The 484,771-nt window shown below is 42.9% G+C and overlaps 3 protein-coding genes across 14 annotated transcripts; 1 reads left to right on the top strand and 2 right to left on the bottom strand.

The window, feature by feature from the left end:
• Window positions 1-136,044: 136,044 nt before the first annotated feature.
• Window positions 136,045-394,338, top strand: PHACTR1 (phosphatase and actin regulator 1). Of its 9 annotated transcripts, none has more exons than XM_081014820.1 (15): window positions 136,045-136,555; window positions 138,518-138,654; window positions 147,965-148,111; window positions 292,000-292,164; window positions 331,316-331,396; window positions 345,646-345,813; window positions 348,746-348,952; window positions 354,853-355,174; window positions 362,354-362,562; window positions 363,200-363,356; window positions 375,996-376,051; window positions 377,544-377,605; window positions 386,853-386,993; window positions 389,757-389,833; window positions 391,207-394,338. In XM_081014820.1, exons 2-15 carry the CDS (start codon window positions 138,576-138,578, stop codon window positions 391,220-391,222), a joined length of 1,887 nt encoding a protein of 628 aa, XP_080870946.1. In that variant the 5' UTR covers window positions 136,045-136,555; window positions 138,518-138,575; the 3' UTR covers window positions 391,223-394,338. The 9 variants fall into 9 exon arrangements, with proteins under 9 accessions (XP_080870946.1, XP_080870950.1, XP_080870947.1 ...); XM_081014821.1 differs by lacking the exon at window positions 136,045-136,555 and adding an exon at window positions 137,739-137,829; XM_081014824.1 differs by lacking the exon at window positions 348,746-348,952 and having other exon boundaries at window positions 136,048-136,555.
• Window positions 364,968-412,010, bottom strand: LOC308482027 (TBC1 domain family member 7-like). Of its 4 annotated transcripts, XR_013988926.1 has the most exons (11): window positions 411,891-412,010; window positions 409,503-409,622; window positions 405,175-405,255; window positions 404,671-404,858; window positions 403,724-403,861; window positions 401,126-401,271; window positions 400,500-400,629; window positions 399,054-399,157; window positions 396,936-396,991; window positions 394,578-394,641; window positions 392,317-393,540 (listed from the first exon to the last, which is right to left on the bottom strand). XR_013988926.1 is itself a non-coding variant. In XM_081015012.1 (9 exons), the coding sequence occupies exons 2-8, from the start codon at window positions 409,612-409,614 to the stop codon at window positions 399,071-399,073; spliced, it is 882 nt and encodes a 293-aa protein (XP_080871138.1). In that variant the 5' UTR covers window positions 409,615-409,622; window positions 411,891-412,010; the 3' UTR covers window positions 396,897-396,991; window positions 399,054-399,070. The 4 variants fall into 4 exon arrangements, 1 of the variants encoding a protein (XP_080871138.1); XR_013988925.1 differs by lacking the exons at window positions 392,317-393,540; window positions 394,578-394,641 and adding an exon at window positions 364,968-365,915; XR_013988927.1 differs by lacking the exon at window positions 394,578-394,641.
• A 7,455-nt stretch (window positions 412,011-419,465) lies between these two features.
• Window positions 419,466-474,666, bottom strand: GFOD1 (Gfo/Idh/MocA-like oxidoreductase domain containing 1). The gene is made up of 2 exons (XM_081014924.1): window positions 473,585-474,666; window positions 419,466-423,246 (listed from the first exon to the last, which is right to left on the bottom strand). The coding sequence occupies exons 1-2, from the start codon at window positions 473,835-473,837 to the stop codon at window positions 422,327-422,329; spliced, it is 1,173 nt and encodes a 390-aa protein (XP_080871050.1). The 5' UTR covers window positions 473,838-474,666; the 3' UTR covers window positions 419,466-422,326.
• Between the last annotated feature and the right edge of the window lie 10,105 nt (window positions 474,667-484,771).

The raw sequence follows: 484,771 nt of genomic DNA, 5'->3' as shown, positions 1-484,771 counted from the left end.
TTCTTTTTTTTCTAAACTAGGGCTGGAACCTTGGGTGTTGCTGGACTACAACTCCTATCAGTCCCAGATAGCATGGCCAATGGTCAGGGACGATGGGAGTTGTAGTCTTAACAACATCTGGAGAGCTAAAGGTTCCCCACTCCTCTAAACCAATAGAAATTATCGGTTGATACTACCTTTTGTCTGTACTTAACATCAGTCTGTAATACAAATTATCAGCAGAATCAATGTTATTGGGTTCTCTTGCTCAGTCCTAATTCCAGGCTAGTGTATTTCCAACTATACCAGAGCAATAAGGCAAAGATGTTATTGAACTCCCAATGTCCCTGTCTGTCGGAGAGTTGCAGCCCAGCCTTTGATTAACCTGTGCCTTTAATTACCGTTAATTACGGTGCAAGATTCAGTATTTTTAGTTCTAAAAATTAAAAGATCCCTTTTATTATTGTTACAAAAATATAATTTTAAAAGGTTTTCGGTTACAGTTCCTCTAGCTATCTCTGGGTATAGGATTTAGTGACCTCCTTTGGGAGAAGGAAGCTCCACCATTGCCCCACTCTTCCTTTTCAGCAACCGACCTTACCTGTAAAATAACAAATAAATACAAACAAATGGGCTTCAAATATATATATGCAAATTTAAGTATAGAAATAACCAGCATGTTTGCCCTATCTTGCTGTGGAATCCAAAACCCAGAATCACCCTGTAGAGATTATTAGAAGCTTTTGCTGTATTGTTTCTGGTGCTCAGTTAAAAACTTTTTTCTTTCAGTAGGCCTACCTGGGCATGTGATTTTAACATACTTAAATTGTATTAGATACAATTGCTTTTAAAATGGCTGATTTTATATATATTTAACTTATTTTTAACATTCACTTTTATCAGTATTTTATTTTAAACAAACATTTGACCTTGTCCTTTGTAAACTGCTTACGATGTCTCTACTTTCAAGTAAGCATAATATACATTTTCTCAAATAAATAAATAAAAATAACAGTCTGCTGGGCTGCAGCGCACAACTGCCTGCCTCCCCACCCATTCGCGTCACCAGTGACAGGGAGCTGCACAGAGGAAGTTGGCTGACGCGGAGTCTAATCATTGGCCCTTCTAGGTCAGCATTGCCTACTCTGACTGGCAGCTCCAGAATTTCTGACAGGGAATTCCCAGTCTTACTCGGAGATGCTGGAACTTGAACCCGGAACCTTCCACATGCAAAACAGATGCTCTGTCGCTGAGCTACGACCCTCCCCCAAGTTCTCCCTCCTCTCTTTTTCTGCATTCTTGCTTTCCCTCCTTTTTCTCCTTTCACAGCCCCTTGAAGGTCAGAATTCATACAGGTGCGGCCTTTCTCACCATTATACCTGCAGTCTGGGAAAGGTTTCAGGGCATAAAGGCATAAAGGAAGGCCTAGGCAGGAAGTTGATGCTCCATGAGGTGAAGCAAGTGAGCAGCCTAGCAGGGGACTAGAAGCTTCTGAGGGAGGAAAGGAGGCCCAGACCTTGACAACTTTCTCTCTACTCTCTCATGGGCCATTTCAGCAGGAGAGGCTTTCCTCACCACAGCGCTGTGGTGAAGGGAGAAGCTGCACCTGACAGAGTTTGACCCCTGCTCTTCATTCCCTTCTTCCATTACTCCAACATCGCCAGCAATCCAAATGCAACTCTTGCAATTCAGGTGAGATTTGGGATGTGTTTAGGTGAGGCTGTGTCTAGCTTGCAAAATTATTGGTGCAATTTTACACTGGTTTGACAGGATTTGGGCTGAATTTATCCAGACAAAGTTGGAGTAATCCAAATTACGATGCGGTGTGACCCGTGTCATTCTCTTGTGATGCTCCCAGTGGTTTTCCTTTCTGGGGGGACGCAGGGGGACACGCACCCCTAAACGTTTTGTGAATCTAAGTTAGGCCTCATTGAGGGGCAGTATTTCAACATGAGTAGGAAAATGAGGGTACAGTGGTACCTCGGGTTACATATGCTTCAGGTTACATGCGCTTCAGGTTACAGACTCTGCTAACCCAGAAATATTACCTCAGGTTATGAACTTTGCTTCAGGATGAAAACAGAAATCGTGCTCCAGCGGCAGCAGGAGGCCCCATTAGCTAAAGTGGTGCTTCAGGTTAAGAACAGTTTCAGGTTAAGAACAGACCTCCAGAACGAATTAAGTACTTAACCCGAGGTACCACTGTACCCCTAAACTTTAAAAAAATAAAGCACTGGATGTTCCTAAATTGCAGTTGGCTCAGTCCAGCAAAATCTTCCCTCCAAGTCATAAAGAAAATGCCATTGATAGTGCGCTCAAGTGTTTACTACTATGGTGAAAAAGTGAATCCTTGACAATCTTTATTTTTCTTGTTTCTGTGAGGGGAGATGGATGTACTCTAATGGTATTGGCTCCTAGGTTGACATTATCAGTGTCATGACACTATTAATAGTTTTCTTGTTAATCTGCTGTTCCTTTTTATAGCTGATTTTTCCCCCCTTTTGCTGAATGTAGCCATTCCTCCTCCAAACGTGCACAGAATGAGGCTGATAAAGGCTTATATAACAAAAACAAAGATAGGTCAACTGGCATTTTCCCATCTAAAAAGAAAATCTTGAGTCATGTTCCTGGAAAAACCAATATTAACGCCATATATGGATGTGTTTAATGGCTAGCTCCATCAATGGAATTTTTCAAAAAACACTTTAGACTTAAACCCAAAACAAGTTGTGCATACATTTTTTTAAAAGGAAAACCTGTTGCTATGTTACAATTATCTTTTTATTTTGGTAAATTCTAAGGCTGCAAACAGTTTAAATTGAGGATTAATCACCTAAGGGAGCAATTATGCATAAGAAACTGGTGTAAAGTAAGATGGTGAAAATTAAGCTGGCATAAAGTTATGTTAGACCCAAATCCCATTCAGGAGCAAGGCTGCTGTTGGTTGAGGAGGCCCAACCCTGTCAGAGGGAAATCAAGTCTTTAAAATAGTTTAACTCACACTACCATTTTTTGCAGGTCACATGACTGCATATCCATCTTAAATCCTCCATTCCTGGTCACATCTCACCCCTTTGGGGGGATTTACACCGGCTTTGAATTAGCCAGGTCTGGCCGAGATAGGATAAGCAAGTTATATAGGTGTACAGTGGTACCTCGCAAGACGAATGCCTCGCAAGACAAAAAACTCGCTAGACGAAAGGGTTTTTTGTTTTTTGAGCTGCTTCTCAAGACGATTTTCCCTATGGGCTTGCTTCGCAAGACGGAAACGTCTTGCAAGTTTGTTTCCTTTTTCTTAACACCGTTAATACAGTTGCGACTTGACTTCGAGGAGCAACTCATAGAACGCGGTGTGGTAGCCTTTTTTGAGGTTTTTAAAGACTTTGGTGATTTTTGAAGCATTTCCAAAACTTTCCCGACACCGTGCTTCGCAAGACGAAAAAAATCGCAAGACGACAAAACTCGCGGAACGAATTAATTTCGTCTTGCGAGGCACCACTGTATATTCAGCTAAACCAGCACTGGGGATTTGCCAGTGGCTAAACCAGGAATCTCTTGGCTCATTCAGAGATCTGCTGCACCGTAAACTGCTCACCCTAGCAGCTCTTGTAATACAATCGCCCCTCCAAAACAAGTTGGCTTATTGGGGAAACTGCTGAGTTGTTGGGATACATTTGTGTCTGGAATTGGGCTGTGGGTTGCTGTTCTATTTAGGAAATGAAGACAGAAAATATTAAGGACAGGTAACAATGTGTGGTACCTTTTGTTTATTACACAGTGTAGATTATCTTACACCCACTCCAGGATCTAAACCCCATCCTCCTCCACTTATTTTGGATTTTGGTAATATGAAACACATCTGAATGTAATAAAGTGATTTGAATTAAGTTAGGCCCGATGATTAATCAGCTAAAATTAATTTATTGGCCAACAGTTCTCCAAATTACTAACTCTATGTGTGGTGTTCATTCGAAGCTAGCTCAGGTGATTTGATGCTTGAGATTGAATATTATAGCAGGACACCCTTGGGTAAAAACAAGTAAAACTAAAACTAAACTACTATACAGCGGAAAGGAGCAGCCAAGCATACTAGGACTCAATTTCTTGACTTTAAGAAAGCCGACTTCATAATACTTAGGGAAGCGCTGGGTGAGATCCCATGGACAGTAATACTAAAAGGAAAGGGAGTTCATGATGGCTGGGAGTTTGTTAAGAGGGAGATAGTAAAAGCACAACTTCAGGCAATACCAATGAGACGGAAACATGGAAGGTGCCTAAAGAAGCCAGGGTGGCTATCTAAAGAACTTTTAACTGAGTTAAGATTAAAAAAGGATGTGTACAAAAAATGGAAAAGGGGGGAAAGCACCAAAGAGGAATTCAAACAAATAGCCAGCACGTGTAGACACAAAGTCAGAAAAGCTAAAGCACAGGATGAACTCAGGCTTGCTAGAGAGGTTAAAAGCAACAAAAAAGGCTTTTATCGGTATGTTCGTAGCAAAAGGAAGAACAAAGAAACAGTGGGGTTACTCAGAGGAGAAGATGGTGAAATGCAAACAGGGGACACAGAAAGGGCTGAACTCCTCAATGCCTTCTTTGCCTCAGTCTTCTCTGATAAAGAAAACAATGCCCGACCTGAAGAATTTGGAGCAAATGATTCAGCAGAGGAAACACAGCCCAGAATAGCTAAGGAGATAGTACAAGAATACTTGGCTAGTTTAGATGTATTCAAGTCTCCAAGGCCAGATGAACTGCATCCAAGAGTATTAAAAGAACTGGCAGATGTGATCTCAGAACCACTGGCAGTCATCTTTGAGAATTCCTGGAGAACAGGCGAAGTCCCGGCAGACTGGAGGAGGGCAAATGTTGTCCCTATTTTCAAAAAGGGGAAAAGAGAAGACCCAAATAATTACCGCCCAATCAGTCTGACATCAATACCAGGGAAGATTCTGGAGCAGATCATTAAGCAAACAGTCTGTGAGCACCTAGAAAGGAATGCTGTGATCACCAATAGTCAGCATGGATTTCTGAATAATAAGTCATGTCAGACTAACCTGATCTCGTTTTTTGACAGAATTACAAGCCTGGTAGATAAAGAGAACGCAGTGGATGTAGCCTACCTTGATTTCAGCAAGGCATTGACAAGGTGCCCCATGATATTCTTGTAAAGAAGCTGGTAAAATGCGGTCTTGACTATGCTACCACTCAGTGGATTTGTAACTGGCTGACTGACCGAACCCAAAGGGTGCTCATCAATGGTTCTTTTTCATCCTGGAGAAGAGTGACTAGTGGGGTGCCACAGGGTTCTGTCTTAGGCCCGGTCTTATTCAGCATCTTTATCAACGACTTGGATGATGGACTCAAGGGCATCCTGATCAAATTTGCAGATGACACCAAACTGGGAGGGGTGGCTAACACCCCAGAGGACAGGATCACACTTCAAAACGACCTTGACAGATTAGAGAACTGGGCAAAAACAAACAAGATGAATTTTAACAGGAAGAAATGTAAAGTATTGCACTTGGGCAAAAAAAAATGAGAGGCACAAATACAAGATGGGTGACACCTGGCTTGAGAGCAGTACATGTGAAAAGGATCTAGGAGTCTTGGTTGACCACAAACTTGACATGAGCCAACAGTGTGACGCGGCAGCTAAAAAAGCCAATGCAATTCTGGGCTGCATCAATAGGAGTATAGCATCTAGATCAAGGGAAGTAATAGTGCCACTGTATTCTGCTCTGGTCAGACCTCACCTGGAGTACTGTGTCCAGCAGTGGCGTAGCGTGGGGGTGCAGGGGGGGCCGGCCGCACCGGGCGCAACATCTGGGGGGTGCTCGCTCGCACTCGCAGCTCTCTGCTCCTACCTGGCTCACTCACTCTCTCTCACTGCAGTGCTGGCTGTGCGAATCCGATCTGAGCCGCTGGGTCGCCGCCCACTGTGAAGGGGGTGGGTGCCAGGCGTGCGGTGCGGAGAGAGAGCGAGGGACTATCTGGGGGAGGGACAGTGCAGCGGCCGCCCAGCGCAGCGCTGAGCGCGGGAGAGAACCACACCAGACCAGCCCAGGCAGCAGCAAGAAGAAGCTGGCAGCAGCGGCAGGTTAGGGGTTAGGAGGCGCAAATTACTTGCCTTGCCCCGGGTTAGGGGGCGCAAATTACTTGCCTTGCCCCGGGTTAGGGGGCGCAAATTACTTGCCTTGCCCCGGGTTAGGGGGCGCAAATTACTTGCCTTCCCCCGAGTGCTGACAACCCACGCTACGCCGCTGGTGTCCAGTTCTGGGCACCACAGTTCAAGAAGGACACTGACAAACTGGAACATGTCCAGAGGAGGGCAACCAAAATGGTCAAAGGCCTGGAAACAATGCCTTATGAGGAACGGCTAAGGGAGCTGGGCATGTTTAGCCTGGAGAAGAGGAGGTTAAGGGGTGATATGATAGCCATGTTCAAATATATAAAAGGATGTCACATAGAGGAGGGAGAAAGGTTGTTTTCTGCTGCTCCAGAGAAGCGGACACAGAGCAATGGATCCAAACTACAAGAAAGAAGATTCCACCTAAACATTAGGAAGAACTTCCTGACAGTAAGAGCTGTTTGACAGTGGAATTTGCTGCCAAAGAGTGTGGTGGAGTCTCCTTCTTTGGAGGTCTTTAAGCAGAGGCTTGACAACCATATGTCAGGAGTGCTCTGATGGTGTTTCCTGCTTGGCAGGGGGTTGGACTCGATGGCCCTTGTGGTCTTTTCCAACTCTATGATTCTATGATTCTAAATAATTGACGATTTGCCACCTAAGAGGTGTTTTCCTCATGGTAGAATCAGTCTTGTTTCATTTATAAAACTGTTGGAGGAAAGGCACTTTTCTCATACAAATTAAATCTTAATATAGCTATTCAAATAACCCTATGCCTACTTGAAAATTAAGTCCATCAAAACCAAGAGGACCGACTCCAGAGAAAATATGTTTCAGCTGCTGAGGCAGGGAGGGGGAATTGGTTTTAAATATTCTGTTCTTTCTGGTACAGAAATGTAGCATAGGATAAAGCTTCACCCCCTATACTTTGCCCCTTTCGTTCCCCCTACCCTCTACTACCACATTAAACTGTAATGAAGACAACATAACTGAATCGAGGACAATCTGTTTTAAAGTATGCAGGAGAATAGCCACGCATAGGGTCAAAATATTTCACTTTTTACTCCCAGCTATATATTTATTTGTTTAACAAAGCTGATCTATCACATGATTGCACATAGAACCTCTAAGGCGGTTTGCAAAAAATTAAAAGAAACATTAAGATTGCTGAAAAAGACAGTTTGTTAAAAAGCAATTCAAATTATTATAATTAAAATCAAGAGTGAGCTACAAACAGATTAAGACCACTTTCAGCTTCTACATATCTAAATAAGCTTGCCTGAAGAAAAATGTTTTTAGCAAACACTGAAAAGGGCACAGTGAAGGCACCTGCTTGATGTCGGCATGCTGCCATGCTAATTAATATCATGCAGCACCTGTAACAGTGACTATTCAACCACAGATCAAAGCAGCCAAGTGGACACTTACTGGGAAAGGCAATCCCTCAAGTAAACTGCTGCCAAGCTGTTAAGGGCTTTATATACTAACAGCAACACCTTGAACTTACCCAGTAACAAGCAATATTGCAAGCAAATGTCATATAGCTATGGAAAGTTTTGAGTTACCTTGGACGCCTCCCCCCAATACAGATTTCTCAAAGTTGACTTAGATAATAAAGTGCAATCTATACAGAAGTCTACTCAGAAGTAAACCCTACTGAATTCAGTGGGACTTCCCTCCAAGTGCGTTGCAGCTTAAGTGGTGGTTTATATGTTAGAAGAGTGACTAGTGGGGTGCCACAGGGTTCTGTCTTGGGCCCGGTCTTATTCAACATCTTTATCAACGACTTGGATGATGGACTCAAGGGCATCCTGATCAAATTTGCAGATGACACCAAACTGGGAGGGGTGGCTAACACCCCAGAGGACAGGATCACACTTCAAAACGACCTTGACAGATTAGAGAACTGGGCAAAAACAAACAAGATGAATTTTAACAGGGAGAAATGTAAAGTATTGCACTTGGGCAAAAAAAATGAGAGGCACAAATACAAGATGGGTGACACCTGGCTTGAGAGCAGTACATGTGAAAAGGATCTAGGAGTCTTGGTTGACCACAAACTTGACATGAGCCAACAGTGTGACGCGGCAGCTAAAAAAGCCAATGCAATTCTGGGCTGCATCAATAGGAGTATAGCATCTAGATCAAGGGAAGTAATAGTGCCACTGTATTCTGCTCTGGTCAGACCTCACCTGGAGTACCGTGTCCAGTTCTGGGCACCACAGTTCAAGAAGGACACTGACAAACTGGAACGTGTCCAGAGGAGGGCAACCAAAATGGTCAAAGGCCTGGAAACGATGCCTTATGAGGAACGGCTAAGGGAGCTGGGCATGTTTAGCCTGGAGAAGAGGAGGTTAAGGGGTGATATGATAGCCATGTTCAAATATATAAAAGGATGTCACGTAGAGGAGGGAGAAAGGTTGTTTTCTGCTGCTCCAGAGAAGCGGACACGGAGCAATGGATCCAAACTACAAGAAAGAAGATTCCACCTAAACATTAGGAAGAAGTTCCTGACAGTAAGAGCTGTTCGACAGTGGAATTTGCTGCCAAGGAGTGTGGTGGAGTCTCCTTCTTTGGAGGTCTTTAAGCAGAGGCTTGACAACCATATGTCAGGAGTGCTCTGATGGTGTTTCCTGCTTGGCAGGGGGTTGGACTCGATGGCCCTTGTGGTCTCTTCCAACTCTATGATTCTATGATTCTATGATTCTATGTTGAAAATGTTGCTTTTTAAAAAGCTATTAATACCTAAATTACGCACTGTAGAAGAAAACATCTTTTTAACTTGGTCCTGCAGCAAAACAAACATCAAATACCATCTTCATAAGTGAGTTAGGATAATCTGATATACTTCCTACAATGGATCTCATGGTTGAAAACATCATGGAGATTATGGAAAATCGAGTCCTCCTCACAGAGGGCACATGTTGGGTGAGATCATCAGGACTGACCTCACTGTGTGGGTGGGTGGGTTGGATAGTCACGACAACCCGATTGGTGGTCCCTCAGTTGCTGGGCAGATCTGGCCAATGGGGAATTTTGTGTATTAACTGAGGGACCTTTATATACCACTGCACGTTGCGTAGAGCTTCCTCTTTTCGCTTCGTGCACCAGATCACCCGCCCACCCTCCCTATATTTAGGGTCTTGCTATGACCTTGCTATGCTGTTGTGGGTTGTCTGTTCTTGGGACAGGGGCCCGGTAGGAATTTTCCCATTTGGCTGATTGGCTGGTGCCACGGGTTTCACCTGCCACATAGCAAATCATCACAACTTTGTAAGGTTTGGCAGTTAGGCATTGGTTCAAGGTGGTCTGGAGGGGGGCAGGGTTGGAGCACCTGTCCCCTCCAATGCGCAAAGGTTTCCGTTAAAGGAATCCAGGGATTCGCCATGCTTTTGTCAACCGCTTTCGGGGGGTAGGGCCACGCAAGAGTCCCTAGGAGCATTTGGGGGTGAGCTTGAGTCTGATCCTGGACCACTGCGCCCCCACAATGTTTACCTGTACTGACGATGTGGTGGGGCCCCAGTCATCACTGCTGCTCTGCTGAGGTCAGGTGCAGCTAGTTGGGAACCAATGCCTAAACAAACCACTCACTATCTGTAATCAATAAAGTTGTGGCCAAAATTATGCCAATAACCTAAAGCTAAATTCCGTGTCGATTGTGTCTTTATTTATTGGGAAGCTCCTGGGGATCTTAACACACAACACATAGAGATCAGCATGGGATGCATGTTTTTAAGTAATGTCCAGTACTGATAGCTTCTTAAATTACTACGTTACATTATTATTTCCACTACTATTTGCTTATGAAATTATAATGCACAAAAAGTATCTGTGGTGAATAAAAAAAATGGAAATGGATGTATGCAGAATGTATCAGATGGTTCAATCCAGTTCATTCATCATTTGAAGATCTGTATCATTTGCAGCTTCAAAGTAGAGTACTGCCATGTGCAGAACTGATTACACAACTTTTTGTGAATGGTTTCTTACACAGGCTACCAGTTCTTACAACACCTACTGCAACAATCCTTCAAAGCCGTACGCTGGAGGAAACAATTAAAGACAAATTTAAGGGCAATCAACTACATTTTGATTATATAAATGGCATTGAAATGCTTACTTGGCAAGCTGAATTAGAAAAACAACAACAACCTATTGGAATGGTGGTGGGGATGACTCAAAATGAATGCATTCAACTCCCACCTGCCACTTACAGATCACAGAAGTAAAAAAATTTTGAACCACTTACTTTGCGCAATAGTCAGTGTGTCACTGACTAGGCCCACCCAAACACTGTCTAGAATGTAAGGCTAGCAGAGGATTACAGACAAAATGTTTTGGAACTAGTGGAAAAGGAAAAATGGGGTTTAGCACTAGCCAAAGATTCTGCAGAGGAAGAGCCCCCCCCATGTATTTTTTTTTTCTTTTTAGTTATTGGCAGAACTGGTTTGAGTTTCCCAGCTACATTTCTTGTAATCTGAAGCTATGAAGAAGGTGGGTCAGCCTAAAATGAAAAACATGTTTTCTCTAACTAAAATTCGTCCTTTCAGCTAGGTGGTGGGAAACACTATTACAGGTAATTCATTTGTGGTATTGCACCCTGGTTAAATTGGGAGCACATAGCTAGCGGCTTGCTAGATAGGTTGCAATTTGCTATGGTGGTTCTATCACATGTCATGAAGTTGTCCTATTGTGAACACCTTTAAAGTTAGGCCTTTTCAATAACTTTTAGCAATTGTTGAGCAGCTAGTAAATCCCAATCCAAGACCAGCATGGTTACCCATATTTCCTGAAGAAATACAAGGACTACTATACAATGAACAAATCAGTTTTCTGTTGGTGGTACCACATTTGGAGATTGTGCATCACTGCTGTTGCACCACCCCATTTGTGCTACAAGGTTGGTGTGCTAAGGCAGGGGTCTGCAAACTTAATAGAGCATTTTATCCAATTTGCTGTTCTGTAGCACAGCAAAATACACCTTAAAAATCCAACATCATCTAGAAACTCGCAAGGCAGAAATATTCAGAACTTCCATAGCAACCTAATTCAATTACAGGCTTTCATATTATTAAGCAGATGTTTTCCCCAAGGTGTCTGCTCTAAATCATCCTTCTCATATTCTAAGCCCATTCAGTTTTCATCCATGGGTCAGGATCAAAAGGTCTAACCAATCTTTGAGAAAAGAAATGTACGGGTAACACAATTTAGGCTGCCACTTACCAGGGAGTAAACCCAATTTTACTCGGTGAATCTTAGACATCTATGGAAGTGTGCTGTAAATCTGGTCCCAGGTCAATAACCACGGGTAACATCTCTAAGCCATCCCACATCATCAAATGCCAAATGATATTAACAGAATGCTGGGTTATATTTTGTGCACGGCTGTAGTTTTCAGCAGTACTGTTTTGTGGCAGAAGGCTTTGCTTCAGCATTACAATGGTCCATTGCAGCTTTGTTAGCCTTGCATTATATCTATATATCTTCCACACATATACTGCTTTCAGACCAGAGCTAATGGTTAAGTCACATTCTTTTTATACACGCAGGAATCTGAGCTAGTCCCCAAAAGAAAGACAAGCCAGTCAAAGATAGTTTTTGTGTCCGTTGTCCATATTTATAAATTTGGCCTGCATCATTGGAGAATTTTTTTTTGCAGTTAAATTGCTCAGTACCTGTTTAATTATAAACAGTATTGTTTGCTCTCTTAGCACAAAACCTTTCTCTGTTACTACAGGTCTTTTGTGCAACATTAGGGTATGGGAATAATAAAGTTAAGAGGTTGTGGCTACCCAAAAATTTGACTGTTTGAATTGATTGGTAGATTTCAGGAAGCCATAATCAATGCTACGCTCAAGAAGAAATGTTGAACTTGTTTCAGAAATCCAAAACCTTTTCAATCTATTGGAAGCGACAAGATTAATGCTAAATTAAGTATTTAGGTTTCATGTTCTATGGAATGGAAGGGGCAAAAATAAGTGGCCACTAGGCCATAAGAAACTGTGGCTGGAGGTAGGGAAGAATTGTCACCTACAGCACCAAAATATCTAAGGGTAGCTCTGAAGGCCAGAGTGCTCAAACTTTGGCAGATTAAGCTCCCTCCTCTGCCCTGAGCTTACTCACCTGAGGCTCTACAAAGCAGTGCAGTGTACAGCAACAACAGTAACACCACCTGCGAGCACCTTGAGAATGCCCTCTGGAGATATTCCCTGACAGATTTGCCTCTCTGCTAACAGCAAGTAACATTTCAGTGTCTAACAAATTGAATATTCTGAAAATGACCAGGCAGGGATAAAAGTGCTTTGTATTGAAGTGTTCAAAGTGCTTCACGTTTAATACCTCAGTAATTTTCACAACAACCCAGTAAGGTAGGGAGAATATTGTTATCCCCATATCACAGATGGGGTTGGATTGCCTAGCATCACTTAGTGCCTTCAGGACATTATTTCCTTAATAAGCTGAGCTATACTTTTTAGCTTTTGTAGCCTTTCTCTCCTTTAATCCAAACTGGAAAACTGCAGTTACCAGCTTTTTAACAAGCCGGTATCTTAAACCATGGCTTAATCTTAGTTTGAGATCATACCTTGCTCAAAATCTTGAAACCATTTCACTGAGCCATGCTGTAAGGTGAGCAACATTTTATTTGAATTCCTGCAATTAGGGCTGAGCACCATTTGATTAATAAACAGTAGTGGCCAATGCGGTAGGGTTAGGTTGCCCTCCCGATGCTGATGATTCTAACGTTGTGATAGCTTTCCTGGAGGCGGTGAAGTCAGGGCAGCTCAGATGCACCAGCATTGGCTCACCTGGTGCATCTGCCCAGCTCCAGTCTCACTCCTCCCTTGGCCCACCAACAGCCAAGTAAGCTGCAATGACACCAGTGTTGCAAGTGTTGCTCTGCTACTGCTAATAAATAGGGTGTTTGCTGTGCAGTCAAAAGACTTGTGTGTTTCTTTTATTAAGCTTTGATACAATTGTCCTCATGCTGATGTAAGACGGTTGGGGCCATTACACTCTTCTCCACTGTGCTTTGTATACGGACACTAAACAGCAGCTACTGGGAAGAGACTTGTTGGCATTTTAAAGTTGCTCTGTCACTATACATAGAAGCAAGTGGTGGTCAGATGCACTGCAGAAAATGACTTTCCCATTTAAACAGGTGCAGGAACAGGGAATATTGATCATGTGTTATGATTTTGGAAAAAACAGAACTAGAACACAGTGGATATGTGGAGATGCAAATATTTCCAAATGCATAGACTGTGCATTTAATAGTTGTGAGGGAACAGGAAGCTTCAGTAAGTACAGCTTTTCTCACACTTGCATGCAAAGCTGTATCTGCCAAATTTTCTTCTTTTTTGCACCTGTAAAAAAAATAGGAACCCTATGTTGTTTTAAATTATGAAAACACACACACACACGAGTGATTGGCTCTTGCAACTGGCTGGACAACTTGGTTAGCAGAGGTGACTTAACCGCATTCCCCAGCATGCCAGGAATAGTTTCTTGAAAGTGAAATGACATGAGTTAAACATGGGGGCAACTGTGAAGAAACAGATGTTTGTTTAGCAACATCAAGAATCCCCTCTGTTGTAATTCTGCCGGGCTTTGAACGGGTTAAAATTCCACGAACTTGGTGAAAGGTGCTCGTAAACACAGGCTCTCTCTGGCATTCTCACATTTCGTGAGCAAATATTTCACCGCCGGGTTTCAGAGATTATACATTGGTGGTTATGAAAAAGGATTGTGCAAGGCAAAACACATGGAGCACCCATCTTTAATCAGACTGGTAGTTCCCTATAAGAGACCAGGTTCCCTGCTCCTTTCACAGTGTGTGCCAAAGCCCCATCTAATGTGCAAAAAAAAAAAAAACCTCTAGTAAAAAACAGCTTTGTGTTCTTGCCTTATGGAACTCTCTTCAAAGAGATGTAGTCGGTAGGACTTTTGTGATCAGTAAGTTACTACAACTCCCATAATCCATAGCTAGAAGGACCGGTGGTCAGGGATGATGGGCATTGTAGTCCAAAAACAGCTGGGAAACTCTGGTCTAAGTCAAGCCTGCCCTTTGAAATCAAACAGGCTCTTGTAACCCGCTTTTCCTCCGCCTTCCAAGCTGAACACAGATGGCAAGATTTGATCAGATTCTTATCTTAGCTGTGTACCTGGGGCTGCAAAATAGGAGGGTTGTTGAGCAGTCAGTGGAGCACATGGTTCATATCCTGTGTTCATCTTGGCAGTTCACAGGTTGCTCTAATCCAGGGCTGGCTATGGCTTTCAATGTGTTGCTGGACTTCAGCTCATCTCAGCCCCAGCAAACATGCCCTGTGGTCAGGGATGATGAGAGCTGTGTTCCAGCAACATCTGGGCCCCCTCAGGCTAGCCACCCGTGTTCTAAACAAAATGCTTTTCCAGTGCTGTGCTACCTTTTGGCTTCAGTGATTCCTGGGATCATTTCCAAACGTTGCCATTTCACTTGGTTGAATATGTACTATGATGTTAACTGTATTATTTCAGACCTTCCCTGTTTACCGACCTATATGATTCTGACACTTAGGGCTTGATTTTTGAAGCCATCATCCAAGAATCTGGTATGTGAGCACGAAAGAATTCTTAATAAATCAGCAGAAATATTCTAGCAGAGATGTTGCAACTTGCTGTGCACACCATTCAGGTTGTAGAATTCTGACTGCAAATACCCCATTAATATTGTATTAGCAAAACATGTTTTGTGCCAGCTGCTTCTTCTCTTAGAATATATTTTGAGTGATTCCCATTTCCCACCACAGAATCTACAGCTGTTGAAATTTTTCCCCTGATATTGTTGTCTTTAACGTTTCAGTTGTGGTTGTCTGTAGAATAAAGCTAGACAATGGCTGCTGCAGGGCTTTTGACTGTCAAGCCCACATACACAAATCTCTTGAATAAATGCTATTAAACATTATAAGTAACAAGCTGTACTTCGTATTACCTTTTGGCTTTAATAATTCTGAGAATGATATTTGTTGGTTTGTTATATCTATTGGCATACAGTAAATATGTTCCAGTTTCTTCATTGGCAGTTGCACAAATTATTGCTATTGTTCTCAGACTATTGAATTTGAAACCAAAGTTGCTTTTACTCATGCATTATCATAGAAATCATCTCAAAATCCAAACATCAACTCTCACCTCCTGTCTTGTTTTTCATTTTGATTTGTTAATGGATCATACTAGTTCCACGCCACAATTATGCTCTGAAATGGTTTTATTAAATTATATTGTGCCAGTGGTGCCTCAATAGAAACTAGAAATGTGTTTGCTGTTTTCAGTATGCTATAATGTGTAATGTCTCGTTTATTATATTCTTTGTTTTGTAGATTCTGTCCTGTCTTGCTGATGTAAACTTCCACAAGACATTGCAAGCAGGTAAGGCTATGTAATACTGGTAAATGTGCAGAAGGAGCATGGCTGATTGTCGTTGTGATTCTGCTTGTTTGTTTTTAGTGTTCCAATAATAATGATGCGTGTTGTTCATGCTTATCAAGATATTACAATACATATCTTGTTGGTTGTATATGGGCACTGGCTGTGGTGAGCAATGCATGCATACTTTTGGACATGCCTGGCGGTACACATTGTTTTTGACACTTGAGTGCTGGATGAAATTCCTTAAGCAAACAAGCAAAGATATCCATCGATCCATTGTGAATTCTCCTTTTATTTAGCTGCCCTGTGTGGGGATCTGACAGGTTTGTTGTACAGGAACTAGCATGAAGTATGCTAAGATACGTGCACTACTTCTCCACATCTCCCTTTGTGGGTTAATTACAAAATCATATCACTTAATAGAGATGCTAAGATTGTTCTCTGCATCACCCTTGCTCTTGGCTATAGAAGGGACCTGGGCAAAGCAGCCAAGCTGGGCCTTTCTCTTTCCTGCCTGGTATACTTCAACAGCCTGGCTTGTGTTTTTATTTATTTAATTCATTTGCTTTAAGTAGTATAGTTTTAAAAAGCAATGAATGGATATGAAAAATACAACAAGAGATCACGAAGCCCAAACATATGTAGTTAGGCAGCAATCCTGTACCCACTTAGCTGGGAGCAAAATGTCTATTTAGGAATGCCTAGCTTGCCTGTGATCAGAATGTTAGGATGAGTTGGGATATGAATGTACATCACACAGCCTCAGAGCTACAGATTTTGCCTTGGGGGCAAAAAATTGCACTGCTGCCCCCCTCTCCCTAAGCTTGCAAACCTGCAACCCAAAATAAATGGGGAAAGCAACATGTCCTGAAAGATTCCTACAGAAAGCCTCTTACGCTGAAGGAGCGTCTCCACCCCCATTGTTCTGCCCGGACGCTGAGATCCAGCGCCGGGGGCCTTCTGGTGGTTCCCTCATTGTGAGAAGCAAAGCTACAGGGAACCAGGCAGAGGGCCTTCTCGGTAGTGGTGCCCGCCCTGTGGAACGCCCTCCCATCAGATGTCAAAGCAATAAACAGCTACCTGACATTCAGAAGACATCTTAAGGCAGCCCTGTTCAGGGAAGTTTTTAATGTGTGATTTTAGTGTATTTTTGGTTTCTGTGGAAGCCGCCCAGAGTGGCTGGGGAAACCGAGCCAGATGGGTGGGGTACAAATAATAAATTATTATTATTATTATTATTATTATTATTATTATTATGTTTATTGCTTGGATGCACCTTAACAAAGTTTTAAAGTACAATAATAATTTTCCTTCACTCTTTTAATCAAGTTAAGCAAGTCTTCATCTACTTAGATGAAGCCTAGTCCACATGCCTAGTGTGTGAAAGCCCTATTATTCTGCCCCTGTGTAGGGTTCCCCCCCCCCCCAGATTTTGAAGCCCCACATATTTGAAACCCCAGGGAGCTAAATGTACTTTGCGTAAGGCTCAAGACGCTACATATACACAAAACACTTTCTTGAGTGCATGTCTTGCAAGTAACAGAGCTTGTGACCTTCTTGTTCAAAATCCTTTAGTCATGCATCCCACACTTCAGCAGGGAGACTGTATTTCCAGTAGGCCTCTGGGAGGCAGAACGAAAGAGCTGTGGAGAGCCAGAGTGGGAGCTTGACTGGTCAGTCCCCTCTACTCATTTCAAAAAGTCTTGTTTCTGTGTTTCTTCAGGCAGTGGCATGTATGAAAAATAGAGGGAGTAGGATGCTGTTTGTTGCCTCCTAATGTGCCACATGCCCCCTTTTGCCCCCTCCCAATCCAGGCCTGACTTGCACTATGACTGCAAGATGAAGGGCTGATTTGCACGGTCAAAGCAACCATTACAGTCCATCAAACCTTCAAATCACTAAACACAATACTTTTCAGTGGTAGTAAGCCATATCCTCAGCTGTGATGATGTATGAAGTGGTGTACATGGATGTTTGAATTAGGAATGAGAACAAGCATCTATCTGTTATGCACGAGAAACTTTAGCAACATTTCTTGTAACTTCTGAATGTGACCTGAAACAGCCTTTAAGTATCCCTTGCCAAGCCAGGAAGCTTGTGATGGAGGGCCAATTTCAAGAACTTAGAGCACAGTTTTATCTGATTTGGATCTCTGTGGCAGAACTACTTAGCACTCCTGTCAAATCACCGGGCCACTCATCAAATATTATAAACATTGTAAGACAAAGACAGGAACGAAACTGGAGCACAAATGAGAAAAGGCAGGAACTCCAATATGCATTGCTAGTTGCACAAGATTCCATACCTAGGAAAGTTTAAGTCACTGTGCAATCCCGCAAGAGGTATCCTAAGGTGAATGTAAACTAATTTATGAACAAATTCTTCTGGTATGCTATTGCAGTTTTCTGCAGTATTTTTCTTCTTAATCTGCGTCATACTAGTTCAGTTGTAGAGAATTCTAGTAGGAGTTAAGGATGAATAACAGGATGCTTAGGGAATAATGTTTCGTGGCATTTATACCTGTATATACATATTTAAAGAATGATTGCTTTCCTGATTCTGAGAAGATATGTTGTCATATGGTGAACAACCCTGCGCAGTTAGTCTGTTTTAAAGCTCATTGAAGTTAATGGGATTTAAGAAGCCTGTGTGCACCACTATGGTGAATTCTGAAACCCATTATTATTGTTATTTTTTGCTACACCTCCAATCAAAGAAAACAGAGCAATAGTTATTGAAAGCATGAGGTGCTGATGTGTGTTTTAATGACTGCCATTTAAAAAGGATTTAAAAAATAAATAATAATAAAGGCTGAAATTGTAATTAAAGGCCAGGTGACTAATTATTCTGCAAGCCCCGAGGAGGTGAAATGATCCTATGAGTGGATGGACGCTGTCAAAGTATCAGCACCCAAAACCATTTAGTTCTAAGATGTTGAGATGTATGTGTTAAAAGTGAATAACAATTGCTGGTGGCAGCTCATTTCCCTTTCTCCAAAGACACAAATATATATATGAGGGTGAACTTGCGCATGTTCTCATGCAGGAGAACAATGTGTACTGAAGGAGCACATTGGAGAACTCAAAGTGCAACTTGGAAGTACTCACTGCAGCTCCACTCTGAAGTTTGTATTGGTCTTCCAACCATGCCTTGCCCACCGTTTCCTTCCCTGAATCCCCAATGTTGTCAGGCAAAAATTCTGCCGAACCCTCCCCAGAAGAGCTCGTGTGCAATTGTAGTGTGGCAGCATTGCGTTCCTAACCGCTGCGTGAACCATACATCAAAACATAGACAAGCCCATGCAGCCAAACAATTGCCCTTTTTTATTATGAGTTTCACATCCAAATCACTCACTGATGCATCATCATTATGAGTGCTTGACGTTAGTGTTATCAACCATCCAGTTAAAATGCATTTCCACCAGGTCCTGTGGCTGGCTGGAATCCTGTACTCCCCCTCTCCTATAAAACACACTTATGAATTGAAATTTTAATGGGGATTGCGCGGACAGGCAGAGTCCCCCCAACCCCAGGCAATCCCCGAGCGGAATAATGACTCAAGACAACGTGCTATGGGATTAAAATTGGCCACAACTTTATTAAGTTTCAGATGTGAGGGGACCTTGGCTCAGGCATTGGGCGTTTATCCTTTCCAGTCCCCAGCTGGGGATCTGGGAGACATCAGGGTTATCCAGAATGTGTGAGGATTGGGCTGGCTCTGGAGAACATATGTTCAAGCTGAGAGCCCGCCCCTCCCGTTTCGCCGCCGTTGCAGGGGAGAGCAATGACAACCTCTCAGCATATGGCCAATGCCTCCCCTCAAGACCTCTTTAACGGGGAACCCTGGAATCACCGCTGCAAGGGGGCCATGGGTCACCGCTTCATGCCCTCCCCTCATTTAGGAAAATAGACTAAAGGATTCCGCCCAAGGCCTGACACCGCCAAAGTTGTGATGTTTTGCTACGGGAAATGCAAAACTTGCCAATGCAGGAAAATTCCTTTCCGGCCCTTCAGCAGTGACCATGACGTAGAAGCGCCCGCGTACCTGTGGAGAAGTGGTTAACCTGCAAAAGAAGACTTAACTGAGGGAGGGCAGGGTGGGAGAAGCTCTGGAGCCAACTGGCGCTTCGCAAGTAAGATTCACCTTCTGTTGTGTGGGCAGGGCGGTACCTCCCCTTACCTGGCTGATCCCCTAGCAACGCCTCCCCAAGCAGGATTGGGCGATTGGCTGAGGTAGGCGGAGACCTTTAGGTATCCAGCCTGGGGAGGGTGACGCTAGCCTGAACTACAGGGAGCTGCACTGGGATCTGGAGGGCTGTGCACGACCACACAAAAGGTGCCCCCCATTTGATGTAGGGAGCGGTCATTTCCATGGTAGGGGATGACCATAGCTCAGTCATAGATCATATTATGTGCATATGAAAGGTCCCAAATTCAATCACAGACATCTCCAGCTAAAGGAATTTGGGTAGCGGGGCTAGGAAAGACCCCTTGCTTAGACTCCAGGGAAGCACTTCCAGTTTGTGGAGGTAATACTGGGCAAGATGAACTAATGATGTGGCTAGAGTCTTAGGCTGTGCCAGTGGAGACTTGAGTTCAAGTCTCTGTTTAGCCATTAAACTTGCTAGGTGAACCTTCGTTGAGTCTTACTTTCTCTCTTTCTCTCTAAGCCTAACCAGGGATGTTCTGATAATAAACTGGGCAGGGGAGAGCTATATATGCTACCCTGAAGAACTCTTTGGAAGGAATTAAAATAAAACAAATGGTATGGATTGACATAAGGCAGCTTCATATATACATATACTAATTTTGATATCAAAACCTCATAGGGAGAAAATCTGAATTACTGAATTTTTTTTGGGGGGGGAGACGACTTTTCTCTGCTTACAAATGAAATGGAAAGAGCAGAGGAGGAATAAAGGATTTTAGGGTTAGAGCAGGGGGAGCAGGGCTTGATTTCCTACTCAGCTTTGATAGTCCCTTTAGGTCAGCCATTACTTCTTAGTCTAGCCAACATCACAGGTTTGTTGTGAACATAATATTCCATGTACCAAACTTAACCTCTTTGGAAGAAAGGTAATAAATGTAAACAGCACTATTTTTTAAATAGATCTAATCTGAATTCATTAACAAAATATAACTGCTTTTTTCAATTTATGAAATTATGCTTTGGCTTCTCTTTAACTTACACGTGATAATATTCTCAACAATTAAATGGACCAGGGGGTGGTGCCTCATGGGAAAAAAGCACTTTTTGCAGTGGGTGAGATTTTTCATGTCTTTGTTCAATAAAACAATGTTAACAGCTGGTAGAATGCTCATTTTCTCATTATCTAGAATGCATTGCTGTGGTGAGAACTGCAGTGGATCAGATTCACAGACGCCAAGAAAAATAATTTTTGTGTGTGTTAAGAACGTCAGTAATGTTGAGTATCTCAGAAGGAATGCCAGTTTAATTAGGATCATATTATCATCCTACAAAATGGAGCCTTCATAATTTGTGTTGCAAATATGCATAAACTCTTCATGAACTTAATGAGGAAGACCTGTAGGGGAAATTTATTTATCTGTAAAAAGTTCATAAACTCTTAGCATAACTTTAATCTCAATTGGGGGAAGAGGATGTATGAAGCCGAACTCCCTCCACCCTCAACAAAACATTTTGCCCTAGACAGCTCTAGTGTTTAGTTATCTGCACCATGCTATGATTTTGGTGTGTTCAGATTTTTCTACATTGAACTGAAGGTTCATCAATTCCCGTAGACAATGTTCTTAAATATCAATAGCACTTGAATTTAAATGTGATTGTCCTACAGTGTGAACATATATGGTGCTGACTCCCTGATCTGAAGTAACCAATAGAAGTAGAAACTTTAATCTATTTAGGCTGCAATGCTAATCACATTTAGCCACGCAGAACACACATGAGAATACATGTATCGGATTGGGCTGGCCTGTTAGGCTGCAATCCAATGCACATTTACCTAGGAATAAATCCTATTGAACTTAGAGTAAGCATGCTTAGCATTGCTTTACACACCATTAGACATTAATGTGTTCCTTTTAAGGGCGTGATACATTGGCTTAGTTCAGAAAGAATGTCAAACCATGGTTTGGTGAGCAGAAACTGTCCCATGAGCTTGTGTTCACCCTTCTCAAATATGTGTTGCCTCTCCCATTTCCTGCTTTCTGCAAACCATAGTTTGTCATGACATCAAAAAGTCCATTGCTTCCAAACTAGGCTCTGAAGGTGGCTTGCCCATCTTATGTTCATTATCAGTTGCCAAGTTGTATGTCACAGTGAAGGGTGGTTAGGGAAAACCATGAGGCAGAGAAGAAAACTCAGGTGTGAGCATGGAAGCCAGAAGAGAGGAAAGCATGATTTGTTGTTATATCTGAATTGACCTATTGCCCCCTGAAATAAAAAGAAATGATGGAACTCCCTGAATTTGATTTCTGGATTAAGTCTTCCCTACAAAATAATGGGCTGTAATTCTGGAAGAATAATGACGATTTTATTTTTTTTCCTTTGTTGATGCCACTCCAGAGGTAGAGGGGGAATGAGCAGGATAGCAGACTAATGGGGTCAAAGCTAGAGAAAGCACATCTCAAAATAAATTTTCTAGTAGGCACGCATCTCCAAAATGATAGTGCTGAAATTTTGCAACTCAAGACAGATGCCTTTACTCGTGGTGTCACCTCTTGAGTGAGAAGAAACTAGGAAATTTATTATAGTCTGCTGGAGTTGCAACTCTTCAAAAGGGGGAGGGAGGCTACAGGGACACCACCAAGAACACCAGCCCATTCACAATGAATTCAAACCTGGTTTCACTTGTGCTCAACTATGAAACTACCATAGGTTTCAATGGATTGCATCCCTTGAATAGATAATGAGAAAACTACAGATGACAGAGAAAGAGACAAAGAGTTTGCTATGTGTGTTCAGACTGATTCAGGTCTTTGGACTGAGTTAGTCATGGCTGGAAGGGGATACATTCCAAATTAGGTGATAAGTCAGGGCAGTCATGGGATGGGTGCACACTTATATGAAAGTGAGTAAAACATATTTCCATTGGGTGTGCTATGCTTAGAGAGATTAAGGTAGGTGAAAAGGAGTTATTCTCCCTGAGTATTTTCATTTTGTTTATGGCCTACATCAAGGATGGCAAACCTGCGAGCTACCCAGATGTTGTTGGACAAGAATTCCCATCATCCCTGACCATATTAGTTGGGGCTGATAGGAGTTGGAGTCCAACAATGCCTGAAGGACCCAGGACAGGTTCCCCAGTTTCTTTCTCTCCTACCTGGTGGCACTGTCTCCCTCAGTTACCACCCTCTCCTTTGCCTTATGCCTTATCTGTCTTCCAACAGCATTAGTATCCACTCTTATGTCTCCATGACTCCCTAATGTTCTATTACAAACTTATCTTATTTTTTTTAAAAACTAAACAATTCCATTTATGGGAATTTAAAATATATGATAGAAATCAGTTGCAAAAGATTGGTCAGCTTATTTTTTAAATTAGCAGCATACATTCATTAATATATTCTGTCTACTTCAACCTGCTACTTTTTCTCACCATTGAGTCTTAGCTGGGTTCCTACTACATACAGCTTTAATAACTTTGTCATGATAGGGTAGTGGCAGTCCTCCCATTTGAGCCAAGATAGAGAAAACATGCACCATCTTTGGACACTTCCAATTCATTTACTGTATGTTCATCTTCTGCTTTGAATTATCTTTTTCTTCCCCGACTTTCAGTGACAGTATCACTGAATCTTACTCCATTGTACTTGTGGTAAAAAAATGTTTTACTTATATAAATTCTAATCCTTGGCCCCAAGGTGATTTATAGACTCACAAGTATGTATGCTTAAGATTGCAGCTTAAGATACTGCATATAGAAGTAGGTAGATATTAATATACAGATCTATATTGTTCTGGCCACATATGTAATCATGCTCTGCCTGAGCAGAGTGAGTGGGTGGCCCAGGGAAGACCTCCTCTTGTCATCACCATTGCCACTGGTGAGGGGGGTGGGAATGAAGGGGAGTCCCCCCCCCCACGTCTGGTTTGTATGCATGTGGTGAGGGCACTATGCAGTTTGTGAGACTGAAGCACAGCCAATCCAGATGGAGTTGACAGGGAGTGGGTAGGGTTGGAGAATGGCTAAGGTTGGCAAATGGAGGATACAGACCTCTACCTTTGTGTGCATTATGATTATCAACCTGATCCCGAGGCTCCTGATTTGAACAAAGAGTTCCCATACATGGAGCTCTGCATACAATTGACTACTGTTCATATGAAGCTGCTCAAAATATTGAAGTCACTGGGAATGAAGCCCATTCGTCCAGAGCTTTATGTGTACGGACATGGGTGTTTGTAACTCAGAATCAGAAGCTCTGGATGTATTAAAAAACCATGAAGAGATATACAGTGGTACCTCGGGTTACATACGCTTCAGATTACATACGCTTCAGATTACAGACTCCGCTAACCCAGAAATAGTACCTTGGGTGAAGAACTTTGCTTCAGGATGAGAACAGAAATCGTGCTCTGGCAGCGCGGTGGCAGCAGGAGGCCCCATTAGCTAAAGTGGTGCTTCAGGTTAAGAACAGTTTCAGGTTAAGAACGGACCTCCGGAACGAATTAAGTACTTAACCCGAGGTACCACTGTAATTCCCTTTTTGCTCTGTCCTGCTTTCCAAAGTGACCTGTGACTTAACAGGAACGCATATGCCAGCAAACAAATATGTGGGGTGGGAAATGAGATCGAAACATTTTGCAGTGCAAATTAAGCATGTTTACTCAGAAGGAAGCCCCACTAAAATCAGTGGGGCTTAACCTCAGGCAAGCGTGTTTAGGATTACAGCCGCCTTGTAATTTACCGTAATTCCTTTTTACCTTAAATATTCATGAGGTGGCTTGCAAATCCCAAAAAACATGACAGTCTACTGAAACAGCAGGTATGCTAAGCCAAAGCTGCAGGGAGATGTGGTTGTTCAAATGCTGACGAGAAAAGGTACAAAGCTTCATGCAAACCACTTAAATTAACCTAAATCCTTTGACTTCATGTTCTTACTTGCTTGAAATCAATGAGAATATAGGTATGAATGCACCAATGCTTCTGCCACTGTGATTATGTCTAAGCTTCATACCAATTTGCGAGCACCCTAAGGGATCCAGATCACGTTGTAGCGCTGAGCCAGCAGGCTAGGACAACTGTTGGCAACAGTGCAGATCTGTTGCTTGCATCTCCTTCAGGAACCAATGCAGTTGGGCTACTGCCATCTGTGCAAGGGCTGAAGAAAGGTTGGCAGGGTGTTGTGCTATATTCTGCCTTCTGACGTGCGTAATTGCTTGAAGTCCATTTTCAGGCCCAACTTTATTGTGGGAGTACAGCCAGTTGCACTATCTGGGAACTAATATATGTGCTAATGTTTCCTGCAAGTGATTCAGCGATGCAATTAGACCTTGCACCAGTGTCTGTTAGAATAACTGCGGAGAGAGATGGAGGTTGTAAATTACCGGTACATAACAAGGCCATGTCAGGCATTTTGTATATTCTTTTTATTTTTTTAAGGTTATGAGTATTTAAATTTCTTCAGTTTGACATTTATTGAGCTTTCACATGCCCTGTATCATCCCAGCCCTAATTTGGGAGGAAGCACACCCCATACCCCAGGTAATGATCAAGAGATTGATTAAGATAGCCTAGGTTGGAAATGAACAGGTTTAGACAAAGAGAAATTCAAATATTTTGATTGAGGGTTTTGTTTTGTTTTTTGAATAGTATCCAGGTTCATGAAGACTTGCCTCACCCTTTCTTGCATTTCATTTACATTGTGGAACGCTGCACTAATGATCATTTCAACCTGTGACAATTATGGGTCTATGCTGATTTCAGCTAGTTGCTATAGCTTTTGGTGCTTCACAGCTCACTTGCATTTAAGGTAGTTTGTGGTGGTGTGCTAAGACCAGTTCCCAAATAATGGCGGGTGGGGGATAGAAAAGGCCTATCAAGGGTAGGGTTGCCACCTGTCCCTATAAAAACAGGATCACCCCGTTTTTGGACAAAAGTGTCCCAATTCAGACTTCATACTGGATGCCTTTTTCCCCATATTTGAGCTTGGCCAGCCCAAGATGGCGGTTGCATCGCTGTTGGTGCGGCTGGCAAGGAGCCCAGCCTGGCACAAGTCACAATAGAGATAAGGGGCAAAGAGCGGCTTCCTCTCCCTCCCTCACCCCCTCCTTCCTCCCCCCTCGCTGGTGCTCCTCCTCAGCTGCTGCCCATCAGTCTAGTGTGGTGTGGGTCCACTGCCCCTTGGCCCCGTCCCCACCCCAACCTGACCTCTCCGCCTCCCTCCACGCTCGAGTCTTCAGATGAGTGGCATGGAGCAGTTAAACATTGTTTCTCCTCTTTCTCTGTTTTAAAATATGTTTCTGTTCCCAGAGTAGATGCAAAAATATCTACATTTATCTCTGTCAAAGATTTAAAAATAGGTTTGTCTTGTTACTGGGAGCCAGTGCCAGTCTTTAAATGGCTGACTGTTATTCTGAATGTGCAGATATAATACTCGTACATTTTTACTTGTGCATAAGTTTCTAATAGAAACTAATTGCCACTCGAGATATTCATAATCAAGGCCTTAGAAATTGGCAGTACTGGGGTTATAACACAATGTGCCTTCTCTTCCTTCTTGGTAGTTATTTAATTTGTTTCCTCTTTTGAAGAACATTGCTATCTATCTTACACTCCCCCCCCCATGAATTTCCTCTAACCTTTTGTTCAGATAAAGCAAAATGGTTTGAATGATTTTAATTAGCAAATACGGTGTTCAGATAATAACTAGAGGACAATTGTGTGCATTTGGTAGCCAAGTTAAGTAGCTGCTGTTATAATTAACACCTATTCTTGCAAACAGGCACTTTTATATTGTTTCAGAGCTATACTATGAAATATAGCAATCAGCTTAGACCCTTTTTTCCATAAGGTTTGGTCTGTGATTGAATCAACTTCTACCTGGTTTTGTTTCTGCCATAAAGCAGCACCATAAATCTCTGTCTTACCTATCAATACTCTTTTCATTTGGCAAGTGCCTTGATTTGTTAGGCTCATATACTTTTAGGGACCACATTCTATTCATAGTTGCAGAACAGTTTAAAAAAGAGTTGAGGGACTGGACTTCTTCCATGCATTATCAATTCAATCGTGTGTTTTTTTAAAAGAAAGCCAGTGTTAGGATGTGCACAGGTAACACCAAGCTGTGAAGTTAATGGAGTGACCTTGATTAAGTTATTCTGGCCCCATTCAGATGTTATATGCATGAGTTCAAGAGGGAAGTGGAATTGTGTGTACCTGATTTACAAACATTTGCAATATAGACTGAAAAGAGACCCTTTACGTAAGGGATCACAATTGCATGTGCATCGTACTACAAGTAGGGGAATTTTTCAAATATTATTACTAGCATGTTGAAGTCAGATACATGCAATCATATCATCCTCCAATGTAGCTGCGTAATTTTTGAAAGGGAGCACAAGCACCTTCATCCTAACCTGCTTTTCAGAAGATTTTGTGAGGACAAAAATAGGACAATACTCCCAGGCTTATGAAATTCAAAGTATAGTACCCGTGGGGTGGATGTGTGTCTTAGGCAGCTTTAAGGTTTAGACAAATTCATGGATGGCAGATCTGTCATTGGCTCTATGGTAAAGGTAAAGGTACCCCTGCCCATACGGGCCAGTCGTGACCGACTCTAGGGTTGCGCGCCCATCTCGCTTAAGAGGCCGGAGGCCAGTGCTGTCCGGAGACACTTCCGGGTCACGTGGCCAGCGTGACGAAGCTGCTCTGGCGAGCCTGCACCAGCGCAGCACACGGAAACGCCGTTTACCTTCTCGCTATAAAGCGGTACCTATTTATCTACTTGCACTTAAGAGTGCTTTCGAACTGCTAGGTGGGCAGGAGCTGGGACCGAACGATGGGAGCTCACCCCGCCGTGGGGATTCGAACCGCTGACCATACGATCGGCAAGCCCTAGGCGCTGAGGTTTTACCCACAGCGCCACCCGCGTTCCTTGGCTCAACGGTAGATAATAGCTAATAGTCGAATATATACTGCTTCATAACAGTTTTAGCTATTATGGCTCTATGGTAGATAATAGCTAAAACTGTTATGAAGCAGTATATATTTGACTGCCAGGTGAAACCATGGGTGCCTAATCAGCTTTTTGAGCTTGGAGGATTTGAGAGCTGGCCACTGTTGAAGACAACAGAGTGTTGGCTGAGGTGCGCTAGTGGTCTGATCTACTAAGGTAATTCATCTGTTTATGCAACTTGTTTGCAAACCCGCCCCTTGTTTCTCATGTTTGGCATTTTTTCTCTCCGTCAAAACCCCCCGAAGAAATAATTATAGCGCACAAAGAAAACCCAAAACTGCCCAGCCCTGAATGGCCTCCTTCACCTAATCTATCTCTCTTTCATCTGTCAGTCTCTTGGTTTTAATGAGCCAAGCAATTACCTTGTATAAGGAGCACAAGAAGACTTCAGTGGTGGATTTCTTTCAGCAGAACTAATGCCACCACCTTTGTAGGCTTACTGAACCAGAAATACACCGTAAATAGCTAAAAGGTTTTTGTAACCCAAACAAACAAACAGGTGAGACAATTGGAAGGCTGAAAGGGTGACTTGATGCTTGGGGATCCTGAACGATGAACTGCAGAAGTATTTGTATCAAGCCTAGGCAGACTGGGACTGCTCATTGACTTACCCTCTTAAGCAAACAAATGAACTCATGCCGAACCATCTCAGCAATGATAAGCCTAACCTACCCAGACTTCCAGAGGCAGAGCCTTTGCTCTTGTGCTCTATTGGCTTCTGTGCCACTATCCTGATTTATACCAGACAAATAATCTATCCTGTATGCATGCAAAAAGGATCCATATGATTACATGAGCTATGAAGTCGGAGCATTTGAATAAATATCAAGCATACCCCCAAACTGGAACCTAACCTATGGTATTTCATACATCCTCGCTGGGCAAACTGGTGGGTCACTTTTGAGGAGAGGCTGGGACAGACTTAACTTCTCTTTATTGTCTGGAGACAGTAAAGCTGCCTGAGTAGAGTTAGCTGTTTAAAGATTGAAGACTGATGTCTAATACTTCTAGGTGTGCTAGTGCCCAGCAACACACACCTAAAAGGGTGCGTGCATGTATCGTTTTACTTTCATTTCAGTTGCTGCTGCCAGATCTTGGGGTCTCAAATTTTAGCAGTGCCCTGTGCGAAGCCAAAAGTTAGTGTCCCTCCACCTCTCATGCTCCATTCTAGATCATAGTTGTGGCGCCCCCTAGGCTCTGCCCCCAGCGCAACCAAACTGGTTACACTACACCTCTCCTGCTGCCAAGTATGATCTACTTCATAGCTGGAAAGTACTAATTTCCCCAGCCTGAAGATAAGAATTTCAAAACGGCTTATACTTCAAAAAAGTTCTGAGCCAACCCATCATTGGAAGGGGCAGGTTCAATCCAGGGACCTTCACCAGTCACTTGACCACAATGTCAAGTCATGATGACCTGAATGTATAAATAAGTTGCAAGTTGCAGACAGAATCTTCATAAAGCTTTTCAACTGAGAGTGCAAACATTCAGCTTCTGCCAGTGAGTGCGTGCTAGGCAATAAAATGATATAATGCCAGCCCATTACAGTGGTACCTCAGGTTAAGAACTTTATTCGTTCCGGAAGTCCATTCTTAACCTGAAACTGTTCTTAACCTGAAGCACCACTTTAGCTAATGGGGCCTCCCGCTGCCGCCGCACAATTTCTGTTCTCATCCTGAAGCAAAGTTCTTAACCTGAGGTAATATTTCTGGGTTAGCAGAGTCTGTAACCTGAAGCGTCTGTAACCTGAAGCATCTGTAACCCAAGGTACCACTGTATATAAGTTGTTGTTGTTGTTAAAAATGACAACCCATTTCCACACCTAGAGGCTGTAGTGAAAAGTGTTGATGATTTCTGGGCCACGTATTGTGCGTCCCCTGCCCTTCGTTTTCTGCTTTTGAAGAGCCTGTTCATTGGGCAACAGACTTGTCCAAAGCTGTTAGCCAGCTACAAAATGGAGGGCACATGGCAATAGTAACTCAGCGATGGGATGAGTATGGGGTTGGGGACAAAATACACTTGGTGCACATAAAACATAACCACCAACTAACTTTTCCTCAGACCCCAAGTTAATAATAGACATTCATTTCCATGGGTCTACTCAGAATAAAGTTGGTTGCATGCCAACCAATATCTTCCATTTGGCAGGATGAACAAGACTTCCCCTTATGTAACTGACAAATTGCTGCACTTGTCCCCAACTAACTAACATGTTGCTTAAAAGTTCTTACTTTGTTCCTCCTCAACTCCTGGCTAAGCCACATCCCAGGAACAACAAACCAAAAGTCTTGGGTGTCTAAACATGGACTTCTGGTTTGTTTCCCCCAAATAAACCTTGGCTTGCTGCTCTGGTTTGTTTTGAGCAGTGTTTCCCAAACTTGGGAAACAGCTGGAAACCCAAGTTTTGGAAACACCGGTTTAGAGAGAAATAGCCACAAGCCTGAGTTTGAGCTACACAACAATCTAAGGTTTGTGGTTTGTTGCTCCTAGCACAGTGTGGCCAGAAATGGGGGAGGAACCAAGTGGGGACTTTTGAGAAGCTTGAACCAGCATGCTGCTCATTTGCATAGTTATACATGATTAAACATTAGCTGTGTTTTAACATGGTGTGTGAACCAGGCCGATTTCTTTTCTTACAAGCGAAAAAGGAGAAAAAGAAAGGCAGAATGTAACAGCACTGCTCTTCTCTGTCTTTGTCTCATCAGACAGGTGTCGACCTGGATTCTCTCCTCTTTATATTTCACTATACCTAGTGTTTTTTTTGCTTCTCTACTTCAACTGTACAGGTGTAGGGAATTGTGGAGCAGCAGGGAATAGGAGAGTTAGGATATACCGTAGTTGCTGCTGCTAGCTTTCTCTGACTCTAAATCATTTCTCATTATCTTATAGTGGAGTTGGCATAGCCCACTGCACTTTATCCACTAATGAGCCATATTAAGGCCCTATGGTGGAGGGTGCCAAGGTTCTGGATTAATTTCGCTCTTATGGGCAAGAAGTAAGGAAAAGAAACAAAGGAAATGTGGAGAGATGGGGCAAAAATGGGAGAGTAGCATATGGGCTTCACCTGCTGTTCCCCTTTGGGTGTCAGACCTCAGGTAGGGGAAGTTGCTCCATCCCTGAATATCTGTGGGGGAATTATCTATAGTTTGCCATTAATTGCTACCCAGATAAACTACATTCAGTTAGAAATGTTCCCAACCCTCAGCGTCCGCAACCTGCAGCAGTGCGTCTGCGCATGCGCGGGTTGCCATTTGGCACTTCTGCGCATGCGCAAAGCGCGAATTAGCACTTTGCGCATGCACGACCACCGAAACCAGGAAGTAACCCGTTCCGGTACTTCCAGGTTTCGGCAGTCCATAACCCAAAAAAACGCAACCTGAAGTGTCTGTAACCCGAGGTATGACTGTACTGATCAAATTGCATTGGGGTTGTAGACCTTTGGGGAAGTGAGACCAGATGGAGTAAACATTATCACAGCCACTGAACATGAGTTAAGTAACTATGAGCTAAACAGCAATCCGAAGCACACTTACTAAGAGGTAAGACCAGCTGAATCATAGAATCATAGATCTGGAAGGAACCCAAGGGTCTTCTAGTCCAACCCCCTGCAATGCAGGAATTTCAGCTAAAGCATCCATGACAGATGAATCTGTCTGAATCATTTTCAAGCAGTCATGCATAGGACCAACTGCCAAAATGTTCTCTGTGGGCAGTTTTGCTGAGTGTTTTGCTTTATCTAAAGCCATGCTGTTACCAGTGGGAATAACACCACCCATCGGGTTATAGGTATAGGGGCTGTCACTTGGAGGCTTGGCCTCCTTTAAAAATCTGGCTGCAGAAAAACCTCTCGCTGTTGCTTTTTCTTTTTGGGGGGAGGCAGGGTACTTACCTTGTGTTCCCAGTGACCTGCCTTCTAGCCCAGGAGAACTTCCAAAATACATACTGGAACTAATATGTGACGTCAAAAACTGTTTGTGTTGCAGGGATAATAACCAGGTATGTGAAACTGCAAAAGGCTTGAACTCTGTTTCTATTCTGGCTGGGGTTTTTCCACATTTTCTCTGCCAACAGAAGTTAAAATAAAATGTTCTCTTGTAGCACTTTATACTGCATACTAATACATGCAGTTACTCTTTGCATAAGTTGGTCTGGGAAATAAGTAAGTTGAATGAAATATGCTTTATTAGTATATGCATTCAGCATGGATTTGAACTGAATTTCTAGGGCTGGTTGAAAGCCAATCTAATTTAAGGAGTGGTAGGTACATGCACATGAATGTGTAAAAGTAGAGTTTGTAAAATTAATTAGTTGTGCTAATTGGTTATTTAGGGAACTCTGGGTTTTGAGGGCATTGGGTGAGCATGTCAGGAGTTCATTGAAGAAGAAACTCCTAAATAGGTCTCCAAGCATTCTGGACCTGGAAATTGGGAAGACTACTGCTGATTTAGTTTAAATCTTTCATGTTTTAAACTGGTTTGATTTACTTATCACCCAGTGCTGTGCATCTTTACTTGGTAAAACCCCATTCAGCGCAAGTTACTCCTGGTAGTTAAGTGTGCTTAGGCAATAATCCTACACACATCCAATTTCGGAATAAACATGCATAGATTTAGTAACATGTGAAGCAACCTATACAGTCTGTCCATTCCTACATCTACTTAATATTGTCAACCTAACATACAGTGACTCTGTAAGGTTTGTGCAGGATTCTGTTGTAGCCCTACCAGGAGATGGGTCAGGGATTGAACCTGGGACTTTTGTAAGCAGGGCTTCAGTTCCTGCCCCACATTACATTATAGCAATAGTGAAGGTGCTTAAAAAACATCATTTTAATATTTTTGAGGTTGCTTTATACACTTTTATTTGCTGCAGTAAATAACTGCTTAGTATGCAGACAGCACCAGGGTAAGTAAAATCCAAAACTGTAAGACACAGCAGAAGAGGTACCATGCACCAATGTAATGTGTTTAAATCAGTGGGGACAATATTAACCATTATACATTTTTTACCATACACAGATGGTACCTCTGTTTTATAGAAATGTTGGTAAATGTCAGTTTTAGACCCTGTTCTGTGTGCCAGCTGCACACTGCAAAACCATAGCCACGTGGGCTATTTTGGGAATGGCATTCTGAAATATTTTAGAAGCTTCTTACTATTGGTGCTGCACTCTACAACAAAATGACTCTGCTTAAAAATCGGTTCTTGGTTTGTTCTAACTTGCAAAGTATTTTAAATCCCTGTCTTTGTGACTGAATTCCTGGAACCGTTTCACAAGGGGTTGCTTATATTTTCTCTAATCTAATGCAGCTTTTGTGTTCAATGATCCAGGTCTGAATTTGTCATGTTGTCAAATCAACATACATTAGACCACTGGGACATGTAATAACTTCAGCAGTGGTGCAATTAAAGTTTAATATTATTATATTGTCAATCACAGGATTCTGAAAAGCATTCAGTTTTTGTACAATTATTGCAAATGGGAATACCATTTCTAGCAATGCTTTAAGGAAAATCCAGCCTTATTTTCTCTGTTTTACTATAGGCTAACAAATCCACATAACATTTTATTTCCTGCACCTTGGGATATCTTCTGTAGGGGAAAAAAACTATAGAAAAAAACCTGTGGTTTTTCCTGCACCTTGCTATTAGGATTATAGGAAACTAAATCCTCCATTTAGTCCATCATTGGTTACCCTACACAAACTATCCATGGATCTCCATGGTTTCAGACAGGGGTCCATTCAGTCCTACCTGAAAATTTAGGGACTAAATCCTTCTCTGTCGGCAGAGGAGTGGAGCATAATATAGGGAAAGGTTAACTCCTTTTCAGAAGGCAAAGTCATACGACAATAAAATAATGTCTAGGTGGAAGAGGGGATAACCTTCCCCTCATCTGAGACTCTGCCTTCTAGAAGATCCTGCTCCTGTATGCTCCATTAGGGGCTTTCTCTTTTGAGATGTGTAGTTATGTTGTCCCCTAGGGAAAGCCAAAGGTCAGCTTTTAGTTGGAGTTAGGTGGAGAAAAGTTATCCTCACCTACTGAGATGTAGGAAGGAAGGCAGGGACCCACACCACAGCAGACCACAGCCAAACACTGAGGTTACAGGGAATATCCCTTGCTCTTCAAGCACTGTGCCTCTGTTTTCTGCTTCCCACTTTTTGGCGGCAAAGTGACCTGAGCATCCCGAAGGCTTCAACCAAGAGTAATCAGGTTCTTTCCTGGATACACATGCCCTAACACATGCTGTAAGGTCATGCGGGCCTGAGGGCTAAATCACTTCTCAGGAAGTCGCATAAACGGCCTTGATTTCTCCTGGTTTTTGGCACCATTTCAGGTAGCTGTACCCAGCAAAGCCTCATGAGGCATCAAGCTCAATTTAAAAGGGTTATGTTCCCCCAGTGAAGGTGAGGGACAGCCGCAAGGACAGTGGTCCTGGAGACCACACCATCAGTGGCAGGTGCCTTCTGGGTCTTCTTCTCCCCAAGGAAAAGACTCAAGGGCTGACAACAGTCCGCAAACACAGTTTTGGATCATCCAAAGACTAAGAAGCCATTTGTCCTGAAGTGATGACCCAGTTGAACTGTTAGGGAAACAGCCTATATCCTGACCAAGCTTCTAACAGGAAACACAAAGTGCCCCAGTATAAATTCTATTGTTTTCCTTACTAAAGTTCTTTTCTGTTTCTTAAGATTAATCGAATTCCCTGTTAATAATAATATTTTCCCCCCTCTGGCCAACGCCTCACTGCTATCATACAAGCCCAATCTGACAACTTGAGGCAGGTTCCTTCTCCTTCTGGCTAGACACTAAGAAAAGAATCAGATGGCATAAGCATGATGTGCAATGAGCGCTCCAATTCTATTTGAATTGGACAGCAAAGCTTTGCAAGTCTCAATCCCTATTTGTATCTTTTCAGGAGTAGTCCAAATCTCTTCCACCATTTCTAGGTGCCTCAGGCAACATATTGCTGAGGCATATTTGACTATAAATAAGTCTCCCCCACAAGGGGTGACTGCTCATTCTTTGTGGAGAGCCACAGCCTTGTCTGCTCTTCAGGGTAATTTCCTGGTGGTGGAGATTTGTAGCTATTTGGGCTTCAGTGTATACCTCCACCAAAAGGGGTTGCTGTGAAAGGGGGTTGGTTGATCACTTTTTGGCCCACTCTACTAAAGCTGTTGCTGATCTGCTACATTCGGTGGTGTGCAGTGCCCTCTGGGATACTCAGGTGAAAAAGGAAGTTAATTACCTGGTGAACTTTGGTTCGCTGATGATCCCAGAGGGCATTGTGGTCCACCTGTCTGTTGGAGTGTAATATGTTAGTATAACGTTTAGTGAGTTTGTCAGTTATGGCTTATATGTGGGGGTGGCACTTTTTGGTTTTTGTTTTATATTTCATGGCACACCTCCTGGGGTGGTGTTCTGTGTTTTTTGGCTGTATTTTCTTTCCTACAGTTCTTCTAATGTTCTTTTTTGGAGTGCTGCTTGGATGCCAGTCAGTCTAGGAGACAGGGGGGTGGTGACTTCTCCAGAAGGAGGTCCTAGTGACTGCCTCTCAGTTCCTGTAGAAAGCACCATATCAGTGGTGCGCAATGCCTCTGAGAACATCACTGAACAGAAGTTCACCAAGGAAGAAACATCTGCTTTCTCTGCTGACATGACTTTAATTCTGCTCCTAACATACATGACTTTGCTGTTCTACTATATACGCATGTGCAATGAGTTTAGCAGTCTGCTTCACCTCCATTATGTGTGGGTGGCTAGCTCCATGGTTTTGTCAAAAGGATAGTAATCTTCCACTAGGTTTGGTGTAGCTTGAAATATTTGTATTGGTTGTATATCACCTTGGCAACAAGCCTCGGGGTAGGGAGTGATGGAAGCCACACAAGACCATCTTGCTGGGGCTTGTACCGTGGAAGGGGTCAAGACCTCCTCAAAAGAACAATCTGAAGTTTTCTCCTTTGAGACTGCAGTGGTGCAATTGCCTTTGGAAAGGACAAAAAATATATATTTTCATGGTAAGAAAAACCTTCCCCATTGATAACTAGACCACTTACCTATTTTCTGGTACTGAAATAATTTCAGTTAGATAACTTCCCCATTCCAACTTTTTATTTCTGTAACAGATTTTTAAAAGGGGGGGGGGGAGGATAGATGTACCCATATGCACTGTTTAAGGGAGTTCCTGCTCATGTGTAAAGGGTTTCTCTGATGTGGCTTGGAATATGGAAGTAGTTTATCCTTTCAGTGTTTATTCTTGCGAATAAAAATTCAGTCAAAAGCTAGCTGGCCTGTAGCCAGTACTAAAGAAAAAAAAAAAAAGATGGGTCATCTAAGGGTACTTTGGAAGTTCACCCTACGTCATTGCTTGGGTTACGTCACAAATCTTGGCTGTATGAAATATAGCATTTGTCGTCAGGACAATTGACCTTAAGCTTGAGACAAAAGATTTTGCCTTAGACGGGACATTAAGATGAAGCATTATTCTTTCTGTTAAAATGTTATAAATGCAGTTGGTGAACCTGTGGCCCTCCTAGGGTGGTTTGACTCCAGCTCCTAGCAGTTCGAAAGCACATCAAAGTGCTAGGAGATAAATAGGTACCACTCTGGCAGGAAAGTAAATGGCGTTTCTGTGCACAGAAGCCAGAAGCAGCTTAGTCATGCTGACCACATGACCCGGAAAAACTGTCTGTGGACAAACACCGGCTCCCTCGGCCAGTAAAGTGAGATGAGCGCCGCAACCCCAGAGTCATTCACGACTGGACTTAACTGTCAGGGGTCCTTTACCTTTACCTAGTATATAGATCCAGTCTTTTCAGGAATTTCTCCCAAGGCAGAACCACAACCAAACAAGATACACAAATTTAGCTAAGCACTCAGAACATGGAGCAGCAGCACCCATTGTCTAGAAGTGGCATTGCTTATATAAATATTACACTTGGTATCACCCATGAATCCAGTTGACATTTTGGAACTCTATTTTCTAGTCATTAGAATGGTCTGCAAATAAGGCAGCCTTTACTAAAGTTAACTTGAAATTACGGCAGCCTTTTGTGCTTTAAACTGAAACCACCCCGGGTTTAGTAGCCTATTGGGGAGGTCCCTTCCTCCTTATGGCTCCAGGCAGACTATGAATTTTCTTCTCTCCATTCCTTGATGACCTCAATAAAGGGCTGTAACTCATAGTATCAGTGGCCGCCCCATTGTTAAATGTCGGTAATTGAGAATAGGTTGGGAAGGGAAATCTAGGACGGTGGGGAATTTCTACAGTGGAGTCAATAGACACATAGTAGACAATGACATCGATGGAATACTTGCCATGAGGAATGCTGATTCAGATATTGTACATATTTGCCTTGCAAACAGCTGATGTTTTACTGCAGATGAGTTTTGATAAGGCAGTGACCAGAATGGCTGATTTATATCCTATTACTAGCCTAACTGCCTAGACATGTGTCTTTATTATTGTTTTGCTTGTGCTTCAATTGTTTCAATGAGAGCAAAAGAATGCTGGTACTTTTGTTGGCTTTCAGTCTCAGGGGATGTGTGAGGATGGAGCATATGCAGAACAGCCTTCTTACTGATGCTATCAGGATATTCTTTAGTGAAGTCTTTGGAGGAGCTTCCTGAAGCTGAAGAGTGCAGCACAGCTATAAATTTCATAAGTGACACTAAGAACACCTTTTGGACTCTGTTGGGTTACTTTCGAATGCCACTAAGTAGGCTTGGACTAGAAATTGGAAGGAAAATACTGCAGAATCATGGGCCATGTTCATTCAAATGACAAATGTGGTAAATTAAAATACCATTCGCGTAGTGTCACTTGCCAACAATGACTGCTAGTCCATAATTACTTAAATGTATGTTCACAACACATTGCAAGTTAGATTATACTGGGGGCACAGCATTTTCAAATAGTAATTAATTAACTGGACTTAATAAATTAACCATGCTTCTTTGAGAAAATTACGAATTATCATGCCTGTCACTGGTCACCAAAAATCAAGCCTCTGTGGAATGAGAATTCTAAGGTTTAGAGAGGACCACCAAGAATGCCTCTCCACATAACCTTACAGTTCTGCATATATGGTGCATTGCAAAGAGCCACCCTAAAATATTCTAGAATATACACTAGGTGGAAGCAGTCTGTTAGGTATGCATGGCCCAGTCATTTTACGTGAAGAGCAGGAAACTTATGGCCCCTGTTGGACTCCAACTCCCATGAGCCCCAGCCCACATGCCATTGGTGAGAGGTGATGGGAGTTGAAGTCCAACAACCTCTAGAGGACCACAGGTTTCCCACCCCTTCATCAATCATCACCAGCACCTTGAATTCAGCTCAGAAAGTAGTAGGAAACCAGCGCAGTAAATAACTTAAAGTGAGAGGTGCCCAGTCTCAAGCCTTCCTATAGGGAGGTCTCTTTAACCTAAGATGCCTGCCTAGGTATCGTTAGATGAGTGGGGGGGGGGGGCTGGTTTTGATTATTTGCTCACTAGTGAGTAAAAGGCAAACAATTTGTGCTCAGAGGATGCTCTAGAGGTCTTCCAGAGTTTCAAGAAGAGCAGAGCCTTTGCATTCAAAATACGTTCCATGGCTGAGCTCTAGTGACCTTTATATTAAGCGCTGGTTCTGGTGGTATAATTTACTGGTTGGTGAAAATAAAATTAACAGCAAGGGATGCCTTGGAGCTGCAGGCTGTCATTCCACCCCTGAACCTCCTGGGTAAAAAAAAGCCAGAGCAAAGAAAACGTTATATTAACCATCCTTAAGTTATTTGTTGTTTTTAAAGGAAACAGTCACGGTCAGGTTCCTAACAAACACTTCTTCAGAAGTCAGTGAAGGACAAGCTATAGCCAAATAAATGATACGGCACATCTCAGCTGGAAAAAGCAATGTGATATTTGTATGTGAAGCTCTGGCAGTGATCCTTGGCGCATCTGGAACTCCAGAATTTGAACCAGGAACTTCCAGTTCTTAACTCAAGGCATGTGTCTGTTAAAAATACAGTTGGCCCTGTGATTTCTATTCTAAGGTGGTGTGCACATCCTGTTTACTCTGGCTCCAGTGTGCTTCCACCACTGATGTTTGAAGCTGTGTACACATGACAACCTTAGCCACAATCCATATCTATCCTTCAGCTTGTTTAGAAATAGTGCTTCCATATGATCTGATTGGACCAGCCTGGATAGCTCAGTTGGTTAGAGCATGGTGCCGATAATGCCAAGCTTGCAGGTTCGATCCCCGTATGGGACAACTACATATTCCTGCATTGAAGGGGGTTGGATTTAGATGACCCTCAGGGTCCCTTCCAACTCTACAATTCTACTATTCTATGAAGACATAAGCCACATTCACTTCACAGTTATGCTGAGGTGTGCACATTTGAGAGCCGTCGTGCATGTGCAGATAACATACACAGATGACAGCTTCATGAATAGGAGGTCAGGTGTAGTGGTGTTCTAGGAGTGGGTTAACCATACATGTCATGTGCATCAGATGAAGACATCCCCACCCCACCGTGAGTGTCAGATTTGCAAGGTCCCTGGTTCAATCCTGGGCATCTCCAGGTATGACTTGGAGAGATTCCTGCCTGAAACCCTGGAGAGCCTCTGCCAATCTGTGTAGAGACAATACTGAGCTAGATGGACCCAGTGATCTAACTCGGTATATAAGAAGCTTCCCGTGTTCCTATGCGTGTGCTAAACCAGCTTTAAATAAAGTGGAAGGAAACAACCTCACTGCATTTTAAGCTGCTGATGTGTGGCTAGACTAAGTGAAGAACGAAACTTATGCCATGAGGATAAAGGTGACATTTGAGAAAAACTTTATACTAGATTGCAGTCAGATCCTTAGATCCTCTAAATGACTCAATGATCTAATAAAAACCAACAGCCTTCCTTAATAGAGGACAATGCCGCTGCTCTTTACAACATGCCAAAGGAGGAGCTGTTCTGTTTGATAGCATAAAGCCAGTAGCAGGTATTTTGCTTCACTGCAGCTGCAATTAGCTTTGGCTGAAGGGGGTCATTAGACTTGCAAATGACTTTATTTATGCACTTGAATGATTTAATTAACTTTTCAGTTAAAGGCAGATTTTGTGCATATATTCATTTATAAGGGATCTCATGCTTCCTAAACCCAGTACGATGATATGATTCTAATTTTAAGTGGGTCTTGATAGGTGTGTGTTTCACCAGGAACAATTTTTGTAATAAAATGCACTGTCAACCCCCGCTTGGGGAAATATGCATTTATTACTGATGGCATCATTTGAAATATTCGGCAAATGTGCTCCGAGTATTTCTGTAAAATTAAGTACTGTATACTCTTTTGATGCTATTTAAAAAAAGAAATGGTCCCGATTCCTCCCCAATTTGTAATTTACGTAGCTGATTTCTCTTTTTGAGCAGCTTGCACTTGTGTTATTGCTACTTCTGAGTTATGTAGATAATCAATGGGCCAGTTTTATGTTCAGTATACAATTTGAGTTTTTTGAGGCATAAAATCCCTTAGGTGGCAAAAATTATAACATTAAAGTAAATATTTGATAGTTGCAGACTTTTTGTGCTACCCTGAATCTACTTCCTGTGGTTGGCAGACTCCTACTGTCTTATTTTATTTTGTTTATTTTAGAATTTATGAACAGCTTTATATCTAGCAACAAAACCAAAACCCTGAGCTGTGTACAAAAATAGAATATAAAGCATAATACAAAAAGTGTAGCACAATGCTAGAAACAAAAAATTAAAGCTGCAGAAATAAAATGAGCTAATTGTTCACTGAGTTAGAATAATAGAATTCGGAGCTCATCCACACTTCCTTTCATTCTACATCTCTAGACATAGATCTTTCCAGGTCCAGGTCTGAGTGGTTGGTTTGTTTTGTCCCTGGACTTTCCCCAGGAAAAGCTACATTCTGCTGCTGAATCAGAACAAACAGCAGCTGGGCTTTCCACGGATTACTGTTTGCTCCGATTCAGTGATAAAATGTGGGTTTTCATGGGGAAATGCAGTGACAAAAACAAACAAACAAACAAACAAACAAACATGAAAACCCTGCTTAGACACAGACCTGGAAAGCTCAGGCCTGCGCCTAGAAAGCTGGAGCAAAGTTAACAGTGTATGAAGCCCTTAGTTCAACTATCTCAGAAGGTGCAAGCAGTGGGAGAACATTGCTGTCACCAGTATACTTTGGACTGTAGTCCTAAGAGAGGCCAAGTATTAGGCTTGAATCCTGGCTGCAACCCATTAAAGGCCAGTAAACCCAGCTGGGAACAGTAGTACGTGAATTCATTTCAGGCATTGTTTTTCACTAATATGGTTGCCATTTAGGGCTTCTCTTGCCATCTGCATTACAATAAGGCGCCACAGGACACTCTTGCGTTTGCTGTGAACAGACTACCCCTGACTATCCCTCTGGAATTTCTAAATGGCTGCCCAGTTTTGCAAAACTTCAATTACTCATTTCATATTACCTCAACCCCTCATATCTGCTCACTGCTCTTCCTTAGAATTTGATGGCAGCCGCGGAATCTCACTCTTCCCATGATGAGGATTCCCTCATAACTCATTCCTCTCTGCTCTCTCAGGTTCTGAATCATTTCCTCTCACCTTAAGGTCTTTTTAACCACCTGCCTGACTCATGGAAGGCTCAGTTTAGGAGCAACACTAACACCACATGATTCTTGGTCTTGTGCTTAACTTAGCATGCCCCTGCCTTTCTTTGGGAATATGCAAGGAATCCTATTATAGGGCTAGTTCCAAGGTCATGGGGAAATCAGAAATCAGAGATGTTATTCTACCACGAAATCTTTCTTACATGTAATTATTTCTAATATAATGATGTTGTACCTAAAACCCATAGTTCTGTTAATGGAAGATGGCAGAATCCCCAAGGATGTGCTCTACGGGGAGCTGGCCAACTGGCAGACCAACTCTGTGTTACAGAGATGTCTGCAAACATGACATGAAGGCTGGCAGCATCAATCCTTCCGTGTAGGTATCCCTTGCAGACGACTGCAGTGCCTGGAGCATAGCTGTCAACTCTCAGATTTGAAAATAAGGGATCAGCAGCCTCGAAAATAAGGGATCAGCAGCCTCACCTGTCCTGGGGACAGTCTACGGGGTATCTAACAATCCGGGATAGCAGTGGGAAGCAGCGGGAAACGGCACTGGAATAAGGGAATTTCCCGCAAAAAAAAGGGAAGCTTGACACCTATGGCCTGGAGACAGGCAGTCAAGTCATGTATCCATAGCAGTGAACAGAGGAGAAATGACTGCTGGGAGGAGCGCAGAGAGAAGAAACGTCATGGTGTATCTGCAGTAACACAACTAGATGCCTTCATCTGCCTCAGCAGCAACAAAACATGTCTCTCCCACATTGGTCTCTACAGCCACAACAGGTGCTGCAACCTTTCAGCAGTTTGACCTCGCCCCAAAAGACGTGCTCCTCCATTGTCTGCTAAGACAGATGGATGCCAGCAACAACATTCTGTAATGCTAGAGCTGGATATGTCTTGTGATTTCAGCTGTGGGCTCTCAAGGCTGAGAGGATTTATTTAGGGTTGCCAAAAAGCTCAATAACTTTGGGCAAAACCCAAAAAAGCTGAACAACTGTGGCAAAAAACTCAACAACTTTTCTGTCCGGATTTTCATTGTTTGAAATATGGCAAGCCTTATTTATTTATTTACTCACTCACCCCACCATCAAGGGAGGAGATATTAAGGGAGGGGAAAGCCAGTGTGGTGTAGTGGTTAAGAGCAGTGGAGTCGTAATCTGGTGAACCGGCTTCGATTCCCTGCTCCTCCACATGCAGCTGCTGGGTAACCTTGGGCCAGTCACACTTCCCTGAAGTCTCTCAGCCCCACTCACCTCATAGAGTGTTTGTTGTGGGGGAGGAAGGGAAAGGAGATTGTTAGCCGCTTTGAGACTCCTTAGTGTAGTGATAAAGCGGGATATCAAATCCAAACTCCTCCTCCTCCTCCTCTTCTTCGTATATCCACAGACAGAAGCAAACTGAAAGCAGTATACCTGGAGATTTTCTTCTTCTAAAATCTGGCTGGTCTTTATATTTGGCATAGGTCAGATTGGCTAGTGCCCTTGAGAAAGTTTTTGCCATTCCTTGTAGCATGTACTTTGCATTTTCTGCTTGAACAATAGAGCAATTTAATCTAAGGGTATATTTTGCTCTATTTTGTTTTTAATGTTTCCTTGTGCCCTTTCATAAGCTTAAAGCAGCTTTCAGGCCAATATTAAAACCGGAGTGAAACTAATCATAACAGTAACAAATCCACATGTAAAAAATATTAGTAAATAAAATTCCTAATTATAAGCAACCCAATATGAACAACTGGGAGGCGGGGTGGAATACCCAGGAACACCCAAACCTCTTAGCCAAGACTGTTCTTCTAAACAGAATAATTGCTTAACTAGTTTAATTTTTCTTTCCTTCCATGCTGTGGTTTGGACTGAGCGGTGTGATTTTTTTTTGTGGCTGGTGCATGAATCATTCTCCATCATAGATGCAATAAGAAGTTGTTTCCTACAATTACATTGCTCAGAAGTATAGCTAAGCATTGTGTGTGTGTTTTTTAAAATATTACATCTTCAAAACGTGGCGTGTGAATGAGACAGAAGTGTGCGGAAACACGTGTTTCATATTTTTACACTCATCAAATAACCAGCTGCAATTCCCCATTGAGTGTACGTTTGTGTCTGCTGCCACCTAATGTACAGAGTGGCTCTTGTAGTAGATAGCTGTTTGGTTTCTGTCAGCCATATGATGCTAAATTTGCATTCCCCCTGTCCTTTATCATCACACTGATTATTCTGTTCAGCAAATTGCCTCCTTATGCACTCCATATTTTATTTTAATCTGCTTTAAATGAGATCAAACACATAATAAATATCCCTTATCTGACATACAGCCATTTGTAGTGGCATATCTACAGGTACTGCTTTTGTAATAGGCAGGTGCCATCTTATGATGAGACCTGGTATTTACTAGCATTTCTTTAAATAGTGCCATCCCTTTTTAGAGCTGAGGCAAGCTTCTGTACAATTATGATATTCTGGAATTCAAGCTCACCTTTCAAATGCATAGTTTCAGACGTTGCTTTTGAAATTGAAATCTTAGGGATACATTAAAAAGAATTGCAACTCTCCCTGTTGAAATGGTAAGCAAATGCTAAGTATAAACATACAAACTCCAGTGTGATATGCCTGCCATCCCCCCCAAAAAATATTGTCCCAATGATTTCAGTGGGAGTACTGAAGCATGTAATTAATTTTCCATTTAAGTCAATGAGATAAATATTTAGCTTTGGTTAGGTTGTTTTCTTTGAGATAGGAGATTTGCATGAGAAAACACAACATTTTTCAGATCTGGTTGTATTCTCCATTCTTCCCTGGTGTTGTTCCACTCTTTGAAAGATCAGGTAGCAAAAGGCACAAAAGCAGATGGTGAGTAAAGAATAAAACACAGAGAGAGTTTAAATTCAATTGACTTCATTGTCGATCTTTTTTTGCTTTGCTTTTCTGTCATGGCAGTCCATTTACGTGAGATTACATTGCGCGCGCGCGCGCGCACACACACACATCTCTGGTGTTGTTGTGGTGGCAAAACAAACACAAATCCATGTACTTTCTGTTTCATAATTACTAGGGTGAGAGAAGGATTCTGTGTCCTATCACCAATAGTTTGTTTTACAGAGGATTCCTTACAATGCCAGTACTGAAAGCTGACAAATTAATCACTTGTTGAATAACGCACAAATCCCTATTTAGAATCTTTATGTTGCCGAAGCCTTAACTGTCAAAAGCAGCTGGTTGTGTGCTGCAGGCTGAGGTAACAGTACACCGTTGACAGAGAGGATGATAACCGAAAGCCTAGCTAGATGATTATCTTTGCATTTGACCGACGGAAAAGAGCAACTTGCCTTTTGCTTGTAACAGGGCGCAAATGTATGCAGGACAACAATCAGTGGATTTCACCAATGGCCATGCTTGGTTAATTTTTCATTTCCTTCTATTGAACTGTGTTTCTTTCCCCCTCGATTTTCCAGACATAAATATTACAGTGGTACCTCGGGTTAAGTACCTAATTCGTTCTGGAGGTCCGTACTTAACCTGAAACTGTTCTTAACCTGAAGCACCACTTTAGCTAGTGGGGCCTTCCGCTGCTGCCGCGCCGCCAGAGCACAATTTCTGTTCTCATCCTGAAGCGAAGTTATTAACCTGAAGCACTATTTCTGGGTTAGCGGCGTCTGTAACCTGAAGCGTATGTAACCTGAAGCGTATGTAACCTGAGGTACCACTGTACTGAAATTTCCAAATCATGAGATGGAAAACCCGATATTTTTGTTGTGTTCTGTGGGTTTGTTTTTGAACTTTACGTTTTCCATGCCTCCGGAATGCCTCCTTCCAGCTCCTCTTGATCACATGTGGGATACATGCTAAATGACCAAAATTCTGCTGCCAGTGCATAAGGTTGTGTGCAGTTAACCACACCAAGTACAACAGGATTTCACAGAACCATAGAATTGTAGAATTGGAAGGGAACCCTGGGTCCTCTAGCCCAACCCCTAGCAGTGCAGAAATCTCAGCTAAAGCATCCATGGCAGATGGCCACCTAAGCTCTGCTTAAAAACCTCCATTAAGTTCTCCTGCCCTAAAATTCAAACAGAATATCAAACGGCAATGACATTTACTTAAGGTCTTCCTGAATACCAGTTTATCTATTTTTACAGTTTTAAGAACTGCCAACAGTGAATTGTTAATTTAACAAAGAAATGTGATGTGAATGAAAAGGCCATTCTAGCGTAAAGAAGGGTAAAAACACTCCCTAAAGCTGGAGAAAGACAGTTTTTGCTGGTCTGACATGAGGCAGCATTGTCCCTGATGGGTCCATGCATTCTACCATCATCCCTCTCTTCAGATTTTGGAGTTTGTAGTGCTTCAAGTTACCTGTGGATCCTGTTTGACCAGAAGCAACTGCAGAACAAAAGAAATGAGCGAACACTATTGGAATCTTTGCCTTTGCTGCCTCCCACTCTCATAAAAACTACTGTATGATTGCAACCTAGATAGTAATTTTCTCTTCACTTAGGAATTTCAGCACAATGTGTATGGGGGGGGGTTTATAGCCCAGAAAACAGTGGCTGTGCCGTACAGCCTCATATTTCAAGCATAGCAAGTTCTGTTTACCAGAGAAAAGATGCAGCAACCTCAGGGTGTTTTCAGAAAGCAAAAGATGATCTTGAGTCCATCCTACATTAGATTCCCTGAGAACTGGTTTCACTGCATATGTATTAATTACCTACATGGCATAAAAATGGGAAGGCGATAGCTGACCGATGAATATGGATAATGGCTTGAGGCTATTCAAGCAGTCATCCACCTCTGTCTATCCAGTGCTGGATCAACCATGGAGCACTTATAACGGAAGAACTTTCCCTGTACTGTCGTTGCCATTTTTAAATTTTTTTCTTTTTAAAACATTTAATTGGTTTTATGAATCTGCAATAAAGGAACCTCAAAAGCAGTAGCACGCTTACATACAAACAGTCCAGTCACTAGCTAAGTAACATAAACAAAATATTCACATATTACAATTGTTTTATAAAGCCTATCACCTGCTGACCATTTCTTTAGTTGTATTTTCTAATAGCATACAGCTAAGTCACAGAATGCAGTGCACTTGGTTCAGCACATATTATTGATGCACTCTGAATGAAGCCACGGGCACTTCCAGAATAATGTATGCATTTATAAGTAAAATAATAACTATGATTGCATGATTGGTATTAACCACCAGGGAGTTGCAACTCTCTAAACAAATTAGCAAAATGACTAGAGAATAAAACCAGATACAGTGTTGGCCACGGGGGAGTTTTGTGTTTCTGCCAGCAGTAACCACATGAAATAGACAATGGAAAGACTAGGGTGAAACATTTGAAATTATGAAAGACATTGAAGTGAAAAAGTCTGTTAATTTGCTACTTTTTGTTTTATTAATTATGCATTTGACAATCTGGATAATTGGCAAACGGCTGCATCATTTCCAAGACTGATTTAACTCTAATTATTTTCATGGAAAAGAGCTACTACTGAGTTCTTGCTAAACCCAGGAGAGCACCATATTTGCAAAGCAGAAAGTCAAAGGTGGTATTAAATTATAATGCAATGTAAACATTACATAAAATGGTTTGACAGGCCAAGATAGCTAGGAGTACCTGCCCTAGGTATTAATTATGAAGTCTGCCAAGCAGAATTAGCAGCAGGTGAAACACGCAGGCTTTTTAAAAACCTTTAAAACATAAACAGTAGATATAAAACAATAAACCACTCGACACAAAAGCACAAGTTTTCTCCAGTAATGAGCAATTGTTGCATATAATTGCTACATATAACCCTCCTTCAATAAATATTTCTTGGGGAATAATGTATTGACAAACAATGGACGAAACAATGCAATACACCCACTTTCACATCCCTTGTAGGTATTGATTGATTATTTCAGTTTATAGTTCATTTGATTTATCAACTGTAGCCAGGTTAGAGACCAGGATTGTTTTAAACTTTGAAATGTGGTTTGAAATCCTATTGTGAGAAGGAGTGGAAAGTACTTCTCTCACATTGGGTATGTGTTTGCTAGTTATTGAAAAGTCAAAGCCAAAATGTGTGTGTGTGTGTGTGTGTGTAAAAATGTTCTCCTTGCATTTAGATACAGTCGTACCTTGTTTTGCAACCGGGATCCGTCTGGAGCCCCAGCCACTAGGCAAACAGGACGCAGGGCAAAGTGCCACATCTGCACACACGAGTGGAGCGGTTTATGCTTCTGCGCATGCGTGAGCGGCAACCCGTTCCGGTACTTCTGGGTTTGCTGCAGATGTTTGCCGGAGTGGACGCTACATGAGGTGAACATTCGCTGAGGTATTACTGTATTATATCTTTCAGTTCTTGCTAAAAATTTAAAAAGCCATCACATATTTGTAGCTGAAAATATGGTAATCATAATGATACAACGCCAGCTTTTCCCACACCAAAACATCCCCTCCAGCTGCCTTGCCTTTCTTCGACCAATCCCTCTCCCATCCATGGAACCAATTCAGCCGGTGAAGAGTTGTTGCCAGAGAAATATAACTGCCAATCCAAACGTTCCGGAGGGAAACTGCTTGCAGGACTGACTACCTTTTTGAGGTCATTACACAGGTGAGCCTGCCAATTTTGTTCAAGCTGTCGATGACAAAAATGGACACAAAGCCCTAGTCACAGTTTTATAATCAGCAAAAAAATAAAAGGTGAACACAAGGGCATCTCGTAAAAGGTGCGTTTTGGAATGGCTTTGGAATTTCTGCAGGGGAAGTGCAGCACCCCATTCTTCTATTGTTTGCGTACACACTCTGGGTTTTCCAAAGGGAAATGATCAATCTTGGGGTGGGATGGCTGGAGCTGGGCATGGGGTCAGAAAATGCTGTCTTTGAAGTCCATACTCTTGAATCACTGCTCTTCTGCAGTTTTAAAAACTTGGTTGCAAGTTCCCACTTCTTTCTTTCTTTCTTTCCAAAAAACTTCTTCAGTGGTATGGAACTTTTCTAGAGCTTTTGATTTACATTTTTGGTTTGATTGATGCCAAGGAAGACTGATTTGGTTTGATTTTTAAAGCCTTTGATTGATTGATGCCAAGGGAGGACTGTTCTTCTTCCACATCCTTCTTTCAGGTGTCATTTGATACTTCACTTTTTCTACGTAGGGATTTCAATTTGATCCCTTGTTGCAAGCTCTCTTTCCCCCAGGGCACAGGTTTTCAACCTTGTTGAGTCCACAGTTCCCTTGACCAACTACATTCTTTCTGTGGCACCCTGTGGGGCCCAGTTGCCCAGTTATGTCACCCCTTGCCTGCAGAGCTGGCAGTCCCACACCCTTCTTTGAATACCCTCCCTTGTGGAGTGTTCCCTCAGCTGCCTCTCCTCTCTCCTCTCCTCTGGATTCCTTTGGGCAGCCGCTGCTGCCACTCCTGACTCTGAGCTGCCCCCCCTGCCCCCAAGGGAGGTGCCTCCTTACTACCCCACAGGGGCCTGGGACTTGTCCATCTGTCCCCAGCAGCCAGGGCTGGCAGACTGGTTGGCAGGGCTCCCTCGCCCGCTTGCTTGTTTACTCTAAGGCCACTTCTGTTCACCCCTTGGCCAGTCCCAGAGGCACCATTCACCTGCGGAGCTTGTAGCCAGGGCTGCTGCAACAAACAGCTGTAAAAGCCATTGTGAGGCAGAGACGCGAGAAGGCACCAGAGGAGGTTGCCTGTGGCACCCCTGGCCATTATTCAAGACACCCCAAGGTGGCACGGCACACTGGCTGAAAACCACTGCCCCAGGGCATTGATCCCTGGGCAAATGCCACAACTCAGTGCATGATTTGCATGCAAAAAAGGTCCCAATTTCAATTCCTAATGTGTCCAAGTATGATTAGAAAGGACTCATGCCTGAAGCCTTGCAGAGCTTCTGCCAGTCAAAGTAGACAGTAATGGGCCACTAGATGGATCAACTTGGTTGATATAAGTCAGTTTCCAGTGTCCACATTAAAAAAACCACACACACCAAATGGTCAGTTAATGGCAGCTGAAGTTACCTGAAATGATTACTCTTATTTCAGGAAGCCTCACTTAATGTTGAGGTAGAAGAAACATGAAATGTTCCATGGTTTTTACCCAGATGAACTCATGGAGGTGATGGCAAGTTGCATTCATATCAAAAGTGATTCAGGATATCCCCTCCCCCTATTTTGCAAAACAAGAGAAACAGCTAAAAGAACCAAAACAATTTTTCAGTATTTTTTTTTTTTTTTTTGCTGTGGATAGCTAATTCCTGCCTAACTGAAAGCTTGCTTCCTGCACTTTGTCTAATATTTTCCTTGTGCTTTGTTCAGGAGACTTTGTCTTGTTTGGTTGCACAGATTAAATACAACTGTGATAATAACACTAGATTCAATTGCAAAGTCACACAGAGAGAAAGATAAAGAGCATGCTTGGGTGATAAAGTCCAAACAACATGCAGGACTGTTGTTTGCAGCCCTCCCTAAGTTCATATTCCCCCTCCCAGACACAAACACGCCAGCTCCTGCTATTCTGGTTTGATGCCAAGTTGAATAACAAGCTATGCTGGAAAGTTGTTGTTTGGACACAGCAGCTTGCATTTATCCTGATCTGTCAGAGAAAAGCCTTGTGGTACTAACATTTACAGGAGGGAATTTATTTACTCTGTAGCAGCACATCCCCCAAATGATGCCTACTTAGTGTTTAGCATCTAACAAACAATGTGCCTATTTTATTGCTTTTGAATTACTCTAATTGGCTAAAGGAGTAATGATAGGTAGCAAACAGAAATGGCAATAGGGAGAAGAATATACATTGCATTTTTGGCGTGATGCATGGTTCTCACATTCATCTTCTTCCTCTGATGACATGCATGTGTAAGTGAACCAACCCTACAGCCAGAACTTTCAGTTTGTCTCAGATAAAAGTGTTTTTCAGAGGGCTCAGCTTGTACCTTTAGCTGCCAAACATGTTTCCTACTCTCTTTTCATCACATAAGAAAAAGTTAAGCCCCCACTCAATACAGGTCATTTGCTTGCAACTATTTTCAAGCTTGGGACACGGGTGGCACTGTGGGTTAAACCACAGAGCCTAGGGCTTGCCGATTAGAAGGTCGGCGGTTCAAATCCCCGTGACGGGATGAGCTCCCGTTGCTTGATCCCTGCTCCTGCCAACCTAGCAGTTCGAAAGCATGCCAGTGCAAGTAGATAAATAGGTACCACTGCAGTGGGAAGGTAAACGGGGTTTCCGTGTGCCACATGACCGGGAAGCTGTATGCCGGCTCTCTCGGCCGATAAAGCGAGATGAGCGCCGCAAATCCAGAGTTGTCTGCGACTGGACCTAATGGTCAGGGGTCCCTTTACCTTTACCTTTATTTTCAAGCTGTGGGGGGTAGGAAACGCAAGAAAGATTGCCACTACATTGGTTTTTAAGTAGCTTTCATGGCTTTCATGAGTTTCAAGAGTTACTTCAGAAGAGGGAATGACTTCTGTATTTCATAGAATCATAGAATCTTTGAGTTGAAAAGGACCCATGGGTCATCTAGTCCAACCCTTGGCAATGCAGGAATCTCAGCTAAAGCATTCATGACAGACGACCATCCAACCTCTGCTTAAAAACCTCCAAGGAAAGAAAGTCCACCACCTCTCGTGGGAGTCTGTTCCACTACTAAACAGCTCTTACTGTCAGAAAGTTTTTTTCTGAATGTTTAGTTGGAATCTCCATTCTTGCATCTTGAAGCCATTGTCTTGAGTCCTACCCTCAAGGGCAGGAGAAAACAAGAATGCTCCCTCTTCCACGTGACAGCCCTTAAGATATTTGAAGATGGCTATCATATCTCCTTTCAGTCTCCTCTTTTCCAGGCTAAACATACCCAGCTCCTTCTAGCTTTCCTTGTAAGCCTTGGTTTCCAGACCCTTGATCATCTCGGTTGCCCTCTCCTGCACATGTTCCAGCTTGTCAACATCCTTCTTAAATTGTGGTGCCCAGAATTAGACACAGTATTTCAGGTGTGGTCTGACCAGGGCAGAATAGATTCCCTTGATCTGGACACTATACTTCTGTTGATGCAGCCTAGAATAGTGTTGGCTTTTTTTGCTGCTGCATTTGCTGCTGTTGACTCATGCTAAGCTTGTGGTCCACAAGATGTGCTGCAGATGTTCCTTAAGTCTGGAGTCAAAGTATTATCTAGTGACTTATCCCCTGGCCACCTTATATATAAGCAAAGAGAAAACCTTTCCTTTTGGTTTAAGGAATGATAAAGTAATTATGCTGCATAACTGAGAAAAGTAGTTGTTGACTTCATTAGTTTGTTTCTATCTTGAACTGGTATTAAGTTCTACTTCATAAATATGTTTGTCATAGGCTAAATAATCCAGGTAGTATTAGCAATCCTTACATTGAACACAAAGCGGAGTTGTTTTGTCCTGTGTGGGTCAGGATTACAGAAGGGTTGGTGTGCCCAGGGAAAGGCACTGTGTGCCAAGTAAGAAGCAATAGAAGCAATGTTGGTTAGGACTGTGAGAGGCAACAGAGGAATAGGCAAGTCTAGTGGCTTTGTAGGAAATAGCTGGCTAACGTTTTAAATTAATAGAAGTTGACCTCAATAAAGGCCAGCAATAATACACATGACTGGCGTTACTGGAAACTTGTGAAATCAGTGTTTCGTGTGTGTTGTGCACTCTGATGCTAATTGTTTAGAAAGAAAAGTTGCCCCCAAAAGGAAATTAAGAACATTTCACCATCCTTAACACCACTGCAAAAACAGGAAGCAAATTCATGTCTATGGAACTCAGAAGATAAGAGCTGGGTTGCAATTTGCTTTTGAGAGTGAATGACAAATGCTCCAAGAGCAGGTTTAAAGTGCTTGTCTTTCTCTGATCCTAACAGCATTTGTTTGGAATTAATCCAGCCGAACCAATGGGAATTCCAAGTATTACAAGCCAAGAAGACAGCAGCTAGATCAGCTTATTTGTGCAGTTACATAATGCATGTCACAGCCACAAGGTGCACACCTTAGTCATTGATAAACTAAATTTCTGTAATGTTACAAAGCTTTACTAGCTTTTAACTTTACTGGCTTGCTTGCCCCACCAAACCTATGTTGCATTACTTATTTTGGTATTTTTACTTCGCCTTTCCAAAGGTGCACTCAAAGCAGCTGCACTGGCTTTGTCTTATTGCTGGTCCAATTGAAAGTTCTGGTTTTAAAGTGATTAATATAAATCCATTAATTCAGGGGTCGCCAACCTTTTTGGACAAGTGGGCACATTTTGAATTTTAAGAGAATTCTGCCATGGCTGCCATTGGGTGGTGGTACAACACAAAATTGCTGCTGTGGCATGATGCAATGTAACACAACATTAGAGAGAGTATGGTCATGGCTGCTTCTCTTTCCCTCCTCTTTGACCAAACAACCTATGTCCTGCTGAACTTGATTATGGAGATGCAGCTGTTAAAAGCATAAGAACTCTGATGCAAATTCTAAAACAAAGCCTAGACTTGCCACCCTGCATCCAGTTAATCAGGAGTAATCCCCAATAAACATAGAGACTTCCATCTGAAGTAAGCATGTATACTGTTGTACTGTAAGTGAACTATACAGTGAATGCAGCCCCAGAACAGCAGGAAAAATGCCTAAGGCTCTTCGTGAAGTTTTCATATTCTGCATTTGAGAGCAGATTCTTTAACATTCACCTGCACTTACTGTGTACTTATATACATGGAAAGTAATTGCTAGGGGGTACCTGATCTCAGACAAACCCACTGCAGGAAAGATGCAGCCATTTCCACCCATCATGATGTTAAATTTTATTTGTTTGTTTGTTTGGGGCACTTTTAGTCTGTTCTTCATTAAAATAAATCTCAGAGCGAGGAACAACGATAAAGCACACAATACATCATATTCATCATTTATAATAATACAATTTAAAAACAAATAAGAATAAATAAAACAAATAAATAAAATGTATTCAAATGATGCCCGAAAGATTCTATCGTTGCCAGACAGATCTATGAGGGGAGGACATTCCATAATCAAGGTGCCACTCTTGAGAATACCCTCGCATCCGTCACTGCATTATTGGTGAGTTTTTATCTTCAGTTTAGGGAACATTTGCTAACACCTACCAAAACTCTTTGACCGCATTGTATAACCCTATGAAATACTTAGGGTTGCCATATTTCAAAAAGTAAAAACCAGGGCACCCCAAAAGTATTATTTAGAAGGACCCCAAAATTGTTGAGCTTTTCAAAAAATAAAACACATTTTTTTCGATTGACTTGCCTAAGATCCAGGACAAAGCGCCAGGACCTTTGGATCATTAATCCCACATTTGAAATCCCAGTAATGTTCAGAAAAATCCGGACGTATAACAGCCCTAGAAATACTGCCTCATTTTCTCTCAGCAATGTATGAACAACATGTATCATTGCCAAAAAAAACAAAAACAAAAAAATCCTCTGGAAAACTAAATAGCATTTTGTTTCAGGATATCAGCTTGAAATTACTGTATCAAAAGAGATTCCTCCTACAAAATTCTTTTAAATTACAGGACTGTCAAGGTGGTGCCAAAGCAAACAAACAAGTGCATTTTATTTTATTTTTTTGGTCACTGCCAAAAGAAAGTGTTGTTGTAACAATGATGTAGTAGCTATGCAGCAAATCCTGGTGGGACGGAAGTGTACAGAGTTGGCCTGTTAGGCTTAGACAACAACAGGCCCGTGGGGATGTGAAAAATGAGCGCAAATGAGTTGTTTTGAAGGGAAGCATTTCACATTCCTTTCCTGTCTTTAACCACTGTGGAATGATCTTACACGTTTGTGTTAGATTAAAGGATGTTAAAAGACAGAACATTCACACTGCTGGTACAGTTATGATCCAGGAAGGTTTATGGCCTTGATACAGTAAGGGGTGCTTCCAGGCATTGCTCGAGTCAGCTATTGTAGTGGCCAAGCAGGAAGTGCCTTGTAGAAGAGATTCTTCCTGTTGCAGGTGTTCAGGACTACCGTAGTGGTTTTGGCATTCCAGTAGATGCAGAATAGCTTTGGGGATAGTCGACCGAAATCACAGAAATAATTTCTAAGCTTTATATCAGCCGGGTTGATGAGTGGCTTCCCTAAGCTGCTTCAGACAAACTCCTGTGTGAATTTTCTGTAGCTGAACTGTGCCCTGCAGGCTAGCTCAAGGAATCAGTCATTCCCTGGAGCACTCTTTGGCAGAATGTATAGATTTGTGTGTGCAATGTGAGGAAAAGAAGGGGAGAGTACGGCCAATGTACAACAGAGATCTGCATTCAAAATCGAGGCTAAATTTTCAGATGCACTGAATAGCCAGGAGCATTTATTTGATCATTATCAAGAAAACTTGTTTTTGTGAGTAAGCGGGATTTTCTAAATACTGCATTGGCCTATGCATATTTTTCCTCTTCATACGTGTGAGCCTGTATGCAAGTTGCACAGTAAAAACATTTAACAGCTGCAGTTATAGCACAGTTTTCTATTGTTTGTTAGCACACTTGTAATTATCTTGTCCATAAAAAGCGGTGGCATAATTCATGTATTATGCGACGTGAACATGCCAGTTTCTTTTGCTATTCTGCTTTGCTATCTGATAGCAGATAGCAAGTTTGTGCCAGAACCAAACATTTGTTCCTAAGCAAGGATTATTCCTGCTCGCATCAGTGCTTGTTCAACTTTTCTAGAACATGCCCATACTGAACAGCAAGGTGTGTTCAATATATGCTGGTGCAACCCAAGTGTAACAATCTAAGCAAAATATTAAAACTGTCAGTGTTAAAGGAAACCACTTGAACATCTCTCTTTCTGTTTATTATTTTTCATTCTTATATCCTGCCTTTCTTTTTCAAAAGTAAAAGTGCCATGAGGCTAAACAGTGAGGATAATCATAAGCATGCATATAGCAATGTAAGGTACTCAAACTATTTCACATGCATTCGTGGTAACCCATACCTCTTAAGGCTTACATTACAGGAACCCCATATTGCAGAAGGTTGTGGTGTGGGAGGAGGTTCTTGCAGTTTTGAGAATTGCAATATGTATACTGATACCTTGGATTTCCTGCTCTGTCTCTTAGCCATTACACTACAGGCTCTCAATATACTTGTTCCAAAAATATACCTGGTCTCAGCTGGTCAGTAGATCTGTTCTTTTCTCTCTTTCTGTCAGCTGTGGGGTGGACTAACAAGCTAGCTAATGGATCACTATTGTTAACAGATCTGCAAGTACACCAATGGACACATTTGCATGAACATATATCTTACACATGCATTCATTAAAAGGCTATTTTGGAGAAAACAGCAGCACCAGTTTAGGGATCTTTACTGGATATAATTGTGCACATGGAAAGAAGTATATTGGCTTTGATAAACTTGCTTAATAAAGTGGTACCTCTGGTTACAGACACTTCAGGTTACAGACTCCGCTAACCCAGAAATAGTACCTCGGGTTAAGAACTTTGCTTCAGGATGAGAACAGAAATCACGTGGCAGCAGCGAGAGGCCCCATTAGCTAAAGTGGTACCTCAGGTTAAGAACAGTTTCAGGTTAAGAATGGACCTCCAGAACAAATTAAGTTCTTAACACGAGGTACCACTGTATAGGGGAACTTAGTGTTGGCCAATATTAGTGTGTTTGTTCCAGACAGACAGCAATAATTACACCTTTATAATATTTATGTATAAATGGATGATGATAATATGCCAGTGTAAAATGATTTGGAAACAACAAAAGCAGCTTTGTGGTTTGAAATGCTACTACAGAAACAGAGAAAAGAATGAGTTAATAATGCACACACAGGCAAGCCTAACCATGCATTGCCTGGACCATATACTTAATTACCGTTGCAGAGATAGAGGGGAGAGATTATTATCATTAAATCACCTGCCCTTCACCCTAAGGTCCCAGGGCAGTTTACAACAACGTAAAGCATAACATTAAAAATAATAAAAAATCAAAGAATGCAATCAAAGATGCATCTCACTTATGCATGTGCCCATTGAAATAAAGCATTTTTACTCAGAAGACACACTGAGTTCATTGGGAACTATTTCCTAGTAGCGTATTTAGTGCTTAACTCTGGCTGGACCATGCCCATTGTTACTTACAAACTAAATTGAGTCAAGATGCTCTGAGTGACCAGGGACAGTTTTATTTGTTCTTCAGTTTGTTCCACCTCTGAATCTAATCTGCCGAGATCTCTGAATCATTTAATCAATCTACAAGGTTGTGGGCATTTCTAAATGTTGAACATGCTGTCCTCTGTTTGAATAGAGGACAGCATCTGTGCAAGCGTAACAACCTATTAGATATTTGTCTTCATGTGGTTCCTACCCCATTGATGAAGTCCGTGGCCAAATGCTACATTGCCCCTCGTTGGAGCCAGGATGTCACCTTTATGACGGGTGACTATGTTTGTCTTTAAAATGTTTATTGTATGGCAGCCACCACCGTGTTAACAAAAACTCCCTCCCTCAAACATTTAGCAGAGCTCTATTGTTCCTTTGTGCTGCCTCTTTATTGTTTATGATATTTTTAAAGTAGCCACATAATAGTTTTCCTGATGTTTTAGCATTTGGAATTAATTTGGTTTATATTAACAGCAGGAGCCAAATAAAGAATTTTAAGTATTTGTCACAAAAATAATGAAGTCCATAGTTTTTAGGGCTTTTAGGAAACAGTAATAGATGTGATCGGCAGCTGTTAATGCATAGCTCTTTTAACATCACAGGATAGTTCAGAGTGGACATGGTCCCAACATATCACCATGAGTTGTAGAAAGCCTGGGCATAGGAGTAGAATATGGTGCATGTTTTGGATCTGAACCCCGCCCCCCGTCCTTCTGATTACCAGAAACTCATATTTAGAGGCATGATACTAAAGACAGCGCCTAGCAAAAGACAGCGCCTAGTCAAGGACCCCTGGATGGTTAAGTCTAGTCAAAGGCAACTATGGGGTTGCGGCGCTCACCTTGCTTTCAGGCCAAGGGAGCTGGGATTTGCCCACAGACAGCTTTCCCGGTCATGTGGCCAGCATGACGAAACCGCTTCTGGTACAACGGAACACCGTGACAAAAGCCAGAGCGCATGGAAACACCGTTTACCCTCCCACCACAGCGGTACCTATTTATCTACTTGCACTGGTGTGCTTTCGAACTGATAGGTTGTCAGGAGCTGGGACAGAGCAATGGGAGTTCACCCTGTCGCAGGGATTCAAACAGCCGACCTTCTGATCGGCAAGCCCAAGAGGCTCAGTGGTTTAGACCACAGCACTAGTAACATGAAAATGCAGCCCTCAGACATCAGCATCCTGGTTATTTTCCAAGGCCACGGTTAGCTTTTTTTAGAGGTAGCAATGTAATGTTATCATCCTCATGCAGTAAACAAACCAATTTAGAAAGTTTGCATTTTTCTCTCTCTCCTCAGAGTTGTGTGTAATTTTGTAAAGGTATTTTATAGAAGGTTGTGTTGCTTTTGCCACCACGAATGTTATTTACTTTCGATAATTGACTTAATTTGAGGCAACTGTTGTGTATAGAGTATGCACCGCTGTGATAAGATAACATTGTCATTTTTGATGATGTTTGCTGTACATGTACAGTATGCTGATTCAGTTCCTGCACATAGTTTTTATGAACCAGCCGGGTAGGCTGTAAAAATAGGCAATCAAAACCTTGTGGAATTAAAGTACGAAACTCTGTTATCTACACTAAGCAAAACTTAACATTTTAATTTGCATTTCTTATCTGCTCAAGGTCAAACTGGACTGAATTAAAGACAATGTGCCAGAAGCTATTTATAAAAGGGGATTCAGAGGGTGGTTGTGTTTTTTTTTTTTTTAAGTATTGCATTTGTTTCAGTGAGAACAGTGCCAAAAATGTGAACTGGGCATTGCTAGTGAAACTTAGGGAAAGAAAGAAAGAAAGAAAGAAAGAAAGAAAGAAAGAAAGAAAGAGGTCCTGTACGCAAAATGCTACAATATTTACTGAAAAGGGGGGAAAGGGGGGGAAAGTGATAAAATGAGTGAGCCTTAATTGTGCTAAGGTGAACCCAGCCAAAAACCACAGCTGCTATATGTGCTGTAGTGGATGTTTTTTGTTGTTGTTTAGTCGTTTAGTCATGTCCGACTCTTCGTGACCCCATGGACCAGAGCACTCCTGTCTTCCACTGCCTCCCGCAGTTTGGTCAAACTCATGCTGGTAGCTTCGAGAACACTATCCAACCGTCTCGTCCTCCGTCGTCCCCTTCTCCTTGTGCCCTCCATCTTTCCCAACATCAGGGTCTCTTCCAGGGAGTCTTCTCTTCTCATGAGGTGGCCAAAGTATTGGAGCCTCAGCTTCACAATCTGTCCTTCCATTGAGCACTCAGGGCTGATTTCCTTAAGAATGGATAGCTTTGATCTTCTTGCAGTCCATGGGGCTCTCAAGAGTCTCCTCCAGCACCATAATTCAAAAGCATCAATTCTTCGGCGGGATAGAAGGGGTCTTCTTCTGCTTCTTTCCTGTGTCCTGTCCTTCTATACTGCCCTGTGTGCTGTGAACGAGTAGCTGGACGGCCTTCTTTGCCATCGCAACAGCAGCCTAGATAGCAAGCAGAAGAGACGATATCTAAGCTCTGTTTCCTCCGGTGCCTGCCTGGTGTCCTGCTGTTGTGAAGCCAAAATGTGTTAGCATGGAGAGAAGCTGACAAATCTCAGCAATTCATTCTTTTTCACTTTTCATCTAAACCCAGGTGGTGGAAGTGAGGGTGGGTGCTGGAGACTCAGATCTTGCCCTCATATTAAATGGGAATTCAGACAGCTGGAAACACATCGTAAGCTCTCAGACAAGGAAGGCTGAACAAGAACAATTAACTTTTCCTTCATGGATGCAGACACCTATTTGTTTTCTCTCTCTGCAGTTTCCCAGCTGGGTCCAGAAACTGGGTGGAGAGGGCAAAATTATACTGAGGCTGCAATCCACATACATACTTACCTGGAAGTAGTTCCATTGATCTCAACGGGCTTACTTCCGAGTAGACATGTGCAGGATTGCATTGCCATTGTGCCATAAAACCTCAATGCCAGAGCACATTCACAATTCATCCGAAAAACTGGCCGAGATGCTCCCACAGTGGCTCACTCCCCTAGGCAAGTTGACCCTCCAGAAAAATCTCATAGTCCTGAGTGCAGAGGTGCAGTTTCAGTTTCCTGGAACAGCTACTAAAAGTAGTAGTGGTGTGGCTGGCTCCCAAACAAACAGAGAGCCAAACTAGACAAGGGGTCAGTTGAATCACTGCAGGTAACATGCATGTTCGTTGGTTGTGTTTGAAATAGCGGCCAAGAAAACTTCAGGGGGAAGAGGCTCCACTCCTGATAGAAATCTTCATCAGTAATTTTCAACAGGGCCACCATGGGAATGGAGAGATAATTAAACTTTCTCCCACCCCGTCACCTTCAACAACTTCTGTTTTCGTACGGGGGGGGGCAGGGGGGATGTGCTTTTTAATTGTCTAGTAGGACTCTACAGATTGCAGTGCTTGCAGTGGGTAAAGAAAGAGAAAGAGACCTGGTTCTCTAACCAGGAGGCATCCATTTTTTGTTGAGTTATTGCCAAGCAGAAACCAAAACATGTCCTGTTTCTAAAATGAGCACCGATCACATCTACTAAATCCCAAATTGTCACCCTCCCCAAATCCATATTGTTGCTTGCCTCACTTGGGTGCATAATGAAACACAGATGACAATTCCCCAATCTCTTCCTCGGAGCTTTCATTATCAATAAATTCCTGCTGTATCAGTAAAACTCACACATCCGGCTAGCATCTTAACTGCAACGACTAACATGGCCCCAAAAGAGAATGCTGTGTTATATGTCAAACCAGATGCCAGTCCTCCCCCAATCCCCGCCAACCTTCCTCACCTTCCAAACCTCCAAAAGTCCGGAAAGTATTTCAGCATTCCTGCAGAGTTACATAAGACACCAGAAGTAGATAACATTGTATGGTTGGAGCTGAAAATGCAGAAAATTTTGTGCTTCCATGTGGAAAGGCATGAAGGAATGTTCTCGGCATGTCAGAGGTAACAAGCAGGGGATCCTCCGAATTAAAACCCAGGAGGACTATATATGACCCCGAGATTTGGCTGTATTGTTATTGTTTTATTTTCAAAACACAAGGCAAAGCAGGAGCTGGAGCAGACAGATAAAAAAAGGGTGCATGTGCATCCCTTTGATAGAGCTGCGCCTGCTTTATTTGTTTTGAACAATGCTGCTTTCCTAGCAATTCTTCAGTGACAGTATTGACTGGACCAGTCACTATCACCTTTCTCCTGCACAGGTGAGCTTAATCTGTCCAGATGTCTAGTGGTTTTTGGCCTCAGCTCACCCAAGTAGGTCTCCTTGTGTCAAAATGTGCCAAGCCTCTGAGTAGCTATGGGGGCAGCAGAGGCCTTGTGTTTCTAGACCAAAATTTCCCAAACTTGGGTCTCCAGCTGTTTTTTTTTTAATAAGATATTTATTAAGATTTTCAGAAAATTACAATATAAAAATGAAAAAGAAAAAAAGATACAAAGTTACAATATAAAAAAGAAAAAGAAAAAAGATACAAAGTTACAATATAAAAATGAAAAAGAAATAGAAAATACAAAAAAAAAAAAAAATTAAAAACCACTCAATTTTTCCATTACTTATTTTTCCTTAGCTTGTTTCCCGGACCTCCTCATACCTCCCTTTTTTATTTATCCTAATCTTTGGTCTTAAAATAGTAACGTTAGATTTTTACCTATTAACAACCCATTTTTCATATTCCCTTGAAGCATTACAGATGGAAACCACTTAATTTCTATCCAACATCATTCTAACATTCATTAATTTTACAATATTTCTGTAGGTAGTCTTTGAATTTCTTCCAATCTTCTTCCACCGACTCTTCTCCCTGGTCCCGGATTCTGCCAGTCATTTCTGCCAGTTCCATATAGTCAATCAGCTTCATCTGCCATTCTTCCAGAGTGGGTAGATCTTGTGTCTTCCAATACTTTGCAATGAGAATTCTTGCTGCTGTTGTGGCGTACATAAAAAAAGTTCTGTCCTTCTTTGGCACCAATTGGCCGACTATGCCTAGGAGAAAGGCCTCTGGTTTCTTCAAGAAGGTATATTTAAATACCTTTTTCATTTCATTATATATCATCTCCCAGAAAGCCTTAATCCTTGGGCACGACCACCAAAGGTGAAAGAATGTACCTTCAGTTTCTTTACATTTCCAGCATTTATTATCGGGCAAATGATAAATTTTTGCAAGCTTGACTGGGGTCATGTACCACCTATATATCATTTTCATAATATTCTCTCTTAAGGCATTACATGCCGTAAACTTCATACCTGTGGTCCATAACTGTTCCCAGTCAGCCATCATTATGTTATGTCCAACATCTTGTGCCCATTTAATCATAGCAGATTTCACCGTTTCATCCTGAGTATTCCATTTCAACAACAAGTTATACATCTTTGACAAAATCTTAGTTTTGGGTTCTAACAGTTCTGTTTCTAATTTTGATTTTTCCACCTGGAAACCAATTTTCTTGTCCAAATTATATGCCTCCATTATCTGATAATAATGAAGCCAGCCTCGCACTTTGTTTTTTAATTTCTCAAAACTCTGCAATTTCAGTCTATCTCCATCTTGTCCCAAAATTTCCCAATATTTCGGCCATTTGGCCTCCATATTAAGCTTTTTCAGAGCTTTTGCTTCCATCGGTGACAACCACCTTGGGGTTTTATTTTCCAATAAGTCCTTATATCTTATCCAGACATTAAACAATGCTTTCCTGACAATATGGTTTTTAAATGCTTTATGTGCTTTGACCTTATCATACCACAGATATGCATGCCATCCAGTGGTGCCCCGCAAGACGAATGCCTCGCAAGACGGAAAAACCGCTAGACGAAAGGGTTTTCCGTTTTGGAGTTGCTTCGCAGGACAAATTCCCCTATGGGCTTGCTTCGCAAGACGAAAATGTCTTGCGAGTCTTGAGATTTTTTTTTCACTCCCCCCCCCCTTTATCTAAGCTGCTAAGCCTTTAATAGCCTTTTAGCAGCTAATCCGCTAAGCCTTTAAGCCTTTAATAGCCGCTAAACCGCTAATAGCGCTAATCCGTTAAGCCGCTAATAGGGTTGCTTCGCAAGACGAAAAAACCGCTAGACGAAGACACTCGCGGAACGGATTAATTTCGTCTTGCGAGGCACCACTGTACATTGTTAAAACCTTCTAGATCCAAAATGTCAGTGTTTTCAAGAAGCAGCCATTCTTTCAACCATCAAAAAGCTGCTGATTCATAGTAAAGTTTAAAGTCTGGCAGGGCAAATCCACCTCTTTCCTTTGCATCTGTTAATATTTTAAATTTTATTCTAGGCTTCTTGCCCTGCCAGACAAATCTAGAAATATCTCTCTGCCACCTCTTGAAACAGTCCATTTTGTCCACAATTTGCAATGTTTGAAACGAAAACAACATTCTAGGCAATACATTCATTTTTACCGCAGCAATACGGCCCAGCAGTGAAAGCTTCAAATTTGACCAAATTTCTAAATCCTTTTTCACTTCAGCCCAGCATTTTTCATAGTTGTCTTTAAATAGATTCCCATTTTTTGCTGTCATGTTAATCCCCAAATATTTAACTTTCTTAACCACTGTTAAACCTGCCTCATTCTGAAACCTCTCTCTGTCCATTGGTGTTAAATTTTTCTCTAAAACCTTAGTCTTTAACTTATTCAATTTAAATCCTGCAACTTGACCAAATTCTTGAATCAGTTCTAAAACTCTTTTAGTACTAGATTCTGGCTCCTGTAACGTCAATACTAAGTCATCTGCAAATGCTCTCAATTTGTACTGTTTGGCTCCGACCTATATACCTTTAACCAACCGGTCCCTTCTGATCATATTCAGCAGAACCTCCAGGACCGATATAAAAAGCAATGGGGAAATTGGGCAACCTTGTCTTGTCCCTTTTTCTATCCTAAATTCTTCCGTCACCACATTATTTACTATTAGTTTAGCCTTTTGTTCTGAATAAATTGCACTTATACCGTTTTCAAAACCTTGGCCTACCCCCATCCCCTGTAGGTTCTTCTTCATAAAACTCCAAGAGATATTATCAAAAGCTTTCTCCGCGTCCACAAATATCAAAACTGCTTTAGTATTTATGTTCACTTCTAGTTTTTCCAAAATATCAATTATATTCCTCAAATTATCAGACAAGTGTCTTCCCGGGAGAAAGCCCGCTTGGTCTTTATGAATCTCTTCCATCAATACTTTTTTCAATCTCTTGGCCAAAATGTCTACAAAAATTTTGTAATCCACATTAAGTAACGATATGGGGCGGTAGTTCTTAAGCTGAGTCTTTTCAGTCTCTGTCTTCGGTATAAGTATAATGTACGCCTCTTTCCACGACTCTGGTGCCCTTTTCCCTTCCAATATTTCATTGCAGACTTCCTTTAAAGGTTGTAATAACCACTCTTTCAAAGATCTATAATATCTAGAAGTCAGCCCATCCGGTCCTGGAGATTTGCCTAGTTGCATGTTTTGAATGGCACCTTCTACTTCCTGTTCAGATATTTTATAGTTCAACATTAGTTTACTTTCTTGAGAGATTTTTTGTAATCCATTTGTCTTCAGAAATCGGTCTATGTCCATTTCTTTCTGTGGCCCTTGTGTATATAGTTGTTTAAAATACCTCTGGAAACAGTTTCTAATCTCAGTTGGGTTGTGTATATTCTTTCCTTCCACTTCTAAATTTGTGATAGTGTTTAATTTTTTGTCTTTTTTTCATTTGCCAGGCCAGCAATTTCCCACATTTGTTAGCAGATTCAAATGTTTTTTGTCTCATTTGTTTGATTTTCCATTCTATTTCCTGGTTCATCATTTCCATATATTGTACTTGATATAACTTTATTTCTCTTAAAATCTCCTGCAACTTTGGTTTTGCTCTCAATTTCTTTTCACTTTCTTTTATTTTCCCCCAAATTTTGTCTTTCTTCTCATTTTGACTTCTCTTCTTTATTGCATTCTGTTGTATCAGAAACCCTCTCATGACAGCTTTGCTTGTGTCCCAGATTACTCTTTTTTCTACATTAGTGTTCATATTTATTTCAAAATAGTCTCTCAAGGTTTTTTGGGCCTTTTTATACACCTCTGAATAAGGTGTCATTCATCCTCCATCTGAAGGAGCCAGTTGATATTAGTTTCAACTCCATCCTTACAGCATTATGGTCGGAGCAGGTTTTTGGGCAGATCTCCAGTTTCTTTATCTTTGGTGCCATTCCTCTAGTTACCCATATTTGGTCAATTCTAGTCCATGTCATCTTGGCTTCAGAAAAGAAGGTTCCCTCTCTTCCCAAGGGGTTCTTTGTTCTCCAAGTATCAACTAAGTCCAAATTATCTGTCATCTCGAAGAATGTTTTCGGTAGTCTACCATCCTTGGTAACTACCTGTCTTTGTGCCTTATCCATGTTTGTAGATACTACTCCATTCATATCCCCCATCAAAATCAGATTGTAGTCCAAATAGTCCATTAAGGTCTCATGCAACTTTTTAGAGAATTCAGATTTCCCCTCATTCGGTGCATAAATTCCTACTATCAAAAATTTCTCTCCTTGAACTTGAATTTCAATTGCCAGAAATCTTCCTTGGTCGTCTTTAAAAATAAATTTCGGTGATAGTCTCTCCTTTGCATAAATCACAACTCCTCTTTTTTTAACTTTGTCAGATGAGATAAACTCCTGTCCCAATCTCTTGTTAATCAGTAGTTTCCTGTGTAACCTTGTTACATGTGTTTCTTGTAAACAAATCAAGTCTAATTGTTCCTTTTTTAGTAAATGAAAAACACTTTTTCTCTTCCGAGCGGAATTTAGACCATTACAATTCCAGCTTAACAGTTGCAGAGCCATGATGGGGTTACTTCGCTTTACCTCCAACTGCGCCAAGTGTCTGTTCTTGTTCTGTCAGTGGTGTCACTTTCTCTGGACCATGCAATCCAAAAGATAAGTTTGCTATATCTAGTATTCCTTTTTCCAGTGCTTTTGGCTCTTCTCCGGATTCCACTTCTTTCTGTAGATCTTCTCCGTGATCCTTCAGAAACCTATCTTTGTCATTGACTGATCTTATTTTTATCTTTCTTCCTTTATATTTAAAGGACAGGCCTTGAGGGAATTCCCACCTAAAGATGATTCTATTTCTTCTCAACAGGGCAACCAGATCTCCGTAGTTGAGCCTTAAGTCCAAAAGGTGTTTCGGAATGTACTTGAATATCTCCACACTTGAGTCGTAAATTTCTAAGTCTTTTGGTAATGCAGATTCAAGATTTTGTCTCTCTCCTCTTTTGTTCGAAGGGTAATCAAGCAGTCTCTCACCTTGTTCCTCCTTCCTCCTCTTCCAAGTCTAAATGCACTCACTATCTTAAATTCTTCCTTCCCCTGTTGCCAGAAATCTGCAAATTCCTGCGTAAGAAAATCAGCCAAATTATCTTTCTCACGTTCTGGTACAGCCCTGATTCTTAAATTTCTTTGTTTCTCCTTCAATTCAATCATAGACAACGTCAAACCGTGGTCCTCAAGTTGCTTATATATCGGTGGTATCTTCTCTTGAGTAGCAGTTGCTATATCTTTTGCTTCTTCGGCTGTCTTTCGGGTCGAAGCAGATTCCTGTAGTAATTTTTCAATAGACTCTGTGTTGGTATTCACCTTCTGTCCCAAGTTATTAATGCTTGTAGTATTCTGGTCAATTTTAACTGATGCTTCGGCTACTTGTTTATTTGTTTCAGCTACTTGTTTAGCTAAATTTTCCAGAGATTCATTAATTTTTGGACTACAACTCCCATCATTCCTAGCTAGCAGGACCAACACAGACCCAAGTTCTAGACCATTGCCCCTGAAGTGTCCCAAAAAGCATAACGTATTAATTAAGTCCAGTGCTTTTTTCCTAGGAAAAAGGCTTCTGGTACTGCATACCCTTGAGTAACCCCAGAAAAAAAGCACTGATTGAAACCCTAGCGTAGGGATAGGGACATTTTGTGGTGCCCCGCTCAAAGCTGCTATTGGATTCCAGCTCCCATGAGCCTGGCGTGGCTTGTAGTGATGGATGATGGGAGAGCTTCTGAAATATTTTGGGTTTTGTTTCTCTGCTTGAATATGCAAACATACTAATAGAGCATTTCGAGGTAGTTTATTGGGTTTTGATGTATCTTGCTTCCAGTAATATTTCTCTTGTATAAATGCTTTGGAAGGTAATCAGCAATAGGATGTGCCTAGAATTATTATTATTATTATTATTATTATTATTATTATTAGCAAATAGTATTTTGGGATACAAGGTGCATCTGGTATCTAGAATAACTGTAGGATGAATGGCCTGATTAATTTGATCCTGTTGAACTCATAATCCCAGGAGAGGCACTATGACTGGCTGGTGGTCTTTTTTAATCCGATGAAGAAGCACACATGCACATCTCCTTTGTCACACATTCAGACTGCAGTGCTCCTATATTTATGTGGACATAAGCCTCACTGTAGCCTACTCAGTAGGGCTTTTTGCTGAGTAGATAGGACTTCATAGTACATATATGACATCTATCATTGACACTTGCAGCTGAGATCAGCTGTTCTTCCAAAGCCCTGCACTGACCCTCTGTGCTTGAAAAGCCCCGTGGCTTTGCCCAAACAGTTTGATTTCCATGCCAGTTTTCCATAAATGCAGGCCATTGTGTCTCACACTATGCTTGGTGGCATATGGAATTAGTTAAATGTAAAGGTAAAGGACCCCTGACAGTTAAGTCCAGTTGCAGACGACTTTGGGGTTGCAGAGCACATCTTGCTTTACAGGCCGAGGGAGCTGACGTTTGTCCGCAGACCATTTTCCCAGGTCATGTGACCAGCATGACTAAGCTGCTTGTGGCGCAACAGAACAATGAAACCAGAGCAGTGCACGGAAATGTTGTTTACCTTCGCACCTGAGCGGTACCTATTTATCTACTTGCACTTTGACGTGCTTTCGAACTGCTAGGTTGGCAGGAGCTGGGACTGAGCAACAGGAGCTCACCCCGTTGTGTGGATTCAAACCGCCGACCTTCTGATCGGCAAGCCCAAGAGGCTGTGGTTTAGACCATAGTGCCACCTGCGTCCCTTATGTAATTAGTTAGTTCTTTTAAATATTCCACTCAATTTCAGTCAATGTTTTTAGTGTGTTACTTTTCTCTCAGCTCTGTGAGTATACAATTTCATTGTTATTGATTTCATTGTGAATACATAACCCAAGAAACAGACAGGGGTTGTTCCCAATGCTCCCCTGCACTGGTATGCATGTCTTTTGGACACCAGTAGCCTGCTATATATGCAGACAAATATGCATTTTCAGGGTTCCTCCAGTCCCCAGTGAGTTGGCAGCCTGTGCCTTTCTGAAGCAGATGCAGGCATGCAACTCCATCTGGAGTTTTTGTGCAACTACAGTGGTACCTCACAAGACGAATGCCTCGCAAGACGAAAAACGCGCAAGACGAAAGAGTTTTCTGTTTTTTGAGTCGTTCTGCAAGATGAATTTCCCTATGGGCTTGCTTGGCAAGACGAAACTTCTTGCGAGTTTGTTTCCTTTTTCTTAAAGCCGCTAAGCCGCTAATAGCCATGCTTCGCAAGACGAAAAAACCGCAAGACGAAGAGACTCGCGGAACGGATTAATTTCGTCTTGCGAGGCACCACTGTACTAATATTTGTGTGCAGCTTGAGCTCAGCTGGGCCCAGGCACTCATTGGGTTTAAGTAGGCTTTTGTTATTGGATAAATTTGAGCAACCTAATACAATGAGTGAATAAAGCCGCTGAATGAGATTAGTTACCTATATCCAACAAACTAAAAAAACCTGTCATGTATGCAATGTCATGTAAAGTCATGTAAAGTCAAAGGAAAGTGGATCAAAGAAATTGAGATTAAAGTGAATGAACAATATCTTGGAGGAGCAAGCCCAACAATTTGTCAAAGGATTAAGCAATTTGGCTACTATTGGCTATTTTGCGCTCTCTCTCTCTCTTTACTGACGAGCTATGCTAAACATCTTATAGGGAATTGGGTTATCATTGGTTCATAGGGCATTGGGTTATCTTTGGTTCTCTTATGCAGTGTACCAGATTTGTGTGTGTGGTCCATTCCTCTGATGTCTTAAAGTTGGCAGGACAATACAGCTGGGCAGCCATAGTCCATAAAGCCATGCTCATTATCTCTACCCTGCCACTCTTCTCACTGACCCTTAACAGTTTTCTGGCTATGGGCTTTAAGAAGCTCCATCTTAATCTATCATCAAAGGAACTAAAGCTGCTGTAGAATGTGGCCTCCTCTCTCTCTCTCTCTCTCTCTCTCTCTTGCTTTCTCTGGGTGTTCAAAGGCTACCTTTGCACATGAGCAGCTACTTTTCACCCTTTAGTAGAAGGTTTTGATGGCTGTTGCTGGGTAGGGAAAAGAAAGCACCGTAAATAATAACTGGCAGGATGTTTGCAATTTCTTGACATCTGTTTCTGAAGGTTATCGTCTAAGAGAATATACTGAGTTGGATCATTGGTCCATCTAGCCCATAGCTTGGGCTGGAAGCAGCCACACTTGGTTTCTTTTCAGAATTAATTATTTGGTGAACTGGCTGGCTAATACCTGGTTTAATTTCTTTCAAAGATTTCGTCATGTGATTAATTATTGTTAATGCCCACTGATTGACGTGTGTATAGCAGATCTGCCTTTTGGATTTGCTCCTTTCTATCTCTTAATCGGTACTCACCATAAAGTTGTTGTAGTAAGTGCCACATTTTTAACATTTGAAAAAAAAGTGCCAGTACTGCATACCCTTGAGTACCCCCAGAAAAAAGCACTGCTTTGCAGACTAGAACAACAACAACCCAATTGCTTGCAAGGAAATATATAGATGCATGTATCTTGATGGGGTACGCAGATACCCAGGGATGTGGGTGGCGCTGTGTTCTAAACCACTGAGCCTCTTGGGCTTGCCAATTGGAAGGTTGGCTGTTCAAATTCCTGTGATGGGGCGAGCTCCCGTTGCTCTGTCCCGGCTCCTGCCAGCCTAGCATTTCGAAAGCATACCAGTGCAAGTAGATAAATAGGTACTGCTGTGGTGGGAAGGTAAATGGCATTTCCCTGTGCTCTGGTTTCCATCATGGTGTTCTGTTGCACCAGAAGCAGTTTAGTCATGCTGGCCACATGTCTCAGAAAGCTGTCTGTGGACAAATGCCGGCTCCCTCGGCTTGAAAATGAGATAAGTGCTGCAACCCCATAGTCAGCTTTGACCAGACTTAACCGTCCAGGGGTCCTTGATCTTTACCTTTTACTTTACATAGATACCCATATATTTTCAAGAGGGGAAAAACAGGATGGGAAGGTGGTTGTTGTTAAAATTTCTATGCTGCCCTTCAATCAAGGATCACTGGGTAGTTTGTAATATAAAACCACAAAAATACATACTGTTATAAAAAACTAAAACAGAACCACCACCCCCAGCTTAAAAAGCTATAGATGGTTTAATTAGCCAAAGGTGAAGAGAAATGTTTTGTCTGGCGCTTGAAGATATATAATGGAGCTCCCTGGGGAGAGCATTCTACAAGTGGTTAGCCACTGTAGAAAAGGCCTGTTCTCATGTTGCCACCCTCTGGACCTCTCGTGGAGGAGGCAAACAGAGAAATGGGGAAATGGTCAGAGGATAACAGGTTAAGCAGGCTCAATTATAGCCTCCTCAGGCTGCTTTTTTATTTCATTTGTTTAGTTGAATTTCTGAACTGTCCAATCAAAGAATCCTCAACAAGTGTTCATGGAGAAGTTGACAAAAATAAATACGGTATATGCAACTGTATGTGAATTTTCAGTGTAAGCTTCTTGGAGCAATGGGTTGTTTGCTTTTAACATGTTCCTGCCTTGCAGGGGATTGGACTAGATGCCCCTTGTGGTCCCTTCCAACTCTACAACTCTACAATTTCTATGTTCTACATTGGCAAGTGCCACCATGTCTCTTGGCAGCATCATATAGCAACCACATAATAGCAATCACATAATGAAAACAGTGGCATACGTAGAACTGGATTTTCAAAGCAAGCATGCAAATGGTGCTTGGAAAAAGTGTTTACGTGGTTCAGTACCATTCGGCGGAAAATATAGGAGAACGGCGACACGCTAATAGCCATATCAGTGCACTGAAGGAAGTCTTGCCAAGGAAAGGAAAGGGATTATTTTAGTTATCAAGTAGAATGTGACCAAAGACCAAAGGGCTAAACTTAAGAATGGAAAGAATCTTGACTAGACATTGGTTGGGGGGGAAGGGAAATTCCTTGCCCTTGTAGTGATTAGGGTTTGGCATAAGTCATCAAAGTGTGTAGCTGCCTGAGACAATGTCTTTCATGTACAGTACAGGAAAAAGATAGAAGAAATAACGGGGGGGGGGGATTGTTGTCGTGATGTCCAGATGCCTGAAATAGGTGGCTTTGGCTCAGTCCCCTACCCCCACCGGCCTTCCTGTCTGCCAGTCTAGGGCATAACTTCCCCACATACCATTGGCTAAATTCACAGTACAAACATTCAACCTACCATGGCACCTCTTGCACTGACGAAGGTGACATCACAAATTCATAAGAAAGTAAGATAGGCAAAGGCCTATCTTGTCTGGCATGCTGTTTCCCTAAGCAGTCAAAGAGAAGCTCACAGGTGGGACACAGCCTTCTTCAGCTCCACCCCACCCCACCCCACCCCCAGCAACTGGTATCAGGAGCATGCTGCCTTTGATCTTGCAGGTAACCCTTTGACTAGCAGCCATTGATGACTTTTTCCGAATGGGAAAGAGCATGAGTCGATGCATGCAGGTAACAGTTCTATTAAGCACAAAACCACCCCTTCCCAACATGGTGCCCCCACCCTTCTCCAGGTGTTTAGGACTCTCAGCCATGGTGGTCAGGGATGATGGAAGTTGTAGTTCCAAATATCTAAAGTACACCTAGGTCTGTGAAGTGAGGAACCCTATGCATTAGTTGCTCCCTTTGGACTACTCCTCGTACCCCATTATTGTTACAGTAAGTGCCACATTTTTAATATAAAAAGGTGCCCGTACTGCATACCCTTGATGGAGCAGAGATGTCTTCATCCAATGTGCATCACCTGGCTGGTTGCCTCATACCACCTTTGCCCCGAAAACCCCTCTTTGTTTCAATTGTACACACCTGGGTTTCACTGCACATTGAGTAAGCCTGCATTTTTCAAGTCTGACCAAAGCTTGATGGGAAACAGCATCAAAACACAGTATTTCATAAGAAGCTATGAGACACCTGTGAATTGGGGGTCATGTTGTGTAGATTAAGAAAACATCCAGCCTGAGTCCTGTTGAATGCAGTGGGGCTTCGTTCTTAATAGATACAAATAGGACTGCACTGTAAGACACTCAGAAAGCACTACATAAAAACTATGTATTACTATGCATGTTAAAAATGTCAATGCTTTTTAAATTAAGTCCTAAATAAGGCTTGGTTATTCTTTTGTTTTTGACTTAAAAGGTCATATCCATTTCTGTCTCCAAGCCTGTTAACATGTAGTTTATCAATTGTAAGGACATCAAGACATGAATTGTGGCCTATTCAGGGTGTCGAAATGATGAGACAATACCTGGACATATAACTCCAGAATGCCAACCAAGTGCCAGAACACTGAAGTCTTTCTTATTTTATGTAGATATAAGAAGGAAATAGAAATGAATAGGTACAGAATTCACACAATGAAATGTATGCTCCACTCTTTGTCTTTACAGAATGGCTCATCAGATAAATATGCAGGGAATTCCTGGATTTTCCTAATTCCTTTTTTTAGGTGCATGACAAACACAGTTGAAAAATCTGTTCGGTTCCTTGGGTATTCATATTTACTTAGTCAACCATTGTCCTTCTTTGGAGAAAGTGCTGGTTCACTGAGCAAACAAATGGTCACCAGGAGGTTTCGGTCTTGGTCTTCAGACAGCAAAGAATGTGGGCATGACTTACAGTATGAATTCCAGAAGGGCTCCAGTGGTGCAATAAATGGTTTACCTGGTTTCCGAAAGCAGCATATCCTGATACTTGGGGTGGGTGGGAACCCTCCTTTGACAAACAACCTCCTGTATTTTTTTCCAGAAGTAAATGGTGCCATTTCTCCAGGTATAGATTTTCAGCATTATTTTCACATAGGATAATTCATTCACGGTATAACCTAAGAGCTCCATTATGTTAAATATAGGAACAATGAGAATGCGTACGGTTTTTCAATAAAAGAAGTAATTCCTTACTTGGCCACCAGATGGCACTTAGCTGAATTTTGAACAAGCCAAGTTTTCTCTCTATTGCTGTGAGAATCAAAGTGAACTTTGCAGAGACCAAAGTGCAGCAGTGCTTATTGTCGATTGGCTTGGCCTTTCACCTGTATTTGCTGAGTTAAACATCACAAACCTTAAGTGGTTAAAATATTGGAGTTCAATCTTTGTGTGTCTTCTTAACATTAGGGTAAGTCTCACAGATGTCGTTTTGTGAATGGGTGCATAGGCAATCTTCTCTATCTCTGTCAATCTCTGTGAACAGCAAAAGCGAATATCCCAACCTGCCCCAATCCTACCCATTCTTGACTATTATTAGAAGAATGAGTAGGATTTTTTTATGGTGGTGCCATAGTTTTGGGGTACAGTCACACCTCAGGTTACAGATGCTTCAGGTTGCGTTTTTTTGGGTTACGGACCCGCCGAAACCTGGAAGTACTGGAATGGGTTACTCCCGTGTTTTGGCGGTCGTGCATGCGCAGAAGCGCTGAATTGCAACCCACGTGTGCGCAGATGCGCCACTGTGGGTTGCGAATGTGCATCCCGCACGGATCATGTTCGCAACCCAAGTGTCCACTGTACTATCTTTAGAGAGAGACTTGCTTGGCACCTGCTTTAGTCCTGCAGTCTAGTACTATGATGGAGGGAGATTGGGAATGCCTTTCCTTTCCCCCCTCTAACATGTATAATTGTATAAATCTTGGTCATGCCTCCTCTTACACTAAACCAAACTAGAAAGTCCCAAATATCACAAATTTTCTTTGTTGGGGGATTTCTTCAGCCCACTGATCACTTTGTTTGCCCTCTTCTGCACAGTTTTCAGCTCTCCAATATCCCTTTTGAGGTGCATGTTGTTAGGATTTTTAAACCGCTTACTGTTTAAATATGAAGTGCTATATAAATTAACTAAACAAATTAACAAGCATACATGTATTACAAAAAGCACTATAAATCTTCAGGTGTTTTTTTCCTGTTCTCAAGAAAACTGGCATTGTAAATCGCTGAAATGTATTATTAGTGTAGGGGAAACGTTCCCAATTTAGTTTCCATCATTTCTATATCTCTAAAGTGGACATGTTCTATGCTTAGTGATTCAAGTGTTCTGGCAAAAGTGCTCCTCTGTGTGGCAGTTTTTCTCAACCCGCAATTGTTCACCCTCATCCCTTAACATGCTGCTTTTCAATCTACACGGATTCTAGACCCTGCCATCCACAAAGGTGGCTGTTGTTAGCTAACGAAGAAGAAAGTGGTGATTGCGATATCGTTATACACCCACCCAGAACATCATTACGCAGCTTGTTGCTGGGACCACAGCATTTTCATCTGTTTTCAAATGGACACAGAGCGGGGTAAGGCAGAAACAACCTGCAGTGAGCTTTTATTCTTGGAAGGAAACCAGTTTATCAAAAAGCACTTTTCAGGGTCAAAACATACGAGATAGATCTAGCTTGTGTGTGGACTACATAAAAAAACAAGTACTCATTCTCCATTGATTCTAGAATAAAATATTCAGTGTATGCAGCTCCCCTCTCTTTTAACCGGCTTCTGTTTTCCTGAAGTCTACAAACAGCCAAAGCAGCAGACACACATCCCACTTCCCTTTCTTCCCCTGCTCGCTGCCTGAGAATGTGTGTATTGATTGATTGCTAACTTTTTGAGCCATTGCTCTGAGCGTGTTTCTCTAGCCCTGCCTTCATGTAATGAAGGGGACACCTTGCTGCAGGGGGCACCTGCAGCTCCCGAATGACAGGCATCTGAGCTGTGATTAATTGGCTAGACGTCATTGGCAAGACAAAGGAATGTGGAGCAAAAACATCAACACATCTGTGTTCTGTGCTGGTGCTGGTTAGAGCCTCGCCATTGGCTCAGTTCCCTTTCACCTTCTCTGCATTACTGAGTCTGAGGTTACAGACCTGATCCTTATCAGAAAAGGCAGAAAAGTGTCACATGCCAAGTTGGTCAAGGCAAGTTTAAGTTCTTGCATACAGGCAATGGCAGCCTTGTTCTGAAAATATCTCCAAGGGATCTTCGTTTTGTTTATTCAAGCATTGTGCAAGCCAGAGGTGGGAACAACCTTTGAGCTATGTGCTCTTGTCTGATCCATGAGAGTAGCAAAGAAGTTAAGTTACAGCACAGTCTACTCAGAAGTAAGCCTCATTGAGTTCAATAATACTTACCTCCCCAGGTGAAGGAGCATGGGATTATAGACTACAATCCTAACATCTATCCGAGAGTAGGGATGGCTTTATTTGTTTCTCATTTTTCAGATCTTAAGTTCATTTTTCCACATTTCCACACTGGTTTGTGATTTATTTATTTATTTATTTATTTATTTTAAAAAGCTCTCGTGAAAATTCATCAGCATTTCAGTGCAAATTTAAATCTTTTGGTTTGAAATTTCCTCTAATGTACACGTTTTTGCAAAGCAAGTTCCCCTAACATAACACATTTTTGCATGTTATTTTCACTAACATACACTTCTGTTTGTACACTTTACCCAAATATATGCATTTTTATACACATTATTTGGCTACATAACTGCATTGCAAAATCTGGAGGAGTGCGAAATCCAAATGATGACTGCATTCCAGTTCATAAATTTCAGGCAGGCTTACATAGGAGGAGGAGGACATCTTACAGATACCCTGACCCCAAACCATTTCAGGCTTTATAGCCAGTACCATGACTTGCACAAGGCTACATGGTGAGTTCACCAGAGAGGAGAGGTTCAAAGTGGGAATTTCCTGATTCGTAACTCAAAAGATTGGTTCTGTGCATCAGAAATAAGCCTCGTTGAATTATATAAGAACAGCCTTGCTGGATCATACCAGTGATCCATCTAGTCCAGCATCCTGTTTTCACAGTGGACAACCAGATGTCTATGGCAAATCCAAAAGCAGGACTTGGGGGCAAGAGCACTCTACTCGCTTGTGATTCCCAACAACTAGTATTCAGAGGCGTTCTGCCTCCAACGGTGGCGTAGAACATATCCAACATGATGAGCAGACATGGATAGCCTCACCTTCCCTGAATTTGTCCACTCCTCTTTTAAAGCCATCCAAGTTCATTGCCATCACTGCCTCTTGTGGGAACAAATTCCATAGTTTAACTATGTGATGGATGGAAAGGTACACCCCTTTGTCTATCCTGAATCTTCCAACATCAACTTCATTGGGTGCCCATGAGTTCTAGTGTCCCCCCCCCATAAAATTTACATACCACTTGATTGTAAAACCAACCAACCAACCAACCAACCAACCTTAAAGCGGTTTACAGAGTGTTGTGAGAGAGTGAGAAAATCTCCTCTATCCACTTTCTTGGTGTGATGCATAATTTTGTACATTTATATCATAAATTTTGTACATTTATATCTTTTACTCACTTTTTCTCTAAACCAGGGTTTCTCAACCTTGAATCTCCAGCTGTTTTTTGGACTACAACTCCCATCATCCCTAGCTAGCAGGACCAGGGGTCAGGGATTATGGGAATTGTAGTCGAAAAAAACAGCTGGAGACCCAATTTTGGGAAACCAAGCTCTAAACTAACCCCCCCCCTGCAAATTCTGTTTTCTTTCCTCGTAGGCGAGTTTCTTCCCTTGATCTTTTTGATTGCCCTTTTCTGAAATTTTTCCAACTCTGCAGTGCCCTCTACTACATTGCATTTGCCGTTTTACAGCCCATTCACTGAGTTTGGTGAGGTCCTTTTGTTGTTCATCAGAATCATTTTTGTTTTAACGGCCTAGAACTTCTTGGTATCATCACTGAACGTGGTCTCCTCACTGTTCACCCCTCACTCTAGATTATTATGAACAAGTTAGAAAGCTCTCAATACTGATCCTTGGTGGACTTCACTTCTACATCCCTCCATTGAGAGAAAGTCCATTTATTCCTACTCTCTGCTTCCTGTTACTTAACTAGTTCCTGATCCACAAAAGGGCTTCTCCTCTCATTCCATAACTGCTGAGAAGTCTTTGGTACCTGATACCTGGGCTTGCTTTCAAATAAGTGCATATAGGATTGCAGTCTGAGTCTCTCAGATGCTTTTCCAAAAGGGCATTTGTGGGTACAACTATAAATAAATAAAAACTTGCTACAAAAATCTGCTATCAGCACATCATGCTCCTACCATACACTGCTGTGTACAAAGTCAGGATTGATACAGTTATGAACTAAAATGGAACAATTAAACAGCTTGATCCCCAACCCTGTCCAGACAGAAACTGGAATTTTGGCCAGTTCAGTCCAATTGACGTCAGTACCAACAGCAACTTGATGTCAGTGAAATGTAATTGGCTTAAAAATTAAAGTATGTCAGCTTTATTTAGAGCTGAGGTGTGGGGATTGGTACTGCATGTGCCTGATTCCAGAAGAATTGAAATGTTTTAGGTTCTCTCTCTCTCTCTCTCTCTCTCTCTCTCTCTCTGTCTCTCACAAACACACACACACACACACAGGAATTTTGTCTTTTTGCCGAAGGAAGTCTATGTACAATATAGCATCAAGCGACAGATACTTTAAAGATATAGACCACCTATTTGTTTTTAAACCTATGAAACCTATGAAAATTAATGATTCTAAGTTTGCCATGCCCATTAATTTCAATACATCTACTTTGGGTAGGACAAATATTGGCTAAACTCCTAAATGTCTTGGGAGCTCAATGCTTCTTTGGAAGCAATATTCAAACAAGTCATGGTGGTATGCCACATTTACCGGTACTCTGGAGATATATAAAGAGAATTCAGCTAATATAGTCATGTGCAGTACTGTTTTGCAATCTCACTGTATAGCAAGCACATCCATCACATGCGAAGCCAGCCACTTTAATGCATGGAAGGAAGGTATTCGAAATGTCAGTTAGGTGTTGTAGCTGAACATGGTAGTTCAGTGTTGAGCTTTATTGACTTTTGGTGCTTATCATTTTACCCTACTTCAGAGCTCCTCTTGAGCACCTGGTTGGTGAATATTGGTTATAGCTTATTATTGTAAGCTAGCTGCTCCTTTGGTCTGATACACCACCTCACCCTCTTGCAAGAAGAGGGTTTTGGAATTAGGTTACCCTGTCTAATCCTAGCCAACCCCAGGATTAGCTCCAAGGATAGTGAGCTGGGAGTGTCCAGATAGGCCTACATCTAGTGTCTAGGTGAGGGCTGGGAAAACTGTGGTCTTCCAGATGTTGTTGAAGTCCAGCATCTATCACTCCAGCCAAGCATGACCAGTGGTGATGGATGGTGGGACTTGCATTCCAGCAACATCTGGAGAGCCACAGGTTCCCCATCTCTGGCCTAGTTACTTTTTTTTTTTAAATAATATTTATTAATAATTTCAAAGTAACAGGAAAAAAAAGAAAAAATAAAGAACAACACTACAATACATAAAAAGAAGAAAAAACACAAAACATAAAAACCAATACAACAATACAGCAAAAAAAGGAAAAAAGACACAAATCCCATATTACATATCTTTAACTTCCATTTGCTTGTTTCGTTGACCTCCTCACACCTCCCTTTTTGTATTCTAGTTTAGTTAGTTATTTCAGCAAATTCTTTCCATCTTTCTCAATTTTTATTAAATAATTTATCTTAACAATTTAACCTATTAATTAACTCGACAGATCCTTTCCATCTTTCCCCATATTCTGTTATTCAAATTACCTTAATTTATTTAACCTTATCTTACCACAAAATACCTTAAAGCTTAAAACTTAATACTCAGTTATACATAACTCCTGATATCATTTCTGCTAGAGTCATATAGTTTCATTCCAACATTTTCCCTAATATTCATTAATTTTAGGCTAATTCCCTAAATAAAAAATTTTCTTTATAAATTTTCTTCCAATCTTCATCCAACGTCTCTTCTTCCCGGTCTCGGGTCGTGTCAGTCCTTACTGTCCATTCCATCTAGTCCATCAACCTGGAAGTCTTATGTCCGAGGCCTTTAAGTCTCTTCCATGTCCCTTCTGCAGATCTTCTTCTTCTTGTTTATACTTGCACTTTTCCTTGTCTTTTGTTGGTCTCTTTCTTAATTTCTTTCCTTTCTCATTGAGGAGTAGGTCTCTGGGGGGTTCCAACCCAAAGTTATCTCCGTCTCCCTTCATCAAACCAGCCCATTCCCCACAGTCCCACTCCCCACAGTCATCAATATAATCCAAAAAATATTTACGAGCATATTTCGAAGTCTCTCCAAAGTTAAAAGCCTCCTCAGCTCCAGACTCCCCCTGGCCCAATCCAACTTCAATCTTCAAAAACAGTGGCTTATGCTCCTGTAGGGCCTTGGGCCTCTCCATTTGTATTATTTGAGGTGCAACCGCAGCCTCCTCCATTATCTTCTGCACTTGCCCAATCAATACAGGTTCCTGAGTTGGACCCTGGATGGTTTCTGTATCACTATTCACTATTTGTCCACAGTTATTGGCCACAACAGTCATCAAATCCATTTTGTCATTCATCAAATCCATCTTCTCATGCATCTGTTCCAACAAAGCACTTGTCTTGCATAAAGCAAGCACCAAAACTTCCTTCCAGCTCATATTTAGTCAAGGTCAAAAGGACTAATCCCACGATCTTAATCTCACAGCTGTGGAATCCTCAAGTAGACTGCAGCAACAATTTAGCAGGCTCCCTCTAGAGGAGACAATTTCTATTTGTATCCATCTTTTTAAGGCAAGTCCAACAAAGGAAAATTACTTTCATTTTTCAGATATTTTGTTTCTTTAGAATGCAAAAGGCAACATTGGAATCAGTTTATTTCTCTTCTTCAGCTATCTGTCAAAGTATTCCATTCACAGTCAATGAACCTCTCCAACAATTTCTGTCTCTGACACCCCGTTCCCAGGTTAGAGACGGTGGAAACTTATCTTTCTTCACTCCCTCTCCTGCAGGCATTACACAAAGTCCCCCCCCCCTTTTCTCCTGCTTCCAAGGGGGTTTCAGTAGTTATAAATGAAGGAAATTTAGGCTTTTTAAACGACTTTCCAGGCTTTAGCTTACAAGGTTTTTGCTTCAGTCTATATACAAAAAGCGGAAGGCGGACTTCCTGTTTTGAACCTTCCCGCTTCGATGTCAAATTAAGATATTTCTTGATCCATTTTTCCGTTTCTACTCACGGGTACTTGTTTTAAATCCAATTGTCCACAGGAAAAAGTCAGTGCTCTCCGGCGATGGCTTTGCGGCTTCACTCCGTGAAAGTAGCAGTCAGTTCGCAGCACCGCGCTGCTCACCCCACTTCACTCCGGAATCCCAAAAAGAGGTTCCCTGTGAGTAGGGGGGGCGCTCCTGGTGCTCTGCCGAACCCCACATTCCCAGGCTTCCTCCGCCTGGGATTTCTAGCGGGTCCCCACCTTCGCCGCGGCGGGAAGACCCAGTTTCCACGGAGCCAGTTCCTCCGGTTGGAGGAACTCCGCCATTCGCCGATGGCGCTAACCTGGAAGTGTGTCCTCTGGCCTAGTTACTAACAGTGATAGCTACTTAATGTTTTCCCCACAATAGAAATAGAGAACAACCACCACGGTCACCAAGTTAATCCACGATGGTTAGATTACTGGGGAGATCAGGGATCAGATGTACAAATGTCTTTTTCTTTCTTTATTTACTCCTCCCACCTCCAAAGCTATTAACCATACAGTGGGGAACAATATGGATGGTTGCCTTTTTCCCCATCAGTGAGTTGAATAGCATTTAACATATTGGGAGATCAAATGGTAGATCGACAATGGAACTGTCTCCCTCGGGACTCTCTTTCCTTGGACATTTTTAAGCAGAGGTTGGATGGCCATCTGTCATGGATTCCTTAGTTAAGATTCTTGCATTGAAGGGGGTTGGACTAGAGGACCCTTAGGGTCCCTTCCAACTCTACAATTATCCTATGATTCAATGATCTTCCATGCAACGTGTAGCTTGTGCCTGAGTGGGAATCTGAACGTAGTTTCTTTATGTATTGGTGATGTTTAGAAATGATGGTGTCCTCAAAAACCAACAGTAATTGTGCTGGTACATATGTACATATGAAAGGATGGCTGGCACAGCCAGGTTGTTCCCATCCGGAAAATCCTTGAAAGTCTCATACAGGATGGCTTTTATCAGAAGTCTTTCCGCTCTTGTTTAACAAGTGCCATGGTTACAAGCCTCGGTAAACTGATGATATTCACACGCAGGAAACAACGCAAAGAAAACAGGAATTGCATGGCTCCGGCTATGCTGCCCCAAGAATTCCAGGAAGTGATTATACTTTATGAAATCGTCTGCGCTCCGCTAGTTTGTCTATAGCTTTTTAAGGTCAAGCCGTATCATGCTGCGTTTGAAATGCCCTTTGTGTAATGAAGAATGTTTATGAACCCAAGTACATGCTGTATTGTTTTCCACACTCTTCGGTTTGGAAGGTGCTGTGTTGGAGCCTCTTTTACGGGATGGCATGAGGAATCTATCACGGACCTTTCTGGCATCAAAGGAGGGCTGTCCATCATGCCCCTTGAAATGTTGTCACTGCATGGAGAAAGTCACGAAGTCCATGCCGCTCAGGGCAAGACACTGATAGGAAGGCAGAGGCGCTAGGACGTGCCCTGTTTGCATTATGAATTTCCTGCTTGCATTCCAGCTGAATATTCGTAGCACAGGGAGCTTCTGCCCCAGTAAGCACCCTTTGCACCTTGGGAGGAAAAGGAACAGGAGAGACTTTTTTATTATTTTGCACTCTTGTAAGACGGCAGCAGCATGTGCTTACTAGGAAAGAGAAAGCCGGGAGGTAGTCTTGCAGCCAGGGTTTTCCCTTTGCGGACGCTCTGATCTTTGAAGAACAGGAAAAGGCAGAGCTGGTGCCTGCCAATATACTCTATGAAATTGGAAGGTAACAATGGGTTTCCAAACCCTTTGGACTCCCACCGCAATGCGCACACAACTGCTTCTAAGGTCTGGCATAGTTTTCATAGTACGCGGGCCAATGATTGTATTCTTCTCCGTATGTGCTTACATAGGTACATAGGAAGCTGCCTTATACAGAGTCAGAGCATTGTCTACACTAACTGGCAGTGTCTCTCCAGGGTTTCAGACAAGGGGTCATTCCCAGTCCTGCCTGGAGATGCCAGGGATTGAAGCTTTTGCATACAAGGATCATGCTCGGCCACTGAGCTATGACCCTTCCTCAAGCTTACATTTAGTCGCAGTTTTGAGCAACTCATCATTATGGGTATGTTCCTTGCTCACTTTCCCAGCAGCCATGCCTGAAGGTCTCCTTTGGAGGGAGTGCAACCCCATCAAGAGTAGGCAACCTCCCATCCATCCAGTCTAGGGAACCAGCCACTTATCTGGATTAACCTTCAGTTTATTGGCTCTCATCCATCCCATTATTGAGGTTCAGCACATGCACTGCTACACCTGCGGATGTAAAGGAGAAGTAGAGTTGTGTGTCATCAGCATCTTGCTGATGACACACTCCAAAATTATGGATAACCCCACTCAGTGGTTTCATGTAGATTTAAAAAAGCATGGGGGGTAAAATTGAACCCCCCAGAACCCCACATTGAAGGCTCCGTGGTGCTGAAGAGCACTCCCCAAACCTCACCCTCTGGAAATGACCATCCATGTAAGACTGGAACCACCACAAAGCAGTGCCACCCACTCCTAACGTGGACAGCTGCTCCAGAAGGATATCATGGTTGAGGGTATGAAAAGCCGCTGAGAGGTTGAGGAGAATTATCAAGTACACAGGGGTCCATAAGAGCAGGGATAAGAAGAAACTAGAGCTGAACAACAGGATTCCACATTTTGGCTAAAAACCATCACAATAAAAGCAGCAAATATACTTGTTTGCTTTCTGTGGGGATACAGTAAGTAGGAAAGAAGATACAACAGTAGTTAGAGCCTTCATTATTCAAAGTGATGTTTCTCAAGGGGAGGAGGCGTTATATTTAAAAAAAAAAAAAAATGGCTAAGTCCCTTCCCTTATAAAGGCCAGGTTAATAGAGATATCTATCCAACAGAATATGGTAGCTGCTGTTGTTAAATGGGCATGCCATATGCCATGCCTGAAATGCCTTAAATAATAATTTTAAACATGAGAAATACATAACCGCTTCAACTCAATGCCCACTTGAGGAAAGCTTTACCTAACCTAAGTTTTCAGACTAGGAGAGTTTAACATTGACCTGAATCTAATTGGCCACAGTTTTTGTAGCTGAATGTTTAGCTCCAACTTGGATCTTGGAACCCATGAATTCATGCACACACACATACCCAAAAGGAGAACGTTCGCTCAGTGTTTAGTTTCATTTTTTGCCTTAACTTGGCCTGTCATTGCATACCAATTTCAAACCATGGGTTATGAATCTGGCTTGTTTAGCTAACCAAAGCAGCCACATTTGGGGTGGTGCCAAGGAACCCCCAGAGTCTGGCACCAGCTCTTGTGTCTGTGTATTTGTGTGTGTGTGATTTCCTGTTATTTTGCAAATTCAATACCAGTTTTTAATTTTTTTTGGTTCTTACCAGTTTCTCAGCAAACAGCATTAAATTGGCTTGTAAATATGTTCACAGCTGTTTACTGTCTATCATTGTGGGTGACTGTTTATGTTGTTGTCTCATGTGAATGAATTTCTGTAACTCAGTGCACTGTGCTAACAAATGTTATTTCCTCACAAGGGAAACCCCTGAGTCACAAATGTTGTCAGCAACAGAATCATTGCACAGGCATTTGCAAACAGTGAGCCAGTATGACCACATACAGCAATGAAGGCAAATAAAATGCGTACTTTTGAAGAAGGTCTGAAACCTAGGCTTCCTGTCTAAAGTCATCTTGTACAGGGAAGTTTGTTTTCCCCTTATCAGGAAAATTTGAAGAAGCTGAACATTTCAAACAATCCAACTGTTGCAACAAAAGGTCCCTCAGGATTTTATAAGGAATGTCATTCTGATGATGCATATTAAAAGAACCTGCTAAACATTCAGCCACAAAAACTGTGGACAATTAGACTCAGGTTGATGTTAAACATACAGTCATTGGTGTCAACAGTGTCTGACCCATATTGCAAGCCAGGGGGCATGGCTGCACAGGGATTTCTGTTTGGGCCGGATGATCCCAGAACATGGACCCCAAAAGGCAAGGATGGTGGGCTAGGTGTTGTTGGAGTCCAACTCCCATTAGCTCCAGGCAGCAGGGGTGATGGGAGTTGGAGTCCAATTATATTTAGGATATGGTTACCAGATTTTTTTCAATGAATCCGGGGACACTATTTTTTTTTATTTTTTTTTGAAGCTGCATAGCAACAGGGAGTCAGTAGTAGGGATGGTGAGGCAAAAGACCCTGAGCCCAAGCACATATGCTTATTGTATAAAGGTGCAAAGCCCTTCTTTCACACCCTGTGAAACATAAATGCGCAGAGGTTTTTTTAAAAACTGGACAACAGCATGCAGCCCACCCATGACTCCCAAGCCTTCCCCGATCTCCTTCTCCCTTCTCCCTTTGTTTTGACAGATTGGGGGAGGCTCGGGAGTCACGGGCAGGCGGCTGTTTCCCAGGAGGGGCCAGCCTGGTAGTGCAGTTGGCTCTGGCTGGTTTCAGGAGCTGCTCGCTGCCGTAGTGCAGGAAAATGGTGGGCGCTGCAGCAGTGAGCAGCAAGCAGCTCCTGAAGCCAGCCAGAGCCAACTGCGCTAACAGGCTGGCTTCGGGCTGCTGAGGCTGCCGCTGCTACGTTTCCCGGGGACAGATTTGCAAATCTGGGATTTCCAGTTTGGCACAAAAGCATTGCAGCAATGAGTTCTACAGCTTAACGTTGTCTTATGTGAAGAAATGTCCTTTTGCATTTGTTTCAGACCAATTCTTGTTTAAGACCTATTCCCTGTATGGGTGCCTGCTCCCCCCCTTCTCGATTTAAGATCTATATTATTTCTGCCCCTGTAGTTTAACTTTTTAGCTCATCCTTCTATAGAAATTGTACTCCTGTACTCTGGATGAGAATTCTGAGGAGTGCAATTTATTCTTGATCAGCTTCTTCAATGAGCTGTTGCACCAGTCCTCTTTTAAAGAGATTGTTCTACGCAATTTTTCATTCAGTAACTAGAACGTGAAATATTCAGTTTGTAGATAGGACTTTCTGTAAAATGTCTGCAAACAGACATTGCAGTAACCTGAAAGGGAAAACAAGCCAACATGTTCCCAACACAGCAGGAGTGAATGTAGTTCCTTTGTCTTTCTATGAAAAGTTTACATAGTGGCTAAGAAAAGTGTGTGTGTGTGTGTGTGTGTGTGTGTGTGTGCGCATAGTATGTAAGTAAGTAAGTGGATGGACAGAATACCAACTGATCCTAAAATAGGCATTTAGACAACATTCTTTCAACATGGGATACGCCATGGGAAGAAGGGTTTTCTTGTATATTTTTACTTCTCAAAGTGCACCAGTTAGTCTGAAATAGACTCAGAGATTAATATCCTACCACCATCCCCTGTATTCACTGGATTGAAGAGAAAGCCCTGGAGTGTGCAGTGTTGACAGACTGCTAACAACTGTGATTTAGAACTCTCTTAGCACTCTTTGCTTCCTGTTCAACAAACCCTACCTACCGATCTGCTAATTGCACATGGATTCACCTCAAGTCTTCCCTTACAATCGAGAGTAACAAAAGGCAATTGCAGCCAAAATATATCCCGCAGGTGCTGTTTATTTGGAGGGGAGGAAGGAATGTATTTGATTCTATGATTCTGTGATTAGGATGGCAGTTCCTTATCATTTCACATCACACAGCTGTGGGCCTCTTGATTCCTGTTATTTCTCAAAGTGCATTCTCAGAGTTTTGACAGCAATATAATTTGTGGCATATTTTCCTACTGCCATATTCTCTTTGCCCTTATCTGCTATTTTAAAATAGTTTTTTCCCCCTCTTAATGCTGAGGAAAACATGAGATTGGTTAAATAGAATGGCATAATTTTAAAGTGAAAATGCAAGCTTAGGGGCAAACCACACAGCCAGCAGACTCACTTGATTTATCTCTTGCTGGACCATATCCTGATGTAGACTAGACGCTGCTCAATTTCCTGGTCATGATTAGGAGATTGGGAGCATCCCCTGAACTCACCTGTTATTTCCTTGCCTGCCTTTCATTTTTGAAGCTAAGTATGTGGGTTAAACCACAGAGCCTAGGATTTGCCAATCAGAAGGTCAGCGGTTCGAATCCCCGCAATAGGGTGAGCTCCCGTTGTTCGGTCCTTGCTCCTGCCAACCTAGCTGTTTGAAAGCACGTCAAGTGCAAGTAGATAAATAGGTACCGCTCCATTAGGAAGGTAAACAGCGTTTCTGTGCACTACTCTGGTTTGCCAGAAGCAGCTTAGTCATGCTGGCCACATGACGTGGAAGCTGTACGCCGGCTCCCTCGGCCAATAAAGCGAGATGAGTGCCGCAACCCCAGAGTTGGCCACGACTGGACCTAATGGTCAGGGGTCCTTTATGTTACTGTATCACAGCATCTGTACCAGCATTTTCACTAGCTGTAGCTGTGGTTAGCACAACTTCACATATGTAATTCTGCACCATGGTTAGCTTGGAAAATTAAAAGGGAAAGGGTAAGGGTGCACTAGCACACAAGAGGGAGGAGTATTGCAAGCCCCCAAGGTTTGTTCTATAGGCTGTCTAAGGTTCATATGTGTTGATGGGTGGATATGCATCTAGTAATAAATGAATAAATAAAATTAAGATGCTTCTGCTCTCTTAACCATGGTTAGGAAATTGGGAGATGTTCTAGGCTCTCACTCTTTTCATGTATCCCTTAAAGACTGAGAAATTCCACTTGTGCAACTATAGCTGATTTGGAGCTCTTGTGCAACAAACATGGACTTTTTTGCAATAAAGAAAATGCACTGGAATTGTAGGAGAAAACAGTGTAGGTGAAAACTTGCTTAGCACCATGTCAGTCTAACCTCCCCGGAAATTAATCCATATGAATGCTCTGGAATAAACAGGGCATCTGGAAGGGGCTTTGGAATAGCGATGATGGAAATTTGATTCAGCTCATACCTAAAGCTGAACTTACCGGATTTGCAGTTTCTGAAACAAGATGCAAACTGAAACACAGCCGTCCTTCAAAAGCCGCACCTTTCCGAATTTTGCACTGCAATTCTCCAGCCAAGCAATATGTGCAAAAAATAAAATAAAATGCATGTATTAGGGTAAAGTGTGCATATAAATGCATACATTAGTAAAAACAACAACATTAAAATGCATTATACATGGGGAAAGTACCTGTAAAATATGTAATTTGTCAAAACTGCATCCAATTTGGAAAATAATGAGAAATATAGAGAATCATACATTTGAAAAACAAAACTCCTTACACATTAAAAACTAGCATGGTTGGTAAAAGGCTAGATAAAAAGGATACTTCTTCCACAGTGGCAAGCCAGTTTTGTATGTCCAGGGAATTCCTTTGATGTGGAGAGTATAAAGCTTTCTGCTTCCCAGCACAAACTTGATGACCGTCTTGTTCCTTCCACGTTTGAAGAAAGAATATCTGTATTCACTGGATTTTTGGATGGAGGAAGGGAGTTTTATTTACAGTTGCTGCTGTGTTGGTAATAATAGGATACAAGAAGGAAAATGGTAAGATGGTTTCTTTTTTTGGACCAGATTATGTTGATTTAAGAATACTTTTGAGGTATATAGAAATCGTTATCCAATCATGGGGGGGGGGGTATTTCCTGTAATGTAAGAAGCAAGGTTGCTTTCTAATTTAAATACTTTTGCCTCGTTTTGTGAGAATTTAAGTCCAATTACCAAATTTCAGCCTATGAAAACAAAATGTAATAGTGTAGTTTGGCCAGCAGGGGACAACCACAGTCTTTTGTGAAACTGTACACCTTAGCTCTTTTTCCATTTTCTTTGCTGCAGAAATTCGGTGCAACGGAAATCTTTCCATCAATAAAAGTCCCTTTAATTAAGAAAAGAAAAAAAGAAAAAGGCCACCTTGTGTATTTTATGCACCAATCCTAAGCCACAAATAGATATTTAGGAATGTGTTTGTCAGCTGCTGCTTCCATGAATGAATACAGATCCTCAGTCTTACACCACATCAGTACTGTGGAGTGGGTTTTCTAGCATTGCAAATACATAGCATTGCAAATACACCTGGTCGAATGAAGTCCAAAAAGATGTGAGGTTAAACACATCTTTGCATGCAGGTTGGTTTAAATACAGATGGAATCAGCTGAGGGTGGGTGGCAATTATTGAAACCACAGCAGGTGTGGAAGGGAATTTTTAAAATCTTTTCTCCTTTGTTGTGATACTGAGGGAAGTCTCTCTTCTGAAGCTGCTATTTGCACCAACTGGGAGAAAACATCCCTCAGGGTGCCAATGGATCCAAGTAAAAGTTCACTTGCTGTAGCCGATTCCCTCCCAACTTGCAGCAGTGAGGTTGGTTGATGCATAGAGAATCATCAACATACATGTCACCCTGGAGACTTCCATAAGCAAGAGACAAACCCTTGCCCTCAATACATTTTGAAGTTAAACATGGATAGTGAGGATAGAGAGGAAGCGTGGGGTGGAAGAGTTGAGGATGGCAAGGCCTGAATGTGAACAGATGCTGTTGTGGTGTGCTTACGCTTTGGTTGTAAGTAACCACGGGTGAGGAATCGGATTAAAAGGTTATGTTTTTTAAAAAATTAACATCTGGAGAAGAGCTCGGAAGGGCAGATAACTTACCCTAAGCATGAGGTCATATGCCCTGAACAGGCCCAGGGCATTGGGAGTGTGTAAGATCTTTCCGGAAATTGAGGCCAATGCTGGCATCACTTCTCTGGTGGGATGGGGCAGCCTTAAGCGGTGAAATGGGATGCACAGCCTTCGGCCCTGACCCTTCCACCCAGTGGTGCAATTCATGGTCAGTATCCAAAAATATGGACAGTATCCAGCAGTGAGTGTGCACAGACAGATGGGAATCCATTAGAAGAGGAAGAGTGACATTTCCCTTGCCCCTACAGGACCCTGCACCCCACTAATCTGTTCCAGAGGGTCCCCCCAATCCGATGAGCAGATTTTGTGAGGGTGCTGGGGGAGGAGGAGAGAAAGGATTGCCAAAAGTCACTTTCTGTCCCGTTCTGCTAGCAGCTTCCCTTCCAGCAGTGTACAGGTTACCTTTGGACACCACCCAAGTAGCCTGTCTTTCATCAGACCTGCAGGAAGTACCGGGTGTGAAAGTCTGTGTGATAAGACAAGATGCCTCTGTCTTTCACTGTCTAACGTCTAGAGGAGATGCTGTTTTCTAGCTGGTGTTCTGGGTCAGTGGATGATAGGAGCAGCAGAAACCCCTCCTGGAAGAATATGAAAAGGAAGTAATTACCTGTAGACTTTCTGTCACACATTAAGGATCGGAATGCATGTCTTTTTCTCAACTGTAACGTTGCTGAAATGTGAATTTTGGTGGCTTGGCTTGCAATCCAATCGTAGGTAGTGAGACATATTACATTTTTCCAAATCTCGAAAAAGGAAAGTATGCAGATGTAAAAAGAGCGCAAGTAAAGGCTGGACTGCTTGGACCCGTGTGGGAATAGGGCAGACAAAGAAAGAGTAGTCAACATGGTGTTTCCCAACGTTTTTTTGGACAACAACTCCCATGATCCCTGACCATCGACCATGCGGACTGACAGGGCACTAACATATGTGGTCATGCTTAAAACTCATTTTCAGTTCCTATGTCAATTTTTAATGTAAAGGCTTTTCTGACCCTCAGTACAAGGTTGAGCAAGATAACATGAAAAACCCAGCAGTACTTCTCTCTCTGTGTGTGTTTTACACTGACTGCACTGTAAGGATTCAATTTCAACAGCTCTCATATGTAAAATAATGTGAATGTGTAAAAGTTCAGGGTATATTACTGTACATTTATTAGGAGTCAAATAACATTTTTGTCTGTCCTCCAGTTTAATAGATGTATGAGGAGGCACAGACCCACACAACCTCCTATATTGGATTCTCGTAGGAAAATTCAGACAGACTGAATTTCTCAAACAACGTTAGCTAATTTTGGAAAGTTTCCAAAGGGTGCATCTGTCTGCACTGCAGACTTCTTGCTTGTGCTCCAGTTTTGACCACCACGCCTTTCCTCCAAAGACTAGATGGATTCCTTGTAGTTTGGTAAGGTTCTTGAAAGTTCTGCATGGCAGGTTACATAAATAAATAATAAATAAATCTGACCAATGCAGATTTTGCATTTGAAAGCTGGTATGATGGCAATGCAAAAGGCACTTTTACAATGTAATCCTACCCATGTCTTCACTAAAGGAAGTTCCAGTGAGTTCAATGGGACTTATAACCAAGTTAATGGGTTTAGGATTACAGGTGTTTTCGTGTGCTAATTCATCATGGTGTCCTGTTGCTCCAGAAGCGGTTAGTCATGCTGGCCACATGACTCAGAAAACTGTCTGTGGACAAACGCCGGCTCCCTCGGCCTGAAAGCAAGATGAACACCGCAACCGCACAGTCGCCTTTGACTGGACTTAACTGTCCAGGGGTCCTTTACCTTTCACAGGTGTAATGTCCTATTGCCCTATGTATTGCCCTATGTATTTAGCTCCTTGCCACGCCAACAGTTTGCTTAACAAAAAATGTTTTTCCATTCATTAAGGTATCAATCTGCCTGCAACCTTTTAATCACAACCATATCTTTTTGCAAATTTTTATTGCCTTCTTATCTGGGAAAATAAGTCAATGTTATTACAGTTACTTCAACAGCTTATTATGTAATTCTTAAGCCCTTTTTGCAGTTCACCACCCCTGCAAATTACCAGATCAAGCCCTTTATATATAAACAAATATTCATTTTCTGCTAAAAAGGCAACAACTGTCTGAGCTGCTAGTAAGAATAGGCGACATAATGTGTCAGACATAACATGACTTTGCAAAGACTGAGACAGTACAACATCCTCTCAAATTCCAGAAATTCTTGGTTCCCAGAAGGGAAGTCCAATAGGAAATATGGCAGGGATTTCACCTCCGGACACGTATATTGACTTTGAGAGTCCTCTTAGAAGGCACTCCCTTAACCTGCAGAAGTGGAAAACACAAATCAAGAGTTCCCTCATGGTGCCATTGACCTTCTTGGCTGCTCAGTGCAAAGTAAGCATGGAAGTTCTGTTGGTGTAAGCAGGAGATGTCAGCAAATGCCTGACCTCACCATGTCTGGAGCTAGTCCTATGCAGCACACAATATTAGCAGCAGAAGGGCATGCAGAAAATTACCCTGGTGCTTTGGAATTTAATCTGCTCCCAGTTTCCTCTGCAGCATTCCAGTGTGCTTCTAACTATTCTCAGAGAGGGAAACATAAACCTGCAAAAAAACAGAAGCTCTCCCTTGGTTCTTCCCCTTTTTTCTATTGAATCACAAGCAAATGCTTCCCTGTAAGTGCACTTTGCCATTACTGTATTAGTAGCTGGTTTTTGCCCTTCTCCTTCTGGTGTTGACCCATAAAGCAGGCTAGCAAAACAACTCCCATTTTTGTTGTTGTAAAAGACCCTTAACAGAGAACATGTAACAGGATCATCAGCATTCCCTGAAACGTCAAACTCAGGTGGTTGAGTGCCAGCAAGATTAGAGCCAAACAGAGCTGCTGAGAAACAAAACAGAGGTACAAATATGTTCAAGTAAACCCCAAAGTATGCAGGCATATGGAACATTTTTAAACCCCAAAAGGTGAACTCTGCAAAGCCCAGTTGAGATCTGAGCATGCTCTGGGAGCCACAGATTATTTGGGTGTCCATGCCCTCCAACATTTCTCCAATGAAAATAGGGACGTCCCATTCCATAAAGATAATTTTACTATTTATACCTCACCCATTTTACTGGGTTGCCCCAGCACTCTGAACAGCTTCCAACATATATAATAAAACATTAAACATTAAAAAAAACTTCCCTATACAGGATTGCACACCCTTCAACATTTCTCCAATGAAAATAGGGACATCCTAAGGAAAATTGGGACATTCCGGGATCAAATTAGAAATTGGGACGGCTTCTCTAAATCAGGGACGTCCCTGGAAAATAGGGACATTTGGAGGGTCTGAATGTCATTTGGAAAGAAAGCTAGTATAGTCCTTGCAGGGAAGTGAATTTTCTTGCATGTGCCCCTTACAGCTTTAATATCCTGGAGGAAGGCATGACTGGCTGGGTTGCAAGAATACTCATGGAATGGGCTGAATACACTGCCACATTTTCTTGCAGATCCCACTTGCATTATATGTTTTGTCCCCCAAGTCCAACTCTGCCTTTCTCCAGACCTAGGAGAGCTTGATGGCAGCCAGTTTGTTTTCTCTTGCAAAGTCTCAAGCCATGCTCTCCAATTGTCTCAATTTATTAGATTCTGCTCTTCTTTTCCCTCTGTGGGTACAGATTCCCACTGTGCAGTGAATTTATAGGCAGCACCGCAGCTTGCCATTGTATCTCTTTGGCTTTAAAAATAAGATATCAGCTTCAGAAGTGTCATGGAAGCGGAGACGGCTGATGCAGGTATAATTCAGGCATCTTTCTCCCAAGTCTCCAAGATTCTTCCTCCAAAAGAAAGGGGGAGCTTGCAGGTATCTTGCTGCAAGGAGCAACATGTGCTTTTGCTATGTGCACAGTTCACTCTTTCTTTGTGGGAAAGATGTGTCAGTTCCTTCTTTTCACGTTTGGGAGCAAAACAACGTGTGACATAGTACCCTGCATAACCTATGACAACTTCAACCGAACGAGTGCTTTGAGACTTGTATATTCTGAAATAAACGTTTTGCACACATAAATTCCTATAAAATCATTTCACCAAACTTGTTATTGGATTACAAGGAAATTGCTTGGGTTTTACAACAGCACCGAGATCTTCTGCTTTTTACAGAAAGCCAAATGAGGGAGCCTTCTTTTTGTCAGGAAATGTCAGGCATGCATAAACACGATTTTGAGTAGCCTAGAGAAGCCCATTGTTGCAGAACATCTGCTTGAACACCCACCCACCCCCAAGAAGATATTGGAAGTGCTATTCAAAGATTTGGGTTCTTGTTGTTTTTTAAAGTGGTTTTGTCCCTAAGTATGCTTCGATGTGCTGTTTATTTATTTATCATCACATTTCTCTACCACCCTTCAGCCAAGCTTACAAGGTGGTTTACAATATAAAAACACAAAAAGCATAACATAGTAACAAACAAAAACAATTAACCCCACCTTCCTGGCCTCCCACCCACACAGTGGGATTGTTTAATTAGCCAAAGGCCTGGGGAAATAGGAATGTTTTTGCCTGGTGCCTTAAAATATTGGGGTTTTTTAATTTAAAAAAATCCAAATCTGATATTTAACTAGAGCCCTTTATATTTTAAATTTTGAAATATTACTTTTTTTCAGGAGATATTTGAATCATCTGAATCATTCAGACCTTGTGCACGGAATATTTCACACTCAACACTTTCCTCTGCAGCTTAATACTTCTGTGCAGAGAGACTGACTCTTTTTCTGAGCATCTACAGATAAAATGTAAAGAAATCTGACTGATTTCACTAGGGGCAATTTAGACATAGCACACAAAATTAAAATTAGGTACACTGCCTAGAATTAATCTCACTCTTTTCTAACAGAATGGCGTTTACCTCAATTTTAGGCATTTAGTGAGGTGACATAGTCTAGCTCTTCACAACAATCATGCCCTTTTTCATAACATCCCCAAATACATAGTGATAATTTTCAGATATCAGGGCATACGCTATTGCTATACACAGCCGACTGAGCATGGTATAACACAGTAAGTGATGAGTATAACGATTGTGTACTTTTTCATAAAGTTATGTAATTTTAGTCATTTTAAATTGTTTGTAATATTGCATTGCAATTGTTGTAACCAATCCTAGGACCTTGGGGTGAAGCCAGCTAATAAATAATAATCGCATAAAATTTAGACCAGATGTGGACCAATGCACAATAATTTTCAGATATTGAGGCACGTACTATTGCAGACATTATGTCTCTGAGCAACCACATAATGTATCCCACCTGAATATGGAGCGGGGCTGCTGTCTCGCAGATTCTCTGAAAAGCTCAGCCAAAGCAAAAAGGGGTGAAGCAGCAATGTTGCAGGAGGCTGCATCCGAACCAAGAAACAAAGGCATATTGCACCAAATGCTTGTGCATCTGTGCATATGTATGATGCCCAAAATTTGTAGAAATTACAACTGAATGATTGTTCAAAGCTATCCTGGTGTTTTAAAGACCTTATGAACTGTGTTCATGTCATCCTGTCATATAGGTCAACATGTTTAATACCGCGCTTAAATAAAAAACATGGTTTGAATCGGCCGTGCATGAGCCCCCATGTGAAATATCACATGCCCCATTATCTGCTGAACATTTGTTGCTTTTATGAAAAATAGCACACAATTGATTGTCTACAGCACTGCACTAATTACAGGGGACTTGAATGTTCCAATTAATGCTAGAAACACAGATGTTAATCACTGCCGGCTTTTATGTTTTCAGAGGCATAAGCATCAGTTGCTTCTTTGTCTCGCTGGCCTTAGATGCAACTATAGATCTTTTGTGTCACAGTCAGATCTAATTGAGTCTGCATAATTTCCCCACACCATTTTAAGATTATTCTGAGCTCCAGCCTAGGCATGGTGAACAGCTCCAGCAATGTTTTTCGATCTCTCTCACCCCCACCCTGGCATTTTATAAATGTCTTTTCTTCTGAACTTTTAGCCTGAACAAGAATTATCGTGAACTCAAAAGCTTAGGTGCTAATTTATGAGGTTTTAGTTGGCCCTAATCAAAGTATCCTGCTATTTCTGCTTTATAGATCAGGTGTGGAGAAACTGTAGCTCTCCAGATGTTGCTGAACTACAACTCCCAACATCCCTGTTCATTGGCTATGCTTGCTGGGGCTGATGGGAGTTGTAGTTCAATATCTGGAAGGCCAAAGTTTCCCCAACCAGTTTTAATGTCTTTTTTGATGGGTCAACCTGCAAATTTTTAAAAATAGTCTTGCAATTTGTAAACTGAAGTACTGGTGCCCTCTAGTGACCATAGACTTGCTCCACTTTAGTAAGATAATTAACTCTTCTTTTCTGTCCAGAGTTGCCAGAGATCTAGTTGAGATTCCTGCATTGCAGGGGATTGCACTAGATGACTCTCAGGGTCCCTTCCAACTCTACAATTTTATGATTCTGTGATTATATAATATCACTAGCTTGAATTTACCAAATAGCACTTTATGTCATAGCTGTCAACTTTCAGATTTGAAAATAAGGGATCAGCAGCCTCAAAAATAAGGGATCAGCAGCCTCACCTGTCCCGGGGACAGTCTACAGGATATCTAACAATCTGGGATAGCAGCGGGAAGCAGCGGGAAACAGCGCTGGAATAAGGGAATTTCCCACCAAAAAAGGGAAGGTTGACAGCTATGCTTTATGTTGAATGCAGTTTGGTGTTGTTTGTTATTTTAACTGAGTTTTATGTATTTTAAGAACATTGTTTAAAGCCGCTTTGAGTTTGTTTTATAAGGAGACAAATCCATATCCACATGGATTCCCTTTATTCCATTCTAGAGGTAGTCTGTTCTGCAAGAAAGAAAGAAATCTCTTTAATGGTCAACCATCATGACAACCAAGTCCAGTGACACTAGTTCCAGTTCATACTGTCCCCCCAGCTGCCTGGAGCATTCTGTTCATAACCATCAAGTTGAAATAATAATGCACATCCACCAGCTCAGGGTTGTAAATAAATAGAAGAGTGCTCTTACATTGTATTGTATTCATTCACAGTAAACTAATAGTGCACTGTCCCCTTAAATATAACCCGGCTGCCAACATGCTCCTTTCCCTCCTTTTCTTGGAGGAAAAAAAGGTCCTGTTACAGGTCTGTGTTTAGGGTCCTTCCAGGAAACTGCCCACAACTCCATTAGCTACTACCACTTGTCTAGAACTTGAATCCTGCAGTTAAGGTCCAACAAACAACACAAGGACAACTGCACTGGGTATGTCACTTTATGAATATTGTTGCTCTTCTAATCATTTCCTCCTTTTCTCACAGCATTGCTAACATCAAAATATTTATGGTTGCCATGTTATGAGGGTCATAGGTCTTCCACACTGGTCCTTTTCCCTATCAAAACAAGTATTGTTTATGAGCATGATTAGAGAGCAGCTAGAGATTCTGCTGAAAGCTGACAGTGGGTCACTGGTAGAGGTTAGAATTATTTCTCTATGAAAAACAAAGTTCATTGCTTACATTTTTTAAAAAAAAAAACATAATTCTATCTGGATTTGATGGAGTTTTTTTAAACAACAACAACACATAGATTCTTGAGATATAGTGCTCAGATTCAGATTCATGTCAGGATCAGCCAAAATTTAAAGTAGGAGCCTTTTTGTCTATCTGTACACTGGCCTTCCTTGTAGCTAACTGGTCCAGGCAACAAAATGGAAGAAAGGGAAGTCTATAAGTTTTTCCTAGGTCTCTGAGGGCTCAACTTGGGGTTGGACTCAGGGCATAAAACGTATATACCGTATTTTTCAGTGTATAAGATGAGGTTTTTTGCTTTAAAAAAATAGTAAACAATTGGGGGTCGTCTTGTACACGGAACATGAGCATCTGGGGGAATTTTTAAAATGTTTAAGCATATGTCTGGGATTTTGGCTTGGGCGGGCTGAGGCGGTCCCTCGTGCTGCCATCCCCCCTTTCTCCTCCCCCTCCGGGCTGCATGCTGGTGAGTGGCTCACTTCCTGAAGCCCATGCTGGCTTGACCACCAGATCGAGAGCAGCTGCCATGGCCTCCACTGAGAGCTGCCTCAGCTACCTCTCCTTGCCCTTCTTTCATTTACCCCTCTTCCCCTCTCAAACTCCCACCCTGCCCCCAGCCCACTCACCACCTTCCTCAGCTCAGTTTGCTGGACGACATGGCCCGACGCAGAGTGGGCGCTGCCTTCGCCCGGCTCTTCCTCAGCATCCTGCTTGGGAGCCTGCTTCCCCACAGCAGCAGCTGCCACTGGGGGGGGGGGGAGCATGTGGTGCCCCAGTCGCTACCTTTGCTTAACTTTGAGGGCTATTGCCCTCAATTTGCTGCCACCAATCATCCAGATTTTCACATCTATTTTAGGGTTTCATTTTCTTAATTTTGGGTTCAAAAACATAGGGGGCGTCTTATACATGGGGGCGTCTTATACCTGGAAAAATACGGCATGCTAATTTACGTGTTTACAAGACATAAAATGGACAGAGCACACAAACTGCCTTCTTTTGCAGAGATAGCATTTTCAGAACCAGATTTCTGCTGAAGAATGACCAGTCTCTTTCTGCCAAGTAGCCAAGCAACTGTCTATTGTTCTCCTGATATCCAATCCTGCCCAGATCTAATGCTCAGTGGTTAGCTGTTCATTAAGTTCTGACAATTGCGAAGACACCAGAAATAATATGCATCAACACCTCTTCTGATTCAGTCTTGGTACTGCTAATAGCTCTTCTGAAGAACAGGTTTCCTTTCTAGAAATGGAGCCTTGTTACATAAAAGCCTGATTGATATAAGCTTAAGGTAGGCAGGTTGGGGGGGGGATGTTTGTCAAAATTTGACATCAGCTGTGTGAAAGAAAAGTATTTTTGTTTAAATCAGTGGGAGGTCATAAATGCCAGCAATGAAGATGAAAGAAGATTAAACTCATACTTCAAGATAACTGAGAAGAACTGGTTACAAGAAACTTTCCCTCCTCCCAATAGTTACCATTTTGACTCCACAACTTCAGCAGTCGTGCAAACTCCAACCCAAGAAGAGGCTGATCAGAGCTCAGTGTTTGAGTCAGACTGATTGCAACGTGATTGACAGTTGTGACCTGGACGACTGGGATTAAGGAAGAGTTGCTTCTCAACACAAATTTGTATCCTGGCTGGATTGAGCTCTGGACTTGGAGCTAGCTGGCATCAATAGCTAGGAGTGCTTTTGCATAGCTAAGGCTAGTGAGCTCACTGGGGAGGCCCAGGGACGGTATTAGTGGTGGCCCTGCTAGGCTGCTGGGGCTCAGCATGTGCTGATGCTGGGCTTGGAAAGTGGGAGAAGAGTGATACAGTGATGATGGTGAGTTGTAGGACAAGGCATTGGACTTTCCATACCCCAACCCATATAAATAAGAGACCGATCAGACTGGGTTTTGGGTAAAAACAGGCCACAACTTTATTGAATACAGATGAAAGAGGTTTGGCTTGGGCATGGGGCAAGCTAAATACTTTTGGGCCACCTGCCGGAAGTGACTCATGGTCATTCCAGGCAGGGGTTCCTAAGACTTACATCAAATAGGGTGACCCTGCAGGGACCGCCATCTGGGAGAGTGCTTTTGGCCCTGGCCCTGCCAGGGCACGTGGACATGGCCACTCTCCCCGGATCCCTTTAATGGGATACCCCAGCATTTGGAGGGGCAGGCGGAGACTACAACCTCCCCTCCATCCAAAACAAGGGATTGCCCCAATGCCCAACCTGTTGTGATAAATTGCTATGAGGTAGGCAAGACCACCGGGTAAGAGCCAATTATCCTGGTGGGCAAATTCCTACTTGGCCCTATAAAGAACGGCGACCACTGTAGCCACAGCTAAGTCACTGACTATCAGTGTAAACTGTGGGTGGGTGGGATGGGGAAAACCCGGCGCAGGAACAAACAGGCTGTGTCCCAGGGCTTAAATGGGCAGGGGGCGGATATGAGGGAAGCCCACAATCGGCTCCATTGGCTCCGCCCCCTGGCACCGCCCAAGTCCCAGCCTGTATCCCTATTCGCCAATGCAGGGCGCAGGCTAAGATCCAGCTCCTGATAGGCGGTCGGGGCATCTTCCCCCTCCGCCTATCAGGAAGGGCACTGCTGTTTGAATTCCCCATTGAAGCCTCTTTCATCCAGCAACACCGCTGCACCAAGAGAGGGGAGCGGACATGTGAAACACTGCTGTACTGAGCAACCCTTGTGGAGGCCATATAATTAGAAAACACTAATTACTTGGTAGTGAACTGTGTTAAATTGTCTAAATGCTACACTTTTCATGCTTTACACCACAAAGTTGCTGCTGGGTTATTCCAGCACCACCTCCTGCTGTGTTTTCTCTTAAAACACAAATATGAATTCTAATCACTCTGACATCCCTGCTACATAACCAACAGTTTTGCCTCTGTTGATCACTGTGCACCCTCTAGTCAAATGCTGGCAGGGGCTCCATGTCTAGGCATGCCACACGAATAACAAATATCGGTAGCGGGATATTTCATTCGATTTGGGCACATCGATTTGGCTGGCAACCCTGTTCGTGAAGGGAGCTGTGCTGTGACAAACGTCAAGGCTTAGAATCATAAAGTGTCCCCGATTTTGATAATGTTCCCATTCTTGTTTAGGATAAACGCAGCTGACATAATGCCCTCCAAATGTTCTGGGCTACCACTCCCATCATCTCTGTCCATTGGTCATGCTGACTGAGGCTGCTGGGAATTGCATTCTAACAAGAGAGCCTTGCCTCAATACCTTGTCATTTCCAAGGAAAACTTGCCCAAGGTACTAAATATCCCTGCGACTTCCTTCAAAAGGCAGCCTCTTTTGCCACTACCCACTTTGGAAGAAGAATGACATTGCAGACCCCACAGCCAGCCAGCCAGCATGCCTCTGCTCTTAAAGAACCCCAGAGTACTTTTGGCCAGTCTGCTGAACCTGCGCTAGCAAAGACCAAGCTGGCTGCTTTTCTTGGGCTCTGATAATAGTAAGCCCTATCAATGCCTCTTTGGTTATTGGCATCAAATGGGACACACCTTCACACTTTGTTCTCAGCTGTTTGATGGATGGCTGTTTATTACTACTGTGCATTTTGGCTGGGGTCTCATGCAATGAGCCCAGTTCCTCTGCCACTGGCGTTGTTCCGTCACCCCTGCAGAGCAAGCAGCTTCTGGATCGCCCTCTTAACACTCCATAAATCATGCCATCTTACAAGAAGATGAGCTCCTTTTCTCAATTAGCAAAGGTTTCCAAATTGCTTGCCAAAGAAACCACTGTATCATTTCATTGATTAGATCTAATATTGGAAATTCATTAAGCAGAGCCTCTTTTTTTTAAAAAAAAAGCCGATTGGATGGCAATCTGCTTAATCAAACAGCAAGTTGTGTGTTAAAGAGAGAGAAAGAGTGAGTGGGAGATGCGAATGCATCTCCAAAGGGAGGGTCATATAAGTAAAGAAACGATAGTGAGTGAAGTGTCAGCAGATACCATTTTTAACTCCTTAATCCCTTTCCATTTGCCCGCAGTCTGGCTATCCGTGAAAGAAAGACCAACAACACTAAAACAAAAGGATTATATTAGCACTTAGGGAAAAAATGCATCGTTGATCCTAGCAGATGCGCTTGAAAGCTTCATTGATTGAAATTTACTTCAAAGCATATATGTTTAGGAGAACAGCTTAATTTGTTAACTGTACAATCTAATGAAGGCAAGGGGGGCGGGCCTTGTTGCAGAAAAGAAGGGCTTGAGAGAGAAGGGGAAAACCTAGAAAGGGAATGAGATTTTTGTCATAGTGAAAAATGAAGCACATCCGACACTGGAATAAAACAAAACCTGAAATTGTGCAGCATTGTTGTATAGGAGTCTTGCACTTTCTTCCTCTTCTTCTTTCTAAATTAATGCTTGGAAGTGCATATGCACCCACCCTTTCAAGTACCTTAAAAAACAACAACAACTGTTTCAAAACTGCCTGAGGAATGCAGTGGGAATGTTCGTTATGGATTCCATCAAACAGATACACTCAACAAGTAATCCACCTACAGCAGCAACACTGCAGGGCTCGTTCTGGCTGTTCCAGAATACATCCTGAACCACTATAAAATGTTACAAAGCCCAGTTTGATCGGAGACCACGGTGGGATGCTAACAACAAGAGATCTGCAACATCCTTTCCAAAACTATTGAAAGCTATCTCTATACTGGCTTAATCACTGCAGAGAAGTGGCAGAAGTACTAGTTCCTGCTGCCGTGTGGGCGGTGGGATTTGCAGATCCTGCCCACGATGAATTTGAGAGGACTTTAAGAGCTCTCAAGGTCTTGGCAATAGTGAGACGCATTAGTCCTCCCCACTTCACACACAACAGCAAATGCCGAGAAAGAAGTGCAAGTCTCTCTCTCTCCTCCCGCTATTATTTCTTCCTCTGCTCTTATATAAGAACCGACTCTCAGGCCTGTAATTAGTTGTTTTGAATCTGCAAACTCTAGAGGTAGAGCTCTCTCTATTTCAGCAAGAGGAGGGGGATAATGCTGGAATTACAGCAGGGCCAGAAGTAGCTTCATTAAAAAAAACAAACCCAAACCCTCTATATGCTAATTTATATGTATAATTGTATAAATGGAAATTTAGAAATAATCACTGTAATTTAAAATAGAAGTACAATACATCTCACCATATTGGGGAAAGCAGTGAGCAGGTCACCTGTGGGTGCCCAGGTGCAATATAATAATAATAATAATAATAATAATAATAATAATAATAATTTATTATTTATACCCCGCCCATCTGGCTGGGCCTCCCCAGACACTGTGGGCGGCTTCCATAGAAACCAAAAATACACTAAAATATCACACGTTAAAACTTCCCTTAAGATGTCTTCTGAATGTCAGGTAGTTGTTTATCGCTTTGACATCTGCTGGAAGGGCGTTCCACAGGGCGGGCGCCACTACCGAGAAGGCCCTCTGCCTGGTTCCTTGTAGCTTTGCTTCTCGCAATGAGGGAACCGCAATGAGGGAACTGTTCATGGGTGACTTTAAGGTCCCTGCTCTCCCTCCTTACAGTTCTTTATCTTTAAACAGGATTTGGACTCTTCAAGTAGAGGGATTGTTAGGTAGAGGCCTGTCCTTCATAAAGCAGGACACCATAATTTCAAGGGAGACCACCACCTGCCATAAAGGTGGCGAGAAATATGAGTTTTATGTCAATGTGACATTTGCTCTTAAAATAGCAAGCAAAGTCTTTCCTGTTTTAGAAAGAAGATAAAAAAGCCTCCTTTCTCATCATAGCCAGATATGTGACTGCAACATTAACTCCACATTCTATAAAAGCCAAGGGATATAAAACTTCACCCCATGATATTGGATCATGACTGGTGTCATCTCAACCCATCTCATAGACCGGTTTAGGAAACCTGCCAGCCCACAAGCTTTCATGGCTCATCAAGCCACTTAGCTTTCTTGGTGCTAGCTACAAATTCTTTCTAAGCATTCCTCCCATGTTTATAATTAAAAGATATGTTTTAACAATAGCAAGCAATTGCTGTGTGGGAGGATATGAAAAACAATTATTCACACCACAACCTCCCCCCCCCCTTTTTTTACGGTTTTTCTTTGAAAGTAGAACTCCTCTTGTGTGATGCACTTCTAAAGACTCTGGTAAGAGCTGCAACATTTGAACTTCCCCATTGATTTATTGGCGTGACCCCGCTAATTGATTTACGGTCCCCAATTAGCTCTTTATGGCCGGTCCGGCACACTTCCCTGCGAAGACTCTGCTCCGTCTCCAGTAGCTCCAGTCACGCCCCAGCAGAGTTAGCACAGCGTCAAAGCTGTCACGTAGCTTCCACTTAGCTTCCGACAAACACACAGAGCCCGGTTTGTCTATTTACAGTTCTTTATTCCGACATTCCCCAGGAATCTCCTGGGCTCACCGCAGCCATGACAGAACTGCAACCTTCCTCCCTCAAAGACCAGAGAGGAACAGAAACGAAACTCCTCCCAGCTCCTCCCAGCTTCGAAAGCTGACGTCAGAATGTTGAGGCATCATGGGAACAACTTAACCAGTTAAGTTCCAAACCCAACACCCCCTCTTGCCGAACCATTCTGACAAGACCTTTTTGAGTTCAACACCTTTCCCTTTGCCTTGTGCCCCTTCCCGGCATCTTTCCCAGGCACCTGTTGAACCCCTTCAACACTCCCAGAATCACACTGTGCGACACTTTTCCACGCACTTGTGACCTGATACCCTACTGACCCATTTGGGCCAGCAGTTGTGTCTTCTCCGTCAGACTCTTCCCCCTCTGACTTGACACCCTGTTTGTGAGCTTTCTCCATTACGCTAACCGGAGATGAAGCCTCACACCTGGACACTCCTTTCACAACCTTTGGAGATGCCCAGACCTGCCCTGAACCCTGATCCTGGACCTGGTCCCCATCACCGGGTTCTGAACCCTGATCCTGGACCTGGTCCCTATCACCGGGATCAGCCTCTGGCTCCCTTTCCTCCTCAGAATCAGACAGACATTCTGAGAGAAAATCAGGACCATCCCTGAGTCTTGAACACCCATCCTGTTCACAGAACTCAGCCTGCTTACTGACCAGCAGCTTGGTTTGATCACCCTCTGGGTATGCAAACTTCCACCCATTGGTTGCAGGATCATATCCACAGAAGATCATTTCCTGAACCTTTGGACCACCTGCCTCAAAGAGCTCAAAGGGCTCTTTGGCTACCCTCCCAAACCCGGGAAAACCATGTACCTTTGCACCTTTGCATGCCCTGCACCCTAGGGACCTCCCACATTTCCGGAGTTTGTACCCTTTTGTGCACCTGTGCAGCTTTTGCACATGACTGGGAACCTTAGCACACTGCGCCTGTGCTTTTCCAGCATTCCCACCACCCTCCAGAGGTGACTCCAGAACAAAGAGATTGTTCTGCCCCCTTTTCACGTTGGCCACTTGTTTCCCCCCTCTGAAAATGGAACAGGTGTCATTTTCAAAGCAACTTTTGTATCCCTGCTTCATTAGAGCTGATACAGATAACAAACAACAATTCAGTCCCGGCACAACGTAGACCTCAGCTCCTCCTGTAAAGGAGAAAAAGACATGTTAGCCACAGCAGAAACCGACTTTCTCATTCCGTCTGCTAACATCACAGTTGTTCCTGTTGAAACAGCTCTGCAGTTCCGCATTTCGCCAGCAGGCTCGCTTAGCAGGTGCTGACCAACAGCAGTATTCAAAACCCAGCGCGTCACCGTGTCCTGGCTGGAGTTGTTCTTCACAGTTGCCATAGAAGCAGTGATAAGAAAACAACCCTCCCCAGTGTCTGAGCCACGTCCTTCCCTTGCGTTCCCACGCTGGCCTCCTCTCCGAGACTGATTCCCATGGGAACTCAGCTGGTTGACCTTGGGACCTTCCTGCCCAGCTGTCTCCACTCTCCATGGGCAGCAACGACGAACTCCAGTGGAAAAACACTGCCCGGGGCTCCTCCCAGCTGGCCTCCTTCTCCTTCTTCCGGAAAAGCACTCCTTGCCAGCTCCGCCCCCTCTGGCCTGGCTCCCACTGCGGCTTTCTGGGAACCTGCTTTGTTGACATTCCACTCCAGCACGCACAGTGGACAAGCCTTTACACTTGCCTTTGGAATCCTTCGCCCCCCCGATCTGCTCACCAGCACTCCTTGAGGCTAAAGCATCAGGAACAGGGGCTGCAGCCATCTCTAGACTTTGGCAATACTTCTCCGGGGCTCTGGCCTCCTGCTGAAGCTTCACAGCACACGCAGCACATCCCCAGATAGCCCTTTCTCAACTTCTTAGAGTGAGCCTTTGAAACGCAATGTCCTCCAAGACCTGGCTGTCTGCCATCGTCTTCCGTTCTCGCAAGGGGCCCCAAGCTGTACTCACAGATCACAAGCTCCTCCGGCACCCATCCGTGGAGAAACGATTCCTTGCTGCTCTCAGCTCCGCAGCTCTGCAGCAACACAGGCAACCACTGTGTCTTTCAGCCAGCCGCTCTCAGCTCCGCAGCTACTCCTTTGCCTCTTAGCAACAGGCAAAAAATCTCACCACCTCCTGCCGCCACTTCAAACGCATTCCGGCACTTCAAAGCGTTCCTGTGACAGTTTTACGATCGGTGATTAAGGGTCCATAACCTGTGGAATTGATTTATTGGCGTGACCCCGCTAATTGATTTACGGTCCCCAATTAGCTCTTTATGGCCGGTCCGGCACACTTCCCTGCGAAGACTCTGCTCCGTCTCCAGTAGCTCCAGTCACGCCCCAGCAGAGTTAGCACAGCGTCAAAGCTGTCACGTAGCTTCCACTTAGCTTCCGACAAACACACAGAGCCCGGTTTGTCTATTTACAGTTCTTTATTCCGACATTCCCCAGGAATCTCCTGGGCTCACCGCAGCCATGACAGAACTGCAACCTTCCTCCCTCAAAGACCAGAGAGGAACAGAAACGAAACTCCTCCCAGCTCCTCCCAGCTTCGAAAGCTGACGTCAGAATGTTGAGGCATCATGGGAACAACTTAACCAGTTAAGTTCCAAACCCAACAAGCCTCACTTACCAGGGGCACAACAACTGCAGTGGTGGCTTCCAGTGAGATCTTGTGGAACTCTTGCGAGATGGTGCCAGAAGCTGCCGCCACACAACACCTGCAGTGGTAAGGGCAGGCAACATGCCAGCGGGGTACCAACCCACAAGATTCTGCTGCCCAAGGAGACTGCTTCAGTTTATCTCAAGGCTGGGCCAGCCCTGTCACCAACCACAAGGTTCAGTATTAGACCCTGATTTGGCACTTCAGAAAACAGCTTGATTTGGTTTGAACTACCAATTCAGAGGCTGTCTACTTTGGCTTAAGGTCAAAGCTGAATCACGCTTCAGAAAAATAAAGCTTCATTTTTATGGGGAAATAAAAAAAACAGATAGGAAGGGCAATAGTTTTCTTTTCTTCTAGAGCAGGCTTCCTCAACCTTCGCCCTCCAGATGTTTTTGAGACTACAGTTCCCATCATTCCTGACCACTGGTCCTGCTAGCTAGGCTAAAAACATCTGGAAGTCTGAGTTTGAGGAAGTCTGTTCTAGAGATCCACTTGAAACCAAATTTATATCTCTTGTTACAATGGAACTGGCAATGTAAATTACAGTGGTACCTCTAGTTACAAACTTAATTCATTCCGGAAGTCCGTTCTTAACCTGAAACTGTTCTTAACCAGAAGCGTGCTTTTGCTAATGGGGCCTCTTTCTGCTGCCGCTGCGCCGCCAGGACGATTTCTGGTACACAATTTCTGTTCTCATCCTGGGGCAAAGTTCTCAACTCAAGGTAAGCGGAGTTTGTAACCTGAAGCATTTGTAACCTGAGGCATTTGTAACTCAAGGTACCACTGTACTTTAAAAAAAATGCATTATATATGTGTGTGTTGGTTTTATAAAGGACTTTATGTGGGTGGGGTAAAGAAATTAAGATCTGAAGACTGGCTCTTGTTAATAAAATACAAAGCAGCATTTCTAGTTGTGGTGGGAAACTCAGGCTTGCTTCAGTGTTGAACTTTGGGCTCTCAAATTTCAGTGGTGCTCTGTGCAGCGCTAAAATTTGGCTCCCCTTGCCTCTCATGCTCTGTTCTACATCATTGTTTTGGAGCCCCCTGCAGTGGGGCACCCACTGTAATCACACCTGTTGTGCCACCCTAAAACTGCCTCTGCTTGCTTATCCTGATTTAGCCACTGGAGAACTCCATTTCTGCTGTTGCATAGTACTGTGTTTTGAGGAATCTCATGGTTTCTTGAAGGTCCTTTATAGAGTTGCGGCTGGTGGACCACTGTAATATACAGATGTCCTGTGTCTAAGAAATTGACGCAGAAGGAGTTCTCAGAGAGAAGCAAGTTTCTAAAACCAAACCAAACCAGTAGCAACCTAAAAAAACCTCCACAGGACTATTGTAGCTGGCAAATAATGGCGCCCAAGGCTGTATATACCCAAGCCTACCTCTTAACCTGAGGTGAAAAGCTTCTGCCTATTAAGAACCAATGTTTAGAGCTTCTGAAGCCACTTCGGAAATTTCACAGTGCTTTCATTATGAGTCATTTCTAACAACTTCGTAGAAAGACCCTCAGAAATGGCATTGAATGCCAGTGTCTTGATGAGGCTCAAATAGGCAAACAGCTCGTTATTTCCATTAGCACTGCAAAGAACAATCCAGAGATGGCCAAATTATAGACAGAGGGTTTTGCTACGTCTCTCTGGGGCTCCATGGGCAAAGCCTTCCCTGCCAGTTACAATTTTGTAGTGAACCTTCGTCTTTCAGATTTACGTGGGAGAGTATGAAGCAGGGGCAGCGCAACCATATTCAATAGCATAAATGGTTTCTCTGGCAACCAACGTCAAATTGTCTTCCGTATGACACATGGCAACTGAAGTGCGGAAGCAGCTATATTTAGATTGTAGCTAGGCCATAGCTTTTCTTGCTTTTCACTGTGGTAAATGCACATGTTCTCAGCTGACCTAAGACACTGTGGTGCCCTGGACAGGGGCCCTAGATCCCCCATAACCCTCCTCTCATGACAGGATGAAGAGGGGGAAAGCAGCCCACTTCTGGAGATGCTACAGATGGGATACTGTCAAGAGCCAAATGCGTCCATCACAGTCAATGATGTAGTTCAGGACTGGGGACCCTGTGGCCTTCCAGATGTTTTGGACTACAACTCACATCAGCCCTGAGCATGCTGGCTAGGGATAATGGGAACTTGAGTCCAACAACGTCTAGAAGCCCACAGGTTCCTGATCCCTGATGCATTTGGAGATGGTATGAGAGAGCTGGAGCATTTATGATATCTGAAAGGAGGTATTAATACAGCAAAGGTCTGCGGGAAACTGATGGACTTCTATAGGCACTGCTCTAGTTGGTCCTCTGCTGGGTCATCGCTTGCAGCTGAGTGATGGCTTGCAGCTGGATATTCTCCCTCCCCACAAGTACACCCTTCCTCCTAAGTAGATCCCTGCTGACAATGCTGCCCGGTCATCCAATGGGTACTCCTTCTTGGGCTTCCTGTATGCAGCCTTCGCTCCTGGTGGCTGGGGAGAGGAAGTAATAGGGAGAATTGAGGATTGAGGCAAAGCTCAGGTTCAGGTCATTGGGCATCTCTGAGATTGAGCTCTTCAGCTGCACTGTTAGAGACAGAACTAGGTATCTTGGTATCATAGAATCATAGAGTGAGGGTCATCTATTCCAACCCCATGCAGTGCAGGAATATTTCACCCAACCCTTCTCTAACTCTGAGTTTAAGAGTCTAGTACTGTACCGACTAAGCCACCCCAGCTACCTGGGTAAACATGAAATGCACCCCTAAACAGTGTTCAAAATTTGCCAGGGGCCAGGCGCATTTTGCATGTGACTACCGGCCACTTGCAAGTGAAGATGCCCGGGTGTCAGGATGGTGCCTGATGTCTCCACTATCTGGAGGTGCACGCCTAGAGATTTTGGATCTTAACTGTTTTCTCACACTAGCAACATATCCTGTAGATCCATTATACGTATTTTATCTGCACAATCAGAATGAATATCAGGAACCCAAAAGTTGTATTGAAAAAAACAACTTTCATGCCATCTTGCCCCCAAATGGCACCTAGGCATTCTGTTTTGGCGACTGTATCCCTGGTTTAAGGAGCCATTTGGCGCCTAGCTTATATATCTGAGTTTCTAACACTGCCCCTAAGGCAACTTCAACCCCATTATCGTTTTTGTTGCAATTGTGTCTCTGCACCCCAGTAACATTTGGTACATTTGGAAAAGTTTTGAGTTTTCTGAACTTCAGGTGGCATCCTGTCGTAAGCACCCAAGCTACTTCTTTTTTGTATTAACACCTTTAATGACAATCCACTATGTATCTCCCTGAGTACCAATTTTTCCTGCTAATATAGTAGACTGTGGCAGTTACATGCTTAATGCTAAACAGGAACTGGGACTGAAGAGAACAAGCTCTGTCCCCACCCCCATCCCTATTATTAAAAAATGCTTTATAGGCTGCTGTGGCAATTATTATTCCTCTGAAAATAAAAGGCCTTTCTTCTCCCATTTGCTTGGTATTAATTAGTTTAATTACTACAATTTTGAAAACCACTTACATGAACTGTCTTTTGTAGTGAGCTTGGGGGAGAAGGAGCGATGATTGCAGAAATCAAATGTTATTACTGAATAAAAGCATCCTTACAAGGAAGAGTTAGCACACATTTTGTGGGCTTATCCACAACCCACCTTTCCTCTGCTCTTTCCAGGCACAGCCCACGATTCAAAGCTCTGCGTCCAAACGTCCTTTTTTATTATTGTTTTTCCCAAGGCTTTCTCTGCGAAAACCTGCTCTTTAAAGATCAATCGGAGCAAACAGCAATCCGCAGAAAACCCAAATTGACATTTGCGCTGATTCAATTTTAAAGAATAGGTTTAAGCGGGGAAACCTCTGGGCAAAAAAGCCACTCAGACATCAGACACAGAGCGTTAAAGTGTGGACCTCTGCCTGGGAACAGCAGGGGCAAAGATAAGTGTGAATAAGCTCAGCTTTCTCTTGTTCCTGATGTTTAGTTGGAACCTTCTTTCTCGTAACTTGAATCCACTGGTTCAGGTCCTAGCCTCTGGAGCAGGAGACAACAAGCTTGCTCCATCAGGAAGAACTTTCTGATGTTAACAGCTGTTTGACAGTGGAACAGACTGTCTCAGAAAGTGGTGGACTCTCCTTGCTTGGAGGTTTTTAAGCAGAGGTTGAGTGGCCATTGTCATGGATGATTTAGCTGAGATTCCTGCATTGCAGGGGGTTGGACTAGATGATCCTTGGGATCCCTTCCAACTCTACAATTCTATAATAATATTGAAAAGATTCATTTGTACTGAGTACTGAAAGTATGGGGAAGGAGGAATCTCTTCCTCTCTTCCGCTTTTCACACCCTGCTTACTAAAATAAAAATAAGAGAGCCTATAAATGCAACTCTTCATTTCTCATTTATATTGCCATTGCTTAGAAAGAATAATAGATGTTGTCATCTTGCCAATGCTATTTTTGTTATGATTATTATCCTGAACAGACCTTGTCATTGCTGGTGGGCATATGTTCATAATGGAAATAAGCAGGTGCTAAGCTGTTGCAATGCAGGTTGAAAAAGAACTTGGAAAGCCATTGGACAATTTTTTTAAACAAACTTGCTTCTGAAATCATATCTGAATTCCTTATTCCAAAGTAAGAGCTGGTTGATTGTCCACCCCCACAACTTCTCATTCTCTCATATAACCTTAATCTAAGGGAAATAATAGGAAATGGGTGATAGGGGAGCAGATGGCTAGGAAACTAATTGTCAGTTAACAGCACAGGAATTGCCATACTTTATCAGATATAATAGGCCATCTAATCTGTGACTGTGGCCAGCAGCAGATGCTTCAGAGGGAAATGCAAGACCCCCACAGTTGGCCAGTGCAAACTAAGGAAGCTGACTCACAAATATATTATCTAGCTATAACTTCATTTATACATGTGCAGTTGGTTAATGGACCCAAAAGTATGGGGAACAGAATTTCAGAAGCAGAGCAGGTGTCGGCCACAGCCCTGTGGTACAAGAGAACCCTAATTTGATATAAAGGCCCCCAAATTCCATGCATGATGCAATCATCCGAAGGTTTTTATTCCGGGCCAGTTACACACCTATTTAGTGAACCTGATCTATTTAAGCTACACAGCAGGCATGCTGTAACCCTACACTGATTCCTTGAAGTTTTGCATCACAGGCTCAGCAGACACAAAGCCAGGTATCAAGGATGGAGCCCATGCATTAGCACATAATAAGTTCATCATTGGCTACTCTTTCCATTGCAACATGCCAGGACCAAAGCATTGTATCTTCCTGTTTTGTGCATGCCATCAAAGTGATCATCCATCTTTACCTAGAAAGCCAAAGTGAATAGTGGGGACGGGGGAGGGATATTTAGTACTCAATTCCTATACTACTAAAATTGTTCCCTTTATATATTTTTTGCTGCTAAAGACTCAGTTACTTATCATTACTGCTATGATAACATATTAAGAGCCTCAGAAGAACCTGGCTGGATCAGACCAATCTAGTTTGGCATCCTGTTTCCTATTGTGGCCACGCAGAGGCCTCTGGAAAGCTCACAAGGAAGATCAAGAGGGCAGTTGCCATCTCATCTGATAGTTCAGCTGGTAGAGCATGAGACTCTTAATCTTAAATTTGTGGGTTCAAGACCAATGTTCAACAAAAGATTCCTGAGTTGCAGGGGGTTGGATTAGAACCTTAAGGCACCTTTCAATTCTACAATTCTATGATCCATGATCTGTTAAGTTGTGGACGAACATATCAGACGACACAGCGATTCTTCCAAAGCAGCTCTTTATTTGTAAGCTGGAACAGAACTGAACTGAGGAGCTCAGTCAGCCTGCTTATATAGAGCTCCAGAACAACACAACTGTTGTAACTTTCTAAAACTATCCAATCACTGAACGTCACTTTCGATCCTTCATTTGCATAACTATCTACAGTATCCCCCTGCTGGCCCAGGGTGAGAACTTCAGTACATAACATGATCCTGTTTGCGCTCCCCTACAGCTGGCATTGCCTCTGATCCTGATAGATCCTGATCCTGATAAAGCCACCATTAGTAGCAATTGGTTAATCTCCATTGATAGCCTTAGACTTGTCCAATCACATTTTTAAGCCATTGAGAAGTTGGTGGCCTTGGCAACATCCTGCTACCTCCTTACCTCCATAATTTAACTGTGCACTGACAGATCTTTTGAAAACTGGTTGCTGTCATTTTTTAAACTGGTGGTTCTGCCAGTGGGTTGCACTCCACCCAGTGAAATGCAGTATTTAGTACAAATGTTTTTAAAAAAACATTGTGTGCCCCAAGATGTTCTGATTGGTCACTTGGCTGTGGCATTGAATGACTTATGAGCAGAGTAGATGGGTTTTTATTTTAAAGACCTAAGTAACATGAAGTGTGACGTGCAGTAAAGAATGGCCGTTTCAGAAAAAAATTCAAAACCAGGACCAAAGTAGAGGGAATGCAGTCAATGCAGGATCACACCATAAGCTGCTCTTATGGCCTCCTGGCTTGCTGTTTCTTTAAAAAGAGAAAGCAGGTCCATTGTTGCTATAGCTACTGGCAATAGCAGCTGGGCAATGTAGAATCATAAAACTGTAGAGTTGGAAGGGACACCAAGGGTCATCTAGTCCAACCGCCTACAGTGAATGAATTTTTTGCCCAATGTGGGGCTCAAACTCACATCCCTGAGATTAAGAGTCACATGCTATCCATGAGCACATGTAAAAACAAAATGTGTCAAGCAAATAGCAGAGCATGCTGCCATTCCGTTATGAAATGAACTCTATTACAAGCAAACATTTTATATTATTAGCGAGGGAGTTGCAAATTTGTTTGCCTGTCACCACCCACCATACAGCTGACATTCAGCCTCATTAGCCATTCCATGACACTGTTTCAGGGGGAAATTTCAACTTGTGAAGGTACACAAGGTTCAACATGGGGATCCTTGCTTGTCTGTCTTGGTGCAACTCCACTTGAGTGAGATCTGTGCCCATTCCCGCCCCTCTCTCCTTGCAGGAAGACTAGATTTCATTTCTCCTTTCGAATTTAGTTAAGCACAATCAGCAATGAGCAGTGTTCATACCCATAAGCATCTGCATCATGAAATCTCACGGTACTAGGGTTGCAACCCTACATGATACAAGCAAACAGCAGAAAACACTGCTGCATATAAGAATATTAGTATGGCTTAGTGCAGTGGGTAGGGGTCTTTTTAGTTCCTGAAAGATAGATATGACATGGAATCATAGTTAGACGTACAGTAAACACACAACTTAGGTAGGAGGTTACATTATGGGGATTGTGCCTAAAGCCAAAATGGTGTCTAGTCAAAAAGCACTGGGTTCAATGGCGAGTGGAATTGCCAAAGACTTTTCCCCCAGACACCCACCCCCTTTCCACTCTCTTCTTTTTTTGCTAAGCGCATAAAGCTGAGTGCTCATGGGTTAAATGTAAGTTGCAAGCTTACTGTATATGAGGCCACCTGCAACCTACAAGTTCTGTGGTGAACCTGCTGAGCTCAACCACAATAAAAGCTGCTGCCAGAATTGAGAGGCTCAGACAGAGGCCCAGTCAGTTCGGAGATGTATTCAGCCCCAGTCAGATCCTGTCTCATTGCCTAAGAAACAGTCAGTCCTAGTTCAGAAAGTGGGGGATCTGTGGCCTGGAAGGACCTGAAATCCATCAGTTGGCTCTTGTTACCGTTGCGTCTTGTAGTTAATTCAAATATTTTTGGAGAGGAGGGGAGAAATGCTGATTAGGATAAAGCAAAATAAAATAAAGTTGTAAATCAGGATGAAAACTTAGAAGAAGATGAATTGAATGTTGCATGCAGGCCTTTAGGTGACAGGAATGACTCAGTGCAACAAACAAGGATGATTCATAGGTGACATGAAAGAGGATAAATGGGCATATGCTTGCTTTTCATAATCATCGGCTGTCCTTGTGATAAGAGAATTTAATAGCAGGCTGGTCTGAACCATGTTTACTGGGCAATGGATTGAATGGGATTTACAAGATTGCAACTTTACAGCACTATCCTATACACGTCTACTCAGAATTAAACCCCACTGATGTCAATGGGACTTACTTCCAGTTAAAGAGTAAAAAACATTTGCAGCCTTTGAATTTATGAGACATTTCCCCAACATCAGTTCATACACATTCAGAAAGCCCTATTTATTCATGAGATTTATTTTATTGATGTATACTCAGTATAAATATTTTCAGGCAGCTTACCGTATTAAAACAATTAAAAATAACAACGTCACCATAAACCATCAGACGCTACAAAAACAGTCACATCAGACATGAGAAAAATAATGTTTTGTGAAATGTCTTTGTGTGGCACCAATACATTGATATATGAGCACTAGGCAACACTTTTTAGGAAGAGCCTGCCATGGCCAAGATGCCACAGTTCAAAAGGCCCTCTCTCATCCACGTGACCAGATACTTAGAGGAGAGAGACACTTGTGAATGCCTAGACCCAACAACAACAACAGTCCACAGATATGATCAAAAGACAACAGTTACTCATATCACAACATAAAATAAAATACCTTGCTCTTAAATTTTAACATGCCAGGAGCATGGAAAGTTTAGGAATCAAAGAGTGCTTAACAGGGCTAGCCCAAGACATTTTGGCACCTGAGGTGAACCACAAAATGGCACCCCGTCCCCACTGCCAGGAAAGAAGGAATGGGCGAAGATCAACATCAGGAACAAGGGTGGGAGGAGACCTTCAGCGCCTCCTATTCGCCAAGAGGCCGCTATAGAGGTGGCATTGTGGAGGCTGCCAAGGAGGCAGCAGATTCAGCTGCAGATCCAGGTGGGGGATGCATTCCTTTGAGGCCAGATCTGCTGCCCTTGTGCATCCTGCTGCCCGAGGCAGTTGCCCTACCTTGCCTCATGGATGGGCTGGCCCTGGTGCTTAAACATACTTAATTTCATTACCAACCATCCAGGAGTGTCAGGTGAAGATAACAGATTTTGCGGAACTTGCCAAATTGACAGGGAGGATCTGGGACCAAAAGGACCAGAGATACAATAACAACTGGAGTAAATTTATTGAATATTTAAAGGAGAACTATAAAGGCATAAAGACACTAGCAGGACTGGAATAATACCTTCAATGTAAAATTGTAGAGATATGAGAATAACATACGCGATAAGAATGGAGTATATACCAGCTGCAGGGAGGGAGGGAAGTCAAGACTCGGCAGAGTCAAAGGGATTATATTGTGATAATAAGGATTGTTGGAAAAAGATTATATGAAGAAAATAATAAAAATTTACATTAAAAAAACATACTTAATTTCAATCTCCACTTACAGTTAGTGAACCTGACCTCATTTTGTCAATTATATCTATGGCTTTTAATATGCTGTTCAGCTTAGTACAATTTTGTCATCTTTGCAGGAAAAGAAGTGGGCATTTGGGATTTTAGTTTCTGCATTCTGAACTTTCCTGTTGCCCTCTGCTACTAAATAAAAGAAGCAATGAGGTTGGAAAGGAACCTGTCTTCACTGTAATTTTATTACAAGGGCTTCAAGGAGGACTTCTAGAGTAGCAGTTTTTAGTGAATGGTTAGGGAATATGAGAAGTTCGAGGTCGCAGGATAGGAAGGAAATATTTCTTATTTTGATCTAGTAACTTGAGATATCAGCCCATCTGGAATTTATCTCACTACATGCAAAATGCTGAATATCTATCCCTGTTGCCTTTGCCCAAATCACTTCTGGCTAGCTTTGAAATTTTATATTATAATCTCTTATCTGTTGTAATTTATTTGTACAGTATTTGTATGGGTATATACAGGTCATCCCAGTGTCTCATGGAACACAGCAGAAATCTGTGCCCATTGAGCCACCATTTTGCATCTGGTTCCAGCTGGTGGACCTCATAAAAGAAATAAAGCGTATTTCACAACTCTGAGGCAGTTACAGGCATGAGAGGTAGAGGGAGGAGAGTGGTGGTGGTAGGGTGACAGGAGTTATTTAAGGAAACAGAAGGCTAGCTGAGGATAGATATACCCTTTATAACCTGCCACATTTACAGATAAAGAGAGGAGTTGGGTTGCTGTGAGAGAACTTGAGGCATCCTCAACAACTGAAGAAATGGCAAGCAATTAGCTGCTCAGGTTTTGCAAGGTTCTGGATGTTTTAGTGGAAACCTGCTGAGGGTACAAGTTGTGTAGGTTGGGGACAATTCAACATGGAGGGGGGGATGCAACAACTGAGAAGGTCCTATTCATCGTAGATACTTACCTCACTTCAGAAGCTGGGGTATTTTGAGCTGGTTCTCCTTAGAAACAAGACTTTAAAGCAACTCACATGTTAAGCTTTTAAATCGAAATGTCAATTAGTTACTTAATCAATAAGTTGTGTAGCCATAGTCTCTTCTGCATTATTATTACCACAATGGAAGGATTTTTCTCCCTTTCCCCCAAAGTGGATTTGTATTGCTGCAGCCTATCAATTAAATCCACCTTAGTTGGTTAATTATTGACTTGTATATTGTACTGTACACTAAAACCTTTTCTTTCCAAGTGATTTGATTGCATACTGTTAGGTTTCCTTATGGAATGACATTTCGTGGTAGAATTCCTTACAAAACCTTTCTAATTAAGAGTTTGATATTGCATTCTCTCCCCCTACGGCTCACCCCATTGTGTCAATAATGTGCAGCACTACATACCTTTGTAAATGGAGCTGCTTGACTTGCTTTCAGATGTATTTAAGTGTAGTATAAAAGTTGATTGACTAGTGAAGCATTTAAAAGCAAGGAGTGATTCCCCAGTGAAGCTGTGGTTATTAATAAAGCCAGCGTTAATGGAGCTCTGAATATTCTGCAGTTTTACAGAAATGGATTCAAAGAAATCTTGTTCAAATTGGGATCAAAGCAGCAAAAGAAAAGCTCTTGTGGGATTTATCTTTGCTTTACCAAAGAGCAAACTTTAGTCATGACCCAGTGTTCTGTGGGTGAAGGACTGAGAGGGAGAAAGAGGACTTGTGCAGCATTCATTGCAGGGACAGGGAGCATTTTTTCAGTCTGAGGGCCTTATTCCCTCCAGGGCAAACTTCCCAGGGTCCACAGGCCAATGGTGAGCAGAACAATAAATCAGAAAGTTATATTTCTATGGCAGGCTACTTTCAACGCACACTTACGCACGCTACTTTAATCAGAGTTCAAAAGCATATTCCAGGTGGGCAATAACACTCAAGGTGAGTGCAAACAAGGCTGGGGAGGTATGTTGCGTGGAAAGTGTGTGTGTTTGGTCGGGGGGCTATCCCAAGGGTCAGACAGAGAAGCCTGGAGAGCTGCATTTGGCCCCTGGCCTGAGCTTCTCCATCTGTGTGCTACTCCTTCTGACCACCAGCATGCTGGTACTATAGTGGAAGCACAGTCATTGAACTTAGCCTAACAGCTTGGGAACTTAAGGTGTTCTGGTCATTCCCAAGGATTGCCCAGTGAGCTGGGACCACCCATTCATGCTTTGCATGCCCAGGTGGAGGACCATGTGCAGGAGCTTCAAAAGCTTGATGCTCCACAGGATGTCTCAGCCCATCGTAGCTTGGGTGGGTCTTGCAGCTATCACCAATGAGCAAGCAGGTATATTTGTCTTTATTTAAAAGAAACCTTAAACTCTGACAAAGTTAAAAGTCGTGAAAATAAAAAAGATGACCATGGCAGCACATGTGGTTGAAATGCTTAAATCTTAAAAATAGAGAAATAAGGGAAATAAGCGGGGGAGGATCATGGACAAGAGGAAAAATTAAAGGATGCCGTGAGGCATTTTGCTGTCAAGGCAACTTTCTGTCAGCCTAGGGCTTGTTTTCCTTTCAGAAACCTCTTGGCCAGCCTGGAATGATTTGTTTTTCCTTGAAATGGTATCCAGAATTTGAGGGCACTTTGCCAAGCAAAAATACGTTCAGTCCCAGCTTTCACTCAGTTTCTTGCAAGAGTGAGAAGTTAATGACCGGTGGGGACAAGCCAGGCAAAACATTCATGAGACTTGGCAGGAGGCAGCTCCTGTTTTGCAAAAAAAGTCCTTTGAGGAGCTGCCATGACAAAATGTTGTATTCTAAAAAAGTTGGAAACAGTTCTGAAACTTTCACCCTGCCTTGAGCGATGAGGGTAGAAATGTGTTTGTGTGGAGAGAAGGGGGAACCTGGTTTCCAGAATAATCTCATCTTCTCCTGCTGTGCTGTGATATTCTGAAATATGGAAGGAGAGAAATTCATTTCAGCATTTGTGTGGGTAGTTATTTTAGCAATATTTGTACTATGCTGATATGGCTGAACCCCCGGAAGATGCAGCTAAATACCTTCAGCAAAATATTAACCTCTCACATCCTGAACAGACTTTCCCCCAAATCTCCTGGATTCCAAGTCAATTTATTAAAAATGAGGCTGCTTCAAACCAAGCCTAAAGAGTTAAAAATTTATCACTTCTGAAACTGTGCTGAATAATAGAAGGTGTGCTACTTAGATTATTGGAATAAACTCTCTAAAGAGTTCGGCTCTTTCCAAAAAGCTAAATGAATAGCATTTGCCTGCCACAAGACATTCATTCCCATTTGACTTCTGAAGTTTTAACTGAGCAACTGTGGGAATAGCAATAAAAATAACATCCAAACCTAACAAAAAGTTAAACCTTTTGTACTGTGTGTTTGTCATGATCTTTAACACATTCACCCTGTGCTGAATGCATCGGATGTATGTGGCATTCACTGGATCAAATACATGTTCGATGCATCTTAACTATGACAAATGCCTGTGAAGCATGTTTATTTAGCCCAGTATATATGAAGAAACCAAAATAATTTGGCACCTAAGGGCGAAACTACATGGTACATACAAATCGATGTTACAAAGCTCCAGTGGTTGGTTGAGATTAGGAATAAAACAGCTTTAAATTGGATGTGTCTATTTGGGGTTTAGCTAAACTTCCACCTCCTACTGAAACTCCTTCATCGCCTGTTCCTCATGAGGTGGCAGACATACTTCTCCTTCCAGACGTGCACCTGGAAGTCAGGGGTGGGGAGGAAAGGAAACCAAATTGGGAGAGAGAGTTGAATTGAGGAAATACTTAGGAACACAAACAGCCTCACAAATCACACAAGGTTGTATCCAATGTGAGTCATACTCACGAGAGCAGACCCATTGAAATGAATGGGCATGGCTAACTTAGGTCCATTTATTTTTATGGGCCTACTCGGTGTAAAGAATGGTTGGCTACAACCCAACACCTCAACTCTAGCCCACTGAGTAGTTGAGTCACTACATACAGTTTTAACTATTTTTAATACTACCTTTTAATACTGAATTTTAAATGGTTGTAACTTGCCCTGGGGCATGATGGGGAAGAACAGGTAATAAACTGAATCTTCAATAACAACAATTTATGTTCCTTCTGTTGCTAATGTCCTAATTTTCAGTTAATGCGCTTGGTAAAAAAAAAACATATGTGTCCCACTTTGGTACATTCTACATTTAGTCAGGCCCTGCAGTCTAGAGAAGGCTGGAATTTCCTGTGTAGTACCTGATATAGAGATTCATGGCTCCACATGCTTCTTCCACACTGGGAGAGCCAGTGTGGTGTAGTGGTTAAGAGCGATAGACTCGTAATCTGGGGAACCGGGTTCGCTTCCCTGCTCCTCCACATGCAGCTGCTGGGTGACCTTGGGCCAGTCACACTTCTTTGAATTCTCTCAGCCCAACTCACCTCACAGAGTGTTTGTTGTGGGGGAGGAAGGGAAAGGAGAATGTTAGCTGCTTTGAGACTCCTTAGGGTAATGATAAAGCAGGATATCAAATCCAAACTCCTCTTCTTCTTCTTCTTCTTCTTCTTCTTCTTCTTCTTCTTCTTCTTCCCAGCAGAAGTGGGGAGAGTAGCCCAAAGGAGGTGGTGAATCCCATACTTCTCTTGCCTGAGAATACCTGAGAAGAAAAACAGACAGGATTTTCCATTTACGTTTTCCTCCTACCTCAGTTGACCAGGGTTACATTGGTCATTCCTGTCCTTAGTGTAGAGGTCTCTGTGAAATGGGTAGGCCCCACAGTCTTTTTCTGGGAGCCTTGAGATACTCTCCTTGTGCCAATTTTGGAAGCAGGGCATTTGTGCATTTCAGCTGAGTGCATAGGTTTGTTTCTGGAGCAGCAACAGTTTGGCTATAAACCAAGGCCAGATCTTGCTGCCAGCTTACTGGGAGTGGAAATGTACCATGCAGCTTTGGGCAGTCTTGTGTATATACACTCTGCTCCTCAGAAAATGAAGCCTCCGCCAATGCATGTTTGTTTTGCCCCCAGGGGCTCTGACCTCTGCTGAGTCCTTAGGCGCCACTGTTAACACACGTCATATATATCCTGAAAGCATGCATACACAGAAACGCCTGGCTAGAGGTCAAAGGCCACTGTCTGACAGGATCATCCAGGGGTCGCTGGGAAACAAGGCCTCCCAGACCTCCTGAGAGATGATGGTCTGTAAAGCATCCTGATCAGTAAATAAACATAAGGCATCCGCTCCATGAGATGCCTCATTCTTAAACTTTGGGAAAGCCTGCCCGCTCACCATGAAGACATCACCTAGGAAATCAGATCAAAATGACAGCATCTTCACTGAGATTCTGCACCTCAGTCAGGAGCCAAATCTGCCCTGTACATGCAGATAATTAGCATCACACTAAAGAATTACAACGAACGCTGACAATGAAGTGGAAATCTTGCACAGTGAGGACTGGTGATAGAACATTAGACATCAGATGCTTTGCTTTTTTACGAGAATACAGTAGAATCATAGAATCATAGAATCATAGAGTTGGAAGAGACCACAAGGGCCATCGAGTCTCCAACCCCCTGCCAAGCAGGAAACACCATCAGAGCACTCCTGACATATGGTTGTCAAGCCTCTGCTTAAAGACCTCCAAAGAACTCCAGTAGACTGTGTTAATTGTTGATTTAGGCTGCTTTAAGTGTGCTGTGATTTAAATAGCTCAGTCAATAGAGCATGAGGCTCTCAGGGTCGTGGGTTTGAGCCTCACGTCGGGCAGAATATTCCTGCACTGCAGGGAGTTGGACTAGACTATCCTCATGGTTTATTTCAACTCTGCAAGGCCAATATTCTTTGAAATGTATGCTGTGGCTGTGACTTCTAACCATCACTCTGCATTGGACTCACTGTGCCACGATGCATGCTTCATCTGGCCCTCAGTTACTTATGGACAAAAAAGAAAGGTGATACACATCTGGTGGGTGATCCAAAGCCACAAAATCACCACCACCACCAGGGGACAGCTGGTGGTTGTCAAAATATATATTTGCTATAGCATAAATAACGGGTTGGATTCAACTAACCAGTCCTATAAATAGAAACCCACACAAGGTCTTCTGCTAGCACAGTAGGGCTTTCCCCTGTTTTCCTCCTCACAGCCAAAATTGGCTCAGGTGATCAGGAGAACCCCAAGGTGTGGGTCTCCTGAGGAGAGTAGAGAGACGTTGTTCTGTTGGGCAAGCTGAAATGCTTGGAAATGTTTGGAAAAGATGAATACCTCCCAGGGTTCCTGGGATGTATGCATCACTTTTTCAGAAGGGTAAATGAGAGGTGGTACATTGCATAAATATATAGACAAGTATAAATATTAGAAGATACCTGTGGGGATAGGGCTTTGGTTTTAGCTCATAGCTCCTGTTTAATCAACAGGTGTTAGAATGTGCATGCACACACACACTGTGTGCCGTGCAAGTGCAAACTTTTTGATTGGCTCCCTATTTGCTGCTCTCAGGAACTGAGCATCATTTAAAAATGAACACCCACAAGCTGTAACAATGCGTGGGAACTGAATAAGAAATCAAACTAAAGAGCAGTCTAAAAACTGCTAAGTAATGACTTGATTCGTGCTCTTTCTCCCCCTTCCCCCAAAGGAATCTCAGATTTGAACATTATGTCAAAGAAAAGTTTTCCTAAGATATTCTTGGGGGTGGGGGCAATGATGGTTATTATTCTGATGTAACCAATGGGTTCCCAACTAGTTGAACTTCAGAAAAAAAATTGATGTTGTATGTCTCCCAGACTCTTATTCTCTGCACGTGGAAATGTATAATTAGTGTTGGGTAGTGAAAGGATCTCACCAGACTTAAGGTTGTACTATGAAGCAACCTGTTTGTCTCAGATACCTTCAAATCTTGAATGTACCAAAGACTTGAATAGAAAGAAATTATCGTCAAGGGCTTATGCATTGTTAACAGGTGGCTGGATCTTGTTGTAACTGAACTGTGGGTTTTTTGTTTTGTTTTGCCTATTGCAAAACATTGTTTAATTGGTTTTATTGATTGTTCTTCAGCTCAGTTATATCTTGATGAACTGCTTAATGGATGGTTTCTCTTCAAAGTCGATGTGTTATTGCCTGATGATAATGAATTGTTTATTGCAGCATTCTGTATATTGAGATATTGTGACATAATTGTTTTCATTGTTTCTTTTATTGTATATTTGTTACATTCTTTTCAGCTTTGACATAAACTGCCTTGCGCATGTATATGGAAAGGTAGTGTATAAAAAAAATTGACAGACTTATGGAAGTGGAGGAAGAAGTTTCTTACCTTTTTCTCTTCTATGCTATGCACTAATTCATACACTGGGCAACTTTGGATGGTCATAGCTTAACTTAATGAGCCTTATGGCCATGTATGCCATTCCTTCACTCCTCCTTTCATGCGATTTAGTAAGCAAACAAAATAGGTCATCTTCCACTAACTACAGTTTCCCATTTTCTCCAAACCCAGAAACTATGGTTAACAGCTTATGAACAAGTCAGTATAACAAGCCATGACTTTGCCTAAATATCCTGGCTTCTTTCAAAACTATTCCCAGTCTGGACAAAATGTGCAGCAATAGGAGACGCCCTTTTGCTTTGCTTGCTCGTGCATTTGTTTGCTTGATTTCACAAAAAGAGAAGTGAGCACTTGCCAAAAGGCTTATTCATATCTCAGTTTATTAAGCTAAACTATTATTGTTGGAACATGCTCAGCATCTTCCTAGTGGGGACTCCCCAGGAGCTGGTTCCCATGAACCACCAGCAACATAAAAGCTTTCTCTCTTTCTCTCTCTCTTTTTCTCTCTCTTTCTTTCTGGTAAGTGGCACAAGCAGAAGCTGCAGATCCATTTCAACCTTTTTCTTCTGGCCACATCTGTCTCTGTCTCGTAGTTCTGTTTCTGTCCAGCTCTGCTCACCATCTTTTGCTCACACATGATGAGTGACATTTCATACTCGAGGGCAGGAAGAACAAGAGACCTCAATCTGTTTTGGTCAGTTTGGGTCTCATTATCTAGTTAAAGATTGTGAAAATTAACCCTATCTTTGTATACACCTGGTTATCAGGTGTCTTATTCTTAAATAAAGTGTCTCCCGGTATGCCTCAAGGTCCATAAATAGCAACACCCTAGTGGTCCCGGGCCCTAAGGAAGTTAGATTAGCCTCAAGCAGAGCCAGGGCCTTTTCAACACTGGCTCCGGCCTGGTTGTATGCTCTGCCTCATGAGACCAGGGTCCTCAGGATCTGATTTCTTTCTGCAGGGCCTGTAAGACAGAGTTGTTCCGCCTGGCCTTTGGCTTGGAGCCAATTTGATTCCCTTCCCCTCTTTCTTTTTTCTTTTTTCATTTTCCTTTCTCCTGTGATGAGGCTGCATTTTAATATTTTAATGTTTCAATATTTTAATGTTGTATTTTAATCTTTTTTTTAAGTTGTATTCATTCAACTTGTTTTTATTATTGCTTGTTAGCCGCCCTGAGCCCGGTCTTGGCTGGGGAGGGCGGGGTATAAATAAAAATTATTATGATTATTATGATTATGATTATTAAAGTAAAGTTTAGTTGTTAATTTTTAAAACAAATAAGTTTTAGTTTCTTTCATTTATGTGATTAATAAAAATAATATCCTTTATTACTATGAACATATATTGAATCATATTTTTTTTAGAGATGGGAGGGACAGCAAGGGTCATCTAGTCCAACCATCTTCAATGTAGGAATCTTTTTGCCAAATGCGGAGCTCGAACCCCCAACCCTAAGATTAGATAGCTCTACAAACTGAGCTATCCCTCTGAATGTTCCCCTTTGGGTGCCTTCCATAATGAAATACAGTGGTGCCTCGCAAGACGAAATTAATCCGTTCTGCGAGTATCTTCGTCTAGCGGTTTTTTCGTCTTGCGAAGCAACCCTATTAGCAGCTTAGCGGATTAGTGCTATTAGCGGTTTAGCGGCTATTAAAGGCTTTAACGGTTTAGCGGATTAGCTGCTAAAAGGCTATTAAAGGCTTAGCGGCTTAGAAAAAGGGGGGGGGGAGCGGAAAAAAATCTCAAGACTCGCAAGACATTTTCGTCTTGCGAAGCAAGCCCATAGGGAAATTCGTCCTGCGAAGCACATTGAAAACGGAAAAGCCCTTTCGTCTAGCGGGTTTTCCGTCTTGCAAGGCATTCGTCTTGTGGGGCACCACTGTATGCTTTGCATGCCTATGCATTCATTGCTTCATCTACTTTTGGCTCTGGACCCACCTCTGCTGGCACCTGGCCCTCAGAAGGTTGTCCGGAAAGGAATGTGGCCCTCAATCAGAAAAAGATTCATCGCCCCCTTGCTATGCACTATTCACTGTGCTGAAATACAATACCTTTTTATGGATGTATGAAGAGAAACTCCCTGCACAATCATTGAAGCAGTACCACTGTTTTTATTTTATGAAGCTACACAAAGGTTAAAGCTGTGCCTGCATTATGATTGTTTTTATCACAGCTTGTATATGTTTGTCCTGACCTGTTCTTCTAGCAGCAGCAGCAGCCCAAATGCCTCCTCAACGTTGCGGGACATGTCTGGGTGGTTGCAAGTCATTGCCCCCAGCCAGGAAATTGCTAGAGCCGAGTGGCACAGTGAGGCCTGCAGGGCTGCTATGCCAATGGACAGTGCAGAGATGGTCGCCAGGTCATCAGCTCAGTAATGAAAAGGAAATAATAATTTGGATTAAAAGCCAGATGTCCCTTCTGGTTCATACACAGGATTCGAAACTGCAGTGGGAGCTGAACATTATAGGCAGGCAAAACTGGATATGGGAGGATTAAATCAGTTACAAGAAGCAGATTAATCAAATGATGATAATGTGCTTTCCCAAGGGAGAGCCATGGGGGCAATCCAGTTAAGAGCCTGCAGCATAAGGGAGAGCCTTGTCAATTTGACTTCTGACATGTAAGCTCCGAGAATACAAAATAGACATCTTTCAAAAGCAAGGAATGCTGTCTTCCAAAAACATGTTTTCTCCCACTTGAATGCTTTTGAAAGAGAGGGGACTAGCGATTCGGGAGGATTTGGCATATGTATAAGAAGGTACATGAAAACACTGGGTTGCTTTATTTAAGCTGGGGGGCCAGTCTGCATAGCACTGCTTATTTAGCTGTTGGAGATGGTTTCACTTCTTTTAAGGTCTTTCTTTCCTGTTGTTTTAATGGACCAGATCCCTACTTCAAGTAGAGTGATTGAATAGCACTTCAGTTAGTCATGGCTAACTTGTCCATCTTTCATGTTGTTAAGCAAGATGGTGAGATGAGTGCCTTCAGATGTAATGACAGGAGGCCACATTGCTCTTCATGCACCTCTTTTATACTTTGAATTATTTTTAGCTTTAGTAGAATGCACTATATGTTAAGTGGGCATTGAGCATAGGAGTAGCATAAGACACTTGGAAGGCATGTGGCTAATTTTGTCAGGTGCTGCAAATTCAGCTATCGATACATTGCTATTTTTCTTGAAATCAGCAAAAAGGGCAGATGCAAAGAAAACCAAGGACATAAGAAGAGCCCCTCTGAATCAGAAAAAGGCCAAATTAGTCAAGCATCCTGTTCTTAAACTGCAGCCACCCAGATGTTCTCCCATGGGGAAAAGGATGGAAGAAGGTAGAATATTGCTCTCTCCAACCACCTACACTTGGAAGAGAATGGTCAAGTACTCGGATCCAGGGATCTGAAGAAACCAAGCATTCCAGAGAAAGGATAGGGAAGGCAAGCCTAATACAGTGGCAGTCCAGAAAAGAGACTCTCTTATCTGTGTCTCTCTGGCATCTCTGCTCTATCTGTTATACTCACCAAACCCTACCAAGGACTGAACAATAAGTTCAGGGTGTGGACACCCTAAAGCTGTAAAAGACCAAGAGATTGACACTGCAATGTACCTAATCACCACTTTCTTTACATCTTCACATTCTTCAAGTTTTGCCAATTGATTATACCCCTGTCAACCAAATTGCAGCAATAATAAATGTGTGGCAAGAAGTGCTTGGGATTCTTCTACTGCCAGCCCCCTGTCCCATTCATTCATACCTTTGCACAAAGCGGGTTGCATTTCAGAATGTAAGCTGGTATGCTCCATGACGTGAGACTGAAGAACACATGGAGGTGAGAGGCAAGACCAGCAGGTATGGTTTCAGACTCTCTCTTCAAGTCCTCACATTCAGTAGCATTTTCAGTTTCTTTCAAGTTGGAAACTGGAACGTTTAGCATGCCATCACAGGTGATGTCATCACCATCCTCTTCCCTCTGACACCATTTGCTTTCAACAGGGAGAAGGATGACTGAAGGTCATTAAAAGCTCTTCCTGAGCTTTTAATAGAGAAATAAGTTGCACCCTGTGCATTTAAGTAACAGCCATCTTTCCCCAAACAGCATTCTTTACAAAAGCTCAAGAAAGCCATTGGCTCTCTATGCATTTGTTGATGCATTTGTAGTTTTACTCCTACTTCTAAGAACTCTGCTCCACAAAATAAATGTATGCATAGCAGAAATAGGGAACCTGTTGCCCTCCAGATGTTGTTGGACTCCAATTCCCATCTGTCCCAGCCAACAAGGCCAATGGTCAGATGTGATAGGAGTTGTAGTCCAACAACATCAGAAGTGCGTCAGTTTCCCCAATTCTGATGGGCACCATTTGCTGACTGTATTATTGAGTGATATTGCAGATTGAACTTTTAATTTTGCCTTACTTCATGCCAAACTAGTGCTTTGCAGTGGGGAACATCCATACATTCAGCCACAAGTTGTCATCAAGTGCACAAGAAGTAAGCACAGAGAAATCAAGAGAGATACAATACATGCATATTTGAGATAGTCCCCAAAGGCAGGCGGCTGAATGTGAAAAATAACTCAATTGAAAAACATTGGACTGAGATGATGTATCTGTTGCAGCCACCATATTCTGATGGACAAAATATAATAAGCACAAATGAATTAGGAAAGTGGGATGCCTTGCAGAATGTTCATTATTTTGCCAATTGTTTACATACATTTCTTGAGCTCCAAAAGACAAATCAGCATCACTCTCATTCTAATGTTTCCTCTTCTCCTCCTTGCTTTCCAATATCTATCTTAAGCATATGAATCAAACTATTGAATTATACCATGCATGCTGATGCACCCTGCTTGGTTTGGTTCCCCCACCCTTAGTCTCTCAGCCCCACTCACCTCACAGAGTGTTTGTTGTGGGGGAAGAAGGGAAAGGAGATTGTTAGCCACTTTGAGACTCCTTAGGGTAGTGATAAAGCAGGATATCAAATCCAAACTCCTCCTCCTCCTCCTCTTCTTCTTCTTCTTCTTCTTCTTCTTCTTCTTCTTCTTCTTCTTCTTCTTCTTCTTCTAGTATTTTTAAGTATTAAATCTGATTATATTGTTTTATGTCTCACATGCTGTACTTGAAGATGAATACTGCTGGAATTCTTCTTCTGTTACACATGCAATCAAGTCCTCTTCTTTCTGGTACTGCAAAGTGATTTTGAAGTGGTAGGTAACTTTTAAAATAAACATGTCCAGTATTATCTTTTTTGTTAAAAGATGGCTTGCTATGCATTATCAGCTTTCTTGCTGATCTGTTGGACAGGGTATCAAATGCATTACCCTAGAGTAGTCCACTTCGCTGGGTTTTACACCAAGGGTAAGAATTTGAGGATTGCTCTCTCTTGTATTTCATTGTATTGATTGTATCTCAGCATGGTGCCATTAATGCCACAACCTCCTTCAAAATCCTAGCTGCCTTTAAAGATTACTTTCCCCTAATCATGTGTGGGAGGAGGGGATGTTACAGCTGTCTTCTTTGCAAACAGATGATTCCCATCCACAATATTTGCAAAGGCCAGACTAGGCTGCTTCTGATACTGTGGCTTTGGATAAAATGCAGACCCTTTTTTTACACAACTAACAGCAACCTTACTCATTCATATGTGGAAATAAGTGATCTTTATTTGCAAGTAACAGGGATAGAATGTGATGTTTACTGCAAAGGTTACACACCCCTGAAATCAGGTACAGTCCAATCAATATCCTGTTAGCTCTACGTGGTGGCAAAGGTTGACCTGCCAACGCCAGATCCTGCACCTAGGCTGCCACCAGGGAGGCACCTCTGCCTGTGGACTCTGAGCAATTGTCTAATGACTCTGAGCATCAAGAAGCTCCTGCAGCCCCAAACTCTGTCTCTTATAAGGAACCAATGGCTACAGGAAATGGCACTGGCTCTGTAACCGGCATGTTGTAGCACTCAGAAGATGATGCTCCGGTCTTGATTCTCCAGGCCAGACTATAAAGCTATGACAAGTGTTGCAAGTCACTGCCGAGGCAACTTTCTTCTCAACTGTAGGATTGCTACCTGTGATCCTGAATTTCTTGTTTCTGTGTTATCTCTTGCTCAGCATCCTTGTCACTGTCCAGGGTCCTGATCTCACTCTAGCACAAAGCTGGCTTGGGCAGTCTCAGGTACTCTCTCACTATCTCCTGTGGACTGCTTCTTCTCCCTCTTCTTGGCAGCTGAGATTGTTATTGATCATGGCAAGTTTCCCTATTGCTGCAACTCTAGAACCACTGAACCTATCCAAAAACTTCCCGTGAAGGAGAGTCCACAACCTCCCGAGGGAGACTGTTCCACTGTCACACAGCTCTTACTGTCAGAAAGTTCTCTCTGATGTTTAGTTGGAACCTCCTTTCTTGTAACTTGTGCCTGAGCTCAGGTGGACAGGGTCCAAAAAGTCATCAGAAAAATCCTCAGACCACCCATCTGCATGCAGTTGAAGACAATGGAAAAACACCTGTTGCTTTGTACCAATCGTTTTAAGCAGCAGTTGTTAATTCTAGAATGAATTGAACACATCTGTCGGCTACTGGTGGAAGTTCATTTGATAGGGCTTTCAGGATCCTATATTCCAGGTCTGCTCAGCACAGTTATTGCCCCACCAAATGGAGTTCAGCTCACCAATCATGGTTGGGAGCCCACCAGCGAGTTGACAAATATCCTGGTTTGACTTTGTGTCTGTTACTGTGAAAGCAAGGTGTGTGTGTGTGAGAGAGAGAGAGGGGGGGGGGGAAGGGTAGAGGAGGCACATGGCAGATAACATGGCCACTGTCTTATGTTCATCTGGGTGGATCATAAGTCATGCTGACCTGCTGCCTGTAGGCAACAAGCCAGCCATGAAATAGCCGCATTTCATGGTTATTTGGGACATCATTTTGTGCTGTTGATGTACCTCTGATGCATTTCGGTTTAGTAGCAATCTCACAATAGCGTGGGTGGCATTGAGTGATTTTAGCATAAAAAAGAGAAGTGTTGTGGGGGAGCGCGTTACATTTTTTGTGTATAGAAAGACAGCATTAAATGTTTCCATTAGTTGCCATAGGGATGGGCAGAAGTTCAGTTTAAATGACAGCTTCTTGACGCTTTAGGATATATTTTTTTAAAAAAGAAGTAATTGTGACTTCCCCCTTCCTTTTCTTACTATTATTGCTCTTGAAGACATTTTAAATTAAGGAAGGCATAAAATCCAAAGGTGTACTCCTCTTGCAAACAATGAAAGGATACCTTAGTCCTCATCCCCAACTAAAACAAAACCTCAGGTCCCAAACAGCATTGATAAAATTAGCAGGGGAGGTGCAGTTTCTTTTCAGTGCTATGCATTGAATTTGAATCTAACTTGGCTCAGCTTCTAGACCAGCCTTTCTGAGCCTTGGTCCCAAAGGTGTTCCTGGACTACAGCTCCCATCATTGCTAGCTAGCAGGTCCAGTGGTGATGGGAGTTGTAGTCCAACAACATCTGGGGACCCAAGGTTGAGAAAGGCTGTTCTAGACCTACCATCTCCACTATCCTTACCCACACAGACACATGTCCATCACAACTGCCTCTTCAAAGCAGAGTTCATCAACCAACATTTAAGTCACTCAGTGCTATTATCCCACCGTGCACCTGCTTCGTAATGATTGCATTAACCAAAAAACAAGCAAACATGCAAGTGTGGCATTTTCAAAATGCAACTCAATCTATTTTTAATGGTAATGTTAAATTAATGTAAAAAAGAAGAAGCTTTAGCTTCCTCCATTTATCTCCCTGCCCAGTGATTCATAACAGGATAATTTCACAAGCTCAAGATACAAATTACATCCCATAGCACACAATCCAAGCTTAGGGATATCAAAGGCCTGGAGCTGTGGTTTATGTCCATCCCAAGGGCTGTAAGTTTGCCAACACTTTTGGCATTTTGAGCACCTGACAAAGGACGTTTTGATTTTCTTGTCATTTACAAAATTAGGCAGCTTAATAATGAATACTGTATGAAGTGCAAATGAGATAAATAGTGAAGGATTTTATTTTGGACCACGACTGTTTCCCCATTAACTTTTCACAGAAAGAAAACTATGAAGGGGTGGGAAGATTGAATACAATATCTTTAACTCTGATTTTAGAATTTTCAGATCAGTAACAGACTCACCACTCACATTAAGATCAAGCCCTTACTCAAAAAATAATGATTAAAAATGAAGATTAAAATTTAATTATAAAGACAAAGCATTGAGACACATCAAAGACTAGCTGATATATTTTTGCTTATGCTTTTGTAAGCAGCAGCCTGCTTCAAACACATCAAATGGGCAGATACATTGATAGATTCACATATCTGTGATGATGCTCCAGAGGATTTTTCTGTCCCTGTATAGTTAATGGGTCTAAAATCTCCAGCTGGTTTATTTCATAAAAGCGTCAAAAGGTAAAACAGTCTACTGTGGGTGATGGGCTGTCATATTAGTGACCATCTGTGTTTAAAATGTTCTGTGATAAACTTGTCTTCAAAACTAAACTTTTACCTTATTACTAGTGCCTTAATTTATACAGTGTTTGTGCACTGTTTCCCCTTATTTTTTCTGCAGCACGTTGGTATGTTGCTGGAGGCAGAATTGCATAACAAGTTGTAAGCGCTAGACTTGTGGGCCAGGTAGGGACCTAAAGCCGCAGTCCTAATATTTATTAGAGGTTACCACCCACAAACATTCGCTGCGCCTTCTGCTTGTGTGGTGGCACCTGTGTAAAACCACTTCTTACTATTTGTAGCAGAGTTTTCCCAGAGGCAGAGGACAAGAACAGAAGTCATACTCAAATTCACAGTCAAGAGCTTCTTTATTGCTTGACTGGTTGCACAAGCATTTCTGTTACTATTATATACAAGCTATTTACATTCCTTCTTTATCTCTCCAGCATGGTATAATCTCAGTCCAGTAATTAACAATCCTGACGCAGCAAAACTCACAGTAACAGCAGCACACATTGTCTTACTTACAACCTTGTTGTCACCATGCGTGCTGACTGTGTGTGTGTGTGGTTTTTTTTTTTCCTCCTGTGGTTATTGCAGTCTGCAACTTCCTCCCTTTATTTGCACCTCTAGCTGACACCAATCAAGCCTAGAGTGCCACTCCTACACACTAAAGAAAATTCTGGAACCCTTTTTAAAGCTTCCAGGAACTTGTATCTGTTTTTTAAAGAATGTTTTCCTAACAATATTTATTTCCTGCCAACAGAGTGGCTACATCCAGTCTGCTGGTCACAGTGATGTTGAACACACCACATTGCACACACCACTGAAGAGAGCTCAGAGGCCTTAGCATAGAATATACCACAGTAACTCCCTGGGAGAGGTGTCAGCTCCCATCCTGCTTTAAGTCCTGGTTTGAGGAGCTTCTGGATGCTTCTCCTTTCACTGTAGCTTCTCAGCGAAGACCCTTCCAAACTGACCCAATCCAGGCTGTACACTGAGAGAAGGGTCATAGCTCAGTGGTGTGGCATCTGCTTTCCATGCAGAAAGTCCCAGGTCCAGTCCCTGGCATCTCCAGGTATGCCTAGGAGAAAACTGTGTCTGAAATCCTAGACGGTACTGAGCTAAATGGGCCAGTGGTCTGACGCAGTACAAAGCAACTTCCTTGGTTACGTCTGGGCAGGAAGGAGGGCTTCCTGTCTCACTAGAATCTTGCTTGAACAACAAGTTCTACCTGTGGCCTTGTGTTTCCAGTCCTGCTCTTTAATCCTGGCTTGTTCTCTGGCTCAGCCTTCACGTTTGCCCTCAGAGCCTGATTGTTCCCAGACCCTCCAAGTGTTTCATTATTTTCCAGGGACAGTCCTGGATTTACAGAAGCCGTCCCAGTTTCTGATTTGATCCCGGAATGTCTTACTTTTCCTTAGAATGTTCCTGTTTTCATCGGAGAAATGTTGGAGGATATGAAGTTATGCAACCCCTGAGCCAAGGAGATAAGTAACTATACAACCTTTAGAAGACATCTGAAGGCAGCCCAATATATAGGGATTTTTAAAAAAACGTTTAATGCTTTATTATGTTTTTATATATGTTGAAAGCCACCCAGAATGGCTGGGGCAACCCAGTCAGATGGGTGGGGTATATAAAAAATAGTATAGACCAGGACGTCCCTATTTTCATTAGAGAAATGTTGGAGGGTATGTTGTTCCTTGGCACTAATTCCTGGTTCACAGCTCCTGAGTCACTCCAGGCTTGCTACCCATGGACCAGCCCACATGGCCAAGTCTGTCAATTCTCCCTTGAACTTGAGGTTTTGAGCTAAGGTGCTTTTTCTGTTATTCTATACTGAAGCTATCAGCTGGATACTCCTGTGAAGTCTTTTACTGTGTACTTTCCAAAATGGCTCACGTCTGAGGGTATCAAGCAAATACAGAACAAAGCTCTTGCCTTCAGTCCTTTTCAGCACAAGATTAATACTTACAGCAGCCTATAGGGCTACTCTTGACAGCTAAGTGGCAAAAACCTTTACTGCTCTCTCTTTTCTTTTTGAACTTGTCCCCCCGGAAACAACTCCCTGCAATAATCCCCCTTGCCTACATGTTCCTTCAGCTGCCCATTCAGTTTTCTCTCCTACTTTCTTTTGGGGCTAATATTAGTGTTTGTCAGCAGCAAAATTCTTTGCCTTTTCTTCCCAAGCTCTGAGTCATTATCACAACATTCATGTTCACAAAGAACAGTTTAGAGGAGGGAGGGGGAGAGAGAATGAGAGAGAGGTGGGTAAAAACCTGTTGCCAACACATAAGTGCATGCCGGAAAGTCACCAGGCCACTCATAAACACCAGGCACCCAATTATTGCCCTTTCTCCGTTAAACAGTGATTTTTTTCAATTTTCTGTTTGGAATCTTGGCTCTGGGTGAATATGTATACATTCTGATAGAGAATTTCCTTAACAGCTACTTTTACATGAGGGTACAGGAAAATGGGGCATGTTAGATGGGCCCAGTTCAGATATTTGTTGTGTGTGTGGATGGGGTGGGGCGGACTAGGGTTATCAAACGTTTGTAAGCTCAAATCATGTTTTTCCAATTCTGATTTGGAGGCAAACTATGGTTTGTGTTAACCATAGTTTGTGGCAACTACCATTCTCATAGGATGGAAATTGGAAAGAGGAAAAGAGGAGGGGAAGTAGCATGAAGGCTCCAACCTGCTTGCTTATCATTAAAACTTCATCCAAATGAATCCTGAGGTGGTGGCTATGATGGTGATGCCACCTGACCCTCCCTGTGGAGGGTTTCCCAAAGTGCCATTGCATCAAAGCCGCTCTCCTTTATGCAAGGGTCACATAGCCCAGTATGTGATGACACTTGGAAGCAACGGTGCTTCCGTATTATAGAGACCACCCCCTTATTTAGACTTAATGTAAAGGTAAGGGTACCCCTGACCGTTAGGTCCAGTCGCGGATGACTCTGGGGTTTCAGCGCTCATCTCACTCTATAGGCCGAGGAACCAGCGTTTGTCCACAGACAGCTTCCGGGTCATGTTGCCAGCATGACTAAGCGGCTTCTGGCAAACCAGAGCAGCGCACGGAAACACCATTTACCTTCCCGCCAGAGTGGTACCTATTTATCTACTTGCACTTTGACGTGCTTTCAAACTGCTAGGTGGGCAGGAGCTGGGACTGAACAACAGGAGCTCACCCCGTCACAGGGAATTGAACCACCGACCTTCTGATCAGCAAGCTCTAGGCTCTGTGGTTTAGACCACAGCACCACCTGAATCCCAAAACTTCCCTCTCCTAGAACACAAAATGATAGACTGTTCTTCATTGGAGGTTTTAAAGCAGAGATTGGATGCTCCTCTGTCAGGGATTATTTAGCTGTGATTTCTGCATTGCAGGGGGTTGTACCAGGTGATCCTTGGGGGGGTCATCCACAGTTCTGTGATTCTGTGAGAATTTTATTTCTGAGCTCCATTGCACTGAAATGCACAGGGCACTTGTAAATTCTCTGTAGTATTTATTTGTTACATTCTAATCCTCCTTTCCCTCCAAAGAGCTCAAGGTAGCACACATAACACTCACCTCTTTTTAATCCCCTGTGAGATAGGTCAGGCTGGAGATAGTAAGCTTCATGGCTGAGTGGGGATTTGAACCTGACTCTCCCCAGTTCCATTTCAACGCTCCAATCCTGGGGATGCCAAAGTTGTGCCATCAAGATATTCTTGGAGTACAGCTGCCACCACCCCTTATCACTGGCTGGGGATGATGGGAGTTGTTGTCCAACAATTAGAGGGGGCTGTGTTGGCTTCCTTGCTCTAGTCACTCTGCATCACTCCCCTCCCATTTCCCCCCCTCTGGAAAGCCTAGGGCTCTTTCCCAACCTTTTTGATAGGAAAGACAAAACTGTTTTAGGTCTTGTAGACTGAATTTTGAAATTAAAGCACTGCACATGGATCTTCTCAAGCCCCAATGATTGCAGTAAGCTGATTTACAGCACTTTGAGGGTTGTACCTTTGCCTGTACAGTTTGATTTTAAACCATCTGGGCAAAAACAGATCACCTAGTGTCTTTGTGAAGTCACTGTGGATGGCCCTGCCTGCCTGATTCAGTTCCCCGCCCCTGAAGCCTTAAGCTTCCCTGCATGATTTCTGTCGCTGGCAGACATGGCCATTCTATCCTAAGGCAAATTCCCACTGTGCTTTCGATATCTGTTGGGTTGGCAGTGTGACTCAATCATACAACACTGGTTAATTTTAAATCAGGGAATAAAATGAAATTAGAAGTTTCTTCCCCAAATGAAGAAACGTACAGACCATTCAACTAAAGTAGACTTATTTGCATTTCCAGCAGGACAGGTGTGCATCTGTAAGACAGTTTGGCATCTCTTTTGACTTTCAGTGTAATGTTTGCCTTTGTGAATCTTCCAAGGACACAATGCAGTCAAATGAAACACCTTTAAGGTCTTTTGGAAGTGAGTTAAGCATGTGCTTATTTCTTCATTGGAACCAATGCAACTTTAAAGTGTTTTGATTTGGCTGGATCATGCCCCAAGTGAGTATGAGGGAGATTCTGCAGCTGGGACCCAAACACTGTGAAATTAGTTATTTACAGCAATAGCAGCTTTGGGATTAATTTCTTGACCTGCATTGCCACCCCTGGTGCCAGATAGCAAATCTACTTTTGAAACAGAGTGAACTTTCAAAAGCAGTTTGTCAAATGGTATGGGGTTCTGTTGTTCAAAGAAAAAATATATTTTAAAAATCCCACGGGGTTTGCTGAAGCCTTTGGGCACATCAGCTGTGATGTCATCTTTTATGGAATGTTCACTAACATTCCAACTGCTTGGGTGTGTGGGTTAGTGACCATCAATGCAATGTTGATGTTAGGCAGAAAGCCTGTGGCAAAGGAATTTAAGCAGACAAAATGTGTGCAGAATTGCATGCAAAGAGAGCAGCATTCATGAAGGAAGTGATAGATCAGCTTGGCAGGAGCATCGTTTTTTAAGGCCAGAAGAGACGTGCTTTTTCTTTTGCAAATAACCAGGTTGGGAGGCTGACCAAGGTCAAGACTATCGTGGAGAGGGGCTTAAACTCCTCGTCCTCAACATGGTCCCAAATAGAACTGGTTCTCCATACCCATTCATCGCAATGCAGGGGAAATTTCCCACCAGCGCCATTGCTCCTTATCTGGCTCAATGCCCTCTACGTTGTTGGTTTATTTGTGGAAGAAAAAGCAGCTAGACAGAACCAAAAGCTATGACAAATATCAAGTCTAAGTTTGGCCCTTAGGATCTGGAGACAAAGGCGAAGAGTCTGATGCCTTGGAAATTGGATGGTTGTAATGCAAAGAATGAATAAAGGCAGGAAAGAGATTAGGTGGTGGGTTGAGAAGCAGAAACTTAGTGCAAGGTTGGTTGTAGGAAACAAGAGTTCTTATAAAAATTGAAACAGAGAAGGCAAGGAATCAGAGGAAGGATGAGCCGAGGTACGTTGTTTGCTCACTTATTCAGTGTCCCCAAAGACGACACAGATTTGCATATGCTAATTTAAATGCAATTTTTAAAAAATAAGTATAGTAGTTATGATACATCTCATCGCTGTGGGAAGGACCATGACCAGCTGACCTGTTTGCCTTTTCAGTCTGCTGCTGAGGTGCAAACTGTGGGTGGTCAACTTCAAGGCTCCTTCTGCTCTCCCTTCTCATGGTTCTTTATCTTTTTACTGTAGAGTCCTCCAGAGAGAGGCCTGTCCTCTATATAGTAGGGCATGTGGCCACCCTAAGCCAAGAAGAAGGACCTTGTGCAGGACCTAAGAACAGGAGCAAGCAATGGGACCAAAGGCCAGTAGTCAGGGGGCTAGTAAAGCTATGGGAGAGGGAGACTTTTGTATATTAATCTGAACTTTACCAGCCAAACTGTGTGTGATTTGCAAGTCCCTTGCATGTGCAGATGCTGCAGAGAAAATATGATCAGAACAGTCCCACTTGGATCCTGCCCCTAATAGATGCTTTGCTCAAACATTTGTGTTGCCATGCACTTCCAAAAGGAGGGAGGAACTAGAAACTGCATTAGAGAAAGGAGAGAGAGAGAGAGACTGTGCATTTCATTCTAGAAAATAACTACCAATTATAATTACTCACCATGTTTCCTGGCTCAGAAGAAAAGTGGGGTTGCTTCGAACCACCCAGCACATTTTGTCATGATTAGAAAATACTCCATACCTTTCACAGAGCAGTGGAGGAGACACAGAAATAATTTCAAATGCAAATGAAATTGAGGGGGTAGGAAGCAGGGAACAGATAAGCCAGTAAAATAAAGCTGCTTTTATATATATATATTAGTAGGCAAATGTGTTCTGAAAAAGACAGGCTCCTTTCATCTGTGCATAGGGGTTCCAAATTCTTCATTGTATACAGCAGTCTTGTTACCTTCTCCTCCTCATTTTTTATTTTAAGACTGAAGTGAGAATTAGAAGTGACTTGCTAGGATTTAGAGGCAGTTTTAATTACTGCTTAGCTTTACTTCATGGTATACAGTAAGATGCAAAGAGGATCGTGAGATCGGTAAGTACCTTTCTCCTATAAACAACTGTTTTGTTTTGCTTTATTTATTTGTTTTTTTTAAAAATCCTGTATAGATTATTACTGATCCTTATCTAGATGGAAATATTTTTTTAAAAAGGCTTTATGACATGCATTTTGTCTTGCAGAGATTCTTGGTCAATATAATCTTTATATTTCCAAAATCTAGAGAACTGTTTTGCAAGGCGAGGGGGGTTTAACCTTTGGACTTGCTGGGCATTAGGAAAACATGTCTGGTATATCCAAAAGAGAGAGAGAGAGTGACTAAAACCAATCCACTAGGTCTTGATAAGAACAGAATTGGTCAGTGAAGCATTCCCCTGCATTATTCATCACTTTGCATTTTACTGTGAGATAACTTTATAGCCCCATTTTTCTTGTGGTAAATAGTCGGGGGGGGGTGCGGGCTGGAAGTAAATTATTAGACAAGGCAAAGTGGTATGAGTTAATCATTGCAGCAGCATTTATTCTTCTTATGCTAACCATTCTGATATTGAGCAAAGAAAGAGAAGATCAGGAATGTGGGTTGTGGGGAGAGAGAAATAAATCACATTTATAGAATGTATGTATGTATGTATGTATGTATGTATGTATATGTTGTTCGTTGGGAAAGTTGCCACCAGGAGCTGATGGTCTTTTCCTCCTGAGGAGAGAGAGGTTGAGTGGGCGTAGAGGAGAGGCAAGTGTCACCTTCTGTTGCTTAGTAACATCTCCTGGTATCAGATAAAAGAGGTCCAGTTGATGTTATACATTATTCATCTGAGTTCCAATCAAACCATCAAAATTATTTGCTTGCATTGGGGGACTTTTAGCCAGATCAAAAGAACTCTCACTCGAAACTACTGAACCTTTCACCATTGGCAGACTTCTCTCTCTTGCTATATATATAAATATATTGATGCTGCAGAAAACCACCTTGAAGAACTACAGAAGTTTTCTTGCTACGATAAGCTTGCAAATATTGAAATGGTCTCATGCTGACTGACCAAGAAGAAGAATTCCCCATCTATGCTTTGGGAACCTGTCTCTAGATAAAGGACTAATGGGAGGAGATGCTTTTAAAGGAATCCTGGAGGACCTTTTTGATAATTAAGCATAACAGAGGTGATTAATTCCAGGATTTCTGCCACCACCCCCTTTTAAATGCTGTTAATATCATATCCACAGTTAATTGTCTATAATGTTTGGTGAATGCTGGATTCTAAATATATAGCGTAAGTGTCCTGGAGGGGAAGGAAAACCCAGGAGTCTGGAAGGTAAGACGGAGCCAGGATCATTGACAGTGAACATACCGAATATAAAATGTATGAGTACTACCAGTGCATGCCAGAACCTACTTTTACTACTCCAACACTGTGTAAAGATTTCAGGAGAATGCTAGCACCCAAAAAGCTTACAGGGAGAACCTTTGACAATATGGGAATGATAGTCACTTTCTCCAACATTTTAAAAGCTGGCAACATGAAGTCATACCAGTCCTCCCTGCCAGCATGAAATAACATTTTACAAAAATAATTGTGGGCTGACTCATCTCTGGAAAAGTGCAAGGCTAATATTGTCAGAAGACTGGAGAAAATGTTTTGTTTTTTTAAAAAATGGATTTATTAGCATTTGTATTGCAGTATTGACAGGGTGCTTAGGATTCTAGTAGGGCAAAAATAATATTCACACAATCTTTAAGGAGAAGGCAGGGTGCAACAGGCAGTTTAAAAGGTGAGCAGCTTCAGATGCACAAAAATTGCAAACTTCCATTTCATTCATTCATTTTTTCTAAATTTGTGTATGGGGAAACATGCAATGTGGAAAACTGGGGATTTGAATGAAATGAAAAAGTAGAGGATTCCCACCCCATCTCCCCACCCTCCAAAATTAGGATGGCTTAAATATTGCTTGTAAGCTTTTAGCCTGTTTTAATATTCAGGGTTTTCCTCTTCCTTTTCTTAGGAGGCTGACTACATCACTTTGGGAAACAAGGGAGAAGTGACCACAAAATCCCTCTAAGATGGATAGTCCTTTCAAGATGGACTACCTCCTAGATGTTGACTCTGCCTATCGGCTGTTTTACAGTCAAGGAGCTCAAGGTAATGTAATTTGAGGTGGTGAGTTACTGGGGTTAATAATAATAATAATAATAATAATAATAAATGTGTTAAGGTAAAGGCACTGTTGCCCCCTGGTGGAAGGCATGAGGGGAAATGGTAAATTCCCTTCTTATGGTAGAACAGGGGTAGGCAACCTAAGGCCCGGGGGCCGGATGCGGCCCAATCACCTTCTCAATCCGGCCCGCGGACAGTCTGGGAATCAGCGTGTTTTTACATGAGTAGAATGTGTCCTTTTATTTAAAATGCATCTCTGGGTTATTTGTGGGGCATAAGAGTTCATGCATATATATTTTTTCATAATATAGTCCGGCCTACCACATGGTCTGAGGGATGGAAAAAGCTTGCTGACCCCTGTGGTAGAACAAATATAGCTCAGCTGACTCAGGAATGACTTTCCAAAGAAAGAATAGCCCTGGCTTGGGTGGGGGTGGAGGCTGGGCAAGAGTGGCCATTGGAGGGTGGAGGAGTCTGAGATGAAGGTAACCAGTGGATGGAAACTGTGTCTGTTTCTCTTGTTATGGGAGGTGGCTTCAATCTTCAATGCACCTTTCAAGATGCTAATGGGGACACTACAAGATTTGGTTATTTATTTATTGCACTACTTTTCCTTCAAGGGGCACAGCTGGCTCTTCACACACACACACACACACACACACTTCCATTTTCTCTTCACAACAACCCTGTAAAGTAGATTAGGCTGAGAGGCAGTGACTAGCTGCAGGTCACCCAATGAATGTCATGCCTGTGTCTTCCCAGTCCTAGTCCAACACTTTCAAGCTTGTGTTCCCACATGTTATTGGACTACAACTCCCACCATCCCTGACCACTGGTCCTGCTAACTAGGGATGATGGGAGTTGTAGTCCAACAACACTGGGGGACCCAAGGTTGAGGAAGGCTGCTCAAACCACTGTACCACATTGGCTTTCTGCTGTATGCTTTCGAAAGGTTAAATAAAGCTATTGGGAAGAGCAGAGTTAGATCAGGGCTGGTGGAATCAGGGGAGGGAGTGCAATCCTTTCCCCACTTTGCCATTATCTTGACCTTACTTGACCTTGAAACAACTGTGGGGAGAAACATACAGGTATGCATGATGTTAAGTTCCTTTTCCTCCAACACTCTGGCCGGAATTTATTACTCTCTTCCCTTTTTCTCTCTCTCTCTCATCTATGCCCCGCTTTTATTTTTAACATACAGTGGTACCTGGGGTTAAGTACTTAATTCGTTCTAGAGGTCCGTTCTTAACCTGAAACTGTTCTTAACCTGAAGCACCACTTTAGCTAATGGGGCCTCCTGCTGCTGCCGTGCCGCCGGAGCCCGATTTCTGTTCTTATCCTGAAGCAAAGTTCTTAACCTGAAGCACTATTTCTGGGTTAGCGGAGTGTTTAACCTGAAGCGTATGTAACCTGTGGTACCACTGTATATGAAAAGGAGATCCTACCATGGATATCATCTTGTCGCCTCTCATTTGGTCCAAGGAGCTGTGAAAAATATGGTGACATCTCAAAGGGGCAGGGGACTGAAAATGTATTTGGCGTGCACCCAAAATGACGTCAAGATGGCTGGTTTTCATCCCCATAGATAAGACGCTGAGGTGTCTTGAGTAACCTTGAGCCTTTAAAGAGGAAATTATTGAGAAATGCCCAGGCTCTATGTGGCAGGAGGCTGCTGCAGGCGCCTGGCATTTTCCAGTTACTGCCATGCTTTTACGGAAAGGCATTAGGGCTCCTGGCACTTATGTCAGCACATGCCTTTCCCTTAAAGCCACCACCGAACCATCGTCAGCATCATCACTGCACCTCAGGCCAAAAGCATCCGGGGATATAATATCATCAGGGATTGAAAGAAGATAGCAAATGGGCTATGCATAACAAATCATTATTGTTTTATTGATGGCTTGTGCCTTAATGAATGTCTTCTTTATTGAAAAGAAGATCGGATTACACACACACACAATAACTTCCTATTGTATTTTGATTTCCTCTCAGTACAATTGCTGGAAATGAAGTTGGTTGCAATGGAAGGCTTTCATCTGTGCCCACACAATTTTGAAGTGCCACTGGGCACTTCAACAACAACAGCAACAACAAAATTGCTTAAAGCTCAGTCCTACACATGTAAAATTGAAGAGCAAACTACACCCTACACCAAACACATAATTTGGGATTTGGACTGCAGCGAGTGGCCAGGGTGGTGGTGGTAGTAATTATATATTTTATTTAAAATACTTATAGCCAGTGCTTTTTATGGGGGTACTGAAGGTACCAGCACCATTTAATATCCAGGCAAAGTATATATAGGGAATTCAAATATTTAAGATTCAGGTAGATAGCCATGTTGGTCTGATGAAGTTGAATATATACAGATAGATAGATAGATCTAGATCTAGATATAATGTCCAATAGCACCTTAGAGACCATTAGAGACCAAGAACAAACTTAGCTGGTCTCTAAGGTGCTACTGGACAATTTTTTATCATATATATATATATATATATATATATATATATATCTCAAATATTTAAGTCCAAAGTCATTTTAACTTTTTCCTCCATGAAGTTATCTGAATGAAAATTGCTCCTTACTTAGACCTTCAGGAGTGAACGTGCATAGAAGAAATCAGATTATTATTATTGTATTAGTAATGTACTGGGAATAATCTAGCTCTATACAGTGGTACCTCGGGTTACAAACACCTCAGGTTACAAACAATTCGGGTTACAGACTCCGCTAACCCGGAAGTAGTACCTCAGGTTAAGAACTTTACCTCATGATGAGAACAGAAATTGTGCAGTGGCAGCGCAGCAGCGGGAGGCCCCATTAGCTAAAGTGTTACCTCAGGTTTATAACTGTTTCAGGTTAAGAACAGACCTCCAGAACGAATTAAGTTCATAACCAGAGGTACCACTGTACATACGTTGGATGCTCGAGTCCTCTGGTAGTAGACTCTACCACCACAAGTGGCATTATTACACTTTTGAATGCTCCCTGACATAAATGAATAAATATATAAAACCACTGCCCTTTGTGAAGAAATCAAATACAATAGAGAGATTTCTCCTTGTTGTGCTAATTTTCTCCTTGCAGGGAGCTTTCGTTTTTGTTGAGTTGTAATGCAGGCGTATTTTTAAATGATGTTCTGTTTGGAAGGGTTATAAAGTACTTGACTGCCTCAGAACATTCCCACCTCATTCTGTGGCCTGTGTAAATCCACCTCAGTCAAAAGAAGGGTGGCCTCAGTAATAAAGAGTTTCTGCATTAATTGTGCATGTGAACAGTACATCAATGTTCCAAGTGCCCACTTCCTTGGCAAATGCTAAACCAAAATTCTGAATTCATTCATCGTTGTGCTAATTTTGAAATACCTACGCAATCTTCCTAATGTTGTCAGAGGGCCAGAACTGAAAATATTATTTATTCTTGATTCCTGGAACTTGATTCAAAGTCATTTGGTGTGCTTCTGATTTCACAGAGCTACCCCTCAATGCATTTCTTCAGTTCTGTCTCTCTTTGCACCAGCAGGTGGCAGAGTGAATAAAACTGACTGCCTCTGCTTCTTGCTTATTGACTTGTGCAAATTCTAACTATGCCCAATGACTGCTTAAAGTATACTGCATGAACTGAACATCTTGTTTCAAACTGATTATGTGAAATCAGTGGATTAAATATTACATTCAGTTTAAAACAGTTTGGGGACATTGAGAATTGTCTAAATAAAGCAGGGGCCCCTGCTATGTACCTCTTGCGCTTCTCTAGGATGCAAGTGAACCCCTCTGTCTGGAATGATATCCAGGTTACCTCCACTGTCAGAGGCCATATGCTGCTGAATCCTAGTTACTGTGAATTTCAGGAGGGGAGAGTGCTTTTGTGCTTCGGTCCTGCCTGCAGGTTTCCCCACAGGCATCAGACTGGCCACTGGGAGAGCAGATTGCTAGATTAGATGGGCCATTGCACTGGTCTAGCAGTTCCTCTGTTAATGTGTTTAGAGGCCATTGGGTAACAACCAATATATATGAGTGCAAAAGCGGGATCTAAACATTATGGGGGCTTACAAGTTTGTTATTTAGATTGGTAGACGTTTAAATAGATGGTGGAGGTTTTCAGCTTTCGTCAGGAACTGTAGCCTCTTGTTATTAAGAAAGACAGTATAAAGCTATGCACCAGTGCATGGTGTCACCAGAACTGAAATCTATTCAAGGCTCTGGAACTGGCTGCAAGCCAATGGGCAATCTAAGCCCAGCCATAACTCTGGCCCTGTCAGTGGATGGTCACTGGGCCAATTAAGAGTTTCCCCATCATTGTTACAGTGCTAGCCTCGCTTACTTTGTAGACATTACACAGAATCATTTATACAACCTGGTGGACTGGAAGGGACCTTCTACCAAATCATTAGAACATGGGGACCTCTTTTTGATCCACTGTAAGATGACATTTTCCCAATCCTGGGGATCGTGAGATCTGTGCTTTCAGAAGGTTGGCTCATATACTGAAGGCTGAAGGCCAACACAAGATGAACAAGTCACACATTCCAATCACAGAGATTATTTTTTCCCCTCTGACTCATTGTAGTTCAGTTTTACTGTACAGTGGTACCTTGGGTTACATACACTTCAAGTTACAGACTCCGCTAACCCAGAAATAGTGCCTCTGGTTAAGAACTTTGCTTCAGGAAATCGTGCTCCAGCAGCAGGAGGCCCCATTAGCTAAAGTGGTGCTTCAGGTTAAGAACAGTTTCAGGTTAAGAACGGACCTCCAGAACGAATTAAGTACTTAACCTGAGGTACCACTGTATCTCTTACATGCCATGGACTTTCTTCTTCTTCTTCTTCTTCTTCTTCTTCTTCTTCTTCTTCTTCTTCTTCTTCTTCTTCTTCTTCTTTGAATTTATATACCCCCCTATACCCAGAGGTCTCAGGGTGGTTCACAGAAAAGATAAACATAAAAACCACAATATATATAATAAATAATAAACTGAATAGCACGCCCCCCCCAAAAAGAGCCACATTTTAAAAGGGCATAGAATGTCAATCAGATCCACCAAAGGCCTGGTTAAAAAGGAAGGCTTAGTGATAGCCATTTTTTTAAAAATGTGTATGTACAGCATTAGGTTTAAGTTTTATATTTATATGAACTTAAACCTAATAAACCTTAAATTTATGCCAAGGTGCCTCCTAAGCAGTTTACAAGTATAAAACAATATGCAAAAAATAAAAAAATAAACACACACAATTAAAATACACAATAAACCAGTTCATCAAAACATGAAAATCAACACCCACAGTTGACATGCACAATAAAACAGGCCCATTATTTCCATGTTACTGCATAACAGTCAATATACTTTACATCCCCTTCACGTCCAGGCACTCCTCTGCTCCCGATAAATCAGATTGCCGAAGTATCCAGATAAGGGGGAGTGAGGGTGACACATTTCTCAGCCACGGGTCTCGCATGAATCATTGCTGAGAAGCAGCAACTGTAACTGGGAATGCTCAGGATGAACCACAGGGGAAAAGATGAAAAAGCCAAACTGGACTCGGGTGTGTTTGGTACACATTGAAACACCAGGTATAGCCATCTCTTAGCCATTTCTTAGATACCCCCGCTAAAATAGCTGTAACAAATAATTATGGCATTTTTAATAGCAGCTCTTTGAGGAAGAGAAAGGAGTAGCCAGAAAGGGGTCTTCAGTGGCTTGCAGAATTGCCTACCCTTTTTGGTAGGCATTGAGAATAAATGGCATATGCTTTTACCAACCATTTTCTACAAGGTATTGCAATGTGGGAACATAATTAAGAGGAATTGGAAGCCTTTTCCTTCTGGTCAGTTCCAGGGATAATTTGTTTGTTCATTTGCATATTCAATTTCTCTCCTTCCCTGCCTCCCAAAGGAGACCGGCTCAACAAACAACAAAATAGTAAAAGCAGCAACAAAAAAATTTTCTGATAAAAAACAACAACAATTAAGAACATTCAAGAAATCAAGCATCACTCTCTGGCTTCCCAGCCTGTTTGTTTTCCACTTCTAGCTTCCAGCTCGCATCACTCAGCTCTCTGAACTCTCAACTTTTTCTTTCTAACTACCAGCCAGTTGAGGGAGGGAGGTTCACCCATTTGGTATCTGGCACAGATCCACTTCCTTTGATCCCTTAATAGCCCATTACCTAGACTATCACCTCACCAGGAAGCTAGCCTGGCTTATATTTTAACACTTGCATATATTCTTTACTGTTTGAATAAAAGATTCTGTACATGACAGATACAAAATAAGACAAGGGACTGCCGTTTGATTTTTCTCCCTAACCTACAGATGCAAAGTAGCGTCCAATTCAACTTCCCATTTACATGTGTGTATAGTTGAGCATTGATTTAAATTTGAGGCAAGGAAGTGGATGGGATCTATTTATTACATTATGTGTTTCAGGAACCTCAGAATACTGACAGATACATGTTATTTTGAAGGGACATGTACAAAACAAACTGATTTACAGTATGCTGCTCTTTATAGCCCCTATATTCTGTGCGACTTACTCTCAGGAAAATGTGCATAGGGTTGAAACTCAATGGGGCTCATGTCTGAGTAGATATACATAGGATGGCCCTATTCATTCACTAATCTTCATGCCAGAGGAAAGTCGAGGAAGGAAGCTCTCATGGAAGAAAATGATAACAAATTATAATACAAATGCAGGTGATTACTTAATGAGCCATTTTTCTGTCATAGATTTTTTTTAAAAAACCAAACCCCCTCAATTAACATTGTTAGTATCCCAATTAAAATTAGTGAATAGGTGTCCCCCAGAGACTTGTTTGTTCAAAATGCACCCTGGGAAGTCTGGATCCGCCCTCCCCTCTTGAAATTCTGGGGGATTTTTTTTAAAACACAAAGATATGCACATTTATGGGTGTTGCCAGGTGGCTGAAATTTCTTTCAACTACAGGCATAAAATGCAGATTATTCTTGATACTCTTGAAGCTGAACAGCTGAAGGTTTTTGTTTTATAGATACGCAAGTCCAGAGAAAGTAAGCAAAATCCCTTAGTCTGGATTTCCTACCAGGAGAAAATGCAGAGCTTTCACAAACTGGTATTCTTGAAGAAATATTTTGCTGGGCCAGAAATCACAGGGACAGATGCACTGTAATTCTAATTATGAAAGATTGTCATTACCTATTCTTGAATTTTTATTTTTATTTTTACAAAAGTCCTTCTGCCAAAACAAACAAGAGCTGCAGCTTAAGCATAGGAATTTGTTTAGGAGCAGTGTATAAAACCCTCTAAGATTATTGTTTTTTAAAAATCCAACTTTTCTTGCTTGTGTGAGCCATCTTTATTGGAATGTGGTAAGGGTTCCAGTAGCAATGAGGTCTCTCACAAGCTCCCCTGTTATCACAGTGTATGGAGAAGGCAAAAGGGTTGCTGGCGGCCTTTGGCTTTGCTGCTTAGAGGGACAGAACCAGATGAGGATCTTCGGATAGCTGCAGGGCACATGCTCGTAGTTTCAGTGCCATTCATAAGCAAGTCACCCTTAAACATTCATTTCCTATAGAGAAAAATTCAGAAAGATGAAGGATGCCTGAAAGTAGCCTTTGGTTCAAGGTCATTTAGCACCTTGCCTGAATGGGACTAATAACACAGGTGTTGCTGCAAGGTTTGGCTTCAGCCATTGCTACATATTTCATATCACGCTGGCTTCTCAGTCATCATAATGAAGGATTGATGGTCATATTTCCAGATACAAGGAACCATGAAGAACATAGGTCATACTGCCAACTAAGTACCATCCACACCAATTCCTGGAGAGGCCAGGAATTGAACCTGGAACCTCCTGTGTGCAAAGCACACTGAGCTATGGCTCTTCTCCTCCCCAGAACAGAATATGGTGTTCATTGGCTGAATGAGCAGAGCGAGGAACACCTAAAGCCATGTTTCCTCTCTGTAAGGTCTTGTAAAAAGGGTGCATTTGTATGCCTCACTTCCCAGAGTATGGCCAGCATAGGAGAAGGGCCATAGCTCAGTTGTAGAGCATCCACTTTACATACCAAAGGTCCCAGGTACAGATCTCCAGCATCTTCAGGTAGGGCTAGGAGAGAACTCTGTCTGAAAACCGGGAGAGTTGTGGTCAGTCAATGCAGAGCTAGACCCACCCAGGGTGTGACTAGGCAAGAGGCAGCTTCTCATGTCCATAGACATAAGTGTTTGATAAGGGTAGTCAACCATTTGGTTTTTGGATGGTCAAAAGCTTTAGTCCGAATTCTGGAACCATTCTCACATGGTCCTTATCGCCCACTCCAGAACTTCACTAGGTGACCTTGGACAAGACAAGACACTCTCTCTCAGCCTTAACATGTGCACACGCACACATGCACATAGCACAGTTTAGGAGTAATAATGCTAGTCTACCATACAGGGTTGTGGAAAATGTATGGAAAGTGCTTTGAACACCTTGAAGCACTATATAATCTTGTACTAGCTGTCTTGAGTTCCTTGAGTTGGATAAAAATGTGGTCACCCTAAGAGATCATGTAAAAATGCAGAGAGTGTCTAATCCTTAACAAGTATGACCAGAGGTACTTAATTTTTGGATAAGAGCCTTATCTTTGCCCTATCCTTTTATTTCTTTTTCTTTTTTTAAAGGCATGTCTACTGTCAATATGTGTGCTAACAGCAGCTGTATGAAGGGCTGGCGACTGCATAAGCAACTCCCTAGCATCTTTTTTTCATTATCTCCTAATTCAGCATTAAAAAAAAAAAAAAAAGTTTGGCGCCTGTATTTCATTGCTCTCTCTGAACAACTCAAGACATTTCCACCTGCTTCCTCCGCTGGGACATTTGCCCAGAAAACCCGAAGCAACACACACACACAGAGGGAGAGAGCAATACAACAAAGCACGCTAAACATTGATCTGCAAATCTGCTGGGCTAGAGGTGGTCCAGCCCACTAAAGAGCCACCGTTCACCGTTGCATCGATGGCTTTAGAGGCGACCCCCAGGCTTCATGCTTTGTTAGGCTCTGCAGGGTGCCACGTGGGGACTCTGGCTCTGCCCCTGGGGCTGCCAGGAGAGGGGTGGCAGGGCAGGGTTTCCAGCTCCACTCCAGTCCATAGATCCTTGACGGGTTTTCTTTTTCTCTTTTCCCCCTCCTCTCTTTCCTTCCTCCCTCCCTCTCTCTCTCTCTCCGTGTGTCCCTGCTCCTCTCTCTCTCTCTCTCTCTCCCCTCCCCCTTCCTATGCGTGTGCGCCCTCCTCCTCCTCCTCCTTTCCACCCCTCTCTCTCCTCTTCCTCCCTCACCAGCTCGCCGGGCGACCCTGCTCACCGTACCCACATTAATGGCGGCATCTTCCGAGGAGGACATAGACCGGAGACCCATCAGGAGAGTCCGGTCCAAGAGTGACACCCCTTACCTCGCGGAGGCCAGGATCTCCTTCAACCTCGAGGCAGGTGAGTGGCGCCCACCTCGCCCAACCCCACCACCCGCTAGCCTCTCATCCAAAGCCCTTCTTCTCCCCGGTGGAAACATGAGGTTGCTATTGCTGTACATATCTGCAACACAATCTCTCTCTCACACACACACCGCTTTGTGTCTGCTGGGTGCAGAAGTGGCGGGGGGGGGGGGGAGCCGCTGCAGGAATGTGAATCCCTGACATGTCCTGGCTGTCACCCTCGCTTTTCTCCCCCACGATCCCGCCCTTCCAAGGCGCTGGTGCAATACGCGCGCACACACACACACACACACACACACACGCGGCTGGAAACAGGGGAGGAGCGGGGGCGGGGGGCGGCGGCGAGGCGTCCATCCCTAGACTTGTTTGGGTGACAGCGCCGGATTCCCTGTCTGGAACTGGAGGCGAGGCGAGCAACGGTGACCTCGAAGTTGAGAATGTGGAGTAGCCCTCTGACACCCTGGAAGGCGCGGGTGGGTGTCTGCTGGGTGCAGAGGTGGGGAAGGGGAGGGAGACCGGCTTCCCCGGCTGCATTCGGCTTCTCGAAAGGTTGCTGCTGCCTTCGGGCGCCTCTCCCGCCTCTCTGCCTCAGGCTCTCCCTCTGAGCCTCCGGCCCCGCCCCCTGCACCCTGCACAGCGTTTTATCTGAAGAGTTGCATTCCCTTTCAAAGCCACCTGCTAGCTGCCAGAACTGCTTTCCTCCTCCTCCTCCTCCTCCTCTCTCAGCCTAGGCTGGGGTTCATAGCTCTTGCTGGGACCCCCAAGTCCAAATGGGCACCAGCTGGCATAGCTAATAGGGCAGGCAGGATGGGAGATGGAGGCTGAGAGCATCTCAAGGGATGCTGTTCCCCAGCCTGGCCCATCTCAATCCACTCTTCCCGGTTCTCCCTTCTCAAGCTGTCATTCCCTCAGCCTCTACCTCTGCCTTTGTAGGGTTGCCACCTCCTGCAGATAGAGCATTCTTTTGGCTTTAACAGAAGCCTAACATGCTAAAATCACGCCTCACTGAAGCACTTTGGCATGACAGGGAGGGAGTGTCACATACTTGCAGGCTGTATTACCCGTGGGGTCCCTTGCCAGCTCTACAGTTCTATGATTCTGTGCTCTGGAAGGCCCTGGATCAGAGCCAGCAAAAAGGGGGCAGCCCTGCTATTTTTTGCCCAATGATCCAGCACCTCCAGAGAACACTCATCCTCCAACCAGCCAACCATCCTCCTTCAAGTATCCTTCTGTCCTCTGATCTCATTAGTGCCTTCCACAGTTACCTGAACAACACACTTCCACACTCTTCAAGTTCTGCTGCCTCATCAGGTGAGCATCCCATATAGCAGCCTCATGCGCAATCTTATCTGCAGGTCTCTCTAGCCCTTTAGTCCAGAATTGCCTCTTTACCTCCTCCATAATCCTGGCTTCCCAATCATCCTTCTTCTGCACCTCCAAACATTTGCCCTTTCATGCTTTGCTGTTCACCTCAAAGGGCTCTTTCCTCCTGCAACCTGCTCTTTACCTGCTTCTGAAGGAAGGGAGGAGGAAGGGGAAGTGGTGGGTGCCCCAGACATACACAACTGTGCTCAATTGTGACCTCTTGAGCACCTTCCTTACTCAGGCATTCAGACTCACGAAAAGTCTGACAGAATTGAGAGCTCATCCACGCTTCCCTTTGCTTCGTGCTTTCTAGGCACAGGTCTGGGCTTTCCAGGTCTGTGTTCAAGCAGCCACATTTTACCCCTGAATTGGAGCAAACGACAATCCTTCAATTATTTCCATTAAATATCTGGAGGCTTTTGGGGTTAAGCTAATGTATACTGGAAACTATGGTTAATTTTGCTGGAACTCCCTGTCTCTCAGCATGCTAAAAGATTGCTTGAGCTGGGGTTTTGCAATCTTGTGGTTCTCTGTCTATTATTGAAATGGGTGTGTTTCTCCTCCACTCCTCTCTGACCTTCTTGTCTCTTTGCACCTAGTAAGATGTAAAATGCAAACTGTGTACCTTCATCGACCAGCTGATTGCTTTGGGTGACATGTCATTAATTCCTTTCTGGTCATTAATTGGAATGTGTGTGTGTGTGTGTGTATGCACACACATCATTTTTTGTTATGACAGCTATAACTATATAACTCAGGAACCACAAAGTGATGCCAAATTGTGTTGGTTTTTTAAAATGTGCGACTGAAGATAGAACAATTAGAGACTGTAGGGTCTGGGACAGCATGATGGAAGGGTTTGAGGTGCCATTGAAAGGAGATTGTGCATAGTTGCTAAGCTGCTGAGTCTACAGTGGACAATATTGTCATGGATAATGCTATGTCATGCCACTATATAAACAGATTAGAGTTTAATCATAAACAGCTAAAGGGAAGGCACCTTCAAGTCACTTAATGCCTTCATCGTTTAACCTTCCAGTTCCTTCTCTGTCAAGGCTGAGAGGTTCATATAGCTTTTAATTCCCAAGCAGGCATGGCAAGAATGCTAGCCTAGCTGTTACCTCTTCTCCTCACTTTTAACATGTGCACTGAGGAAAGGAAAGGCTCCCCCCACCTATTAAATACCATGCTGTCTCTCATTGGGCTCATTCAAAGAAATATCTCTTCATGGGAGTGTAAATACTCAGCAGAGTGCTGGAGGATGTTTTCATTAATCCATCTGCCATTTGATGCTTTGAATGTAAAAAATGTGGTGCAAATTGGTTGCTAAGCAATGTTTACGTTATTGAGAAAAAAGCCTCTGTAGTAAGCATTTAGCTCTGGTGGTGTGTTTTTTTTAATCATAAAGTACAAAACAAGGGCCCTTAAACTGGATAAGGACCAACAGTTGCTTAAGGAAATTTATCCTAACTACTTGCATAGAGAGTTTGGCCCTGAAAATGCTAAGGTACAAGATCTTTTGCACTGTTTGGGGATTTATTTATTCCTTTATTCACAATCCAGATTGGTAACATAGATGCTGTCATTCAAAATTGCACACTTTTTTGCATTATTTTTAAAGAAGGCATACTGGAATGTTGTCTGATTCCCTGAAGTACAGGGCTCCGTATGTATGAACTTACTGCTTTTCTTAAGATGTAATAGTCATATATTTACAGACTGGCAGTGCAATGTCTTTGTGCACTGTACTTCAACAGAACAAGCCCTTTTAGGTTTCCCATTTTGTCACCTTATCGCTATTTACAGTTTCTCAGCTGGAAACTTTAGTAGCTGCGGAACAGTATTCTGAGACAAAATGTTTGCAGTGTGGAGTGTCCTGTTTAGAGTTCTAGTCAGCCAGTCATGCTCTCCTCCAGGAGATTCCATTCCATTACCCTCCCACCTGGTCCCACCACGACCATCACACAAAAAAAGAACTAAACAGTCAGCATTCCTATGGCCACTGAACACATTCAGTCTTCCTTGGAGCCCTTCCGGGTTTCCCCACTAAATATTTCTGTACTTCTCCAAACCACAGAGTTTCCCCATGCCTGATGAGGGGTCCCCCTTCTGCTTGGTGGTGGTGGTTTGGCTACATAAACAGTGGCACCCACCTCTGAATACTGGAAATAGGAGGAATTATGAAGGAAGAAAACACAAAACTAACCTGAGCATCAGGCGCTGTTCAATCAAATGTGGTGCTGAATGGGATGTCCATAAACCAATGAAAGAAAAGGAATTCTTTTCAGAAACTGCATGTATGTGCTGCAGAGTCATCTAAGCATGCTGCTAAATATATATATATATATATATATATATATAGGCATCTGGAAGTAAGAAGTAATGCGATTTGTTTTTTCTTCCAATTCAGTGCAGTCAGAACTAAAACAATTCTAGAGGCACTGGATGCATTCTCTACCTCGCTTCTCACTTAATGCATTTATGATTACAACTCCTGCTGCTCAACTGCTGCTTGCATTGCTGTTTTGCCTGCCAGCTGCTACTTCTAGGCTTCTTTCATCTGGTCATTGTATTGTCCTAAGATAGCAGCTGCGATAAGCTGCATCAAGGTAGAGCTTTTGCTTGTATTTGTATTTAATAGGCTCTCCAGCAGTAAGGCCCATATGCAGATATGCACTACTAATCTTTGCAAAAGAAATGGCTGAGAGCCAACAGTTTTGTTTACCTCTTTGAGCTGTAAGTTATAATTATACTATTACTGCTGCTATCTATGTTGCTGAACAGTCAGAGGCTGCACATGCGGAGGCAATTATGCGGTTTGGGAATAGCAAGGATTTGCTCTGTTTCTCCAAGCAATTAAAAGGGGCAACCTTTAGCTGCCCTTCTAATCAGATTAAATTAATAATTTGCTTCTCTGTTTTGACTTGCATTGTTTCAAGAAAAATCAGTATTTTATTATATTGGCTTGTATGTACTGGTTTCACTCTGTGCGCCATTGACATGCTAGTGTCCTGTGAGTTTAGAATACTTGTAGATTCCACAAACTCTTAGGCTGCGCTTTTTGTATTTGGGAGTGGGGGAAAGGAGAGAGTATATTTCCATATATACCCAAGAGGGGGCCATCCCTCTGCAAATCATATTCATTTATTCATGCTGCTTTTACAGTTCCCCTTGATATAAATGGGAACTCTATAAGAACAGAGCAGACAAACTTCCTAGTATATTATGCCCTAAATGTACAGGCCATTCTGGAACAGTATCTTAATGCATGTGACAGTGGATGTGATTGCAGCAAATACAAATATATGGTCAGGAGTAATGGGAATTGTAGTCCAAAATGTATGGAGGACACCAGATTCAGGAAGCTGGTATAGATATACAGTAGTGGGAATACAAAGCATACTGAGAACTCAGAAGGCTTCACTTCAGTGAGAACTGGGCAAAAATGTTTTTCTGTGCATTGGGTGGCATTCAGTTAAGCTTTACTCAGAGTAGACCCATTGAAATTAATGGACATGACTAAGTTAGGTCCATTCAATTTAATGAGCCAAATTGAATTTCATCCATTGTTACCTGATTTCGTATTCTTCTTCTTAAAAAACAAAATGTGGACTCATGAAGCTTTAGCCAGTAAAATCAAGATTTCAGATTTTGTGGCTCAAGGGTTCTTAAACTGTGGTCCGTGGATCCCCTAGCTTGGGTGGCTTTCAGGGCACACACACAAAATGAAGCAATAAAATTAATTGTATGCACAATTTTCTGTGCATGAGTTTCTGTGCAGTTTTCTGGGAAGGAGGTCTGTAGCTTTCATCAGATTCTCAAAGGGGTCTCTGACCCAGAAAAGGTTAAGAACCACTTCTCTAGCTTAAAAAAAAAGAGCAAGCAATAAGCTGTGATGTCCTTATCAGGTCATGCTGTTAATGGGAGATGCACAAATGCCAGATCCATTCTAAAACTGGGTACGTATTGTGCAGTTGTTACAATGAGAACTAATGGCTGCACTCCAACTTCTATGTGCTGTTTCCTTGCCCTGTGCCATCAGGTTCTGTTTTGACGCCAAAAGGGCAGGAAGATTGGGGTGAGCCAAAGGGAGTGTTTTTGTACCCATGTGCCACAGCATGAGTAGCAGCAGGAAATAGCACAGCTGTATTCTGTAGTAGCCCAGGAACATGAGGCTGATTTTAGCTGTGTGTTTCTTGGAAAGCCATTGCAGACCAGCAAGTGTTCAAATATGCTTCATCCTGGTTCCAGATGTGGCAGGGAATAGAGACCCTGCGTTGGCAAATGTACAGTGCAATCCTACGTGTGTTTTCTCAGTTGAAGTACATTCAACTGAGTTCAGTGGGGTTTATCCGTGCTTAACACTGCAGCCTAACAGTGCAACCCTACGAATATCTACATATTTGAGAGGTTATTTCCTTTTCCTCAGTTGCAAAGAAATAAATGTAGTAACACCAATGGCATTGTCCAGCCAAAAGGCAGCTCTCAGTGCTCTGCCAACAGAAGTCAAGAGATGTCACACATAAAATGACTTTGTATGGCATGGCTATTGCAGCTGGAGTGAATATGCTAGAATAAACATTGGATTTCAGCTATTATGCACGTTCCCGGCCAGCCAATGGAGTCTGGCAAGTTAAGGAAATTCAAGCAATCTACATGCCAGGATGATGCTGGGGTTTCCCCCAACTTGTTCAAGACTTTGCACAGAGTCCAATTGAGCTTGTTTCGTCTTGGATTTGAATGATGCCAAATGCGCTGCAATTTTGTAAGAAATAGATTATCTAGTTTAATGTATACCTAGAGAACCAATCTTTATAATTGTCATCAGCATGGGAACAGGGGGAGAATGTAGCTAGATAGTTATCACTTAAAATGGAAGTGTTAAAAATTTGTCTGGTGTTAAATCAGCAATGTGCAGAGTAAATATCTATGAAATTTTATGATGCTTTAAAATGAACACATAAGCATTTCTTCCAAGGTTTATTCTCTGATCATTTCAATGGGATTGGCCTAATTACAAGTTATTATTATTTTATTAATTCATTTATTTCAAAATTATGTTTTTATTATGACATTTTTGTTTTGGATCAGATTGTTACAAAGTGTGTGATCTTTGTTGTTTCTCCACCTTGTAAATTGTCTTGTTTATAGTAATATAGAAAGGCGGTGTACAAATTAGAAGTGAAATATATACCGTAATAATATGAAAGCAAATTGTGTTCTGAGGAAGATGTTGTTGTCTTTTTAAAAATCCAGTTGCAGACTATATATTTATTCTTCGTAACGCTTTTTGACCAGATTTATTAAAGTGCTTTCCCTACTCTCTTATCATCCTATATGTGACTACTCAGAAATTCAGTCCCATTGCATCCAGTTTGCTCCCAGGTAAGTTTTGCTGCAGAAATAATTAAAAGCCAGTTATTACTTCCCTCAAACAGTTGGCTCTGACTCTGATCCTCCAATCAGTTACTTTATAGTGATCTCATGACTCCTTTGGGAGACGAGGGAGTCAAGAGGGTTATGTTTAAAGGAGACGGACTTACCTTAAATACTTAGGTGGCTTCTAGCAGCAGCTCAAGACTAGTGGTGGGTTTTAGACAGGGCTTCCCTGGAGCTTCAGACACTGTTCATCTTCAGATACTGATGAACAGATCAGGTTTGCCTGGATTCTGAGATCTCTACTGTAGATCCTATATTGCAGGGAAGTCTCAGTGTGGGTTTTTTGTTTTTTTAACCTTTCACTCTACAGCACAAAAAGCCTCATGGGCTTGAACAATCTTACTTTTGTCTTTTGAAAAGATCAGAACAACTTTTTTACCACTGCAGGGTGACTTTCTGTAGTCTCTTTGTAGTAGCTGTGAACATGAAATAAGATCATAAATTCAGTTCCATGCTGGGCTTGTAGTGGGAACACAAGTGCAGCAAAATTGCTTTTTTGAGGTTTGAAAACTTGTTTGTGGTCTCATTGGTGGTTTATCAGCTTTTTTGCTTTTTGCTTCTTTTTTACAACTTATAAGGTGTATCAGTATTCATAGAATTTTTCTATTACATCACATATGTATGATTTGTTATCCAGCGAGCTGAACGTAGTCCAGGTAATTTTGTGCATGATTCCCTTCCTCTTTTGCAATACAAACAGTTTGTTGAGTCCCCAATGACCATGCCATATTTGGCCAATTTGCTTCTTTTGGCTTGGTGGTCAAATGTTGTTCATGCCTTTGTTGGGGGTATGGGAAAATCATACTTCATTGTGCAAAGCTACTTGGGTGTAAGTACAATGGAATTCATTGGGATGAATTTGTGAGTAAGCAAGCATAGGATTGGGGCACATATCCCTTCCAGATTTGTAGTTCTCTGACAGCCAATTCCCACTTTACACTATGGACCTAGGGATGGATGACAAAGGACAAATTGTGCACCAAGAAGAAACCAATTGAGATGAGTAGCCCACATCATTTAATGTCCTTTACAAACAGATCAAGATGGTTGCTCAGTGAATAGCCATAATCATCTAATCTCCCAGCAAACCAGTCAGGATGAATGCTCAATAGACAGTTTGTCTGGAAGCACTCCAAAAGAGAAGTGGATGGTATCTATATAATTTGCTTGTGAGTTTTGTACAGGAATATCTACGTTTGAGTAGAAAATGTAAAGTGAAAATTGGCTCAGAGTTTGGATAGCACAACCAGTAATTCCATGCCTGCAAGGAACATTGTTTTCCTTTCTTGGAGTACAATTAAACAATATGTAATGAGGATCTTCCCACTGTCAGGCATGAAAGGTGAAATTTTGCTATGCATTTGGAAGGCAGCCCACATAGAACCATAAAATTGTAGCGTTGGAAGGGACCCTGAGGATCATCTAGTCCAACCCCCCCTGCAATGCAGGAATATGCAGCTGTCCCATATGGGAATTGAAGCTGCAACCTTGGCGTTATCAGCACCACACTCTAACCGCAAGGGGTCACAGACTCTCATTTGGAAATTGTTGATAAGTTGCTGAAGGAAAATCCCTCTTTAATATGAGGCCATAAACAAGCATTTTAAAAGGCTCGACCTTATGATAAAATAGAATGAACCCTCACCATTTCCTTTGTTAGGAATAAGCGTGACTGAAAAAGAATTTTGCATAAAAGATACCTAAGCTAAAGAAAACGGCTCTCTCCTGTGTTAACAACATTAGTCCTAAGTGGATTTCTCCTCCATTCATGAGTGCTTAAATATCTGTGAAATCAATTTTATTGCCATAGTTAAAAAGGTTTTTTCCCCCTGGTATGTCACACACTGGCGGTTGTATTTATTTTCTGTCCTAGCTGCACCTATAGAAATCAGCTGGATTCCCTCAGTATATATGAGGGTAGTAGGATGAGGGTAGGGAGAGCAAGGATTACACACCTCCGTCATTGGTGCTGTGCAATGCCAGGTCCATAGGCAACGAAACCGCCACCATGCATGACTTTTTTGTCTCGCAGGGGATTGACCTGGCTTGCGTGACGGAGACCTGGGTACAGGAAGGCAAAGTAGTCTCCCTACATGAGATAACACCCCCAGGTTTCTCTGTCCTCCATCAATCGCGGACTGTGGGTCGGGGGGGGAGGAGTAGCGTTGTTATTCCGAGAGGATTGCTCTTTCAGAGCTCTGCCATCACCGGCGATCTCCGGCATTGAATGTGTTGGTCTCGTGTGGGGCACCAAGGAGAGCTTGGCTGTCTGGCTGGTGTACCGACCACCCAGCACACCTGCAGCCACCCTGTCAGACCTGCTGGAGGTGGTGGCGGGCTGGGCCTTGGAGTTCCCAAACCTACTGGTTTTGGGAGACTTCAACGTCCATGCCGATGCCGCTCCCTCCTCACAGGCTCTGGACCTAGTGACTTCCATGGCAACACTAGGGCTCTCCCAGTTTGTTTTGGGCCCCACTCATCAAGCAGGCCACACGCTGGATCTGATCTTTGGGGCTGGCATAGATATGATCATGCTCCCCGCTGTGGAAGTGCCATGGTCTGATCACTACGCTCTAAAAGCCAAGATTGACTTCCCGCTCCTCCCCGGCTCGGGTGGCGAACCTATTTGGGCTCGTCCGCGAAAACTGATGGATCCTGATAGATTCCGACAAGCCTTGCGGAACCCTGCTCCTCCTGGCGACTCATTAGATGACCTTGTTGAGGACTGGAATAACCGGCTCTTGGCAGCCATTGATGAGATCGCGCCTAAGTGCCCTCTGCAACCCCGTCGAAACCGGGCCCCTTGGTTTACTGAGGAGCTCCGGAAAATGAAGCGGGATCTCAGACGGCTAGAGCGAGTATGGCGACGGACTCATGACGGAGCCTCAAGAACATCTTATAGGACGCTTATGAAAGCCTATGAGATGGCTATGAAAGCTGCTAAGAAATCTTACTTTGCAGCTTCCATTGCATCCGCTAGCTCTTGCCCGGCACAACTTTTTAGAATAATTAGGTCAATAACGTCCTTAGGAGGACAACCAAATTTAAGCACAAATTCGACCCACAGCTGTGAGGCATTCGCGAGCTTTTTTGCGGAGAAAGTCCTGTTGCTCCGCCGTGACCTCCCTGCCAATTTACATACAGTGACTGAACTGGAGGCCCCTCGACTGACTTCAGGTCCAGTGTTGGACCATTTCGATCGGATACTCCCTACTGATGTGGATAGATTCCTCCAAGTTGGTAGGCCCACCACCTGCCTCCTTGATCCGTGCCCGTCTTGGCTGATTAGGGAGTGTCCAGATGTTGCGTGGACCCCCCTGGTTGAAATTATCAATTTGTCCCTTGACACGGGGACATTCCCAGGGGAACTGAAGGAAGCAGTGGTGTGTCCACTCTTAAAGAAAACTTCATCAGATCCCTTAGACCTATCCAATTACTGCCCAGTTTCAAATCTTCCATACCTGGGTAAGGTAATTGAGAGAGCGGTTGCTGAACAGCTTGGTAGGTTTCTGGAGGAAACATCGGCATTAGATCCATTTCAGTCCGGTTTCCGTCCTGGTTTTGGGACGGAGACTGCTCTGGTTGCCCTAACAGATGATCTCCGTAGACAACTGGATCGAGGCGGGTCAGGACTGCTGATCCTTTCAGATTTGTCAGCAGCCTTTGACATGGTCGATCATGATCTTCTGGACCACCGCCTCGCAGACGTGGGGATACAGGGCATAGCCTGTAACTGGTTGTGCTCTTTTATCTCTGGTCGGGGACAGAGGGTGGCACTAGGGAGGGAAATGTCGTCGTGCCACTCCTTGGTGTGTGGAGTGCCACAGGGCGCAATTCTCTCCCTGATGCTTTTTAACATCTTTATGCGCCCCCTTGCCCAGATTATCCGGATCTTTGGGCTGGGCTGTCACCAATATGCTGATGACACTCAGCTCTATCTGCTGATGGATGGCCACACCGACTCGGCCCCGAACACACTGACCAGATGCTTGGAAGCTGTAGCTGGATGGTTTCGTGGGAGCCGATTGAAACTAAATCCTTCAAAGACAGAGGTCCTATGGCTAGGTCGGGATGGCATGGGGATGAGGGACCAACTCCCTTCTCTTGCGGGGGCCCAATTAGTGCCATTGCCTTCCGTTAAGAGTTTGGGTGTAATCCTTGACGCCTCCCTTTCCATGGAGGCGCAAGTTACAGCAACAGCCAAGGCGACATTTTTCCACCTTTGCCGCATCAAGCAGTTGGTCCCTAACCTTTCCCGCCCCGACCTGGCCACAGTGATCCATGTGATGGTCATCTCCAGGCTTGACTACTGTAATTCGCTCTACGCGGGGCTGCCCTTGAAGCTGTCCCAGAAACTCCAGCGGGTACAGAATGCTGCAGCGAGGCTCCTCACGGGGTCTCTGCCATGGGAGCATATTCACCCAGTGCTTTTCAAGCTACACTGGCTTCCGGTGGAGTACAGGGTCAGATTTAAGGTGCTGCTTTTGACCTTTAAAGCCCTTCACGGCCTAGGACCCTCGTACCTATGGGACCGCCTCTCCTGGTATGCCCCACGGAGAGCCTCAAGGTCCATAAATAACAACACCCTAGTGGTCCCAGGCCCTGAGGAAGTTAGATTGGCTTCAACCAGAGCCAGGGCCTTTTCAACTCTGGCTCCGGCCTGGTGGAACGCTCTGCCTCATGAGACCAGGGCCCTACAGGATCTGATTTCTTTCCGCAGGGCCTGTAAGACAGAGTTGTTCCGCCTGGCCTTTGGCTTGGAGCCAATTTGATTCCCTCCCTCCCTCTCTTTCTTTTTTCTTTTCCTTCTCCTCCTGCGATGAGGCTACATTTTAATATTTTAATGTTCCATTATTTTAAAGTTGTATTTTATTTTTGTTTTTAAGTTGTAATCATTCATCTTGTTTTTATTATTGCTTGTAAGCCGCTCTGAGCCCGGCCTTGGCTGGGGAGGGCGGGGTATAAATAAAAATATATTATTATTATTATTATTATTATTATTATTATTAATGGGCAGGTTCTGCTCCCTCCATATATTTCTGCCTTCAGGTGGATTTACTTTGGGTATCATAGCTGCTGGAATGCAAGTAACGAAGGTAATAGGAAAGAATCAGTAACTCTGTTCTAAGGTTTTCTTTCCTGTTCAGAATTTCAGGGTAATCTGTTTTGGAATGGAATAATGGAATAACTTACTTTTACGGCTTCATCAGAATTTTAATGACAAGCAAATTTAATGACTATTTGAGCAAACCCATTTGGAACCTAAATTGCCTTTAGGTTGGACACATATTAATTTCATTTGGATTTCCGAATGAGCAAAATTGCATCTGCTAGGCATTTGTTCCCCATTTTCTGTAATAATGTGCAAAGCTGACGTATGATGTCATAGACATGCATTTGATATAGAAAACATGATGGATGGTTTGTAACCCACCAAGTTTAAGTTAATTGTGGGGTTGCTCTTATGCATAATTAATAGTACAATGCAAATGTACATAGCTGATCCCTTGGTTGCCTGTGGCAAATAAAGAATTGCCTTTGGGCAACCAGACAAGGAAACCTGCAACTCTGGAGCCAAATATGATTACTTTAGATAAGTGTGGGTAGGTAGAATAGCTAACTTTTGTGGGCTTGTTTGTAAGTAGTTCCTAATACTGTGGAAAAACAGATGGACTAGTAAATTTATCCAAATACTTTGTCACCCTGGCAAAGTCCCTTTGCGTTGAACAGCAGAGGAATGAAAAGTTCCTTGCCCATTTATTCTATAACAATAGACATGACACTTGAAAGTACCAATATATCCTATCAGGGCTAAAAATAAAAGCAACGTTTGTCTTAATAGAGCCTGGGAAATATTGATTCACTTAGAAATAAGCCATGTTCATCATCTATGGTCCAATGCTGTGAGGTGCTCTGTGCCTTTCAAGTCATGCTGACAGATGCAGACTGGGGTTCTTGGCATTTACACACACACAACCAAAATGAGAACTTTTCTTTCCAGTAAATAGATGGGTTAAAATGAGAATGGGGGACTGTGTTTAAATGTGGTTAGTTCTGTTAATTAACAGTCCTCTCCCTCTATAGCAGCTCTCTTCCTGCATCTACTTGTCTTGGCTCTAATTGCCTTTAATTCTAATTAAATAGGAGAGGATCTCATTTATCCTTCTTCTTAAATACAGAAGCACTTGCTCCAATTCATCTTGGAAGTACACATAGACAGAAGCAGGCCTGGCTGGATGGGAAATTGCATGTGCAAATCAGTGCTCTGTGTATATGGCTTGGGGGGGGGGGGTAGTTAGAATCCTACAGGTCAGTTGTCCAGAAAACAGAATGGAATATGGAATAGATTTATTCTCTCTCGTCCCATTCTCACTCCTTTGCCAGACATGGACATCTGATTTTTCGAATTATGGTTTTTCTTATGGGACTTACATGCACATAGCCTCGTGTAATCATATCCAGGGCACTTCATGCACTCTTTTCAGTTGCAATTGGTTTTTCAGGCCAGATGGACCCCATGCAGTAAATGGTCAGTCAGGGATGGCAGCAGCTCTTGGCATGCTTGGGCAACTAGCAGGACCAGGGTGCCCAGGCATGACCCAAAACTGACACTTGCCCCCACCAACCCCCATTTAAAAATGATGTCCAGCCTAATACTCTAAGCAATGCCAGGCAGCTGGGTCTTGCTGTCATTTTAATTTCTTTCCGCAATGCCCCATTTTCCTTTGCTTTGGGGGTATTCCTAGACCCAGCCATCTAGTTTTGTTCAGCCTGCAGCATCCCATCACTGCCAGGACTCACCATCAGAGGAGGAAGCCTACCAGAGGGCACTTTGCCCTGGTCTCCTCAAACCCAGAGTCAGCCCTGAGGTGCATCCTGTGCTGTGGACTGGGGGTAGGAGACGGTGAGGCAGGAGTTAGTTAAGAGGCCAAAGTAGAGGAAAGCCAGGAATGCCTTCAAGTAGCAAAGGGATTAACGTTGGAGAACATTTCTGAAGTGCCTAAAATGTATGCCCATAGACAGGGAAAACCAGGTTGAGTCAGGATGAATTAGTTCGCAACCCCATCAAATCCAGGGGCTCAAAAGTTGCTGTTAGGCTTTGGTGTATAGATATCTTACAATATATTTTGTACTTTGTGGAACATCTCTCTCATGACATGGCTAGCCATTCCCCCCACCCTCAGCTGTCACTATCATTAGATTATATTTCTGCCAATGCAACCGAGTAATAGTGAAAGCCTTGATATTAGATTATAATTCCGTATTTAAACAAACAAACAAAATGGCCACGATCAAACATTAAGCACTTTCGGTTTTCATTGATTTCAGTGGAAGAGGGAGAGGAAGTAAAACAGGACTCTGACAATTTGGGCTATATAGGAAGCTCCAAAGAAGATGGCCCAAGTTTGACGAAACTCAACAAAGACGATGCCTTGTTGTTTGCCATTAACTTAGGTCTCATTGCTTTGAAAGGAACTTAGTTGCAAGGAGTAAACATTAGGAAGAACTTTCTGATAGTAAGGGCTTGTCCGCAGTTCTGCTTGTCCCACCGCCTCTCCCCAAGGAAGCCTGCTCTTTACTGCAAATGCCAATCAGGTGTTTTCCATGGATTTATTTTATTTGCTTTATTTCATAAAATTGATACACCACTAGATTAAGAAAAAAAAAAACCCCACAAAGCAGTTTAAACAAGACAAGACAATCAAGAAAAAAATATCGCAATCCTACTTTAGAACATACAAAAGCTCTGATTCAGCAATAATGGGTGAGTTTTCCTGGGGAAAATCAAGGGGCAAACAGAAAACTGTTCAAACCTGTGCTTTCAAGACACAGGACAAGTGGAAGTGTGGACAAGCCGGTACGTGAAATGGACTACTACAGAAGGTGGTGGACTCTCATTTATTGGAGGTTTGTCAGAGATTGTTTGGCTGCATTGCATCTCAGAGGGTTGCATTGCGGTCCCGACCAACTCTACAGTTCTATGACTAATTTTAGCTCAGCTGGTGCTCTCAATGTTTCTATTAGTCATATCTTAGTCAAGATAGAGGTGGGGGACCTGATGTCTTCCAAAACTTGTTGGGCTCCAACTCCCACCAGTCCTGGCCAGCAAGGCCAATGGTCAGGGCAGGTGGGATCCATTTGTCTCAAGAGACAATGGAGTACATCTCTGGGGGAGACGTCAAACTGCTGTGTTAGCAACACCGAAGTTATCTGCCTGGGGTGCAAGCCTGCGCAGTGTGTGTGGAGGTCCTGTGCTGCCCAGATCACAAGACACTCCTCTTGGCTTCACTGGCATGGTCCAAAGGAAAGAAGAGCAATAAGTTTGGCACCAGCTTGGTTGCAGGTGTTGCCAGAAGGAGGCGCACAAGGTGCCATCCAATCGTCTTAGGGACGCCACTCTGGATTTGTGGAGGAATTACTCCTTATCATCTGGTGTTTTGTGAGAGCAACAGCTATTTTTTATTTGTAGCTACTGTTCGTTGCTTTTCCATTGGCTGCAATACTCTCATTTTGTGCTCCAAAAGTCCAAGTGACTCCAAGAGCCAATGTGGTGTAGTGGTTAAGAGCAATAGACTCGTAATCTGGGGAACCGGGTTCGCGTCTCCGCTCCTCCACATGCAGCTGCTGGGTGACCTTGGGCTAGTAACACTCCTCTGAAGTCTCTCAGCCTCACTCACCTCACAGAGTGTTTGTTGCGGGGGAGGAAGGGAAAGGAGAATGTTAGCCGCTTTGAGACTCCCTAGGGTAGTGATAAAGCGGGATATCAAATCCAAACTCTTCTTCTTCTTCATATTACATTAGGGTAGGTCCTAGACATCGTAGTCCAGGACCCAGCCACCTCTTTGACTTTGTACCAAATTATACCTCCCCTGCCCCTGGTAAGGTGCATATATGATGTCACCTTTTGGTATTGCATTTGGATAAACCAGGAGCTTATATCTCTCGACAATGGGCAGGGGTTGCTGTGTCCCCTTGCGCCTTTGTTTTATGTGTTAGTGAAGGGAACTTATAGGCTTAAATGATCGCTGTGATAAAAGGCTGTATAATCTTTAAGGTTCTTTCCTGAATCCAATTCAGGCTTCAGTCTTGCAGGCAATTAGTACTGTTCCATTAACTCCAGGGGGATTTTAGGAGCCTAACTTTGTACTGAGATTGCCTGTGTGAGTGATGGCTTCTACTCTTTGCCTCTTCTGTCTTTGTGGACATGGTAAGGAAGGAAGGCTAAGTGACCAGACTGGATTTAACAAGAGCAATGTTCCACTTCTTCTTAAAGCAACCTGGCATGTTCATTCAATCGTGAATCATTTTCATTTTGTTGTAGCACCGCAATTATGCGCTAGTGAATCATTAGAGGTGAGCTGCTAGAATTTCGATGTGTGTGTGGCAGATGGTTCCTGTACAACAGTGGGATTCGAGTCCAAATTTTACATCTTATCACTCTGATCATTCAAGTGGAAGAAGCCCAACAGAAGTGTTCCACAGGTTGTAATTTCCCAAAATCCTATGCCAGGTTTCTTGTAAAATTTCCGATCAAGATCCTTTAGGTACATTGTTGAACCAAACTGCTTCCACTTTTCAGGCAGCTGAAGACTGGGCTGCTAATATCACAACATATCACTTTGTGCTAATTTACTTACAGTTTCACACTTCTCTTGGCCATGGATAAGAGAAGATGGAAAGAGCAAAGAATGCATTTTTAGTGCCTTAAAATAAAACAAAGATGAAAAGCTATAATTAAAAGGCAACCATAGAAACCTTCATATTTGCTTTCATCAAAGCCCAAGGCCAAGAATAGTGGATTGTGCTGGCAATTAAATGCTAGTGATTTTTAGGACTGAATGTTAGTCAATAGTAGACCCCCCCCCTCCAACATACCATTAGAGAACAATTAGTGTTATAAAAAAAAATCCCTGTATGATAAGAGGCAAATCTTATGGTATATGAGACTGTTAATTCTACTACCCTCTTGACCTGATGCTCTCCAGCTCCCATCAGCCCCAGTCTGTGGTGACTGGGTTTGATGGAGTTGTAGACCAAAAACATTGTAGAGTGCCAGCTAGAGGAAGTCTGCTTCATGGTATGAAGAATGCTTCAGCTAATGTTTGGGGTCATTCTGCAGATGGAAAGTTGGAAAACCCTTCTATTTTTCATTTACCGTAACTAAATAACACATTGCTTTTGGGAAAGGCCATAAGGGTCTCTTCATATATTATCCTTTCAAAGAGTACACTGAAAAATGTACAGTATGAGAGAGAAAACCTGGTATCTGGAAACTTTTTATCACTCATCAAGCGTAGGCTGAAGCCAAGCCAGAGTTTTTGCTATGTACAGTGTAGTGCCTAACAAGGTAGGAGAAATCAGGATTTATTTAGAGACTGACTCATCAGCTAATGCTGCTTTTGGCAGTGAAATCACAACACACTTAGAAGGTGCTGGTAGGTAGATGTGTCAGTTGCTGTAGGAGAGCAAAGCCAGCCTTAAGTAAAGTTGACTCAAAAAGGTCATCATGATTTGTGATGGGTTAAACATATTGAAAGCTGTGCGGCTAAGTAAGCTAGAAACAGAAATACATGTTAGACTTGGGTATGGACTTCAGCTCAGCAATAAGAGCACATGTTTTGCACGCTGAAGATTCCAGTTTCAATTATCTGGCATTTCCACCTGGATTGCAGGTGATGGGAAACACAGATCTCTGCCTGAGACCCTGGAGAGTAGCTGCCAGTCAGAACAGGCTTAGATGGACAACTAATCTGACCTGGTTTAAGGCAACTTCATTTGTTCCCATTGGCCTATCATAATGTTGACCCAGCTTTATTATTTCAATGTGTTTCGGTTCTTTGTATTGGGAGCTAATTTGCTGCATAAGCTACAGATCTTTTAGGACATATTGCATGCCAGTCACCCCAATCTCCCAAGTGGTGCATGATTCCAGAGGTTCCAGTCACTTACTCAGGGTTCATGTTTTCTTTGGAATGAGCTACAGCAGAAACTGTGGTATCTTTATGATAGATGATATCATATATATGGCCCTTGCTGTCCCCAAAGCTGCAGTCTAGGATTCAGACAGTAATCAAGCTTCACTCTGACACTCTGGCTTCCCAGCCTGCTGCTTCCAGCTCACATCACTCAGCTCTCAAGTCTTTGTCTTTCTAACTACCAATGAGTTTCAGGGAGGGGCGTGAGGGGGGTGCCTTTTGTTTCCAGTTTTTAATTAAACTCTATAACTATCGTGGTCATGGAAAGAACATTTTGAGCTGCTGTGGCATGATAACAGGGGATGTCGGTTATTGTCACAGGGAAGTTGTAGAATGCCAAACCCTCTTTCAAACATAAAACAAAGGGTGGTCCAGTGTTTGCTGGTGACCATTGTCTGGTCTTGTCTGGCAGAAGGCAGGGTTATCAACAGCAGGTGGAACCAGAGCCAGTGACAGGTAGAGCAAACTAATTCCACACACCCCACCCCCATTCTTCTCCCTTGTGAGTTCTGAAAGGCGACACACTGTGACTGAGGAGGAGGAAGAGGCTGGCAATGCCACCTTCACCAGTTGCAAGTAAGGAGGCAGGCAGGTGAGGTCAGGCTGAGGTTGCTGGGTCAGTGGCCCATTCCCCCTAATGGATCAGCCACTACTGGGATGATCCTTTGAATGCGAAAAGACTTTCCACCCTGGAAGGGGCACTCCCAGTAGAACAGCTAGGGGGAAAATAATGTATGGGAAATATTGTAAATATTTTCTTTTCTACATCTCCTGCAGATGTCTTTATTTCCCCTTCTGGGTACAGCTATTGTGTTTAGCATGAAGAGAAAAGCCCACCAGTTGTATCCAATTAAGTTATAGTAAGAGTAAAGGTAAAGGTAAAGTTAAAGGGACCCCTGACCGTTAGGTCCAGTTGCGGACGACTCTGGGGTTGCGGCACTCATCTCACTTTACTGGCCGCGGGAGCCGGTGTACATGTGGCCAGAATGACTAAGCCGCTTCTGGAGAACAGAGCAGCACACAGAAATGCCGTTTACCCTCCCACTGGAGCGGTACCTATTTCTCTACTTGCACTTTGACATGCTTTCGAACTGCTATGTTGGCAGGAGCAGGGACTGAGCAATGGGAGCTCACCCTGTCGTGGGGATTCGAACTGCCAACCTTCTGATTGGCAAGCCCTAGGCTCTGTGGTTTAGACCACAGCACCACCCGCATCCTTAGTAAGAGTAGACCCTCTTAAATAGCGAAATTAATCATCTCCATTAGTTTCAGTGGGTCTACTCTAAGTAGGCCTAACACTGGCTACAGCCCTGTAGGTTTGAACTATACAGTCCTCTTTCTTGGGGATAATCTCTAAGCACCATGGCTGTGATTATATGAGTCTGCTCTGCACACTTTGTTTCTTGGGCATAAACGCAGATGGGGTGAGTGTCCCTCAGCAGGCCTTCCCTCCTGATCTATTGCACATGTTTTCAATCTGAAAGGGCTTAATGGAAGTATAAATATGGCTGGGTCTCAATTCGACTGTGGGAAGGCCCCGACCCTTGTCTCTCTTAAACCTGCGTGTAAGTTGCCAGGCATTGTGCACAGTGGGTTCCCTATATAATTAAGATCTGTTCCCTGATCCTGAAAAGCTCTGTGACAGCTCTGAGGAAAGGCAGAACGCTTAATATACTGTTCACTCCTGATTGCTGGGTTTTTGGAGGCCTTGGCTTTTTGCTTCACGCCTCTTTAGCCTCCTCACTGAGCATTAAGGGGAAATGCTGCTATGAATCTGCACACCCCGGTGTTTTAGCCAAGCCATTATTTTTATTTTTATGTTTTGCCCATTTTTTTGGGTGCAGCTGTCTGGATATATTTATATGAATCCATAAAAGGCAGTTATTTCAGTCTATAAACTTAAACTACCTTGTTCCTGGGGGTTAACTGTTTCCTTTGAGCTATTCTCTCTACACTGCTCTTTACTTCCCACTGTAACCTGTCGTTTCCACTCTGCTTTGCTTCTAAGGGCAGCTTGCCCCACCTATTTCCTTCACTTAGGCACCTGCCTGATTCATTGGTGACTAGTGCCCATGGGGAGAAGGCAGGGAGGCCAGCAGTAGGTGGAGCCTGAGCCAGTGGCAGGCAGAGCCATCCCTAATTGGTTGCAAGTAGGGATGCAGGTGGCACTGTAGGTTAAACCACAGAGCCTAGGACTTGCTGATCAGAAGGTCAGCAGTTCGAATCCCATGACGGGGTGAGCTCCCGTTGCTCAGTCCCTGCTCCTGCCAACCTAGCAGTTCAAAAGCACGTCAAAGTGCAAGTAGATAAATAGGTACCGCTCCAGCGGGAAGGTAAACAGTGTTTCTGTGCACTGCTCTGGTTCACCAGAAGTAGCTTTGTCATGCTGGCCACATGACCCAGAAGCTATACGCCGGCTCCCTCAGCCAATAAAGCGAGATGAGCGCTGCAACCCCCGAGTCGGCCACGACTGGACCTAATAGTCAGGGGTCCCTTTACCTTTACCTTTTAAGATGGCAGGCTAGTGAGCATATTGCAGTTGGCAGGGCAAGGCCCCATTCACCACCCTAATGGGCCAGCCTCCATTCACCCTTTCCTATAATATTTCACTGGTACAGAAATGAACTTGAACTCACATAGCTGCAGCAGCATCTCATGTGAGGTGTGCATTCAGCTTTCCATCTGAACTGGCTACCGTAGTCTCCCAGTACAACAGCTCCCTAAAGTATTTGGTACACTTATTAGCCAGCTCAAGGGCCAACATATTTGTAAGATGGTGCCTCAGGTTCCTCCAGTCCTGTTTTCCCTTCTCTCTAGCCCACAAAGATACCTATCTCTGCTCCATTAATTTCTGTGCCACGTAATGGGTGCTTCATGGCGAAAGACATCTCTTAGCTGAAGGCAGATGGAGGCAATTTTTAGATAGCCACACACACCCCTTGCAGCTCCACGTGTTCCCGGTCAGTTCTGGAAACAGTACAGTCCCTTACTTTGCAGTTTTATTACTGTGGAAGCTAAGAGCAGTATTTACAAACTCTCATGTACTGTACCTCAGGTACTGTATTGACCACCAAGAGAACAGGATGCTGGGCTAGATAACCCATTGGCTTAATCCAGTAGGCTCATCTACTGCTGTTATGTTCTTATTCAATGACGAAAGAACAGGAATGCTGCAGAATGTGGGTGTTTGTAGACCAGTCTTTATGTGCTCCTTCTGCATGCAAGTTATCTGTAGCATCTGCTCAATGCCTTTGTCTTCAAATGCCGAAGCATTTCCCCCCCTCCCCATTTAATCCCCATTTACCCTTTCTAGGGGGAAATCTCATACATTAAAAAAACAAAACCTGTTGCCAATGACTCGTTTGTGATGTCTCAACAAGCCATTAATAATTTTAGGGCTCCCCATCAGGACCTTAGGTCTTAAATCTGATTTTAAAAGCAAGTCCTGAAGAGTGTGGTCAATGATCCACATGCTGCATTCAGAGGTTTAGCTGTAGGATTTCTGCTGCCAGGGCTACAGAACCTTTTCCAGCACAAGGTCCACATTCCCTTATGGGTAACCTTTTGGGGACCACATGAGTGGTGGCCAGGACTAGATGCAGAAGACAGGTATGGAACTTTTCCCATTGTATATTGGATTACATTACATTCCAGTCATGCAAAGCCAGAGGTTTTCACACACACGCATGCACACCGCTTCAGGCAAGCAAATATATTATCACAGTTCAAAGCCACCTTCTAGCCAGGCAAAAGCACTCTAGGAGGGTGTGGCCTGGGGTCTATGGAGAGTTCCGAGGGCCAAACAGGGAGGCTTGGAGGGCCGTATCTCTGATCTGTCCCATTGACCTCTCTCAACTACATGCTTTGCAAGCTAGCCACTGTCCCAGGTGTCATTTAGTTCCTTCAATCAAAGCTTGCCTTTGAACATATATGCGCGAAAACAGCATTGCTGCTTCTCAAAGAGAAAACTAGATATTTATTTTAACCAGATAACTATATTGCCTGTTTCCATTTGCTCACAGTTTTGGCAGATTTAACTTGTTTTTAGAAAATCGCCTGATGATTACAATTTTAAAAAATATGGCAGGAGACTGAAACAGAGTTGGGGAGGGTTTAAGCTGGCCACGTAGCAATGCTAAACCATTAAATTTAACATTTTTCAGACTGGTAGAACATTATGCTTTCGCATTGATCCGTAATTATTGTCATATGTTCCACATAATAATTGTTCTAGTGTAGCAGATTTTCTCAGCTATGCAAGAAGAAATACAAGGAAAGTAGGATTAATTGTCCCCTTTGAGCTATAGAGATCTCTGTTTATCACAAACAGTATTAGGCTTTTTTTGGGGGGTGGGGATTAGAAGTCCTGCAGCTAAGGATAAATCATTATTTCTTGCCTAATTCCCCTAATTTCAACTGCTTTGTCAATGAATTGTGAAAATTATGCTCACAGCAACTGCTAGATAGATATTTGACAATTAACAAAGGCTTTGCTCTTCCATTTGCCAAGTTGAAGTTATGATCTACAAATAGTTTCCAATTGAAGCTGTTGGATTTATACTAATTAATAGCCTAATCCTGTGGGCTGCAGAGCCCGCAGATAAGCATGCAAGAAGGGGTGCAAGACTTCCGTTCCTATGCAGCACTGTTGTCTATGATGTAACTAGGGGGCTGCTTCAGTCCAAAAGCACAAGGAGCCAATATCACTATGAAGACTGCAGCTGTAGCACCAGATGTAGTGCAGCAGCACCAGGCAAAACAGTGCCGGCTGTGGCTTGAACAGACAGACATAAATGAGTTTCTCCAACCCTGGAATCACTGCAGTCACTTGTGGGAGGTTGTAGCATGTGGAGGCTCTGTTCTCCTATCAAAACAATGATAACAATGCCATGGTCCTAGCATTTATACCTGGTCTGGCCCATCCAGAGGCTAGATGCAGCTGATGCATCCCTGCCCCAGAAGGGTTTTCAGCCCCATCCAGTTTTCAGTCCCAAAAGGCCTCTGATTTAAGCCCTATATCTCTGTTCTCGCAGGTATAATAATACAGAGCTATCATTTTGTAGCAGCCTTGGAACTGCCACTGTCGGAGAGATCTGTTTGCTGGGGGCATAATGTGTTCCAGCTGTGCCAAGTTTATGACACAGTACTATCCTGCCATTTTGCAAGCTATGCATATAATGGACTGGATTTCTCTGGGCAGTATGCAGCAAGGACTTTTTTGGCTGCACAATGGAACATCCCCCTTCTCACCCCTCTGCAATCCTAACTCTGTCCTGGGAGTTTCCCCAACTGTTATTATTTATTATTTATTGAATTCATGTACCGCCCTATACCCAGAGGTCTCAGATCCCCAACCCTCTAGAGCAGATATGGGGAGGATGCAGGGGCAAAAGGAGAGAGCACAGGGAGGGGAAGATCCGCTTGCCCAAGTGGAAATCCTTGCATTAATGGAACTTCTTTATTGGATACTGTCCATCAACACATGATTTTATGGGCCAGCTTTTTCCCTTTTCATCAGCTGGCCTGATTTTTGGGATCCCAGCATATGGGGCTAAGGTTTTGTCTTCAGAGATCTGTATGTTCTGAGCAGGGAACAACCAGCACCTGTTATTGGCACACCTCTTTCTTTCTTTCTTTCTTTCTTTACTACACAAATATAAATTAAAAGCAATAAGTTGTTAGAGCCAGCATCACTCTATATGAGCAATTTTAGTTTCACCATCTGCTGGGAATTCAGCAAACACAACACAATATTAATCAAAACACATCCCGCAATTCTGTTCATTAATTAATGAAATCTGATGGATATAATGCTACATATACACTAAGTGGCATGCCATACATAATTAGAAGTGATTTTAAAAAATAATAATCTGGAGATGACAGTTCTGATAAATGTTATAAATAATTCATTTATCAGTGTCAAAAAAAGAAAAAAAAAGAAAGCCATGATCCAGCAATAGTTAAGTAGTTTTAAGTTCCTTTTATTTTAGCGGAATATATTTGAATGTAGCTTTCCTGTTGAAATCAGTGGGTGTTAAGGAAGTCCTACTTCTGTTGGAATCTGTGGGGCTTAAAAATGCAGAATCATACCCTTAATGGTTGGTAGAACTGCAATGGATGTTGTAGGCATCCATCTGTCCTGAGAGACAATGGAGTGCACCTCCGGAGGTGAAGTCAAACCATTGCGTCAGCAGCACCAAAGTGACTTCCCTGGGGCACAAGCCTGTGCAGTGTCTTGGGCTGCCCAGGTGAGTCTCACAACATCCAGAGGATTGCAGGTTCCCCAACTCTGCTGCAGGTAGACCAACTTGTGTTTGTGGCTTAGCCCCCCACCCCCACCCCAGATCAAACCAGGGTTTTGGTGTCACAGAAAACCTCTCCTAGTCTCATATTTCATGCTATACTTTCACCACCATAATGAAACTGCAAGAGATGCCATTCGTTCAAAAGTGCTGGCTCGTGATGAAATTATTCACTGTGTATTTATTTAGCACTCAAGGGAAACCCATTGCAAACTAAAAGCCCTTACTGCTAGGGTATAGTATATCAGATCTGGCCACATATTCATTCTTTTCATTTTATTTATGCATTATTTGTATATCCCACCCTTCCTCTGTTCTGGAGCACAGGGTGGCCAACAATGCAAATAAATTAAACTGTCCTAGAATAGCAAACCATCGATAAAACTGCAAAACCACAGCAAAATACAATAAAGCAGTGTTAAACATTGTTGATTCTAAAGAAAGGTTCACCAGTAACAACTTAGGTGGTAAAATCACTTGGGGGTAATTGTTCCCACATCAAAAGCGATTGTGAGAGTCAGACTTAGGTCAAAGTATGGCTTGATGGGTTCTTAACACCACACCAAGTGTAGCTAGAACCAGGCATATTCTGCAGCAGCCAAAGCAAGAAAATCTGACTGCTGAACCTAGGAAGCCCAAATCTAGTGGAAGGACAAATTATGCAAAGCAGATGCACACATGCTTTTGTGTTTTAGAGAGAGATTTTCAGCTAATTTGGATTTTATTTAATTTATGTATACCATGTGTTGAGAAAGGGGAATAGAGGCAGAGCAGAAAGGAGATAAGAACTGGTTGTTGTATGGGCTTTTTATTCCCAATTCATTTCTCTCATGCTGTTGCATCATGTGGGTTCAAGTCCAGCAGGAAATCTTGTGGCATCATTCCCAGGCTGGGAATAACTCTCATTTAATTCCATCAGGTTTAGCTTTTCAGTCAGCATGCACAGGATTGCACTGCTAGTCTCCTAAGTTTTTTTGAGAAGCCTGGGCTGGTGGTATATGATGATACACTGCAATGTTGTGCCCGCATAGAAGTCCCATCTGGACTGCTGAACCTTGATGCAAATTCTCTCTGTGTAGGCATTTGCTAGCACTCAAAAAAGTATCCTTCCAATCAGAAGATCTAGAAGGCCTCGTTTCCTCATGTCAGATTTTTGCAGCTAAATTTTTTTTCAGATAAAGGTGTTGTGACTCATTGTTGCTTGTAGGTGGAACTGATTAAGTCTTTCCGTCTTCCACTGTGACTGTCCACCTAGCTGGGTTTTAAAATAAGATTTCCACTGTCACTCTTGCACAACAGCGGTGCTGTTTAATTCAAATGGGATTGAAATGCTGCTCTTCTTTTATTTTTAAGAGAGAGGTGGGATTTCTTTGAGGGCTTTGTCTCATGATTTCCTTTTGTTTTTCCACAGTGGTCCCAAGGTGTTGAACAACAAACAGTGCAGATGTGCATTTCATAAAAATAGCATGGAAAAAGCTAACAACCAAATGCTCATCAGCAATCCCAGGAGTTTCTATTGTTCAGTCACTGAAAATAGCACAGAATCTTAAGGTTTTATCTGGCCTTCTGTTTACATTTAAATTAGGAGCATACACACAATTTCAGATGCAGCTTTGTGTAATATGCCTGTTTTGTAGTGCATGTCTACTCAGATATACTGGAGCATGTCTACTCCAGTACCCCTTGAGTACTGGAGACTTACTTTTCAGTAGGTGTACATAGTGCATATAGGATTGCAACCATGTATCCCAGGCCACATTTGCACCATGCGTTCAAAGCACTATCATGCCATGTTAACCATCATGGCTTCACCCAAAGAATCCTGGGAACTCAGAGTTGTTAGGAGCAGGGCTTTTTCCCCCAGCTGGAACTCACTTCCAGCACCTCAGGTGGGCACCATTGCTAGTATAAGAGAACAAGAGGGGTATTCATGGTGAGTTCCAGCACCTCTTTTTCTAGAAAAATAGCACTTGGTAGTAGGAGATCCTATATTCCCGCACAGTGCTACAGTTCCTAGAGAAGTTTAACAGTCGTTCCCTCTTCCCAGGGAACTCTGGGAATTATAGGTCTCTGAGGTGTCCCACCAACTCTCAGCACCCTTAAAAAAACTGCAGTTCCCAGGATTCTTCAGGGAAAGCTATGGCAGTTAAAATGGTGTAGGTGTGCTTTAAATATATGGCAAGGATGCAGCGAAGGTTCAGTGAGACTTACTCCTAGTGTCTGTTTGATGGGTTGTCAAAGGACAGTCCTCTTTTCTGATGGTGTCTGTTGTTTGAAGGACTCTTTGGTCCAAGTCGAGTTATCTTTTAAAGAACCAAAGGAAGGGAGATCAGGGGCCCTGAAATTACCTATCAGCAGTTTATACGTAAGTGGACAGTAAACTGAGCAGACCCCCAGGCCACCTGCTTACAGTTTTCCCCACTATGGTGAGATTTGTTGTATTTCTATTTAAATTATACCACTTATTTTCTAAATTTGCATAGGGACTTATAAATCAGCATATGGAAATTTTACCCAAATCTGTGCCCTTGTTTCCTTTTTTACTCTACACCCTATTCTCAAATAAGTGTAGGATTGTAGCCACATTCAGTACACCTCAGTTGTGTTTCCTCTCTTTTGTATACTGTGAAATGCGTTTCTTCCTTCCTTGGGGTAATACTGTAAAATATCTGCAGAATGCTGATTAAGGTTAACCAAGTCATAGCTTAAAATATGACTACATCACTCATATGCTGCGAGACATTAAATTCTCTCCCTTCAAGGAATAAAGCACTTGTTATTTTTGGTAATAAAGTGTTCTTTTTCTAAAAGAAGAAGAAGAATTTATTTCCCAGTCATCAACATTTTGTTTTGATTTCTTTTAATTTCCCCTCGTATTAGTATTTCAAAGGGAACAGTGCGAGTGTTTTATAGACTAAGAAAAAATTATGGCTGTGGCTCAGAGAAGCTTGAAGAACAACCTAAAAACTGCTTATGGCACAGGTCCCGATTCAGACATGTAAAGCCTAGTTCCTTTTTTTCTAAAAAAAATTTTAGGGGTACTCTCATTTTTGACTCAAGAAATCACCATTTTATTGTTCAAATCGGGGGAAATAAATACAGTAAATGGACAAAAGTACAAAGAGACACAAAATGGTTAGGGGTATGCGTACCCCCAGGGAAAAAAAGCACTGGTTAAGCCCAACATTGGCTAGGCTCAGAGCACCTTGCCAGCAAAAAGAAAGGGAAGGAAACGGAGAGTAGCAAATTATCTGCATGCTCAGAAACTCACATGATTGCATGATCATGCTAAGCCAAAGTTTGCCTTAATAAATTGTACGAACCAACTCAGTGTGCATTCACTGCGGCTCTTTTCCTACCCCCTCCCAATAATGTTGGTTATAATACTGGTCACCATTAGTTCCTCTAGAGCGCTACTGAAATATAAAGCATTAGCAAATATGCAAATGGAGGGGGGACCCCTTAGAAACAGCGTATCCTTCATTCTCTATGGTAGGGTGGGAGACTCCACTCTAGTTTTGTGCAGGGAGGTGGGGACTGCGCTATGATTATACGAAAAAGAACAACCACAGAGGAAGAAGTTGAAAAAGGAAGAAAGTGAAGCATAACAGAGTTTATGGCCATTAGTAATAGTAGCAGCAGTAGTAGTTCCTTCAGTAGAGCTCCCAAGGTGGCTTGCAAAACAAGATAAAACTCACTAATACAATATCACAACAACATATTAAGTGAGAGGAAAGTTATTCGCAATTCCCCAAGTGATCTGAAAGCAACCCCCAAATGTTCCAAGAGTTTTACAGATGTTCGTTGTTATTTTTAACCCTGTGTAGACCATTTAAAAAATGAGCAACAGCCTAGGAATACGTTTAAAATAAAATAAATGATCTCCTGCATGTGTGTGTAGGCCATCCCAGACAGAACACTGCAGACAGAGTGTCCATGTGACCTGCTATGCAGTGCTTTTCAGTGGAGTTGGATGACACATTCAGCTGCCTTTCATCAAGTGTATAGCAATGAAAGAAATCCCATGTGTGATGTAGCCCATGTTCACTGCACATATTTTGCATGCAATTTGCATGGATATGTCAGACGCAGTCCTAATTAAAGGAATGAAAGGAGCAGAGCCGTTGTCATCAGTGGAAAGCGTCCAAGGCGACTTTGAACGGAAAACGACCACAGGGCTGAAAGCTGCTGCCACAGAACCAGTTCGACACATCTGCAAAGAGAGAGAGAGTTCACATTATGATAATTAATTGGTTAATTTGAAGAGCCTTCTAAGTCACCTTTCAAAATGTAAATATCCATCCACACCAATGTACAAAATATAAGAAAGTGTTTGAAAATAAAAAAATGCCAGGATTTCCTGTTTAAAATGATAAAGCAGAGAGAGAAACAAAACCATGCTGTGTCAAGCCAGCCGTCAAGGATTGCCAATGCGGCACCTGCAGCTGTTGTCGTGCCTACGATCACCTCCTACTCTGACCCCCATAAAAAGTCTGAGTAAATATCCCCTTGGAAATCCACAACGCACAAGAGACTGTTTGGTCTCCCTGCTCATCTCCTGTTTACGCAGGCTCGGTAACACATATCCTTAAACAAGCCCACATTTCATGGGTTGCCAAGAATGGGCAACCTGCGTCCTGTCTGTTCTGCATGTGGAGAGGTGCAAAGAGCTTCTCTCAGTGAGCAAGCACAGTGGAAGACAATGTAGGTGCCTCCCCCCACTCCTGTTATTGGGGTTAGCTGATTGAGAGGGGCATACCCATAGCTGTCAAGGTTTCCCTTTTTTTTAAGGGAAATTCTCTTATTCCAAATAGGATTCTTTGCAAGAAAAGGGAAAAGTTGACAGCTATGGGCATGCCCACACCATTTTGTGGTCCCTAATCTCTCTCTCTCTCTCTCTCTCTCTCTCTCTCTCTCTGTCTCTCTGTCTCTCTCTCTCTCTCTCTCTCTCTCTCTCTCTCTCTGTGTGTGTGTGTGTGTGTGTGTTAGGGGCCAAAGTCTGCACTGTTGTCTCCTGTTCCCACACAGTCTTTCTCCCCTTTGTGTGTCCCCAGCGATAAACAATAAAGGAGAGAAATGTTTTCTCTCCATCCCCCTCATCACCGCCACCAAGAAAGGAAGCTTGCAGGTTTGTGTCCTGCCCTGCCACCCTTGTAGCTTCTCACCTTTCTCTTCCTGGCACAGGCATTTCTGTGGCTGGTGCCACACTCTTTTTATTAGAAGAGGTGGGCCGTAGTCAACCACACTGTGTTGTCACGATGCTTGACTCCTCCTTTACATTCCTGCTGGTCTTCAGTTATCTGAAGAGGTGTCACACCTCTTCTGATAAGTGGAGACCAGCTAGAACATAAGGTGCTGCTGAGTGGCAGTGGCAGGGCAGGGTGCTGTCTGGCCACCCCAGAGGCATATGCAATCTCCTGCTCCCCCACCCACCCACCGCCAATCAAGGCCTGCATTCATTTTGTTTTAAGCCACACATAGCAGCCTCTTTATATTATGCTGCACATGTTTTGTATCTGGTACCCACAGAACTTTCTCAGAATTCCAAATGTACCCATTCACCCAAAAGGGTTGGCAGTGCCTACATCATACAACCAAAGGCAGAACCCACAGCTCAAACCACATAGTGATAAGAAACTTGATTGTAGCAGCACCATGAATTGCTTTCCTCACCTTGGATTGTGATTGTAAAAGCTGGAGGCTGCAATCTCCTATACAGTGGTACCTTGGGTTACAGACACTTCAGGTTACAGATGCTTCAGGTTACAGACTCCGCTAACCCAGAAATAGTACCTCAGGTTAAGAACCTTGCTTCAGGATGAGAACAGAAATCATTGCGGCGGCAGCGGGAGGCCCCATTAGCTAAAGTGGTGCTTCAGGTTAAGAACAGTTTCGGGTTAAGAATGGACCTCCGGAACGAATTAAGTTCTTAACCAGAGGTACCACTATATATGTTTCTTTGAGAGTAAGCCCCAGGACTTACATCCAAGTAAGCCTGCATAAGTACAAGCTGCATCAATCAAGGTTCCTCCTTCAGTCGGTTTCCTTTCTAAGGCATCCACACAAAAAGTGCACCGTCAACAGGAAGATTAAGATTTCTCTCTGCATGGAGCTGGACTCTGGGAGGAAGAAATCCAATAAAGCCTTTGGGAAATCATGACCTGTGTACTGATCCTATTTGCAGTCTTCACCAAGTCATTAGAGATGCTTAACAGATAGGTTTGCATAGAGGTTGGACTCCTTCAATCTTTTTTCACATTAATTGATTGCCCCCTTCCACCCTCTTTCCCCTCCTTTCTTGTCTTCCCCCCTTCCTTTTTTAATACCATGAATGACATTTGAATTTGATTAGTAAGTTCCCTTTCCATAAACACAACCCAAATCTTCGTTGTGAGTGCAATATATATTAGATGGTGAGGATTTTGAGGATGTAATAAGTTTTAAGAAGCATGTTCCTTTAAAACCCAAAATGTGAAGCAGCTGCAACTAACTGACTGAGTGTATCAGCTGCTTATTGATACTGAATTTGGCTCCGTTTTATTTGTTTTAATGAATGATCTAGAGGATGGGCATTACATGGGTGCTGCCCTTTTTTAATTGTGTTAATTTATGAGGATTAAGTGGCATGCATAATAAGGCAACTCCACACTTGTTTTAGACCCCCCCCCCCCCCGATCTCTCTCTCCTATCAACAGCTCTTGAACAGAGGGGACAATCCTGATTTCAAATGTTACTTTCACACTGCAGTATCTGCTGGTGTGAATGCAATTTAGCATGACATGGCAGTATATAGGTACTGCAGTGCGAAGGGAGCACTGGAAATCGGGACAGAAGCATTACCTTCATGATCATTAAAACTAATGCAACAAACCTCACATCTGAATGCAGCCCTAGTGACATCATGGGGGGCATATTACTACAGCTGAACTCAAGGTGACAGAATAGAAGATGTTCTTGAATTTTGCTCTGGTCTCTTCTCCCGAATTCCTGTGTGTCACCTTGGCAACGCACCTTCCATTGGATGCAATGTCAGCACAAGTCTGCTGAGTTGTGAGACATTGTCTCTCATTTAGACAGCCACAAGAACAGCATAAATCTGTCTTCTTCTTCTTCTTCTTCTTCTTCTTCTTCTTCTTCTTCTTCTTCTTCCCCCCTCTGTGGCTTTCTAGCTTAGCGATTCCTGCCAATATAATGAGCATGGTAAAATTAAGCTCTACACACGGCCATCAGCCATCACAGATTTAAACCACCCAAACCAAACCCTTTTATAACTCTGTAGACTTATCTGAAAATAAGTCTAGGCTGCAGTCCTTGGCACTCTTCCCTGGGAGTAAACACCCTGAATGTAGTGGGACTTCCTTTTGAGACCATTGTCTCCTCAGAAGTGAGCTGGGTTGAGTTAAGTGAGGCATAACTTCCAGGTATGAATTGCTGCCTTAGTCTGTTGAGCACAGAGCACAAAGAATCTTATGGCACCCTAAAGTCTAACTGTGGGAGGATGTAGAGTCAACATCACAAATGCATGATTGCTAGACAAACAGAGGCAATGGCACCCTGAAGTTTCAGAACTTGCATAGAGGGGACTCTATGATGTCATGCCCCCAAATCTGGTGGTGGGGAAAAGACAAAGGGTTAATCCCTACCTCTTCCATCCTGTCACTACACTCTTTTTCCCACCTGCAATGGGGGAAGACATTTCTTTGCTCTCCTGCAGACAGCAATCTCCATTTTGAACTGAACTATGGATATTTGTATTGTTTAAGGATTATTGCCTGCCTGATTTTCATCAGTCTATCTGTTGAAGCCTGCTAGACTTTTTTATGTGAGTAAACCTGGTAATTTCTCGTTTACTAAACAGTCTGAGAATGATTTCTTTTTAAGAGGGAAACATAAAACAGGGAGAAGATTGCGCCAGAAGGTTATGCAACCTTGCCCTAATAGCTTCTAGAGATAAGATGCACATGGATGGTGAATTTTAGCTCTGCCGAAATAGATACTTGCATTCTTGCACAAGTGAGAAAGAGAAAGGATAATTACTAAAAAAAATATCCTCTCCTACTCATCTAAATCCATCCAACACTAACAAGCTTATTATGGCAGAAACTGCAGCTCACTTTATCAGACGGAAGGCCCAAGTTCAGTGGCAGAGCATCTGAGTTGCCTGCAGAAGTTCTCAGATTCAATCCCTAGCGTCTCCAGGTAGGGCCAAGAAAGATTATCCATCTGAAATCCCAGAGAGCTGTCAGTCAGTGTAGACAACACAGAAAGATCAATAGGTCTGACTCACTGTAAGGCAGCTTCCTACGGCCATGCAGAGGACTGTGCTGTACATATTTTTTCTTTCCCTTGCCAACTTACTGGTGTAGCATAATGGCTAGGAGAGCAAGCTACAAATCAAAAAGTCCTTTGTTCTTGTCTTTGCCATGAGCCAACTAGATGGCCCTAGGCAAGTGACACTCACATTCTTAACCTTACCCTGGCTGCAGTATGGGGGGATAATAATATTGCCTTACCCTAATGGGGCTGTTGTAATGGTTACAACACTGGAAAGTGGTCTACTAATATGTCGCAGTAATATAATAATATCATATAATGCTCAGTTTTTATGTGATTATCCTCACTTTGCAGCTGATTGTTGGAGGCATAGATGTTTAAATGTACAGTGGTACCTCGGGTTACATACGCTTCAGGTTACAGATGCTTCAGGTTACAGACTCCACTAACCCAGAAATATTACCTCGGGTTAAGAACTTTGCTTCAGGATGAGAACAGAAATTGTTCAGCGGCGGCGCAGCAGCAGCAGGAGGCCCCATTAGCTAAAGTCGTGCTTCAGGTTAAGAACAGTTTCAGGTTAAGAACAGACCTCCAGAACAAATTAAGTTCTTAACCCGAGGTACCACTGTATCTGTTTTCCTCACACACCTTCCTTGACTCCTGATACCAGTTGGCATGATTCCACGTTACAATAGTTGTGATATGTTGACCTAATTGGAAGGTTTTTTTATTGTAGATTGAAGCATTGTGTTGTATGGAAGTTATCGTTCACAGCCTTGATATTATTTTACTGAGATGTGGAGTATCAATATTTTGTGTGTGCAAATAGATAAAATAGAAGCACACGGGTTCTGGCTAAGTGGTTTTCTCAAGGACAGATGCTGAGAATCGCTGTAGAAAGCATGTACACTATTGCTGCCCAAATCTGCTTTGCTGCCGCAACTTGATCCTCTTGCCTATCACCTTTGCCTCCTCTTTCTTTGTGTCCTTCTACAAAACTCGTATTTCCCCACAAACCCCTTGCTTAACCTTCTCCCCTCCCTGCAGTCTTCCTTCCCAGTTCCAGCTGAGTATGTATGACCTACATTTCCTCAGATTACAGATGCCTTGTTTGCCTTCTTTCTTTCCTTCCTTCTGATCTCTTCCCATTTTTAAACTTCTAATTGTAAACTCCCTGGGACAGGGATCTAATTATGTTTGTTCTTGCTGTTGTTCATCCTGTGAATGAAGCATTGTTAATAGTACTGCCTGCATGCATAAATATCTGTTCTTGGTGTCCTTTTAGAAAACTCCTGTCATCCACAACTTATCTTTCGTCTTCCCCTGCATCACAAACGTTCCCAGATTTCCCAGATTTCATTCACACTACTCCAAATTTTGCAATAGATCTCTTATGGAAAAACAGCACCAAAATGCACTGAAATATAAAAATTTAGACTAATATATGTTTAAATTATGTACACTGAGATACAATATGAGTTGTATCCAACAAAGTTGTTCCATTAGCACAAAGACCTCTGCCTGCACAATGGGACTTCCAAGCCCACTCCTCGCACACTGCCCCAATCTGCTCCAGAAGGTTGGGAAGAGGGGCCAGGAACAGATGTGGGAGGCACAGGTGGTGTTGGGGAACGGACAGGTAGAAGCCATTCCCATTGAACAGGCAGAAGTTCTTGTGGCAATGGACAACTTGGTGGATGCAACCCTACATATGATTTTTGTGGAAGGATGAAACAGACTTAAATGAACGCAGATGCAAGAACGTAGGAGGCTAACTTATGCCAAGTCAGACCATTGCTGTGTCTAGCATAGTGTTGTCTACATTGACTGGCAATGGTTCCCCAGGATTTTCAGATAATTTTTTCTCTCAGCCCTTCCTAGAGATGCCAGTCATTGAACCTGAGACCTTCTGCATGCAAGGCGATAGTCTGCTTGGAAAGATTGATCCATCCATCCCAGCTTTTTCTGCTATCATTTCTCATGCATTCTAAATCCCTTCCTTTCTGTGGCTCTCCAATATGCCGAAATCTGTCATTGATGTAGTGACAAACCTTGTCAAGGGACATTGATAGGGGTATGGCAGTGGCTTGTAGAAGGCAACAAGGGATGGAGCTTTTGAGCTGAGAGTTGCTGTGCGCATAGCCCAATGGCTATTCTCTTTATTGCCAAAAATGTTTAAACAACATTTGCTAAGCAGAGAGAACTTTCCAAGTACAGTGATAAGAGGCTAAGTGTGAACCAGAAATGAAGCAGTAGCTGCCAGCTGTCAGTCAAATGGTTTTCTCTGTGATTCCTGTGCTGAATTTAAAATGGAAAAGGGTGTATGTTAAGTGGCATCAGTGAATCACTGTGATGCGGATGACTCAACTCAGATCTTTGAAATTCTATGCGAGGTGTAAGTGACAAGCACCCACAGCTAGCATCTCTGCAGATTTCTAGGTAGCTAGCATCTCTGCAGATTTCTAGGTAGCTAGAAGCGAACTGAAATATCAGGGCAATGACATGACATTTAAAAGTGGCATTAGCTGTGTCAGGAACAATAAGTAAAGGCTTTGCTGAGAGTTGTGCTTAAATTGAATATTAGATCTATCCATCCTGTTGTTGTGCTTTGAGTCTGTATAAGGGGAACAGAAGTCTAAATGGTCATTCACTAAAATGGTCCATTTCCTGTACCAGGGGTAGCCAATGTGGTGTGTTCCAGAGGTTGTTGGACTCCAGTTCCCATCATCCCTTGAGTATTGGCCATGCTGGCTAGGGCTGATGGGAGTTGGAGTCCAAGAATATCTGGAGCACACCACATTGGTTATTCCCTGTCCTGTATGATATAAGGGTCCTATATAAACATGGGATAGAGTGCTGAAAAGTGAGCCTTGAATACCTTGAAGGTTAACTAGGTAGTGCAATAGCAAGATTGAAATATCTTGCTGCCCACTTCGAGATGGCTTCAGAGTTGCACTCAATTTCTTACTTTTTAAAAAAGTTTTGCTGCTCATGAAGCTTTATCTTTAGCTCAAAGTGTGGGTGTTGTTTGATGTTCATTTGTGGGTTGGGACTAAACTGTAATTTTCTTTCTAACAACCAAGTTTCTCAAATGTTTCAAAATGGCATAACAGATAATAGCGCCCAGTACAATGCATTACGAGATAAAAAGCGCAAATTTAATAGGACAATTATCCCAATGAGTCCTTCCATTATGTGCCGTGGGTAGAAAATGGCACTGTAGTGGACACATCTGAGGACATAACAGGATAAGAAATGGAACCACTGCTCTCCAAAATCATTGCTTAAGGCTCTTGTTTCCCATAGCATGCCAGTGAGCTTTCCAAGATCACTATCTGCCAAGCGTAACTGTACTATGTTATCTTGAATTCTATGCTGACCCCTCACCTCTATGCAATAGTTGTAATAGTTATAATTCTTTTTGTTTTAACCTGCTGATCCGCTACTCCTGCCTTTCTGCTCTTATCCTGGCTTGGTTTTTTTCACAATTATTGTATTGTGCTTTTATAGTTTTGTATTTTAGCTATTTTTAAACTACTGTAATAAACCGATTGATTGATCCCTAATCTCATTTTTGTGACTCATTATAGCAATGTCCAAAGGGACGCGGGTGGTGCTGTGGGTTAAACCACAGAGCCTAGGACTTGCCGATCAGAAGGTCGGCAGTTCGAATCCCCGGGGTAAGCTCCCATTGCTCGGTCCCTGCTCCTGCCAACCTAGCAGTTTGAAAGCACGTCAAACTGCAAGTAGATAAATAGGTACCGCTCCGGCGGGAAGGTAAACGGCGTTTCCGTGTGCTGCTCTGGTTCACCAGAAGTGGCTTAGTCATGCTGGCCACATGACACGGAAGCTGTACGCCGGCTCCCTCGGCCAGTAAAGCGAGATGAGCGCCACAAGTCGGCCATGACTGGACCTAATGGTCAGGGGTCCCTTTACCTTTACCTATAGCAATGTCCTATGTGTTACTCAGAAGTAGATCTCATTGTACTTAGAAGGCAATCCTATGGCAAGATCTGCCAGGATGAGCATCTTAGGATGCAGCAGATCTTTGCTCAGCAAGCTGATTCTTGGCTAAGTCCCCAACCCTGGCTCAGCCAAAGATACTCATAAGTTGCTCATCCTGGCTCAGCTAGGGCTCAGCCAAGTGATGTAAGATCACAAAAAGGGCTTTCTGGGGGCATCGGAGGTTCAGGGCTGCATCCTAAGCCCATTTAGTTTGGTTACATGACCTGGCAACCTGTTGTAGAATAATATTTTCAAGCAATCTATGCCAGCATTTCTTTGGCTTGAGCCAGGCTTGTGGACACTGGCTGAGTCAGCTGGGCTGGGATTCAGCTGGCTGAGCCACAAAGCTGCTACATCCTTAGCCACTCATCCTGATGGATCTTGCCATCGGGTTGCCCTCTAGATGCTCAGTTTGGAGAGATTGAGCTGACCTACACATTGTCACAGGGGTGGCTAACCTTTGGTCCTGCAGATGTTTCTGGACTACAGCTCCCATCATCTCTTGGAGGGCAACAGGTTAGCCAGCCCTGGACATAATCCACATGGCAGAGTCCATCTGCATGACTTGCATCATAGAGGGAGGTTTCTGCGGGCATCTGTCCTTGGGTGTGGGGAGCCATGGCATGGGGGCATCTCCTGATCATGTTGGGAGCCAGCCCTTCATTTCCACACACTTGGCGAAATGTCGCTTTCAGAGTTCAAAGGTCCTGGAAAAAAGTAATTACGAATTAGGAGGCTTTATCTCTTCTGTCTGAAGGGAAGCTCCGAATATCTGTAGTCTTCAGATTTAATAGAACTCCAGATACAGTGTTTTTGCCAGAGGCAGAGGCAACAAATTAGAACATGTGGGAACAAAAGGGAGGGGGGGAATAAGAAAAAAATTGAAGGCAGGCAGGCAACAGCATTTCTGAATATAACCCTCAGAGGGCAATCTGGATGTGATGAGAAGTTGGCCGCTGAAAGCTGCAAACCAGTAACCCCGGCAGAATGAGAACTAAGTCATTGTGACCCTGCCAGCAACCCAGCCACCGCTTTTCCATATTTCTTCCTCCCCGCTTCTTGTTTGTAGAGTCAAAATGGAGTTGAGGCCAATTACCTTTCTCATATATATGTATATTCCTTGACAAATGGAAGTATGCTAAGTTAAATGTTGCAGATCATGCTTTGCTTCTCCCTTTGTGACCCCCGCCCACACCTAGCTGAGCGCAGTACGTGGGTTGCTGCATCTCCTTGTGCCTTTCTTGGCAAATTCCTAAAGCGGGGAGGTGTTTTGAGCAGAAAAAACGCCAATGAAGAGAAGCCTGAAGCTGAGGCAGAGGCAATTGGCACACTGCCCCATCTCAAGCATGGGGTTTCTCCCATTTAGGATTTTTTTGGGGGGGTTAACATCAGTGTTGTGCCTAATGTAGCACTTGGTGACTTTTTCTGTTGGCACAAAAATTTACGTTTGCACAGTGGAACTTCCCCTCCCACCCCATAAGCCTGTTCTGGGAGTTTCCCCAACCCTTCAGAGCAGATTTGGGAAGGGCACAGGGCACATACAGGGGAAGGCAGGGGAAGTTCCTTTACACAAGCGTAAATCCTTGCACTGATGGAAGTAGCATATTGGATACCACCCTGTGGCTATCATATTTTTTGGTGATAGCGTCCAGCTAAATAATGCAAGCTTAATTTTAGAATAGGAACATTTCTAGTTGAAAAGGAATATCAGTGACTTAATGACTCACATTGTGAGCTTAATGCAGAATAAAATACAGTGGTACCTCTGGTTACGTACTTAATTTGTTCCGGAGGTCAGTTTTTAACCTGAAACTGTTCTTAACCTGAAGCACCACTTTAGCTAATGGGGCCTCCCGCTGCTACCACACTGCCACTACACAATTTCTGTTCTTATCCTGAAGCAAAGTTCTTAACCCGAGGTACTATTTCTGGGTTAGCAGAGTCTGTAACCTGAAGCGTATGTAACCTGAAGCTTATGTAACCCGAGGTACCACTGTAATCTCATGGCCATATAAGAATGGCAATAAGGCTCAAGAAAGTGAACACGTTATAAAGGTTTTGCTCTCGGTCACTAGAAAGCCTTTGCAATTAAAAGAGTTCTAGCCAATATTCCTTGCTAATTTCCAGTTTGTGTGTAGTCATGACAACCAGAAACATGCAGCTTTGAACTTAAGAATCTGCCGTTTCTGTTTTAAGCTACTTTGATGCTTGGCTGAGTGGTGAGATTATGACAATGTGAACGTTAAAACGGCATGGTGCTTTTTTGTTTTATACTATGCAGTTTTTTTAGCTCTGATGGGCTCCATTAAACCACACAAGTAAGGAGGTTTGCCTCTGGAGGATGGTGACATCAACAGCTGTGATACCTTGACTTTTCTCCATGGTTGACAGCAAGTCCTTCTCCAAAGAGCTATGCAACTTTCAGCTTCCGATACTCCTACTTGCTTGCTATTCTTAGCAAACCCCATTTCTGCAATCAGTGACTTAGTGCAAAGCTTTTATATTGTTTCTAGTTGTGGAGGAAATTTCTTTTCTTCTCGCCTACTCTTCTCCCCTTCTTCTACCTTTTAGACAAACACTTGTAGTTATTACAGCACACTTTTTTATCCAGGCAGTTATACTGTGATTGCTAAACACTGAGAGATGTTCTGTTTGATATTCTGTTTGCTGTCAAATGTGGCTGTCGACGTACAAGGCAAAGAGCCCTTCCCTTCTTGTTCTTTTCATTCCAGATGCTAATGCTGCTGGAGGGTTGGAAGGGGGGCTTTGAAATTTGAATCCCCCCCCCCCCCGTTCACAAAGCCCAGCCCCCTTTAAATTGCGGGCTTGCCATTGCCTATTCTTGCAGATCATTCCTGTAAGGGAGCATGGGAATTGTAGTTCCTTCTGTCTGGAAAATCGACAAAAGCTATTAATTAACAGAGCCTTGTAGCACAGTGGCAGAGCATCTGATTCATATAATGAAGGATAGCTCAGTTGTTTAAGGCATGGTGCTGATTATGCCAAGGTTGCAAGTTTGATCCTTGTATGGGACAGCTGTATATTCCTGAATTGCAGGGGGTTGGACTAGATGATCCTCAGGATCTCTTCCTACTCTACAATTCTAGGAAGGTCCTAGATTCCATCCCTGGCATCTCCAGGGAGGGCTGGAAGACATTTGTGTCTGAATCCCTAGGAAGTCACTGCCTGGCTTTGTTACCAGGACTGAGCTAGATGGACCAATGATGGACTCAGCATGCAGAAGGTTCCTCTGCTCCTATGACTGCCCAGTAGCATAGGTGCAATAAAACAATTCATTTTATTTTCCGCCCATGTTACCTAAATTTCCCTTTTCACAGCTGCTGCACACTGGGAAGACATCTTCATCAAGCTATCTGCAGGGACCTCATGGTCTCGTTCCCGGGCAGTCATCCCCAGTTCAAACCCCATCAGCATAATATATGAAATTAAGAATTTTTGTGCCAACTTTACATTAGTTTGCATTGGATTGCATTTGCCATTTTACTGCCCATTCGCTGACTTTGGTGAGGTCCTTTCGGAGCTCTTCAAAATAATGCTTTGTTTTAACGACCTTGAGCAACTTAGTGCCATCAGCAAATTTATCTGTAATGCAGGCATATTTCGACTGTGTACTAAAGATCTGATCATCAATTTATTCAACTGACCAGTGTAAAAGTGATTCAGTTTTTACCCACCAGGAAGTTTTGTTGGAGTCAAGGACTATTTTCCCATTTATCTTTTCGCCCATTTATTCTCTTAACACCTTGCGCTGTGATTTATAAAAGTGACGTTTCACTACTATGGGCATCCTGTGGATAGACGGAGACCACCAGCTGATTTCACATACATAATTAAAAGACTCTGGTACTGAGCTGATTTTGCTGGGCGGAATTTAAGCCACTGACCTCAGTGTGAACCTTACTATATAGCCATGCTGCATCACATGCCAAACTGACAAAAACTTGCTCGCTATTTCCAAGTCATCTGTGTGCTATTCAGCTCCTATCCTGTGAGTCACATGTAATAAGCAAAATGATTGTTTCTAAATTTTTGTAGCATTTTGATAATACTGAGCTTGAAGGACTGACCAGGGTAAGGCAGATTCCAAGGTTATTTTAGTCACATTTGGGTTCTGCCTCAGTCAGGTTGCCTGCACATATTCTCCAAGTGCTTAGCAACTAAGTCCTCGTGCTACAGGAACGTTAGAGGGACCATAGTGCATAAAAAAGTCACTTCTAGTCCAACAGTGGACTATAATAATTGAAAGGGAAAGGCGTAAGGTGGAATTTGGTGGCATTCACCACCAGAATTGACGATGAGATAAGGAGCTATCCATCTTCCCACTGTCTGGGACTTCCCAAAACAGGTCCACATGTGAGTGCATGCCACAAATGCACCAATTTGCCTGTAGTATTGTTTTAATCTAATTTTGCTTTATTTTGGTTAATGCTCCACAGAAGAAAGACTTAGAAGATGGCAGATCTGATATGTGTCTCTAGAGCAGCAGTCTTGTTGAAAAGAAGAATTCTGTTGGTTAGAGAATAGTTGTCAGGATTTTTGAGCTGGGGCTGGTTGGTTGCAAGTTTAACACTAGGCTCTGTTGGTATTCCAAATGCAACAAAGCCTTCTGTTCCAGCATCACATTAGCCTCCGTTCTTCCTTCACACAAAATTACTCTCTTGCAAAGGCAGATGTGGGGGGGGGGGATTAATCTAGGCGGTGCTACAAAATGAATTTCCCCTTTCAAATCAGCAGCAGAAACTCAGTAGGATTTTGATCACACTGAATAAAAAGCCGTCCATGCTCAACTGCCAGCACTTTTCAGGTGACAAAGGGCAGGAATATACAGTATCTCAGCAAAGGCCTGTTCCCAAATGAGGTATTGTGAAAGTTACGGTGGGCAGCATTTATAGGAAATAATAAGCAGGCATGGGAAAGGTTAAGCAACCCCGCCCCACTCCCTAGCCAGATTTCATCTGCAACTTTTCTCTCACCCCTACACTTGCATGCAAAGCAAGTGCAAGGTTGGAAAACCATGACTTGGGTCGTGGTAATTGAATCCTCAAGATTTATGGAAGGGCTACTTCCACAAATGGAATGGCTTCTGGTCCAATGGAAGCTTTTGCAAAGCAGAGGGGAGAGGTGGTTTTTGCTGACTACTCCTTCCACATGCAGTGTGGATTTTCAGGGGGTACAAGGGTGTTGAAGTGCTTTCACCCCTTCCGTTTATAAGACCAAAGGGCACCCTTTTCCACCAGCAGGATCCCTTGGGCAAATCTCTGGATCCAGCCTTCTGTGTTTGTCTTGTAATGCATATGGTTCTGCCCTAAAGCCCTTTTTTGCTAATATTTCTTTATTTCTTTTCAATTTTTTAACAAATTAACAACCAACTAATTCAAATTTAATGCAAATTTTAAAGTTGGCTTCCCACTCCGCTTTCAAGATGCTTCTCTTCCCTCCCTTACTTGCTTCTCAATGTTAACATAATTTTCCTAATTCCATTTCAATACATAGAATACATAACACATTTTATCATTCATTCCTCCCCCCCCCCCTTCTTAATTTCCCATCGGCCATATATATATTTCAATTCCTCCTTAGGCTTTTATTTAACAGGTTTTGCCCTAAAGTCTTAACCCTAATATAATCCTGTCGAGGAGTCTTGCCAAAGCAGCTTGTAACTTGTAACCTAACTTGTGACCATCAACGTAAGAAGGTTGCCGTGTCTGTAGTGGAATTTACCCGTACAGGAAAAGCTGGCATGGTTCTGCTTTAGATAATAGATCCCATGTTTCTTTCTCCCTGCGGAACTTGGAAGGCAGAAAGCTACCATAAGTAATATTGGCAAGCACTAAGCATTTAATGTCCGTGCTGCAAATACCTTTCTCCGACGCTGTTCTCTTTGGCACATTCTGAAATGCAGAATATTTTATGTAAATTGAAAGGCACTTTGATGAGAAATAATAGATAGCGAGTAAATTAAATCTCTGGTTTAAATGAAGTCCAGTTTATGCTAGCGAGGCGTCCGCTAGCTACAGTGACTTGACTGGAGCAGAGTGTTGGGAAAGAAAAAGCAATTAATCACGTGACATTAGAAGGCCTTGTACTTTATCTGCAGCTGGTTATAGACCCAGATCTGATTAGAGACAACTGAGTGCCTGGAGGAACTAGACATTGTGCGCTGGGGGAGATCAATGGCTACTAAAAGAAAGAGAACAGGTTGTCACAGCCGATGATGCTTTTGTCATTCTCAAGAGTTCTGGTGGGGTTTTTTTGTATCTGCTTACATAGAATACCTACTTCTTCAAGGTTTTGCCAGGACTGGGAATCCTCAGGATTGGTGGCCAAATGGCTGCTCTGTCCGGCCCCCAGAACTCTTCCTGGCCATGCCCCTCCCCAGTCCTGCTTCTTGAAGGCTTTTGCCTAGCTAGATTGTGTGCTTGAAAGTTGATGGTACCATTTGCTTGCCTGGATGGAGAATGGTTTGCACATAAACCTCTGATTTATACTTTATGTAGGTACAGTTAACATCCCTTCCTCCATTTGCTTTTGCCTCTGGTTCCTCCAGGGGTATGTGGCCTCCTGAAAATTCCCCGCAAGGGAATGTGGCCCCCAGTCTCAAAAGGGTTCCCCACTGTTGAGCTCAAAAGTCACTAAAACTGGGGAGAGGGGAAATTTCTACAAGTAATTTTTGATTGTTTCTTCTCCTCTTACCAGGTCCACTGAGCATAAATAAAACAATGTGAAAGATGGTTAATAAACTCTGAAACCCACCACAGATGCCACTGAACTCGGATGTAATGGGAGGTTGCCATTTTTATAGAGCACATTTTTTGTTTTCCCCAGAGTGAGTGAGGGAAATGAGGTGGACTTGGAAAGACTGCCTTCTCAGAACTCATATACAGGTAGCAGGCATGTCCAAAGTCCGCTTTGGGGGCCTAATCTGGCCCGCCAGTCAGTTTAATCTGACCCCTGTGGCAGTTTATTTCCTTTAAAAAGCTCAACAACTTCAACCCTAAAAAGAGCAAAAGAGCTCAACAACTTCAGTCCTTAAAAAAAAGGTCAACAACTTTGGTTGGCCCTCACGGCCCTTCACTTCATCAAATCTGGCCCTCTTTGAAAAAAGTTTGGACACCACTGCCATATAGCATGCTCCTCTAATATTGACCAGATTGTTAATATCAAAGTCTGAGAAAGATTTCAGCACAAACAGCTCTGCTTAGATTAGAATTCCCCATTTATTTCATAGTGAGCTTCCTGGTCAACTGGCTTTAATCTACACATTTAACAATGCATAACAGTTCACAAAACACACACACACACACCATGCTCTGCAAACCAACCAACATAAATAAATAAACCTAAACTCCCAAGAGCAAAAATTAACAAATATATTATTGGAGATGGTGTTTTTATAGGTGGTGGGAGAACAGAGGGACCTAACCATCTTTGTTTTATGCTGCTTTTTTGTGCTTAGCTCAAATCATGCTGCATTCTCCTTTCCAATGACTTTTTCATCTCAGTGCTCAGACAGGAACTTAATATGCGTGGTGCCTCATGATTAAAAAGTAATAGAAAGACAAATGAATAAGACCTAATAAACACCTGGTTACTTTGGCAACAGAACCAACACATCCTCCTTCTAAATCAACAGCTGAATGACCTGTGTCTTTGCATCCCATCAATGCAAACCTACTCTCCTAAACTGTAACATCTGGTGATTAATTAAAGGAATGTTGCTAAGTGTTCAGCATGGAGCTAGACATATGGATGCCAAGGCAAGATCATCAGGGTCAAGCAGACAGAAGAGTAGTGGTAGAACTGTAAAGAGAGAATATCTGTACAGCTGTCTAGTCTATACACTAGTTATTTGCTGCTTTGGTTAGTTTCATTCTTATTCATGAGTAGAATACAATGCAAAACCAAACTATACGTAACATATATCACTGATCTCAATATTTTCATCCCTTTGGTAATGAGTTTGTGTTGTGTAGCTTCCAACAAGTCTGCTTTGAGCTAAGATGGGAATCCAGCTGCAAAATTCACTCCTTGCATTTATGGAACAAACGTCACCTCCAAATCAGCCTCAGGCCACCCTCCAGCTGATTTGCAACTACATGAGACAGAGGCAACCATCTGTCCCTGTCCTGTTCACCTGCTAAGCTGTACTAATGTGCTAATCTATACCATCTTAACAGGATTCTTCAACTTCAGCCCTCCAGATGTTTTTGGACTCTACAACTCCCATGCTCCCTAGCTAGCAGGACTAATGGTCAGGGATGATGGGAATTGTAGTCTCAAAACATCTGGAGGGCTGAGGTTGAGGAAGCCTGATATACACTAACGGTCAGTGTCACTGGCATTTGCCCCTCCCCTTAGTGCAATCCTCAGTCAATCCAATTTGTTACTTCCTCATATCTTCAACTAATGTTTGGTGATTTTCTGCATCCACAGAAAATGATGAATACTGTCTTGCAGTCATATGGAATTTGGATATAAACACTACAAACATTCAGTGTGATTTAGGTCCAGCCCTATCATTGGGCAGAGTGAGGTAACTGCCTGAGGCAGTAGATGGTTGGGGTGTGGGGCTGGTATTGCACCTCAGCAAATTAATAAATCAAGGTGCGTCGGGTGGTCAGATATGCTGCTGTTCTTCCTAAGCCATTCCCTTCTATTGGAGGACAGAGCTTTGTATACTACATGGCATGTCCTACCCCTCCAGCAAGCCTGCTGCCTCAGATTTGGTGCAGGGTGCTACCCCATCGCCAGTGTTGAATTAAGATTCACCTGCCAGTCCAGTTGGCTTCCATATGCGAAGTGGGAAGGGACACCATCTTGTCAAGCAGCAAAATGTCATTTGGCTCTTCACTTCAAGGGGGCTTACTCTTGGGTAAGTGTGCAAAGAATTGCAGCAGAATCTGGTACCAGAGCCACCAGAATCTGGTAGTTCCACGAGTCTAAATGAAAGCATTTGATAGCAGGCATTCCAAGCGTGATTTGCAATAAGATATTAATAGCACAAAAGGGTACAGTATTTAAAAGGGTACATCAGATATAATATAACACCTTCATACACTATAACTTTCTGAATAGGCAATTTCTAATGCTTAAAGTGGAATTATTAGGGAAATTTCCAGTTCAGGGTTTCATCAAGTAGCTAATTAACTTTATGGCAAACGGCATTCCAGCACAGTATAGCTTCATAGCAATTAAGACTGATGGAACTATTAGTATGGTTCATCCACAATAATTTAGAAACCATAGATTCTTAGAATTTATATAATGGCTCAGTTAATGAAACAGGCATTTATGCTTCTGTTTGACATGCTAGATACGTTCTAAGAAGGATAAAACTATTTTTTTCAAACTTTTTTCAGTCCATGCAAACAGTAATTCTCATGCAATAATTCTCATGGTGGTGTAACTAGAGGAGAAAATCAAGGTCCAAAGGTCTGTTCACATATGAAGTTCATTGGGAATATTGGGAAAGTGACTGTTTCAGAGTCAATTCCAGTAGCAACACATGGGATTGGGTGGAACAACAGAGGCACCTTCTTGACACCAGCATCACTGCATCTTGCCTGGATGGCACAGGGGCAGGGCAGGGCAGCAGTAAGATCAGGGCTGCACAGATGCCCTGGCAGGAGCACCAGGCATTGGACCTGGTCTTTTCTGTATGCTAGGCATGTTCTGTACCACTGAGTGACATCCCTCCTCTGATGCTTTGGGCTTGAAAGAAAATGGGTTTGTACCCAGAAGCAGATGGAGTACAGTATGTGAACTGGATCTTGGAAGACTAGGTAGATATGGAAAGCTCCTCCATGCAACAACAACAACAACAACAACAACAACAACAACAACAGACTTCTAAAATCCTTATTCACCCTTTCTCCAAGGGTGGATCCTTATATAACCAAAATGGCACACTGTCCATGCTCAGTGGGGTAGTATCAGTAGGCTTGGAGGAACCACAAGGTTTGCAGAAGTGCAGTGGTACCTTGGGTTACAGACACTTCAGGTTACAGACTCTGCTAACCCAGAAATATTACCTCGGGTTAAGAACTTTGCTTCAGGATAAGAACAGAAATCACATGCTGGCAGCATGGCAGCAGCAGGAGGTCCCATTAGCTAAAGTGGTACCTCAGATTAAGAACAGTTTTAGGTTAAGAACGGACCTCCGGAACGAATTAAGTTATTAACCCGAGGTACCACTGTACCAAAATATCTATGTGGTGGGGCCTAGTTTGGGGAAAGGGAGGATCAGCTCAATGAGGACTGGACATATATGCAGGGGCATATAATGCTGACTAAATAGGGCTGGAAAATGGGTGGGATGGAATGGCATATACTTGAAAAGAGCATTGCTGATTGGAGCTATCCACACTGCACTTGTAGAAAATGAATTGGCCGGGGAGAAGGTTAGACTGGAGCATCTCTATCTAACTACCAGTTTTCAACTTGCAAATTATTTAATTCTGTTTGATTTTACTGCTGGGGGAGCGTTTAGTCTTGGACGCCATCCTTTATGAGTCTGTCCAGAAACAGGTTTGCCACCTCACCTCCTGCTTATGAGTCCTGTGCCTGGAATCCCATACATATTAACTCAGGAGTAAGTCCCATTGAAACCAATGCAAACCTACTCCTGAGTAAAAAGAAAACAACAAGCTGTAATTGTCCGCCTGTGGGCAATCTTTCCTTTTTCATTTAATTAATGTACGGTGCCTAGCATCTGAGGTGCTTTATAAATAATAAATACTGATATATTAACATAAGGTTGGGCTGCCTGTTTTGGATTTCAGCTCATTGGGAGCCTTGGGCTAGCTATTGTCATTTTACCCAAGCCAAGCAATGCATTGAGGGTAAACTTGAGATCTAGATATGTTGTAATCTTCCATAAGCTCATGGGAAAGAAGAAGAAAAAAGGAAGAAATCTAAATTAATGAATAAAATACTTCAGGCATTATTATTCAACACTTACTGCTCCAGTACAGAAATCCCTGTAGAGCAAACTCGACTCCTGACCTCTGGGCAATACGTCAGCTTATGTTTAGCTGGATAGGAAGTTGTCACAAAATCAAGGTATTTGATCAAGCCATCACACATGGCCTGCATACAATTTGGACTCTGGAGCAGCCACATTTGCAAGAGATGCCTTTTGAGCTACTCATAGGTCTTGTTATGTTGAGAATAAAATGGAGCTCTTTCTATACGACAGTGGCTAAGGTTGCTAGATGCTGGAGTTGTTTGCTCAAATTGAAAAATCTGGTTTTAGGCTTCTTTCAATATGCTGCAATTTAGAATCTAATAGTGCCACTCTTTGGCTCGGTACCTCCAGATACTTTCAGTGTCTTTGTGAACGGCTTGCAACTATGCAGTACTTATTTTCTACCAACAAACTAATGTCCAGTGTTGCTTGGGAATTCTAAGAAAAAGAAAATGGTGCCATTTTGAAACCAGTAGTTAAAAACAGTGCCCCTTTGAGAGTTTCAGTCCAGCATCTTGGTTCAAAACTGCATTAAATTGTCTCCAAACATAGATTGAGAACCAGCTCCTTGATCGTAGGAACCATCATGGAAAAAAATGGTAATGATATCTGAAGAGCTGTCCAAATGCATAATGAACAACAGCAAAACCAACAGCAACAACCCTCTCCAAAATATAGAGTAGATGCAAGGGGGTGAAATGCGGTGAAAGAGTATCCTGCTACTCAGGTGTTGTCATGACAAATGACCTGGGAACCTTGCAATGCACAGCAGAGGCCTGTGACGAGGACAAGGTTCATATTACTTCCTAGGGCAAGAGAATCAAAAGTTCCAACAGTGCTATTCAGGACCCTTCTGGCTAGAGGATACAACTCTGGCTCCATCCTCTGACTAAGAGGATCAGCTCCCCGCAGTGCCTCTATATCTCCAGTCTCACACAAGTCAAAGACTGAAAAATAAGTTGAGGGCACTTTAACCACCTAGCAAGCTACTCCAAAAAGGCAGAGACTCTCACACTCCAGGTATTCAACTGACTTCTAGCTCTCTATAACAGAGACATTTAACATGATGCAGAGGCTCTTTGGAGCTGTCCAGGGTCCTGTTATTGTTTGGCCTGACTTTGCCCGCTTCCTCTGTGAGACTCCAGCTGCCATGTAACTGGACTAGTACAATTATTGCAGTGGTTCTTCCACCCCCATCTTGGGTTTACCCTTAGCTCCCATCTTGGGTTTACGCTTTCAATTCAGGGATCGCTTCCACAAGTTGAGACGGGGCAAAAAATGTTGTGGGAGGAAATTTTCCTTATTCAACTCTTAATGAGATCATGGAAGCATTTGCTGACTCTTCTTAAGGACCCAGAGGTCTTCTGAAAACATGTGCAGTGAAAGAAAAAAATGGCATGTTAATTCAAGCAGAAAGGGTGATATTCTATATATAAAAGGCACTTGACAAAATGCAAGGGTATCTATAGTATTGGCAAGCTTAGCCATGTTCCAGAAGTTGTGATTCTGTTAATCTTTCTCTCCACTAAGTCGTGATGATACAAGTGTGATTCAGAAGTCATTTTAGCTGCTGAATACTCCTGGGAGTTTTGAAATAAGTAACACCTACACAGCCTTATGATTGACACTGCAACTACCTTAGATAATACTTTGATGAGTTGCACTAAGAACAAGCATGTCAACAGGCTTGGAATTCAAAGTACTGATAATTTAATAATGCACAGCCTTTTTTGGATGCCCCCCCCCGCTACACACACACACACACACACACACACACACACACAGAGTACATGAAAATTTCCACGTATGAAGGCAGTGCTCTCTAATATAATTTATATTTTGAATCAATCTTGGGCCAGCATAGCCTCTATAAACAGCCTTGGCCTCAGTGATGGCTGGGGCTGATGAGAGTTGTAGTCCAACACAACTGTGGGGCATCAGGTTGGCCAAGGCTGCTCTATAGCTTAAAAGCTGCCAATCCCAAATCTTCAGAGCCTTATACTTCTTTGCAAAAAAGAACACACCAAAAAAAGTGCTTCCCAGTTCCCCAAACCCATACAGGGTGCCCTGTCCCACTTTGGTAACTCCACTGCCAGCCATATGCTCTTCAGCTTCACCTTTTCATGACTGCCACATTTCCCATTGCTCCCCCTTTATACCTTATGTGGTTGACATTTTAGGATGAGCTATGTATTTGCAAACATCTTGCATGCCATTTCATTTGAATCATATTATCAGGTAACAGCTATTGGTTCTCTCATTGCAAAAATCTTAAATAAGAGCCAGAAGCATTTTTATTTGTGCATGAATAGGGCAGGTGGGTGTGGCTTGACTGAAATGGACTTGCAGCCCAAATGGAGAATCATAGAACTGTAGAGTTGGAAGGGACCGCAAGGGTCATCTAGTCCAACCCCCTGCATGCAGGAATCTTTTGCCCAAGATTAAGATTAAGAATACATTGAAATGTCACACATTAAAAACTTCCCTGAACAGGGCTGCCTTCAGATGTCTTCTGAATGTCAGGTAGTTGTTAATAATAATAATAATAATAATAATAATAATAATAATAATAATAATTTATTTATACCCCACCCATCTGGCTGAGTTTCCCCAGCCACTCTGGGCGGCTTCCAATCAAGTGTTAAAAACAATACAGCATTAAATATTAAAAACTTCCCTAAACAGGGCTGCCTTCAGGTGTCTTTTAAAGAGAAGATAGCTGCTTATTTCCTTCACATCTGAAGGAAGTTTATCTCTTTGACATCTGATGCGAGGGTGTTCCACAGGGCGGGCGCCACTACCAAGAAGGCCCTCTGCCTGGTTCCCTGTAGCTTTGCTTCTCGCAGTGAGGAAACTGCCAGAAGGCCCTCGGCGCTGGACCTCAGTGTCCAGGCAGAACGATGGGGGTGGAGATGCTCCTTCAGGTATACTGGGCCAAGGCCATTTAGGGCTTTAAAGGTCAACACCAACACTTTGAATTGTGCTTAGAAACGTCTCATGCTCTTAACAACTGAGAGAGAGGGCCTGATTAGATAGGTGGCTGGGGTTCCCTGCTGCTGAAGAGAATACCTCAATGAGTTGCAGGCTCATACGGGAGAAGATGGTCCCTGAACATTTACAAATGTTTTAAAATGGACAATTTAACAATGCCTTGCTGAAATTGTTTTTTCAACCCTCTCAGTATGATTTTGGTCACACAGATGGTGCTGTCCTTTCCCCAGTTCTCGTCGCTTTTCTTTATCTGCTGCCATGCCTGGGAGCTGATCTGAGCTGTGAAAGGCTGATCTCTGTGAGAACCCTGAGCAGAGTAGTAGGCATTAAATCTTCTGCTGGTCTCATTAGTGCCGGGAATGGTGTTATTGTGTCATAATAACTTTTCATGCATGTGGGATATTTGTAGCCTCATTTACACATCCCCTCCTCCCAAATCTGTAGTATAGTGGTACTCCGTGGATATCATTTAGAGTTTCTAGCATGTGGGGGGGAGGAATTATTATCATATTTTAGTTCTAAATATGCATAAATGCTACATTAAAGTGCCATCATTTACCGGGCTACAGTCAAGCTTGAATTGTTGCTTCCATTATTTCCAGAGATTGAGAATTTAACTGAAAATTCTCTTTGGGCATAATTTTGGCAGGTGATAACCAGAGGGTGAATGTTCATTTATCCTTTTATTCTGAAGGAAGCATTGGGTTAGTCTTGTTAGTCAAAAAAGCAGCTCTGTAGAATGAATAAAAGCCAACCATTCCTTTCAGCAGGAATAGTATATGCTGTGTGCCAGAAACATGTATTTGAATCCTAAAACTCATGGCATCAGCACATGAGTACTAGAGCTAGGACATAAGAATAGCTGTTCCAACAGCATGTCACAATAAGATTAATCCATCCAATGTGGTTAGCACATCCATTAACATCAATGAGTGCTTAACTTTCATTGGATTATGCATAGTATTCTTACTGTATATCCTCGATTTATGTAATGCCATCCCTTCTTAAAAGTCAGAGAATGCTACAGATTACAGTGGTACCTCAGGTTACATACACTTCAGGTTACATACGCTTCAGGTTACAGACTCCGCTAACCCAGAAATAGTGCTTCAGGTTAAGAACTTCGCTTCAGGATGAGAACAGAAATTGGGCTCCGGCAGCCCGGCAGCAGTGGGAGGCCCCATTAGCTAAAGTGGTGCTTCAGGTTAAGAATAGTTTCAGGTTAAGTACGGACTTCCGGAACGAATTAAGTACTTAACCTGAGGTACCACTGTATATCACACGGTGGGGGGGGTATACTTCTCTAGTACTAAAAAGTGAATGGATTGAGAAGTACAAATCTAAACTACATTTCTGTACAAAATTGATATATTTTGCTTTATTTTTTGTTGAATAAGGTACAATGAAATAGAATCTAGGGTTTCTTAAGAAGGATTGTTGTTTTTTAACTGTTTTTAATAGCAATTTAAATTCTGATTGCCAATCAAACAGCTTGCAAGCAGGCTGCTTGCCAATATATTGATCACAAATACAAGCAATCCAGATAAAGTACTACATATTTTTATATATAGGATGTGCAAAAACAAGTTTGAAGCATAAACAAAAAGAGATTCTAATACAATTGGAAGAAAGTTAGGGGTTTGTAGCCAATGTTATTCAATTTCAGAGCAGGCCCACTGAAATTGATGGACAGGAACTTAGATTTATTAATTTCAATGGGTTTACTCTGAGAAGAACCTACTTGGATAAAAATCCAGTGTTTCCAGACTCATGTGGTTCACAACACATTAGTCAGACTTCAGTTGCCTAATTATCTTAAAATGGATTTGAGATTCCATTTCACAGAGCTTTCACAGTATGTTGTCCAGTGACTAGGGCACTTGACTTCAAGCAGGTTTATGGGTTAAGTAACTCCTGGCGACTCCCAAATAAACAACTTACCAGACTGTAGAATTCAGGAAATGAGACTAACCCACATTTCACAAATGAAGACAGAGGCACTCTCTTCCGAGAACTGAGAGCCATTGAGAGCCATAACCCTGATTGCAGGTTTCCAACCAAAGCATGCCTTAGTGTTCATGTGCATGCATGTTGACGAATGTACACCAGGCTACTAAAGTCATAACGCATCTGCAGAGCGAAAGGTGCTAGATCATGAAGAATGGAGACTCTGGGCACAGATGTGCATGCTAGAATTTTTGGCGAAAGACATTCCTCAAAATGTGGCGGAAGATGTTATTTTTAAACTGCATCTGCAAGCTCTGGGCAACAGTTGTGCTTCATATGCCATAAGAACAAAAAGAAGAGCCTGCTGGATCAGTGGCTCATTTAGATCAACAGCCTGTTCTCACAGTGGCCAACTAGATGCCTATGGTAAGCCCCCAAACTGGACCTGAATGCAACAGCACTGTCCCCTCCTGTAGTTTCCAACAGCTCATGTTCAGAAGAATATTGCCTCTTGGCAGTGAAGGTAGAACAGAGCCATAGGGGTTAAAAATCACTGGCAGCCTTATTCTCCATCAGTACTTCATATGTGATAATATACGCATTTTCGTGGATACAGAGGTTCTGTTTTGTGTGAGACAAAGGAAATTGGTCTCTGCCATGAATTGTCTTGGATGGAGAGATGAACCAAATCACTGCCTTTTAGAAGGTTATTCCTGCACCTTTTCCCTTGCTGCTCAGCAAAGGTGCACAATGGGATACTCCTCCTGTGTCTTATTTGGTGACACACAACTTTACATCAGGCACAACTCCTCTTAATGCATCTAACTGGCACAGGGAGATTTGGATGCTAGATTTTCCCAGGGCAAGAGCACCCCCATGTGAGTGGGAAATAAGGAAAGGGGGGGGGAGTTCGAAGCCACCCCACCTTGTAGCTTGCCAGCTTTTGGTGGTTTCCAAAACCTTTCATTTGTGCATGGGAACAAGGTTATGGTTCATCTTTATAGCACCGTAGTACATGTAGTTCTGTTATAATGAACGGCTTTTGTTTTTGTGATACTGACAACAATAATGAATATGGTGACTTGATCTTGACATGATAACACCAGCAATAATATTTCAAATGCTTGGGGCTTTTTAAAACCATGTATTTTACCTGACCTTGCACTAGAATTATCTTCTCAGGGATCCAAGTGGATCCATTTGACAGAATTTTAAAAGCTGCCTTTAGCATGTTGATATTCAAATCATAATATATGTACAGTGTTAAAAAAAGGAAACATATAATGGGTTGGGGGGGATAGTCTGCTTACCACTCAGTCAATTTCTTTTTAGCTTGCTTTAACGACTCAACTGGAAAACTTAAGGTAATAATTATAATATTGCTGCAATAGAAAGCATGGGAAAAATTGATACCCATATTCATATAATTCTCTCAGTTTACAGGTGTTCAAAAGGAGATAGAAATTGAGCATTTTGTAGGAGGTTCGGCAGCTGCTTTCAAAAGAGAATATTATAGTTTAGTTAACCCCTGGAAGGTCAAGCGAAAATTCAACTCTGAATTTAGGGGTGTTAAAGTGAGAACTAACAACAGTAAAAGAGAGAGAGAGAGAGAGAAATAGGGTTTTTCACTAATAAGAAATAAATCCTGCACTCTATGGCTGATCCAGGTTTATATGTTCAGTTTACACATACACACACAACTTGCATGTTATCCAAAATAATTCATAGTTGTACCCAATGCTAGTCCTACTCAAAGTAAACACACTGAAATTAAAGACCCTACAGTAGTCATGCCTATGAACTTCAATAGGTCTACTCTGAATAGGACTAGCATTGGAAACAGCCCATTTTTAAAGGGTTTCCCTCACCATTAAGTAATTGCAACAAGCAGCCACTCATTAAAGGAAAATGGAGTCAGAGGAGGTAGGATTGAATCCTGCCTCCTTACAATTAAGTGCCGCCTGAAAGGAAAACTGCCAGGGAAGGAGATGAGGAGGTAGACTAAAATACATCAACTAATGTCGTCCTCTTATTGGTGTGCTCCAGTCCCCTTCTCTCCCTCCTTCCTAGAAAATATGCCTGACTCTTAAATTTTGCAGCAAAGTTTGCATCCTTGCATTTAGCATGTGAATCAGCAGGAAAGAGGCACTTGCTTTTCTGATAGGCAGCCATGATAATCTGTACAAAGAAGGTGCTTAAATAATAATAATACGACATTTGGGGGGAAAGCAAAAAAACACAAAAGCCTTCCTTTGTATGGATAATTCTAACCTGATTTGAGGGGGCTGAGATTGCAAGCAGTACATTGTGCAATTTTATGTATTCTTCCCTTTTTCTTACTGTACTACCAAGCACTGCTCTTATGTAGAAGGGAGAGAGCGTAAGAAGGTTCTTTCCTTTGAAATGTTAACAAGCAATTGAACTGTAAATAGCATGTGTTTGTATATGTGTGTATTTATGCAAAGTGTTTGTTTTTCTGTGTTTCTGTTTTTAAAAATGACAAATCTTTCATTCTGTGAGCTATCAAAAGCCCCCTTTACACCAGTTAAGATTAGACTTTCATCTTTGTACTGGAGGCATCTGTCATTTGGAAGAAGCAAAGCCATATTGCAAAGTAGCAATTGCACAGTTGAGTTTGCCTGCTGGCAATCCTAATTTTTTTTATTCACTTAGAGCATGAGGATTTTCTACCATATCCTCCCAAACTCTTAATTATCAATAGATTGATTAAACCCTTTAAGCAGTTGAATCCAACTAGTATAACACTGAGAGGATTAGGCAATATAGCAAGGCAAAATCACAGTGCAAAGTAAAAGCATCTTATATCATTTGCTATCATTGTGGAAAACTTTTGCCTGAAGGTCAGTACTGCACTTGGTGTGTGTGGATAAGATGGTAGTTAGCAGTGCTTGAAATCTGCCCCAGAGAAATCCATACCTTAATCTGTTCATGCAAAACCAGAAAAAAGGTTCTATTCATAATGCTTGGGACAGAGATAATAGCATCATAGAATTGTTATTCTTGGGAGAAAAGTGATAACAAACCTAGACAGCATCTTAAAAAGCAGAGACATCACCTTGCTGACTAAAGCTATGGTTTTCCCAGTAGTGATGTATGGAAGTGAGAGCTGGACCATAAGGAAGGCTGATCGCAGAAGAGTTGATACTTTTGAATTGTGGTTCTGGAGGAGACTCTTGAGAGTCCCTTGGACTGCAAGAAGATCAAACCTATCCATTCTTAAGGAAATGAGCCCTGAGTGCTCACTGGAAGGACAGATCGTGAAGCTGAGGCTCCAATACTTTGGCCACCTCATGAGAAGAGAAGACTCCCTGGAAAAGACCCTGATGAAGGGAAAGATTGAGGGCACAAGGAGAAGGGGACGACAGAGGACGAGATTGCTGGAGAGTTTTCTCGAAGCTACTAACATGAGTTTGACCAAACTGCGGGAGGCAGTGGAAGACAGGAGTGCCTGGCGTGCTCAGGTCCATGGGGTCATGAAGAGTCGGACATGACTAAACAACTAAACAACAAAAAAAGGAACCCTAAGGGTCATCTAATTCAATCTCCTACAATGCAATGCAAGAATCTTAGCTAAAGAATCCCTGGCAGATGGTCATCCAACCTGTGTATAAAAACCTCCCATAAAGGAGAGTCCATAATCTTCCAAGGCAAACCATTCCACTGTCAAAGAGCTCTTACTGTCAGAAAGTTATTCCTAATGTTTAATTGGATTTGAATACATCGGTTCAAGTCCTAACCTCTGGATCAACAGAAAACAAGCTTGTTCCATCTTCCATGTGATAGCCATTCAGATATCTGAAGATGGCGATCGTATCACCTCTCAATCTTCCCTTTTTCAGGCTAAACATATGCAATTCCCTCAACCATTCGTCATAATGCATGGTTTCCAAAATGCTTTATCATCAACTGAAATTAGACAGAATCATTAATGTTCTACGTGCTCGTTGGGAATGAGTTTTGTGTACATTGGGATCACACTGCAGCATGGGATATGTGATCCTTAATGAAGAAACACGGATTGCTAATCATGCATTATTTGTTGCATATGTACATTTGATAGGGCATGGTATTTGTAGTGTTTATAATATGTTTGCAGCTTACATAAACTGGCAGGAAAGGGAATATTGAAGAATTTGATGATACTATGATGCTTGACATTCCTTCATATTTGTGTGGTACATTTCAAAGTGCTTCACAGTAATATTATCAACTATCCTGCAGGGTAGGCCAGTAATGCTTCACATGGTGGAGGTGAGGTAGCAGTAGCTTACATTCTCATTTAGAGAATTTGTGTTTGAGATAAGATTTGAACCAGGCTTTCATAGCTGCCCTAGAAGAGCTTGCAAACTGAAACCTTACAGGAAAATGCTTGCAACTGGTGTATTTGATGGGGGGGGGGGGAGAACTGCAATTTATAAACAAAACCATCTAGTGTGCTTTCCCCACAGTGGGAATGTTTGTTATGCTGGTGGGTGACACAGTACTGATTCTGAAGTCCTAAGTAACGTAGAGAATTCAGACAGGTCTCCAGCCCAAGCATATAGCTTTTCATTCCTACTTTGTTCTCTTTGACAAATTGAGGACAAATCATTGGGTTTGTCTCCAATTATTATTTTATTGCCAGCTACTGAACTTCTCATTAATATCTGGAACCTCTTGCTGTGAAGACCTGCTATAATTTTAGAAAACGTCAAATGAATTAAATTTCAGCAATTCTTACACCGGAATTGGTTTCCATCTATGGCAGGTGACAAATGGTACCTCTGAGTTTTTGCACACACAGAGTTCAGAATTCATTAATATCACTTGAAAATTTTCACAGTATAATAGGTACTATTTCTGTGTAAAACAGCTCATTTCACATATCTGTTAAGATTTTAATTATGTTGAAAAAGTACACGCACGCACGTGCACGGGATGTTCTTCCTCCATTTAAGAAATGAGAATTTGGTAACATGGAATAGGATGCATTTCTCATGGCTAAATCCTTCTGGATTTATTTATAAATATCCTTCCTGCTGCACTAAGAAGATGCTTAGCAAGCATGGAAGACGAAGCCTTGCTTTGACACTACATTTGGTGGAAATTGCATTAACATGAATGAATCAAAGTGCTCCAAAGACAGGAAGTTGGAAATAAATGTGAGTTCATACATGTGTTAACAATGTGGCGGCTTCACTTATTAACTGATGCATTAATAACTGATTGTCTGACAGTGGAAAATTACTTGCATCTGTTGTTTCAGGCGGGGGTCTTCAAATAGGAATCCTATAGGAAGTGAGGAGGCACTTCCAATGTGCTCCTTCATGGCTGATGCCAACCAGTTGTTCAACTATGTGCATTTTACACAAAGGGTTAATCTATTTACATATGCAAATTCGAATAGGCATAGGTGAACCTGTCAGTTTACGTTTCCTTCTGTTTCTCATTTTTCTAGTCTTAAGTTCAGTTTGCCACATTTCCACATAAGTTTGTAAAAAAAAGATTAATGAAAATTTCTTAGCATTTTACCATTCATCTGTCTTAATCTACCCATTGTGGTCCCAGTTGCAGGGCCAGATGTAGGTGGATTTTGGCTCATGCATTGGGTGTATATCTGTCTCAGCCTCCTGGTAGAGGGCAGAGACATTTCAAGGTCATGCCAGGAAGCACTTTTGACCTCTGCAAGATGCCTATCTACTGTGAAGGCCAACCTTAAGTTGCCATTGGAGGCTCTATGGCCCATCTTCCCCACCCTCGGCTTCTGGACAGAGACATCCACCAAGACCCCTTTAATGGCGTACCCTGAATATGCCACAGGTTCCACAAAGGGCGATAACCAATTCACCCAAACTTCTGACGGCTAGGATTCCACCCAATGCCATAACCACCAAAAGTTGTGATATTTTGCTATGGGGAAGGCAAAATCTGCAAACCGGGGCCAGTCTGTTTGCAGGCAAATTCCTTCCTGGCTCCGCATATGGCAGCAATTAGTAACCATAGCAAGGTCAGGCAATGCAGGAAAGAAATACAAGGTTAAACAGACGAGAACCTAGGGAATATAACAAGGTTAAACCAGCAACCTGGAAAGTAAAACACGTTTAAAATACACCATAAAGGATTGACCTGGAATGTGATAATTTTGCTAATGATACGAGAGGGAGGGTGGGTCTGCTCTTCTGCTGACTGCGCTGAGAGAGCCAGGAGTGACTGGCTTTTATGCATCGCTGGCTGACTGGGGATGGATGCAGCCAATGGCCGGTCAGCCAGCGAGGCACTTTGGTACATGTTGGTTCATTGGAGAACTGCACCATAAAATTTAAATTTCGAAAGATGGCTGCATTTCAGTACACAAATGGTATAAATTAGGCAGGCTTGTGTTAGAACGCAAACCAAACCAGGTTTCTCCTCCATCCCGACTTTTGAGTAAAGAACATTTATAGGCTCCGGCTGTCCAAGTACTTCCTCTTGGGTTAATGTACTGTCCTATCCCTTTAGTCCTTTCCAGTCTTCAGTGACCTGGTCCAAAACCCAATTGTTCTAAGTATGCTTCACACTTAATGATGCATTAGATTAAATGTGTTGTTTGCAGCCTCAATGAGAGCCTTTCCCCCCTTATGCTAATTGCAGTGTGATGGCAGAAGGGTTAAAACCTCACTGCAGTGCTGGTGGAAATGGAGGGCGGCATGCCTAGGATAAAGGGATGGGGAAAATCCCCTGAAATTACTGCAAGCAACACGTTTAATCTAATGTGCAATTAGGCACTCTGAACCACAGCTGACACTCTGGAACTTTCTACGTCCTTATTTAAAGGATAAGTCCACACTGGAGTTAATTGGCAAAAACAATGAACAAAAACAATGAAACCCAACTGTTATAATATCATGGTGCTTTAGAGGCACACAAGGGACTTCAGTAGTTGGAAGTGTGCATTCTCACACAGAACAGGAGCCATCATTGTCAAGGCCCACAGCTTTACTAAAGCATCATAAAACTTATCTTCAAGTGTCATGAGTGAGCTAGTATGGATGAAAATGTTTTGCATGCAAGGCAAACCAAACAGAAGCCCTGTTTCTTGTCAAAGTACAATCCAATAATTGTCTGCTGGTGCTTGTGAAACTGTTGTTTTGAATCCTCTTTTTTTGTGCCATTTTGGACAGAGTAGTCAGGTTAGATTTTGAAAGAAACTTCCTGGGTTGCCTTTGGAACATTGACATTTCCTATATTTGAATCCTGTGGCGTCTTGAAATTAGACCGACACAAACCAGTTCCTGCTATCTGTAAACTCTGATCAATAGCTTGATGTTACAGATGAAGAGAATGGATCATGATACTTCTGGTAAGTTTATATTTCCAAATGGCAAATATAGGTAGCTGACCTTAGGATATGGCTGAGAGACAATGATTACATAAGCGGAATATCAAAAATAATAATAGCACATTTTTTCGGCCTTATTTTTTATACTAGAGCTTTCATTTTCATCAGAATTTCTTTGTGGCCTTTACAATGAAGAAAACCGTTGACTGATGCCCAGCTTTAATGGAAGCAAAATTATACATTAATGGGAGACAGAGTTTCAAGCTGTTGAAACAAGCTCGACAGCCCTGGATAGAAAATGCTGTATCTCCAGAACAGCATTTAACAGCACAGGTTTGGCAATGAATGGATACCTGCAGTGACATCCAAATACGTTGACCTTGAAGGGCCACCTCTTAGAGTGAGGGAACAATTTAGTGACTTGGCACACAAGGCTTGGGCTTGTTTTATTTTTTTTGCAACTGTAATTGCATGTCATTGTGGTAACTGCCCACTCAGAAAGGTAGGGGAATAATTATGCATGGAATGGTGGGCAGCCAGTGGCATTTTAATTACTGTGTTGTGAGCAAATCTGAACCAGCAGTATTGGAAGTTCTTATTAACTTTAGTCAAGATTTTGGACTTTGGCTTCTGGCCTAATCCTACAAAGAGTGAGTGTCAATTAATGCACATTACACAGGGTGTTTCGTGTTTGGTTTGGTTTTCCCAAGTGAGCAGCCACTTTCTTCCCAATCTTTTTTTCATTTCCTCTTTTAAGGGCAACTATCAGTCCCCTCTGCCTTTCCTTGAATGAAGGGGGAAAGCTTTCAGAGCAGAAATGGAAAATAAACATGCCAGTATTATTTCCTCCTCCTTTCTCCCCCATAACTCTGAAATTGCCTTGACAGGAAAACAAACAAACCATGAGAATTATTGCATAAAAATCTAGGAGGTGTCAGTTCAGTTTGCTCAAATTATATTCTGCCTGACCTTTACCCATTATACTTTTCCTTCTCCCTGTATTAGCTGCATGAGGACCGTTGCTAAAGTATGAAATGAATCAAGGCGAGGCAGGGAAGGGATGCAAAATTGCTCCAAATGAGGGTTGAAGTTGGTTAAAATAAGAGCAGATGGATTTGTTTGGTTGGCTAACCTGCAGCCCTCCAAATGCTGTTGGACTCCATCTCCCATCAGCCCCAACCAGCATGGTCAATGGTCAGGGATGATGGGAGCTGCAATCCAACAACATTGTGGGGGAAAGGGACTAATCCTGGTTTAAGATCTTTTTAAATGTTGCCTGTTTTATGGACAGCCGCACTGGAAGCCTGGGGGATTGAGACCTTTTGAGAAAGCTATGATACTAGTAGTTGCTAGGCAACCACTAATATTCCCTCACCGCTTGTGTAAATGATAACAGCAGGTGAGTTTTGGATGGGGGAGGAAATTTGAAATTAGTGTCTCAGACCTGTGTTTCTGTGGGTAAAGCAAGCCAAATTCCCATCTAGACAAACACTCTGCCCTCACAGTAGACAACTAACTGTCCATGGGAAGCCTGCAAGCAGACCTGAGCACCACAGCATTGTCCCCACTTGCACGTGCTAGAAGCTGATATTCAGAGGCATACTGCCTCTGATAGTGGAAACAGAACATAGCCATTTTAGCTAATAGCCACCATTAATTTGCCTAACCCTCTTTTAAAGCTACCCCTCCTTGCCTGGAAAGAGCTCCTGGCTTCATCCTCTGGCATCCAGGATAGCCACAAAAGACAAAATGCATTATCAACAAAGGGGATTTTTTTAAGGACCCTGATTAGCATAACATTTGCATGTGCTAAGCCATATGTACGGGTCCAAATTTAGGATTAACTACTGCGGTTTAAATAGGAATGCAATGCAACTCACTGTAGTGAAGAAGACCGTGACCAGGTGACATTCTGGGTGCCTGCTCAGCCTGCCATCCAGATGCTAACCAAGTGCCGAGGGACAATTTCAAGTCTTACCCTCCTTATGGTTCTTTATCTTTACACCAGACTTGGAGAGGGCTGCACTTCAAACAGACATAGAGTACACATTCAAGTGGAGGACTGTTCAAGAACAGTAGATGACTGCCCTTTGTAGGGCACATGGCGACCCTACTGGCATTTGCAAGTCAGGCTTGGGAAGTTCCCTGCCTGAAACCCTGGAGAGCTTTGTCAGTAGTTTTCAACTTCATCAGACCCAGGACCCCTTTTTAGACCCAACATGCATTTGAAAGACCCATTTCTCCTACTTCTTTTTGTGTGGATGTATTTGTATGGATGTAGTGCAGCTGTTGTGACCCACCTTAAGTCAGGTTGCAGTCCATTAGTGGGTCCCACCCCACCAGTTGAGGTGGTATAAACAATATGGAGCTAAATGGACCAAGAATAAGGTGTGAAGCGTATGGAGTGGCTTCCTGCGTTCTTATGCAATTAGCCCTTGATTGACCTTCAGTGGAGCAATGGTTCAAAGTGTCTGACTGTTAACCAGAAGGTTGGTGGTTCAAGCCCACCCAGCAACTGCTGTGGGCAGGATTCCTGCATTGTAGGGGGTTGGACTAGAGGACGCTTGTGGTTCCTTCCATCTCTACAGTTCTATGACTCTATGATTTATTCTTCTTTCAGAATCTTCACTGGCACACTTAAATGAGGGGATAACTACATTATAGTTGGCCAAGTAAATAAAGAGAAAAGATTAATGTGCAGGGAAATTGAAACTTATCAGGAAGTTATTAGGTAGTTTAAATATTATTTTTGTTCTCGTATGAAATCAACTGGATAAAATACCACTGTTGTCTAGCTCTGCCCTCTAAGGAATTGGGAAAGGAAAGGGCCCTATATTATTTTCTTATAGGTAGACTAAAGGAGAAAGAATTAAATCTTGACAAATTGGTTTTATTACTGGGAGGAGGTACATCTCAGCTCTGGTTGCCTTACATTATACTCACACTGGCAAAACTCAGAGATAGTACTGCAAAATTAATCATAGGGTATTTCAACCAGCTAATCATATCTTTAATGCATAAAACAATTAACTACTACTTTTCAGGGATCATATGAAGCATTAAATCTGACTTCACATTTCATTTCAGTTAACTAAGACTATTGTATGGGAAATACATACCCTCCAACATTTCTCCAATGAAAATAGGGACGTCCTAAGGAAAAGCGGGACATTCCGGGATCAAATCCGAAACTGGGACGGCTTCTCTAAATCAGGGATGTCCCTGGAAAATAGGGACACTTTGAGGGTCTGGAAATATTTCTAGGCCTTCAGTACTTCTTGTAACTTATAAAAGGAAAATATCTTGCTTTTGGACCCTGAGGTGAATTGCTTTTTTGACCCAACAGCTGAGGGCAGGGCAAGACAAAGGTAGAGAGAGAGTGAGACAACAAAGCAGGTCCATCTTGCCTTGCTTTGCAGAAAGCAGGCAGGTGCTCCCATGAACTGACTGAACTACTTGCCAGTGGATGCTCAGCTAGTCCTGCCCATAATAAACTTCCACAAACAGGAAAATTAATTTCAATGAGACAGGCCTTTGGCCCATAAGCTAATTTTTAAGCATGTTGAAGTTGGTTTTAACCAGTTGGGGTGTTTGGTTTTGCTCACACCAATGGATGCCTTGGGTAGTGAAAAAGTGGGATCACACCCCTTCCTTTGAGCACTGGCCCAATCATTAGGCAGAGCGAGGTGCTTTCTCTTTTTAGATTTTTGCATAGCAGACATCATAAGAAGCAACTCTTGAATGTGAGAAAAAGCCTCTTTTAAGATGGTGCTTGCCATCTGCAGTTTCTATAAATACATGTACAATAATAATCCTCTTCCCCTTTTTTAAAGGGTTCTTTGTTAGTCAATTAGAAGCTGGTAAAACAATAAATCTGACCAATTAATCAATTTAAGTGCTGCAGCCCTTAAAAACAAACAACCAAACCCCTTATTTGGAAAAGTAACATGCTGGGGGGAATGCTCTTTTCCAGACATTTTGTCCATGCGGAGGAACATTCAATTGTGTGAGCCTCAATCTGAAGTAGTTTACAATCTTGTCTCCTGTCTCAAATAAGTAGATGCTGTTCTAGAATCAAGGACTCCCTTTTCTATTAAAACAAAAACATTTTTGTTAAATTAATTTTAGGCAGCCATTCAGGGTAAATCTTAACACAAGGTGGTTTACAGACCATGACTTGTGTGGTTGACTTCCCTGCCCGAGGTCCCTCATGACACCACTAATTCATAACATTTGTCTGCCTCAAGAGACAATGGAGTGTGCCTCTGGGGGTGAAGTCCAACCACTGCGTTTGCAGCACCAAAGTGATCTTCTCAGGTTGGGTGTTGTGCCTAGAGTTCCTGTACTGAGATCTCTCTATAGGAGCGAGGCAGAGTTCTGTGTGGGGTAGTGTAAGCCTCCCTTCCCCAACCAGGTGCCCCCCACATTTTTGGACTACAACTTCCATCTGTCCTAGACAGCACAGCTGTAGTCAAAAAATCTCGGGGTGGCTGGTGTAAGTAATATGTTACTGTGGAGTGATTTGCTATGTTTCTATGATTCTTCAGGTGAACTACCCTGAAGATGTGGTTGGAGGCAGCCTCCCAGTTCACAAGCTTATAACTAATCTGTCACACATTGCTGTGGACCACAGGTAGTCTGAAACTGTCAGATTATCTCTCTGGCTTCATTACGTATTGAGGATGTGACATTCCTGTTTCCCATAAAAGCTATTGGATGCTTTTTGTATTTAATGTTGGTCCTTAAAAAAAAAAAAAATCTATGGCTTTTGTATCTACCTTTAAAAGGTGAGGGGCGATCTCATATTCACATTTGTGTTGATGAGTTTTTGGCTTCCTTTAGTCTGAGATCATTATCGTGAAGACGTTTCCAATTCAGCTTAACATCATCGGCTAATTAAACCTGGTTTGTCTAAGTGGTTGGGGTTTCATTACAAAGGTGAAGAAAACCTCATAAGAAAGTATTGATTTATTTTATGGTTGTAGTGAGAACTGTCTTTGGAACTGACCATATGATGACTGCTTAAAGTTATTTTAACAGCAATTCCAGTCCATTTCTTTGCCTCTTTGCACAGAAACAAGTTCTATATTGGTTGGGGCATTCTCCCCGGTTTGCAGCTCTGAAGTCCATTTTCTCTTATATTTCTTATTCTTTGGTTTATATCTTTGCTTGCTGTAAGATTGTTTGATAATAAAATGGTTTATTTTATGGCCTTCGAAAATGCTTTTCTGAAATGCATGCATTCTGTGCTTGGAAAAACAAAACCTGAAGCGGTAAGCATTCGAGCATAGAGAAATACATTTCACATAGCATAACATTCAATACTGAACATATAGTATCTTTGCAATGAGTTCAGCCATTTCTTGCACGGTGTTTACAGACTCTTTAAAGTAATAGCAATAATCCCTTGTGTGCAGTGCACAAGAACAGAAGCCACCCTTTAACCCCCATTTCTTCATTTCTGGGAAAAACAGAGCTGCCTTTCTGTTTATGGAATATTCTGTGTAGTTGCTGACTCTGGGGCATTAAGACTGCACTTTCGCTAGGAATCCTGGACAGAAACTGTCAGGTGGTACAGTGCCTCAGTCAGTATGTCTGGCTGTTAACCAGACGGATGGTGGTTCGAGCCCATGCAGGGATGGCTGTGGGCAGGATTCCTGCATTGTAGGGGGGTGGACTAGATGAGTCTCAAGGTCCCTTCCACCTCTACAATTCTATGATTCTATTATTTTCCCAACCATGCCTTGTCGCACTCAGGGTGCTTGTATTCTTGAATATAGAATATTCAGGTAACATTTGCTTCAATATAAATCCATCATGATGGCGATTCTGCTTTTGAAGGTAGTGGCATCCTTAAGTATAATTGATACAGCTATAGGAATCAGAGTTATGTGATTCAGGTTTCTATTACTTCTATCGCTTTCCATGCTTTCTTTAAAAAAAAAATCCTACAAGCCTAGAATTCACTTCTGCAAGAGTTTAATACAGATGTGTTCATACACCATGGCAAACAGAGATAACATCATCATCATCATCATTATTATTATACCCCACCCATCTGACTGGGTTGCCCCAGCTACTCTGGAAGGCTTCCAACAAATATAAAAGCATAATAAAACATCAAGCATTAAAAACTTCCCTTTACAGGGCTGCCTTCAGTTGTCTTCTAAAAGTTGTATAGTTATTTATTTCCTTGAAATCTTCTAGACATAGAGTGCCATCTTAACGCACACAAACACAATTGATGGCTGGGGTGGTGGTGGTTAGGATAGGTTCTCTCCATTGGCCTCCAATGGGTGGGGGCAGGTAACTCTGCTTAGGCAGAAGCTCTATCTTTGCCCTAGCAGGAGGGAAGCTAGCAGTAGCCAGCTGAGAACTCCACAATGTGGTGCATTTTGGGGTAGATCACTGGAGGCGTGATCCTTGGGCTCCTCAGCTGTGCGGGTTTGGAGTTGGTGCAGCAAAAAAAACACCTGAGGCAAGTTCCTTCCTGGAAGAAATGAGTGGCAAGGCTTCGGATGCAGTGGTGCATCTGTCGCTCTGTCGCCTCCAAGCAAGCATTTGGATTGCTCGGCCCGTGTATTGTTTCGTTCTTGCCTTCCTATTCTGTGCCAGTTTTCTTTTGAGAGGGAAGGAGCAAAAATTACTTTCAAAAGCCTGTGTGTGCAGGGTGGGGAACTTGGAGAAGTTCCAAGACTTTTTCTTTTTTTTCCTTTTTTCTTTTGCATTGATGGATTATGAAATGGGACTAAAGGTTACAAAAGGGATAGTTTAAAAAGCATTTCCCCCTCCAGGTTCTCGTATGCAGATGCCGTGTGACCTTTTCATTTCTGCTTTTTATTAGCCGCTGCTATTAATCTTGCACCTTTCCATGGACACATTGGCTTGTATGTGCACATTCGTGCCAAATATATATTCCAAAACCAAGTAGCTCTTCTTAGATACGCAAGTGTAATTCCCTGCACAGTGTGTTTCCCTGCGTTAATATAATTTTCACCTGAATTATTGATGACTGGAGGGGGGGGTGAGAGAGGAATGTGGCATGGAATTGCTCGCAGTGTCTCTGTATGGAGAAATGATCTCCAGAAAAGAATGGGTTCTATCTAGCTTTAGCAATTTCAGCTTAAATTTACTGAATGGCCAGCTAGTTAATACATGATATGGTTTAATTTTTACCCTTGTCTATAATTTCCTGGCTCTCTCATGAGTCCTTTTTTAAAAATGGTGCTACTTTAACCAATTTCTTGTCCTGAGGTGCAGACACTGATCTTAAGAAGAAATTACATCTTTCTAATAAAAGATCCACTATTTCACATTTGAAACTCTCAGGTAGACACTGTCTGGGCGCAGTGATTGGTTAATTTTTAGTTTGTCACTAAGACCTAGAACTTCATCTCTTATCAACACTAATTCAGATCCTTTTCTTGAAACAGTCAACTTTGCCTTACTGCTTCCTCACTGATGCAAAGAATTCATTCAGCTTCTCTGCAGTCTCTTTAATATACTTCTAATTCACTGGTTGGGCCACTTTCCTGCTTCTGGTGGTCTTAACGTTCTTATTCATACACTTCTTAGAATCATTTAAAAAAAATTGCTTAATGTCTGTTCTCTTACCAAAGTTTGCATTCTTGTATGGCATCCTTTGGGCAGGACTTCCATTTTCTTAAGGAAGCCTTCTTACCACTAATAACTGTCTTGGCTCTGCTCATTAACCATGCCAGTGTTGTCTTGGTCCTGGTGGTACCTTTCCTGAGCTAAACCCCATTGATCGTCCCATGTTGTGTTCCACATGAGACTTCTATAAGCGTTTGCACTGTACCCAGAAATGCATTATATATATCTCTCTAATTTACTCCTTACATGCTTTAGCTTTGTAGCTTAACCATACTGCCTGTTCCCTGTGTCAAGGAAAATAAATGGCATCCAATCAGGGTTTGTGTTTGCACTGCAAGCTCTTGCAGGGATGGGAGTATAATGGTCTCTGATTTACAATTTCATTGTGTGTTCCCGTGAAAAGCACTTCAGCAATTTTTAGCCTCGTGTCTTCAGTTGGCTTAGAGAAAAATAGATTGTTAGGGAAGAGATTAAGGATGTTTGTTTAATGCAACATGATTTTGTAAGAGGAGATAATAATACTGAGTAGGCAAACATCTATTTCCTCATCTGTACTAGAATGTACAGATATAATCTGTATGAGGAAGGACCAGTAGCTCAGTACAGGGCTGGGATGGCGTGGATCTTTAGAGATTCTGGGCCACAGAGATGCTAGGTTGGTTTGAGGCTTCCTTACCTGGAAAAAACTGAGGAAAAAACTATAGAGCACTACCTGATGTCCTCCTTCTTGTGTGTTCATGAACATTTGGGCTCATTATGCTTTTGGGGTAGTCATAAGTGATCCCACTTTCAAAATTATTTGCACTTGCAGAAGTTTTTGGGTGGTCATTCTGCTTCATTTCCTCTCACTGTATACCTTAAAAAAACCCAAAAACTTATTGCTAAAATCCTGTAACATTTCATGCCACAAATGTTGGGAGCAGGTTTATCCCACTTTTGTTTTGCTATAACCTCTCTGGACAGCAGTAATGTGGTAGCACTGGGGAAGGACCACAGAACAAGTAGCAAAACAAAATAAATCCACCACCCAATGCAGTATTATTATAGTCAAGAACATGTTGCAGAATGTAAAACAGCCGTATGGAGGGTCTCATACTTTGTGCAGGAAGCGTCCTCTTCCTAAGACCCTGGAGAGCTGCTGCCAGTTCAAGTAGACAGTGCTGGGATGGATGATCAAATAGCCTGAGTTATTTTCCAGGCATATTCCTCTGCAGCCCCTAAGGTACAGTTTTAGGAACATAATTTGTGTGGCAGAAATAGGGGAGAAATTGCATTGTTTATCTGAGCATTGCCTCATATCCTTCACCAACTAATGAGAATGGCTTGCGAACCCTAAGGTTCTTCTCTTTTTTTCCCTCAAAAGGGAGCAAATACAGTTGCATTTGGTCAAATTCACTGTCATAGTAGGTCCCATGCATATAGTAAAGATTTCTCCACTCAGTAGTAGGCAGAAGCAGGTAAATGATGGTGTGGGCAGAAATGAGTAAGAGGGGTCTTTCCTAAGTTCACAGTTTGCCTGTTCATTTTGCAATAGTGATTAGCTTTCCTCTTGTGCTTGTTGGCCATATGTAGAAAGGCAGTGGTGCTCTTTTAGAACAAAAAACACCAAAGCCCAATGTTGTCCTAGAAATGCTAGTTCTTAAATGCATATTAACGTGACTGCTGACTATAAATCATACCTATGCTAGTCACGTAATCGTAACTAAAAAAGCATTGTGAAGTTGATTGACTCATCACAGTGACTGACAAAGGATTTGTGTAGTGAATGACAGGGAAGTCACCACATGAATTATATACCTGGCAAGAGTTAAGAGATTTTAAAAATATTAAGCAGTTTATAAATGCTTTAAAATAAATGAAAGAAGATTTGGGTTGGGTTGGTTGTTGTGTGGTGTTCCTTTTACATGTCATCTACATGCTACAGTCCCTGCAGTCTGGTGCTTTACTGTGATTTCATTGAGCCCAATATGAGTTTCATTCCCACTCCCTCATACCATGCCCTATAACTGTATATGTCCTGTTGGAATAGAAAATTGACTTAGGCAGGAAGGAAATGTTTCCTCCATAAAAAGAAAGGAAATCTGCACATTCTCTGGGGTGGGAAACTTATTTCATGGGCTGCACACCAGTTATGGATGGGGGCAGAGGCAACAAGTGTGCCTCTTACAGCAGTCTTATGTTCCAGACATGAGGTTCCTCTTTGCCAATACATTATTTTTTAATAAAGTTTTCCTTCCACCTGGTGGGAACTCTGCACATTCCCAGAGATTCAGGTGTCATAACTTTTAGAAACACAAAGGTGCTTATGCTAGTCAAATGGTAGGCTATTTGTACATTTCATTTATAGCTTATGCTTCTTGCCACATGGCAGTATAGTTGGGGTTCCCAGGCAGTCCCATTTGTGTAGTGACCGGATTTCCTGAGCTTCAGCAGGGTTGCTGAATCTTGTGACTTCAGACCGTAACCTGGAAACTTAAGTTCAGTTAAATAATAATAATTGTTGTTGTTTAGTCGTGTCCGACTCTTCGTGACCCCATGGACTAGAGCACGCCAGGCACTCCTGTCTTCCACTGTCTCCCGCAGTTTGGTCAGACTCATGTTTGTAGCTTCAAGAACACTGTCCAACCATCTCGTCCTCTGTCGTCACCTTCTCCTTGTGCCCTCCATCTTTCCCAACATCAGGGTCTTTTCCAGGGAGTCTTTTCTTCTCATGAGGTGGCCAAAGTATTGGAGCCTCAGCTTCACGATCTGTCCTTCCAGTGAACACTCAGGGCTAATTTACTTAAGAATGGATGCGTTTGATCTTCTTGCAGTCCATGGGACTCTCAAGAGTCTCCTCCAGCACCATAATTCAAAAGCATCAATTCTTCAGCGATCAGCCTTCTTGATGGTCCAGCTCTCACTTCCATACATCGCTACTGGGAAAACCATGGCTTTAACTATACGGACCTTTGTTGGCAAGGTCAACAAAGGTCCGTATATTATTATATATAATAATCATCATCATCAATCAATCATCAATCAATCAATCAATCAATAATAATAATAATAATGGGCACTAGCATTGGTTTATGACATTGTATGCAATTATATGAATATTTGCATATTGCAGGGAAGGGCTATAAAGCATTGTGTATATTTTAACACCTGCATTGCCTCTCAAGTTCTGGTGAATATTTCTCTAGGTTAGAGTAGACTGGCCATTGTCATTTGTTTTTTATGTAGCTCTGTGGCATTAATTCAGCATGTTAATAGCTTGGATTTTTCCTGCATAATACTGACTCCACAAGCTTATAGGAGAAGCCCCATTGCCACCTTGAAAGTCTTCCATTGGCCTTTCATCAGTACCTTTATCATGCCATTAATGATATACCTGAAGGAAGAATTCTCTGTTAAGAGCTCTGCTTTTCTCAACATACGTAGCCTCAGTTTAAAAAAAATAAAATGGGATGATATTTGCCTTTTGTCTTCTTATTTTTCATGAGACTGGGCCTAGAAAGTTCACCTGATATCACCCAAGGACCAGATTGCATGTATACTAGCTCGTCTCTATGCCAGTTGCTGTAATATCTGTGAAATAAAGGATAACGCTTTAGGCAGCAAGCATCTAGTGTTATGTTCTCAATGGAATCTCTGTGACCTTTTAAAGACCATGAATAAGCCTCAGTTCTAAAGCCACTCGAGGTGTCACAATCTCTCTCTCTTTTTTTTTTTTTTACAAGGGTGGGGGAGAATATCCTTGGGAACTTCCTGTCGTTTATCCATATTTAAGCATTCTTCTGCCCCCACATGGTCAGAGTCAGCATCGCACCAAATACCGATGGCAGCCGTATTTCAAAGGATGGCAAAATTCCACCCGAATGAGCAGCTGTGGCTTCACAAGCAATTTTCCACAGAGAATTAGGACTCGATACTATTGCCAAGTGGTAACTCCCTGCCACCTTTAAATGTTTATTGTGCTACAATTCCATTCAAAGTGATGGGCGGCGGTGGAGGGCATTGGGAAGAGAGAACCAAAAGTGGATGAGCCACCATATCCAGAACTCTGCTGTGTAGCAGTGCCTAAGTGGATCAGGCCAAAGGCTCATCTAGTCCAATATCCTGTTCTCACAGTGGCCAGGCAGATGTCTACAGGAAGCCCGAAAGCAGGATCTGAGCAAAACAGCACTTCCCCACAAGTGGTATTCAAAGGCATATTGCCTCTGACAGTAGGTATAGTTATGGGCTTCATTGGCAGTAGGATGGAAAGGAGGGTGAAGTTTTCATTTTGAAAACTCTAGCAGACAGTTGGGAGTCTTTTGCAAGGACACAGATGGGGCGGCGATAATCTGAGGGTGTCTTCTTCTTTGGTGATCACTCGTAGCCGTGTAAGACTGTCTTCCATCAACATGGTCTTAACAGTGAGTCCGTAAGTGAGTGTGGAGGCCAATTCTGGATCCACATGTCCTTCCACAGTGGGGACATAGGTTTTCGGATGGGAGTTGATCACCATGAGGGTTTGCAAAATGTGCCTTCCTCTCAGCTCATTTCTCCTTTTTGCCCTGAGTTTGTGCTTCTTCAAAGTACATGACACCTTTGGTAAAGGCTGTTCTCCAGTTGGAGCGCTCGCAGGCCAGAGTTTCCCAGTTATCAGTACTTATATTACATTTTTTTTAGATTTGCCTTGAGAGCATCTTTAAACCTCTTTTGTTGTACACCGGTATTTTGCTTTCCATTCTTGAGTTGGGAATAGAGTAGTTGCTTTGGAAGATGAAAATCAGGTATCCAAACATGACCAGTCCAACAGAGTTGAAGAATCATTGACACTGGTGATCTTTGCTTCTTCCAGTACACTGGCATTAGTTTGCCTGTCTTCCCCAGTAATGTGTAAAAAAAAAAAATGGAGACACCATTGATGGAATCTTTCGAAGAGTTGGAGATGTCGTTTATAAGTGGTCCATGTTTCACAAGCATAAAGTAAAGTTGGTACGGTAGTTCAATAGCTTTGTCCCGCGAATATCCTGGTCCTCAAGCATTCTGCACTTCAATTGGGAGAAAGCTGCACTCGCTGGATTTCGGCATCAATGTTGGCCCAGGTAGGAAAAGTGATTGACAGTTTCCAACATTACACCATTAAGTTGGGTTTGTGGCGCTGCAAAGGTGTTGTTTTGTGCTTGTTGGTGCAGCACTTTGGTTTTTTTGGATATTGAGCAATAGGCCAGGTTTTCGTAAGCTCCTGCGAATATATTTAGGGTGGTTTGGAGGCCATCCTCTGAGTGTGCACACACTATGTTGTCATCAGCATACTGAAGCTCTATGATGGAAGTTATGGTAACCTTACTCTTTGCTTTCAGCCTACTCAGGTTAAAGACCTTTCCATCTGTTCGTGGAGATGAAGATAATACATAGAGTTGGGGTGATAACACATCCCGGTTTAATGCCCGATCCCACTGTGAATGGTTCACTTTGAGAGCCATTGTTATCCGCGATTGTTGCTGTCATGTTATCGTGGAGGAGCCAAAGGATGTTCACAAATTTCACAATAATTACAATAATTTCAGGGTGTAAATTGCTGCTGGTAAAAGGATTTGCTGCGACAATTAACAACTAGGATACAAAAAAAGGGAGGAGGAGGAGGTCAAAGAAAGAAGGTAATGACAGTTAAGGATTTGAGAATAATGGATTTGTTTTTAAATGTTTGTGTTATATTTTTGTCTTTTGATTAATTTGTATTGTTTGGTGTGGTTTGTTTTTTCTTTCTCTTTTTCTATCTTGTTTTCTTTTGTAATTCTAAAAATTTTTCAATAAATATCAGTTTTAAAAAAATTTGCTGCTGGTTAAGGGCAATATTAGCTGAAGTTGGACTTGGCTGCCCCCCTTTCCCTAAAAGGGTTACATCTAACGTGTCTTTGGCGAGTCTCCTATATCAGTTCTTCCCAAATTACCTCCTGGATCCTGGCCCCCGACCCCCCAGAAAGCATTGGACAAGCTTGCTTTTTGTTTGTTTTGCTAGCATGAATCCAGTATTGTCACTCCATGCCCCTACTTCCATGTGCTTTATAGTACAGCTTTGTTGTTTGTCATCCCAGTGTGGTGCAATCCATTATTCTAATTAACAGGTTGCTTAAGCCATCTTCCAGACCCGTAGGAAAAGTGATAAATATTTTTCGCACAAGGGAAGACTTGAAGGAGGATACTTCGTCATCTGATCTATCTCCTTCAATGTGCACAAGCTTTCCCCTCTGGGATATTAATTATTCCCCAAGCAGAAGACTGTTAATTCGATTCAAAATCCTATACTGTACGGCTCAGCCAATCACTCTGAATTTCTAGTGGATGGTAACTCACCAGGACTCAGACTGCTGAAGAGAGACACATGTTTCCATTGCAATGATTAAGCAGTGAAATTCATTACTCTGAAATAATATTTCTTGTTCTTTAAAGGAGGGGAAGAGCAGGAAGGAAGGAGAAAGAGAAGCCTTCCTATACTTTGCATTACAACCAGGATTGAGCCAAAGATTCTCAAATCAAAGGTATCAGACTGGGAACAATTTCTAAAATTTTGGGTGCCTTTCCACCGAAGATACAACAGTCTTTTATTTTCTTTAACTATACCAAGGATACAAAACACGTGGCTCTCTTTGCATTCTTTGACTCTGTCTCCTATCAGTCCTTACCTACATGCTCAGTGGACCAGGACGATAGGAGTTGTAGTTGAGCAATATCTGAGACGCACAAGATTGGTTCCTCCTCCTCAATGCTTTCTCCTTCAAAGGAAAGCAACTTATTGCTGAGACTTCTTGCTGCACATGGACGTAGTGCGTCCACAACAATATCAAGTATGTTTTGGTGGGCATCCTTCTGAGCCATGCCCACAAACATGCCAGCAAGCCATACTTGTTGTCACTGAAGCCATGTAGGGCTGACACCAGGCTGAAATTAATCCAGGCTTCGTGATGCAAGTTCGTATTTGATAAAGGCATTTCCAGCCACTGGTTTGTTACATTCAAACATTATTTCTTTATTAACATGTGTGCCTAAAATGTAGATACAGTGGTACCTCGGGTTAAGTACTTAATTCGTTCTGGAGGTCCGTTCTTAACCTGAAACTGTTCTTAACCTGAAGCACCACTTTAGCTAATGGGGCCTCCTGCTGCCACCGCGCTGCTGGAGCACAATTTCTGTTCTCATCCTGAAGCAAAGTTATTAACCTGAAGCACTATTTCTGGGTTAGCGGAGTCTGTAACCTGAAGCGTATGTAGCCTGAAGCATATATAACCTGAGGTACTACTGTATGTTGCAAGAATCAGCCTGCTTCTTCTGCCTATCTGTTTTCTTCTCTTTTTAATTCTTTCAACAGCCAGGCCTTAATTGCTATGTACCTTTCGCAGAAATCTCTCAGAATGCCTCCCCCCCCCTTTGCCAGTCCCACCCACTCATCATCATTCATATTGCTAGAATTATTCTGCAGGCAAACTCTTTTCCCAGATATGATGTCAAATGTAAGGATATCTGATGAAACTAAAATAGCAGCTTCAGTGGGATTGCTATCTTGAGTAGAAAATTAGTGATTTTTCTTTCCCTCTCTCACCAACAGCACCTTCAGACCGTTTCTGTGAAAATGTGAAAGCCCATTTGTTAGCACACAGGGGTTTTTCCCCTGACACTTTAATCATGGAGATTATTTTTATTTGAAGGATTTCCATATTTGTACGACTGCCTGGACTGCTTCCTATCCAGTGAGGAGTGTGGGTGGGCTAGCAGCTGCAATATACTTCCTGGCTTATGGGCTTTGGAGGTGGGATCACTTCTAAGGACCAAGGCGCAGTTTGAATTGAGAAGGATCAAAAGGCCATCTTGTACAATCCATTCCTTTGAGGTAGAATCAACTGCCCCTCAACATATGCCGATGCACACACATCACCACAACACAATCCAAAGCAGAGTGTGCCACAACGCATGTAAGACTGTTCTGATGATTATGTTTATTGGGAGGGAGCATGTGACAGGAGAAGTTTTTCCTCAAGCCAACATTGTAGTCCGCTTTCAACAAGTCTCCCCCTTCCCTCAACACACTGTGAGATGGTATCTGAATACTTCTCCGTGTACAAAGACAGGGGGGGGGGGAGAGGCAGGGGGGAGGAAATGCATTGGTAAAAAAAAAAAGAGGACACCAATTTCCATATTTTACCATATTGCAACTTATATGTATAGTGGGAAATTTAGAAAAGTTCACTATAATTTAAACCTGGTGGTGAAGCAATAAAACTGCTAGCACATTTGCCAAGCTAAGTAGGGTCCGGTGTGGTTTCAAATTGGATGGGGGACCACGTGTTGAGTTTCCTGCATTGCAGGGGTCCCTTCCAACTCTACAATTCTATGATTCTATGAAACAGAAATATGATATATCTCAGCATACTGGGGAAGACTGTGACCCAGTAGGCTATGCACCTGCTTAGTCTGCTGCCCAGGTGCTCACCAGTGATCAGAAGTTTCAAGACCCCCTCCTCTTCATTATTTGTATAAATTGCTCCTTAGATTTAAAAGAGACCAAGACTACGCAGCACTTCAAATAGAGGACTTTCCATTGCAGAGTAGGACACATGGTCACTCTAACAAAAACTACCTGCACATTCAAAAATAGCATGTCAGGGCAAAAACTGCCTTAGGCTTGTTCCTCTGACAGACAAGCTTGGGGTGCACAGGGAGTTTTAGTAAATTATTCCCGCCCCCAACCCAGCCCAACCCAACCCAGCCCACTTCCCTTAGTTTAAACATCCTCCATCTGCTCTGACACTGCAGGCCCTCTCCCAGCCACTGCAGCAAAAATGCCTCACTCTTGGAGGAAGAGATAGAGGGGGTGGCAGAGGCAGGGTGGTGGTGGTCACAGGAGACCTGGGTCCAGGTACACACCAATTCATTGCACCTTTGAGCAGCCACCTAAGATAATTGTCTCATTCTGCTCATGATTGGGCCAGCACTGAGTCTTGTAGCTGTGAGTTTCTTTGTTGTTGTTGGTACAGTGATAATACTTTCATTGACTCAAAGTAGGGAGAACAACAAAAGCCTATCCTGGGCAATTTTAGGAAGTTATGATGTGCTGCTACAGACAAGGCCATTCATAATTAAACTCCTGTCGTACCCCTATAGGAGAAGAGCACCATTCCCTTGTGATCCCTTTTTAATGAAAAGAGTTTTTACACTTGTAACAGAAAACGCAATTGCTTTGCTCTCTCTAATTGCCTGACAATGTGCTGAAATACCCTCCACTTCTTTCTTAAATGAAAAAGCACACCGACATTATGGGGTAGACACACAGCCACCTGCCGTGTTCTTTTTTTATATGGTGCTGGCTGGTTGTGAAAACAGGCTGGTTGGGAGGCCGCGGATGTCTCTGTCCAGTTAGTGTTCTGAAGCCGCCAAGCATCTGTGTGAGATCTGATCATGTGTGTCTTGTGCTGATTTAGAACAGGGGTGAGTATAAGGCCTAGCCAAAGGCAGGTACTGGGGCATGGAGTGCTGGTACACGGTTGAAACCAGCTTGCCGAAGCTGAGTTGGCATGGGTTTGGTTAGTAGCTGGAGAGGAGAGCAGCTGAGAGTCCAATGCAATGCCACCTTAAATTCTGCGACGGGAAAAACCAGGCTAGAAATGTAACGCAATAGACACATTTTGTATGGTATTTGTCAGGCTTCAGGGAATCCTTACCCCTGTAGCAGCAAAGAAGCAGAGTTCTTACCAAGTAGTTTATTCAATAATTCACAGCGAGAGACAAAGGAATGCGGTCTCTCTCTAAATAATGGCGTGGCTCCAAGTCAAGTCCCTCCTATTCTACGTCATCCCTGCGCTGGCTGATCTGTGCTTTCTGCCTCTGATCTTTCTGTTCTACTACTCTCAACGCCCACCTAGTCCTGGGAGAGGGGGGCTCAGGAATGCTTTCCAAAGACACTGAATCTGTCAGCTGCCTCTCCCCCGGTGTTTCTTCTTCCTTCTGTTCCTCCCCCAATGTATCCCAGCTTTCCCCCTCTGCACCCTCTGAACTATGTCCTTCTGCAAACCACTGTTCTAAATCTATACTGTCCTCCTGTCTTCAGGAAGGTTCAGGAGAAGGGAAGGAGGCTCCCATCATTCCTCCTCAGTCCAGCCCCTGACAGTATTACATCTTGGGATGCGCCACTGCTGTCCTTGTAATATCCACACTAATTAAATAATTAACAGCATCCTTTGTTAGTAGGGATGGTTAAATATCCCCTCACAACAACCTCTGGGGAATAACAGGATGCTATGAGTGGGTACCATTTCTCAGACACCTTTAGGTTTTAACTTCAGGTGGCCATTTGTCCTTTTCTTCTTTTCACCCTTGTCTTTTCCCATTTCCCTTTCCTTATCAATTATCCTTATCCTTCCGCTCCTTCTCTCTCCCTCTTCTCACAGCTATAGACAGGCAATTGAACAAAGCACTGTAAAGTTAAGAAGGCTGCCTCAGGAGAAGGAGGGATATCAGTGGCCAGACTTTACTATCATGCTCTGGGCTCAAGTGATTACTGTGTTGACTTGGGAACAAGGAAGCAATTTTCTCCCAGATCAAATTGCATGGTAAGCCTCTGGGGCTTCTGTCTTTCTCTGCTACACAAGTCAGTGGGCACGGCTTGCTTGCTAATGCCAACAGGATATGTGTGTTTCCCATAGCTATAGATATATAAACATAAACCAACCATGGGTGGTATTCAGTGCTAGTCCTACTAACTGAAGTTAACAGGCATGACTAACTTAAGTTCATTTATTTCAGTGGGTCCACTCTGCAAAGGACTTGATTAAATCTATCCCCATTGACCCACTTGGTCCAGTATTGTCTGGTTTATAGTTTCTCTCCAGGCCTTTCCAACCTCTGATTCCCAAGATCCTTTAACTAGGTCCAGGGGTCAGCAAACTTTTTCAGCAGGGGGCCAGTCCACTGTCCCTCAGACCTTGTGGGGGCTGGACTATATTTTGGGGGGCAGATGAACGAATTCCTATGCCCCACAAATAACCCAGAGATGCATTTTAAATAAAATGACACATTCTACTCATGTAAAAACACGCTGATTCCCGGACCGTCTGCGAGCCGGATTTAGAAGGTGATTGGGCCGGATCCGGGCCCATGAACTAAGAGATCTGGGCATGGATCTTAAAAAAATAATTGAGTGTGAATGAGAATGACTCTGTGCCTATAACCTCCAGATTCATTCCAGAATTAACCTTTTGAGATTTGTGTATTTCCTTCCAGTGGCCTACTTGCCACGGACAAGATAGAAAGGGGGAAGGGAGAGAGCTTCAGCTTCTCTTCCCAACTTTTGACTTGTGCACATGAAATGCCCATCATTTTACCCCACATTACCCTGTCCGACCCCTGTGAGCATTAGACGCAGCATTTATCTTGGGAACTGCACAAAGGCCATGGGCAGATGGGCCTTCAGGACTGGCGTAGATTAGAAGATGCTAAGGCAGGGGCTAATGTCCTTTTCAACATTTAAACAATGGATTATACAAAGTGATAAACTGCTTAGGGGTTTCACTTTCATTTTTAAAAAAAAAATCCTGTATCTAGAAATCTGCCTACTTCAGTAATCTCCCTTTCTCAGAGACAGCTATCTGAAGATCCCCAATGATGTCAGCTGTAAACTGGAGCGGTGATATAGTTAGGTAATTTCAGAACCTGGACTTAATGGTATTTCCCTCACCCTGCCCCTTTGGATGGTAAAAGGCATTCATTTATTTCAAAATGGAATAAACCATCCTTGCCAAGGTGGTGGGGGTGGTGGTTCCTGCTAATTTTGCTGAGTGAGTCCCTGGACTTCTGCCCTGAATTCCTACGTTGGTACAACCCGCTCTAATCTATAGTAATGCAGTGGCAACAATAGAAAACTTCTGTGACCACTAGCCTTACATATACAAATTGGGCACATCATGCATAATATAATCCTCTCATCCTTCTCCAACATGGGTTTTAAGATTTGTGTGATAGGATTTATATGAGCTTTGTATGTTAAATTGCCTAGATCTTCTGCATAGGAAAAGAAATCTTCCATATCCCCAAACTTCTGAAAACAGAATGTGATGGCAATTTTTATACCTTTTAGATGGTATAAAAATTTTTATACCATCTTTTATACCAGCTTTTAGATGGCACAACCAATAAATGCATAAAAACACACCAGTACAGATAAAAGATAGGTCTTAAAGATCCCGACCCACTAAAAGAAGCAACAAGTACCTGAAACGTTTCAAATTCAGGACTGAAGCCCAAGTCAAAAAGAAAGGTTTGCCTGACACCTTAAAATAGATAAAATAACTTTCCATAAGTTGGGGGCCACCACTGAAAAGGCCTCTTCTCATGCTGTCAGTCTCTGGGCCTTCCTTGGAGCAGGGCCTAAGATGACCATTGCAAGGTTCAAGGCGGTTCATGTGGGGAAAGGCAAGCCTTGAAGTGCAGAGGTCCTGAGGCACATAAGACTTTATAGGTCAAAACCAGCACTTTGGAAACTGATCCTTGTAGTGTTGATAGTGTATTGGACTAGGACCTGGGAGACCAGCATTCAAATCCCCATTCTGCTATGAACCTGAGTGACCTTGAGCCAGTCACTGCTTCTCAACCCAATCCAGTCTACCTCAAGAGGTTGTTGTGAGCTTAAAATGGGGAGGGAGAGAACTATGTAAACAACTTTGAGCTACCTAGAGGAAAGATGCAGTATTTTTTTAAAAATGTGAAAAGCATATACCAAAGTTGTTTCTTCTGCAGAAATGTTAACGTGCACCAGAACTTAAATAAAGTCCTGATAGGGCAGGAGAGTTGATGGGAGTTAAGAAGGAGGAAAGTTGCCTAACCCTAAAAGTGTTCATAGCATTTTATTTTTAAAAAATCACTCATTGAGTATTTTGGCTGACCTAGAAAACACCCATAGACACAAATACTTGTTTTCACTTGACTGTGTCGCTGCTCTGCATTTTTCATCTGCTTACAGCTGTCACAACAGGATCCTCTTCTGGGTCATTGTTTAGGATTTTGTCCGTGTGTTATCATAACACACATGATTCTAGTTACACTTGGAGGTGGATGCAGAACTACAATGTAGAAATGAAAATGTCAGTCTTCTGTTGAATATCAAGAAAACCAAGTGGATAATATGTTTGGGAGCAGGTTCCTACATAGACTACCATCACTATTCCATGGACTGATACCTATTTTATTTTGCATTTCTAGAATTTATACACATTCGTGATTGTGTGGCCCATTAGCCTTTTACATTGATTTGTTTTACTATTTTAGATCCAGACAGGTGTTTATGGTGGAACTGGTGCAGGTAAGAACATAAGAGCTTGTCAATAGCCCATCTAGTTAAGCATCCTATTCTTACAGTGGCCAACCAGATATCTGCGGGAAACCCGCAAACAGGACCAAGCACAAGAGAACTTACCCTGGCTGTGTTTAGCCACTGGTAGCCTAAGCCTCCATGAATCTGTCTAATCCTCTTTTAAAGCATGCAATATTTTTGCAGCACCAACACAATGTCATTAGCGTCAAAATGCCTGCCTGTGTTCCCACTCCACCACTCATTTAATCCAGATTTACCCATTCCAGGGGAAATCAGATAAGTAAAAAACAAAGCAACTATTGTCAACATCCTTTGCAATGTCTCAGTGACCCATTTGCAAATTACCGTAAGCCCTTGTGTGAAAGCAGCCACGATTGTTGTGAATTATCTGAACAGGTCAGAAGTCCTTAGTACCCTAGCTGTACCTGATCATCTCTCTCTTTTTGTGCGTGGTTAGGATTTTGTGTCCTCTGCAAGTTCTCCTGGCTTGTTTGCTCAGATTCAAAAATGTGTATAACTGAGTCCTGTCTGGAGCCTGATTCCATGCAGACTGACTTGGAGAAAAGTTCTGCTCTAATAGTTTTAAACCATATGTTGGAGTAGAAATTAGATTTCCCCCTTTCTCATCTTCCAGTTAATTATGTCAACACTAATAGTTCCCCTGAGCCAGAGAGGGAGAAACATCACTGAGCACAGTTTGTTATTCCTTCCTTGGCCCGGAGTCTAAGGCGGGAATCAAAGCTGATAACTCCTGACACAGAACATAAATCCTTTATTCCACCAAAGAGGAGGTTCCCCTGGTGACAAGGCAGACAATATTTACACTGTGCTGATTGCTGATCAGAGACTGTGGAACTAAGAAATCGCCATCCAACGGATAACATTCCCATCAATTAGTATACACTAATTCATTACTACACATTGATGCCACTGCAATTCTGACTGGTTGTCTCTGTTTGAGCTCCATCTTGTGGATATATATAAAAATGCAATAGAAGGTTCAAAGTGCCAGAAGCAAGCTTCTGCATTGCACAGAACACTTTTCTCATTTTCCATTCCACACCTACAGTTGAAACATGAAGTGGAGAGGATTGTGCCAGTTGCTTCCACAGGTCTATGCAGAGTTGGTAGAAGGTGAGAACCTGACTTCTACATACATGCAATATAGAGTGCATTCCCACCTGACTAGGAATGCTGAATGATCAGGGTGGCTGATTGTATAGAAGCGTTCATGCACATTGGAGCTGCGGCCAAGGGGGATAAACTTGCTTCAGTTCACATTTAAAGGTGAGCCTGTGTAATTTGCCCTTCCCGAAACAGAACAGGAACGGAAGCACAGCCATTCTTCAAAATCCTTCAACTATTGTAGTGCTGCGTAGTGTGTAAAAAAATGCACATACTAAAGTGTGCCTCAAAATGCGTGTATTTGTGAAAATAACATACAAAATGCATTATATTTGGGGAACTCACTTGCAAAAACATGTAGAGTGGATAATGGGCCGTACCAAAATGTGTATATTAGGAGAAAATCGCATGAAAATATGGGCGAGTTTTCATGAGGACTTTTTAAGATAAAATCCCAAACTGATGCGGAAATGTGGAGAATTGAATTTAAGATTGGAAAAATGAGAAACTGACATATTCATTTTGTTGCCCTCAGCAAGGGGTGCAAGCCAACCATTGGTGTTGCTACACATTCATTTTATGCACGTAACAGAACATGAGGATAGCGATAGGGCTACAAGCCAAAAGGTGTTTTTTATTTTTTTTTAAAAAAGCTAAAATAAATAAGTTAAAATAACAATTTTTTAATGTGTTAGATTGGCATAGATGCCCACCAATAAATATTCCTTGGGTAGCTTATAACAAAATACTAAAAACATAGTTTATAATATTTTAAAAGCAAGCAAACAATAGACGACAGCACACAAAAAACCTTCTTACACAACGGCAACGTAAATTAAAATCCTTTACAACCTGGATTTAAAAGACCAGTTAAAAAGCCTGTTCGTATAAAAAAGGTCGTTGCCTGGTACCGAAAAGACCATAAATAAAAGGCTAAATGTTAACTTGGTCAATTTTAAGTGTGCTTGGAAACAAGGGAGCAGGCAGATTTAAGCAGAGATAGTGTATGTTACATTACAAACAAATCCTGCTTTGTTCCCGTCCCCCAAGAGAATAAGATATTGCATTTTCGCCATATTGTAGAGGGTGGCTTCTCTAGCACAGCAGCTTCCCTGCTGCAGTGTTGAGGGAGGTGGGGCCAGGCCATCAAAACGTGACCTGTGCATAATCTGACGGGGACTCAAATATTCTCAACCTGTTGCTACCTGTGCTGGGCACTCCCAGCCAAGGAGGGCAAATGGCTGGTAGTTTTAATTCTTTTATTTGCAAAACAACACACTTACAACAGCCCCTAAAGTACACAGAACACACACACACACACACACACACACACACACACACACACACACACACTTCTAGCAGCTGCGATTAACTTTCCCAGGCTTGTGCCCCTACACGGAAGTAGCCGCTGCGCTTGCCTCTTCAATACCCCCCTGGTTCTAGGAGACAGCGGGGCAGCGGATGGTGGTCATTCGATTGACCTTCCCCTCACCTGAGCAGCCTCTGCTTATGCCAGGTCCTGCACCCCCTGCCCTGCCTCTGACTGCTCAGTCTTCCCCTTCCACCAGACCCGGCTCCTGCCTCGCAAGTGGCACCAAACCCCATAAATCTCTGGCCCTCCGGGGTAAGCCTCTGCCCCCCTGCTTCCATCACACACTTGTCATAGCCCTGAAACATTTTTCATCATAAGTCAACTACCAGGCCATCTCAGAGAATTGCTCTGCACAATACTAACTGACTGGCCCTTGCATAATTTTGGACCATATTTTGCAGATTTTTTTTCTTTTTTTGTCTCTATGGCATAATGTTCAGGTTTCTACGCTAGCAATGTACGATATGGCAGCCTTCACTACCCTGCTGCTCTCCAGATGTTTTAGACTCCCACTCCCATCAGCCCCAGCCAAGGGCACCAGGTAGCCAAAGTGTAATATGTTAATTTCTCTTCCTTTCAGCCAGTTAAGTCATTTACACATTGAACTTGCAATACATTCACAAAACACAAGAGGGCAATGAAACTTTAAGAATTGCGTATGTATCCACTCCTTGTAGCTTTCTTTTGCCTGGGCTACAGCTGTAGAACATCCAGGTTAGAGAAACTTGTTTTGATTTGTAGAAAGGAAACTTGGCGCTTTTTGAAAGCTTATAATGTCTTATTAGAAGTGTACAAAATGCATTTAATTGCCAAACTTCTATACCTCTTTACAGTTCAAGAGTTGACATCTCAACAAAAATCAATGTACAGTATATTACATCAAGATACAAATCCCATGTTCAATGCAGCTGCAACTTCTAATAATAATGCAATTCTACATTTTAAGTATGATAATTAAGTAATACATCAAGAAAGAAGTAAGATAATTAAGCCATAATGACAATTAAGCAATTACACATTAATTAAGCAATAAATTATTAAACACTTGTCTGTTTGGCTATAAAGCAGGGCAGGGAGTTAACTTTTTACAGTAAATGGAGTGCACGGGGGAGGGAAGCAAACCCATTGTTGTCCTCCCAATACTTGCTTTACCTCACCACACTCCCAGTTCGAACCATTTCTGCTTCATGTCTGCAAACCCACAATGTGTTGCTTTGGCAGATACATAGATTCTGATTGGCCACCCAGAGCCACTTCCAAGTTTGAGGGGGTCCTCAACAGAGTGCCTGACGGTGGCTCTCCCTCCTACATAGGCTCCATTCCCTTCCCCCCAGCCTGGATATCTGCTCCTTTCATTTGCCTTTTAAAAGAGTATCTCGCTGCTGCCACTGACAGCACCGCTCTTGGTGGGCTCTGCGTGGCTTCCTTCAATCTTTCTTTCTTTCTTTTGGAACTTTTTGTTCTAAGGCCATAGGCAACTGCATGAGCAGAGCTCCGATTTCCCCACAATTTAACAGAGTTCCAGTGCCTTGTGGGGAAATCAATGTGGATGCTGCTGAAATGAGAATGTTGCTTTTGCATCTTGCGGCAGCAGGTTTTCAGAATGTGAGAAGAAACTGCTTACAGACCCGCTGATTGCCCGCAGACTGCACTTGCCTCCTTGAATGTTAATGGATCCTCTTAGCATAGTGAATCTGGTGGTGCAAGAAGGACTTGAGGTCGCTCTGGCCCTGCAATTGTGCCAGTGCAACACTTTGTGGATTAAAATGTGGAAACGCTGATGTACTAACAAAAATATGTAACTTGTCCCCAAGATCATCCTCTGTAGATCAGTCTCAAGGACTGGAAAGTGGCCAATGTATCATCAGTGTTTTTAAAAAGGGGTCTGGGAAATTGCAGGCCAGTTAGCTTAACATCTGTAATGGGACAACCAGTGGAAATCATTATTAAAGCTAGAATTACCGAGCATATAGAAGAACCAAGTTGTGCTAAAGCAGATCTAGCATAGCTTTTGCAAGGTTAAATCCTGTCTCACTAATCTTTTGGAGTTCTTTGAGAGTGTCCGCATGTATATAGATGCAGGTTACCCAGTTGACATTGTGTACTTAGACTTTCAAAAAGCTTTTGATAATGTACAGTGGTACCTCAGGTTACATACGCTTCAGGTTACAGACTCTGCTAACCCAGAAATATTACCTCAGGTTAAGAACTTTGCTTCAGGATGAGAACAGAAATCGTGCAGCAGTGGTGCAGCGGCAGGAGGCCCCATTAGCTAAAGTGGTGCTTCAGGTTAAGAACAGTTTCAGGTTAAGAACAGACCTCCAGAACAAATTACGTTCTTAACCCGAGGTACCACTGTACTTCACGAAAGACTCCTAAATAAGCTTAGCAGTCATGGGATATAACAGTGTTTCTCAAACTTTGGTCCCCAGCTGTTGCTGGACTGCAAATCCCATCATCGCTAGCTAGCAGGACCAGTGGTCAGGGATGATGGGAGTTGGAGTCCAACAACAGCTGGGGACCCAAGTTTGAGAAAGGGCGGGTCTTTTTACAGATTAGTAACTGGTTAAGGACCAGGAAGCAGAGAGTAAGAATAAATAGAAAGTTCTCCCAATGGAGGGGTGTAGAAAGTGGAACCCTCCAAGGATCAATATTGGGACCCATGCTTTGTAATTTGTTCATAAGTTATCTAGAGCTAAGGGTGTGGTCACCATATTTGCTGATGATACCAAATTGTTTTGGGTTGGTTAAAGTAGAATGGGGTTGCAAGAGGATCTCTCCAAACTGGATGAATGGGCAGTAAAATGGCAAATGTGATTCAATATAAGCAAGTGTATAATGATGCACATTGGGCCCAAAAGTTCTCAACTTACATATACGCTCATGGGGTCTGAATTGGCAGTGACTGGTCAGGGACAAGATTTGGCCTTTGGTGGATAGCTCAGTGAAGATTCCGACGCAGCGTGCACAGCTGTGAAAAGGGTGTTTTCCATGCTAGGGAAAAGGGACTGAAAATAGAACTGCCAATGATATACTGTAATAAAAAAAGGTAAAGGACCCCTGAAAGTTAAGTCCAGTCGCGAACGACTCTGGGGTTGCGGCGCTATACAAATCTATGGTGAAACCACACTTGAAATATTAAATACAGTTCTGGTTCCTCACTTCAAAAAGGAAAAGCCTCAGGAAAGGACAAGCAAAATGGTCAAGAGGCTGAAGTGATTCCCTTATGAGGGAAAGTTACACCATTTAGGGGGGGGTTAGTTTAATGTAAGAGGAGACATGATAGAGATATATAAGATTATGCATGGTGTAGTAAAGAAAGTGGATAGAAGTTTTTCTCCCGATCGCATAATAATCTCTCTTGGGACCAAACAACAAAGCTGAATGTTAGAAGATACATAAAGTACTGATTCACACAGCACACAATAAGTCTATAGAATTCACTCCCACCAGATGTAGTGATAGCCACCATCTTGTGTGGCTTTGAAGGAGGATTAGACAAATTAATGGAAGGTTAAGGCTATCCAGGGCTACTGGCTGTGCTGGCTATGTTCTGCCCCAGCTGCAGGGAATCACAAGTGAGGAGAGTGCTATTGCACTCAGATCCTACTTTCAGGCTTCCCATAGGGATCTACTTCGGCATTGTGAGAACAGAACATTGGACTAGATGAGCCTTTGGCCTGATCAAAGGGCTCTTTATATTTTCCCAAACCTCAACAAGCACTTAACATTCCTGGAATGCCTTTACCCTAATTTGCCCAAAAGCATGTTCTACCAGGGATCTCCCAGGCCTGTGTAATAGTTTAATTATCTGGAAATAACAGTTTTCGTACTAATTACAGAATTGTACTATCCACCCTTATCTACAATTAAGTTTGCAGCTTTTGACTATTAGAATGCATGTTGTCATAATAAGTATGGTTTGCTTTCTTTTATTTGCATATGCTGAGCTGTAGAATCTATAATTATAATAGGTAGGGATCATCAATTTGAGGCCCGTTTCTATGATTAACATTAATTGAGCAACGTAGTGATTTAGCAATATAAAGCATGATGCCTGCTGGAATAATTATTAGACAAGAGACACATGTTTGCCAGTTATATAAAAACGCTTCAGAGCTTTAGGGCAATTAAATAAAAAGGGGCCCAGCTATTCTATGGCTCTTGATTACGAGAAGCAAGTCCTTGAGGTATATGGTTTTAGTTAATACGAACTCATGCTTTATGTTTTGAAAATGGGCATTAAAAGTACTGGTTGAAGTTTAATGGCAAAATACGCAATTCTACCGTCATAAAGCTCTTCATGGTAGATAGTGTCAACTTTATTGTGGCCCTGATGCCCATCTCCGGTCCTTGATCACTAACTGGAGGTGAGAATGGCCTCCAATATTATAGACAGCTTCCTGTGTTTCTAGAATCTTACTTTTGAGCTGAGGCCTAGTAAACATTCATTCAGAGCCGTCTTTCCTATTAGGCTTACTGGTGCATTGCGCCAGGGTGCTGGCCTCTCAGGGGCACCCCAGCGAGTGGGGGAGCTGCGTGGCTTTGCCGGCGGCCTCCCCTTTCCCTGCATGCCCGCCAGCTGTGCCCCGTCAACCATACGGCTGGCGGGTGTGCAGCTTGCCTCCCAAGTCTCTGCAGGAGGAGAGCGATCCCCGCAGAGGCTTAGGATGGAAGCTGCGCCCCGCCAACTATATGGCTGGCAGGCATGCAGCTTCCTTCCCAAGCCTGCGTTTGAGGACAGCAATCCCCGCAGAGGCTTGGGGAAAGGCCAACAACTCTGGGAAAGGGGGGGCACCGGAGGGATATTTGAACTACAGCGCTGGATATGCTTAAGACGGCCCTGCATTCATTCTATGATTCTATATCATGGTGTTATTTTAACTGTCTAGATAGCTCAGTTGGCTAGAGCGCGGTGCCGGTAATGCCAAGGTAGCAGGTTCGATTCCGGCATGGGACAGCTGCATATTCATGCATTGCGGTTGTTCTACTAGATCCTCAGGGTCCTTTCCAAATCTGCAGTTCTACAATTCTATGATCCTTTGTACTGCTATGTGGAAAATGGCTAAAGGGAATTGCAGCTTTGTGAGGGGGATAGAGAGGGCTCTCCTAACAACTCTCAGTACCCTTAATGAACTACACTTCCCAGGGTTCTTTAGGGTGATGCCACTACTGTTCATGAGACTGTTTTAAATGGACTGTGCCCATGGGTCTCTGGAAAGTGCTGTTCATCCGTGGTGGGCGGCTGGAGGCCAGCATAGCCAGCGGAGTTGAGTTGTGGGACTATCCCGCTGTAAGGTGAATTTGGATAGCTTTGTTAACTTTTAAGGGACTATCAGTTAGTCAGTTATGATCCTGTGTACATGCACATATACTTGGGAGTGGGGATGAGGGAGAAATTAGTTTGCTTTGCCTTTTAACCAAATTTACACTTCCCAGGCCAATATATAAACTAGAAGCCCAGCTCTCCTTCAACAATCAGGTTTCTCTAAATTTTCTGATGCACTTCTCCAACCAAATAATGTGTTTTTAAAAATGCCTATTGGTGAAAAGTAAACACAAAAATGACTATCTCATTGTTAATAAAAAAATATTTTAAAAATGCATGAAGATGTGCATGAAAATGCATACAAAATTTCATGCAGGCTTTTAAAAATAAAGTTATCAAATGTATGCATAAAGGAGCAAAATAAACTTATGACTGAGAAAAAGGTTAAACCAAAATAGTGTAGGCAGATTCAGCCACCTGTACTTGGAAGTTAGCCATACTGAAGCTAGTGGGACCTACTTCTGAATAAATGGGTATAGGGCTGGGCTATTCAGGCTACAATCTTATAGTCACTTGGAAACAAACCCCATTGAATTCAGTAATACTTCTGAGTACACATGCATATAATTGTGCTAGGAGATGCTTTGATCAAAGAAATATATTAGCGACCTGTTATTCGATTATTTAAAAGCTGAATATGTAAACCTGCCATTTTTGAATTTTCATTAGTAAATCCTACTAATAGTTGCTTGGCAGTATACCAAGACAAAAGTGTTTTATGTACTTTTGAAAAGATCGGGAATGTATTGGCATTGGCTTTGACAATAAGATAGTATTTGTTCCCATTACAAGATTGTCCTGAAATGTCCCTCCATAGGAGTGTATGGCAATAATTTGTTCACTTAAATGGGAGAATATTGCTTATGGGACTAGCTATAGAGATCTCTTTCCCAATTTCTTAAGAAGTGACTCCTTTACAGGACAAAATACAAGCAGTTGCTGCAATGGATCAGAGATATCTGCTATAGGCATTAAACATTTTTATCCCCTTAGAAAATTAGAATGTAGGTTTAAAATTCCCTAAAGGGCAAGCCAGCTCTATAAATAATATTAATGCATCTTTTGGACCTTGCGCTTCACCACAATAAATCTCTCTGATTTATCCTCCCCAGATTCATTTGGCTAATTTAACTAATTAAATACGTTCAGCCATGGCTGAGACCCAAAAATAACTGCTTCATGTAGGCATTATCCCCTCCCTTCTCTCCACCCTCACAGTTAGATTTTATTAGTCTCTATGTAGCCTTTTGCTAAGCTTACAGCAAGACAGAAGAAGTGTGTTTTCTTCTCAGAAAAAAAGGCATATGATTGTGAAGTCAGTTGCATTGCTCTTCTGCTATTTGATCATCTGTAGTTGCTGCAGACTCCCGGTACACCCACAGGGAATGCATATTTTAGTGTGCTTTATTTGCAAAGGGAAAGGGGGGAAGAGTTCAACATAAAAGCACTGGAGTGAGACAAATAATGGAGATGACTCTATTTCCCTTATTAAAAAGCATTTATCACTGCACTTTCACTGTATCTTTTTTGAAATCAGGAAGCAAACAATGCGATAGAAAATCTTAGGTACTTTTGGATGGCCTGCAGTTGTGAAGTGGGGCCAGCAGTCTCCCAAAAGACCCCTTGGGTGGGGTGTCTTGCTTAGTGGGCAGGTGGCAGACAAGTCAGTGAGCCTACAGGTGGCCCAGCAGTGGTGGCTGGTGATAGGGGAACAATACACCACATGAAACACAAGGCTTACCTTGGCTCATGGACTAGGACTTCATCCCCCCACCCCCATTACCTCAGGCTGTTGGAGGCTTGAACAGACCAATTTCTTCTTGTTCTCTACTATTCCAATTCCACCCCTGTCCTGTTTCCCCCCCAAAAATAGTAACGGATGCACTTGCTTGTAATTACAGAAGTGAATTTTCACTGTAAAGCAGTCCCACAATATGAACTCAGAGGTGAAGAGCGAGCAGTATCTAGTCCAGACACTCTTACAAGGCAAAGGAATGACAACAATAAGTGTGGTCCAAAAAACAAGGTCCAGGTGTCCGAGATTAATCACAAGAGTTCCAAAGCAGCATTGGGAGCTGAAAAGTTTTTCCAACGAGTTTCCTTTCCCTTCCTTGCCACGTCTTTAAAAGAGAGAAAGAGAATGTGCAGGTACTTGCAAGAATCCCTGGCCAAGTGGGAATTCCTGGCCTGAGGGGTGCTCCACCTAGGGTCAAATCTCTTTTCTCTTTTTGTACCACTTCTCTCTGAGAGATGGAGATGGAGCCTCCTCCTGCTCTGTCAGAGCAGATCACACTCCTGACCCCCTCTTGTCCTCCATGGGCAGGGAAGAGGCAGCACCTTTGTCTACCTCTCCTCATCAGTAGATACAGGCCCATCAAGAGATCTTTGAGGCCTAGTCTCACCACCCCTTTCCTCCCCCTTCTTCAAATGCTTCCCACTCCTAGTCTGAATCAGAGGGCTCAAGGGGAGCCATGGCACTCCCTCTCGCACGTATTCTGTCTCTTTCTCTCTGTCCTCTCAATTAACATTTCAACATCTTTTATGTTCTCGAAGCTCCCAGGACCTTGTCAGGTCGTTTTGTTGTTTTTAAATTTACAAATGTATATATACACCACAGCACACTGAAGAAGACACCCAACTACATATAAACCATTCTCTTATTTTGTGCAGCACTGTTTTGCTTTCAAGCTGATAGGCAGGCACCTATCCCTCTTCCCACCCCTGATCTTTCAGAGCTCCTCATAGCTAAGACCGTAGCCACCCAGTCCATGAGAAAGGCAAGCTGGAAAGTCCTAGGTAGACTAGTGAGCGCTTAGTGGTGCCCATGTTCATGCTAGGCCAGCGTGAGAAGGAAGTGTGGAGTGCTGCTCCTCGTGGACCCTGCAAAAGTCCTATTGCTATTGTTCCCTGTATGTTCTTTTCATCCTTGGTTAGCAAAGAGAGGGAGAAGATTTTGCCCAGGGCAGCCGGTTACTGATCCCTGGCAAAATACAGCCACAACTGCTGTACTTCTATTATGCTAACTGCTCTCATTCATATATTCTTGACCCAACCACTGATGTTTCTTGCCTTGTTATTCAGAGACTTGAAAGCTTGGATTAAGCAAACTGGAAACATTAACATACCAGGACAACATAACATTCACCTGCCTTCCATTCTGTCCAACTGCCTGTTGTCATCTGTTGTCCTTTTTGCTGATTTATTATCGATTGCATTTTTTATCCTGTCCTCCAAGAAGTCGAGGGTGGTGCTTCTCCCCTCTTTTTTCCTTTTTTTAATTTTTTTTAATTGATTTTCAGTAAACATACATACATTCATAAATTACACATATATAGGTTACATATTTAACTTAGGCTCTATCATGCCTCTGAGTTCCCTCCATTTATTTGGTAAGTATCAAATAAAATTCTAATGTCGCGTACTTCATATATCATATTATCAACTACACGCTGTAAGAGTTATTCCAACCCTACCAGTGTCTTCAAAGATTTACAGTTGTTTCTTATATATATCAAATATTTACTCCAATTTTCTTGAAACTCTGCTCGTCCTGATCTCTTAATTTTCCTGATAGTCTGGCCAGTTCTGCATAGTCCATCATTTTAACCTGCCAGTCCATTATATTTGGTATTATGTCTGTTTTCCAATTCTGAGCTAACATATTTCTGGCTGCTGTCGTGGCATATAGAAAGAGGTTTTTATCTTTTTTTTCAATTTCCTTTCCAATCAATCCCAGTAGAAAAGCTTCAGGTCTTTTTGGGAAAGTATATTTAAAGATTTTTTTAAGTTCATTATAGATTAATTCCCAAAAGCCCTTCACTTTACTACAGGTCCACCACATATGGTAGAGGTCACCCTCCACCTCTCCACGCTTCCAACATTTCTTATTTTTTGTTCTATACATCCTTGCTAGCTTTACCGGCGTTAGATGCCATCTCCCCTCTTTTTTCCAATCCTCACAACTACCCTGTGGGGAAGTCTGTGTTGAGAGTAAGTTGGCCACAATCCCCAGCAAGCTACATGGCTGAGTGCAGGGGTGTTGCTAAGTACTTAAAAGACTCAGGACACAAATGTGCATATGGTAATTTATATAGATGCCTCAGTCTGGGCAAAAGATAGCAGGTGGTTGAAGTCTGTAGCAGTTCATTTTGCAAAGCAAGCAGCTTCTCTGCAGGCAAAAAAATAATAATAATACAAAAATAAAATAAAGGGGAAACAGGGCAGACCTCCCCATATTCTAGTGCAACACCCTAATCCCTGCATTGGATTGCTGTCAAAGTGTCCTTTTTGTAAGTGAATTACAATGTGAATCCTTCTACAAGATGAGTTCTCCCAGCAAATGCAGCCAGCTTGCCACACAGTTGGCTGTACCTCTTCACACAGAAAGGCTCTTGGCTTGTCACCATTCCCCCTTGAATTAGGACAGCTTAACCTTTAATATACTACAGCTCTTCTCATCTGAAATCAGTATTCCCTCTCCTCCGATACAATTTACAGTGTTTGCTTCAGAACTCAGAAAGGTCTTCTGATATCAGATAATATTTCTATTTACGGGGAAAGCAATGTAGGTCATTTTTTGAGAGCTTCTAAAGGTGCATTAGTCATCATGCCTTTACATCCCTGGGGGCTAATAGATAAGTTTGTGCAGTTAAAAAAAAAATCCAAAGCAAGACCAAAGCTGACCAATACAATTTCATTATAAAGTGGACTGGCTCAGATATAACACTAAACCATAATTTAACACAGCCTTCGCCAATGTGGCCCCAAAGATGTCTTTAAACCAGCAATGTTCCATTATGTTCAGTGGGTTGTCTGCTTCCCTCCCCAACAATAGATGCTGTACTCATCTTCATAGCTTTGAGTTGTTTTCCTGTGGTTAGTTGGTTGGGTTTTTTGCAGACAAAGAGGCCAGCCAGTCAAGTAGAAGCAACTTTTTTCCATTAACCACAGTTAAGATTGACCACAGTTTAGAGTTCAGATATCATGCTTCTAATTTCTTCCTTGTAGCTGCACTGGGGGAGAAAATAGGAAAGGGGACTGCATGAGACTCACCTTGCTTCACTCTCATAATGCTAAACTATGCCTTAGTCTTATGTCTGAACACAGCCAATTGGTTGACAAGTGTTCACTTGGGATGCTCTGTTTAAATTGCTCAACCTTGCCCTGTTTGGGAGATGCCTCTGATCCATCTGAGTTGATTCAATGGATTAATTTTGATATAACTGACTCAACAGTTCATATTATGTGGTTTTCATCGCATGCTAAAGTTGCACCTCTTTACCCTTGCCTATTGTTATTATTTCTATACTGCCCTTCATCCAAAGATGCTTACAATACAAAAACACAAAACGTAATAACAAGCAAAAGCAATAACCCCATCCCAAGTTTAAAAAGTAATAGATTGTTTAATTAGCTAAAGGCCTAGGAGAAAATAAATGTTTTTGCCTGCACCTAAAGTTGGTGGCCATCTCTGCATCCTGCAGGAGTTACACAGTTTAATTATGTACTGTGTGATACAAACACACACATATATATATTAGGATCCACCCTATTTGTTTGATTGCAACCTGTTCTAGCTAGTTTTAATATTGTGTTTTTAAACTGTTGTAACCTGCCATGGGACTTCATAGTGAAGGGTGGGTGAGAAACGGAATAAATACATTATATATATGTGATATAATATGGATCATATCAAGCATATAACAACCCACATTGAAATATGACATGAGCCAACAGTGTGACGCGGCAGCTAAAAAAGCCAATGCAATTCTGGGCCTCATCAATAGGAGTATAGCATCTAGATCAAGGGAAGTAATAGTGCCACTGTATTCTCCTCTGGTCAGACCTCACCTGGAGTACTGTGTCCAGTTCTGGGCACCACACTTCAAGAAGGACACTGACAAACTGGAACGTGTCCAGAGGAGGGCAACCAAAATGGTCAAAGGCCTGGAAGCGATGCCTTATGAGGAACGGCTAAGGGAGCTGGGCATGTTTAGCCTGGAGAAGAGGAGGTTAAGGGGTGATATGATAGCCATGTTCAAATATATAAAAGGATGTCACAAAGAGGAGGGAGAAAGGTTGTTTTCTGCTGCTCCAGAGAAGCGGACACGGAGCAATGGATCCAAACTACAAGAAAGAAGATTCCACCTAAACATTAGGAAGAACTTCCTGACAGTAAGAGCTGTTTGACAGTGGAATTTGCTGCCAAGGAGTGTGGTGGAGTCTCCTTCTTTGGAGGTCTTTAAGCAGAGGCTTGACAACCATATGTCAGGAGTGCTCTGATGGTGTTTCCTGCTTGGCAGGGGGTTGGACTCGATGGCCCTTGTGGTCTCTTCCAACTCTATGATTCTATGATTCTATATCAAATAAAACAACCCAGAAGAAAACATTACTGAAGAAAGTCAAATATAAAGTATGCATTCAAAGCAGCATAATTAATAGGAAGTTAAAAAAAATTATCTTAAAGGTTTCAAAATAAAACATTGCAAAGGAGGTCAACTACAGAATGTGCATTGAACACAGCAGACTTAACACAAGCAAATTTATCTTGAGCATTTCAAAAGAAAACATTGCTCACGGAAATCAAATATAAAACGAACATTTAAAACAGCAAAATTAAGCTAGAGAATAAAATATTGTCCTAAGCGTAGAACATATCTGTTGTGGTTGCTGCTAATGGTGGTTCATGGCAGGTGGAAGCTCAGGCTCAATAATCAGGGTCATTGACTAAGAGACAGCCTAGATAGCTGCTGGCCTCCTCTGCAGCCTCAGATTTTGTAGGTGGGGTCAATCAGGGCCCCACCCTCCCAAAGCCAGGTTGAAAAGGGCCTCAAAGAGATACTCAGGATGCCAACCGCTGTTTACACCAGGGAAGAAAGCCTAAACAGGTAAAATATGAATGAGTTATGGTATCTATCTGGCAATGATTTGTTCCCTGGATTCAGTCAAAAATATACAATGTAAATTGCTTCTAGAAAGTGGTTGCATAAAATTTACTGCAGCTTCTAGAGAAACAGAGAGAATAAATGTCATAACATTAGATTTCCATTTCAAAAATCTAAACTTTATTGTTTTCTATATTTTATTTGTTTGAAATGGTTCAGAACCTTGCTATTTTTATTAGCAGTAACTTTATCTTCTTGTGGCTATAATATGGATTGAGGATTCTGTATGTCAAAACTGATATAATGCGATGATCAGCATTCAGAACAGAGGCGCGTAAGAGAGAACACGGAAGTCACTTGGTACATAAAAGGTGAGCTCTCTTGCCCTGGCCTAGAGCAAAGCTCCAGTCCTGTTTGGGTGTTTGGCTTACTCGTGTCATCATAGTCACATGACTCCGTCCACTCTGATGTGTCACATTCCACTCCGAGTGTTCTAAGTGGTGCAAGGGGTCTTCACGAGGCTCCCCACTTTAGAACTTGGCCCTCCAACTTGTAACAGGATATGGCTTTGTAAGAATGTGTGCATTAGGCAAAATTTGGATGAAAAGAAATCCACAAGCCTGACATAGGAATGTGGAGAACTGAGCTTCAGGTTGGAAAAATGAGAAACCTGAGAAAATCCAAAATTGACAGGTTAACCAATCCCTTGCCTCTCCCCACCTGATGAAGCTGGGATCTAGTAGTTGAACCAAATACACCTGCATTAAATTAGGTTCGTCTCAGTAAAGGGAATGGAACACGTTCTTTCTTATTTAGTTGCATTATCCACTGATAACCCTCACCTGTGTTTCTTGACCTATTTTACTCGTATCTCTGTTACTTGACCTGTTTTATTATTTATACATGTGGTACTTAACCTGTGTGGCTCCTACCTGGCCCTTACCATCCTAGGGCTTCGTATTGCGCTTCTCCTTTAATGAAAGCAGGAGACTCCCTCCCCCTTGGGCCTCTTAAAGGGTCAGGGCATGCCATAAAGTGCTAAGTCTACTTGAAGGGAATCCTAACAGAAGAGTGATTCTAAAAGTCATCTAAGACTGTTTTGCTTGCTTTTGGGGTGTATTTACCAGCATGTCAATGTTGACAGAACATTAAGTGTCCCATCCCTTTGCCATATAATTGGGGGAATGGGCCATAGCAGGATTGTGTGCTCCCTCACCAGAAGTGCTGTTTCAACATTTTGGGGACGATACAAAGAGATTTCAGGCTATGGGTCAAGATTCACAGCAAAGTTAAAAGGCCTGTTCGGAAGTTCAGCCGGCAGGAATGGGTGATAAGCTTTCTCTGCTGCCATACCTAGATTATGGATTGCCTTGGCCTGGGGGAGTCAGGTGTCCCTTCCCGACACCTTTCCTTATGAAGCTGGAGACCTTCTAAATCTCACAGATTTTTGGCCTGCTGGATTTAGATCTAGGGTTTTTTGTCTGATTATCCTGGTGAGGCTTTGAAATTGGATTACAATACTAAAAAAAGTGTGTGTTTTAATCAAAGCATATTTTTGTTTTAAGACTGTGGATACCATTTATAAAAAGACAGATCCGTGCATGTTTGCAGGTGGCTTGGAACCTGTTTAGGAAAGTAAAGCAAAAATAATTGTTGTTGCCTGGTCTTCATTGGTGGAATAACAAGCTTATTTGGTTAGATTTCTCTCTCCTAAATAAATGCAAGGCCAGATGAACAAAATGGAACAGGAACATTCCGGCTCATATCAAAACTCCACCCACGTATCCTCAACATACTGCCTAACAGCTAGGAATGGACCCAAGCCTTGAAATGAGATCTTGCATCAAATTCCAGCCTTCCACAAGGCAGGTTCAGCTTGAGCAATACTTCAACAGATCATGGGCAGAATGAAGTACTGCAGCAGTAGGGTTGGGTGCATAGGCAGACAGACAGAAGTAAGCTTTTACACCACAATCCTAACCATGTCTACTCAGAAGTAGCGGTAATTCCTGCTTAATTAAAAGGGTCTTCCTCCTAGGGAAGTGGGGTTAAGATTGCAGCCTTGGAATATGTTTAAATAAATACATCTTGCGGGGGGGGGTAGAGAGAGAAGAGAAATAATTTGATCCCCGAAGCACATATTGTAGGAGTCTCCTGGGTTGGTTTGCATGTAATACTAACACTAATGCACAGTTTGACATTGCATGAATAAGCCTTAAGGTTGTGTACTACTTCCTCCACCCTCTCATTTCTTCTTCTTAGTTAACTCTTGACCATTTCATCATGCAGGGAGAGAATGCATATAAAGGGGGGTGGGGGTGGCGGCATTGCAATGGTAGGCTCTGTTCTCAGTCCAGTTGGAGCCTCAAGCTCAAAAGGGAGCCTCAGATTTAGACGCTTGCTATCTTTTTGACATTTGAGCAGCTTAGCAACTTGTTTTTGTGCACACTGGGCCAAATTTGAGCAATTAAGAGATGTGATTTGGTAAAAGACTATCATTAAGGCCTAAAAGTCTTATTGATTTAAATGAGGCGTTTAGCGCGTCAGTTTCCAAAGGCAAAGCTAAGGAGAGACAAGACAGTTCAGAGACGGAGGACGAGCTTTGCATTTGGAAAGTCTCTGCTTCAGTGTCCAGCATTTCCAGTTAAAAGCAGGAGCACTGCTTAGGGCGGCACTGCCAAGCTAGCCTCCTGGCTGCAGCATAACTTCTGTTTACCAGGGCAGTACAGAAGTAGGTAGACCAATAGAAAGGGTAGAGTTGTTCAGATACACTGCCAATCCACTGCTCTTGCCAGTGTGCTCCAGTCGTCCCAGTCTCACTGTGACCATCCCAGTAAGCAATGTGATGCCATCTCTGGGGTACCATCCAGCCCTGCCAGTTGTCCCTTGTTGTCAGAAATATTCCTGCCATGGAACTTGGAGATCTACCACTAGTCACAATAGGCTATACTGAGCTTGATAGTCTGATTTACTATGAGACAATTGAATACAGTGAGCAGAAATGCATCAAAAATGCACATTAACTAGCCTAACAAATAATGCTTATATGTGACTTAATGCCTTGACCCCACCACAAAACACTGGTCCCAACAAATAATGTGTTTTAGATTTTACTAAAAAAAAAAGATGAGAAAGAGAATTCCCTCCTAAGAAAGAGAATTGCAACATGATGGGCACCTCATCAAAAACTCCTCTTTTAGTGCACTTTCTCTTCAGGCTTGGTGAATGGATAGCACCATCAAGAGGGTCGTTCTGTTGGAGCATGGCCTCTTGGATATCTAAGGCCACCTGGCTGCTATGCAGTCTAGAACAGAGTGGCAGCATACAGCTCCCACCGGTGTTGCAAACAGCAGTGGTCAGGGGGGGCAGTGGTGCTTGCCTGACTTCCCATCACCTTAGGTTGTTGCCGCATACCAGGAGGGATAGGGGAAAGTGTGAGACGGCAGTGGGGTCAGTGTGGTGCAAGCACACCAGCTAAGCCAATCTGCTGCTTCCACCAGTACGTTTGCACCATGCTGACCTCGCCACCTCCTTGAACTTCCTGGTATGTTGCAGCAATGCAGATGATAGGTCAGCTAAGTGACACCATTATGCCCTGCCAACAGATGCATGCTACTGATTGCCAAAGGAACAAAGAGTATAGTCTCACCGGTGTATAGCATTTGGTTTAAGCAGACTGGATATAAGAGGTGGACAAAGCCACTCAGAGCAAACAATATGGGTAGTGCAATTGAGCAAATCTTTTATTGCTAGCGGTTTCATTATTTTGTGTGTTCCTTCTCTGCTTCGTTGCCTTTTGTGATTATGATCTTTAATCAGTAGGCAGTTAACACCTTAGCAAAGACCAGTGATGTGCTGCAGTTTCTTGGCATTCTAAGAACTTTAAAAAGAAGCGGCCCCGACACTCCTGGCTTCATGTTAAAATAATTCTGAACAAATTTTACTTTGTTAAAATTAAACATCTATATACATTTGCCTTCCGGTTGCTGAAGTTTAAGGTGTCCCAGAGCCACATCTTCATGCTTCCTAGAAAACTTGAATGGATAAGAGTTTGGGACTGCAAACAATACCCCTTAAAGTAAAGCATGCTATCATGTAAACAGGGGTTCCCCTATAAGGCCGTTAAGCCGTATGCATCACTGCATGTGGTGCAGGTAACTGGAGGCTACAGTTCACCTCGGTAGCCATTTCTAAATCACACACGCACCCTGGAATATTTTTTAAAGTAATTGTTTAATTAGCATTACTGTAACGCTTATTTATCAAAGAGCAACTGGCCTTTGTGAAAGAAGGTTTTTTCAAAAGAAAGGCCTTGAGAGGTCATTCAAAAACAACCTTTCTCTCCTCCTTTCTGCTGGTGTCAGCTTTTTTTCCCCTGTCCCATCATGCAGTAGGAGAGAAACAGGCACTGACAGCCACAATCTTCCTTCACAAATTTAATCTGAAATAAGAGCAAGTGGGTGTGCTCGCATGATGGCGTTGTTGGGATTTAGCAGAGAGGAGTTCATGGAGGAGTAGAGTCTTAGCAAGCTCCTATAGGTGAGAGAACGGTGGGTAACATGACCTTGAGCCTCCTTTATCCATCTTGGCCCTGTCCCCCTTGTCTTTTCCAAGGCAACAGGGTCATTAAAAGTGAAATCCAGGGTGTCTGTTTTGCCCCCTTCTCTCCTGGGATGCAAATCAGCTTTCAAAAGTTCCCGAAACTCCTTTTAGAGACAGTATGGCTTTTATGTTGCTGGGAATCACAAGTTCAGCAGAGCTTACTCCCTCATAGTTTGAATGGCTGACGGTGCATAGTTTTGTCATTATTCAAATGCTATCTATAGCTTTTACTTTCAGCAGTAACAGTTTTCAAACTAGGCACGCAAAGCCTAGGTGTCAGTTTAAGTAAAGTTGAGGGTGGAAATAATTCTCAGAAGTGTGGTAGTTGCCATGTAAGTGCAAGAGAAGGAAAGGGGGGGGTTAAAACCAGTGTTTCAGTGTTGTCCTCCATATTAAAGCTGCCTTATGACATTCAGTCTATACAGTACTTTTTTCTGGAGGGACGCGGGCGGACGCATACCCCTAAACATTTTGAGAATCTAAGTTTGGCCTCATTGCGGGGCAGTATTTCAATATGGGTAGGAAAATGAGAGTTCCTCTAAAGATATATTTTTTTTAGAAAAAAAGCAAAGCACTGAGACTATATATCTAGCACTTCTCTCTTGCTTCCAATAGATTTTATGTTGGAATTTAAATTAAAATACTCCTCAAGAGGCTTCTTGAGATTTTTGTTGTGATTTTTTCAAGTGGGTATGATTTGTCCACCTTTGTCAGAGGTACGTTTGGTAGGATCACTGGATGGAAAGTCACCCTGACTGTGGCTGCACCCAGGACATGGAACTCTGCCATGAAAAATCCATTTGTGGGTCTTCTTTCATCACCTCCTAAGGACACTTTGGCAAGCATTTGTTAATCTGTCTGGTTGATGACTTCTGCTCTGTCTGCTTGCAGCAGGGTTTCTTTTTCTAAAAAAATATTTTATTGATTATTGTTTTTCTTAGAGAAGGGCTATAGCCCTATGATAGAACAGCTGCTTTGCATGCAGAATGCCTCAGCATCTGCAGGCAAGGCTAGGAATGAAATCCTACAGAGCTCTGTCCATCTTGAGCAAGATGGACTAGTGGTCTGACTCAGCACAAGACAGTCTCTTATGTTTTTAAATTGTATAGCATTAGCTGCCTTGGGCATTCACAGATGGAAAGGCAGGATATAAATTGATGAAAATAAATAAGCTAGCTATTTAAGCATTCCCCGTGGTGGCACAGTGGGTCAGTGCATCTGGATGTTAACCAGAAGGTTGGTGGTTTAAGCCCACCCAAGAATGGCTGTGGGCAGGATTCCTGCATTGCAGGGAGTCAGACTGGATGGTCTTTGGGGTCCCTTCCATCTCTACAATTCTATGATTCTATTATTTTCCCAACCGTGCCTTGTCGCACTCAGGGTGCTTGCATTCTTGAATATAGAATATTCAGGTAACATTTGCTTCAATATAAATCCATCATGATGGCGATTCTGCTTTTGAAGGTAGTGGCATCCTTAAGTATAATTGATACAGCTATAGGAATCAGAGTGATGTGATTCAGGCAATTTGAATGCATTTCCCATAAGTAATTTGTGTAGATTTTATTTCAGAGGTTTTTGTGGAAATAATGGGAGGAGGCTTGTTGAAGGCTTTTGTGAATTGCATACCAAGGGGAAACTCCTTAATCATGGGCAGGGCTGACTTCAGGAGTATATGAGCTCTTTCTGCCCCATCCCTCCAATCACAGTGAGTGACAGGCAGCCCCAGCTTCTATCTCCTCCTCTTCCCATTCTGTTCTATAAAAGTCCACTTTCAGTGAATGGGCAGTGGGTGGGACTGCTCCACACGCAGCTGGGAAGGAAGAAAAAATGGTAGCAGTGCACCCAGAAGAAGTGGAAGCAGCATTGTGGCAGTGGAGGAGGTGGAACAGCAGTGAAGAGGTAGCAACATAATACCACAGAATTGTAGAATTGGAAGAGTCCCTGACAGTCATCTAGTCCAACTCCCTGAAATGCAGGAATCTTTTGCCCACGACCTTGAGAGTCTTACGGTCTAGACACTGAGCTAGGCCAGGCATAGGCAAACTCAGCCCTCCAGATGTTTTGGGACTACCAAATCCCACCATCCCTGACCACTGGTCCTGTTAACTAAGGATGATGGGAGTTGTAGTCCCAAAACATCTGGAGGGCCGAGTTTGCCTTTGACTGAGCTAGGCTGTTGGAAACAGCCCGACTCTGCCCTTGAGATAGGGTAGGTGGAATGAAAGTATTATCGCAAAGGGTCCATGTGTTCCATGTTTGTGTCTTCCCTACTTTTGTGAAGAAAGGGTTGTTGGGATCGTCATCCGTGGATTTCACAGTGGGCAGAGCTGATACAGTTCTTGACTTGCTCCAGATTTCCTTCACCACAGGTCTAGCTTACAAAGTGTTTGAAAGAGGTTACCAGTGTATTGCCACCAGATGAGTGGTTTTTAGGTGAGGTCTTTATGGAGAGCGATGTCCTCGGGAAAGGCTCTGAAGAGCAAAAGCAATCAATTAATTTAAGTATCAAAGCCATTAAACCAATTGCACAGAGAAATCCATTAGCTGGATCAAATGGCAAAAAAGGGGGCACTAATTAATAAGCAAAGTATAGTATAAATTAAATAGTGCTGACAGTTCGGTAAAGGCGTTAAAAATGTGTGAGCAGCTTAAATGGGGAACTGCAAAGTCCAGTGGAAGTATTCTGTGCAATCCAGCAAAGTTAAACATTTGCTCTGGAAGACTTGGAGGAGCTGAGACTTGAGTCAGGATTGTGGAGAGAGGAATTCATTTCTGCTCAGCAATGAAACTTAAACTGTGGCCTTGAACAATCGCTGGGTTGTATTCAACTACGTTGTAGTCAGACTAGACCCACTGAAACCAATAGCCTCTAGTTAGTCATGTTTACTACTTCTATTGTGAATGGGACTAACACTGAATACCACCTTTTCTTGCTGTCCTGCCTTGCAGGGCTATTGTGAGGATAAAACAGCAGACACTCCCTTCCCCCAGTGTGGAACAACAGCAGAATACAGTGGTACCTTGAGTTACATACGCTTCAGGTTACATATGCTTCAGGTTACACACTCCGCTAACCCAGAAATATTGCTTCAGGTTAAGAACTTTGCTTCAGGATAAGAACAGAAATCGGGCTTTGGCAGCGCGGCAGCAGCAGGAGGTCCCATTAGCTAAAGTGGTGCTTTAGGTTAAGAACAGTTTCAGGTTAAGAACGGACCTCCAGAACGAATTAAGTACTTAACCTGAGGTACCACTGTAAATGAGGTGTTGGGCAGTGCAAAGTTTCACCCACCATGAACTTTTTTGAGGATGACTCGGTGGGCAAACTTTGTTTGGAGCCCACAGTTGCAGTCAGGAAGGCTCAGATTGCACTTGTGCAAAATCTTAAAATACACATACAGCCTAGTAAGAAACACTCAGTTCCTCCATCCAAAAGCTGGCAGTTTTAGCCAACTTGGTTGTTTTCTGGACTTCCTGTGGTCTTTTGTATTGCTCTCCAATTTGGGGGCAGGTGAAGTTGATGCTGAACAGTGCAGGTCCTTGATTTCCCCTTATGGAAAGGAGTGATGAAAACAACCATGGAGCCTGCTTTATTAGAACACACTATTCCATGTTGCTGTGATTCGATTGTGGCTTCCCAGAATGTAACCCCCCCCCCACAACAGCCTGAGCCCAGTTTGAATTATATAATTGTGCTACTTTGAGTCATGTGACTGGCTGAGTAATTCCCTGCAGAAGGAGACAAACTGCATATTAAAAAGCAGAACAAATTGTATTTAAAACTTATTTTTTTTCCCCACCCCAAAGAAAGTAGCATGCTGTTTCCATGCAGATGCATCTGAAGGAGACAGATGCTGCAGCAGCCACATGGAGGTTTGATTTATAGTAGAAAGCCTTGGAATTGGACAGGGAAAGGGCAAGTGCGTAAGGTGAATAGGCTGGACCTGTGGTTTCTCTCCCCGCCCCCCCTTCACAATCACGCGCTGCTTCTGAAACTGGTTGCATCTAATTTTGTACAAAATGAATTGCTCCTTGGAGACCTCTGCCAGGAGCTAGGAATCGTTGCCTGGTGGAGGTAAGTACAGCAATCTCATTCCTCTCAGCTTCCACACTTGCCATGCGTTATTACTTTTTTCATTCTTTCTGGTGACTGAGAAAGCCGGGGGGGGCGGGGAGGGAGAGAAAGGGGGTAGCAGCTGGCATGTCTGGAAACCACAAGGGTTCTGTGAAAGGGACTTCTTTCATTTATAGGGTATATCGGAATGGGGAGAGGCACAAGTTGAAAATCAAACATCATCGCCCTTTTGCGTTGTTTCTCGGTGCCTTTTGAGGCTGCTAATTAGATTTGTTTTGCTCAGGCTTCTCTGTGAGTTAGCTGGTGAAGAATTGCCGCTTGCCATCTTCCCTCTCCTGCTCACCATCAGCTGAATCCAAAAAAGAAGGGGCTGGACTGGCAGCACTGCAAGTCTGGTTGTGTAGTGTATGCATGTGCTTTCAGAGCACGGCACTTAAAGGGACTGTTGCTCAGTTTCAGAAGGCACAGCTGTTGCTTGGAGAGACAGAGAATGTGAAAGAAGCTTTGTGGTCTTTCAAATCAGGTAGGCGAGATGATAAAATACTCATTTCCATTGCTATCGAGTTGAATTTTCCCTCTCCCTCTGCCGCTCAAAACCACCTCCTGGTTCTTTATCCATTTTGTTTGAATTTACAAGATCTTTCCGTCTGATTGCATAGATCAGCCACAGTTGTCCATGACAGCTATTGCCTGTGCCTGCCCCCAAACGCAGCATGTATGAATGAATGGAGGGCAGGAACAGTTCTGGCAACCAGGATTTGCAGACCAGGAAATGGAATTCTGACCCAAACTGAGGTGTGCAGTAAATGATGGATCCTAGCATACATGATGCTCTGGAAAACAGAGTTATTTAGAGGACACATCAAAACGGGGGTGGGGGTGGGAATGTGTAGCCTCTATGTACCAAAAAAATCACAGGAAAAGAAATCAATATTGTGTTACTAGTGGTGCCATTGATACACACTGCTTTCTCTTCAGGTATAAATCTTTTGCCTATGGTACCATTGATGGTATTGGTGGTAGATGAGAGGGCTTTGCTGCAACATGATTCACTTTAAAAAATGTACTGCAGTGACTGGCTAGTATGTGAGAGAGATTTGGAGTGGAGTTCAATTACCTCAGCCATGAGATCAGCCTTTAAGCTCACTGTGCTATCTTGCATAAGACTTCCACACTCTCACTCTCTGCCTACCTTAACCTCCGCAGGGTTGTTGTGAAAATAAAATGGGAGAGTAGAGCCCAAGTTCCTTGGAGGAAGTTTGAGATAAAAATGTAATAAATAAATAGTATTCTAAGAGTGTGGTGGAAGTGTCTGAAAATAAAAGGGGGGGTCTCCAGAAACAAGCAGGATTCTTGTTAGAGGAGTCCGAGTCCAGTTTTAACTTCTATGCATTACACTCAGGATGAGTACAGTGGAAATAAAGGCAGCTTCCTACATGTCAGGACTGAGCTGTCACCTATCTGAGGGTGGCACCCTCTACCTAGGGAAGCTGGCAGGTAGGATGGGGCCTAGGAGGAAACTGGTGCCAGGGTGGGTAAGCAGAACCTCAGAACCAGAATTGGCCCTCCAGGACTCTCTCTCTCTCCTTCTGGCCCTCAGGATTCTCCCCGCGCCACTCCAAGCGCTTACTTTGAGTTCTTTTGCCTGGCTGCAATGTGCCCTTGAAGTGTGATCCTACCTACTGCATGACTGAGTGGGCAGCTAAGTGTAAAGACGTGAGTGCAGAAACCTCTGGCTTTGGTGTGGCTGTAAGCTGATTGTTCAGAGCTCGGAAGGCTATTGGTTGCTTCACCCACTTTTGCCAGCACTGACAGGCAGTCCCTGAGAGTTTCCCCATGAAGGAAAGCGGTCCTCAGGCTGGGGGTTGAGGGAGGAATTCCCACTCTCCTTGGCCTAGGGGAACCTGAAACAACAAGGTGCTGGAACTAGACTGGGAATAGGGAGCACAGAGATTTAGGCAGAAACAAATCCTTGTGGGACTCTCTCTCTCTCTCCTTCTGGCAAGTAAAAGAGGGGTGAGTGAGTGGGATGTTTGTCAGTTCGAGAAGGTCCAGAGAAGAGGGAAGACTCTTTACTTTTATAACAGGAGTGGTGGGTGTTGAGGGAAGCTGAAGAGGCATTATCTACCTTCTTCCTTCCTAAGGATTTGTTTGGGCTGTTTGTCCTGCTGCCTTTACCTGCTGACTGGCACCTCAACCCTAAATACATCCTTTCAGGAAGTAGGTCTCTGTGATCCCAAAAAAATTCTGTTCAAAGTCGGCTTTCTTGCGGGAAAAGGAATAAATCAGCTTATATCCAAGCACTTTTGACTTAACTGGGTTGGGGATCAGGGTATAATGAAGCAGAATAGCTTTCTCCCTTCAGTTTGAGCAACAGCACCGCACATGCAAGGAGCTCTTTCTAATCAAACACACAGAGACACAGCTTACACTGGTCTCCCAACCAGATTGCTGATCAAGTCCTCACCCACATAGTTTTCATAATGCTACAGCATCTTGTGTTTGCTGGGTCCAGTGGTGCCAACTTGAATAAAATATTGGGGGCGGGGGGTTAAGCCCCACCTGCACCACACAATCAATCACATGACATGGTGCGTGCGCACACCATTTGAATGGCAATGCCCATCACCTTTAGGGGGCCCCAGCACCCTCAAATGCTTTATTGCGTGGGGCCAAAGTCCCCTCAGCCCCTAGGAGTTGGCTCCTATGGCTGGGTTGCAACTTCTAGCTTTGAACAGCAGCAGCTGGTGAAGCAACTCACTGGGAAGAACTGCCAGCCACGTTTGTGGAGAGGGGAAAGCTTGCCTTTACCACAAATGGCCAGGCAGTGGCAGCTCAGTCGGGCTGGAGAGGCGCTCTCAGTCAAGGAGCCTGTCCAAGACGTCAGCCTGAAGCAGAGCCCAAATGGTGCCCCCTACTTGCACTAGGACCAACATTTTTAAAAGTTTAAGGGGACCCCTGACCAGTCGTGACCGACTCTGGGGTTGCGGCGCTCATCTCACTTTATTGGCCGAGGGAGCTGGCATACAGCTTCTGGGTCATGTGGCCAGCATGACTAAGCCGCTTCTGGTGAACCAGAGCAGCGCACGGAAACGCCGTTTACCTTCCCGCCGGAGCAGTACCTATTTATCTATTTGTACTTTGACGTGCTTTCGAACTGCTAGGTTGGCAGGAGCAGGGACCGAGCAACGGGAGCTCACCCCGTTGAAGGGATTCGAACCACCGACCTTCTGATCAGCAAGTCCTCGGCTCTGTGGTTTAACCCACAGCGCCACCCAATTCCTTGATTCATCTATCCTCCCATTGTGGTGCTGTCTCAAGCAGGTTGCTTCCTCCTGCTGCATGGCAGTGCTGACCTTGCTCAGTAAGAACCAGACAAATCTCTTGGCTGCTGTTCGGCTAGCATCTTCCAGTGCAGCCTGCTGATGTCAGTGCAAATCATTATGTGCTGATTCATTTGCTTTTACATCTGGATCATTGACAAACCATGGTTAGAGCTATAACTTGGCCTCGAGAGGCTGTTGACATCACGGGCATGGGAGTGATGGAACTTCTGAAGCTCACTCCTGGGCAGGTGGGAAACAAAAGCAGTTCTAAACTTGAACTTGCCTGTTCTATGTTTGGAAGCACCAATCACACTATGGGTTCATTTTGCATTATGTCTGCATCCATTCAGAGTCACTTTTTGAGCATGTGGGCTGGACAACGAACAGCTTTAAGAGCCCTGATCACCTGTCCATGAGGGGGGACTGGAGTCATTCTACCACACCCCTAGTAAAAAAATGGCAGTGCCAGTTATCTGATTAGGTCATCAGCTCAGTGAAGGCACAATTTGTTTTCATTGCAGTTAATCTCATTGCATTCTACAGAATTACAAAACAAAGGGCAAAGACACACCTGACCCTGCCCTTAATGTTTTCTTCTTCATGGTTTTTTTGTTTTTTGATTTATTAAAAACTTTGGAAAGAACTGACATGATTTGGGGGCATGCCAGGCTGCCAGTGTTTTTCTGTTTTACCAGAAATCATCCCCCGCCCCTTTGGAACGCAATTCTATATAATTTCCCAAAATACGGTAGCTAAATTCAGCTCATTAGTCTACTGTGCAGAGCAGCCAAAGTCCAGCACTGCACAATGAAGAGCACGACATAATTCACATTGTGGCTTTCAGAGACTGTTCTTGTTGAACCACTTCTGCTGCTGGCTTTAGCTAGAAGGCTGCAAGCAAAGAATTGGGCTCAAGGAGCTAAAGCACCTATTTTTTAATATATATTTTAAGTAGTACATTCTTTTCCATTTCTTGTTACAAAACCCTAACCTCTGCCTGTTTCTGCTAAGTCAACAGCTTAATGTTAGTTGGCTGTAACAGGGCAGGGCTGAGATGCAAGCTTCTTCTCATCACTTTCTCTCTCTTTCCCCCTGCCCCTAACACTGGCCACCTCCCCTTTCCTACCAACCAGGTGGTCTTCTCTTTAGAACAGGGATAGGCAACCTCTGGCCCTCCAAATGTAGCAGACGACAAGCTCCCAACATTCCTGACCATTGGCCATGATGACTGGGGCTGATGGGAATTGAGTGTCAAACTTTTCAACAGTGGAACAGATACCCTTGGAAGAGGGTAGACTCTCCTTCCTTGGAGGTTCATAAGAGGTTGGGTGGCCATCTGTCATGGATGCTTTAGTTGAGATTCCTGCATTGCAGGGGGGTTGGACTAGATGACCCTTGGGTCCCTTTCAGCTCCATGATTCTATGATAAACAACATCTGAAGGGCTGCAGTTCCCCTACCTTTGATTTAGAAGGCATAGAGTGATCTGTTAAGGAGCACCCCTTTGAAGGCTTACATACACACAGTGTTGTTATTCTAGAAAAAGAGGTGCTGGAACTCACCATGAATGCCTCCCTCGTTCTCTTAGAATGGCAATGGCGCCCACCTGAGAGGTGCCAGAACTGAGTTCCGGCAAGTTCCAGCCAAAAAAGAGCCCTGCATACGCAGTATACATCTAAAGCACTTTTCTCCCCCCAAAATAATGGGAACTGTAGTTTATCCCCACAGCACCCTTAACAAACTACAGTTCCCAGGATTCAGGTGGGGGGGCTTTAAATGCATGGTGTGTACATAGCCATAGTTTCACTCAGGGATGCTTTGCAAATTCCTACACAAATGCTACTTTACTGTGAATTAGTCACATTTTTGGACACCATTTGGGGCAGGAATGTGAATGAATATGAGAGTTTCATGCTGCGTGAGTAGAGTTGATGCTTTAAGATCCATGTATTGTTTGCCACATGTTTCTCAGTATAAATATGATAATGGGAGAAGTAGGCCCGCCTCAGCGCCAATGTGTATCATCCCACAATAGTCCAGAGCTTCTTCCTCTCAGCACAATCTAATGCCGCTCTATAACATAATGATCTAGGAAGGGGAAACATAGGCAAGGTGAGAGATGTCGTTACGTCCCAAGTAAACACCGCCTTCCCACCTGGCTGTGCAGTGTTAACTATGGGCTGGAAACATATCATTAATCTGACCCATCTGGTTCCTTCATAAACATGTTTCCAGAGTGGCATGAGGCCAAACATAGGGAAGCGGGTGTCGATAGCTGCAAATTGGCTGCTGAAGCAGATCTAGCAACAACAGTACACAAGGTGAGGAAGAGTTGTTTGTTGAAGGCCATCCATAGTTTGGAGCTTCACTCTCTATGAAAGTCTGCTGCTTTCATATTGTCTAAATATTCTGTTTTGAAGACCTGCAGGACACCTTAAGGTTTTCCCCATCGAAACACGACTTCATTTCAACATGACAGCCACTGGATATGGGCTACCTCAGCGTGTAAAATGCTGAAACTGTTGCTTAAGCCCATGTGAAGCAGAACCACTCATATCTTCATGATTCTCTGTTCTTTCGAAGGATGTGGTACACCGTTAAAGGCAGCTTTTGATTTGGAGGTATCAAATGTGCAGGCTTGTGTTTTGTCTTCCCATCATAACAGGGGTGTCTTTTCTTTCGTTCTCTATTCCAGAGAATAAGTTCTGCATACTTTTGAGATGCCTTCATAATTAATGGCAATGGTCTATTTGCTTTTGACTGATATACAGACAACCTGTAGGTCAGAATCAAACTGTTCTCTGGGTAAGGTCAAAAACAACTCATCACTTTCTTAACATCAGTGATTAACATACAATTCAATTTTTTTCTACACAGTGGTTGGACAATATCCAGTATTTATTTTTCCATCCCTCTCCTAAATCCAAAAAGCCCCCCTCACACAAACACATTTAAAAATATATGGGATGTTAATCAGTCAAATACCTGGTTGAAGAGGAATGTTCTCGCATGACACCTAAAGGTGTGTAATGAAGGTGCCACCCGTATTCCACAATTGTGTTGCTTACCCTCCAGACCTCTCATGGAGGAGGCACATAAAGAAGGGCCTCAGATTATGATAGCAGCATCCAGGTAGGTTCATATGGAGAGAGGCGGTCCTTGAGATACTGTGGTCCTGAGCTGTTGGAAGCATTATAGGTCAAAACCAGCACTTTGAATTGGGCCTGAAAACTAATTGGCAGCTAGTGCAGCTGGGCCGGGATCGGTGTAATATGCTCAAACCGTCTTGCCCCAGTGAGCAACCTGGCTGCTGAATTCTGCACCAGCTGAAGTTTCTGAACCTCCTTCTGTGTAAAAGGGATTCAATATGAAACCACTCTGAAAATGGCAGCTCTCCTAACAATTCTCAGTACCTTAACAAACTACAGTTCCCATGATCCTTTGGGGGAGGCACAGCTGTTTAAAGTACTGTTTTAAATGTGTAGTGCACATGTGACCTAATACTACCTACAGTGTTACAGCTGTGCTAAATATCAGCAAGGAGGAAAACACATCCAGAGCTGGGTGAGTCAAGCTCTTATTATTTCAAAGGAGAAATGGAATTGTAAAAAAGGCCACTACATTTAAAGTGAAATTGTTTTAATACTGCCTGCGAAATGAAGAAATAGATTGATTCCCCACCCCTCATTGCAAGGCACTATGCATTTTGAAAACCTGGGTAGGTTATTGCATAAATGGTGTTCACTGTAAATATAAGCACTGCTTATAGAATGCTAATACATTCAGGTTCATATCTGATAGCTTCAAATAATGAAAGAGCAATAATATTTTGAAATATGATGTGGTTAATTGCTGGTTGAAAGGAAGGCAATTCCGACTAGTATTTTTGTATGGAAGTGAATTATATGTAAAAACAGAGTATATACTATAGAGTCTGTGTCCTTGCCATACATATACAGAGCCCTTATAAGAGAGGCATTCAGTGAGCAAATGTTGAAGTCAATAAAACCAAATTCTTGGTGTGTACTGTAACATCTCCCTCTGTCATGTTGAACTGGTTGTGGCCAGGTTTGTAGCTGCTTTGGAGCTTCCAAACCCCTCTCCCTCCCTCTTTGCTTAGCTTTCCACAAGGCAGGGGTGTTATTTAAAGCTGTCGCTTTGCCTTTCACCCTGCTGTTGAATGTGATGTTATTGCATGTGTTCAGGATCTGTGTCTCACAAATGTCGGAATGAAAAGGCCAATTAGAGTGAATTAGACCACAGTGTTCTGCTTTTAAAAATGACTTGTCAGTACACTATTCTGCAAATTTCTTTTAGCTTCCTGTTGCAGACAATCATACTGTCGGTTAGCCTTACTTGTGGGAACTTGGCCCTCCTCAGAGAAATGCCAGGTCCATTTCCTGAATTTTCAGCTTCTGTTGTGACAACAGCAATAGAACAGAAAAAGGTCTCTACCCTTTTTTCTTATGATGAGCAAGCCCCTGGAACCAGTGAGACTTATTTCTGAGTAAACATGCATAGGATTGGGCTGTTGGACTGCTCTGCTTCACTTTTTAAAAAAGTACAGTGGTACCTCGGGTTTCATACGCTTCAGGTTACATACACTTCAGGTTACAGACTCTGCTAACCCAGAAATAGTGCTTCAGGTTAAGAACTTTGCTTCAGGATGAGAACAGAAATTGTGCTCTGGCGGCGTGGCAGCAGCAGGAGGCCCCATTAGCTTAAGTGGTTCTTCAGGTTAAGAACAGTTTCAGGTTAAGTACAGACCTCCGGAACGAATAAAGTACTTAACCTGAGGTACCACTGTATTGCATTTAATTTTTTGCCTTTCCTCTAGGCCTTCTCATTCCCAGTCCAAAATCTAACCCTACACTACACAGGTTATGACTTATGCATTTCTTTTTTCTTTTTTTAAAGGCTCTTGAAGTCTTATCATAATAGAATTTCAATATGAAAATCACTTCGGTTGGCCCTGCTAGGGTAAACTTAGGCCTCCCCACCCTGCTCAAGAGCTTTATAGCATTTATTTTAAAAAAATTAGAACCTGATTGCAGTTCTGTTGTTCAGAAAGTATAAATAACATCTTCCATGCAAGTGGTAAGTTTTCATACCCCTTCCGCTTTCTAATGTGATGAAGAGTTCTGGGGATATTTTGTGACATTTTGGCTGGCCTAATAAAGATACTGCCTTAAAATGGATTTTTCTTATGGACTGACATGACTATCATTTACTTTTTGTACAATCTCTTTCTCTAACCATACATAAAAGAAATGGGGGGGGGGGTTGAAATTCAGTTTGAAAAAATAGTGATTGGTCCGTCAAGCATTAATACTGCTGCTCAGCCTCTATTCATGTCAAATATATTTGTTCTGAGCTCATCCAGGGATGTATACAGATTGCAGCAGCAGTGCTTAGCAGTTTGTCTCTTTAGACCTTAAATTCTCTTTATTTACTTATTTAGAATAACATTAGTTTGGATGGGGGTGGAGAGAGAGCGTGAGCAGAGCCAGGCTGAAAGAAGGAATTAATCACAACCGGTTGACATCCATTAGAAAGCAAGTTCTTTTGAAATCTCTATTCAATTACATGTTCTATAAAAGGGTAACTTTCAGTCTCACAAAACCCCAGAGGTTAGATGTGATGAGGCATGCAGCGAAGGGAAAGAGAACAAGCAAACCTCATCTACAAGCTTGTGCAACGGTGTTATTATTTAACATACGGCAATACGTTGCTTTGACTTCTTTTTTTAACTATAGCTTATTTATTAAATGTGCCACTTTTAAGTTTGTGTCCAAAAAGCACTTGCCTTTTGTTTCTCTGTGTTATGCATTGTGTGGGTGTCCCTTCTTTCTTAAAATACACAGGCAGGGACTGTACCCTCTGTGCCATGCTGACAGCAGCTGTATACTTTATAATTGCCAAATCAGTTGAGAAAGGCAGGCAACTAATTACAGCTGATGTTGGAGGGATAGAGCAGTGGCTTCTGTGAACCAGAAGTTCAGGGGCATCCTGAGTTGGGCTATAGTTGTAGCTTCTGAAAATCACTGCCTCCCTCAATGTGGCAGGCAGCAGCATTACAGGAGAAGGAAGGTTTGGGTGAAATATGAAAGATCCAGGTTGAAGTTGCTGCTCTACCAAACCATGCCAACGGCTTTGAAAAGTTAGTGGTGCCACTGATGTGAGGCACATTAGGCCATTGTATGACTCAGCTGTGGGGGACAACAACTTGAGAGAAGCCAAAAAACGACACAGGAGACTGGGAGAATTAAAAGGGTCGGCATGGGTAGGGAAGAGCAAATATCCATGGGCACTACTTAGTCCAGTGGAGCCCATTTGAACTGGCCATGTGAGCAGCCACTGTCTGTGTGTGATGTGCAAATCTTGCTAAGAACCATTTCACCCTCATAGGACATACTGTAAGTAGGCAGCAGCGTTGCAAGGGCAAAGGGCATATGCAGCAATGTGTTTATCTGCTACATGTATAACATTCATACAAGGAGCTCAGGATGGCTGTGTGTGCCAGTCTCCTATTCACATAACGGCAAGGTCCAGGCCTACTTAGCTGCAGAGAAGGAGCTACAACAGTGTTACAAATTGATGCACATCTTAATTTCCAGTTGGCTTATCAAGGGAAGGCATTAGTCTTGCATTTTGGTGAGCGTCGTGATCATCTCAAGGGCTAAAACAAGCTACTATCAGCTTTCCTATGCTATTAATCCCTGATGGGATCTGACATTTCTTAATTGAGGTTCCTAGAAAAATGATTAGTTGGATTTTAAGAAGGCCAAGGCATTGGCATTCCCCTTTGAAACGCACAACCATGTACCAGCTTCTTCTGTGTCATGCATGCACCTCTTATTTTCAGCTGTGCAGAATAAAATGGTGTACGGACATCTGCGTGGATCTGTGTCCAACTGATAACATCACAAGTATTTAGCTCATTCTGTGATGATGTGTTTGCAGGCCTCTACATGCAGTTCTTCATGGTGTGAAGCCAAACAGGATCTGATCTTTTAAAAAAAAAAAAAAAAACTTATTCAAACTAGTTTGGTGAACTAGAGAAGTAGCCGAGTTGGGGGGAGGTGAAGAGAGAGAGAGAGAGAATGTTAAACTATGATATAATGCAAGCATACTGCAGCCTACGTGAGATTGAGCATCATTTACATTCATGTCAATTTATTTGTAGCACATGTTATTCCAAAAGCTTGCCTAAAGGGAGAGTGTAGTTAAAATTTAAAGCCTTTGCAGGTGTTAACATTCAACCCACTAAACCACCTAGCTTTGGGCAGCAAACACCAAAGAAAATAAATAGGCATTCAGGAAATGTGTGTGCTTCACCTAATATCCACAGACTTCTCCCCATCATATATGGAACTCTTTCTCCTATCAGCCACATTCTTCAAGACCAACATCCTGGAATCTGTGTCCATTAGAAAAAAGAAACAGCACATATTGAGAGGCGTTCTTGAGGCTTTCTGCAGATAACTTGTTAAATTATTTAATGCAGTGGTGAAGTTAGGTAATTTTAGACTCTGGACTTACTACTTCCCCCACCCCCTCCCCTCGCCCAACCCTGATCTTTAGATAGTGAATTTGCCTACTTCTGAATGTGGTAAACCAGCCCTTCTGCACTGGGGAGACCCTTCTGCTCACTCTTCTGAGTGGGGCCCCCCTGAAATTCCACTCCAGAGTCCAGCCCTGATGGTACCGCTAATTTAATTAGAATATCTAGTATATTGCTGCTCAAGATCAGTTTTGAAAAACCTGTTGTTGTACCTGCAGCATTTAGTATTCTTCAGTGTGGTGCTGTGACTGCATTTGTTGGTTCATGACGGGGCCTTTTCAGTGGCAGTTCCTCATTTGTGAAATGCTTTCTCTGGTGAGGTGCATCTGTCCCCCTCATTATTGAGCTTCAGGAGGAATTTAAAAACAGCTGGGTTTACCCAGGCAGTTGTTGGCTGAAAGACAATTTCTGGCAACCCTAAGATCACTGTTTTTATTTATTTTTTAAAATCACTTTTAAACTATTTTTAGATTTTTTTAAAAAAATGTTTTAATATTGATATGTTTGCCACACTGGGCTCCTTTGGGAGGAAAGGAGGAACATAAATAGAATAAATAATGATAACCTAATTTATCCTTTAAAAAACCCCTCAGAAATCTCTGTGGCCAGCCAGGGATCTGAACTTCCTGAGCTACACCACAATGCCATATATCGGCGAAACAGACAGACACTGGGTAAAATTTGCCCACCCTTTAATTTTGAAAGGAACTGAAAGTGAAAACGTCAGCCAAAAATTTGCAGAGAAGAAAAGGAAAAAAGCATTCGTCTTACAATGATCCAGATGTTTTGCTTAGAATAAGCTTCATTGACCTGGAAGTGCATCAACATTCTCATTGAAGCATGGTTAATGCTTTTGATAGGGTTTGTTTCAGGATGTTTGGTTTGAATTCCAATGCCTTTCACGTTGCCTGCAGAGTCATGCGGAGAGAGCATTTAAAGATGAGGATGTTGTATAATTTTAAGCATACATTTATATGTATAAAGCATGTCATGTGCAGCTGTTTCCCCTCCCCAGCTGTGAGATCAATATTCTTCAAACAGTTATATGGCAAACCTACTTTCCCCCACATTCTGGTAACTTCAGTTTAGTAAAAATCTGAGCATATCCTCTATATCAGAAGCGAGTAATCTCCTCCCCTTCCCCGCCATAAGAGATACAGTGGTACCTCGGGTTAAGTACTTAATTCGTTCCAGAGGTCTGTTCTTAACCTGAAACTGTTCTTAACCTGAAGCACCACTTTAGCTAATGGGGCCTCCTGCTGCCGCCGCGCCGCCAGAGCCCGATTTCTGTTCTCATCCTGAAGCAAAGTTCTTAACCCGAGGTATTATTTCTGGGTTAGCGGAGTCTGTAACCTGAAGCGTATGTAACCTGAAGCATATGTAACCCGAGGTACCACTGTACATGCAACTGTGGGGGGCGCAGCATGGCAGTAGGCAAGACCATTCACACATGCACAGCCACACTCATTCACATGCACTTTCTGTTTGCTGTCGGGGTACCTGTATACTGAGCATTAATTCATGATTTGCATGCATTCTGATTTGTTTGTGGGAAGGTTGTACGATATCAGATCAAGCAATTGTTTCCCTTCACTTTCCAGTGCATTTTCCTGTCACTTTCCTTACTGCAAAAAGTCCAACGTTTTGGAAGTGTGCTTATTGTGCGAGAGTGCCAGATCCACTTTTAACTAAGCAACCTGAATTTGCCAGTATATGCCTGAATCCCACCTGCAAAATAACAGTCTGGACTACCCTCTCTCTCTCTTACACTACCTTTCCCTCCCTTCTTTCCCTCTATCCTTTCCCCTTCTGCCCCTCCTTAAGTTTTTTCTCAAAAAACCTTTTATTTCAACAACCCCCACTCTTCCGCCATCGCCAAATGAAATGAAGTAGCACTATTTTTTTCTGCTTGGCACCCTGAAAGCAAGGCAGGCATTGCAAGCATGAAATAGATGGAATAAAACAGTTTTCCCTTGCTAATATGAAGCAGAGCAAGTAAAGTAACCAGTTTTTCTGTCGCCATTCTCTTCCCTTCCCCTCCTTAAAATTCATACCATAGAGAGGTGAAAGCGCTATGCCTAGAAAAGCACATTGATTTTTTTTTTTCCTGTTGCAAGCATTGAATTTCCTCTTTCAACTCTTGAGATCCGCACTGACCCTGGAAAAGCACATAGAGTTGAAGGGAAAAAATGGGAAAGAGTGTTGCTTGCAGCAGCTTCAACTCTGCTTGTGCAGGCATGGCTCTTTCCCACTTCTGCCTTCATCTCTATAAAACTTTCCAAGCTGAGTGCCCATCTCAACCTCAAAGTCCAGTTTTTGGCAGGGAGTGGGGTTTGGGAGAGATCCCAGAGGGCCACATGCAGCCCACAGACCATGGGTTGCCCTCCTCTATGTTCTATACTCAAAACATTGTATTGAACTAAATTCAGCTCAGTGTAGACCCATTGAAATTAACATAGCTAAGGTAGTCGAGTCCACAGATTTTATTAGGATTACTCTGAGAAGAACTTGGTTGAATACAATCCAGTGAATGTTCAACCCACCTGAGCAGCCAAACAGGTCACTGGGTCACAGCTTTACCCATTAGGATGAGATGCGTTGTATTTCTATTTAAAGTATAGTAACTATTTCTAAATTTACCTGTGTTCATTCAAAATTGCATATGTAACTTTTATGCAAATCTGATTCCATTTTGTCCTTTTTTTACAGTGATGTATTTTCTCTTTTCTAATGATGTGTAGGTGCTCACCTAACATGCATTCATGAAAGGTGAGACTGCAACCCTATAGCTGATTATCTGGGGGATAAAAGCTTTACTGAGCTAGGTTGTACTTACTTCTAGGTAGACAGGTACAGGATTGCACTGTAAGTTAGGAGCAGGGAAGAAATAGCAGGCTGTGGACATTATGTTTTGCAGGACCTAAATGTTCTCCAAAGAGGAAACATGTGTATCAGCATCTCATCCTACCCTCCACCAAGGTTCCTCAACCTTTGTCACCAAAGTCTCTTCACATACATTTTCATGCTGTGCAAAAGAGCTTGCATTTGTTCAGAGGGGGAGTGAGTTTCCAGAGAATATATTAATTATACTGTCAAAAATGTCTTTCCTTTATTTCTGTGCTTTGCATTCTAGCCAACCAAAGGTCACAAATAGAAACAGCATTCTATTCATAGAGTAGAAACTGACTTGTCTATTATTATTTTTTATATTCCTGCTAATTTGAGGGGGATATTTAGTGCTACTTGATTGACAACTGGTGCTAAGTCAAGCAGAGTGTAGGCAGATTCTGTGAAAGGCTCCACTCCCTTCTGCAGAGCTTCCTCCACAGCAGCCTCTCTGCTTCCAGATTGCCCCAGTTGGGAGACATTCTCTCATGTTGGGGACAGGTTCAGAGGCACCACTTTTTTTTCAGCCGGAACTCACTGGAACTCAATTCTGCCTCCTCTCAGGTGGGCGCCATTGCCACTCTAAGAGAATGAGGGAGGCATTCGTGGTGAGTTCCGGTACCTCTTTTTCTAGAAAAATAACACTGTTCAGAGGGGCAATCTGTTCACTAGATTTGTGGTTGTTTTGCTTTTTCCTCCTTTTAGGGACATGATTACTTTACAGTCCAGTCCAGACTGAAATGTATTCATTTGAATTTATTTCAAACCCCACAGAACATAGCCATCTACTCATACTTTCTTTTGCAAATTTATTTATTATTTATCATAATAATAATATGATAATATTATCAATGTCCACACCTGACGCTGTGAAAACTTGTATGGTGTGATCCCTGCCACCCGTAAGCCTTGTGGCCTCCTTGTAAGCCCACCCGTAAGCCCACCCGTAAGCCCACCCACTCCTTGTAAGCCCACCCACTCCTTGTAAGCCCACTCCTTGTAAGCCCACCCGTAAGCCTGCCACCCGTAAGCCTTGTGGCCTCCTTCGGCACACAGGAAAACAAATGTCCCTCCCATTTGTAAGACATTGTGTTCTTGCAGTTGCATGTTCTTATTTATGCTCATATGGGCTTATATTCACCACAACACAATAATATATATGCATTGTTAAGCAAGTTTATTCTCTCTTCCCTCCACCCCTGCCATTTGTTGGCTTAATATGACCTCAGCAGCCATTACTGTACACCAAATGCCCCCAAATCTGTATGATGTTTCCCCCCCTCTTTACATGCATAACAGATGTTTGCCCCAATGGACCATTCTGTTTATTTTTCATACATACCCCTACCATTCCCCACACATTCATTCCCCATGCTTCACACTTCCTGAATCAAATATACTCCATCCCCCTCCAGCGTTAATAATTATTTCATGTGGTAATGGTATTTTCCAAGCTTTCATGTTGTTTTTAATGAACCGTCTTCAGTTTCTTCTTCGGGAAATACAGGGTATAACATTTTTTAAATATAATAGCACATTCGCTGCCTAGAAAGTTAAGTCCTGTCAATTGAATTGCAAGCATACAAGATGCTAGATGTTGCACTGAGTAATGTGAAAGTTAGCAGCTTCAATGCAGTTTTCTGTCGCCATCCATTTCCTATGAGCAAATCTGATGAGTCAATTGGGGTGGGGGACAATTAAACACCTGATTAAGTTATTGTTCAGGGGTTTTGCTTCCTGAATTGGTGTCCCCCGCCCCCCACCAAAAAAACCCCCCTCATCTTTGGTTGGATGTGCATCTGTCAGTTGGTCTTTGGAATTCTTAATACATATGCAGATTGCAGTTTTTAATTAAAGCTGGAGGAGAGGAGTTGTATAGTTGCATAAATCTGCTTTTTCTGCTGTCACAATGCAACCTGATTTTTTTTTTAGTGCTCCAGTAACTTCTGCTGAAAAATGAACTCCATTTACTCAATATTGTGACTCATATTTTTTTTTAAAAAAAACTTTCTTATCCCAGTATATGATAATGGAACGTTCCTCTGTTGTTTGTATTCAGCAATGCCAGTTTTCCCTTGGCCTTTGCACATTCTTGTCTCTTCTTGCATCCTCTGTGGCCTATCTTTTAAAACACACAAATGGCTATTTCTGTCCAGTGTTTCACAACGATGCCCATTGATAGTGGCTGGCAGGGCCTGGTGACATTGGGGCAAGCTCTTCAAAAATGGGAATCCTCTCTCCCTGGCTAATGATGCCCAGGGGTCACCAGGAAGAGCAGACTCTCTGAATGCCTTGCCGACTCCTAATCTCGGGATGAATGCCCTCTTTTTGTTCCCATCACCCCTTTTTGCAAAGTGCAGCTGACCCCAAGAGCTGCAGTATCTCCCTTGGATACTTATAGTCTAGGCTGGATCTCCCCGCCACCAGTGGCCATCACAAAGTGACCTAAGCCATGTCCAATCTTTTGTCTGTCACTTTGCTGTCTACCTCACTCAGAGAAATGTTGTCCTCCCACACCGCTTAAGTGGGGTGGCTCCCTCTGCTAAAGCTGGTGCTTAAGCAATGAGACCACAGGGGAGAACAGAAAGGAATTGAAAAATGTGGCTTTAGTGCCCAGGCACACTTTCCCTTAAGTCCATACCTTTTTGCCTCATTTTCAATTTGGTCCAGGGCTGGGTGTTCCCACTTGCGATTTTTGCCTTGGATTTTACTTGAGGAAAAGACCCCTGAAACCCTGTGTTTTCCCTTTTATTCTTCCTATAACCAATAGTCCACTTTTCATGTGGTCATCAACTCTGCGTACCCATGGCAGAGAGTCAGAATCAGAAATCAGAAAGCAAGCTAATCAGAAAACCAGATAACCAGAAAGCAAATAAATCAGAAAATCATTTGACAAAAGGAGCCAGGACCCTTCCAACACACATGCTTTGCACATACAGTATTTCATTTGATCACAATTTTTATATGAGCACTAAACAGGGAAAGGTAAATAAAATAAAATTTAAGCATGCCTGGAAAACTGAAAAAAATCATCCTGCAGGGGTAGGCAGGGAAAGGAAGTGGGAGCTCCCAGGGGGGAAAAATGCAAATTCCTGTACAGGAGGAATTTTAGGACCAGTTCAGAAGAGGGACAATTTTTTTATTTGGGTTTTCCACAGATTGCTGTTTCTTCAAATTCAGCAAAAAATAGCAGGTTGGGGGGGCACCTCTTAGACCCATGATAATAGATCAACACAAAATACTAGAAATCGCAGGACAAAGAAAACACGAGACTGCTACGTGGGTCGAAGAGTGCAGCGCAGTGTTTGCCTTCTGCTTGTGCCCCATAGAGGGGAATTGAGAAGGAGGGCTCTTGTGGCTTGCCAGTGAGTGTGTGTGGCATTTGTTTTGCAAGGTGAGATGAGGTGACACAGGTATGGTTGGAGAATAGCATCCTGCAGCTCCAATCATTCTGATTGGTTAAGGCAGAGGGGTCACATAGGTCACTCAAGGCTCGGCTACGCTTCCCTCCTCTCTCTCTCTCTCTCTCTCTCTCACTCTCTGCCTCTTCCCCCATCCTGTCCTCTCTCTCCCCCTCCCTCCCCCTTTTAATCCTTGTGTGTGATGGGGGTGTGAGAGGGAGAGTTGTGTGTGTGTGTGTGTGTGTGTGTGTGTGTGGCAGAGAGAGGCTAAGGCGAAAGTGAGCGGATGGCGGACTCCACACACACCAAGCAGCCTGGGATGCTCTCCTTTTCATCCCTTTCCGGCCGCAGGGATGGCTCCTCTCCAGACCAGAGTGAGGAGAAGCCTAAAAAAAGAGCTTTCTATCTGGTGAGGATGAAGCCACTGAAAGAACCTATTACGAACAACAACAACGTGTCTTTTGTGATACACTGTCACATAGGCAAGGAGATCAAGCACATATGCAGCAACTGCAGTCGCGGAGAGGAAGCCCGTGACGGTGAGTGCTCTGATCTTTAGTCTGTATTATATGAGACAGAGAGAGCGAGAGAGAGAGCATGTTTTTCCTGGTGGTGATTGTGTATATGCATAGGTGCCTGACTCCCAATTACTGGCTGCTAGTAAGCTTGCTACTTAAGGGACTCTGGGAGGAGGGAGAAAGTAGAGGCAGGGAATAAGATGGGTTTGGCAGCTATTTGGCATGCCAAGCAGAGGGGAAAGCAAAACGGTCCTTGTTTCTTTTACCTTCATTTGCCTTAGCCCAGCAGCACCCACAGAGCAGAGTCCTCTCTCCTTATAGCTGCAACAGAAACGGCTCCGTGAATTGCTTGCTTTTCCATCATCATCATAATGGCTTGCTTAAACTAGTCTTTTTCATCTGGGCTACAGCAACTCCCCACCCCCTCCTTCTATCAACATGCCGCAGTCAGAGTTTACTTGACTTAATTATTGGAATTTGGGAGAGGGCTTTTGGTGGGATCAGTCTCGTGTGATTTCCCCCCCTGCGTTGTGTCGCTACCTCCAAACGCAAACACATATACTGGGATGTGTGCAGAGTTCTTGGATGGAATCTTACTGGAATTAGTGTGCCACCTTTTGTATCAGACGGTTGCCAACTGCTCTCCCCACTCTCCTTTGACACTACTGAGTGTAACATTCAAAGAGGGGTGCATTCAGATAGAGTCCAATAGGGGTTTTATACAGGTAAGCAGATCTGTTCTGTGTGTATCTCTGTAAAGAACAAACGAAATGTTTTTGAATGAGCAATGAGAGCGTCTTAGGATTTTGCCAGAGTCAGCAACTTAAAGAGGCAGAAAGCTACAAGAAGCCATAAAATCCAGCCCAAACAAAAACATCTTTGGGGATGTTGCCAGCCATATCTTCTTGCCAGGGGATTTGCTATGGGATTTTTTTCCTTTTTTTTTTTTTTGGTCATGATGTTTCATGTTTTATTTAAAATACAAATGCGCTTGAGTTAGAAGCAGCTGAGTTGGGTAAGCTAGCAGAGATTGTTTCCTGAAGGTCAGTGAAAGGTTTTTGATTTGGAAATGTGAGTAGGGGGGAAAAACCCACCTAACTCTCAGAGCTGTTTGTTATCTGCAGTTGTCACCAGTTTAGTTCACCTTTTTTTAAATGTTTGGGATGAATTTTACATTGTTAAAAAGTAAATTTATTCATTCTGTTTGGATGAATCAAATATTATCTGGATCCTGGCAGTTCCTTGTCACCCAAAGCAGGGCAGTTGCAATGAAATAGTTGTGATGGTTTGTTTCCCTCCCACCCCTAAATGTATTTCATAAATGCAGATATGCTAGCATAATTACTTTCTTTATATTAACTTACATGGTTCAGTTTTGTGGGGGGCAATAGAGAGAGAGAGTGATCTAAATTTTTCTTTCAATTTCACTACTGTACCAAAGATGAGCACTTGGCCTTTCAGTATATTTTGCTCTGATTTCCGCCCCCTCCCCTTCTGCTTATTATTGATGACAGCAGAGACCACTGGAAATGGAACCTGAGGATTTGCCAGGCAGGAGCAGCAAGTGCCTTAAAACCTTAGCATGATTCATTTATCCCTCCTAAAGCAGGCTAAACCACTGATTTGAAATATACGCTGACTGTTTTAATTAAATCTGCCTCAAAATGTATTGCATCAGCCCCATTTATTATCACCATCCCTGGACTCAGATTTCTAGAAGCTAGTGTAAGAGGGCAAGTGGAGCTATTCTTACTTTAATGTATGTGAACATGCATGCCTTTAAAATATAGTCTCTGGTTCCAAACACATTTCAACAAGCTTTACAGAGGGACAATAACCTGACCTTTTTGATGTCAGTCAGTAGAGCTTTTACTTGGCAATAGAATATTCAGTAGTGCCATATTTGAGGCTGGAAAAGTGCTAACCATGGAAATGTGGAAGGGCATGACATTAATGGAGCTATCCAGCAGATAATTTTTTGAGACTGCTTGTAATGTTGATTTCATTAGGATCAGGCACATCAGTTGTATATTGCTGGTGCCTGTTGCTGACAGTGGAGGGGTCCCATCAGTGAGGAACTCATCTCATGAAACCAAGCTGAAGCTGTGTACCTATGCTTTTCTGCAAGTCCCATTCACTTCAATGGAATTATCTGAGGGGTTTTGCCCATACCTTGTAAACACAAGGGATACGAGTCCTTACCACAGCGTTGTAGAAATGAAATTTGTTGGTGATTGCAGAGTAGCACACGTTTTCCTGGAATGCATCACAAAATAGAATATAAACAAGCTTTTTGGGTGGGGGAAGGCAGGTGTTCTGAAAACTGGGCATCTTCCTTGGAGGAAGGAGGCAGCAAGGTTCCCATTCTACAGTCTGTTCCTTTTTTGGGCTAGGAAACAAGCACTCATGTCCTGCTTCTCAGCTTCTCATAGGTTGGCCAGTGTGAGAACACAATGTTGGACAAAGATGGACCTTTGGCCTGATCCATTTGGGCTTCTTATGTCCTCAGTCTGTTGTGTTTCAGACACTGCCTTATTCTTCCTCTGACCTTCCATCTTTCTTCTTGCTTGGCTTTCTGTTCACCATCATAAGAAGAAGAAGAGGGTGGAAGAAAGATCCTTGTCCGAGGGCTGAGTGTGCATGTCACACCATTGTGGCTTTGCACTGCTTTCCCACCCTTGCCGGGGTGTGACTCCAACCCTTTGCCCTTGAGAAGGAAACATTAAGCAGCAAACACCCTTCGTTCTTTTTCTGCACCTAGACCCTTCGATGTACAGGTAAAGTTGATGCCTCACCCACAATGAGCAGTGGGCTGGAGAAGACAGACAAATCTACAAGGCCATTTCTACATTTTCCCTCATAATGTGAGGGTAGGACTTCTTTATATCAGTCAATCTCATGGAAGTCTATTCCATTCCCATTGCCTCTTATGAACGCATGATATGCCTCTTATGGTATTGGATCAATGGCCCAACTAGTTGCTCTCCAAGGACTCAGTTCTCTGCAACCCCTGCAATATAAGATTTTTTATTTTTTTAAGGGAAGGAGCCATAGATTCAATCTGGGAGCTTCTTTTCACAAAGCATGTGCTCTACTGCAGTATTGACCTATGAACCCTTCCTGTTTTCCTTCACTCCTACCAAGACGATTGCCAGTTTTAGTAATGAGCCTTCGCATTTGAGCTTGATGCCCAGGATCTTTTCCAAGATTACAGTAGGGGCTCTATGGTAGGTGTCTGCACTGTGACTATAAGATGTGGTTTGGACCCTGATTTTGTGCTTTGGAAAACAGTTCGCCTCAGTCCAAGGCATTCTGTAAGGTTGCCTGATTTGATTCAGAGTATTTTCCAAGTCTGATTCATTTACATCCATTCATTACTGGGAAATCAAAAAGTGACTACAGGCAATTACAGATTTACAGTTGGCCGCGCAGGTGCGCATCATGGCAACCCGGAAGCGGCCAGAAAAGGGGGCATAACAGGCTTATTGTGCTCTGCCATTGCGCACAATAAGCCTGTTATGTTCATGGTTTCTCCTGGCTGACCTGTTGTGGTGTTCTTCTCATGGGGCTGTCCTTGAAGACAGTCCAAGAATTGCAACTAAGGCAAAATGCTACAGCAAGAATGCTGGTAGGGGACAGCAGGCCACAAACATACTGCTCTTAAATTACTTCTACACTGGTTACCAATTTTTTTTTTCTGGGCCCAATTCCAGCTGCTTACCCTGATGTTTAAAGTCCTAAATGGCCTGGGACCAAAATACCTGCAAGAACATATTCTTCTATATCAATCTGTCCATGGTTTAATACCAGCAGATGGAAGCTATATTGGTGATCTCTATACAGGATGTGGAAGACCAGAGAAAGGCCTTTTCAGTGGTGGCTCCTTTCATGTGGAACTCTCCCCCTACTGAGAGGTGTCTGTAGAATATTAGGTGGCTGATTAATATGCACCTTTCTCAGTGGATGTTTGAAGGAGATTGGCTGAATGAATTAGTTGCTGCTGAAGTTGACAAACCACTATTTAGTAAGTTGTTGTGTTGCGTACTTTAAGGACAGTGTTAGTTAATAGAGATTCTTTTTATTTTATTTGACTTTGTTGTAAACTGCTCATGTGGCTTGTGCAAACAGTGGTATGTACAGAATATATATTTAGAATGTATTATATAGATGGAATTGAATTTCAGATATTCTCACAGGGAATGCCTTAAGGAATACCACACCTAATCTCTACTACCAAGTGGTAGCAAGATTCCAGGGGGTTCTGGGCGCTTACCCAGGGCCGTGTTTCTGTTGGGAATTCAGGCACATTGGAGACTGAAGTGTTTTAAGATATGTGGTTCAAATACACCTGACTCTAGGTGAAGGAAGGGAGTTTGGGAGGGGGCTTGTTCCCTGCAGCAGCATGGCATTGGAGTTCAAGGCATCCTGCGCACTATTCCTGTGCCTTTCTGTCCTAGCGTGCCAAGATTGTTCTACCCCATATAGCCTCTGCCTGGTCTCTCCTTTCTCCTTCCCAAGAACATCTGCTAAGCCGTCCTTCCCCTTTTCCAAACCTGTTTTTAAAAAGGGATACACTTTTCTCTGACATCATGCCCCCCATCACCTTGGCAACCTCCCAAATCTCCTGTCTCTGTCCGCTCATCAAAGGGGGGGGGGGAATACAGGGTTTTTGTATTTGTTTTGCATTGCCAGTGGCATTCAGTGGCTCAGTACCTGGCTCCCCTTTGCTTCTTAATGGCTCTGCACTTAGCCAGCCTGGCCAGACTGGCATGCATATGCTAACCCAGGAATTTCTTGTCTGACAGTTAATATTTGGGATATGAAGGGGAGATATAATCTAAATACCATTGTTCATTAAATTCTGCCATTCACAGACTCTAGCAGTTATGAGTGCCCTTGCACCAATAAACTCTGTTACCCCTAATCTGTAAGGAGCAAGTGTTCACCACAAATGGAGAATCACAAAGTCTCTAGATTGCAATTCAGCCCCGTTCCTGTATATCGGGGATACAGCTTGTTTGGTCCTGCAGATGTTGTTGGACTCCAACTCCCATCAGCCCCAGCAAGCACGGACGGGGGCGAGAGATGATGGGAGTTGGATCTCCAGCTACATCTGAAGAGCCACAGATTTCTTATCCCTGATTTCAGATACTAGAAAGACATAAAGAGTGGTGGGCTTATTGGGAAAATATAAATGTTTGGCCACACAGCGTTCGGCCAAGGATGATGCAGGCTTCCGTGCTTATTTAAGCAAGCATGTTCTAGCTATCAATCCCCAATAAATAATAACATTTCGCTATTAACCAAGCCAGCCCAGAGAAAAAGCTAGTATCCTCATTGATGGCCATAACATTACTTTTAATGGCTGGCTTCAATGAGCTCAATGTCTAGGCATCCAGCTTTTAGCTCTTCAATAGATTCTCTTTGTGGCAATAAGCAAGTTTGTCCTCTGTGACATATCCCTAAAATGTTGAGCCTAGCGCTCTAAAGCATTGCCGTTCGATGCACCTCTTCACCCTGGCTTGTGGAAATTGAATAATTGATTTTGGTGTCTTCCCTGTAATTTGTTGTATCAGATTATTGTTTTGGGGTGATGAGTGGGGTCTTCAATGTTTATCATTGTTTTAATAACATTGTGCTTTTTATATACTGCAACCTTTCCTGTGAAATTCTGCTGAAAGGTGTGTAAGAAATATGAGAGATCAGAACAAATTAGAATAAGAACAATTTTATTTCAGATACCTATGAAAATCATAATCAGTAAAGTACCATTTACATAGGTACCCTTTCTAGAGAGCTGTATTCAAAATGGTTACAAAAATCAAGCCAACATTTGCTGTCTGATCCTACACTCGTCTCAGCAGATCCCAGTTGTGGGATGCTCATTTGTGAGGAATCAACATGTCAGCTTTGAACTCTCCTCCCTAAACCATAAGTGTTTTTCCATGGAGGGAATCCATAACTTGTGAAACATCCAAGAGCCTAGACCAGGGGTCAGCAAGCTTATCGCGCCTCGGGCCAGTGTCTCCAGTGCCGATCGCGCGGCAGGTCGGGGGAGCATGTGCCCATGCACGTGCACACACGCTATTTCCGGCACACTTCCAGGTCAGAGGAGCACCGGAAATAGCTTGTGCGCATGTGCACGGGCCTCCTCCAATCCTGATGTGCACCGGAAATAACGCTTGCACATGCGCAAATAACGCTTGTGCATGTGCACAAGCTATTTCCGGTGCTCCTCTGACCCGGAAGTGGGCAGCCTTTGCAGTGCAGAGCCGGTAAGAGCGTGCGGCGGGGGTCACCGCGGGCCGGATAAATGAGTCCCTCGGGCCTTATCCAGCCCGCGGGCCTTAGTTTGGGGACCCCTGGCCTAGACCTGTCACACACTTTGCGATCCTAAGCAACCTAGGGAAATTCGAAACATTTACTATTCTGCTTATATCCCACCTTTCCTCCAAGGAGTTCAATGTGGTACATATGGTACCCTTTTATCCTCACAACAACCCTGTGAGGTAGGCCAGGCTGAGAGACAGTAACTGGCCCGGGGTCACCTGCTGAGCTTCATGGCTGAATGGGGATTTGAACCCTGGTCTCCTAGATCCTAATAGTCCAACACACTAACTGCTATACCACACTGGTAACATACTGTTTTTAGTTTCCAGGTGCAGCTTGAATATTGTCACTGCTGTTGCAAAGGCATGCAGAAGTTTGACCTATGAACCTTTCTTCCCTAAAGGAAAACAGATTATTGCAATTCCAACCTGGACTTTAGGACTTTAGACTCCTGGGGCAAGGGAAAAAATGCTTTTCAGTTAAATAAAACACATGCTATTAAATAAAACAAGGTGATTATTTTGCCGCAAAAGTAATTATTGAATCAAATTGCTGTCTTCAAGGCAGCCTGTAAACCCAGCAGTTTCTCTCCATGCATCATTTCCCTCCCCTCCCCATTACGAATTTGCATACGGCTCAGGGTTTTTTACAAAAACATTTCTTGCCTGACCAGCTCTAAAGTGAAGATAACAAGAGGCAGCTGCTAACAGTCTGAAGCCATCTAAGATCACACTTATTCAAAACAGCCCTATTCCAATCTTAAGTGCATCCTTAACAATGGAAGCAAAATTGACAATAGTAACCTGTAAAATGGAAAAGCTGGCCTCCAGCTTCATAATAGATAGTATTTAGGAGAAAAGAATGAAAACAAAATTAAAAGGATGTGCAGCTCTCATTTCCATGAGGCTTAGTGTGGAGTGTTTTCTTTTTCTTTTGCTTACATCTGAGGGCCTAGTTCTCACTGAGGTGGTAACCATGTCAGGATTGTTCTGCCTCTGACAGGAGGAGGTGTGAATTCAGGAACTCATCTATCCTCCCCCACATTAAAATGATGTGCTAATGTGCATTTGTTTATTTAATTTATGAGCCACTTCCCACAGGGACAGTCGGAAAAGACTTTCACAATAAAAAATCATAGAAATAGATATTTTTTGACTTGTTAAAATCAAGTGATAATCTGTGGTACTGTGCACGCACGCAAAGCTCCTTCCTCCTCCACAACACCAAAATAATAATAATAATCACCACAAAAATGGGGGCAGAACAGCAGAATAAGACAGTGACGAGAACTAAATCATATTGATGCCCAAATGCATGAGAGTACTGTACAAAAATGTTGCCTGGTTCTGGGAAGGTGTCGATGCTGGCACCAAGTGTGTTTCCCTGGGGAGAAACCCACATCCTGTAATTTACCACCTTGGTAAGAATTAGACATGCATTTCACATTGGTTGGCTTTATAGATTGATTGATTGATTGATTGATTGATTGATTGATGAACATTATATACCACCCTTTATCCAAAGATCACAGGGTGGCTTACAGTATAAAAGCACAAAATACATAGGAAAAACAGTAAATAATAATAATAACCCACAAAACATTTAAAAGACCATAGCTTGTTTAATCAGCTCAAGGTCTGGGAATTGGACAATAGAATGGAGCAATAAATCTTCTCCATTGTCAGCATGTTGATTAAACAAATTTTGGGTATGTTATTGCTCTCCTTTGTTTGGCAAATATACCTGTACACTTGAATAAGTTGCCAGAAGTATGATAAGTGAGAATTTTTCAGCTGATCTTGTAAGACATTTGCACTGCCAAGTCCCACTAAGATTTCCATTTATTGTCAAAGATCCAAAAGGCCTCCTTGAGACCATGTGAGTAGTACTGATGGGCTGAATTACTTGCTCAAAGACAGTCTGTGCTTGGGGCTTTGCAAAGGTGCCCTTCCCTCAGGAGAGGATGGGAAGCCTCTGGGGTATTGGCTGAATGTACGGTTGTGGAAGCCCATGAGTATTTGTAATTTTGATGTTTTCTCCGAGCTTAGACCCATCTGGTTAATTGGAGTAAATCTAAGATACATCTGTTTAAACCAGATGTAACTATAGGGACATTCCTGTTGTAGAGGGGTACCCAAACTTTTGGTGCCCAGTAGCACATCTGGGAATCTAAGAAGCTGTCATGAGTACCCCAAAATATCCATTTCACATCAGAAAAACTGGCTATGCTTGTAATGCTCCCCCCACAAAAAGGCAAAACACCTACCTTTGCAAAATACAACAACAGAAATATAACACAGATTTTAAAACGAGCAACCGCTACTACCAAACAACCCAAAAACATTTTTACGGAGATACAGCGTAATGTAGTTGTTAGAGTGTTTGGTATTGCATGTTATGGAGGATGATTTTTAGTTTGTTTTAATCCTAGGGCTGAGAGAATGAGAGGACTAGTTACATTTGCCCTTGTATAAAAAAAAAAAAAAAAAGGTTGAGTGATCGGGGAGGGAAATGAAAAGGTCTTGTGCATTGTGATGCAGTGATAATCAATTAAGAGTTACATCATACTTGCGGATTACAAACAGAACGGAGCAATGGGGACTGAGCTGATTATATGTGCGCTGCCGGGATCTTAAAATGGATTCAGCTGGCAAGTTGTGCAAATAAGGAAATAAGCACAATTGCCTCCAACCATGGGATTTTTACTTTTTTTTAGGGTATTCATAAACTCCTTTACCAAGATTTAATTTATCTGCCTTGGGCAAGGAAACAATTAACGATATTTGTATAGTATAGTCCGGCCTTAAATAATTCATAGCCCAGTTAACTGCCCCTGGCAGAAATCTGAAGATCCCTAAATCAAACAGCTGCACACAATCTACTCCCCGCCCCGGGCTGTGGCTGATAGGGAAGAATACAATTGCACATCCATTTGGCAAATCATACATTGGAGTATCTGTGGGTCTTCTGACAGCGTTGGAAGTCATTTCGGCGTGAGAGATGTAGGGTTTACATTGTTGTCAAAGGAGTCCTCTTGGGAAATTGGATTGTTCTTCTGCCAGAGGCGTCCTCAGTTGCCACTCCACTTCTTGCCTGCCTTTTCACCTTCATTCGGAGCCAGATCATTTCAGGGAAAGGGCAGTGCCCTTTGTCTCTTTCAAACTGCCCTGTTGCAGCCATTAGCCCATAGGCCCTTTTTTGCAATACAAATGAAGACTGGTCCATTTATTCAATACGTGTATCCTGATGTAGACAGCTTGCTTTCATATGAAGCTGTGAGAGAAACTAGATTGTAAAGCTGTGGTTTGTGAGGAGGAAGGGGAGCGAGAATGTATTAGGGCAAGGTGCAAAACATGCACTCTGCCCCACCCCCAGCCCCGCTTCTATGTCATAGTTGACCAATGCAACAACTCTATATTTGTTCCATCCTCAGGCTTTATTAAGCATGGGAACTTGCAGTGCCATAGGTTTGTGCCTTTATTTGCATTTACTTATATGTTGGCCTGTAGACCAGCCTTTCTCAGTCTGGTGTCCTCCAAATGATAAGAATGTTGAAGCTCCGGGGGAAGGATTCCAAACTGATAATCAATAAATAAAATAAAATAATCTGGCAACACTACCCCATTTCTACGCTGACCTGTATGCAGTGGTTTCTTTGTCTAAGGCTAGTTCACAGTTGCAACCTGCATGCTAGAAATCCATCAGTCCTCTTACGCTTGGGTCCCTAATTCATCACCAATGTAATACACTTGGAAAACTCAGAGTTAGTCAGTGGAAACAGATTGGTTGTCTTCAGTAAAACCTAATACAAACTGAAAACATTGGCCTACTAGAATCTTTCATGGCTGATTGGCCACATCCAATCTGTTGAGAGGTTTCTGCAATGGGGGAAACCAAACCTGAAATTGCTTTTGTTTTGTCTAGAAGAGTATCACCAAAAAGTAAATCTATTTTTTTAAATATTACGTGTACCTTTATTTTATTTTATCTCAGATTTACAGTCTGAGATCCACATACGCTTGGTGGATCTTCATATTATCTTGGCAAATCCTTTATAAGATATTAAAATACACCCACATCAATAGCACCCACAACAATGTACTTCGAATGGCTGGGTTTCTTTTCCCATGTTAGGAGGACAGCAACTGCAGAAACAAAAATCTCAAAGTCTGCAAATGAAATACAAAACATAAATCTATTACCACAAAACCATTATGGAGGTGATCCAAAGGATATACTATCTCTCACATATATATCTTACCCAAAACTTATATTATGATTCTAAGAGTATTCTAATCATTTGTCCACAGTAGATGAAGACATCACTCCAGCCATCCCCTTATCACCACTTCTGCACTAAAATCCTGTAGCTGTGCTTCTCCTCGTATCAAACATGTTTTATCAAATCCTTAGGACTTATCTGATTAGATCCTGTAAATATGGATAATATAAACAACTCTGGAGTTAAAACCTATCTGCACTTTTATAATTTCAACATGAACAAAAATTCAATACTTTTTAACAAGCTGGGTAGTTATAATAACTGTTGACTTGGAAAGTAGACATTGTTTCTAGTGCAAGTTGGCACTGCGTTGTGGCATGGTGTTAGCAGTGTGTCTGCCTTCATTTCAGCCGGTTTTCTTAGAGTTCTCTCCTTGTCAGGATGCAAAAGGTGCCTGAACCTAACATTTGAAGATCAGACCCATTTTTAAGTAGTTGTTTCTTCTATAAGCCCCTGTTGTACTTGTCACCCAAATGATAGCCTGTTTTCCAGAGGAAAATGGAAGAATCTTGACCATGGTGGGGTTGTTTTAAAAGGTAGGCCAAAAAGAGGGCATCCCATCATACTTATTGCATAGGGATTCAAAGTACAACAATGATCTTGGGACGATTTCTTTATGTCAGTAGCAGTGGGACATGAGCCACGCAAGATGCTTTTCATTTTTTATGGACAAAGGAGAAAGGCTACTGTGCCTGAGAAGTAACAGAAGTGCATAGCTCAGGATTACTGAATGGAACAATATTTTCCAGATGTTTGGCATGGCTGTTCAGCTGGGTTCAGCTCTCTCTTTTCATGTAGCCAGGAAGGAGAAGAAAATCTAGCTTTCAAGTTTTGTGGTACAAGAACAGGATATTAAAAGATTCTCGGGAGGAGAAGATGTACATTCCAATAATTTTATTACAGATTGTGTATGCCATGATCATTGCATGTATCTTTTCAAAGTACTGAGAATTCTTTGTTTTCAGGGCTCTTTGGTTGTAACAGGTTTGAAGCATCTAGAATCATAGAATCATAGAGTTGGAAGAGACCACAAGGGCCATGGAGTCCAACCCCCTGCCAAGCAGGAAACACCATCAGAGCACTCCTGACATATGGTTGTCAAGACTCTGCTTAAAGACCTCCAAAGAAGGAGACTCCACCACACTCCTTGGCAGCAAATTCCACTGTCGAACAGCTCTTACTGTCAGGAAGTTCTTCCTAATGTTTAGGTGGAATCTTCTTTCTTGTAGTTTGGATCCATTGCTCCGTGTCCGCTTCTCTGGAGCAGCAGAAAACAACCTTTCTCCCTCCTCTATGTGACATCCTTTTATATATTTGAACATGGCTATCATATCACCCCTTAACCTCCTCTTCTCCAGGCTAAACATGCCCAGCTCTCTTAGCCGTTCCTCATAAGGCATCGTTTCCAGGCCTTTGACCATTTTGGTTGCCCTCCTCTGGACACGTTCCAGTTTGTCAATGTCCTTCTTGAACTGTGGTGCCCAGAACTGGACACAGTACTCCAGGTGGGGTCTGACCAGAGCAGAATACAGTGGCACTATTACTTCCCTTGATCTAGATGCTATACTCCTATTGATGCAGCCCAGAATTGCATTGGCTTTTTTAGCTGCCGCGTCACACTGTTGGCTCATGTCAAGTTTGTGGTCAACCAAGACTCCTAGATCCTTTTCACATGTACTGCTCTCAAGCCAGGTGTCCCCCATCTTGTATTTGTGCCTCTCATTTTTTTTGCCCAAGTGCAATACTTTACATTTCTCCCTGTTAAAATTCATCTTGTTTGTTTTGGCCCAGTTCTCTAATCTGTCAAGGTCGTTTTGAAGTGTGATCCTGTCCTCTGGGGTGTTAGCCACCCCTCCCAATTTGGTGTCATCTGCAAATTTGATCAGGATGCCCTTGAGTCCATCATCCAAGTCGTTGATAAAGATGTTGAATAAGACCGGGCCCAAGACAGAACCCTGTGGCACCCCACTAGTCACTCTTCTCCAGGATGAAGAGGAACCATTGATGAGCACCCTTTGGGTTCGGTCAGTCAGCCAGTTACAAATCCACTGAGTGGTAGCATAGTCAAGACCACATTTTACCAGCTTCTTTACCAGAATATCATGAGGCACCTTGTCAAATGCCTTGCTGAAATCAAGGTAGGCTACATCCACTGCGTTCCCTTCATCTACCAGGCTTGTAATTCTGTCAAAAAACGAGATCAGGTTAGTCTGACATGACTTATTTTTCAGAAATCCATGCTGACTATTGGTGATCACAGCATTCCTTTCTAGGTGCTCACAGACTGTTTGCTTAATGATCTGCTCCAGAATCTTCCCTGGTATTGATGTCAGACTGACTGGGCGGTAATTATTTGGGTCCTCTCTTTTCCCCTTTTTGAAAATAGGGACAACATTTGCCCTCCTCCAGTCTGCCGGGACTTCGCCTGTTCTCCAGGAATTCTCAAAGATGACTGCCAGTGGTTCTGAGATCACATCTGCCAGTTCTTTTAATACTCTTGGATGCAGTTCATCCGGCCCTGGAGACTTGAATACATCTAAACTAGCCAAGTATTCTTGTACTATCTCCTTAGTTATTCTGGGCTGTGTTTCCTTTGCTGAATCATTTGCTCCAAATTCTTCAGGTCGGGCACTGTTTTCTTTATCGGAGAAGACTGAGGCAAAGAAGGCATTGAGGAGTTCAGCTCTTTCTGTGTCCCCTGTTTGCATTTCACCATCTTCTCCTCTGAGTGACCCCACTGTTTCTTTGTTCTTCCTTTTGCTACGGACATACCCATAAAAGCCTTTTTTGTTGCTTTTAACCTCTCTAGCAAGCCTGAGTTCATTCTGTGCTTTAGCTTTTCTGACTTTGTGTCTACACATGCTGGCTATTTGTTTGAATTCCTCTTTGGTGGTTTCCCCCCTTTTCCATTTTTTGTACACATCCTTTTTTAATCTTAACTCAGTTAAAAGTTCTTTAGATAGCCACCCTGGCTTCTTTAGGCACCTTCCATGTTTCTGTCTCATTGGTATTGCCTGACGTTGTGCTTTTAGTATCTCCCTCTTAACAAACTCCCAGCCATCATGAACTCCCTTTCCTTTTAGTATTACTGTCCATGGGATCTCACCCAGCACTTCCCTAAGTTTTATGAAGTCAGCTTTCTTAAAGTCAAGAAATTGAGTCCTAGTATGCTTGGCTGCTCCTTTCCGCTGTATAGTAAACTTCAGAAGAGCATGATCACTCGCGCCTAATGATCCTTCCACTTCTACCCCACTAACCAGGTCATCAACATTGGTTAGGACCAGATCTAAAATGGCTGTTCCTCTTGTTGCTTCTCCCACTTTCTAGACAATGAAGTTGTCTGCAAGGCCAGTGAGGAATCTGTTTGACCTTATGCTCTTGGCTGAGTTTGACATCCAACAAATATCCGGGTAATTGAAGTCCCCCATTACTACTATCTCCCTTCCTTTTGCATGCTTGGCCATCTGTTCCAGGAAGGCATCATCTATGTCCTCCATTTGGCTTGGGGATCTATAGTAAACTCCCACAATGAGGTCCCTGTTATTCTTCTCTCCCTTAATTTTGACCCTTTAAAGATGTAATTTAAATATGCCACTTCAGAAGATCAAAGTATATTTGAAGGTACTGGAGGGTTCATACTCAGTAAGGTCCATTGGCATCATTGGATTTCCATCAGTCACAAGCAACGTATTTTACTCTGAGCATGACTTAGGTAGATACCGCCTGTTGTCTGTCTGGATGAAGATGGTCTAGAGTTAGACTGTAGCATTGCTCAGGCCAGTGAGCAGGCCTGACCTAGAAGCATGGATGGGCAAGGGGAGGTGCAGGAAAAAAACCACCTGACCCATTCTGACCTCATGTTGAGGCTTCCTAGTTCAGTTGGAGGGTCTCCCGCTAACTTCTCCAGAGAAGTTGTGAACCGCTTTGAGATCTACGGGTATAGGGCGGTATGCAAATTTAATTAAAAATAAAGAAATAGGAGTGTGGTGATGTGCAAGCTGACACTCCACCCTCCCAGTACACACTTGAGACATCATTCAGATTGCAGACTACTGCAGCTTTGACAGGTATTTGCATTTTGATTCCTTGGCATGTCTAGTAATTCAAGCAGACTGCAGCATATCAAGAGCCAAGCATGGTGCATTGCTCAGTGAGGAGATCATGCTTTGCATGCAGAACCTGCCAGGTCCAATCCCCAGCCTCTCCAGTTAAAAGGATCTCAGATAGCAGTGCTAGAGAAAAGGCTTCTGCTCAAGTCCTTGGAGAGTGACTGCCTGTCAGGACAGTACTGAGCTAGATGGACACAATGGTCAGAGTCCGTATAGGGTAGCTCCATATGTGATTTGCCTCTGTCCCGGTCAATGACTCCAGGTAACAAGCAAGTGTTAAGAGCTATACAGGCTGCTACAGAGTGATGTTTTGCTGCCTGGTGTGCTATTAATCCTTTTGTTAACTAAAGGGTCAGACATTCTCAGATTAAACTATCGCTAAGCAGATCTTGATGATACTATAGTCAATAATTTGCATAGTGATGGAGCCTCCAAGTGCACATTAACAAGATAAATAGGTTGTAGAAATGCCATTGTGGTCTGTTGTGTCCATAATCCATAGCTAGGAACATTCTTCAAGTCATTTATGGGCCATGATGGTATCACTCATCCATGTTATAAGGAGGAATCTCAGCGTATATCACCTGAAGATATAATGATTCTGGAAGAAGCTGTGTTAAAAACAGTTAATACAGTGCATTCTGATACAAAACTAAATGTCTAGCACACTGGCTAATGTTCAGTTATGAACAAAGATGTCTAATGTCATGTGATTTATTCTTAACTGGGTGAAAGATTAAACAGCGCAAAGATACCTTATGCCAAACTTCCAAAAGAACTGAATATTATGACCTGCTTAAAATATGGTGATGTTGCACAAAAGAAGCAATAGAGAGCTCCATATTAAATGGTGTTCTTGTTACAATTACCGAAAGGACAGAAAAGGAATAAGGTTGTGGGGAGGGGGAGAAAATGTTGGCGTATGTTGCTGATTTCCATCTCCTAAAACTGCAGTTATTCAGAAAGTCTGTGATCCTGCGTCATGTAGACTTGCATGTATATGTTTATACTTAAGACTGTGACCTAAAGGATTGGGTTGCCTGATGTCTTCATAACCTAAACCCAACAAATAAGTAGTTTGGGACTAAGATTCAGCAAGTAGGTTTTAAAAAATTAATTTGTGGACATATACTTGCAGGATAAATTCCATCCAGCCCCAATTGGTTGCTTCTTTTTAGTAAACAATTGCTGATCTGGAAGGCGATTGTGTGCTACTGTGCTACCAATTGACACAGATCTTATTTCGCTAATGAAGTTTGCATATCCATTGTTGTAAAAGATTGATATTGAATCTGAAGCCCACTCAAGCATCCCCTCCATCTCTGCAAATGTCACTGACGGTGTCAGTTTGTCGCACGAAATTTTAGAAAGTAGGTCAATTTACTCTACATGGATCTTAGTTTTTCACAAAAAGTCAGAGAGATTGAGCTAGTAAAATTGGGGTGGGGGAGTTCTGAGAAGAGCATATACTTATTGTCACAGTTACTTTCATCTACCACATCCAGTGTTATTTGTTGAAAGTGGTCTACAGACAACCTTGTGCCCTTCATCGGTTTTAGTGAGGTGAGAACAGCCTATTGAGTCTCTGCATTATCACAGAGAAGAGTTTCATTAGTCTCACCATTTCAATCCAATTCTGAGAGTGCTAAAAGCTGTGGTTGACCTTTCTCTGAGGGCTATTAGGCACAATCCAATCAAAGTTAGACATTTAAATCACATTGATTTCAGTGGGAGAGTTAAACGTATCCTTACCTGTCCCGTTGAAATGACTGTTTATGGATTGTGTCTATCACTAATTATTTCAGCAATGTAGACCAATTTGAATGCCACTGAAGCAACACCTACTTGCTGCAACAGCCACAGCAGTATGGAGGAAAGACTTCAGTGGCACCCTGGACAGCTCCGATGGCTCTGGCAAGAAATTCTGTAGCAGCAGAGCTCAAATGTTGTTTCCGCAGCTGTCATGGTTAGGCTAAGCCTTAAACAAGAGCCTATATCAGAGAAAGCCCAGATTCCTAAACTGAGGAATCATGTGCAAAATCTGTACTTACTCCAAAGACACACTTCATGATCCATCTTCTTCCCTCAACCCCTATCACCTACCCAAAAACCTTTATAGGTTCTTGGCATATTGTGGAGAGGGTCTTCCTTCCTGATGTGGCAGCTCCCTCTGAAGGTTCCTCCTCTAGCCGGAGCTCACTAGTGGCATATAGATAGACTCTTTCTATCTGATACATCTCAGGTTGTCTCCTGTAGGCCCACTGTGGTCTTGAGTTCCAACACCGTAATTCCTTTTACTCTTCTAGTGGGTATAAACTGGCAAGTCTAGGTAAATTTGCAGCCTCGAAAAACACTTTCACATCTTTTTGAACAGAAAGAGTATGAAACAGAACCTGCTGTTAGCAGCTGATGCCATAGCCTACAACTATTTCATAATGGTTAAGAACTGTAATTGATGCTAGAGTAGGGTCAGATGAAGAAGCAAAAAAGATAATGGCAAAGAGCTGATATGCTGAAGCAGCTTTTTAAAAACAGTTTTATGCATAGTGCTATATATTTTATTGAGATTGTGCTCCATATTAAAATATGCACTTATTTATTACCAGCTAGCCATTAATTGGAAAATACTACCATATGAAATGTACTGAGTAAATTTTAAACTCAGAAAAAGCGTATGTATTAGCAAAATTTGTACCTAGGATTGTTGTAAATTTAAGAAGATGAAGCACTGTTCTTTCTCTTAACACAGTGTGGGGTGTGTGTGTGTGTGTGTGTATGTGTGTGTACGCCATATATATACTCATATACTCCATTTTCCTATAACTACTTCAGGACAAGAACAAATTCCATGTAGGAAACCTAAATAAATGCTTATGCAGGAGTTGATGAGAACAGTGCTATCTCTGGATGTGCTTTTGAACCAGCAGATACATTTTTGGCCTTTGAACCTGGTGACTACCTAGGTGCACATTCCAGTTTAACCATTAATTCATTAACTTGATCACATATTGAGCTTGAAGGTCCCATTAATAGTGTGTGTGTGGTAGCTAGATGAAAAGTGCTGGGGGGCATGAATGTTTTGAATGCCTAATATCAGGAGCAAGCAAGCCAGCAGTAAATCCCATGAAGTAAGTAGAGTTTATTAGAAAAAATAGGATCTCTTCTTCAGTAGGTCTTGCCCCTATGAAGTCATTGCAGAGACTGAAGGTCCCCTCCTCCCCACAGGGTTCCAGCCTCTTCAGGCTTCTTTCCCAAGCAAAAAGACTGTACCTGCTCCTCCTACTTCATGCCTCTTCTGGTTCTGGGAGACCAGGAGGGAGGGGAGCTTGTCACAGCAGGAGAGGGGAGACCCTCATGCCTCTTAACCTCCCGGCCTCCCTCCTCTCCTGCTTCAGCTTCCTCCTCTGATTCTGGACTGCTATCTGCCACAGACTCTTCCTGCTCACTAAACCCTGTTACCTCTTCAGCTTCTGTCCCCTCCTCCTCCCAGTCTGCTCCCTCTTCTCCCTCTGACCATTCATCTTCATTCCACCACCAATCCCCTGGTTCTGCACCTTCTTCCCTTGGGGGTTCCTGCGGCTAGTTCCTCCCGCCTGCATCCAACCAGTCCATTACATCCATGTTGAATTCATTGTGTGAAATGGACACCACGAGCAGAGTCCAGCTTTTGACACAGCACCACTACAAACACAGTAAAAAAACATTTTTGTGGTGATGTCCCAAAGCTGAAGTCTTGAGGGAATGTACATAACCCATCCGCCAAAAAACAGGGCCAACATAAACAAAAACAGGGCCTCTGTTGTAACTGTGTTTTGTACTGCAGCCTTAATAAGGTGAACTTTCTGTGACACTTTGCCTCTAGGAAGCCTTTACTGGATTTCTGTTGATGTGTTCTCAGATATCTCTCTCAGTTTAAGGAGAGAAGCAGCATTTATCCTTGCATTGAAAACATTGACAATGTTGCCCTTTTCTGGTGTGGATGGTTCAGAGGGGTTTTTATAGAAACCCATCCACTGTAGCAAAACTCCCTATTGCCTCAGCAGGCACCATATAATTAACGTAACCTTCTTAAAAACGGTGTTGGGCACATAGCAACTGTGATCTGAAGTGTGTTTTTGAAGCTATAATTGCAGCCCATTGAGGAATTGAGCACAAGCAACTGGTAGCAGGTGGTTGTGTGGACATGATGCACTAGCTGCTTTTAAAGTTTGTCAGTGATGGGTTTTATTATAGAAGTCAGGCTGAGTAGCAATTCTCACAGCACTATTCCCAGCTGGTGGAGAAAGATTTTTTTTATTATTATTATTCTCTGCAGTTTCTGTCCCACTAATGTAGCTCAGCCCAGACATTATCTCACATTTTCCCAATGGTTTATTTTATTCAATGCAACAGTGAGAAAACAACTCAGGGACATGGTTTGTTTAATGTATAATAGCCCCATAGTGCTCATTCTTTAAATAAAATTGGGCTTTCTTTAATTACATTTGTCTGTAGAGAGGGCAAAGTGGTTGAATATGTTTCACTTCTAAAAAACAGGACAAGTGAACAGGAGCTTGTGCTGTGAGGTGTCTGTGGTTACTTTCCTTTCCCTCCACAACTGCTTTCCTCAGCGCAACCAAGCCATTTTGAGAGGCTGGGTTCAGAAGGCCCATACGCTTACTTATGACATCATATCCCACAATGCTCTCTGCCTTTCTCAGCAGCTTTTTCTAGACAAGTCAGGTCTGGTGCATGCTGCTGTGTTTCCACAAAAACCCTACATCAGAGCAAGTGGCTCTCTTATCGCTTAACCTTTAATCCACAAAAACAGTTGTCCCAAATGTTTCCCAATTCCCAAATGTTTGAATTGTTCAATTTGTTCCTTCTGGTTTTGCGTATCTCTAGTCAAGTGCAGTTAAACACAATTGCAAACTACAGTTTTTCTCCCCTTAGTTATAGCAACCAAACATTGTAATGAAAAGCAGATGTGCCGCACTTTGTTCCAAATAAGAAGAGAAATAAATAGAAATCAGATTGCAGGGCAAGCCAGAGAAACTTTAGGCTGCCTTCCCAACCCCACTTGCCTGGGAGTAAGTTCCGTTTAATTAAATTTGGCTTACTTCTGAGTAGACATGGTTAGGATCACACTGTTAAGGTAGGAGGAGGCCAGGAGAAAGGATATATGGCTATGGAGGCTTTTAGAACCCTTGCAAGTTAGCCTGAAGTATTTGCAAAGCTATTTTAAGTACATGAGCCATGTTTCCCTGCAATTTAGGGTGGCTGAGGTTTTATGCTTCATTGTTGGTTCAATTAAACTCAAATTATTTATTTCTGGTACTCCCATTATGGAGGAGGAAATGGAAGGGATGCAGAGCAATGCAACTAGCTAGAAGTAAAACCTAGAAGTAAAACCACCTATGATTTAGCTGATTGGGTTTATTTTTCATCCTACTTCATTCTCTTCACTCCTTCCCCTTCCACCCTCCAAAATGAGAGTGATGCAATTATATAGCTGGTTTTACGTCTGCTAGCACATAGCCTCCATAGCAATAATAATAATGCTTGATAATTCTATGAATTAGGCAGGATTGTTAGTCCCACAATACCACTGTTTTTCATGGCCAGGAGAACATGAACATTCAGATAGCGATAAAGACCAATCTTGAAACCAGTCTGAATACTTTGATTTTAAATCCTGCAAGGATGCAAGTACTAAGAGGGTATTCTCTGTGATAGCCCCGAAACTTTTGAATGCTCTTTCAAACAGAGATCAACCGGGATACAATGCTGCTGCCAGCTTGGTGTCTGGAAATTAAGATGTGTGTGTTTTAAAGTAAAAACGGCAGTGCAGTCCTATGCACATTTACTCTGAATCACATAAGTGTAACTAGGATTGCACCCTAAAGATGCAAACCTGAGCATACTTTCTTGGGAGTAAGTCCCATGGAACTAGGTTGGACTTGCTTCTGGAGTAATCATGCATAAAAGGTAAAGGTAAAGGGACCCCTGACCATTAGGTCCGGTCATGACCGACTCTGGGGTTGCGGAGCTCATCTCACTTTATTGGCCGAGGGAGCCGGTGTACAGCTTCCGGGTCATGTGGCCAGCATGACTAAGCCGCTTCTGGCAAACCAGAGCAGCGCGCAGAAACACCGTTTACCTTCCCACCAGAGCGGTACCTATTTATCTACTTGCCCTTTGACGTGCTTTCGAACTGCTAGGTGGGCAGGAGCAGAGACCAAGCAACGGGAGCTCACCCCATCACGGGGATTCGAACTGCCGACCTTCTGATCGACAAGCCCTAGGCTCTGTGGTTTAACCCACAGCGCCACCCGCATAGGTTGTAACTAATCCTAGGACTGTAAGCTCTCATTTTGGCATGGTGGCTTCATTGGGTTAGATTTGTGAGAGGTGCCAACAACAGAAGCTTGCCTGAAAGTTATGCTCTTGAGACTGTCACTGCCTGCTAGTGCCTACTTAGATGTGTCTGCTGAGAAAAAGGGCTGCTCTGCTTGTTCTTTTAAGTAGCTTAGCAGGGAAGAAGGCAAAGCACAGAGCCTCTGGGGAAGGGTTTTCTTCCCCTCCCCCCTAATAAGGTTGCATACACACCACACATTTAAAGCGCACCCACCCCAAGAATCCTGGGAACTGCAGTTTACTCTCACGCAGCTATACTTTCCAGCACCCTTAAACTACAGTTCCCATGATTCAGGGCAGGGGGATGGTGTGCTGAAAGCATTTGGTACTTGAAATATTTGCGGGGGTCTTAAAGTTATGATTCCCCCCCACTATGGGCATAGCCAGGATTTGTGTTGGGGGGGGCTGTTGCCAGAATTTTTGTTGTGGGGTGGGCACCCACCTGTCGTCATCCTCTATCTGGCTCTGTCTAGCAGATTTGGATTGAAATGTCTCAACAACAGTTGTTTTAAATTACTTTCTTTTGAGCCCAAGTGCTCTGAAAAATCTGTCAAAATCTTTCTACGATTGGTACTTTAAGTTAAGTATTTTTATTTACTTACTTGATTTGGTGGGCAGCTGCCCCCCTGGCTGCGCCCATACCCCCTACCCACCCATTAAATTTGGCCCTGCTTTTCTAGTGCTTCCTTTTTATTTTCCTATTTAAGGCCACGATCCTAAACCCACTTACCTTCAGTTAAGCCCCATGGAATTCTGTAGAAGAAGACGACAAGAGTTGGGATAACTCAGTTACTCTTTCAGAGCCTTTGTGGCCCTTTAATCTTGTACCATCCTTTTCCTTTCGCTCCTCCCTGTTTTATTTAAAGAATACTGGTAAAAATATTGCCTAAAAAAAAAATACTTGCCCTGCTGATCTGGAGGAGGAAGTATCTTTCAGATGTGTGGGATCACCTTCCTGGATTATCTGCAAATGCTTGTTGAAAGGTGTTATACAAAGGGCAAGTGTTACTATTAATACCTGCCTTTGTCAGCACAATGTGATCTTGTCTTAAAACAGAACTTTTCTCTCTGGCAAAGGGGGGAAGGTTGTCCATCTGCTTTACTGACATAGGCTCCTTTCACTGTTTCAAAACGCAGCTGAAGAAGTGGAGAGACTGGCAGCCATGCGCTCAGACTCGCTTGTTCCAGGGACACACACCCCTCCGATTAGGAGACGGAGCAAATTTGCCACTCTAGGAAGAATTTTCAAGCCATGGAAGTGGCGGAAGAAGAAGAGTGAAAAGTTCAAGCACACCTCAGCAGGTAATTTTGGCCCTTCTCTCGATGGTGGGTGATGCTTTGCTATTAAGAGCAAATGAGGAAATCAGAATCTGTCCGCTAGTAGGATTATTACAAAGCAGCCAAGGACTTGTTGTTGTTGTTTATTAAATTAGTCTACCACCCTATACCAGCAGGTCTCAGGGTGGTTCACAGGATAAAATCACAATATAGAAACACATAATACATAATCAAAATAAAAACAACCCAATAACTCCCCCCCACACACACATTTTTAAAGGGGGATTGGATGTCAATCAACCAAAGACCTGGTTAAAGTGGAACAATTTTGCCTGGTGCCTAAAGGTTTACAATGAAGGCGCCAGGTGAACCTCCCTGGGGAGAGCATTCCACAAACAGGGACCCACAGCAGAAAAGGCCTGTTCTCATGCTGCCACCCTCTAGACCACTTGTGGAGGAGGCACACAAAGAAGGGCCTCAGAAGATAATCTCAGGGTCTGGGTAGGTTCATATAGAAAGAGGCAGTCTTTGGGATACTGCAGTCCTGAGCTGTTAATGGCATGTGCATGCTGTGGTTTTTTTTAATGGATCTGTGGTGCTCAACCTATCCCCAGGTGATGCATGTGCCCACAGACCAATCCTTCAGTTGACCACATTATAGGTGGAATGTGAACAGGTGCCTCACAGTCAGTAATTCCCTATAATACATTTATTTGTGTTTTTTAAAAAACAATAATTAAAAGTTTATTGGCGTAAACACATACAGAATACAATAAAAATTATGGATATGACAAATAAAAATAAATGTACACGTATAAAAAGAAAACACAGAAAACTCTGTTTTATTTGTTAAATTTATTAAATTTCTATAGCACCCTTCATCCGATGATCCCAGGACGGTTTACAATGTCAAAAGCACAAAAATGCACAACATAGTAACAAACAATAACACGCACACACACATAGTTTGAAAGGCCATTTTTATGTAGATATATATGTGGGTATGTAAAAGTCAGGTGGTTTCAGAAACAAAATGAGGCCACACCAAAATAGAATAGTGGAAGGGTGCTACATATTTGTGTGGCATCCTAGGTACACAGAAATATATATTTTTTGGATGGAATGAAAATGGCAATCCAGGAAGCAACCCCAAACTGCCTGTTGGAAGGTTGTTTGCTTACAGAATTTTGATTGCAGCTGTGGAAAGGTTTAAGCAAAAAGGAAGTCAGGCAGTCAAGTCAACCGATCAAGGGGGCTTCCGGACATGGATAACTTAGTAGTATGCAATCATAGCTGCTGTGCTTTAAACTAGAATTGCAACTCTGCTTTCAGACTTCTAACACTATGGAGCAAAGTAGCTCCCCTCTTTTCCTAGCCCCAAATATTGGAGGGGTGTAGTTTTCGTTGGGCCCACTTTGTGTGGGTTAGATATCTCCCTCCCCCAGCTGCAGCTTGGGGCAGAGGGAGGCCGAGGATATGCAGGCAATGTCATTTGGAAAAGAGGGGTTAAGACAGTTTGTTCACGTAGTCCACTAGACGCTGCTTGGAGGCCTCATATGAATACTAGCCTCTGTGTTTGGTCACATGTCTGATGTATTTATATCACTGCTCTTTCATTAATATCTGCTGACTGCATGGAACTTGCGGGTTAATTATACTTCTTTGTTTCATGGCATGTAAGATTCCACTGGCTTTGTTACTTTTACCCCTCCACTTTATCTGGATTCAAAATCTATTGTTGTCAAAGAGACGCAGCCGTGCAAAAAAGCAAATTAGATCCCCTTCATGTTCTGTATAAGTCATCCTTGTAAGTCTCCCACAAGACTTGTGTCACACACTTCAGATAGCCAGTTCATACAGCCGTATTGTAAACACCTGTGGCAGAAAAGCACTCAGAAGAATCTGCATGGTTTTCTTAGTGAGTGTAGAAGAAAGGGTAGGATGCTTTTTCAAACTGTGCATGATAACAGATCAGGGCTGAGTTGGTATCTGATATCTCAAAGCTCAATACAACGAGCCCTTTAATTTCCAAAGTAAATCAAAAGTAACCCCAGGAGGTGCTGTAATGAGAGCTCGCACGTATTTATGGCTAATCCTTCAGTGTACTGATAAATGTATTTTAGAAAAATATAATTCCCATCAGTCTCCTGGGGAAAATACAGTTCCGTTTCCCCCACTTTGAAGAGGCTTAAATTAGAGGGTGGTGATAAATAAACATAGCCTATGGGCTCAAGCAGAAGGTTCAAGTGTATTTGATGCTCAGAGCTGGTGCAATGTATTGCACTTTTGTATCTCATCCATAGTTACCACGGTAAGACAAAGCCCAAAAAAGCTAAGCTTTGTAGTGTCCAGTATCGTATTGTTCTTACTATGACAACAACTTGGTTTATATTAAGTTCTACCCAAAGGGAAGCTTCCTGAGAGGTATATAAAAAATTATTATAGGTATTTGTAACTTGCTCTGGGAGCCTTTTCTCAGCTGAGGAGTGAGGCAGAATACTTTAAATGAATTCAAGCTAGAATATGCAGACTAGATGATGCCTGATGGGACACCACTGACAGAAATGGTGAAGAAAGATATGCAAAGCTGCTGTGTGATTCTCAGCTGAGCAGGAGGCAAGACCTACATTGGCTCCCAGTATGTTTCCGAGCACAATTCAAAGTGTTGGTGCTGACCTTTAAAGCCCTAAACAGCCTCAGCCTAGTATACCTGAAGAAGCATGTCCACCCCCATCGTTCTGCCTGGACACTGAGGTCCAGTGCCGAGGGCCTTCTGGCAGTTCCCTCCCTGTGAGAAGCAAAGCTACAGGGAATCAGGCAGAAGGCCTTCTTGGTAGTGGCGCCCTCCCTGTGGAATGCCCTCCCACCAGATGTCAAAGAGAACAACAACTACCAGACTTTTAGAAGATGGGCAGGGAATAAATAAATAAATAAATAAATAAATAAATAAATAAAACTACTACTACTGTGGAGGACCCACCTATAAGGCTTGCTTAAGAGTGGTTTGCCCATCACAACCCTATGCTACCCTTTATTGGAAAATAATATTGTCTATTACAAGGTTGCTGATAGCGCATCATGTGGGAGGTAGGGGCTTGTCACATTTGGTAAGTGTACTGTGACTTCACAGTAGTTAGCTCAAGCCTCTTCAATTGCCACTCCAATCTTAGAATTGGAAAGGGACCCCCATCTAGTCCAACCCCCTGCAATGCAGGAATCTCAGCTAGCCAAATAGATCCATACGATTGGAAATGCCCTTTAAAAAAGCAAGGTAAAGGACCCCTGACAGTTAAGTCCAGTTGTGAACAACTCTGGGGTTGTGGCGCTCATCTCACTTTACTGGCCAAGGGAGCCAGCATTTGTCCACAGACAGTTTTTCCGTGTCATGTGGCCAACATGACTAAGCCACTTCTGGCGAAACCAGAGCAGTGCACGGAAACGCCGTTTACCTTCCCGCCTGAGCAGTACCTATTTATCTACTTGCACTTTGACATGCTTTCGAACTGCTAGGTTGACAGGAGCTGGGACCGAGCAACGGGAGCTCACCTTGTCGTGGGGATTCAAACCGCCGACCTTCCGATCGGCAAGCCCAAGGCTCAGTGGTTTACACTACAGCACCACCCGCATCCCCAAATGACAAATTGTAAATGATAAATTGTAAATGCATTCTTGAATAGGAATCGGATCAAAAATCTAGGCCTGGAGTCCCATAAATTTAGAGATGCTCTCTATCTGGAAAGCAAATATTTAATATTAGCAGCATTTTACCTGAAGTCAAAGGCAGCCAGCAGCGCAATTCAAATATGTCCTGAGGAAAGGTTTGCAAGGTACACTGAAGTTAAACAGTTTATTATCTAGAACGTCATCTTTTCTAAAAACCATTAAAACTTGAATTAACATGAGGCCCTGGAAGCCCTAGGCAACCCCTGTTCAGGCAGATAACACTGTGACAGCCATAATTATTGCAAAAACTTCTAAATGACCAGATTGTATCTCAATAGGAATGGTCTATTTTACTTGATAAGGATTCGTAAATGACCAGATCTTATCCGTTTAGTAAAGGGATAGTCTATTTTGCTTGATAGCAATAGCTTATAAGTAGTGTAAAGGAAGCCAGCATGATGCCATCTGTAGAGAGATCGTCAACGTTACTTTCTGCCACGTGTTGAAATGTCTCATTTTGTTTTCAGAAGAAGTGCTGACCTTCCCTTAGCTTTTGGGTAATGACCAACAAATCCCCCCAACCAGTCTGCACCATGTAGAGATTAGGGGAACAGAAAGGAGACAAAGTGGAAACCACTAGCAGTGAAGTTGTCACCTGATGCATAATTATTCTCCACCCCTGTTCTAACCATATGGAAGCAAAATAAAAAGTGTATATTTAGACATGATCTGATGAGCTGCTGTGCTGATTAGCCCATACAAGCAAAGGATGACTTTGAACTGAAGTTGCCTCTAATGACTGGAAGAGAGGGATTTATAAGCTTGTAAATCCCAGTTCACACCTCACCAGCCACTGGGTGATCTTAGGCAAGCTGCTGTCTCACAACTTTAGCGCCTGCCTTGTGTGTATTATAGGGATAATAATGCTGGATTGCTTTACAGGATTTTGGACTGCTGAAATGATATATTTCAAATGCTTTGTGCACTTAGGAAAATCTTTGTATAATATTAGGCAATTTCCATGGTTGAGTTCTGTCTAAGGATGGGGGAAGAGTTCATTTGGTCTGCATTTCACAGTGGAATAAATTGATCTGATACTCCCAAGCTCACTTGTGGATCAAAATGCATTTTGCAATGTGTTTTCTGCACACAGTATACATTTTACGTAAAAGTGAGGCACTAAGGGTGGTATTAATGGGACGCGGGTGGCACTGTGGTCTAAACCACAGAGCCTGGGGCTTGCCAATCAGAAGGTTGGCAGTTCGAATCCCCACAATGGGGTGAGCTCCTGTTGTTTAGTCCCAGCTCCTGCCCACCTAGCAGTTTGAAAGCACCCAGTGCAAGTAGATAAATAGGTACCGCTCCAGCGGGAAGGTATACAGCATTTCCGTGCACTGCTCTGGTTCGCCAAAAGCGGCTTAGTCATGTTGGCCACATGACCCGGAAGCTGTCTGTGGACAAACGTTGACTCCCTCGGCCTATAGAGCGAGATGAGCGTGCAACCCCAGAGTCGTCTGCGACTGGACCTAACGGTCAGGGGTACCTTTACCTTTAAGAGTGGTAGTAAATGTTGTGCTCTTCCAGTTGTTTCATCTGTGCAATTATTCCTGCTTGCTAGATGAAATGATACCCCCTCTCCTTCTGTGCACTGTTCTAATGGTTCTCCCAGCCTCCCCAATCCAATTCCAGGGGTGTTGGTGGTAGGGAAAGAAAGGGGAGAAAGCTCTGCTGGAAACACAGAAGTCTTTGCACAGGGCTTCTTCTGATGGGGCTGGTTAACTGAATCCTGGTGTGTATTTTACTGGTGAATGCATTAAAAAGTGCATATTTTATGTAAAAAAGTGCTAATTATTGGAAGAGTGCATACAAAATGTGTACAATGAGACACAATGGCAAGCAATGGGACTCCAGTGTCAGAGACGACCTATAGAGGATGGAATTAGGTTCTCAGCACATTCCCAGTTTTGCCATGTACAGGGTTAACTCACTGCAATTGGGCAAGGAAATTGGAATTAAGACACCAAACCCTATTTCAGGGCTGGGGAGACTGTGGGCCTACAGACATTACTGAACTACAACTCCCTTGAGCCCTAGCAAGCATGGCTAATAGCCAGGGGTTATAGAAACTGCAGTTTAGCACTATCTGGAGGGCCAAATGTTCTTCACATCTGCCCTAACTGGTCCCTTGATTTCAGCCACATACACCCAAGCTGAGTTCTAAATTACAGTGGTGGAAAAACACTAAGCAAGGTAGTCAGTAATGCTACCAAAATTTATCAATTGTCATCAGTGTTGCTTTTACCTCTGGCCCATGCTGCTGAAGAGGATACCATCTTCTAAAGCAAGATACAGTTCTACTCATCCCTGTACAACAAGTCCAGCCTATTCTTCTATTCCCTATTCTACTAACCTGTTAAAAGTATGAGAAGCCCTGTCTTCCTCCAACATTTGTGAGCACTACTGCTTGTTCAAGCAAAGTCCAAGACCTGACCCCAAAAATATTTATGGGTGATCTAGAACCAGCAAAACCTTCCTGCAAGAATTCGGGGTGGGGTGGGAGTGGAGTGGAGTGGTCGGGTATTTTGAGAGCAGTTCATTCTTCTTCTTAAGCCCATGCCTCAGAGAAAAGAAAATGCAGGATATGACCCCAGTTTTTTAGACTTGCTGATGGGGACACATGTGCTTTTCACAACATACATAGTAATAAGATGGGAAGAAATAACATGGGAAGTAGTTGGGAGGTACCGGTAGTTGCCCAGTGGACCCTGCCTCTGATAGCTTTAGGCCTCAGTTGCCTATTTTACACAGCTGATACTTGTAGCAGTTGTCTATTTTTGCGCACAAGAGTTGGCAAATGCAGGCTGCTGATGAATAGGAATGTTTGTGTTTCTGTGCGGCTGAATCTTTTGTGTGCCCCCTTGAAAATCTGCTGCGTAGCATATTTCGAGCCATTAAGAAGCGGGTTTTGCCTTGCTGGATTGAAAAGGCTTTTTAAGAATGTGCTAACCCCCATGCCATCACTTTAATGGCACATGGGGGGGGGGGGAAGAATCCTTAAATGTGTCCAAGCTTACAGGAAAGGAATGTTTAATGAGGCCATTTGGATTTTATGCTAATTACACTTCCAGCTGCTATAAAGATTATATGCAACAGCCTCAAACTTCAATTCTGTGATGTTCTGCAATGGTGTATTACTGCAAAAAGCGGGGGGGGGGGGGACGGGAACAGAATGCTGTTAATCTGTAAGGGAGGAGATGTATAAAACAGGGTTTAAAGCCTGAATAGGTAAAATAAAATAAAAATGCAACTGAGTGTTCATATTTTCTCTCTCTGTGTGTGACTAGTAGGTTGCATCATATGTTAAAAAGAGGCTTTGCCAACAAATTTACTAATAATGAAATCCCTCGATCTGCAGGTTTACTTTCTTTAAAAATCGATTCTCATATGTAAGATGGGATTGTTATCAGCTGCAGCTGCCAAAATGTGTGGATTTTGTCAAAACAAAGTCTTTGAATCCTTTAAAGCCTTTTCAGGCATGGCGAGGCAAAACTGGCTTAACGTAAAAGTCCTGCCAATCACAAATCCATAATAGTTGGATGTTTATGAAATGCATGTCTGCAGTCGTTTACGTCTTAGGTATTTTTGGTACCTATGTAGTATATGTTGGAGTTTCTGTTAGTCCTTTCTTAATCACTAACTATAACTAAGCATGTGCATATGTAACTACTTGATCTCAACCCTTCACATCCAGGGTGACGTGAAGCTATGTGGATAAGCAGGTGCTTTGCATTCCAAAGATTCCACGTTCAGTCCCCAGCATCTCCAACTAAGGTGGTTCAAACTCCTGAGAGCTGCCACCAAATCAGCATAGTAAACAAACTGGAGCTCACTGATCAGTGGTCTGACTTGATGTAAGGAAACGTTCTGTTTTTAATGTCCGTGTCAATTTGATCCTCTGTGGATACTCTCACAGACACACATGGAATGAATGGAGCAGGGGAAAAGATATTTTTACCAGCTCTAACTGTTTCATTTATCTGAGAAAAAGTATAGTTAAACTATTTAATGAAACTAAATAAATATTGACTTAAGGAGACATTTATGATCTGTTAGAGCTGTAGAAGGGACGCGGGTGGCGCTGTGGGTAAAACCTCAGTGCCTAGGACTTGCCGATCGTATGGTCGGCGGTTCAAATCCCCGCGGCGGGGTGAGCTCCCGTCTTTCGGTCCCAGCTCCTGCCCACCTAGCAGTTCGAAAGCACCCTTAAGTGCAAGTAGATAAATGGGTACCGCTTTCTAGCGGGAAGGTAAACGGTGTTTCCGTGTGCTGCGCTGGTGCTGGCTCGCCAGAGCAGCTTCGTCACGCTGGCCACGTGAACCGGAAGTGTCTCCAGACAGCGCTGGCCCCCGGCCTCTTAAGTGAGATGGGCCTCTTAAGTGAGATGGGCGCACAACCCTAGAGTCGGACACGACTGGCCCATATGGGCAGGGGTACCTTTAGAGCTGTAGAAAATGCAACCAACTTCTAGTAGCCTTCTTTAAGAACCCCCCTCCAAAAAAATCAGGGCCGTTTTGGAAAGCTCCGTCTGCCATCTTGATTCAAAATGGCACCCAAATGTATCCAAACTTCGACAAAAACCTGCTCCTTGATACTTGGGAACCATCATGCAAAATTTGGTTACAATATCACATAGCTATATAAACAACCTTCCAAAATATTTAGTAGTTTAGAATTTTTAATTTTTTTAATCTTATGCTGGGATTCTCCCCACCGCCCATTTAAAGACCTAGAAAATGTTAATATCATTAATGATAACAAATGCCCCTCAAACTTCCTTCACTGTGAAAACCCATTGCTCTTGCTTTGCAAAGCAGTCCTGCATTACTGTGAAGGTTCTGCAAAGTTTCTCTTGTCGCCCAGTTCCCATATGATCTGAATACGTACAGTGGTGCCTCGCAAGATGAAATTAATCCGTTCCGTGAGTCTCTTCGTCTTGCGGTTTTTTCGTCTTACGAAGCACGGCTATTAGCGGCTTAGCGGCTATTAGCGGCTTAGCGGCTATTAACGGCTTAGCGGCTTTAAGAAAAAGGAAACAAACTCGCAAGAACTCACAAGACGTTTCGTCTTGCGAAGCAAGCCCATAGGGAAATTTGTCTTGCGGAACAACTCAAAAAACGGAAAACTCTTTCGTCTAGCGAGTTTTTCGTCTTGCGAGGCATTCGTCTTGCGGGGCACCACTGTACATGGAAAACAAAGAGGTCTTGCCATAAAACAGATGCTTATCAAAATCTGGGACCACATCCAGCAATCGTAGGCCAGGCTGATCGAAGTTGGAAATATACTAGTAGCCAGAATTTGTGCAACATCTAGAGGACAGCCATTTTAAAATTTAGGGCTTGTGCACAGTTTCAACAGAGCTTCCTCAGTATCAGGATAAAAAGGTAAGGGTATCCCTGACCATTAGGTCCAGTTGCGGACAACTCTAGGGTTGTGGTGCTCATCTCGCTCTATAAGCCGATAGAGACGGCATTTGTCCGCAGACAGCTTCCGGGTCATGTGGCCAGCATGACTAAACCACTTCTGGTGAACCAGAGCAGCGCACGGAAACGCCGTTTACCTTCCTGCCAGAGCAGTACCTATTTATCTACTTGCACTTTTGACGTGCTTTCAAATTGCTAGGTTGGCAGGAGCAGGGACCGAGCAACGGGAGCTCACCCCGTTGCGGGTATTCGAACCGCCAACCTTCTGATCGGCAAGCCCTGGGCTCTGTGGTTTAGACCACAGTGCCACCCACATCCCTAGTATCAGGATAGTCATGTGGAATCTGTGTTGGAACCTCCATTTAGTGTTAGGTCTGGAACATTGATTCATCGTTAGTATAATGAATCTGGTTCCAGGCTGTGGAGAGAGATGCAAAACCAGAGCCAGGTTCGAGATCAAAGCAAACATGCAAGACCATCACCTATGTCAGTCTAAGCTCTATTGGTATTTAGCTAGACAGCAATGGAAAAAGTTGAACAGCAGTGGGATTGCTTGCTGTTAGTTTTGCCTTGTACCTTTACTATCAAGGAGAAATGCTTATGTGCCTTAGCCCAGTACTGCTGTTCTTGTTTCTGAGTCATGTGCTTTTATTATTCTCATCTGCTTGTAATACAACAGAAATGCATGTATTAATCCCATTGATTTTTATGAGGCATAATGGGCAATTGCATATTGAATTGCTGCTAAGAAAAAAAGAGTTGTGTCCTGTGTTGTTTTGGTGAATTTCTGTTTTGGTGCTACAGCACCATTGAGATAATAATTGATCCTAGAAATACAGAGCAACAAAGTGTAAATATTGCAGTTTCATCATAAATCAAATTTGAGGGTATTTATTCTTATTTTAATCAGCATTGCCAGCAGTGGAATAAATGAAGCAGCCATCCCTTAGGCACGAGTAGTACAGCACATTGATTGAGCCGCACTGTTCCACTGACCTCCTGCTTGTATGACCCACATTTGATTTGTCTGTCTGTTGTCTTGGTAATGGGAGTCTCTTGTACAGTGACTTATATTTCCAGGGTTCTATAGTTCTGGTAGCCATCAATAACTCATGAGCTTGAAAGAACAGCCTCGACCATCCTGAGCTCAAGGGCATCACACACACAAACAAACACAATCTGGTTTGCTGATAATCTGTGGTCATCCAGTTCACATGTTGCATTTGTCTGCATGACTCTGGTCTGAGAATAGAATTATTTGCATGCATACACTATTGGCACAATATATTTTTCTGCACTGTCATACAAACAGAATCTAAGCCCTGCCGGCTTTGTTTTAAGTAGTGAACAGGTAGTACACTTTTTAAAATTTCTGAAAAGACATTAACATCAGGCTCTTGTGGCATCAGAAAGCCAAAGTCCTTCAAGTGTACACCCATCTTTCATGCAGATGGAAGAAAATATATTGTAATTGTACAGTGAAAATACATTGTACAGTGGAAACTCAGTTCCCGAACGCCTCCATTGTCATACGTTTCAGTTCTCAAACTCTGAAAACCCAGAATAAATGCTTCCGTTTTCGAACGTTTTTCAGAACCCAAACGTGCAAGAAGCTCTTGCAACCAATGGGAAGCCGCACCTCGGTTTTCGAATGTTTCGGAAGCCAAATGGGCTTCCAGAACGGATTTCATTTGAGAACTGAGGTACCACTGTATATCGTTATGAGTATTTGCGTGGTAGGCTCAAAGCCTGAGCCCCCTTTCTGATTTCTGGATCTAGCATGGCTTCAGTTGCTGGAATAGCCCACTAAAAGTATGTGACAGAAGTGAGCCAGCTGTAAATTACAGAGCAAGAAAAAGTTAACTCCTTCTTAGCAAAACAGGATCTGCTCAGGAGTGTCAGGCCTAATGAGCACAGCAACTCAGGTCTTGCCCCCATGAAGCAGTTGACAAGACTAAAGGTCCCTGCCTCTCCACAGCCAGCTATGTCTCCATCCCTCGAGGGTTTTTCCCAAGCAATCAGAGACTGTGCCTGTGTACCTGTCTATGCTTCTCCAGCTTCATGGCTCTCCTGGTTCTGGGACACTAGGAGGGAGGGAAGCTTGTTGCAGCAGGAGGGGGAGACACCCATGCCTCTTCATCAGCTGGTCTCTCTTCTCTCCTGCTTCAGCTTCTGCCTCTGGTTCTGGGCTTCTCTCTGCCACAGACTCTCCCTGCTCACTAAACCCTGTTACCTCTTCAGCTTCTGACACCTCCTCCCAGTTTTCTCCATCTTCTCCCTCTGACCACTCATCATTGTCTCACCACCAATGCCCTGGCTCTCAACCTTCTTCCTTTGGGGGTTCCCCATCCCACCATTCCTCTGCGTCCAACCAGTCCATGACAGTATGAGTCGTTAAGGGAACAAAGGGAGTGGCTCTGTGCCAGAGGAAATATGGGTGGGCCTTCCTCGCCCAATTGTCTGCTAGTTAGAAAAACAAAAGGCCAACATGGAGAGTTGAGTGATGTGAGCCAGAAACTACAAAAAAAAAACCCTGCAGGCTAGAAAGACAAACAGAGAGCCAGGTTGTATATATGTGTGAATTAACCATATATCATAAAGACACCACAGTCTCCGCTGTGCCTAATTCCAAAAGGAAACATGTGTCCTGGGTAAGTACCTGGAACAGCTGGGATCTTGCACCGTTTGGAGTTTAGGGTGGCATGCAGCAATATCAAATAATACTCTTCCCTGTTGGCACTGCATTGGTTAGCCTCACTTGCTTGTCTATGTTCTGGTACCCATGGGCATAAGTCCAATAAACTATTCCGCTGAGAATATTCTCTGCTGCTGCACTCACAAGATTGTCTGCGTTAAACATTTAATGTGTACCAGTGCTGAATTGAATTTAAATAACTAGCAGTTGACATGAAGCAGCCATGCTAAAATTATGCAGAAGTCCCAAGCCACAGTAACTAGCCCTGTTTATACTTAATGGTAAGTGATAAACCTGGCTTATTGTGAATGAGCAGCATGTTGGCGCATGCTGCTCATTTCCACCTCCCCCTCTCCTCTCTGTGTCACACCAGGAGGAAGCAAGAAGCAGCAATGGACAAAACTGTCTTTGCTGGAAATTGTACAACAAAAATGGAGTAGTTGACATGCAGGTCCATTGCTTTTTTTACTGTTGCATATGTTCAGAGTCGGCGGTTCAAATCCCTGCGGCAGGGTGAGCTCCCGTCGTTCGGTCCCAGCTCCTGCCCACCTAGCAGTTCGAAAGCACTCTTAAGTGCAAGTAGATAAATAGGGACCGCTTTATAGCGGGAAGGTAAATGGCGTTTCCGTGTGCTGCGCTGGTGCTGGCTCGCCAGCTGCAGCTTCGTCACGCTGGCCACGTGACCCGGAAGTGTCTTCGGGCGGCGCTGGCTCATGGCCTCTAGAGCGAGATGAGCACGCAACCCTAGAGTCGGACACGACTGGCCCGTATGGGTAGGAGTACCTTTACCTTTACCTATGTTCAGAGTAAACAGGATTTGTGTTCGGTCCAAGCATAAAAAATATACATTTCAGTAACTTGCTCTATTTTCTTTTGGTAGTTGGTTTCCTTTATAGCAAGAAAATAACCTCTTTCAAAACAACCAACCACAAAAACAAGCAAACCACAAGTGGCTTTTACCAGCACGGAAAGGATCACAGCTGATTTTCTTTGTGCACACACACTTTATTTCCTCCTTAAAAGGTCAAATATAACCACCATGTGATTCTAACAACGGTGCACCGTAAGTGCTTTCAAAAGAAATAGTGGGAAATGCAGTGACTTGTTTTCCAGGGTGAATTTGGATATAGCTTTTGGTGTGTGACATGCAAGTAATTTTAGGTACCCAGGCCTGGCATCTGGGGTGGCCAGTTATTGTGCTCTTGGATGCCGTTCTATCCTCTGGAAGTATTCCAGGGGCTGGAAGGAACTTTTACCATACAAACTAGATCCTCCTCCCTGCCCACCACCCACATGCACACTCAAAAATGATAGCTTGGTGCTGCTAACACCAAGGATGCAAGTTCAATTCCCGTAAGGGACAGCTGCGTATTCCTGCATTGCAGGGGGTTGGACTAGATGATCCTCAGCGTCCCTTCCAACTCTATGGTTCTATGAATAGCCAGGGCTTACGGAAGGCAGAGGTAGATAACTTGGGACCCTCCAGATGTTGTTCAAACACAACTCCCATCATGTGCAGCCTGGCTACCTGATTTAACAAGCTACATGTGTGGCTCTGTCGCAGGTAATTTTAACGTTTTCTCTTTTTTTATCAAATGCAACCACATAAACTGCAGTGCGGAGCTGTGGATCTGTATGAGGAGCAGGGGGAGAACTACAGTGGTACCTCTGGTTGTGGATGGGATCCGTTCCGGAGGTCTGGTCGGATCCCAAGGTTTCCGCAACCTGAGGCCTGATTCTGCGCATGCGCACTGGGCGAAATCTGGTCAAATAGTTCCGGGTTTGCCGCTTTCGCATCCTGAAGTTTACGTAACCTGAGGGTTATGTAACCGGAGGTACTACTGTAATGGGTAGCGTGTGTGTGTGTGTGTGTGTGTGTGGAAATGTGTCTTTTCCTCGTGTAGGAAAAGTACCTTGTGAGATGGGGCAGTTTTAAGCGGGAAAAGCAGTGAAGAGAAAATCACTAGGAAGCCCGTTTCCTTGTGCTAGTCTTCTGTGGTTGCATTTAGGGGGGTTTTATATATACATTAGCAAAATATTACATGTGATTTTACTGTCACATGTATTTGGGCCTTTAAAAAAATGCTCTGCCCGCTAAGCTAAAAGGCTAGCTGATGGTGACGATTTTCTTCACATCAGCCATATTTTCCCGGGCAATGGCTAAAAGGCTATTTGAGAAAACAGCTTCAAGCAGTTTCTTCTTGGAGCTCCTGCGCCTGTCTACCCCATAGCATAAATATTTAGAAGCCGATTTAGAAGGCTCTAGCAGTGCTGAGTCATAGGCAGCAGAAGCAAATCTGAGCTTAGCGCCTGCTGGTTCAGGGAGGGTCATTGCTAAGGAATGCCAGGAGGTGGTTGAGAGACTGTTGTGTGGGCATTAATTCATGATATAACTATACTGCCATGTTTCTATTCTTTATATTCAAAAGAAGCAAACGAACCTGGTTATAAACTCTGTTATAAAACATAAATATCTAAAGAACGCAATAAAATCTCACAATTTAAAACAGGTACTCAGGTCCTGCTTTGGGGCTTCCCATAGGTTGGGAGGTGTCAGAACAACATGCCAAGCCCTCCAAGTGTCCCTGTTTTCCAGGGACGGTTCCGGATTTGCAGAATCTGTCCCGGTTTCTGTTTTGATCTCGGAATGTCCCTCTTTTCCTTAGGACATCCCTATTTTCATTGGAGATATGTTGGAGGGTATAGAGTTATGTGACACACACCCCCAAGGCAAGGAGAGAAGTAACTATACAACCTTTAGAAGACATCTAAAGGCAGCCCTGTATAGGGAAGTTTTTTAATGTTTAATGTTTTGTTATGTTTTTATATACAGTGGTACCTCTGGATGCGAACGGGATCCGTTCCGGAGCCCCGTTCGCATCCTGAAGCGAATGCAACCCGCGTCCGCAGGTCACGATTCGTCGCTTCTGCGTGACATCATTTTGAGCGTCTGCGCAAGCAGCGAAACCCAGAAGTAACGCGCTCCGTTACTTCCGGGTCACTGCGGAGCGCAACCCAAAAATGCTTAAACTGAAGCTACTTCAACCTGAGGTATGACTGTATGTTGGGAGCTGACCAGAGAGGCTGGGGCAACCCTGTCAGATGGGTTGGGTATAAATAATAAAAATATTTTTATTATGGAATAGGAGGATTTTCATTGGAGAAATGTTGGAAGGTATGGGATTCTAGACTAGATGGTTCTGATTCAGCTGGCTCTTCTTACAAGGTAGTTAAAGCAGCAGCAGCACCCCTCCCAAAAACAGCAGGCAGTTTTGGCATGCATGTTAGCAGGAAAAAAAATCCCCTTCTTAGATACATCAGCATGCATCATGTGTACTTGCAAGATTTACAGTATTTTGGATGAAAAGTATAACATGCAGCCCGAAACCAATGTTGTTGTTTTTCAGAGAAATTCATTATGATTCCAAAAGGTTTGAATTAGGATCTGCTTGACATTATTAATTTATTATATGTACTTTGGAAATAAATTTCTTGCAAATCAGTTACTACTACAATTTCAGCACTAAGGGTTGGGATCTATTTTCAAGGAGCTTATGCTGTTTCATCTATGCCTAAACCTGGAGTTCTTGCCTTTGGGCATCTCAGTCCGGGTGGTTATCCCTTGATACTTTTTGAAAATTCATTCTGGTAAAAGTGCACCATAGCATGACTAGACAGAAAATGTTGCCCCCCCCCCCCCCCCGCAGATTCTTAAGGCTTATTCACGGGGCAAGAGTTTCTGCACAAACCTCTTGTATCTAATAGTATAGCCTGGGAACTGTTTGCCAGCTCAAAGGAGTTTTCTATTCCTGGGATAGTGGCGGGGTTGAATTCTGTGCTTGTTCTGTTCTCACTAAACATCTTTGCCCAAGAATCTTTCCCACCACAATTCCTGTGAAGGAATCAAACTGTATTGCTCTTAGATTATGCATGCTCTGTTTGGTCTTGACTGACGTCATTGCTCCCAGAACCACAATGACGCTTGCTGCCGAAACTGTGTGATTATATAAGCAGAGTATCTCTCTTTTTTCCACAGCAAAACATATTCTTTTGCAGCTATATTTAAAGCATGGGATTCGCAGCAAAGCATCCTCATGCCAAGGATCACTTCCTGATCCCACTCCCACCCCCGTCACATTTTGCTGAAGGCTCTATTCTGTCAACTACATTCATTTCTACCACTGCCTGCCTTGTGCCAGTTTAAAAAGCCAATAGTATATTATGGCTAGAAATATACTAAGTAAACATGACTGTTCTGCAGTGCTGCCAATAGTTCAAAGTGAACCCAAGGGTGGGCAGCATGCAAAATGGCAGGTTCGTGTTCCTGCCTGCCCATTGACATGTATCTGCACTAGAAACTAGCTGCATGCACATGGCCACACACACACTTTACTAAAGACAATTGAACTCTGAAGAAGGATGGTTTATGATACTAACAGTGTTTTAATAAGGGAGGAATCTACCCAGTTGTAGATTAAAAGAACACTGTTCCTTGTACACAGAAATAGTTGGAGTGTAGGCAAAAATTAAACAGTGAGACCTCCTCTGCCCAAAAGGCTAGTTAGTCATCTGTGCCCAGGTTACAGAAAGATGGAAAGTGAAAGCAGGTTGTCAAGCAGCTGTATTATTATGGTTCAGCATTTTTTACTTATTTCATTGCTCAAGATGCCATGATTGTCATAAAACCTCAAATAAGTTTGCAAAATGAATTAAAAAACTTGGAACACAGGAAGCAGCCTTCTACCAATTCAAATCACTGGTCCATCTAGTTTACAATTGCCTATAGTGACTGGCATAGGTGTGCCATTAGGCTGCGCACCCAGGGAATTTTCTTTTTTAAAGGCAACATTTATTGAATACTCATACGCATTCATAGAGGACATTATTCATCAAGCAAACCAAAGAAACGAAAACTTAAATAAGCTTAATTTTTAACATTAACAACTAAAATTTGCTTACGAAATGAGTCACAAAATACCAAAATTTTCCAGGTGTATTCAAAGATACAGTCAGCTTTCACAATCTGTATCTTTACCCAGATAATGAGCTAACCCAAACTGACCAAGACAGATTAAAGTTTCTTCACCATCCTGTCCTAGAGAATGAGACATCACTCGCTAGGTGTTATGGACTTAAATTTCTCAATCACAAGGCCGGGATGGCTTCTCCTCCTCCTTGTTGCATGCTACAAAAGCATCCCTTCACCTGCACCTAAGGTGCAGGGCGGAACTCTGATGGAGACAGAGCCATGAGAGAGAGAGAGAGATGCAGGCAGAAGCTGCATATCCATTCCAGACCTATTCCAGTCTAATTATTCTGCCTGCATCTCTATCAATGTCCCCCCTCCCTTAAGGCTTTGTCTCTTCCCCACCATTGCTTCCCTGCATGTTGTGGCAGCTGAGGGAGTTAAGTTGCCTCTGTGTACTCTCTCTTCCTTGCCATGTTGATTGGTAATAGGGTTCCAGGACTTCAGCCAAAGCAGGAGTATTTCCCCAGTTTTATGTCCTTATCCATTCTGGTTGGGGCCAATGAGTGGACCTTCTTTAAAAAGGCTTTTTACTTTGAGTCCCTGTGAAACACTGAGGAAAAAAGGCAATAATCTTACATTCCCATACATACAATACATGCAACCAAATTTGAATCTCTTGTTAAGGTAAAATTATTCAAATTCCATGCTTCCCCTGCAAATATATTGCCAATAATACTGTTCATGGAGGATCAGCATTCTCTGTATGCAGCAAGCCAAGAGTGTTGGAATGTTTTTGACAAATCCCCATACGATCTGAAGAACAGATGTTTTCCACTCTGTGTGGTCTTCTATGTAGCTTTCTAAATTAACCATGTGTGTACATAAAGTTCTGAAGTAGCTAAAAATACAACATAAACAGTATTTCAGCCCACAAACACCCTGTCCCAAGTTCCCAAAAACATAACATGAATGTTACTTTAATGAGCTGCCTTCATCGTGAGTAATGAGAAATGAAATGTTCTGTATAGTCCTAGCCATCCATCTTGTTTTAAACTTTGCAAGCTGCCTGTCTACTAGCTTCTGAAAGTACAAAGGCACTGAAACAAGCATAGGAGAAATTAAAGGAATTCAGGCAGGTAAAAAATCCCCAATATAGTCAGAGAAGGCATAATAAAAATGAGAATCATGGCATTTACTTTCCTTGTATCTATCTGTAGTCCACATAGTCCCCAAAACTAAACTCTCATCCTGACAAAGATAATTGGGTTGTATCCAATTCTAGTCCTACTCCAAGTAGATCTAATCTGGAGCCAGGCCTGCACATACTGTATCTGTTTTTCTGCCTGCATCTCCTTCCCTAGCCTCTCTCTGTTGTTTCCCCTGTATCAAATTTTTGATTGTAAGCTCCTCTGGGCAAGGTCCTCTTCACTCTGTAAAGAACCTTGCACACTGGTGGACTTACAAACACATACAATAAATAATAAAACCTAGGAATGCCTTTCCAAATGGTTTAAGCTGCTGGTTTTTGCAGATTCAGTTGAGACAGAAGCCAGTTTGATAGTTGAAGGTTTTGTGTATCCTTGACCTAATCATGTCAGTGATATTCCTGCATCTCAGAACTCACTAAACATGGGGACTGGGAGAGCTCTTTAGGCTAAGGCAATTCTGACATATTTGTGGGTAGCTGGGAAAGCTTGGGGCCTGAAATGTAAACATTGCCTTTTCCATCTTTCTAATATTGATAGTCTGGTGAGCGATAGGTTTGTTCATGTGCTGCCGCCGCCGCCGTTTTAATCCAGAGGGGCAAACATTAACTGATGGGGGAAGTGTCTTTTGCAATAAGCGAATAGCAGATAATAAATCTTGTTAACTTGTCAGGTTGTCTCTTCTTGGGAAACTTGCAGCCACAATCCACTTTGGCACTCTTGGCATGATAGCTAAGCCTTAACTGAGAGAGCAAGAGTGAAGTAAGTGGGGGTGGCCATCTGATTACCTGTGTGGGGCTGTAGATTGTGCCTAAAGTGATGCTTGGTGGAATTTGAGAAAAGAACCTTAACGGCTACGGATGCTTCCTGAACGAGCAGCACCTTCAGTGGGGTGAACGGGGCAGAGGGAGTTTTTAATTCATAGGGACAAGGGTATTGCTGAGAGTTTCTTGTTTGAGTCAGCTGAAGCTAAGTGTGCAGCCTTTGGGGATGAGTTTGCACAAGTTCTCTCCATGGTTCTATGCTCTGCTTATATATTTGGACATAAATTTGGACTCCTCCCTCGAACTCCGAACCACATGGCAAAGTGGGGTGTGCATAACAGTAGCATGCTTAGATGTCTCCTTTCCTCAAAAGCAATCATTTGCGAGAACGTTTTTTGCAGTTATTTCTTTTTTTTTTTGGTATTTCTTTTTTTATTAAAGATTTTCTTGTTTTACAAAAGTGTTTGCAATGTCTCTCTCGTATTTTTCCTCCCATGTAACATTTTTACAAATCGGTTTCATTTGTTGAGACATTGGGAAGAAAAGGGGGAAAGAGGTGGAATGGGGGAAAGATGGGTGGGGGTGGGGTCAGGCGACGGTGTTACTATTTTACTTACTATATGTAGGGTTTGGTGTCAGCGTTGTTTGTGTAGGTTCTATGTTGTTCGCTTGTGTTCCTTTGGTGGTGAGAGAGGTTGGGGTTGGTCTAGGGTGTGGTTGTTCATTTGTGGTTGGCTGTGGTGGTCTTGTTTTCATGTGTGAGCGGGGTGGGTGGGTGTTTTGGATCAGGTTAGCGATATTGATTTGTATGTTGTTGATGGATTTTTGTCATTGTCTTGTTGGGCTGTGTACGTGATAAAGGGGAGCCATACCTGGGTGAAGGTGTCTTCTTCTATGCAGTTATTTCTTATATCTCATGATAACCATAATTAAAACATCACTGAAACAAACAAAAATCAAAGGGATTTGTAACTTCTGCAGGATTTTGTAACTTTTGCAGGCCCTGGAAACCTGGGGTTTTGGCCCCCAAGAGTTCCCCACTCATACCATATCTGGAAAGAAGGGAGTCCTTCGGTTTGCAGAAGAGTCTCTGATCTAGCAGAGGCCGCTGCTAACAGAAGTGGCGGGATTTAGACCAATTAATCCCCGCAGCCTCCAGTACCACGTTTCATGCAGTCTTGAAGGGTTCCTCAAGCCTCCGGAGCAGATTTCAAGAAGGGGAAGGGGGCTGGCAAGGAGGGGGAATCAGCTAAAATAGTACCCTCCCCTCCTTCCATTAGCGGATCATATTCCCTCCTTTTGCAGAAGAGAATCATTCGCTTCCACTCGTTGTGTTCTGAGGTTTGTTTATTAAAAAGACTTCCTTGGCGCAGTATATGTCGCAGGTGAAACACCCCCATGCAGCAAATCCGTTTGTGCCGTTCCTTGAAGCCAAAGGGAAATGTTCTTTGCTCCCGGGTGTAATTTTAAACAGTGTGCTAAGACAGTCATCCTCCGCCCACTCCAGCTTCTTATAAGCCTTTTAAATCTTTTATAGTGGCTCATAGATTTTGAACCATTCTGCAGAGCAGATAAATAAACTATTCTGTGAAAGACTGCTTACATAGTCACCTGAGAAAGTGTGGGGGGGAGGGGGCAGAGGTGAAAGAATGTTTTAAGAAGTATTTTCTAATAAGTTATATTTCTGCAAAAAGAAAAGAAAAGCAGACATTTCTGTCTCCTTGTTCTCCCCCACTCTCCCGGGTAGATTAGCATATAACTACAGCATTTTAAATGAATTTAGATGCAAGTCTATCACACGGCCTCTTGAGATTAGCAACAAGCCTTCTCTATCAAAAGGAAAATGGTTGGATTAAAGACTTCCACTGCGTTGGAGGACTTGTATAAACTGTGTCACATTAAAGCAGTTGTATTTAACCTGATATAAGGTTCTTTCTAAAGAAGTGGAAATATTTTGATGCATGTCTGCTGTAAAAGTGTTAGGAGAATTAGATTTTTAAAACAATCTTCCAAGTCTGTGTCTTCGGGGAAGTGTTAAAAATTATGTGATCAAAATACCCAGCGTTTACCTGAAAGCCCCTGATACAGACATGGGATGCATTTGAACCAGATACAGCGCAGGAACTGCTGTCACTATTCCACCAGAACCTGAGTGGAATCATTGATAGCTACTCCACTCCTGGGGTGGTTGTGGGGCAAGTTTGTCCTTGTATATTTGTAAATAGACTCTAATATTGCAAAATGACACAAGCCTCATGTGTCTCCCTTCCAAATGAAACCAGACAGGTAAGCACTGCACCCCTGGAACTTCTTTCCACTTGCAGAAGTGGGGAAAGCATGATACTACCTTCCATACTTTAAATCTGTGAAGCACAGGCCACTGGGGAATTAAAAGAACAGAGCAGGCCCTGTACGGTATAGTTGGGGAGGCAGGAACTGAGTCTGTAATTCTTGCTATAAGAAAGAGAATGTAAACATGTGTGAAATGTCTGTTATCAGAGTGCAAGCATTTGATCTACACTTGTGATTGGACCATTCCACTGTATTCCTTTTGGAGCTTGCTCCAATCCCCAACTCTCACAGACCAAATGAGTTGAATGCACTATTGGTACAAGCAATGCTGTCACTCCCTTAATTGCCCAGCAAAGTGCTTGTAAGTATAGGATCACAGTGTTTGCTGGGAAGAGCCTAAAAGTCACCAACCTAAGTTTTCAATATTTTTGTGATTATGGTTAGGGGCCTCCTGTGCTTATTACAGCTGTGTAATAAGCAGAAATTTCCTTGTTACATCTGAAAGTTTGGAGGGAAAGCATCATTTTTTACCTTTCTTTTTATAACACAGCTGTTAAAGATTCAGGAGCCTTAGCAACCCTACAACCACTCAGCTTTACCCACACCTTGGGCTATAATGTTGTAGTCCAACAACAGCTGGGGAGTCAGGTTTGAGAAACACTGGATTAAGGCAAATACTCTGTTAGTATTTCACTTGTTCTCTTCCGCACATGTCTCCATTGTTATTCCTATCAATGCTCAAGTAAGCTCCCTGCTCAATTGCGAGTCCTGGAACAGTTGGGTTCTACATCATACAGAGCGCTTGCTCAAGTTCAGCAGGTACTTTGCTGCAGACATTCGGTCCCCAGCAGCGGGGTGAGGGGCTGCAGGAATAAGAATGGGGAAGCACGGGATAGGGGAAAGAGCCAATAAGCTCCTTTCTGCTCTCTCCCTTGCACAATGGTAATAACATTGCTGAGGGAGAGAATAGGACTTGGGTGTTTTAAATAGCTCATCATCTTTAAGAGTGTGTTTTCATTGGACAATAGCAGCCACCCTCGTTGTCAGGGTTTGATTTAATTCTGTTGCTGCAACAGCATGCATTTAAATGAGAGATTTGTGCCAGAGGAATTTATATGTAGTGCAGATTCTAAACCCAAACCCATTACAATGAAACAAAAAACAAAAACAAACCCTGTCTGTCTGTCTGTCTGTCTGTCTAAAGATATATAGGAGAGAAACTTTGTATATGTGTTTTCCCCACAAAACTGAGATCCCCCCCCACCCTTGTTGTCTAAAATTATCTTTAATTAGGATTGTATAATCTTGCAAGAAACTGCTGACAATTAGAATTGGCAGACACATTCAGCTCCTGGTTTTAATTAGAGTGAGCCTTTCGTTGCCAGAAGTAAGAGATGGTGCATTAAGGCTTTTAAACATTTAATCAGAAGAATGTTATGTAATTGTCTTGATATTGGCAGGAAAAGAAATTGAGGAAGAGGGGGAAGAAGCAATTCTTTTTTTACGTCCATTTTAAAGACTTTCAAAAGCTTGGTTAGAAAAGGAAGACCACACAATCATTCTCCTGAATTTCTTGCACATGGTTATCAGGCGTCTCTTTAACGCCAGGAACAACCACAGACAGATGCCCTCCCAAGCTGTTCCTCTGCCTTTCCTTGCCTTACAAGTCTTCCCAACCCAGTTTCCCTTTAAAAAAAAATAACAATATGGCCTTCAAAAACAAAGTGAGCATTGCATTGTGACCTTCAGGCTCCAATTCATTTCTCCAATGTGTTCTAAGGCAAGGACCAACTAGGATGCTGCAAGAAAGGCTTAAGGACACAGGAATCAGTCACACTTCTGAATCCTAGGTAATAAAGTCCAAAGCAGGTTCAGTCTTTGGTGTCTCCAAGCAAGGCTGGCAAGGACTCCTGCCTGAAATCCTGGCTAGCCATGGCTAGTCAGCATGAACAATACTGAGCTGGACGGGCCAATGGCCTGATTCAATACACATCAGTTTCCTGCATTTCTATGAGCCGAAGCTTGCTGGTGCTCCCTGTGAAGCCTTGGAGCACTTCCCTCATTGGGAAATGGAAAATGTCCCCAGAGGCCCCTGCAAAGACAAAATGGCTAAGGGAGTTTCCCATGGAATGGGACACCTAGCAGCCTAGAGAGTAGGGTGCAGCTTGCACCCTCTGGGCACAGCACTTATCGGAAAATGAGGTTAAGGTTGGAGATGAGGAGGCATGTGAAAGGGTCACACTTTGCTTCCTCCACTCCTGCCAGGGGTCCCGCCTGTTGGGAAGTGGGTGATAGCCTTAGTGACCCATGCATAATTTTAGTGGCTGCTGAGAAAATACCTCCCATTGCACCTGGCTTCTGTACCTGTATTTTTGGAAAGGAGATGGCAACTGAAGCTCCTGCGGGAGGAGAATGAGTGGGAAGGTATCTGCTCTATTGCCCAGCCCCACCCCCCAAATCTGGAGCTAGACACTGTACAAAAATTGCCCACCTTTATGACCAGAAGGATACACACACAAAGAGAGACACACAAACATAGGATATATAAATAATGCACTGGACCTTCCTAGGGTGCATTCCTTGCCCTGATTCCTCCATTAAAATGGAAGAATGGTCAGTCTTTGTATTTTATTTTAGGCTGTGGATTATACATGTGTTTTTTGTTGTGTGTGTTTTGAATACTGTGAGAAATAGTGTCGCAGCAAAAGGGGGGGGGGGGATGATGTTCCTAATAAATTGTACGTTTCAGAGGATGCCAAAAGAGGTGAAGAAAAGCTGTGATTTGTGAAATCGTTGACATCCCCACTGCAATTTCCAAAGGCCAAGGTGCTGATAACACAGGTGCCTGGTCAGATTTTCAGCGCGTGTAATTATATCCCATCACCAGAGGATACGTTATTCTTGGCATCCCTTCTCAAGAGCAGTTGGCTCCTCTTCCTAACCCAGCGTGATCGCTGTTCTCCAGCAGAGTCATGACTCCATCTCACCGCTGGGTGATTAATTTGTTTAGAGAACTTGCAATATGTTTTGTTATTCTTCGGGAAGAAACATGCTAAAAGAATGAATATCATTATTGGTTTCCTTTCAAACCCCGTCCGTTTCTGCTGAGAAATACCAAAAGCAATTTTTTAGGATGACAACTGACTGGAGGTTTGAGTTGGGGGGGGGGAGTTGTGGAGTGGGGAAGCAGGATGTTTACTTGCTTATCAAAGCCTTCACCTATTGTTTCTTCTTTGTTGAAATAAATATGTCAAGTTTAAGTGGAAGGGTAATATGTGAAGCTCAATCTGTTATTGAAAACACATATCTTACAGAAAATGTTTAAAAACAGTGAACAGCAAGGCGGATTTTGAATTGATAGCAATACCAGTCCCCCCCCCCCAATAAAGGATTGTGAAGGATCCCGCCCCCGCCCCCACCCCATGGTAAATTGTACAGTAAAGCTCAGCAAAAAATTACATTCTTCCTCCTCCATAGCCTGCAGTATGAAGCAGTTGACAAGTTCAGTAATGGAAATTCTCCTTCAGGCAAGACAATGTCCTGTTCTCTCTACCCGTGTGGCAGTCCCGACCCATTTCACCAGAGCTACATTAACCATTATTGTACATTGGCAACAGAATACAGCCTAGCCCTGCAGGTCCCCATTGCACCATGGATTTCCCAGAAAGTAAAATGTGTCAGTCTTCGTCCTGCCAGCCTGTCACCAGCAGATAAGGACCACCTGTGGCTCCTCTTCCTTTAGTATGAAACAGGGAAGCAGAAGTCGTGGTCCAAGACCTAGATGGAATGTTGAGATAGAAAATCCTGGCCAACACGATGGGCAGAAAACAGCACTTTATACAGTTTCAGGGTCAGAATGGCTTTGGTAACCCAGCCAAAGACTCTTCCTACCTCTGCCTCTCCCACTATGAGAGCCAGTGTGGTGTAGTGGTTAAGAGCGGTGGACTCGTAATCTGGTGAACCGGGTTCGCGTCTCCGCTCCTCCACATGCAGCTGCTGGGTGACCTTGGGCCAGTCACACTTCTCTGAAGTCTCTTAGCTTCCCTCACCTCACAGAGTGTTTGTTGTGGGGGAGGAAGGGAAAGGAGAATGTTAGCCGCTTTGAGACTCCTGAAGGGGAGTGAAAGGCGGGATATCAAATCCAAAACTCTTCTACTATGCAGCCAAGGAAGCATCCATTTCCCTTTTGTGTAGGAAAGGGAAATAGGAGGCATGCTGGCTAACCAATGCTGAGGTAAGGAACTCGGAGTCCCTTTGCAAAAAACCCTTGCCTCAACTTTTTAATCTGGGGAGCAGGAAAGGGTGGTGTGTGGAGGAGATATCCCAGGCCCCTTGGCCATGCACTTGCAAAATAACCTCCAGTCTTCCTGATAAACATGGAGAAAGGAGGGGTGGAATTGCCACGAGATTGCCACAATGATCCCATCTCTGCAGCTTCAGTATGGGCAGGCTGGTCATTCATTGTACTTGTCATGGCTTCACTGTTCCAAGGGATCTAGGTAAATCACATCCAGTATAATTAATCTGAGCCTTAAAAGCACATAGAGCTGAAAGAAGAAGTGGGAAAGAATGTCACTTTTCCAACTTTCCTCTTCAGCTCTATGTGCTTTTCAAGGGAGAAAAGGGTAACCAGCCTCATCACTTCATGACCAAGAGTGCCATGAAAGGGGACTCATGGGCTCTGTGGGTATCAGAGGATGAATTTAAAGGTGCCATTGTATTTGTAGGCCCCACATTGGCAACCAGGGTTTTCTGTACAATCACACTGTTTTAGGAGAGGCTCTGGGTTAGCAGTTCGCTGTTGAAAGTGTCGTTAATTCTGTTTGGCTCTGTCTCTGCTTAGCTTTTGATCAGTGAATTTTCTGCATGTGCATTTTACCTAGTGCCACACATCATTGTGAGATTGTTATTGCACTGCGTCAGGGTGTTTGGAATCAATCTATTTCCCATTTCTCTCTCCATTGCCTTCACACTGCTGATGGTGAGCAAATGGAACAGAAGTGATTTGAAGAATGACTTTGCAGTTTAAAGTGGGTCATCTTCAAGTGTTTGGGGACAAATTTGGTTTGGTAAAAGGGGATTATAATATCACGACAATACAATTGCTGTGCTATAGAAAACATTCATCTTAAAAAGCAGAGACATCAACTTGCCAACAAAGGTCCGTCTAGTTAAAGCCATGGTTTTCCCAGTAGAGATGTATGGAAGTGAGAGCTGGACCATAAAGAAGACTGATCGCCGAATAATTGATGCTTTTGAATTATGGTGCTGGAGGAGACTCTTGAGAGTCCCATGGACTGCAAGAAGATCAAACGCATCCATTCTGGAGGAAATCAGCCCTGAGTGCTCACTGGAAGGATAGATCATGAAGCTGAGACTCCAATACTTTGGCCACCTCATGAGAAAAGACTCCCTGGAAAAGACCCTGATGTTGGGAAAGATGGAGGGCACAAGGAGAAGGGGACGCCAGAGGACGAGGTGGTTGGACAGTGTCCTCGAAGCTACAAACATGAGTCTGACCAAACTGCGGGAGGCAGTGGAAGACAGGAGTGCCTGGCGTGCTCTGGTCCATGGGGTCACGAAGAGTCGAACACGACTAAACGACTAAACAACAACATAGAAAACATTAAAATACGTCATTAAATTTGCAGGAGATTTGATGTAGGCATGATGGCTGTCAGTATTGGTGCCTACAATTTCAGAATGACTTTCCAAAATTGCTTATTTTCAATTAAATTCCACAATGGGGGGGGGGGGGCAGAGCAGCCATATTGTTCACTTCATAAAACCAAAGGAAGACCAACTAGTCCTAATTTCTTTAGAAGCATTTTAAAGTCATGTTTAATCAGGAATCTTCAAAATTTTCTAGCAATAACTAAAGTTTTAAGAGTAGTTTGGGAAAAAATTCACGGGGGGGGAGGGTGCAGAGCAATCCTAACTGGGGGGAGTCTAAAGAGGTGTGGAATCTGCTACTTCCAAACCCTAATATTTTATTGACTCCCCCCACCCCTGTTCATTCTTTTTAACATCAACCTGCCACCATCGTTTCCTATAGTTGGGAATATATAATGGCCTCTTTTGGCTGCTGTAGCTGGGGAAGGCTTAATCCTGGGGTCTCTCAGAGAAATGGACTTTGGATCCAGCAGATCCAATGCCACCTCTAACCCCTCATTTTAAGGCCTACCAATTCGGGGTCTACATTTCAGAATCTGTGTGACAGAGCTTTTGCAGATATAATGATGGCCTTGGAACAGACTCTCCCCACCCACCCACCCACCCACCAGCAGCAGTAGAGAGGCACCTCTGTTCCATCCTAACACCCTTAAGTTAGCGAATGTATCTGGGAGTTAAGACAACTCTCTGAATCTATCAATTCCTGTGCATTTAATGTACTGTATATCTCAGAATAGCAGATGGCTCTGAGATTGTACAAATTAGCTATCTAAAAATAACATGTTGCTTTTATCAAGGGAGGGTTAGTTGAAATGCTAGAATTCTGCATTACATACTGACGAAAACGCCATCTGCTTCCTTCATTGTCACTGGATAAATAAATGCATAATAAAAGTTATAATTTCATTGTGTGGCATTTTAAGGAAGTTGAGGTAATGCATTTTGCCAAGATCTTGAGTTCTCTTTTGTGGTTGCCTCATTTCACTTTAGTGGTGATGAAGAAATACTGTAATGCCCAGCATTGGTGCAACTGTCAAGACAGTTGTGGTCTGGAAGTCACTGGCATTAATACACTTCACTGCCCTTTTAGTTTAGCCATATGTTGCCCAGATACCTCAGAATATAGAAGAAAAGGTTTTATAGTTGTCCCATAGCAGCCCCTTGTGTGACCCAAGGCTCCCTATGACCTTAAGAGTACCTAAGCCAATGGCAGTAGAGAGTGTGACATTTTGGGAGTGACACTTGCAAAAATACCCCCCCCCCAAAAAAAAGATCCATTGTGACATCAGGATTTTTTCTGTAGGTCTCAGGTGATTTGAATTTGCGAGGTGGCGGGGACGACATGAGCAATAAAGGTATTGGAGAGAAGGAGGAGAGAGGTGGAAAGGGCAGAGAAATCATGACATGCAACTATTTACATTTGAAAACAAAAAACAACTAAGTGGAGGAAGGGTTTTCATGTACGATGGTACCTCGGGTTACAGACCCTTCAGGTTACAGACTCCGCTAACCCAGAAATAGTACTTCTGGTTAAGAACTTTGCTTCAGGATAAGAACAGAAATCGTGCTCCGGTGGTGCGGTGGCAGCGGGAGGCCCCATTAGCTGAAGTGGTGCTTCAGGTTAAGAACAGTTTCAGGCTAAGAACGGACCTCCAGAACGAATTAAGTTCTTAACCCGAGGTACCACTGTATTTGATTCTGTTCAGTGGGATGTCATGCACATGCCTTAAGTATTTGATGCTGTAAATTGATCTTTCTGCCTTCGGATCTCTGAATGTAGTTTTGTCTGTGTTGCTCTTAATTCGAAACAATATATTTCAATTTACTATTTTTCCTTGCTTTGGATTGTTGTTCTTTATTCTTCATGGGCTTATACTGAAATTCACATTATCTCATAGTTTTGTGGGGCGCCATGCATATCCTTGGTTCACATCAGTTCACATAATTTCATAGATACTTGATTATGTTAGATGCCACAAAATACTGCCAAAATCTATCCAGATTACTGGCAATGGCACCACTGTTCCATCAAAATTCAAATATTCAAAACTTAAAAGAAAATTGTCTGAAACTCTGACATGCTCAGAATTGGTGATCTGTTAGCAGTCTTGAATTGCATATTATAGCAGAACTAAAGGATGGATATGTACCTTCTCAACTGCCATAGCAGCAACTGATAAAAAATATATATCCATAGATTTTTAAAGGTTTCTATGAGGGTTATGTTGACTATCTACTTTCACTGAAAACTGTAAGTTTATGGCATCAATTCTTTATGGATTCTGAAGCGCATTAAATTTTGTAGGGCTTTTAAATAAGAGTTGTATGAGTGAAATAGCAAGCACAACACGTTTGATTAAATAATGATCAACACTGAAATTAGGGCTCCAAGAATCAGTTGATCAAATAGTTCTGTAAAAAGCCTTCTCAACAACCAAAAGAGTGTCTCATTTAAGCCATAGATTGAAAACAAATATTTGTAATGTAAGTAGCTACAAAAAAGTATTGGTGGTAGAAATGAGGCATTTGCATTTGCACAGCTGCAAGTAGACCATGTGTTGTCATACTTTACAAAGGGCAGTCTTTTATTTGAAAGTGCCCTTGCATATAAATATATAATTGCTGGTGATCATGTCACATATTTGAGAACTGATTTAATGTAGTGGTGATTTTAATGAAAGAGACTTTACTTGTAACAGAAGTATGATGTCAGTGAAAGGACTGAACATCTGTGCAGCTGTGCTGTGGCACATTAGTCAAAGTCTACTCAGCAGCTGTTCCTCTTTTCTGCCTGCTTGGAAAACTGGGCAAGATTTCATCTCCTAATGTCTTATTCCTTTGGCACTTCAGGCCCTGCACTTCCATCATAAATCAATCAATAATGGTTAGGAACCGCCAAAAACGAAATACTGTAGATCTTTATGGTTTCTTTCATTTTGAGTGGTGGTTCTAACTTGCCTTCAAATGAATGAATGGCACAGTTATGAAGCCTGCATGAACACCAGCCTGCCAAATGTGGAATAATTCATCTGACTTGCAACATAGGTAGCCATTCTAGCCGAATAAGAATCCCTTTCTAAATTAAAGCCAGGTGGTACTGCAGCCAAACCTGTAAGTATGTGTAACTGATACAAGCAAGGTTTACCTCCATTTACCACTGCCTCTACTCCTGCCCCCCTTCTGTTGTTTCCCTGTGTTGAATTTTAGTTTGTTAGCCCCTTGGAGCAGGGAGCAATCCTCTTGGACTCTAAAGTGCCATGCCCCCTGATCGTGTTATATAAATAAACAACAACAATTTTATTATTTGTACCCCGCCCATCTGACTGGGTTGCCCCAGTCACTCTGGGTGGCTTCCAACATATATAACAACACAACAAAACACTACACATTAAAAGGCTTCCCAATACACCATCTCCTGAAAAATGTGACAACAATTGCACAAGGTCAGTCTGCTAGGAATTGTTGAAGGCCTGACTGTACAGTGTGTATGTTTCATACTACTTTTGAAAAGAGGGTTTTTTAAAAAACGTGTACTAAGCCTTTTTTTAGACTCATCTCTTTGAAGCAATAATACATTGGGAAACCTATAAGATTTTAGAGGCGCTTTGAAGTTATTGTCAAGACATCTTACTCGTTTCTAGAATTTATTGAACACAGACTACTTCATATGCAGCGTTTCTGTGAATTATTTCTTTTTTGACAAAGTGTCAGGCTGACTTGCTAAGCACGTTGGTCGTCTGTTGTTCCCTGGCTTTATATATCCAAGTAGTCCTACTTTCTGTAAGTCAACGGTTTTACTGTTTCATCCCAGTTTGTAGGAAGGACTCAAATAGCTGGTGGTTTACATGAGTGGTTGAATAGGACCGGCATGCTTATATTTTGTTTTGCATCACTTATTCAGTGATGATGATCATAATGATCATTGCTAGTGGTTGAAAGTGTCTGAGGGTGGTGCATGCATGAACTCCCATAGTCTGTTCCCTTTCTGGGCTGCAGCTAATCAGTCCAGATCACATATATAATAATAAGAAGAAGAATTTATTATTTATACCCCGCCCATCTGACTGGCCCAGCGACTCTGAGCGGCTCCCAATCAAATATTAAAAACATATTACAGCATTAAACATTAAAAACTTCCCTAAACAGGGCTGGCTTCAGATGTCTTTTAAAAGTAGGATAGTTGCTTATTTCCTTGACATCTGATGGGAGGGCGTTCCACAGGGCAGGCGCCACTACCGAGAAGGCCCTCTGCCTGGTTCCGTCTAACCTCACTTCTCGCAGTGAGGGAACCACCAGAAGGCTCTCGGCGCTGGATCTCAGTGTCCAGGCTGAATGACTGGGGTATGATAGTAGCTGCCATTTTTAAAGTGATTCCACAGAGATGTCCTGATGCAACTGGTTCTCAGCTTAGACAGAACTGCTGATTTAACATATCACTGCTTTGTTGTAGAATCATAGAATTGTAGAGTTGGATGGGAACCCAAGGGTCATCTAGTCCAATGCCTGCAATGCAGGAATCTCAACACATGGACCCCCATTCAATTTGAAACCATATCATGCCCTGCTTAGCTTTGCAAACGTACCAGGAAGTTGGTTTAATATTCTTTTCACCTTTTACTCTTTGCTGTTCTCAATGTTGGGGGAGACATTCACTTTGGTTCGGATTGCAATGCAAACCTACCCAACTTGCACTTTCTAAAACAATATACAAACTAAAACAGAACTGTCCTTTGAAATTTGTACTTCTCTGAATATTGTGCTGCAGTTCTCCAGATAAATACATATAAAAATGTGTATGTTAGGGAAAATTATGCATAAGAATGCACTTATCAGTGGAAATAACATAAAATGAATTCTGTTAGGGAAGATTGCTTGCAAAATGTGTATGAAATTGCACATGAAATGTGTCTATTAGGAGAATTGTGCGCAAAAATGCTGATGAATTTTCACAAGGGTTAAAAAAAAATGCAAACTGATGCTGAAATGTGGAGGGGTTTTTTAAAGCAATGATTTGTGTATCAAAATGTTGCCTATATATTTCACTAGTACAGATGACAACATTGATTCTCACTGTTGGAGCCATCTGCTTGCGTCTTTTACATTTACTGTATGCTAGATAAACTGTTATGATTTACATTGAGGTATACAGGAATACATGTCTTGCCAAAATGTTCACTTTGGTTTTCGTTCCATTCAGCATTTGAAGCTCTCTTGCCAGACAGGGGGAGCCTGTGACTCTCTAGGTGTTGATGGACTCAATTCCCACGGGCTCCAGCACACATGGCCAATGGTCAGGGGTGATGCTAGCTATACTAGCAACCTTGGGAGGGCCAGAGCTTCCCCAAGAGGGATGGGTAACCTTGGGCCCAGGAGTTACTCTTTGCCCACCTTGAGCCTGCAGTACACAAGTAAGCATCTCACACATTGCTTCATGTGCTTTTGCCTCTTACTTGACCCATCAGTGGCATGCGTCTTCCCCTGCCCCAGGGCTATTCATGAAAGAATGCAGCTCTCGGGCTGAAAGAGCATCCCTGCCTCTCCATGACACAGAAGCATCAACTGAAACACTTAGAACACTTGAAAGCGCTATGCAAAAGTTAAATATCATCATCATCATCATCATTCTAAAGTAATTATATACATACGTCTACAGCCAGAGATGGGAAGGATACCCGAAAGTCAAATGAGGGAAGGGGGAAGGAACTGGACAACTGTATCCTAGGAAGAGAGAAAATTAAAGGCAGTAGCACAAATAGGGCTGGACAGCATGAACACTTTGCCTTGGGCACAGCTACCTAGAGGACCTGGGTAGCATGAAACCAGCATGCTGCCTGCCGCAGAAGGAGGAGCATTAAATGCCTCTTCTACTGTGCATTTTTTTTTAAGTGTGCACATGTACAGATCTAGCTTTTTTGTCACTTCCCTTTCCAAAAACTGGTTTGGTTCCTGCACCTGCAGTTTAATGCAGGAAAGCATGGCTTTGAAAAGACTGGTTGTTTTGAAATTATGATATCCATGTTAGGCTTCTCTCATGTGCTCACAGTCCAAGCCTTTGGGACAGCTGGGAGAACTGGCTTGCCAGGCATCCGGATTGCTACCCTGCCTGCCAGCAGTTGTGTGCAAAGACCTGCACAGGTATTGATCGATATGGTGGAAGTTGTGGGTTGATGCTCATTCTAGCTGGATTAGCACAAAAAAGTGAACTGCTGTCAGGTCTCTTATGAGGGTAAGCTGAGTCACAACATCCTGTAGCCATCTTGGGCTCAACAGAGGCAGAGCTAGGCAGGTTTGCCATTACATCCTTGTGATGATTTCCCTGCTCATATGCCTGCTACATATAATTATGGAAACATGATAGCCTATCACCAGATCTTATATGTTTCCCACCACCGAAGTGCAAATAATATGGAGGCATGGAGCAAAAATGCATTGCATGGCAGGATCATATCACGTTTCCATAACTACATGTTATGGGATTATGGCTGTGAGTTCCAGCTACAATCCCAAATCTGCTTCCTTCAAGACTGCATGCCTGTTTCCACTCATGGAAGCATGGAAGTCCCGGGGGCTCCTCCTGAGACTTTAATAGATAGTCCCAGGTCTTCAGCAGAAAATGTAATAAACCTCACTTTCTGTGAATGTCGCACTGCAATAAGGGACTTTTGTGGAAGTCTGTGTAGAGACTGAAAACTCATTTGGTGTTTCTCACTGAGAAATATGATTGATTGTGTTCAGTGTGGCTGCTATATTACCTCTCTGTTATATAGGCTCACATTTAACCCCAGAAGGGTGTGTTTTTCAGGAGTGCCTTTATTTTATCTTCTCATGATTAACTCTGTCTCCATTTATCAATGGGAGATACTATTAGACTGAGTGGCGCGTTATTTGATAAAATGTATTGCACTGCATTCACTAGTGTCACATTATTTTTATTTTATTTTTTACTTCCATTTTTTACTTCAAGATCTCTCTTGCCTGTTTTGTCTGTTCTTTGTCATTCTCCTTCTGACTGGTGCATGAAGTTCATTATGATGGGCTGCTTTCAAGCTGGCTACAAACTTGTCCTTTCCAGAGGATAACTTCTTCTTCCCCAATGGTTAATCTTATAACGATGCTCAGTTTTCATCTGTCTGAATTTTCTTGGGTTTCCTGGACTTTGGGATCTAAGCTGTTCTTCTCAGTGTTTTCAACCTTGGGTCCCTAGATGTTGTGGGACTACAAATCCCATCATCTCCTGCCAGCTTAGTCCAGTGGTCATGGATAATGGGAATTGTGATCCAGCTGGAAACCCAGTTCAAGAGTACTGTTCTAGCTTATGCTACAACAATGAAAATTTTGTTTTGTCGCTCATCCTTTTATTTGATTGTTTCCATTTGGATCTCTATTAACCTACAACTGTAATTTCTTTTTGTGTGTGTGCTGCTTTGTCAATTGTCAGCTTGGAGGTTTGCATTTATTCTGTAGCTGTGCTTCTTAGAGCATAGCATAATGTTCCATAATGAGATAAACTGGCAGAAACTCATAATAAGGACAGACTTGAGCAGGGGGAAAACAGAGTCTGGTGCAGGACTAACAGTGGGGTGGGGGAGGGGTTTTTAATGCACAGATATGTGACTTTAAATTGTCAGTAATTCTATGTCAGCATTGAAACTTGCTGTACAAGTCATTTTAAAACTGGGGGCGGGCGGAAGCAGGGAAGGCAAGCTATTCCTTTAAAATATAGCTTTGTGAGTCTGTATAGCTCAGAATAATATTTCCCCCACTAAATGTCACCTACTACAAATTACTGATACTGTCACCACTCAGTAAATTTGTAGAAGGTTTACTACTCAGTAAGGTTGTCAACCTGTACTACACAGTAGAATGCAAGGAAGAAGGAAATCATGCCATATTTTTGTTAACATGTAGACAACCAAACAAAACTGTGGTAGAAAACCTTACGACTTGGGCAGTCTGTATTTGTTTTGAAAGATTGATGAATTTACATTGATGAAAAAGGTATGCATGTAATTTAGTTAATCTACAACTGACCATGCTTCCTGCTGCATATATATATATTTCAAACACACATACATACAATGTCCCTAGACCCTAGATCAGGATGAGGAGAAAAAGGAGTTGAAGATGGACATGGCACTTAGATTAGAGACAGGGTTGAGAACCCAGGGTGAACTCAGAGGAATTCAGTTTTGGCACCTCTCAGGTGGGTGCCATTGCCCTTCTAAGAGAACAAGGGAGGTGTTCATGGTGAGATCCGGCACCTCTTTTTCTAGAAAAATAGCACAGGGGGAACCTATGGTCCTCCAGATGTTGCTGGACTACAACTGCCATCATCCCTGACCCTGACCATTTGTTATGCTGACTGGGGCTGATGGGCACTGGAGTCCAACAACATCTGAAAGGCCACAGGTTCACTACCACTGGATTTGAGTAGTGGGATAGTGCATAACCCATGGTGCTCTGAGCTTTCCTCTCAGTACCCCATGATTCTTTCAGGGTTACATATACCACTGAAGAATTTCTAGAGGCAGAGCTTCAGTCAGGCATCATGCAGTCTCAACATCGCTTTCCCTTGCTGAAGCATAGCAAGGATGCTCATTTCTTATAGGTGCCATTTTTATGAAATTCACTTTTTTCTTCCTACCCTCTTTGCGATCCCCATAAGAGACAGCTACATATTTTCCTGCATTGCAGAGGGTCGGAGTAGAGGATCCTCAGGGTCCATTCCAACTTTATGATTCTTTATTATTCTTTCTCTCGCTCTCTAAAAGGATAAGGGTGGATCAACAGTGGTGAGATTCAGAATGTGCCAAGAAAATAGTTCATTTGCACCAAGAGTGCCTCTGAGTTGAAATTTGGTAGAATCACATTAAGTCTCTTCACTTAATCTGTATAACTACACCTCCCCAATCTTACTCACATCACTGGAACAAATTACTGTACAGTGGTATCTCGGTTTACGAACTTAATCTGTTCCGAAAGTCCGTTCTTAAACCGAAACCTTTCTTAAACTGAGGCGTGCTTTCCCTAATGAGACCTCCCGCCGTCAGTGCGCTTCAACCATGTGGATTCCATTCTTTGACCGAGGTAAAGTTCTTAAACCAGGACACTATTTCTGGTTTTGCGGAGTTTGTAAACTGAATCGTTCTTAAACCGGACTGTTCTTAAACCGAGTTAGCACTGTAATTTTATGTCTTCAGTTCCGAAAATTCGCATTTACTTTACTCATATAGCCGAGTGTATTCTAGGCACCTTTTCCCAGAGGCATGCATTCTGCAATCAGTTCCAAGATCTAAGTTACTGATTTTCCACTATGCCTTTTAACAGATGCTCTTGAAATTACCTAGCCTTAGTTGCCCCAAACATTTCTGCTTGTGATCACATAAATGTGCAAGTCTTGTTTGGGGAATATTGCTGAATGACCGAAGTATTAACTACGTCAGTCCAGTCAGTCAACATTGTTGTATGAAAAGAGAGACAGAGAGAGAGAGAGAGAAAGTTTAGGAAGGAAAGTCTGGTTTGGTAGAGGAAGTGATTTCTTGTCTGCCAAATTCTGTTTAAGTGGACACAAAGGATTTGCTTCTTAAAGAGCAAAGTATTGGTTTGTGACCAACAGCGAGAGAGAACCATTTGTGACATCCTCTGGGGTAATAACTAAAAAAAAACATAGCTGGGCTGCAGGAAATCCCAAGAAACATCTGTTGCAAGCAAGTGATCGTTAAATCCAACCTACCTGCCGTTTATATTGTTCACAATTTAGCCTCAAATAATAGGCTCTATATGACACTCCAAGAAACATTTCATTCTTTAAATTGCTGTCTTGCTCTATTTTTTTTTAGGGTAGATTGTGCCTTGTTGGGTTTTCAGCACATCTTGTCTTACCAGTTAGGACAGAGTGTGTCTAAAAGCCTGACAATGCTGCTCTCAACAACTGTTAGCCTCGGTTCCTAAAATTACAGTATTGCATACAACCACTATTTTGGTGCTCAGTGTGGCTATTGGTGTGAATGTAGAAGCTTTAACAATTATGAGGGACAGTTTCATGCAATGGTTAGAGTGCTGGAATGGGATGGCAGAGACTCAACTTCAACACCTCTTAGTTATGAAACGCAGTGGATGGTCTTCAGCCAGTCACTAAGAGAATACAGTTAAAACTTCTAAAGGTTGTTTAAAACAACTTCCTAAACACAATTTAAAACTTTTTTTAAAAAATGCTCACCTACTATCCCAGCTAATAATTTTAGGATTTCCAGGAACAGATCTTCACTTTATTACTGAATACAGAGAGAGTTAGGTTGGCATAATAGTTGCCCACATCTGACAAAATAGCAGAAGCTCTGCACCTGCCTCTCAGTGGGAGCTGGTATTTTGGTGATACATTCAGCAAACCTGACATCTTAAGAAATGTGCTTAGCGCAGTTCATGCAACCATCTCTTGCCATGAGAAGGAAATAAGAGATTTTCAAAGCTGCTGAAAGGTCACTTGTACAGAAATAAATAGTTGCTTGTTGGGGATCTGGTATAACCGAAGTAAGTCACACTTTTGTTGTGTATTATAATGGCAACTGGATCCAGACCTTACTGTAGGTTTAAGATACTATTGTGGAAGAAGCCAATCAATCAATAAAATCAACAGCTATAGAGAAGACATTTCTTGAGTTCATTCAAATGTCACAGAACATTGTAAAGCAGAAGAAACTAAAAAAAATATAACCTGAATGGTATCTGAAGAAGTGCGCATGCACACGAAAGCTCATACCAATAACAAACTTAGTTGGTCTCTAAGGTGCTACTGGAAGGAATTTTTTATTTTGTTTCAACTACGGCAGACCAACACGGCTACCTACCTGTATCACATATTGTGATATTTGCAAAGCTAGGTATTTGGAAAACATACAAGTTTAAATAGGATGATATTATATAATAGCCTGGGAGTTTGTAATTCACAGGGCTTAGATGAAACCCCCAGCTGATTTTCCTTCATATCTCCATTTGCATTCTGTCATTGATGTTCCTCTCTTTTAGATTAGCCATTTTAATTCCACAGAATGACAAATGCAGTGGGACCATGGGAGCTATTTTAAGCCATCTAGGTCAATGGCCATAGTCACATCTAATGGCAGCAAATTCTTTATATTAATTATGCATTGTGCAAAGAAGTACTCTCTCTGGTCTGGCCTGAATGTACTGTCAACTTGATTTCAAATAAAAATAGGTTGTTGCATATTCCAGGCTGATGAGCATCTTTCTAGGCTAAAGGAAAGGAAGCTGTTACAGGTGATTGTTACAGCCTGGACAATGGGCTTAGACCAGTGATGGCCAAACTTGGCCCTCCAGCTGTTTTGGGACTACAGCTCCCATCATCCCTAGTTAACAGAACCAGTGGTCAGGGATGATCGGAATTGTAGTCCCAAAACAGCTGGAGGGCCAAATCACTGGCTTAGACTCAGGGTAGCTGTATAGGAGTGGGTTGCTAGCTGATCAGCTTTCATTTTAAGGGTTATAGTAAATGTTGTCAGTCCACTAGCGCAATATTTTTCAATGTTGCACAAAAGAGCAATGCACCCTGTCTGCAGGCAAAATATCTTACTAATGCAAGCTGTCTTTTAGCAGAATCTCTTGTATGAGATGATCCAATAGCAAAATATGTTGGATACAACCCCAGCTTTTAAAATTTATATTTAAAAATAAACAAATGACAGGACTAAATAATGCTTGTGTTACAGTAATTATTGTAGTTGAGATCATCAGCTAATATATACTAGTGAGTAATGCAAATACATTCCTAGAATGAAAAATTGCTTGGGGAAAAAACCAGGGATTTGAATTAAATGAGTGCTATCCAACTATGTCATCCTCAGATTGGACCTACTGAAATCAGATCTACTCTGGGCATCCTTTTTATTATGCTGTCATGGTTATTTGCACTTGCAACGGTATTTGGGGCAGTTATACTTGATCCCATTTTCAATACCGTCTGCCCCTGCACAAGTTTTGGGGTGGTCACACTGCTTCATTTCCAGTCAGTGCGTATTCCATAAGTTCCTGCTGAAATTCCGTAACTTTTTATACTGCAAATGTTCTGGTTTATTTTTTATCCCTCTTTTGTTGCGTTGCGGTGAAAGATTATCCTTCCAGTTGGCCGTAATGCTGTGGAAGCATCACAAAGCTCCTTGTAAAGTGGAATGATATGTGAACAGTTCAGTATAATCCCATCACTAGTGCATTCTTAATACATCAGTGGCCTGTCAATAAATACAAAAAATAAACAAATGTCACAGAATACACTTGCAAAAAAACCCAACCCCAGTCTGGAGGGTCCCTCAGTATTACGAATATTCAATACCTCCCAGTGGGTTTTTTTAAAAAGTTTTCTGACCTTTTTAGTATGCTTTCATGATTGTAACTCTAACTTTGTTTCTTCTTTTTGGTAGCACTTGAAAGAAAAATATCAATGAGGCAAAGCAGAGAGGAGCTTATCAAGAGAGGAGTGCTAAAGGAAATTTTTGATAAAGGTAAGAACCATTGTCTGTGCAACTCTGAGTCAGTGGCATGGGCAATAAAACTTGCTGTTAGCGAAGAAATTGCTATTGAAAACCACAGGACTCTTGTGCTATTGGATTTTTGTCATATTTTTCTACAAAGATTGGACCCCAAACTGTGGGCCTGATAGTTACTCCAGAGCCATTAAGAATCAGCTTTTATTTTAAAGTCAAAGTGTTACTTCGATGGCATCACAACATTTCTTATGGAATATCGCCATTTTCTAGTTCAGTGGTGCATGTGAAAAATAGCCTTGTAGTGGAAAATGGCTTGATCATCCTTTCTTGGCACAGACACAAAAAAATCCACAGGAAACAGAAACAATTTTTCCATATTTGCACAAATTAGGTTTCCAAATCTCATAATGTTTGCTTGGTTTATTTGAGCTGCCCCCACATTCAGTTTGGTTTGCTTAAATATTCAGTTGAAAGCCACAATCCACTGAAATTAATAGACCAAATTAAATAATGTCCATTCATTTAAATAGGTCAGTTGATGTTGGCTACAACCCAGAAAGTCTAAGTGCTTGATTTTGACTGGATTATGCCCATGGTTAGGAGAAGTATTGCTTGCTCTTTCCAGGCAACAAATTTCAGAAGGTACCAAACAACCAGCCACTGAGACCCACCCCCCACATACCAGATGTGTATCTGTACCCTCCCAAACACATGCTTCATGTTTGGAAGTGGCAGGGGGACACCAAAAACTTAACAGAGAACAGCAAAGGGAGTGACAGTCACCACACTGGTGCTAACAAATGGTAATTTGCGTTGTGAAGATTGCTCAGCATGTTTTACACCAAGGTGTTCCTCAGGAGCAGGGGGTCTCCTCTGCCTTATATTGCACACCAGTGAAGATTACTTGCACTGGAATAAGTGTTCGGACACTGGGCAATCTTTTCAAAATGAATTACCTCTCGCTAGCAGAAGTTTGAGGCCTGCTTCTTCCTCCAGAACCCATCCTACTTGAAAAGTACTCATATTTTCTAATTTTAAGCCTGCTTTATTTGCCTGAGAACAAAGACCCTGACAAAAGTTCAGAAACATTAACATGAAAACTACCACACATTTCCCTTTTGTTTACTGCCAGATCAGGCTCTGGGAGCACACCGAGACACTACTTACAATAAAGTAATTCAATACTTCAGTGGGGCCAATTTACTTTTGAGAAGACATGCATGAGATTGCACAGTTAAATCATCCTGTTTTAACATTGCTCGTCCTACCATGAGATGTGTTAGCTTCCAGAGAAGATGTCAAGTGAGCACTGAAACTCTAACCTGGCAAATTCTGTTCTATTTGCATTTGCAGCTTCAGATGGTTTTTATGGCAGACTATAATCCAGATGTTTCACCAAGAAACATTACTTTTTCTGTTCAGTAGCTAAAGACAGGACAGTTGCATTAAATGAATTGCCAAATAGATTCAACAGTGATACACCTTTCTTTCAAGTGTCACAGCGTAATTGTGAATTCTTTTCCTGCAATGCAGTAGCTGAAATGGGAATCCCTGGTTCAGTTTAGATTTTTGTGAGTCTCTGGTTTTGAGCCTTCCTCATTACATCTGCTACAGCTCCTTCCCATGCAGTCCATATACATATCATTCTCTTATCACAATGTAGTTCAATAATTTACACGTCCACACTCCAGGAGCCTCTGAAAGAGCTTGTCTAGATTTATTGCACTTAATTCCTTCCATATTTCTTTGGGGAAGAATAAATAGTCTCCTTGCACTCATGGAGAAAAAAATGTTCAAATGAGTATATCGACACATGCATTAAAATATAATGTATTATGAGCCTGCATTCAGAATAGCTACCTGTCACAGAGCGAGCCAGCAGTAAAGCATGCCATTCAAAGTTGGAGTTAGCTCTTTATTAGCCAAAACACGATCTTCACAGACTTGACTGTCAGGCCTAATGAGCACAGCAGCTCATTCCTGGTAGGTCTTACCCCATGAATCACTTGCCAAGATTACAAGTTCCCACTTCCCCTCAGCTATCTAAGTCCCCTCGTCTTCAGGGCTTTTCCCCAAGCAATCAGAGACTATGCCTGCATGCAGTCTGTCAATGCTCTGCCTGTTTCAGCCCTCTTCTGGTTCTGGGAAACAAGGGAAGGGGAGTTTGTCACCACCAATCCCTGGGCTTTGAGCCTTCTTTCCTTGGTGGTTCCACAGTTAGTTCCTCCTGCCATTCCTCTGTGTGCAACCAGTCCATAACACTGTGCCCATTGTTCTGGGTTTTGATAAGCAGAATAAACCACATGACCTTAAAGAGAAAGCAACATCCATGCTGGAGGTTCTCATTAAAAAGGCTGGTGGATATAGGTAGTTTCTCCTATATTCAGCTATGTACAGCACCATCCTTGACCATATGTCTGACCACTTTTGTGTCAAGGAAGATTTAGTTTGAATGACACAATTCACAGATACAGCTGGTAGTAGTTTGAAAATTAATAGTGGAAGGTTAATTAAAATTATTTATTTAGAATAATTATTCATTTAGAATGCATATTTTTAAAAAATTATTTATTTATTGCATATCAGCTGCCCAATGATGATGTTCTCTGGGTAACAAAATAATAAAGCAGAAAATTAAAATCAGTTATAATAAAACAAATTGAAGCATTAAAAACTGTGAACAATGGTCACAGTTGTTCTTGACCATTGTTCTTGACTCCTTGACCAACTGAACCATTATGGTTGGAGGTGATGAGACTTGGAGTCCATTCCTGAGCTATTGCTAATGGCCAGTGATAGATTTATCATCTGTAGTTTTCTCTAACCCCTTTTGGAAAGACAATAGAAACTTTAGTATAGTTTGCGCTATATAATTTTACTGTTCCTGCTTGAACCAAAAATTACTATTCTCATCTCTGTATCGATCATTTCCGGCAGTGTTTCTGGCTCCTATAACTCAGCTCAATAGAGCTGGCTAGCAGTCTAGTCTTAAGTACTTCTGTTCAATGCTGTGAAACGTATGGATTTGTAATGAAGGACTATGCAATGCAGAATTTTTGACATTTATGCTCACAGTTTAAACAGCTCAGACATCTTCCAGGTAATAATAATAATAATAATAATAATAATATATTATTTATACCCTGCCCATCTGGCTGGGTTTCCCCAGCCACTCTGGGCGGCTTCCAAAAGAGTATTAAAATACTGTGATACATCAAACATTAAAAGCTTCCCTAAACAGGGCTGCCTTCAGATGTCTTCTAAAAGTCTGGTAGTTGTTGTTCTCTTTGACATCTGGTGGGAGGGCGTTCCACAGGGACGGCGCCACTACCAAGAAGGCCCTTTGCCTGGTTCCCTCTAACTTGGCTTCTCGCAGTGAGGGAACCGCCAGAAGGCCCTCGGTGCTGGACCTCAGTGTCCGGGTAGAACGATGGGGGTGGAGACGCTCCTTCAGGTATACTGGACTGAGGCCATTTAGGGCTTTAAAGGTCAGCACCAACACTTTGAATTGTGCTCGGAAACGTACTGGGAGCCAATGTAGGTCTTTCAAGACCGGTGTTATATGGTCTCGGCGGCCGCTCCCAGTCACCAGTCTGGCTGCTGCGTTCTGCATTAGTTGTAGTTTCCAGGTCACCTTCAAAGGTAGCCCCATGTAGAGCGCATTGCAGTAGCCCCACGTAGAGCGCATTGCAGTAGTCCAAGCGGGAGATAACCAGGGCATGCACCACTCTGGCGAGGCAGTCCGCAGGCAGATAGGGTCTCAGCCTGCGTACCAGATGGAGCTGGTACACAGCTGCCCTGGACACGGATTTAACCTGTGCCTCCATGGACAGCTGTGAGTCCAAAATGACTCCCAGGCTGCGCACCTGGTCCTTCAAGGGCACAGTTACCCCATTCAGGACCAGGGAATCCTCCACACCTGCCCGCCTCCTGTCCCCCAGAAACAGTACTTCTGTCTTGTCAGGATTCAATCTCAATCTGTTAGCCGCCATCCATCCTCCAACCGACTCCAGACACTCACACAGGACCGTCACCGCCTTCACTGGTTCTGATTTGAAAGAGAGGTAGAGCTGGGTATCATCCGCATACTGATGAACACCCAGCCCAAACCCCCTGATGATCTCTCCCAGCGGCTGCATGTAGATGTTGAAAAGCATGGGGGAGAGGACAGAACCCTGAGGCACCCCACATGTGAGAGCCCAGGGGTCTGAACACTCATCCCCCACCACCACTTTCTGAACACGGCCCAGGAGGAAGGAGTGGAACCACTGTATGACAGTGCCCCCAGCTCCCAGCCCCTCAAGACGGTCCAGAAGGATGTTATGGTCGATGGTATCAAACGCCGCTGAGAGATCCAGCAGAACTAGGAAACAGCTCTCACCTTTGTCCCTAGCCCACCGAAGATCATCAACCAGTGCGACCAAGGCAGTTTCAGTCCCGTGATGAGGCCTGAATCCCGACTGGAAGGGATCCAAATGGTCCGCTTCTTCCAGGCGTGCCTGGAGTTGTTCAGCAACCACTCGCTCAATCACCTTGCCCAAGAATGGAAGATTTGAGACTGGGCGATAGTTGGCCATCGTGGCCGCATCTAAAGATGGTTTTTTAAGAAGCGGTTTAATAACCGCCTCTTTCAGCGGGTCTGGGAAGGCTCCCTCACGGAGGGAAGCATTCACCACCCCACGAAGCCCATCACCCAGCCCTTCCCGGCTAGCTTTTATAAGCCAGGATGGGCAAGGATCAAGGAGACAGGTGGTTGGTTTCACTCGTCCAAGCAGCCTGTCCACATCCTCGGAGGTAACAGATTGGAATTGATCCCACGCAATTTGACTAGACAGGACTCTAGTACTCTCCCGCCCCGGCCCTGCTCCCATGGTGGCGTCTACCTCTTCCCGAATCTGAGCGACTTTATCTGCAAAAAACTTTGCAAAATCATTGCAGGAGATCATGTGGCCTGTACTGGGCCCCAATGTAGCAGGTGGTTCCGCTAAATTGTGGACCACCTGAAAAAGTCTCCTGCTGCTGTTTTCTGCAGATGCAATAGAGGCGGTGAAGAAAGTCTTCTTCGCCGTCGCTACCGCCACTTGGTAGGCTCGACATTGAGCTCTAACCTGTGTCCGGTCAGCTTCAGAATGGGTCATCCGCCACCGGCGCTCTAGCCGTCTCAACGATTGTTTCATTGCCCTCAGATCCGTGGAAAACCACGGGGCTGTCCAGGCTCCATGCAATCGGAGAGGGCGCTTCGGAGCCAAACAGTCAATAGCCCTGGTTAACTCCACATTCCAGCGGGCCACCAGGGAATCAGCTGAAAGGCCATCAACATGGGATAAAGCATCCCCTACCACTCTCTGGAAACCATTTGGATCCATAAAGTGGCGGGGGCGGACCATCCGAATTGGTCCCACCTCCCTGCAGAGGGGAAGGGTCGCAGAGAAGTCAAGTTGCATCAGGAAGTGGTCTGCCCATGGCACTTCTTTCGTTTCACTTTTACTTAGTGTCAGATCACCAACATCCATAGAGGTAAACACCAGGTCCAAGGCATGTCCGCGGCTATGGGTTGGGCCAAACTTATTCAGGGACAGCCCCATGGAGGCCATGCTTTCCACGAAGTCCCGAGCGGACCCTTGTAAGGTCGTGTCGGCATGGATATTAAAATCCCCTAGGACAACCAAACTAGGTGTCTCCAGGAGAACATCCGCCACGACCTGAAGCAGCTCGGGCAGGGAATCCTTGGTGCAGCGGGGAGGTCGGTACACCAAAAGGAATCCTGTACTGCCCCTATTGCCCAACTTCCAGAACATGCACTCAGAGAACTGAGTCTTCCCAATAGGACGCCTGGTGCAAACTAATGACTTCCTAAAAATCACTGCAACTCCCCCTCCCCGCCCGCAAGGCCTGGGTTGCTGTGCGTAAGAGAAACCTGGTGGACAAGCAGCGGCAAGAACAGGCCCATCTGCTTCATCCAACCAAGTCTCTGTTACATATGCCAGGTCAAATCCTCCATCCATGATCAAGTCATGGATGGCAGTGGTCTTATGAATCATTGACCTGGCATTGCACAGCAGCACCTTCAGGTCATGTGGGTATCCCTTGCTGATTCTAGTATCCGTCCGGTCAGGACCAGACCCGGAGGCAGGGATAGTCCTCAGACAACGACTAAACCTGCCTCCTCTGTAATGACATGGTCTGGTCTTAGCGTAACTCCTCCTACCCGTGATCACTGAGATCGGTTGTCTCAGCGCATCCCCCCCTGTGGAACATGCCCTAGCCATTTTGTTGGCTGGGACCCACTCCCCAGCAGCCCTGACCCCTCCCCTTAAGAACTAAATAAGACCTTAAAACAAAAAAAAAAACAATACAAATAAAAAACTGTAAAAATTACAAATCCATCAAAATAAAACAAATTCCCAACTAAACATCCATCCCACCCCCATCCCCGTCCCCGCATATACAAAAAAAATAAAATAAAAAGGGAAATTTTAAAACATTTTAAAAAGAACTCTGCGCCCCTCCGGATCCCCCTGGGCCGCAGCAGCAGTGACAGCAACCGTCCCTGTGAGGCCTGTCAGGCCCCGCCCTAGGCCAGGTGGTGAGTGCCAGGAGCAGGGCCCTCAGGCACTCACACAGGGGAGTCCTCCTGGGCAGCAGAGCGCAGCAGTCCCTGTGAGGCTTCAGGCCCCGCCCTGGGCCAGGTGGTAAGTGGCAGGAAGGAGCAGGGCCCTCAGACACTCACACAGGAGAGGTTCAGATTCTGTGTGTTAGATCACATTTTTCCTTAGCAATTTTCATTTTATTTAACTATTTAGGCATTACATTTTCCTTGGCCATTTTCACCTGAGACATTTAATTTAACTATTCAACTGTCTTGCCCTACATTACACAGTCACAGGACAGGTTGCAATGTATCAAAATACACACTATAAAATTCAACCAAATAAAGGCTCGGTTTAAGTGTAAATCATTACTCTCTACTATTACTCGAAAGAAATGTTTTAACCTACCATAGGAACCCACTCAAAGTAGGAGCCTGCCCAATCTCAAGGGAGGAGTTCTAGAGCCAGGGTGCCCACCACCAAAAAAAGCCTTACTCTGAGTTCTGACCAATCAGATTTTAGTGATGGCACAACCCGATAGGGCATGTTTGTAAGCAAGTTAAGAGTATATTGTTTAGACAATATTAAATTTTCTGCCTTAACATTATGCAAAACACATATATGGCGGTATCTTTTGGAAGATCCACTAGCTTCAATCCTCCAGTGGAAATACTATGACCCACATGCTAAGTCAAACTATGGTTTACTGGAACTGTGTGAACGTGTGGGCTTCTGCTAGAGGCACTCCCAGCTGCTTTGCTCTTCCTCCCGTGCCATTTTTACTCCTGCATCGTGCTGATCTGAGCCAAGGTTTGGTTTAGTGAACCTGGGCTGGTGGTTACGTTTTCTCCCCACTAACCATGGGCTGTAGCTAAGAACAAGCTTTGGCTTAGCTCAGGATGGTGCAGAAGTTAAAAATATCAGGGAGCAGCAAAGTGACCACAAGCTGTTCTCCAGTCCCTGGTAAGCCATAGTTTAGCTTTCCATGACATGCAACCCAGGCCTATTCTTAGCTAAAATTAGCCACCCTTTCTCCTGAGCGATATGCTGTTACTGGACTACTCAAGTTGCATAATGAAACAAATAGTGTTGGTTTTATTGGTCCTCAGTAGTAAAGTTTTATAAAGCAGCTGCCTAGGACCTATTAAATGTGTGCTATGGGTTTTTAATCAAAAGAATAGCCAACTCGCATCAGATCAATATCATTAAAGAAAGGGATCGATAAAGTGGTATCTTAAAGTATCCTCAACAATTAGGTTCATGCCTTCTCCAGAGATAATGAGTTTCCTAGAAGAAAGTTGTATTCTGCATCAATGCAGGAGCAGCTAAACTTTAATTGACATCAGTTCCAATAATTCCAAGGGTTTAACATGTCAAATGTTAATCCTGGTTTTGCACATGTTTACTCCAGTTGATTCAGTGAGGGTGAACCAGTCTACAGGAAGAGAGGATTTAGACAAGATATGTCTCTTCTAACATGGAAGTGTTGGAACAACACAGTTTGTTAGACTTTAAGTTGCCACAGGAGCGTGATATTTTTACTTCAACAGACATGTTGGGCCCAGTTCATGCTTACCTTAGTAGCATGGGAACAATTGTTCCTTTACTGGTTCTGGAATAGACATGTGGCCAGAGCAACATGGCCTTGAAGAGCCTGTGTCTTATGTGGCTCCCACACCAGTAAGATAAAAATTTTAATTGAGCTCAACATACCTACAATTCTGGCATACAGCAGACATGCCATTAATAGCATGTGAATTTTCTACTGGGAAGAGCATTTCCTATTATAACTCCAGCTTTAAATCATTGATACTATTCAGTTCTGAATGTACTTTTGGCCTAGGTCTGAGCCTTTTACTTGTATTCTATTAATTCTGAGCAGCTTTTGGTATTTTTTTTTTAAAGAAGAACAGCTGCCTGGGCTGTCAGAGATGTCGATGATTAATTCAGACCCAGATATACTTGGCTTCACAAATGCCCACTGTAGCTAAAACCTTTGATCTGTTGCTGTGCTGTTAATGAACAGCTTTTACATTCTTTACTTTGAGCAAGGTAGAGTTTGGGCATAACATCCTTCTACATTTTAATAATCCTGCGTAACAGCCACATCAAAGGTTTTCTATTTGATGCTGAGATTTTAAACTATTAGGAGCAGTATGCCATTCTCACTGCCAAGGGGAAAAGAGAAATGTTGTCATTTTGAAAGGCCACAGAAAGGGCTTAGTTTGATTTGGGGCTTAACATCAGAACCTCCGTTCTGCTGGGGCTCAGTTCTATACAGTGGGAACTGACAGTAAAAAGGGGAATTTCGTGGAGCCAGTCCCTTGCCCTCATCCCAGAAACCTGATATGGATGCGATAAGGCAGGGAGATGGAAATCTGCAGCCCTTCAGATGTTGTTGGACTACAACTCCCATACTGGTCATGCTGCTAAGAATCAAGCAGCTTCTGAAAGGCCACAACTTCTCCATCCCTGCTCTAAATTTCTTCGTGTGGAGCATTCCCAATGGAAGAAACCAAACAGAGTACTGTCTGCCCCTGATGTGACCACACTGACAAAGATAACTATGCTGTGTTGTGAGTATTGTCACCCAGTTCTTACCAGCTGCCTTTGTGTGACTTAAGCGATGGGCAAGCACCCACTTTCTTGCCTCAAAGACCATAAGCCCAGGGGTGGGGAGCACCAGGCCCCAAGGGCCAAATGAAGTCCTACAGGCCTCCCATGTAAGACTTTGTTGGCCCTTCAGTGCAAACTCCTCTAGTGATTTCACAAGGATTGCACCCTTGAAATAATACCACTTGCTTGCCTGAGTGGGGGACAGAGAGTGAGATGTTTCTGCCCATACCTTAAAACTCTTGTAGAACCCTGAGTCCTTTGGGGAATAATAAGAAAGAACGCTTTAAAAGAGAGGGGCATTGATTTCCCTTATACACGAGTGTATGGGATGTTAGGGGAGGGATAGTACCTCTAATGGGGAATACATCCTTCTTCTGGGGTAGTTTGTCCACCTTTGTTCCCCATCCTGTGCTTTCTCACCTGTGGCTCCTAGAAGCTGTCGGCATGTGACAGCAGCCACACCCTGGGAAATGGCTAAAAACCAGGTGAGGGTAGCCAATTGGTCTCAAACCCTTGGTAAGTTAGGGACTTCCCCTGCATGCAAAGCCAGGCTGCAGCAGATAGAGCGGACAAGACCAATAGTGGGCCCAATGGTCAAAGGCTTGTTTCTGCATGTCTTGCAGAGCAAAGTCGGGAGGTAGCCTAATTAGGAGAAGGAAAACTCTGATCCTAAACCTCCGCTCCCTTTTGGGGATATCTTCAGAAGAAAGGCCTAAGGAGTGGAGTCCCTAAAATGGTTGGATGGCGCCTTGTACTCCTCCTCCTGGCAACTCCTGCAGTCAAGCTGTTGCCAAATGGATTGCTCTGTTTTCCTTTGGACCACGTCACTAAGTCCCAGAAGGATCTCCATAAACACTGCCCAGGCTTGCGCCCCAGGGAGGTCCCTTTGGTGCTGCCAACGCAGCGGTGTTACTTAACTCCATTGTCTTTCGATGCAGAGGCCGGCAACACGTTGAAGAGCTGCTTCTGAGGAAGTTGCTGCCAGAAGGCAGCCTACCTTGTCTGAAAGGTTCCCTCTGGGGACAGGCTTTTACCTCTCAGCATCCTTTCCTCAGAAGCAGCCCTTGAGGCTGGGTGTGCAAGCAGAGCTGAGATGGAGGAGCTGTTCAAGGCTGAGCACAGCCAAGCACCCCTGCTTTGATTTCTCACCTCTCCAGAGAACAGCACCTGTCAGCATCATTTCTCTGGGTCAGCTGTTATTTCCTCCATGGTGATAACTGGCGGGTGATTATTAGAGCATCTGAAGTGAGCCTAAGTAACTTTGACCATTGCTCTGCTTTTCAAGTGGATGTAATTTATTTACCCTAACTGTTCCAATTCTCCACCTCACCCCACGGCAACCATACACAAGGAACTGGTGGGAAACAGTCTCACGTCAGAATATGTCAGTTTCAGCTGGTCTTGAGCATCTAATTTTAGAAATGAACCTATGCTTTGAAATAAAGCAGTGCTAACCATCCTAAAGTATGCAGTGAGCTTCTAGGCTCAGTAGACTGGCTCCACATCTTGTAGTAGCTGACTAGATAGAATAATGATTTGATCCCTTAGAATGAGGCTCCTTATATCTTGGGGAACTTGTGACTTTCCAGATGTTGCTGGACTACATTGTCCCTGACTGTTGGCCTTAGGGCTGGTGTGAGTTGGGGTTCCACAACATCTGGAGAGCTTCAGGATCTCCGCCTTATAACTTGGAACTTTTCACAGAACGTAGTTTAATTTTCATTGTGTGACATTTACATAAGCCACGCAATAGCAGTGTTCTCTGGGTGGGTCATAAAATAGGCTTAGTTGTTTTGCTCAGTCTCAGCTGGCAATTTGACATCCATATGCATTTAAATTAAATAGCACATGAAAACCAAGAGTGAGTGATTTTTTGTTGTTTGTTGTGGTATGGTGGGATAAACATATTTAAAGTATACCATACTTTTTCTTGTTTCCACATACAAAAAGTTCCATTACTGACAGTATAAATAAGGGCTAGGAAGGGTCAATTCTAAATATCTGCAGTTGACCCTGCATCAGTCTTTCCCCAGTTTAGAAAATGCTCCAGGAATCGACTGCCATTCAACCATTGGCAATAGCTGCACACCCCTATCCAGTAAGAAAATGGCTAATTAAACATTTGTCTTCCCCATAATGGATGAGATATAAGTTTAACCTAGTATAAAGTTGAAATTGTATGGTGTACAACATAAAAGCAATAAACAATACCATTTTTAAAAATGCAACATAAAACCAGTAAAACAAAAGTATAAAAACAGGAATCCAAGGAGTTTAAACAAATAAAAAACAGGGTCCAGTCTAATGAATCAGGGAAAACCTGGTATAAAGAACAGGGTAAATGATGTTAACATATTAACAGCAAGTTAAACCTTATAGATATGACCTTCCTTTCTTCCCCGCTGAGAACTACAAAACCTGCAGCACAGGTTTCTGCTGATTATAATTTTGCTATCCCACTCCATCTCTATAATCCTCTTCAAATCCTTCACTGATAACCAGAAAAACTAAGAGCTTATATTTTAAATAGTTCTAGGAAAAGAGGCAGGAGATTCTACCTTCTCAAGGATCCTTAAAGGACAAAAGAATGCTTTTCCTTTAGGGCTCTTCAGAAATATTTCTCACCATTGCCCATAGGTAAAATAAATTAGGAGTTTTCCTGGTATATTGAAATGTATTTTTGCGTATTCATCTTTGGTGATACATGGTTTTATTTGTATCAGAATGTCCCCCTCACTCTGTCCTCGGCTGCCTGTGCTTTAAACCACATCTGGTAAGATAAACCTTGCTACAAAATTTGATTCTGTCAAACCAAAGCTTTTAAGAATTGTCATGGACAGATTTCCATTTAAAATGGGTGGAAGGGCCTGATTTCCTTGTGTGAAATCTTTTTCGGCCGCAGGCCACTTTTGGAGGTGGCCACAGGTGAAAGTGGGTGTAGCTGGAGGTCAAAGTGAGCAGAGGAACGGATGTGACTTTCCTTTGTACAATAGGCCACATTTTCATACCATCCAACATTTCAAAAGTGGGAAACACACACAAACACACACACCATCTCACCCGCCCAATCTCTATGCTCCTTTCTCCCACCTCAAAGACCTACAACCATTCTTGACAAAACCTGTCTCAGACCCAAGAAACCTTAGTAATTACAGACTGGTTGCAGATGTCCCCTAAGGTTCTTGAGTAGGTGGTCACTTTCAGGATTCAGACACTCTTGGAAGACTCATTTCACTTGATGCTAAGACCCAGATTTGGCATTGAGACTGCCTTGCTTGTCCTATATGATGACCTTTCCTGTGAGAGAGATGGGGGGGTGGAGCATGACCCTGCTGATTCTCCCTCATCTCTCAGTAGCTTTGATACCATCCACCATTGCGCCAGAAGCGGTTTAGTCATGCTGGCCACATGATCTGAAAAGCTGTCTGGGGAAACGCCTGATCCCTTGGCCTGAAAGTGAGATGAGCGCCTCAACCCTATAGTTGCCTTTGACTGGACTTAACCGTCCAGGGGGGTCCTGTATCCTTCTGGAATGACTGGAGCTGTTAAAAGTGCTGAGTGTTGTTAGGAGACTAACAACAACAACTAGTACCTCACCCAACTGACTGGGTTGCCTCAGGCATTCTGGGTGGCTTCCCAGAGTTCCCTGGGAAGAGGGATGGACCATTAAAGCACTCTGAGAATTGTAGTTCTGTGAGGGGGGAATGGGGGGGTCTTCTAACAACTCCCAGTACCTTTGACAAGCAACAGTTCCCAGGATTCTTTGGGGTAAGCCACAGCTGTTTAAAGTGGTATGATACTGCCTTAAATGTTTAGTGGAGATGGGGCCTAAGATTGGCTCGCCCCGAAGAAGCCATAATGTGTTAGACATAACTGCACACTTCAGTCAACTTTCTATTTTGGAGCACCAGTCTGAGGCTTGACCTACTTTTTGGGTGTTTTGCCTCAGGGTAGGACCAGCCAACCACAAAGCCATGCTTAACTGCTGGGAAATGCCATGTTTCATATAAAGAATAATACTTAATGAACTCAGCAGTTCTGTTGCCCTTAAGACTAAAGTCCTATGCCTACTGCCTTAGGAACATTAGTTGCCCATCAACAGGCACCTAGACAGAAGGCACACCGATCCCTATGGCGAAATGCATTGTCCTTGTATTGAAAGTATAGCAATTAATTCCAAATGTGCCGCTATAGTATAGATTTCACATATCAGCTAGCACATGGAATTGTTAGGCAAACCTGTCTTCTTTCATCCTCCTCCTTAGTGATGCATAAGTGGCTGTGCTGCTGGGTAAGCAAGCTATTAAACCTCAGCCACTATTAACCACTATTTCAACAGAGGAACAATAGGTCCAGTTTAAGTTATGTGAGCATTGTAAGGATTGTAAGGATTGTATTTGAAGCACTTTTAGCACCAAGGACAAGTGCTTAATTAAAAATAATGCGTGTTTTATTGCTTCTGAGGGAGAGGGACAAACAAGGGGGACTGCTTTAAAAAAAAAATATCTAGCCTGTGGTGCAAACAAATATGTTTGGCAGGATGCCGCCCAGATCCGCCAACTACATTTTGAGCAAGGAAATGCCATCCTGTCATAGCACCTCCATGCCATTGTGTTTTGGAAGACCGAGGAACCTGATTCCCATTTAACATCTGTCAAATCTGAACTGAAGAAGTTTCAGAGAACCTTTTAAAGGGGCAGCTGTGTAAATGCAGTTATAATTTTAAAAATAAACAATGATTAGGTCTGCCGGAATATGGCTGGAGAACTGTGCACATCAGGCTTCCTAGGCCTAGTGCCCTTCAGATGCTTTAGATCAAAACTACCATCGTCCCCAGCCAGCATGGCCGATGGCCAGCAACAATGGGAGTTGTAGTACACAACATCTGGAGGGCACTAGGTTGAGGAAGCCTGGCACAGATGCTATACATTAGGACTTTGTCTCTGAGGTGTGTGATTGCAGTTAAAGTAACTGAACCACTGGGGAAAAATTTCCAGAGCTGAGAAATCTTCTGGTTATTTTCTTTTTATTTCATATTATTTTTCTGCTTCCACCCAGATGGGGAGCTTTCCATACAAAATGAAGAAGGATCATTGGAGAATGGGCAGGCTCTCAGTTCCAGCCAGGCTTCACTCCCAGCCCTATCTGAATTGGACCCATGTTCAGCATCTGTCGACTCCTGTACATATGAAATACTCCCAACTCCGGAGATCATGGATGGAACAGGTATACTTTGGTTTTCATGGTCAGCTACACAACATGTAACAGGGTAGTGACTCAATTGCACTTTACTACGAACATACCCCATGTGATGTTCTGTCTTTTGGGCCTGGATAACATCTAGATCCAGAATGTGAAATCCAAATACAATCTAGGACTCAGATCTTGTCAAATCCTGCTGCCCTTGAAATGTTTTGGACCACATTTCCTATCCCTTTCTGCCAGAATAACCATGGTGTCTGCAGCTGATGGAAGTTGTAGCCCAAAACATCTGGAGGTTACCAGGTTAGGGAAGGCTGGGTTAAGTAAATTCAAATTTCCAATAAAGGTGAAGAATATAACAGAGAGCTAGCTTGCTACCTTTTGTGATTTTTCCAGTTTGGTAAGCACAGTACGTCGCATTATTATTTGTTCTGTTAAACCGACTTGCTCCAAAACTGTATGCATTACTTTTTGTATATATTCATACCTTCGACTAAATTAAAAATAATTGATGGCACATGGTAAGCCTTGATTTATGTCAATAAGTCTTGAGGTCCCAGTCCAAAGCTCAGTGAAAACATCAACTCTGTGTGCATCTATTGTGGGAAAAGGCCAAACTCTATGCTAGGGATGGAAGGGTCTGAGAACAACTCTGCTCTCCACAAAGCTATGGTTGCAGCCTTGTTTAGGATATTGTGTGCCGTTCTAGCCACTGCAACTCAAAAAGGATACTGTATGACTAGAAAGGGGGTAGAAAAGAACACACAAATGGGTGGGATCAGAGCACTTTCTCAAAAAGGAAAGGCTATATAACATTCAGGGCTTTTTAGATGAGAATTAAGATGACTGCTATGCAGAGGAGGGGATATGATAGAGGCTTATATAATTATGCATGCTGTGAAGGATGTGAATGCAGAGGGAGTTTTCCTTCCTTTCTGTGATATCACTAGAATTCAGTATCATCTAATATAATTGACTAGCAATAAACCAAACAAAAAACCCTACTTCTTCACCGCAATACACAATTAATGTATGAAATTCATTGCGATCGTTACTAGTTTAAGGTGCAATCCAAATCCCAATTCTGCCATTAGAGGTGGAAACAGGACCAGCTGGTTTCCCACAGAATGACCCAAAACAAGGCATTTCAGGGCTGAGATGGACCTTTCATCTGATCCAGTTGCATGGTTCTTACGCTAATATTGTCTGTTGGTGTTGTGTTAATACAGTGCTGTCCTTTGAAATTTGCTCTATTGCAAAATTATATGTGTTTTTTAATATATGGGTCTGCAGCTTTCCCCAATTATGTATTTTATTGTGTTTATATAGCTGCCAAGGCACCTAAAGCAAATACAGTGGTACCTCAGGTTACATACGCTTCAGGCTACATACGCTTCAGGTTACAGACTCCGCTAACCCAGAAATAGTGCTTCAGGTTAAGAACTTTGCTTCAGGATGAGAACAGAAATCGTGCTGCGGCGGCAGCAGGAGGCCCCATTAGCTAAAGTGGTACCTCAGGTTAAGAACAGTTTCAGTTTAAGAACAGACCACCGGAACGAATTAAGTACTTAACCTGAGGTACCACTGTAAATGATACAAAATATAGAAGCTGGTCCTTTCCACTGCCCCTGCAGAGAGGAGGAGACAGTCTAGTTGGATCTGGCCCTGGTGTTGTCTTTGCCTCTGTCACACTCTTGTTCCTTCCCACGGGGCAGTTGGTGTAACATTGTAATTTATGACATCATGTATATAAGCTGATGACTAAGTATGAAAGGCACTGTGCTTAAAAAAAAGAAGAAGAAAGAAATTCATTGGATACAGACTGGTGGGGATTGTTTTCAAATTCCACCACTAAGATTTATCCTTGCTTAAAGTGATCCTCATGTTATCTTGATACAGACTACCCATTCTTTGTAAAACACAGGAAAGTGCAGAGAATCGATGAGCTGATTGTCATTGACTAGTCAGCACTTGAGTTATGTAGCTGAGGCATAGAGAGGGCAGTGAGTTCAACATGGTTTTAGCATTGCTCTCAGCAGAAATAGCCTCATCTGACTACCCAGGCAGAGAAGAGAAATTAAGGCTCCAACTGCAGAGAAACACAATCCCTTTGATTGCTAGGATGAAATGACATATCTGAAATTTATTTAATAGCACAATTAGACTAATGATGGGAAACTGCTGAAAGCTCTAGAAATTTGGTGGAGAAAAGCACCAAGACATAAATCCAAATACTTTATCCACTTCTAGTTTTCCCTTGGAGGGTCTTGCTGTGGGGAGTGTGCCTTGGCAGACAAGCCAAAGAGGGGAAAAGATTCCATCAATGAAAACTATTAGCCTAAGGGACCCTGGCTGAATCTACACAGATATAATTAAAAAATGCTGTGAAAATGCTCTTTTAAAAAAAGTTTTAAAGAATATATGGAATTTGTCATTAGCTCATCACCGCCATCTACTGTCAGATTTGTATACTGCACTTAAAATGCACTTAAAACGTTATATTTTCAGCTGAGTCCCCTGTTAAAGCTGCTGGTTACACCCCTGTTCCTAAACAACAACTAGGCCATGGACAGAGCTCAATACTGATATATACTGTAGGTCTGCCTGTGTATCAGTCTGAAGAGTTATGGTGATTAGCTATTGGGAGGAAATGCAATTAACCTAAGTAGAACAAGATTAGGAAAAGTGACATATGAATTTGCCCCCTTTCATGCCAGTGGAAGTTCTGCTATGTGTTGTGAAAGTGCCAGAGTTTGTTTTCAGTCTCTTCATGGAGAGTTTCTCCTCTTTCTCTCTCTCTCCCCCCACCCCCTCTCTCTGTATATAGTGATGTCTGAGCCAACTCTTACTGTTAGTTATGTTTTTTAAACCCGCATTGCTCTGCTGCTTTCCTTGTCTATCTGCTACCGCTTTGCTTGTAACGTTGTTGCGTCTATGATGTGGTTGTGTCCTCCAGCGTCCGAAGAGAGCCCCACGTCCAGTGAATCTGGAGTCCACCTTTCTCAAGATCCTTCATCTAAACCAGTCTTGCTACTTCCCCCCAAAAAATCTGCTGCTTTCTCTGGAGACCATGAGGACACCCCAGTGAAACAGCTCTCCCTCCTCAAACAGCCCCCTGCCCTGCCTCCTAAACCCATTGCCAGGATTGCCAACCACTTAGCTGGTAAGTAAGTGTTCCAGAATGCTTTGTGCCGCCCCCTCCCTGAAAAGAGCTCTTGTTCCTGTGTCTCTAAATGGAATGTTTCACCCACCACCACCTCCATAAAGCTTGCCGTTGTTTTCACATCTCTCACTAATAAACCTGCATCACTGATTTCACATTCATGACAGGCCAAGGAGTTCTCAAACCTCATCAGAATATGGGCTGGAATTATTGAGTGGGTTTCATTCCATGGACAACCTAGGCTTATCATTCTCTCTCTCTCTCTCTCTCTCTCTCACACACACACACACACACACACACACACACATGCATGCACACAGCGCCTTTGGGCCCTTAATGAACTATGCTTGTGGCATTTGCTTCTTATAATCCTTTTAGTTGGGTGGGTTGGGTGTGACTTGCCCTTTTTATTAAATTTCTGAATGTAGGAAGACCTTGGCTTAGGCCTTGGGCATATATCCCTTCTGTACCTATTATGGTTGATAATTTTATTTTATGCCTACTCTTACGTTTAGCTTTCGTATTTGTTTTTGCAGTCTTGAGTTGCTTTGAGTCACTTTTTTGTGGAAAAAGAGATTGATAGGTCGGTAATATCTGTTCTATGCTACTTTTAACTAGCCATTGACTTCCCCATCCCCAAGAAGTCTAGAACAGTAACGAGGGTGCTGAGAATTCCCTAAGAAACCTCAATATATCAAATGGAGCTTCCCAGTCGTAGTCTAGGAAAAAATAAATGACTAGCAAAACACTTTAAACCTGTTGTATAAATATTTCCCTTGTCCCATTTAGGCCAATGTGGATCCATCACACACATATTTGTTGTCATGTGGGTATTGCAACTACAACAACTGTTCATGCAGAAAATTAGTAGTCCTGTATTCTCTTTCAGACTTGATTGTTCTGTGTGTGTGGTAGATGCTCATCACAGCTGCCTTTAGGCTTCTGTCTCCACTAACATTCTTCTAATCTGTCCTTCAGGCCTTCCAGTTATAGAGGTTTCTTTTATATCCCTCTTTCTTTCAGTTTTCTTTTGCTCTGCTTCATAATCCGTATAATAACACACTAGGTATGCAGCTAGCTGGTCCTCTGCTCCAGGGATGCAGAAAGAATCTACAGGCCTCGCGACCTCCCTAAGCTGGTATTGCAGAGCACTAATGTCTGATTAAATTAGCTTTAGGCCCCTTTATGGCTTGTTTCAGTTGTCAGTGCCCCTCATGTCCATCTACCCACTGTGTCTCACCAATCTTATATGTCTTCTCTTCTTCCATAGACCATGTTGGTTGGTTGTGGCTACTTGCAGCGCCAAATTGTATTTACATAATTTGTCTAGGAACCTTCCTATGCATCTTCAAGGAAAGGGGAGAGTTTGTTTATTTCTTCTTCCACCCAGTTGTTTTGTGTGTCCTTACACTCTTTGCAGGCCTGCAGAAGCCAGCAACTAAAACCATTTTAGGAAATATAGGTCATTTGTTTGTTTGTTGCTTTATCTTGCCCATGGCACCCCAAAGCTACAGACAACTAAACAAATGGACAGTAAACACCTCATAGTTACATTAAATCCAGGGTGAAAGAAAAATACATTTTTTAAAAAATCCCACCTACTACTAAAAGGCCACAGAGAGTTAAAGGGCAAAGGGCTACGTTTTTGCCTTCAGTTTGGTTGTATTTTTTTAATGTTTTATTTATTGTTCATGACTACTTTTGTTACGTTGTAGTTACTGGGCAGGGTATAAAATTATTATTATTATTACTATTATTATTATTATTATTATTATTATTATATATTTGTACCCCGCCCATCTGGCTGGGCTTCCCCAGCCACTCTGGGCGGCTTCCCAAAAAAATTTTAAAATCCTCTAATACATCAAACATTAAAAGCTTCCCTAATTAGGTTTAAAAGAGTTGAAGTTATATATTTTAACATTTTATTAAATTAAAGATTGGGATTAAAAAAGTGGAAAAGAAACTGCTGGATAAATAAATGTGGATTGGAATACAAAAGAGGGAGGTATGAGGAAGTCCAGAAAATAAGTAACTTAAAATTGGTAATGGAAAAGAGAGTTCGTTATTAATTGTTTTGTGTTTATATTGTTAAGTTTTGTATTGTTTTTTGTGTGTGTTGTTTTTCTTTTTTGTTTGTTTAAAAACTTAATAAAAAAATTATTTAAAAAAATAAAAATAAAAAAATAAAAGCTTCCCTAAACAGGGCTGCCTTCAGATGTCTTCTAAAAGTCTGGTAGTTGTTGTTCTCTTTGACATCTGGTGGCAGGGTGTTCCACGGGGAGGGCGCCACTACTGAGAAGGCCCTCTGCCTGGTTCCCTGTAACTTGGCTTCTCGCAGTGAGGGAACCGCCAGAAGGCCCTTGGCGCTGGATCTCAGTGTCCGGGTAGAATATTATAACAATAATATTATAGTTGGATAGCTCAGTTATAGCTGGGTAGCTCAGTTGGTTAAAGCATGGTCTGACAATGTCTAGAGGTTGCAGGTTTTAATTCTGGGTTTCCCCTTAAAAATCTGATGAATAAAAAAGGTAATGTGTTGCCAATGAACAATTTCTGATATCTCAATACATGGTACCTCGGGTTACATATGCTTCAGGTTACATACGCTTCAGGTTACAGACTCTGCTAACCCAGAAATAGTGCTTCAGGTTAAGAACTTTGCTTCAGGATGAGAACAGAAATCATGCTGCGACGACATCAGGAGGCCCCATTAGCTAAAGTGGTGCTTCAAGTTAAGAACAGTTTCAGGTTAAGAACGGACCTCCCGAACGAATTAAGTTCTTAACCCGAGGTGCCACTGTAACCTATTTGCAACATTAAGCCCCAACCTGGAAAACAGACCTTGAGTACCCTGAAGCCCCTTGCCTTGGGAGATGCCCAGTTATAAATCATAGAATTGTAGAATTGGAAGGGACCCCAAGGGTCATCTAGTCCAACCCTCTGCCATGCAGGAATCTTTTGCCCAATGTGGGACTCGAACCCATGACCCTGAGATGAAGAATCTTCAAAACCTCAGAGCTGTGTGTCATAGCAGCGGAGGAAACTGCCTTATATACTGCCAGCTAGGTCAGTATTGTCCACATGAACAGCTCTCCAGAGATTCAGATTCAGAAGATGCTGGGGATCTTCTGCGTACAAAGCAGATGTGCTACCATTGAGCTACAGCTCTTCCCTTTTATCATTAGAGGACAAAGCTAGGATTATAAAGCTAATCACAGGGCATACCTAGTTTAACCAGCTGATTGCCCTTAATCCCTCAGAAACTTTATTCATGGAAATCAAGGCAGCCAGGGGAAAAAAGAGCAGATCCTACAGGGCAACTTTGGGTTACTACAGTGGTACCTCAGGTTACATACACTTCAAGTTACATACGCCTCAGGTTACAGACTCCGCTAACCCAGAAATAGTACTTCGGGTTAAGAACTTTGTTTCAGGATGAGAACAGAAATCGTGCTCTGGTGGCGCGGCGGCAGCAGGAGGCCCCATTAGCTAAAGTGGTGCTTCAGGTTAAGAACAGTTTCAGGTTAAGAACGGACCTCCGGAACGAATTAAGTACTTAACCCGAGGTACCACTGTATCTGCTTTTTGACTGCAAAGTGTCTTTGAGAGGGGATGGTTTGCAGTGGCAAAATGGGAGTGGGATACTTAACGGTCCCCACACGCTGCTTTTTTTCTTTTTTTTTCTTGAAACCTTTGCCCTTCCCTATGCATTTTTACCCTTTTCAGTGGTTTTGATCTGTATTTAACTTGTGAACAAAGCTCTTGAACCTTACAGAGGATGCAGACACTGGGGGCTCCTAATAGTGCATGTGATTGAGGTTGTAGTTTGGCCTCAGGTCTCAGCGAAATCAAAATGGCTTATTTCTGAATAAACATGCATAGAATCTGGGTGTAAGGGTCAAAAGACATAAATTTCTAAGATTTTTTATGGTGTCCTCTGGGGATATTATTAGATTTGCATAGTCTCTGGAAATGAGCAATCAGCTCTAATGAATCATCTTTTCCAAGCCGAAAGTAAATTAACCTTATTCCATTGCTAATTTCTCCAGAGACATCCTTGGGTCCCGTTTTGAAGGAATTCTTATAATGAAAATTCTCACAATCGAAATGAAGACCTTCAGGTTTTCAATATAGCTCCAGCAATATAGCGTGTGTGCGTGTTAGCGCTGAGGATTTTGTGAGAATAAATTTAAGACACGCTGGGAATGATTAACAGAAAGTGATGGAGGGAAACGATTTGCTAGCGATTAGCAGGAACAATAGCAGGAGACACATGGCTGCAGAAAGAATTTCACTTGAAGTATGTCTTGTGAGGAATGGTTTATAAAAATTCTCAGATTTCAACTTTTTATTTTTAAAAGTGTGTGCATTTTTAACTGGTTCAAGTACAACAATAGACTCTCTACCCCTTACATCTCCCATGTTGAGGTCTATGTTTCAGTTTCCCAGACAGGATGCTTGTCAAAACTGTGATGTCTGGGATGTGGCAGCATATCTACTAAACAATCCTTTCAACAGCAGGTTGGAAACATTTTTATGTACCCAGGCATTATAATTTCTATAATTACGCAGAAAGGTAGAGCGCCTCTGAACCTGGAGCAATCTTTCAGTCGACTTTATAATTTTTAACTGCTGCCTTGTATTACGGTTGGCAGTAGCAGTTTTTTGTTGTTGTTTTTATTTTGTTTTAATGAATCAGTTTATATTCTACACCTGCCCTGCAATCTATGGAACGGCAGTATGAAAAAGTTAGTATTTATAAATAAATGCAGGGCCAGGTTTTTTGTGGACTCTTAGTATTAGTGGCCACTCCTGGTAGGTGTGGAATTTGTGTAGATCCTGAACCAAAGTGTAGGCCAAAGTGTTGATTTGCATTACTCCATTGATTATGAGGTCTTTGCATTGATTGTGCTTATATCCTTCAAGCTATCAACAGTCAATCACTTGCCTTTGTCAGTTTGTACCATGTGCAGTAAAGGATAACGATAGCAAGAGAGAGGCTGGCACTGAACCAATGTGACTTACCTGTCATGTGACTGCAGTATGATTGCTCCTCCCCCCCGCCCCCATTGTCAGTATCTGTAATATTCCTTCATCAAGCACAGCTTGAATATCACACCTACATAGATGGATCTGACTTATAGCTGGTACTTGGAAGCGAAAGACCCAAAGCAATGGATCCATCCACGTGGCAATGGTGGTATTGTCTCCCATATACTTCTGCTGCCATATTTGCAGGAAAGGGCAACCAAAATTAACAGGGGGCTGGAGCAACTCCCCTGTGAGGAAATACTGCAACATTTAGGATGTTTTAGTTTTTAAAAAATGTGAGTAATGGGGGGGGCATGATAAAGGTGTATAAAATTATGCAATGTGAAGACAAAGTGTATAGACAGAGGTGTTGTTCCCCCTTTGGTGGTGTTCGATGAACTTCTGGGATCATCAAACGAAGCTGAATGTTGAGAAATTCGAGGCAGACGACAGGAAGAACAGTGCATTATTGAACTATGGAACTTGCTCCCAGTAGATCTAGTGATGGCCACCAACTTGGATGACTTTAAAAGGGATTGGGGGGAGGGAACCATGGAGGAACCAGCTATGAATGAGTACTACAGCCCTGGTGGCTGTTGACTGACTCCAGGAGCAGAGGCAGCGTACCTCTGAATGTTCATTGTTGGTTAGCACAGGAGAAGGCTTACATGTTCAGATCCTGTAGCAGACTCCCTGTAGGCCTCTGGCTAGGATGGTGGGCTTAGTGGGCGATCCACCAAGACTCCTCTTCAGTTCTTGTGCATGGGAGAGCACCATGAGGGGGAAAAGACTCCCATGCTTTTTCTCATTTTTTGAAGGAGACCTGAATGCCCCCACCTCACAAGTGCTCATCTTTTATCTTCTAGATCCTGGTGCGCCTGTGAAACTGCCTTGTATGCCCGTCAAACTGTCGCCTCCGCTACCTCCAAAGAAAGTCATGATTTGCATGCCTTTAGGGGGACCAGACCTCTCCCTTGCACCCTATTCCACACAGAAGAGCTGCCAGCAACCATTGGCTTCGCATCACCACACGGTCCTACCGTCACAGTTAGCACACCAGCATCAGTACGGCAGCCACAGCCCACATTTGCCTTCTGGATCCAGCACGTTGCCCATGCATCCTTCAGGGTGTCGCATGATCGAGGAGTTGAACAAGACACTGGCCATGACCATGCAGAAGCTAGAAAGGTAACATGGTGTTTTGAATTGTATTTGTCTGCTTATATAATAATAATAATTTATTATTTATACCCCGCCCATCTGGCTGAGTTTCCCCAGCCACTCTGGGCGGCTCCCAATCAAGTATTAAAAACAATACAGTTTATAAAGAGAAATACAATACTTCATATCTACACAGGTCACAGTTTTGGCCCTGCCTCCTTCAGCCTCTGCAAGCTGGAGATAATTTTGCCATCTCTTTGCACGGGAGCATTCAGAAAGCAAAGATTCAGCAACATCTCAATGGGTAGACCACATGCTTTGCACGCAGATGGTTCCAGGTTCTTTTCCCAGCATCTCCACTTAGGACTGGGAAAGACCTTCTATCTAGGACCCTGATGATGGTCCAGCTCCATAGAAGGCTGCTTCCCACCATCTGCCATCAGAGAAGGTGCCCTCCAAAGAGCGAATTTTGCAGAATTCACAGAAGCTGGGTCTCTCTGAGGGCAGGTGGCAATTGTTAACATACTTTAACAATTGGGTGTTAAATTCTTTAACATGAGGGTGTTTAAGTGATGTATATTTCCCATTTTTATATAAAATTCCCCCCAAGTTATCAGAAGTTTGAGATACACCAGCCTATTCTGTTATGCAACATATCTCAGAATGGTGATGATACAACCATTATTATTATTCTCGTCTCTTTTTCCTAGGTTTCAGCGAAGGACTTTCATAGTCTGTGCTTTCTTTTATTTTAAAAAAGAATGTTATAGGCTGTGCGCAAATCAGACAGTTCCCATTGTCTTTTGAGATAATAACTTTCTGTATGTGATAGGCTTCAGTAATTTGGAGACCAATTCCTGTAAGACATTTGAAAGCGGTTTGGCGTTAAGCCATTTATCTAGATTGCTGCAACCTGGAATTATTTCATCTTCAAATGCTTTGTATTTCTTATCATTTCATGTGCTTGTTTCACAGGTTTCTAAAAATATTCTGCTGATCAGTTCTAGTGGCTTAGGCATAATCGTGATGGTAATCTTCATTACAGTTCCTATTAGTGCCCTCATTTCGTTTCACTGTATGTATTTGGTGGTCGAGAAGGTAGTGACAGCTGACTTGGAATGAGATTGAGGCTCAGGATCTGTGCGGTTATGACCATTTTCTAAAAGGAAGCAACGTGATTAAGAAGATAATGATCAGATAGATGTTGGAGCTGAAGCAATATGCCCAAGGCAAACAAGGGGTCCCTTCATGAATGTGGCTTTGAAAGATGAGTAGTAGTGACTGCCTGGTTTAATAATCAACCCAAAGTAATTTTATGGAAGGAAGTCTTCTGTTGCCAACTGCAGTCACAATATTCATTCCACATGTAGTGTTAGACAAATACAGAATTAGACCATGCTTTGTGCTTTTGGAGTCTTCGAACTTTGCAAGTTTGCACACTTTTAGAGTAAGTGTTAAGTGTTAAACACAGACTTCTTCAAATCTGCTCAGACATGGAGCCAATGGAAACAATACTACAATCTTCTAGTGCCAACAAATCAGCCTGCTTGTTGGTTTCCCAAGGGCAATTATTCCTGTGTTATATTGAAGCCTATATTAGTATCTGTAACAGGATGTTAAGTCTTCCATCCCATTACCTGAAAGTGCAACTTGGTTAGGGGAATTCTCAACAGCAATTATTGCAACGACCAGTCCTGTGTTTTCCTCTGGGGCAGTTTCTTCCATGTGCACAGGCTCGTGATAACTGTTAATTGCAAAATCCGGTCCATTGTAAATTAAAGAGTGGACACAATTCTGCGTGCAATAAGAATGCTCACCATTTGACTTCACAGAAGCATCTGTTCCCCTACAGCAATAGATGTTCCCATTTCTAAACTCCTATCAAGTCTGCAGTTACTAGGGCATGCTTTATGGTTAATAAGCAGAAAACAGGTGATGTGATTTGTTTCTGTTTTCAGCTACTAATTAAGTGTAGACTACTGAAAGTGAAGGTCTCTTATTTTAGGAGGAAAGACCCACAACATACATTTAAAGCACACCCTGAGAACTGAAGGATCCCCCTCACAGAAATACAATTCCCCGCACCCTTAACGAATTTGAGACACGTGGTTAGACTTAAATTTGATCCATTGGAGTTGAATAGCAATTTGGGAAGAGAGTACAGACTAGTATCAGTTGGAACTTCTGTGGTTATAAATGAACACCTCTAAAACACACACAGATACACATGCAGAGAGAGAGGGAGAGTTGTAACAAAGCTGCACCTTTGTGGAGGTTTAAGTTTCCCTGAATACGCAAGCATCACAATGTTTGTCCATCTTGGGAGCAGAGTATGGCTGCAGGAAGTCTGTTGTGTATTTTAGGGGGATCTGGCAAAAGGGAATCCTGACAATTTCAGGTTTCGTTTATTTAAAATGAAGGAGCATTTTTCTAGCCCTCATGGATTCAGAGGAAAGATTAGAACTATGTGAACAGTGTCTGGTAAATCAAATCAAGGGCTGAAGGCAAGAATACTGGGAGTCTGGAAGCGGGACTGTAATTCGCTGAGTGTCTGCGTACTATTTCAATGGCTAATATGTCCTGTCTGACCGACCTTGTTAGCTGTCTAGACTTCGTTCGAATTTACTCTTACTTTTTCTCTGCAGCACTATCTTATAGCAGCTAATAATAATGTGGCACTACAAATAAACCATCCCCCTAAAAAAATAAAAATAAAAAACCCTCAATTTTGGGTGCAGTGCAAAAATATGTCAAATTAGCAATTCAATACAAATGCACTTAACGTTTCAGAAATTTGATTTCATTGATGCAATACTGAAGAGGGCGGCAGGGGCACAAAGGCGCATAGCCCCCACCTATTTCCCGTAAGCCCGAAGCAGTAAGCTTTGTACCAAAATAATACGCCAATTATTTCAGTTGCACTCAGTGTCAAAAATGATGTCTCTTAACTTCCACAATCCTCAGAAGATTAAAAAGCTGGTGGCTGTTTCCCCCTGAAAAAGTGCCTGCTCTTTTCATAATGCATGTGGACAAAGCATCTACAAAGCCGACATGTCCTGATACATTTTTAAGTTATTTTGCTGAGACATTCTCTGTTTTGGCAAATGTCTCCAAGGAGATTAGTGTAGATTTTCAGAAGAGATGCATTTCATTTTTTAAGAGGTTGGTTATGCCAAATAGCGTCTCTTCTGGATGTTTTTGACAGCGTTGCTGCTGTTAGTTCTGCTTGCCTCAAAAGAAAAATTAAACCTAAAGGAGATCTATTGCTGTGTTTGTAGTAATGAGCTTTAACAAGAGATGTATTATCGAGACTACACATGCCTATAATATATGCACATGCCTATCATAGCGGGACGCTGGTGGCGCTGTGGGTAAAACCTCAGCGCCTAGGACTTGCCGATCGCATGGTCGGCGGTTCGAATCCCCGCAGCGGGGTGCGCTCCCATCGTTCGGTCCCAGCGCCTGCCAACCTAGCAATTCGAAAGCACCCCCGGGTGCAAGTAGATAAATAGGGACCGCTTACCAGCGGGAAGGTAAACGGTGTTCCGTGTGCTGCACTGGCTCGCCAGATGCAGCTTGTCACGCTGGCCACGTGACCCGGAAGTGTCTGCGGACAGCGCTGGCTCCTGACCTATAGAGTGAGATGAGCGCACAACCCTAGAGTCTGGCAAAACTGGCCCGTATGGGCAGGGGTACCTTTACCTTTACCTATCATATGCATACATTGTATAATGTACAGTATATTTTGGATGTGAAGTTATTGGATATTTTTATTTGGCCTGTTGCTGAGCTTAATGCTCAAATTTTAAGGCACATTAAATGAACTGTTAAATGTTTATTTTTGTTAGCATTATGTTGTACTGATATTATACTTTTTATTATGTATCATTAATTTATTACTGGTTATACTGTCAGTTTTTTATGTGAACTACTTTGAGTTACAGGTGTTATCTTTGGAAATGCGACATGTGTGTACACACACACACTGATTACTATGACTGTATATATAAAAACTGCAATATATGCTGACCTCCCATCTGCACTTACTCAAGAGTAAGCCCCACTGAAGATGGTCAAACTTACTTATGAGTAAACATGCATAGATATATTGTGTCGCACAGATATCTCTGATTGCAAAGATGTTTAGGCCTCAAAATGAACAGGGACTGAAAAGGCTTGAGTCCAGTAGCATCTTTAAAACTAAATTATATTAATTGACTATAAACTTTCAGAGGCTCTAACCTGCTCCTTCAGATATCAAGCTAACAGACAGAAACTGAGCACAGGAGACAGAAGGCTGAAATTGGCAGACATGTGGCGCAAAACCACCTGATTGCCAGTCTGCAAACGATATATTTTTATGTCTCTCACTTGAAGCTAGAGATATGAAATGTACCTCCCAATAGCAGCCAGCACTCATCAGAAAAAGCAAAGCAAACTACACATGCAATGGAGTAGAGGGGTGTGAGAATTTCTCATTTACACAATTGAACCAGCTTTGGATTGGAAAAAAGGAGTATTTATTGTGACAGCCAGGCAAGGATCAGGGGCGGAGTGACGGGGGTGCGATAGGGGCGGGCCGCACTGGGTGCTACCACTGAAAGGGTGACAAATCCCGGGTGGCACTCACCATGGGGCCTGCAGCACGCCTGAGCCACACTTCTCGAGAGATGCAGTGGCTTGGGTGCGCACAGGCTCCACGGCTCAAAAAGTCCACCTGCTGCCTCCCCCCCCCCCCAAGCTGTAGGGCAGCTGAGGGAGAGGAGGCAGGCAGACTCCTCGGAGCCCCGCAGGCGGCTGCCTCCCCCCCCGCACCGCTGGCCCCGCCCCCATGCCACCCCGGACACCCAATCGGATTGCTCTGCCGCTAGCAGGGAGTACAATCTCGTCCCTGAAGTATTGGAACTGTTAATGCTAGCTAGAACGTTGACCTGTAGTCACAAATACTCTGTAGACTGAACATGGAACATTTCCTCTCGCTGTATGATTCTCATTTGCAATTCGGGACACGATCTCATAAATAACAGCCAACCAAGTGGAATTATGTCCAGAGAGGTGACATAATGGAAGGGGCACGGGTTCCACCTCCTCATGCTTGAAATAGCTTCTGCTTAGATGCAGGTCAGATTTCTAGTGGTAGCCCATAAGGGTATGCTTACAGAATGCAAGGTGTTTGTGTTGTGTGAGTATGTAGTGTGTTATCTTGGGTGTCCATCACCCATGCTGATTTCAGAGAAGGATTGACTTAGCATTAATCTAGTCTGAGGTGGGCAACTCCAGATATTGTTGGTCTGTAACTCTCATCATCCCTGATCGTTGGCAACGCTGGGTTGGGCTGATGAGACTTGTGAGTCTAGCAATATTTGGAGAACCACAAGTTTCCTACCTACCACTGATCTAGTCCATCCATATACAGCTTTCAGAACTTAATCTATATGGCATTCACTGAGAGTTTCCTTTAATATAATGAATTGTTCCATGCTTTTATATTTCAAGGATATTATATTGGATTTTCCAAGTTAATCACTGAAGAATTGCAGATTTGCAGGAAGGTCGAGTTAGTGTGTGTGTGTGTGTGTGTGTGTGTGTGTGTGTGTGTATATATATATATATATATATATATATACACATATATATATATATATATGGCTAATTGAATTTAAATTATTGAAGCATATCCATAAATGAAAAGTTAATTGAAAGTTTTAAGGGGATGTTACACATTTCTATATCATTAGGAGGATTTGGGCTGACATTCGCTTTTTTTTTTTGGATAACACGTTCAACGTATAAATGTAATTAAAATCAAATACCGATGTTCCCATCCCAATTCATCACCAGTGTTTTTTTATTCTTCATAGCGCAAAATTTGAATATCTCTAGGCACCCATTCCTTCTCTTCAGTTTGCCCAGCAACGATAAATATCTCATTATTGCCATTACGTTACGCCTGTAAAAATTAACAAAATTATCTCTTTGAAGTGTAATATAACCAGTATAACAATACAGTGAATGGAGAGAGTGCTTTATTCCCCAAAGGCACAATCCACAGGCAAACTTCCCTGTAGCAATTTAATAGGGGCAGTGCAAGTTCAGCATCTTCATATATCTTTCACTGCTAACTGACACACTTGGTTAGTGTTAGACCTACTCGTTGATACTTGTTGAATTACATTATGCACTTGCGTTCTGATTTTGGCCCACCCATCCCTCACAACAACTGTATTTGCCTCCCCCTGCAAGTGCAGGTTGCTGTTCTGAATGGGTTGCCAGCCCACAATGGCTTTTTTCTACTAGTTCCCATAAAATTTTTGAACTGCCAGCCAGTACAAAGTTGCTTAAATTGGGGCGTGTTATGATAAACTAGAGGACTGCTATTCATTGGCCATGGCACCCTTTACGGTAGGGAACTCCTTGTGGAATGAAAAGAGCTTTATGTGGAAATCCCCCATGAGTTGTGAATTTTGGTGAATGCCTCTTTCCACTTGCAAGCATTTATAGGTCCACTTATCTCTTGAGATCTGCAGACCAGGCCCAGCTTAGGGTTTCTTCCATTACAGAGGTAATACTTGTGGAGAGCATAACAGAGCCTCCTTGGTGGTAGCTCTCACACTTTGGAATTATTTGCGCAAATTGGCCCAGAACTCTGTTAGAAAGAAATGCTTTGTTTTAGGGAGTTTACAGTGTCATATGTTTTTAGTACTTCTGGTTTATTATTTTATTTTTTACATTTGCTAATGGTCACTTTCTTTTCTGCCCTTTTTTGTTTAACTGGTGTGTACTTAGTGCTAGGCTGTGTATTTTTTACTGCCTGTTCAGTTGGATTTTTTGATGCATAGAAACTATACCATGAGTTCTGTGGAGAATAGGAGAGGGAGAAACGTTTTTATATTTGTGCATTATGAGGACAAGTATGCGCACAGTATTTAAAGCACTATCACAGTGGGCATTATCCAACTGGCACTCTTCACCTTTTACCCAGCATGAACTGAATCACGTTGCAAACTTGTGGATCTGGATTGCCAGGGCTCATCCCAGGACATGAAAACGTTCTGCATCCAGTGATTGCACTTCCAAACCTGTCTCCTTGATGTAAAAAAAAAAAAAAAAAGGTTTCATCGAAAGGTGCTAGCATAACCTTTTGATGCTTGGGAAGCAAGTCATTCCAATGTCCTTCTCTCTCTCCCTCCCCCTGATTTCCCCAAGCTCTGGTCTGCATGGGGGAGACAGTGTCACCAAATGTGGACCAGGAGGCCTTTCAGACATGAGACAAGTGCCAACGGTTGTGATCGAATGCGATGACAATAAAGAAAATGTGCCTCATGAATCTGACTATGAAGATTCTTCATGCCTCTATGCAAGAGAAGAGGAGGATGACGACGAAGAGGAAGATGAGGACAGCTCAATATTTACAAGTAAGAGCTGCTCTGATAACAACACAGTGTTGTAGATGGATTTGATAGCCTTGGGAATAGGCACGGAGAAGCTCAAGGACAGCAAGGTGACTCCCTTCTTAAAGTCCTTAGGTTCAAGGGCACATATCATTCCCATCCGCAGGGTGGTGTGCATTGTGTTAAGGACTGTGGAGCAGGAAGATGAGTGCAAGGCTTGTTTCCTCGCCCCACAGACCTTCATCTAAACCGCTGTTTCTTTGATGCAATGGAGAGCTGGTCAGGGGCTTGCTGCCCTCTTGTATCACGATGATGGCAGCAATAGGTCTTGGGTGAAAAAGAGACACTGTTTTCTGGGCTAAGGCCAGAGCCACTTCTGCATCCGCGCTGCCTGTCTAGAGCTGATGCACAAAATAATAATTTGCATTTCCTTAGTAAGTAGCACACTGAACCAGCGGAAAGGCTTTTAAAAGAGGTTTCTAGTTTGAAGATCAGAATAGCATCCATCTTCCTATGTAGGAAAGGTTTTTAAAAAACAAAGTCTGTGTTGCTGTGATCCTAGTGCTATAGATGAAGAGTCTAAAGTTCCATTCTCAAAAGCTGCTTCTCAAACAGCACAGACTAAAGATCCATTCTCAAAAGCTGCTTCTTTCTGCCCAAGGTTCCCTCGCCATGAAAGTCTGCAGGAAGGACTCTTTAGCCATCAAACTTAGCAACAGGCCATCCAAACGAGAACTGGAGGAAAAGAACATCCTACCCATGCAGACCGACGAGGAGAGGCTTGAGCTGAGGCAGCAAATCGGGACAAAGCTGACAAGGTAAGAACCATGCAATTTCCTCCCTTTGACCCGCACCAAATGCATAAGGCGGCTTGAGCTATCCAGGTTTTATTCTTGAACTAACAAGAGGGCAGCGCAGCGTCCAGCCAAAGATAAGCACTTTCAATCCTAGAGCTTTCAGTAAAAGAGCTTTTGGGGCACTTGTTCCCCACATTTCCTCTGAGGAGCTCAAGGAGATGTGTGTGGAACCCACACAGCCAAATATCGCACTTCAGAATTTTCTTAATTTTCTGGCCCAGCCAGTTTCCAGTATCAACAGTTAGAACACTTGGTCAATTTCTTTATACTATAATAATATTTCCAAAACTTCATCATTCTTTCCTGATCACTAAGGAATTGGCACATAATGACATAGATCTCAAGTTAAATTAAGTGAGTAAAACCCTTCTGGTCCTTTGGGAAAAGTTGAGATGCAAAGTACGATTCCAGCTGACAATTTTAACAACTTTTCTAACAGACTTTTACCATTCTAAAGGAAGCCCCCAGAGTCTTGGTACAGCCAGCTGATTAAATTACCTACATTATTTGCAGAAAGAACATAAAACATAGAAGAAGAAAAACTCCACACATTTTTAGTACCAGACTCATTAGGAAATAATTATCACTGCTGAGACTGAACTAGATTTCTCCATCCTCACAAGAAAGCTGATTAAAATGTCTTATACAAATTCTTTCGGCTGTTTCAACTCAGGAGTAAGCATTAGTAGAGGCTTTTGACAGAACAGAGGTGAGCTCCATGAAGACAGAGAAATTGCCATAACAAAAAATAAGCTCAGGCTGCATTCGCGTGGCAGCTTACTCCATTTTCACAATGCTTCCCTAACTTTTAATTTCGGCATTATATTTGACTTTTCACATGATGTAAAAGCAGTTTCTGGAAAGCTAATGAAATATAGTGCCCATCTGGTGCTCATTTCCTTGTTATTCGATTCCATTAAGAATCCATTCACGATCCACTAAACCCAGAAAATCTCAGGAATAAGTGATAATATTTGGGGTGCAGCTCTTCCCTGTTGTTTTCATGAAGGAATCATGAGGGAACAGAAGCACGCATGTGTGGAAAGGGCTGGGGGAATAGGGACATTGTTCAATTATGCTCATTGTTGTACCACACCACGCCCACTGGTGTGAATGGAATTTAGTACAGGTGGCGGCCATTTTAGGTGTGTCCAAAGGAGGCACAATCACTGACACATGAGTCCTTTTTGACCCGGAAGAAGGCAGAACCGGGGCAGGTGGGACATAACAGAGCAGGGCATGCTCCATCGATGTGTGTGGGGCCCAGGAACAGAATCCCTGCGCAAATTGGTTGCCGCCTTGCCTGTATGACATGCCAGTATATCAGTCAAAAAGCCACAGCTGTTCCATAACACAACAGGTACTGCAGTGTAAAAAGAACATATATTAAGAGAGAGAGAGAGAGAGAGAACAGAAGCACTAGCATTATAATCAGGAAAACACAATATTCCCCACATTTAAATATACGCTCAATGGAGGATACATTGGAATTACTCTCTCTGCTACATTGCAAGGCCATAATTATTAAAATGACTGAAACATGAATCTGAAACAATACTAGGAGGAAATTACTTGTTTTGTTTTATTTTGTTTTATTTATTTATTATATTTTGGAAAACAACCCTACTGATAATGGCGCTGGGAGGAAAGTGAGCACAAGAGATAGGAAAGGGGGGATTTGTGGCAGCAAAAGGTGGGCAGGGAGAGAGACATTGTCAACCTGCCCTGGTGTGTGTCTCTAGGAGAGAGAGAGGGGGGTCTGGAATCATACTGTCTCGTGTGTTGGCTTCTTGGTCAGCATCCTTGGAAAATTATTCAATGGGTGTGCCAGCCCTCATACCAAACCTGTTGCTCTTTCACATCCGTTTTGTAATGTCTGGATCAAGGCAGAATTTGAATACAACTTTGTAAGAGCCAGGCAGTCAAATAACGTGGTGAGATATTTTGAGTCAGCCTTCACTCTGCTTCTTCACACCCATTCCCCCCACCCTTTCTTGAACTTCCTTCTGCTTTCTTGGGTGTCCTGTCCCAAGAGGAAAATCCCTTCTCTGGAGCTGGCATTTGGTGGGCAGAGAAATCCCTTATTGGCACTGATGGGATTTCCTTCTAATGTGAAAAATACTAGCTTTAGAGGAAGGATTTTTCTAAAGCAGGGGAGGAAAGGGTTGCATTCCTCCTCTATACCTGCTGTGATCCTGAATATTACCAGGCCCCTCTAGCTGATGTGATTTGAATTAAACAACAACAACAATAACAACAGCAACAACAGCTTCACTTTAAATGCAAGGATGCATTTAATGTCAGGCCTAGTTGGACCTCTCCCCCCCCACCCCCGCATCCTCCAGACTTTGCAGTGGAACTCTAAAGGTTCCTGTTGCCACATGGAGAAGTTGGTCATTGCCGCTCTGACTCATCGTCATCACTGCAGTCACTGCAGCCTCGCTGTGCTCCTGCGCCTTCCCCAACTGTGCTGTGAATTACTCAGCGTTCTTCATTACACAAAAGGTTCTTCAAATTGCCCTGGAGGGAAACATAAACAGCCAAATGAGAACAGTTATGTTTACTAAAAGTTTGCAGCAATGAGGTCTGCGGCATTGGAGGAAATTGATTTTCTTGAATGAACGTTGAGAGTACTACTCCATGTGTGCACTGAGAACTACTGCAAGAGTGACCTCTGTTGTCCATAGAATTGTCGAGTTAGAAGGGACCCCAAGGGTCATCCAGTCCACCCCCCTGCAATGCAGGAATCTCAGCTTAAAGCATCCATGACAAGATGGCCATCCAACCTCTGCTTAACAGGGAGCTTTCTGGGGTTTTTTGTTGGTTTGCTACACGTAGTTATACCTCACTTTTTCAGCCCAGAATGTTCTCTCAGGGCTTTAAAAAATCAGTATGAAGTACTTTGGTTGGCTATTCCTGACAGGTAACTGATTTTGAGAAGAAGAGAGTTCAGGAGAGCATCTGGGACTCCTCTGGGGTCCAGGGTGTGGGCTGTGGAGCTGCCTCTTATTGAGCGCAAAATATGGAAAGACGGGGCGAAAACAAAATAATATAGATGTGCCTGGTCGCTCTCTCTAGGGGATGGTCTAGGTCCTACTGTAGAAAGTGCCCCATCTCTTCTGCTTTCTTTTATGGAATCTCGCATCCAAATCCTGCCTTCGAAAGCAGCTCTGTAAAAGATGCTGAAAATAATAGAAGCCTCAAGCACAATTCCACCTGGTGAAATCCCTTTCTATTCGCGCAGATACCTTTTGAATATATGTGTATGTATGTATAGCCAAAATGGGGAGAGTTAGGTAGGACATCTGCCTTGCAAGGAGATGGTCCCATTCCCAGCATCTTCAGGTAGGGCGCCCCAGTAGGTGGGTGGGTGAGGGTAACCAGTAGGTGGGTGGGTGAGGGTAACCTGCCCTCACTGCCCAGCCTTGGCATCAGGCCACACCCCTTCCCACATGCTGGCTCCTCCCCCTGCTTGCTGATGAGTACCGGCACTTTTTTCTTAAAAAAAAATAGTGTGTATATAAACACAGAGACATATACACACACACAGCTGTGTAGATGGCTGCTGCTTGCCCAGCCCTTGGCCAGATCTCAGAACCAATTCAAAACAGTCCTGAGCACAGCAGTTTATAGGACAGCCATCCCTAACCCCCGCCGATGATTGGGACACAAAAAGGTTGGCAGTGGGGGAAAAGAAGCTTGAAAGCTGATCCCTACCGACAGAAATAAAAGAGGGAAGAAGCTTTTCTTGTTGCTTTTGGCAGATGAAAGAGAACAGCACAATGATATTGAGAGTGTGTGGCAGTAACGATATGAAAGAGGTTTTGGAAACTCTGAGCAGCAATTCTCCCATAAAATACTGACTGATTGCTTGGGTTATTGTTGCTCTGGAATTCTTCTCTCTCCCCCTTTTTTTCTTTAAGGAGAGTGATGACTTTATTCTTTATCTCTTTGCAGTGCACTGAGAAGTCTGAAATCATTGTGCTCTGACAGTCATAAACTTGCTAGAGTTATAAAACTGTCAGTTCACTGAGTGTTCAGGACTAGATTCAAATTTTATAGATGTTCTTTTCAAATTTCTTGACATCGCACAGGGCATGCTTTTAGTTAACGTCTCCCCAACCCCCTCCCAATGGAGCCTTGTTTATCCTGGGCAAAAATCTTACTTTTCTATTATTTCTTCATTGCATTAATATCCCACCTGTTTCCCCAAGGAGCATACGTGGTTCTCCCTCTCCTCATTTAATCCCAACAACCACCCTGAGAGGGAGGTTAGGCTGAGAGGCAGTGCCTGGCCCAGGGTCACCCAGTGAGCTACATGGCTGAGTGGGGATTTGAACCCTGGTCTCCCAGGTCTTAGTCCAACACACTAACCACTACACCACACTGCTTTAGTGAGTGAATAAAGTCAAGAGTCATGTAGCTTCAAGATGGTTGAATACAGATCAGGTATCCCTTTATAAGCAGCTTGACATAGAGTTAGGATGGCTGCAGAAGGTTCACCAAGAGTAAGATTGGCATCTTTGTTGTAGTTATTTGGCGGGGCGGATACTCTGAAATGCTGTGTTTTTTGCTTCTGCTATGCTAAAAGCTAAAGGGTTGAGGACAATTGGAAACGGACAGTGTTAACATACTTTTGCAGTTGACGGTTGGCAGCTTTTACCTACTTTCCTTTTCTGCGAGGTTCAAAGCCCCTATAACATTTCCGTGAAAATGCTTGTTTCCATAGCCTGTGTTCCTCCTTTTAACAAGCTGTTCTAATGAGGCTTCTGAAAAGCCATTACATAACACCCTTGCTACGTGTTGCAACGAGCACAACAAAGCTACCCATTGCAATGCTGAACTGTGCAGCTTTATATTTTTATTCCCAGGCCCAGCTAGATAAAGCCACACGTCTAATTGCTTTACAGTCCTAAGGTGAACTCTCTCAAACATCCTCTTTGTAACACTGGCTGTGCACTGTAAGGATAATAATCGTGATTAGCGGTACTTAAACAGAGCTGTCCCCTTTTAAAGTGTGCCCTTGAATATAAGTTCATTCTGAACACACATGGCATGATCTTGACCTTTTTTTAAAACACTTTGCCAGTTTCTTGTATTTTCATTGGTTCCAAAATTATATGAAGTATAACTCACATCTTCTCTTACATTGGGCCTGAGCTATGTAGCAGATTTATTTGTACTTAGTAACAGCCATGAGGGGATCATTTAAGAAGATAGGGTTGTGGTGGATGTAGCCCTTTCTCTCATGCCATCACCCTGATGAAAAATCTACTTGCAGAAGACAGCAGTGCCCACCACAGTTGCAGAGGCTCTGAGACCTGGAAGAGTGTCTTCCCCACTGGGGATGCAACTGAGACTTCTTAAGTCAGAGCTGGATCAGGCCCGTGAGCCAGATCCTTAATTACTCACCCCACAAGCCAACTTTTATGGTCGCCTGTCAGTCACTCAGTCTCATAATTGTGTCAGGTGATTGATGCCTGTCAAAGTTCAGAGGAGGTCACTGCAACTGCCGATCAGGTGACTAACATCTCCAGTCGGATAGTGATATGGGGCATGCCACTCCCATCAAATGACCAGGCCCCCTAAGGGCCTTCTCCTTTGCTGGGGTTGATGTGCGTGGTACCACTTTCCCACTGGGGATGCAACAGTCCCCAGTGTCCCCAGTGGGGGAAATGCAACTGGACCACGCAGCATCTCTCCTATCAGGGGTGTTGGTAGGATGCCTTTCCTTCTGCCAGCCTGAAGGTAAGTTTCTTCACCTTCAGGCTGTGGAAGGTGCAGGTGGCACCTTATAGGACTGGGCAGAAGGCAGCCCTGCACACAAGTCTGTGTTCATCTCAATCCTGCTCTCAAGTAATCTGACCAGAGGCTTTTGATCAGCATTTGTGAGCACTCTTGATCAAATGCTTGAGGCATCCCCTAGTTTGAACTACAGGTGAGGGTCCCACTGGAACTGCTGTTTCCCTTATACAGTGAGAGGGGGAAGTATTTGCTAAATTTGCCCGTTTGCCCTCTGACGAAGAAATGACCAGTCCATAATTTTAATGGTAGGTTTATTGTAGCTGTGAGAGACAGAATAACAACAGGAAAACCCCCAGAAACCCCGAAGGATCATATACTTTTTCCCCTCACTGTATGTCTCTCTTCAGCCTTTAAAATACAAAAAAAAAAAAAAAAAAGAGGCTATGGAGCCAGCAAATGCAAAGGCAATATGGCCAAATTAATCCACTAGGAACAATCTGCTGGGACGTTCTCTTGCACATGCCCCATTGAGATGAATGGGAGCAGAGCAGGTAGTTCCATTCATATGGTTTGGACTTAGCACAGGAGAACTTCCTGCAGGTTTGTACCCTTGGAGATCAAGCTTTGCAGATAAGTTATATAGATAAACTACAGATAAATTATATTTGAGTAATCATTACCAAAAAATTCTCCTGTGTTTCCCACCTCCCTAAGTATATTCCATCAGTTAGCGAGAAAAGATAATTGAAAATTATCAAAGGGAAGATAAGATTTCTGTGAAGTTCTCATGGGTAGGGTGGAAGATTTTCATCATGCTTACTTCACTTTTAAGGTGGCAAGGGCTGCTTGTTAAGTATCCCTTTTCCATTCTATGAATTACTCACCGGTGGTCTGCACTCTGTAGCCTTCCCTGGTGCCATCTCTCCAATTGAAGCCCAGGGGGTAACTTCTCCGAAGGGGATTGAAATATACTCAGAGTCGCAAAGTGATTTCATGCTCTTTATTCAGCTCATAGTGGTGAGGAGGAATGAATAAATGTCCCCTCACAGTATCTGCTTTATATACATTATTTACACAATGGGCTGCACATGATTGGCTAATTCTGGAATTCTACTGTAAGCCAATCAGGTTGTGGATTCACTTCTATCTGGAGCAGGATTGGGTGGTTCCTGCCAACCAATCATACTGCTGCATTGTTCTAGGACCAATCAGACTGCTGCATTCTGAATCCTATTGTTCTAGGACCAATCAGACTGCTGCCTTTTGGATCCTATTGTTCTAGGACCAATCAGACTGCTACAGTTTGGATCCTATTCAACTCAGTACATAACACCCCTCCCCTCTAAGTTCCAGTCCTGCCCGGGGGGTCGCATTCATAGTCCTCAAGGTATGCCGGCGGCCTACGTGTGCGTTGTGGCCTGGGGTGTTCCCTGGTCCGGGCTCCGGGTTCTGGCTCGTGTTCCAAGGATGCTGGCTGTGATGCGGCTGTTTGGTCTGGTGCAACCGGCTCGCTCAGTCGTGGTTCTGGTTCCGGTGTCCTTTCGGCCTCACGGGTCCTCTCTGTATTTACTGATTCTGCCTCTCCTGCTGGCCCCTCCTGCTCTATGGGCCTCACTGCCCCGCTGTTCCCTTGGGACTCCTCTGACCTGTCCTCCTCCTGGTTTTCTCCCGGGAATCGTCGCCGTATCTGGTCGCAGTGGCGGCGCCAGCATTGCCCCCCATCCGTTAGCACCTCGTACGACACGGGGCCAGTGACCCTGGTGATTGTGGCGGGTACCCATGCTGGGCCTGCCCCCAAATTCTTTGCGTACACTGGGTCCTGGGCCTCGAAGGTCCGGGGGTTCCTGCCTTCCCCCACCACTACCTCATCCTGAGCTCTATCGGGGTGAAGGCGGTCCAATCTGATTGCAAGGCGCCGACCCATTAGTAGTTCAGCGGGGCTCCGGCCAGTCGTTGAGCTGGGGGTGCTGTGCTGTGCTAGAAGGAATGTGGCAAGGCGGTACTCCCAGTCCCCTTGCGTCATGCGGCGAAGGGTGTCCTTGGTGGTCCGCACCATGCGTTCTGCTTGGCCATTGGTGGCAGGGTGGAACGGCGCCGAACGGATGTGGCGGATGGCGTTCTGCGCTGTGAAGGTTTGGAATTCTCCTGACGTAAATGCAGTCCCGTTGTCTGAGACGAGAGTGTCAGGGAGCCCGTGGGTTGCAAACAGCCTGCGTAGTACCCGGATGGCTGCGGACGTGGAAGTGGACGGTACCAGTGCGACTTCCAGCCATTTGGTGTAGGAGTCCACCACTATGAAGAATGTTTTCCCCTGAAAGGGGCCAGCGAAATCCACATGCAGGCGTGACCATGGTGCTCGGGCGGACTCCCAGGACTGGACTGGGGCCCTTGGGGGGTCTGGGCGGGATTCTTGGCAGGCCTGGCAGTGTTTGACCCAGGCCTCTATCTCTCCATCGATCCCCGGCCACCACACATAACTCCTGGCAAGGGCCTTCATTCTTACTACCCCTGGATGTGTCTCGTGTAGGGCTGTGAGGACCCTTTTGCAGAGGGGCTGGGGAACAACGACTCTGCTTCCCCATAACAGGCACCCCTTGTGGGCCGACAGTTCATGTTTGCGGGTTGTGTAGCCGGCGAATTCTGGCCCGGGGCTGCTGCTGGGCCATCCCCTCCACACCCAGTCCAGGACCCGGGAGATGACCCTATCTTTCTTGGAATGGTGTGCAACTTCTTGTGCCTGAATGGGGCGGTCGGGAAGCAGCTCCAGGCTCATAACCTCTTGTGCAGGTGCTGGGTCAGGGCCTGTTTCCGGTAGTGGTAGCCTGCTGAGGGCGTCCGCATGGCCCATCGCCTTCCCAGGTCGGTGAATCAGTGCATACTGGTAGCTGGCAAGGAAAATTGACCACCTGAGGACGCGAGGAGACAGCACTTGGGGGGTCTGCTTTTCGGGGGCAAACAAGCCAAGCAACGGCTTGTGGTCAGTCACCACGGTGAAGGGCCGCCCGTACAAGAAATCATGGAATTTTTTTACTCCCTTTACGATTGCCAGACCCTCCTTGTCGATTTGCGAGTAGTTCCGCTCGGTTGTGTTGAGTGTCTGGGAAAAGTACGCCACCGGTACCTCTCTTCCATCCGGGAGTTGGTGCCCCAGGACAGCTCCAATGCCATAGGGTGAGGCGTCGCATGCTAGCACCACCGGCAGCCTCTCGTCGAAGTGTGCCAAGACCGAGTTTGAGACAAGCAAGTCCTTGACTGCCTGGAATGCGGCCTCCTGGCGCTGGCCCCACACCCAAGGGGCCCGCTTGTCCAGGAGTCTGTGTAGGGGCTCCGCTACCGCCGCCTTGTGGGGAAGGAAGGAATGGTAAAAGTTCAATAGTCCCAAGAAGGCCTGAAGTTCAGTCTTGCTCTTGGGCGCTGGGGCATCACAAATGGCCCGTACCTTGTCCCCAGTCGGGTGGACCCCTTCTGCGTCCACCATAAATCCCAGAAAGTCCACCTGAGGCACTCCTAGTAGACATTTTTCCCGCTTCACCTTGAGACCCGCCGTCTGGAAACGGTGCAGAACGGTGCGGAGGCGGTCCTCAAACTCCTCTGGTGTGGGGCCGGCAATCAACACATCATCGAAGAAGGGGGTGACGCCAGGAATCCCTTTAAGGAGAGAGTCCATTATATTCTGGAATATGCCTGGTGCCACGCTGACACCGAATTGCAGCCGCTTTACCCTGAACGCTCCTCTGTGCGTCACAATCGTCTGTGCCTCTGCTGTGGCCTCATCTACTGGCAGCTGTTGATATGCTTGGGCCAAGTCCAGCTTGCCAAAAATTTTCGACCCAGCCAGGGTGGCAAGGACATGGCTGACCACTGGCACTGGGTATGCGTGGGCCGTGAGGGCCTTGTTTATGGTACATTTGTAGTCTGCGCAGATGCGGACCGAACCATTAGGCTTGACGGGTGTGACGATTGGGGTTTCCCAGGGAGCATTAGGCACCGGCTCCAGCACTCCTTGCTCTACGAGTCGGTCCAATTCCTCGTCTATACGGGGTTTCAAGGCGACGGGACCCGGCGGGCCTTGAGCCTGACCGGTCGTACTGCGGGGTCAAGCTGTAGCGCAATGGGGGGGCCCGTATACTGTCCCAATTTCCCATCGAAAACCCCTGGAAATTCCTTGCATATGGCGTCCACGTCCACTTGTAAGCTAGTGTGGTTCACCCCGGTGACAGCTAGCCCCAGTGGTCCAAACCATGCCAATCCCAGTAAGCTAATGTAGGGGCCCTTGACCACAAGCAAGTCCAGTTGCCGCGTCCGCCCTCGGTATTGCACCCTGAAGGTCCCCACCCCCATTGTGGGGACCTTACGTTTCTGGAAGTCCCGGAGGGTGAATGGGGCCGGCCTGAGTTTGGGACCCCCAGTGGGACACAGTTTCCTTAAGGTCCTTGCCGAGATTATGGATAGAGTTGAACCCGTGTCAAGCTCCATGCGGCATGGGGCCCCCTCTATCTGTACCTCTACATAAATTTTCTCTACGTTGGGGTGGGGCAACTGGTATACCTGGAAGTCCGTGAGCTCCGTCGAGTTGCCTTGGTGCGTTGGGCCCCGGGACCTGGGGCTCTTGGATTGGTCATCTGATGCCTGGTGTCGGGTGGGCCGAGCCCGACACACCCGGGCGATGTGTCCCGATTTTCTGCACTGCCTGCACTCTGCGTTGCGGAAACGGCAGGTCCTCCTCTCGTGACTCTCCCCGCAGCTAGCGCAGTTCCCTCCTTCTCGTCGAGGCAGCTGTGGTCTGTGCGCTGCTTGAGTGCGCTGCTGTACTCGGTGCACCTCCTCCCTGTCGGATCCTGAGTCGTCGGTGAGGTCTTCATGGTGGACCCTCGGTTGGGATGGCAGGCTCGGCCGTGCCTCTTGGGTCGACCTCTCGGCAGCTTCTGTTGCCAGGGCCTCCTCCAGAGCGACCTGGAACGTTAGGTCCTTCTTAGCGTAGAGGCGTCGTTGCAGCTTCTCATCCTTCAGGCCACCGACGAGGCGGTCACGAAGCATGTTCTCCAGCTCTGAGAAGTTGCAGAACCGGGCGGCTTGGCGGAGAGAGGTCACAAACCCAGTTATGGTTTCCCCAGGGGCTTGCCGCTTTGCGTAGAAGGCATTTCGACGAGCCACCACTGAGGGCTGCGGCGAAAAGTGCCCCTTCAGCTGTTCCATTATTGTTTTGTATGGAACAGTAGCGACGTCTTCAGGCGCAAGGAGAGCCCAGGCGATTTCAAACGTCTCCTCTCCGCAGACGCTGAAGAATATCGCCCTCTTCTTGGCGTCTTCTTCGTCGGTGACCCCTTTGGCTTCTAGGAGGAAGGTGAAACGGGAGGCGTACGCTTCCCAGTCTCCAGATGCTGGGTTGAATGGCGAGAAGCTGCTGTTGGCTGCCATTCTGAGTTCCTTGTGCCCCGGAGCTGAAGCCTGGATACACGGTGCGAGGCAGCGGTGCGGCAGTTGGCGGTGCTGCGGTGCTGTGTGTGGCAGTCAGCTCAGCGGGATCCCACCTTCGTCGCCAGTGAAATATACTCAGAGTCGCAAAGTGATTTCATGCTCTTTATTCAGCTCATAGTGGTGAGGAGGAATGAATAAATGTCCCCTCACAGTATCTGCTTTATATACATTATTTACACAATGGGCTGCACATGATTGGCTAATTCTGGAATTCTACTGTAAGCCAATCAGGTTGTGGATTCACTTCTATCTGGAGCAGGATTGGGTGGTTCCTGCCAACCAATCATACTGCTGCATTGTTCTAGGACCAATCAGACTGCTGCATTCTGAATCCTATTGTTCTAGGACCAATCAGACTGCTGCCTTTTGGATCCTATTGTTCTAGGACCAATCAGACTGCTACAGTTTGGATCCTATTCAACTCAGTACATAACAGGGATTTTTAAAATCGGGAAGCGAGGGCAGCTGGGGAGGCTGCAGAGTGCTAGAGCAATGTTTACTGGAAAGAAACACACACACATCACCCTTGACCACCTCGCAACAGGTGAGAATGAGGCAGAAAAATGGAAGCCTCTTTCTCGGGGGAAGAAAGCATTTGAAAACGTAGAGGACAGCTTTCAGCACAGCACTAATAGCCATCTGTGGCCTTAGGGAAAATGAGTTACTTGAAGCCAGAGACAAAACTGCTATTGAATGTCGCAGCGAGTTGGGAACAACATTGTTCGCAGCCATCTATGTTTTTCTTACATCACTTTTCCCCCCAGCTCCTCGGCTGCTCTTACATCCTAGAATACGCTTGCTTTGCAACTACCCTTTACACCAAATGCTTGTGTTTGTTGTAGGCAAAATATACGCTGGCAGGAGAAAGTGTGTTTGACCACTGTTAATTCGTCATTAAGAAATTGCATAAAGGTTTTCAGAGGGAAAGTGAGGACTGAGGAGGCAAAGAAGAGCCATTATTGTTCTAACCATGCTTCGACATCGTTTCTGGGCTGTTAGCCGCCTTTGTTTCACTGCCTCTTTGGACAAGCAGGCCACAGTTTGGAGGCTCACATAAGCGTAGGGAAGGAAGAGCACGGAGCGGAGCCTGTCATGCTTGCAAGAGCAGGGAGGGAAGAAGATGACAAGTTGATACACCTGCATCTTCTCTCTCAGCCAGTTAGCCTGAGGTGGAGATGGTAGAGGCATTCCTGATATGACACGGCAGGTTTGGTTTCACCTTGGTCAGCAGCAGGAAGGAAACTACCAGGGCACATCATGCCAGGGCAAAGTCGTCTTCCCAGTTTCTGCATTAGGGGGCAAAGAGTAACTCGGGACCACACTGAATGTCTGAGGGCATGATATGGTCCAGAAACTGATCCTGAGCTTTTTCCACAGACGACTGAGCCAGAGGCCAACTGCTGAAGAATTGGAGCAGAGGAACATTCTCAAACGTGAGTAACTGCAAGCTAGTGAGGGGTGTGGGGAGATGGCGTACTTGGGTCTCTGGGCAAAGGGCCCCTTCAGCTCCACCCCTCTCTCTGCTAGAGACAAGCAGGTTTTCGTTGCCCTTTTATTACTGTCCTCCTTCAAAGCAGGTTTCCTGTGAAGCTATATTCACAACATTTGTCTCGAACAGCTATCAGCATTTTCAATTTGGTACTTAGGGGAGGACATATTTGAGTCACAAGTAGTCAGCCAAGGAAGTCCAGGTTATGCTCTTGTTCTTTTGCAATACACTCCTGTGCATGTTTACTCAGAAGTAAGTTCCACTGATTTAAGCAGGATTTATTCCAGGTAAATGTGCATAGGGTTGCATCCCTACAGTGTATTGGATACCACCCTGTATGTCTAAGCTTGATGTAGTTAGCAACTGGGTTATAATGAGTAGATTGTGCTTTTGGAAACTAAGGATTTTTCAAGATACACGTGATTTGAGTGGCCTCCTTACTATGCTCTGCACTCACCTCCTTTAGGTCAGATAAACAAGTACATTTAAGGATTGCACTTAGGGAAAAATCCACTCTTCCATTTTGCATATTAAGGATGTGCACAGTGTTAATTGGCTCTCCCTTTTGGCAATTACAAAGCCTCCCCAAAGCAATTGTTCAAGTTTTTCTTTTTTGGGGAAAAATACTGTTTAAAACAACAACAATGTTCTAAACAAACACTTAATCTGGTGACTTTGTCAGGCACATGTAAGGCATTTGAAAGGAAAGGCCTGTGTACACAGAGATGTCTATCCAGGTACCTATTTTCCTGCTGTAGGTTAAAAAATAAATCAGCAAAATAGGCCCATTTATGTCTTTTCACTGGCTGCATCAGCTGTAACAGTTTGCAACCAATGATGTTTGTAACTGCATATATTTGAAAGAATGTAATGATGGGTCCCATAGAGGATGCTGAGCATTGAGACTTGCAAAGCTGGAGTTCATGGGATCAGATACAACCAAGTTGCATGGATGGCTCATTGCCACAAACTCTCTTCTTATATGCGCAATGCTTCTGGAACTCATTCCAGAAGCTGTTCCATAAAAGCAAAAATTTTACATCAGACTGAACCCTGAGCTGCTTGCCTTATCACTGTGCTCTGCACTGAGGCTGGCAGTGGTATCATTCTTCTCTTTCCCCCCACAGCTGATAGACCCTGAGGCACAGAGGTAATGGCTGAGGAAGCCCCTTGGCTCCCGGCGTAATAGTTGGCATGAACTGAGCCCAGTTAAAGGAATAAAATTCATGCCGGCACTTAGCCAGAGGAAAAAGGATTTCGATGTTTTGCAAGGTGTACAAAGGAAGGTGTTGGGAAAGAGGTAGCAGGAAGTTGACTGCTCTCAGGCATCCCTCAGAAGGGAAAGACCAAAATATCAATAACCCCATTCCAGTGCTTGCCAGATTTTTCATATTTCACATGTACAACCAGTCTACAACATTGTAAATCTTTTCCAGCGCGGAATGAGCAAGAGGAGCAGGAAGAAAAACGGGAGATAAAGAGAAGATTAACACGCAAGGTGAGAAGTTACTGCTACTTCCTTCCATTCTTGGGGGCCCTTAAAGCTTTTAACTGAATGTTTTAATTCCTTGCCATATTTGCCTCTGTTTTTGTGGTTGTTGTTTTTTAAATGCTGAGCAGTTTGTAAAAAGTGCACTAGCTTCTTTAGAAAGAACGCTTGAAACATTATCTGTAGTTACCTCTTTAGAAAGCTGCAGAGGGATATTCCTGGGTATTGCAATGCATTCATGTAGTTAGGGTACGTCTCAATGCAGTGTGGGTCACCAAGCTGAAAGCAGCTTGTCAGGGGCTCAACAAACTGCTTGGGAGCTCCAAAAATGTCAAGTGCTTAGCAGGTCACCCTGGTTTGCACCTCATGGTAAGTCAAATAGGTAAGGCTTATTGGAAGTGTGTGGATGTGCTGTCTCCCAGAGAGGAGCTTACACCACCTTTGCTTTCCCCCAATCCTTTTAGCTCAGCATGGTGTGACAGTTAAACCAAGGACTGGCTTTGCATACTGTCCAAACAGCTCATGGTTAGCAAGAAGGTAGCTTAAGCAGAAGTCTGAATTCAGATGACACACTCTGCCAAATCTTGGCCTAGCTGCCTTGCTGACCAGGAAGAAGCAAAGTTTCTCACTGCACCACTCATAAACTGGGGGAATTACTGGGGCACCACTTTTCTGTAGTGAAAGCAGGCTGGTGTTCCTGTAGGTTGGAGGGATATGAGACGGACAGACATAGGACAATGGAAAGTGCAACATTTTTAAAAAATTAACCAGATAAATATGGCCTTAAGGTGTCAGAAACATTTCTCTTCCCCCAGGCCTTTGGCGAATGAACAATCAATCACTTTTTAAACAGGGGTGTGTTGTTTTTGCTTGTTACTATGTTATTTATTTTTTGTGTTTTTATATAGTAAATGGCCCTGCGATCCTCACATGAACGGCAGTGTAGTAGTAGTAGTAGTAGTAGTAGTAGTAGTAGTATCAATATCAATAGGGTTTGCTGCTCAATCCTATGGATGTTTACTCAGATGCAAGTTCCACTGAGTTCAGTGGGACTTTACTCTCATATATAAACGCACATAGGATTGCCACCCTAAGCTTAAAGTTGAACAATTTTAAGTGGAACTGTGAGCTGGTTGGTTTAGTCAGCGAGCCTATTGCTGACTGTAATCATCAGTTTTTTCAAGGTAGAAAATTGCAGGGTTTAGTCATACATACTGCATGCATCCATTACACATTATCTTGTATGCATGGTTGTGTAAGCTCACATGCAGCCATGCTTCTCCATCCAATATATAGCAGTTCCTGTTTTTCAGTCTGTGTAAGAGATCACCCAAGACACATTTATCTATTTGTGTGTGAATCTTCATATGCTAAATTTATCTTCTCAAGATCAGACAGGCAGCAAAAAGCAAGTGGCACAGAGAGTACTACTCCAGAAGGAAAAGGTGATTGTTATTCCTTTAGAGTAAAACCACACAAAAAGGAAATACTAGGCTGTGCAGCAGGAAATGCTTTGTGAAGGTTTAGAGTGTCGGGTTTTTTCAAAAGCTCTCAGCATTAGCCTAATTCTGTTCTTGTTGAATGCGACATCTCCCCAACGCCACTCGTGAGACATTAAACTGAAGAATAGATGTTTAAGAATGGAAGCCTGGTTATTTGTCACATTTGAACCAGATGGGAATAAATCATTAGAGAACAGTGTAAGATTTTTGAGAGAATATTTATGTACTATTAGAAAACCTTCTAATGCATGAAAATTACACCAGCGTCAACACATATTTACCTGAACTCATGAAAACAGGCCTTTACAAATCACTCTTTCTTGTAAGCTGATAGATTTAGTTGCAACTTTTAATTGCATTTATTTATTTCCTTTATTACATTTATATATACCACCTATATCTTCCAAGGATCTCAGGGTGGTGTACATAGTTCTCATTCTCCCCACTTCATCCTCACAACAATTCTGAGAGGTAGGTTAGGCAAAGAGATGGTGACTGTCCCAGGATCACCCAGTGAGCTTCATGGCTGAGTGTGGGATTCAAACCCTGGTCTCCCAGGTCATAGTCCAGCACTCTAACCATTGTGCCACATATGCATTGAGAGGAGAGGAAGGGAAGTTCCACTGCACAGCCACAAGTCTTTGCAGTAATGGAACTACTTTCTTTGAATGCTGCCCTAAGCATCTTAGAATCCGGTTTAGGACAGTGGGGGTGCTTAACTTTGGCTTGACTGTGCACATTAACCTGCAGCCAGTGAAATCCAGAGCACATTTTCAGGATGGGGAAGGGCCATAGTTCAGTGATAGAGCATCTTTTTTGCATGCAGAAGATCCCAGGTTCAGCCCCCGGCATCACCAAGTAGGCTGGTGGAGAACCCTGTCTGAAATTGTGGAGAGCTGCTGCCCAGCAGTGTGGGCAGTAATGCGCTAAATGGGTCATTGGTTTGAGTCCATATAAGGCAGCTTATTGTCTTCCTATTTACATAACTTCATTACCCCAGCTGCATAAAGGCACTCTCTTTCTCTCTGTGCCTCTGTTTCATTTATAAAGCAAAACAATGCTACCAAATGATTTGCAGGTCAGTCATTTTCTTTGTTGACCTCCTGTTGTCTCAGAGCAGCAGCAGTGTCTTAGAAATAATGGGATCTTGAGAGTGGTGTGACCAGCCAGAGGAGGAGGAGATTAGGTGAGAAAACAGAAGCTGCTGTTAATTTGGATAAATTGTGTTTCTCATTGAAAACAAAGAAATTTCAAGGGGCAGAATTCCCTGTGCCACTCCTGGCCCCCGTCTAAGACACACTTGGCCTTCACCACCGTGTCTTAAACCCAAATAGGCAGGTTTTTGTACTGCTACAAATTGGATTCTCTGCCTCTGGACACTGAGTCCTGCAAGAAACAGGTGTGCTGATTCAACAAAGAGGGAAGGGGTAATGCGACAGGACATTATCAACACCTGAGTTGTTGCCATAGTAATAGCTGAAACACCAAGGAAATTCACAGCATGTCAGACCACGTTTCATGCTTCTCGCAGACATTTTGCACAGGATGTTATTTTATATTCCTGGACTGTGGCTTCACATGGTAGCCCCACCCATGTTTTGGAAACCAAGGGAATTCAGCTTTGTGAGATATTGGACTGGAAATTGGCTTAGTATCAACATTTGAAATGAACAGCAGCTTTTATTTATTTAAGCTACAGCACAGGTGTGGATATTTGAGGGTATCTGTAGCCAGCTGATGACACAGACAGTGAGAGCTTGCATTGCGCCTAGTGGTCCTGGAAGGCAAACCGATTTGTCTTCAGCAAAGGCAGAGCATTGTTGCCTGCTCCCTGGATCAACAGATCAAGGTGAATGTAGTTGAGAGGCACCCCAAGGCACAGTGAGTGGGCTGCATATATTCTGTGCAGTGTGTAGGAGCCTGGTACATAGAATCATAGAATTTGAAGAGACCACAAGGGCCATCGAGTCCAACCCCCTGCCAAGCAGGAAACACCATCAGAGCACTCCTGACATATGGCTGTCAAGCCTCTGCTTAAAGACCTCCAAAGGAGACTCCACCACACTCCTTGGCAGCAAATCCCACTGTCGAACAGCTCTTACTGTCAGGAAGTTCTTCCTAATGTTTAGGTGGAATCTTCTTTCTTGTAGTTTGGATCCATTGCTCCGTGTCCGCTTCTCTGGAGCAGCAGAAAACAACCTTTCTCCCTCCTCTATGTGACATCCTTTTATATATTTGAACATGGCTATCATATCACCCCTTAACCTCCTCTTCTCCAGGCTAAACATGCCCAGCTCCCTTAGCCGTTCCTCATAAGGCATCGTTTCCAGGCCTTTGACCATTTTGGTTGCCCTCCTCTGGACACGTTCCAGTTTGTCAGTGTCCTTCTTGAAGTGTGGTGCCCAGAACTGGACACAGTACTCCAGGTGAGGTCTGACCAGAGCAGAATACAGTGGCACTATTACTTCCCTTGATCTAGATGCTATACTCCTATTGATGCAGCCCAGAATTGCATTGGCTTTTTTAGCTGCCGCGTCACACTGTTGGCTCATGTCAAGTTTGTGGTCAACCAAGACTCCTAGATCATGCTATCTTATACTCTGGCACTATTGCCCAGAAGGTTGACCACCAATGAGGCATGCTACTTATAGTAGCATAGATAGCTCTGGTGAGATTTAGACAACTACTTTTTGGGGGAGGTTGGGATCCCATTGCAGTCAAGTTGTTGCCGAACTACAGATTCCATCATCCCTGACCATTGGCTATGCTGGCTGGAGCAGAGGGGAGTTTTGGTCCAACAACACTTGGAAAGGTCCCCAGCCTTTATCACATCATAACTGTTGTATTATCTCGTTTGGTGAATCTGGCCATTTGGCCAACCAATTGCCCATGGGGTCCAGCTAAATGGAAAGCCAAGTACTATCACCACCTTCCTTCTCCGGACTTCTGTAGTGTTGTGGGAGCATAACACTCAGTTCTAGCCATACAGTTAGAACTGCCAAGTGAAGCCAATGAAACAGTGAGGGATTGTCTGAATACACCAGTTTGGCTCGCTTCAGTGGAATAGTTGGAGCAGAACACTGGGAGCATCTCTTGAACACACTTTGTTAAAATGAGTGAGAATTGCGCCAAGGAATGTTCTCCCACATAGCTCCCGATTTGTGCCATAAAGCTTAGGCACCAGAAATCCCTAGTGGGTTGTGCTTATTTACTGGTGCGACATCAAAGTCAAGTTCAAGGGTGCTTTTTCATGATTGTCACAAGCATCAACCAAGTCTGTTCCTTACATGGACGCGCTGTGAAAGAGAGAAAATGTCCGCTGTGTAAAAGTATCCAAGATCTTACTTGAGAGAGAATGCGTTTCATTGGTGTTTTTGCATGTGCTATAATATGGAAAAAATGGACAAATGCCGCTAGCTTTGGCAAGAGTGCAAGTGGCCTTTGCTGTTTGTGTCCTGCACTGTTAATACCTGCATACAAGCTGCTGCTGCGATTCAGTTCTTGCCCATATTCCTTCTAACCGCTGCTCTAGATATCTTGGTCTTGGGCAGAATTCTGTGCCACACCCTACATTTGGAGTGGAATCAATGCTTCAAATATGCAGAGGGCCACAGGGCAGACTAATGCTCAGTGAAAATATTATGGTTTTAAGCCCCTAGTAGTAACTTGTACATGCTCCAAGCCTTCAGCCCCTGCTTAGCTGAAGGAACCATAGCTGTTCCTTTCAAGCTTGCTTTTTATCTTGTTTATTTATTTATAGTTTATTTTATTTATTAAATTTCTATACCAGCCTTCGAGGATCACAGGATGGTTTATAATATATATATAAAAAATAAATGCACAATATAAAAAAATCCCAAAAATGTACAACATAGTAACAAGCAAAAGCAATTACTCCCCACCCCAATTTAAAAGGCCATATAGATTGTTAAATTAGCCAAAGGCCTGGTTGTAGAGGAAAGTTTTTGCCTGATGCAAGGTACCAGGTGAGCCTCCCTGGGAGTACACAGGGAATTTTAGGGTCAGGTTCAGCTTGAGCTGTGCCACAATATATATATAGGACATCTTCACTCCCAATCGCGTTCTAAAGCATTAACCCAAAATATCAGAAGCTTCCTATATGGATGGGCGATGAAAGCCTCAGTCAGGCAAAGGACAGGATGAGGAAGCTAACTGGATAGAACCCGAGCTCATTTCCTTACAAAGCAGATTAAGCATTTCCTTCTTTCTGTTCAAAGGCTTCATTCCGTTAGCGTTTTCCCAACCATCACAAGACAAGTTAATTGCTTTAAAATCACAGTTGTAATTATTCATGACAAGGGACTCTTGCTTTCTTAAGACTTGTTCACCTAGCTCAGTTTCCTCTGGAGCAGGGACTAAGCAATGCCCACAGGTCATATCCCTCCCACTAAAGATCGCTCCCTGGAGCAATCAGTCCATGAACGAGTCACGTGCCCAGGCTGGCTTTAATAGGTCAGATATAATCCCGCAGGTCCGAAAGTTGCCCATCTCAGCTCCAGAGAGTCTGATCATTGTGAAAGTTCCTGCTGTCCTATACTCAAGCATCACTTTTCTCTTATTCCCTGATAACACAGAATGTGCTGATGACAGTAGAAAGTGACTTCACTATTCAGTCTAAATCATTGTTTTAAGTCTAAATTTAGCTTACAAGCTCTTCTTTTTTGATCCCTTGTCATCACAAAAATATAAATAAGAACATTATGTTTTTCAAAGGCATGCTACATTTGAATAGCATCCAGAATCTGTGACAAACAGCCCAAAGCTTTGAACTCAGTGATAACGCTGGCACTTCATCCTTAATTTATGCTGTGGTGGGGAAACATCACATGAGCAGAGAGGGTGGAACTCCACATTTACTTTTGAGTGCACAAGCTTTTAATCCAATCTTTGATATTCCCAGGGTCAGGTTTCAGGGGACTTGTTGCTTATTTGGTTTAGGACTGCATGCGAAATAAATAAATCATTGCGGAGTTATGATGGTGGCGGTGGCGGCGGCAGCAGCAAAGATAAAAATGTCCTCTTTGTAGTTCAGTGATGTCTGCAACTCAAATTTAGCTGTCACTGTGTAATGGGGAAGCACAAGATCACATGCACTTAGGCTGCATAGAATGAGGCTACTGTTTTGTAGATGCAAAAAAATAAATCTGCCAGCCTTGCACAGGGATGTTGCCAGCAATCTTTTCTTGGTTTATGGCAGAGTTGGGAACCTCAGGAACAGGAGGCCAAGTGTGTCCCTCCAAGTCTGTCTTCTTGGCCCTTGAGACTCTCATTATACCATACTCCCTTGTATTTTTGCCTGGCTGGAATATATCCTTGAACTCCAGGAATCTGGCTGGAGAATAAAGCCAGAGGCGTGTGCAAACCAGCCCTACTTCACAACGCTAACATTTACATGTATTGCTCCGCCCACCTTTGACTTTGGCTCCACCCACCACATGTGTCCCTCAGAAGATTTCCCAGATGGGAATGCAGTCCTCTGAAAAAGGTTCCGTGCCCCTGGTCTCTGGTGAGATGCTTTCAACTGTTAGGATTCAAGCTCAAAGGAATGGGTAGGCAAACAGAGATTCCAGGCAGGCCTAGATGCATTGTTCAAAAAACAGCAACAAAGGTATTTTTGGTGACCTATGCACTGAAGGATGAGAAATACAAGCTATAGTCCCTGGTTGTATTTATAACCTGCCTGGGGGCTTTCACTCTATTAGAGTTGAATTATTACTCTGCTCTAGGCAGCACATGTCTGAAAGAGGCACGGCTTCATAAGCGCTTCGTAATGCTTAGACGGGAAAAATGTTTTCCATCCAAGAGGCCTGTTGCATGCAGAATTTTGTGTGCAGCCGACAGTGAAATGAATTTTCTGCATGTGCATTCTGACACAGCATTAGCTAAAAAGACTTGGGCTCTATCCAACTCAGCACGACTGGAGTTCCACTCACACAACTCTAGCTTTCCTTTCCTCTCTTTCCCTCTTCAGCTCCCTGCATGGCCTCAGAATCTCCTGCAAAGGATCCAATGCTCTAGCAGATTTTGAAGAGAGGGGGAGAAGAGGGCGCTGCGGGGGGAGGGGAGGGAGGGGAAGTGACTGGAATTCTGTTCACCTTAATACAACCCTATATCTCTGAAAAATACTACAGGGGTTACAAAAAGATAGGGGTTTGTGTAACCCCTGTAGCAACCACTTTTGCTGAATCACCGGGACCAATTTTGTTGACGTCCTTAAGCTTCCAGCCACTTTTCCAGTTAATAGCGTTTTAGTAGAAGTGGCGTGATATTCTTCATAGTCCCCACATCCCAGTCCAAAAACACATTTAATATTAGGTTATCAACTGCTGCACCAGTATCAGATCATAAAGCATGAGGCCATTGTTGGATTGACATTACAAGGTCCTACTGGGTAGAGTGGCCATGCTCCCATGAGTAGCATGGACTTGGTAAACCTTTCCCCAAGTCCCCAAAGTGAATTCAGCTATTTCATTTCAGGTTTCTCGCCTCTTCTATAGGCTGGGGAAAGGATTCTATTTTAGACAGCCCTAAAGCTTGCCATTGAATCTCCACTGGCATGGCCATGAAAGGAAAGCCCTTAATTCACCCCTGTTATTGAATGTAAATTAAATTAAACATAAAGTCAGTCTAGATAGTTGTAAGAGATAAGGCCTAGCATCAACAGGACCTAAGATCAAATTTAGGGTTGCAGCATTCTTCCAGAATTGTGATTAGAGTAGCTCCTGACAAATGGAACAAAAATGCTGCTCTTATCTATGGTTGCAAAGATGAAACTGATTGGACATAATTTAAGAGAGGCATTTGTGTAACATACTGATCTCAACAGGTTGCCCCAACCCTTGGAAAATCCCTGTAATTCTGCTTACTTTATTAAAAGTTAAGTGCATTCAAGGGGAATATAAGTCCTTTTCAGCCATACTCTGCTCTTGGGTAAATGCCTATCACCAACTATTAAATATACAGACTTAACAGTATGACAGAAGTATGACAGATTTGTGAAGACCTCTCCGAGCACTGTTCTCCTACTTTTTTTACATCACTGCATTAGAAATAATTGTTTTGGTACAATGAAGATTGTTGCATGCCAAACGCTCTTTCAGTTGGTAGGCCACCAACAGCATATCTGACTACTGCCCCATATACTCCTCCTCAATAATTCTGAGAATTATTGGGCTGGAAGTAACAACTGGGGATGCTTAATCAACATACTTCAGCCTTACTTTCTATGGAAAAAAGTACCATGAAATCAAATAAATGCAGAGTCATAAACAACAAGCAAGGAAAGCAGTGTTAATTGCCTCCATGTGTCTCTACAGTCTGACATATCAGGTAAGTTTTCTCTAGTTTTTGAAAAGTGGACATTGCACATCCATGATGCCACCACCAAGAAGGCACTTTAACAAGGTGCCCTGTCTTGGACTCCCTCAACATTTGATGGAGTTATGAAGAATCAGTGGTGGGTGTGAAATTAACAAATCATGCATTCAGTCCAGTATTCAGAAATAATAGGCAGCCTTTTAGTACAAGAGATGTCTCTTGGTGGCCTCACATCTAATGTTAAGATGGCAGAAACAGCGGTTAAAAACCAACCACTGGACACAGATGAGGAACTGGAAAATAAAGCAGCATTTCTCTTAACTTCCCCTCTCCCCTTCCCTTTGGTCAGCACAAGAAATCAGTGTATCGCTTTGGGGAAGAATGACATTTTGGAACACTTCTCTTTTTCCCTACAGCTAAGTCAAAGGCCTACAGTAGAAGAGCTGCGCGAAAGGAAAATTCTCATCCGCTTTAGTGATTATGTGGAAGTGGCAGATGCTCAGGACTATGACAGGCGGGCAGACAAGCCATGGACACGGCTCACAGCTGCTGACAAGGTACGTAGCTTAGGGGAAGCCTTGGGCTTGAGCCTTGGTCTAATGCAGGGGTAGCTAACGTAGGACTGTAATTTTCATCAGCCCCAACCAGCATGGTCCATAGTCACTGATGATGGGAGCTCATCAGCACCCTCCACAATGTCCTTGCATAAATCTATTTGCATAAGCCCATTTGTTAATTAATCTATGGTTTCTTCAATGCACAGAAATTCATATTGAAATATGCATTTTTGAACATCTTTTCTCCCCAAGAACGAATGCTTAAGTGTGTTTTTATCTTGATGTACACATTTTTATAAGCTGTTGAGCCAAAAATTGCATCAGAAAATTTGGGGAAGTGCAAAAACCAAAGGATGACTGTGGTTGGATCTGCACAATAGTCTAGGAGGTGCAGTTCAAGTCAGCTCATACAAGGAATTTGCAAAAGAATTGCTTCTTAAAGCATGCCTGTTCGATGGAGCTACAACTGGATTTTTTGTGCTTTCCCTGCCAAGTCTCTTTAATTTTCCCATCACAAACAACTTACACTTGCTTAAATTTGCATTAATTCCAGTAAAGTCTGTAGGACATTTACACCATCACCAAACCTGGCATGAGGGAAATCAAGCCTGTAATTATTTGAGAAATACTTTGTTGACAACACTTGCATGCATTTTTTTGCTGAGCAATTCCACCAGAGGAATAGATTTTGCAAGCTGTTTCTGTACAGGATACCACAGAACTGAGATAAGAAATTATTCTGTGTTTACTTACCGTGGCACTCAGGCTTGCCACATATTCAACCATGGAGTGACAATAAGGTCTGTGTTTCTTAAGGTGATAGCTATGTTTTGTCAATCTTTATTCTCAATCCCAGTGGTCTCTTTAATGTCTGGTTTAATGTACCAAGTATCTTGAGTTACAAAAAGAGGCCTTCTTGCAACACACCACCTATCTTACACCTATCGCCCAAAACTGTTTGACTGGAGACGTTAGAATAAAAGGTATTTTTCCATGGAAAATGGTACCCCTTTCAAACCACACCCAGCCCTCTTAAAAACCACAGTCTTTCACCAGTCTTGGTTAGATCTGAGTTAGATCTGGCCTCTCAGGATACAGTCTAGCCTATCAAGCCCCCATTGATTCTGTGTGGATTTCTGCCATCACAGAACCTACGGCGAAAAATAAGCAGCACAGGAGATAACACAGATACATTATAAATCACTCAACATTTGTGTGCTAGAAGAAGAGGTCATGTGCACTCTTCCGGAGAGTTCATCTTTGCAGCCTGATTGTCCTCCTGCAGTTAGTGGCATGTCTATTCCTGTTTGTGAAGATGCTTTATCACAGCTTGGAGGAAAGTCAAACTGACAGCTTTCGCTAAAAGGAGACAGTTAATGCTCCATGGTATTTGCCCGTGCTCCTGACGGACAAGATTTGACTTCCGTCTTGAAAGATGTGATATACCCCTTTTGAAAATTCTTTTGACACTATTAGATTGATGTAGAAGAATCTCTAGTAGAAATTGAAATGTGGTCTGAGGTTGTTGGGTCTTCAGCAGCAAAAGACCCAGGTCGTAAGATTTAAGTAGTGATGACCTTCGGGCAGAGTGATCTCCATTAAATCTGTCTTTTTCCTGGTTGGTGTGATGATTTATGTTTGGCAGATCTGTGTTCCCAAAGTCCAGTGTGTAAGAACTAGGAATGAGTACCAAACTCACCAGCAAAGGACAAGGGAACTCAAGAAGTATGTCTCTGCCTCGTGGCTTCTTCTGTGGCTAGCAGGCAAAAGCTCATGCAACCTGGACTCTCCCCCCCCCCCCTTTTGAAATAAAATACAGCCATCATACGTGTCAAATGCACACTCAGTATTTACAAGTGCATGAGTTTTTGCCTTCTACAGCACAAGCCATTTTGAAGATCAAAAACTGCACGAGGTTCCTGTTTTCATATTTGGTGAGAGTGTACCATGGTCCATGCCTTTTGGGGGAAAGTCTTTTATCTAGCTCTCCTAATTCGGCAATTGCTTTACTCTCACTAGATTTAACCCTAAATTCTACCCTTATATCTAAAGAATTAATTTCCTTCCTGTTCACAGCAGCCAGAATAGTTATCCTTTTCTTAAAATACAGTGGTACCTCGCAAGACGAATGCCTCGCAAGACGGAAAACTCGCAAAACGAAAGGGTTTTTGGTTTTTTGAGTTGCTTCGCAAGACAATTTCCCCTATGGGCTTGCTTCGCAAGACGGAAACGTCTTGCAAGTTTGTTTCCTTTTTCTTAAAACCGTTAATACAGTTGCAACTTGACTTCGAGGAGCAACTCATAGCACGCGGTGTGGTAGCCTTTTTTGAGGTTTTTGAAGACTTTGGTGATTTTTGAAGCTTTTCCAAAACTTTTCCGACACCGTGCTTCGCAAGACAAAAAAAACTGCAAGACGAAAAAACTCGCGGAACGAATTAATTTCGTCTTGCGAGGCACCACTGTAGTCAGCAATTCTGTGCATGCATACTTGGGAGAAACGTCCCATTAGACCGTGGCCCTTGCTTCTAGTCAATATGTATTGGATCCAGGTGTACAACGCACTGACAGGTGAGCATCCCAAGTGTCACCCAGGCTGCTATAACGTATCCCATTCCGAGCGGTGGCTCTAGCAAGCTACTGATCTGGTAAGAGACGGACCACTTTCCATTTAGTGCCCATCTATTCATAATTTAGAAAAGTGGAATGTACCTTCAGACTGCTTTTCAGCTGCATATTTACGTGCTTCTTTTTTGTCCCCTGCAGGCGGCAATTCGCAAAGAGCTCAATGAATTTAAAAGCACTGAAATGGAAGTTCACGAATTAAGCAGGCATTTAACAAGGTGAGATGCTTTTTTTAAAATAAAAATAATTAAAAATGACTGAAAAAGCAGATTTCTAGTACAAACTCCATCAGCATAAGGCCCATATGTAGCCCTGACCAATATTTGGTTTAAAAAAAATCTCCAGGAGCCCTTCATTGTCAGTATGTATTTAATTTTTTTGTATACTATTGATCTGTAGTATTACTAGATGTAAGGCTTGCCTTGGGCTGTATACAATGAAATTTGCAACTACATTCGCAGCTTCATTTCCATAGAAGCAAAAACATGGCAGGAATGGTGTATACACATATTTACTATTATTATGCAAAGGGGGGTGGTTTAGCCCTGGAATTTTTTCCAGATGGGTAATAAAGGTCTACATTTTTGTTTCTGAAAACGCTGATGTACCACTCAGCTTTGTATCACAGAATTTAAGAACTTACGAAGAGTCCTGCTGGGTCAGACCAAAGGATTGAATGTTGCATGGAGTGTGTTTGTATATGGACCAGTTATACTGGGAAACCTCTTATCTATTTGAACACAGAAGCCTACCCTCCTAACCCTGTGACAGGAAACCACCAGGGCTCGTTTTCCATGTCTATTTGTACCTATCCCCCCCCCCCATCTTGATTTTTATGCTGTTGAGTCATCCCACTTACACAAACCCCCAATAAGCCCCTATTATAAAATCATTAGGAAGGTAATGAATCTTTGTGCCATTATGGAAATGAGTAATGGGCAGACTTAATATGTGTATGTGTTGCTTTTCTCTTGTGGCAGATGAAGAAGCTCTTATGAGAGTGAAATACTGTGTAAAATAAAAGACCCCGGGAACCTCTTATGACATATTGCAGTGTAGTTCACACAACAGTTGCACGGTAGTTTTATGTATGAATGACTCTCTGGTGGAGGAATATAATTGAGGATTCTTAGAATGTACAAGTCAGCTAGGACAGTCACAGTGGCTTTGGGTAGAATTAACCTCTTCCATTCCCAGGAAGACAACCTGGCAGTCCTTCTGCTACCCAGTTCTTCCCCAATCTGGTGCCCCCCAGATGCTTTGCACTACACCTTCCGTCTGCCCCAGCCAGCATGCTGATGGTAGTTTTACTTCAAAATGTCCGGTGGGCACTAGGTTGGAGAAGGCTGCCATCCCACCTATCAGGATGAATTGTTGAGAGGTCTTCATTCCCACAGCAACTCCCAACTCACTTCTCCATGGTTCGCAGGACTGTTGAGGGATTAGGTTTTTATTGGATATTTCAGACCCAAAGCTCTGTCATGATTCTGAATGTTTGGAAAAAAAATATGCAACCATCAAATTGGTTGACTCATTCAAACACAACTGGATTTACTTTCTTTTCCTTCTCCGTCCCCTTTTTTAATTTTAGGTTTCATAGACCATAGAAATTGAGCACTCCACCATCTTCAAAACATATCTGGAAAGAACCATAAGTGCTGGTACCATTCACTTCTCTGTTAATGTACAATGTAAATTTCCTGGACTGCCTTTTTAAAAACCAAGAAGAGGAGGAAGAAGATGACAACAGGGAAGCTTGTGTTTTCCTGTACTTGGTAGAACTACATCATGAGACATGTTGGGACAACTTTCAGCAACCGAAGCCACCCATGGCAAGAATTGGGCCAGGAGTTGGCACTCATATTCGAAACTCTGCTGTGTGGATTCCCCATCCTCATCCAAGATCAGCCGTTAATGCATCCCGTCTTCCTTCAAGCATCTCCCATCTGACTCCAAAGAAAGCTGAAGGCAGTTGGTGTTGGGCATAGACCTGCTGGACAAAAGCTCAGACAAGGCCTACCATCCTTCTGGGTCAACACTTTGAGCAAACACTTCTTTCTGTTTGAGAGCACCTTAGAAAGATGCGGGGGAAGGCCAAGACCCGCTCAGAGGATCTACCTATCTTTGACACTTCACAAGAATCATCCCTGGAGGATCTCTTGGCTGGCTGGCTGGCTGTCACCCATTTGTTTTGTGAGGGAAACACCCAGAAGATTCCTTGTCACCCATCTCTTTCATTCAAGTGACCCCCCTCCCCCCTTTGCTGCAAAAAGTGATGTTTTGAAATTGTTGCCGATTATTACAGGGATATTCAGTAACATGCTTATTACCTTTATGGAGAGAACGAGTCAGGATGCCTTTTGCCCTGCTTGGTAACTTCCTGCTTTCATTTACACCTGCATAAAGAGGCTGGATGGCAGAGCAGCTCTGCCAGTTAACCAAATTGATACAGCACGCCAACTTTACTTAGATGCTGCAGGTTCCGTAAGGTGTGCAGTGCAGAGAAGAAAGGAGCTCAAGATCATTGTAGGGTCAATTTTGCTCTGTGCGCATGGATACGTTTATTTTTTAAGAGCTGGGATTTCTGTTGTGTAGAACACTACCTGGTGTAAATAACAAAATATGTTGTCATGAATGTCCCAGCATGATACTGAGAACCAAAGCATTTGGATTGGATTTGTGGAGGGGTTTTTTGTTGTTGTTGTTATTAAGGCATTGGCTCTTCTCTTAATAGGATGACCCTGGCACATTGGATAGTGTTCCAGATCCCTGTCTTTGATAGCACTTTGGCTAAGCCCACCAGCTTGATGCCTCCTGGTAAGGAACCCCCACTCTCTTTCAGCAGCTGAGCCCTGAGCATGCCTCTCCCAAGCGAAGTTCAGTTCTCACACTTTTCCACTGGTGTTAAGTTTGTATAGGGCAGCATAACTTTTCTTTTTGAACCGAACACTTGGTAACCTGCATTTTCTCCTCACCCCATGGAAAAGGCCCTCTCTCTTCCTCAGCCCGAGTCAAATAAAAGCAGGCCTATTTAGTGGTGCACTTTTTTTCCCTTACTATTTTTAGCTGAGGAGGCTACACTGGGGTGATAAGGCATTCCCCACCATCACTGGGCACCACAGCTAGTGGGTGGGCACAATGCTGTGAAAAGCTTTTACATATTACAGATCCTAAGTACCTTGCATTTATCAACAGTTGTGTGGTAGCATGCCAGGGGATTCACAAGGTGTGGTTATGGGTCTGTTTTCTTCGTTGAAGCACAGGACAAGGCTCAGCATTCTTTACTGAGTGGCTTGGAGGACACACAAGGGATCGATTTACCTGCTGGTTTATCTCCTGTGTGCCTTCCAGTTAAAAATACAGATTATGGCTACGGTTACAAACCAGACAAGGTAGAACATTTCCTCCTAACAATAAGATTGCCAAATTCTGCAAGTGAAACCACTTATTCTGGTTTTACTGTGATTTGTGATACACTTGGTTAAAGAAATATGCTGAGTCTTTCCCCACATTTCTGCCAACATTAATTTCCAAGTGGGCTGGGCTATCAGTTTAGCACTTAACACATGCAATTGGGGAGCCTATTCACAATACAAGTCTTGTAGCTTTTCAAGACCTAGCGCTCAGCCCAATGTTATCCACGTGCAAAGGAGCATCTTCCAGAGCTAGTACAGTGGCACTTCTTTGAAGATGCCCCCTTGCCCTACATTAAGATACCATTGAGCTGATCTGGGAGTGACTACATACTGTGTTGCCGTTGTACATTTGGAAATAGATGGGTCCACTCTGCTGACCCTTAGCGGCTTCCTTTACTTGCATGCAATGGGCTATTGCATGGAACATTGAATTTGCTTGTTTTCTGCAGGCAGGCAGGTTCCTAGCAGGCTTGCGTGTGCAAAACACCTGTTCCAAAACCTCAGTGTCCCTACCATGCAAACAAAGAAAGAAGCCAATTATTGGGTCAAGGCAATGCACTGTATTCATTTCCAAAAAGTAGTACTAAACAAATGGATATTTATTTCCCCCTGTAACATAGAAATGGATCTAGCGAAACTTTCATTTGAAAAATGGCTTACTTTTCAAGTCTGCTTAATGCTTGTCTTGCCTGGAGCAGAGCCATTCAGCTGTTCCCCTAGCACAGTGATCACAGGTGACGGGAAGTGTGCACTCCACTACAAATGCCTAATGCAACGCTTTCCCTCTGAAATCTATGGAGATGGGCTTTACTGTCATCCTGCTTCCATTCATTTCAGCAGGGGTTGCAGAGATGTCTCATTTATTTCCCCTAGCATGAGCAGTGAACTTCTGCATTCACTTAAATATGCCTCTATGATTCACATGCAGATGAAGGTTATCTCGCACAGAGCTGCAATTTCTCTTGCTGCATGGACAAAAACCATTTCCTCCCTCCCTCAAAATCTGTCAAAGGGTAGTGATTTGAAAAAGGGCACAGATGATGTTGCTTCATATGGCAAACAGGGTTGAAAATTGTTCCCTGCGCCCGCCTGTTCATCCAGCCGAACTTTATTCTTGTGTGAACAGAAAAGCAAGGGAAGAGTACGCCTGAGCATCTCAGTGGTTCTGGAACCAGTGCATTTTCCAGTTACTCTCCAAGTCAAGTGTATGTACATAGTTTTGTCTTTGTATAGGAGTGAATGTGGTGACAGTCAAACCTGTGATCTTCCAGTATTGTAATTTAACAGATTATGGCTGTATGGGGGGGGGGGGGAGTAAAAACCAGAACAAAATGTAAATACCTAGAGGAAACACTAAAACTGAATCTCTACATCCTAGGGTTTTTGTACATATTGAAACTGCATGGTATTTAAATTGTCTCTGATGTATGCAGTTTCTTAAAAAAAAATCATTTTAAAAGAAAAAACGTGGTCTTTTTTTCCTTGCCTGCTATTGATTCTACAGTTATTTATGATGCAGCACAGAAGTGACATCTAATTTATTTACCTCGAATATGCTGCCTTCCTTCCTGTTTAGGTTTCCAGGCCACTAAACAGCAACTTGAGTCTCACTACAAACAATAAACAACAACAAACCAGAACCAACTGAATGCTGAACAACATGATAGTGGCTAAAAGCTCAAAGGGGCCCTTTCTCTGCAGAATTGCTCCCTCTAGCGTGCAGGAAACGTAACAAGGAACACAGATAACCAGGAAGTATAAATCAGCATCGTTTGAGTGGCTGGCAGAGCAATCCAAACTATAGGAAGCCAGGGTAATATATGCCAAGGTAAATTATGCTGGTGTAATCTTACACACCATTTTTTGATTTGGAACACTCTTTCTGCCAGTGTAACTTGCTAGGTCATCTGACAGAGCCAAAAGAAGCCTGGAAAAGGGGCAAGTCTCGCCTTGCCGCCACCACCCACACTGCTTTTTCAGGAATAACTCTGGCTTTGGCTGCGCCAAAGCTACACTGGTGTAACTCTGACAGAACCTTATTATCAGTGCCATTTTCCCAGAAAAAGAGGTGCCAGAGCTCACCACATGGGCTTCTCTTAGAATGGCAATGGCACCCACCTGAGAGGTGCCAGAGTTGAGCTCTGGTGAGCTCCAGCTAGGGAAAAAAAGCCCTGCTTCTTATTAGAACAAGAAAATTTATAATTTATTCTTTCTAAATGAGGCAAGGCCTTTCATTTTATGAAAGAGAGCAAGAAAACCCGAAACACTATAGTTATGGTAACCCTGGCAATCAGTGCACTATTTCAAAAAGCGAAAATCTAGCTTTTTTTTCTTCAAAGTTCTGCAAAAAAAGCCAAAAAGTTTCTGAATATATGGCAACCCTAGATTCTACATAACTAGTTGGGTCTCTACCAAAAGGCTTACTTGCTTTCATCACCTCCCACCCCTAAACACGAAACAGACTTATTGATGAAAGAACATGCCACAAACTGAGTAACACAACGCACAAAAGGAAAATTCTCTCTGCAATCTTATTCTTTGTACGTACAACAGGGTGATTAGATATGAACTTTCCACTGACATTTAAATGGCGGCGTTTGATTGACTTCTAGACACTGCAGAAGGCTTCTTGCTGCCTTTAAAAAACATTGCTCTAAAATTGCTATTGTTCGTGTGAAAAGTTCAGCACAGCTCGTTTATCTCATCGCATCAACTTCAAGTAGCACCAGCGTGCCACAGAGGAAAAGGTTTGGGGGTTTCTGGGGGTTTTTTAATAGTCTGGCACCTGAGCTTTAAATAGTAGTTTACAGCTGTGCGTCTCAGCACATTCATGCACTAACTGACACGGTTGATGGAAGACGGTTAACACCAACATCAGTCAAAAATAAAATAGGGATTTTATCAGAAAGCAACTACAGTGGTACCTCAGGTTAAGTACTTAATTCGTTCCGGAGGTCCGTACTTAACCTGAAACGGAGCCCGATTTCTGTTCTCATCCTGAAGCAAAGTTCTTAACCCGAGGTACTATTTCTGGGTTAGCAGAGTCTGTAACCTGAAGCATACGTAACCCGAGGTACCACTGTACTGACCACATTCTCTGCCAAATTAAAGTACTCTGCGGTCGAAGCACACGGATTGGGAGAGCTGAGCATTCTGCAAGACTGACAGTTTCCCAAATTAATAAAGCAGAAGGCTGAAATGTGGGGGGGGGGGGAAGGGTGTCAATATTCTGCTAGCATCACCTAAAATGGGCACAGTTGCTACCCTGCATGCTTCAGCTGGTTAACCAGTTAGGATCCGTTACATGGTCTAATGTAATAATGGGTTATATAACACTACTATTGTATGAAAGTACTAACATTCTGAGGAACATCAATATGGAGGTGAGCGCAGAGGACTGGGACACCATTAAAGTTGACAAGTGGGTGGGATGGTGGAAAAGACTCTTTCCAAACACAAAGGGTACAGGAAACATGAGGCTGGTTATCTAGGGCGCCCTTCCCCAAGCTGCTGCCCTGCGTAAGTTTTGGATTTCAACTCTTGTGCCAGATAGGAGCTGTAGCTCAAACACTGGCAAGGCACACAGGGAGCAAAAGACTCAGGCAGAGGAGGAACACTTCTTGCTGCGTAAGGTAAGGGAACAGAGTGGGCAAAGGAAGCGAAGAGAATAAAGGAGCTGTTGAGTGAACATTCCTCTACTTAAGTCACAACTTTCCACATCACTAGGCAAGGCAACTAAATTTTTAAACAATTTAAAATGAAAAGCAAACCATGATGCAAGGAAGAGCAGCACAGAGGGACCTTTTGAAAGGCAAAGGAACCTGGCGTTTTATTTTAGTTAAAAGGACATCACGTACCAAGCCTGTGAGAATCAGTATTTTATTGTCAGTGCTTAACTGCCTACCAGTATTGGAGGGATCTCCCAGGTTGGCTGGTGATGGTTTCACATGCTGGGTGGATCTGAAAAGGGAGGAGAAAACCAAAGTGATCAGGGGATTTGGAGCAACACTGCCAAAATGAAAAGTTGTGTCCTCTGAGGAGACTCAAGTTTAGAAACAAGGCAATGAACCAGGGTCATGATTGAGGTGTAGAAAGTGAATGGAGAAAAGACTTTGCTCCTGCTTCATAATACCAGAACCTGTAGTCCAATGAAGCTGAAGGCTGGGCAATTCAGCACAAGCAAAAAAGAGGTACTTCACCACACAGTGCATAGCTGAACGATGGAATTTGCTGCCACAAGTTGTGGAAATGATGGCCACTAGATTGGATTGACTTTAAAATCAGGCTAATTCATGGGTACCAATGGCTACGAGTCCAAATAGCTATATACTGTCTTCAGGATCAGAGCCACTACACCTCTTGGTCCTGGGGAACAGCAGCAGGAAGGAGAAGTTGCCATCATATGCTGCTTGCAGGCTTCTCACAGCCATCTGGTGGACCACCAGGGCAAAAAGAATGCTGGACTGGATAGGTCTCCAGCCTGATCCAATAGAGATCATCTTTAAGTTCACAGCATCAAGCTGTTCAGAGGGCCGGCAGAACTGACAGAGATGCCCCCCACATCATCTAACTCACAGAGTGCCCCCCGCCACAGGTCTGTTAATCCCAAAACTAAAAGCCAGATCAAAACGGCTCAAGAGCAGTGCTGTTTTTCTAGAAAAAGAGGTGCCGGAGCTCACCCTGAATGCCTCCCTTGTTCTCTTATAATGGCAATAGCGCCCACCTGAGAGGTTCCGGAACGGAGTTCCGGTGAGTTCCGGCTCAAAAAAAGAGCCCATGTCAAGAAGATAAGGATAATTCAGTAGTCATCACCAGCACCTAGTTTAAAAATTATGTATTTGGGACTCTCTAGTTCCAGCCAGGAGCTACCACTGAACACTATTTCAACAAACAAATCAGGGATCAAATTTTGAACTAAACATATCCCAAGGACCAACATTAACTGTACCCCCTGACACCCCTAAATGTGAACAAGGCACATGCAAAGAGCTCTAATCCCTTCTGCCCCAATATAAAGAGCAGGAGAAACCAACAGAATGACTCTGTTATGTACCTTGAGTTGCCTCCTCCTTTTTCCCACTCTTGGACTGCAAAGGTAAAAGGGGGGAAGCTCTGCCAAAGCTGCTTTCTGCTCATTCCAGTGCAGTGGGGAAAGAGGATCCGTATGCTAGGAACCTCGGGAGGTAGTCCTGGAGGCAAGGCCTGTGCAGCCAGTTTCCTAACCCTATGGGAGGACCTTGCAAAGATCTGAAAATCTGCAACAGGGTTTTAAGAGGCAGCTCCTGTTCAGGAGAACATCTCAGTTTAACCATATTTCTTGAATTAAAGCCAAATTAGTGTCATGAGGAATGAGTGAGAGAAAACCAGGCAGAAATCTATTCCAGAGATTAAAAAAAGTCAATCAAGTCCTTCATTATGGCTCCTGTTTTGCACACCCCATAAACAAGGTTACTTGGAAACAAATCCAAACCAACTCATATAAATGAGACTCCCCTTCTAGATATATTTATACACTTCAAGTCCATCACATACGGTGGTAGCAATTTTATTGCTCCCCCATCTCCTTTGTTAAAATAATTTTAAGTACCGTATTTTTCACTCTATAGGACGCACTTTTTCCCTTCTAAAAAGTAAGGGGAAATGTGTGTGCGTCTTATGGAGTGAATGCAGGCTGTGCGGCTAAGCCCAAAGCCAGAACAGGGAGACTGAGCGCTGTGCACTGCTCCGTCTCGCTGTTCTAGCTTGGGGTTAGCTGCGCAAAGCCTCCGAAGGCACCCCGCTGCCCTGCGGAGGCTTCAAAGGCTGTCCCCAAAGCCAGAACAGCAAGAGGCTATCCCAGAAGCCAGATCCCTCTTGCTGTTCTGGCTTTTCGGGTTCAGAATTTTTTTCTTCTTGTTTCCTCCCCCTCCCCCCCCCCAACTAGGTGCGTCTTATCGTCCGGTGCGTCCTATAGAGCAAAAAATATGGTAGGTGTTGTTGAGTAAGGAAGGACAAAGGGAAGGCAAATAAAATAAAAGTGTACCAGCGGGCAGCATGGTCTCAGACTGAGTGGGCAGGGGTCCCACAATGTTTTTGCCACAGCTCAATCGCTTTGCTCACTATTGCATCCGTGTTATCTTGAGGTATCTACAAAAGATAAAAAGAGATATTCAGTTTGAGGTATTCCAGTACTTCAATATCTCAGGCAGCAAACCTAAAGGCAGCTAAAGACCAGTCACTATAGGATTGCTCTTCCAAACTCCTGCCATATCCATTCATGCCAATTGCAAATGCACGCACACAGAGCACACTCTTTTGCTTATTCAGTTTCAAGTAAGAAGTAGCTCCCTGCATGCAAACAGTTTGGTGTGGGGAGGAGTTGTCCCCTATCAGTGAAGTGAAAGGAGAACTTTCCTCTCAAAAAAAGGTCCAAGCGTGCATCAAAGCACACCTGGAAATCCAGACTGGGTCATCCATATCAAACAATTCCACTCTTTCTTTTCCTTTCCATTTCTGCATCAAGGATATTCTCTTTTCCCCAACACAGATGAAAATAGGAGTGTGTGTGCATGGAATGGCGACTCACGCAAATACAAAAAGATAAACTGGCTTGAAACAGCATTGTAGTCTGTGAAATTGTTTGACCATGTGGTGGGTTTGGGAAAGGAAAAAAAAGGTCGCAAGGTCAAGTTAATCCTGCAACCTGCTTAAATGTAGCCAACGAGTTCTATTTATTTAAAACATTTATAGCCCATCTTTTCTCAATAAGCCTAAAGTGGCTAGCAACAGAAGTTAAAAGAACAACTTAAATGATTTTTTAAAAAAGACTAACAACAAATAAATAAAAGAAAGCCGCTGTAAGGCATTAAAACAGCAGAGAGAGAAAAGAGGGGAAGCCACGAAACTGCTGCTAAACATAACCAAGGCTACTTGGAAAGGCAGTGACTATTTATGGCTCAAAAGTGCTCCTATAAAAAGGAATGTTTTGGCCCATCTTATGGAAATCCACGCGAGAGGGGAGTGTAGCGGGAGGCCCTGTTCAGGTAAGAATGAGTTCCAGAGCCCGGCTCAGCCACTGAGACAATCCTCTCCTTTCCACTCAGACATCAAGACAAACCATGGTCTGTTTTTTTTCTGAACCTAGATCACTTCACAAAACATGGATACTGAAGCTGCCACACAGGCTGTGTTTTGTGCTAAATTTGGTTTGTTGTTATGTCTGAATTCAGAAACCATTGTGAAAGTCTTACATTTGGAAGCTCAAACCAAACTATGATTAGCATGGATCATGGTTTGATGCCATGTCTGAACTGTACCTTTTAAAATTTTGCAAACTTTTAATTGCAGCTCTTGAACACTGGTCAAAATCTCAGTTGATTTCTCTTGCAACCACCTCTCTCCCCAAAAAATCTGATACGCAAAACAAATCCCTTATGGGGGGGGGGGTTCCTGGGGGGGGCAGTATATTAGTGTGCGGAAAAATACTTACATTTTCCAAAAACTGTTGAATCTTTCCTGCGCTATTCAAGGCCATCAACTTCATTTTAAAGGTTAATAAAATCTCAACAGCAACGAAGACCAGAATTTTGCAGGAGCCGCTAATAACTTTGTCCCAAACCCTAGAAAAGATAAGAGTAATAAAAACTGCACACCTAAAATTTTATAGCTATAATTTATATTCAGTACTGAAGTGTTGTTGTTTTTTTCTTTCCTGACCAAAATAGTTTCTCAGTCATGGCAGGACTGAGACATTTTGCAGCAAATGATAACTCACACTTCCACCCTTTGGTGCAAGATGCAGAGAACACAAAATGCCAAAGTTTGCATCACTCCCTATATAACCTTAACTGACAGATTTTAGAATGTCAAAAAGTTCTGACTTGTCAAAAGATATCCATGCAACATTTCCGAGTTTGGAGGTGAGGTTATAGGTATCTTGCAGCTAACATACTCCATCTATAAAACTACTCTGCAGCATTGGTCAGGGGAGAGGGAACACTACTCAGGAGTTTGTGGTATTGTGGGTTGTAGGCTAAAGATGGACAACAGATTATTTTCAAGGATGCTACAGTGATCTGATTGATCCAAGATGGGCGGGAGTGGAAAGATGCTTACCTTTGTAAGCTGGATTCAGGTAGACAACCCGCAAAACACTTTCTAAACCAAAGATTGTAAGGAAGGTGGTCCATTGCTGAACACGACTTCAGATGCGTTAAGAGTCCGCTGTCTTCAAGGCTCAGGTACTGTTCCAAAAGTTTTGGCTGCAGGATAAATGTCAAGAGAAGTGATAAAGTATATCAATGTCCATAAATAAATCTCACTGTCATAGGTATTTATAGCAAGAAACCACAAGCAGCAAGGCGCCTTAAAAAAAGGAAAAAAAGATTCAGCATGACACACTGTGAAAAATGTCATGTCAGATAATGTTCTTCAAAGGTCAGATCCAAAATGTAAGGCTCACTAAACATTTCCATATTTATTGATTGTGAGGCTCCAAAAAGAGTATATACTGAATAATTTGAGACTTCGTAACAATACAGCAATTCTTAATTTAGTAAAAAAAGAGACAGGTGGGGAAGGAAACAGCACATGCTAGGAAACTGTCATCAGCAGGGAGCAACTTTCTGTTTTTACCTGCTCTTCAACCCTGTTGGGTGGCTTTTCAGCATTTTACATGCACACCCCTTCCAAAAGTAAGAGGAAGAAGAAGAAGAAGAAGAAGAAGAAGAAGAAGAAGAAGAAGAGTTTGGATTTGATATCCCGCCTTTCACTCCCCTTCAGGAGTCTCAAAGCGGCTAACATTCTCCTTTCCCTTCCTCCCCCACAACAAACACTCTGTGAGGTGAGTGGGGCTGAGAGACTTCAGAGAAGTGTGACTGGCCCAAGGTCACCCAGCAGCTGCATGTGGAGGAGCGGAGACGCGAACCTGGTTCCCCAGATTACGAGACTACCACTCTTAACCACTACACCACACTGGCTCTCCAGATTAAATGTAAACAAAAAAAGTATGGGCTGTCATTTTGACCACAGCAATGTGTGGACACTGAAACAAAAAACTGGGGTTCATAAGCAGCACTGGTTCCACAGTAACTTCCCATCCAGAAATACACTATTATTTTGAATGACACTGACACACACACAGTTTCTTCACTTCAGTAAACAGTTCTCTCTGGACACCTTTTGGACAAGGTTAGCAATTAATTAAACATCTGCTTGTTTATTTTCATTTGTTCGTCTTCAATTATATCTGAATATTTAACTATAAACATGATTTTATTAATAATTTAAAGAAATTCAGAGAGGACTGGCACCAATGAGGAAAAACTGGCTCTCTATAATGTCATCTTTTATGTAAATCTGCCTCCTGTTCCCTTCTCCTTAAACTGGATCTTAAAAATCACTTACTCTTCATTAGTCGAAAGAAACTGACACATGCCCCTATTTCCAAGTGTCTTCAGAAGTGATGGGAGAGGACATCCCAGGAGGTCCAGAGGGTGACAACAAAAGAATGGGCCTTTTCTGTGGTGGCCCCCCCACCTGTGGAATGCTCTCCCCAGGGAGGTTCACCTGGCGCCTTCATTACATATCTTTGTGCCAGGCAAAAACATTCCTCCTCTCCCAGGTCTTTGGCTATTTGAACAATCTATGGCCAGTATTGTTTTTGTTTATTATTGTGCTATGTGTATTTTTTGTGTTTTTATATTGTAAACAGCACTCTGATCTTCGGATGAAGGGCAGTATAGAATGTTTTTTTAAATCATCATCACCTAAGGAAAGTTCAAGCCAAAGTGTTTTCCTATCAAATCTTATTTATAGATATTACAAAAATTATTTCTACAAACTTCTCCTTCTATTAAAGCATGGAGTCTGGCATCCAGTTTGCATGGGAGAAGAAAAGAATGAAGGCGGTTCTGCAGTCATTTCCATCACTGCTGCTTAGAAACAAGGGACTGGCCTCATTCATTTAGTGTAAGAACAAAGCTGAACCCCTTCCCTGCCAAAGGGCGGCAGCCTAAGACTCTTAGGCAGGGTGGATTTGATTTAAATAAAATTGATTTAAATCACTAGTCAGTAAGACTTGATTTAAATCTTTTTTCCTTTTTTTTTTACAGAAAGACCCATTCTTGCTGGTATAATCTTAATATTTACAACCAGATGAAGGTTTCATTTTTGGAATAATAAATTTTCAGAAGTGGGTTTGCTGCTCGTGCATGCGCAGAAGCGCTCTGCAGCGCCGCGTGCATGCACAGAAGTGGTCCTCTGGTTACAGAATTTTCAGGATACGGCCGGACCTCCAGAACAGATCCCATTTGTAACCGGAGGTACCACTGTACACACAACTCAATATATGCCCAAACCTTGACTGCATTCCTTGTCATCAGCATTCCAATCCCCGTGATATTTATTAGAAGTCTGTTGGCCACGTTGGCTGGGAGATGGGAGCCTAGCCACAGATTAGTCAGCCCTGAGCTACCCACTAGTCACTGCACTGCTGTTCTAGAAACTTGCACTGCATTTCCCTCATCCCCTCCAAAAAAGAATCCAGAGCATAATTCAGTTTCCAAGTCCACACAGGGTATTTATGCAAGAGCTTGTCAGAAACAGCAACAACATAGAAGATGTTCAACTTCTATACCTGTAATCTCACTATACTGTTCCTGTGTGAATAGATGAATACAGATATGTAGATATGTATGCATATAATATTCTTACCAGCTGTGGTATTGAATCCTTGTACTTATTGTTCAACTGGTTCACAAAGCTACTGATGAGCCAATAACAATCAATGTGATCTTCTACCATTTCTTCCATAGCTTTAGCAATGGCAAGGAATACCTCGTCCTCGGCTTCCTGGAAAGCAAAGCAGCCACGGCATGGGATTATCAAGAGGCAACACATTCACGGAACAGCATTTTACAGTCAACTTTGTTATTTGACAACATATAATAATTTTGCTCCTCTGTTGTAAGGTGCCACCATGTTCTGTTATGTGCTAAAACAGGGAGGACAAAGTTGTGGCATACCAATATATTTCTGGACTACAACTCCCATCATCCATGACCACTGAAAATCCTGACTGAGGTTTATGAGAGTTAGTCCAACAACAACATCTGGTGAGCTATAGGTTCCTCATCCAAGTGCTAAACAGGACTAATTATACCTTCTCCAGGGAGTATATATGACAGGGATTTGCTTCCCATTCAAGGTCACCATACTGAGGGATATTTTCTCAGCAACCCAATCCTACTGTGGCTGCCAACTTTCAGCTTGGATGTCTGCCACTCTTGCCACTAACTACAAGGGAAATTCATTCTGTGACATGCCCTAGATCAGGCATCCCCAAACTTGGACCTCCAGATGTTTTGGGACTACAACTCCCATCATCCCTAACAGGACCAGTGTTCAGGCATGATGGGAATCGTAGTCCCAAAACATCTGGAGGGCCAAGTTTGGGGGTGCCTGCCCTAGATGGTACCAGAATGTGCTTTCCCTAAGCCCTGGTTACAGTATCTCTGGTTAAGGCTGAATTTGACCTCTCAAGATACTGCAGTTCATGTGGCCACTATACAGTTTCTTCACTCTAGCAGAATTTCAGGTGGAAAAGATTTGGACCTTCATACAAAGGAGTATCGTCGAGGGCAAATTTCAGCACGACTGACCGAAGAGAGAGATGGATTCCGAGGGAGCTTTCCCGACTCCAGCTGGTATATTCGGAGGAAAACTTCAACCTGTGGGGTAGAATCCTTGATAAAGCGAATTACTTGGAGCGCATGGTGCACGTCCTTATACTGCTCCTTTCGGCATCGCATCACAAACCCGTGAGATTCATGGTGAGGAGGAAGAATTCCTGGAAAAGGAAGAGAGAGAAAGGAGAACTAGGTTTGCATGTACTTGCACGTTCTGGTGGAAGGTTAGATCTTCTGACAGCAGTTGTTGTTGTTTTTCTCTGATCAACTAAGTACTATAAGCCCTGGATATAAGGAATGCTCAAGAACTTAACAAATATGGGAGCATTAACTAGTCCAGTCCCTGATGTCATGCAAAGGCTTCTTCAATGGAGCATTCAAAACATGGATTGGCTTTCCTTAGCATTACACTAAGCATATGTCCAAACCTGCCCTTACGTTTCTAATGAAGAATCTGCTTTCCCCATATCATCTTACCTAGAAGCACCTTCCACACAAGGATCCGATACATGGATGGGAGAGGAAACCTCTGACTGAATGTGCAGAGCTTCTCAATATCTGTGAAGGGGGTTTTAAGAACAAACACCATTTTAGAACTCGAACGGAGTTATGAAGCATCTCTTTTCTCAGCAACTGATGCCAACCAGGACACATCTGTAAGTGTCCAGCACCAATCATGCTTCTAGGAGGCATCAAAGAATCATTCGGGCTTTTCAAGGTTAACAAACCCAATTTAAAACACGTGCTTTTTCCACTTTTAGTCCTTTGGCAAAATGAAAACCTAGCAGCAATATTCAAAAGATTTATGGTAAATGGTAAAACAGTTTGTAGGAGTTTTTGGTTGATTCATCAGCTGCTGTCAATTAAATGTAAATAAATTTGAAACCACAAAATGGGTGCCTTTTTGAAATACAGTGGTACCTTGAATGGCTTGGCTCCCGAACAAAGCGATTCCTGAACGCTGCAAACCCGGAAGTAAGTGTTTGCAAACATTTTGTGGAAGCCAGACATCCGACGCGGCTTCCGCTTGAGTACAGGAAGCTCCTGCAGCAAATCAGAAGCCGCACCTCCGTTTTTGAACCGTTTCGGGAGTTGAACAGACTAAGTTTGAGAACCAAAGAACCACTGTACCGGTGAAGTGTAATAAATAAATGATAATTGAACAAACACAAAGTTAGGTTTTTTTAAAATGAAGCCATCTTTGGTGTGTGTGCATATGTGTGTGTATGTATTTATACACATACACATAAATACACACATATACTGTTTATACACACATGCATATACATATATGCATTCTCAAGTTCAGTAACCCAACAGAACTAATAACTAATACAGTACCTGTTTTTTAAATAAAGAAGTATCCCCCATGCATGTGGAATCTGCGACTGGACTACAACTCCTATAATCTCTGACCATTGGTCATATTGGCTTGGACAAATGGGAGCTGGAGTCTCAGAGCAGTTGGAAGTTGCAAGTTACAAGTTACAAGTCATGGCTTCACCCAAAGAATCCTGGGAACTGTAGTTTGGTAAAGGTGCTGAGAATTGTTAGGCGACCCATATTCCCCTCACAGAATTACAATCCCCAGAACAGTTTAATGCTTAATTCCTTTTTCCCTGGGAACTCCAGGTATTGTTGCATTATATTACTATTTAGATAGAGTCTTTCAGTTTTTAAAAAAAATTAAGGCGAGTAACAAAGAATAATCTAAGATATAATCTAAGTCAAATCCCTTATGAATACACAGTGGAAGTGAGGAACAGGTTTAAGGATTTAGATTTGGTGGACAGAGTGCCTGAAGAACTATGGATGGAGGCTCGTAACATTATACAGGAGGCAGCAACGAAAACCATCCCAATGAAAAGGAAATGCAAGAAAGCAAAGTGGCTGTCCAACAAGGCCTTACAAATAGCGGGGGAGAGAAGGCAAGCAAAATGCAAGGGAGATAGTGAAAGATACAGGAAATTGAATGCAGATTTCCAAAAAATAGCAAGGAGAGACAAGGAAGCCTTCTTAAACGAGCAATGCAAAGAAACAGAGGAAAACAACAGAATGGGGAAAACCAGAGATCTGTTCAAGAAAATTGGAGATATGAAAGGAACATTTCGTACAAAGATTACCATAATAAAAGACAAAAGTGGAAAGGACCTAACAGAAGGAGAAGACATCAAGAAGAGGTGGCAAGAATACACAGAGGAACTATACCAGAAAGAAATGGATGTCTCGTACACCCCAGGTAGTGTGGTTGCTGACCCTGAGCCAGACATCCTGGAGAGTGAAGTCAAATGGGCCTTAGAAAGCACTGCAAATAACAAGGCCAGTGGAAGTGATGGTATTCCAGCTGAACTATTTAAAATTTTAAACGATGATGCTGTTAAGGTGCTACACTCAATATGCCAGCAAATTTGGAAAACTCAGCAGTGGCCAGAGGATTGGGGAAGATCAGTCTACATCCCAATCCCAAAGAAGGGCAGTGCCAAAGAATGCTCCAACTACCGCACAATTGCACTCATTTCACACGCTAGCAAGGTTATGCTTAAAATTCTACAAGGCAGGCTTATGCAGTATGTGGACCGAGAACTCCCAGAAGTGCAAGCTGGATTTCAAAGGGGCAGAGGAACCAGAGACCAAATTGCAAACATGCGCTGGATTATGGAGAAAGCTAGAGAGTTCCAGAAAGACATCTACTTCTGCTTCATTGACTATGCAAAAGCCTTTGACTGTGTCGACCACAGCAAACTATGGCAAGTTCTTAAAGAAATGGGAGTGCCTGATCACCTCATCTGTCTCCTGAGAAATCTCTATGTGGGACAAGAAGCAACAGTTAGAACTGGATATGGAACAACTGATTGGTTCAAAATTGGTAAATGAGTACGGCAAGGCTGTATATTGTCTCCCTGCTTATTTAACTTATATGCAGAATTCATCATGCGAAAGGCTGGGCTGGATGAATCCCAAGCCGGAATTAAGATCGCCGGAAGAAATATCAACAACCTCAGATATGCAGATGACACAACCTTGATGGCAGAAAGTGAGGAGGAATTAAAGAATCTTTTAATGAGGGTGAAAGAGGAGAGCACAAAATATGGTCTGAAGCTCAACATCAAAAAAACGAAGATCATGGCCACTGGGCCCATCACCTCCTGGCAAACAGAAGGCGAAGAAATGGAGGTAGTGAGAGATTTTACTTTCTTGGGCTCCATGATCACTGCAGATGGTGACAGCAGTCACGAAATTAAAAGACGCCTGCTCCTTGGGAGAAAGGTGATGGCAAACCTAGACAGCACCTTAAAAAGCAGAGACATCACCTTGCCAACAAAGGTCCGTATAGTTAAAGCCATAGTTTTCCCAGTAGTGATGTATGGAAGTGAGAGCTGGACCATAAAGAAAGCTGATCGCCGAAGAATTGATGCTTTTGAATTATGGTGCTGGAGGAGACTCTTGAGAGTCCCATGGACTGCAAGAAGATCAAATGCATCCATTCTTAAGGAAATCAGGCCTGAGTGCTCACTGGAAGGACAGATCCTGAAGCTGAGGCTCCAAGACTTTGGCCACCTCATGAGAAGAGAAGACTCCCTGGAAAAGACCCTGATGTTGGGAAAGATGGAGGGCACAAGGAGAAGGGGGCGACAGAGGACGAGATGGTTGGACAGCGTTCTCGAAGCTACAAACATGAGTCTGACCAAACTGCGGGAGGCAGTGGAAGACAGGAGTGCCTGGCGTGCTCTGGTCCAGGGGGTCACGAAGAGTCGGACACAACTAAACGACTAAACAACAACAACAACAAAGAATAAGCACACAAAATCGAATACAAACAATACAAATTATAACAACTCAAAACAAAAAAAAATAGCTAATCAAAAGTATTAAAAATCAAATACATTTGGCTTCCTTCAAAAAGGGCCAAGGGCGCTCCCTACAAAAAGATGTTAGAAAGAGTAAGGCAAACTAACTACTGTAGTTTCTAGGATTCTTTGGGAGGAGTCAGAACTGTTTAAAGTGGAAGTATACGGCTTTAAACGCATAGTGCAGATAGGTCCAGAATCTTTTTCCATACAGTTATCTCAGGGAAAGCTAGAAACATAGGAGAGATCATTCACATTAAGTCTTAGGTTACGCTCCACATGTTGTGAGAGTACAGAATGTTTTGTGTGAACTAACAAATAGGTCCATTCATTCACACACAAGTATGTGTGTGTATCTATTCCATTCCCAAGAAAGGCATCGCATAATCTTCAGTTCACACAAAATATTCTGCCTTAGAGGGAAATGAGAATTGTTTCCTCGCCCTTGTGGGTAGAATATACAGACTGAGACTGAGTGTAAGCCAATCTGAGAAGAAAGCGAAATTTACTCAGGCAATGGGATAGACAAATCTGTCAATTTTAGTTCCCTCAATTTGTCATTTTTCCAGTCTTGAATTCACATTTCTGCTGCAATTTGTGATTTTTTATTATTATTTTAAAAAATCCCTATGAAAATTCAACTTTTTGGTGCAAATTTCTCCTAATGAAAACATTACACATGCAGTTTTGCAAATATGCACAGTTTTGCATGGAATCTTCTTTAAGATGCATTTTTGTAGACACTGCTTAGCTAGAGAACCGCACTGCAAATTTTGACAAGTGCTATGTGTTTCAATTCACATATTGTTTTGGAAAGTGCAAACCTGATAAGTTTTCTTTTAAATGAGAAGCAAGCCTCACTGGGTCAAACAGGCTTTTCCTTCAAGTAAACATGCTTTGCAATTAAGTCAGCTCAAACAGAATGTGTGATATAAAATGGTCTTCTACCAAGCATACCAAGCCGATCATCTTTCAGAAGAATTTCCAATGATTTCTTTTCTTCAACACCACGAAATCCTACTTTTTCATAATACACCGATCGGAAATTTCTCTGAGGATCCTCAGCCATATTTCAGTCTGGGGAAAAAACAGATAATTAATCATGATAGCTTGCAAAAAAAAATATTATGACAAAAAACAATGAAAAGTGCAGTGTTCCTCTTTCAGAACTTCAAAAGAGCAGTGTGCACTCTTCCCCATAGTTTTCAGGCTCCCTTTCATGGTCCAAGCTCCCCTCCATGACCACTGCAATGCAATGCAGGAATATTTTACATATTTTACATGAAGACTTTTTCAAGGCAACAGTCCTTTGTAGCTGTTTAATTCTTTTATCAGCCAGTTACTTTAATGATTATCTGCACTGTTTTAAATTGCATTTTGTTTTAATCTTGTACATCACCTTGAATTTTAATACAATATGTGGTTTTAATTTTGTTTTAAATGTATGTGCTGCTGTGTTTTTAACTGCTTTTACTATACATCCCCTTGATACAATTGTATGGAATGCAGCTAATAAAATACTATTTTTTTTACTAATATTTTATGTTATGGCATTATAAAAATACTTTTATGTGTTTATAAATACATAATTTGAAGCTAGAAACTTCCTGAACAACAGCCATATCCAAAAGCGATCTGTTGCAGCAAAAACAAAGAGTTTTTTGTCACCTTAAAAGGCTACTTATTTTATTAGAAGTTTTTGGGTTCTAGAGTAATGAATCATAAATGTGCCAGAATGCAATCCTAACCATATCTATTGAGACGCAAGTCCTATGGAATTCAATTGGGCTTACTCTCAAGTAAGTGGGGTTAGGATTGCAGCTGTACAGAGCTATCACATCCAGGCAGCCGCAAAACATGAGTGTTATTTCAGCCTGGAGCGTGTGTGTGTGTGTGTGTGTGTGTGTGTGTGTGTTGGGGGGGGCAGTACAGTCCCCTGGCAACTTAAGTAAGTTTACAATTTCATAATGGTGTAATCGTTTATAGGCAAAGGGTCTAGTGCATTGTGTGCACGGAGCTTACGTATTGAATTTGCCAACATGAACAGTTAACAAGTTTAAATGTCTGTTTTCAACAAATCTGAGGCAAAGCTAATTAAAAATCTAACGCAAAATGTCCATTCCTCCACACTGCAAAAAACCTCACTAGCATCTTAAAACCTTCCTTACTTATTTCCTCAGAAGAGAAATGTTTTAGCCAATATCCACCTATAAAAGGTTGATATGTAAAAAAATAATCATGAAAGTAAGTACAAGGAGATACTAGACGCTTTTGAATCTCTGGCTACAGGACAGAAAAGTGAGGAATGGAGGAACTGGGATGCTATTTGGAGGATGAGGTGGAGCGAGAGAAGATGGGTTTGCAAACACTTGGGAAGCAGCAAATGAAGGTAGCAGTGCAATACCAGATAATATATTTCCAAGAGAAGACGTTTAGGTTTGAAAGTGTGGCCCGTGGCTCAGAGGCAGAACGTTTGCTTTGCAAGCAGAAAATCCCTGGTTCAGTCCCTAAGCATCTCCAGGTACTGCAGGGAGAAACCCACCTCCGAAACCCTGGTCCCTGCCACTCATAATATGAGCTAGGTGGGTCAAATGCCTGACGATGCAGCAAAACAGGCTGAATCATAGGATCACAGAACTGTAGAGCTGGAAGGGACCACAAGAGTCATCTAGTCCCACCCCCTGCAATGTAAGAATATTTTGCACGCCTTGGACTAAGACCTGAAAGGCCTGGGTTCGAATCCCTACTCAGCCATGAAGCTCGCCATGAGTGACCTTGGGCCAGTGGCTGCTTTCCTCTCAGCCTCACCTGCCTCACTGAGTTATTGTGAAGATAAAACTGGGTGCGGATGGGGGTGAGGGAGAACCACGTCCCCCACCTTGAAGGAAATGGTGGTATGGAAATATAATAAATAAACAAACGAATGAATGAACGCTGCGGGTATAGGAAGTAAGGGGCGTCAATACGCTACAGGAGATGAGGGAGTGCTGGGGAAAAATATAGACGATGGTGGGGAGAGAGAAGCAGGTAAGAAGGCAGCGGCCCAGAAATGGCACGTGGGAACGGGGAGCTGACAAGAACGGGTGACTGCACGTGAGGAGGAGGAGGAGCGCGCGAGGAGGGCTGGAAAAAGCGGCGGCCAGCTTGGGCACCACAGGGAGGGAGAACCCCGGGCCACCGCTATAGGAACCGGCCGGGTGAAGTAGATGCAGAAGAGGGAGGCGGCAGCGGAGGCGGCGCTCGAGGGTCGACAGGAAAGCGGAGAAGGAAGCAGGGAAAGGGGACGAAGCGGGAGAGGGCGCTCGGGCGCTCCGCCGCCTCTCCCAACCCGGCGCGCAAACCTGCCTGTGCAGAAGGGGCCGGCGGGCAGCGCGAAGCTCGCTCTCTGCCAGGGCCGCCGCGACCGGCCAAGCGGCAACGACGACTCGGCGCGAGGGAGCTCCGCCCGGCTCGGCCCGCGCAGCCGCCGGCCCGCCCAGCCAAGGGGTGGGGAAGGGGAGGAGGAAGAAGCTGCGGCCGCTGCCTCGGAGGCCCTAGAGCCGCTTGCCTTTCCCGACCCCGAGGCGCGGGCGCTGCGCAAATTGGCGCGTATTCCCAACTTGGCGTTCGTAATATTGCTGCTGGGATTTTGTTGCGCTGGAAACGCATCGGACTAAAACAGCCTCATCCGACCTAGGCGTCTTCAATTTGTAGTCCCCAAAAATCTGGAGGGCACCAGGTTGGGGAAGGCTAGACTAAAAGTGAAAACCTTGCAGGATATCGGTTTGACTAATCCTTTTACTGGCCTACTATTTCCACGATGTAAGCTTAAACCTGCTTATTTATGAGTAAATCCTACCTAGTGCAATGGTATTTACTCCCAAGGAGTAAAAAGCGGGCCACTTTTTAACTGTGTTCTAGACAGCAAATTAGGATTTCAGATCGCTTGTCCTACCCAAAACACTACCCACCCGATTTTGCTTAATACCACTGGTCCAGCAACACAAGGAGCAAAAGTGGCAACCCAAACTATAAGGACACCAGTCACACTGACAGCATACCAAGTGGATCTCAGTTCTGTTACAAGCTGCGTTGCTGCTGAAATTTTACCATCTGCAGCACAGCCCTAAGCAAACTTTCCCGGGGCTGGCTGGGCAGAGCCTACGGCTGTATGACGCCCTTCTCTCAATGTGTATGAAATGCCTGCCCCATGGAAGCCCACCTAGTCTTGTCTAGATGCTGTTTTAGGGAGGCTGCTTGATGTTTTATAATCCATGTCCAGAGTTTGGATACCAAGACACGTGGGTGCCTTATTTAGATGCCTAAAGCTGCAGTTCTATATAACACTTTCCTGGGAAATAAGCCCAATAGGTTTTCCTTTACTTCTTAGCAAACAGGAATAGTATTGCCCTGTAAATAAAAGGCCCAGTGATTGGCTGTTCTTAAATGTATTATTACGTTTCAGAAAATCATCCTGTCACAGTCTTCATTTTACTTTATTTTTAAAACAAACCTGCTACATTCTTTTTTGTTACAAAAATAGCTGGGGTTCTGTTCATTTTGCAGCTTATGAGGCTTTTGCTTGAAAGAGACAATAGGTGGCAGACTTGGATCAGCTTTTCTTAGGTTTACAATGAACAGAACATGTTTAGGTGGCTGCTGTTGCTCAACTCATTATGGACTCCTCCTGCTGTAACAAACAGGTTTTATTGGTGTCACAAGATTCATAGGCTGGCACTCAAAGAGCTGCTTAGGCATGCCTATGTACATCTAATATGTTGAGGAGTGATTTTTTTCAGGGGGGGGAGGGATTTCACAACCCACTGGGGGCAGGGAGGAGGGAGACAAAGTGCTATCCTCATTTTCAAACCTGATTTGGGAGAGGAATAATCAATAAATGCAAGTCCCCCTGGTACACATAGAAAGAGTTGCATCTGGTACAACTCAAATTAACCCTCATATTTTTTATTTTAAAAGTTCCTGACAGAGAGGCATTATTCTGCCTTAGTGGCAGAATAACATGACAACCCATCCAGAAAGTTATTAAAAGGTACAGAAAGATACTGCAGACAAGAGAGAGAACATAAAGGTGGATGGAATTCAGTCCCAAAGGACACCCTGTAATCTGCAGCTAAAGCCCAATCTTAAACATGCACACCTGCAGGATAATCACATTGGAATCAATAGGACTCATTTCTCAGTGAACATGGGTATGGACTGGGCTGTAAGAAGTATTGCCACATTTCCCCATCTCCTTGAAAATAGGCCCCAAGCTTTCAACAACTGCATAATGGGTAGAAGATAAAAGCTCAGAAACATATATTGCACTGGGATGGCAATCCTAAATCTTAGCTGCTATTATCTTCCAGATAATATTTTATTTTTATTTTATAGCCACATATTTTACTGTTTGCTTCTGTTGTGGCCAGATCTTTATTCATTTCTGTACTAAGAGCAAGTACGTGTTTTTGTGTGTGAGAGAGAAATAAAAGGGTGAAGCAAGGTTAACTTCATCACACACAATCCCTTCGGATTTGCTCTCATTTCTGGCTAGTGTTCTCCTCCTAATTAGCTGCTAATTAGGTAATTGGGCCTAGTTCCACACAGCCCCTCTGGCAACTTTCTCCAAGATGAAGCCGCCTCTTCCTGTGTAGACTGAGGGTGTTTTTGCAGTTCCACAGTCTGAATTTTGCTGTTGTTCACATCCAGAGCAATTCAATATACAATTCAAAAAATTTAACACACACACACCCCCCCCCCATTTCCTAGAATATAACTAAAACATTAACTCATATGCAGGCAGCATGGGAGCTGCTTTTAGTGTTGTATATGAAGAAAACATACAGTACTAATATGTCTGTGCCACTGTAGATTAAGATAGTTAACGCAAGGTTTAAACTATAAAGGATACCATGAGTTTTAGTTCCAAAAATAGGATGTGTACTGTACACTGAGCTGTAATTGTCTAGGCATTACAACCTTAAATTGGTTCCCCCTTCCCCCCTTCCCAGGGAACCTTGGAACTACCCTTGTGAGGTAGGTCAGAGAGAGAGAGACTGTGGCTGACTCAAGGTCACCCAGTGAGCTTCCTGGCTGAGGGGGGATTTGAGCCAAGACCACCCAGATCCTAGTCCAGCACTCTGTAACACGCTGGCGAGATTTGCTAGCGGGGATGTAACATTTTCTACCTGCATGTGAAAATTAATTGGCAGGTCGGGGAAGAGGATGAGCCAGCACTTTTCCCGAGCAATGGTGGCAGAGAGAGAGCATCCTGTTGCCACTACATGGCTGCTACTGATGACCTCCTTCCCTGAGCAGCTCGTAGTGGCTGCTGGAGAGGAGGGTAAGGAGGAAAGGCTGTCGTTGGCAAGCCCCAACCTTGCCAGCCCTGAGGTGCTGGCAGAGAGCAGGGCCACCCTAGGTGAGAAGGGGAAGCAGAGCAGAGTGCAAGGAATCTCATACACACACACACACACACACACACACACACTTTGTGCATCCGCATCTAATCTGGAACCTTTCTGAAATTTATTTCTTGGTGTTTCGTTTTGTAAATCTACCGCAGAATTAAATAAAATCAGGGTTAATTGCTTTTTTCAGGACAGTGGAGGGTGTGTGTGCTGTGTCCCATTGGTGTGGTGTAAATGGTCTGAGGGGACAAAAATGGGCAAAAAAGGGTCAGTTGTGGGGGAGTGATAAATGTCCCCATTTTCATCTGAGGAATGTTGGAGGGTATGGCATCGCTTAGTCGTTAAAGAGTGTCGGGCTAGGACCTGGGAAGTAAGGATTTAAATCATTGCTCAGCCAGGAAGTTCACTGCTTGACTTTGAGCCACTCACGATCTCTGGGCCTCATCTACCTCACAGAGTTGTTGCTGTTTGTGAGACCTAGCTGCAGACTCCTCTTACTATCTGCCTTTCCTAGCCCAGTTACTTCCACTCACCAGATTACTTTCTATGCCCAAAGCGGGAAGACCAAAACACATCAGAAGAAAAAAGGATCCCCCGCCACCTTTCACTGGCACAGGGGTCTCCCTCTCTGCCAGCTGGCTCCTAGAAAGTGTCACTGGCTTTTTAAGGTTTACAGAAGAGTTTTGCATCCCCTATAGTTATCTGCAGAGTCAGATAATTGACCCATGTAGCTCAGGACACTAAAAGGTCAGTGAGTATCCCAAAGCTATATTGTGGGATGGCAGAAACTGAGCCTGGGATCCTTTTGCATGTGAGGATTTAACCATTATAAATCATAGACTTGGTTTTCATTATGTGGAACTCTTTGTGTTCTTCCGAGACTCATTCCTCCAAACGGTAGCATTTTCCAGTGAACTGGAATACTTTTTGGGTGTTCCAGGTTGCCAGTGGGAATCTTGTAGGCTACTTTTGACAGAGGTGGAAAAATAATTCATTGGAATACTCCATTTCAAATGCATTTTTCCACCATGCCAATAGCAGCAGCCCAACTTGCAGAAATTAAGCAGCTGAAACTTTCTTAATCACTTTGCCTCTGTGCTGGAAAACAAACCATTCACTAGTTTAATTTTTTGTAAGCTACTCTGAGGGGGACATAAGCCCTGCCCCAAAGTTGGCAACTGAAGGTGCTGATTAGGGTGGCCAGATGGAAAAAGGAGAAAAGGCTCGTACACCTTTAATTGGCATGCACAATTGAGCCCTGTTCTCATGCTGATATTAGTAGAGGAAGAAACAATTCCCAAGTGCACAAAACAACCAGAAACTGCCATTAAAGGTAGACCCTGGACATTTATTTACTTTTTAAAAAGTCAACCAAGTAGCAACCCAACCATAAAATTGGGCAGGAAGGCTTGTTTGGGTCTCTCTGGTCACATTTCAACCAAATGCTCAGCTGTGCCTTATTGCAATTGCTTTCTGCATCTTCACACACATCCAAGGCAGCTTACAACATACATCTCAGTAATATTAAGATTAAACCTGATCAACAAGAACGGTAGCAGATTTAATTTGCTTACATGTTGTTGCTCCAACACGTTCCATGCTACTGACAGACGCAGAGCTTCCTTCTTTTTTTGGAGTTTCTCATACCAGCTGGATCGACTTTGTGGGGGTTTGAAATCACACTCCCTTTTCTGGTACGGCAAAGACTGGCTTCACTTTCCTTCCCATTGTGCAGAGTCTGAATTCAACAAGTCAAGAAGTTACATATGGGCTGTTTTCTCTCCATCTGATGGCCTTGGCGATTGCAGTTAGTAGCTGCAGGTGGGTGGGGGGCATTTGTGTATCAGCTGAAGCTGAACAGAGGCACAATGGAGAAAAGCTACTTCATCTCCCTCTGATTAACAGCTTGACACCAGCAGCTGACGGTTTATCTCCACACTGTGAAAAATCCTGCTTTTTGTCTGTTGTGTTGGTGTTAAAGACACATGAGCAGGCAATTTTCTTTCTTGGTTTGTTGGTAATCCCTCCAGTAACTGTCCATATATCTTTATTTTTTAAAAAAATAGAACCATATACACACACCTTTACACTTTGATAACCTTATGCCAATTCATCTGTCATTGTTTTTAGCATTTCTGTTGTGTCCATGTTTACTGGCTTCACCGCTGATGCCTTACTGCAATTGTATCCTATCCATACAGCTGCATCGCCCAGCCCTCGTTTTTATAATGTTACCCCAGGGACTGCAAGAAGATCAAACGCATCCATTCTTAAGGAAATTAGCCCTGGGTGCTCACTGGAAGGACAGATCGTGAAGCTGAGGCTCCAATACTTTGGCCACCTCGTGAGAAGAGAAGACTCCCTGGAAAAGACCCTGATGTTGGGAAAGATGGAGGGCACAAGGAGAAGGGGACGACAGAGGACAAGATGGTTGGACAGTGTTCTCGAAGCTACAAACATGAGTCTGACCAAGCTGCGGGAGGCAGTGGAAGACAGGGGTGCCTGGCGTGCTCTGGTCCATGGGGTCACGAAGAGTCGGACACGACTAAACGACTAAACAACAACACCCCAGGGTTCTATTGAGAGTTAATGAGCTCTTGCCTCAAATATTAAAGGAGCCTTTGAATTAGCACAGAAAGATTGGCTATAAATATCCATACTGGCCATTGCAGGGAAAAGTTGTGGAAGCATCTGCACAAGTGTGTCTGCTTTCTCCAGCTTGAGCCCCTTTGTTGGCAAGAGAAGCTCTATTTGGAAAGCTGATGGGGGATGGCAATCAACTGTATTTGGAGCACCTGTAACCCCTGGCCAAGTAGAGAGGCTCCCAAACCCCTTTCCTTAGGAAAGCCAATCTCTTCCACCCCCCACTGCACTTAAGGCAACAGCCAGCCAATATATGAGTGTGCATCCTCATCTTAGGCCTATTTGCATGCCTCGCAACCAACATATCTCACCCTAAGAAATGGGTAAAGGTTTTGAGCATTTCCAGACAACCTGTTTATAGTGAGTGTTTATCCCAATTTGTTTGTGGGGAGGTTAGACAATGGATTAAGCAAACATTATCCCACACTTTCCAGCACATTTCCTCATCACCTTCCTTATTGTAAAACGTCAAATCTTTGGGGATGTGGTTTCTTTTCACTAATAAACATATATTCATGCACACTTTCCCCTAATGCATGTTATTTCTGTACACCGTTTTGGTTGGAGAAGTGTGAATTTTGAAAGAAAGTTGTGTTTTGATTCACGTATTCATGTTTTGATAGGAAAATGAATTAGGTAGGTTGGTGTTAAAATGCAAACTGAACTAATCCCCCCAATCCACTTTTCTGGGTAACGATGATGTTTCTGGGAGTCTTCTGTGCCTGCCCAGTTTAGCCTACAATCAGAGAATCCTGGAACGTGCTAGAAAAAAGTGGCAGCTCTTTAAAAGAAGGCAGATGCCTGGCAAAAGTAGTTCCAAATCAAGGAATGGAAACCTCAACTGGGTTCTGGGCTAAGTCAAAACACAATCAATGTCTCTTGTTATACGAGCTCAAGCTTTTGCTCAGTAAACCTCTCTGATGGCACAGCTGTTTTGCTCCATGTTGAGGAGGTAATTGATGTGAAGAAGCCACTGTTGAGTGTCTGGCTGAGAGTTTGTGAAGCTGATATGTATGATGGTCACTGGGCTGCAATGATATGCTGCAGGCATCTGGCAAGACTCAGATTAAACTTTCCCTAACCCAATTAAGTTGGGGGGGGGAGGGGAGTCATATTGTAGTGTTACAGCATCCATCACTGTGACGTTACCATATATGAGAGAGTGCTGGAGGGGAAATAGTTAAATAGATTGCACAGACAGGACCCAGGGGGGTGGAGTCAGTGGGTCTATGAAACTAGTTCTGGGAGGAGTCTGGGAGTTAGTTCGTTGGGAGTTGTGGGTGGGTGGGTGGTTGGTTTGAGTGGGTTGGCTGGTTGGGAAAGGCAGTTGGTAATAGAGAGACAGTTAGGGCAGTTGGTCCTTGAGTGTGGGGTGGTAGCAGAGATAGAGAGAGGAACATAAGACTAAGAAAGTAAAGAGGAACACTGTTTGGAATGCTGTAATAGTTTTGTTTGAAGTCTGAAATAAAATACACTCTTCTTTATGAATTGAAAAGCTGACTGAGACTGAAGTCATTTTACCAGGGAGGACCTGGTTGGTGGCAGCGGATTAGTGGTGTACGGGTCAATAGTCCGTGAGACAACCAGGGGCTCTGTACGAACGCCACAATCACCACCTCAAAATGGTAATCTCTAGGATTCATCCATTATCCCTTCAGCAGAAGCTTTGGGATGGGCAACCAGTTAAAACCCTTTTATTACCTCTGTGCTTCCCTTCTCTCTTCTCCCCGCCCCCCCCCCAAAAAAACCCAACTTTCAGAAGCAGGAATATTGGACATTTCATTCAAGTCTGTAAAATCAAACTGGTATACCTGTAAGAGATGGCAGGAAAAAACTGAAAAGCTATTTCACTGCAGGAAGAAAACACAACTGAGGAACAGCCGACAGCTGCAATCCCATTTCCTTTTATGTCTTTATTCACTGTTTAGCTTCTCTTTATTCCAACAGTGCAAATATGTAAGAACAGCAGGAAACCCATGTTTTAAGCAGCACATATATGCTCATGGCTGGCTATAACTAACTACATTCCCCAAGCAATGGAAAAGTAATACACGGATACCATCCTTTCAAGGAGGAGGAGGACAGACTTTGCTGCAGCCGAGAGCCACAAAATGCAACTTTCCATTAAAAGTAGCCAAGCTGTCAAAATGCTAGAAACCACCACAGGCCTTCCCTTTTCTTTAAAAAATACTCCCATATCCTCTTGCTATAATTTAAATGCGGTTTCGTTTTTGCTATCTACAGTATAGATATATAAAATATAGACTCTGTTTTATCACACACTTTTTGTTTGATAAATAACTTTTAAAATATCTACTGTACATAAAATGCCCATGCAATGACATTTTGTATATACCTAGTTTGCTTCTCTCTCTCTCTCTCTCTCTCTCTCTCTCTCTCTCTCTCTCTCGTACATATGTACACACACACACACACACACTTGTAAAACACAATAAATATATACAGCAATAAATGTACACTTGGATTTAAGGTTAAAAAAATAAAAACAAGGCATCATTTAAGATCCAGATTAAGTAGAGGGTTGCAATTAATCACTGAAAGATGATGGCATGCTAATTCTACACATAAGAGGATTTATAGAACTGCGTACTCTATTTTCCTCTCTGTTTTTTAACATTGTTAGTGCACCACCCTGACCAATATTCAGCATAAGAGAATGACAGGAAAACAAAGAGATGATTGAATTGACTAGACCTTTCCGCAGTGGTACAAAATGACACCAATAAGATTGATGGGTAATCTTTAAAAAAATGAGAATCCTATAAAATAGTATAAATGATAGAGTTAATATGCTAGTCATTCAAGTGCTTTTCAAGAGGTGGTGGCTGGAAACACAGCAACACAAATGGAGAGCCTTTGATTATTTGTATTGTCAAATCGTACAGAACAGTGTTTCAGTTCTCACATTTCTTGGAACTTGCAACCACCCCTTCTAAGCTTATTCTCCCTTCCGTGATCTGATGCCCCCAGTGCCATCTAGCAGAAATCTGCTCCTCTGCCCATGAATATTACATGCATCTTATGTGCATCCTGCTGTTGCACATCACAATCAGGGATGGCTAGTACAGGTAACTTTTAGGAGGAGTGCTGTTACCCACTCTTCCTTCATTTCATCTTTTAGTCTCCTATCTACTGCTCCAAATACAGGCAACCTCTTCAGGTGTTGGAGAAGGAAGAAGCAGAGTCTGCATCAAGGCATTGATCCAAAAAAAAATATGTAACTGGAATTCAATGATGCAAGGAAGTAATAAGATAATGTATTAACTACCTACAGAGAAGTGAAATGGGCCGAATACATTTAAAGTCCAGTAGATACCAAAAGGAAAGGTAAACGCCTTTACTGTTCTAGGAGTAAGTACCCAGTTAGATTTTTCAGTGCAAGCTGCCATGTCATCTCAGCGATGATGTGCAAGCCAAGAAAAATTTATCTAGTAGCTGTTCAGGTAGCAGTCTCTACATCTCACCTAGACTTTGGACAAATCATGCTATGTTTTTGTGCAATTTCCTCCTAAAACATGTTAGGTTTTGTTGAAACCTATGCTTTAAAAAATCTTGTCCTAGTGTGGGCCCTAAAGACCAAACCCCAAGTCAGAAAAAAAGAGTCCTGTGACACCTTAAAAAAACGATCACGTTTTTGTAGACCGTACGCGCCTTGTCTGATGGGCTACTTTGTGCATCTAACAAAGTAAGCTCTGGTCCATGAAAGCTTTTGCACAGTACTAAACATGGATAGCTCACTTGGTTAGAGCATGGTGCTGGTAACACCAAGGCTGCAGGCTCGATCCCCGTAAGGGGCAGCTGCATATTCCTGCATTGCAGGGGGTCGGACTAGATGATCCTCAGGGTCCCCTCCATCTCTATGATTCTATATTAGTTTTGTTATGGCAGACTGACATGGTTGTCTCTCTGGAATTTATCAACAATCCGAGAACATAAGGAGACTGGCTGGTCACCCTGTAAGTAATTACCCTTATTTATCTACAGATTGTTGTGCGTCGTATTGAATTCTTCCAGGGCCCTAGAAGAAACATGCTGCTATTTTGGAGCTGCATGTATTTTTTAAAATATACATGTTTCTATTTCCGTTACCTTGAAAGGGGGGGGGGGAGTCCAAACAGAACATAAACCTTCATTATTAACTATGAAAACCAAGCTGCCAAATTTCCCAGGTCACACAACACAGTCATACCCAAAGTGTTCTTATTCTGTCTATGAAACTGATACAGGTGCATGGGTTACTGAATGATGCAGTAATCAATTAGCATGCTATTATCAGCGGGACTGCAAGTGTCCATGTCAGAAGCCAGCCAGTTTTGCTTTCTGCAAGGAAGGGGCTTTCTGATAAGTCACCAGCTTTGCAGCCTGCTAACTGGTGAGGAATGTCTCAAACTAGACCTCCCCGAACCTTTTATTCACAGTAAACGCAACTGCATCAGCTGTGCACCTGTAGGTGGTAAATGGATGCTGTTCTACCTTCCTATAATGCTATTTTGTAAACAGTTAATGCAAGTTTCTCTTTAACAGAGTCTCGAACAACTACCAAAGCAAGCATTTCGAACGCATCTAATATTTCAGCACCAACTAGGCAATGTGGTTTAAATAGCAAGGATTTATTCCCTATATTGTCTTCCTTGTCCAAGGCCTGAGACACATGGCATGTTTTTTCTGTAAGGAAAGAACTGCAATGATCCACGTTTTTCTGAGAGGTGGCCAAAAAAACCCACAACCCTAGCAGTACAGAGACATTCTGCTCCTGCGCATTGCTTCGCTGATCAAGTAAGCAGGGCTCAGCTCTGGCTCCTCAGTCATGATCGCAATGTTCTGCCATTCACCCAGCTGGTTCGATTTTTTAATGGTGTCCACCACACACAAAGCATAGAGACAGTCATCAAAAGTCGCAGCCATTGTGAGCGGCCGCCCATCCCACGTCCGCCTGTCATCTTGATCCTCAAACGCTTGACGGACAGCCTGCACCATCTTTATAGTTCCACGGAGGTATGGGGAAGGGATGTCGCTGAAGGCCTTTTCGGGCAGCAGGGCATTGCTGACAGGGGTGGAATCCTTCAAAAGGAGCTCTTTTTGTGGCGAGCTGTTGCTCTGCCCATACAAATCCATGCCTATTACAGTCAGCCTCCCGCTGGAGCCCACCACAACAATATCTTGCTTAAATTCCCCGGGCACGTTGAAGTTGAGGGTGACGGTGCAACACACCCCGCCTTCCAGGACCATCTGAAACGTGCAAAAGTCGTCGCTCGTGATTTGGCGGATTCCCTTGATGTAGTCCGTCTGTTTCACAAAGGTCTTAAGCAGCCCGTGCACTTTCACAGCCTTCTGGCTAGTGAGGAAGGTCAAGAGGTCAATGATGTAGGTACCAACCGAATGCAGCCCCCCGCCCCCCATCAAGTCATCGCAGCTCCAGTTGTATTTCTTCCCCAGCAGGCTCCCACTGTGAACTTGTACCTCACATACAAGCAGTTCTCCAACGTAGCCCTCTTGAATCAGCTGCTTCATCTTCACAAAGGCAGGCAGGAAGCGGAGGACGTTGCCCATGATGCTCATGAGCTTGGGGTAATAGTGCGCAGCTGTCATCATCCGAAAGGCATCCAGTGGAGTGGCTGTCCTGTCGCAAATGACGTTCTTTCCAATCCCTGACATTGGAGAGAAAGAGTAGGTGAGGTTAGGACATTCATGGCCCTACAGTCTAGTCTAGTAATTCAGAAATGTTGAATCCATTTAAATAAATATGGGGGGGGGGGGTAATCATTCACGCACAATTGTTGCTTTTGTTATGGCTTCCAGAAGACACAGTGAAGATACTCCATTTTAGTTTCACTTACAGAGAAAGTGGTGTGAGCTGAATTCAGGGCTTCTGACCATTACCACATGCAAACAGCTTTATTTCTTGGCATGCAAGAAAATATGATGCCACTCTGAAAAGGGTGACTATGGAACTCATGTCATCATAAGAGTAAAAACCATTGGTCCATGCCAAACCTTTTGCAAGAGGTTCTCGTCGTCCTTTATTAGTGTCTGCAACTCTTCCTGATTTTGTATCATCTTCAAATTTTATTAACTACATTCCCTACTCGTTTATATGTACTGTTTATAAGGGAAATCTGGTTCTGTCTGAACACAGCAGTGTTCTGTCAACTTATTTACCTATTTAGCTGAAATGTTATTATTCCCTGCTAAGGTACTAATAAATAGAATATAGTGTTTAAAAGGATGAATATGCTTTTCTGCATCTTAGGAACAGGTGGCATTACCTCACAGAAAATAACCTGGGTATTATCTCAGGGGTTATAATTCAGTTCCTTGCATGCGTACTGCCTGTCCATTGAATTCTCTAGCCATATTTCCGTCATTACAATAGCTATGTTTTTCAAAAAAGTTTCTGAATATATACTTTGAATTTATTGTACAGACCATAGATTTAAAGCACATTCCCCCGCCTGCAAAGATTCCGGGGAACTGCAGTTTACCCATCACAGAGCTGCAATACACTGCATACTTAACACACCCAGGATTCTTTTGGGGGAGGGTGCTTTCAATGTCCAGTGTGTATGCAGCCTGTATCTCTTAAAACTAAGAGTGTTAACTCCAGTTCATGGTCACAGATACTACATTTTACATAGACATTCCTGCCATCTCCAAAAAGAGGCATAATTGAAGCAAGCGAGCCCATCCAACAGGTCTAAAGCCTCTTGGTTAAACTGAACAGAGCAAGGAAGTGCTTCTAGTTCAGCATGAGCTGTATCATCTCAGTAAGATTACCAAATAACCCTTTATTTAAAGCAGGCCACCCCAGATTTAAAAGATTGTTCCTTATTTGACAGTATTGCCACCCTACACAACAGTGGTTTCTAAACTATTTCCTGGAGAGTTCCTCAGAAGCTTATCAAGGGTTCTTGAAAGAGGAGATGGGTCATGGAGGGGACACTCCTTGATGTAAAGTTACGGAAGGGTGCTAGTGAGATGTTCCACACACAATTTCATGATAAAACAGCAGGAGACCTGCTCGAGGCCTAGCCACTGCTCTGAATGACTTAATGGTGCCACACCTTGCATAACTTGCTCCAGGATTTTTTGCTGGGTGAAAATATTCCCTAGTGGTAGCATGTTTGAAATGGCTATAGAAGATAAGGGATACTGAATATTTCAGAATATTCCCAGCTCTAACAGAACAAACCTCTCTGATTTTTAGTACTTTGATCTGGCAACCATAGGCATGTTTATTTTCTACTGAGCTTATTCCTCAAACGTCCAGATTGCCTGTTTAGTGCCTCCGAACCTTTGTTACTAAAAACCAACCATCTCCCACTGTGTCTCGATTCATATAAAATTAGGTTTGTTTGGCTTCAGAGAGAGAATTCATGTAGCTGACCTACATTCCTTTAATAGGTAAAAGTTCCAATTGTACCTTTGGCTGCAAAGCTATTCAGTGTAAATCTGTGATCTTAACAAGTCTTTGTCAACAGAGTATGTCCTCTCCGTAGGACTCTAGGATCGGGATACAGCCAGAAATGCAGAAATCCTGCCTTTATAGAAACCTGCAACACATTTTCCAAGCCCGAAAGGCACTATTCATATGGCCAAGGGGGTAGAAATCTCAGCACAGCAGTGGTTGGCAGCAGCCTTTGCAAATATATGAGTATTTTGTTCCATTGCTTCTGGGCTTCCATTGGCAATGCCCTTTAAGCCCTGCATTGCTCAGGAATCACAACGGGTATGGCCCAATCCCAGAGTGGGTAGGCCACTTCCTGTTAGAGGCGATGATAACTTATCATCTGCTATGAGAATTCAAGTATCAATACATAAAGATCCTACAAACTAAAATGAAGTATTGCAAAGAGCAAACGTTATGTTATGAACAGGCCTTTCTGGTGGTGTCCCTACCCACCTCAATGAGGGTGGAGGAAGCACCAAAGATACCAGAGATATAGGGGGACTTTGTTTATGCTGCTCAACTTCCCTGCCTAAGAGCTGGTGTGCAGGGTAGCACAGCAGCAGCCGCCACTTTCCCACATAGCCCCAGAGCTTTGTTTTAGTTGTGGATATTTTTTGACACAGTATTTTTGGTATGGATTGAAGACCAAATGATAGAGAGGGCGTTTAAAGGGTGTTCAGAGGGTGCTCCCCACTTTATGCAATTTGACGCAGGGGCCTAGAACGTAACTCCCGCCTAAGTGGGGAGTCGCCTGTACCAGGCAAACACGTTTTTATCTACCCATCTTTTTTAGTTAAGTTAGCCTCCACTGTTGTTGCTCGTCTTTTGGTGGGCTGGGGTAGTACTTGCCCATATTGTGTTGTTGGATGAACATTTTAGGAATTGTTTTATATTTGCTGGTTTTCAATTGATTTTACCTGTTTGCATTTTATCTTGTTGAGTCGCTTAGAGACCTTTTTTGTATAAAGCAACTACCAAATGTAAACAAATAATAATGCCTAATAATAATAATATTGCCACCACAACTCCCATGAAGGTTCTGGTTTATTGCTGTAGGGCTGTTGAGAACCCCAGCAGCAGGGGTTGGCAACTGGAAGGTCAGATATATTATTATTATTATTATTATTATTATTATTATTATTATTAATACCCCGCCCATCTGGCTGGGTTTCCCCAGCCACTCTGGGTAGCTCCCAACAGAATTAAAAGCACAATAGAACATCAAACATTAAAAACTTCCCTAAACAGGGCTGCCTTCAGATGTCTTCTAAAAGTCAGATAGTTGTTTATTTCCTTGACATCTAGTGGGAGGGCGTTCCACAGGGCAGGCGCCGCTACTGAGAAGGCCCATTACCGAATTTCAGTCACCTGCATACAAGAACCAGCAAAATCTCACTGGCTCAGGACTTTAGATTTATACAAATGTGCATATGCATATAAAAAGACTGGCTGTGGCCCTGGAAGGAGTTGCAAGTGCTTAGTGGACTGAAATGAGCCAGCCGTGTAAGCACATGTCACTGCTTTATACTGTCATGAGTTTGGGGTGGGGGAGGAGACTGTAGGTCGAGACCTTTCTAACCCTTGGATCCAGCAAGTGTTATTATAAGCAAGGGTTCAAATTCCTCTTGAGGTGATAGCCTAGGTAATGGGCCATTAAGGGAACAAAGAAAGTGAGGTGGGCCTGTTCCCTCAACTCGCTGGTTAAAAAGGCAAAGACTACAGTTGAGAGTGGGGTGATTTGAGCTAGAAACTAGAAGTGGAAAAGTAGCAGGCTAGAAAGCCAGAAAGTCACAGAAATGATTGATTTCCGTTTGAATTCAAGGCTACAGCTATAGGAGAAGAAAGTTCCTCTTGGGGTGTTAATGCTGTGAACCCCTCCATCATAGGCTCAGGTTGTGTACTGTATATGTGCAAATAAACAATATATATACACTGTAACTAATTCCAAAGGAAACACAAACCCTGGGTAACTGCCTGGAACACCGTACCACTGAGATTGGGGTGGCGTGCAACAATATTCTAAGAAACAAACTAGACTTGATGTTAAATGTGTCTGCTTTTAATGTGTCATTTGCGTTTTAAAAACAAACAAAAACCATGCATTAGTTGAGGAGAGGCTATTAATTGTTAGGTCCTAAGGAAAAATCCTCCCCTGAAGCTAGTAGTTTGCATCGGAAGGAAGTCTCTTATTGGCACTTAGGCTGGATCTACACACATCAAAAAAGCGTTTTTGGAAAACACGTCGTAAACTTCATTATGCGAAATCACGTTGGCGAAAGACGGGAGCCATCTGGTGTCACAACATTATAACACATATAAAACATTTTTTCTTTCCTAATGTAGCTGAGTCCTTAGTTTGGCCCCAAGTCAAATCACTGGTCTATCTATCCCAGGGTGCCAGAAGGAGGTCTTTCCCATCCCCACTTCCTGAGATTCTGAACTGGTAGGGATTGAATTTGCGGGTGCCTGTATGCAAAGCAGACAACCATTGAGATCCTCTTCCTGTATAATGTAACCAATGTCTTTTATAATCTGGATTCAAAACTACGGTATCTAAATTATAAAAGCTTTGCAAAAATTTGCAATTTTCAGGTGGTCCACAGAAGTATCTGCGGTATAAGATTATGAAGGGCACACTTATTTCAGTTTGTATTGAGTGCAGCGAGAAAGTTGTGATAATTTGCCCTGGTAAGATAAAAAATTGATTTTTCTGCCTGTAGACAGATGAGTGGATGCTCCTGGCCTAGCAATTACAGTGGTACCTCGGGTTAAGTACTTAATTCATTCCGGAGGTCCATTCTTAACCTGAAACTGTTCTTAACCTGAAGCACCACTTTAGCTAATGGGGCCTCCTGCTGCCGCTGCGCCGCCAGAACACAATTTCTGTTCTCATCCTGAAGCAAAGTTCTTAACCTGAAGCACTATTTCTGGGTTAGCGGAGTGTGTAACCTGAAGCGTATGTAACCCGAGGTACCACTGTATTTGGATTGAGAATGGTTGAGCAGTACAGAGAGCTGATTGGCCAGAGAATGAGAGATTGACAGAAAACTATCCAGGATTCTCTCTACATTGAAATGGCTCATGGAAGGATACGTGGGACAGGAAAGAGTATAGTTTTGAAATATTGGGGATAACCTTTTATTGAAAAAATTGCTGGCCATTTCACCTGGTAGGGCTGATTGCCCTAAGAGACCAGCCTCCATAGGTGATACATATTTTTTTTTAGTTTTGTCTTTTAGGAACACTTTTTGCAACCATCTGGTCAACACTGAAGCTTTGTCATGCCTCAGTTTGCACGATCATCTGCCAAGTGGTTGGCTTGCTTTGCTAGCAATAGGACTACAGTTTGGGCAGTCTGATTTCATAAACATTTGGGATTATGTAATTTGGGAACAATGATCGCTCTGTCTTTTTAGGAAAGAAATGGTGGCATGTTGCTTTTTCCTCTCCTCACTGAATAAGCTGTTGTTGGTGACCTGAGTGTGAGCGCATTTATTATACACGTTGTTTTGGCCCAACAGAATAAGCAACCCTACTGGTCATGTGGGCACCAGTGAAGCAGCATGAAAGTCCACTGGGTCACGTCAGCATTCTCTAGCTCTTGAAGGGATAATCTGGGTCATGGAGCTCTTGAATCACACAGGGCAGCTACTGGGGCAAAATGGGTGTTATTCAGCTAAGATCTACTCAGAGCAGAACCCCAGTAAAGCTGTGGCCTTATAAGGCTCACTAGGGAGAATCCCTGAATTACAGCAGGTACCCCTGAAATATGTACTGTACCTATGTTGCCAAGCTATACCTGTGTGAGATCAATTTAATTTGAAGGAGTTTCCCTAAAGAATTATGCAAATTTTAGTTCAGTGGAAGTGAAGGCCTAAGTGTACAACAGGGCTTAAAGATTACACAAGTGCAGTTTATCTTCACCAAAGAGACTTCCAGCAGGCATACTGATGCAGAAAGACCATTGACCAAATCACTAGGATGGGTGACTGCTATTTTATTGTTAAAAAAAACAAACAAATTAAGCCAAAAGCAAAGGCAATGCAAACCAAACTATGGGATATAAAAGCATGCCTAAAGAAACTCTGGTGAAATCAGACCTTTTCCCATAAAGATCTATGTCACTAAGGAGCAGATAATTTAAAAAAGAAAACAAAATACAGTTAATAAACTGCCATGGCAGTTCCCAGAAGATCAGGCATTCTAACCCAAGGAGTCAGATTACTTTATGCTATATCTATTTGTGCCTTAGCATTGTTTGTGTCCCCCCCCCCCCCCTTCTAGCTTATCCACAGATGTCTGGGGCAAAACCAGCAGAACACAGACATCTGGCAGTGCTATTTTAGCTGACTCTGGCGATGTCAACTCTAGCTAATTACTTTCTCTTCTACCTCCATCTCAGAAAGGAATCAAATGCCTCCCTTCACTAATGGAAAGCAAACATTCTCAGCATGTCCTCATTACATTATTAAAATTCTTGCTCGCTCTGCAAATGAAAGCGCAAGCGTTCAGCATATGGAACTAAACACCAACGACAAACAACACTTGTGCTGTGTGTGCTGGGGATTCAGGCCTACAGACTCAGAGGTTGTGGGTGCCCAATGTAATCCCCATCAAATAATTCAAAGACAGAATGCACAAGACTTTGGCAACGTGGGAAAGGCTCTTCCAGAAACAAGTAAATTAAACATAACATACTCCAAAGACTCGCTTACTTCATCTCATCACCCTCCCCGCCCCTGCCCAATCTCTATCCACTATTAGGCAGAAGTGTTTCATTATTCCCAAATTTAACAATAGGAAATGACTGAAAATATCATGAATGAGTTTAATATCCCAACATCTTCAATCTGTGAGCAGAAGGGACTTCCGTACTTCCACTCATAGGAGGACCCATTCAGTGATCAGAACTATCTTTCCATGAAGGACAGTGTGAGGACCCTGTGTGAGAGGCGATGAAGGGGAGAGGCCACAGGGTTAGAGGCTGTTAGAAGAGAGGGATGTGCCCAGGTGAGAGCTCGGAGGGCACACCTTCCTCCGTAGGGGATGAAAGTTAAGATACAGTGGTGAGAGATGATTTTGCAGTTTCTTTTTCTTCTTTCCTTTCTTTCTTTCTTTCTTTCTTTCTTTCTTTTTTTCTTTCTTTCTTTCCTGCAGATTAGTTTGTTCTTTTAATTGCATTGTGAAAACTCTAATTGAAAAATTCCAGAAAAGAGAGCAGAACTATCCTCCCATGAACGGAAACTCCTGCAGTTCAAAGAGTGAAGACTTTGGATCCAACCCACAGAAGTTTGTCCAAAGCCATTCAATAAGTTCATGGCTCTGTGAAGTATGAACTTTGCAGCCCAACCCGATGGATTATTATTTCAATTCCCGTCCCACTAATTTTAATGGAATTTCTGTCTGGGTAAGTAGGCTTAGGAACAAATGTTAAGCCTTGCAGGTCCAAATTCTGTATTTTTTTAATGACTAATGGTCATCTTCTCCCAAGAGTTTGCATAAAATGGTTTCCCATTAGTTTTTAATATATAATGCTGTACTGTTTTTAACACTTGATTGGGAGCCACCCAGAGTGGCTGGGGAAACTCAGCCAGATGGGCAGGGTATAAATAATAATAAATTATTATTATTATTACATTATCTGTTAAAGGATGAACTAAGGAAGAACTCAAGATTTCTCTTCCAACTGCGTCCTGCTTGACAACAATTGCTTGCTTGTGGTTTTTCCACCATGTAAGTGTGTGAAGCACAAATTTTAGGGTGGAAAGTCTGATTAACTCGTATGTGATGTGTAATTGCACAGACATAGAAAGCTGCCTGCGAAGTAAAGGCACAACAATGTACTTGAACAACGGGAGGGGGTGGGGGGAGCCTGTGGGCATATCTCTTCCTACTGTAATCTAATCAGAAGGGTACAGAAGATGCTACAGACACACTTCCAGGTCTAAGAGAAAAATGAATGCTGTAGAAGGTAGTTCAGCGACTGCCCTTCGTCCTGTGTTGCAAATCTACACATTTGCCTACAAGGGGGGAGGAGGGCATGTATAGTTTGTGCTAGAAAAATCTAAATGACTTTAATATTATATATATACATATATATATATATATATATATATATATATGCGCATGTATTTGCATCATGCAAGGCACAGAAAAGAGAAGAGCTATGCAGAGTCCCTATCTGGCTGTATACACACCATATTTTAAAGCACATGACATCCCTTGGGAAATGTAGTTCAGGGTGCTGGGAATTATAGCCCTGTGAGGGGTAAACTAGTTCCCAGGATTCTATGGTGGAAGTCATGTGCTTTGAAGCTATGGTGTGTATGCACCCCCCCCCCCGTGTGTGTGTGTCCCCAATTCAAGACAACTGTTCTGAATTTCAAAGAGGACCACATATGCTATTAAATATTTTAGAAGGATTTTTTAAAAAGAGAGACTCTGCAGAGTGTATTAAACAAAACAACAACAGCAATGACATTTTGCTCTAATTCATTCCAGCTCTTCTTTCATTTTTGTCCAAAAAGTTTGTTTTCGTTGTGAATTAGTTTTTGGCTTTTGTGAGAATATGGACCTAGTACATGTAAGAATATAGTCCACACAGAGGCTGTGGGGAGGCTGGCTTTTTACTTGAACAACTGGACAGAATACTGCCTGTGCATTTTCTTTTATCGTTTACACTAGACTTACAAAGGGATAGAAGGTTACACTTTTTTCATGAAAGCTACAAATCATGGCCAGCTAATTTGCTAAAAATGGGTATCAAAAAGAATATCATTCCAGGCACTACGAAACCCTATGAGAGTGGCCCTACAGGTTAAAAAAGGCTCACATTCTATACTGGAATCAGGGCGAAGAGTTCAAAAGGAAGTTTAAGCTTAAGAGTATGTGCCCATCCATTTCCCTGCAGGCATCTGTCCTCACATAACCCTTCCCATTGCCTCCTATTACCCTTCATGGACTGTGCTTTAGTGACATACTTCATGTGATGTGACAAGTTGACGTGCCCAGAATCCAAATTCATCCCATAGTACAGCCCTGAAGTACACAGTGACAGTCGCATTAAAGACATCAGCAGGGGGCAAAGCTCATGGAAAGCCATTCCCTTTGGCTGTTCCATAAAAGGTCACGTCTGGCTGGAATAAGTAAAAGGGAGGAAAGCACAGAATATGACACACCACAAGACTGGTGTAGTGGAGCCAAACCCTGGTACAGTATAAGTGTGCAGCTCACACATGACCGCAATTCCTCCTATCTCATAGAAATACCGCTTGTCATTAACAACAGCTTCGCAGTATCCTAAAAATCAGTGCTATTTTTCTAGAAAAAGAGATGCCGGAACTCACCATTAATGCCTCCCTTGTTCTCTTCTAATGGCAATGGTGCCCACCTGAGAGGTTCCAAAGAGTTCTGGTTTTAAAAAGTGCTGCTTTTAGACTTCCAGGGTGGCGCCATCGGCAATGGCGGACTCCCTCTGAACTGGAGGGACTAGCTCCACGCGAAACGGGTCTTTTCCGCTACGGCGAAGTGGGGACCCTTTTAAAAATCACAGGCTGATGAAGCCTGTGACCATGGGACTCGGCGGGCACCCTTAGCGCCCCCCCAACCCGCAAAGGAACCCACTAACGGGCTCCGAAGCGAAGAGGGGGAAGCGGCGCGGTGCTGTGAGTCAACTGCTATTTCCGTGGAGCGAAGCCGCATAGCCGTTGCCGGAGAGCGCTGCCTTTTTCCTGGGACAATTTGGCTTCTAAAATAAGCACCCATGAGTACCTAAACTTTGAACAAATTGGGCTTTAAATAAGGATTTGCGAGCAGAAAGGAATTGGATTTAAAAATTTACTTCAATTTGGTACTGAAACGGGAAGGTCTAAACAGGAAGTCAGCCTTCCGTTTCTTTGTAGACAGAATAAAGCAAAGACAACGTAAACTAGAGCTCAGAAAATCGCTTCTAAAGGATCGGCTTTCATCATTTAAAATCCTCGAACCCCCCTTCGGCAGCAGGAGAAGAAGGGGGATCTTTTTCGGACTGTTTAAACCTGCAGAAGTGAGTTTAAAGTAAAGTAACTTTCCACCGTCCTGATCCTGGAGCGGGGTGTCAGGACTGACATTTGAAGCTCATTGACCAGAGACAAACGTTTTTGACAGATAGCTAAAAGAAGATAAACATAGTGATTCCAATGTTTCCTTTCGCATTTTAAAGGAACAAATATTGACAAAATATCTCAAAAAAGAAACTTTGTTGCAAGAACAATTAGAAGTTTTCCCCCTAGAGGGAGACTGGGAAACTGTAACTAATTCCAGGGAGCTTGCAGCTGTCACAGATTACAATCGTGGGAAAAGGCTTGTGACCTTGTAGGACAATGTATTCAGAAGCTCTGTTGTGTGCTCTCTGTAAAATAAATGCTCTACTGGAACAGTTAACTGAGAAGACGGATTTGATGACTAATGCGGTCAGAATTTTTGAACAGGCAATGGGAAACTATATGGAGCCCACCCAGGAATTAAATCAGGAGTGTGCCCTGACAGAACAGATGAGAGAAGAGGATGTTGCGGAATCTTGGGCGCCAGAGATGGAGGGAGCTGCGGCCCAGCAGGAACATGAGCTTTTGGATTTGACAAATGAACTTGGAAAAAGCCAGATTAGGAAAGATAAAGTTTGGACTGATTTGGAAATGGGGGGTTGGATAGACCCCCCTATGCAGGGATGTTTGGACTTTCCGAGTCTGGCAATGGGCCGTGAGATGTTTGGAGCTGTGGGGGCTATCAATTTTGGAGGGATTCTGAAACATGTCTTTAAATACGACATGGAGTTTAGTCTGGACTATGGAAAAGGGGCTGATTTGTTGAAAAGGGTCAAAAACATTACCAAGCTGGAGTTCCCACGAGTGGAAGGTGAATATGAAGAAGAGCTGCGGAAGGGACATGGAAGGGACTTAAGGGCCTCGGATATAAGGTTACCAGGTTAATGCGCTAGATCGATGGGATAAAAAGGACTGACAAAACCCGGGACCAGGAGGAAGGGACGCTGGATGATGATTGGATTGTTTCTATTTCTTTTTTTTTACTACTAGGATTGTTTTATAAAATTGATGACTGTTAGAAAAATGTTGGAACGAAATTACTTGGCTCTAGCAAAAATGTTTAAAATAAGATTTAAGTTTTAAGGTTTTTTATAAGATAAGATGAAAATAGATTAAGGTAATGTAATGACAGAATATTATGAAATATGGAAAGGATTTGCTGCGATAATTAATAACTGGGATACAAAAAAAGGGAGGAGGAGGAGGTCAAAGAAAGAAGGTAATGAAAGTTGAAGATTTGAGAATATTGGTTTTATTTTTATATGTTTGTGGTGTATTTTTGTTTTTTGAATTTGTATTGTTGGATGTGGTTTGTTTTCTTTTTCTCTTTTTTGTTTCTTTCTTTTTTCTTTCTCTGCTTTGTCTTTTTCTGTACTTTTAAAAATTTTCAATAAATATCATTTAAAAAATAAAATAAAAAGTGCTGCTTTTAAACTAGGGTTGCCATATTTCAAAAAGTGAACAGAAAAGTTGTTGAGCTTTATTTGCACATGTCCTGGTGCACATGTTTAGCTACGTGTACCAGGATTTAAAGCTATGGTTTTCCCAGTGGTGATGTATGGAAGTGTGAGCTGGACCATAAAGAAGGCTGATCGCCGAAGAATTGATGCTTTTGAATTATGGTGCTGGAGGAGACTCTTGAGAGTCCTATGGACTGCAAGAAGATCAAACCTATCCATTCTTGAGGAAATCAGCCCTGAGTGCTCACTGGAAGGACAGATTGTGAAGCTGAGGCTCCAATACTTTGGCCACCTCATGAGAAGAGAAGACTCCCTGGAAAAGACCCTGATGTTGGGAAAGATGGAGGGCACAAGGAGAAGGGGACGACAGAGGATGAGATGGTTGGATAGTGTTCTCGAAGCTACCAGCATGAGTTTGACTAAACTGCGGGAGGCAGTGGAAGACAGGAGTGCCTGGCGTGCTCTGGTCCATGGGGAAACGAGTCGGACATGACTAAACGACTAAACAACAACAACAACCAGGATTTGCAGGTGCCACCAATCAGCCGATCACCTGTGCTTTCAACCCCCTTTTGGCCTAGCCATACCTGCCCCATACCTGACATCATATATGACATTTAGGACCGGTGGGCTTGGCTTCATCACCTGTAAGGCTGGGCAATATATCGATATATCGTCCAAAACCGGTTTCAAGTCCATGATACTGATGTCATAATTTTTGACCTGGTGATATATTTATTTTGTGGGTGTGGGTGGGTGGGTGTTTGGGAACCACTGTGTTATAATATTATACCGTGAAACCAGTCAATTCCTCTACATAGCTCCATCCTTATTTCAGACATTGTGATATATTAGCATATCACTATGTTTAGCTGGTGGTATATCACAATGCTGAAAACCAGATAACACCCAGCCCTAGTTACCCATAGGCTGGAGGTTCCCAGCTGCTGAGCTATGGTTTCTGTGTAAGAGAAGCAGAGATATCTTTGGAAGCATACAGAGAAAAGCTTAGGGGAAAAAAATATTATTACCAGTGGTAATGTGTGACTTGGCCACATGAGTCCAAGGGTTAATGATGCCCTTAGAGTTACAGCTTTTGCCTAAAAATAACTGTGCACTTTATTGAGATATAAATCACATCAACATTTCAAAAGCTAACAATGCTTTGAATTTGTGCTATCCCAAATAAATGATCTTGTAAGCCACCTCAAAAACATTTTAGCTAGAATTGGTGGCAGGGAATAAATAAATGACAGTCATTATGAGGGGCAATTCCTGTATGATCAATGACTTTATAAAAATAAGGATCTCAGCCAAATATACCTGAAGCTAATTAATGTTGTTGATATATTGGTCTGTCAATAATGCTAGAACATTTGGTGCTTAGGTTTGTAGAACTTCCCATTCAATGTTATGAATTAATTGCATCACTTTTGCAAGACAGAGCTGTCCTTGCCATGTCAAATGTAGCTGCACATTCAGGTTTATTCATCCTTTACATTGGATTCTATCATCATAATGAAATGAGGAATGACAGAAAATTGAAATGGAGGAGGAAGCAAGGATGGAAAAGTTTGATCCTTTCAAAATATGTTCTAGTATCGTGAGCTAACCTTTTAAAGGACTGGAAACTCTATACGGGAAGGAGGCCACATTGATAAAATGCCAGATAAGCTGAGCTATCATATACTACTTGGATGCAAAATTTGAAACTGAAGCAAAGTATTGATTAATATAGTCAGTTTCCCTTGCCAAAAGAGGAAGTACAAGTGTTTGCTACAAGGAATATTCAGTCCTCTGTGTCCAAAAGCTACAGTCGTGTACACACTTAAGCTGCTAAAACTCACATCCATTTTCTTTCAACGACATTTAAGCAGTTCACTGGTCTTCATTCATATATATATACACACACACACACCACACACATATATAGGTTCCGACATAACATAGGCTGCTGGTTGTTTAAATGAATCTGGTACAAATAAATCATTCTTACTATAAATGAACTCATGCAGCTACCATGCAGAGAAATGCTACCTGTTCTCACTTTATGCCTCTTCTTTCTCATCTGCATTCTGCTACTCACTTAATTCCCCCCCCCCATTCAATTATGATAATTTCTCTGTTCTTGTGAAAAGGAAAAAGTAACCAATAAAGAGAAACACTTTACGCTTCTGTTCCTTACCTTCAAATGCATGCATTTTCTAGTTCCTGCTTATGTTCTCTATATTTTCCTCCTCTGTCTGTCTTGTATTCTTCCATTTTTGTTGCTTCTAAATCCCTGCATTTGTTCCCCTGTTTTTCAGTTTCTGCTTATTCTTTTACAGCTCTTTATCAATGGAGCTCTTTCACAGCCAATATTTGTTTTAAATCATCAAGTTCTTTAAAAAAAAAAAAAAAGCCTTCCGGTGTATTAATTCCAGGTAGCCTAGATATAATCATTTTTGACCCATCCAGCTTGTAATGTGATTAGTCATGCCCATAGGCTTACAATCTGTCTTTTTTTGTTGTTATAAACAGTTACTATGGCTCCCCCGCCCCAAAATGGGCCAGATTTAAGTAAATAGTAGCACTAGCAGGTGCCAGGCAAAGGACAAGATGGCACTCTCCCCCATTAAAGCGTACTTCAACACTGGCAATGGAACAGCACCCTCCCCTGCACTTGGAGGCAGCTAGCCGAGGTGGTACAGTGCCAGTCGTGTGGCACAAACAGCTCTATCTACGTCTCAACTTCTGCCACCTGAGGCAGCTGTCTCACCCTACCTAATGTCCTGGGAAAGGTGCTTCTTAGATGAAAAGTGATACAGCTCAAATAGAAGAGAAGAAGAAGAGTTTGGATTTGATATCCCGCTTTATCACTACCCGAAGGAGTCTCAAAGCGGCTAACATTCTCCTTTCCCTTCCTCCCCCACAACAAACACTCTGTGAGGTGAGTGGGGCTGAGAGACTTCAAAGAAGTGTGACTGGCCCAAGGTCACCCAGCAGCTGCATGTGGAGGAGCGGGGAAGCGAACCCGGGTCACCAGATTACGAGACTACCGCTCTTAACCACTACACCACACTGGCTCCAAATGTAGTACTCGTGTTCATGTGCACAGAAAATGGAGCCGATTCAGTCATGTTGAAGTACTTAACTATAAAAACGCACCAGATTAATAAACTAAGCTCTAATTCAGTTGCAAACAATGTGACCTACTTAACATGAAAACACTGGCTCTTCCTATGTTGGATCTCAGAAACCACACTTCATTTCCTGTATTTCCACTGCTTTCATGTGTCCCATTTGGAAAACTGGACACAAAAATTATAACCTCCAGGTTCTGCAAATTGTATTGAAGTCCCACCACCACCCAATCATGCTACCCAGAAGTTCCATAACAGATAAAGATTGTCAAAGGAAGAGGTGGCGGAGAACAGATGGGGGAACAAGTTCTTCCTGTTTCATATTATTAACATCTGTTTACCACACAATGTTTTCACTTCACATTTATATTCAAACAAGGGGGAAATGACCTTTTTTGGGGGGAATGAGAGAAGTTAAATGTAACTGTGAACCACAGCAGTGACAGGAACAGGAGAAAAGGGATAGCCTCAAAGGAGGAACTGGAAGTAGATTATGTCACTTCAACCATTATAGAAGCAAGAATTTCCTGCTTCATTTAATACATCATACATCATTCTTGTACAAGACCAGGAATGGTCATCCACTCCTAATTTGTACTTCCGAAAGTGACCATTCCCAGAATACATGGCCCAGACAGAGTCACAAGAGGAGCTCTTTTAAGTGCTATAATTTACATCCCAACAGGGAGCCTTATGTCCTTTCAGACACTAATGATTGGTCTCCTTTGTTTATACACTAGGGTTTCCTCTGAAAGCTTAATGAAGAAGAAAGAAAGCAGCCCCGTTCTTTCTTATTAAATTCTCTGCAGCTTAAAGTGTGCTGTGTTTTGTGCAGCCTACAGCTGCTGTGAAATTCGGCTTTTAGGTACTACCTTTTCTGTTCATTAACCTCACCACAAATTGGTTAAGTTGGGATTCTAGGGCCATTTTGCTGGCCTTGTTTTATAGCAAGAGTGAGGAACCTATCGCCCTCCAGATGTTTTGGGATGCAATCTAACCCCATCTACCTGACAGTGAGCCTCACTGAATTCAGTAGGACTTACTCCTGAGTAGATATAGATAGAATTACCCTCTAAGTCCCAACAAAAGCAATGGAAAAGGACTTCATTGCAATTAGCTTCTCAGTGCAATCCTATGCAATTTTCATGGGACTCTCAATTATGTGTATACTGGAGTGCTTTCAATAGGACTTTGATGCAACCAACTTTTGCTGGATTATGTCCTTTGTCTGTGCTAAAAGGCAGTTGTGTTATGTTTGGGAATTATGTCAGCCAAATTTGGTTAGGAAAAAACCATACTCATGTGTCTCTTCAGTGCTCTATGAAATGAATATAACATTGTACTGAGTGCCTTAGATATATGCCACTCCTAAGGAAGCTACTGTTTTCAATAATTAACCTTTGTAGACTATAAATTACTCACATCCTTCCCAAACCTCAAACAGGCTGTAGGTACCAAATGCTTCTTTTAATTACCTCATCTCTAAAATATTAAATACTGAAACAGAGCCTGAAACTTAATGATGCTTTTAGAGATTGCCATTTTCCATAGTGGGCTCGGGTGTTCTCCATTTCATTTTTCTATTGATTTTAATCAAACTTTCCCACAACAAAACTGGAAATGGAATACAAATCCTGGACGCTACCTTGGACAAGTATACAAATGCGCCAACCACTTATGATGCACTGAGGGACAGATAAGTATTACATGGAGAGAAAAACATGTTGCAAAATACCTTAATTTTAGTAAGCAGAAGCAACTTAATTTTTAAAAAAATAAAAAATAAAAAATATTTATTCGTGGTGTCCAGTACTCAAAACTTTTGATATATGGTGCTACAGCCTTATGCAACATGGGGTTATACTAGGCAGTAACAGGAAGGCTTCATTCAGATATCATTAACATTATCATTATAGAGGCGGTGAATGTGGTTTGGTTTTTAGCTTCAAGTGCTAAAATAACTTAGCCAACCCTGGATGCTACTCACTGACTTGAGGGTAGGTGGGGTACCATTTACTGTTCTACTTCAGGTAACAAAATGTTTTGAGCCAGTCCTGACCAGGTAATAATGGAATTGGACATGACAAAGCAAAGAGAAATGATGGGATAAGAGGGGCAGGGAGAACAGTCAACATAGGGTGCCGGGGGGCGGGTGAGGCAGCAGCCCCACATCCACCATATCTAACTTTCGCCCAAAATTGCATCAATACACCTTTCACCATCCAGCTTTTTTTTAGCTTTTTTAATAATAATAATAATAATAATAATAATAAATTTTATTTATATCCCGCCCTCCCCAGCCGAAGCTGGGCTCAGGGCGGCTAACAACAGTCAAAATAATCCAACATTCTAAAAACATTCATTATAAAATTAATTAAAATCAAATTGATGGCAACCATTAAGCAAAATTCTGTGCAGATTGCCAGAGGAGGGGGTCAGGCTGCGCCCTGACCAAAGGCCTGGTGGAACAGCTCTGTCTTGCAGGCCCTGTGGAAAGATGTCAGGTCCCGCAGGGCCCTTATTTATATTTTTCAAATGTATACATTATTAGTTTTGCAATCAATTTAACACTTCTAAATTTTGTTGTTGTTTTTTTAAATGATATTTATTAAAATTTCAGAAAAAAGAGTTACATAAAAACAAGAAAAGCAAAAACAAAAGACAGAAATAAAAATACAAGAAAAATACAAAATACAGAATAAAAGAATAAAAAACACTTAAAAAAATAGATCAATCTTTCCATGCCTTACATTCATATCCTTGTTTCCCTGACCTCCTCATACCTCCCTTTTTTCTATTCCAGTTCAATTAGTTAATTCAGCAATTTCTTTCCCTCTTTATTTTCTCTTAATCCTTTAACTTAATATACTATAACTTTAAATTTTCACCTGTTATCAATCCATTTTTACATACACCTTTATAGCATTACTGCTTAAACCACCTAACTTCATTCTAACATCATTCTAACATTCATTAATTTTGCAATATTTCTGTAAATAGTCTTTAAATTTCTTCCAATCTTCTTCCACCAACTCTTCTCCCTGGTCTCGGATTCTGCCAGTCATTTCCGCCAATTCCATGTAGTCCATCACCTTCATCTGCCATTCTTCCAGAGTGAGTAGTTCTTGTGTCTTCCAATACTTTGCAATAAGTATTCTTGCTGCTGTTGTAGCATACATAAAAAAAGTTCTATCCTTCTTTAACACCAATTGGCCCACTATGCCCAGGAGAAAGGCCTCTGGTTTCTTCAAGAAGGTATATTTAAATACCTTTTTCAATTCATTATAGATCATCTCCCAGAAAGCCTTAATCCTTGGGCACGTCCACCAAAGGTGAAAGAATGTACCTTCAGTTTCTTTACATTTTCAACATTTATTGTCGGGCAAATGATAGATTTTTGCAAGCTTGACTGGTGTCATGTACCACCTGTATATCATTTTCATAATATTCTCTCTTAAGGCATTGCATGCCGTAAACTTCATACCTGTGGTCCATAACTGTTCCCAGTCAGCCATCATTATGTTATGTCCAACATCTTGAGCCCATTTAATCATAGCAGATTTCACCGTTTCATCCTGAGTATTCCATTTCAACAGCAAGTTATACATCTTTAACAAAATCTTAGTTTTGGGTTCTAACAGTTCTGTTTCTAATTTTGATTTTTCCACCTGGTAGCCAATTTTCTTATCCAAATTATATGCCTCCATTATCTGATAATAATGAAGCCAGTCTCGCACTTTGTTTTTTAATTTCTCAAAACTCTGCAGTTTCAATCTATCTCCATCTTGTTCCAAAATTTCCCAATATTTCGGCCATTTGGCTTCCATATTGAGTTTTTTCAGAGCCTTCGCTTCCATTGGTGACAGCCATCTTGGAGTTTTATTTTCAAGTAGATCCTTATATCTTATCCAAACATTAAACAATGCTTTCCTGACAATATGGTTTTTAAATGCTTTATGTGCTTTGACCTTATCATACCACAGATATGCATGCCATCCAAATACATTGTTAAAGCCTTCTAGATCCAAAATGTCTGCGTTTTCCAGAAGCAGCCATTCTTTCAACCAGCAAAAAGCTGCTGATTCATAGTAAAGTTTAAAGTCTGGCAGGGCAAATCCACCTCTTTCCTTTGCATCTGTTAGTATTTTAAATTTTATTCTAGGCTTCTTGCCCTGCCAGACAAATCTAGAAATATCTCTCTGCCACTTCTTGCACTTCTAAATTTTGACTTCCTTCTCCCTCTTTCTGCGGTTCCTTAAATTAATTTTTTTTAAATTATCTTCTTCTGCATATACAAGTTCATTTAACTTGCTCATTTACTTATCAACTGTAAATATATACTCTTATAAAACTGCAGGTTATTACATAAATCCTGCTAATGTTTTTATCTGTTTACAATTTATCTGTAAATATTCAATAAACTGTCTAGCTTAATTTACCCAAGAAAATGTTCAAGTCCTAAAGCAGATACACAAACACACAAACTGGTGACTACTATAATAACTCGGTAAGAAACACAATCAATGAGCAAGAATATTTAATGCAGAGCGAAACTCAATTTTACTGAAGCGAACAGGCTGTTTCACAGCTCAGCAATGATTCTCCCAGAGGCACTTTCCGTTGTGCTTATCAATCAACAGACTATATGGGCACGAGGAAGAGATTTATTTGAGATTTACAAAAGCTAAGCTAGTTCAACTCTAAAAGAGATTTGCGGGCAGGGGGAGAATCACACACCTTTCTGAGCCCCATCTGTTTGCATACGCAGCATGCAGAGGCGTGCAATTTTGAGTCAGGCATTATTTGACTTTGCATTAAATTGCATAGCAGAGCATGTCCTGCCTTTGCAATTTTGTAGATGCACCCCAGGAAGCTTAATGCTGAAAAAGCTGTTCAACACGCAGTCTCTTCCCTTGCATTCTCCCCTCTGAACACATCCAATAACAAAAGGATCTTGTATGGAGCTTCAGTGACAGTATAGAGTTAATGGGGCATCTGGAAGACTTGAGAGATTTCAGGGGCAGAGTGATGTTCTGAAACACTGATTATAAGGACTAATTATACGTAGGCAGAAACCAAACTCTGGCACTCAAGAGTATGTAATAAAATAGCCAGGAATAATGGGTGTAGCTGCAAGGACAAAAATGAGTACAGAAACTACTTTCTGAAAATTAGAGTCTTTTCTGGACCCACCAACTGCACTTGTTCACAACCCTCCCTAGCTATACTCATCTCTGATAGTCCTCAAATATACATATTATGCAGGTGCACTTAGCGGAGAGCTAGGATCAGCTGAATTTCCATAATGAGAAGGATTAGACAGACAGGCCCAGAGGGCTGTATTTGGTGCTCAAGCCTGATGTTCTCCATCCGGGTTCTAACCTAATGTATGAAGTAGCTCTTTAAATTTGAGCTTCAATACAGCATCAGAGCCTTGGACAGCAGTACTTAACCCAACCTGATTTTGAGAGAGCCAGAACATATAGGGACACAAGCCAGGCAAAGGATTTTTTTTTGGGGGGGGGGGGTGTTAAATTGGATTCTATAAACAAGAATAATGTTAAGCAAGGAAAAGTTAAATGGGTGATTTGAGAACATGTTCTAAAGTACAATTCTAAGCATGTTTACTCAGAAGTAAAAGCCACTCATCCTTGGTAAAGGTGCATATGACTTCAGCCTAATGGTCTCTCCAGTTGACTGTAGAATGCTTAACACTGGGGGGCCAGTAGGACCAGTAGCAATCTATGTGACAGGAAGTGTCATAAATTAATTTTAATTCTAAAGGCCCTTCAAAAGCACAGCCCGTCCATGAGCTCTCAGGATCTTTGTTTCCCCATGTGCACAGGATTAGTGCACAGAGCTGCACCACAGTTCACTGAGCACCAAGTAGAACAAAGCTAATAGCACACAAAATGTTCTGGGGTTGACAGCAGTACAATGTGCCTCTTTGGCTCATCAAGACTTGCACCAGAGTGTTTTTTGGAAAAACAACAACACAAAAAATTTCCTTCGAAGCCTCCTCAAACAGGAATACTGTTTATGTGTGTAGTATTTTTAAAGTTTAAATTTAAGAAGAAGAAAACACTGCTTATCCAAAATACATTCCAACTGATCTCTCTTTTCAGTTCAAAACCTCTAATTTTGGCTCTGTTTGTACAGTGGTACCTCGGGTTACAGACGCTTCAGGTTACAGACTCCACTAACCCAGAAATAGTACCTCAGGTTAAGAACTTTGATTCAGGATGAGAACAGAAATCATGCGGCGGCAGCAAGGGGCCCCATTAGCTAAAGTGGTACCTCAGGTTAAGAACAGTTTCTGGTTAAGAATGTACCTCCAGAACAAATTAAGTTCTTAACCCGAGGTACCACTGTATCACAGCAGACTGGAAAGCAAGCAACTGCAAATATATACTGCACTGGCATATTAAGCCATCCATAGAGTGGTAAACATAAGAGCTAAACATGTCCTCTTGACAGTAAACCTGTCCTCCCCCATCAGGCTTTGGACATGATATTAACCTACTGTTCTTTAAGATAACTTGCTGCTGCAATAGCAGCAGCAGGAGTTCCTATCCAGCATCCTTTTTACTTTTCTTTCTTTTCTTTTTTTTCTACACCCGCTATTTAATCACTCAGTTAAATGATAAAAGGAGAACACCCATATCTGCAGTGACTCATTAGCATACTGAAGAGGTCAGAGCTAAAAATTCACACACTGTAGTTTATTGATCACATGTTTTGTTTGCTGAAGGGAAGGGCGGAGCTGTGCTAATCTAAAAATGGACTTCAAAAGGAGGATAGCACCTAGACTTTGAATATTGTTCCTGGAGGCAGGGCTAGTCCAAGACATTCTGCCGTCCCAAGCAGCTGCATCACGTGATCTGGAAGGTATCTTCTGCCATATGCAAAAGATTCTTGGAGGATGCTTCCGGGACCATGGACTGCTTCACTGTCACTCCTACAAACCGGACTGCCTCAGGGGAAAAGATTCAATTTCTGCTTGTTGTGCAGCTCTGAAAGTCACAGGAGCACTGACAAGCAAAATGTTGGCAACCTTCATAAAGAGTTTACAAAAAGTCCTTCCCCAATCCGCTGGATTGCTAACATAACGCCCAGTGATGCAAGCTGGGGGGAAAGCTTAACAGTGTTACCGCATGCATATATGGTTCTACTCTCTATCTCAAGCCAAGGCAGCTTCCTAAGAGACAAGTGCATTGCCCAAAATTAGGTCATGTCTTACAGACTGCCAAGCCTATTGTTTCCTAAAGTAAATGCGTATTATCCTTAACAGGCAATTCTTCTTCCTGAAATCAATGGCTCTAAGGCTGTGAGGGGAAATACTGTGCCTGTTTCTCAAAGGCATCCAAAGGAAAGGGGGTAGGCAGCTTTTGTATTCTTGGTTGCTAGAAGGATTTACCTAATAATAATAATAATAATAATAATAATATTCCTCCATGGCTATCTGGTTGCTCACTGTGAGAACAGGATGCTGGACTAGATGGGAGACTAGCCTGATCTAGCCGGCTCTTCTTATTAAGATCAGTTAAAACAGATTGTGCTCCTTAACCACTTTGATGAGTAACAGCTCAATAAGTCTCCAGAAATAATACTTTTTGATTGTAGGAAACATTACAAAAAATCAGGACCTATAATGTCTAGGTAAGTCACCAGCCCATGGGCAGATGTGCCTACCCTCCCAAAGCTTCTCTGGCATCTAGGACGCCTGCCATTTTTTACTGCAACCCGGTGGTGGTGGTTTCTCCAGCAGCAGCAAAAAAAGGAACGTGCAATGAGAACTGCATGTAAGTGGCAGTACGCAACAGCCTTAAAGGGTGGTCATGGCAGTGTCTGTTCAGTAGGGCATGCCGTCGATGTGTTGAATGGTTTTCATTTTCTGCTTTTGACCACAGTTGGTAAGTGGCTACTGGCTCCTATAACCAATAAGGAAGCTCCACTGTATCACTGAATAATTGGGATTGATATCTAAGATGTGGCATATTCCAGTGCCAGCTCCAGAGTTTTGTTCTGTTTTTATGGGGAAACGCTCATTGGGGGGCCTTTACCTCCCTCCTTCCAAGGTTGCCAGCAGATCCACTGCTCTACCTCATCACTGCCATCACTCGCTTCCCTGTTGGATAAAGCTGAACGGCTACATCTCCTCTTTCTCACTCACCACTACAACTGAGTGAGAGGCAGGCAGGCCAGCAGGTTGGAGTGTGGTGAAGAGGAGAAGGCAACTCAGGTGCCAAATGGCTCCTTAAACCAAGGTTACAGTCGCCATAATAGAATGTCTAGTTGCCATTTCTGGTTAAGATGGCTCTAAAGTCTCATTTTTCAAATGCTGAACTGACTGTGAATGATTCTCAGTTAAACATCTGGCTAGTTCTGATGACAACTTTGAGCTAGGTTAAGAACTTTGAGAACTTAACAGAGAAAAGTCACTTGATCCAGAGACAATCCACATATCTGTTGGCCTCTTCCGACCTCCTTTTCTTAACAGTGACTGCTCCTTCTCAGGCTGCACAGAAAAAAACATCTTGGTTCCTGAAATTCATTCCAATTGTGCAGGTAAAATATAACTGATAGAATTCTACAGGATGTGGTGTTAGTGTGTGAAAGCAGTCCAGATCTAATGATCTCCAGGCATGAACCTCCAGATGGTGGAGATGTCAGGTCCATGCATTTTAAATGGTTGATAGCCGAGTGCAAAATGTGCCTGGCACCTGGTAATTTCAAATACTGGGAGAAGGTTTAGGGAACTGTTGTCAGTGGGTCTTAAGTGCCCAACCACAACCCTTGATGCCTTTGTTTCAGTGAGTCCCTTACTCAGAAACTTTCAGGTGTACAGTTATCCAAAGAATATGCTCAAAACATAGCCTAATGTGGCCTTCCTGTCAGCCAAGGGGCAGGAGTAGGTGTGGGTACCAAATACCCATTTCACTGGCCTTATTTACTGTAGTTTTTAAAGCATGCTTCATACTATATGCTTACTGAATACTATAGTGTTCAGAATTTAAAACGCAGGGCTGTACCCAATGCTAATCCTACAGAGTACAAACCCACTGAAATTAATGTACCTAACTTTGTTGTGCCCATTAACATCAATGGGACTAGCTATGGATACAACCCTCAAAATATACCAAGTTGCTATTGCTGGTACACAAACCCTAATGTACAGATACAACTGGAAAGGGAAATGCAAATATGTTATGCAAAGAATTGGCTACTGGCAAACTACAAGATGAAAGGTAAATATTATCATTAAATGCAAATGTGTTACGCATGTTGAGCAAATAGATATTGTGACTATTAAATAGGCACACTTGAGAGAAAATGGTACTCTCAGCACTGCCTGTTATACCAACAGGGTAGATCTCCATTCTTAGTGGACGTTATTATATATCATGTTGCACTTAGCACATTTCCAGCACATGCTGCCTAACGATCTATAATGCCAAGGGCTTGCTAATCAGGCAGCTGTATGTTAAGTGCCATCCGTGTCTGTCCCTCGGGGCTTCTTGATGTGACAAACTGCACAGACTCTCCTCTAAACACAGCTCTCAAGGCCACGTGTATGTGATGAATATCTGAACAGCTTTTACAAAAAGTCCCCACCGCCTCACCCCACCGCTGTCTTTACACTGCCATTCGAAAGAACAAACATCTCAGTTTTAAAGTGTGTGATAATGTTGACCAGCAGCCTATTTTCCTTGGTCCCAGGACCCTGAGCGAAATACCACTCACTTGAGAGACAAGAGTGTGTGTCGGCCTTGCAAGCCAACAGAACGTACCATTCAACAAGGAATGTGCAGCCATGAGCTTATTGTCTACCTCCCAAACATGGCTACAATCAACGGACATAGCTCACCCCAGCTGCATCCTGTAGGCTTGTGTTATATGTGTTGTAACGAGAGAAAACAAAGCCAAGCATGGCATCATCCTTTTTAAATGGAATAGATTCATTTCTCTTAAAACACTCCCTTGTTCTGTCTTACGTATTCCAGAATGAATTTCATTTTGCAGAGGGTACAGAAATTAATTACAGAATCCTTAATATGGGATTAAGCCCTTACCTATCGCACTGTAAACATGGAAACTGAAGTAAAGGCAGGCGAGACAAGCATGTCAGTTAGGATAGATGCATCCTTAAGTAAATATAACAAAATAAATTACTTCATACATTCTTCACGTTACAGATGTAAGATTATAAAACAAAAACCACATACATGCAAAAAATCTACCTTGTCAAAGGAGTTAAGTGGAATAGACAAATAATAGGCTTGACTTGCATGAGTTTTAAATTCTGCAACCTTATTGAAGACAAGAAACAAAGGGTTAAATTATTTTTGCTGCTGTAGGTTTTTTTTATGTCTGCTGTGACAGATACGTACTGCACTTATAAAGAGTTTTTAAACAAAGTTCTAGTGCTCCTGCCCTATTCTACCACATCACAACAATACTACAGATAGCTCTTGATTACAGATTTATTGCTGGTTACTGTATTGTGTGATAATGACAATGATAAAAATTTATAAGCCACTTCACAGTCCGGCAGCATCAAAGAAGTATGCATTAGATCACTAACTGAGTGTGACTGAGGGAGCAATTATTCAAGAGTGGCTGAGGGGAAGTAGGATGTTACACACTTCACTCGACCATATTTGGGCTGGAGCTGAAAAAAGACAGAGAGGTCTGACTTTCCCTCTGCCTTAAGAGGGGTGGGAAAGGAAAAACATGTAATTTCTCTCCATCCATCCTAAAACTCACTCTCCATCCCATGAGGCCTGAAGAGGACATCAGAGTCGTGAGCCCTGAATAAGAGCACACTTCTTAGGAGGTGGGGATAAAATACAATGTTTTGCTGCACATGCCACTGATAGAACATACTAAGAAAGGGTACAGGATCGTCATGCTATTTTTACCACATTTAAAAATGTGTAATAGACAACTATAGTACATGAGATTCAATGACTGCATATTTTCGAAACAAATATTTGTATCACAAATAACGTTGAGAGACTCAGGGAGTGAATGGTTGATAAAATATTATTAAAAACTGTCTATCATCCAGTACAGTGTAAAATGGCACTGAGCCCAGAAGCTCTGACCTTTACAGATATTGTGTCTGTTAGCTAATGTAATAGTCGCAGCAGCTCTTGGAACATGTCAGCTCTTCCTCATAAATTTTATCATTCAAAATATTTGTGTGTGTGTGTGTGTGTGTGTCCGTGTGTCCATGTGTAAGACTGAAGATAGGAAACCCAGTTATCAAGCATAACAATGGATGAAAACATAGTTGTAGAAGAAATTGCTTTGTTAATAAATGATAAGCTGTTCAGTTTGTCAAGTTGACAAAGGAAATATTTGTGGTAGCCAAGGAAAGCCAAACAGGTCCAACAGATGGATGTAGATTAACTAGTTTCAAGTCCTTGCTCATCCATGAACTAACATAACTTTGTTGCTGTTGCTGACATCCATCTGACTCAAGAGACAATGGAGTGTGCCTCTGGGGGTGAAGTGAAACTGCTGCACCAAAGTGACCTTTCTGGGGTGCAAGACTGGGCAGTGTGCATGGAGGTCCTGGGCTGCCCAGATGACAGGACCCCCCTCTCAGCCTCACTGATGTGGTCCAGAGGACAGCAGAGCAATACATCTGGCACCCGCTTGGCTGCAGGAGTTGCCAGGAGGAGGAGTACACAGCACCATCTTAGGGACTCTGCTCTGGATGTGTGTAGGATTTTCTCCTTAGACTTTTCTTCTTCCAAAGATGTCTTGCAAGGCAGTGGAGGTTTAGAAGCAGAGTTTTCCTTCTCCTAGATGGGCTACCTTCCCAGGTTGACAAACCCCATCTGCCCCTCACCTCTACAGCACATGCAGAAACTGCTTTCTTGACTGTTGGGTCCACTATTGGTCCCATCCGCTCAATCCACCGGAGACTGTCTTCGCATGCGGAGGGAACTATAGTATGTTAAGGTGTTGGGAAACGTAGCTCTGAGAGGGACAAAACTACCATTTCAAGGATTATTTGGGGGAAGGCATGTGCTTTAAAAGTATGGTGTGGATGCGACACCATAGTCATTAGTTTTTCTTCCCATTTTGCTTCAAGGATTTAGAGCAGCAATATTCCCAATCTCTTATTTTCACAGCAACCTTTGGAAGTGCATTAGGCTAGAAACTCACATTAGCCCCTTCCCTGTATAGGACAGCTGCAGCAGCAATACTGAACTGCAACCGGAATTCTTTGGAATATAAAATCACAGTCCAAGTGAATGAGGAACAAACACACGGAAGAACTGGGCAGAGGCATATGATGTACAGGTGTAGAGAGGACAGGTACTCAAGAGAAAGAAACAGCCTTCTTTCCTATTGTCTGCATTATAATGGATCTGAATTTATTTACAATTTGCCATCTTTGCAGATTCCAGGGATAGGTGATAAAAGCATTGACTATTGCTTGCAACATTTGGTAGCATTTTAACATCATCATCATCATTATTATTATTATTATTATTATTATTATGAATGCTAGCTTGCTATCTTGTCAGCCTCCCACCTGCTTTGCTAGAATTCTTCCCCAAAGCTGTGAGGTATGAATAATTTCACAGCTACCCACAGAATTATTTGCATAAAAACTGCACAGCGACAATCTACTCATTTCCCATAATTATTTCCATACACTTTAAAAGAAATGATATTCAGCGCCATCCCACAGTGCAGTTTTCCCATGTGGAATTGCTTTACTCTTAACCTTCTCTGCTTCTTATCAAGCAAGTAAAGAGTACAGAACGAATGATCAAAGGTGAGTTTATTCATACAGTCTATTATTAGTCATAGGATGTTTTCCAGTGTGCAGTAACAAATAAAAAGCAGTGCACATGTCTCTTTCCAGAAGCTATAACTGTTGTTGTTTTCTGGGTGCTTCTCTTCCCAAGCATCAGCAAATGGAGAAAACATAGCAAAATAAATCAGAATGCTTTGCAGACCTGAACAGTGCCCAGAGTCAAATCTCAGCATCATTTTAAACCTATGAGCTGCATAAATAGAAGCCACATGCCTGAATGTGCTCCTCTAGGCAGAGATTTCTACTAAAGGGTTGTTTTACAACCAATTTCAAATCACATGTGAGCTTCTTATACTGTATATCAAACCAGGGTTCTCAACAAATGAGATTCTGGAAGAAGGCATTGTCAAGCCAGGAAATATTTATGCTACACACACAACGACTGCTTCTCCCAACTTCAACACAGATTATCTAGTTCTTCTGCATATCTCCGAGCAAGAGGAAAAATACTACCATTGCTTAAATCAGTGCCAGTGCAAATCCAATGCCAAGAACCTGCCAAGCTTACAGGGCCCCGTCTCTGACAAAAATGAACCATAAAACCTTACTGGAGCTGTTGCTAACTGAGGCAAAAGGCCCAGGCTAGCATGAACATTTTGGGGAGACAGAGAGTAAAGACAGCATGTGTAGGACTGGGCCAGCAAATGAAACAAACCAGGAAGCTGCAGTTAAGCTTGGCTTCCCATTGTGTCCAATCATGGTTTGCTGCCTCCTTATAAGCCATTATCTGTAAGGAACCAGCAACCCATAGCTTTGTTGGGAGTAAATCAACACTTACAATAGGGTACCTCAACCAGGGAAAGGGGCAAAGGACAGAAAGGCAAACTGTTCTTCCTCCACAATGATACCTTCCCTTTTAGTAGTAACTACTTGTCGGCAAGTAGATCAGTTCCTTTTGAGCTGTACATTTTTCCTGCTCTTCTCCAAATTTAGTCAGTGTGAGCTAGTCTGTGTTAAGTGTTAATTTCTTAGACAGGTATAAAACCTGTACTCTGTTCATCATGGCTATGTCTGCCATGAGAAATAAACCTTGAGGGGTTTCGAAAAATCCCTTCATCCAGTAGTCTTGTCAGATTATTTCTTTTTGGACACCAGTGCAATATATTTACCATACCCTAACAGGTTTAAAGCTGACTAGCGATCATGGCTTGTTAGGGAACAATAAACCATAATTATGGGATCAAACATGATTGGAAGCAAAGTTTAACAGTGAGTACCTGATTTGTTTTCCCTGCTTCTGTGTGGATACGTGTAAAGCAGTTGCAATCAGGAGGTGTGCATGATAAACCACACTAAGGCAGATATTCTGGCTTATCAAAATATGTGAATGCAGCCTCTGTTGCATTTACACCTTCTCAGTAGTAGCACCCGCCCTGTGGATGCCCTACCATCAGATGTCAAGGAAATAAACAACTATCTGACTTTTAGAAGACATCTGAAGGCAGCCCTGTTTAGGGAAGTTTTTAATGACTGATGTTTTAATGTATTTAAAACATTAAGCTGCCCAGAGTGGCTGGGGAAACCCAGCCAGATGGGTGGGGTATAAATTTATTATCATCATCATCATCATCTCCGTTTTTTGTTTCAACAATAGGAGACCACAACACTTTCATAATGTCTTCTAGCATTGTCAACTGATCGTGTACATCTTCTGTGCAAATAAGGCAGAAATTATCTGTGCAACATAGGGGAACAAATAGTGTGCTGAACTGCACAAGAATATCTTCTGGCATTAAAAGGCAATGCACAAGTCCCTTGACTGTTGAGCCATCACTGCTAATAGGAAGCTGATGTAATATTACGTTCCCAACATCCATTAAGACAGACTCATGAACATATGACTGTCACAAGGACGTTTGCAGGCAGACTCCACAGCAAAGGAAAAGGTCACGCATGATTTTTGTTTCTTAGAAAAACTGGGATTCCCATGGACTTTATGCAATATTCATGGGGATTCCTGCCACTGTCCTATTTCTCTTCTGCTTCAACAGATTAGTCAGAATTCTTTGTTCCCAAGGGGCCGTATATAATCCCTCTCAAATCTTACAGTTCAAGGGAAGTGAGTGGCAGGAGGGGGAAGTCTGAGGCAAAAAAAGGAGCTTTTTCCTGACTTCTGAGAAGCTAGTTCACCACATAACTAAACTGTGACCTTCCACCACAAATAAAGAAAACCAATCCAATGGATTTGGTTGCCTAAGACAATGGACCCCAGAGTAAACCTGGCAGGTAGCAGCATGATCCAATCAGGTCCTTCAGCTCATGCACAAATGGCATGCGTAGAACATATTAGCCCTACCTTCCAGTCACTTTTACCCATGAAGAATCATCTCTGATGTTTCACACAGTGTTCTCTGCATACCACAGACCTCCCACTTTTCAGCACCATCTGACAAGCAAGCGCCCACAACATCCCACTCATAAACTGCTCTTTGTTGACGGCAACAAAAACGAAATAAGCATCCCTAGCCGGATATTGCTAATTCTCACGCATTGCTTGACCACAGGGGAAGGGGAAAAAGGGTTAGTGTGGTTAAAGTATGAATGTGGCAAAATCAGATGATTTAGTCTCTTTCCACTAGTGGCTCTGCCTGCGTCAGTATCATTATTTGTGAAAAAGAAGAAAACACTGTGCTTCACCTGCACTTCCAGGTTCAATTTCAACACCCAACTCTTTATTCTTAATCATATGTGTTCAAGGCAAAGAAGTATAATTGGGGAAGCAGAGGGGAACAATGCAGCTCTGTTCTTGGGGTGTACAGGCGGGGCCAGCCCAAGCGTTTATGCTGCCTGAGGCAAAGGACAAGCCGGTGCCGCCTCCAAATTCTTCTTCTTCAGACTTCAAAAATTCTTCAACAGAAATAGACAGGACTAGCAGATTGAATCTTATTTTTGTACAATATCTCAACACTGGTGACAGGATAGTGTGTCCTCCACCGCACCTGAAGCAGCAGGTCAGATTATGGGGCCCAGGAGAGGCAATGTGGCAACACGGGGAAATGGCTGTGACCTCAGAAGGAACAGCCTGGGTGTGATGGGACGATGAGCTGCTTGTGTGTAAAATCCAAGTCCCTCAGAGTTTGGTCAAGTTTGCAAACCTCTGTCTGTAACGGAGCCCCTTAAACATGGCTCCGTCAGTCGCTGGCAGATTCCGACAGTGGTTGCTTTCGGAATCGCTTCCAACATAAAAGCTCCTTAACGGAAACACGTCTTCTGGACTCTCTGCGTGACAGTTTCCGGCGAGGAGTGGGTGTCCCTACAGGAGGTCCTGAAACCTCCCCACTGTTTTCGCTGGAAGTGTCTCTGAGCCATCCCTCCAGCTCACTTTCCCTCAGCTCACCTCCTCTCCCCCTACTGGTTCCCTCTTCAGCTGCTGAGTCTCTCCCAACCTGTGTGAGCCCTTTCACCTCCCTTCCTTCCGATGGCAGTTCCCTGACATCCACCTCCCCTCCAGGGCCCCCTTCACCCCCTCCCGCCCCCTCCTCTACGGGCGGTGAGGAGGCAAAACCCCGGAATGAACTTCCTTCATCTTCCGATGTCTCGAACACTTCTCTCCACCTGTTGCGGTTCCTGGTCTCGAAGTACTCCTCCTCCTCAGAGTCCATCTCCCCTTCCCCTTCCGAGTCCGGGAATCCTTCCAACTCCTCCTCCTCATCGGTGGTCCCAAAGTATTCCCTCCGGAACCTCTCCACAGGCTGAGGTTTCCTTGGGAACCTTTGATGGAACGTTTCTATCAATACCTCGTCATTGATATCTTCTGCCATTACCCAAGTGTTTTCTGACTCCGGTTCTCCTTCCCACGCTACCAAATACTCCACCTGATCCCCCTTCCACCTGGCGTCGAGGATTTCTGCCACATGGCTGCTGCATTCCCTTTCTTCTATGACCGGTCCCCGAGTGGCCATCCCTTCTCGTCCCCCCTCATACGGTGACAGTAACGACCTGTGAAATACTGGGTGCAGTTTCATGTGGTTGGGTAACCGGAGCCTGAAAGCCACTGGGTTGACCTGTTAAATGACCTCAAAGGGACCCAATCTCCTGGGTCTTAATTTCTTACAACCTCCTTTGAACGGCAACCCTTGAGTTGACAGCCACACCCTATCTCCCACCCTTATGGTTTCACCTTCCCTTCGGTTCTTGTCTGCCTGCCTCTTGTATTCTTCCTTCGCCCTTTCTAAGTTGAGTTGGAGCTGACGATGGATTGCTTCCATTTCTTCTACAAAATGCTCGGCTGCCGGGACGCTCCATCTCTCCCCTTCTCCCCCTGGGAAAGCCCTGGGATGACACCCATAATTAGCCAAGAAGGGGCTCATCCCTGTGGACACATTCTCGGCATTGTTGTAGGCAAATTCCGCCAGCGCCAACTTTTCTACCCAGTCATTCTCTCTGTCATTGACATAACACCTCAGGTATTGCTGGAGGACCCCGTTTGCTCTTTCCGCCTGCCCGTTGGTTTCAGGGTGCCGGGCAGTCGAAAAGTTGACCTCCACCTGCAGTAAGCTCATGAGCTTCCTCCAGAACCTGGAAGTAAATTGTTTTCCTCGGTCTGAGACCACCCTCAATGGCACCCCGTGCAACCTAAAAATGTGTTCTACAAATAACTTCGCTGTCTCTTCCGCCGTGACTGCATGCGAGCAGGCTACAAAGTGGCACATCTTTGTTAGTAGGTCTACCACCACCATGATGGCTGTTTTCCCCTTGGACTTCGGCAGATCAGTCATAAAATCTATCGACACTGCCTCCCAAGGTCGTTCTGGGGTTGGTAAGGGTTCTAATAGCCCCGCCGGCGCCCGCCTCTCCCCTTTGGCTCGCTGGCATTGCTCGCACCCTCTTACATACTCCCGTACATCTTCCCTCACCTTAGGCCACCAAAATTCCCTGGTGACCAACCACATGGTTTTGTGTTGTCCAAAATGCCCCGCCGTGGGGCTGTCGTGCAACTGCTTGAGTACCCTCCCCGTTAAGTCTCCTTCAGGGATATACAGTGCCCCTTTGTAATACAAAGCTCCATTTCTTTCCTCGAAACCCCCTGGTTCCTCTCCCTCACCCCTAAGACCTCTGAGCTTATTCTGGGCGTATTCATCATTCTCTGTTTCCTCTACCAGTTCTCTTTGCCCCACCAATGCCGCCCCACACACCCAGCGGTCCTCTGGGATGACATGTCTCTCTTCGGGTGCCCCCTCCCCTTCCAAATATTCAGGTTTGCGTGAGAGAGCGTCCGCCCTAACATTTTCTGGACCTGGCACATAACAAATTTCAAAGTGGAATTTGGAGAACTCCTGGGCCCATCTCACTTGCCGTTGGTTGAGCACTCGTGCCGTTCTCCAATACTCTAAGTTCTTGTGGTCCGTGCACACTTGCACCTTATGTTGTGCCCCAATTAATAAATGCCTCCATCTCCTGAACGCTTCATGAATGGCTAGTAGTTCTCGGTCATACACCGTGTAGTTCCTCTCAGATTTGTTCAGCTTTCGCGAAAAAAAGGCACACGGTCTCCACTCCGACTCCTCCTTGCCAGGCTGCAGAAGCACCGCCCCCACAGCCCGGTCTGATGCGTCCGTTTCCACTCGCATCGGTTTTTGTAAATCCACATGCAGGAGCTGTTCTTCCGAAGCGAACGCCCTTTTCAGCTCCTCAAAAGCTCGCTCCGCCTCCGCCGTCCAAACGAATTTCCTCTTACTGCTGAGACAGTCCGTAATGGGCGCCGTCAAGTGGGCAAAATTTCTGATGAACTTCCGATAGAAGTTTCCAAATCCAAGGAATCTTTGCACATCCTTCCTTGTTTTCGGTGTTTTCCATTCCAGTACCGCTTGGACCTTGCCAGGATCCATGGCCAATCCCTTGTCCGACAAGCGGTACCCCAGGAATTCCACCTCCTTGGCATGAAACTGACACTTCTCTAGCTTCACCCACAGCTGATTGGCTTGCAGTCTGCCCAACACTTCCCTGACGTCTTTTACATGCTGCTCCTCATTCTCTGAATATACTAACACGTCATCTAAGAAGGCCACACAATTCTTGTAAAGCAAAGGCCCCAGGACGTGGTTCATAAACGATTGAAAGCACGCGGAGCCTGCTTGTAAGCCGAAGGGCATAACTAAATATTCAAATGCCCCCAAAGGGGTGAACATGGTGGTTTTTCATTCATCCCCCTTCCTTATTCGTATCAGGTTGTACGCCCCCCTCAGGTCCAGTTTAGTAAAAATCTTTCCCTTCCTGACCCTTGTCAAAATGTCATCAATTCTGGGCATCGGGAAAGTCACTGGTTCTGACACTGCATTTAAGGCCCTGAAGTCCACTACAAGTCTAGGTTTGTCCGTGTTTTTTTTATCCACAAAAAACACTGGGCTGCCCCCCACCGCCCTGGACTCTCTGATGAACCCTCTCTTCAGGTTCTTGTCAATGAACTCCCTTAGCTCCTGCATCTCTCTGTCTGACATGGCGTACAGCTTGCCTACAGGGAGCTGTGCCCCAGGGAGTAAATTGATTTGACAGTCAAAGGGTCTATGTGGGGGTAGTTTGTCTGCCTCCCTCTCGCTGAAGACGTTGCTCAGGTCGGCGTATTGTTGGGGAACCTTCCCCTTCTCCGTTACTTCCGTCCCTGCTAGAGTGGCTCTGGCCCCTCCTTGAGCCTCCCGCTCTTTGCAGTGTTCTAGACAATGTGCTGACCCAAAGGAGACCACTCTCTGATGCCAGCCCACTAGCGGATCATGTAACGCTAGCCAGCTCATCCCCAAAATAATGGGAGCTCCTCCCAAGGTAGCCACATTAAACGCTATTAGCTCAGTGTGTCTTGCTACCCTCATTATCATTGGGACGGTCTGCTGGCTGACTTCTCCTCCCAGCAGCTCCCTTCCATCGATCGTGGTCACCTGCAAAGGGTTACTTAAAGGGATAGTCTGTATCTGGTGCTCAGCAGCAAACTCCTTACTCATGAAATTGCAGGAGCTGCCTGAGTCCAATAGCGCCTTTATCTTTAGTGGGTGTCCGTTAGGCAGCTCTAGTAACACCTCTATCACTAGGGCGGGTTTAGGAGGTTCCGGCGTGGGCACTTTCACTGCTCTTTGGCCTGGCTGCTGTGCCCTGACGGTGGCAGCCAGGCGTTGGCTTTTACTTGCTCCGGTACCTTTTCCTCCCTCTCCCCAACAGCTCCCGCCATTCCTTGCCATTCCTTTCTTTGGGGGCAGACTCTGGCAAAATGACCTGGCTGTTGGCAGAGATAACATTTCTTGGCGCCCTTCCCCTCCTTCTTCCGCTCTTCACTGGGCTCTGAAACTGCGCGCGCGCGCGCTGTTCCAATTTCCATCGGCTCTCCTGGCGGGAACGGTGGCTCTGGAATCTCTGGAATGCGAAGCTCCCTCCAACGTTCCCCCTTCCCTTCCCGCCTCTCCAAGGCTCTCGCCTCTTGGCGCGCTCCTATGGTCAGCGCTGATTTGGTCAGCTGGTCCATAGACTCCGCCCTGGGCGCCCGGGAAAGTTCGTCTTTCACAGCCGAAGAAAGCCCTTCTTCAAAGAGCATTTGAATGGGTTCCGCCGATAGATCCCACCCCAATTTATGGATCAACATGGTAAACTCAGTCCAGTACTCACGAACAGATCGGCTCCCCTGTTTGCACGCCATTAACTGTCTGCGTACCACTCCCTGCTCAATATCGCTGGAAAACATCAGATCCATGGCACGAAAAAACTTCCTCGTGTCCTTCAGGATGTCATTATTCGTTGCCATCAGGGGCCTCACCCAGTCTTTCGCCCCCTTTTCGAGATGCCCAATCACAAAAGCCACCCGCGATTCCTCGTCGGGAAAGTCATCAAACTGCAGATTAAGGGCATATTGCATCTCTGTCCTAAAGGTATGATAGTCCTTGGGCTCCCCCCCAAACTTCTGTACCAATCCTGGCAACTTTCTGGCGAGCGGGGTGGTTTTCCCCTTCTCTGCATCTTGAGCCCTCCTCTCCTCGAGCCTCGCCGTCTGCAGCGCTAGCTGGACCTCCAACGCCCGGTACCTTTCTTCCAGGCTTGGACCCGCTCCAGCTCCTGCTTCTCCGGTTCCGGCTGGGTTGCTCATGATGCCTTCTCCTGCACAAGCTGCTCACGGAGACTGTCGGAATGCTGTGATGGGACGATGAGCTGCTTGTGTGTAAAATCCAAGTCCCTCAGAGTTTGGTCAAGTTTGCAAACCTCTGTCTGTAACGGAGCCCCTTAAACATGGCTCCGTCAGTCGCTGGCAGATTCCGACAGTGGTTGCTTTCGGAATCGCTTCCAACATAAAAGCTCCTTAACGGAAACACGTCTTCTGGACTCTCTGCGTGACAGTTTCCGGCGAGGAGTGGGTGTCCCTACAGGAGGTCCTGAAACCTCCCCACTGTTTTCGCTGGAAGTGTCTCTGAGCCATCCCTCCAGCTCACTTTCCCTCAGCTCACCTCCTCTCCCCCTACTGGTTCCCTCTTCAGCTGCTGAGTCTCTCCCAACCTGTGTGAGCCCTTTCACCTCCCTTCCTTCCGATGGCAGTTCCCTGACACTGGGGCATGCGCCACTTCTGTCCCACAGCACCTGTTGCCTGAGGTGAATGCCTCACTCTGCTTAATGGTAGAAAGGGCCCTGTGCACACAACCGCCTTGAATTTGCTGTCAATAGGGAATGAATGAATTTATTGTTTGTTTGGCTTGGTTGTCTGTCTTGCCCATCCTCCCAAAGGCAACTATACACACCCACACACCCCCTTTAAAGTAAAATTTTATAGGGATGCTAAATTATCTGGCTTTTGAAATTTGACCTGTTGGATTTTTCACCCTACCCTAGGTTGTTTCTAGCTGTTCCTGTTTCCCTATCTCTCCGAGAAGCTTTTTAAAATATCTATATATTGTATTAGTTTAGTGGTGTTTCTTGGTGAAGACTACATCACAGGAAGCTAGATTTCAGCTAGACCACAAGGGGAAAATTCTAAGCCATGGCCACAGAGGAGAAAAAGAGTATGACAAGCTGGCTTAAACTTCCTCTCTTGAAGGTGCAGGAAACTGAACCCCCCCCCCCCCGCATCTGGACATCCTAATGTACGGAACCACACGGTGAGCTTCCATGTACTCTGTGCTTTTCAAGCAGCAGGCCTCCCATGCTGATTAACAAACCATTTCTGAATCTTGTCATGTTAGAATATTTTTAATACAGCATAGCAGACTGCTGCTCCAAGATAAAAAGTCAAACATTTGGCTATGTACCTACCTTAAATAGCTTTCTGGATTGTGGTCCGTAACTGTGGCTGAGGAACAGAAGCAATTACTTGTGGATGTTGTGCAACCTTCATTTTGTTAACCTATGACTTATTTAGCAATATGAAAGTGTTATGCATATGGAGTCACATTGCATATATGCTTGGATTTACCTAATTTGATTTATTTATTTTTAATGACAGCCTTAGGGGATTTTGGTTGAAAGATTTTGTTCTGAAAGTTGGAACCTGTTACTTCAAAACTCAAGAGATCTCTTTGAGATGCCACTCTATCAGGAAAAAAATAGTCTACGGACACTACTTTTTTAAAAAGGTACACTGACAATGCGAAAGGTATCTCTTTCAGTTACATGCCTAGAAGATGACCATCAGGTTTTATTTTGTTTCACAAAGCCCCTTTCCAGTGAGTAGCTGAGTATTTTCAAGTGATTTTCCATCCTACCATAAGGAATTTGGAAAAACTGCCTTGTTTTTATCACATGAGGAAATGAAGGATAAGGTGGAACTTCCAAGCATTGTTAAATGCACATTTTTTTCACCATATCCCTTTGATATGGTAGTTGTTAATACAGCGGTATTAACAACAGCATGTTTGAACAGCTAATATAGACAGCTTTGTAGATTTAAACGATTCAACACAGAAATGTGTTTTTTTAAAAAAATTCATGTATTCTTTTTTTTAACATCTGGTTAAGCATTTGTATTAGAATGCCTGCGTGCCCCCATGGTTAGCCCCCACCCCAAGGCTTTCATCTCTGTTTATGATAGCGCAAGCAGCCAGGATGTTCCACCTTGTTCAGCACTAAGAAGGGCAGGGGAAATAACTTGCAAGTCTCCTGCTAATGTGAATATTTACCTTTGGTATACATAACTTGTGAGCCACAAAGATGAACAAACTATTGTGCCACCAGGCATGCACTGTGGATTGTTGGGTGCTTCTGAGCATCTTATTTATAGAGACCATTTATTTAGAGAGGCAGAAAAACTAACAAGTACATTAAGCTCTTGGAATCCCACAATATATGACTAGTGCACTATGCTTGGCTTTGTGCACCAGAGGTTGCGCAGGTCTGATTTATTTATGCATAATTAACTTTACTAGGTGCTGCTTCAACTGCGATGGCTTGCAGAATAAGGCTAAAATTGCAAAATGGCCTTCAGAATTGCGAGATCTGGGGAATGAGGGAAAAAAACCACTCAAATTTACTCTAGTCCGTTTACATGCCCATGAAGTGTTTAATAGTTATATCACAGTTTTCAAGCTCATATTTATATCCAATAGATTTAAAGATTCAGGGGCTGGGGGTTAATTAGCAAAACAAAACAAAAACAAAAAAACCTTGGACTTCTCAGGTTACTGACAAGGTCACAAACAATGCCTTGGAACTTGAAATCTACACCTGAGCTACAAACCATTTTCCTTAAGGAATACACTTGCCGCCCATTAAAAACTGCATAATCAAGAGCTTCTGCCTTTATTTTTAATTGAGCCATGTCAGTTCAGGTTTTCAGCAAGTAACAAAATCCCTCTAGTGGCAATTCATCCATTCTGGCAATACAGCAATTACCGAATGGTGGTTTAATAGGTTCCAGAGGGGGCAGACCTCAAAAAGAGAGACGGATCAGCAAGGTCTACTACAAGTATTTCTGCTTAATATTTCAGATTGTACCAATTTCTAGCAAGAAAACAGAGGTAAGTTGAATCAATACATGTGAATGGGATGATGGCAATTTAATTAGCATGAGTTGTCCGAGGTGCAGCAGCAGCAATACATTAAAGCATTAGTCAACAAATGCAACCTGCTTAAAGTTCTTTATACTTTTGCACTTAATAGTGCTTTTACATTAAGTGCATCACTCTAATCCATCCATCCAACCTGGTGTCCTGCAAATGTTTTGGACTACAACTCCTTACAGCCCCTGTCAGGACAGCTGTGTTGGCAGCAGCTGATGGGAGTTGCAGTTCAAAACCATCTGAAGTGCTCCAAATTGGAGAAGGTTGCTATAGGCCATCCTTGTGGATGGTGTAAACAGCTTAATGAAATCATTCTTGAGAATACAAGGGGTGTTACAAGTGATAGCTATGAAATGTGCTTTTACTGTCCTAGTATGCACAAACAACTAATGATTTTATATAAAATGGGAATGATAAATCAAAGTGAAGTAGCAGCACTGTGTTATGACAGATTATTATTTACTTACATTTATCCAAGTGGGTTAAAAAAAAGATGCTTGGCTGACAGCTCTGGAACTAAGGTCAATTAGCTAATTTAATGCATCATAATTTCTATTGATGTTCATATGCAAGCCCTTTTAATACTACACTTGGTTAGTGAGATCGATACGCGGCACTATGAGACCCATTTTAAATCGTGGCCACAAAAGAGTGCTGCATAGTTTTGAATCATGCATCTAAAAAGCTTGTGCTGAATCAGCATAACTTTAGTAAGTAGACTGGCGATATCCAAGAATGCAATACACAGTTCAGCTAGAAAGGAGGTTTCAGAAGAAAAAGAGGGCTATGCCTTAAACCCGCCACGGACTGGAGGACTGGGAGTGTGACAATCCTATTCTGTAGAAATGGTTTAATTAGGAGATCCAGGACAATGCAATTTGTCCCAGTCCATCTATAGCACAGTCATTCTCCACACTGGGTGAAGAAGCATGCAATATGAACCATAGCAGCAACATGGCCAGAGATAAGAGGGACTGTTACCCAAGTGCTACAGCTCTATAAAGCTCAGAAGTACCAAAATACTCACTGGGATCGAAAACATGCAGCCTTAATTATTACAGAAACTTAGAGGCACAGTAGCAAAAAAGCTAAGCCAGGAGGAAGAATGGGGATGCACACATATTACAAAACTAATGGACTTGCAACACTTTGTATATGGTCTGCATATGGATATAGGGCCCCTCCATAAGTCCTTTGTATTGAGCGTTCATGATGATTTAAGCTCATGAATTATGGCTATATGTGATCCCACTTTCAGTACTGCATATGGCTCCAGTCGGTGCATGTCCTATGACTCCCTGAAATCTCTAACATGCTATTACCACAGGTGTCCTGCAGGGTGTGTTTTTCTGCCACACTTTTCTTGCACAAGAATGCACCTGGGGAAGGGGGCGGGAAGAGAGAGAGCTGAAAACAATGCCAAAAAAAATCACTTCTGACAACCAATGTGCCACTTTGGTTCCAGATAGTACATAGGTAGACGGGTCTAAAAAGCCCAGGACACAAATTTTCATAGCCCTCTAGCAGCTATGGTGGCTCATTTACCAGAAGTAATGTATTTTGCATTAACTCCGGAAGTTTATACTCGATTCTGACCAAACTAAGCCTCCTAGAGCAAAATAAACATCAAGATTAGCTCTCCAAATACATATATATATATATATATATAATCGAACCACAGAATTGTAGAGTTGGAAGGGACACCCAAAGCCAAAGTCCAACCCCCTGCAAATATGACCATAAAACCTTCATCCTACCCCCTTATTTGATGTAACAGCATCAAACGTGAAAGGAAAGGAAATACTCAGAGTGTACTTCATGTTTCAGAGAGAGAAACACCCCTCCCACTGTATATAGCTCTCATGATTCACACTGTCACTAAAGGGAAAAAATAAAAAAATTAACGGTCTCATCTGTGCCTGATTGTTACATATAATTGAGTGCATGAAGTATCAGCCACAGTAACATATGTGCTGGTTGCCAGGTGCGATTTGTTTCCCAGCTCTCCCACCCCACAGCTCTGGACAGATGTAATGTCGTATCATTGGGGATGCATTTCAGATGCAGAATAATGCACGGGCAGCCCTATCTGAATCAACCACTAATGTGCTATTATTGCATCAATGACCTGTTGCAGAGCACACCTGCAAAAAAGCCAGTCTCAAGCAGTCCTTAAACAAGTGGTACCAGGTTTTTGGATTTTGTCTTTGTCATGCCACATGCACAAACATGCTCAGATTTCACTGCATATAATGCAGTTAATTAACTAGTATCCACAATGTGTTTCTGCCAAGGTTCAGCCTACATTTCTGCTACCATGTTATCCAAGTTCAAGATAAATGATCAAGCATCTTAGCTATCAAGATACATTATAGAATAGAATACAACTGTGCAGCGTAAAATGTCTTTCTTGGTTCCCCAAGTTATCCTTTGGTAAGTGTGCTTAGGATGGCAATGTCTGGCCTTGTTTGCAGCTGGCCTCTATCCACACTTCTTCAATTTGCTTTTAACTTGCTCATGTTAATCAAAAACTTCAGGCTATTAGCAGAAACAATACTATTCTCTCTAAAATGATACCAGGTTGGGATTTAACCCTACTCTCTTTGGGGTTAATTGAGCAATTAGATCTGAATTACTGAATGCAATGCAGAAGATGTCTGTTTAAACAAGACAACACAGAGACTGATACAGATCACCATTACATTAGAAAATTCTATTAAACAGCTTCACAAATCTTTTTTAAAAAAGATTTTAAAGAATATGGATATGCAGAGAAAGATTCTAAATTTCAAATAGAAATAATAAATAATGAATATAAAATCCTATCCAAAATGTATAAGATATTGTTGCAATGGCATACAAAGGATGAAGAAGTTAAATCAGTCATGATAAAATGGGCCAGAGATATTGGTCATAATATACAATTTAACGACTGGATAAAACTATGGAATGAAAGTATTAAATTTACTGCATGTACTGCATTAAAGGAAAATGTTATGAAAATGATATATAGATGGTCTATTACACCAGTAAAACTTGCAAAAATGTACAAAACATGTAAGAGGTGTTGGAAATGTAAAGAAAAAGATGGTACATTTTATCATATGTGGTGGGAATGTAAGAAAGTGAAAAGCTTCTGGGAGTTGATATATAATGAGCTGAAAAAAATGTTGAAATATACATTTGTTAAGAAACCAGAGGCTTTTCTTTTAGGAATTGTCGGTAATGAAATAAATAGAAAGGACCATAAACTTTTCCAATATGCAGTAACAGCAACAAGAATATTACTGGCCCAGAAATGGAAACAAGAACAAATACCAACGTTGGAGGAGTGGAGAATGAAGCTGATAGACTATGCAGAACTTGATAAACTGACTGGGAAGATCAGATATCTACGAGATCAAAAGTTCATCGAGGACTGGGGAAAATTAGTTGAATACTGGGAATGTATAAGTGATAATGGAATAACGCTAATGGCATTTAGAGAAGCTCTGTAACAGCCTAAGAAATATTGTAAAAAGGCAAAATAGAAGTGGGGGGTAGGTATAAAGGCAATAGCAAAATTTGGAAATGTGTAATTGAAGAAGTTAGAATTTGGATGATTGGCAGAAAAGCCGAAGGAAGTCAAAAACGGAAAATTTAATAGAAATTGTAATGTGGTATGAATGTATGGAAAATTAATAAAATATAATTTATAAAGTAAACAGCTTCACAAAAATCATTAAGGCTTCTTAAGATTGTGCTATGAACACGTTGTAGCCACGAGCATCAAAATAGGACCTTAAATATATATCCTAATATTTTTCTGTCATGTGTCTGTTCATTAAATGCTTTCGGCCACAATCCTACACTCATTTACCTGGGAGTAAGCCCCATTGGACGCAATGGGATTTGCTTCAAAACAGGCATGTACAAGTTTGCACTGTAAAAGCATTTGCCAAAAATGACTTACACAAGTATTACTACATTCATTTTCAAGCAGACTAAATCCACAAAGGTGTTTTGAGAATATTAAGATACTATTGTGGCTCAAAACCGGAAGAAAGAAAGAAACAGCTAAGTACTGAGGATGTGTTCACTTTGCTGGGTGCAGGGAGCTGAGCACCATTTTGCATCATGACATAGAATCACACAATTGTAGCGTTGGAAGGAACCCCAAGGGTCATCTAGTCCAACCCCCTGCAATGGATGAATCTCAGTTAAAGCATCCATGACAAGATGACCAAGGAAGGAGAGTGCACAACCTCCCGAGGGAGACCATTCCACTGTCAAACATGTCAAAAAGTTCTTCCTGATGTTTAGTCGGAATCTCCTTTCTTGTAATTTGAAGCCACTGATTTGAGTCCTACCCTCCAGAGCAGGAGGAAACATGACTTTTTTCAGACACATAAAAATATTTGCTGTTTGTAAGTATTTATTTGAACCACAAAGATAAATAATTTCTGCCATAGATGATCTGGCAGCATCTGGAGGCTAGGGATTAACTTCAGACACATAAATTATTCCAACTCTGTCTTGATCTTACTGATGTACCTAAGGTATAATCAATGACTGAACCACAGCAGCTGTTTAGAAGAACAAAGCCCTATTAAAATATGAGCCTGGTGTTTTTTTTAAAGGACTGAGGAAAACAGTCTGTATTCAAGTTCAGACACAAAAGGACTCTATTAATATTCCAGAATGAATGTTCTGAAAATACTTAACCTTAGTAAAACGTAGCAACTATTTTCATTCAGCATGTAAATAATGATAGCACCTAATAATATGACAGGAGACCATCATTTTTAGTGAATTAAATAATGGCACTTCAGTCCTGCATGCTAACAGGAAATTTGGAAGTAATTAGAGAGCCAATGGATAATGATATGGGTTCGAATGAGGCCCACAGCAAGATGTTTTTAGATTGGTGGAACTGAGTGTACAGAGAGTACGGGGTGGGTGGGACCATAAATTAATTCAAAGTATCAAAAATCTAAATATAAGTAGCCTAATGTATTTATAATGTTAATGATATATGTTTCCTTAATATAGTCAATCATAAGCAATATACAGAACTTAAAATAATTTGTTAATTTCCAGGTTAACATAAAGCTAAACTATAGTTTATTAAACTATCATTAGTTGATTAAACTATGGTTGATTAAATCATGGTTTAGCATTATGTGTGAACCCAGTCCAGCAGTTTAACTGTGGCTTCTTTACTGCCAAAAAACACAACCTGATGCCATGGTTTGCTGCTGGCTGACAAATCTTGGTTCATTTCAGCTATGATGCTTACATGTGAATCCAGCACTGTTCCTTAACTATGGCTTGTTTGACGCTCACCAAAATACAAAGGCATGAAACTGGGCAGCTGAGCCAAAGGCCAAACAACAGAGATGGGTTTTGCACCACCTCCAGAAGGGAACAAAGAGCAGCACAGATCTGTGAGTCAGGCGGGACATTAGTCCATAGCCTCAAGGGGACTGATATAAAACTACTTCTCCTCACCATGGTCTCACTTTACACAGAACTGGAACTTGGATCAGGGCCTGAGAGGAAGACTGAAGAGAGGGAGCAATAGAAAGAGAGGTGCTCTCTGAGGCATGTGAATCCTGGGTCATGAAGGGCAAACTGTTCATGCTGTTAAGCTTTACTTTCTTTAACCGTATATCAAAATAATGACAACCAATAGGAGACATATTAATAGCCACTAAAAAGATACTTGCCAGGAATTGGGGGGGGGGGGGGAGCTGGGAGAGAAGAAGCACTCCAGTCCAGTCTATTGATGTTCCCTTTCTAAAAAAAAAAAAAGTATGATGTACAATGATTGTGAGTAAGTGCACTTTTTAGGGCAATTATAGGGGAGAGTAAAATATCTTCAAGATGCTTTCCATGAGGACCAGCATCTGTGTATTATTTACTGGTGTAAAACTAAACTGAAATGCAATATTGATCAGCGTGTCCTCTAATAAAAAAAAATGTATTTCATAGTACTTTGTTCTTTTTGAAAATAATTGTATCAGTGGTTAGCCAAGATTCTTAACATCTGAGAGTCTGAATACTAGACCAAGATAACACGAGAGCTTTTATTTCATTCTCTTCCCCAAAGACTGATCCTACAAGCACTTTCTTAGAATTGAGTCTGCTGAAATCAGGAGCGTTTACTTCCAAGTAAATGCATTTAGGAACAGGCTAGACAACTCCTCTATGCCAAAACTAGCTCGCTAATTATCCATGACATTGCTAATGAACCTTTAGCATGACCGGTCTGTCTGGTAGTAATGCAACATTACTGAATATGCTGCAAACAATAATGATGCAATAAAAGTACTTCTGGCAAGCAGCCAAAGGCCACTCCATGAAACGATATTGTCAGGATTTGATTTTAGAATCTAAAAATATGTTTGTCAATTTCACAGACAGCTGGTCATATTCTTTCCCAAAAGTTGCTTGTATTCAAAGGGCCTCAAACTGCACACAGAAAACCAAGAGAAAAACCACAGGAAATCTTCTTGGCAGAGGGAAAACATTTGACACAAGAAGTTCCAAAAGCCAGTAACATAATTCCCTGTGTATGTATTTATTTACAGTATTTATCTGACGTAAAACATATTTTAGTACGTGTCTGAATATAACACAGGGTCATATTTTTAACGGTAGGTGCCTAATTCTCATTTTTTAAATTGAGAATACAGTGCAACTGCATCTTGAGCGGGTGTTTCACTTCCATGCATATGCCAAAATATATGTGCTCAAACCCAAGCAAGTTTTCACCAAGTTTTCCCAGTGCTTGACTCCCTCCTGCAAAATAGTGACAGACTGGGGACACCTTGGGAAGGAACAGAGGGGGTAGCATAAAAAACAGGGTTGCTACCTCATTCAGGTCCTGTACCCATGGCCTGAGCTCTTAACAGCAAAATAAATTACAAATAAATTACAGAGTTTAACGAAGGGAGCTAAAAAGACGAAAAACCTCCCCTGCTTAATTTCTCAGTACCAGGCTGCTATTAAGAAGTTAGGAACAAGGCCAGAAGGCACCAACTTAGAGGAGGATGTGCTCCTGTTCCTGTGTTCATCATCTTCTATTCCAGGTTGACGTGAAACAGTCACTACAACGTGTGATGGGTTCAAAAAGCAGAAGTGAAGACACTCCCTTTCTTTCCAGAAAAGGCTATGCATTTCTGGTCACACACTGAAGGGAAATAATTGTTTGGCATTTTGAAAAATATGCACGAAACATCAGCTGAAAAACACACGTGGTGAATGCCTCTTATTGGGAAATAAAATAATCACACTTTTTTTGCACTCACTCACGAACACTTTCATCCTCATTTAAGGCATACACAACAAACACATCTCTCATCCTGATAATTACATGCCATGGTCGTTGTGGACTGGTATAGTCAAATATTGCATTATTGCAAAAACAACTACAGTAATCGTAGTAATCATAGTGGTATTTCTTCTTCGTTACCCTCTAATGGGCAGATTCCTACGTTCCTATTTACGAGTTCTGAGTTCAGTGAATTCTTTCGCAGGTTGCCTGATTAAGGACCCTTCTTCTGTTAACAGCAAAACTGTAGTTTTCACAGGGCTCTTCTCTATTTAGAATTGAATAATTATACCTATTACATAGATTAAGCGTGCTTTGGCTGGAGTTATACAAAAGAAATAGGCCCAACCAAAGAGACCCTAGTATATTAAAAAAATTAAAATAACTCTTAGTCTCTGGGAAGAACACAGCGACAGGAATATACAATCACTTAGCTATTGCAGGATTGGATCCAAACGCCATTCATCCTCAAGCTAGCGCATGCATTGTAGTGAAACTTATTTCTTTGGTTCAAGTAGGTAGCCGTGTTGGTCTGACACAGTCGAAATAAATAAATAAATTGTCCAGTAGCACCTTAGAACAAACTTAGTTGGTCTCTAAGGTGCTACTGGACAATTTATTTATTTATTTTTACTTCTTTGGATTACTTATAAAGTACTTTACAGGAGGCTGCCCTTGAAGAATGCTAAATTCAGATGAGACCAGTAGGATATATCATATTGTTTACCTCCACCGGCCCCAAAACAGCTTCCAGATTCAATTCATGGTGTTGACTTTAGCTGTTGATGAGCATAATGGCCTAGAACCAACTGGTATGTCAGGAATTATCTCCCAGATATGTAAGCTTTTGAGAACTCCTGCCAGCTTCTAAGGCTCTTCTTGCTGTTCCTCCACCATATGAATTTTGCTTGGTGGGAATAGGAGCAATGGCGTTTTCAACTTTGGAACAAATCGTGAAACAACCTTCCTACAGACATGCATGTGTGCCTTTGGTTGCCAGCTTTTAAGTGTGCTCTGAAGGACAGTTTATTTTCAACTAGCACTTTTTAGCTGGCATCTGCTCATTAGTGTGCTTACTATTTCTCTTATTGTTTTGGTATCTATCTGGAATCTTATTGTATCTTAATTAATTTTGTTGTTATATTTCTGCTTTTTAAATCATGCTGTATTTCGTTGCATTATAATCTGCATTCCACAGAATTCTGACTGCAATACAATATATAAGAAATAAAAGAAGCATTCAAAATGCAATTTACAACAATATGAATATTTAATACAAACTTGCTACCGACCACCTGAATGAAGCTCCTGGACCACTGGTAGTCCACGGGCAGCAGCTTGTGAACCCTTGCATTAGGTTATATGTTGCTTTGTAAATCACAGTTTGCATCTGTTACTGGCCTTACTGTTCTCTGACTTGCAGCGCCATGAGAAATATAGCTATGTGAGTGTCACTGACACATATCGGTTGACTGATGTTCATGATCCTGCATCTCTCTTACTAAATTCTTATATAATTTTCAGATTATAAAACAGATTATTTTCTTTTCCCAACGTTTCCACACTATATTTGCGATTTCACACAACGTAAAAGCCACTTTCAGCAATATAACGGAATATAGTACGAGCTTCGCGTTTATTTCCATGTTAGTATTTGCTTCCGCGGGGGGGGGGGGTTTGCAAACAACAGCCCTACCTTTCGTATGGAAAGAATGTGTTCTACTACTGAGCCACAGCCCTTCCCAAAGAACAAGCACTTCCACAATCCCAAACATCAAAATAAATTGCTCTCTTATACAAGAAAGTGGCCCCCCAAGACAATATAAAACCAGTCCTGAAAGTTCTACATTGGCTCCCAGTATGTTTCCGAGCACAATTCAAAGTGTGGTGCTGACCTTTAAAGCCCTAAACGGCCTTGGTCCAGTATACCTGAAGAAGCGTCTCCATCCCCATCGTTCAGCCCGGACACTGAGGTCCAACACCGAGGGCCTTCTGGCGGTTCCCTCAATGCAAGAAGTGAAATTACAGGGAACCAGGCAGAGGGCCTTTTTGGTAGTGGCGCCCTCCCATAAGATGTCAAGAAAATAAACAACTATCTAACTTTTAGAAGACATCTGACGGCAGCCCTGTTTAGAGAAGTTTTTAATGTTTGATGTTTTATTCTGTTTTAATATTCTGTTGGGAGCCGCCCAGAGTGGCTGGGAAAACCCAGTCAGATGGGCAGGGTATAAATAAATTGTTGTTGTTGTTGTTGTTGTTGTTGTTGTTGTTGTTATACAGTACACTTTCTACAAGCAGGAGTTTATATTTGGGGGGAAATTCTTATAAATAACAGGAAAGAAAGAAAGAAAGAAAGAAAGAAAGAAAGAAAGAAAGAAACTATGCCCATTTTTATTGCGTTCATCACCCATCATATCAAAGTAAAATGATACCAATATATCCAGGTACCAGAGTTCCATGGCCTATTTCAGACATACTAAATGAGTGATTCAGTATACTCAGATTTGTTGCATTACACCTATAAAGCACTTCTCAAAAGGAAGGCCTGCCCATCAGGGCAAATGGAACACCACTCCACTAAACTCAGTCTTTCCTCAGACACCCCTCACCCGTCAGTCTGCCTGCTTTCTTGAAACCATCTTGAGGGTGGCATTGCTTGTCAGCTGCCTCCACCTTACTCTTAAGTGCTGCCCATTTAGACCTCAGCAGGGAGGATGCAAACAAAATTAGAACTCCACCCAATGGGCAACAGCTGCCCTTGATTATGAAAGCTAAGAAACAAAACATTTCTCCCCTCCCTCACCCAAAAGAAAAGAACATATCAGGTGACATTTTTTGCAGCGACTGAAAGTTAAAAACTACATTTATTTCTAGCTAGATACATCCATAGTTATTTCACAGCTCTCTCAGCATTCCCAATTCCTACTCTTTGGGTATGTTCACATTAGTGGCTTAAAATGCAGCAAAACCATTTTCCTCTGCTGAGTTTCAAGCCACATTCAAGGCACAGTGTTGTTCACATCAGAGGAAGGCATGTTCACATAACATGCACGGTGCTTCTGGTTTCCCCTCCCCTGAAAACCCCTCCCCCTTCCCAAACTATTCATGAGGCTCACCAGCACATGCACACCCATCTGCGCATGCACACTCATCTGTGCATGTGACACAGCCATCTTGAACGTTCACACCATTCTGAAGCATGAAGTGAATGCAGCTTACATTTTGTAGTCAGATTGAAACTGGTTTCATGAAAAAATAACACCTCAAGTAGTAGTTGTTGCCAAGAAACTACAGGATCGATATGGGCTGTGGCCTCAAAATCTAGCTGTGGGAACACACTGGATGCAGAGTAAATGGTAATGTGCACATACCCTGAGTTTACTCATCTGTACATGAAAGACTAATACTTGGAATGTCTTACTTACTGGCGCCAAAACAGAAATAATGGAGCACAAGAAAGAGGCAGAACAGTGTCATTTAAAAGTGTGGCATGATGGTGTTGAATCAGAAACACTAAATTTAAATCCCCACTCAAGTCATGAAGCTCTCCAGGTGGGTGATTTTCAGTCATCTACTTTCTCTCAGCATAGCTGTTCTCTACATAGTTTTTGTGGTTGTGATATTTTTATCTTAGCTTTGAAACAATGGCAAAACATGCTGGCCCTCAGTTTATTGACAAATGGTGCGATAAAAATAAGATAAGTAAAGAAGCATAGGCAGCTCATGGCTTCAAAGAAGCACCTGGGAAAGAGGAATTCCATCCCAACCAGAAATAATCATCGAGGTGTGTTTGGAAAAAATGTGAGAGGATAGTCAGAGCTCCTCCCTGAGCTTTAAATTAGAGCCTGTCAAGGGCTATGTTCCACTAATTACTACACCTCACTTGAAGGTTCTCCAAGACTCAGCAGTGGAGCCCATTTCCAGTGCCAAAAATCAGCCAAGGCTACCTTTGTGTGTGTGCAGAGGACCTTTCCTTCACCAATTAATCCTCCCAGGATTAGAGTTTGCAGACTAGAACTGAGGCTTCCAAAAAGACTTGAGTTTTAGAAATTACCTCAGGTCAAATCACAAAGAATACAGGAATGTTTTGAGATGACCCTCCATGCCTGGGACTTAAAATAACCTCAGGAGGATTGGAATCTTCTTTATGTGGAAGAGTCAGGTCTAAAGGACGTAAGACTAGCCTTGCTGGATCCGACCAAAGGCCCATCTAGTCCTGCATTCTGTGGCCAATCAGATGCCTAGGCACAGTTGCATTTTCCTGCCCATGCTCCCCAGCAACTAATACTCAGCAGCATAATGCCTCCGATAAGAACACTTTGCATCAGGTCACCTAAGGAAGATGCCTTATTCCAAGACTGACTACTGCCCAGCACTGTCTACACAGGCTGGCAGCGGCGGTCTGACACTTCAGGCAGGAAGACTTCCTATTCCTACCTGAAGATGCCAAAGATTGAACCAGAGACCTTCTGCTGGCAAAGCACTTGAGCTACGGCTCTTCTACCTATGGTTCTGGAGCATAAGGAGTAATAATAATAAGTCCCTGCCTCTGGGCATGTGCAGAGCATCTTTCCTTTCCCCGCAAGGGGTTGCTGCAACAGGACCCCACCCAAGGCAATGGATTTCCAAACAGGGTTGAACCCATGGCGCCTCCCCTTTCAAAAAGCCACCTCTTATTTCCACGCACCCACCTCCCGCTCCAGGGCAGGGCCTCCGCCCCCCACCCCACCCCCAACAAAGCCGGGCCACGATGTCGACTCACCTAGAGTTTTGACGGCGATCTGCCTGGTCAGCGGCGGCGGCAGGTTGATGCAGACCAGATCCACATCCTGGTGCAGCAGGACCTCGTCTATCCGGCTGGTGTAGAAAGGCACGCTCATCTCCTTGGCCAGCTCCTCCGCCTCCTCCGGAGTGCGGCCCCAGAGAGCCTTGACCGCGAAGCCCTCGTCCTTTAGCAGAGGGATGATGACCCGGGCGGTCAGGCTGGTGCCGAACACACCCACCCCGGGCAGCATGGCTGCTGCTGCTGCTGCGGGCGGCTGCCCCCTTTCCTCCTCCTCCAATCCTCCTTGCTGCGATCTGCCCTTCCCCTCTCGATGCCTCCCCCCCCCCCGCTTTTCCTTTCCTCCTCTTGGCTGGCCCTCCTCCTTTCACGCGGAGCCGCAATAATACGAGCAATGCGGAGTTGCAATGCAAAGGGCGCCCAGTCCCAGCTGCGAACTGCTGCTGCTATTGCTACTGCTACTGCTGCTGCTGCTGCACCGGGCGAGCGGCGCCCGGTCCCGGCAGCAGCGGCGACGGCTGCCGGCTGTGCCCCTGGCCGCGGGCCCCTGGCGCGCCAGCCGCCTCACCGGCCAAGCATCTGACTCCTTCCTAGCTCCCCGACGCTGCCCCTCCATAGCCGGATCATCACACGCAGAGCCAAGCCCCGGATTCGTAGCGCTTCCTGGTCTTGCCTGCCTGCCTTCCACACACACATACACACAGAATTAATAAATGAATTCAGCACACGCACAAACGCAACCCGGCAGCTCGCTCGCTTGCCCGCAAGGCTAGCGCTGCCTCCCTTCACCAGAGCCCTGCACCATCGCTGCGCCGTCCACCACAGGGGCCTCAGAGCAGCCAACAAGTGGCTCGGTGGTCAGGAGGAGGAGGAAGCAGCAGCAGCAGCTCGGCGGGTCTTAATCTTCCTCCTCTGCCATGTTCACCACAATGCGCTCCTGAGCATTGTGAGAATAGGAGGAGTTTGAGCTGTCACCTCCCGTGTGTTCCCTCCGCCTGCAACGCCCTCTCGAGCTCTCCGCGTGCCATTGGCCGCCCATCCGGTTGAGGAGGGCGGCTCGGGCTGCTGGGCTGCTCCTCTCTCCCCCCCCCGTCCCCCCCCCGCCACCGCCGCACCTCTTCTCCTCCTCCTCCTTCTCCCAGAGCTTGCTTGCAAGCGCAGCGCGGAAGAAAATAATGACGAGCCAGCGGCAAGGCAAAACCTGAGCGGCTGCTCCCTTCCTTGCACGCTCGTGGCCGGCTTACGGCAGCATTTGGCTCCGGGAGGCGCCCGCCGCGCCGCAGGAAGGACAGCGAAAGGTCAGGAGGCCATCGCTGCAGCCACAGGGGAGCTGCCGGCCTTTGCTGCAAACACCGAGGCCGCTGTTGCAAGCCTCTCCCTCGAGGATCAAGGCAAGGCTGGCGTGGACTTAAGCGCGCGGAGCCCTCCCACCCGCAAAAACACACATTGTCATTCCGCGGAGGAACATTTGGCGCCTTTTTTTTTTTTTTTTTTTTTGCCGTGGTTTGGGCATAAGGTGAAAAGACTCCTTTAAAAAAAACACACACACACACCAGGCCTTCTGTAATTAAATGCAACAACTTTACGCTTGTTTTAAAATAAGTTTCAGTGCTATTTCTTGAGAGTCTGAGGTTGTCGTTTTTATCTCTGCTTCTGCATTATTTATTCTTGTTTTTAAGATTTATAGTTGTATTTCTGTTGTTGTTGTAAGATGCCCACAGAAGGGTCGTTGGAAGGCATAAAAATACCATCAATTAAACAATGAAAGGAGGATAATTTCTAGTCTCAGGCAAGACTGGAGAATCCTGTCATTAAATTAACCCAGTTTCACCACATTGGAAGTAACCAGAAACTGGTCACAAATGGGCATCGTTGTAATGATGGGAGTGTTTGTTGCAAATAAGGGACTCGCAAAACCTGCTCCATATTTCATGCAATTCTCAGGCTCTGGAATCAGACCTTTCTGACTTAAAAAGACCAGTGGCACACATTTTCTCACCTTCCTATTATTAAATGCAGGTAGGAAAATGTAATATTGGAAGGAGCCTTTAGAAAATGTCAGGAAAAGTTACCTTCTAAATTCACTATATTCTGTTAATCCATATGCAAGATTACCAGTTTGAAGTGACACTACATCAGAAATATTTTTAGATTCTAACATGAAAGGCATGCTGGAATGTGACTGGTAGGTTCCAATAAATGTGGGCAGTTCAACACTTTGCCACTTCAGCAAGCTACCTCACAAAGCTCATTTACCTGTTTGTTGCCTTCCTGACTGCAGCTCACATATCTGCCTATCCCCTCAGAACCTGTGAGAAGCTGTTTCTCAGCCTCCCACTTCATCTAAACCAGGCATAGGCAAACTTGGCCCTCCAGATGTTTTTGGACTACAACTCCCATCATCCCTGACCACTGGTCCTGTTAGCTAGGGGTGATGGGAGTTGTAGTCTCAAAACATCTGGAGGGCCGAGTTTGCCTATGCCTGATCTAAACCCTCTTGTCTTCATGGTACTCCTCTTAGGCCTCTATCCCTGCTTCCACAAGGCCTCTGCTTCTCGGCCATCTATGGGGCAATCCCTGCTGAAGCCCTTTTTATCTACAAGGCATCACTAGTGGTATTTTTCACAAATCCAATCACCACTCAGGGTTCATGTTGTATGGAATAAAACACTGTAATCTAATTTGATTATAACATGATTCTGTGCCACACGCATTAGGAAACGCAATAAAATGTAGGAGAAATTTAAGTCACGTGTACTGTCTTTACCATGCAACACACATCACTACAATTATTGCCTGGCAAGGAAGGAGTGCTTGAAAGATCACCTTGTATCAGGTAAGTGCATGTACACCTGTGAAGAGAGTCTTGCGCTCATACAGTTTGATGTGCTTTCCCAGCCTTTTTCATTAAATGTGAACACCCGTGCACCTTCACTTAAGTATCATACATTAAATAAAGATATATTATTAACTGGAAATCTCTGTATTGTGCTTACTAAGAAATGACTTGGTTTGAATTAGAGGGTGCTATAGTGTTAATTTACTTGATTTTTACTTCTGAGAAAGAGACATGCAAGTAGCTACCACCAGCCATGTATTTAATGCAGGGTTAAATACGGGCACACACAAGTGGGGTGCGCATAAGTGGGGGGGTTGCCTGTATTTGGGAGGACAAGGGCATTACAGATTATGGGACCTATTAGATATGTTTGGAAGATGGTAAGTTTAGGAAGTGTTTTCAAGACAAGGCACTGTTAGGATTTCAGAGTGCACAGATTATCTCATTTGCCCATAAAATGCACAGAGGCATGTTTTTGGACAGGTCAACACTGTTCAAAAATACATGCATTATGTCATCTTATTTTGAGAGGGCTATCTCCTTTCGTGTATAAGGTCTTGATCAGTGCTGTTTTTCTAGAAAAACAGGTGCTGGAACTCGCCATGAACTCCTCCCTTGTTCTCTTAAAATGGCAATGGCACCCACTTGAGAGGTGCCAGAACTGAGTTCCGGTGAGTTCTGGCTGAAAAAAAGCCCTCGTCTTGATATCACAAAATTTAGTGAGCAGCACAGAACCAAGATAGTGTGGGAGCAGAACTAGGAGCTGGACTTTTCTATGACAGACAGGCAGGGGGGTAGGGGGACTGAATTCAGCAGCCGCTACACTCAAACTTGGTAAGAGTTAAGGAACCTTCTCTTAAGGTAGTAGCAGCTGACACCAGTACTGCTTCATTATATTAACAAGTGCATATTGCCTAAAGTTTGGTGGGAGTGCGAGGAAGTGGGAATTCATACTTGTGGACTTTCCCGGACATCTATGGATTCTGGATGGCAGCACTTAGCTTCACGGGTAACCGGGCAAATGGTTGTTATGGGTCCAACACCAGCACTGTTGTCACTTTCAGAAACGCAAAAAGGAGAACTAGTGCGTGAAGATCTGATTGTGTTTTGTGTTGGTAGCTGCTCTAGCAGAAATGGCATGATACTGGAAGACAGCAGGCTTTTCAGTAAAGGTTTGGCTTTCCAAGCACACTTTACACAAGATGCTTATGCAGCACCAGAGAGCTAGCAGAGAACCTAAAGTGAAGGACAGATTTGCAGATACTTGGATGCCTTTCATAATGTATGTTGGCAAAGGTGCCCCCGCATTGATCCCACCTTCTTCTGTACATGGTACACTAAGGAGAGAAGTTTGTTAGTGCTTCGGTGTCTTGCAGCAGAAGTGTGCACTCGAGGAGGAAAACGGGAAACGTGACAAGAACGCCAGTGCTCCAGAGTTTGTTAAGTTTTTATAGTTTATTGTTGTAACAGAAAATCCTTATAATAATGGGAGCCATTGTACAGCATTTTTAAATTCTATGCACTTCATATGCATTTTCTTCTTGTAAGCATACAATAATCCTGTAACGTAAATCAGAATTGTCCTGCCCCATTTTGCAGGTGGGGGAACTGAAGTTTAAAGAGAGCAGCTTGCCTAAGGCTATTTGACGAGTTCATGCCAAGGATGAGCTTTGAGCCAGAGGCTCTCAGTCTCTTAGATTCTTAGACACCATGTTACATCAGCTACCTCCACCCAAAAACCTAATCCCAAGCATCTTTATAGTTGTTTCAGTGAGACTTACTCCCAAGTAAATATGCAGCATAGGACTGCAGCCCTAGACATCCCCCCTACAATTTATTAAGGAATTTTCTACAATCTCTAGCCTAGATTATTTTTTGACAGGTGTGACTCTCAGAATTGCTATTAAAGATGTGAAAGACTAGGCAGGGAGGAACTGGAAAATTTGGGAAGAATTTTTTTCCCCCTGGGTCTTCACAATGGACTAAGCTTACTTAAATTTATTGAGTTCAATGGGTCTACTTTGAGTATGACTTGATTGCCTCTCACTCTATTTTAACTGGCTGTTCTAAACTATGCCCAGATATTCCATGGCCAGTTGCCCTTTAAATAATATAAAATAATTTATCATGAGAAGGTAAAAGCAAAACCAAATATATTCAGTCAATTGTGCTCACATTTTAACATCATACCAACACAAGGAAATAAAAAATGAAGTAATGCAATGTCTCTGATTTTTCATTCTGTTCTGTCAGTATAATGTCACCAGGATTTTTTCTCTTTTTCTTATTACAGTATAGCAAATCATTTTACTACATATTAAGTAGAGGTCAGCTGACCAAATAATATAATTTCATTTTTAGGTAGACTAGGATAGTATCAAAAATGAAAGGTGAAAACTCTCTTGTCAATTTGCTTCTCTATTTGCCACTGTCCATCCCAGCTCAATAAATTATCCTTGCAACTTTATTTCATTTCCTTTTGCTTTTATGCATGGCACTGCAAACTTTAGCATACTTTACTGTATTAGTAAATTGGAGGTGTGCCATAGAAAAGCTTGTGACTCCCAAAAAAAGTTCAATATATGGAAATAAATTTCACAGCAATTCAAACAAGCAAATCCTATGAATAGAATGAGCTAGTTTTTCTTGTCCTCATTTTTGGACAAGGTAAAAACAAGCAGTAGACGATTACACATGTCAAAGGAATCTCTTTAACCCATTCCATGTTTTCCAGCCTAAGCTAAACTTAGGAGCATTTTAATAGTCAACTGCACTGACGTGGTTCCACTGAATCCTTAAAAAGAAGAACCAAGGTTTAACTTGATGAAACACAATTTTCTCAATTACCACTGGAAGGTCCAGCTCAGAGGGGCAGCCTACACACTGCCAGCAGGCTTTTCTGCTTCATACCAAGGGAAAGCAGGAGGTGGGGGGACAGGTTGGGCATGTGTGACCCCACTGTCTCTCCACGTTAACTCAATTGCATGAAGAGTAATGCCTGAACCGAGCTTTCAAATGACCCAACCCACAGCAACGACATCACACCCATTGGTGTAGACAGAATATAAAGGTAAAGGGACCCCTGACCATTAGGTCCAGTCGTGACCGACTCTGGGGTTGCGGCGCTCATCTCGCTTTATTGGTGAAGGGAGCCGGCATACAGCTTCTGGGTCATGTGGCCAGCAGGACTAAGCCGCTTCTGGTGAACCAGAGCAGTGCACGGAAACGCCGTTTACCTTCCTGTCGGAGCGGTACCTATTTATCTACTTGCACTTTGACGTGCTTTCGAACTGCTAGGTGGGCAGGAGCAGGGACCGAGCAATGGGAGCTCACCCCATCACAGGGCTTCGAACTGCCGACCTTCTGATCGGCAAAGTCCTAGGCTCTGTGGTTTAACCCACAGCGCCACCTGCGTCCCAATGGACAGAATATAGTGGGATGTAAACTCTTTCCAATAGTGTAGAAAGTCAAGCTGTGTACACACTCCTGTCTAATCTCAGTGGCGGACCTTCGGGTCTCAAATTTCAGTGGCGCCCTCTGCAATGCCAAAATTTGACACCCACAAATCACCTCTATTCTACCTCATAGTTAGGGAGCCCCCTTGGCACCCCCAAGGCTCTGTTCCCAGTGAGATTGAACCAATTGCGCTCCCCTAAACCCGCCTCTGCTACTCTACATCTTGTGCACTCCCACGGCTGGTTCGGAAGCGGTGTACACAATCCCTATCTACCCTAGTGTTTCTTAGGAAAAACTGTGTTTTGATGTGTTTCCCCCACAAACTAGGTTCAATCCAGATTGAGAAAACGAATGACCTCTCTGCGTTTTAAGCCTGTATTGTGTACACAGCCTCTGTTGCAATTCTGATTGTAGTTTGCAGTGGAAAAGTTTACAATGGTAGTGCTAGGAGTTACCTGTCCAGAAGCAACCAAAATTCACTTTTAAGGTTAAGCCATAAAATACTTTATTTGCATGCATCAATCAGTGCATCAAGAGCTCAAAGGGAAATGTTGAGTATGACATCAATTTGATGATAGTACAGTTTTAAAAAATGCATTCTAGAAAGAGAGAAATATGTTTGGGCATTTTTAACATTCTTATCGCACTACTTTCTGTATCTCTTATTTGTTAAAGCTCACCTAAAATCTTTTTCAACAACAGGCATACAGTATTATATAATTAAAATCTGCATCTGCTACTCTGCAGCTTTTTAAAGATTGCAGTTTGTGTGAAATCCACAGATCTAGTTGGAAGACTCGGGTGAAATTAGAGCTTGCTAGTCAAATGGAATTATTTGGAATTCAATAATGTGCTAAATTTCCTGTCTAAACATGCTGACATCCCTCAGTTCAAAGTGAATTTTGTTGCAAACCAGTTTGTAATTGCATGGTTTCTGATCATCTTGCCTGAGTTTATGCAATCCCGAGAACTGTGGCTTTTACATGACACTAATTGTGATTCAGAGATAGAGAAACTGGTGATTCAGATCTGTCTGGTTCTCCCACATACAGACTTTACTGAGTCACCGTTAGTTATAATGTTTGCTGCATCTACAAAGGATGTAGAGGCTGAGACCTTGATTCCATGAAGCTTTCAGTTTCAGACTAAAAGGCATCTGTTCCTTTTTGTAATCTCCCTGTTCATTTTAATATCACTCTGACTACATTTCTGTAGGGCCACCCTATAATGCTATTGTTCTGTCTTGTAAATAGAACAGCTATTAATATGCATTGTATTATACTAAAGGTTCCAGCATGCAAGAGTGTCCTATTGCAAAGGATTATACATTCTGCATGTACCTGCAGAGTGCTCAATAACTGTGTTTATTGTGGGAAAATTATTAGGTTTGGCAGATCTAAACGCACATACTTATCGAGTGATGAATAATAGGTATTAATTTCGTAATTAGTGGCTTCAATTTTCTCGTTATAAACTCAAATGAATAGTGGCTAACATTGAGCCTTGTGCCAGGACTCAGTGGCACAGTTCAGACATCACAATGGCAGGATTCAGTCTAGTAGGGTTGCCATACGTCTGGAATTTCCTGAACACTCCTGGAATACGGCAGTCAGTAACAATGTCCGGGTGGAAATCGCTGAGATGTCCGGGAAAATCCGGACGTATGACAGCCCATGTTGGAAGCCTAGATTTTGGTGAATTTACTTAAAAATAGTTCAAGAACATGAGTTCAACGGAGCCAGCGTGGTGTAGTGGTTAAGAGCGGTGGACTCGTAATCTGGTGAACCGGGTTCGCGTCTCCGCTCCTCCACATGCAGCTGCTGGGTGACCTTAGGGGTAGTCACACTTCTCTGAAGTCTCTCAGTCTCACTCACTTCACAGAGTGCTTGTTGTGGGGGAGGAAGGGAAAGAAGATTGTTAGCTGCTTTGAGACTCCTTAGGGTAGTGATAAAGCGGGATATCAAATCCAAACTCTTCTTCTTCTTCTTCTTCTTTGGGCAAAACAAAATAAAGCTGAACTGTTGTGTCTGGATTTTCACTTTTTGAAATATGGTAACCCTAGTCTAGCCTCTCCTGTATTTAGCTTGTCAAGAGAGGTGCTGGATGGAACTGGTTTGGGAAGAGATTGGCAGCCAGGCCTTTATTTATCTCATTTAAATGCTGTCCACTAACTTCACTGTGTCTACTCTAAGTACCACCCTAAGTAAAATAAGCATAAGATGTGAGTTACTTGTGTAGAATAAAATAGTATAGAATAGTTACCTGTATAGAATAAAAACACACACTGATTTGAAATCAGAGGCCACCAAGTAACCATTATGGAACACTTCCGAGAATGCCCTTGTGACCATGCGATCTGTCTTTGGGATTAGGAAATCTGTGGCCCTGCAGACGTTGTTGGATTCCCAGCTTCCATCAGCTCCGGCCAGCAAAGCCTACCGTCTGGGATTATGGGAATTGAGGTCCAACATCTGGAGGGTCACATGTTCCCAATCACTGATCTATATAAAAGTTTGTGTATCAGCAGGTTTTGGATGGTATCCAATGCACTCATTCAATTAGCGCAATAATTTACTCCTGCACAACAGAACTCTCCCCTCTCCTCCCGCATCCTCCCTGAAGCTGGATGGTTGAGGGAACCCCCATAACAGACTAAGTGGGTGCACAGGGAAGGAGAAGTTCTACTGCACAAGTGCAAATCCACACCACACAGAAGAAGAAGAAGAAGAAGAAGAAGAGTTTGGATTTGATATCCCGCCTTTCACTCCCTTTTTAAGGAGTCTCAAAGCGGCTAACATTCTCCTTTCCCTTCCTCCCCCACAACAAACACTCTGTGAGGTGAGTGGGGCTGAGAGACTTCAAAGAAGTGTGACTGGCCCAAGGTCACCCAGCAGCTGCATGTGGAGGAGTGGAGACTCGAACCCGGTTCCCCAGATTACGAGACTACCGCTCTTAACCACTACACCACACTGGCTCTCACACAGTCAAAACACTCTCAAACCACTTCAGCAGCCATGGCTTCCCCCCCAAAATAATGGGAATTGTAGTTTGTTGAGGGTGTTGAGAGTTGTTAGGAGAATCCCTCACAGAACTACAATTCCCAGCACTCATGGAACTACAATTCCCAGCACTGGCAAAAACCTATCTCAGCATTTCATAAGTAATTGGCATTCAGCATCAAATTTACAGTGTTTATCAGATAAATTCCTTTTCAAGTTTTCAATAACTTCAAATAGCTTATTGACACACTTCCAAACCCATCAACAGCCTCCCTGGATGAGCGAAAGCTTTCAAAACATACAGTATCAAAAATTCTAGTACCTTGTGAGTGCAACAATAGTGAAGCATTAAAACAAACCGGAGAACAAAAGAAGGTTGATCTTGAGAGCCTGGGTCATTAAATTATGATGTGCTGTATATCGATCCCTTCTCCTTACTGCGTTTGACACCAGTCCTACAGACCTCTGCAACTGGGCAAGGTGCCACTGAGTGTCTCTGTCTGAGTCAGTGGCGCTGCAGACCAGAATCCTATTTTTTTTGTTTTTTGTTTTGTTTAACTTGCAGCTCTGAACGTAGATATGTCCACAAGTATTTCACTTCTTCGAGAAATGTATATTTCTCTGTCAATATTCACTGTACCACTGGAAGTATGCGATGGCTGCTAAGGTAAACAGCTTTAATCTTTAAAAAGAAAGAAAAGACAAGATGGCAGTAGCTCTACTCAACTACTCTACTCAACTACTCTACTCTACTCTACTGTTGTTTGTGTGAATGGCAAGGTGAGCAGAAAGAAGCTGCAGAAGGACACCTTTCTCCCTACTCCCAAAATGGCCTGCTTCTTATGCAGGTCCAGCCCTACCATCTGAGTGAGACTGTTGCCCCAAGCGGCAGAGGTTGGGGAAGGAAGAAATGGCAGCATAGCCTGCCCTCTTGCCCTCTACAAAGCCTTCAGTGGTGGCAATGGCGGACACCGTCCAATCAGCAGTGTTGGAATCGCCCTTGTGGGGGGAAAGGGCTGTAGTGCAGTGACAGAGAACCTGCTTTGCATGCAGGAAGTCCCTGCTATCAATCCCTAACATCTCCAGGTAGGACAAAAAAATATTCTCTGTCAGAAGCCCTGAAGAGCTACTGCCAGTCAGTGCAGACAATAGTGAGCTAGGCTCAGTATTGGTTTGACTAACATACCCTCCAAGTGTACAAATTGTCCTGGAATTTCAAAAGCCGTCCCGGCTTCTGATTTGATCCTGGAATCTCCCTATTTCCCCCGTTGGCAGGGTGAGAAATGTCCCTATTTTCATCCAAGGAATGCCAGAAGGTATGGACTAAGTATAAGGCAGCTTCTTGTATTCCTGCCAGCTCCTTCAGCTTCTGTACTGTACGTGGCATGTGGTGTCCTTCGCCTCAGGCAGCAAAATGTCATGGGCCCGCTTCCCAGCACTTTTGCTGTGGGGAACCTTTTTCCTCACGATTTAGAACAGGGGAAGATTGGGGATCTAAATCACATGGGAAGTCTACACGAGTAGAGAAAGTTCCCCAGTGCAGAAGTTAAACTCAAACATGCAAGCAGCTGGTCTGATTATGGAGGCAGCACTAAAGTTATGGCCCCACACTGCTTTGTACTCATGTTGACTCTTCCAAGTGAGTAACGCTTACACGTTACACAGATCTGTTGATGGCTGTTAGTGATGAGGGCATCCTTTGTCTGTATGCAAAGACAGGGGGGCTCTGACTACCGGATGCTGGTAATTCACAGCTGGGGAGGAAAATAAATATGAAGCCTGCCTTGTGAATCTTCCTTAGGCGTTGATAAAGCCTGTTTTGTGAATCTGTTGCATCTTCCAGCAGACCAGGATCTGAGCTCATCGGGCGAC

This window comes from Podarcis pityusensis, assembly GCF_964106645.2.
Source record: "Podarcis pityusensis genome assembly, chromosome: 7".
Taxonomy (NCBI): domain Eukaryota; kingdom Metazoa; phylum Chordata; class Lepidosauria; order Squamata; family Lacertidae; genus Podarcis; species Podarcis pityusensis.
This window is presented reverse-complemented; position numbering and strand designations above follow the sequence as displayed.

Bases quoted from the DNA above. Each gene is read 5' to 3' on its own strand.
- PHACTR1 (XM_081014819.1), top strand. From the start codon at position 269,514: ATGGCGGACTCCACACACACCAAGCAGCCTGGGATGCTCTCCTTTTCA. The intron at 292,165-331,315 runs GTAATTTTGGCC...TCTTTTTGGTAG, and splicing joins GTTCAAGCACACCTCAGCAG to CACTTGAAAGAAAAATATCA. The intron at 348,953-354,852 runs GTAAGTAAGTGT...TTTATCTTCTAG, and splicing joins GATTGCCAACCACTTAGCTG to ATCCTGGTGCGCCTGTGAAA.
- LOC308482027 (XM_081015012.1), bottom strand. From the start codon at position 409,614: ATGGCTGAGGATCCTCAGAGAAATTTCCGATCGGTGTATTATGAAAAA. The intron at 403,862-404,670 runs GTCAGTCGTGCT...TTTGCTTTCCAG, and splicing joins GGAATCCATCTCTCTCTTCG to GAAGCCGAGGACGAGGTATT. The intron at 401,272-403,723 runs GTAAGAATATTA...TTTATCCTGCAG, and splicing joins AGGATTCAATACCACAGCTG to CCAAAACTTTTGGAACAGTA.
- GFOD1 (XM_081014924.1), bottom strand. From the start codon at position 473,837: ATGCTGCCCGGGGTGGGTGTGTTCGGCACCAGCCTGACCGCCCGGGTC. The intron at 423,247-473,584 runs GTGAGTCGACAT...CTCCAATGTCAG, and splicing joins GATCGCCGTCAAAACTCTAG to GGATTGGAAAGAACGTCATT.